The 557,393-nt window shown below is 40.2% G+C and overlaps 6 protein-coding genes and 1 long non-coding RNA gene across 25 annotated transcripts; 4 read left to right on the top strand and 3 right to left on the bottom strand.

Moving 5' to 3' along the window:
• The first annotated feature begins 2,979 nt into the window (after window positions 1-2,979).
• OTOG (otogelin) lies at window positions 2,980-109,333 on the top strand. The gene is made up of 57 exons (XM_064452603.1): window positions 2,980-3,031; window positions 3,119-3,179; window positions 3,291-3,345; window positions 6,863-6,953; window positions 13,582-13,674; window positions 13,886-14,040; window positions 14,430-14,548; window positions 14,941-15,146; window positions 16,705-16,835; window positions 17,658-17,764; window positions 18,626-18,735; window positions 19,516-19,641; window positions 20,847-20,955; window positions 21,782-21,828; window positions 22,670-22,815; window positions 30,148-30,280; window positions 31,278-31,455; window positions 33,173-33,297; window positions 34,795-35,007; window positions 36,621-36,786; window positions 37,297-37,371; window positions 40,736-40,779; window positions 41,834-41,987; window positions 53,402-53,509; window positions 57,685-57,823; window positions 58,086-58,220; window positions 59,308-59,454; window positions 60,083-60,202; window positions 60,926-61,042; window positions 62,499-62,655; window positions 63,709-63,735; window positions 66,518-66,685; window positions 68,831-69,109; window positions 77,576-77,693; window positions 78,396-78,475; window positions 78,887-80,791; window positions 81,050-82,707; window positions 83,144-83,312; window positions 84,315-84,451; window positions 85,923-86,012; window positions 86,352-86,535; window positions 89,013-89,233; window positions 90,147-90,285; window positions 92,402-92,596; window positions 93,463-93,675; window positions 94,410-94,514; window positions 94,880-94,990; window positions 96,217-96,318; window positions 96,762-96,860; window positions 97,585-97,625; window positions 98,749-98,824; window positions 99,748-99,926; window positions 100,723-100,827; window positions 101,262-101,381; window positions 102,696-102,741; window positions 107,219-107,298; window positions 108,579-109,333. The coding sequence occupies exons 1-57, from the start codon at window positions 2,980-2,982 to the stop codon at window positions 108,777-108,779; spliced, it is 10,467 nt and encodes a 3,488-aa protein (XP_064308673.1). The 3' UTR covers window positions 108,780-109,333.
• Window positions 109,334-200,486: 91,153 nt separating this feature from the next.
• LOC135313490 (uncharacterized) lies at window positions 200,487-249,756 on the bottom strand. 6 transcript variants are annotated; one of them, XR_010373123.1, is made up of 9 exons: window positions 249,673-249,756; window positions 224,111-224,203; window positions 223,781-223,988; window positions 217,579-219,129; window positions 216,901-217,006; window positions 213,474-213,551; window positions 207,699-207,789; window positions 205,158-205,221; window positions 200,487-203,599 (listed from the first exon to the last, which is right to left on the bottom strand). It is a non-coding gene; the product is annotated as an uncharacterized LOC135313490 (long non-coding RNA). The 6 variants fall into 6 exon arrangements; XR_010373124.1 differs by lacking the exon at window positions 213,474-213,551 and having other exon boundaries at window positions 217,579-217,677; window positions 217,992-219,129; XR_010373125.1 differs by lacking the exon at window positions 213,474-213,551 and having other exon boundaries at window positions 223,781-223,923.
• LOC104041016 (ferritin light chain) lies at window positions 216,132-223,503 on the top strand. The gene is made up of 3 exons (XM_064452601.1): window positions 216,132-216,680; window positions 219,064-219,210; window positions 220,539-223,503. The coding sequence occupies exons 1-3, from the start codon at window positions 216,498-216,500 to the stop codon at window positions 221,037-221,039; spliced, it is 831 nt and encodes a 276-aa protein (XP_064308671.1). The 5' UTR covers window positions 216,132-216,497; the 3' UTR covers window positions 221,040-223,503.
• MYOD1 (myogenic differentiation 1) lies at window positions 227,539-231,511 on the top strand. Its single transcript, XM_009509873.2, has 3 exons — window positions 227,539-228,443; window positions 229,942-230,020; window positions 230,648-231,511. Exons 1-3 carry the CDS (start codon window positions 227,883-227,885, stop codon window positions 230,902-230,904), a joined length of 897 nt encoding a protein of 298 aa, XP_009508168.2. The 5' UTR covers window positions 227,539-227,882; the 3' UTR covers window positions 230,905-231,511.
• Window positions 248,868-382,050, top strand: KCNC1 (potassium voltage-gated channel subfamily C member 1). Of its 7 annotated transcripts, none has more exons than XM_064452585.1 (4): window positions 248,868-250,176; window positions 344,306-345,239; window positions 359,842-360,030; window positions 379,939-382,050. In XM_064452585.1, the coding sequence occupies exons 1-4, from the start codon at window positions 249,607-249,609 to the stop codon at window positions 380,118-380,120; spliced, it is 1,875 nt and encodes a 624-aa protein (XP_064308655.1). In that variant the 5' UTR covers window positions 248,868-249,606; the 3' UTR covers window positions 380,121-382,050. The 7 variants fall into 7 exon arrangements, with proteins under 7 accessions (XP_064308655.1, XP_064308660.1, XP_064308658.1 ...); XM_064452588.1 differs by lacking the exon at window positions 379,939-382,050 and adding an exon at window positions 361,764-362,048 and having other exon boundaries at window positions 248,869-250,176; XM_064452587.1 differs by lacking the exon at window positions 379,939-382,050 and adding an exon at window positions 362,850-364,204 and having other exon boundaries at window positions 248,870-250,176.
• SERGEF (secretion regulating guanine nucleotide exchange factor) lies at window positions 363,249-528,822 on the bottom strand. 8 transcript variants are annotated; one of them, XM_064452593.1, is made up of 12 exons: window positions 528,726-528,822; window positions 526,974-527,112; window positions 526,109-526,264; window positions 525,656-525,750; window positions 523,365-523,425; window positions 522,466-522,579; window positions 522,085-522,147; window positions 518,538-518,696; window positions 491,655-491,809; window positions 440,958-440,994; window positions 433,435-433,547; window positions 363,249-373,580 (listed from the first exon to the last, which is right to left on the bottom strand). In XM_064452593.1, exons 1-12 carry the CDS (start codon window positions 528,747-528,749, stop codon window positions 373,464-373,466), a joined length of 1,233 nt encoding a protein of 410 aa, XP_064308663.1. In that variant the 5' UTR covers window positions 528,750-528,822; the 3' UTR covers window positions 363,249-373,463. The 8 variants fall into 8 exon arrangements, with proteins under 8 accessions (XP_064308663.1, XP_064308664.1, XP_064308666.1 ...); XM_064452594.1 differs by lacking the exon at window positions 433,435-433,547; XM_064452596.1 differs by lacking the exon at window positions 518,538-518,696.
• A 692-nt stretch (window positions 528,823-529,514) lies between these two features.
• TPH1 (tryptophan hydroxylase 1) lies at window positions 529,515-544,223 on the bottom strand. The gene is made up of 11 exons (XM_064452584.1): window positions 544,175-544,223; window positions 540,308-540,445; window positions 539,200-539,383; window positions 537,675-537,775; window positions 536,887-536,954; window positions 535,166-535,362; window positions 534,551-534,686; window positions 533,917-534,043; window positions 532,691-532,786; window positions 531,999-532,132; window positions 529,515-531,701 (listed from the first exon to the last, which is right to left on the bottom strand). Exons 1-11 carry the CDS (start codon window positions 544,220-544,222, stop codon window positions 531,527-531,529), a joined length of 1,404 nt encoding a protein of 467 aa, XP_064308654.1. The 5' UTR covers window position 544,223; the 3' UTR covers window positions 529,515-531,526.
• Between the last annotated feature and the right edge of the window lie 13,170 nt (window positions 544,224-557,393).

Here is a 557,393-nt window from a genome sequence, read left to right as displayed (position 1 = left end):
ACACGAAGATGTGAAATTTAAAGCATGCTAACACTTGGAGGACACAAAAAAGAATAATTTGCTTCAACAAATTGTTCTACTGCAAATAATCTCAATTTTTTATTTTTAGGTGAGTGGGGTGGACCTGATGTATCACTAAGTCCAATTTCCACCATCCTTTCCCACTAACAGAATATTTTTGCTTACCAATGTAGGCTCTGACATGCCTACTGTGAGTAAGTGCATAAGAATCAAGCTCAGAGTACCTGAAAAGGAGCCTGTTTCAGTCTAATATCTTCTAGGTAATTTTGCCTTGAGCTGGTTCTTCTCCCACCTCCCCTAATGCAGTACACAATAATAAAGACTTCTACAATCAAGGCTGGAAGCAGGTGGAGGAGACCAACTAACCTACATCCCTCCGTCTCCCTGCAGAGTCACCTTTACCCACAGAACTCCAGAGAGAACAGGGTTTACATAAGCACAGGTAGCTTACCTCCTCCGCTTTCTAACAGAGTAGAAACTTGTATGAATACATATAAAGGCATGACAAAAAAATTCCATACTGCCAAATGCAAACTGGAATCTGGTTTATTATTTCTGTGTGATAAACTTCATAAGCTACACCAGCTCCTTTAGAAATTGCTCTTACCTCTTTCAGAAGATGGCTTTGCCGTATTGGAACATTTCAGTGGTATGTATACTACCCATTTCTCATATCAGGTGTCAGGAATAAGAGAGGGATACATATTAAGCCTGTGTATAAACAAATAAAAAACCCTGTTTTCAGAAAACAATTTTCTCTGTGCAACTAGTACACAAATCATTTGCCTTCTACTGAGGTTCCAGTACCACAACATATTGAAAAGCTATTATATCCAAGCATTAGACACACAGCTACAGAATTTCTTCCCTGCATATGCAAAACAAAATCGTCTTATATTTGAAAAGACAAGGAAGGAGACACATGAAACTTAAAGAATACATAGCATGTTGGTTTTTTTAAATTTATGCATAGACTATATAAACATTAAATTTATGTATAGACTATAACAGCCATTGATATCTATCAATCGCTTCTAGAATACTTTACAGGAATAAACCTTTTACAAGCTGAAAGTTATGTCCATTTGAAAGAAAGTTACTTTTTTTATCATATCATTAAATTTTTCAGGAGTCAGAAACACCTCCGTGTAGTAAAATATTGCAGAGTTAACTTCATTTGGTGATGTGAAAACTGGCCTGTATCATCAGCTAAAGGACACGCTGCAGAAAGGATGACAAACTTGGTGGGCCATTAGTCTGCTCTGTTACATGAATTCCTGTGCTCTGCTGTGCATAAACACAAAGCAAACAAACCCACAAAGTTATCCCATGCTCCAAAACTGGAAGTTTGATAATCAGAAAGTTTATGAGATTGTTCTGAAGTTTCCATTACTTCAGATATGTCATATTAAAAGATGGTACAACTATGACTGTTTATTAGTTTTATATAATGAAATCTTTCAGAACAATAAATCAAATTGCATCTCAATTAGCTTTAAACTAGTTTAAGTTATTGTTTGCTATTTGTGGCATTAAGCAAAAATGAATAAAGCAGGCAGCCCATTTAGCAGGCAAAGAAATACATTAAAATATGTATTGAGTAAATGGATCCTGTTGCTTTTGATCTACTTTCTCTGCTTCCATTAATGTAATCTCTACCAGAGAAAGTGCATCAAAGCCAAGTGCATGGTGCATTCAGATGGGCTCTGCTACAGGCTGAGACTAGCCCATAAGTCTACAAATCTGTTGGGGGTTATTGGGAAAAGGCTGTGCTGAAGTTCAAAAGTCTCTCTTTTCTCTCATGCACATTCTCCCTCCAGCATTTACAGGAGAGAACAAAATTCTCAGTGAAAACATTGCTAGTTTTCCAACATTTCATTAGAAATGAAACACTTGTTGCAGCAAGAAACACAATCCACAGGGACAAATTACAAAGGCAGAAAAGAGATCTTTTTAATGACTTACTGTTAACAGACTTCCCAAAGCAGTCAGAAAAGGCCCCTTTTCATCTGAGACAGTTTCTCACCTGGTATGGGCAGCTTCTAAAGCTTCTGTTATAAGATATGCAAACCTGAAGAATGACAGGGAGAGAGGCAGGAACAGATGGGAAAGGAAAAAGAACAGAAAAAAGGTAACAGCAATAGCAAGAGGAATGAGAAAAGAGAAGAAAAATAATGGAAGGAAAGTAAAACATACAGCAAATTTAATCACAAGAAAAAAAAAAAAGCCAAGAAGAAATGTGGAAGTCTCCACAGGGAGCTCCAAATTAAAGAGTGTGAATTTAGAATAAAAAAAGTTTTCAGAAACTATGGATATAATCCATATGCATTAGCTGAATGCATTCAGTTCGTGTCTTACTCATGCCTTTCATTACTCAAGTTCTGACACCTGTTTCAGTGGGTCGGGGCCAATGCTCCGTGTTAAGCATCGGCAACGTTTGCTGCCTGTCAGCGCAAGCAAGCAACTCTCCTCAAGCAGGCAGTTCTCAGTCGTGCGACATTCCCAGGAGCAAGGGAAAGCCCCGGGCTTGCTCGCGGTAGAGGTGGGGCGCTGCCTCACGCCGCACCCCACCGCGGAGGCTTCAGCTCCTGCCGAGAAACCCTGACGCTAATCATTTCCTAAACCCCCGGAGGACGGAAAAGTGGAACCAAACGTGAGGAGCTGGCGAGGTCAGTGCCTGGCACGGGCAGTCAGGGAGAAGCGTTAGTGGGGCCGGAGCCACCCGACTGCGGTGGCAGCGGCTGGCCGGGGACCAGGAGCTCCGCTGCAGGGCGAGGGGCGGTGTCTGGGGTGGGTGCTCAGGGATGGGCCGGGGGCGGGGGGCGGGCAGGCGGCTAATAAACCCCTCGGCCGCCCCGCCCGGGAGGGAGGGCTGAGCCCAGGGCGCGGGTAGTGGCCAGCGCCGAGGGCCGCAGCTCCGCGGGAAGGCACCGACCGACCGACTGACCGCCAGCCCACATGGAGGCCCGGCTCCTCCTCGGGGCGCTGCTGTGCGCCTGGCTGCCACCGGGTAAGTCTCCCGCTGGGCAGGCTGCGAGGACGGGAGGGAGGAGAGGCCAGTCCCAGCTGTCGATAACCTGCCGCCTTTATCTTCCAGCCCTGTCTCCATGGGGCGCCCGGGCGCAGCTCCCCGTCGGCGGGGACCTACCGCTGCCCAGGTAAGAGCCAGCCGGGGCGTAGCGGGGCTCCTTCCTCGCCGCCGCTGTCCGCGGCCGGGCGGGGTGGGCTGCCCGGGCCGAGCAAACTCTGTCTTATTCTCCTTCCCGCAGCCGAGGCAGCGCCGCGGGACCTCGGAGAGGGGACGGCTTTGCCGCGGCGACGCCGGTAGGGAGTGCGGGCTGGGTGCTGTGGGGGGCGGTGGGCGGGCACGACGGGGCCGGGCGCTGGGGAGAGGGCTGCGGCGTCTCCTCGGGGAGACGAGGCCTCCAGGACCTGCGGCTTTTCCCTGAGGAGCCCCCCGCGAGGAGAGCAGCCCCTTCCCGCGGTCGGTTCCCTCCAAGCGTGGTGCCGTCGTCGTGAGTGAAGATGGCACCTGGCTTTCCCGCGCTCAGCCGCTGAGGGGTGGCTGACGGTGCCAGTCTGAGGGATGCGTGTTCTGGTTGTCATCGGGATAACATGTTTCTCATATCTGACCTGAATATATCTGTATGTTAGTGTGATACAGTCAATGATTCTGATAGCTGTTATACCCTTCGTGATTCTTGAGGACTTGTCCTTTAAAGCATTGAATATGTGTTTTATCCCAGTCATGAGGAGTGTCAGTCATGAATGAAAGGAAACTTGGATTTAAAGCATTTAAGTAGTGAGGGAAGATGGTAGCTAGAGCTTCAGCTCGTTCAGGAGTAGTTATATGTCGTATGGAGCATCCTTAGTTCAAGGAAAGCTGAAGTCTGGTCTGGCTCATCCAGCAATAATCACTTTGTGGGAGTCTTTTCACTTCTCAGTAGAAGTAAAGGAGCTGGCAGTATTAGATTGCTACAACTCAGTGCTGTTTTTTGGATGTGGTTTAACTTGGCAACCTGACTATATCGCTTGTGGTGTGTTGCTGAAATGTAGTTAGTGTGTGTGGTTCCTGCTCCCTTTTTCGAGGGTGGGAAGAGGAAAGTTTCCTTTGTAGCCCTTGTTCATGGCTCTGCAGAGGAGTTGCTTTTCTGCTTTCTCCCCTCTCTTTGTGGGAAAAGGTAGTGGAGAGGAAAATGTGCCATATAACTGCAAGCAGTTGACAAAATCAACCACCAATAAGAGCATATGCTTGTAGATTGAGGTTTCCCCCTGAGAATTCAAGTAGTAGGTTCTTTTATCCTTCTGTGCTAGTCTACTGAGCAGAAAATTTTAGTAAGAAATATGCTGAGGCAGAAGGAAAAAAACCAAATTCAGTACTAGTCTTTAAAAGGTAAGAACCTGAAGAGTAGTTGTTCTAGCCATTTGAACTGTCTAAAATAATGCATTTTTACATGTTTTTACTTTTAATAAGCTTCCTCAAGAGGAAGAGGTAAAGGAACACTGACTGATGGTGGTGAAGTCCTCTGCAGAATTTTTTGTCCATGCAGATTTAATGATACAGCTATCAAAACCAGTTTTCAGTCAAATATCTCAGTAGGTATTTAGAACACAGAAAATACTTCACAGAATTGTGCACATGACTGAGAAATTTGAATGACAAAACTCTAGGGTATGAAAATTAAATGCAATAAATCTAACTAAATCTTTAGGTAAAATTATGTAGACATAGCTGGTATTGCTTATAATGTTATTTTGGAAATACTTCACTTAGTTATTTGTATCACTGTAGACAGTATGCATCACAGCTAATGCAGTTTATTAAGAGATACTGTATTTGTCACTGAATTTTCCTTAATGAAAACTGTTCTGTAATTAATGTGTCACTGAAATATGAACACTTTAGAGGATATAGCTGCTCCTCTTCATGAGGTCAAGTGGAGAAATAATATGAAATGGTTGTAACATTTGTGTTACTGTATTATGTAAACTAGGTAAATGTAATTAGATGCTTCATTAATAAGGCAAAACTTACTGTCATAAGTCATTGGCTTCTGAGGATTGAAAAGTGCATGTCAAATTGTGAAAAAAATTACTTAACCTAGGCATAGGCAGTTCTAGAACAAAGATAGGAGGCGATAAGCAATGTGGTTTTAAGAAAGGCATACTAATTGGGAGGTGTACTTCAGCCTGTCATGAGTGTGGCAATATAACCGCATAATGGCAAAACTGTCAATGGATTTTTGTGAATTGGCTAAGCAGGTTTGCTCTTCTGTTCTTTCAAGTAGATGCTATAGGCTGTATTGGCCTTTGATTTGATGTATTGCTGGCTTTTTTTTTAAGGAAATATAAGTATTTCAGTTTTGAAGAACTCTCTTTAAAGCGCCTTTATAGGTCAATGCTGATATTGCTTTCCCTTCTGCATGGTAGTACCATTTGCAGGACTGGTTGTTTTTTGTGTACTAAAATGACAAATTAATGTTATTTCCTTAAAGCATATTTCCTACCAGAGCTGGTATGGAAATTATTTTCTGAGTAATACATAAATTGTCTTGGATATTGTTTCCTCTCAAAGAAAAATTGTGGAAATATTAAGCAAGTCATACAAGCTCAGGTGCTGTCCTATTTTTTTCTGTCATTAAAATGCTTCCTTGAAGAGGTGTTGTCTTTATTCACCAGTTTCCGTGAACCTGGGCGTTCAAAGCTGCATCTGAAAGAGCAGTTTCCAAAATACTATTTGCAGTACCTCTTTGTATAAATGAGTTTGTACCTAGTCCCGCTTCTCTGCAAATGGGGTAGACAAAGTCATACATTTATAAGTGAAGAGCTAAAACTTTACACTTGCAAGAAGATGAGAAGGAACTCGTATGTTCACACATCATACCTAAACTATGTACCATCCTTGGGTAAAACGGTGTGAAAGAATGTTGTCCCTCCAATTTACCTAGAAGCTGTCAGATGACTAGTGACCATGACTGATTTTTAAGCTATTAATAACTAATCTCTGGGTTCTACCTGGATGGGCTAGAAAGACTGGGATTCCAAAGGGCAATTTGTTGGAGAAAAAGGAAAGCTTAATTCACCACAATATTCAGAATAACACTCAAATAAAACTCAAGTTATCTTGCTGCTGATTGTTGAAGGCAGAAGTGCTTATGAGAAAGGAAACCTAAGAGAATAAAAGCTTTAGTCTGTTGTCATATATTATTGAATGTTAGAACAACAGGAAAAGATTGAGAAGATGGTAGGAAAACTAACCTGGGTGTTTGACTTTTTTTTAAACAAACAAAAAACCACTGCAAAAAAACCTGTTGATTTTGCTGGGTTTTAGATTAGGTTCTTGGGGAAATAGGGTGAATTTAGGACCTTACAAGACATTCTGTTAATTATTACGATGATGCTTCGTTATTTATGCATGCATATACTTTAAAATGATTTTAAATAATTGTAACTGAGTGATAAGAATTTCCAAAACAACAGAACATTTATACTGAGAATTATGTTAAATACACATGATGGCATAGAGGCTGTAACTGAGAGCAGAAGGAGTATGGAGAAAGGCAAAGAAGACAGTGTTTGGATATGCAGTTTTAAGTGTTTTGGCTTAACTGGTTTAAAGTCTCCCTGCTGTCCTTAGGTGTAATGTACTTTGATGTTCCTTTACTGGAGTCTTGAGTGGAGTGATTATAGTTTTTACTTTACAGTGGTGTTTTTGATAACTTTTAAATAAGCCAATATGAAGCAGTGAGCTTACTAAAAATGGTAAATTTACTGATAGACCATGAAGAGATTTTTAAGGTTTCTTGGTTATAGCTGTTGATTTCTTTGTTCTTTCTGAAAGGCGTCTGGAGTGGCACTTTCTAATGCTTCATCTACTGCGATATCCTTATCTCAGAACAGGAGACTTCACAGTATGAAATGTGGACCATCTAGTAAGTTATCTGTTTTTACGTGAAATAACTTGAATTGTCCGTTATATTCTGCATAATTTTATTATCTTTCTGAAGACACCCCCCCACCCCCCAAAAAAAAAATAAATATAAAAAAATATAGCTAATACAGGCCTTCAGGTTAAGGGAGCTCTACCTTGATTGGTCTCAAAGCACTATGGGAATATGACAGTTTGTCGTGGGGTTTGACCTAGTTTTAAGTTTACACCTGTTTCTGGTTTGATCATTTGAAAGACTGTCTCTAACTGCAGTTTTTCCAAAAAAGAGCTTTAAGCAGGGCAGTCTGCTCTTGTAGTGACATAAAGATGTGGATTGCTGCCTAGATGCCATTAAATTACCTGTCCCGTGTGTCTTCCGTGCTTGGAGGGTTCTTATCAATTCTTTTTTCTGATGTAATCTATAGATACTTTTTGTGTGTTTAATCTACGGGTTAGCAGGATGAGGTACTCCTAGCCACTTGTAGTTTACAGTGGTGGGCATTTGCTTGAGGAATTTGCATAATGGCTTTTTTGGTTCATCTTATTTTCAGCATTAGACAGGCTTAAATTTCTTTGCTCAAGGGTGAAGATCCTCTGTGTTAGTTCTTCTGTAGAGCCTGTGTCATACTTGCCTTGTACAAAGGAGAAGAATGAGGCAAAGTAATTCAGAGTAATTTTAGTTAGTAATGCAAAACCTCTTGCTTCTCTTCAGTCATCCTGATTGGTGGCATGGATGTGGGACCTAGCTAATAGTGACTAGTCTGGGTTTGCATCCCCTGGTCTTGCACAAAATGAAAGACTGATGTGTGGACTGGACCCTTACCAATTGTGATTAGGGTTGTGTCATCTCTGAAAGCTTTTGATTTCTTTAATACATAGTGTTTTCAGAGGCTGTTGAAGTGTGTAGCTGTATGCAGTGGAATAAGTGTTTAGAGAAGCATAATATTACTTAAAAACTATTACCTATAAACTTTTCCAGTATATGAAAAATATCATATATATGGTGTATGATAAAATTGCTCTACAAATATAGCAGTTTATACCAGTAAAACTCCCTCTGCTTTCAAGGGGTTGCACCAGCTTATTGACCAAGTAGTTCTTTTCTTAGCTCTATCTTTTTTTTAAACCTAATAAAGCAGCTTCCAAAGAGAAGATGTGCAAATTGTGCTGAGAAATTTGTGGCCATCATTGTTTAGTACCTTGGGTTTATTTTTTGCCGAGTGAAAATTCCTTTAATGGGACTAGTGGATTTCATGTTCTGCTTTAGAACATCCAGCTAGAAAATAATATCTTTAAGATGCATTGTGCTATTTTAACAGAACTCCTGATGAGGGTTTATGTGCAAGTTTATTCCTTAAATAAGCCTAATCTTTAAGAAGGGAAGAACAGGTCTAGAAGGAGAGAGAATGAAATGGATGGCAAGTTTCTTGTGCCAACTAATCACGTGTCTAAGCTTCTAAAGGAGAACGTAGCTATGATGGCAAGACTTAGGTTTCATTGCCTTCTGCAGATGTAATAGCATAAACTTCCTGGTTTCTTTCTAACCCAGATTTCTGTGGGGCAAAAATATTTAATAAGAATTTTCCATTTCTGATGTACTTGCTTTATCAAGACAATGTTGTTGGAGACATGCTTTAAAAATTATTGAAAATTATGCTTAAATAAAATCAGGATTATTAAACTTTTTAAACAGTGGAAGACCTAGACTTGGAAGTTTCCTTTTTAAATACCAGTAAACTATGTGTGGGAAATGGAATCCATTGCTGTCTGTGTGCAAAAGACATATTAAAATGAAAACAAAAGACCAACTTGATCTGCTTTGTGCAAGAGTTTCGGTAACATGCTCTAAATGCTTAGAACAATAGTTTTGTTTTGGCCCTTCCTATTTGAAGAGAAATGCAAGCTGCTATAGCTCAGCCCATGGGCTGGGATTGCACCAGTCTGGGGCTATATCAAATAATACTTTTTTGTTATTTTTTAAAATCGGCAAGATAGGTTATGAGATTCTTTCTCCAGTTTAGTGATGTCTCTGAAAATTAGTTTATAATGTGCTTAAACTGTGATAAAAATGGACTTATTTCATCCTGTTACAGTCAATTCTTGTTGCAATAACATTTTCTTGCTTCTTATAATTCTGTGTTTATATATAAACCAACTTGTTTTTTGTGGGATTTCTGTATGATGGGTGTGTGATCTATTGTGCAATAGACCTTTCCTTTGTGTTGTATTAGTCAACTGAAAGCAGTTTAGAAAGTGATCTAATGTCTTATCAGTCAACAGAACAAGAAAGCTTGTATAGTACAAGCAAAAGCCAAGAGATGAATTTTTATGTTAGTTTATTGTATGCAGGGAATACAGGATTTGAGTTTTGAAATGTTTATCAGCATAATTGTCAGCAGTTAACACACATGTAGTTTACATAGCTGTTAAACTTGTAAATTCTGTCCACACAAGTCTGTTTTTCCTGTCAAGTTAAAAAAAACCAAAACCCCAAACAAACCAAAATAAACAAAAAACAACTACTAAAACGCACTCCAGGGCTAACATGTGTTAAGAACTTGGGACAGGCTCTGCTAGCAGCAGACTCTGCTGCATCTCTTGAAATCAACACACACATTGTTAAGGGACAAGTATCTTCTATAGTAATTGAGACTTTAAAGACTCATGCCTGCTGCAGCATTTCAATGCAAGAACATTTGAAGTGTTTAACTTAAGAATTTTCAGCAGAAGTTTGAAACTTATTTTCAGAAATAATTTATCACTCTGATTTAGTATCTTAACTTTTATATGGGATACAGACACATGCTTTCTTTACAGTAACTAAAGAAACAACTCTTGGAGCACAAAGATGTAGCTGCATCTCACTTAATGCTGAAGGGCTTCACATTATATAAATACTTTCTGCTATACTTATTCCTAATGAACATGTTAGAAGTTTGGAAGAACAAATCATGAGTGAGCAATTTTGGCCATATTGTTGGTTTGCAACCGAAATAAGTTAGGTCTTAAGTACTCATTGGAGAAGTAGTAATGTAAGAAAGCATAATAAACTAAGTGGGCACAATATCATAGACACAAACCTGGAAAATGTTACATCTATAGTAATATTTCAAAATAAATACTTATTTTGATGAAGATGTAAGATGCCTTTGAGCAGTTACATGAAATTGGCAGAACATGTGCTTGGACCCAGGTGAAGAATATTTCTGAGGCTAACCAGAGTTGCTTGGGACTACATTGTATTTCAAAATGGATTTTGGAACTTCCTCTTGTCAGGTCTACAGGATGCTATTAAAGCATCTCTTTTCAGAGAGCGACAGCAGTAATCACCTCTGTGAAGCTTGGACACTTATATCCAGAAACACTTGCAATGAAATACAAACAGGTGACATTACAATCTCATTTTTTCAAAGGCTGTGACAAGTAATGGACATGAGGTTCTGCTGCTGCTTATAGGGTGCTAGCTCTGGCCTGAAGGCTCCCACTGCCTGACAGATTTGAGGGGGATGAACTAAATGGAGGTCCAGGTGCCCAAGGGACTAAAATAATGCTGCCCACATATTGAGCGAGGTTGCAGCCTATTCAGTAATTATGAGATGGTTAAAGTATTTGAGCAATGAGAGGAGCAGACAAGAATTCAGAGCTGCATTATAAGATGGTCCTGAGTGTTCACCCTGTTCAGTAAAGAAGGAATTTGAGACAAGTTGCTGCTGATATGGCCATTGTTGCCACGAGCGACTTGCAGGTTGTAGTGGCATCACTGGCTAGAAATCACATTACTTATGCAAGTTGAATTATATTACTTAGGCCTACCACTCTCTGCTAGAAAAGTCTCACCAGTTTTCAATTTCAGATTCCAATGCAATGCACTCAATTGGCATAATGTCAAAGGAAAAAGGAGCTCCGGACTGTTTAATAGAGGTTACGTTCAGAAAAATGAAGGACAAAATGTTCTTCCATAACCTCTCCTAATTTTAACCTTTGCTTAGTCTTGATGTTTATCCTCTTTCTGCAGGTGTTAACAATGTTTCTCATCTGCCTAGGTGAGACCTAAACTTGTGATGTCATCATACTGGTTAGCTTGTTGCGGGAGCTTATAGTCTTTTAATGACACAGATGAGAGTGAACCCTTTGTTATAGGATGTTTATTCTGGACTTCTGAGGAAGTATTTTTGTGTTAACTGAACAAATTGGATGATTAAAGGAGGCCACATGGTTTGCAGTAGTGAGATCACTAAACGTCATCTGAATCAACACTGTATTCCTCATTACCTGGTTGAGGATAACAGATCTTTGCACGCAGAGCTCTTCTACACAGTGTAAGGAAAGATACTACAGTGGTGTGAAAAGGGACATAAGCAAATACAGGAGCTATGTTTGTAATGTTTTCTTAAAATCATATATGCACAGATGGGAAAGAACTTTATAAAGAGGAAAATGCTCATTATTGAGTCATTTGACTTCCAATTCAGATTTGATTAACTCCCTTTCTCTCTAGGAAGGAGCAAGGGAGATCCTTCCCAGTGACAGCAAGGGTCCCCAGATCAGCTGAGTGTGCACAGTCTGAACAAACCTGGCTCAAAGCAGGTCACCTGAGCCATGCTTAAAGGGGAATCATTCAACCCAAAACATCAAAAGGGGGCTAACTTCCTTTACAGCAAAGAGGAACATGACTTGCAGTCTAATTGCAGGTTATTGTAACTGGACAGGGAATAGGGCATAATCTTAGAGAAGCAAAGAACAGAGACCTGAGCTCTGATTACACAGGTTTTGCAACACTCAAGATGAAAGAGATCAATGTCTGCCTCTCTTGAGAAGAGGAATAAGGTTTTTGCATTAGTGACAAGATTGGTCACTGTGAGTATGTAAATAAGATGGCTCACTCAGAATATGTAGGGACCTTTCTACATGGTGCTTGCATTAGTTTTTAAATAGCACTTACGCTGTCCAGGCAGGGAAGGAGCTAGATATTTGGGCTAGCTAGGCAAAGGAGTGTTTTCTTTTACTTTGTCTACCCGTCTTGTTTGTTTCAGCATGGCCTTTTTTTTTTCTTGGGGGTGGTGTGGTGATATGTGTTGAAAAAGATATGAAAGATGTTGGTAGGAAATTGGTATTGGTAAAACATCAGTAAAATGAGCTTCTAGAATAGGGGAGAAAAATGAGGTAGGGAGAAAACACCCTTTGAAATTGTGGGTTTTTTTGTTCTTTTTTTGTTGTTGTTGTTGCTGGAATCAAGAATTCGGCATTGATTTAATGGCAGTAGGATGTCAATGCTCAACTCTTGACTTGTTAGAAAGCATTTGCTTCCTTGCAATCAGTTTAGAAAAAAAACCGAACAAACATTTCAACCATTCTGCAAAGTAGTTCAGAATCTACTTTTGATGTTGTTCTTTTCATGCACGTTTAATGAATGCCAATAGCAAGAACAAAATCTAAAGATGGTGTGACCCACGAAATCATAATACAGTGGTCCATATCCTAGAATGCTTTCCTCTGAAGTCTAATTCTGTCAAGATTAAATCAATTGTAGAGTTTATTTGGATTGTCAGAAGTAGAGCTTTGTTTTGCCTCCATCAGCAAAGCTTCAAAACCTCCTTAGAAAAGCTTTCTCAAAAGCCTGAAGGTAATCTAGGGATGTTGGGGTCTGAAGTCTTCAGTTTGTCTCTTCCTGAAATAGTTTCTTCTGAGCAACTTGTCTGCAGCAAATGCAATCTCAGTTTCTGTTCTCCAAACACAAAAATCGCTCTGACTGCCTAATACTGAATTATTAAAACTCAAATGATTTCCTAAAGAGACTAAAGTTTAAAAGATTAAATATTAGTAAAATAAGTTAATATATCACAATTGTTAGGAAAGCATTTAATCACAAAGTCTAAATTTAGTAGCAAGAAGCTTTGTTTCTGCTTGTGCATATCTTTCCTTAGACTGAAAATGTACTTTGTCAGATTTTGATGGGAATCTTCCCAGGGAAAATAAAAGGTAAACAGCCCAACATCTCTCCCTCCCCCAAACCTGCCATTGCAAGTTAGGGAGCTTGCTTTCTCTACAGTACGCTTGCTATACTTAAGCATTAAATTTTTCCATTCTTACATTTGTCTCTAATAAAATTAGAAACAAGAGCAGTGGTCTGTGTCTTTATGGAAAGTGTTTGTGGATGGTGTACTTAAGCGTTTCAGCTGCCCACCCTCCTTCCATCTTACAACTTTTATGGCTGGGATCTCAACATTTGTATTTCTAGGGTAGTATGCTCTCATCCTGGTAGAGCTTATCCATACAGTGTTATTGGAAGCAGTCTTTCATAGGCACCATGCTTTTTTGTTGAGTAATACTTGTTCACTTCCTCTATTCATTGCTTAGGGGACTGAAAGCATGTCAGACTAACAGATCTCACAACCATTTTGATTTAGCTTCTCTAAATGTGTAATAGATTTACTTCATCTGGTTGTATTTCTTGAGGTGAAGCTTTTGCAGTATGTTTCTTGCTTGTGGAGGTCTGTGGGATTCTCCTGGACACTTAAATGCGAAGCCAGCATCTCCAGTCATTCATGGAGTTACATGTAGTGACAGAACTGGGTCATAAGAATGAAAGTTGTTATAATTTATTTTCAACATGCCTTGTTTCTTCCACTTAGATTTGTTTACATGCTTTAATGGAGGTGAGTGTGTCTACAGAGAGATGTGTAACTGCAGCAGATTTAATGCAACTGGACCAAGATGCCAAACAGGTGTGTAAAGAGGAAACTAACTGGGTTTCTGGGATTGTACTTGGGTTTCCACAGTGACAAGAATGACTACCCTCTGCCTAAAGTTTCCTTCATGCTCTAGTATTCTTCTCTTTTCTGTGGTGATATTTCATAGCACATGCATACATACATCTCAACTACAGATTGAATCCAAAAAACAGTGGTACTTTTCAAGTGACTCTCCTTTTGTTAGTGTATAATACAGGTGCTGAAAGAGATCATATATGCAGAACATGGGGTCAATATAATTTTGAGACTTTTGATGGACTCTATTACTATTTTTCTGGGAAATCTACATATGCGCTTGTGAGACATGCTGAACTAGGTGAACAGAGTTTTTCCATACAGGTAGGAGACTGCACTTCTATGTTCCTTTTAGCTGTTATTGAGCTTGCTAATAATGCATTAATATTTAGAGAGCAAAAATAACTTGTGATGATAGTATTGGGTTCTAGAATGTATTCTAGATGTAATTCTAATATAATGTGGGGTACCAGTTACTGTAGCACAAAATGTAAATAGCTGGAAGGAAATTGCTCTGTGTACTTTCAAAACCTGCTGCTGTGAAAAGACTGCTCTGAAAAGAGTGCTAATTGCTTTCAGGTTTTTGAGGAAGAGTGGGACCAAACTACTTGTTAATGTGCTGAGGGTGGGATTGGGAGTATTATTTGTGTAACATGGGTTACAAAAAGTTTGAATAAAATCTTGACTTTGATGCTAGTTATTTTATTTGGCAGGTGAATAATGATCCTGAGTGCCATTCTTCTCCTTACTCTTGCAAAAGGTCCATTAGCTTGTTCTTTTCTGGAGATGAACAGATAAAGATGAGCAGTGAAGTGACCTATAAAGGATTTGGGTAATTGCACTCATGTTTCTGATGCTGTAGTTACACTGGAACTACTCTCATAATACCAATTTAATAATAGAGATGTAACTAGATCACTTATTTGTTGGTAGCTTTAAAAAAAACTATCCAGACCACAGCTGTGATAATTACTTCCTGTCTACAGAGTGGTGTCTGAGGAAGGTGATATCTAAATGAGTGGTGCATAGTATTAAGAAGCATAACTGTTGATGTTGATCCTTTGATATTTTTTTACTCTTGTTTGCAACTTAGTAACTGGGATTACCCAATATTTATGTCAGGTTTTCAGATGTATGGGGAAGTCATTAAATTGGCAAGTAATTTATTTTTAATAGAGATGCTTTCTCATCTGAAGTTGGTTTTGATTCAGTCTCCTTTCTCAGAGTACAGTTACCTTATATTATTGGAAACCTCCACATCCAGAAGCTAGCTGGATACTTCCTAGTCAGGCACCAGTATGCCTTTACTCTGGCTTGGGATGGTAAGTCTGCAGTGTATATCAAAATGGCACCAGAGTATCTGGGCAAAACTCATGGACTGTGTGGAAACAATAATGCTATCCTGCAGGATGACCTTGAAACTAGTTATGGTGAGTATTTAAAAATACTTCCTCTTGTTTTAATACAGTTTTTTCCGGTGAACTAAATGTTACTTTGCTTAGTTTTTAATTGTAATGCTAATTAAATATAAGATGGGCAACTTCTGAAATGGAAAATATAGAAATACTTTTGGTAGATTATATTGTTAGCGAAGAGTGCCCATTTCAATACGGATGGGGCTCTGAGGAGGAAGATCTTTAAAAAGCATGACAAAAAGCTGTCTCATCCATTACCTACAACGGTATTTGTACTTCAGTTTCCTAGGACTTGAAAGGTAAAATCTAATTCTAAATGTTCACTGCCCTCTTAGCAATTTTATGAAGGAGCCTATAGAAGCTTGAGATATTGCTATTGGAAATAAATCTATGATTTTAATTAGTAAATCAAATAAATGAAGACTGCCAAATCGTGTTTGATCTGGCACTTCATTTATGCTAATGCTTTCAGAAGTGAGCAGTGATCCTTGGATACCAGCTTCAGATGCTTCCAAGAGTCTTGGCTTTCAATAAATACTGAATGAAGACCTCTATAAAATGAAAAGAACCAGAGGGGAAAGTCAGGTCCCTTGAAAGGTATCTCAAGTTAGGTGATAAACTTCTGAAAATCATTGCTTTGGGCTGTTCAACTCTTTGCTCCTCCCCTTCAAGATTAGGGTGTTTTTGTAGAGTACTACTTCAAAGCTCAGAGTACAATATGTAGCAGGTTTCCTCTGTTGTTTAAGTGTGCCACTCAATTTTGGAAAGGATCGGCCCTGCACTAATATCAGCTCTTATCACCATTGAATAGTTTGCTCACTAAATCAAAATGTTTAAAATAATACCAAGATCAATAGCTCATTGTCCTCATTGCCTTCAGAGACTTTCCTCTACACTCTCACCTTTCTTAGGATATCTCAGTCACATAAAGCTGTGATTGTAGCACAAGTCAATGCGCTGCACACTAGCTTTATCCAAATAGCTTAGGGAGCAGTGATGATAAAGATATGGCAAGATATGCATTTGTGGGTAATCCAAGTAGTAATCAATGTCACCACTTGTCTATGATGGATAAAACCTTTCTTAGCTAGTTTAAAGCTAGCATGGACATTCCTACTTCTGTGAAAAAGTCACGCCTTTACTTGGTTAATGCATACAATCATTTTGTACCCTTGTAGTGACCCAGGAATACATCACATCAGTTTTCTTGGGTTTTAGACTCTCTGTTTGGAGTTTCATATAAATTAACAGCATGGACCTGTGTATATAGAGTTTATTGCAGCTTTCCTTTCCTTCCTTCCATTGAAGGATTGCAGCAGGCAGTCTTGCTCCCCAAAGCCCTTCCTTGCCAAATGGCATGAGTAACTTCCTTTATACCATTCCAAAGCCTCCCTCTTAAAAGTATTTTTATTTCATAAAAGGACCAGCTTGTCTTTAGACTAGCAGCTGATTCATTTAGTTGTAGGAAAGGCTTGGTGTGCTCTGCTTAGTGTGATGTTTTGATTACTGAGATATTTTCCTGGGAAATCCTACAGAAACATCCCAAGTGATTCTGTGTGTGTGTCTTGTTTAGGAAAACTGACAGATGATGTAACAGAATTCGTAGAGAGCTGGCAGGAAAGTCCTCCAGAAGGAACACCCAATTGGGATAAATCTCTTCTTAATGAACCACCCTGTCTGACACAAAGCCATGAATCTCTACAGGTTTGGATCAACACAAAGGGATTATTGAAGTAGTTGGTGTTTCTAATTAGAGCGAGAATTTGTCTTAATGCTTTGAAGGAGATTGGAAGTATTCTCAGCTCTTCTTTGAAGAGGTGGATTAAAACAGTTGCTGCAGTAGAGCTTCCCTTGTCCCCTCCTTCCCCCCCGCCTTTTCTTCATGAGTTTATAATTCAATTCTTGATCTTCTCAAATGCTTTATTCTCTGTGTAGCAGCCAATGGAAGTGTTTAAATCTGGGGCTAAAGGAGTGAAAAGTTGTGAAGTAGGGGTGTGTTCTAGAGCTGGTTCCCATTCATTCCCTTAGAAAGGATAGAAAGAAGCAGACAGGCAAAGCCAGAATGAGAACACAGTTTGTCAGTGCTTAAAATAAATTCTTGTTGCTTTTGTCCATCACATCAAAGTAGTTTTTCCTTTTAAGTAATATTTTCAAGATACAACCCTGAAATGAAGTGCTTTGAAACCAAAGCTGATGCTAGGCATATTTTTATTTCTCTTGTCTTCTACTGTGCAATTTAACTAAAACAAGGACTGTTTCAGGTCATCTGGGCTTAGCTGCAGCATGGTGTGTGCCTTTCTTGGGGAACGGATATGTGTCACTACTGTTGATATGACCTTGGATAAAAGATTTAATGTTATGAATACTCTGCACAGAGCAATACGTTGCTAGCCACTGCTTCTAGTTGATGAAAATGATTCCTAGTTGCAGACTGAGATACCTGTTCTGATTTTCCATGGGATTCTATTCTGCTTAGGTTTATTTTTGAAAACTTTCTCTTCACAACAGCTATCTCATTCATTTCAGAGGGCATACACTCTGTGTAATATCCTGTTACATCCCCCATTTGAACAATGTCATGAATATGTGAGTCCTGTTCCTTTTATGGCAAGCTGCACTAATGACCTTTGCATGTAAGTGAATGTTTTTGGGTAATTCAAAAGCTCTTAAAAAACCCCATTGTCCTTCTATAACGAGAATGAATTATAAATGTTAACAGAACTAATGTGTGTCTTTCTGCATACCAGTTTTTATCTAACATTCTTTTATCTCACTTTTCTCACTTCTTCTAGTTTCACTGCCAGAAATTTCTGCAGAGGTGTGCTTTTTTTTCTTTGGTGTGAGGATGACCAAAATCAGGCCCAGCTATTTTAATAATTTGTTAGTGTACCTTCCCTTGAATATGTTACCTATTTTGGTTCTGAGTGTGCAATGTCATCAGTATTTCTAACCTTAATGAAAAGTAATAGTGAATAGGTCAATTTGGCATCCATAAGCTGTATGTTAATCCAATGGAAAGAGGAATTTGACACTATTTGAATTCATGCTATCATTTCACAACCTGCTATGCAACTTGTCCAAGCAATTTTGGCTAGTTAAATTAATAGGCAGGACAGGAGAAGATAATTTCCTTTTCTTGTACCATGGTGACACACTGGTGGAAATCTTAGACTTTCTTCTTGTGAGTTTTACAAAAGAAAAATTCCTTCAGAAAAAGACTTTTATTCAAGTCTGTTTATACTGCTGTATCTCTGGCTTTCATGGATTTACTCAGGAAACTAGCATCAGTCTCAAATATATTGATGACCTGTCTTCAAGTGTAGCAGAAATACCCATTTAAGACTTTTAACCTAGCCAAACAACACAGTACTTTAGTACACTATTAAAGTAGATTCAAACAATGTGGTTGTATGCAATGCAGGAGCTCTCATGAGGTTATGCTTGCATGTTTGAATGTAGGTAGAAAATAATATGTCAGTTTTTATTTGTGTAAGGTCAGCAGTTGATAATGCAACTTGGTGTCGAGCATTAACTGAATATGCCAGAGCATGTGCCCAAGCAGGAAAGCCGCTTCATGGATGGCGAATGGACTTTCAGCAGTGTGGTATGCAGATGCTTTTTTACTTGGAAATACTGCCTAGTAGTTGTACTTTGAAAAGAGTGCTTTCCATATTTTTACTACTTGGTTCTTCCTCCTATTTTGGACTCATATAGGTCTTAATGAAGGCATAACTATGGACTCACTTCAAGGCTACATAAATGCAATGAAGTTTCTTTTTTATATGTGTAACTTGTACTTGAATGTATTTAAAGCACTAAGCTTATTAGAATGTGTTAAGAACCTTCTTACTAAAACATCAGAAATCCTTAAAGATGATTTATCATTTGTTTTTCATAGTTACTCTTTCAAATATTGACAGTCTTCATGGCTTTCTGATAAATAAAATGTGTGTCATGAGTGTTAAAAATAACACTTGAAAGAGATCCTCTAATTTGTCCACCTTTGTGGAACACAGGACCAAAACTGCTTTGTCATTTGTGACAGAATATTTTCCTCGTGTTTCCAACAATGCTTGTTAATGGATGATCTACCACTTCCTTTGCTGGTCTGAGTATGTAAATAGCTCTGCTGCAAGAAGGCTTCCCTGAGTCTCCCTATGTGTAATTTAAGATTACTCCTTCCCAATGGGCTTTTAATTGAACAGAATTTAAATATATGTATATTCTATGTGTGTAATGAAAGCCATTGTTTCATTGCTTTTGGCAACAGATACTCGATTGACTTACCAAAAAGTAAATATCCGACATAAATGTGTGCAATCCATTTAAGCCATGAGGCAGTAGAACAATACTTTTTCATTTCTCTGCTTGTTTCTATTTTTAGTGATTACCTGTGCTGAACCCTTGACTTACAACGAATGCATCAACTGTTGCCCTGTTTCATGTCATCAACAGTCACAGTGCATTGGCAGTGAGCTTCCCTGCATTGATGGATGCTACTGTCCAGATGGTAAGTTACATGGAATCAAATAATATGTATTTGAGAAGCAAAACTTTCGGGTTGTTCTCCCCCAGGTTTGCATACCTATATGGCCTGGCTACATTAAGGCATTCACAGGAGCTCATTATAGATGCAGCGCCAACAAAGTGTGAACAAATGACCTTGTTTTCCTTGTAACTGATGAGCCTTTTCCTCCCTCTAACAAGTGGGAGTAGGTTTCAGCACAGATCCACATTCTAGCTGTAGAGCCTCACAATTTGACTGAAAAATGGGATTTGTTTTGTTGTTGACAAGGCAGCCATCCTCCTGATTCTGGTGGTTGCTGTGCTCTTTTTTGTTTTAGGGTGAGATGATGTTGGTGAGTTGTTTTGTTGGATTGATTTTTTTTTTGTGGGGTGGCTTTTTTCCTGAAGAATGTCTCTAAGGTCAGGTGTTTAGGAGAGCTCCAAAAACATGGCACGACTAAAACTCATTCATGTGGCCAGAGATACTGAGAATATTACACTGTTTCATGGTTCTTGCAGGTGAGGTGTTTACCAATGTGGCCTATAGCAAAACTTTATCCCTATTATCAAAATATACTTTGATGTCCAGTTTTCCCCTTGTTACTGGCTTCTCTTGGGTGCTTGACTTTATCTAAAAGAGGATGGAGAAAGTTATGCCATGGATCTTGCAGTTCTCCCTCTTATACATACCCTGATTATTTATAAGTATAATCATCTTTGTCATATGTTTTATCTTTTATGGGCTAGTAAAGTCTCTTAGCTTCTGTCTCTCTAATAATGCAATAATTTAAAACAAACAAAAAAAGGGACAAAAAATAAAATTACAGTAAAATAGGGACCAAACAGTGCCTACAAACAAAGAGGTGAAGATTTGTACAGGTGTCAAGAAAGAAGCCAAAGGTACTCAAAGCAGCACGCTTGGGGTGTGTGTGTGTTTTTGGTGTGGGTGGTTTCCTCTCTCTTTCCCCCAATGTTAAATACCTGTTATTCATACTATTGTTGGTGTATCTCAGGCAATTTAGGAACTTGGTCCATGTAGTAAATTTATTTGATAGACTTGAAATGCATACTTATTCTGCAAAAATGACTCTTAAATAATCTAGAGTTTTATTATCAGGACCACTTGTGGTGGTCTTGCATGTTCATGTTAGTGCTCCATCAGCTGTTTGTACAGACATTTTACTTTTTTCCTTGTTTTATTTCTTCTAGGCTTAATTTATGAAAACGAATTGTGTGTCAAGCCTATGGACTGTCCTTGTGACTACCATGGAAGCTTCTTTGAAATGGGTTCAGTGGTTTATGAGGAATGTAATAACTGGTTAGTAGTTTTTTTTACACTGTGGACTTAATCCTTTCATGGTCAAGAGGTGACAACTTTAAGGCCTATTTCAGTTAAAAATTTAATAAAGCTGATAAGTCCTCCCTGTTTCTACTTACAAAAACTGTTTTTCCATACATGCTTTGCAATGAAGGGAAAGATAAAAGAAAGTATAAAGTTAATATGGAAGAAAAGCAAATAACAGATGTTGCAGAGAACGCTAATGTTTAGTACTCTTTTCACCTTGAACTCTGCCTCAAATTAAAAGGAATCTAGAATTCAAAGTCTTAACAGGAGAATTACTTTGACTTTATTTTGTCTCCTGTTTGTGCTGTCTCAGACACAGGGGCTAGTGTCATTATGACGCTAAGCTGCTGTTATACATTGGAAAGAAAAGTTTGTAGAAGAGAGAAAACCTTTTATTGGTTCAATTTAATTGAAGAAAACAGGTGAGCTTGCAAATGTGCAACTCTTTGTTTTTTAAACAGTTCTATTTTTTTTAAAGTAATAGGATTCAAATAGCTTGGGTTTATTCTTCTCAGTTTTAATCATCCTTAACTTTTATAATGGTTATCAAGGAGTTAAAATAAAGACAAGTGTTACTGGATGCATGGGTGAAATTTCACCTGATCATATCCTCATGGCAAACTCTTGCCACAGCTTCCAGGCATTCTAGTAACTGTGATAGCTCTGTTGTACTCTTTTTTTTTTTTTTGAGACCTGAGGCACATGGTGCTCATTTCATAGAGAAGGAATCCAGGAAGAACAACTGAGGGACAACCATATGTACTTCACAAAAAAAGAAACCTTTCTGGTTTTATTTCAGCACTTGCATTGGAGGAAAGTGGATTTGTACAAATCTAACGTGTCCAGGTACGTGAAAGTCTTGAATCCATTTCTTCAATGACTGAATTTTTACTTGGGTGAAATATTGCTGTTAGACCTTAATGTGATATTTCACTATATAATTTGTATCTTTTTCTCTCTACATATAAATGCATCTACACACACAGCAGATTAAATATTAAAATGGTCTGAATAGCAGGCATCTGCCTTTCAGCTCAGTGCAGTAATGTGTCACTATAATGTCTCTGATAAGAATGACCAGGTAGTGCCATCTGTCATTCAACTAGTTTCCTCTGCAATCTTCACCTGACAGACTTAAGGCAAGATTACTGGTGTGGGTTTTTTCTCTCCCAACAGTACTGCTGTCTAGTGGTATTTAATTATTGTACAGATATCTGTTAATTATTTTCACAACATGCCTGTGGAATGAGGGGTGTTATTATCACTTCACAGATAGGCAGCTAAACTACAGACTTTAAGGTCAAAATGATTTTGCATGTTAAAGGTACCCACGGCCTCATGGTTCTTATAGCTGCATATATAGCTGGTTTCTGACTTATCAGTTAGCTGTGGGAGTGCTTAATGTTTCTGCAAGTCAGTTTTTAGAGCCACAAATCAAATACCCAGAATGTAAAGGATTGCACATATTATTGCCATCTTATAGGAGAAGAATTGTTTTGGTATCCTGGCCTGGCATCAGGTAGGAGCTGCATAACAAAAGTAAGCATAAGGTTCAGTTCCTAATACCTAGTTATAATATGAATACAATTTTATAAATTATAGCATGTGTAAGAACTCTACAGCAGTAATAACTGTTAAGAGTACACTGTCTTTCCTACTTAAATGCATTATTTGTTATGTTTGTCAGCTGAATGCTCAGTTTCAGGAGACATTCATTTCATGACCTTTGATGGGCGCAAATACACTTTTCAAGCTACCTGCCAATATATTCTAGCAAAAAGCCGTACATCTGGAGCGTTTACTATATCCTTGCAAAATGCTCCTTGTGGACAGGTAAGGCTTAGGACCTTTTTGTAACATTTATATCCTGAAGACTATATTAATCGGGAGTGGGTGGAGGGTGTATTAAAAAGCTACCTGCAACTGAATACATTAAAATTAATTAGTAGCAACAATTTTCCTTAATGGTGAAAAAGTTGAACAACAGTGCAGAGGAAGTCTGCACGTAAATTCTCATGTTTGCTTGTGATAGAGATGATGATGTTAGAGTTCTCATTCAGTTGCATATGGTGGTTCATGCAGCAAACCCTGGACAATGACTTGTTTTCTTGAGCTGAGTACATCTTTGCGGATTTGCAGCTAGCACAAAATAAGCCTACCACTTATTACTGCTTGAAGGAAGAATTACTTTTTTGTGCCTTGAATATAGATTCCTTTCAGCTTTGTTGCAGCTTGAAATTCACTTTTACTTACATTGATATGAAAAACTTTGGATAGCTTTTGGGACAGCTCTCAAATTTGGGTGTGTGTATGCATCTGTGTTACTGTTGTGAAGCTGGTATCATCAATAACTAATTTCAGCCGAATGTGCATGTGTGTATATATATATATATAGCTGATGCTAAGGGTGTTCCTACTTTGTATTTGAAAGCTTCTGGTACTGTACACAGAAGTCACTGGTTATTTAATCTGCTTTATGTTTAAGACCCATTCTTTGTTTATGTGGATTTCTGAGTATGCATTGTAATGTTGTACACATGTGATATGGAACACTGGTAAGAGTTTTCAATACAGCATTTCATTCTTATTACAGTCTTGATAGGTCTTGTAATTTTAAGGAAGTTATGGCACATTAGAGTAGATACTAGGTGGTGTGAGAAATATAGTTAACTGAGTTGAGCTGAGTCAGTTTCTCACTGACTTGAGTTCTACATATGCATGTAAGGACAGAATTTGGCCAACATTTGTGTTAGGGTCATAATAATACTGTGCATGCCTGCTATCTAAGCTGCTGGCCTTGCTGTAGGAGCAAGATGTTAAACTTTGTACCTCAGCCAGATTTATGTTCTGTCTCCAGTGGTCTTGTGTAACGATTTTTACCTAGGAGCAACTGTACAGATAGTTGAAGTGTATATAGACTTAAATGTGACTATTTTTACTGTATTTCAGGCCATCTACTCTGGGTCCAAAGTTTAGTTCTTAGCATGATAAGCTTCCATATTCTTGCAGTACGTACTTGCATAAAATCAGATTTAGACCATTACTTTTTACTTCTGTGGAGGTAACTATATATAGTTCATTACAGTAGTTTTCAGTTGTGTTCTAAATAAATGTCTGATTCTATAAGTCCTTTTACATTACTGATTGCACTCATTCTTCTCTGCAGCTTATGTTGTTTGTGCACTTGAGATTTCCTTGGGAAGAAAAATAGTCATATAAGTTGTCATGCCACACTTTCTGAAGGCATATTTCAGTAAAGACTTTTTGTCCTTGTGTGCTAAAACCTACTGCTCTGTATGACAGAGAAGATGTTTAAGCAGAAGGAAGTCATATTAAAGTGGAATTGACAAGTTTATTATCATAGAAATTATTTATTTGCAATCCAGGTAAAAGATGGGATACTAGGTGCATACAGTCCCCTTCTCATCTCAGTGATACAAGTTGATGGGTAAGAAAAAATAGCTTAAATGGATAGGAAACAAATATAATTTCCAAGTGGATGATCTGCAAGTAAACGTCCCGCTACCTCTCCTATGATTCCTAGAAGTGTGTCAGGATGTCAGGTGAGGTATGTGACAGGGCATAGAAGTTACCACTGAAAAAGTGGATTCCTGTGTTGTGGATACAGGATGGCAGCACAGCCTTCTGGTGTATCAGCCACTCCTCCCAGCTTCGTATCATCAGCGAACTTGCTGAGGTTACGCAAGGTTATCCCATCATCCAGGTCATTGATGAATATGTTGAACATGACTGGACCCAGCACAGACCCCTGGGGAACACCACTAGTGACAGGCCTCCATCCAGACTCTGCTCCGTTGATCACGACCCTCTGAGTTCTGTTGTTGAGCCTGTTCTCTGTCACCTCACTGTCCACTCATCCAGCCCACATTTCCTTAGCTTGCCTGTGAGGAGGCTATGGGAGACAGTGTCGAATGCCTTACTGAAGTCAAGATAGACAACATCCACTGCTCTCCCTTCATCGACCCAGCCAGTCACACCATCATAGAAGGCTATCAGGCTGGTCAGGCATGATCTTCCCTTGGTGAATCCATGTTGACTGTTTCTGATAACCTTCTTGTCCTCTACATGCCTGGAGATGACTTCCAGGATGAACTGCTCCATCACCTTTCTGGGGATGGAGGTGAGGCTGACTGGCCTATAGTTTCCCAGGTCCTCCTTCTTGCCCTTATTTCCATTTCAGTTCTCTAAATCAAAACATCATATAGAAAAAACATGAAAAGGAATACTGCTTTCAGTTTCATAAGTCTGGATGAAACACACTCCAAAGAAATCCTAGATCAACCTCCTCTACCTATATCCACTGTCTTCAGTGGCATTTAATTGTCAACATTATCAAGCAACTAATTGACTGAAATGTTAGTATTTCACAACAAAGAAGCTACACAGCCTACAGAAAAAAAAATTATGCAACAGCTTAAAGCTTAAGAAGTGAATTCAAGTTCACTGTTTTCATCAAAATGCAAGTCAACTATAGTACACTTGCTCTGTGTTAGTTAAGCTGGATTTTTTTTTTTTTTCCATTCAAGTCCTGAAACTGGTTGGCACCTAAATGAAGTCCCAAACTGCTTAATGTTCCTGGGTGTTTTATGTTACTGTGGTGATCTTTGACTAGATACCATACCACACAGGTGGAAAGCAACAAGCCTGAGGGCTACCAAATATTGCATGGTTTCAACATATCACAGTAACAAATACCCTTGTACTAACAAACATGGAAACTAGCCAGATAAATGATTAACGCTAGTCAGTTCCTATCAAAGTTTCTAGGCCAGGGCTTTCACCTTGCGGAATAACTACAGACACTTTGGCTTTTGATGCCAATAGGGAAAGAGTGCTTATTAAAGCATGTTTATCAATCACAGATTACCAGATTATTTTTTAACAGAATGAATTTGATCACTGCTTAATTTTTTAGAAAGAAAAAATCTTCTGTCACAGAGAACCAGGCACAGAGGTGGATCATGAGATGACTTCAACTTTACCATGTTAGTGCCCTATAATTCACCTTGTTACATGCTGAAAGACATCAGAATCACAGTCCACCTTCTAATTTAGCCACTTCTAGAGTGAAGACACACTCTAGGAAGGAATTAAGTTTCTGCTACTCCTGCTATACTTGCATCTCTTTATCAGACATCAGCTTATTTACATTGGCTTAGTGTTGCTGATAAAACCAAGAGACTCTCTGTTCCCTGCCTTCTACAGGGGAAAGGGGGAAGCACCCAACTGCTGATTCTTCTGTTCAGTCGTCTTCACTGCAAGACCTTGTAACCATTTAAAAGGTATCCAAGAACAATAACAAAATTGGGTCTGGTCACTTTTGGCACACTATTTGTTCATTTTACTCATCCTGATTATGCAACTTCAATGTCTCATAGCACTTATATGCCAAAACAGATACAGACATGTCTGAAATCACTTAGTCAAAGAGTAGCCTAGGTCTCACTGCAGGAAATTTCTCATTTATTGGATCTGGCCCTCAGCTGCAGTCCCTAAGTATCCAGCAGAGGTGCAGTAAGTTGTGCTTTCCAGTCCCACTCTACAGTGAAGACAACTGATGATGAAATAGTAAAATGTTAAGCATCTTCAGTGCTGAAAGAGGCACTGAGCAAGATTTAGTCAAAATATCCCTACCTTTGGACAGTTGTACTAACAGCAAGATTATACTGTGAATAGCACCATTCACAGTGCAAACAGATTAGGATGTTCAGCTCAAAGACTTTTATCCAACTCTTGACTTTCACTGGAACTTGCCTAATACAGGGTAAATGTTGCCCTACTCGTTGAAAACAATTGCTAGAGGTGCAGGGATCTCTGAACCACCATGTGGCTTTGACAGATGCTGAACTAGCACAGAGCAGATCATCTGTTGGTCCTTCAAGTACCATGGGCACACAAGTACACACAGTGGTGTGTAAAGATTAAAAACTACATTCAGAATTTCCATGTGTCTAAATAATAGTGCAACAATGATCTTCTACCAACAATTGAAATGATAAAACTTAAAGATAGCAAATTATAAAAATAACTGGAGAGATTTCATCAGCTCAACCAGCTCTCCTGGATGGGTGGTGATGATATATCTGCATTGTGAAGCCGTGTTCTTGTAGCTTATCCTGTTGTCTTGCCTTTTTACTAAGAAATTAGGTTTCTGTGCATATCATTCAGCAACAATGGCTATAATTTGAAAATTTTGTCAACCTTTTAAGAAGCTGAAAATAAAAGAATACCAGCTGCTATGCACAGCAGACCAGAGCCAAGAGAACAACCCTCCATAGTTATATACATTACTGTACAATATGGACAAAAGCTTTATTATTCCTTCACACTGAAACTAAAGGAGGAATTCTGCCTGACAATTATTCTCTGTTCCAATGAGCTACTGCTTTCACAGCACTGCCCCTGCCAACTTTCACATCAGGTGTTTTCACAGGAGTGGCAATTTCTCTCACTAGACACTTAAAATCCTATATTCAGAAGACCTTTTCATCATACAAACTACAAAGCCAGTGAGGTTGTCACCTGAAACTCAGATAAGGTTAAGCTGTGCTGATCACTTAACTGATTCTCTTTCCAAAAAGTGTTTAAACAGAATTTCACATCATTTTGAAATAGTTTGTTGCCTGATGACTGTTTATGTCACCAGCTCTAAGGCTCTAGATGACTGGGTTCTTTGTGATTCAGAAAGCTAAAATCTCCCCTGGTATTTTCTTTCTACATTTTAATCTGCTTGAATGAGATGGGACTGATAGGGTTTTTTTAGACAAGCATACAAAATCTCAAACCATAAAGAAATATGAGATTCTGCACTCCAAATCTTTTAGCTTCCCATTTCAATTCATTAATTTTTATAAATGGGAAAAAGATAATGGATGGTGCCTAAGGAACTGTAAAGCAGCTCTTCTGCCAAGTAGTACCTGCTAGATGATAGTTAGACACTTAAATAGCTGCACTGAAGCCCTACGTTCTTTCATTATAGTATACAAACTGTTCTCACTACCCTCTCACCACTTGTATGCTGACAATCAAATTAGCAGCACTGAGCCCTGGAACTTACCACATAAGCCTCTGATAACCCACCTGGCTGCTTGTGTCCAGAATGCTTCACTCAAACCTCTGTAGAAGTCTATACCTATTAAGGACTTACCAGGCTGCTTTGTTAAAGGCTGTGTGACAGACAAAGCCCAACATGTAGTAAAAGCCTACAGAATCTGCTTTTTTACCTACAAACCACTTGGACGCAGAGACACATTAAGCAAAGTCCTTCAGTCAGGGCGAAGAAGATGCAAGAATTATTGCAAGGCTCTTTGAGGACTCATGAGTGCTGCAGAAACCCAACTAATTTGATTATCACTTTCCCCCAAAAAAGCATCACCACAACAGCGAAACTGAAAGGCATGTTTCTGTCTGTTTTGCAGAGAGATAAGTGTTCTGTAACACACAAGGGAATGAGACCCACAATACATATCCTGCACGTTACCATAGCAGATATTTACTCCAGACCTCTGTTGTCCATTGATAGGCTTTTTGACAGGTTGTGCAGAAAGGTACTCACTGTGGGCTTCTACAAGAAGTCAATCATGCCTCAAAATTCATTTGATAAAAAAAGTTGCCTGTAGTGTTTCTCTGGGGATCCCCTTTGCTTACCTTCAGCCATTCAGTACAGGACACAGCTTCAATATACAGGATGGGGACAGGCTGGAGAGCTGGGCCGAGGGGAACCTGATGAAATTCAACAAGAGCAAGTGCAGGGTCCTGCACCTGGGGAGGAACAACCCCATGCGCCAGTACAGTCTGAACTACTAGAAAGCAGCTCTGTTGAGAAGGACCTGGGAGTGCTGGTGGACAGCAAGCTTCCATGGGCCAACAATGTGCCCTTGTGGCTAAGGCAGCCAACAATATCCTGGGATGCATTAAAAGAAGTGTGACCAGCAGATCAAGAGGGGTTATCCTCCCCTCTCTATTCTGCCCTAGTGAGACTACATTTGGAGTACTGCATCCAGTTGTGCGTCCCCCAGTTTAAGAAGGACGTGGAACTGCTTGAGCAAGTCCAGCGGAGAGCTACCAAGATGATCGGGGGCTGGAGCATCTCTCTTACGAGGAAAGGCTGAGAGACTTGGGTTTGTTCAGCCTGGAGAAGAAAAGACTGAGGGGGGATTTCATCAATACCTATAAATATCTAAAGGGGATGTGTCAGGATGATGGGACTAGACTCTTTTCAATAGTGTCCAATGACAGGAACAAGGGGCAATTGGCACAAGTTGGAACACAGGAAGTTCCACCTCGATATGAGAAAAAACTTCTTTCCTGTGAGGGTGACAGAGCAGTGGAATAGGCTGCCCAGGGAGGTTGTGGAGTCTCAAACCCACAACTCAAAACCCACCTGGATGCATTCCTGTGTCCCTGCTCAAGCATGGGAGTTGGGCAAGACGATCTCCAGAGGTCCCTTCCAACCCCTACCATTCTGTGATTCTGTGAAGTAAGAATAAGCAATGGTAGTAACAGTAAGCAAGTTGGGCCAGTTGGATGTTGTAATATTGTATGCGGTCACAATGCTGCCTGCCTTTCATCCATATTCATCCAGGGAGCCTATGAACGTACTCCACAACTCCTCTTAGAAATAATGAACTTAAATGCTGATTTAAATAATGATTTCCAAGATGCTTCTGTCTTTCATTACTGTTTGCCTTTAAAACAATTTTGTATCTTAAATATGCTTTAAAAGGACCTGAGTATATTGGAACACTTTAAAGCACAGAATTGGATTTCTGTGCACTGCTATGTGGATAATGCAGCCTTGTTTGTGAATATTCTCAGCATCAGTGCGTCCTTAATCAGGGGGTCTCATGAATTGCAAGTATCATTGTACTAAGCTATGTAAGAATTGTTTTAAGTTTCTCTTTCCAAATCCCACTTTAGCATTCTATTTTAACATACATGTGAAATAATTCAAATAATTCAAAATACTAAGTTTTCTTACTTAGCTGTAAGGCTGTATGTTTTATGAGTGCACTCTGCTAAGAAGATAAAACTGAAAATTTTTAATACCACACTAATTACAGCTTTACTTGCAGTCTTATTTAACATTCATCCTATTTAAATATTCTTTTTAAAAAAACCAAATTATTTTGCTCTTACTTGTAGAATGAGGATGGATCATGTATCCAATCAATCAGCCTTATTCTTAAGCAGGATCCCAAGAGGCAAGTGACCCTGACTCATTCAGGACATGTTTTGGTATATGACCAATACAAAATTAACCTCCCTTATGCAGATGGTAAGGAATCATATATAAGCATATAACTCCTATCAAGCGCTAGAACAGTATTTTAATGGGTTATGTATGTGCTGTAATACTGTCAGTATTGCTATTGCACTGAAGATAAGTGGTCTATTGTTAATATCAATGTTGTTAATTTCACAAAATAACTGCTGATGTACTTTTTACACTAATGGAGTTGTACAGTAGCTGTATTGGGTTACTGTCTCTTATGTTAGGATTGAGTATGTTCTGTCTCTAGCAAGTCCAGATGCCATCCTTCACATTTACAAGGTTGATTAGTTCTTTTTGGAGGGGAAATTATTTCCTCTGATTCTTAGGCTGAATAATTTATTTTCCTTTTTTGTTGTTGTTGTTTTTGTTGTAGTCAACTTGAGTAAATATAAGTGGAAGGAGCCTTCTTGCCCCTTACAGATAAACTACAGATTTTCAGACAAATTCCTTTTGTTTCTTTTTCTTTTTGCTTCGATGACTTTTTAAAACCCTCTCTGGAAGACACTTCCAAGTATTCTACATATGAATATATGACTCTGTTCTGTGAGATTGAATGTTAGCTTTAATGAGAGCTTTATATGCAAATCATTAGTACATTTGATGTCTGTGGGGCCTTGGCTCTTTGGGGATTTCCCAAAAAAGGCTTTAATACAGGAAGCATACTGCTGGTGTTAGAATTAAGTTGTCTAAAATAAATGGTCTGCAATGTTTGTGTCTTTAAATTGATTTGGTTTTGGTTAACCTTTATGAATTCTTACGTGAACTCTGGAGGCATTTTTGAAGTGTGGTGACTGTCAAAAGATTTTTGTTTTCCTTAAAATCTGGATCAATGTAACCTTTCATGAGAAACTGATGATTAGGGGAAAATAGGGTCTTAATAGGAAAAAATTAACTTACATAAAAATTATGCAAAACAAAAACAGTTAAATGAGAAGAAACAAAATGCAGATTACTAGCAGGTTTCTTTTGCCTTTCAACAATCTCTGTTTTTACTCACCAGAGTTATTTGAAATACGGAAACTGTCCTCTGTATTTCTTCAAGTAAAGACACACATTGGATTACAAATACTCTATGACAGAGAAGGACTGAGGCTTTACCTTCAAGCAGATGGACGATGGAAAGATGATACTGTGGGCCTTTGTGGAACCTTCAATGGAAATATGGAGGATGACTTTTTGTATGCATAGCAGCAAGATTTCTATTTGCCAGTATTTGAATATCTACAGTTAGAGTGGTAGATCAAGTGTGTACTGAAGCTGAATGGATAGATACTAAGAATAATTTATTTTGAAGTTTTGTGTTAGTGAGATAGATAGTAGGTTTTAGCTTGCTAAAAGAAAATCTGTAACTTCAACTATAGGATATCAAGCCAGGTTTTGCTTGAAATATTTTATTATAAAAATACAACAAAATATATATGACTCATAAGTGCTAGTTTATCTGAAAAGTTTTGACCAAAATATGGAGCGGCTTATATAAGGGACTTTCCACCTCCTTGCAAGCCTCTTTGTCTCTTTCCAGCTCCTATTTTCTGCTGCAAGTTCTAATCTGCTCTCTGACAGAGCCTCCATTGTTCAGTGCCTGCAGGCCAGCAACAGGAATTGGCTGTTGCTTGAGCTTTGGTTTGTTGTGATGCAGTGAAAGATGATCAGAGGTGCCTGAGCACCAGGGTCAAGATTGCTGTTTGTCCAACTTCTTTTCTGCATGTTTCCTACAGATACTACAGAACAAATTTGCTTCCAGGGGATCGAACAGCCTGATGGGGGCAGGATAAGGAGAACATGAATTTAGGGCATGACAGAATATTTCTTTAACCAAGGGAAAAAAGCAAAGTAGGAGAACTTCTTTCTCTCAAAACAGTTGGAATTTTTAAAACCAAAACTAATAGGAAAAATGGGAAAACTTTCCATAATAGTTCCCATTTAAAAACACACACACATGCTCACAAATGTTCTTGTGGATTTCTGAACAATTTATATTTTAAAGATTCAAAAGTATTGTCAGAATATTGTTTATAATGAAACTAGGACATATATAGGCAGGATCTCAATGAAGAGATATTTATGTAAAACTACAGGAACTTATGAGTTGTACTGAGACATGACACAAACTGTAATGTGCAAGCATCTTGACATCTCCACAAAACACCTGATCCACACCAGATTTGGTGACTTGCCACAAACAGTGGTGTCTTTTGCAACATCTCCGCCCCTCACTGCTTTACCAGAAGTGATGCTACAGGTTGTATGGCTGATGCAACCTTTTCCCTAGGAAGTAACATCCCATATTTAAATGCACAGTTTTGATCTCTCTCCCTATACAATATTAATGTGTAGTGCTTATTTCAATCAACATCTTTCTATCTTTCAGCTTCTGCTGCCCCTTTGCTTACCTGGGCCTTGTGGATATCTATTCAATTGCTTTTGCAGTTATATCTCTGAACCCTTGGATTTCCGTTCCTTCCTCTTTCTTGCAGGGACTAGAGACCCTGGGAAGTCAGGTACCCAGGAACAGACAGGAAATTATAGGTAGAGGAGAGACAAAAATGGATAAGATATCACTGAGGAGGCAGAAGTACGAATAAGAGTGCAGCCTTTCAGGACAGTAGTGCTCCCTCCTATCTTGTGAAAATGGAAATTGGTCTGGTTTGATCTGTCCTTCCTTACAAAGTATGTAATGGCTCTAAAGCACATCTTCTCTTCCGTTTCTGGGCCTTTGCCTGGAAAGAAAGAGTCGAGTCCTGAAACTTAAGCTGACAGTGCTTTATGGGAGTGCATAAGAATATGGAACAGTGGAAGGGGAGCTTTAATCAGCTCTCTTGAAGTGGGTGGTAGAACTGAGACCATTCTGTAAATGCACTGTGTCTTCTGTGACTGACTTCTGTTTTGTAAAAGATCTCCAGTTGGTGTAACTGAAAGCACTCCAGAGCTGTTTGGAAATACATGGAAAACTTCATCAGCGTGCATTCTTGTGCATGATGGTATGCAAATGGATCCGTGTGATATTCATCTGCAGGCAGGTGAGCAGTGAAGGTCAATTGTTGCTGACAAATGCATTTCTACTTATTATACCTGTGATGATTTTCCTATTTAGATCAGGTAAAGTAATAACCAGTCCTACCCACTGAAAAAATTAATTCTTACGGGTAGCTTTTGTTGAGTTCAATCCCCTAACAAATCATATAGTGTACTGCTTAAGTATTTTGTGATACTTGCAGAGGCACTTGAAATACTCCCTTTTTATTTCTGGTTTGCAGTTACAATGTGTTTAGTTAAACATGCATTAGGTTGGTAGTATGTCTAGTATTGGTGATGCTGCTACTTAAGATGGAGACTCAAAAGTATTGCAGTATTCATTAAGAAATGAAATGTTTGGTTTAGTTGTCTGCTATGGAGGAGAATGAATAGGAGGAAGATACTTATGCACTGCTAGCCTTTAGGTTCAGCCAAAAGGGTTTAGTGAGGGAAAGATGCTAGCGGCTGATGCCATAATGACCACAGATGGTCACTAAGACATCTTTAATAACAATGAACTTTGCAGATCACCAGTTATATCCATTTCACTGTTCCTACCACTTCTTGTCTTGGACTCTACACACTTTTAGGCAAGGTACAGAGGTAAAATATTGATTAAGGTTTTGATTGTAATTTCAGCAGTGCTAGGAAGTCATCACATCTCCTGCTACATAGTCATCTCGTCTTTTGAGTATACAATGTGCAGCACTAAGAAGCTGCATTCTTGGTAGTGGGTTTGGACGTGAATGTAGAAAGATGTGGCCTGTACCGGAAGTCAGATTCTGGAAAAGGAATTTGGAAGTCCTAGTTTATGCATCTCTTGTTTTGTGGGAAATAAAACTTTATCTCTTTCTGGGTGTGCTAGTGTAGCACATCATTTGTTTTGACTGCTTTGCACAGTTATTTAATGAGTCCAGAATGAGGATATCAGGCGAGTGCTGTGTTGGGATCTTCTTATGTAACTATTTGATACTGCTCATATTCTCCTATGCGATAGTGCTACCCCAAACTAGGGCCTCTGGGTATGGTTGCAGCCTTTTGCAACTGGAACAATGGGTAACAGATCATTCTTTAAAATATGAAACTAATGAAGCAGTTACTGGGAATGACTTAAACTGAAGAAATAAGTAATCCCGTGTGTTCACAAAAGGCACTGCATAGTGTATAGCATCTTCTACTTAACCCACATCCACAAATCAGTTTAAAGAGAGAATACTATATGTAGGCACTGTCTGCATATTGTAAAGTCTTCTTAATACCTTACATCATTCCCAGAACAAACTCAAAACCATAAGCAGCTAATTTTTCTGTCCTTCCATACAGTTATATAGACATCAAAGGTAGAAAGATATATATAGCAATACTATACAACTATTAGTTTATATTAATAGTATATAGGTATACTAATAGTATACAACTGTTGCATTGTACAGAAGACACCTTTTTTTCTAAGTTTTTTTAACCCCCCTACTGAAACAGTGTTTAATCTGTTATTTGTATAGCCTCTTATGCAGCGGAAGCTTGTAGCATCCTTACAAAAGAACTTTTTGCTCCATGCTACCCCTATTTGAGTCCCGTTCCCTACTTTGAGCAGTGCAGAAGAGATACCTGCAAATGTGGACAGATTTGTTTTTGCTCTGCTCTGGCCCATTATGCTCATCATTGCAGAAGATTTGGAGTCATAATAGATTTCAGAGGAGGTGTCCCAGACTGTGGTGAGTTGCCTTTCAGTTTTAGTCTTAAATAATTACTGTTTGAGGACTTTAGAATGACAATCAAAAAATTAAATTAAATTAATATACTCTTTTAAATGAGAAGATAATTAATTCTAGCGTGATATTTTATGTGCAGGTCAAGGTTCTTTTGTTGTCAAGTCAGAATTAGTACCAGTGCTTTTAGAGGATTGCTCCTTTATAGCTGGTTTTCTTTAGTTCTTTTGACTTAAAAAATAATGCAACGATTTATTTGAAGTAGTTGGAGGGCTTCAAATGTATACAGAATTAAAAATATGTCTCTTATATGGCTTTGACTATCTCATACCTATGTTGATATTATTCATGAACTGTGTAAATAGATTTGTTCTTTTCTTTGCAGATGCTAGGTTTATCTAATGCTTTAAGTAAATGACATGAAAAATGATGGTGATGTATTTGGCAGTTTTAGTTGTCAACTTCTGCTGTCTGACAATCTCTGTTAGCTTCTTTTACTGCCAGTGATGCTGAAATAAGTGTAGAAAATTGGTACTGCTGATATTTAATTTAAAGTTAATGGAAGAATATAGATAGTGTAGAGATAGCTAAAGATGACATCTGTTACCTGCTCTATAAAGCCTCACAAGTAGAGGAGTGGGATAATATTATTAAATTCTTTAGTTTATATGAACTTTTAGTGATGCAAAAGTTGTTGATAGGACATGTAGTGTCCTCATCTACATTTGTTTTTTTAATTATTGAGTTGGAAACCCTATAAAACAACCTTAAACTGACATCCCTGATGTTTCAGTAGGTTTGGCACCATAAAGAAGGCTGAAAATATTTTCTAAGGAACATTCAAGAATTTAACATCTGGTAGTTTTAATCACATTGTGTAATTATCCATATTGTAATGCATGATAAAGAGGATTTTGGGAAGTTGGTCCAGCTTAAGTATCTCAAGCTGGACTATCTGTATGTATATGTGAAAAGACTGGCTTGCTTGCAGTCATTATGGCATGAATGGCTGTGTCCACTATGACTGAATAAATCATTCAATCAATTTCATTTTATTTTACTTTTGTAGTAGCAAATTTTACTAGAATATATTTTAAAAGTCATGCTTGTGTGGTTTAAAATATGTGAAACTTATTAGTATTTCAAGACCCTAATATTTTTTTCTTAAGTAAAGCTTTATTGGATATATAGATATATGTATATATATATAAGAAAACTTAAGATGGTATTGTGTGCAACATCTGCAAAGGACACACATTTTATTTATTGCTTTTTAATGTTTTCTTTAAGATGCTAGGCATTTCCCAAAGCCCATGCACAAGAGCCAAGCATTTTTATAGTGGGGTGGGAAGGGAGCATGGGACAGGACGGGGGGATGGGATACTGTAACTGTTCAGTTTCCCCACTGCAAATCTGGATTAACTGCGCAGACTTCTTTCGTACTCGTTATTACTGTGGATTTACACCTGTGTAGTTTACACAGCATAGTGCCAACATAGCAATTTTACTGGAATTTAATGTGATTGGGAATGAAAGAATAGAGATGTTTATCAGAAAACTGTTGAGAGGTACTTGAGTCTCCTGCACTGTAACTTGAGATACACATTTCATTTGGACAGCTCTTTCATGTGAAGGTACAAAGGAGTACAGTACTTGTGTATCTACCTGTGGCAGAACCTGCCAAGCACTGTCTGTGCCAGAGACATGCAGCAGTGATTGTGTTGAAGGTTGTGCTTGTCCCTCTGGAATGTATTTGAATTCCAAGACTGAACAATGTGTACAGAGGTAGGTAAAGTTGCAATTCTGGTAGTCACCCTCACGGTTTTAGACCCCACTGCATTTGCTAGTCAGAGTGGAAAAGCTAATAAACATGTAACCTTGTAGATGATATGCATCTGTAAACTTGGCAAGACTGTAGAATTACACAGAACCTGTATGTTGATCGAAAATAGCTCTTTGATAGTACTGACACTCCTCCAACATCACCAAAGGTAGTTGTAATATATTGTCTGGTTTTTGGTATATTAGAGATACAAAAGGTATCCATTGTTGTATAGACATTCTGCTTTGTTACTGGTTTGGTTTCGAATGTGCTTAAGTTATATGGCAGTGTGGAGATTAATTTCTTGTATTTAAAAAAAGAAAACAAACAAACCAACCCCACACTACCAACCAAAAAACCTCACCAAAATGAACAAAGCAACCAATTGAACTTTGAACAGCAATTAAGTCAATGGGAATATTTTTCTTCCTTCAGTTTGAGTTAATCAGTTACATGTTTTTCCTCTACTCCAGAAATGAATGCCCATGTTATTTTCAAGGAATTGACTATCCCCCTGGAGAAAATGTTATGACATCTTTGGGCAAATGGTAAGACACAAACCTGTGGTTTCACCTGGCTAAATGGTGTCTTTTTTTAAGAGCTCTGTCAAATTATTCTGGCTTGCCTATTGGTTTTTTTTTGTGCTTTTATTTTTTTTTTTAATGAAACACATGGAATAAACCTAAATTGGTTTTCTGTACATGTTTGGACAGAGCTTCTTTAGAAGTCAGGTTTCATGCTGCTGTGCTTATAATCCAATATACTGAAGTGCAAAATAGAGAGAGAAGTCACTAATTTTGTATATCCATAGTAATGTGGAGAGCTCCAGAAAACACCAAACATCTCCTGACTGTCCATTCAAGTCTGTTCAGCTAGACCTTCATTGCTATTCTCCTTCCCTATACCGGATTGTAAATCCATTTTATGAGGAACAATTCAGAATCTGTCTTCCCCTAGTATAGAATCAGTGTAAAAGAACAATGTGGCTTTATCAACTAAGAAACAACACAAATAACTGTCAGCTGCAGCCAAAGGTAAATAAGCATCTCTGTTACTGTCCCTTACATTTAGCATTTGTTCTTGTCCTCTTGCTCTTCCATTTGCTTCATCATAATCATGACATTGAAGAAGAAAACTTGTTAAACTCTTCTGGCTGCTGCCAGATGCATCCTTTTCAGCAGCTAGTTTTGTCTGGTGAAGGTTAAATAATGTGGACAATTTCTGTAAAAAAACCCAAGCTTTCAGAATTCTTTTTCTTGAAGTAATGTTTGAGCTCTCGCTGTCTGTATCAGTTGTTACAGTGCTTAAAAGCAGAACTGACCAAATCATGTATGTGATAGATCAGTGTAATACTTTGGTTTGTTATAAAGCCCATATAAGAGATTAATATTTTTAGACACCTATTGCAATAGGGACGCTTAGTAAACACACACACACTCATTCTCACTCTTGCCCCTGTCAGCAGTCTAGCATACATAAATACTGATCATTATAAATCTATATCTTAATTGTCAAGTTAGCTCATCTTTACCTTAGGGCAGGTTCCCTGGGGTCTACCAGGCAACCCATTCTGCATACGGGGCTGTGCAAAGTCTGGGCGCACTGTTGCTTGGCTTCCTGGATGTACTTGTTCACAGAGCATGTGCTAGACAGCTCTGGCAGTCATGGGAAGGGGCTTCTCCTGGTAGATTCTTTGATTTGTTTCCTTTCATCCTCCTCAATGGTCTAGCTTAGCTAATTATGCTAAGCTAAGTGGATATTTGGCTGAGTGCGCACTGATCCTGTGATCATCCACAAATGTGTTTTTTTAGAAATTACCGCAGGTGAAAATAATCTTTCTGATTTCAGTGCAGTTATTTGGGATCTGGCAGCTTACGTGCCATGTAAATGTATTAAACTATATCTACTGGTTTACAACTACTAGTCTTTAAGATAGATCTGTATCTCCTATTTAGTCAAGACTTTTGCTTGTTGTGTTTTAACAAGGCTGTATATAGATCTGTCGACAGGAAAGGCTTTAAAACATGGAGGTACAGACTGTCAGCTCCTCTGAATTAAGTAATACACTACAAATCATGTAGGACTATGTGTGGATGAGCTGGAAAACAATACGCACAACATATTGGGTTTTTATCTGTCACTGTGTTTTTATTAGAAACAATTATGATCTTTATGCACTGCATCCTTTTTCTTCTCAAGTGCTTCCTCTTTGGAACTTCCCCTTTCAAACTGGAATGTCTTCTCATGTTTGTCTTTGGAGTAGCCTTTCTGCTCTGTTTGCAACCAGTTCTTTAAATTATTTTCATTTTGATACTGACATTATGTTGGTATTTGCTATCAGTTGTCTTTGGTACTGCTTTGCCTATTGGCTGAATTATACTGTGGAGTCCTTGAGCTAGGACATTTTTCCTGCAGTGCTTTGGGGGTACATAGACAACTTTCAACGTAACAGCAGAGTGGCTGTAGCACATACAGAATTTGATTCTGAATCTGCTGACTAGCAGTAGGTGTACTGCAGATGTCATAGCCGTTGCAAAAGCATGGAAGAATAGTTCTGGAGTTCATGGGATCAGGTTCTGTAGCGAAGCACAGGACCTGAAATGACGCTGGTGCCGCTACATTATTTTTTTCCCTCACAGTGAGTTGCTATCAGATCTGTGACCATTTTATAAAAAGTATTAGACTATTTTGGCTGGAATTAGACAGGAGCTGACGGTATTATGTTGCTTAGTGCTTCCCCGCATACAGTATCTTGTTAAGGTTGAGTTTTATGCAGTTTGCTTGTTTCTTTGCTGAACTACGTCACGTAGTGCAAACACTGTTCCTGTCTGTGTAGTATTTTGCATATATGTATGTAGTATACATACTACAAGCTCTATGATACACTAACTTAAAATTTTTATTTTGTATCTTGAATAGCATAGAGTTATTTGAATTTTTTTAGCTTCCGATTATGAATGGTAGTTCTGATTGGTTCTGATAATGGTTGCAGTAGGTTGCTATTCCAGATTCCTATCACATAGCTGAAGGAAAACTAGTTTCAGACAGCATGAGGATAAAAATCAGCAACTGCATCACTGTTTCCTCCTGTGAGCCAAGAACACTAAAATAATTGTAATATGTATTTTGTTATAAATGAGATAGAAATTCACGATATTGTGAGATGTTTTCAGAAGCATAGTTTGTTCATGATCCATGTTAGGAGCAGTTGAGAAAAGGCAAAGTTATCCATCTACTGTTACTATGTTTTACTTGGGGAAAAGTTACTCTAGTTCAGTCCAAAAAATTGTTGTAGTCACAACAGCTTGTGACTGTATTATATTCAACATTGTGGTTTTACTTTCCACTTTGGGATAACTTAAGAACTGTTGGTATTGTCAAGATTTTCACATAAACTAATAGCTTGCTTTTCAGTGGAGTTCTAAGCTGGTGATGAGGAAAATGGAGCATTTATAATAGTGTTAAGAATGTTAACATAAGAGTACATATCCAGAGCTTGCTGTAACATATATATATATATGTATGTGTTTAGGGTTTGGTTTTATTTTGCTGCTGTTGCTTATTGCATTTTTGTTTTAGATAATGATGATTCTGCTATGTACAGACTTGGTTTATTCTCACTGCACTGATGTCTCTGGGAGCGGTATAGTGGTGTATTCATGTATGTATTTTTATGTCAGCTCAGGCATTTTAACTAATAACAACATTATGCAGGAAAAAAGTTTGAAGTGTAATTAATATTCTTTATGTGTTAAGGCAATGCACATTTTATTCACAGTTCTAATGTTCAATGCAAACATTTAGACAGTTATTTTGTATTGATTCATTCTGCACGCTTCATTATTAAACAGAAAATATTGATATATTAGATCTTCCTGGCTGTCATTATATCTTCATATATTTTTATTGCAGCCATTGCAGGGATGGAGTAATGAATTGTGATAACAACATAATAGGTGAGTAAAGAGAGATAGGGAAAAGATACTTGAAGTCCAGTGAGTATATATTCTCCAAACTCAGTGGAACCCCTTACCTGTAGTAGAATATTGTGCAATATGAACAAATAAATAAATTGCAGGAGGGAATCTATAACTTAGGAATTATATTTCTGTGATTGAAAGAAAGGCAGGTGCAAAGCAGCAGCATAACTGCCCAAAATACTGTTAAGTCAGAGCAACTTTTTTTCCAAGTGCTTTGAAGTACTAATTTTTTTTAGATTGCTAATGTAAATAAGCTTAGCTCCATGACAAACAGCAGAACTTCAGTAGGACAAACAAAGGTTAGCTTTGACCCATAAAACATGGTTGTAGGAACTCAACACTGGCAGGAATTTTTCACAGATACTTTTTCTTTCTCTCCACAAACCCACAAATGGTATTTCTTTTGTTATACTTAACCAAAAGAATGTAACAAGTGCTTTTTCTATTACAGTATGTTTTATATGTCATGAAGTATTATGGTCCATACTCTCGTGATGCTCATTTTACTTCAGTGAAAAAGGCTTCTATCTGGGGTTTCAGTTTCAGAATTGCCAACTCTTTGGCCTTTAGCAGGAATCTGTTCCCCATGCACATGAAGGTGGTGCTTGTACTGATTTGCCAATTATCCAGAACCTCTCTCCCTAATAAATAAATAAACAAATCCCAGTAACCAACCAAACCCACTTCAAAATACTGCCACCTCTTCGGGTGTTTCTGTTACATATACACAGTATGCTCAGCACAACCCAAAAGCAATTGTTCAATAGAATTGTTTTCTTCATAGTCAGTGGCTCTAGCATGGAAAGTCATATCTAGCTTGCAAACCTGTTCTTGATATTTTTTGCCTTCTGTTTATTTCTGTTTCTCTGTTGGTAGTACTTTGCATTTCTGTTTTGGAGGCCTGATTCCTGACTAAGTCTTTAGAAAGTCATGTCCCTTACTAAACCAATGTATTAATTCCAGTGTTTTGCATGAGATTTATAGAGAGTCTAGTGAAGACTAATATGTTTGTCAATTTTTTTTTCCCCAGCACATAGTTGCCCGCTTGGACAGATTTATATTAACTGCAGTAATCCAGAACTTGATCCTGAACTCAGCAGAGAGAGAACTTGTGAGAATCAGCTGCTAAACCTCACTTTCTCAGCACACCTTCCTTGTGTTTCAGGTTGTGTCTGCCCACCAGGGTGAGTACAGACAGGTTTGCATCTTGTGGTACACAAACATAAATGGCCACTTTCCACAGCACTGAGTAATTAATTCTGCTGAGGATGTACCACTTCTCTACTGGGAGAATTTGAGGTGTCAGGGGGTGCTCATCCAACTCCTGAAGGCTAACCACACAACTATATGGGCCACTGAAGGCATAAGAAATGGTAAACCAAGAGATAGGTAGAGCCAAAGGTCTTATATTTCACAATAATAAAACGAAAATAGCAGGAATATAGAAAGGACATTGAAATAATTTGATCAAATCACAATTCTGCTGTAGTACAGTGTTTACCTAGATAATTTTTTTCAGACAACTAACCTCTTAATTGAACACTTCACTGAGGGAGGCATGGTTCTTCATTCCTACGCATTATTTTCAGTATTATCTCACTCAGAAGGATATTTTACGTCTCAGGGATTTATGCTGAAAATGTGCAGATGAGCTGTTGTGTTTTGGAATCAGGCACTGTATTGCGGAGAGATTTTTGAATATAAAAATAGCAATTATGTGTTTAAGTGGTTTTGATGGTATTTAGCCTCTTAAGCATATAGTTGGAAGTTTTTGAGTATTGTCACTCTAAAATTACTGTTTTATGCCTTGAGCACCTTCTCAAAATGCAGAGTAAATGCCAGATCCTCTGTCAAACTGGGTTGATATAGCTCAGTTGAAGTCTGTGGACTAATACTCATTTATGTATAGACTTTTCTGTGTCATGGTAGAAGATTGCTACTCAGACTTCTGTTTTTACTTTAACATTCAGAAGCTCGAAATGTCAAACTGTTCATGTGAAATGGAACCTGTAATTAGTTCACAATGTGGTGCCACATTGTAATTGGTCACAATATGGTACCATGGTGAAGAAGCGCAGTGCTAAGATAGGTATTGAAATTAACCAGAGGCAGACTTTTTCAGAATTGCAAAGACTCGGCTGTTGGACCTGGCTGGTACCCTTCAAAGCCGATGGCTACCTTCAGCAGCACTGTACGGCAGGCAACTCAGCAGAGAACAAAAAGTTTGTATGATCTGTTATGCTGTGCATGACTTCTGAGATTGAACTTTTCTACTGCTTCCTGGTGTTAGTTCTGAAATTAAAGCAATTAAAATGTTTTTTAGCATTGGAAGGCTTAGTATCAAGTGCTGATGATCCCAAAGCTCTGGTAATATGTTTGTACAGATACAAGAGGCAGAGTTTGATAATTTCCTAGAGAGAAAAATACAAAACCTAAGAGTTCTGCATTTACTATTACTTCAGCAAACTTCTTTTCCCTGGCTGTACACTGCCTGCAGAGATACTGACACAAACTTTTTTTTTTGTGATGGTGGGGGACAGGGTAGGAAGGCTTGTTTGTTTTGTAGGGCTTTATCCTCAGTGTTTAATGCAGAACTAGGTGATGATGTCACAAGCCTAGGGTTTGAACCAGGAATACCGGTCTGTACTGATGAAGTAGAAATGACAAAGTATGTATTTGTTTCTAGGTATTTAACAAATAGTTAGGTTCTGACTGACAGGGAAGTGCTTATGCAGTGTTTGAGGGACAGTTCCTCAAAAGGCAAGGGAACAAGCTTCCAGGTTCCAGTCCGTTCATGTGAAATATAACCTGGCAGCATCTTGGTTCCATGATCACAAACTGCACTGTTTGGAATATAAGGTGTAATCCAAGAATCATGTATTTATTCTAAAATGAATTGAGAATACCTGTAAATGCTGTTCAGCTCTTTCCATTGTAGAGTTACTTGCAAGCTAGTAAAATCTGATATATTTTAAATATTTGGCTCCATTGGTCCTATACTGCATATATATTTATGTTTTTATTTGAGATTGCTTTAGAAGAATTAAGATGGTCCTGAAGGTGTGTGTTTTTAGGTGTGCTTCTGGAAACATAAGAGACTTCTGCTGTCCATGTTTTCTATTTAGACAATTAATCTTAATGTTTTAGTTATTTTAATAATAGTTGCTTTTGGATAGAAGCTGTTGGATCTGAATAACCCTAATGTTTTAAGTCAGTTGCTGAATTCACACTCCAGTAATTTGTACTGCAGATTGACCACATAAGAGTTAGAGCAACACACTAAGACAAAAACAAATTACTGGAAGAGAAAGATGGAACAAATACCATTACCTTCAAACTGTACCTTACCCTATGTTCATGACAGTTCAAATAGTGCAGGATTCAGATAAACTGAATTTGTGAAACTTCAAAATCACCTTTCTAAGTAATCAGTTCTTACTGGTGAAATATAAAAGTGAGGTGATGTTGTCTGCTTTACAAGGGTAAAGCAGCCATGAAATTTCTTTGATCTTAACATTAGTTCTTTACCTAAAAAAATTAGTTTCTTTCTTTTATTCATGCTTTTGTTCCTGTTCGAGATCTTGCAACAGTTTAGCTGTAAGCTAAGCTGATTTAAGTGGTAATGAAATCAGTTTAACATGTTTGATTATTTCTGGTTGATTTAGGTAAAGTAATGAAAAAAAACTTGGTCTAGAACAGGTTAAGAAACCTGTATAGGAAGCTACATTTTTTCAGGATGATGGATCTTTCCAATCTGTTTGGTTGGATGATTATTCTTCAGTGATACTGTGGAAGATATTTAACACAGAAAGAGAGGGAAAGGACCTGTCTTCACAGAAAGTGTTGTTAAGATTTCAAGAGGGCAATGTTTTTATTTTGCAGTCTATTTTCCTAGTATCTGGAGAGCCTGAAGTGTTATTTCAAATACTTCACTATTTTTAGCATTCCTTCTTTGTTGTGCCTACAGTACATTCTAGTGGAACTTCTGTGAAATGGAAACTAAATACAAAATAAGTAAATTATAGAGAACAGTAGCAGTTGTCTCTGTGATTCATTTGATTGCCTTTTTCATCTGCAGTGAATAAATCAGATACAAGTAACTGCTGTAAATATTTAAATTTACAGGAGATCATTCTTATTCTATGGGTTACTGTTCTTACAGTATAAAAATGATGATATATTTTTCCTTTGTTTTAGAAGTGATTGAGGTGGAACACTAGTTCTTCTGGAACACACGTTCTAATGTTGTTCCACCCTGCTTTGCTGACACATTTAGTGATTTTTAAGATTTTATTTGTGTTTTTTCTTACTCTTTTTTCATCTATTGCTGTTTAAATGGCAATTTCCCGTATTTCCATGCTGCATTCCAAAAAAAAAAAAAAAAAGTAATATTCTGTTTACGACAGTGTTTGTAATTTTTCAAGTCCGATCTTTGAATTGCATTTTTTGCTTCTGGGTTGCTATGATTCAAATCGCTTCTCCCTCTTTAACTGTACCAAATGTGCATGATTTGACACAGAGTCTTTAATTAGGCAGCAGAAGAAACAAAGAGAAAAGACAGAGAGAAAAAGCAGTGGTGTCTTCCTATACTTATGCATACTATGTGACAGGTTTACCATAAAGGGACATATGCTGGCTTGTGCCTGTCCTATTCCATTAGTTCTCCATGGTCTCCAGTCAGACCAATAGTGATCTCTGGAACAGCCGGTTCATCATTCCTTACAGCCTACTGTTATTGTTGCTGTCAAGAAAAAGTCATTTTCCTGAAGAAACTTGTGCTTTCTCACTTCCCCCGTTGCCATTATTTTACTCTTGACTGCAGCATGAGTTGGATTTGGCTGTTCTATACTTTACATAGTGTACGGCATAAAAATAAACCCCTGTATTGTATATACAATGTATATAGTTTTTTCAAACTGACAGTTAAGTGTTAGCTGGACTTTTAGTGGCTGCTTAGTCCTGTGTTGTGGGTGTATGTCTTGAAATTTATTAACCATATCACTGCAGCACAGAGGCCACAATCATGTTGCCTATGTAATTGTTGTGCCTAGTTCAGTGACGTTCTAGAGCAGCTTCACTGCTACTGTTGTGTCATCCAGTAGTAGTGGTGAAGGGTTCATGTAATCCTAGGGGCTGCAGGAACGAACCAAACTCTATGCTGTGATGCCAAGGATCCCTGGAAGGGATTTGCACGTGTTCGCTGTGCATTTTCCTGGGTGGCACAGAGAAATGAAAAAGAACTGAGAATTTAACGCAGGATTTATTGTTAAAGGATTACCTCACAATGCTTTTGACAGATTGATTAATTGATCTGAGAGATAGAATGTGTCAATATTACAGGTTTATCTGTGTTGAGGATCATGATATAGAACACGCAGGCTCTACTGCATGAATCCCATGCATTTTAATAAACTTTTTCCCCCCTCTCCTAATAGAGGGCCCTTCAGAATAAACCGAGGTCAATTTTTTTACTTTATATAAGAACATTAGAAACAACAGAACTTAAAATACTGAGTAACATGAATGGCCCTGCCTAATCATGGAGCAGTGGAGTTGTCGAGGTACATGAACTAAACAATATTAGTTAGTCCAACTAAGCTGCACACTTTGAATTCAACTAGTGATGTCTGATACCTGTGCTAATCCTATTTATTTATTTTTTTTTTTCTGATGGATTTATTTTAAGCATAGCCGGTTCTAATAGTACTTTGGAGTTTAAGAAAAGGACAAAGGTATCTTTATGGTTATAAGGTGAAGACTGAAGTTGAGCAGGTAGTTTCTGTTCCTTGCTTCCTGATCTCAGTTGATGCTCTGAAATAACCAACAAAAAATGTTAATACAGAGAAGAATGGATTAACATTTGATATGTTTAGTATATATCATTTTAAGAAAAAAATGAGTAGGTATTAACGGATGGGGTTTTTTTTGTGGAGGCGATTTTCTTCCTTATGTGAGCTTTTAAAAAGTACTTATATAAAACTAAGTGCATCTTTTTCAATCCCCCTCAGAGAAAACTGAACACTAGGGGTACAGCTGCTGTATGTTCTTTCCATCCATTCATTGTCAAGCACCTCACTCAGGAAAAGCTATCATAAGAAAAGCACTTATCTTTTTGAAGACATGCTTTTATTCAACTCGGTTGAATTGTTTAATAATTATTGTTTCTTTTAGATTGTATTATCATCCGTATTTCCATTAACTGAAATTTTTAATAATTTCCATGTATATTATACAACAATGCCATCTTGCTGTAAAAACCAAGAGGCCCTCCAGCCCCTAAATATGAATAATTAATAATATAAATTCAGAGGATTATGTCAATAGCTTGCAATACATATTGCCCCAAATGCAACTAGTAATTACTTCTACTACTTCTGTTACTTCCTCATAGTGTTACCTATGTATTAGGTCTTCCACATTTTCTCCCCTTTTATGGTTTCGTTTCTTTGATAAGCCCAAAACAAAAGGAAACCCACAAAAAGCGGAGGTCTCATTTCACCAACTTTACAGCCAAGGATTTCTGTAGATGTGGCCTGTTGTTGACACTTCACAGAATGGAAGAAGTTAACTGGGATTTTAATTTTCTTGGTACCAAAGTATATGTAAATTTTTTTCCTGATTTCAGACACTTAATGTTGGGACACTGAGTTATCATCATTAAGACATCGCAGACATTTGTGGCACCATGTTCGGAGGCTACTGTTCCAATATCCACCCCAGTTTCTCTACTAAATGAGTGGTGTGGAGTTATGTGGCCTTTCTAGGCTGGATGCAACCTTCTCTAGTGTGGTAGGACAAGACTCCATCTCTGCAGACAACTGTTATCATCTATGACAAAGAATATTCTCTTTTGTGCTGAACCTGGACTCCTCTAAATTTGGGCCAATTTACCCTAAACAGAATTTTTAGGTCTGTTTTCTTTTTTCATCAGTGGTTGCTCTCATAGAGCTATGAAAAGATAGTAAACTGAAAGCTGGTGTATCCTGTAACTGTGGTGAAGTTTTGTAACTAAGAAAGGAATATCATGCCAGGTTTTTTCTTCCAAAAATTTCTAAATTATCACTGTCTTTCTGAAGTGGTATACTGTATCAAATAACATGTAAGGAGCTTAAACACATTCTTGAAAGGTGTTCTTAAGAAGTGAAGAGTTTTTTTAATTTGCACAAAGAAAACAATGAATTTTTTCATCTTATAAATATGCCTATGGACAAACAAACCCAAAAATGGCAGAAGAATGCAATCCAATTTCAAATATTTTTAGAAAACGAACTTTTATTAGAAGTAATTACATAGACTGTGTCATGTCTTAAAACAGGTTTCCTTACATGAATTCAAAGTGCTGTCCTTTTGGTATGTGTTAGTATCCTTTTTCAAAAGACCTACTGCTTCTCAGATCAAGTAAAGCTCAGAACTTATTATTTAGTATGAAAATAAAATTAGTGTTCAGTTCAAACCTCTCTTCTGGATGGCTCTGCTGCTGCTGGCATGCTAAGTATTTTTAATCTTTTTCTGGTTTAGGCAGAGTTTTGGAGAGGTCTGTCAGGAAGATTTAATGTGTTGCAGGTAAATAAGGATTACTGCCCATGGGGATACCACCATGGGTATGACTATACTGTTTCCTTAGGAAAATAAAATTCTGTTACAAAGACTGCATCAGCATTAGTGTATTTGGGTGCTTCAGGAACTGATATTTATTTGTCCACACTACATTTTATGCTGATTTCTATTTCTGATGGCTGTAGAATTACAGAATGCTAAAAGTTCATTTTCAAAGAATAAATGTATCTCCATTGCAATGCCATAACAAGACAATCCAGTTCTTCTTTTCCATAGTCTTCTGATCTTCAGACTTGCAACTCAGATATGTTTCAGTGTTCCTCATTTCCTCTTGCAATACTTTCAAAACCCTCTTGTTCTTCTGCTTTCTCATTTACACTAGCTGCAAATGTCTTAAATTTTTTTCTGTACTTGTATTCAATTCACAGTAAAACTTAATCAATATCATTCAGATTCTTGAGCACGTTTTCATATTGCCTTCTCTTTTTCCAATTTTTTTAAGGGAGTAATTGAACTTTCTATCATTTGGTTTGAAAGGAAAACTTCTGTTACATTTGGAATTACTTTCTGAAAATGCGTTTTTATCATAAAGAATATCTATTTCAACTTTTTCATTAAATCAGAAAAATTGCATACTAGAATACTGTTAGTTATGGTGTATTTTACTTTCTGTGTGGGTTTTTTTTTGAGAGGAGTTGAGGATCTCGAATCAGTCAAGGAATCTTTTTTGGTTTTGTTTTGCTTCATTTTTAATTTCTACTACAATTCAAGCAGGTATTTGATTTGACTGTAAAAAAACCCTAGTGCTATTATTTACTGGCAACAATGGCTAAGTCCAGTGAGCTATCAGCTCTGGTAGAATCATCTTCCGTGTTGAAAACTGCTTCAGCTATAAAACTGATATGTGCCAGGTAAATAACTTAGTCTGTAGTAAGAGATAAGAATTTGGAAACCAGGAATAGCCATTGACATGTATCTGCAGATACGCATTCATTCCCCAAAAGCATAATTAATAAAAAATATGTGTTCATTCCCCCTTGAAGTTTACAATTATTTTCAGAAGAACCAGTGGTGATAGATCAGGGACAGCTAGTACTATCCTGTGTGCCATTCGTCAGTGGCAATTTTTTTGGTATCTCGCTTTCACATGGAGTCCTGCTTTATATTATTTTTAGCACTGAATTGTACTCACACTGTTCTTGGAGAAAATGGTACTGTTTGAGGGCATCTAGAGAGAGATTTTAATCCAGTGTGCTTAATTAAAAATATTTGAACTTTGAAAGAAGTGAGTCATACCTCTGAAGTAACATTAGTAGATGTGAGGTACAGCTGAGCTGCCACAGAAAGGTATCAAACATCACACAAATACAGTGACAGACCAGGCACTATTTCATTATGAAACAGGCTGGGACAAAAGACAAACCTCAGCCTTCCTTCCCCATGGTCTTGCCTTGGGATATGTGCTACTTGATCATGAGGCAGTGTGTACCACTTCTTTGTGCAGCTTGAGAGAGCTACACGTGCTCTCTGAGATGACTGCTGCCTTAGAGCCCTGATGGGACTGGGAGCAGGGTCGGAGAGGCCCCTGCTTTGAACCCTGTTTTTTTCTGACAGTCTTAAGTCCCTGCTGTCCTCTTGTGTTCCTTCCCAGAACACAAACTGAAAAATAAAACACTGGGGAGGGGGGGAAGTACTAATAAAAGTGCTCTTAACCCTCCTCCTTTCAGTCACTTTGCTGAATTTCCATAGTATTTTTCTACTTAAAATGAGAGATATCAGGACACAGTCCCTCTCTTGCATTGCTCTGACATTGCAGCAAATACTGTATACAGGTTTTATGCAGCTCTGAGTATTACACTTGTAACTTGTGAGATAATTTTGCCCTCTTCTGTCCACACCAACCAGTAGAAGGTATATGGAGGTGGGAGCTTCTTTTTACTCAAGGAGACTTCAGAAGAGGCACAGGCAATGGATGAACCAAATTTTCAGAGGCCTCTAGGGCAAAGGTTGCAGAATATGGGAATCTAGAGGAATCCCTGTCATTCTACTTCTTGCTCTTGTTTTTCTTACTCTCACCTACCTTTGGTCATTAAGCTACTAGTACTGTTTCTGTGAATCTTCTTTTTTAGAGCCCACTTTGCTTAGCACCAGTAGGATGCCGGTGGTAAAGCTGAATACAGGGAGGTTTCCCAATACAGGGTGAAACTGTAGAAGTGCAGGGGGGGTCTGACTGTCTCAGCTGAAGCATCAAAATCAGTTGTTACACAGAAGGATACAGCAAGGATACTAACAACCCTTTAAGCTTTCTGTAAAATGCCTGGTGCTTGGCAAATTTACTTAATATTTCTTTATAATAAACTATAGGAAGCAGGGGAAGAAGAGGTAGACTGTACAAAGCTCCCCAAACAAGAAAAAGCTCAGCAGTAATATAGTAACTCTCTCTGTCTAGGCAGTGAGTTAACTACAACGAAGCCATTAGGTGCCACAGTAATGTCATCAACTTCTGCTGCTTTTTAAGAATTTAGTTATCCTGCTTTCTGGTTAGGGAAGTGATGGGTGGTGGTGGAATTCATGTAGGTATGAGAAGCGTTACCTTATTTAATTCTTTTTACATTCCTTCAACTCTATCACAGACCTTTGTAGGAATATTTGTGAAACCCTCAGAGAGCAGATTCATTGCTGGGGCAAAAGTGTTTGTGGCTGCTCAAATCAGTTGGCGGTAGGCTGTTGCCCAAAGGAGGGGAGAGAACCATGCAATACATAACCTGTTGGAAACTGCTCCGGTGGGGGCTGCAAGAGAGTTAATTTTTTAGTGTTGTGGTCCAGATTTGTGGGCTTTACAGAAGCAAAGAAGTGTTTCTTGACTCACGGGAGACACCTTGCTTATAGCAATGCCTTTACCAAGACTGTTTATGTATTTGTTCGTATGTGAACGAACAAAGCTATAGAAAATAATGAGAGAGTAATGAAACTGAATGTTCAACATGGTGAAGTATGATAGCTATCATTGTATCTTTGCAGTTCATTTTAGGTTGGACAGTAAGTATAGCTGTCCAGAAAAACATCTGGTACTTCAAAGGGGAGCTGTACAAGGCCTCTCTGTGGGGTATTTGTGGTGAATTCTTAGATCATTGAAATCTATTTACTTGGTTGGCTTTCCAAGAGAGAAAGCTGTTATCACTTGTTTTAGTGAGGGTAATAATGTGAGGAAAAACCTGTACTTAATGGTACCTTGCCAGCATGATGCTCTTTGTGTCTAAAGATGCCCTGTTCAGTTCTGAGCAGCTTTAAACTAGTGGGAATTTCAGTCTCGCAGTTGATTGTCTTCAAGTGACATAATGCTTGAAATAAGTATGGATTACAAAGAACACTTCACGTATCTTGGGGGAAGATTACAGGTTTTCAGTTTAACAGGGGAAGGGGTTTTATGATGACTGCACATTCCCATGAAGAAGAGCTGCAGAGTTATAAATTTCCATCTGATAAATACCACACTGAAGAATTCTAAGTTATAGTACACAAATTACCTGTTCATAAATATGAATAAATAAAATATTTCATGATAAATGTAATGATAAATACTTTCTTTTTAGATACCAGGGAAACAATGCCATTGCCCTGTTTGTCATATATGTGCCTCACACCCACAATCCCTTGTCCATGGTGCAGTGTCTTGCCCAAATTACAGTGCTAAACGCCAGAAACACCAAATCTGTTTTCTTCAAAAAACTGTTAGGAACACAGGAAAACCTGTATAAAGTTTGCATTACTACAGAGAGGTACTGGAATTCTAAACAAACTTAACTCAAAAAAGAAAAGATATTATCAACCTAATAGTGCTGTTTTAAGAACAGTTTATTTCACAATACAAATAGATCTCAAAACTTCACATTTAGAAACACGGATAACTGTAGATTGTGTGGTGCCTGTAAGAAATCCTTTTACTATGCAACTAGCATGTTAGTTGCTCTAGCCACTTATGCTGTGTCAAACAGGATCCTGTAGAGAAGCAGTACAGAACCCAGAACAAGTTGGAGCTACAGCAGTTAAAGTCGAAGACCCTGCTGTAGCTTATCAAGATTTTATGTTTCACAGTTTTCATTCAGCAGATGGATTTATCTTCAAAGGTTTTCTTCTATCTGTTATAAGATCTTTAGATCCTGGACTGGTAACTGTTTGCAGCATTACAATATTTTAAAAAAATGAATCCGTCTTTGGAAGAAATACAACTTTCTTGGGTTCTGTGAAAAGATAGCTTTTAAAATAAAATCATTCAATATTTCTGGTATGTTTAGTGAGATTTATTTCTTGAATCTGTTTGAGATCTCTCTTTACCTAACTCTCACATTTCAGTTTTTCTGGATATTGTTTAAAACCACAAATATTTTACTTTAAAATTTAGACTAGTTGCTTTATTTTGTCTTGCTGGGGAAGAATTCTTGTATTCTTTATGTGCTAATAGAATGTTTTTCACAATTTTTTTTTTGAATTTTCAGTTTTTATCTGTTACTCTAGGAGTTGTGATTATAAGCACAAATTTGTAGGTCAAGGCAAATTAGTCAAGGCAAAATAGCTGTGCATACTGTTATCTATGTTATTATGAAAATCTCTTTTGAAGGCCTGTGAGGGCATTTCTGCCAATAAAGTTAAATATATTTGTGATTGCTTGCACAAGGGTGCTAGTCATACGGAAATACATACTCAATTAATTTTGTGCAAACAGCATGGCTCTTTTGATAATGATTAAGTTGTTCATAGAGCAAGAGAGATAACTATAGGAAAACTGCAGCAAATGAAAGCTCTTTAAATCAGGTGAAGAAAAGAAGAAGAAATCCTCATTTAAAAGTTCTTAGAATAAATACTAAATTACTTGTATGTAATTATTGATAAAATGCCTTTTCAATTTCAGAAGATTTTAAATATGATTTGTTTTTCAATAGTAATAACGCTAATAATGTAAAACTTTAGGAAAATATATTTTTATATAGATACTAGGTATACTTCTTCTGAATGTATATTTTTTTTCTTTGTTTTTTGATAGTCTTGTTAAACATGGGGATGTGTGCTTGCAAGCAAATGAATGTCCCTGTTCGTGGAAAGGAAAGGAATATTTTCCAGGTGACAAAGTAATTTCTTCTTGTCATACATGGTAAGCAGAGATCTATTTATGTGGTTATTTCATTTTAGTTGTGTATCTATGGGTTGATTATTCCGTCATGTTTCTTAATCATAAATTTCACACCAGATTCTGGTAAATTATCCTAATTTTGTGTTTACATTTGTTCAAAGAGCTATGAAAATGACTTTTTTTAAGGGTTTGTTGTTTCAAGGAATTTGTGTATATAACAAAATAACAGCTATTTAGGAATTAAAAAAAAAAAACAACAGAAACTTGATTTAGAAAAATCATGGTTTAGAAAAATCATGGTTTAGAAAAATCATGGTTTTGATTATCAAGGTAATTTAAAGTAATATTCCTTGGCCAGTGTTCATAAAGTACAGGTAAAATCCTTCAAATATTACACCTGACTGACATTTGTTACTTGTTTATTTTCACATTTAGCATTGAATCTGAGCAGTTTAAGGACCCAAAACATAACCCTGTGCCCATGTGTCCTGTGTCCACTACAATGACAAATTAAGGAGAGTACTGAGCAACATCATATACTGAGTATAGTAATAGATAAATTGCTTGCTAATTTTAGGTGTGTGAATAAGATAACTCATAAATCCGTCGGCTTTTAAAGGAAGTGTTCCAATAGACATGGGTTGATAGGATCACTCAAATACATGTAGAAACCTATTCCTTTTCCTATCCAGTGTTGTAAATGCAGCACATACCCTATAGCTGAAGTTTCCTAGCGCGCACTCAGTAGAACGTAGTACACTACCATTTCAATAAGCTTGGCAAGAGCTAAGATGAGAAAATATACCACATCTGCATGATCCTGAAACAGACTTGTTTCCTGATGGGCCCTGCCTGTTTTCTTCTCTGACCACTGTTGAATGTTGCAAGCTGATACTAAGCAACACTATTTGTCTTACCAAAGCCTCAGAAAAATCAGCTGTACTATCAAATGTCAGGATACTATGATAGTGGTGTAGCCTCCAGCTTCTCAGCAGAGCAGTTCCTTCCTTTTGTCCCCTTCTTTTAGCTTACCAGGAACATTTGACTCATGTCACCTGGTAAACTACTGCTCCTGGCCTACACAGCTCAGTATAGCCCAGGATGGTGAAGGCTTGTCCAGTCAGCACTAATTACTGCCTTGTCTGGATGTCGTTGCCCCCTCCAGCCTTGTGCTGACTGCCTACCTCTGCCTCTCGTCAGGTCCTCAGTATCTGCTCTAGAAGATATTTGTAGCCCTTTGGTCGACTGGTGAAGCGACTTACAAGCCATCTCCACTGGGCAGGCAGGTAAAGCGAGCCGGGTTATTCACCCCCTTACTTCCAAAGGCCTTTCCAATTGGACCTGGTGTAGGATTGCTTGCATCAGAAAGAACTATTATATTATTATATACCATTGAGACTTCACCAAAGGCCACAGCAGTGCAGGCAGAGAGACACACTGGATATTTAGCCTTCTCTCTTTTTTTTTTTTTTCTTCCCCTCCTGAGGCCAGGCTCATTGATTCATGTACAAATCCTTAAGGTTGTCATGGCTTTTCTAGTCTTCCACTCCCAGAGGCAAAGTCAGATTAAGTAATAATGGCTTTCTGGCAATCAGTTGTCCCTGGCAGATGGGAAGTCTGTAGCAATCTCTGCTTGATACAAAATGTCGAACATCTTTGAGACTGCTGTGTGTGTATACAGGGGTGTATTTGATACATCAGGGGAAATGTGCATTTCTGCTCATGCAAAGCATGAGAATACTCCTGTGCAAATAAACCCATTTAGGCACTCATAACAGTTACAATGACTTTATTGTTATTTAGTGCCAGAAATAGTGTGCGTTGATACTAAATATCATCTTATTTGTATCTGATGTAGTATTAGAAACATAACTATTAATCTCATTTGTCTGATGAACAGTAAAATGGCAAATAAAATAATTTCTTAAATTGGCAAAACTACCAGTGGAGTGTCAGGAACTTTCAGTCTAAGCTCTGGGGTCTGGCTGAACTGCAGTTCTAGGTTTCCCAAGTTTGGTTTTCAGTGCAACTGCCTGATATTGTTTACATCTGCTGGCGAGATTAAACACAAAAGGTTATTACACTAAATGAAGGTATTAGAGCAGCATTTTGGTGCTTTGCTGCACAAGGTAAGATGGGTGGTGCTGTTAGCTATGCTAGTTTGCTGTTGTACATTGAGACTATTGAGAAAATGCTGGTTAGTCTCTGTGGGCTGCTGAATTGGGCCTTCTGTATTCTTAAACAAATACTTCTTGGAAATACTTTTTTTTAAAAGCTAGTTATAGTTTGGAAGATGCTAGTAGCCTTTTCCAACTGGGACTTTCTAGAGCACTTTCTGATAACTAAATACTGGTTTATTTAGTATGAAACAAGACTGGTGCAGAGGACTTTGAAGACATTGTGTAATGTGTTAAGATTCCTGAAAAAGAAAGTACACATAGAAGCTCCTACTCTTTACATGTTGAGAAGTGTTTCTGTACCAGTCCTTAACAGATCAGCATGTGGAAGAGGATTTGAGTAGGCTAAGAGTAAAACTGAAATCTAATGTCTCACAGAGAGCATGAGAAGCAGCACTTTCAGTGCAAATACAATTTCTTCTATTTGCCCCTCTCTTCATTGGCTTGATGAGGTTCCTGCCTTAGGTACTGATTTGAGGTAACTGGAGTTAGCTAGGTGAGACCTACTGCCATTTACTTGTGCTTTGGTACAGCGAACACTTTTCACATGTTGTACTTCTAACTTATTTTAACCATGTGCTTAGTGTATTTATATATGTAGTTATACAAATCACAAGCAGTGGGCCAAATCAGTGATGGGTTATGTGGAGTCTTGGAAAATCTGGAAAATGACTCCAGGTTGGTGCAAATTGCATGGTAGGGGAACAGAAGGAAACACAATGCTACTAGTAATTGGAGGTGCCTAGATTTTCTGGATGATTTCTGCTCTTTTGAAAACAGTGGTGTTCTGACCCTGTCATACATGATAGCAATATGAACAGAAAAGAAAAGGTTATACTGACGAAAACTTCATACTGCTTGGTGTTTCAGCATATGAGATGCCAAACATTAGTGATTTATCAAATATTTCCATCAGTCATATTAATACTTTAGTTATAAAATGTGAAATGTTCATTTAATCAGGAAGTTTAAAATTCAATATTTTTGAAATTAGATATGTGCCGAAATTGTGTCACATGCTGTGTTTAGTTTAATCTATATTCATAAAATATACCTGTAGTAAAGCTATACACGGGCATCAGCTTCTCAGGGAAGTTTTTAAGTGTCCAGGTGATTTAGAAACAAAAAATAACATTTAAAAACTGATCTGTCAATATAGGAAATGAAATTGTATCCATTATTTATAAATCTTTTCTGAAGTAATTTCTAAAAACATTATTTAGCTTGCAAGAGGGTGATATAGAAAGAGACACAGTATCCAGTGCTGAAAAACCTTGCTGTTAGGCAGTACAAAGCAAAGGTAATTCAGAAAGGTTTGAACAGTCCCTTAGTGTATGTGTGATAAAAACATTTTGATCCTTAAGGCAGCCATAGACAGAACTTGAACTATTCTGCAAGCCCCATAACTGTTAGGCTAGGGTTTGGGGATGATAATACCTAGGTGTCCGGAAAAAAAAAAGAAAAAAAAAAAGAAAACCAACCACCCAAAACACAGTTCTTTTAAGGAGCCTACACACCAAAATAGCACTACTAAAATTTTTCTTTTGCACTTCCATGAAATTCTTGTTCAAGCAAAGAGTGAACAGAGACTGTAGTAGTAGGACGTACTGCTGTTGATTCTAAGACTCAGCTTGTATAGAAACAGATGTTCTGTGAGAAACTGAAAAAGAAAGCTTTATCCTTGTGGCACATTATTGACGTGAGTTACTGGAGAATAAATTGTATTACTTCAGGTGGCATTTTTTGTTTTCTTGTTTCAACAAAAGAAATGCCCTTTTGGTGTCTATATATTCTGGAACTGATAAATTCTAACAGAGAGAAATACAGTCTCTTTGTGTTCAATATGTACATTTTTCTTTTCCAATCAATTTATATATGCTGCTTCTAATTAACATTTCAAAATGCTTCTGTCTACAGTCATTATTCTTGCCTGCCTTTTTGTTTTTTTTGCTTCCCAGTACAATAGCTGTAATAATTGTCCATGGTTACAGTTACCATTATTGGTCATACATTTTTCAGTGTTTGCCAACATGGATCATTTCAATGCACCTTCCATCCTTGCCCATCAATGTGTACTGCGTATGGGGATCGGCATTACAGAACATTTGATGGACTAACATTTGACTTTGTTGGAACTTGTAAGGTGTACCTAGTTAAGGTGAGACTTTTTTTGTAAAGCCTCTGTAAAACTGGATTTTAAAACTACCTGTTAAAAAGTATCCTTCTCCTTATTTCCTATCTGTACATTTTATTGAGTTCTACATACTGTTTCTTAAGCTTTGTTGTTGCTTAGACTTTGAATCATACATAATGTAATAATTATACACTGAGGTTTCTGCTAATTGAACTATGTAACAATACGCATATTTATATTAGTACATTGAAAAGTGTCCATTTCTTTCTTTTTTTTTTTTCTTCAGGGTACTTCTTCAACCAGTTTTTCTATTATTTTAGAGAATATTAACTGCTTTAATACTGGAATAATTTGCAGAAAAAACCTTTTCATTACTATTGGAAAATCTTTATTAATATTTGATGATGAAACTGGAAATCCAGTAAGTTTCAGTCGTTAACACTGATCAAAAGGTAGCATATGTACTTCTCTGTGTGTTCTTTCCTTTCGTTAGCCAGAACTTACTGTGCCAGTTAAGTAGCAGAGGCGTAAATATCTTTACCATGAATGCTGATCACATCTGGATTCATCAAGGGAAACCTTAAACAAAATCTTGCCTATATTTCACGGAAATGTAAGATGAAATGACCATATTTCTGTTGTATAGACTTAATTCCTGGTTAGTGTCTTAGGAAAAATCCAGATATTTTTAAGTCAGTGAGAGTTTTGCTATTAATTCCACTGGAACTAAGTGTTCAGTCTGGCCTGGGATGTATAGGAGCAGTATTCCTATACAGCTGTAAAATATAGATTGCAGCCCCTGCTATATCCTCCAAGCCTTAATATAATTTTTGTTTGCCCAAACTGCAAACTCTATTGCTGTAAATATTTAGTGTGTTTAGTAATTTTAGTATAAATAGTACTATATACACTTTATAGACTGACTATACAAAGGAAGTTGTGTCTCTTTGTATGAGGTATTGTGCAGTTAAACAGGATCTCTTAGTCCATGCTACAGCTAATTCAGAATCTGTTCCTGGATGGAGAGAAGAATGCTTTATGTAAATAAGATGGCAATCTCTGGATGTATTTAGAGAATTCCTTATTTCCAGAAGATGCTTCATGCATCTTTATATCTATCTGTATTCAAAAAAATCATGTGGCTAAGACCTGCTGAATGCAGTCATGTATAACTAAGTGAAAATCATAACCAGGAACCTTAAGATGAATTTCTTACCTCACAGATAAATCATTAATATTTTTATCTTCATTCCAGTTGTTGTTATCTGTCCTGTAAAATTCATATAAAATCAGCTTTTAAAATAGGAAAATCGTAAAAATACACACAGTTCACAATCAAAATCCAGACCACTTTTGTTTAAGCATTTACCCCTGTGAGGCCTCCTGTCAGTTTTTGGACTTCTGTCTGAGAACAATGTCATTCATTTTAAGTGTTTCTTTTCCCGTCAAGTGAACATTTAGTGAAGACATTACTTACGTTATAAGTTGCCTTGTTTTATTTTGAACAGAGCTTATCTAGTTACATAGATGAACTACAAAAAATACAGTTATGGAAAGCTGGGTTTTTCTCTGTTGTTCATTTTCCTGATGAGCACATCACCATTCTTTGGGATCAGAGAACAACAGTTCATGTACAGATGGGTCATCAGTGGCAGGTAAGTGGAAATCAACACTCTTATTTTCATTTCTCTGAGATATTTATGTAAGTCTTTTTAAGTAAGACACATTATCATTACTCAGAAACTAGACAAGGTGTCAGAAATCATGTAGGAACTCAGTGGCAGAGTCAAGGAGAGAAGCATTCAACTACCTTGTCAAATATTCATTCTCATTTACCTTTTTCTTTTTCAGTCACTATTTACTGTCTAACTTCTGTAACAGAAACAAATACTTTCGAGGCAACATTCTCCTTTGGTACTCATTCTTTATATGGCTGGAGGAGGTGTTATTTTCCTGACGCATAAAAAAGTACACAGTTAGCAATCAGGTTACTTCCCTGAACAAAAGATCAGCTTCTTTCTCAAAGGCTTAGAGATACTTAGTTGAAAGGGAATAATATTGATGTTGTCAAAATAACGTATTCTCTGTAGCTTTATTATCACAAAAAGGTGAACTGTTCTGGCTGAAAATTAGCTGAAAAGGATCAAATTCATAATTTGTAACAAATTTGTAATTAAACAACTGAAGACAGGAACTTAAGAAGCAAGCTTTGAAAGCAGCCATGGCTAGTAGTGTTTTGTATCATACAGAAATATGTTTTTTTAATATATTTTTTTTTCCCAGGGTCAATTGACTGGATTATGTGGAAATTTTGATCTGAAGACAGTAAATGAACTGAGGACTCCAGATAACTTTGAATTAACAAACTCACAAGAGTTTGGAAACAGCTGGGCAGCTGTAGAGGTACATAGTAAAAAGAATGTGTTTGCTAGTAAATTTTTTGCTGTTACATCATATAATTTATCTAGAATGAAAACAGAGATTAATTTCTAGAAGTATCAGTCAGGCAGCAATGCAAATGGCAATAGCAATTGTTCTTACAGATACTATAATCCATTAAGGAGAAGGAAATAATCACCTTTATTTCTACATAGTGCTATAGTGTTGAGAAAAATGCTGAATCTACAAGTGTTTTTGAAGAAGTTGTTTAAACAGTAAAGTAGTCATTTTTTTTATGTAATGGAAGAATCATGGGTTCACTTCAGACTGTGTTGTCAGTGTAGTTGATCTTTCATAGCTGGGAAATATTTAGCTGTGAAACCATAACAACGGAAAGAAAAAAATATTCTTCACATATGATGTAAAGTTAAAAAATGAACTTTTTTAGTGTGATGTGTCTAGTGGTGTTCATAGAAATGTTTCTTCCTAGTAGTTAGAGTAAAAAGATCTCTTCTAATGTACGTCATCTGAGTGAACTTTGTTATTTATGTAAACTAGACTATTCACTTGTAAGGACTGCAGATTAACATCCCCTTTTAATTCCATATCTTAGTCTGGCTTTAGTTTCCTAAATGATGTGTTTGGGGTTTTTTTTACATCTCTTTTTTTTGAAAAACAACTTTCCAAGTTCAAACACAAAGTGATTATGAAACAAGTTTCTCATCTTGATTTTGCTTTCTGGTTAAGTGTGTTGACAGCTCTGACGTTCGAAATCCATGCAGTTTGAATCCCCTTAGAGAGCCATTTGCCAAGAAGGAATGTGGAATACTGTTAAGTGAAGCCTTTGAAGCTTGCCATCCAGTGGTGAGTTGTGGTCGCATATAGAAAGATGTAAAAGTGGACATATCACTAGAGAGAAACTTCACGCTTCAACTTGCATCACTTTTAATCTTCATCTTGTCTTCCATAACATAATAATTTTGACTACTGTAGCAAAAGAGAACACAAAGAAAGTATAATCCATACCTATTCTGATTCTAAAATGTGAATATTTGACTGGACCTATAAGGGCTACCTGCACTTAGCTGACCTAGACAGTAAGCCACTTTGGCACCAGTTCAGCATTCTACAATATGGATAGTCCTATTAGTCCCCTTTGTAATTAATACAGACTAAATTATATCCAATTTGTGCTATCTTTTTTTTCATCCCAAGCACTATTTGCATAAGCATAACAACTTGCTTTTGTCAATCGTATTACATAGCACGCAAGTTTTTCAGGCATATTTCAATAAATCAACAGTTTCTTCTAGGCAGTATCAGATGTGAAGAACTCATTCCTAGAAAAAAATGCACGTATCTCCTCACTCAGGCAACCACCTAAGGAAATAAATGAGTCATGCAACATGTTCTGACAGTCAAAAGGCTCAGGTTCACTTGGAGAATGAGGGGGAACTGATTTCCAGAGCTAGGTCTTATATGGAAAATGACATGTCCTGAGATGTTCAGGTACTGAGACTTTGTGCATGGCTTAAAGAGTGTGTCAGAATGATTCCTAGGGAGAAGGGAGATCTCATATGAAAGACAACCAAGAATCTTGGAAGGTTGCTTTGTGTATTATTTTGGAAGGAAGTAGAAGCTGATGCTAAAGTTGTTTTAATGTAACATTGATTTAGTCCGCTTTATAAGGTTGGTAGCAACCAAGTTCCTCATAAGTGTGTATTTCTCAAGTGTAAATCCATTTAAAATGTGTAAGAATTCAATAAGTGAGTTATCATTGGCAGTTTTTTTTTTAAATTTTGTCACTTAAGACTTCAAAATAATCTAAGGGAAAAAATCCCAAATTTGCTGGTGAAATCGCCTAATAATAGGAAGAGAATGAACCACTCTCACATGAAGAGTTTTTCTATCTACTTTATTATTTCTTACGTTTTACGTATATCTAACTTTCTTAACACTTCTGAGATTTATTGATTTGTGATCAGTTTAGAGAAATTTTATCTTATTTCATAAGCCTCTTTGTAGTTAGTTTATTACGGTTTAAATATTACAAAACCATAGAAAACACAAGCTCATATCAACATCTCAGTGTGCATGTTCTGAATGGGTCATTGACTTAATTGCGTTACTAAGTACTGTACAAGATTTTATGATGTGTTCTAATAAACTGTTTTTCATGTGTTTCAGGAAACATTTAAGTTAAAATCTTTAATGCTTTGAAGTCATGTATTAAATTTTGAAAGAGTCATAGCTTTGTATTGAGGTGATTGTTGCCAGGGTCTATATGGATATTTTTGATAAGTGATATTTTTATTTCCAGATTGATGTCACCTGGTTTTACTCAAACTGCTTGACAGATACCTGTGGTTGTAACCAAGGAGGTGACTGTGAGTGTTTCTGTACAAGTGTTTCAGCATATGCCCATCAGTGCTGCCAGCATGGAGTTGCTGTAGACTGGAGGTCCCCTAGAGTGTGTCGTAAGTTTACTTAACTAGCATTGCCAGCGGCTGCCACTGTCTGCATTCATAGACCCAGACCTGAAAAATCAGTAACATTGAGTTACCTGGGACCGTGAATTGAAACACTAAGCCAGACTGGTAGGACGATGAGCGGCTGCCTCTCACTTCCCTCTGTGTTCATTTCAGTCTAGCTGGATTACATGCATCTTTCCATGTTTGTGGGTGGTACTCTTCTGTTTTTAATTGCTTGACCTGTGATGTGAAAGGAGAAGTCATGGGAAGTCTGTATTAGGATATGGCATCAGGATATCAGGAGGATACGTAACTCAAACCAGAGTTACAAAGTTAACAGCTCAGGTAATTTCCATCTTGAGGAGGACTTTGCCTCTTAACAGGGTCTAGGAGACAGCTGCCTTACCACTGCCCCAGAGCAAGTGTGAAACTTAAAGGTCTGCTGAAGAAAAACAAGTAGGTTTTTAAGCAGGACTTTGTCATTACCTTGGTATCCCTATTCAACAATGCTTAGAAGTTGTAAAAAAATCTGAGGCCTTTTTCTACGGCACTGAGTGCAAATGCCTAACAGGAGACAGTTGTTTCCCCAAAGACATGATAAAAAAGTGCAAGATAGAAAGAATGGAAGGAAACAAGCATTTCTTTAACTTTGCAGTTGAACAGAGAGAATATAGAGCTTGCTCAAAGTCACACAGCAAACTTGCCATAAAGCAAGAGGGTTACTCTTAATTTTTGATAGAAATGGTGTGTGTATTTTAATGTGAGCTTGGAAAGACAGCAAAGCTTAGCCTTAACCACTAGAGGTCACAAAAAGACAGCTGTAGGTATGTAAGCTTAGTCCTTCCTACTAGAAGACAGTATTTTATTTAAATTGGTGTAGTTTAAATTAGTATTTTATTTAAAGCAGTAAATATGTGGCAATAGTTTTTTAAATAAATGTTTGTGTATGATCTAACTTGGCCAATCATTTGGCTTACCTATTAATCATAACGGGTAATGGAAAACCTGTTGTATCTGCAGAATGCCTGCAACTGCATTTCTTTTCTTTTTATTTTTTAGCTTATGATTGTGAATATTTCAACAAAGGTAAGTTCTAAAGGAGCTGATAAAATGTCAATAGACTCCTTGGTTTCTTTTTATAATTCTTAGTACTTCATGTAAAAATAATGTGTTAATGAAAATAGTAGTGAATTATTATATTATTTAAACAGACAAGATCCTGTTTTACTGGTCTACTTTGCTTTTTCAAAGGGTTTTAATTTCATAATATCTTATCTTTCTGGGCCTTTCCCCAAAATATGTGTTTAACTCATTGTTTTTGCATTAATGGATAATGGTTAAACAATTAAATCATTAAGTAATTAATAGACTATTCAACCCAATAATACTAGTGGCACTACTTGCTTAAGGCATACTGCAGTGCAAAACTGATACCTAGTGGGTCTGTTAAACCAATCCTGATCTCCTGTGCAGCCTTCAGAGGGAGCTAGCTGTTAAGGTACTTCAACTTTTTGTCCCCAAATGGGGAATAACTCCATTTTGGTATGTCTGACCTAGCTTTAAATTTCTGAGTGACAAGCATTGCTGCTGTGTTAGAATGGCTCTCAGAGAGAGGTGCAAAACTTGTACAAGGTGGTAGAGTAAACCTAGAATCTGCAGTAGGTGCCGTACTGCTGTGTTAACACTAGAATCACATTCAGACTATTTTAGTATTACACTGCGTGTGTCTGCATAGACGTGGCATACATACAAGCACTGCAAGCCAGCCTGATGTGAGGAATGGTCAGGACTCCTGCTATTTGTTCTATAACTCTTTTTCTCAAGCTCATGTAGAAGCCTGTCTATCCAGATTATTTGTGAAATTTTGATCTTTTGTTAGACTCCATATTGCAGCAGCTCACCCCCAGGAAGATCTCAGAGGGGAACTGAGTTTAAGTTAGAAGATACTTATGCAACGTGCCAGGACTAAATGATATGGCCAAGAAATTTACATTTTCTGATATACTGATGGCTGAAAAGATTTTGAGTGGGGTCAGATTGCTAATGCAGTGAATTTTATCTAAATCACTAGTTAAGCCTTTAAATTAATTTAAATAAAGGCCAGTTGAATATAAGAGGTGATTGCAGTTTTACATTTGCTTTGTGGTTTGTTTAGTTTTATAAATGAAATACAGTCTGATACTAGATAATCTTATTGCAATTGTAACATATTGAAAGTGCAGTGCCTCTAACAACTGTGGTAGTAGTGAAATGAAGTTATATAATAACATGTGCTTTTAAAGTGTGTTATTAGTTTTACTTGTCACTGAATTCTCACTGACAGAAATTAGTTGAAATACTGGAGAGTTGTGCATGTGACTGGCTTGTAATAAACATGGTTATTGTATACTTCTCACTTTGTATCTTCCTACTGTTCACTAATACAGCTCATCAGTATTCAACACAGGATGTTTCAGAGCTGCCAGTGGGGAAAAAAATAATCTCTGTACTGAAGATTTTCCTTTCTACCTTAAATATTGTAGCATTCCCCAGAATTACTTTGTTTTGGAGACAGGAAGGTTAAGAAACTGTCTTAGGCCATAGATAGGTTTTCTTTATTTAACTTTGTCATGAATCCAGAGTGAAATCGTTCCAGCCCCACTAGAAGTAGGAACAGAGCCTTTTGTCTTTGATAGGGGAAATTCTTAGCTGGTAGCTGTGGTTTCTCAAATTTTGCATGGGCCTGAGATATAAGACTTAAAAGTATAATAACACTTCCAGAACACTAGATGTTTTAAATAATTTTTAAAATTTCTTCAACTCCCTACACTGAAGGTAACCAGGTATCACTGTACATGTTTAGCTAGGCATGGGCCTGTGTCCTAACAGGCCACCTATTTATGCTGTTAGAATCTAAAACCAGTTGTAGTGCAACCTCCTTAGGATTTCAAAACTTGTAATAAATTTTAAGATTAGGGAGAACGAGAATATGAGGGCAGGCTGCAAACTGCTGCCCAAACTTTTAACCTGTTGGAACAGATTTTAATGCTCAAAGGTATTAGCTACAGCTATCAGCTGAGAGGTTCTGGGACAATTCTACCTTAGATGGATGCTTGCAGTGTCTGGGTAAAATGGTAGTGAGGTGAATTGCTCAGGTGTAACCTAAAACACCTGGTTTTAACAGACAAGTTTACAAAAATAATTCCAAATAGCATTTAAATATAAACTCTGAAATACGTTTCTGCAAATTGGAACTAGGTGAGGAGGTGTGACATTGTAAGATTTGTGAAATGATAACTGCATGTGCTTTTGGCTATTTTTACTTATAGGTAAAATATGACCATTCGTTTGCTTACAATGCTGATTTCTTCCTGTCTCGCTTCCCAGTGGCTACATTTGTGTCTACATTGTTCAAGGAGTTCTTTGATACTTGATGACAACAAACTTTTATTCCCTGCAAAATACCTCACACTTGGACGCTAATAAAATGGGTTTTAAAGAATAGTGAGAAGTGTATAATCAGTTCAACCATACAAATAAACAATTTAGAGGGATCCCAGGGTGGTCTGTAGAATGCTATTTACTTCCAAACCAAATAAACGAGGAGTCAGCTAACTTTAATAAAGTAACTATGAAATCAAAAGGAGAAGCTAATAATGAATCGTGAAATTAAAACTAGGTATTTTGGACACTTTTCAAAACAGGTATTTTCTAAAAGAGTTTGGCTTTGTTTTGGTTGTCATTATAGGTCAGTGCATAGCACATAGAGCACTCTGAAAATATTCAGAGTGGAGACGTGTTTTGATTTATGTGCTGTATCATAATATTTAGAGCTCAAGCATTTGTGACACTTGACATGAAAGGTAATTCTGATTTTTGTTCTCAACAGCTCTGGGAAAGGGCCCGTACAAACTGGTCAGCTATTTGGATGGAGAGTTTGTAATGGCAGTTAAACTGATGGATGGTGTTGTTTTCCCAGTGAGAGAAGATGATGTTGTTCCTGGACATACAGTGAGCTTTATGCTGACTTCAGGACTTTATCAACCCAAAGCTCATGGTAAAGTCACTGTAACCTAGAGGCTTAAATAAGGCAGAGCAAATTCTGCCCTTGAATACGAGCCTATGTTTGAAAATAGGTGTGGGCTAAAAAATATTTTCTTTATCTGTCAGCTGATTGCACACCTTAATGTTGTCTGCCAAAATTTTCATTTGGTTGGTTTTAATTAGATGATTGCAGCTTTATAAACAGATACTTTAGTTGAAAAGCAACAGCTCCTCCCTGGCCTCAACCTTCAGAAGCACCAGACCAGTGTTGTAGCCCAGTGTTCCAGATACGTGTTGCTCCCTCCACCTTTCCTCTGGCAAAACTGGGACATGGGAAACAATGGGAGAGAAATGATACAGGAGAAGTATTCCCTAATTCACTCGCTTTGCTACCATCCCTCATTGTCTGCCCACTTGTACAGAGATGTCTGTTGGCACTAACATGAGCTGCGTTTGGTATACACTGCAAATTTGTCTTCTTCAGGATCCAACTTAAGCTTCTACTGAAGGAAATTGTTACTTATTCAGCAGATGAAAGAAGTCTTGCACACCTTCAGGCAGGTGGAAGAGCTTACAAGAATATTTTCAGCCCTTTGTCACATTGATTAAATACTAGAGTTGTCTGTGTACACAGTTTTAATGCTCACAGAGCACTTGAGTCTCAATACAGTTTTACTGCCCAGAGTCCCCTGATCAGCTCTTTGGAAAGCCTGAAAGTGGCTGTCTTTGTGTAATCAAAGAAGGGATATGGGTCAGTTGAAAAAATTACAAGCATTTGATTAGTAATACTGCTGTCTGTAGAACTGTCACAAGAACTCATGTAACGGAATATCCAGGGCAACATTTCTTTTATTAGTCATAGTTTTGAGACACTTGTACACTGCGTTCAATTTAGGTTTGGAAAGGGAAGGTCCATCTACTGTTCTATTCCTGTATAAAAATCCCTCGGAATTTAACATGGCAAATGGTATGTGTGCGTTATAGTCCAATTTGAGTGAGTGGCATTTCATCATTTATCCATGAAGGAGCTTATAAAATCAATAAGCTATTTTTCATATCCATGACTTCATTTCTATATCTGTGTTCTTGGTTCTTTGGTACCTCAGAAAAATTGATATGTTTGATCAGTTTCAAACAAATCGTAGACAGTGAAAAGTTTTAGGCATTGATGTACGGGTTGGCTATATGGTAGGTATTTTAAATCACATTGTCCATTGTTACATATTAAATAGCTACTCGCTACAGATGGTTAATAAAAAAATATTCACAAGTGCTGCTATGTTCTTCAGATTAATTGAAGTTTTTAAGCTCAGAAAACAAATTGGTCTTCCAGAACTGTTACACCAGAATGTGATAGTCTATCTGTTTAATAGAGATCATTTGTTTTCTATGCATTCTTTTTTTCAAGAAATGCTACCCAGGCCTGGAGGGTTAGTTGATTTTACAGTAGTTTAAAGGCTGTTTTCAGGAGAATAGCAGAGTTTACAGCAAAATAGAATGAAGTAATTCTCTGAGCAACAGATGCCTGTAACAGGCTCAAGATTTGCCACTCTGCAATTGGTTGTACAGAGGCTTGCTTGGAATCAACAGTACTGTTTTCCGGGTAAGATATCATGTGCGTACATTTGCCAGAAAACAGACTTTGCTGTTAACATTCTTAGAGGAAGGGCTAGAGAGCTGACTGCTTAGAAATCAAGACATAAAGCTGTAAGCTGAATGCAAAATACATTTTTGTAATTTGTTTTTAATGAAAGGCTGAGCTCTTAAGCTATAAATTCCTGATGGCAAATATTACTTGTAAAGCTAGTTAGATGAAGTTTAAATTTTTGTTAAATAAATGGCTTAGTGAAGGCTGTAAACTGAAGTTCTGCTTGACTGCAGGGCTATATTACTTTATCCTGGTGTGGGCAAATATCTTAATCTGCTTGTATTCCTGTTGAAATCTGTAGGATATTTAGAAACCTAAATATCCATGAGAATCTAGCACTCTGAAATCCATATATAGTATATTTTCTTACAAGATTCAGGCTATTTTTGCTGAAAGGCCAAAGTCAGTTTTCATTACTCGTGCTACTAATATCAGTAGTGGTACATCAGAATGATTTTAGTTTATTATGCATATATCAGCAAGTAAATGGGTTCTGTGTGGTTTTTTCAGATTCCAACTTGATTTCATTTGAAACAGCTGAAAGACCAAACTATTTTCTTCAGTTGACCTCCAATAATACTCTTGTTCTTTCTAAATGGGAAAAAAGTGAAGAGTTTCACAACAGATCTACATATGTCATTCACAAGAATACATGGATTTCAGGATACAGTTCCTTTGAGTCATTTGCAAAACCAGGATACTTCATCCACGTTTCAGCCTCTTCAGTTGAGCTTTTGAAGTACCATCATTCAGAGGAGTTCAGACTGTCAACCCTCTTTAAAATTGTAGGTAGGTAATTAAAATTGTATTTTATGAACAGCAGTTTGCTCCCTGTGAAAATACAGGTTAATGGTATTGATATTTTCAGAGGTGGCGAGATTGCTTACTTCTCCCCTACATCACTGGTAATCTGTGACACACAGGCTCAAAATCGTCTTCCCTGAGCATTGTAGTGAGGATGAGATTCTGTTTTCTTGTCAAAAGCCATTAACCTAACGCACAACTTTGCTATATCCGCCATCTAGTTTTGGAAATACATAGCCTTGTGTATAGTTTCTGGGCAATATTGCCCACCTACGTGGTGAGGAAGTTCTTAAGGAGTAGAAAATTCATGCTGATGAATAATGGAATTCACAAAGTGAGTAGAAAAGAACTGAATGCATCTCTGGAAGCTAAGGTCTGTGTATGATGTTTTCTCCTCCTTTTCCTCTGATTGCTGCCAAGAGAGTTTTCTGTATGGTGCATTCTCGTTGCAAGCTTTGTGGCCTCGTCAGAGGTCATGCCATCCAGTGCTAAGGACATTGCCTGTAGATTACATGTCTCAAACCTTGTGCTTCCTCTGAAAAAACACCTTGACCTTTATTCACATACCCACTCACAGAGGCTCTGCCTTTTGGGATGTTATCCCCTGGTGTTGTAGGCACCATCTAAGTGGAGATACATGCCTCTTCTTGGGGATCTAGATGTCTGTTTCTCTGCTGTTCATCAGACAGCTCTTGAATACACAACATAGACTGCTGTGAGAGTGTTCTTACCTACCTGAGAGATTTCCATTCCTGTAGTAGTAGTCCCATTCCACTGAGACATAAGGATCAGAAATATAGGAGGTATTCTTACGACCCTCCGTAGAAGCTGGATCCAGGAGTTACTTCTGCAAGAACTGATGACAAAAACACACATTAAAAAAATCACTAATAAATTAAGCTCTTTCTTTTTTACTTTAGTAAGGAATAATAATAAGAATAACTGTTTTGACATAGTCTTAAAAATTTGAGAACCATGCGTTGAAATGCATATGGCCTTACAGGTCAAGAACGAGGTGCAAGAAGTTTTATTGGCCTATAAAATAAAGCAAAGCAGATTATTCATGAAACGACAATTTCCTTTAGTGTCTGCTTGTCTTGATACATCAGATACATCAAATGCATTCATATGACTTTATTTATGAACTTCAGCGACACCTACTACTTGCTGAAACCACTGGCCTTTTTGTGGTGTATAAAATTCCAGAATAACTACAAGTGTTTCGTTTTACGTTCTAAAGTTTTTTATTGTGCTGTAATTTCAAATGCATTAGTAGTTCATTTATTGAGGTAGACATATTTTAATAGGTATCCTTGGCAATACCATTTTTAAAAATCAGTGCTTCATCCTCTGAAACTGATGAAATTTGTTTTACAAGCAAGGAAAGAAAATGAAATATTGTAACAAATGAAGCATGGCCATGTTTTACAGTGACCATGTTGAATCTCAGAACAGACAAATCTGAAGCAGGCACTGACTTCCATGACAACGGAGGCCAACTGTATGCCTCGTGGAGCTTCTTGTTATCAAAACATTGAATTAAAGTGTTAATGGTGGCATTGTGAATCTGCCGATGTTTTGCAATGTATTATGCTGACAGCCTAATGCAGCTGTTGACTGGCACACTCCAACTTCAGAAAAAATGACAGATTTTGTCATTGCCAAATGCCTGTTGCCTCTTGACAAATGCTTGTAATCACAGAACTGTTGAGGTTTTTTAACAGCGGAATTGTAGAGCTAATGCTATTACCAGGATGTTTGTACAGCATTTCAAGCAAGGAACTTTCTTTGGACATAACAAAAATATCTCCTTAGTCTTTTATCTTTAAGGGAGGAATGAAGAAGGTTAAAACATGTTCCAATTCTCAGTGGTCATCCATTAAGAGAGTGGTATGTCTTTTCAAGTGTGAAGTCTTTACCCTCCAGTCATTATACCAAAAAATCCTGTCTATGCCAATGGAAACCTAAAACAATTTACCTCAGCAAGTGGGATCAGATCAAATGATCAAGAGGCATTTCATTAATCACCACATCCGAGGTCTTGGGTTTCGGAGTTTTATAAGCAGAGAAACACAGGGCTCGAATCTTTCTCCAGTGTACTTTCACAACGGCCAGCCTGCTGATGTAGGGTAATTACATGGTCTAAAAATACAGCAGCATTTGTTTAAGTTAATGGAAAAGTTACACCAGTTCCAGAGTGCACAGGCAAAAGCGTATTGAGTTTCCTGCTGACTATTGTAAATGCTTTGCATATTAGATCAGAAACTCTTGAACCGGGAACAGCTATTCCTGCGGAATCAGAGGATAAATATCAGGAGCAGAATAATAGGCCCAGTAAATCCCCTTGGCCAGAAAGTTCCTCATGAGACTTCTTCATGCTCTGTGACGCACATTCAAAAGGAAGAATTTTAAATGACCTGATTGCCACAGCCATAGATACATGTTTGTTTAAAGTCAGCTGACGAGTCACTTTTTCCAGTTTCATAGCAATAAATATTGTCACATTGAAATACTTTGACTATAAATTGTGCAGATATGATGGGCTAATACTGCAAAGTATTTTCCATGAGAAGTAACTTTGGCTTTTAAATTGGGTTATTTTCATTACACTTAGATTTGTCTGCTGTCCTGTTCCCACAAACATTTGAGGGTTTGAGTTGATAACTGAATTTGAATATCTAGACTATACTTACTCATAAGAAAATACATTTTGCATTCTGTGCAGGAATTTTTGCTGGCAATGGATTGGTATGCATTCAGTCAAATGAGAGAATACACTTTAGTCTTACCAGATGGACAAGCGCAGAGCTGTCATGTAAGAGCAATAAATTCACATTTGAAATTGTTGGGAAATTAGTGGATGTAGGGAATTGATGAGCTTTCTATGGATAGAACTGCAGTTTTCTTACACTTTTTAAAAATAATGTGATCAAGCTAGTTACCTTTTACCTTTCATAGAATGATCGTAATATGCTTTGCCTTTTTAAAATCGCTGTGAGTTAATTTTATATGTATTCTAAAAATGTGACTTGCCCTATATAAATTCTGCAGCAAAGTTAATAATGTTAGTTATGTGCTTTAATAGCTAACTTGCTGTGAATATAAGGCCTATCTCAGAGAGAATTTTCAGCTAAAATGAAAATCTCAAGCTACACTAAGTATATGCACACCTCACAGAGGTGTTAAGTTTGATACAGGGCATTCTTGGTTGCTTTTAATGTTTGTATCTTAATTAACTGAAACACGTTCAGAAATGTACAAAACTGAAAATGGAATTAATTGTAATGAAAAACATTTTTTTACTAAGGCATTTTGCACCTTAAGCCAGATTTATACATTATATTGTTCACTATTTTAACTTCAACTTACTCTTATACATTTCCACCAGTAGAATTAATTATCCAGAATGTCCTGTTTCACTTATAATGAGTTGCTCTCAAGTTTAATTTGAGCTCGTATGCTTTGTCGGTCCAAAAGATCATGGCATGGGGCCTGGGACTGGGTAATGCTGAGCAACTGCTGTTGTACCTGCAAATCCTGGGTATGTCACTGAACACAACTGCTCAGAAGCTCTTGGAATCAGACTGAGGTTACTGTAGAATTATAATGTCTTTCCTGTTTATACCACAAACACAAACATTTGGCCTCCCATTTTTGACTGAATAAATAGGAGGAGATTAAATCATTGCATTAACAAGATTATATTCATCTAGCATAGTAATAGTAAACTAAAACAAAAGTATTTGAGAGGTAGATAATTATACTTTACTTCCAGTGATGTTTTGGCTGTGCACAAAGTTAAATTTTTCCAGTGATATTTGCTTACATTTCTCATTGCAGACACTTAGAAGTCATGGGCAGGGTTTGTTAGTAGTTTGTGTGTGTTAGGTGGGTAGATAGGATTTCATGTTTCTAAACTTGTAACTGAGGAGATAGGCAATCTACGTTACTAAGCAGAGTTTTGCTGCCATTATAAATAGAACTAATTCTAAAGCAAATTTTGTTCCTACAAGGTTTTTTGAAATTTGGAAAAAGTAGCAAAACAGGAAAAAGTGTCAGATGAGAATGAAAATCCAAGTGCTTAATATTTTTCATTATTTTAAAACCATTTATTTTAAATACAGCCTTTCATTAACATTAGTACATTTCAAATTTTGGTTTTTTTAATTAAAGTAAATAGCCATTTTTTAAGCATAGCATGAAATTATTCATAATACACGTATTCTAAAAGTGGCAGATTTTGTCCCTATGAGGTAAAAGTCACAGTATAAAAAAAAGGCGGGATGGACTTGTGAACAGTAGGAATTGTCAACACACAAAAAAATGGCCAAGTTACCAAGAAAGGTTGTTGTGACTCAAGAGAACACCACAGTCTGTCAATGGTAAAAAATTAAAATTCTTTGTTAAATGGTAGCAACTGTTCTCATTACCACAGAATTATTTTTGAAATCCGTGAAGAATGTAGATCATAAGTTACAAGGAACAAAATGCTTCCCTGATGTCCAAGCTAATGAGAAAACAATGGAGTTGGAGAATATCTTTTACTATATTGTTTTGATATGGCAACACGTATACCTGCATTCATACAAAAACTTTCTGCAGTACTGTAACATGTCAATAGGCTCAGCTCCTGTTAGGTAAAAGAACTGTGGGCTCAGCTGGAATGTCAACTGGAGCAACTGTCGTCTGGGGCATAATTTACCATTTTGTGAAGGATTTGCTGTGTCACCGAACAGAAGACAAATGCTGGTAGACTTCACCAGGAGACACATGGTTATTTTCAAATGCCATGACAAATCCTTTTGAGGAACACATGCCTGATATAAGAAGCTTGACTCATTGTCTGTAAACTGCCTATAATTCTTTTGTTGTGAGTGAACTTTACTGTTGCACAGTGTACAGTAAGCTATTACTGGTTGCTGGAGGGGGAATTTAAGTATTAAAAAAATGGGAAGCATGTGGTGGAGGTGGCTGATTAGCATCCTGGCTAGTATAAAGCATTCATGCCATGACACTGGTGAAATCCAGAGTTTCTGAGCTGTGGTAGTTTCTGTCATGGGAATAGCAGCATGGTCGTAACAATAAAGCTGCGGTTGTTCTGGTGTGGAAGTTAATATCTAAAATCAGTAGAGAGAGTGAAAGGAGTATTTCCCTCAGTTTAAGGAGAGGGATGCTTGAATGGCTTTAAAGCACTTTGTTACTGCTTTTCCATATGCCCTAATGCTTGTGGGTAATGGGATCATAGCTAATATGCAGATGTACTAAAAAGAGGCAAAATAATCTAGTTCTTTAGGTAGATATAGAGATACTTTATTGTTCTCTTGGCTTATTCTTGAATTCATGTTAGTTCAGAACATGGCTCTGTGCCTCTGTTTCTCCTCCCCTTCATTTTCTGTCTAATCTCAATTTAGTCTAAACTTTTTAAGCAGGAACTGCATCTTGCTGTGTTGTTTTTGTTTTTTATTTTTTTTTGTTTGTTTTGTTGTGTTTTGTTTTTTTTGTTACAGTGGCTCGCACAGTCAAACTGCTAGGTCCTTGAGCTGCTTAGGCATTCCAGAAGTGATGCTGCCAATAGTGAAAACTTCAGATATGATGAATGACTGGACTGACATTCTCCTAATGGTGGAAAGGCATTTTCCCATAATTCATAATAAAGAACAGATTTCACTGTATCTGATGGGTTTACTGAGACATACTGAAAATGCTTGAGATACTGGAAACCCATTCATGCAATATATTCAAGTCTTGCTGTCGTGATTTGGTCTGGTCTTTTAAGTAATTTGCACATTAAAAAAACTAAAATAGCTTGGCCCGGCATACTCAATTCTCTAAAATCCCTTGACTGGAAAATTAAATGTCCATTGGTTCCATGGGCCCTCTTTGAAAACAATTTTTATGACCAGGTTAATGAATTAATCTGTTGTCCATACTTCTTTATTTTGTTCATTCTTTACTGAAAGAGGTGTTTATGAACCACACAACAAATCCTATACAGTTATGTAGAAATTCGCCTTATCTCCTACCAAGGCATATAATGCCAACAAATTCTGTGAACTTAATCTGTAGGAAAGCTTGAGGAAAATATGTCAATCATTTCATAAAAGTCTAACTTTATTTGGAGAATGGGAGATGGTATGTTAATCCCAGCACTTGGAAGTGTTAATTCATGATCACTCTTCTGCTAAATTGAGAAATAACATTCTTCATTGGGTTACAGTATGTGTTCTGTAAAGCTTGTACCTTTATTGTGTTTGAAACTTCTGTGATTAATGGTGAGGTTTGTGGCAGGAGTTGAAAGTTACGGATCTGTCTCTGTACTTAATCTAGTGTTGTCTGAAAATGACATTTCCTAGATTCCACTCAGATATACTGATATTGCTGGTTATGATTGCCTGTGCCAGTAGGTCTCTGATACGTTCTTTTTGTCATATATCTTATTTTTTTGTCCTTAAGCCTTACCACTCTGACCTGCCAGTACATACAAAACTGCCATACATCAGTCAGCAAAATGTATGGAAATAATTCCCTTCCTCCATTAGATTTAAGCAATGTAAGCTGGTTTCACTAGAATAGGTCACAGAATAATTCAGTGACTTGTACTTAGCTTTTTATGGGAATGTAACTTTATTAATGTATTTGTTATGTTGTAAGAATCATGTTTCCAAAAGCAGTGACAAGTTACGTCTTTAGAGTGACATGTAAAAAGGATAACACTAGATGGCAACATATGCACTCTTTTGTATGAGTTGTATAGCTTAAATTTAAGAGAATTATTTGTATTTAAAAATAAGGCATTAATGGCAGAGAGATAATTACCTGTAAGCATAGATGTCCCTGCATTGCAGGAAGAACAATTTCTTAGGATCTTCACGGTAAAATTGAATGCCTCCAAGAAGATGTAAGAGAGCTACTCTCTTTGTATCTCAGTCAAACAAAGATCAGCAAAACTTAAAGCAAAAAAGCTTCAAAAGACAAAAAAATTGAAATTTTTCTTAGTAGTAAGCATTTTCTTCCTGGTCATTAATGTACACATTGTTTAAGAGCAGCTACTCTTCATAGGCTCTGAACAACATAGCTCTAAGATCAAATTTACGTTTCTAGAAGGCGACCCATATGTTGGTGGTCTTCTGTAGGCATGTATGTAAGAGCAGTGTCACTGCCCTGCCCTGACTGCTACAGGAAGGAGGTGGGGTGGGATGTTGTAGTTCAGGTACTGAAATCCAGATATATTGCATAAGCCATACAGGCGTTGGTGGAGCCACTGGGCTAATCTAGTATTGTGCATGAAACTGTTCTGCATGCAGATGGGGCAGGGTTGTAGTGAAAAAGAAAGCATGATACTGCATTTGAACATGCAAGTGCATGTCACCTATGCGATGATTGCCACAAATTTGTTTCTCTCAAATTTATACTTAGCCTATTTCTCTGTTATATTAATTTTGTAAAGTTCCTGCATAATTTAATAAGCACTGGAAATATAGCTGATCCTTATTTCTCTTTATTCTCACTTTGAAGTTTACTCTGGGGTTGGTTGGTTGTTTTTTGGTTGGGTTTTTTTGGTCAGGTTGGGTGTGGTGGTTTTTTTTTTTTTTTTTTTTTTTTTTTTTAATTTGCCATAATGTTTCATTATTGGTACTGTTTTGTCTGGTGAAGTATGTGTTTTGAGTTAAATTTTGCAAGATTACGTGTCTCATCTCATCTGAGTTGCTTTCTTCATTGTAGGAGCAGTTAGAATTTCAGATTAAAAATGTTTTGAGGTTTGAATTAATTTCTTTTGGAGTGGCTATCTTGTACTGCTTTTGAAAAGACCAACTGTTAAGATATATTGCTTTAGGGAGCCTAAATTGGCATAATATCTGATTTGGAATGGTGTTTGGTTTGGCTTTTAAAACACAGTTGCATCATAAAAGTTATGTACACCTTTGTTCTATATCAGCAAATTATACACACAAGTAAACAACCGCTATGATACATTATGTTATAAAGAGTATCAGTGTATGCAGTTGGTGCTTTTTATTTTAATAGCAATAATTGTACTGAATGAACATAGTCTTATTTTTCCATTTTGTTTGAATAACCAAACATATAGTTTCATTGTTGATATAGCTTTGAAAACTTAATAACAACAGCTGTAACTTGCCTGGCTTTATTTTCAAGTGATTGTAATGTGCAGTAAATGTGGCTAATTCGATGTCATGTTTTATACTGCAAAGAGTAAAACAGACTGCAGAGCCAGCACTTTTTAATATAATCTTCATAAATGTAAATGTTTTTTCTATGTTTTAAAGACCTTAGCAGCTCAAAAAATATTACCAATTTTATTTGTAGAGAATACAGGTAGAAGCAGTATGAGATTTAGAGCTACAGTGAACTTAAAGCATGTCTCCTAGTGATGTGTATCTTGTGTGTTTCTAGAAATATATGAGAATAACAGATCTTGTTGTTTTTCAGATGTCAAATTTAGATTTCTATCCCATTCTGCATGTGAATGGCATTATGATGCCTGTACAAGCCCTTGTTTCAAGACATGCAGGGACCCTTTGGGAAAAATCTGTCAGACAGTACCAAAGTAAGTATTGCTATTTTTATGGAAAAGTATGTAATTTGGATAATATACTTACACAACATAATAAAAATATGAGGGACCAGAGGTAGGCTCAGTATAGCAGGACTGTGTTCTTTATATAAAGAGGTAAGTGAAGAAGAAAAGAAATGGAATAAAACCTGCTGTGGCAGATATAAGAAAGTGACATTTTGGTTGTTAGGAAGTATTGTCAGATTCTGGAATGAGTAGTATATTTGTAACTTTCAAGTTGGGGTGGGGTATTATATAGTATTCATAAAGAGAGGTGATTACAAGTTTGTTTCAAATAGTTGTGCCCCTACTTTTTTGTTATGGCATTGCAACAGCCATATCTGTTCCTGCCTCTTCTTCTCAGTTAGAATTTGTGCTAAGTCTGGTAAAACTGGCATTTGGATTTTGGTGTGTAGAAATGTTTCAAATTTCTTAAGCAATAGTATTCAGTATTGAACCTGCGATCATTCATTCCAAAGGCTGAGTATCACAGAGTTCATACTTTAGCTTAGATCTGAGTGAAAATGGAAGCCATGGCAATGACATTTTGAAGGAGTACACGAAGGTGATGAGATTTAGATAGAACAAGACTGTCCACTTAAAAATACTTCATAAATAAATTCTGTTGTCCTAAAATGAAATGCTAGATCCAGAAGATACTGTCCAGCTAGTTAATACTATTTGTTTTCCTTTTAGAGTGGAAGGTTGCGTCCCTGCCTGTCCTCTCAATATGTTGCTGGATGAAATCACTCAGAGATGCGTGTATTTTGAAGACTGTATGTTTGAAAACTATATATATATATATTATGTATGATACTTAGCTTATTAATTTCTTAGGTCTTTAGTCAAATTTTCAAATATTGGTGCTTAGATTTGTGTGACTGTTGCCTTAGTTATATAAATCTTGAGCTCACTAAACATACATTCTAGTTAAAATAATTTCACTCCTCAAAACTCTGAGACAAATTTTAAACTAAGAAAGATGTTATTTCTTCATAAAACATTTCAGTAACTTTAGATGTGGAGCAAATGCTTTAATGAATTTATTTTTTGTCTATGAATTTTAGAAGTTAAAAGTGATTGAAAAGGTCAGAGCTGTATGAGTTAACTTCCTTCTAGCTCTGCTAGCTTCGTGGCTATAATTATTCATAAATTTCAGACTACTATTTACTTGTGTCTGATTTCAGGCATTGAACCCTCAGATGATAGTCCACCTTTGCCACCCAGCTTTCAAGCACCAGCAGTTTCACACATAACATCAAGTACAAGTTTGGCAGCGATCAGTGAAGCGGTAACTTCATTTTCTGTACCTGAAGCAAAAGACGTGGAAACAACACTTTCTGCAAAACTGCAACTCACTGCAACTACAGGGAAAACTGAATTTTCAGCTGTTACATCTAATACAACACTTCCAACCATAACTTTATCCTCAACTATTTCTTCACAGTCAACAGAAATGACACCTGGGAGAAGCACTACAGCAGTTTTCTGGACAACAAAATCTAATGTAAGCTTGTCTTCTGTTGACAGTTCGCCATTGTTTCCACCTACTGTCAGTTCAGAAACTTCCACAAAGATACAACTAATCAGTAGTGGTTCCACTAAACTATTGAGGGCTACAGAACCTCTGACAGTAACTGCTACACATGCAGTGACTACTAGCACAGAATCAGAAAGCAAACCAATTTCTACTTTTATTTTTACTGGGACACCACTTATACTTAGAACAACAGAAATGCCAGTCAAAACTAAAGTAATGGAAATATCAGAAATATCCACAAGAACACTTCCCACAGAAGAAGCACAGGTAAAACCAGAAGGACTTACAACATCTACACCCAGTTCATTTGAACCAATAACAGAAAAAACGACTGCATATTTGCCCCAGTTTTCCACATCAGCACCCCTGGGCATGCCTTTCTATACAGCACTGGTAAACCGAACAGGAACTTCAGAAAGGACAAAAATAAGCACAGGACAGTCTTCTACCACAGTATCTAATGTTACAGCAACATCATTTTCTCCTGTGATCAGTACTTTGTCTTCGTTAAAACCAGTGTCCTCCACAACAACAAAAGCAGCAATTGTTTTAACTGAACAAAGTGTGAAGACTAGATTTTCACCAACATCCACACCACCTATTTCACTGGGAAAGGCAATTACAGAACTTCCTATTGAAATAGTTCAACACCTGACTGGTACTGCAGAGGTACCTTTCACTACAACTCTAGGTCCAAAGACAACCACTCTGCAAACTCAAGAGGGATTATCAGAAACAACTTTGTTATCGTTTACAACTTATAAAAAGATAAGTCCCAAAACAACATCTCGCGTGGAGCATACATCAAGGTCCTATTTCCCTCCATATTCACTACATCCTAGTTCTACAACTGAAAAATCCCTTACTCTTTCTACAAAAAAACCTTCAGTGTCTGTTCCTACTCCTGCTTCTCCAGCTTCAGGTGAATTAAAAAAAACATTCAAAACTCTTTCAACGACAGGCTATCCCTCATACATAGTTCTAAACACAACGGAGTTCCTGACTACCTTATACACTAAATATCCCCTTGTGGCTGAGACTATCAGAGTGACTCCTTTGTCTGTTGAGGTAACATCCAAAATAACATCCCCTTTTGAATTAGCAGCCAGGTCAACTCTGTTTTCTGGAAAAACATCTGCTGGGTACAAGGCAACTCTGGTTTCAAGTACAGAGAAGACAAGCTCTTCAGCATATTCAAGTAGTGTTACCACATCAGCAATGAAAACCTCTATCTCATCAGAAGAAACCACCACAGTTCCTTTCATAGCTACAGAGAGACAGTCAGCTCAAAGAACATCCATCACTGGATCTCCACTTACTTTCCTTAGTGCAACTGAAACCACATTGCTGACAACACAACCTGATAAATCACAAGTGGAAAGAATTACTAGCATCTCTACTAGAAAGCCATCTGCTTTCCCTCCTTCACCATCAAGTTCTCTAATCTCTTTAAACATTTCTTTTCCTTCGCTGCCCTCATACGGAAAAGAAGTATCACTGACAGCTCTCAGTCCTGTGCATACATCCCATGAAACGATCCCTCTATATCCAAGTGCAACTATAGCAAAATCTATGTTACTGACAGAAAAGACCTCCCCAGCCCTGACTTTATCCAGTTTATTCACTGTACCAGAACAGTCAAGTCCAGTAACAACAGTATCGCGTGACAAATCGCCAGGCAAAGCCATTTTAAATATCACTTATGCCACATTCTCCCCATTCTCTGAATTTAGCAGTCAGCTCATAACAACCAAAAAAGTAATGACAACCAAAGAAAAGTCAACTTTGTCCCCTTCTCTTGTACTTCCAGTAACAAAGTCATCTTACACTTTCTCCACCTCTCAGTATCTAGCAGATAAATCGTTTTCTTCACCTTTGTTAGTGCAAATTATACCGGAAGTAACAACCACACCAAAATATCCAGTAGAAACTAGAAAAGTTTCTACAGCATTGAAATCTACAGTTCAAAGTATAACAGATACAGTAAAACTTACAGCAGCGACAGCTCAGCCATCCTTTCCTCCATCTTCAGAAGGCTCCTTCTCTTGGGAAACATCTTCAGGAGATAAAATTTCAGTACAGACCACAAAGACCATGGCTATGCCACATTTTTCTACTCAGAAGGCTATGGAACCTGGTCATCAGACTTCTGAGCCTTCATTGACAAGCCAAAGCAGTACCCCAATTTATCAGTATCCTGCAGAAACACTAACAAAATCCACTGGTCAGCCACAACGTGTCTTTGGCACAACTGAAGCTACAGTAGAATTGACTTCCTCATACCCCTTAATCACCTCGCTAACTGAAAGCATTCATTCAAGTATATTACCTACCTCAGTAGGTTCTACACAAGTTATTTTACCAACTGAAAGAGAGTTGCATTTAACTGATTCAGTCATGCAGCCATATGTATCAGGAACTTCTGTTTTGCAGTCTGCTGTCCCGACTAGAACAACATCGGACTGGATTTTTGGCACCAGAATTCTCCCGTCCTCTTCTTTAGCAGTGACTAAAAAAGAAGCATTTTCTTCATTTTCCACACAAAAGGCAGTTACTGGTCTGAAATACACATGGCAGGCCTTGTTTACTGAATCACTTGATTCAAGTCAAACACTTGAAACAGCTACAGCTTCACCAGAATCTAAGTCAACCTCTTCATCGGTTTTGTTACCAGAAACAACAGGAATTCCCATGGTGATGGGGAGTGGGCCATTCACATCAACGGGCAAAGGTGGTACAGAGAAAACTGCAGTATTGCCTAAGCAAGTCACTCTTTCAACCACTACCTACAGTCCCACATTTCTAGCAAGTACGGTGTTGTCGGCTATGGCCCGTTCATCCGCTGCAGCTTCAGCCTCTTCGATGATAAGCAGCACTGGGCAAAATATTAGTATTGGGTCAGCAACTTCAGGTAAAGTAGAAGCAGTAATGGAATCCATCACAAGCTCTGTGAAGCCCACCTATTTTTCTGTTTCTTCAGAAGCAAAAGGAGCCATGCCCCTCGATACAGTAAAATCTGAAGAGCCAGAATTAACATCAGAAGTCCAAACCATCCATTCTCAAGGTGTTAGCGTTACCCCAGAAACACGTCAGACATTTTACTCTCCGTATTTCACAAACACAACTGCAGTTCCTTCTAATGTAAGTGTTTCAGGACTGTCCACTACATATTCATCCTCTGAACCAAAACTTTTTTCTTCTATAGCTGCATCATCGGTCAGTACTACTCAAACTTCAAAACTTGAAATATCATCTGAGGTGCAAACGCCTTCTGTGAGTTCACTGCTAGCGATAGCTGACCATCCAAATGACACATCAGTTTCCTCATTTGCCTATTTATCTACTAAACCACTTTATGGCTTGACTACAACATTTTCTGATGGACTGGCAACAGCTGAAGCCATGTCAGGAGTCACAGCATCAGCTTTTATGCTGCCTAGAGAAACAGCAACTCTTCAAACTTGTACAGTGAGTAACTATAAATATTTATCTGTTTGGTTTTGAATATGTCTTGGTTACTTTTACACACTGATAAAAAAATTGTGAGCCATACTTTGTTCTCTAGGATTTAAAATATCTGTATTACAGGGAGTTCCATTACTTTCTCAATTATTTCTGTAACTTCGGATGATTTTCGTTGTGCGTAATGGCTTTCCTAAGTGCTATAATACACTGTGTTTTGGGCCTCAGTTTTCTGAGTGTGACTGTAACAGGAATGTTTTTCTGTTAAAGTATGATGCTTCATATTGTTCAATAGCTGTCGTCACATTGCCCTCCTTAAAGTACGTCTTTCCAGAGATCCCTGTTATTGTTCCTAGTTGTACCATTCCATGCTTTTCCTTCTCAGTTGTGATTCTAGCTCAATAAGAATGGTAACCTGTGTCTTTCATTAAATATGCCTTAGCCAATCACAGAGAATGAGTGCATAAAACATATTTGCTTGGATGGACAACTGATCCAAGTTAATAAGTCGCAAAACTGCCCATACAATGCAACTCAACCCAGCTGTGGAGTTCTAGGATTTGCTACACAAGTGAATGGTGACAAATGCTGCCCAAAGTGGGAATGTGCATGTAAGTGTTAATTATGCAGTACTTTTGAAGTGAATTTAGGTAACAATTTAATGCATGTGTAAGAAGACTAAGAACTGACACTTCTATACCATGGCATAGAAATAGAAGATGCATATTGTACAGGCTACTCATTGTCTGGAATTTTTAATTCTAGTTCTACATCCAGAGAAATGAAATCAAAATGCTCTTTTAATGTAGGATATTCCTCTTACCCAGCTTTAGGTATCTGCAGTGTCCATGTCTAGGTCTGACTCTAGACCCATCCGGTCTTCTCTCTAATTGGAGAACACCTAGGATACTGACATTGTAGTCAGTGGATTTTTTGGTTCCTCATATATATACTTCAGGATGAGGCGATTCCCTAGACTCTGTTAAATAGCTCTGTTAACTGTGTGGGGACTCTGGAAGCATAGCTGTACTGTAGTCACTCCCATCATTACCTAGAACTGGGCAGAAAGAATCTAAATGTTAAAAAAAAATCTATTTAGTCCATAATAGCAAAGAGAGGATGCAGAGGTAAGCAGTGCAAATTTCTGCTTATGCTTTAGACTTTGAAATAAGTAGGAGAAGAACTCCAAGCCCTTTGAAACACAAAAGCTTTAGGAATAAGACTGGGAAGAAGCAAACTTTCCAAATGACCTCCCACTTCAGGAACAAGACTAGAAGGGAACGAAGCATCTGGCATGATCCACTGTCATTTGTGGTTTTTGCTAGGTTGGGGTTTGTAAAAATTACAAATCTTTGCTGGCAAGAACTGTAAGAAAATAACTGATTGCAGAGGCCTGTAGGTTGTCGCACAGAAATACGCAGGATTTGACTCTGCTGTCCATTTACAGAAGTGCAACAGCATCAAATATAGCTGAAAATATGTGCTGCATGTATGAAAATCTAGTAAGCTAGTTAATCTTATAAAATTTATTGTTTATCTTAATATTTTATAATATTTACATAAATTCTAAAATAAGTTAGAAAAAACATGTAATTTATTTTCATTTTTCTTAGGTCGTTGCACAATTTTCTCTGATCTGAGCGTTGTAACCTATGATGGAAATCATTTGGCTTTATTCAAAGAAGCATCCTATGTTGTTAGTCAAACTCGAGATGAAACTATAACCATCGATGTCCTTGACTGTAGAATGGTAACTGACATTTATCAGCTAACAAATGGTGTTCAGTGCTGTTAATAAGATCTATCTTAAAAGAGAGGGCATAGTTGTGGTCAATTATTAACCTCTGTGCAATATCTATGAATTGTACCTGCATTTTACAGCACTTACGAATTGTATAGCACTTTATCACCTGACTGTATATGCATAGTTCTTTCTGAAACAGCTGGAAGATGAGAGGTAGGTCCATGTTATCTTATTATATGTGTCAAATAGACAGGTGGTAGGAGGTTAAATGGATATTCATTACAGAATCACAGAATGGCAGGGGTTGGAAGGGACCTCTGGAGATCATCTTGTCCAACCCCCCTGCTGGAGCAGGGACACCTAGACACACAGGGAGGCGTCCAGGTGGGTTTTGAATATGTTCAGAGAAGACTCCACAGCCTCTCTGGGCAGCCTGTTCCAGTGCTCTGTCACCCTCAAAGTAAAGCTTTTCCTCATATTTGTGTGGAATTTCCTGTGTTCTAATTTGTTCCCATTGCCTAGCTGCTTCTGTGAATGACATCATGTAATAAGTACCACCATAGTGTACCACCAGTGTATTTCAGTGCATGATTTTTATCTGTGTTCATATGGAGGAATTTGCACTGGGAACACCAATCTTTAGAGCCATAAAATACTGACGGATTGTTAGACTAAATTAGACCACCCTGTGCATTTCAAGTCTCTGGCAGGGGCAAATACTTGTTTCAGAGAGGGAAGAAAGAAACCCTAATGGGTATCCTGCCTAATGGGTAGTGTAGATTGGCTTTATGTCATGAAGAGTTAATTTCTCATGAGCCTTTACAAAACTCATTAAACACCAGTTTCCTCTATGAATGCTATGAAATTTTGATGTCTGTCTAAATGTCCATCACAAAGTTTGGTCCCAAGTAGCACCTTAGGGAAGTTAATCCCAGAAGCTCAATATGGTTGATATGGAAAAGGAAATCTGTTTATGACTTTCAGATTTGTTTTACAGTTGTATTCAGTGCTTTCTATTTTGTTTAGAACCTTGTAGCTTGGAAATTATGCATGTATTTCTGTATTTTTCATATATCATATTGATTCATAGTTCCCAGTCTTGTTCTTGCTCACCTTCAGATACGTAGTTCATATTTTCTGGTGTCCAAACAGCTAGTCCACTGCATTCCCCCACACCCACACCCACCCCCCACCCCCCGAAAACCTTTATTTCTGTTGTAATTTCAAGATTGGGTGATACAACACAATTGTTGAACACAATGAGATCATAATATTTTGTTTGTTTATTTTGTAAGAATGCTATACAGATTAACTTTGTAGTCCAGACTTGAAACTACAATCAGTGGCAGTTTTCCTCTCTTAAAAATATAACCCCAAAAAATCCTTAATGTCCCAGTACCCAAAAACAATAAGCAGCTAATATGTAAAGTTCTTGCACATCATGACCATGGTTGATGTATTTTTGCTTTCTCCACAGAGTAATTCAAATTCAACTTCTTTGTGCCTGGCAACGTTGAATTTGACCTATGTATCAAACCAAATTATTATCAATCGTTTAAGTAGAAAAGTAAGTATTTTGAGGGTTTGTTTTTCTTTGCATTTTAGATAGCATCTTATTTCTCTAATCAACTGCCTCCTCATGTGGATACTGAAGATTAGAGTAGGACACAATAGGTAATATAATTCATTGTTCCAACTTTGTGATTTAGTAAACTACTTGTAAATTCAAAGAGTCAAACTGTGATACAAGGACAGTTAATGACATAAGTTGCAGAGCAAGGCACATAAACTGTTAGTCTCTTTAGTACCTATATTATCTTTGTGGAGGTGAGCCTGACTTCTTCTGAAATTAGTACCTACAGCACTTGGTACCTGATATTTAACCTCTTTTCTGTGTGTATTTTAGATAACAATAAATTCGAGATTTGCTTGGCCTACTGTTAGAAAATATGGGTACAAAGTTGAGGATTCAGGCTTCAAGTACGCAGTTGAGACCCCAACAAAAATCAGAATTCAGTGGTTTCACAACACAGGCGTGATGATTGTTGAGTTTAATAGTACCGGAGAACCAAGAGCTTTGGGACTATGTGGTAAGTAGAGAGTAACGCAAGAAATAAAGGCATTCATATGCTTTGCTAGGAAAGCACATTTTCCTAATTATATAAACTCTTTTTTGCAGCATCTGACCCAAAAGCGTTATTGCAGATCATTGCAAAGTTTAAGATACTATTAAAATTAAATTATTATTAGTTTTGTATTTTGTTGAAATGATGTTTGATACCAATCCATGTAATAACTTTTTACCCATACTGTTGCTTCTGACTGTAACCTGATTGAACCACAGGCATGATTGCTGTAACCAAACCCAAATAAGTAAGTCAGGCATAAATCCATAATGTCAAATAAGGTCATTTACAGATTTAGTGTTTGATATCCACCTGATAGGAAGGGATATGTGCTATTTTCGGTTTCTAAAGGTCAGAATTCACAGGAAATGTTAACTTGAGAGAACTAATCTTAGTTTATCTGTTGGAGGAAATAGTTCAGAGGGAATTTCTTAATAGTAATGGGTTAAATAACCGTAATGTTGCACTCTGTTGGGTCTGCTCAATAGCGTCGCATAGCTTCTTTCTTTCTAAAAAACAGCCTTCAATAAGCTGTTGGCACTATACCTTTTGCAAGTATGTATTTTTTTTATGTAAATCCCTACTGTGACACCTGAATCTGTAAATTTATCTGCTGTAAATTGGAACTGGAAACTAGGGTTACAGAGTTCATATAATTACAGTGGATATCTTTCCAGTTTCAGAAAGGGCAAATGCCTGTAGCTTAGTATCAAATATCGGTGATAGCTCGGTCCGGTTCCAAGTCCTGCAGACAGTAATGTGCTTCTTGCAAAGGAAGAGAGTTTGAATCTACTGCCATTTTGAAAATGGATAATCTGTAATTTGCCCTAACTTTTGTTTTCAACATCATTCTTGCTCTGTTTGGCTACTTGTTATTGTAATTAGATCAAACAGAAACAAGAAAGTAAAGACTGTATTTTTTAGTAAGCCTGATTAAAGTTATCCTGAAAGTCTCTTTTGCCTTTACCTGTTTGATTAATGTGATAGGGAGAACTGGGAACTTTACGTTCCTGGTTTACACAGCGCTTTAACTAGATGACAAGACATTTCTGTGGATGATGTACCAAGTACAGCTTCTTTAGAGAATGTGCAGAATGTGCTGTATTTTTCTGGAATTCATCTCTGATTGTGATTCTCTGCATAGATCTGCCTGCACAGTGCTGTCTGGTGTGACTTACCAGAGCCTGCTTTAAATGTACTGCATCTTTTCAGGACAAATTAGTCTACCCTGATCTCCTGTGCTTTCTGTCTTGGTCTGCTTCTTACATTTGTGCTTTCTCAGATGTCTTGTGGGTGAACTGCAGTACTGGTAGATCCTGATTTCTCAGCTTCATGCAAAAGATAAAACTGAAGGCACCATTTCAGTTTTGACGCAGTAAGCATCCCTTTAGCAAAGCCTGTTGTGACAGGACAAGGGGTAATGCTTTTAAACTAAAGGAGGGTAGATTTAGACTGGGCATAAGGAAAAAATTTTTCACAATGAGGGTGTTGAAACACTGGAACAGGTTGCCCAGAGAGGTTGTGGAGGCCCCATCCCTAGAAATGTTCAAGGTCAGGGCTCTGAGCAACCTGATCTATTTGAATATGTCCCTGCTCACTGCAGCTGGGGTTGGACTAGATGGCCTCTAAAGGTCCCTTCCAACCCAAACCGCTCTATGATTCTGTAAGTTTGTGGAGACATCAGAAGAAAACATTCTAGAAGTCTGATACAAAAGTATCAGTAATTGTGATTGCTTTTTTGTACCTGCTGGCTTTTAAAGGACCTTCCAGAGGACACTGCTGTAGTACCTGAATGTTCTGTGCTGAGCAAAGTCACTCTCCATGTGTTACATTGCTTCCTTTGCTCCAAAGTGTTTCAAAATTGCCAAGTACCCAACTTTAACATAAATGAAATGTGATGCTGCCTTCTGAGAAGTGAATACAGAAAAGTTTTATTTTTTTCTGTTGAGGGGTAATATAAGTATACCTGGAAGGGCCAAAAACTGCAATTTGATGGTAGCTCTTAAGATTTCTCAGAAGTATAAGTAGAAAAATACAGTATTTCTGAAGTACAGTATCAGATAAGCATCTTGGCATTTTATGGTAGTTCCCTTTTCTGATAACATTTACAGTTTTCATTTGTTGCTGTATACTATTGTGGAACTGAGGGGTGAAGCTTGTGTGCCATAGCCGGCCTCTCTGAACAGCTCTTTGATATGTAATAGATTTCCTTTCACCCATCTTAATTCATAGATGCATCTTTACTTTTGCTTTGCTTAATTTGTCTGAATTTTGTGTGTTTTGATCCTACCAGAGACTTCCCACATCTGTTGTGGGTTATGAAACTGTCATACTGATAACATTTTTTAAAAGCTATTTACTTGTTTCCATATACCACTTCAAACATCCTTCTGAATGAACCATGTGGTGTTAACCTGCTTTTTATTTCTGGTAATACACAGGTTTTTGTGATAGAAGCTTGGAAAATGACCTGATGCTACCCAACAGGACAATTTTAAGCAAAAGTGATGCTCCATCGACTTTTATAGACAGCTGGCAAGTGCCAGACACGTTAAAGTATGTTGGAGAAGACAGGCATCAGGAAACTAATTGCTCAGTCATGGACTGCTCAGAGTGCTTAAGACTGGTGTTGAACCAGACCTTCAGCAGCTGTCATCCTTATGTATGTTAAGTATTTTGGAAGCTTACATTTTGAGGGAGATGCATTTCTGATATAATTTTGTATACCTGATATTTTCATCAATGTGACACTACATATAACCACATCTGTGGAATGAGATAGATACTTTTTTGTATCTACAGTTCCAAGGTAAAAATAATTTATGAGTGTGCCAGCTTGATAGGGGAGTTGCAATAAGCAGCTGACATTTTCAGAATTCATAATATATCTGTTTGTTTTGACAATACCTTCTCATTTATAAATCAGTCCCAGCTAATTCCACTGTATCAGTGTGATGTAGAGCAAAGTAAAATAAAATAGTTTTAGGATTTAATTAATCCTTAAGTGTTCAGTAATTTAACAAGTTCCAAATTGCAATAGGTAGCATGACAGCTGCATTCTGAAAGACTCTAGAGACAAGGAGTTCCAGCTTAGAGAGGTGAGAGGGAAGAACAGACCATTTAAAGCAAACCAAAAGCAAATAACAAACTCACAGTGTGCCAATAAAGTATGTATTTGCATTCATGTGAGTACATTTACCATTTCACCTTTTGTATATTGTTGAGTTTGATGAAGAGGAGGCCAAAAATAGACAAAAACATGGAGGTAAGGAAGGACAAGGAACAATAAGTAATTATGCCTTCTGTTGGAAAAAACTGTATTAGCTCTTGCCTTGGCACTTATAAGAGATTAAACTGAGGAATATGAGGATGCCTTATATTTTTCAACATTCAAGAAGCCTTCCTTTTAAATACTGGTGGAATCTGCACACCAGTCAAGGCTGGTGGCCTCTTGCTTACTCTGAACCAAGAACTTTTGGCTTTGTTGTTTGTAGCTAGTATTTTAAAAGGTCAGTCTTTTTCCTACCTAGCAGGGTCCCTATGAAGTTGCAATATATTTTATTTTTCTTTTTTAGGTTCCTCCTGAGCTGTTCTGTAATATATGGGTTCAAGACACTGAGTACATTCAAAATCCATGCATTTCGCTAGCTGCCTATGTGGCAATGTGCAACAAATTTAATATTTGTATTGAATGGAGGAGCTCTGATTACTGCCGTAAGTATTCTGCATGTATATGTACCTCTAGTATTCACAGAGACAAAATTTTCCTGATATAAGTGTTACTATAAGTTGAAAATACCAGTGCTCCTTGAGTCCTCTTGTACTTTGGAAGTAATTACTGAGATAATAAACTCAGCATTTTTTTGATACAATTCAAAGCGGTGTGCAAAAGGAATCAGGATCCTTATAGCCATTTCACAGATGGAAAAGGTAAGCTAAGAACCTTGCTCAGAAGTCTACCTCAGGCTTACAGTGTACTTAACTGTAGAAGTGAAATCTCACTTGCAATGTAGCATTCATTTCTCTTAGCTGCTTTCCACTAATAAAACCAAAACACAATAGAATTGATTGTGGAAAGGAGGAAGCCACAGAAAGTTCTGTGGCACTTTGAATTGGCCATGTCTGCTTGATGCTGCTCCAGAAAGCTGTCTTTGGAGAAAGGATTAGAGGAACGAAACACCTCTGAGATTAGGTGGAAAGTAAGGAGTAAAACCTGAGACCTAGAGTATCCTGGCAGAATACATCTCCCATAGCAGCATACTAAGGTGTAAGGCCAAACAGGATCTGTAGTTGTCAGTAAATAAAAGACTTGGATCACTTTATGCTGTCAGTGATTGCCTAGGAAAAGCCCTACTCAGTGATAACATAGGGAGGCCTGTGGTTTCAGTGCTTGAAAGGGAAAGACTTATGAAGCATGATCTCCAAAAACAAGAGAACCCACTGTACATAGAAATCATAAGTGATGTCTTTTTTTATAGTGATTTAAGGTGGGTACATGTGTACAGGCTTCGTGAAGGCATGTTGTAATGCCCTGCAAGTAATAGTCAGGGAGACTAAAGCTTAGAAACAGTCAATTAAAAAAAAGTATTCTGTTTGTATTGATTTTACTAGCAATCTTTAACAAGACATCTCACAAAATATATCTGTAAATACAGTTATGCATTCCATCCATTGTGAAGGGACACATCATTCTCTTACTTTTATACCACAGTGACCTCTGGTGGTGCATGCCTAGCAAGGAAGAACCACGAAGTCATCTGGATTTTGTGGTCACTAAGTGTTCATATGCTATAGACTGATTTTTAAAAGCCTGAGTTCCTCTATTTACAGGACTCTAACACGTATTTCCTGTGGGGCATTACGGCTATTTTTAGTAGCAAGGAGCTGAATAAAAACAGCTTCCTTTCCCAGTTAATATTTAAAGTCTAAACTGGAACCTTCTTCATTTTTGAGCAGACAGTCCCTTTATGAACTGGACTTTGTCTCATTACCATGATTCCAGATGGTGTTGCTATATAATTTAGGTATCATTACATAATGAGGATCATGTATTTTGGTAGTTCACAGAACCACACTGTTGGCATGTGTAGTCATTCTCTGTTTGCCATATTTATGCAGCCTTAATCACTGTTTTGAACCAATGGAAGATCATGTTAAGTTTTCAACAGGAAAAGTTAATTCAAAATGAGATACTTTTTTGCTCTATTCCTGCATGGATCCATAACATGCCAATGAATTTACATTAGTAGTATAAAGAATGTTAAATTTTACTGTGTTCATGGACTTAAAAATAACACATACATGCAAGAGATTAATTAATGTGGATATCTATTAAATATAGTAATGAGTTAATCCCATTCTTTCTTATTCCATGTAAAACAATGGTGAATTTGCCTTTATGTATGTATTTTTGTAACTGATAAAGCTTTGCCCTTTAGTAATTGCTGTATTTTCTTTAGCCACTGCAAAGTATTCAGAATGATTCAGAGCATTGTATTATTCATCTGTATAGTATTTGCAAATGTTGTTGAAGTTTAAATTACTTTGTGTCAACTCTGATGCATGGTTTTATATCTCTACTGCCAAAATGCAAACCAAAGCCTGACGAAAATGTTACTACAAGAAGAAGAGAAGTAAAAGTGCTCACAACTTCCTTTTGTTTGAGTTTGTCATGTAAAAGGTAACTGGTTTGTATCAGTGTTTTAGGCTAGTAGATCCTACTGAGTTAGCAAGCACTAGAACTTGACAGGAAGACAATAATATCTTCTCTTAGGTACTGCCTCATTTGCTTAAAACTTCAGAATGACTGATTTATTTATTTCTGTCATAGCCTTCCCCTGCTCTGAAAACTTCTCCTATCAGGCTTGTATAGCTGCCTGCGAGGTTGCTGATAGTTGTCAGAATAATGAGGTTGCTTCTCTGGACTCAGACTCCTGCTCAGTGTTGACGGAAGGCTGCGTCTGTGCTGGAGGGACCATCCTTCACCGAGCCCATAATGCTGTCTGTATTCCTGAAGAAAAATGTGGTATGTTTGGATGTGATTTTCTTCTTTATTATCTACAATTTAGTGGTCGGATGCTTTAGTAATAGTATGTCGAGTTCTGGCCTGATGTTGTGCGGGTCATTCAGTTGAGGACTAGGTATTCAGTAAAAATTAACGGTACAGGAGAGCAAGCAGGGAATATCCTTGTGACATACAATTTTGTTCAGCTGGAGGATGCTCATCAAAAAGGAAATTTTTGCTTGTGTTTATGCATTTTAATATTCTAAGTATATTAGTCTTGGCCTACTTTTCACATAGCCCTTTGCTAAGGTGTCCAACCTATTGATACTAAATGGCATTCAAAAGACATGCAGCAACAGTTAATTACACATTTTGAATAATACGTGTATATGTCCTATGTTCTTTCTGCCAGCATTGATGCTTATTTTCATTACAGTTCTGCCTGAGTACACTAAATTGTGGACCAATACCTAACACTAACACCACAAACCTGAAAGATGCAGTTTATTGTAAATCAGATTACATAAAGCATGGTGAATTAATGATAGCTTTGCCATGTGTGAAATACAAAAGTAACTTCTTTTCAGATCACTGCTTTAAAAACAAAGGATTGGATTGGGATTTTAAGTAACTAGCTTTGCAGTGGAGACACAAACCAAAGTGGAGGCCCTGATCCTCTGGAGGGTATTGAGTGTCTTGCTTTCCCATACAAACTCAGTCTCAGACTGTCTCCTCTTTCAGTTTTTTGTGGGGTGATGGAGATAGGTGATGCCTTCAGAACTCTGGGATTTTTATGCTTTATAGTTCCACACCTGCTGTGGAAGAAAATGGTGGTCAAAATTTGAAGTAAAAAGGAATTGCTTTCGTTTTCTATTGTCCTGATCTAGCTTGTACAGACAGCTCAGGAGCACCGCGTGCAGTAGGTGAGGTCTGGAAAGCTTCATTGAGTGGATGCTGTATGCAAAAATGTGTTGACAGTGAGACCATTATTCCAGTGGAGTACAACTGTTCTGATATCCACAATTCAGACTGTCAGCGATTTGCCGAAGTGGCCTTGCTTGTTCCTGGTGATCAGACATGTTGTCCTCAGAAGATCTGCAGTAAGTATTCCTTAATGATTATGAATACTACCCACTGGAATATCCAGATATCCTTTCTCTGTGGTTTGTTTTCCTGTTACACATCCTACTTTTGAAGTGAATGGAAGTTACTTCAGTTTGAATTCACAAATTATGTAGAAAACTGTAGAAACTTTGTACTATTTGGCTCAATATCCTATAGGTTTTGGGGGAGAGGTAGGAGGAGGGGACAAGGGTTATAAGGACTGAAATAACTCTGGTCTTTTAGATGTGAATTGTGTTTTTCTCAGCTGTACAGGCTACTAATTTAGTTTTAATGTCCAAATACAAATAAGTGATATAACTAATTACTTGGAAAAAAGATCAGATGATTGTTTACCTAATTTACAAAGTGAACAGTTAAAAAAGGACATAAAAGCTTTTTTTTTTTTTTAATCCTTGTTTAACTTAGAAAGTCAAAAAGAAATTGTAAGCAGTTTTCATGTTTTTATCACCTGGGATGATGTTGCAGTGAGTTTTCCACAGGAGTTCTTTTTAAATTCTCACAAGGGCTCAGCTCTAGTTTGCAAATGCCAGACACTTCTGAATATTGCCTCGGGGTTTTTTGCTAGTTTGTTGCGGTTTTCATATGCATGTTGTTATAGGGAGATTTGGGGTATCAAACTGCAAATACTGCTTGCCACTGCTCTACTCAACTTATAAACGCATAAGATAGTTTAGAAGGGTTGTTTTTTTTCTTTCCCTTTATGTAACAGTTTGTAATCAGAGCCTCTGTGAACCCCTAATCCCTGAGTGTAATGGCTTGGAAAAACTGGTCACTTACTACAGTGAAGAATCCTGTTGTCCAAACTACGTTTGTGGTAGGTTTCTTTTGAAAAGGTAAAATGTTCACCCTGTAAAAGGCATTCAGTAAACTAAATAGATCAGCTTAGAAGCAAAAAGGTAGGTAGTGTAGACATCATTCTAAGTATGGCCATTTACAAAATTCTCTTTCACCTAAAAGCCCAGGGTTGGTCTGTGGCTCAATTTGAGCAGATATTAATGATGATGGAGTCTTGTGTTTAAGGAGACAATGTGTCTTTGCTCTCTTGTGATACAAGGTAAAAATTTTAAAGGGTCTTGTAGTATTTCTCTGCTCTGCACTGCCATTTCTTAGCAATATAGCATAACAAAGGAAGAATGTTATACTTCATACAAAATAATACATCTGTTTTACTTTTTTCAGAATGTGATCCAGCAAAATGTGAACCAATGGAGCAGATGCCAAGCTGTCAAGCTGATCAAACACTAATTGCTGCGCGGGTGGAGAGTACCTGCTGCATTTCCTATATATGTGGTACAGTATCCTGACTGGTTGAGACTACAAGTTTTTTTGCACGTGCAATGATGTCTACTGTTATCTTGTCAATTAAGGCTCCCTGTACTTTCTTTAGCTCTTCCAACATAGTAAGGCTTGAAAGTGGTTAAAAAGCGGGCATTAAGTTTATAAAACATGAGAAATGGCAACAACCATCAAGGGTCACAAAACAGCTTTGTGCCGCTGAGTAGTATTCTTTGGTCTTACGGAGGAGTGGTAGTGGAGCCCATGGATGAGGGAGCTGAGGGCTTTTGAGAGACATGTACAGTGTGTGGACTAGCTGCATGAATATTTTATTAGAAGAAGACTGAAGTTATTAATGAAGAGCTCTTGCTCCCAATATCCTCTTCTATCAGCTATGGCCCACCTTATTCAATGTTAAATATCCAAATTGAGAGCATTACGCAAATTTGTTCAGTTCTTTTGGGGTTTGGCCTTTAATGACTTAATTCAATAATACAATTGCACTTTTGGCATGAATACAGGAGTTCCTGTATTACCATATGGTTGTTTTCTTTATTATAATAAAGTGATAATGAGGTCCTATTTAATTTACTCTATTTTTGCACATAGATATCTGTGAATCAAAGGCTGAGTAGTCTTGATTAGCTCTTCTCTGTGCAAAAATTTGAGCATTAATAGAAAACTTGAATTACATCTGTTATTTACAGTAATCAGGGGTCACTTTGATCATGTGATAGCGATGTGCTGTGTTTGCCCCTCTGTCCACACAGCATCCTTCTGCCTCTTTTTTGATATAATGAGTCTTTGCACTGTACATATCAAAAATTACCTATTGTGGTTTTCATATGTGTTCAAGTGGGAGGATAATACTGTGATCACAGGAGATGCCCTATATTAGCTATCAAAGATCCTATAATTTGGGCAGAGGAGCATTCCTGTATACAGGAGGGTGACTTGGTAAGAGAGAAAATCTAGCAAAATTTTTCATAGCAGAAAGGGAGAAAAAAAATCCTGTTTGTGTCATCTGACTCCCAAACAATGCATTCATTCTTTATAGCAAGGGAAAAAGGAAAGGGAAGCTGCACTGAAAATTAGCCTCTTGTATAAGTACTATAAGGGACTGTAATGCTGAGTATCTCTCTTCTCTTTCATACGTGTCTGTGAGAAACTTATGGGCATCTTTCCTAAGTGGTAGTAAGATTTCTTCCTATGGTTTACATTTAAATAATTGTTTTCTCCAGCATGCGGGGCTTGCTCTGATCAAATACCAAAATGTCAAGAAGGAGAAGTTCTTATTGTGGATAGCAACACTACAGACAGGTGTTGCCCTGCATACCAGTGTAGTAAGTTTGACTTGATTTTGATATTTTAAGTACTAGGAACACATCAAATTTTGTAGCGTGGATGTTCAGTGCCAAAAGCAGTGGATTAGAGATACATTTCCGCTTGTGCATCTGTGTAGTCCTGAACAAATAATCTTTACTTTTAAAATGTCATGTGCCTAAAACATTATCTGAATATCTGTGTCATGGAGACAAATGAGTAATTTCAGGCCCCAAATTCTGGAGATTTAAAACTGTGTTAAATATTTGCGTAGAGTAGCTGTTCTCCATGCTACTACTACCTGATGGCTAACAATTAAATTTCAATTATTAGTCTTTTCAAGAAAGATGTTTTCAAAAGATATTTATTATGAATAAGTCATTTACTATCTCTTGATTCATATTTCCATTAATCAAAATTAAGATAACCTTTTTTTATTGAACTTTCTTTTCCTTAATTTTAGTTTGTGAAATACATCGTTGTCCTGAATTCAAATGTATGCTAGGCATGTCTTTGGTGGAGTTATGGAGCCCAGAGAAGTGCTGCCCCTTTCGGACATGTGGTAAAATGACTGATTTTCATTTTAGTTGCCTTAGACAATAAGATGTTGGCAAGAGCTTTGGCCTCTTGGGTTTAAGTCTGGTTTAAGCCAGCTACAGCATTGTGATCTGCTCGTAAACAAATGATACAGAAAAGTCATCTCATGGTGCATAACTTCTTCATTTGCCTGTTTTATTTCTTCTTGCTTCACAAGGGGATTGCATACTGTAGAATATGCCTGTCCAAACTGGGTGACTTATCATCTTGAAAATTTTGTAAGAGATAGTAAATTATTTATGGCTTTTAAAAACAAACCAAAAAGGTTAGGTTCACATATCAGGAATTTGCCAGTTCACAAAGACAGTAGTATATCATACCTCTTTTTGTTATGCTTTAAACAGAATTCTCCATTGCTTTATATTGATTGTAATGATTGTCATAACTGCAAGGAGACTAATGGCTAGCATGATCATCTTTTTTTTCGTATGTTCAGGTGGATTGCAGTTGATACAATGCTGTAAACTATAATAAGTAAAGGTGCTCATAGAAGCTGGTATTAATTTTCAGGATGGAATAAAAATCAAACATAATTCCAGACTCCCCGGATGGGTATATTTCAAAAACCAGCAGAACTTTGTCAGTGACAACTTGTAAATCTGGAATATCTATTCTCTCCGATGCTCTGTTTTAAGCAAATGGCATATAACTTTATAATCTATTGTTTCTGTACTTGTATTTTGTTTCAGAATGTGCATGTGAAACAATCCCCAAACCTCAGTGCAAACTGGTATGAAATTTATCTTCTCTGTCAGTATTTTTTATTAACTTCTTAATACATCTATTTATCAGTATCTCACTAACAGTTTTATCAGTGAAATATGAAATGCCATGTCGTTCTCTTTTTTTTTTTTTAATGCTTTACAAGAAGATATATCCATTTTTAAGAAGCCAGTTCAGTTTAATTATCTTGCAGAATAAAATGGCTTATAGCATTGATATTTCTGGAGTTTTTTATGACCATATCCTGCCCTGAAGTATTTGTAGGGTGGAACTGCTTTCATGCACCTGAGGGTAAAATTTTGGTTTTAAATTGTCAGAACTAAATACTTTAAAACATCATTGTTTTGTTAATAGTGAATATGTTAACATATATCATGCACTCAGACTGCTGAGTAAGCAGAACTTTTAAACTGTATTTCATTGTGACTTGTTCTGCATAACAAAAATGATTAGGAGCATTGCTGGGTTAGGTTCTCAGTCAGTAATGGGTATGCTTTGAGTTTGCTTGTCATTTTTTTAATCCAGAAAATAATATTGTGATGGGAATAATTCATAAAAATAATAATTTGGAGTCCTAGGAAGGAACTGGAAATAGTACTCATTTTTTATAGAGGAACTTCAAAATACTTTGTAAGCAAGGCTGTTGTTAATACTTTCATTTCATAGGTGAAGAAATTTGACCATAAGGAATCAGGACTTGCAGAAAACTGGGAGAAAAATCTTAGTATGCATACTTATAAACAATAAATGCAAAATTAAATCTGTGCTATTGTAATACTATTTATGTCCATTAATTTACTCCACGAAAGAATACACTCCACACTGTGTGGAGATTTCTGTACAAAGGCATTTCATTGTTGGCCTGGCCTAGTCCTTTCTGTCGTAAACGTCTGCTGTACTGACACCAACAACCATTCCTGTTTTTCAGGTGTAAAAAAAAATTCCCATTTGGTTATCATTACAAAATTAAATGTTCCTATGGGCGATGAAAGTGGATTTAAAATAGGTTTCTAGGGGCAAGAGATACTACTACTCAGATGCTGAAGGAAAGGTGTTTAAAAGAAAAACATCATGCAGATAAGAAAAGACTGTTGTTTCACTTCTCTTTTTTTCTGCTTTTATACACTTAGGGGCAGAAACTTCATATAGATGAAGAGTTCCAGAACAGCACAGAAAATATCTGTAACTGTGTTAAGCACAAATGTGGTAAGTCAGAAAATAATTTTAATTCAAATAAATACCCTTTCAAGTGCTAAAGTAAATTAGGAATTATAAATTGGATGTTCACTTTGAACATGGTACTGAGGAGGAAAGAATTGACGATGTAATTCACAAATAGTGTAAGAAAAGGCAAAAAGTAGGACCCCTTGCTAAATATTTCATTGATTATGGCCTGTTCTTGTATTCTGTTAGTTCCTGCAGCAGGAGGTCTTGTGCAGGGAAACAGCAGACAGAGTTTTGGGAAAGTTAGGTGGCATTTACTAAGCAGCCTGCATATTGCTGAGCTGGAGTAAGGACTCCAACAAGAAATTAAAACACACTCAGAGTCCTGCTACCCCATTATGAGTCTACTCAGGAGCTGTTAGACATGCTATGTGCTTTAGAAGATCAAAGATAGCATTCAGCACCATGCAAATTCATCTTAGTGTATGACCAATAGCATCTGAGAAAACTCAGGAAAAAATAATTCCTCTGGGACACCCAGTTGACCATTGTCCTTGGCTAGATTTTTACAACACGGACATATACTTCTGAGCTGATTATCTTCTGTGCCCTCAGTAATTGGTGAGGAGAAATAGATATTTTTCAGGTACATTTGTTATCCTGAAGTAGACTTACAAAACCAATCAGTTGAAGAAGCCTCCACTGTCATTTTGGTGGTGCACCTAATAGAATATTTTATCTATATTTTATATCTTATATTTCATTCATGGTTATATTTCAAATAATTTAGTGATTTTAGTAAAGCATTAGACTACTATTAAGAGTTTATATTTGAAAATCTGACCCATAATTCTTAAAGAGGTAGAGTAGCTTTTTCCATTCCTGTTTGAAACATTTTTTTTAAACGGAGTTTTGTAACAGCTGATTGTCCTGAGCATGTTGTTTATTTTTGCATTTTTTTGTAGTGAGAGACAAAGTTTGCCTGAGTAATGAGAGAGGAGTGCTGCTTCCTGGACAGACAATTGTGGAACACAGTGCAGATGGCATTTGCCATATTTCTTCTTGTACAAATGTGATTGATCCCTCCACTAAATACTACCGAATAAACATGTCTTCAATAGACTGTGCTGTCAAGTGCAAAGCTGTAAGAAATTCAGAGTTTCAGATATGTATATTGTGACTGGTGGCCTTAATTACAATTCATTGAGTTTTGTTGAGTAGATTACAGTCATAGGAGCAAGATAGAGTAACTGTGAGATCTCCTTCTAATGATGTGCTACTGCACTTCTGATAGAAGTTTATAAAAGTTCCTTCATTGTTTCCTCCCCTGTGTAAATCTTATCCAAACTAATGTATATAGCATACTGCCACCTTGGACTAATAGCATACTGCCACCTTGCATCCCTGTATAGCTTTAGCTGCATTGTGCACAAACTGGTAACATTTCTGGCAGATATTAGCTCAATAAGAATTGGGAAGAGAATAATTATAAACAGTAGAATAATTCTAAATGTGGTGAAAACAGCTTTATAAAATAAGCCGATGATACCTTGTCTTTTCACAAAGTATGACACATTACCATGGGAATGTTATATAGATTACTTTTCCTAATTCCATACTTACTTGATGTCTAATGTGTAAAAAGCCAAAATTTCAGTGGTTCTTGAATTAAGCTGTCAGGCTCGCATTTGAAAATGGTAGAAAGACTGGTTCATTCTCTGAGTTGTAACTTCTCGCCATTTACTTCAATTAAGATCAAAGGTATTTTGTAAAAAATTCATGAATGTACAGTATGCACAAATGTAAGTGATGCAGTTTTGTAAGTTATTTAAAAGTAGCCCCTAAAATCAGTTACCTGAAAAAAATCTGCCCATTACAATAGTAAAATGTTGAGTTGCAAGATGATTTCATACAAGGAATAATCTGTTTGATTTTGGCAGAACCAAGTCTATCAGCCTCCAAAAGATTTAACAACTTGCTGTGGTAGCTGTAAGAACTTGTCTTGTCTCCACACTTTCAGTAATGGCACAGTTTCCAATTTTAAGGTAAATTCATACATGTCTTATTCTTTCAAAATATTTAGAAGTAAACAAAATATTATGAGATATTGTACACACATTGCCATATAAAATGTGCAAAGAGCTTTATTTGGCCAAATACTAGAAATAGCTTTGCATGTACACACATTAATTTCTTGGAGAGTCAATCATATAACTGTCTACAAAGATTAAGGGATTTTGATATATCAGAGGATTATCATCCACTTGGCTATCTTAGAACCTGCTTAACATTATATATTTAATGGACTTCTAGATTCTGTACTTAAACAGAACATCAACATGCATCTAAATTATGTTTTGCTATAAGTATTACTTTTGATTCAGAGAAGATGGCATTCAATGGAATTACATAATATATACTTATAATACTGTTTTTGCTGAGCTGCTGGGTAAAGATTCTGTTTTACAATTTTTAACAGCCTGGTACTGTTTGGATTTCAAACTGCATCAGATACGAATGCATTAACACAGCAATAGGGCCAGTTCTGGTTTCCTCTTCAGTTGGCTGCCCACCTTTTAATGAAACTGAATGTGTGAAGGTCAGTGTTCAATACATTGTATTCCAGCTATGATTTATGTTTGCATGAAAAGATTAACACCGACAAAAGACATTTTGACTTCAAGAGGGAGAAATTATTGATTCTTGCAATGCCTGCATTTTGGCCCAGGCATTTGAAGGTGAAAATGTCTATACACGTATAGTGTGCCACCAGACTGCCCAGCTACAGAGATGCAGAGAACTTTTCTTATTCTCAGAAATACCTTTTTTTTTTTCATAGAGGCTTGTATTATCAAACTAGTCCTCATACAGCTGTCTGAAGTTGGATGCTTTTCTGGGTTGAACTTCTCCTTTCTAACTGATTTTCTGCATATAGCGATTCGATTCATCACAGTGGTCAAAAATGTGGAAGAAAATGAAAGATTGTCTGAGTATCAGGAAGATCTTTTGTACAGTGAGACGTGAGGTTTTTTGGCCTAGTTTTGCAGTAGAAGCAAAAGCTCTATTTCAGTTTGCAAAATGGCATTAGACTAAATGCCAGGAAATGTTTGAATGGAGCAATCTCATATTGCTCTCTGTAATTCTACATTTACATGTGGGTGGGAGGATACTTAATGAGTGATGAACACAAGCAGGGAACAGTCCTAAAGGAACTAGGAGGCTGTAGTTCTTCCTCATAGATAACAATAGATTGGTTCTTCAGAGAGACTCTCAGTTACACAGCTGGTGAAAGGCCCTTTGCTCTTTTAGGCAAACTAAAAAAGTTAGGGCTTTCATGATGATTTGAGATAGATCATCATGGCTTGAGATAGGGAGGTGAACATCAAAAATTGAACTCTCCTTCAATGTAATCCTGAGAGAGCTTTTTAAAAAGCCGCACCTATTCTTCCCACAGTACTCTGGGGAGTACTTCATGCTACAGCACTGAAGGCAGCCATGACTCTCCACTATGGGGAGTGGGTGGCTTCTCATTTAGATGAGATTTCTTCCTGCTTTGAATTCAGAATCAGTTTTTTGCGATTGTCAATATGACCTCTACAAGAAGTCAGGGCTTTACTCTAAGTAACACATGACGAAATAAGACTTAACACAGTCGTTCCCTCTCCAAATGTGGCATTTTGATAGCTGGTGATGTGTGGTGGCATTCAGTGACAGCCACTTAATACTCACTTGAGTTAAAACAGTCAAGTTTGGTCATTTACAGCCAAACCTTCATCAATTCACCAGAGTGCTACATTTGCCCGAATAACATTGCAGAGCTTTATCAGAGCAGATATTTCTAATAGTGCAGATATATGAGAATGAATATTTGAAAAAAATCAAGTTATTTCCTTTTTATTTCTCTCTTGGTCAGGTTGGAGGCTATGTTGTACCATTCTTAGAAGGATGCTGCAAAACATGTAAGTGATTAGTGATGATTCCTGCCTCACAAGTCTGTCTGATTTGTTGTTACTTTAGTAATAAGGTTGATTCTTTCCTGCATGAAAACTTGATTCACTGATCTCAGAGGCCATGCTTTTCCCAGTCTTCCATGTAAATACCAGTGAAAAGAGTGGAGTTGAATCAGAAGAAAGTAGTTTAACGTTGAAGGGTTTATTCCACTGCTAGTTATTGTGGCTGGCCAAGTCACTAAAATTGCTACCTTGAATATTTTGTAGCTCTCATGTGAAACTCCTCAAAATATTAGTAACTTCATTTAGTATAGTAAAAGGTACTGTGTTTTGGAAGGCACCTTAAAACATGCTTCATCTACATTCATATCTTCATATTTGGCAAAAATGAAGATTGATCTATGCAGTTTGTAAGTTAATGCTGTAAATAATTATCTGATTGTAATATAGTTTTAGGTTACATTAATAGACATGATTCAGAAGCTTTCAGGCAATATCTTTCAAAAGAACTCACAACTTAAAAATCCCTTCCTACTTGATTGCCAAGGTATGTTTTGACTCTTATGAGAGCTCATAAAGGTTTTCTGGAAAAAATAAAGCAATTCCCTATAAAGTAGGTTCCAAATACGCTAATTCTTAGTATAAATCAAGAGCTAACTACATTTTTTCTTAACACACTGGTACATAGCTGAAACATTTTGGCTGATTTAATGAAGAACCTAGCCTGAGGCAGACACCTAACCTGAAGAATTTAAGCTCTAATACTTGAAGTTGACAATGTTATAAGCAATTGAAAAAGAGAATTTATACTGGGCAGTATAATATCTTTTAAAAAGTGCAAAAACCTCACTTCGTTTGCATAAGTGGCTGAAATAGTGGATAGAAAGCTCAAGACAGTAGGAAATAAAGAGTGGGAGAGAGCTGGAGAAAAGTGCAGATATTTCCTGCTGGGTGGGATAGGACTTCAACGGTCATGACTACCAGATATGGTACCACGTGCAGTTACTGCAGTGGGATATATGTTGCCAACTGGGAGGTACCTTCTGGTGTTATTCATTATGTATTACTTTTTGTAGTACAAAGGTTGTTGAAACTGTGGAGGATTTATTTGCTCTTTTCCTGCTCCTGATCACTGTAAGGGAATGGTAATATATCTTCATGTTTTTTCACTCTGCTGGACCTGTTTCAAGCACTTGTCCTAGTTCTGCAGCTGATTGTCTACAGGCTCTTTGAGATTAGTTTTTGATTATCTGACATTACCCTTCAGTACCTTAGCAGCCATATAAACCAGCTTCTGAACAATCTATTAAGACCATTAAAAATCCATTAAGCTACTTTACAGCGAGGCAGAAGATCTTGCTACTATACTTAGACAAAGATCATAACCACACTCTTAAATAATTCAGGCAAAAGTAAGTTATTAATCTGGGGCATGCATCACAAAGTAAAATTAAACCCTCGAAAAATCCAGTGACTTCTGAGATGCATTTACAAGTAGATTTATATCGTCTGGATTTCACACTTGTTTATAGACAATATAATATCTCTATGAATCATGTAGTTCATTCTGACTCTGAACAAATCTGCCATGAGAGCTGTTAGTCAATTGTAATTGTGTGAGACGTTTTATGAGAAGGGTTATCAGATTGTTGTTTTCTTTTGAATTAAGTCCCAGGAGTTCCATCAAAACCCAGAGAGTTTTACAAACACTGCTCAGAGGAAATTATACTATTTCTTTCTTTTAGCCCCAAAGGACAACTTAAATTTAGGGTAGCAGATTGTCTTAGTTATACCAGCGTAGAACAGATCCTTCCTGGTTTTGACATTAGGCTTAGTAGTGCAAGTAGTACCTGGACATGGTCCTGAGCTGCTGACACAATGATCCCCGCTTGAGCAGGGAGGTAGGACCGGATGACCTCCAGAGGTCCCTTCCAACCTCAGCCATTCTGTGATCTTGTAATATACAGACATTTTAAGGTTAAATTCTTTTCTCAAATATGCTGAAGTCTAATAACTCCAAAATATTTCATACTGATAGGGGATCCTCTGTAACGTGTACTCTGTTCAATATGTAATATTCTTACCAGGTTCTTCAGTGTCAATGCTCCTCCCATTCCCTGTTAGCCCAGTCACTCCTACAGCCTATGCTAGCTGTAACACAGGTACATTTTTCTGGAAATAAGTAATACCAACCCATACAGCATCATTGTTGATTTCCAACAATGTACTCCCTGATAGGAACATCAGGCCTCATGTTACCCAATTATGCCAAAAGCTGCAGTGTAGTATAACTGCTCATGGTTCAGAGTGGCTCATATTTTGGTTTTGGTTTGTTTATCATTTTGCACTGTGTGGGCAGTGCATTGTTGTTAGCCAACAATGTACTGTTGGTAGTAAGCACTTGCATAGTCTTTAGCTTGCTGCACGTGTAAAATAGCTGTGTTTAAAAATGTAAGCTAATTCCGTTATGTTCACAGTGCTGTAGAACATAGAGACTAATGGCTTTGCTTATTAAAGCTTCTTATATAAACAACATTTTTGCAGATGATGTTTCACGTAGTTTTGCTTCCAGTGGCATACACAGTAGAAGCAGGTCATTCCTTTCCCATCCGTAGTTAGGACAATATACTGAAAATACCAAGCCTGTGTTTACTCCATGAAAATTGGAGATTATCTTTGTTCTTTTTAATAGAACATGATAATTTTAAAAAATTGTAACATAGTATGAATAGTAGTAACGTAGTAGTTTGGGCATTTATTTTGTGAAAACATCTTGCTATGTTTCTGTAAGAGAAATGATGTTGACTGTAATTTTGTACATCACTGAGTGATACGTCCTTTGTTAAATTACACTCATGACTCTAGGAGTACTACATTGAAACTATATTTCGTGTTGACATCACTTTAAATGACAAAGATATTATGAGTCTACCCAAAAATAAAGAAAGGATTTTTGACCATACAGATTTTGAAAAAGAATCTCATTATGACATGACACGTATAAGAGGCTCACGTGTTTTGTAAAGTTGTTCATGGAAAAGTATGTTATGTTGTAGAGCTCATTAAAAGCCACTGGACAATAAAGTACATGCATGGAAATACATTTAATATTTATTTCTTTATGAGATACGATATAATTTCACTATAGCCTGAATGAAGTCACAGCCACAGCTGCACTGAGTTCTTCATCCTACACGCCCTGCTTAATATAAAAGAAGAAAGGACATGAATAGGACTACGAGAAACGAAATAATGGTGAGATTTTTTTTCTTCAGTTCTCAATTTACTTTTTCCTTAAACAAATATAATTCAATGATAGTCAAGCAGTAGTCAGCCATTTCTGATTGTAGATTTTTGTTTGCTTCCAAGAAGTTTCATTGCTGACCTTTCTTTCATATTCTAGAAACCTCTGCTATGTCTAGAAACAGCAGCAGGTTTGTATGTCTTTTAAAAAAAGAAACAAACCACCCAACCAAAAAATGTTTCTCTTTGAGAAGCAGTATTACCTGGTTTGACAGTGATAAGAGCAGGGAACTGGACATTGCACAACAAGATGTGATAAACATCTGTCACGGTTCAGTATGGGTATTGGTCAAACCAATGAGTCTTTCATTGCCCTTGCTTTTCTGGAGCTAGCAGTATTCACCTTTTGTCAACACCTTTGGATTTCTTGGCTGAAAGAAAATGCAGGTCTGTAAGTGGAGAGTCATGTGGGACTGCATCATGCAGTGTAAAATCTGCTGTGAAACTGTGGAAGCTGTTATTATGGAATGGACTCTTCATTTCTCTTACAGATCTGCAATGTGATGTGGTTTCTTCAGCATAGAGAGGATCATCGTAAGAAGACACTGCTTTCTGAGCTCTAACAACTGAACTTTATACTGAACTTCACTTTTGTTCAAATGTTCAGGATTCCCTTCTTAAATTAAGTTTAACTCCTCTTATTTTATTTCATGATTTTTTAATATATTTTTTATTTCATCCATATACTTTGTACATCTGTGACAAAAATTGTGGAAATAATGCTAATTAAAATGTAAATAAAAAATGTAATTTGTTCACTGGTTGTGTTCTTCTTATTCAATAAACAACATACAGAAATGTAAAGCCCCCTGAAGCCCCTTCATCAGATTCTGCTGTTAAGTATTCATTTTAAACTTTGTTTATACTACTGGAATGCAGTTGCTGTTTTTAAAGGTTGTTACAGTTATTTCTGTTTGTTACTTACTCTTAAAAGGCTTCTGAATGAAGAATGAGCCTTTTATAATTGTTATTGGAAATATAAGGAGACAGATACTTTAATGCATGAAATAGAATAATTTTAAGAGCAATACTAATGTCACTTTGCAAAAGTTTTGTATGTGCAGTGGTATATTGAGTATTTTCTTCTGTGTCTCTTGACCCCATAAAACATTCCGTAATGTCCTTCCCTCTGAAATGTTTAGAATTTTGAGCTAAAATTTTTCAATCAATGCCCATTTTGCAGGTAAGGAAGATGGAAAATTCTGTAAAAAGGTGACTGTTAGGATGACTATCCGCAAGAACGACTGCAGGAGTAACACACCAGTAAGTAAATAGCTATCGTGATTTCTTTTAATAGAAGGGAAAAAATAGGTGAAATAAAAGGAAGGGAGGGAGGGAGGGAGGGAACACAAATTCCACAAGGCTATTGTCTGCATCTCTCTCTCACAGAGACAGAAGTTTCTGTGTTTTGTAGAGCTGTTTTAATATTTCCTTACATTCTCAGCAATCATCTTCTCAAATAATAAGGGAAAGGGGGATGTGACTTCTGCTTTTGTATGCATTTAGGTGCACATCAATTTAGTGCAAATCCAAGGTCTTGGGTCACCCTATAATGCAATTATTATATTCAAATTAACTTTGATAAAACTGAATCTTGCCGGTGATACACTAGTGTTAAAACGGCTGTCTAGGGAGAGTATTTAAATGCCAACTTCACGAAGAAAGGAATCTTGGGTCCTGAAGGGTTTTTTTAGAGAGCAGCATGAGCATACTGTGAAATGTGTAGAAAGAATGAGGCACTATCTCTGTGTCTGCCGAAGGATTTACTGTTGGAGGACACCAACAATGTCCTGCTGTGCAGTGAGGCAGTGTGAGCGGCAGCAAGGGTGCAGCCAGGCATCTCATGTGAGATGGGTAAGAGCACCTGGAAAAGCTGTAATAAAAAAGTATGGGGAAACAGCTGTAACCTCTAAAGTGACTCTAAGAGTACATTTTGTAGAGTAAACTGTTGAGCAGCCAAGAAATTTAGTCTTGGTGTCTCATCAAACAGAAATACAAATCCTGACTATGAAACTTGAAAAAATTATCAGTTCATATGGCTGTTCCTGTTACAGTCTGTGTTACAGTTTTGGTACCATTATTAATAATTCCCCTTGGCTTTCCAAACGATTGGTTCTTTATATTCCTCCTTACTGATACCAGGATATCAACACTGCATCAGCATATTAGTGAAATTCATACTGTAGGGAGTTGTGGACAGAATATTTGGTGCTATGCTTAAGCCAACATTATTATAAATACTTTAAAATTCAAAACAAAAATTGTTTCTTTGTGTCTGCTAGTAGCCAAAATCTGCTGTTACTGAAATTGACAGGGAAGTCATTATTAATCTCAGTAAGATAAAAATGGAAGCCTCTCTGGGCAACATACTTCAAGAGTTTATTACTCAGACATAGTGTGATTTCACAAGGGACTAGCTCCAAATTTTTCATTGCTTTGCCATTAGATTTGGGTGCCTAATGTCTTTGGACTTTCTTGAGAACTCCTAATTTTTATTTCCTAGCTGCTTCAGTTTGTTCATTATTCTTCATGTTTGTTACCAGGTGAACATTGTTTCGTGCGATGGGAAGTGCCCGTCTGCAAGCATTTACAACTACAACATCAACACATACGCAAGATTCTGCAAATGCTGCAGGGAGCTCGGACTACAGAGGCGAATTGTGCAATTGTATTGCACTAGTAATTCAACCTGGGTCAGCTATTCAATCCAAGAGCCTACAGATTGTTCTTGCCAATGGTCTTAAAAAAAAAACACGTAGTTGCAGAGAAAACAGCAAGCCCAGCTGTTCCCAGCATAAGATAATTTGAATAGTTTATCTATTAAAAATACAATACCCAATGCACTGAATTTTCCCAGTTTAAGGCTAAAAGATAACAAAAATATTTTTGGACTCTTCTAAATTTCTAAAGAATGGCTTTGCATCATTTCTATTGTGATTTGTCTTCATTTCACAGGGATTGTTTTAAGGGTTCTTGAGATATGTGCCAACTTAAAATGTGAAGTGATTTACATTAGAGACACCTCAAGAGAAAGCACACCATCTGTTTTGTTCTGGAAGGCTGGCCCACTCTTTGTCAGGCACCCACTCCTGTTTCAAATCACTGATGGGCTTACCTGGCAGCAGTTCACTATTTTGAATGCATTGCAATTGTGCAAATACATTCAGTGTCTATTAAGAAAAATTGTTTGGACAATATGAGAAGAATTTTCAGTTTAAATCATATTCCTATTGCAAAGTAGAGCATGTATGAGAAATTCAATGAAAGATTTCTTTTTTTAATCAGGGTAACATTGTCAATACTGATAAATGTATGTAATATTCCCTGGTAATAATTTCATTTTTTCTAGTGTATTTTATATTGTAGTGAAAATCATTATGGCAAACATGTAATGTATGGAACAGATAGACTGTTTTTAGGCTACCAAGACTGCTCATTAGTAGTTACTTCATCTTTCTGCTAAACAATATGGCATAAACTGAAAATACACAAATTTAACAAATGAAAACTATTTTACATTCCCTTATATAACTATACCTTAAATGAATGCATTCAGCTTATGACATGTACCCTCTTTAAACTGTTTCTTTAGGAGAATGAACTTTGTTTGACACTAATTTTGAAGATGTGAAAGTTCATTAGGAAAAAGAAAACCAGTATTTATGTAACTGTCTAAAAGAAGAACAAAGCTGAAAATCTTTGTCACCACTATAGTAGAATGTTACTTCTTACGGCAAGTGTTTGATACTGAAAATGTACAATTGTAAGGTTTGAAATTTCAAAAGCAATTTTGCTTATGAACCTGAACAGTTAACATTTTATTGTAATGAACTAATATTCTTAGCACATAATGTTGCTGTTCTATCCTTTTCCAACAAGTGCCACCAAGATTCAGCAAAAATTCAGTAGCTTTCATTTTGTAGGTTAAAATTGTAGATAGCACAGTGATACGCTTGAGATCCTATAATAGAAAATAGATCTCAGCATAATTTCTTAAAAAGCTGCTTGTCTGCAGTTAATCCAAAGAAAAATGTGTTGTTAAAATCAATCATGTGAACATTTTTGATACTAATTTTGTATACTGTACATTTCATTCTTACAATATCTAATAAACAAAAGGAAGTCTTATTTTGTTACAATTAATTTTGCTATCTTTGATAAAGCAGTTTACTGTCATGTGATTCAACACAGTGTTTACTAATTTCTTTTTCAGCAGTGCACATGGTTAATTCTATCATTAGTACTAATGGTCTAATACTAATAATCAAGGAAGACCTGCATATGGGTTTTTGAAAATATACATGTTTTTCTGATTCCATCACAGTTCACTTTCATCCTCAGAAATGCAAAATTCAACCATGTCAATTTATTTAAAACAAAAATTGGATAACCATTGCTCATCAAAGTTTAACAACACATTTCTGACACTACGTGTCAGATAGGCTGTTTGTCCTAGAAAAATGAGAAAAAAAGGGTAAATTTCTGCACATTTCCTTTGCACAGCTTCTTCCTAAACTACCCTTCAGGATTGACTGCAATGAGTAGACTGTGTTTTGAATAAGTGTAGGCTTTTTGTTATAATTGTTGTGTAGTGATGATTACCCTTCAGTACGTAGGGCCAGATAAATTGTTAAGATCTAACTGTAATATGTGTAGTGCCTACCCATTTAGTAAGACATGTTCCTTGTTTAAACACATCTTCTAAATAGTGAGGAAGGGCTGAGTTTGGGAGGAGTGCATCCTTTGGAAAACCATGGACTGAGGAGCAGGAAAAAAAGGTGCTGTTTACAAGGCATTGAGCAGAGCCATCATAGAGGGTAGGAATTAATAAAAAGAGCTCGCTCTTTTGCTCTCAAGCAAGATGGTATTTGCTGTGAAGTGCCAACCGCTAACACAAGGGACAGAATTAGAGCAGAAATTAGGCCAGCCGCTATGCTGCCCTCAGCTATGGCGCAGTCCATCCCCTTGGCACCCGAGCTAATAGCAAAGCACTTATTGCTTCCAGCAGCACAAGGTGGTTACTCTGAAAACCATTTGAGATCCAAACTTTCAACTCTTGGTTGAAGAGCAAGTTAATACTGGCAGTGACAGTAGAAAGACTATAGTGTATCCAGTAACCGTAATCAAACACTGCTGCTGCTTCTACTTCAGGAGTAAAATAATAAATGTTAAGTCCTTAACTTCTGCTTTTTCAACATTAGGCTTATGTTGAGAGAAACAAGGGGAAAGATCCAAACTGCCTATGGCCTGACAGGGGGAAGCTACTTTTATCCTTACCTCTGTGTTAAATGCCTTCGCGATTAGGCTGTCTGTGGTTAGTTCAAAGCAACCCAGGCCCTCACTGTGATTTGCCTTACACTGTGTTGGCACAAAGCAGCTCAGTTGGAAAAAGATTTTGCCTTATTTGTACTTCCACATCTTTGGAAACCAAAGGGATCTCAGCAAGCTGTGGGTTTCACCTGGACCTCCTATGCAGGAGGTACTTGGATTGTAACAGTATCTGAGTCCTAAAACAACTTCGCTTTCTTTTTGTTAAGAATTTGTCTTTTGCTTGATTATATAGGTGTAATACAAAGGGTATACAGCACTGAAGCTATGCTCTTTAGAATACATGCATTTTACTATCGCAACCTTATTTGTGTCTTTATTACCCTTAAAGGCATATGTGCACTTGGAGCTAATGAAATAGGGGAGCCTTTAATTAAGTTCTCATAGCAGCAAAAGTTAAATCCTGCATTCAGCACATAAGTTACTGGAGGAAAAGTTGCTTTCTAAAAGCATCACTGCCATGCCGTGCTCCAGCGTTATAGCTGTTGCTGTTGCAGCAGTGTACTGCGCACAGTTCAGAGACAAAACTGTGGATCCTTCACTAAGTTTAACCAAGATTTCTTGCAGTATTTTGTAAACCAGTGTTTCCTAGGGATCCAAAAGGGGGGCAGGGGAAGAAAACCAGGTTTTAGAAGCCTAAGAGAAATAAAAAAGCTGCCTATCCAGCAGATATTGGATAGTCTTTTGGAGAGCCACCTCAGCTGAGTGACTGCTTGAGCAGCAATGGGCATGAAGGCCTGAGCAGACTTTGCTCCCTCACAAAAACGGGGATGGGGCAGGAGAAAACACCTGTGCTGCTGCCACACACAGTGTGTGTGTGTGATGACCTCTGGGTGGTGAAAGCAGCAAAGAAATAAATAAAAATGCTGGTGGTGTTGGAAATCTTTGTGTTTGTACAACAGAGTTGAATTAGCTCTTTACGCTCTGCTAGGAAGGGTAGCTCTCAGCTGGAGAGCAGGCCTGCCTCACTTTGTGAACCTGAAACCATGGTGATTGCTAGAGGAAAACACAGGTACTAATGCCCTCTAGTTTTCTTGTCTTTTGTTGTCTTCAAGTCTATCTGCAGAAATGGACTTCTAGAGACTGATTTAGATCAAACTCAAAAATGGTGCTCGGGTGATTCTTCCAAACAAACAAATGCTGTTGGTGCTCTTCTGGCGAACACCTTGCGACTGCTGCTCTGTGGGGCTGAGTGCTTTCTGATGTTGGTTATCCTAAACAAAGGAAACCAAATTTGAAAAATTCTCTTCAGGAGGTGGGTGGGAGAAAATAGGTATATTATAAGACTGGGTAGGAATAGTTTTCTCTTTTTGATCTCTAACAGTGCTTTTTATTGGTTGTTTAATGTGAATGAAAATGCTGTGGGAGTAAAACCATGACGTTAAAACTGAGGCCTGTAACATTTCTTCACAAGTCTCAAAACTTTACTCCACCCCTGAGGGCCACGTTCGCCTCACATGAGTTTGCATATTTGGAGTTTCTGCACAAAAAGGATTCCTAATGTAGGTACAGACACATCATAGGCTTGTATCTTGTTAAAACTAGGATTTAGAATCTTTCTAATGCTGGATTGTTTTCCATTTTTGAATAAAATATTCAGTTATTTGAGTATGGAAACATTGCTTGCTTGTTATGGTGCTGATTGCTCATTGTTATCTCCCTTAAAAAACACTTTGCTTTCATTACCTCAAGCAAGCCTACCCAGCCATGATTCACAGGAAAATAGAAATTATTTGGCAGCTGGGGCCTTGAGTATGATAGATACTGGCCATTAAGAAAGGCCTTTAAAAAGAAATATAATGATAGCAATTGTGCTAACTAAACTCTCACTGTCTGGGTTATTAGTATATGATCTGGTCTCAGGATAACAGCCTCGAGTAATGTTTCCTCTAATTAGCGATAGTGCTGCCTGGTGGTTTGGTAAGTTAATCTGAAATACTGGCTTCTGCTGGCCTGCAGATTAGTGTGAACTATTAGTCACAAGTTGACTTGCATCTCCTCTGACAGCCTCTTGAGTATGCAGTCCATGAAGTCAGACAAAAATAATTCAAAAAATTTCATTCTCACTCTTATCTCTGCCCACACCATCATCTTTCTCCCCAGTGCAAGTGGCTGGCCATGAATAATTACAATGAGGTAACAGCTGCCATGCAGATGGTGGTTTTTTTGAAAAATCCCCTCTCAGTGTGAAGATGACGTGTAGCCTCTTTAGAAATAGTACCTGACAGACCACCATCCCCTCAGGTCTGCTTTCTGTATGGACTTTTGACCAAGGCTTTGATCATGTCAGCTCACTTTAGCTTTTTAAAACATAGATATCTGAATTAACTTAGTTGTCCAGGCTCCATCCATCACCAAAGAGAGAGAAGTGCATCCAAAGAGTGACTCATCCCACCTTAAAATAAGTGTCTAAGATTGATGTGATGAATCATTCTCCAGGTGTATCATCTTTCCTTATCACTGCAGAGGGAACCTGGATGGCAAGATGTGGTTAGGCACCTCATTTTTAGGTTGTTAAAATTAGTTGGAATGAAATTCACATCTAATGGTTAAAGATACCTCAACAGGCTCAAAAATCAGCTAATCGGTTAGTATATATGGCATATCATATCCAACCTCTTCATATGAGGTGATTAATGGTACTATTTGATTTGCATGAAACTGAATGTAATGTAATTTGTCTTGTACACTTTTTCTTGTATGTCTTAGAGTATACTCATTTCATATGACAGGTATACCTAAATTATCCTGTAACTCTAGAGCTGAAGAAAGAGGTCATCATCAGCCAAATCTTCAAGCTGGAAAAGCACAATTGAATTCAGGAAGTTGCATTGCATTTATTGCTATGAGAAGGTGTTGTATTAGCTGCAAAAGATCTATAAATTGAGTGAATTTTAAAGTACTTCTATCTTACAGACCTTTTATTGTGTCTTGTGGGTGATTTGTGATCTTACTTTCTAAGCTTTTGGCTTCCAAGAAATTTAAGAAATTAATTTAATAAATTTAAGAAATTTAAGAAATTTAATGCGATTCTACAGAAAGTTATGAAGCCCACCTATAAAATATCTTTGTGCTTTAGCTCTTTAGAGTGTCTGGAGTTGAGTTTGAGACAGCAGAGAGGCTTCTCAATACACAGGCCTTTCCTGCCAGTTTGATACTTTTATATGATTGCCCAGGAGCTGATTCTGACCTCAGCTGATGCACTTGAAAGGAACATCAGCTCTGGTATTTGGTTTTTCTCAAGACTATGCTAGTTCATGAATTGAATATGTGAGATTTGTCCAATATGTGCCTTGTGTAGTAGAAGATTGGAAAGGAAAAAAATTATAGCACAGAACTTTAATAAAACTTCTTTTTGATGAAAAATGCAGAAGTCTGATCTTAAGCATGAAATATCAAAGGCAGAATAGCTGGGTAAGGTGTAACAGCAAGAGCATGCCTATTCTCGATCTTTGTTCTTAATACCCAACTGTATTTTCTGGACTGTATTCCCTATTGACCTCCACACTGATGTTTTATTTGACTCAATAGGGGGAAAAAGCAGAGAAGGACCTTCTGAGACAAGGGCATCATAGTGCCTAATAGGCCTGAGTCTAACCTGGCTGTATGCAGGGTGGTGACCTTTGATATATGACAGGAATGTCACTAACAATGTGCTCCTCCATTTCCTTTCGGGAGAAGATAGCCACCCTCCCCTCAAAGACCACCACCCCTGCCCAAGGAAAGCTATTTTGGTGACTGGCAAAAGTTAGTTGTTAGACAATTAGTCTCTAAAATAAAGCATTCTCGTTAAATATTACTGGAGTGGTTAGAGGTTATCAGATAACCCAGTCAATAGCACATAAAGATCATAATTTAGTATTGGAATGGTAGGTTTATAGCCCAGCATTCTCTTTCCAACCTCATGCTCCTGAGGAAAGAAGGGGGAAGTATTCAATTAGTGGTTTTGGAATAAAAAAGGTGATGTAGAATTATGCATGCAATCCAAAAAAAAAAAGGGAAATATACCGATGGGCTGTTCAACACTGTAATAACAGTCTCCCATTTCTTATGAATCATAAAAACTTTCAATGGCATTTGCTCACAATTAATTTCACAGGCCAATTGGATGCTGTGGGGAAATACATGGCTTCACAGGTGGTTTTCAGTTTACAGGAGAGGAACAGGCCCTGGCTATTAGTACCATTTATTATTATGTGCAGGTTTACCATAACCCTCTTTAAGGCCATGTTGTGCGCAGGCAGCTAGAGCGCACTGGAAGCAGATTTTGCTGATGCAGTGTTTATGCTCAGTTTGGTAAACAGCTTCCCCTCACCTCTACTTATTTCAGGCTCTACACCTGGAAATCCCCTTGGCCTCCCCCAGTGCTATTGTTTTAAATATTGTTTGTTTGAAAGCATATTTCTACTGCCAGTCTGACAGGATTGCAGTAGTACCACCCAGGGCAAGACCAACCCTGTGGAGACAGGAGGATAAGTTCATGTCACACTCCTGCCTATGTATTTTCTGGAACTCCAAGTGCTCCATAAGAAAACATCTGAGAAGTAAATTGGGACCTAACAAAAGGTCTGGCTTAAAAAATAAATAAATGCCTATTGTATCTGCATGGGATAACTTTAAGTGGGGGGAGGGTCGGAACCAAACAACCCACTTTTGATTAAAACCCCTAAAATGTCAAAAATGGTGTTCTGGCAATCTCCTTATTTTCAAATATTTTGTTGGAATAGCAGTATTTTAGATCCTGACCCTCATCTTTTCCCTTCCCTTCTGGAAGATGAAGATAAACAGATGAGGGATGAGATTTTTGACAAAAACGTTTGGTTTATCTCTTCCGATTGGACTGGCAAACCCAATTCTCGTGAAGCTGTCTTACGGGGGAAAGTGGGAATCAGTACTTGTGAGTACTTGTGAGTTTCAGCATTAAGGGCGGGAGGGGAACCCTCCCTTGATAATGGAGGAAAAATTGCATTCTGTGATTAGACTGATAGCAAGGGGCTTGAGTGCAGCCCTTGGTGTAGTGTTAATATAGGTTTGCTGCCTGTATCTAGTCCCTACTGCCCATGTATTTTGCTGGTGATGCCAGAATAGGGTCTGAGCAGCCAAAAACGCAAGGGCTGAAGACTGCTGCTGTTTTCACTAGCAAATGGCTTTGGGATCTTTGATGAAGGGTTCTGGCTCTGTGAATTATTTCGGATCTGGATGTGCCCGTGCTTTCTCAGGGCTGTGGTTTGGGACTTGTCTGTAGGCAGTGATGGAGATGTACTGGCTGTACAGGGTCACAAAGTTCATTCTCTCTTACAGCTTGGCTGTGAAGCTTTGGGCTGGCCACCAAAATACAGAGTTGTAGATCACAGTTAATGCAAGGATGTGATTTCTATGACGTTACAATATCAGGAACTGGTGCTTCATTACCAGGTGTCTCTCCTGTATTTTTTTTTTTAATAGGAAGTAATATTCTGCAAACCTGTATTTAATGGAAAATTTTGCAAATATTGCTCAGCTTAAAAAAGAGTTTTAGCACTTTACTGTATTTTTTAGTGGTAGTTGCTCTTGTATCTTATCCATGTGCTCTGGGACTAAAGGAGTATGAGGCCTTCAGGTAGCTCTAGTAATGGGAGTCTTGTAATTACTTACAATGGACATGAAATGAAACAAAATATAACCTAGTGCCCTCTAAATACTGTACTTAAGCTGATCTCTGGAATGAAATTCACAGCACTATTGTACATTTATTTCTTGGCTCCATGACTGGAGGGGGGGGGGAAGGGAAGGTAGCATTTTTAGGCTTTAGGTTTGGCCAGATTGTAGCACTTCTAAGTCTTCTGTCAACACTGGCGTGACGTTGCATTCATTAAAAATGTATGACCTTTTTAAACATCCATCTGTTATATAAATAAAAATAATGCAGCCCTATATTTTTATGGTATACTAATCCTGCATGGCCATGGTCTAATTATAAAATGATTTCATGCTACCCTGGTGGCAGGCAACATCCAGACCGCTGAACACTTGCTATGGATCTCTTATTAAATCCCTCTTGCACAGTTCCATTCATAAATTTACCATGGCTTTTAAAACAAAATAGTTTGATGCTTATACAGCAATATCAAATAAGAGCAGCATGTTTCCAGAATGCAGCAACATTTTTCAGATGCTCCACTTCATGCATGACTGAATAATTGGTGGCAAACGCCATTATTGCCGCCTTTTACCTTGAGTGGAAGCCATGCAGCTGGTAGGCAGTGCATGCTAGTTGGCTTATAGACTAGATGCCCTGGGCGTAACCTGTCCATACATTTGTGGAGCTTGAATAGTCTACACCAAGCTTTGTTTTGACAATGGGTGTCCAAAGTTGGGTATCAACACTCTTGATCCACACCCATTTCCCTGCTCTGTTCTGGCCCCATTGGAGTTAGCACAGAGGTGCTGGGGCTCATGGCTCTTGCTTCCTCTGATGTTCCTCCAGCGCTACCCTGTGTCTGCTCCCAACAGAGACATGGTGCCTTAGAGCTTTGGAAACATACCATGTTCACTTGGAGAGCCAAATTGCAAAGAAAATTGCATTTTTCTTGGTTATATTGTTCACTTAACATTGGAAAGATTTAGAAAGTTGCTAGTGGAAGGGCTTGCTTATTTCTATAAGGCAATTTCTTACCTTTTAAATCAGTGCAAAGGGCTTATTCCCAAGTGACCATGCAATGAACATTAACAATTGAATGATTAAAAACCGAATTAAAGTATCTGTCCAGATTTACCTTAGACTGCAATTTACCCTAAACAGCTTCATTCTGTCTGTGCCAACTTAGTGTCATCAGGTCTTTTAGAAGATAAGATTTGCAGCTTAACAAGAAATCTTCTTCTTGCCTTGTAATTTGAGTGCTCTGGTAGCATCACTTTTTCTGGGCTTGCATCATCCCTCATTGTGTGTGAAGGTTAGTTTGTTTGGGTTTGTTTTGGGTTTTTTAGTAGTAAGTATGCCATAGATCTATTTATCTTCATCTGTAGCTTCAGTGAAGCACTACTGGAGTGGAATTGAATAGAATTGTTTCTACCCTTGTGTGAGGGTTGGTAGAGAGCTGGATGCAAGTCATGGTGGTGACAAAGAAAAGCCTGTGACTCACTGAGGGCAGATCAAAGCAAACAGCACCAGTCTTTTTTTTTTTCTTGATGAAAGGTTTGTTACTTCCAGTACTTCTGTATTCTAGTTCAAGCCACCTTGCACAGACCAAAATGTTTTTATCAGTCTTTTATGGTTGCCATAACAAACCGCTTCAAATAAAAATGAGATAGAACCACAGGAGTGATTTCCACCTGTGTGTTACTAGCATCCCTGGCCTTCTGCTAGAGTTTAATGAATTAATTCCCCTCTTCTCTGACACAGCTAATTCTGATTTAAGTATCTGTAATAAGTTGGAAACTTCAGTGAGTTGTGTGCTTACTCACTGAAGTATGTGACTTGCTCATTGCTTACAGAGTCTGTTTTTGTTACCAGGTCATTTGAAGTTTGAAGTTGTTGAAGGTGTTTGCAGCATTATCTTTAAAATAAGACTGCTATTCTCTGTGTAAGAAAATCCTTATCCAGAGTATTTTAAAAATGCTTGTTGGATGTGGAATTTGGGCAAAAATTCTTCTAAACCATTTGAATAAAAGGTGCCCGGGGACTGCCAGGGTGCCAGCCTGTGCCAGCATTCAAGCCGCTTCCCCATTCTCTTGCTGCAAGCAGTGAGTCTGCTTAAACCGTGTGCCACATCCCCAGGTGGTTGGACAGCCATTTTCAGCAGAGGTTAGAAAAGCACAGACAAGGCAGAGAGGCATGTTGGGGCATCACGTACACATATTAAAAAGGGGTATATTTTCTTTCTTAATTTTTTATTTAATCTCCTTTGCGGGTTGTCTGAAAGCTGTGGCATTATAGATGATAATGAAAAAGCCCCCAATAATCAGAGCAGTCTGCCTTGTCACCACCAGCTTTCTCTGCTTCTGCCTGCCCCAAACCTGCGTCCCTCCCTCTTCTTCTGCTCAGGTGTTTTGTTTTCTTCATGGTCGAGCTGGTTTGTATGGGGTACAGGATGGTGGAGTGTGACTGAGCTGGATTGCCTGAACTGTGGTGTGGGGAAACAACTATATCTGGGCAAACTGGGTCAATTTTTACAAGCTAAAGGGACCATCTTTGTGCTTAGGCTGGTCCTCACCATGTTTCTTTTCCAAAGCCTGCAAGTACTAGAAACTCCCAGGCAAATGACTCCACAGACATATATATACAGGTATGTATGTATATTTAATTATGGGGACAAGCAAATAACTGTTTTAGATGAGATCTTTGATAGCAAACTTAAAGAGGAATATGTCCATTACAGAGGACTTCTGTCCAAATTCTTTGCTTGTCAAAACTGTAAACTTCCAAAATTAGGATTTTTACAAGGGAGAGTTCTGGGTAAATGATTTGGGGGGGCTGCTGCCACCAGCTCTAACAAATAATAATAATGCACAGAGGGTTAATGGCTGTGCAGCTTAAATGTGTTACTTGCTCTACAGCAAGTTAAGTGGTAGTGGGATGGACGATGAGGGGCAAGTGCCAGCACCTGTGGCTAAGTCAGTCTGGTACTTCCAATAAACAGGTAACTGAAAATGGTTTCACTTATTTGATGTTCTGTTTGCACTTGAAGAGTATATACACTGTGTATACTCTGTGTGGGTATATTATACATGTGCACACAATGGAAATGTGGTGTTGTGGTACTCGTGGCCAGAAAACAGCACTCTGTGGTCACAGATGTTTTCTCTTTATACCTGTTGAATATTCCATTAAAACACCTTTCACTTTATATAAGTCTGTACAAATAGGTAAGTAGGTAAAATCAGTTATTACGGTATAATATGTGTAGTAATAGGTTTTTTTTAATTCAAAGCACTGGTTACTAATCAGATTTTCAGTTCACTGACCTTGTCACATCTCTAGTGAGTTTAGAGATGTTAAGAATATTTTCCAAATGGCCAAATCTCATATTTAAAATTCTAATGTATTTTACATAACATAAGAGAGTTTTAGTACCAGAAAAATTCCATTTTCCTCAGTCCAGTTTCAGGTTCCTAACCTGATTTTCTGGGCTTAATCCTCTTCCTGTTGAAATCAATAAGTACATTGTAATATAATGATTCACGTTCAAGGTTCAACCATAGAAAATTAAGACTACATGCTGATTTTACTGCCATTGTTGAAAGATGATCTCTTAAAATGTGTAAAAGCACAATAAACTCTTTAACTCTTTCAGCCCTATTCTTTTTTTTTCCTCTTCAGAGAGTCTACACACTTAAAAATGAATCTTTGTTTTAGACCTAATGATGGCAAGGCAATATAAGCTGAGAGGTGCTACTTAGATAGGAATATCTTTTGTGGTTTCAAATGCTTTGCAGTGGGTCAGTCACTGGGCAATGTGGAGCTTGACACGAGATGCCAGGAAAGCCATAGTGTACCTTCTCTGACACTTGACTGTCATCTTATATTTGCCTCAGTTTCCTGTCATGAAAAATAAGGCTGCTTTACAAAACCCCAACACATTCTTGAAAAGAAATCCAAGTTTGGATGATTTTGTTCTCTATTGTAGAAATTGCAGCCACTCAGTTCAGTAATGCTGCCTTCTTCCCTTAACTGGTGCGTGTCAAGTAAGACTGAAAGAACATAAAAAGCAAGGGGGGCATATTTTATTGTTTTAATACAAAACAATGTAATTAACACTATGGAAGCATGAGCTTTGGCTTTTTAATGCTTTGAGAGCAGTAGAAAAGAAGTCCCAGTCGACCTGTCTTGTTGAAATGTACTGGATGTGCTGAGAGAGTTTGGGATGCTCTGTTGTCATTAAACAGCCTGGCAGCATCTCACGTACTCTGCACAAAGGTCCCAGAGTTGAGAAGCTCCTGAATGATGCTTGTAGCAGTGGTGTGACTGCATCTCAAAAGCTGAGTATTTAAAAATGGACTTTAGGGTATGCTTCAGGCTGTGTTCAAATGACTCTCCTTTTTTGCTTTGCTGCATTGTGCAGATGCTATAACCACAGGAAGATGAGAAGAGTGAATTCTGCCCTTGGCTACCCCAGTTGGAGTGTAGGGGACACTGTGGGAGCTCTGCTCCCTGTGGGTGCACACGTCAAGAGCCTCTACCACCCCTTTCCACCAGAGCTGTCTGTGCAGGCTGAACGTCCTGACACTGGGTGGCTCCTTCCTGGGAACGAAAGTCAGTATGCATCCTATAGCTTCTGCTCCCTAAATATAAGAGACTGACTATTAATGAAATAAATGCACCTGAAGCCTTAACTTCAGGCTCTTTGTCATTCCATTTGAGCTACTCTCTTTTATCCTTACTTCCAAAGTCTCTAGGAAAGACAAAAACAAATAACTCTCCATCTCCTCCTTCTTCCTCACCTCACAAGACTTTCTGAGGAAGCCAAACCCTTCCTTCAACTTCAGTTTGAAAGCTGATCTGAAAACTTCAGGTTTCCAGTCTCATTCAGGCACAGTCATTTCCCCATAGCTGCTAAACTCTTGTCTCCCTTTCTGGCTTGGGTGGAGGAAATGCTGTATGCCCTGCTGAAATACAGCCTTTTTCCGTCCTGGGGGAGCAGGAGGGCATTCCTGCCCTCTCCCTGCTTTTGGCACCCCGTAAGGAAACACAAATATATGGAAAGGGGAGTCTGTGTCAGCTGTTTGGGGAGCCCTTTTTTATGCAGGAGGACAGGGAAAACAGAGTATGCTTTCACATGCTGACAGACTTACATGCTCTTGTTTCCTGAGATTTGTGGTTTTTCTAGCACACAGTCTTGTGGAAAACTGTGAAACCATATCTTTTTGTAAATGTAGTATTCAGAAGAACTTAAGTCTGAAAACTTATGGTATGGAGAACACTTTGGGTGTCCCTACTGATTCCAGTTCAAATGTATCTGTTGTAGTATAAAACTCTAATTTTCTTTTTTCCTAAGTCTGACCCACCAGGAAAGGATTGCCAGGTTGCAGATACTCTCCTCTCCATCCCCAGATGCTAGTTTGTACTAAATCAGTAAAGATTAGACTTTTTTTTTTGGTGGACAAACAATGTTTTATCCATATTTGATCAACGAAACTCCACTGAGGAGAAAAAGGCTTGAAAAGGTAAAAGCCAGAATAGGATACAGGCTGATATCTCTGCAGATGTGTTCTGCGCTGCTGGTAGGAGGAAGGAGTCAGCAGTTTTGGCAAGGGTGGTGGGTATGTGTGCACCGGGTCAGAAGATACTGGTGTTCCATACCTTTCAGTAAAAAGGAAACTATTACAAAGAAATGCTAGCAGGGCTGGCAGCTCCCAGTGGACTCTTCTCTAAAAGCTGTAGTGGAAAGCAATGCTGAGAGAAGTTGGAGATTTTTCTCTAGCTCATATGAATACATGAAGAATACTAGTACAAATGTGTTCATTTCTTGGTCTCTTAAAAAAAAATCTGGTCTATTTTCTCTTTGGTGGCTGCCAAAATTATTATTTTTTTTTGTGATCTCTTAAGATTGAGATTTATATGTAGCCTACAGACACAAGATGCTGAGAGGGAGGACTGTGTGATGAAATGAAAACAGGCTGAAAATCTAATTTCAGATGCATGGTTGATATTTTATTCTCAAATATGCCTTGAGGCTCATAGCTCTCTACTAAAAAAGAGCAGTGGTTTGTGCTTCCTTCCAGGATTTCTTTACCTGACAGATAGTGATTCTGGCTTGTTTGGTAACAGTGGAAGGAAGATTGTTTCAAGGAGCTGGTGTTGGTACTTAGCTTCCTGCACCAGAGCAAACTGACTTATTTTTAGACTGGTCTTGATGTGGCTGTGAGCTGCCAGTATGCTTCAGGAATTCATGTTGCATAGTTTTCCCAGCAATATCTGACCCTTGACTTCTAGAAGTGTAATACAATACACATCCTGCATAAAAGCATCACAATGATAAGGCTACTTGGAATCAGAGTGAAAGTTTTGGAACAAAAGGAAGCACTTCTTAGAAAGATGCTACAGCTTGTACTTGCAAAATCTTTCATGAAGTAGTATGTAGTGATATCATCACTGTTATTAGATAAGATTTTGAAACTATGAGATACATGTAAATATCTCAAAGTTGTTGCTACCAAGTACTGAGAAAGGAATGGTGGCCTAAAAATTAAATACAGGATTATCTGGATCTAGGAAGTGTTTGGCTCTAGACATAACAGCCAATGTATTACTAAATCACATCATGCCATTGAACACCGAGGGTCGTGGTACTTTTATCAGGGCGGCTTATGATTAAGAATGTTGAAAACCACTTTAGAGGGTTTATTCCATTGGTAAGAAGCTGAGTACCTTTTTTTTTTTTTTTGGGGGGGGGGGGGGGCGGGGGCAGGAAAGCTGTGATTAATTTTTTTGCCCTGACAGATGGAATCTGATAATCTGATTTCTAAGTTTGCTGAGGATAATGCTGCTGATTTTTCTGCATGGAAAAAAATGTCTCCCTAAATACAACTTGTACTTGGCTCTCTCTTAGATCTATACATGAGATCCTAGCTATGTTTAAAAAAATCTGGCTTATTAATATGCACACTGAGAAGTGTCTCAAATATGAACTTGTGTTCAATTTTACAGCTTGTAGAAATTTTGAAAGACTTGATTTTGGATCAACTTGGAGAAAACTCTAAAAATTTTGAGAATTGCCATCAAGCCAGCACTGCCACGTGGGGTCACAGCCTCTGTGGTTTGTGGGTTTGTGGTGCCTACTGCCATTTTGGCAGGTCTCCTGACTGATGCAAATTGGTTTATTACCTGGGAACAGCAGTGAAAGGTAACACTGTACCTCGTCTAGTGCTAAGCTGTGCGCTGAAGCCATGAGGTAGCCGGTTAACTGCTAGTGATGAGAATATACTGCCATCAGGCCTATAAAACGTGTTGGATGGCGTGTCTACTGGAGCGCCATGGCAGCTGGACAGCTGTGCTTAATGAAGCAGTAACTCTTAAAAATTACTTTGAGTGAACAGTTATTGGTCACACTATTTTTTTAGTATCTTTTTATTTGCATGTTATCTTTTATGGTCCAGGTTTTTGATTGACAGGTATTTCCAAACCTCTTAGATGGTATCCAGTTACAGATGAAGAGTTAGAGAATGTGTGAAATTTCCACTTGAGTCCTATGTGAAGTTAGGCTGAAGACACTTTTTAATTGCACAGATACTTGCATCGTTGATGTTAAAAGAGAGAACTCTTAGTGAGGAGTCCAGTTAAGCTCCCTTTCTATTTTTCTGATTCTCATTTTATCTTCATTATTTGCAGACAGAATTTTCATGAAACAAGTGTGTCTATGTTAAACATGTCAACCTCTAATCTATTGTGATGCTTTAAATAGAGAGGAGAAGAACTTTGGCAGGAGTGAGCCAAGACCTCTGCTACTGGAAATGAATAGGGCTTCTCTGAGGCTATTTGCAGTAGCAGAGACTTTTCTGCAGTGTCAAAGTGCAAGTATTGGTTTTAGAGCAGGAGTCAAGAGATAATACACTGACCTCGGCAAGAGGGAGGCTAAACGTTCTTGTGTGAAGCCCATTCAAAAAGTGTCTCTATACTTAAATTTTTTGCATTAATGGAAAACATAAAAGGAAAAAACAGACGACTAAAAGAATGAATTTTAAATAGCCAGAATGCTGTTATGTCTTGAAGGTCCATATAATTATGTCTTCATTATTACTTAGATTTTGAAAAGTTGGACCTCAAATCAATAGCTTTGTCTCTGACTGTCCCTTGATTGGTTCCTCACCTGAGGATGAACAGTAGTCAGCTGATGACAGTGCTCGCTGCCTGCATTTACATTTATTTCTGTAGTTGTGTTGCTGAAGTGATGCTTACAAGGTTAGAGGTGGAAATGTTTCTTTGGATTGGCTTTGGCTTTAATGATGCTCCTTCTGCTCCTGTAGTTCCTCTTGTAAATGCCGAGCTTAAGTATGCTGACAGCCAAGACCGATGCTTGGCATAATTACTACAGAGATTGCCCAGTAATGGTGGTGGAAAGCCTCTGAGAGGTTACTGTAGCAGAAACCAAAAAGGGGAACGTGGCAAACAGGGTCTAGATTCCCTAGTCCGGTGTGACCACAGCCCCAATAAGTATGTGTTGTCCCCTACATACAGGTGGCTAGTCGCAGATGTAATTAATGAAGAAAAACTATAAAAAAACCAAAGTAGTCAAGGAAACCAGACTGAGCATAGACTGATGAACCCTCCAAAAAAATTAATACCAGAAAGTGACTAGTGATATCAAAACTATTTCCATTACTGAGCTTATAAACACTTCTGGTATATAAGAGGTTAATAACTCTGTTTATAGTAAGAAAAGACCCCTGCCCTCAGATACACACACTTCACTGTACCCAGATAATCCCTGGAGCAAGGAGGTTTAAGGTAATTTGTGGTGCAGCTGTCCTTTTCTGGAACATGAGCAAATTCTCCTGCACCATGGTCAGCTGCAAGAACAAATGTCTGTAGCAAATGAAAAAACAAGATGTTCAACCGCAGCCTTCTGCACTTGCTGGTGGGGCACGTGAGCTGGGCTGTTCCTCCTGCCTGAATCAAACTCCACGGCACGAAAGGGTTTAATGTGCGGCTTATGGCCAAGTGGAAGCAACATGTCAGCGGTGAGGGAGGAATGCTGGTGATGGAAACCTGACTGATTGACATACGGTGGCTATAAAGTCATAGTAAATCTATTGTTCCACCAGAAGGAAGCTGGATTAGAAAATGTATAATCACCACAATCCCTGCACTATACAGCATCAAGTGACGGTTGCTCTCCCGTTGCTGGAGTGGCTTATACTTGGCTTAATCCCACCAAAGTCTGTACTTGGGCAAAATCTCCATATGCCCCATGTGGTTCAAGCCATAGTCAATAGGGTGTTTTACCCAAGAAACACCTCAATGGCACTGCAGAATGTAGCTCAGTAGTTTTAAGAAGATACTTCTTTTGTTGTGTTGCTGCAGAGACCCACTACTATGCAAGTGGCAAGTTTAATAATTACTATGCAAGTGGCAAGTTTAAAAATTACTATCTGGGAACTGATTCTCAATAAAATTATTAATAAAAATCTAACTATTCCATAGAAGGAAAATCTAATTCTCTGAAACAGATATCTTTTCTCCATAAAGAAGTAAAAGTAAAAATAAAGAAGTGTCATTAACAGCTAGAGGCAAAATTCATTTCTAGTCTAATTGAGCTGAAGGAAAAAGCTGTGTTTTACAGAAGTCTGAGTAGCCTGAAGAGGGTTGAGGGGGAAATAGTATATGCAACCACATCTTCAATTCGTCACTAACTGATGAACTAAACAATTGAGTTACCCAGCTCTGATGTGGTGGGGTTTTTTTCACCTCTTAAGAGATGCAAAACTGCTTCTGTATTTGTATTACATGTTGCCCTAAATGTAATGGTTTCGATTTCTGCAGTTCTGCTTGTCTGGCAGCATAGACTTGAGTCTCTTTGACTCTCTTTGCATAGGATTCCCAAACATCATACAGAGGTCTACACTAGCACAAACCCTGTTTCTTCCTCCCAAGCAGACAGAATGGAGAAAAACTCTCGAGGACTTCCCTATTAAGCAGGAGAGGCTGAAGTCTCTAAAATAGTTTCAAAGGTTTTTCCATGAGGTGAATGAAAATGTTTGGTGGAGTAGTTGCATGGTGGATAAAACCGTAGTTGCTGCTTTTTACAGCAGTGCACGTGTACTCTATGTTGTTGTTCTGCATTTGACCCGCACTGCGCGATCCCACCTTGACTTATCGCTGCCATATCTACTGAAGTTGTTTTGGTGGTGGGTTTCTATCATAACATGGTGTCTTTTCTGATTAAACTGTGGCCTGTTTTCATTCTGAATGCTGATAACATTATTAAGACAATAGGATATGCCTCTGCATGCACTATTGTTGAGAGGGGAGACTGTACCTGCCTTATGCATGGCTGAGAACAGAAAACAGAAATCCGGTACAGGCCAACACTTGGGTTTTACTTGCTCTTGATGCTCAAGAACAGAGAGTGCTTCTTGTTTGTAGGGAGGTACAGACTGTAAGAGACAATATGAAGGGCCTCATCTGTTAATCTTTGTAGAAGAGGGGAAGGGAATTTTCTAATCCCTTTATATTTAAAGTATATTCAGAGCTGAGATAACAGTGAAAAAGGCATTGGCTACATAAGGGGTGCACCTACACTAGTGTACTAGCAGGTGGGATTGGGAAAGTGGTACTGGAATACAGCTTGCAAGGGCTCAGGGACTGCCTACAAGCGAGACAACGGTGATTCAATCTTATTTGCTAATAAAGGTGGAGAAGTTTGATAAACCACAGACTTTAGACTAAAATAGTGACATATTATGTTGTATGGTGAAATGTCTTCATATCTACTTCTTCCTTTTTCTTTTTTGTTTTTTTTTAAAAACAGGAATATTTTTTAACTAGAACACCAAATCCATAAGCCTTTGGTGTGTCTTTTGTGGTTACTCTGAGGTGTACATAGGAGGGTTTCCTGTTGAATGTGACCGGTAGTGCCTTTCCTGTGAGCCATTTAGGGCTGTCACAGATCTTGTATAGAATAAAAATACTGGGGGTTTGCATAGCATTTTAAGAGTTTGGAAAAAAATCACTCTTCCAGCTTAGAGTGAGAAAAATAATTAAACTTTCTGTGAAGGAAAACTTTAAGTTATTAAACCTTTTTTTATATAAAACCAAAAAACCCGCCTGTTTTTATTTGAATTTGCCTTTTTACGTTCATACCTTCTAGATCATTAACACTGGAAGTTCCCAAATATGTTTGAAGTAAAACTAGGTATTCCTCCTTCTTAGAAAGTTGGAACAAGATATTTTGTGAATGGAGTTTTACCATCTTGCTCCCACTCTGTGTTGAGTAAGGTTTTTATTCTTTTTATCCTTCCCCCCACCCCCCGACTAGAACATATACGTGAGTTTGAATGGGAGATAGACAAGATGAAGTTTTTTGAATACATTTTAGTAATAGTTGGCATTTTTTTCCTGGATTGAGAAGCTGATAACATGAGGTGCATGATAAGCACCTCATGAAGTGGTGGGGGGTTTTTTGGGTCTTTGTTTGTTTTTTATTGGGTGGGAACACATGACTAGAAAATAAAGCTGCAATATCCCAATCATTTGATTTAGGATAGACCTTGCTTTCGCATTAAATGGTTGTGCTTTCATGTATCTTAGCTTTGTTTTGAGGCTTATTTTTCAGTTATTCTTTTTTTCAGCCTGGCACTCATAGCTTGGGATAAGGAATTTCTGTTTATATTTACTTGGAGAGGGCTGAATTTGATTTAAACAAAGAGCAACTTCTTTGTTTAAGCTGGGTTATGCTGGGCATATACCAGCGTAAATCTGGTCCAGAGCTTTTGGAGAAGTCACTTAGCTTCTCTTCTCTTCTTTGACCCCTCTTTAAAATGGAGCGAGGATTACCTGCTCCACTAAAAAATTTGGTAATGGTAGGGGCTGCTGGGGTCCTTGACTGGAAGGTGGAAGGGAAGAATTAAGCTTTAAATTCATTATCTTGATAGGCACAAAAGCCCTGAAATGAATGAAATGGCAAAAAGCAGAGAGGGGGAACTGGAAATAACCATAATTCATCCCTGGGATTTTGCAAGCAGCTGAGCCCCACTGAGGCGATGCTGGGAAGGGTTAACTAAGCAGCAGCTGGCCACCAGTGCTTGGTCCTTATCTCACTCTTATCCTCTGCTATTAACTGGCCACAATTACGAACCATATCGGTTACTGCCATCTGTTTTTTCACGAGGCATTGGTCGGATTGCAGCCAGCAAAGGGGATTAGGGGGAGAAAGGCAGAAATGACAAAATGCTTCTGCAGTGCTGGGGTGCTGCAGCAGGGTCCCGCGTGCGGCCGGTGCCTGCCGCCATCCCCGACAGCTGCAGGGAATTAAGCGTAAAGATAAACTGTGAAGGCTGTTTCAAAGCTGCTGTAAAGGAAATGCATTTCTGCCTGCAGTTGTAATGTAGGGGTTGTGCAGAGAGAATTAAGGTGTAAAGCAAAGGTGGTGGGGTGTGTTTTGGGTGATTTTTAGCTTCCAGTGTGGATTGTTATCGGTGGGGTTGAACTTCATCAGCCACAAGCAAACAGCACAAAAAGATAGATATTGGGTATGTTGAATAGGAGAGAAAAACAACATTGGACTGTTGACTGAAATGCCCCTTCAATGCTTATTTTTGCACTACTAATTGCCATCTGGGCTGTAGCTAAAAGAAAAGGCATGCAAATCGGTGACTGCTCCAATCACTGGAGGGTGTGACCAGGGAAGGCAGTATATTTCAGTCCTGATTATCAATACTTTAAAGAGCAATGAGACTTTTGACAAATATTAATTTACTGCAATGCCGTTTTCCGAAACTTTCCCAAATACTAGACCATCTTGCACTAATGCAAGAAAGGAAAAGTTTTCAGCATGATACCATGGATTCGGGAATCTTTATGGCTCAACAGCTGTACTTTGATTCCAAGTTTTGCTAAGACCAGATTAATTAAATTATTCCAGAGCATGATATACTGCCAAAATAAGGCTCTCTGGGTTTTATTATTTTGGGTAAACTAAATTAAGGATAATACAGATTTTAATGTCAGAAAATTAATACTTAACTAATATTTAAGATCCTTTCTTAATTTTTAATTAATACATGATAGTCAATATTTTAAGGATTAACATCAATAGAGGAACAAATCTAATTCTTAATAACACACAAGTTAGAGGAATAACTAGAGGTGCACTGTACTTGGTAAAGCTACTCCTTTCCCTCTCTTTTTCCTGATAGAGTTGAGTAACAAATGGGGGGGAAAAATCATGTTGTAATGCCTTTTGGCTTTTTCATTATTTCAGGTCAGTTGATGCTTTTTGGATCAGGCAATGCTGTACTGATGCTCTTGACTTGATCTGTGCTCTAGATATGGGGTATGGGGTTTAAGGGGGGTTTTTTTGGTGGTGGGGTTTTTTTTCCTCCTATATATGCCTAGCTTCACTTATTATTGGGAATAAGATGCAAATGCATGAGAAGTAAAATTAAGCTGGTGTTGCAAGTCAGTGGTGTTAATCTGAGATGTAACTACCCTCTTATCCTATATTCAGATAAGGATAGATTACTACTGTAATACTGTGCGTTCGCAAATACTGAGAAGTAATAGGTTTTTTCTTGGTTATTGAGTTCTTTATCTCCGTTTTTGTTAAAAACGTCAGAAGTAGAAGTGATACGCTCACTGGCATATTGGAAATTATTCTTGGTTATTCTCCTGAATGCTGCTTATGGTGTCACATTTAGTCATTACCTGGGCTTGGGTCTGGCAGTGTGACCACAGAAGTTACGTGGCAGCTCTTGGTTTGTTCATAGACTGAAATCGGGCAGCATCTAATAATGCTTTATGCAAACACAATCACCACTGGCCCTTCCAGATACTCCTGAAATTTCTCACATGTCATGGTACTTTCCCCGAGTGGTGGTGCTTACTCCCTCATTAACAAGTCCTCTCTTACTTCAGCCACCAGAAGAAATCTCAAGAGCTCGGGTCCTCTTACCTGCTGTGGCAGCTGCAGAGCCCTGGTGCTTTTCTCCCCTAGTCTAACCTCTGTGGCAGATGATCACTGTGCAGCGTGTGTGTCTGCCCAAAGGGCTGCTGGGGATGGTCTGTGGCCAGGATAACTTGAGTAAAGTCCTTGACAGGTTGTGCTGGGACCTGACATATGAAACCTTTTTGCTCTGCCACATCTACCACACAGTGGTGACTTGGGATTGGTGCTGGACTTGCTTGCCTGCAATATTTTTAACCAAAGGATGTAATAATCTCCTAGGCCTGCACATCAGCTGCTCTTCTTACTTCTATACTATTCCAGGTAATCACTGAAATAATGCCTTTATTTTTTATGTTGTAGGACTATGTTCTTGCTATCTCTGTGCCCAAATGGGATGTAAAGTAGCTCAACACTCATTTAGAAATATTCAGGTAGATTGAGAGTAACCTTTTACACCTTCACGCATAAGTGAAAGCCTATGTTGTTAAACTCTCGGGTCCCTTGAGACTCAAGGATAATCTGTCAACAGAAGTCATAAAGTAATGTTAATGGTTTCCATCTGTTAAAATCAGTTTATTAATTTTTTAAAAAATTTACATTCTGTTTATGCAGAAATACTAGTGTGCTCTTCACTTACCAAAAAGCAAACAAAGGCATATTGGCACTGTATCCCTTTAGCTGCTGGACTATATACGTTCCTGTCAGAATTTCTTCCAGCATGATTAAAAGATGTAAAGTTATGCACAAGAAATTTTACTACGTACACACATTCATGTGTCAGGCTCCTACTGTATTCGAGACTTAAATTCAAACTCTTCATACATTTTTTTTTTTATATTCACCTACTTAATCATTACTCCCTTTATATGCCTCCGGCTGTGTGAGAGCTAGCTAAATCTTTGTTGTTCAGTGGAAATATCAAACTCGTGAATGCAAGGAAGAACTTGACTATGTGATGGTTTGTGGTCTACCTGGTGGGTATATAAAATAAAAGCCGTCCACACAGTTCTTTATTGGAACTTTCACTGGTAAATGGCAGAAATTAAAAAAAAAAATACTTTGTGGAAAGAGAGCACTTGCTTAGTTGACTCAAGTACCAAAAGGAAACTGGAAAAAAATGAAGTTGAATAATTTTAAGTCCATTGTAATTTGTGTCTGCGTGTCCAGTAAAGTAACCTCTATGTACACTTGGGTAAGGGATTTGCTACCCTTGCAGCTAGTCTGTGGAGGTAACACTTTTTTTAATGAAGACTTTTACCTCTAAGAGCTATGTTAAAGGTGCTCTTGGGTCTGAATTGGCTACTCTTCCATATGTCACCTAATGTGGTCTTTGAGGCTGTGTTATAAACTTTGTGCCAAACTAAAGTTTTCAGAAACTTAGGGATGAAAAATATCAATTAATTTTGCCTGAAGCTTGTAATTCTGTCTTTTCATTTTGTAAATGTTTACTAAATGCTGTGGATTTTGCTCCTGTTTAATTTACTCTTCCCTACTCTTCCCTATGAACGTCTGTGTTATCTTCTATGTTGCGCAAAGAGCTTACACCCAAAATATTTATATACCCACGTCATGGCAAATTGAGATATTGCATAGATATTTCTTGGCCTTCATTTTGCTCCAGTACAAATGACAGCTTTGAAAGCAAAGAATTGGTTTCAGTCTAGATTGTCAGATCGACCTGCTCAGTTAGCATTTTGGGAAGATGTTTGCTGCTGGAAGGACTCTGTTGTGTTTGTTGCACATTCCCGGCGACAAGAGTGACCGCCTCAGCTGTGGCACAACGGGCTTTGTGGGACGCAGGAGTTGGCTTCCTCAGCAGATGGTGCCCTGATATACTTGGGAATTACACAGGGCCACCTGCAGAGCTGGAGAGTGGAGCTCGGGTCATGGCAGAGTCGTTTTGGCTGTCAGGGTGGAGTGTTGCGCCCTCCCCTCGAGGGCAGAGCGGGGTGGATATGAAGATACAGCATATCCCAGCGGACCCCCAATGAGCATTGAATAAAAAGCAGCTGGTGGTCCTTGTTGCAGGAAGCTGGGCTGTGCTATTGGTGCTCACCGGGTATGGGGCAGAACTAATTAATGCCCGCGCCGCTTCGTGGGTGGCAGCATCTCACAGCCAGGGGCTTATGGTTAGTGTGGCAGGGTGGAAATGATTTGTGAGCGACTAGAGAGTTCACAGCTATCACCGGTCTCCCTAACGAGATGTCTTGTAACTTTGTGATGTGTAAACGGCTCTTCCGGGAACTCTGCGAAGAGCAAGTGATGGCGGTGTGCAGTGGAAATCGGTAGTGAGGAATGTGTCATATGGTCTCATTCATTTATTAATCTGTAGTGTTCTATCTTCCTGGTCCTGTAGCAACAGAGAGGAGTAAATTCTCTTGCAATGAAATCACACTGTGGAAAGTGCTATGGACCTGACTGCAGTCTGAACCACTATAGCTTGTATGAGTGGTGGGGACAGGTATATTTGGGGGGGAAAAAAGGGAGCTGAAATAATATTCTCGACTTGCTTGTCTTGGGAAGGTGCATAGGGCAATACCAGTCATGGGAAAAACCTTGCCTTTACCCCATCTCAGCATCAGCCTTGCAAGGGAGCTGCAGACGTAGAGCTGGATGACTGCTCTGGGTCTGTGTGGGTCAGGGAAGAAACATCCGTGTTTAATAAGGCATTCGATGTTAGCCAGCCTCCTTTGGTGTAAGGAAAGATCAGTACTTTCACAAGTTATAGGCCATGAAACATGATCTCTCCTTGCCCGCACGAAGATATCTGGTTACTTTTTCCAGAAGATGACACGGGCTGGTGTTGCACTTTCCTATATAGATGGGGCTGAGCCTGACTTTTTTTGGTTTGTTTTTTGTTTTCCTTCATTTCACAGAAATGTTTAATGCCTCTTGACTGAGGGAGTCACTTCGGAAATTCAGGAGATGTATGGTTGTAGGCTGAAACCAATGGATTTATTTTCAATTTATCCTGCAGGCATGGAGACACTTCAGACAACTGTTTTCCAGTAGTATGCAAAAGGAACCTCATTTGTTTTCTTATCCAGTCTTTCAAATCTTTTAATGATCCTTTAGATATTTAAAGCAATCTTTGATTTAAAAAAATCCATTAAACTTGTTTATAAATACTGATATGTTGTAAAGGACATCAGATAGCAACATATCTAAAATCTCTTAGCTAATAGAAAAATGAATGTACACTTGTGAACCTTAATGGTAATAATACTGTGTGATAGTGGTAACTTCACCTTAGTTCTGTCTTTTAAAGGTCTTCTCAAATTGTCAAATGGTTAAACAAGAAAAGCAGCAGTTTGAATTCAATAAGAAACCAGTAGTCTCACTCAGATCACTTTTTAATCTTCTCCCATAATTCACTTTCTTCAGCTTGAAGGAGAAAGTAAATGTTTCTTTCTCTTTTTTTTTTCTGAAAGACTAATGCGAACTAAAATTATTAACTTATTTCATAAAATTAATCTCAGCTCAAGACATGGGAATTATGTGGCTTCAAGTAAATCACCACTAACGTTAGGTAATTTCCTTGGATAGAGGTTAGTTTTTCTGTGTTTTGTGGTGTGTTTTGTTTGGGTGGGGTTTTTTTTGTTGTTGTTGTTATCATAGTAAGAAATGGCTGAGGTGGTATGTTAATTATATTGCGGCACTAGTGGTTTCCTCAGCAAGGAATTGAGAACCAAATGCAGGGACTGTAGAGGGGACTAACTGGAGGCAGTATGGAGTCTGTCCTGTACACTGTATTTGCATGAGTCTGATGGGGTGGGTGAGTGTAAGTATGAAGTCCATGTCACTCAAGCGTGTTATTCATCCAATTTTGTAGCTTCTTAGATCATCAAGTTGCTATATAGAAAGAAAAGGAAATCCTTTCTGAAATAAAAATAACTCTAACAGTGAAGCCTGAAAAAGAAACTTTTCCTATATACAATGAAAATCAACAACTTCAAGACTTTGAAGTGTAAGTGCATCCTCGTCCACAACAGAGAGGAGAGTATAAATTAGACTAATCAAATCTGGCACCCCTTTTTCTGTGGAAAAATGAGCAACTGAAGGCTTTTAATCCAAAAGGGTTTAGGTAAATCAAAGCTTAACTCAAATTTTTATATAAACCAAAAATATTATTAGAAACATAGCCTTTCAATAGGACAAAAGGCTTCATTTGGAATTACTTTCATTACAACATAAAATATCTGTAGATGCCTACTAAATATTGCTAATGAAATACAAGTAGGCTGTGGTTTCTATTCTAATTGCCAGCAGGGGCTTGCATTATTTGCTGTGGTAAGAGTACCTAATATTTGGTAACTTCCCTCATTTCCTCATGCTGACTTTCTGCCTTGTGTCCTATGACTGGAGCATGGGAAACATGTATTTCCAGCACTGATCCTGATCATAGTTTATAGACTGTATTCAACACTGCATTTGAGACTCCTTGCCTCTATTAAATAATATCTGGCACATCTATGTGGTTTTTGTGAAATCATAATATTTGTTGCCATGGTGCTGCTTTTTGCATGAACTGACACTGAAGTAACACATTGTGCGCTCTCAGCTTGATGTGCTGGGATGAGATAGCAGGTCCTGCATGTGGATGAGAAGAATTCCCTTCACTTACTTTGTTGTGTCCTCAAACACTTTTCCTCTGTTTCTAGATGTTAATGAGAAAACAGCCAGGGATATGAACCCAGAAACGGTTTCTAGCAAATGCCATTTTTAAGTATCTTAGATACTTAAATCCTTTCCGTACTTGCATGTTACATGCTCCATGAAGAGCTACTTCCAGCCAATGGTATAGACCTAGGCATTTCTTGATGGTCTGAGCAAGAGGAACGGGGCCGCTGTGCTGCATGAGGAGCTGTTGACTGTGAGAGGGCCATGTCCTTGCCCTGGAGCAAGGCTTTACAGTGAAACCTGGTGTGTATATAAGGATGGGGCTGAAAACAATTAATGGCAACTTTTTCCCCCCTTGAAGGAAAGATATGAAACAAGAGTAAGAAGTTTTGGGGTTTTTTTCCTTGAATGAATTAATACTTCATATGGATAAACTTCCATTACATGTATTATCCCTTCTAAACAGATCTCAAACAAAGGCTATTGCTCCAGATTTAGCAATCTGAGGAGCAGTTAACACACAACATGGTGAAAATGTGGGTTTGGGTTTGTGTGTTTTATTGTTTGATTTTGGGGTTTTTAAATCTGAAATTAACAATGTTAGCAAGTAAAGTAGGGAAGATGAATAGTGCTGGCCGGTGGGGAAGCCCCTAGTGCGGGGTGTATAGCAGCATTCAAACTGTCTCCCTCTGTTAGACCTGGCAAATAATCCATTTATAAACAACTGCAGCTCTGTTATGAATTTCTGGTTTGTGAACGCTGTGGGAAAAATGGTACTGAATTACCTCTCTCTGGGTAAGTGAGTGCAGTTAACAGATGTCAGCCCTAAAGCTGTAGCTTGGTGTAGTTTCTGTCATACAGCTGCCTGACGCATATGCAGGTAAGATAAAATACAGACTCGAAAAGCACCAAAGGTCCTGGTTTTATGGGGCCTATGCTACATGCTTGGTTAGAATTAAAACACTTGTAGGACCAGAGAAACTCTATTAAACGCATTTGGCCAGGGAGTGTTCTTCTTGCTTATGACAGTCCAGGTTTACCCAACAGTTGCTGCAGTGTGCCATTAAAATAGGTCACATACAACTGCATGTGCTATTAATGCTACCATGGGCTCTGCAGTTTCTAGATATCTTATGTGCTTCAGAGCAGTGATGCCCTTAAGGGGCCTAAAAGCCCTCACTGAACACATTATCCCAGATAGAGGGTTCATTTTGGCCTCTTGGCGAAAACATTGTCAAGTTAAATTTGCAAATGCATAAAACATTATCCATTTTAATTTGGGTAATTTCTTCGTTAAACACACAGCCAAGTTGAATGCTAGCCTAAGCAGGACACCTTTAAAACCTTTTTCTTCTTCCCATTATCCAAGACAGTTTCTAAAATGGGTTTTTCAACATTTCCTGGTTTCGTAAGACTTGATCTGTTTGTGCTCATAATGATAAGCCTCTAGAGGGTTTCTGATTACAGAGTTGGTGTAATAAATTATTTCTACCTATGATCCAGTTGCAAGTGTGTTATGAAACAAAACACAAGTAGAAAGCTGGGGGGTAGCCTTCAGAAAGAAAAGGAAATGGTTAAAAACCCCCTACCTCCCATGGGAGATTGTGCTGCATTCTTGAAAAGGAGAAATTGTTCAAAAAACCAAAATAGCCAATCACCAAACAAAAAACCCCAAACACAACCCAAAAGTATGAGTGTAAGATTTAGTGGCCAATGGTTGCTCTTTTAAAAGATGTGTGGAGTTGAAGCGTTTCCTTGCCCAGACAAGTAAAGTGCTGGGGACCTGCTAGTATTCGAGCAGTTGACTCCCAGCCACTAATATCATTATTTATAGTGTGGCACAGGCAAAGTGACTTACTCCAACAGGCACCAAGTAGGTGGGTAATATTTTTACACTCTGATGTTTCAGTGGAAAGTAACCAAAGAGGACTCTCATTAGTCACGGTGTAAGCAGTTAGAAAAAAATAATCCTTCAACTCTTTTCTCTATTTCATCACTAGTATAAGCAACACATTTCTGTCGATAGAGTTATAGGTTTTTCCTTCTAAAGATGTCACATAACTTTGAAAGAGCCCAGTGTTCAGCTTAACAGCTGCTCCTGCTTTTTTTAAACAGGGCTTCTTCATTCATAAGAAATATAAGGAAAGTGTGTCTGTATAGCGTCTGGCAAAGCAGTCCCCTTATCCCTTACTGGATAGGTAGGTGCCACCAGTATTTAGGTATACTTTGAAGCTTGTTTTAAACTTTGAAGTGCTTTTTCCTTTGTGACCTTTCAGAGTGCACTTATTAATTTTTCCTCCATTAAACATGGAAGTTTTAAAGTCCCAAAGTATTACACATGGACAGCAAAATGACCATTTACCAGTGTGCTAAATATCTGCCTTTGGAGCTGTGCACTTAGCTTTTCTGCTGGCAGCATTTTTGCATTTTTCTTTGACCCTGAACATGGTGGGGCATTAGAGGAACAAGCTACGCGCAGGTTCAGGCTTTGAACACTCACAAGAGAGAAACAGGGAAGAATGGCAAATAACAAAAGTTTTTAAAAGCTCAGCATGGTGTGTCACTGCCTTGACCTGGCTTTAATTTGTGCCTCAGTTGTAGCTAGTAACAGTGACGCAGCTATTATTTCCATGAGCAAAATACCTCAACTCATGACAGGAATATTTAGAAATACACTCTCGCATTGGTTATTGCATGTATTTCTGCCTTTCTGTATTATCCCCAAGAGGAATACAAATTTTAAACTGAGATATTTCAGATTCGAATAAGACATGCAGTGTTAAGTGTGCGTGACAACATTTTTCATATATTCTTAATAGTATACGAGGGTTTCGGCAACCTGGAGTTATAACAGTGCTTTTGCCCTCTGCTGCTGCCTTTGTGATCAGCTCTCCTGACTCTCTTTCTTCAGAATGTTAGACATCATTTAAGCTTTTCAAAAGAGGAATAAGCATCTCAGGAAGTGATGTTCCTCACTTCTGAAGTGCTCGTATAATTTTCAGGTCTATTGTTCCACTAATTGACAACTGAGATTGTAAACAGGAGTAAAAATCTAATCCATACTGATGAATAACTTTCCCTCCTATTCCGAGTTGCACTTTTAACATGTTTGCTGAATATCTGTTGAGCCACGGTAATGTTGCCACTTCTTCATGGTGTGCCAATATTTGCCTGGTCCACTTTTTTATTATTATTATTAATTTTAAGACTGTGAATGGTATCATGCAAAGATACAGTTCAGTGAAATTACTTTTGTATCTTATGGCTAAGACTGTGTTTAAGGGCAAATGCTCAGCTGGTGCCTCTATACAGTTCTGTGTTTTTCACCCCTGAAAACTGACAACTTACCCCAGCGAAGGGCCTGCCCTTTCCTCCACAACTATTGAATTACATTGACCAAGCACACTGCTTGCAACAGAAAAGTACAGCAAATTATGATTAGTAACATCGGCTGAATACCAGCTCTGATAAGAGCTTCAGTTATATATTTTCATGACTTATTTGAAGTGAATGAGAAATGCATTTAATCAGATATTTTGGTATACCTGTTAAGAAAATTAGTAGGCAAGGACAGAGTGTTAAGCAAGGGCTGACTGTGCCAATAACTCATGACATGGAGCTAAAATTGTGTATTAAATCAGGAAGAATGATGTAAGAAGCTGGAGAAAGAGACCAGGTGTTTAAAAAAACCCAAACAAACCACAAAACCCAACCCCGACCAAACCCAAAACAAAACAAAAACCCAAACAAACCAAGGCACAAAAAACCCCAACAACAATCAACCAACCAAAAAAACCTCACCAATCTGATTTTGTGCCTGCCTTGGGCTTGAGATGGTCCCTTCCTAAAGCTCATAGCCCAGGGCTTACAACACGGGCAAAACACGCAGGAGCTTAGGGAAGAGATGCCCAAGTTCTGGGGGCAGGAGCTGCCCCTCTGGCCTTGCACCAGGCAAAAGCGGTCCTTTGGGGGACCAGGGCCCTGGTGACCTCCTTTTTGGCTGGCTGTCTCTGCGTCAGGCAGATAGGAGGCATCCCACTTTTCTGGCTCTAGGGAAATGCTATTGACAAGGCGGTTAAGTCTATTGTTTTGGGGAACTTGGGTGCTGGGTTTGTCATGATTAAGCAAATCACTGTAAGTCGTTTCCCCCCCGCCCCTTCTTGGTCATCTTTTCAACTAAAGTTTTAGTTTGGTTTTCTGTTTCTGCGGTTGTTAAAAAACAAACAAACAAAAAACACAAACCAAACCCACCTCTAATACACCGGAGTGTGGCTACCCTGGGCTGCCCATGCTTGCACTGTCTGTGGCTTTCCTGGGGAGGGGAAAATTGTTGGTGGGAAACTCAGCAGACATAAGCTGTAAGCATTTCTTGGTACAGGGTTTTTCACTGCTTATGTGGGATGATGAAGATACTATCAAGAATAATTATGGATCTTATTCTTCCTTTTTCTATATTTTCAGTTGAGTTTAATTTTTCTAGATGGAATCCTGTATGTCTTAGGGTTTCACTAAAGTCAAATCAATGGGACTCTCTGGTCCTAATTTTGTATTAGAAAGTGAGGGGCCATACAGCCCTCGCCTACAGGTATTTATTGTGCTGGTGCATTTTCTCCCCTGTGTCTTCTGCTGCACTATATAAATCAGCCAGCAGTACTGCTGATTACATGTTGTCATTATGTGGGCTGTTTTTGTATACACAGTAGCCTTAGAATAGAGGCAAGAAAACTAATCTCTACAACTCAATCCTCAAGCAATAGGTAAAAATCTGTGTGGTTGTTCCTGTGATTAGATGTATTTTGTTTAATTTTTTTAATAGTAAGTTTTAAGATACAGGGCTTAACTTTTACTGGCCTACAACTTCAGAGCAATTTCTAGAGTTGAGTTTATGAGTTTATAAGCTTCTGGAACAGTTTTTGCAATAGCTTCTTTTTTGGTGTGTGGTTTTTTTTTTAGGGGGTTTGGGTATTTCAGCTATGACAGGACTGAATTTCATGCTCCTCTAGTATCAGACACCACTACTTAAAATAGCTCTACCCCACTGTGGGCCGAGCTGCTTTCCCTTACACCACAGTAGACGGCAGCTTGCTGGGAGAAAGGCAGTGCAGGGCCACATCTGAGTTGCTCAGGAAAAATTGACTCAAACAGCCATCTGCAGATGAAAGTTAGATGAAACAGATCAGAAAGATCAGTTGTTTAACCTTTAATAGCACCTCTGATAGGATCTTTGTCAGAGACAAACCCGTGCTTTCTGCTAACCTTTCCTGACTAGGTATTTCTAGCCAAAGTAGCCTCTGATAAGAATTTGAGTTGTTCCTTTTAGCTTTTTCCTTAAATAGTCCACAGTGGTTCAAATGTATGTGCTGATGTAACTCGGTACAGCAGGATATCCTCAGGAGCAGGTTGTCAGGTGGAGGTAATTGATGCCAGTTCGTGCACCTCAGCAGAGCTTGAGTAATTTCTGCAGTTGGAGGCTCTGCTTTAATGTTGCTGGGTGTTGTTTTAGGATGGTATGCTGTACATGGTATCTGCTAAGCATGGGTGGCTGTGCCTGCTGCTCTTGCAAGGAAAAGCTGTTCCTTTCCCCTAGAAAGGTTATTCTCTAACAGGTATGGATCATTTTGGGCGTTGGGTCTGAAATGACTGCAGTGAAGACAGTGAGCTGGAGATACTTGGCATCACTTTCCATGTGCAGGGGTGGAAGCACAGCATCCTCCAGCTTGTGCTAATCTGGCTAGGAGGGCCGAGTTAGAAACAACGCATGAATGTGGATGTGGGCACAGCCTGTTAATTCTGACACGCGTATGGTATTTACAAGAAATAATGACTTTGGAGACAAGACTTCTGTACATCAAGAGAATGCTGCTCTGGTTTTCAGCATGTCTTAAAATTTTACTACTCTTTTTCCCTACCAAAATATACTGAGTATGGTCAGACAGATGTGAGAAAGCAGGAGGCGGATCATGGGGAAGAAAGAAGAAGGTGGGGAGTAGAAAAGAGAAAATGAAAGAGAATGTAGAGACATTCAGAGCTGTGCAGTACCCACAATACTGTATTTAAACCCTGTGCATGTAACTGATGAGGAAGAAGGTGGTGGTTTTATCCAACCAAAAGGGGACTAAAATATCTAAACATTTCTTATGCAGATTAAAAAAAAAAATTGCTGAGACTGTGGAATTGCCACAAAATGTACAGCTTCAAACCCGCTGATAATTGTAAAGCATTTCCACTATGTAAATGACTGCCTACATACTAAACAGAGCATAGTAACAAAGCTTTTAAGAGTATTTTGTATGTAAAGAAGCAGTTACTGTTGTATGCAGTAGTTGAACTGAACCTAAATATGTGTAAGAATTTGCAGTGATAAAGACAGCTTGTAGAAGTTCCAGGGAGCTATAAAAGAGCAGCAACTTGGTTTATACATAAGATCATGACATTAGCAACATTCAGAATTTAGTCACTTTAATTATCAGAATTTTTGTATTCGAGAGATTGTAAAGGAGAGCAGGCTTAAGAAAAAGTTGCAATAAACTGCAGCTGCTTGTAGGAAAGACAAGCAGTTGCTTGGTTGAGCTAGAATCCAGAAGATGAAAACATATTTGTGTGTGGCACCATAATGCTTGCTGAACAGAGTGTGTTAAAATTCAGTAGCTTTTTTCTTACTGGAATTATTTAGAAATGGCAGACTTAAGGCTTTACAGGTAGATACAAAACCCACTCTTTCCATATCTCTAGATTGATCAGGGAAGGCTTAAGGAGCATGTCCGTATTTATAAACTAAGGAAAACTCCACCACTCTGCTTCTTGCAATAAACACAGTATACAAACATGTGTTAAATGTCTGCAAGGTAGTAATACATTGTGGGAGAAATAAGTCAGGTGGTTTGGTATTGAAAAGAAAATAAATAGTCCCAGTCCAATAACACTTTTGGGCATGGGAACTGAAGTCTTCCAGTAAGTTTTTGAGCCTTAAAGCATACAAACGTAAAAAACCCTTCCTAAGAAGGATTATCAGTCCTAAATACAAGAAGCTCACTTTTTGTGAAAGTTGGATAAAGGCAGAGGTTTTGCATTTGGCAAATGTCATCCTGGCCCAGAGCAGCGTGTGGCAAGCAGTTAGAAAGGACAAACCTACCTCTACTGATTTCAGAATGACCACTAGCCCAGTGTTGCACATGAAGCACCATCCCTCTCTTGGTGGATATATCCTCCTCTTCAGTGGGTATTGAATATTTTTCCCCTTAAGACAGTCACAGCCCCATCCTATTGTCAGATGGAGACTGAAAAGGACAATGAGCACTCTCCCAAAGTTAATGCACTCAAGGCTTGTTTCAGGAGAACAGCCTGGGGCTGGAATAGCACCTGGGCTTGTGGCTGGGAATGGCCAGGATTGCGTGCAGAGCTCCTCGCTCCTGCTCCTGGCATTGACAGTGAGTGATGGAGAGCACCTTGTGATGCCAGTGCACACGCAAGGAGTGCACACAGAAAGACATGACCATTAAAAGAAAAAGGAATGTAGTTATAAAGCTGCGAAGTGCGAAGACTTCAGTGTAGAATTATTGTGTCTGATTTAATTATATATACTGTCTTAGTTGGACGAAAATATTTTAAAAATATGTAAATCTCAATAGAGTGGAGAGTCATGTTGCAAATATGAATACCCTCAGCACTGTAGACAGCTACATCTAATTTTTTTGCATTTTAATGACTTGACTAAAGTTCCAGGTCTGAATATGCCACAAATTTTAGCTGCAAAAATGCATAAAAGGGTTGCATTTGTTCTTAAATAGAATTTATCTAGTTTTCAACCTAATATATATGACTTTTTCCTGCTTTAGTCTCTATCAAAAGGCAGGGCACCATTCCTGCAGGTGCTAAAGAGGTGGTTAGAAGAATATTATTGCAGAGGCCTTAGAATGTCAAAGTGGTGGATGCAAATGAATGACAACCCACCCTCCCCTCCTCCCCACCAAAACCCCAATCAAGACAACTTATTATGGATTAGGTAACATAGGAGGAGTAAATGAATTGCCTGAGTAACCTGTGCTAGTGCTGATGTCTTAACTGCTGTGAAATGTAAGGGAAGTATATTTAATTTTAAATATGCCTTTGGAGTTGGCCTCAAGTCCCTGCTCCATGGTGGGCTTGCTGTGTAGTATCAGACATTTCACATAAACTTTCCATACCACACTTTCTGTATTGTGCTTTTCTACTTTTGTTAAATGAATCTGCCTCTTGTCTTTGAGAGTGTTGCACTAGTTTTTAGTTTGGTACAAGGGATGTGAGTACTATGGTAATGGGTATTAAAGGAATTGGTTTTGGAGTATTTAGTCAAACTCAAGTAGAAATAAAATAAGCCTTCCAGTGAGAGAGTTGGACTCCTAAGCACAGCATGCCTGACCTTGAAGACCAGCTGTGGCAGTGCTTCTGTCTAATTCTTCACACAGCCTTTTTGACTGGTAGCTTTTCTGTAGCGATATTTGTCTGAGGATGGAAAAAACAAAGCTCTGTTGTGAAGGTGACTGCACAACCGCATAGAGCAGTGGCTTCAGCATGCTGCTGGCTGGCTCAATGAAGAGGGAAAATCTTCAAGTAATGTTTGCTGCTGTGGTTGGTGACATTATCAGATTTCCCAGTGCAAATACCTTTGAGAGGAGCAAGCCTTCAGTTTTTCTTCTTTGGATCATTTAATGAGTCATTATTTACTTTTGTCACATAGCAATGTGGGACTTGATTTCTGGGAAAAAAAGTTAACTCTGCCAAGGTTGTTGCTGAACAGAAGCAGCATATTTCCCATAACAAAGTTTCATCTCATCACATGTGAAGTTTCCAGATATAACTTCCATTGTGATTTCATATTTTCCACTACGTTCCTGAGGGTCAGCAACTCCTTCCAGATAAGGTCTGCTCAGTAATGAGCTTGAAAGCTGTTTCTGCTTGGAAAAGGGAAATCCATTAACAATGCAGGAGAAGTACCGTAAAAAGTTAGGATGTGAAGCTGCAAACAATTCAGTTTGGGTTATGACAGCAGGAATTTTAGGACGGTCAGATGTACAGTCTCTGAGCCGGGGCATCGGTGCCCTCCTCCTGCAGGGTGGGACAGGTGCACTCCCAGATTGCGATCTTGGGTTCTAGTTTCACTACAACTCTTTAAGCCAAGTAGTTTCAAGGGTCTGAGTTTGCTTCTGTCCTGATGGAGTTTGGCAAGTGGTGAGGGAAGTAACTTGCTTTTGTTCGCTTTAAAATTCACTGGTCTGTTGTTCCTGCAGTGTTTGTTCTGTTCTGGGGATTTTGGTTTTTCTTTAAGCTGAATAACAAAGCAAATAAGCTAAGCAAGTTTATGGGGTGCTCTCCAACTTAATAAAAGTGGGGTAGACTATATTGTGCCCAGCCAAGCCCTGGAGTGATGAGGGACAAATGTTTGTGTTGTCTTAATTGCACCATGCATCAGATGAAAAGGAAATCCAGCTATCTTCCTGGACAAGAGTAATTTCTAATGTTCATTTGGATAGAGAAATTATTTAGAAGGTGCCCTTGCAAGTCTGCAGTGCCAGGGTTGTAAGAGAAAGAGGCAAAGGAGGAAATGGTACATTTTCTCCAGACTAACCGGGACAGCTTACTACATTGGTCTAGGAAGATTTTTGACACCATGATAATATGTGAGGTTTGCCTTTGGTACACTTCTCATCTGTGAATTTGGTAGGAACTACACATGTTCAAACCAGCTCTTCTAACTTCTGCATGACTGGGGTGCCAGGTCCCCATCTGTTACAAATAGAGGTAACTCCAGCAAAGCTACTATAACTTATGTCAGTTGGGGACTTGGCCCAAGTTGTCAGGATAAAACATTGATAGGAGGAAATCTCTCTGACTTTCAAAAACTCTTAAGTTCAGCAGCTCTGCATCCATGCTATAGGGCTGCCTCTTTCTCTTTCCCCCCTCCTTCTTCTGCTACTCTTACACATTTTGTTTGTCAACTTTGGAAGTGCATCAAATTAAATCAAAGCAGGGGTGTTGGGTTTCTTTTTTTTTTGTCCCTGATCTTTTTTCCTCTTGAATGTCAACTCCAGTGGAAATACAAGAAGTTTTGGCTCAACTCCTGAGGTGTGAACTGACAGTAGCCTGTTCCTAGGGTGTCTTTCTCTTAACCAAAATATGTAATATGTACCTTGCAGCATAAGACTACAAGAAACTTATGGCAGCTTTCTTTAAAATAGATCTAGGCAAGCAGTCAGCAATCTTGTATGTGGGTCTGCCCAGTTCTGACTGCATGGTTGTAAGCTGTGGGTCACCCATAGCATCAGCTCTATTAGCAGTTATTACTCAGGCTGTACAAAGCCTTACATTAAAAATAAGGAATATCTTTTCACAAAGTGAAACTGCTAAAACTTGCAATTAGAAAAGGAAAGAAGGCACTTGGACCGTTGATGTACTTAAAGGGGTGCTGCTCAGCCAAAAACTTGACTATTGTTCACAAGTGTCACCATGAAATCTTGACTGTTTGCCCAAATCCCATTATCATTCAGGAAGTTTGTAACGAGTAGATTTAAGCTCTAATCATGCAAAGCATAGGAAAGTATGTGAGAATACCCACCTTTTATGGCATGGCATTTGTTGGCAGTATTGTTTTAGCTGTAGCAGACAAGATTAAAGGATTAGGAAGTAAGCCAGATACCAAACTGCTGCTGCTAATGTTGTAATTTGCCAGTATATTGATTACAGAGGATTTTTTTTAAGCCTTCGGAACAGCATCCCGTATCCTTATTTCTATGTTAGTGTGTAACTGTATAACTTCCATAAAATGGCGGCCTTATTTCATAAGAAATGTGAGGTCTACTTTTGCTGAGATGCAATCAATTAGTTTGGTCCATTTCTGTAGCTGTCTATGTGAATTTGGTTACTTTTCTTTTTTCCTGCAGTTTGCTGTGAGAGAAACAGATTTTTGTCAATGTTAATATGAGTAGGGAAACCCATGCTGAAGTCTGTTCTTACACAAGTTTGCTTGCAAGAGCAAACTTCAGTTTCTTTCAGAAGGATACTGGCCATACCCAACACCGCCTGCCTGCAATCCAGTTTCTTTTCTGGAAGATGTTCCAGCACAGAGCCCTAAGGCTTGTTCTCCAAATCCCTGCATAATTTGGTTTTTTTCTCCCAAGACAGCCTATATTGTAATGCCTCTACTTAAACAGAGGAATTCAGCATTTTTAAAAATTAGCAATATGAATGTAAGGAATCAAATGTTAAGCTCCTGACTTTTCTTTCTATGTAAGGTTACACTCAGTAGGACACTTTTCCACAAGGCTTTCAATCTGGGCTTGTTTCATTAATAGCACCAAGGGAGCAAGCTGGTAGGAAACACTCCTGATGGATTGAGGTAGCATGAAGGTAGACTGGAGCGGGACCCAGGCAAAATGGAAATCCAAGGAAACTGCTCCATCAAGTGTTGAAAGGTAAAACTGGCACTGCATTCACTAAAAATGCAGGTCTTCCTTGGGCCAGAAGCAAGGCACTCTACAGGTGAAACATAGAAAATCCCTACTAATCGTCATAGGGACAGATTTATGTGAGCTGTATAACATTTTAAGGGATGATCTTCATTTTAATTTGATGTTTACTCCCTTAAAAATCTAGCACAGTGGCCAGTGAAAGGCTGATCTTTTTCCTTCTGAACAGTTCTAATAAAAGCAAATATTTTGCATGTATGCAAATTGCATCCAACTGCATACTTCAAATATTCACTTGCTTTCCTTTGAAATTGCACAATAAGAGTTGCAAGATTTGTAGGGAAAGAAAAGTACATAGTCATTTCATCTTAAAATTAAGAGTGTATTTAACTATTCTGTTAAATGCTGACCAGGAATAAAGGCTGGTCTACATGTACAAATGCCACTGAAATGATTTGTAGGCTGTAGGCTTAGATATAGTAGGCTTTCTTGCTTTCTTCCACCATGGGAACTGGAACCTTCCTGACCTGAACCTAAATTTTACTTATTCACTTATTCATTTAGGATATCTGTGTTGCTCAATGCTTAGAAAAAGTTTAGCATCTACATGTAGACCTTGTGGTTTTTTTTTTACTTCTTCCAAAATGGGTCCACTGTCACACAGCTACTTGAATCAACTGAAGCAGATTTTTCCTAATTTTCTTGGCTCAAGGGCTTATCTTTGAGAAAGTAAACTAGAAGTTCCTGAAAACTCTTAAAGCGAACAAAAAATTTATAAAAATCTTGGTTGGAAAAGCCAGCTAGGAAATGCACAGGAGTAACTTAATATGACCTGATTTTCATTAAAATGCAGAGGTATTAATAATTTCATTTTTGAAAAAGGAGATAACAGCTCTTAAATGTCAGGTCTTCAACATCTCATTGCTGTTTAGATTTAAAAGCCACGCTGACAGAGATTTTTAGCTGGGTGGCAGAAAATACGTAAATGGTTTCTTATAGTGTTTTTACTTAAAGCCCAGGGGTTGCCCCAGGACTTGTTTTGTCACATCCTGACCGGTACCTTCAGGAAACCCAAAGCTTTGTTCTGCTGTATTGCCTCTATCCCCAAATGCTGAATGAGGTTGGGGGGGTGTACAAAAGCTAAAAATTTTCTTGTAAGCCTCAGAAACAGATGCCTAATATTCATGTCGCTGATCTGCGAGGCAGAGGCTGGAGCTGAGCAGCCCTCTGGCCATATCCAGTAGCTGCTCCTCATCATTGCTTTACCTCATGGAATAACGACAGAGCTTGGGGAAATGCACAGCTGGGGAAAAAAGTCCCTAATTCTGAACATAATTTGGATTATTTAATTTAAAAATTGTCAGTTCCTAAGCTTTTTAATTGACTTAGCACGGCATTCATCTTACCTAACACTAGATACCTACAAATAGTATCTAAGCTAGCATGTAGTCAGTGGAGAGGAAAAGACACTTTTTGAGCGCATTTCAGGTGGCATGTGTTAGTCATCTGCCTTAAATGTTGCCGGGAGCCTGATCTGTGCTGGATAAAAAGCAGGAACAGATGCCTCTGGCCACCCCATGCAAGTCGCTACGGGGAGTAGGAACAGTTCAGGGTGTGCTCCCGTCCTCACTCCTGCATCCAGTTTGTAAATAATTATAAAGAATATATCCTAGAAATAATAGAATTTTCATGAAAATATTTCCAAATCCTGCCTTTTTCATAAGTGTGAGTTAAAACCACTTGTAAGAAAGCAGCCAAATCTGAGCAGCACTGTGCATTTCTGTCCATTTTACCAGCACCTAAAGTATTCCTGAATTTTGAGTTGGTAAGAGAAGGATTAGTATATATAGAAATAAATAACAGACCCTACCTTGTTTCAGCAAAAGGCATGGAGGCTGAGTTACCAGCTTAGGGCCTATCGCTTTCAGTGGGGTGCAAAAAATGTACATTGGGACGGCTTCAGGTTCCTCCCTGGACTGCAGGGAGAGTGTGGGTTTTTTGTTTGTTTTGTCCTGGTTTTTTTTTGTTTTATTTTGTGTTTTGATGTCTTTTTTTTTTTTGGTTGGGTGTTTTGTTTTGTTTTTTGTCAAAAGAGAGCTGGCCTGAAAGGGAGAGTGGTAATTGCTGGGGGACCTGTCAGCGAAGAGTCAAGAAACAGAAGGGTGAGTCAGTGCAGAGTGGTACTGGTTTTGGTCTAAAATACACAAAACCCCCTCCACTACTGTGCAGAGTAACAGGTGTAACCACAGGCTTTCCCTGCTCCCTCCCCCAGCCCAAGCTAATTTAGGTTTCTAAGCCTATGGAATGAGTACAACATGATGGAGCCAAAATTTATGGGAAAAAAAACCCAACCACGCTAATATAGGCTGTAAAATAAACGTAAATGAAAGCTAAAGTAAAACAGCTTTTATTCACATGAAAAAATAAACCTGTTAGCTCTGATAATCAATTAAAATATTATAGTATCAAGCAATCACAGATGTAGAAGCTTATCCTCCTTAAAGTAATTATAAATCACATCCTTTCCTAAATCTCTCTATTCCCTCTTATTGCTTACATTATAATCCCTGCCTGGGTATCATTTTCGTTGCTAAACATACTGTTTGCCCGTCAGTTTATTAAGGTTTGTCTTGATAGTGCCAAAACAAATGCTGGTTTTCAAAGATAAAAGGAAGGCTAATATTAAAATAATAATTTCACTTCTTTGCTTGCAGAGCCTAATTATTGAAGAAATTGGCACATGGAATCTCTGAGGTGATAGGGGATTAGTATGTCAATGGGAGCCTGCTTTGAAGTTGACCCATACTGTCCTTGGTGGTGGTGGGCATACCTGGTTTCTTGCAATATAATGTGGAGAAAGAGAACTTTTTTGGGGGGAGGGGGGAGTGAACAACCAACAATAAAAGTGTTGTTCTTTACTGTTTTTAATTAATTAAAAGCTTTTGTAAAAATAGATGGGATGCATAGGGGACACTAAAAGTAAAAGCAAACAGAAGAATTATAGACTTGAGAATGATAAGAATAGTAAAACGGCTTTGAGGGGACTGGGACAATTAAAGAAAATGTGAAACTGTTGGGTTTGTATGTGTTGTTTGGTGACATCAGGCTTACAGCAATGATGTCGGTAAAGCACTCCCAAGTACTGTGAGTGCAGTAGGGTTGAAGAGCATTATTGGATATAGTGAGGAGTGTTGTAAGTTACTGCTACGAAAGCAAACACTTGAATTAAGCCTGAAACTGGTATTGGTTGACTCGCAGCCTGGAGGAAGCATGAGCCTAACAACTTAACAACCCTACTGATTTATATGGAAAAGCTATAATGAATGAGAAGCAGAGCTACTAAAACATGTTCTAATATCAAGCTTGAGAACAGATGAGATGTAAATGAAACATGTTTATTTTTTTAATGCTTTATTTGGTGGCAGGCAAACCCAGTGCCAAGGAAAGCTGCCAAGGTCATGGCTGTGCTAGCACTCCGTAGCATGAGCAGTGAGAGACAGAAGCTGCTGGTAAGTGGGAAGGTTTTTAGACCTTCAAGAGTCAATACCACTTACATTTGAAATCCTCATGTTACATGAAGACTTGAAATAAAATCTAAATAGCATGCAATCTGATTACGTACTTTATACGTATAAGATGTCACAATAAGATTTTGTGTATATGTATTAAGAGCGAGCCAAGCAATGTCCCCTTTTTGCATGGGTTAGACTATTTCAAATAAGAAATAGAAATGGCTCCAGTTCATGGCAAACAGCTGATGGATCACTATGGTTGGAGATGTATGGACACTGGACAAAATGGCAGTCTGGTCTCTAGCAGACCAAAAGACTGGGAATAACAGTGCTTGAGATAAAGAATTAGGTTAAGATGAGGTAGCATGGGTGAAATGTGTAAAAGGGGGGGGGGGGGGAACCACAACAAAAAAAAACCCAAACAAAAAAAAACCCACAAACCTTTCAGTTAAGAGCAGTTAAGTGTCATCCTTTGGAGTTGCATTTCACTTCACGTGAAATGTGAAAACTATATGTTCTTTGATGTTCACAACTTCCCTTAAAGATCAAGCCAGCAAGAAACATTGGTGGTTCATGATTTTGGTCCCGGAATTGTAAAAGTGACCTCACTGGAGTTATGTCAGTTTATACCAGCTGGTAGTCTGGACAATGATATGGATCCCTCATAGCTCCATAAAGATTTACGGTAGCTCAGAGAAAGGCAAATGTTAAGAGTAGAACGAAGAGTTAATTATGGTTGAGCTTAGTGTTTGCATTAATTTAACTGTACTGATTTTGGTGTCATTCTTTCAAATTTGTCTCAAGAACAGGCTATCTGTTGAGGTTTATTAATGGGCAGCTACCTATTTAGCTGAGGGAAAGAAGTCTTTAATTTAGAAATAATTTTCTTCCTATGACTGAAAATGAAACGTAAGAGTTATCATCAAATTTGAACATTTCGTTTTCTATTATGGAATCTGGAGAAGAGTGTATGATCCCTGGGGTGCTCATCCCAGTGTCCAAAGGCTTTCTTCTGCTTTGGAAATGTCACTCAGAGGAGACAGGACACTCTGTAAACTCAGTACGCTGAGGGCTGAAGTTCCTTGTCTTTTTGAGTCCTTATCACTTTAGTTACATAGAAATCTAATTTTTAAAGAAACATGACTGTTGGGCAGATTTGTTTTGTTTTCTGCTTAATCGTTAGATAATTGGTGCAGATTACATTTTTCTGACTGCTGCTGAGTTGAGCCTAGACCAGAGTTCCCATGAGCTATTGGTTGGTTGTTTCAGGCTGTCCTCTTAATAAAACCCCAGTTTTATTAAATTCCTGGTCTCTGAATGTAACAAATTCCTGTGTCAAAGTTGATGGGACTCCAGCCTCCCCTCACTATAACCCTGCCTTGAGGCAGTAAATGAGCTATAAATGTTCCGCTACTTCAGGACTAGGATGAATCAGCCAAAAAATTTCATATAATAAGACGTCTTAAGTTAGTCCATTTTTAGTCACAATCCTTCCTGTCTGACTCTGTGAAGACCTGAGCACCTTGGTGTCCCATTGATTTAATGGAGCTACTGGACATCGGTGATACTGAAAGCTGTTTTCAAACTGCTTCAATGTGAGTAACTTTAAGCCCATAATGCAACAAATCTTTCCTGGAATGTATGTAGACTACTATAAAGAGATAAGTGAGCTACCAGTTCTTTTCTCAGACACACTAATAATGTACTTCCTTAGTTGAATTTCTGGAGCAATGAGAAATGAGAATGTTTCATATTCTTTTGAGTAGAGAAGATGATGTGTGTTAAGATTGATCTAAAGTTTGGGTTACACTTTTAAATGTATTTTGATTCAGATGAAGTGGTACTCTTTTGTGTGTGTGTGTATATGTATGTATATATAATGTTAAGCTTGCTGCTTTTAAATTCATCACTTTACTGTAGAGGTAAGGAGGAAGGCTGTTGATAACTCAGGGATTCTCATGGCAGAGCGGAGTTGGCCTGATGATGGGCACCATGTGCTCAACATTGAAAATGCTTCTCCAACCCTCTCCTGGCGTGTGCGCTCTGGACAGAAAGATATTTTGACATTTTTAATGTGATATGAAAGCATATGGGTATCCTCTTGTGGAATACAACTAACTTACATGTTTTATGTCACTCTGCTTTGAGACAGCTGGAGCTGAAGACAGGCTGTAATTATAAACATCATTAGTCCTTTCTATTTCCCCATCTGTGTGGACCACAGCCGTCCCCCCTCCTGTGCTTTTAGACCCGTAAGGACGGCTGTCTACCTGCCCCACCTGCACACCAGAGTGGTGTTGAAAGGTGCCAGGTAAACTGAGACACTGGCAGCTAGCCTTTTGTGTGTATTAGATCATGTTAATATTTCTTGACTGTGCAAATATCAACTAAAAATGTGAAATATTGCTTATGCCATAAGATTTTTATAAAAAGGTCATAAGAGATCCCCCAGGTTATTATTTTAAAAAAGGCAAGAAAAAAGTAAGCCTAGGTTGCTGTCATAAAGACATGCTTTGGATCTAACACAAATTGTTTCAGGAAGATCTGAGAAGAGTCTGTGGGCTCCACTCGGCAGGTGGTCAGGTTGGTGCTGTCTGGCCCTAACAAGAGTTTAACCTCTAGTAATTAATCTCTATTGACTGAAGATGAATTTCAATGTCTAGTAAGAGTGGTGTGGTGGAGGTCTTTTTTCCTTTTTAAATGTGGTTTAACGTGAGCTTACAGGTAATGGTAACAGGAGCTCTGCCAGGGCAGCAAGGAAACATGCCCTCAGAAGCCTGTTTGCAGAGGCTGGGATGTCCCCAGGCATCAGGGCACAGCTAGGGCGATGGGGACCACTTCCCAGGCAAGGCATGGGAAGGTGGATGATCAGTTGGGTGGGGGGTCCAAGATGGACACATGCAGTGTGGTGGAGCTGTTTCCCGGGCTTTCATCACATAACATCAGTAGTGAAGGCTGTTGTCTTACTTTGGGCGCCATCCCCAAATCCAGCATTGGAGAACATGTGCACCGACATTGCTGGTGACCAGCGGAAGGATGCTGCAGCCCTCACGGCTTTTTTTTTTATTGTTGCTGGGAGAACCGATGGTTGGAGGAGGGTGTTCAGTGTGAGTGTACTGTATCCAGATTAGGCCCCCAACCCAATGGCTACTTAAAGCACTCCCCAAACTCCCCCAAAGGAAGAGGAGGGATCACCCAAGGGCAGCACTGAAAAGTCTCTTGCAGTCATTAGTGTTGTTCCCTGTGCTGCACGCTGCCTGCAATGAGCGTGTCAACTTCTCTGTGACGTGCTCGGATTTCAAAGGCGTCCTCCCAGCCAGCTGCATCTGAAGAAATCGAGCAATTTTTTAATTTTTTTTTTTTATTTTTTTTTTTAAGATACCATGCCAAGCCTTTTGAAATGAAAGCTGGGGCAGGCCTAGTGGAGATTAATGTAGGAAAAATGCTGCTGGCTTGATAAGCCACAGATGTCGCCGAGATTTGCTGAGGCTGTTGACAGCTTGTGATGGTTTACAGCTTTGCAAGGTCCCCCTGCCTCAGGACCAATGCGTTGGATACATGGCTGGTGGCGTGGGCAGGGTTTGGCCCCACATGGTTGGGTGAAGGGTTTGAGGAGACCTGGGAGAAAAGCTGATGAGAGCTTTAGACCTGGTCTGGCCCCAGAGTGTCATTGCAGGGTTTTCTTATGTGCTACACCTATTAATGCAAAAGGAGTGACATTTTTAAAAATAATGTCACTCCTGGCAACTGTTTTTATAACATCGTAATGGGAAGACATGTAAGCTGGTGACATTCTGTGAAATCATAAGATGGTGGTAGAAACTCAGCCTATTGCACTGACCTCGGGGAATTGAAAAGGTGACTTATGTTGGTGGAGTTGTTCTCAGTGGGTAGACAGGAGCTGCGCTTCTGTTAATTCTACAGACATAATTAGAACTATGCAACTTTTTTTAGAGAAGACATTTATTCAGTCCTGTTAGGTAGTACCAGTAATGCTAGCAAATTGGCAGCAGCTTGTTGTTTGCCCTTCTTAAGTTTAAGAGCATCCTCTCATCAAACACTGTTGCAGGAGCTCTGCAGAGCGTGACAGGAGGTCCCCCTGCAGACTGGTAGGAAACAGGGTGGTCTGGATGTGATGAGAGTTTTTGTTCAAAGCTGTAATGATTTCTTCTCATTTGTCCTCGCTTCCTTTTCCTACCACTCAGCCTGTTTCTGAAATTTTGTAGATTGACAGAAGGGGTAATTAAAACTCTCAAATCTCAGTCCTGAATAATAACAGTCACTTCAGAGTCTGTAATTTTATATGTGAAGTTAGGACTTCTCATCTCTACTGCTTTTTTTTTTTTAATAAATAGAAATAATCATATACATTTTATATTATTTCTAATATAATCAGCCACTTTATCACCTTATCATTTAGGATTTCAGGTATTGTTGGGGGTTTTTTTGTTTGGTTGGTTTGGGGTTTGTTTTTTTGTGTGTGTGTGGTGGGTTTTTTTAGGAAAATATATTTTTTTAATTTCTTCTGTCAGCTCACATTTGTGTTGCTTTGTTTTTAGAAAGTCATAGGTGATTGCTTATATAAAAAGATGATGAAATTCACAATTTCTTGACATTTTCCATACATACAGACTACATTCTTTGCAAGATGCTGCCAGTTAGACTGTTTCTGAATCAAGCTTTGTTGTCTTCATGATATCAAGGCCAAGTACTTCACTGATTTGTGGAAATAACATACACATGAAGTTATCCCTTGCGTGCTGTCAGTGACCTTTCATGCAGAATTTCCGTGGGATTCTCATCCTCCGCTTCGGATAAAGGTTCTTCTGAATCTGCATTTTTGCATGCCGTGATATTGTATGTTCAGATTTATTTTAGACAGAAAATTAATTTCATTAAATTTGCTGTTAGTTTTAATTTTGAAGTGATGTTTTTGTCATAATCTTAAAATACCTTTGCACATACTGGTGTTTATATGCAACTTCTTGGAATCAATACTTTCCACTTCTGAATAATAGATTGGAATTGGTACAACCCCAGCGTCCAACAAGTCTCAGGCAAGTGCAGAAAATTGCTTTGCCAAATTGTTTTGAAAATAATTTGAACAAAAAAATATCTTTTTTTTCTCACAAGAACAGAAGAGTTCTCTATAAATTGTGTCAAACACTAGGTAAAAAAGTATATTCACGCTACTTGGAAATGGATGTAGTGATTTAAATGCAAATTTATCTATAATAGGAATCTATGCATGTGCTTGTAAATGAATTAGCAAAGATTCAGGGCTTTCTTGTCATCTTTGTAACGCTGTCATTTTTTCCTAGTGGCAGCCTCTACCGCATACCCAGGCCGGTACAGTTTGCCTTGTGTCTAATTAACATCTCATGGTGCACTTCGGAGGCAAGTGATATTTAGCATATACATTTTTATTGGGAAAACTTGTACATTGGAAGCACACGTAATTTTGATAGAGGTAGCTGAGAAATAATTTCCATAAATTATAAGAAAACTTTTATTCCCTATACTGTCAAAAGTAGCAATACTTTTAGGGGAGTTTTAAAGGAAAATGGTATGATACTTATCAACAATGTAAATTTAGGTACTCAAAATGTTTGGATATTTGAGGAAGAAAACTGAAAATTGTCATTTCAGTTCTTCTATAAAATAAAGAGGTTCCAACATTTTTTGGAGTAGGTGAGACTGGAGACTGGCTATGTTATATAGTATCTATCAGCTTGATCTCATAGATCTTTCCAATATCCTGTGCTCACAATTTGGGGGAGAAATAAAAAGTATTATAGATCTGAATCGTATTTATGCTTATGAGCATCCAAGAGATTGGCATAGCAATAGCGAAGTAAATATCTGATGCCCTCTTGTACCATCATGGTATTAGCCAAGGAAACACTGTTATCTGTGTTTGCAAAGGGGTAACTGAGGCACTGCTCAGCTGAGTCCCAGAGAAGACCTTTTTTTGTCTGCTTTCCTCTTTGTGGCTTGTCAGTTCAAAGAAATCTTGTTCTTGTTGGTTTTGTGGCTCCCGTGGGGCTCTTGGTAAAGCTCCCATGTGTTACTGTCTAAAATCCTCTAGCCTTGGGTGGCATTTAGACCTTCAGTATTCAGGATGTTGTTTTTCCTTACCCAGAGGAATAAATGATGAGTTAATCGGCTGTAGATTGGTGTGCACCTTTGCGAGTAAATCCGACAATGTAAATGTAAAGTCAGCTCTAGGAGTTTTGTCATGGGCAGGAGGGTAAAAATGTCCTGTTTGGGATGGGAACATGCCCCCTTATCGCCAGACAAGGTTTCTTTTAGGTAGCCTGTCTGTTGTGTTAAGCCAGCCTGCAATGGGGATTTCAGCATTGTTTATGGCTCTATTATGCGAGTCTGTAGGGCAAGACATGTCTTATGGCATTCAATGAGGCTCTACGGACAGGAGTTTTGAGTAACTTACCCATTCTATGAGTTTTTGACAGACGCTGTGCTGTAGCTGAACTATGACTTCAAAGTAGTTCCTAGTGCCTCGAATCTTATTTTCAGGCTCTCAATGGTTATGCTATTTAAATCCATTATTTGTTGGGTGAAATGGGTCTAAATCTGAAAATGTCTTAAAGAAGCAGGTATCTAAAATAATTGCTTCTGAAGTTTTCTTTGTGGAAATAAAAATACAAAATGTGCCATATAAAATGTTAGGAATATCTGTGCTACATAAAGCCCCTGCAGGACTGTGTGGGGTGGCTGGTTTTGGTTTGGGTTGGTTTGTTGTTTTTTGGTTTGGGGTTTGTTTTTTTTTTGGTTGTGTGTGCATTTTGGTTTGGGGGGTTTTTTGGTTGTTTTGGATTGAGGTTTTTTGTTGTTTAAGGAATAATGGGACAGTGTAATTTATGCCTAGATAATTAGTGGCATTTTACCACTGAAATGTACACCACTTGGAGAAATACTCACTGGAGCCTTTCACACCTGCATGGGGTATGAAATTCCAAACAATTAAAACAATTAATGTGGCTTCCTGAAAGGAAGCCTATTGTGGCTTTGCAAAAAGCATATTGCAGGAGTGAAGAGAAATATGTTAAAGCAGAATGTGCAATAAATGGGAACTGTACTGCCAAAGACTTCCTGACACATCTTTTCATTTCTGAAACTAAAAATGGAATAAGTCTGTGAGCAAGTGTCACTTGAATTGATTGTAGTATTCCTTGTGAAAGGTGTTGGTGGTTTTCTTTTGTTTGTTGTTGGGTTTGGGGTTTTTTTGTTTGGTTGGTTGTTTTCTTTGTGGGTTTGTTTGGTTTTTTTTTAAGAATGGTAACAGAGAGTCTTACGGTTTTGCTTGTTTTTTTAAAAACAAAACAAAAAATGTACAGTGTCATTTGGTCTTTTGGTTGAGAACTCAAAACAAGTAGTATGGGGTTAAAAGTAATCTTAAAAATTAACAACTGTCTGTATTCCTACTTGTCTTCTAGCTGAGAACAACTGTAGAAGAGGGATAACCATGCAGGTTTTTATGTTAAATATTAGATAACTTTGTCCTGTCTGTGCTGCATAGATGTTCACTCTCTATTTTTCCAAAGGGAGGAAAAAAAGACAGCAGTATGAGTCACTTCAGTTTTACACTTGCATATTCCATGGATGTCATTAGATTTTAGCCATTAACATTTAAAAAATTTTATATGTACCTTGAGAAGATGAATACCTAAAAAGAAGGATCTTTTAGGTGACAGCTCCAAATGTCATTCTGGGTGTTTGTGAAAGTATATTAAAATTATTTCTTTAGAAGGGAAAAGGAGATTAGTTGTTTGACAGAAAGAAGAAGCAGTAAAAAAGGCATTTGAGTTTTGCTATTTTATGCTTTTGTGGTCATCTTTGTAGAGACAGGGTGAAAAAGCATTTAAGAAAACAAAAGCTGAAATCCTTTGCACCCCTGGTCCAAAGCAGGAAGAGCGGCCTGTGCTCTGCAGGCGCTTGGTGCCATCCTTCTCCTGGTTCCCTATTTTTGGAAGCCTCTGTAGAAGGTCAGTGGGAAACATAACCCCTGGCTCCTAAGGCAAAAGCAGCCTGGATTATCATTCACGAGAAACTAAAGACGGATTGCTAGTAGAGAGCAAATAGTTACTCCTGTTAGTATTTCCTAGACGAATGCAAGCAGCTTGAATTTCAGTTGTTCAAAATCAGTTGCTGAATTAAAAAAATGTTTAGCTTTATTTTTTTTCACTTGCTCAATCATTCATTGCTTATATCTAATGTTTGAAATCTAATCCCTGTTCTTGAGAAAATATTTCAGAAAACTATCTAGGTAAAGCCTTTTAATATAAATTTTAAGCTATTTGTTAATTTGATAAGAATAAATCTTATATACATTAAGTCATATACTTTATATAAGTTTTAGTGTGCAATTGCTGCACTTATATTAAAAGCAATAAATACATATATTGATACTTTGTGTTTTATTAGAAATAGCGATTAAAAGAAAAATACAGAGCAAACCACAAAAAAGTTGTTTGGAAATTCCTCGTTTCCCTGATGGTTGTCCTGTATTGAGGCTTCTTGGCACTGCTCTCTCTGGTCAGACAGGGATGCAGTGGATATGTGTGAGCGGGCTGGGTTTTGTCCCTAAAAAAAAAAAAAAAAAAAAGGGTGCGACACATGGAGGATTTGACTCGGGTTTTGGTCCCAGTATACCTGTGCCCATCCTAGTCTTCAGCTCCCGCTCCCTAACAAGCATGCCTTAACAAGCACAGCAATGCTGGGTTTTCCCTGTTGTGGCCAGGGCTCTGATCCCCAGCACATCCCTGGCCAGGAGCTGTGGCTTTGTCCCTCTCGTGCTGGTCAGTACTGTGACTCTCATAAGAAATCTCAGTACATGCCTCTCCAAGGAAAGCTGGATTTGTGTTGTCTTTTAAAAATCTTATTATTAACTAAAACAATAAAATTTTAACATATATTTAGAAGTAGCATTTTAAAATACTAATCCTTCAGAAGGGTAAAAAGTGCCAATTTTGTCACTTGATGACTACCAAAAGCTGATTTATGCCTTTTTTTTTTTTTTGACACTCAGTCATGCAGCAGAGGCAAAAGAGCAGCTGGTAATGTGACCAGTAAAAGTTAAAATAAAGGAGAGGAAATGCTATATAACAGAAGCAGAGGGATATTATTAGCTCCTGCACTCTGCTAGAGATGATCCAAGGAATGAGAGAAGCTCTTTAGGAGGCCAGGGAAATTTCCCTGAGGGTCCCGCACCCGGCTCCCACACACCAGCTTTCAGGACTGGTGTTTCCCAGCAGGAGCCAGTCTGGACCACGCTGTGCCACAGCAGCGATGAAGGGTGATAGATGCAGAGAGGTGCTAGGCAATCCCACAGCTTGCAGTGTGTCTTTGCTAAGAGGGATTTCTTCAGTGTAATTAAGTGTGCTGGGTAAGAGATAAAAATGTCATGACTTGAGGCAGCTTGGGGAATTAAAACTGAACTTCTTTCTGCATGTTGCATTATCAAATTGGGCAGGACCAGGATGACCCTTCATTTGAAGGCGGGTGGCAAAGTATAGACCTGCTGGACAGACACTGATTGCACCTGGACTGCAATCCTCAGATGCTGCGTCAGTAACACATGGAAAATCAGGATTCCTGTTCCTGTCCTGTACAGCCCGCTGTCATGGGAAATGTTGGGCTGTGCGTCTCCTAACCTTACTGAGCTTGCTTTTAGGGCCTTGTACATCTCTCTGAGAAACTGCTCCAGACATTGATTGCTCTGACAGTGCAACCTCCCCTTCTTTGTCCTCCTATTTGTCCATCTGCTACCTAAGATGAGCCCTCGATCCCCTGAGCTCAGTAGGCTAACAAAGAACGTGAGATGCTGTAATGTGTACAAATTAAAATTTCTGCAAAGAGTAGAAAGGCAGGAAAAATGCCTTTTACTAATATTACATTAGTAATATTTACCTTAAAAAACCAACAAAAAAACCCCAACCAAACCAAACAATCCAAAAAGACCCAGAACGCCCATCCCAACTTTCTTAAAACAGAAAGAAGGTTTTCACATAGGAAACTGCAAAAGGAGCATTTAGAAGGTCAAAGAAAGAATTCAAACCCTGGAAAAAGTACACATGATACCAAATGAGGCCAGGTCTGGCTCATGATGGTTTTTGCGACCCTTCTGCACATATTCCAGATGAAATTCCTCTTTCTTAAATACTGTGAGAGGAGAACCATACTCAATGCACTGAGGGAGATACCACTGACACTTGCGTAGCAGCACGAATGCTTCCCTGCATCTGCTGAGGACTCCTCTTGTAATGCAGCGTAAGATAGCATTCACTGTCTTCATAAGCGCATCGCATTGATGCTGATAGTTATTGCAGGATCAGCGCAGGCACACAACTGCTTCTCAATCATTGGCAGCTTTTAGTGAGCTCTCAAATTGTAAAAATAAACCCTTGCAATTGGTCTCGTGCATTTAACATTGTGTTTTATGCTATGGAAAGGTCACCCTCACTTGCAGTTTTTTCTCAAGTTTAGCCTTGTATACAGCAGCCCCCAAATTCCTTTCTGCTGGCAATGTTTTTCAACTTAATTGAAAGATTTTGTCTCTGTCTCAAGATAGTGAGGGAAAACACTGAAAGATCTGTCCCATAACTATTCTTGACAATTTCTGCCAGTAATTTTTCTCCAACCTGATACTTCTCAAAAATACTAATTTCCATTTTGCCTTGGCTCAACTTCTCAAGCAATTTACAGTTTCTCTGGTAATCTTTAATCCTCTTTTGAGTAATGTTTCTCCTGTGTCACCATGTCAAATGGTTTACTAATGTCCAACATGAGAAATCTCTTGCATCAGCTTTCATTTGATAAAAGTTTTCTAGAAGAAAAAAGTATTGTATGTACCCAATTAAATTGCTAAGTCAGTTGATGTTGTACACTTGTTTTCCCTTTTGTCTTGTCAAGCTTCTCTCTCCTCTCCTTCAAGATTTCTTCAAAAGCATTAAATACTTAAATGTAATTCTTTGGAGTAATTTCTCCGAGTTCTATTTTTAAATATCAGCACTATATACTTTTTTATCAGCTGGAAGCCTCTGTGACCTGGAAAACTTATCATAAAAGCTTAATGTAGCTGTGTCTGCCTTTCTTTCGCTTCTGCGTCCACAGACCTGGATATTTTAAATTTATTGATTTTTGTGTCTTAGTTGTGATCATCTCTCATCCTCATTGCCATTATTTATATCTCCCTGATCCACCTTCAAAGCTGAGGTCACATTCTCATTTAAAGCTGTATCTAGATCATCCTCGACCTATGTCCTATCTGTATTGTATGACGCCCTTTTTTTTTCTCCCTTGCTGTTGTCCTCTTATTTGTACAATCTTGTTGTTCTGAAACACAACTCTTCAAATTTGCAAAATGGCATTTTTTCAAACTGTAGTCAAAAATAGAACAATCTTTTTTTATAGCCAATGTGAAATTTTTCATATGCCTTAAACTTTTTTACTAAATCCATTTTGCACTTTTTAAAATCAAGTGTGTTTTTGTGTCATCTTAGAAAGTGAGGTATGTTTTATTATTTTAAAAAAAGAGCTAAAAAGAAGCAGCAGCTCCCAAACTACAGATTGAAAATTAGTTTGTCCTGAGCAAGTGAGATGGTTTTGGCAGCAATTGCACTAAACAGGGTTTTTCCAGTCTTGGCTGCTAACATGAGATTCCTTGTTTAGGATCACATTGCTTGCAGATTACAGAATTGGCCACAGAATAGACACAGTACTCAAATGACAGATTTGTCCAACCTGTGCCGTGTTACAGGAAACGGAGCCATGTTTTGTAAACCAGAGCTAATATTTTCCATCTGTAACCAAGTACAAGACTGATGAAGGACATAAAGAATATTCTGCCATGAAGAATGCCTGGAAGAAGAAATCCCTAGTCTTTTGTTAAAAAAAATAATTCAATTTCATTTTTGTTTTTCTTTCATTAGAATGTGTAGTGTCCTGAAAAAAATATTTTCTAGAAAAGTGTGCCTTAAACAGCCCAAAGCAGCTATGAGCAGATTCTCCAGAGGCACTTTTGTAGCCCTTCTGCACTTTATGACAAAACATTTCCATTTAGTAGTTGACTTTGTAATATTCCCATGAAAAGGCATTGAGTATGTTGTCGGGCAAAATCTCAATGATGGGTCAGTTATGGTGTGCTTCCTGTCCCCCTCCTTCCCACAGGACTGAACAGGCTCTGCCAAATTTTATTTTCTACTATAGCCAAACTTGCATATGTTACGAGAAAACCAAGACTCCTACTTCTGTTTTACCTCAGCAGTCCCCACTGAATGTGGCAAATCTAGAAATGAAGTGCTAGATATTGGCCATAAAGAGCTTCCTATTTCTCACACAAAGAATGAGCAATGGTAAATATTTCATGTGTGTCCATTTCCACAAATGCCTTAGTACTTGGAGATAGTCAGCTTTTGGTTACTGTTAATAAATATTTAGCTTATAGCGCTAAAAGGTCCCACCAAGTACCACTTCCCACCTGGGGAGGGGGGAGAGGGACTCTCCTAAACCACTGAAGAGAGACCTACATTGGAGCTCCTCCTCTTTGATAGTCCGTGGACAAAAATAACAACGCATGTCTTCCTGAAATAGGTATTTCCAGTAGGCTGGGTGAATCCTGCCCTCAACTGGCCACTTCTTTTCCCTGATTGTAAAGGGAGCATTCCTGATCCTCAAAGTTGCTGAGCATCTTGCAGCCTGTAAGTGTAATACGTGAATACCTGCCACCCTTCTGATTTGTCCTCACTAAAGGAGAGCTTGCTGGGAGATGCTATTGCATTTTCAAAATTGGTTTAGAGACAAGGGGAGGCTCTGGCTGGGGTGGCAGCAGGGTAGTCCTCTGTCAAGGGCTCTTGCTGAACTCATCACACGTGGCCCAAGTGTGTGTGGACAGGAGTTCACATTTGAAAGACTGGAATCATGTTTTAGAAGACAGGGCCAGAAGTGCCAGCGTGAAAGTGACAGCTGTGTAAGCTTTAACAAACAAACCAACCATAATGCCCTCAATAGATGACAGCAGGGTGCAAGAGGGGAGGTGCTTGCCAGGCTGGGACTTCCAGGGTGCTGAGGCAGTATACCCAGAAAATGATGCTAGTTTGGTGTGGAACAGATGGCCACAAAAGTTTCATACTTGAGGAAGGGGATTTCTAAAAGGGCAGAACTTGGTTTGAAGTGTTTCTCTGTGGTTGTGGTGCCTGCAGCAGTCATGGGGCCATGTTTTAGCCACGGTATGAAAAAAGCTGTATGTATAAAATAAACAGTCCTCTACTTAGTTATATTTGATAGCAATGACTACGGAAAGCCCATGAGTGGCTAATTCTTTTTTTTTTTTCTTTTTTTTTTTCTTTTTTTTTTTTACAAAAAGCTTGTCAGTCCCGTAAACCATTGCACACAATTCCACCCTAATTTCCACCTGCACAGAGTAGCATATGGCTAATCCAGGACTGTGATGGAGGTGTACCAATACTGTAAAGTGTTCCTAGAAAGTAGGTTTTCTGTATAAAGATTAGCAAATCACTGGTGGGAAATGCAACTCAGTTATGTGTTTCAAGAGAAATAAAGTAGCAGAGGTGACTTTCTTTTACCAGACAATGGACCTGGTTGTAAAATTTCAGTTACTAATTATATATTTCTGCTATATAGAGAGACAACTTATTTAACTTCTCAGTGCTCATAAAACACAAAAATTCTTTCAAGTAAAGTTTAGTATCAAATGAAATGTTTTTTCTCAAACTGAGTAACAGACTTTTCCAGAAGGAAACAGCTTATAGTGATGCTAGAGCCCCAGTCTTCAGTGGGCAATCTAAGAAACATTGGCACCCTCTCAAATGGTAACAGTATTATAGACTGTTACTTCAGGAAGCTGTAACCCTGCCTTGGGTAGTCAATGTCTATTAAAATAGTGACGGAAAAAATTAGAGACCGTGATTAGGAGGTGATTCATCTGGGGGAAGGTGTACCTGCTTAAGTTGACTGCTGTTCCAGCCTGGGAGTTGGTGCTACTCTTACTGTAAACTAAACTAAGACTTTGAATCATAGAATCATTAAGGTTGGAAAAGACCTCTAGGATCATCAAGTCCAACAGTCAACCCAACACTACCCTGTCTCCTAAGCCATGCTCTGAAGTATGTACCACATCCACACATCTTTTAAATACCTCCAGGTATGGCAACTCCACCACCTCTCCGGGCAGCCATTTCCAGTGCCTGACCACCCTTTCAGTAAAGAATTTTTTCCTAATATCCAATCTAAACCTCCCCTGATGCAGCTTGAAGCTGTTTCTTTTTGTTCTATCACTAGTGACCTGGGAGAAGAGACCAACACCCTCCTCGCTACAACCTCCTTTCAGGTAGTTGTAGAGCGATGAGGTCTTCCCTCAGCCTCCTCCAGAATAAGCAACCCCAGTCCCTTGCAGTTTCATCTGGTAAGAAAGAGTGAGAAAAGTTCTTCCAAGTCTTGAATTTGCTTAAGTTTGGGGTTTAGGATAAGAGCTCTCCTTGGGCCAAAAAATAGGTGTACTCGTGTATTTGGTAATATTAATTCTTGTAGAGTGACCATTGATATTTGTTTTAACGTATTACCTTTTTCACCTTTTAAAGCAATAATCATTGATTCTCGGTATTGCTTTTGCTAAGGTTAAGTCTAGCGTTCCAGCTTTGCTTAGGTTTGCTTTGAGCAACAGAGAAACCGCATTATTAACAGTTCACGTTACTCACAGGGAGATGGGACAGCAGAGCCTGGTACCATTTCCCAAATCATCAGCTAGAAGGAATTGGAAGAGCAGCACTTTGGTGGTTGCTGTGTGGGAATAAAATTAAGTTTGGGATTGGAGAACTTCTTTGACCTAGATAACAGAGATACACAATAAAGCCAATCCTCCCAAAACGAGAGCTGGTATTAGAAGAGCTAAATGCTGCCTTACTCTCTGAAAGCAGGTCAGGACAGGCGGCTGACTTTACTCACTGGGTCAGGGCTTAGGGTAGTGTTTTTTCTGGCTGGTTTAGATGAAAGCTGGTTGTCTTGGCCAGGCCATTTAAGGGTAGACATTAGCTGGCCCATGCACAGGCTGCTCCTCCTGTCTGGCAACAAACTTGGGAAATGGGGTTGTTTTAGAAAAATAGAGGTAGCTGAGCCTCTTAATGTTTGCAGCTACAGGATAAAGGCCTGCTTTAGCATTTACCAGAAATACCCATGATAATTGTGACTAGGTCTGCTAATTGTGCCTTTGTTTATGAGTAGAATTGGAGCTAGCTTTATGGCTGTCAACACAGGGGATTCAGACACGTTTATTGTGGGTACATAGTCCTGCATAGGTAGGATGAGAGCCAGCACTTGCAGGAACCTGCTCTTCCTTGGAGGAGGGCTAAATTTTAGTTTTCTGAAACTGAACTAAACACTTCCGTAGTGTGAAGGCAGGGGTTAGTGCTGAGATGGAGACTGCAGCTCAGGAAAGCTCAGCCTGTTATCTCAGTTCTTGAATCCTTGTACTTTAGTCAAAGTTGGATGAAGGAGAACGCCTTGTCATGTCCACTGTTGGTCAGGGATACATAATCTTGCTAAACTGTGCCAGCCCTGTAGCTCCCACTACCACAACCACAACTGGTCCCCTAGTTTTGATTCAACAATAAGTTACCAACGGCCAGATCTAGTGGTGGGAATGCAGACCTGCTTCTGCTCTTTGCCCTGCCTTTCCGGTTTAGACTGGAGGCTGGGTCTGGGTATGTGGTTCTCTAGTGACTGATCCTGGGGCAGTGCTTGCAGGTGGGATTAACACCAGATTAAGTAAAGCTATGGGACCAGAAAGAATTAAACACCTTATTTGTTCAGTTCTTCCCATTGTTTCCCATTTTGGGAAGTTTACTTTTTAGCCTGTGTCCAACTCACTCGGAAGCTCCTTTTGTGGGTGATACGTGAATCTCCAAGCACAGCTCTGACCCTTTACATGTCTTTTCAATGGTAAATTATTTATAGCAAGAAGTTTGACAGAGGCTGTGGAATTATTGGCCGTATGTTTTATAAAGCAAGCCAAATTAGGAACAAAAATAATTTGGATTCAAATTGTTCTAAGCCCAAGCTCTGCATTAACTCTGCTGCTATTCATGGGATCCATAAAAATCTGCATTAAAGCCTTTCAGATTTGTTCAGTTCTTCTATTGTCTTACAGAATTTGGACCTTTAGTCTCATTAAAACCTAGAAAAATAAGAATTTGGTGTAGCTGGAAATTTTATAGTAGACATGGAAGAAGATGGTGCATAAACTGTTAAATTGCTGCCACGCAAGGACACAGGCAGCTGGAATACATGGAGCAAAGGGGGACTGTGGCATTACTGTCTGGGAAAAGCTGTTGCGTTTTGCAGTTTCTCTGGGATGGGGAGTGACCTGGGACACCCTGGAGACATACCTGGGCACCAAGTCAGAGTCATGTGCTAACACGTGGCAAGAGGCTGACTAGCACTTGGCCCTGACCATTTCCTTTTCCATTTGCACAGCAAGTCGATTGGTCACCAAGCAAGCAAACTAAGAGGCTGCCATCTTCCTGTGGCAGGAGAGTGAGCTCCTGGGGCTAGGAAAGTCAGTGAGAGGGCAGTAAGAAAAGCCGGAGCCAGATAGGATTGTAAGCTGCTGGGAAAACCCTAGGTAAGAACAGGGAAAACAGTTGCAAGATTCATAAATATCTGCATCAAAGTGTGTATGTTGGTGTTGTGAAAAGCTTTGGCAGCACTTTGCAAAGAATTAGGCCTGCAGTGAAATAGGAGCAGATTAAAAACTGGAAGTGATTGAGCTAAATGTTAGTGAGGTTTTACCCTTCCAAATGTTCACATGGGTCAGCATGCATTGTCCTAGTTTTGATCACCTGCTTGCTGCAGAGTATTTCCCTTTCCTCCTTGGACTTTAATGGTGCAGCAGTCTAACAAAGTACTGGGTCTGTGTGTGTTGAACCAGAAGGTCCCGGGAGCTGCTCTCCCTGCAGTGTGTATCATCCTCCACACTTTCCTTGCCATGGGGGGCACCCACGAAGGCTGGTATTTCATATAGCCACGTTGCTGTGACTCTCCATGACAAGGAGAAAATTTCAGTCGCTAGTCTCATTGGGTTGCAAACCTTTATGAATACCGCAACTAATAGCCTGGGTAAGTGGAAGATTAATTTCTATACCACCTGGCGGCAAGCTGTGGATTAGGCTGCTGTCCCTTGTGTGGGTTTAACATTGGAGGAACAGGGCACTGGAGTACCCAGACAATCAGCCTCTTGTTAAACAATGATCTTCTCGGTCTTGTTAGCCAGAGCTCTTAAATTTTCATTTTATTCTGGTATGCAGGCTTGTGTGATGTGGAGAATTGCTTCAGCACAGAAAGACTGTAAACCTGCTCAATTAAAGGAAATGTTCAGATCCAGCTGTTGGCATCCCATGAATGCCAGTGCTCCTTGCAGAGTAAATAAGACTGATACACTCTTCCATTGGAACAGATATGACAATTTCTGCCTTAATTCTCCTGAAAAAAAGAGCCTTTGTTGGGGAAGGACAGTTGGGGAAAAGGGAAGGAATGCAAATCTTGGTGCAGAAAGTGCCCAGTGAGACAATGAGAAGATAACAGCGAGATCTCTATAGCATGAGCCTAGTAAAAAGGCGCTGTAAGAAACACATACAGTATGAGCTCCTGTTACAGCTACAGAATCATCTTGTAAATTTTGAATGCTTTCCTGTCTTATGAAAAAAATGTTTCAGGGGAACTTACCCTATGCTTTTCACTTCCAAAAAACAGGCTAACAGGCATATCTATGGTGCGTGCATTTGCCCTGTGTGCAGGAGCATACTCTGTGCCATTTTTGTCTGGGTTTTCAGTTGCTTTGGTTTTGGTGACACGTCACTGCGCTCATTGTGGGGCAACAGTAGTGTTAATTGGTCACTCCAAGTGTCTTTTTTTATTTTGATCTGTCTAACGCTATATGTATATACACATGTAAATAAATATATATGTACTTATTTGTGGTTCTGTGTATGTGTATATATATGGCATTTATGTACATGCACATATTGGAAAAAAAAAAAGCCTGACTTCCTTGCCAGGTTGAGGATGGGCTGCAGTGCTTTCAATAAGCGCAGAAGATGCAGTGGCCATTGGGTTAAAGCTTTGCAGCTTTTCTGATGTGTGATTCTTGTTTCAGGCAGCAGCTGAGCCCACAGCCTCTGTGCAAGCAGTTTTGCTGAAAAAAATGCCCTCTGGCCTAGCCGCCTTTTCTAATGGATGGTGAAACGCTGGAAGACCTTTAAAGGACTGCAAAGGATGGAAGGAAATTGTTACCATGTTTAAGTGAGGTGTTACTAGCACTCCTTATTATTGTGTATTTTAAATACCCATTACTAGTAACAAATTGAAAGAGCTATTTTGTAAATCGAAAAATAAATACTTCTACCATTCAGCGTGATGTGATATATACATGGTTTTCTTTCAGCTAAGTTAAAATGGCAAAAGCAGAGAAGAGGTGTGGTCCAGTGGATGAGGTGGTGTAAATTGGCCTGCTGAGCTCTTGCCCCACAATGCACTGGTGTGCACCACATACCTCTCATGTACGCTTGCATCACACACACCATACTTACTTATGTGGCCCACATGAGTGTTGTGTACATGATACAGAACTTGCAGTGCACAGTTGCAGCACAAAGCACTCGGGCATTGCACACATGCTCTTCACATTTGCTGAACACCTGAAACACACCCATGGTCCTGCTGCACATGCAATGCACCATGTGCTGTACATGAGTAATACCACGTTTGCCACACACGTGACATACCACATGTGGCACCACACATTACACTTCCACATATATGCTGCTGCACATGTCAGACCCCCACATGCATGACATGTGACACTGCATCTGTGATGCACCACACACAAAACCACATGTTGCGCACACATCACACCCCCCCCACACCCCACACCGGATGCCACACACACCACTACACAGGTGCTTGCAGACGTGACACCACAAATGCATGTTGCATACCATACATGACACTGCACATGCAGCTTGCTTTCAGGCATACCAGTATGTAAGTCATGCACAGTACTAAAAATACAGCTGGTTACCACAGCAATAGCCACTTATTTGCACCCAACTATTCAACAACAGTGGTTAATTTCAATGGCGATAAAGTATCTGCTTTGCTTCAGTTGTCTGAAAAAAAATACCCAAAACCAGCAAAAAACAAACAAAACCAAACCCCACCAAAACCAAACTACCATAAGCTTTAATGCCTTAGTGGTATTATAGAGGAACCATCTCTGCAGTTTTGGGCTTCAGTTTGGCTGACTTCAGTCACAAGTCTCTCATCAGAGCTTGATTTTATTTGCTAGGTATGAGTGCTCTTTCCCAAGTAAAGCATTTCATCTAAGCAAGCTGGTTATCCACCACTGGGATCCACCTGGCTGGAGAGCAGCTCTGTGGAAAGGGACCTGTGGGTCCTGGTGGACAGGAAGCTCAACATGAGTGAACAGTGTCCTGCTGCGGCCAGGAAGGCCAACAGGATGCTGGGTTGCATCAAAAAGGGCATCGCCAGCTAAAGAAAGGGCTAAAGAAATCATCATCCCACTCTACTCAGCACTTGCCTGACAAGCACACCTGGAGTACTGTGTACAGTTCTGGTCCCCGCTGTACAAAAAGGATGTGGACAGGCTGGAAGGGGTCCAGAGAAGGGCCACCAAGATGATCAGAGGACTGGGAAGCCTGCCATGTGAGGATAGGCTGGGAGAACTGGGTTTGTTCAGCCTTGAGAAAAGGAGGCTCAGAGGGGATCTCATCACCATGTACCAGTACTTAAGGGGTAGCTACAAAGAAGATGGAGACTCCCTTTTTACACGGAGTCACATGGAGAGGACAAGGGGGATGGACACAAGTTGCTCTTGGGGAGATTCCGATTGGACACCAGAGGGAAATTTTTCACATTGAGGACAGTCACCCATTGGAATAATCTCCCCAGGGAAGTGGTTGACTCGGCCACGTTGGACACCTTCAAGATTCGTCTGGGCAGGGTGCTGGGCCATCTTGTCTAGACTGTGCTCTTCCCAGAAAGGTTGGACTAGATGATCCCTGAGGTCCCTTCCAACCTGTGATTCTATGATTCTGTTATGAACACACCTTCTCTCCCCTTTCAGGAGAGCCACAGACACAGTACAGCACCTTCAGCTAACATTACCTCCACAGAAGCAAGTCAGAGGTAGCCCCCAAGGAACTCAGTCTGTGCCTGTGCTGTGGCACAGCAGATGCTCACCCATGAGAGCCACAGCTTGCTTCTCTGTGTAACTCAACCCCACCCCAGCCACAGCTTGAATGTTTCAGCTGTGAGCATGCCTTAGCAGGAATGCTGCAGGACAGTGCTCCTGGCTGTTAAGCATAGCTTTGATTCAGGATCTGGTCACACAGCATCTTCCTGCTCCCTGTGGGCACCTGTGCGCCTAGCAGGCAGATACTCTGTACACCCGGCTTTCTCACATCTTAACCACTCCTGCTGGTACTAACAAACCAAGCCCAGAGCAAGAGCCATATTTTTGTTGAGCCTGGACAAAGTAAAACACAGGCATTGCTGTGGTGGAAGCCTGCACTTTAAACAAAAAAAAAAAACCAAACACCCACCAAAACCAAAAACCCACACACAACCAGGCACCAAAGCCGTTAAGCACTACAAGCTGCTGCATGGTCTGCATTAGGGTGCAGGCCTGAGCACTGCCATGCTGGGTCTTTGTCGTCTAGCACTGTCCATAGCCAGGCACCCTATGAGCCACCTCCCAGTCAGGGCTGCAGGACTCCATCACTGCAGACCTCCAAGTTTAAGACCAGATCACCCAGATGCTTCCTCCCTCTCTGCAGTCAGCCAGTGCCTGCCTCCAGCATCCCTGTTTGAGGCCCACATTGTGGACAACTCATGAAAACATTACCTTTTGCTTATGTAGAATGAGTTTCAGTTACAATACTTAAAGTTTGAAGCACACATACCCACATGCCAACCATAGCACTTGACAGTTAACGCTTATGCAATGTAAGGGAACACTACTGTAAGATGCCTGTGAAGTCCATAACACTCATTCTGGTCCATAAAGCTTATGTTAAGACAACCAGTTCCCAAAGGAGCTACCACATTAGTTACGTTATTATTATTCATCAGGTTACTCAGTGTCCTGTACATGTGAATACCCCCTTACTTTTGGGCTTTTAAAAATTATTTATTTATTCATTGAGTCAGAAACAGTCAAGTGCACCCTCTTCCCATCTGGAGTCCATCAGCATGTGAGTGCCCCTCTGCTCACCAACAGCCATCCACCAGCAGATGCTCACTCACAGCTTGAGGCTAGCAGCAGCCCATGCACATGAGAGCTCAGTGCAGGGCAAGACAAGGACTTGACCTGCAGAGCCTATGAAGCCTGGACATGTTGAACAACTGAGAATTGCCACATAAGGAGTACAGATCTTCAGTGCATCAGACTGCCTCCAACTATACCCCTCCAAGGCACTGTTACCAATTTAATGAGTATTAGCAGTGGAGTGGTACAAGGTAGTTTCTCCCAGGCCACGTTGAAGGGAAAAGACACCCTGGATCCTCTGTTATACCTGAAAATGTTTTAAATAATGCATCCAGCACCTATTTTTAGAAGGGCTTTGGTACCACTGAGAAAGAATGATATTGCTGGTAGGGGTGAGTGGGACCTGAACCCCTTGCTGGCAATGGGTCACACAATGAAAAGGATAGGTAACAACATTCACTGGTGACTTTTCCCATCCTAAGACTCAGGCAGATCCACTGCAACCTGCTGGCCATCCCAGGAAGCCTCACCAGTGTGGAGGAGGATACTCAACAAGCAGCCAGAGAAACCTAAACCAGTTACAATCACATCAAATGGTGAGTTCTGCCTTACATAAAGATGTACAGGTAAGACATCGGTATAACTACTGCATCTGTGAAATCCATGAGCTCTTGGCACCCTTATTCAACATACCTTACTTCCAAGGCAGACGTGTGAATGGATTATACCATAGGCACCAAGACCAAGATATTTTTCTTCCAAGCTCATTACATTCCTCTGTTGCACAGAGCTCATATAAGTGGCATTCTTATTAAAACATTTACTATGAGCAAAGTGAAACCTAATTAGTCCAGAGTTTACAAACCCACTGGTTTTCTACAGTTCTCACAAAAAAGCCCCTTTAAATTTGTTTCAGACTTTGCATGCTAGTGCAGATTAGGCAATCTAGCACAGCTTATTACAGCATAACACCATGTCATGATGCCATGAAGTCAGAACATCTGCTGGGCTACCACCACCAGATCTCAAGTTTCAATGTAGTACAAAGGTTTACTCTATTGCCTCCAACCTTAACATCTTAAAAGGAAGTTTCTATGTTACACCAAAATATTCTGACAAGTATATGCTAAGGTATACAATACTTAACATTTAAACACTTATGGACAAGACCAGAGTTGCAGAAACTGAACAAAAGCATCTTCAGAGGTCATCTAGGCCTTCCCACCATTACGCTGTAGTGCAGATAAATCTATGGGGCCTGACATAGATGTATGTGCATCTGTACCTGACCCATGCTGTCAGCTATGTAATGCAGTCTGTAGAGCCCCTTGTGAAGTCTGTAGATGAAGTAGTGCTGGGCAATCTTACTTCTAGGGCAATCTGTTGATTTGTCTAAACCTAATCCTTTTCTTTGGCAGCCATATTTCATCTTCCCTTTTCCTGAGGCCAAACAGATAATTTCCTTTATTGCCCCCCTTGGGTGTCATGTTTTCTAGACCCATTTGTTGTGGATTTAACTCCAGCGATCCAGAGGAAGAAGCAGCCTCCTCTGTCTTAACTTAATGGCCAGAAAAGCCAAGGAGCAAATCCCCCTGGAGTCAGTCATTTTTATCCTGTGACCTAGGAGACATCATTCATGTTGTAACTTGGATGATATTTCTGGAGCAAGATGTGAAATATTAGTTACTGGACACTGGGCCTATGGAAAGCATTCCTGTTTATCACTGCCACCGAGGGCAACAGGGGCTTTACACAAGTGTCTTGGACACAGCCATGTTAGACTGATCAAGTCCAAACCGACAATTTTCTAGAGCATTAGATTTACCTGTGAGCATCCTTCAGGAGGATGATGGGCATCATCCAATGAAGCCTAAGGTGCATGGAGTAGACAAGTATAATTTTGGATACTTAGTAGGTTAATATTTATTTGTGCTTTTTGTAGAAACTGGAAGGTTTTCCTGCTGTTTACAAGTTTCTGTAACATTTTAATCAGTTGCTTATTTGTCACGATACTTTCTGGCTTTATTAGTCTAATCATCTGGATTAGCACATATTTATTTTCATTTCTATCTGGCTCACAATCATTTGTTCTCAGCTTAAAAAGTGGAAATGACAAAAAGAAAATGACTCATTGGCCCCATTACCATGTCAGTCATCCACAAACAATGAGGCTTGTACATCACAAACATACAGCCTGCCGTAGGAGTTTAACATGCACCTTCTGTTTCCAGAGTTTAACAGTTTTGCCAGTCACTTTAGAAAAGTAGCATTTACCTGGACCCACTGCCTGAAGCCACTTTTAGTCCAGCACTCTGCATGGGATGGTCACAGCTAATATAGGTACTTTTTCTAAATCTAGGAATAGCTTCGGACCAGCTGCCCTCACTGAAAAGAAAGGCAAGAAAGACTTATTTTGCCCTCTTCCTCCCCAGCCTGTAGACACGTAATATGTTCTGGAGATTTTTAATATTTGTAACAAGAGACAGTCATTTGTCTTTATGGGCTGCATCAAATGGTGGATTTGAAACAGTTGGAAGTGTAGGGAGTAAGGGTAGGAATGAGGAAACTTGGTTTGCTTCCTTGGTAACAAAGTCTACAGCACAGCAGGAGAACAGAGCATGATAATTAGGAAATACAGCTGTTAGTCACAGAAAATATGCTGCAGTTGCAGGTCAAGGACCTGAGGTTGTGGCACAGGAAAGAAAACTGTAATTCAGAGTCTGTGAGGAACTCACTGCATGCATTAGACTTCTTGCTACTTTTGGTATCTCTACGCCTGTTTTCCGGGGCAGAAGTCAAGCCAACAAGAACATAGATGAACAAGCACCAAGGAAAGAGAGTTTCTCTATGAGAGTCAGGAGAACTTTTGTAAGAACCACTTTTAATAAGAAGAAATAGATATTCTGTCAGCTCCTGTTCATTGCCCCTCCTCATCTCTTGGCAGCCCTCCTTCTAAGCAGGACAATCAGAAGCATGAACTTTAAGATGAGGGAAAGGACAAAACTTGATCCACAGAGTTATTCTGTGAGACAGCAGCTCCCTTAAGAAGTACCAGTTGTTACAATGGATGTATAATGCAAGTCCCACTGAACAGGGCTTGGCTTGGAGACCTCTCTGTATTAAGCCAGAGCCTTGCGTTAGTTTTCTGCAAGCGGTAGTTGTTCCTGAACAGAACTCAAGGACAGAAAGACATATAAGATCCTCGGACAAAAGACAATACCCCTTTATTTTCTTAATTTCTTTGCCTTCACCTTACCTACCTCCACCCTGACCACACACACCCACCCCCACAAAAAAAAACCCACAACACCAAAAACCCAACACCACAAAAAAACCCAAACCCCACACCCATCCAAAAAACACCCCAAACCCACCAAACCCCCAAAACACCCCCCAAACTAGTCGCAAACTCCAATCAAAGGCACAAGAACAAACCCAACAGATACCCATAACAACATCATTAAAGCGACTCTGGTTATAGTTTGCCCAAAAGCCATTTAAAAGTAGAGGACCTGATGCTATAGTTTGTCCGAGATGCTCATCAAGTGCCTTCTGTGAAATGCAATGCACCTCTTCTTTTTCCAATGGGAGCTGGTCCATCCCAGAGGACTACAGTTACTGCACACTAGAAACCTTCACCTGACTTCAGCCGTCTCCAAAGCTGGGCAGGAGGCTGTCATGACGATACACTTTCAGAGGTGGATTTTTACCTGGACAGAGACTTTATGACATTTTCCTCATCATGCTTCAAGTGAAGTCGTACATAAATGATGTCCAAAGTGACTAGAAAACTGGACTCATTTCAGTTGAGAAAGAGTGGCTTTTCTGGACTTTGAAGGGTGTTAAGTTTTAACATTCTTTCAGTGAGCTAAGGAAATTCATAGAAGATAACCATGTTCATACTGCACTGATATGCATGACTCTTGGAAAAGCTCATCTATGAAACCTGTGTGCTTTACTGTAACCTTTGATCCAGCTAAATCCTCGGAAAATAGTTCCTCATTACCATTCCACTCAAGAGAGGAACTTCTATTCATTTCCTTCTCCAAATCTCCTCCACCCTTTGTTCCACACTGGTCATGTTTGTGTTCAGGGTTTTTTTTTTTAAATATAATCTTTCTTTACTAACATTTTAGTGTGTGGAAAAGCATATTCCTTCCTCCTCTGTCCTTAAATCAAGCTGCTTCAGAAACAGAGAGCCAACTCTTAAAGGTGAGACTGGAGCCTAAGGCAACTTGAGGGAACCTAAATCTACTGAGGAACAGAAGAAACACCGACCATACCCTGAGGTTGACCAACAGCTGGCAGCTGCTTTTCTTCAGACCTGCGCCTGTACAGCATGACCACACAACTCTGATTCAAATGGCCAATACCAGGAGACCTCAAGCCACAAGGCTCGAAGCTCTCCATAAAGCATAAGCTGCTCTTTCAAATAAGATGTCCAGCATTTCCTTGCTGTACTAGCTAGCAGCTTTGCATCACATCTAAGCCAAACTCATTCTTTCCACAGAAGAGCAGCTATTAATAACTTCCTATCGCCCAGCCCAGCCTGCTGACCACTAGCCAGGCCTCCCCAGTTCTCCTTGAAGGCTGGCAGCATGCCATCCAGATCAACTAATTCAAACTATTTTAGGCAGGAAGGTATTTCAGTGTCCCAAACCACCAAAACGCCCTACACTGGCCTCTGTTTCAAGGTGATGTGATATATGAATTCACTTGCTGCTCACAGCTGTGTGAGGTGTCACAGCAAGAGCTCAGAGGTAAGCAAACCCCCTGGGCTCTGGGGTAAAACCCACCTCTCTGTACTCTGCCAGCTGTCTGGATGTCATGCTCTTCCTGACCTTGGGAGCTCTGGGGACAAATGGTAAGTGCTTATGCTCAACCAGAGCAGTAAAATCCTTTCATTCTCCTTCATGAATTGCCCAGCCTAGGGCCTATGCCTCACTCAGGGCTAGCCATCAGCCATATGGTTCACTCACTTGGGGGCTGGGGAAGTCATGCCAAATGCTTCATGGAGACTTCCTTCCTGCCCTGTTTCTGGTTATTGGCAAAGGCAAGTCAGCTCCCAATCTCTGTTCAGAAGACAACCTGTATTATCCACCTTATTAGGATACAGCACCTCAAAGAAGAGACAGTGCTGCCATTTGGGATAGAATTCCTTCACATTAAGAACAAATAGCTGAGATGCACCTCAGTCTTGTATCTTTCACACCAGAGCCACTTACCCATAATAATGTGATATCTGGCTTTAAAACCTTCCAGAGGAAGGCTGTAATTTGCATTTTAGAGCCCCATGCAGTGACTTGCCCTATTACCACCCACTAGTTTTCTTGCTGGTACTTGTGCAGTCATTTCTCTAGGAAAGACAAGGCTTCACCAGGTCTTGGTGCAATGCAGCCAATACATCTCAGTAAAGTTTCAAGTCTGTCCTGATAGCGCCAAGTGCTTGATACCATTTTTAGCAAGCAGAATAACTAAGTATTTAAGGACAGATCCTTCCCCAAATAGACAAGAGCAGCCAATCAGCAGCTGTTTCTCTGGAAAGATTTTGCCAGCACTACAAATGCTCCATATGGAAGCAGAAAGATGCTAGTTCTGAGCAATAAATGCATATCAGATGACACTGCCACTAAATATATGTGGTGGCTGTTAGTGCAATTGTTTTGCTTCCAGTCTAGTTCCCCTCTTTGGTGTGGGCAGCAAGGGCATCTTAAATGAAACAACCCCAATATGAATTTAGTTTAAATCACTGAGTGTGAAGAAAAGGGGGGCAGGGAAGAAGGAAGGAGAACTAATATTAAGTGTGGAAATTAATACAAAAAGCTGCTAGGATATTAATAGTGTGCTGAACTAATAAGATGCAGTCAAAGCTATGAAGTTTCTGTAACACCGCAGCAGCTGCTACTGTGAAGTAAGAGACTAGAGTGGATCTGTGTATTTACAGCAGTCATCTGAAAGCCTGGGCATGTAATTCCACTCAGAATCCCCACCAACACAAATACATTAAAAGCAGACTCAAAAAGCTCTTATAAACCCACTAAGCACAATAGCTAAAGTTTCCACAAGAAATAATTCATAGCATTACAGTTATCCTTACATAGATGGGCTAAGAGCCTTACTGGAATGAACACAGAGCAGAAGCTCTTGCAAAGAGCAGGCTATACTGTAGCAGCCCAAATGCCTTCCAGTCCTCTTGATGGCTTAAAAAGTCTTCTGGGGCCAGACCCTTTAATGTAAGTCTGCCCCATATAAGTTTATGCTAGATAGTGACTGTTTAAAAGCCTTAGAACCACATTGGCTGTTTTTTTTTTTTTAATGCTCCTACAAGAAAAGTTGGTGATGAGATGAAGCATCTGTTTCCTTCAGGAGTTTGATTCTGGAGACAAGAAGCCCCTTTGGCCAGGCTCTCAACCCTGCTTCAGCTGCCTCAAGAACTGGAAACCCAGAAACACCTGCACCATTCAGGGATACATCAACCACATGTTGAAGGAATATCAAGGCATAACTTCACACCTCTGAAGAGGGAAACCAAATTTTTCTTTGGAAGCGTTACCTCCATGCTGTTTCTTGTAGAGAGAAGACAGCCATAGGAAGTCAAAGATGCAGCCTGCACAGACTGCTAAGCTAGCAATACACAATGCCACTTAGTAAGTCTTTGAAGGGTTGGTGCTCTAAGCAATCCCTCAGTGGTGGGCCTGCCCTATAGCTCTTGTTTTGGAAAGAGCAGGGGTTTGTAGCCTAACAAAGGCTGCTGAGTATTTGCATGTCTGCTGCTCAGCTCTTGTTCTTCCCCAGACAGACTCATTGGAGTTAACACTTGCAGATGGTGGAGTGACTTGGCATTGGTGTCTGGCAAGACCCAGCTGCAGTCCCTTCCTGTTTCAGATTCTTCTATCTGCTTGAAAGACCCAGTGGATATTTGAGACACACCAGGGTCTTGGATAAGGAAATAGTGCAAAGGTTGCTTTGGACACAGTCCTAGCAGGGAGTTCTGGGCTGACTACTCAGATGCTTTAAGCTCATGAGCCTTCATGAAGTTAAAGACACACATTTTCTTCTATCAGCAGATCACAAGAAGGATCCAAGTGCAGAGAACAGGCCTAGGCAGAGACACATCCCTACAGAGCTAGGGCAAAACTCACAGCACCCACCACGCAGGGTGGGAGCTCTCTACACTAGCTGGTAGATGACAGCAACGTGCTCAAGAACAGCTCTGTCATGCCTTCTGTCCTCAAAAGGCCACCCATGGGCTTTTACACATCACCACAACCTTGCAGAAGGCTGAAGAAATCTACATGATTGAGGTCCCTTCAACAAAACACAACCAAGGCAGTATTCAGTGAACCCTATGGAAGAGGGGTGGGAACTCAACGCCATGCACATATAGCACCTGCCATGCTAGGGGCACGCTAGGAAGAGCTGCAATCAGAACAGCAGAATAAGGTACTGCTCTTGCCCAGAAACACTATACCTCTGGGTATGGACCAGGATCTTATATTATCATGTTAGATAAAAAGAATATTCATGTTATGTGCTTATTTGGGAGAGTAGATGAACATGGTCTCTATACAAGACGACTGCAGTCAAACAAATAGGATCGCCATGATCCCCTTGGACTCCTCAGCAAGATAAGCAGTAGCCCTAAAGTGCCTAAAGCCCTTGCCTTGATTAACTCTTCCAGTAAGATATCTCTGAAGGCTGAGCAGCAGCCAACATTTGATAGCAAGACATTAAGAGACTAATATATGCCATTTGTTAAGGAAGCTTTAGAGAATAGTTACGGTCTTGAAGACTCATTTTAAGCCTTCATCGCTAGCAGGGGAGGGGAGAAGTCAGGTTACCTAACTGCTATTATGACAATTATCAAATGGAAGAGACCAGTGACTTGAAGAGAACATTGCAGTTCATAGCAAAATTCCACTATGCTTTTCATTAGGTGTGTCCAATTACTTCCAGTATAAATTAGCCAGACAGTTGAAAGCAAGTTTGCAGAAAATGAGTTTAACACTACTATCAAGTGGAAAAAAAGAAGGCAGAGAAAGATTCATTTCCCATGAAATAGTCACAGAAGTCTAAAGCTACTTTGGAGATCTCTCAGACCCTGCAAAATCTTTTGGGCTTCCCACGTGTTTCGTTGACAAGATCCAAGACTCCTATGACATTTGATTTAGAGTTCGTGCAACAGTTCTGGGAGTCAAAAAGAAGAGCTTACTAGGGGTGGCTCTACTAGAGCTCACTTCAGAGTGCACTTCCAGGCTGCTGAGCAACTGCAAATGCAGGCAGATGGCTCATAACAACACTATTCTAACAACTTACTCATATGAAGTGTTGCTAGTAGAGCCAGGCAAGTAATATTACAAACCCTCTCCCCAGTTCTACTAGAGGTTCAGTAACCATTCATGTTTCAAACTAACAAGTTAGCTTCAGCACCTTCAGTTAGACCAGAAAAAGTAGGGAAAAGAAAACAGGAGACTGATACCATGCAACTCTACCATTGGTAGTGTGGGCTGTAGTTTTCTAAGCGTTTTGGCTATCCTGCCAGCTCAGACAAGTTTCTTCTAAAAAAACAAACCTTCTTATTTTCTATTGTACTGATATGCAGAAAGAGAGCTTCATTCTATTTGCAATACCCATCTCCAACGAAAGCAGTCAGTACATCATCTTATTTACAATAGGAGACTTCAAAAGCAGAACATGTATTAAAATCTTGTTGTGGTTAAAGCATCTTTTCTTTACATATGGCAAAACTGCAAAGGCCTATTCACTTTATCTCCACTTCAAAGTAGAGGTAGGGAGGTGTGCAAGAGCTAACCCAAGGACAGAAAGCTTGGAAGAGCCTGGCCTTTGCAGTAACCCCAGGACAGCTCCTCCACAGGAGGAGGGAACACTCCCACCTGTGCCCAGTGCCTGCTCACCCCAGCCTTTCCTACCCCCATCCGCCAGAAAGGGCCAACCCTCACCAAGCCAGCTCTTGGGAGTGCTTAACAGGATTACATACACAAAGTAATCAGAACAGCAGCTTTGCCTTTTAAGGAGACAGGCATACCACTGGTTCAAGGCACACTGCTGTCAGGTAAGCAGCAAGTTTCTCAGAAGCAGTTTATCCAGCCTACGAAATGCTAAGGGTTGTTTGGACTCCAAATTTGATCATTAGCTGCCTGAGTACCACACAGCTTAAGACTACCCTCTAGAAGCAGACAAACTGGGGCCTATTCTTTCTTTGTCAGAAAAAGACATGGGGGATCTACACAGAGGGCAGATGAGACCCCAATATCTTCTCCTCACTGAGGGGGATTAAGTCTGGAAAAAGCTTGATTATCTGGAACAGTGCTGTGATTCTACACTTTGCCTTTTTGCAGTTGGGTGGAAGCAGACTGGGCACACAGCAGTGCAAGGGAAGCCATGCACACATGACTGAGATAGGAACAGACACTAACAAAACCTCCAGGGCTTTCTCAGACCACCCTGTCATCCAGTATAAGAATCACAGAGGAAACAACTCCACCTTACCTGAGCAGGGCATTGAAACTAGTCAAGCTCAAACATTAAATGAGCATACACTCGCTCAAGCACAAGTTAGTAGTACAGAAATAGGCAAGGTGGTTTTTATGTTAGCAACCAATTTCAACCAGAAAACATTGGCGAGATCAAGCAGAGACAGTCATGTTTTACAGTGACCAAGATAGAGTTTAAGAATTTCACTATGATATCCCTTTTTTCAAGGCAGAGTTTCATCCAAGAGGCACCAAAGACAGATTATTTTTTTTTTTCATTGCAGAAGGCTTGTTCTTGAAAGCAACATCTGTTGCCAGTTACAATAGCCATATATGAATACCCTGAGCCCTTACTACAACATAGTTCTCATAACACAAAGTAAAAGGTTATAGTATCTAGACAATCAGATATGGTAGCCCATGACATTATCAGAAACATGAGTGAATAGGATGCCTGCATTGAGCTTCATGCAAAACAGCTTTCAGTGATGCTATCCTGACTATGCAGGAGCCAGGAAAGAACATTAAGATTTCATAGACTTTTAGAGAAAGTAACTATACATGCACACGCTCAAGTTAAAACCCACCACTGCACGCAGTGCCAGGAACCAGGTGCTGCTGCAGCAGATCAAGGGTCTCTCAGTCTTCCCAAGGAAGAGAGTTTCTATCACTACTCTTTGCAACTGCCACAGTGGAAAGCATTAATTTCACACCTACTCAGAAAGGACAGCGGGCTGTCCTCTCCCACATGGGCTGTTAAAATGCATCCTCCTCACCCATGGAGCTTTGTAGCTTAATTGAAGCTCATGCATATAGCTATAAACATTTGTTTAACTAATCAAATTATTAGTAATTTGATACATTTGCCTTCATCCACAGGCAGATTTCAACATGGTCCAAACATGTAAGGTTTTCCCATCCTGTGCTCAAGACCAGCCACTGCTTACTTATCAGAATCCAGTTAGAGAATGTTTTAAAATTAGCTAGGAAAAAGAGGTAATGAATTTAAACCCTATACGTGATAAACTTAAGATGTGGGGGTCACAAACTAAAACAGGTGTTGAAAGCACATGCAAAAGCCAGCAAGAAAAAACAGGCAGAATGACCAGCAGGAGAAACCGTGACAAGCAGGTTACAGAAGTGATAATAGCAGAATCATTTGCAATATTGGGACTTCACTAAAGTCAGAAGTTTACCAACTCTACAGACAGGTAAGAAGCATTTTCATTTACTTCCATCTAATCATACAAGTATCAATTCTCTTCCACCAGAATGATCTCCAGACAGTGAAACCTGGTCAGTGCCACAGGATTGCACAGGAGTATGGGGCAATTCTTCCCCCTTCCAGCTTCCGGGGTATTTTGAGAGTTTTGGTTTCCCACAAGCCAGCAGGAGACTTCCAAGCTGTCACAACAGCCCCAATCTAGTAGGAAGTTAGTTTATTGCTTTAAGTCTTGCACAGTGTGAAAGCCATGTGATAGAACTGTGCATGGAAAAAAAGGTCTTACGAATAACAGATTTGATTATTAAAATCAAAGTTCACACAAGAAACATTGGCTGAGACAAAGGTGGCATTAATATGAAGTTTCCTATTAGACTCTCCTAGATCTGAGTCTCTTGACCATACTTAGTGACAAGCAAGAGTAGCCATCAGGGTCTAGGAAGAACCACAACAGGTCACAGGTTCAGTATTCTCCACACAACTGGAGGTCTACCCCAAGTGTTTAGAGTCCCAAACTGAATGTACCTGGAAACTTGTGGGATTTATTATTCCAGATATATGCACCAGAAGTAGAGCTCCAGTAAAGATGAGAATACACAAATACAGTAAAACACTCCTAGGTTGCTGTACAGCAAGCTGACCATGATGGGAACGCTCTCATTAGAGACCTGCAGTTCAGTGTCTGAATCTAACCCTTGGTCTCACCATCCCTAGATATCCAGGACTTCTGTAACTGACTTTATATTCCTCCAATTCTGGAATTCTCTTCCAGACTTCTTTTCTGTACTTATCTTTTTATTCCTGTAGCACCTTTTACTCAGTAGTCTAAAGATGAGCCAGAGAAAACAATGAACTTAAATCCCCTAAAAAAATTCCTACTGAAGAGCGAGCGGTAAGTTACTGGAACCACGCTGAGCACAACTGGAAAACAAAAGCACCTCTGCCTTTCACTCGAAGGTACAGTCAGGTCTTGCATACAGACCTCCTTTCCATGTTGTTAGGAGATGATTAGCCAAGAGAAACAGCTGAAGGGCAGGTGTGTTGAGCACAAAAGCTCCATCCCCTTTCCTGTGTACCAGGTGGCTGCAGGCCTGGGGATCCTGCCTGGATTTCTGGGGTTACTCTCAAGTCTCACCCACAGCCTGTTTTTTGCCCCCATCATTTTGATCAAAATGCTTTGATGTTTTCACCATTCCTCTGGGGCTGACTATGACTAGATATCCCCTGTAAAACCTCAAGCCTGCAATGGAAGGAGGTTAGTAGGGGGAAAAAAAAGATGCTTGCACATAAGCTCAGTAACCCCATTTCTGAGCAAGCACCCAGAACTGGGCAGTTAGCCATTGGCAGTGAAGGCAGCAAACATGCTTGTTACACAAGCAGGTGACCACAGACTGATAGAGTCTGTCCTTTTTCTCAAGTCCCCAGCTCCTCCCAGCTACGCAGGGCTTATCTATCAAGAATTTACCACTTGCTCCCTCTCCACATTTTTTCAATGAGGGAGAAGTGAGGAGACAAAGGGGCTGCTCATTTGGTATTTTTGCTCACTGCTTCCATGGTGCAGTGACATCCTAAACAATACCAACCACTCTCTACAAAATTTTTGGAAGTCTTAACTCAAGGGACCTCACAACACCCCCATATGTTTAAGAAAAGGATATTGGCTCATACCACCCACCACTGAAACAGACACTTCTAGGCTGGAACGAAGCAGCTGTATGACACCACGCAGCAACACTTCACAGCATTTTAGGGTAGAAAGCAATTAACCTTTGGCTGAATCCCCTTAGCTCCAACCTACAAAAAGAGTGTTTGTTCTGTTTTCTTCTCTACCCCCCACCGCCCCCAAGTCTGCACAGCTCTGGTGTTCTCATTAGCTCACTGCCCAGGCTGTCTTCTGGACCCTGAAATGGAGCAGTTGTCATCAAATTAATGGGCTGTTTATTCAGATACTACTTTTGTTTTTTCTTGCTTCTGCTCCAGAGTAGTGGCAGCCAATTCAGATAAAATTAGGGCGAGGCTGCAGTACACTGTGCTGCTGTTAAGACAGTAAATACACTAGAGCTAAGATCTACTTGATATCTCAGCTGTACTTTAAAGCAAGTTCAGGGAGTTAAGGCAAGGTCTGAAAAGAGCAACTACTTCAGCTAAGGGAAGACATCTTTCTGCTCACCACTGTTTCTTTCTAGGTCTAACTGAAATTTAGCATTATTTTCTGTACTTACACAGAACTTTCCTCTTCAGGTCCTGACCGAAGACAAAGCTTTCCAGGTTCCAAGTCTGCCAGCTACATTGTAAAAGCCTGGAAATCCCAGCAGAGTAAGATATCCCTTAGATTTTAAGCCCCGAATGAACATCCTGTGTAGCACAGGCAAAGAGTGAATGATTTCAAAAGTCAGAAGGCAGATAAATGAAGATTTAGGAATATAATCTGGGCCTGACCCATCAAGCATGATCCCCCCACTTCAGCCTGAGCACATATTTCCAACTTCATCTGTCTCATAAGCAGAAAATGGGTACATCTCAGAGGCTACCGTCAATTTAAGACAGGCCTGGTGAGTCCTGCCCTTGAAGGACCATTATCTCCATCATCTAGGCTCACTCTAGTCAGCTCCTGTGCCACACCATCTCTGTGCACTCAGCACAGCTCTCTGTTTCTGCAGAGGCAAAGATTGGTTTTGTGTTGTCCTAAAAACATGCATCAAACTCTACATAGGTACATGCAAGCCCTGAATTTAAGTCAAACTAGTTCCCAGTCAACATCAAGGAGATGCATTAAATGACCTTAGGGGTTACATTACCTAGAGAAAAACAGTATATAAGCAGCACCTAGAAAGATAAAGCTGCTACTCAGCTTAATCGCATTAGTCTTCCACACTCTTCCATAAAGAGTGTTCATAAACTGATATGGTTTGTAACTGTATCACTTCAAGGAATTAAAGAAACCACTCAGGACTTCATTTCAGTGCACGCATCTAACAGTAAGCTTTCCCAGAGCATGCTCTGTTCTGAGCCATCAGAAATTGGAAGCTGTGGCTGAGGCTGTGGTCACCTGCAGGAGCAATAGGCAAGCAGAACCACACCGACAGCAGTTTATGAAATGCAGGACGGAGTGCAAAGTCAGCCTGACACAGGGGCAACATATTTGGTGCTTTGGAAGGCACCCTCAGGAGTGGCCTTTCCAGTAGCCTCCAGGCACCACTGAAGACCTGCCTGTTCACAGGACCAACAAGTGCACACCCCCTCTAAGTGGGTGAGAGGAGCAAGCCCACTGCAGATCCTCAGCCCCACACCAAAACCTATTCTGCTACCTTTTGTTTCCATCACTTGATGACATGAGACCTTTCAGCAATCCTTCCCAAATTAAGGTTCTCAACTAAGGAGTGAGCCAGGTTGATGACACAAAGCTACCTGGGTTTAACTCTGGCTCTTGGCTTGGCTTTAGGTAGTTACTCATCTGAGCCTGCCAGTCCCCAGATCTGGTCACAGGCAGCAAGGGTCAAAACACAGCAGTGCTTTCCATTCTTAAAAGTCAGCCTTTAGAGTGATGCAGGCAGGAAGACAGAGCCTGCATTAGCAGATACCCTGCAAGCGGGCTTAAAGGAGAAGGAATCCATAAAACCTCCCAGGCATTCCAGGAGGCTGGGTACCCAGGATCACTTTCACTGTTTAGGAAACAGTTTCATCTCAACCCCCGCAAACTGACCTTGGCAGAACACAGAAAATTTGCACATAACAGCCATGATTCTGATGTGACTAATTCAGTACTCTAAGTTAATGCTCCATTTTGTTGGTGGAACAAAACATCTTATCTTATAAATAACACATTAGAGGGGGGAAAAAAAGAACTAGGCCACATTAAAATTATACTGATAAGAATTTCTTAAGTCCATTTAACAAGATCCTTCTACCCATGGAATTTCATCATTTTGTGTATCTTCATGTCTTTCCCCCATAATTTGCAGTTTTACACATTATGACATTTTACCAGAAGACCAGAAAAGTACATATGCTCAGGCTGAAACAACATATGCAGGGCAGTTAAATGGGGGAGTAGCTTCTTCAGAAGCAACCTAGCATGGATCTTTTGATTACTCACAGATTAGCGAAAGAAGAGATGAGTGAATAAATTTATGGACAACATATATAGCCTTACAGTAATATCTTTCTTTTGCTCTACATTTTGTCAAGCCTATTGCATACACTCAGAGCTAATCTCATTGAGCTCTGCAGTTCAGGTTAGACACCCACTGTGCACCCGAACATGACGGGAGACTGTTGCCTACTGCTGGCCAGCAAGGGAAGGAACAGCACACTGGGACAGCCTGAAGTGGAATATTGGATAAGATAGCATGTAGGTAAGCAATCAGCTTGGTTAAAAAAAAAAAGTACTGCCTTTAGGGGTTTGTAGCTAAGTTGCATTTCTGGTTTTTATTCATTTTGTCTTCCAACTTAATAGTTACAACAACTCTCCCAAAGAAAGTCTAAGTAGACACAGGCAAACATCTAAGGAGAAAAATTCAGGAGTCTCATCTGTATCCTATAAAAGCTCCAAGACTGCACACCAATACTCCACAAGACTTGCTTTCATCTTTTGCAAAAGAAAGCAACTTCAGCAAGTAATCTGTGGCAATTACATGAAAATTAGGTCAGGTACCTTCCCTATATTACAGCCATACTTGTAATCAGTTTAGATGACCTCTGACATATAGCAATTTCTGGAAATAAGAACTAATGCATTTGGCCAAATAAACTGTAACTTGGGGGGGTGGGAGCAGTAAGAAATAGTTCAAGGCTAATGAGGAGTGACAGTCCAGTGGAAGAGAGATGCCTGCTTTTCTAATGAGAAAAGATGCCTATTTCTAGCCCAGCTGGGCCAGGTAACATGAACTGTTATAATTTGCTTATATTTAAAAGCCTTAATCTAGAGCCAGTGACAAGCTGGCTTTGTCATAGCAAGATGTTGAAGGAGGTGAAAGCATGTAGGACAGATTTAAGTTGTGTCATGTCTTTGAAGCTCTTGCACTATTTGGCTTTAGAAGGATCTACAGACAAAAGGAGAAATAATGCATTAAAAGTGTGTGGCATCCAAGTTCATATAGCTCATGGCTTTGCAAGTTCTCACAGAATTAGCACATTCACATGCATTAAAAGGTGGGTATATAAATAAACCATAGCTTGGCTGCATTAATACCATGCTTATTAGTACCAATAGTATTCACAGGCAACCCTTTTCTCCTGTCTCTTCCATACAGACGCTGTAATATACTGAACGGTTATTAAAAGCAGTTCATAGGTATATGATTCCAACATTAGTTGAAGCTTTTCCCCTCCAAAACCTCAGTCACTGTGCTGTGAGTTCAGACATGCAGAACCATCTTGCAAAGGATGACTGCTCAGCCTCCCAAACAATTTGAGAGCAAAGACAGGAGCTGATATAGTGAGGAAGTTAAAGGTGACTGATGGTTTCCCAACATCTGAAACACACCAGGTAAGAACAAAGTCACCAATCCTTAGGTAGCAGACACAGCATAAAACCCTAGCAGTTTGTGCCCAACAGATGCACATAGATGGGCAGGCTGGGCTCAGGGGGTGAGCACACACCACACTTGCCACCTTCAGAAGTTCTACAGCTTTTAGGCTGACATCATGCAACTGCAGCTTTTCTGTATGAAAACAGGATGACTCCCTATGGTTACTCATACCTCCATGGTCCAAGCAATATAAGGAAAATTACAAACCATCCTCTCCCCTAGCTGTTCCTGTCTCTGAAAGGTGAGCCTGGGCATGGATTCATCACTGAAAAACAGTGGCTGAAGAGCAGCCCATCAGAACTCTCTGCACACCACCCACAGTAACTAGCACACAGTGAAGATGAACCACTCCACAGGAAGGGCTGTAGAGGCAATTAACTACTCTGGAGCAGAAAGAAAAGGCACAACTCAGAGGTGTCTGCATACATGTTCTCCACAGACTGTTCCCAAAAACAGTGCAGCAGAAAGTACTACACCCACATACAGAGGATCCTTGAAGCAGCATTCCCCAAGATGGGGGTGAAAGTATTACTCCCAGCTCCTACCAGCCAGTGACTTCCACTGTGTCAGTCACACATGCAGCACACAGGCTTCCTCAGCTTTCCCCACGGATTTACATACAGGCTTTTTGCTGCTGCAAAAAGGGAAGCAAATCAATAAGAAATGCATTAACTCAGTGTTATCTGGCAATGCTGGGAGTGAGAGAACAAGCATTAAGCAGCTAGTGTAAACCCGCTATGCAAATAACTGACAAGCTCCTGGAAGACCTATAAAGTGTCCTTTCATTCTTGCCTGCCCTCAGATGGGCAGGTGCAAGCAGTAAGGCAGGAGTGCAGAAAGAAAGTCTTAGCCATCCAGACAGTATAGTCTCCAAAGCTGATATTATGGTCAAATAGCACAACCCATAAACCAGCCCTTTTCTATCTGTCATCATTCTTGCCTTATTGTCCTGGGCTTTGCTTTGTTCGCTGTGAGCGGGCATGCTCCATTTCTCAGCCACATGCCAGCAAACATGCTGGCATGCTGCCCACCCTAAGTACCACGTAGGCAGAATGGCGCCTCCAATACTTAAAATGATATTTAATGTTTTACATCATTGTGGGCCCGTAGATTATTTTCTAAATCCACGAAGCAACAGTGGATCAGCATGTGGTTTGCTAATGCTGCACAAGGAAATAATGCATGAGGGGAAGAGATTAGTGTGGAGCACTTGAAATTACAGTTGGCATTAGCTATAGAATAACATATAGCATGTGATGACCTACTTGTCCCTAGCTGCAGTATATCTAACAGTGGATGGAAGGAAAGCTGCCCAAACAGCAGTTCACTATTTTAGTTCTAGCCCCCCAAATCTTTGAAAAAAAAGTTTCTTTAGGAACTGCTTAGATGAAAAGTATTACTAAATATTAGTAGGGACATTGCTTTCAGAAGAGAGGATGCAAGTGTAAGTTAAAAACCTTGAATACAAGCTTGCTTATCATGCTCAAGGGAAAAAAAAAAAAGTCAATACAACAGGCAGGGAATGACATGCTGTGGTAGATACTGACATGTACCACAAGCTTCAAGTTTATACTTACAAAGCATCAATGTTCTTCCTCCCACTGGTATTAAAAGTCACCTTAAAGACCTGAGCAAACACCATAGAACTGAAGTGATTAAGGTAGTTGTATAATATGTAAGAGTTCAAGAACAGTATCATGAGTGAAAATATCTGGCATTTGTTAATAGGAGAAAGTTGCCTCAAACCACATGAGGATACCTTACACTGTCTTCCCAAGCTATACTTGCTTGTTCAGTGATTAACTATTATGAAATTAATTTTAAAGGATTAGTGGTTAGTTCCTTTTGGTTGCCTTATATTTGTCACTGGCGAGAGTGACAGCAAGGAGCATATCTGCATTTCCAGAACAGAAGTCTGACCATAAAAACCAAAAATCTGTCCAAGATGAACACTGGTGTCTACTGACCTCAAGGTCAAGTGACACTCAAATACTGCAGTTCATGAAGCCACCCATACATTTGCACAGAAACACCATAGTAGGTAGTTAGATCTAAGACTAATGCACTAGACACTGCAGGTACCTAGGTTGCCTGCCCCAGCCACCACAAGGAAACTAAGGCAGCAAAAAGAGATGTTTCCCTTAAAGATGAGGTGCTGACAAAAAGAGGGATTAGCCATTTTGCCACACAAGCGGCCACCTCCGAAATCCAAGTGCCTTAGTCCCACTCAGATCCTAACCAAGTACAAGCTATTCTTGTCACGGTGACTAGCCCTGTGCTTTTCAGCAGAGTCATTTCAACAAGACACTGAAGATTTAGCCCTGGCTATCGGGTTGCAGTCATAGACCAGAAGTGACTGAGTGCGACATGGACACCGAGATCAGGCAGAGCATAGCAGACAGTCCTTCCCTTCAAGAAGACACTGACAGCAAAGCAGCTTATCTTTGTTTCAGTACTAAAAATCTTTAGGACCAGGCTTCAGAGAAAACATAAGCATGCTTAAGTGCATTTCAAGAAATTAAATACTAACTGTTGAATTATCTGAACCGACCTTAAACTCAAGTAGGTTTTGGCAAGGTTTAACTAGGAGATCCTTCCCAGCTTATCTGGAGATGTCTGTCGTTGACCCATCCCCTTTCCTCCCCCCGCAACATTACAGAAAACACTATATCTTGAAGTTACATCTGCATGGGAGCTCAGGTACTGTTCACTATGGTCATTCTTGTTAGCTTTTCCACTTCATAGCCTTCATTCAGTGGTCAGAACTCTTTCTGGATACAGAAACTTGAATTCAGACCCTTCTACTGCTCTGCTAGGCTCATGGGACAGTGTCAGCAGCTTTGTAACATACATGCTTACCCTACTGGCCACACGTAAAGAGGCAGAGACCCCCACGTTCCCTCCAACAGGTATCTTGGAGCTGTTCATTACTTCTGAATTCTACCCTATGAAAATCAGATTTCTTGCTTTTATTTAGAAAGAGAGTTTAAAAATCCCTGAAATTGAAGCAGTGTCTTGTTCTTGGAACACATTACTGCTTTCTTCATCCTCTAAAAAGTTTGTCTGTCCCCAGATAATTTTTCCTTGCCTGTCCAGCCAAACTGGAGAAAAATAACCAATTATTCACACACTTCTGGTTTCCAGCAGAAGTCTGTTCAAAGGAAGCTTTATCATGCAGCCTTCAGTGCTAGTATTTTTCCAATACTACAAGAGCTTCCCCACACATGCTTCTCAACACTTTTCCACTTCAAAGAGGACTGACTACTGAAGTCATCTAGTGGTGCCTTCTCTGCTTATTTACAGTACTGGAGCAAAATGCATTTTTGAAGTTATCTGTATCCTATCAAGTGTCATTACCTCACATGGAGGGCAACTGTTATTCTTTTTACATAGAACTACTGTATTTACTTACTGGCATTTTTCTATTATTTATCTGTAAGAGAGAGGCTTCCAAGTGTTGCTGGATACAAAAATGCACCTAAAACAGTTGTGGTCCAGAGACATATGCCTACCCTATGACTCCAAGATTATTTCCTCTAAAATTTGATAGGGAGATGTGTACTACTTTGTAGTACGATCCATTTCAACTGCGTTCCAGCAAGGTAGGTAATCCTACACTGTCCCAGTTTTATAAGAATCCAGGCAATTTGAATTAATAGCATAAAAGTATAGCACTTGCCATAAACATGGAACAGTTGCTTTATTGCACTTGTCAAATGCATTCCTTCCTTTGGTCACAGCTATGGTCAAAGAATTTAACAAAAAAATTAACAAGCAATTCACAATAAAAATTAACTCAAAAAAGTCAAAGCTGGAGAAAGCATCACATACCCTACAAGTCTGAATTCTTATGTTTTTTTCCAGCCTGGTTCTCACTCTCAGTTCAGTGAGTTTCTTATAAGCCCCATCCCTTGTTCAATACAAATTCCAGAGCAGAAAGGACAGAGAGGCTCTTCCCTTTAGTCTCCCAATAAATACAGAGTAACTAAACAAGCAGTTGTAAAGGTATTTACCAAGCTCATTCCAAATTCTTTTTCTGTCTGTATCTACACTGCCCCATAGACTAGCCAGGAAGAAAGAGCCATCCTCACCATCTCACCTACTGAAACATGCTCACGACCAGCTTTATGGTGGACACCACTGCCTGTGGGAAGTCTCAGGGCTCCCACGGCTTGAAGCATCCCTGGACACTTTGCACAGCCTCCAGCTATTCCCATCTGCCCTACGGTGACTGGGGATGACAGCTTGAGAAGTATTGCCCCTCCAAACTCCTGAGGGCCAACAGGAATCTGCAGATCATCTAAGGTCATACTGAGTACCAGCTCTTTACATGAATAACAACACAGGGTCCAGGCACCAGCTTGGCAGAGGACTGTCCCAAAATTCACATGCTTCAACAGGTCCACCCTTGGACAAACCCTTAAGATCATGGGGTTCAGAAGCATTCTGAGCCCTGACACAGACTACCACCTCAAATCAACAAGACACATCACCCAATTTCCTTGGGGTCACCTACTCCAGAGGAAGGCATCTGAGACTTATAGTCCACAATTTGTAAGAGAGGACAACACAACTTACACAGCTCCTTTGAAAACCATTGCTGATTGCAAAAGATTAACAGAAGATGTGGCTGGAAACAGAAACATTAAACTTTGAGAAAAATGAACGGATGCTGCATGCAGGATAAAGATCTGCCCTATTTGCTAAATAGAAACAGAAGCAGCAGCTATGCACAGAATGGCTGACAACATCATTGTCCAGGTTATTAACATAGATGGCTCATCATGTGTACAGCCGTCTGCCAACAGCTTAGCTTTGAGTCCCAGGTATCTGAGGGACAGCCCACAGGCTGCTGTGCCCCCACAGAGCATGGCTAGAGCAGACAAATCCTGCAGCACTGCCAGCACCACACCCTCAACGTGCTCCCAAGCCTCAAAGCTTGGCCACCTCATTCCAAGCTGGCTACAGAGCAAACACTTCAAAGTCTAAAAAGTTCTGTTTTCCAGCAGCAGTGAAAGAACAACAGTGGATAAAAAGAAATCTCTAACATGATATTTAGAAAACAAACCCCTTTATTTTTAAAGCACTACAACCGATCCAAAAAAATCATGTTTGCTGTAGTAGGGGCAAATAGCTTGACAGACCCACTATAAAACAAACAATTTACCATTTTGATGTGGCACAGTGGTGGTAGAAAGCATAATTTTATCTGCTTTTACTGCAGTGACCTCTGAACCTTTGCATTATAATTTGAGAAGCAGCTGTGTGTTTAGACTCACAACACCCTGCTCTGTTCCTCAGTCTGTCGGGTATGGCAAGTGTCACTCTTGGTGATTAGCACAGCCACTGAGAAGGCTGCCGCAGGGGAAGACCTAGTGCCCCCTACTCGAGACAGGTGCACAGCACTGTCACATCCCCAACAGGCGTACTTTGGGCTCATTACCAGAATTGTCAAAGACGACTATTATCAGTAAGTGCAACATCACACGAGAGACTCCTAGTAGTTTGAATTTAATATCTTAGTGGTGCCTGTCAAAGGCTTATTTTCTTCCAGAGGTGTAGCAGGAAGAGTTTAAAGATAAGGTATTGGGTCAGAGCAGAAGATGCTACAAAAAGGTTTTTTTGTTGTTGTTCTCAAACAGAAAAATAAAATTTCCTATTGAATAAAACAAATTTGAAGTCAGCAAATAAATTTTTTTCTTCAAGTCTGCCACAGGCCTACTCAAGAACTGTTCTTGCACACAAAGCGTAAGAGTCATAATATAGCAAAAACTCATGTAGTTTTTTGTTGAAAATGAAAAGTTTAAGAACATAAGTGTCTAATACTTGTCAGTCATGGATGTATTTCAGCAATCCTGCAGGCCCAGGGGTCCATACGAAGGTCCCAAACACTGCCTGTTACTTGAGAAAGCAAGGGGAACCTCCAGCACATTAGTGTTTTGGCCCTGATCCAAGAAAGCACTTAAGCACGTGCTTAACGTTAAGCACGAGTGCACCCACCCACATAAAAGGACCACTTATTCACTGAAAATTAAGCATCTGCAGAAATACTTTACTGTATCAGCTTCTTTGCTGAGCATCTTACAGGATTACACCCTATCAAGTGACTCTCTGGAAGAAGAAAATACCACCTAAACAGAAGTTGACTTCAGGCACGATTGCTGATTGCCAAGAGCTGCCTAAGCACATGTGGCACTCCCCTATGGAGGCCCACGTCCTCCCCAGCTCTCACAACAGCTGCACAGCAGCAAGGAGTCTCTCCCTAGGGCAGCGCGTGTTTAGAGCTGCTGTTTCAGCCTTTGCCTTGTGGTTCTAAAAAAAGTTATGTAGAAGGTAGTCACTCTAACCAAAACCTTGCCTCTGCCTCACTGAAGGCTGGGATGTAAAAGCACAGACCTGCACAAGGCACTACACCGCCTACATAAGGTGAGAGTTGCTTCCAGTTAACATGAACAAGGTGTTAGGATGAAACACCAATTGATTGCTTTGGATCAGGCTCTAAAGACCTTAAATTATATACAGAAGGAGGTGGTGAGGGGGTAAGAGCAGCACAGAAATTAATGTATACAGGCAGAGGATAAGGCAGTAAAAGCCAATTCTAAGCAGACAGTGGAAAAAGATTGTGTCATGTCTCCGGCATATATTTTTGGAAGGTCATCACAATCAAATACTATGTTTCAGGCTCCCAGAGGACAGTAACACTCATCAATTCCTCCAGCTACATTTAGGAAAGCAAAATTACTCCTAGTGATAGATTAGGTATCCCTAAGGAAAGTCCAAAGCCCTTCTGAGACGACACCTACTGTTCCACACTGGATCTCCCTCCCTGGGAAAGAAACCTGGGTGCCAAAGGCAGGATCCCAGTATGAGCAACTGAGAAACTGCAGGCTCAGGTGTTCTGCAAAAAGCGCTTGCCTTAACACTACAATTTATCCTTAAAGTTATCATGACTGTTAACAGAGTGTAGAACTGGTTTTAAAGTAACAGTTTATTACTAATTCCAAGCTACTAATACCAGTTAGTTAGTGGCAGAAGTTTACAAGACATTTGAGGGAAGCACTGGTGGAAACAGCAAGATAGCAGTTTACGGTTCATACAGAAATACTAGTCTGATCAAGGCTGCTGGACCTGTCTGAGCAGCTCTGCTTTGAGATGCAGAATAAATCCCCATTTTGCAGCGCAGTTACATGGTGCTGCCAACCCACCCTGAAGCCAGAGCACAAGCAGCAGCCAGCACACTTTAAGGAAAAGCAAAGTTCCTAATTTCTGCACCAAGTAATGCAATGGGCTGCTCCTGAGCAAAGAATTTGAGTTATTTGTACTGAAGTCACAAGCTGGCCACCCACCACGCAGGTTTCCTACCTGCTGCTCCACACCAAGGCACACCCTGTGTGCAGGACACCAGGACGGGCACCTGTCTGCCCCCATGATTTGTGACCCATCTGACAAGGACGGCTGGAGCCACTGTTTACATCCCAGTGTCACTTTTGGCTGTGTGTGTTCCAGCTGCTCTTGTTGGAAGCACTTTCCTTACAGGTTCAGATCAAAGGCTGTACCAACACAAACACATGAGTTTCACAAGTCAGTCAGCTGTGCACTGTAACAAAGGTGTGCCTGAGATGCTCCATAACATTTCTCTCACCATGCCTAAAGCTGGGATCAGCCTGTGCAAGGATTAAGATCAGGTAGACAGGAACTACCAGCCACGATGTTGGCACCAGAGGACAAGGTGACTTTAAGCAAGACTTAGTAAGTAGTATGTGCATTCAAAACAGGACCGAGCCACAGTTCTTACTCAGCTTTCTGTAGTGGACCAAATGCAAACCAACGTTTTTACTACCTAATCAGGTACATGGACTACTTCAAGATCTAGATACACAACCTCATGGCATGTGACAGAAAGTTTTAAATAGTCCTGTAAAGAAATCCTTCATGGTTCTTAACTACACCATTTTAAGATTAGAACAACAATTAATCTTGCATAAAGATCCAGCACGCAGGTCTTGTTAAGCAAGAAACAGTGATGCATGAGGCGTGGGGTAGAGTCACTGACCAGGCTGAAGTGACCACAACAGAAGTTAAAGCTTCCTGCATCATTATTTTGCTAGTGACTCCTAACTTCAAAATTTTATGAGGAATAAGACAACCATTTCCACATCTGACTATTTCACTTTCAAAGGAACTTAACCTAGACTTAGTTATTTTCTTTCCACCTGTATCAGGTAAGGATATATTTATCACCAAGAGATTTTCCTCCTCCTCTTCCCCCCAGTTATCAGCTCTTGACTTTGTGTGGCCCCTCTACGCCAGTATATTGTTTGTGCTTTTTGTAAGACCTTACTTTAAAGTATGACATGTTTATGTAAGAGGCGTTGATGGCTAACACAGGCTTGGGCTCAGTAGGGCATTTGGGATGGTGTCACAGAGGAATGCTCTCTCCTGATTTATGAGCATGTTATAGTTATTCAGGTGGAGTGGCAGGACCTGGCAGTAAGCACCATCATACAGATCAAATGTGTTTTAAGTTCATAGATCAGGCTGAAGCACTGCCAATCGCCACAGGGTTGTGGCAGTGGAAAGTAGGCCCTCTATTTTTAAGAACAAAGCAGGCTCTGAAGACAAAAAACTGCTCTCTTCCTTAAGCCTTACCAAGCAAAATCTTACACTGTTCTTATGAACCCTGTTCTGCAGTTTGGTGATGGTGTATGTGCAGATACAGAGACGGATGCTTATGCTAGCCTACAGGTTTGACTTATTACATATTTATTTTTTTAAGAGAAGTGTGATTCACTTAACTGTTTCCAGATAGTTCAGATATTTCTTTAACTAATTGAAGAAAGTCCTTCAACTCTTCACCTTTTAATCTGCTTTATTTATAATGGGTACTAGTTCAAGAGGTGTTCTTCAGAGGCACATGACTGATGTTTTCATGTTTATAAGCCCACTCACTCTACCCCCGCCCCCACGAAAACTAGCTTTGGGGCATCACCTGCTTCACCAACAGCCAAGCCCCATAGCCAGTGTTGGCTGGACCCTTTTTACACAAGGTGTTTCTTTAATGTCTTCAGCTCTCAGTGAAATAAGTTCCCCTCATTTCCTTCATCATGTGAGTAGCTTCGCAGCTTGCACCTTTAGTTAAGAAGTATGCAGCTTTATTTTTCCTTATGCTGTTATACCTTCCTCCGATACTATCAATTTGGCAACATAACTCCATAAACCTGTTCTCATATAAAACACCTAAATGCTGAATGAATCGCACCTCTCATGAAGTAACAGGAGTGCGAGTCCTTCACAGTTTTGTAAGAAGGCGGGAAGAAAAGAGGAAAAGAAGTTCTTTTCAGTATTTTTCATACTAAGGCTCCTGGAGTTAGTTAAGTGAGGCCATTTAGGATACTACCTGTTTCTAGAAGAAAGGTATAATTACTTTACTCCTAAAATTCTGTTTAATAATTAAGTGAGCTTTATGCTAGTGCTCTTGCAGAGCTAGCAAAGAGGTTACCTTGGCATGCATGACTTCAAGTCAGGGAGTTACTCATCTCTACAGTGGGCATACAAGTGATATAACACATCATGAAGAAGTCTTCAGTAGTTTTTGCTGTCTTGACCAACTCAAAAGTCCTCTTTCAGAGAGGGCAGGCACCCTTGTACACATTAGGGTCAATAAACAGACTCAGAATTCAGCTCAAAAAGCTCAAGACACCCAGCCAGAAATAGCTCGTTCACTGTTCTGTACGTAGCAGTTACATGTGCTGATAGCCAGCTTGTGGCACATGACTTCAACCATTCCACCCAGGTTTCCAGACAAGCAGTTCATGTTTACACAAATAAAGGATGATTAACTTCCCTACAGATACCACTCCAGCAACAGAAGGAAATGCCAACATAGTCAAAACCTGAAAGAAGTGAACTATTTTAAACAGACTCATAAGGCAAGACCCAGGAGAACCACCAAAGCCTCAAGTACCTTGGAACATACCTGACTGCTCTTCTGCAAGACCATCTGTTATAGAACAGATTCTGGAAATTACTTTTAATCTCCCTTGCACCAGCTACAACTCAAGAACAATAAATCAAGCTTCAAGGGTCAGTTACACACTTTCTAAACATAATAAAAGGCATCAGAATCTGTTACTATATTTCCTTACACTCAAAAAAAAAAAACCCAAACCAAACCAAAAAACCCAAACTCACAACTCAAAAAAATAAGCCCCAACCATACTAGCATTTTACCCTTCAGAAATGACCTTGTACTCACTGATTATCAATTTAAGATGGAAGCACTTTTCAGATGCTCATTGCTGCTCTGTGAAAAACTTCACATCAGTAAAGCCCACTCTGGCCTATACACCTTCCACAAGCTTCTGTCTCCCCTACTGTTCTCCCCCGCCACTGCCTTTCACCTTGGCCACAGCAATCCTGCCCAAGTGCCCACACCTGCAGCTGGCCTGGCCAGAGAGCCTATGGCTGTGCTCAGGTGCAGTGCTCTCATACTGCAAAAAACACAACTCATGGAGCAGCTCTGTCTCACCTCTTTGCAAAGTGCACTCAACCAAATTTCTGTTCCCTGAGACCTGTCCATTCTCCTTTACAGTTACAGTCCCAGACTGAGAACCGATTGAGAGATGAAAAAACAATTCTGGGGAGTGCCTCAGACTGGTTTCCAGGTGGACAAGGTTCCAGTGAACCAAATCTGTGAGACATCTGGAAAAGGAGAATAAAAGGAGTCACCTGTAGCTGGGTTAATTTTAAGGAATATCTGCTACTATGGGACTAGCCCAGCTGGGGTAGGCTGCGCTAGTTGATGGTTCCTGCTGCCTCTGCTCAGTACACAATGACCATAGATAATGGAAAAGCCAATAATACAGCTTGCTGGATTTGAGCATTTTTTTAGTCTGCTTGCACATTAGCACAGATAATATGAATCGACATAAAGTTGCTCCTCTTTTTTTTAAGCAATAAGCTCAGGGGTAATGATCCTCTGGTTTTGCTACTAGTGTCCTTTTACCTTGCTATTTTTTTGTGCCAGTACTATCTGTGATACAACATTTATTTGAATGACTTAGAAAAGGTAAATGTGCAAAATTAAAGTTTGATGATTACCCCAAAATATTCTGCTTGAAACAAGAGATTAACTGTTAAAGCCAAATTCTCTTCTTCCCTGACCCCTGAAAGAGAAGAAAAAAAAAAGGTAAGCAAGTCAAAACCTAAAAATATGCTGGGTTGTGGGGGCTACCCTGCACCAAAGTGCTGGGATGAGTGGAGGCTTCCCTAGATTCATTCTGCTTTTGTTTGATTTGCAGAGATTTGAAATGCAAAAGAAAAGCCAGGTTTGAGTCCCTGTAATTGAAATCATCTAAATATTATTTACTAGCAGAGTAAAAGAGTAATCAAAGATTAGAGATTAACAAGTAAGAGTCTATTTTCTTGAAGAAATATAGGATTCCAATGTCATTTTCAATTCTTCAAGAGTCATGTTTGGACTTACCCAACTTTTTCTTTGCAAAATAGTTATGGAAGTCTGAGTGTCTGGAAAGAACAAGATGAACTCTTTTTATTAGCTACCATTAAAGAAAATCCTTAAAACTGGATAAACAATTTAACTGCAGTTATTATGGCACTGAAAAGTTACCATGGAAGATGCTTGTAGCTGAGATGGGCTTAAAAAAAATAAAAAGGACCATTAACCACAGGTAGTTTCATTATTGGCTTTGCAATTGTTGTTTCATGCCAGTGCATGACCAAATCTACTTTATTCCAGATAAACTGGTTGCAAAGCACATTCCATTAAAAAATTCTCCATTTACATGGAATTCAAGGTGCTATGAATTACACAGGAAAAAAGCCCTCTGCAAATACCACAGAATCACAGAATCACAGGTTGGAAGGGACCTCAGGGATCATCTAGTCCAACCTTTCTGGGAAGAGCACAGTCTAGACAAGATGGCCCAGCACCCTGCCCAGACGAATCTTGAAGGTGTCCAACGTGGCCGAGTCAACCACTTCCCTGGGGAGATCATTCCAATGGTTGACTGTCCTCACTGTGAAAAATTTCCCTCTGGTGTCCAATCGCAATCTCCCCAAGAGCAACTTGTGTCCATTCCCCCTTGTCCTCTCCATGTGACTCCGTGTAAAAAGGGAGTCTCCATCTTCTTTGTAGCTACCCCTTAAGTACTGGTACATGGTGATGAGATCCCCTCTGAGCCTCCTTTTCTCAAGGCTGAACAAACCCAGTTCTCCCAGCCTATCCTCACATGGCAGGCTTCCCAGTCCTCTGATCATCTTGGTGGCCCTTCTCTGGACCCCTTCCAGCCTGTCCACATCCTTTTTGTACAGCGGGGACCAGAACTGTACACAGTACTCCAGGTGTGCTTGTCAGGCAAGCGCTGAGTAGAGCGGGATGATGACTTCTTTAGCCCTGCTGGCGATGCCCTTTTTGATGCATTTTGATGCCCTTTTTGGTACATTTATCTTTTTAATTTCGACATATTACCACAGAACCACAGGCACATACAGTTGGCATGGACCTCCAGTGGTCTCTAGTCTAGTGATTAGAGTACAGCCTGCTCAGGGCTTGTACTGTCAAATTCTGAGCATCTCCAAAGATAGAGACGCCGCCTCCTCTCTGGGCCCCTGCTCCAAAGCCTAGCATGCTCTTTGGGAATATTTTTTTCTAGCCTGTAGTTGGAGTCTCCCTTGCTCCAACTTGGCTCTCTTGCCTCTCATCCTGTGCAAGACAAGTCTGACTCTACCTTCTACGGACCCTCTCAGCAGGTAGTTGTGGACAGTGATATACAGGGCCACACTTTCACCTTCTCTTCTCCAGGCTGAACAAGCCCAACTCCCTCCCAGTATACCACATGCTCTGGCCCCGGTTCATCCCACAGGAATCACAACTGATGTCTTATGTGTTCCACTTACATTCACCAGAGGGTGCTTGTGTGGTACGAGGCCAGGCTGTGTAAACCTGGCTGGCAATCCCATTTTGAGTCCAGGCTGTGGGAAAGGAAATAAAAGTTTCCTTTTTTCATCTACTGAAATGCTTTTAGCTCCTTTCAGATTTGTCATAACAACAATACACTTAAGGAATAATCTAATGCTGCCTTAAACCTGTGTTCAGTACAGACTGCTAAAAATGCCTTTCTCAATTTGATACACTACACTGATGTATTGCACCTTTCTGTATCTGTTTCATTCCCTTATGGTGGATGAAATTTAAAGGTATTACACAAAGTATTAGATAGCCCCAAGTGAGGCAGCTAAACCCACAAATCTGGATGTGCAATGAATATGATGTAGTCAAAGCTAATTAATTGCTTTATATCCATCATCATTCTGCCATTACAAAGTTCCTTCCCCTTCCTCTCAAGGGCTTTTTTCCTTCACTCTGTGCCACTTCCAACTTCTTCCCACTGATGCCCAAAGCTCTAAGGCCCTCTTACATGAACCTAGGCTTCTTCCCTAGGCCTACTGGTATCATTTCCATGTTTGTCTGAATTTCTTGCTGTTTTCTTCCAAAGGATGTGTATCTTGAGTTTAGTCCTGAAGATCTGAATTGAACACAAGTCCTCAGTGCACTCTGGACACGCTTCTGTAAACGTCTGCTGCTCCAGCTTCACTCTCCGAGACCTGTTCTGAAGTCAGCAGAGACAGCAGCAAGGAGCTGTAACTACCTTCTCTCAGTATCTCCTCTCCTCCTGTTTCAGTGGAGGGATGACTAGCTGGGGAGCAGACTTGAGCCTTCCTTCCTCATGCCCCTCTCCTTCCCAAGCAGAGGCCTAGGCGCACCCACAGAGAGGCACCACACTAACTGGCAGCTGGCACTGTCTGTCTCCCAGCAGCAGGGCATTAATAACCATTAACAAAATGCTATACAGTTCCAACATGATGTCAGTGGTATTAACCTCTGTCATTCCTGTATCAGCACCAGTGAATGACCTTTTTTCATTTTTTTTCTTTAAAACTTACCTTTGAAATATTCCATAGTATTAAATCCAACAGTGGCTACTTAGAATAGCTCTTATTTTCCAATTCTGAAAACAAACTATCAGTTTTCAGTAGTGAATATGTGGAGCAACAGCTGAATTTATCTCATTCATAATTTTTTACTGAGCTTTAAAAAAAAAAACAAACCAAAGCAAATCCTTTATACCCTACAGACTTGTGAGCAGCTTTTTGGAAGTACTAAGGATTTGCCATGTATTAGAGAAGATAGGTGCAAGAGATTTGGGAGTTTTCTGGAACTGATATTTTATGAGCAAATTGCTCTGAATTGGCGTATAATAGCAAATCTGCCTCTGCTTTCAGGAGTATGAAATGTAAGTATATTTTCTCAGGTCAAACTAGTGACCAGAGCACAAGCAATTCTTTTTAAAATGGTATAGTCATAATAAAACATATTGCAATCTTAACAGTATCTAGGTATGCATTGCTTCCCAGCTCAAAACAAAATGAATACAAACACTATAAACAGGTGAGATAAGGTCTGTAGGGAAAGAGTTAGTATCATTTATTACATTCCTAAGGATAACTGGAACAAGATACTGTTTTTGATGTATTCAACAACATCTATCTTCTTAGATCACTATTAGGAACACTCCTGTTGAGTTTCACTGTGATGATTCAGGGTCAATATGTCTTAAGATGATTTGAAAGATCACTCGATTTTCAAGACTGTCCTTTTCTTTTTCGTAGTTACAGATTAAGAAGGTCATATCCCCATTGATTACATACTTTGCTATTTACTGGCAAAATCCAGGATATTAGATATGGCTAATCCAAGCTCAGGTTAAGTGCAGTTACATCCCCCTACATCCTACAATGCTTTAAGATGTCCACTTCATCACAGTGAAATCTTTGGTTCTAGAAAATAGGATAGGGCCATCATATAAGTGTTTGCATGACAAACTAGTGCTGCTCATCAGGTCTACACTCATGCCTAATACCTATCACATTTAGTATGTACAGGGAGTCGACATACAAGACCTGATGGCATGGGAATGCTTTGTACTCCCATGCACTGTATCAGCTACACGATGCAGTTGTTTCTCCAACTTTGGTTCAACATGTGGGGTTTTTAAAAAAAAAGCTTTACCTCTCCAAAAAACCCAAGAAGTTCATGTGATGTAGAAAGAGGATATCAAGGATTTGCCACTTTTGATTCGTGTGTGTAAAGCAGCTGGTCCCAGTGGAATAAAGGCAAGGATAAACCCATCTTCTCTGTGAACAACATGGCAACAAGGGATACTGCCACCAAAAGCAAAGTCCGCTCTGTACCAGCTCAGTACAAACCTCCATCACATGGAGCGTTTCAGGGTGACTGAGCTGACACCACAGCACAGGCATTGCAGTCATGTGGAAGCAGATGACAGGAGGGGAAGGATGCAATATTTGCAATTCTTCGGCCCTACTGCAGACCTCCTGAGAAAGTGTATGCTTCAGGTTAAATCAGGTCTCAGAGACAGCCTCTATCAGGCAGTGAACCAGCCAGCAGCACCTAGTGAGAGGCAAATCCGCATCCCTGTGGAAATGGCAGAAGACTGATTAATGCCATTAATTTAATCCCATGCCCTTTCTAAGAAAAGATAGTAAGAGATAGTCAGGGGCAAAATTTGTACAAATGTACCAGTGTCTTCTTCCTTCTCTGGCAGAGAAAAGGAGGAGTAGATTCCACATGTCCACCCCTCCCCTGATCACAGCAGTCAGTAGAAGGGAGAGAAGCAGTTTTCTGCAAACCCTGTGCCTTTGAGGCAGCAGAAGGGCAAGAGCTCAGTTTTACGACTCTTGGCCCCAACACAATTTACCATTTACAAACTAATCCTCCTCCGTTCAAGGGCACAAGGCCTGCTAAAGCTCTCATGTCCACTTCTCTGATTCTTCATTGTCCACAGTGACAGAGAGAAGCCGAAGACCTAATCGGTGTGTAATTCAATCGCTGTCCATGCTGTGTCACAGCACAATGCTCTGCTTGTAGTGCCACCAGTTAAGTCAGCCAGCTACTGTTATGCACCACAGCAGGTGTGAAGAATGTCACTCGGTCTAACTGTATGTTGCCACTCTGTCAAGGTCCGTTTCTGACACTACTTTCACTCACCACTTAATGATTGTTTTTCCTACTGGCAGCAAGCTAATTGTTGGCTGTATGGTAAAAGGGCACTTTCAGTATTTTTCACCCTGAATTAGGAATCCCTGTACAGCATAACATAGGCCTCATACAGAGTAAAACCCTCTGTTTTCCAGACTCCCAAAACATGGAGGCCTGCTAAAAAGCTCTTTATTTCCTGAGTCTTAATCTAGCAATTTGTAAGTTATGACTTACTACATCCAAAGTGCCTCACTCTCATTCCTCACCAGACAGCACACTGGACCCTGCCACACCTTTTGGGAATAGCTTAAATGGGGAAAGCTCCTCGGTACCTAATTACATTTAAATCAGCAAGAGACAGGTGCTTAAAAAATTCTTATCCACATGCAGGTGGTTAAAAATCTCAGGAAAAGAAAATTAAGTGTGCTGCCACACTTAAATATAGATCTTGGGCCACTGTGAGAATGATATTTGGCTTGCTTTTTAAAATCTATTTACTGCTCCAAAACGAGTAGAAAGTTGCATTTCCATTTTTCTTGAGTCATACCACAGTGCAAGGAAGCTGAGGAAGAGAAGTACAGAGGAAGAAGGCAGGGCAACACCTGCCACTTCATCGCCAGTGAAGCAGCAACGGGTGTGTGAATAACCCAGCCATGCTACCAGGCAGATAAGGAGACTGGGGAACTATTGCTGATAAACACACAGAAGCATGAGTGAACTGTAATTTACTAAAAGTGGCAAAAACATAGGGACAGTAACCAGGAGCACATCAGCAGATGTCCGCCCCTCCCACAGATGTACATCACGCACTTGTAATAGTCATGTGTGATGTTTCTTTCCATGTATAACAGTGACATGTCCAAGGGACGTCAGCACAGAATGAGCACAGAAACCCCCTATTTCTAATGCATCTATTTCATTCATGTGGAGTTCCTGATGCTATTTCTCTAATTCCTTAATTTTCATGTAGAAGCAATACAAATAGGAGGAATACCTGACAGAAGAGCTCCACTGGGACAGAAGTTGTACAGGCCTGTACCAGCATGAGTAGTTTTTATCTGAAAGAACAAAGAACTTAAGTCAGCTGGATAACCTGACCAATCCAAGAAAAGGATAAGCCAAAATGGAAACAATTTCCATGCCACCACATAGGTGATCTTAAATCAATATATTTGGCTGTCTAGAGTATTTCTGTGTAATTCTGTACAAGAATTATGGTTACCAATTTTACCTAACCCTGTAAAGGGATGAAATACTTTGTCACACTTTCAAATCCTGGGAAGACAGCAAGGAGATGAAAAAAGACTACCCAGTTTCTTACCACTTGCTACAGAAATGGTCATGATATTCGTTATTCAAAATATGAATTGGACATCTGCATGTACAATGTTTAACAAGTCTTGCTTAGTGCTGAAGCCAAGCTGCTCATTTCACCCATACTCATCTACTGTCATCATTGACGGCTGATTTCCAAACATGGCCAGACACCAGTTTACATGGCAGGGGTCATGAGACATTCTTACATCCTGAATCAGGGTTTAGCAATGCCATGTGCCAAGCCTCAGAAGCATGCAGAGCATTTGCAACTGAGCACCTGCGGAAATCCCATTTCCTGACAAAGAGAGGCCTCCAATATTCATGTTTTTCTCCTGCTCTTAGGCCATGCTGTAATGAAATATGGCCTGAATAATCCTTTCATAGCTACACAGGGAAATGTCCTTGCTTAGCATTTAGCCCTCCTTATGGAGGTTCAGTGGGAACTTGGTTGAGCAATCAGTAAATGGAATGAAAAGCCTGGCTGATGGAATATGGCTGAAACCATGCACAGGGTAGGTATATAAAGTGGATGCAGATTATCAGAGAAACTGGAAGGACTCTTGTAACTTTAGTGAATATAGGTAAGAGAAGAGGAACCTAAGGAGTCATATTAAATTTGGTGTTAATGCCGACAGTGACGCATGTGGGCACAGCCAAAAGAGGGACTAGTGCACAGTCAGGGAAAAGGAGGCCAGGAGGGCTGTCGCTGGCAGCACATGAATAATCAGAGAGTGCAGGACTGCACAGAGACCCCTCCCAGGCCCGTGAGAATACTCCAAGGGGAATAAGTTGAAGGCAGGCTGGAAGGGATTTAGAAGGGACTCGTTGTGAGACCAGCAATGGGAACAACCTTGAACCACTTGTGCTGTAAGACTACCCACTCTGCAAGACATTCCTAGAGTACCTCCTGCTTCAGGTTAGAGTTGCCCTTACTCTAAGCTGCCTTCGTCCCTTTGAAGGCCACGGTTCATTTACCCCAAGAAACCTGCATCCTTGACCTGTCCCCTTCACTCTAACCCTGGGTTGCTGCTCCTCTGCCTCTGACATGGGCTATCTGTGCCCCCTCCTCAAATTCTGGCTGCTACCTCCCAACCATCCACATTTCTCTATGCCCCCATATTTGTCTCATCACCCTCCATTTCCCTGACACTGTCCCCTATGGCTGCTTTATAACCCCAGATTATGTCTGCTTTTGTTTTCTTCCCTTGCTGCTGGCTTTGGCAGTGTGAGTGTGAAGCCCAAGCTATCACATGTAGCAGATTTTTAGCCTGTACGCTGTTCTGCATCTAATCTCATTTTTGCCAGGCCACTCACTGGAGCTTTAAATCAATGACTCCAAACACTGAATAACTGTGAAACACTACCAGCCCTCAAAATTTCTCACACACTACCATGTACCTGTATCATATCTTCAACTGACAATACAGGCTTGGCAGTTTAGAGGTCTATCATTTGTCATGGCCCTACTGGTCTTCAGTGGTCCCTCAGCCTCGTTTTGGGAACCATTATCCATCACAGTGCTGTGCAGGCTCAGTACATGCAGACTGACAGCCGCTATTTCCCATTTCCAGAAGGAAATGCTAGAACAACTTTTGTCTGCTAAATGCAGGGTATAAAAATCAGGTCTCTGTGTCACACTCCCTTTTCCTTCCTTTCTGCTGATCAGCTCTTCTTCTGGGTACTTCAGGGGACCTACCCCCTCCTCTTGGCCATGACAGTGTACATTCAAACAGCTGCTACGGTTGGATGAAGCACCTGCTCTGGGCAACAGCAGCTGGAGTTCATTTTGGGTCCAAAGGGCCGAGGCCAAGCAGGCTGACCGCATGTGCACTAATCCAGTATCATCACCAACCCCACGAACAACAGGTGCCTCTTTGAAGAGGGAGGGAAAAACTATTTGGGGAGGAATCAGAGATTTATAAAGGACATTATGGGCCAAGTCCTCAGCTGGTACATGCTCAGTTAAAGCATGTACTCTCCTCAAGTTATATGAGTAATGCTTGCATACACCAGTAAAGGATTTGGCCCACTTTCAGTGCTGCTTCTCTTCTCTTTTTGGTTTTCCTAAGGATTTTCCAACTCCTCTCTTTGCTCTGCACTGATCTTCCTTTAAAAAAAGAAACCTTCCCGTCCCTTGCTTCAGACCAAACAGCTGAAAGTCACAAGCTACATATATCAGACTTCAACATCCGCCTCTAAATAGGTAACACAATCTTACCGTTGCCTGACAAGATGTGTCCTTCAGTCCTGCTTGAGCCCTGGAGTCCAGATCATGAGCATGCATCACCAGGAACAAGGGCAATCCCATTCTGGAACAAATCAAATCAAACACTGTCAAGGTCCCTTAAGAGAAGTCTTTCAGCACAGGCATCATAAGAATTGCCATGCACTTGCTCAGGCCAGTTGTCCACATAGCCCAGTGGATTATTTCAATGTATGGCCGCTACAGAATGATGTGGGAAGAGTGCAAAAATACCCTGCCAGAAACAGCTATTGGCCAAATTGGCTCCAAGGAAAATTTGCCTTCTTATTTCATTTTGCTAGAAGTTGATTTACAAACCAATGCATACAATTCTCTTTTCTAAGCTCCTCTTAGTGTATTACTGGTAAATGCTTCTATTAATGAAAGCCTCTATATTTTTTCTTTTCTGAGTCCTGCCATTCTGACCTCCAAAGGTCAGTTCTGCAAAGCTGGTCTCACTCCTTGCAGTTACTCTTGTGCTTGTTTCTAGAGAACCTGGAAGTTCTCTGCAGCCTGAGAATGAAGCTGGATTCACAAAGGCAGCACTGCAGAGCACTGCCAAAAGCACTCTGCTCACACAACATGAGTAAAAGCAGGCTTTCCAAATTTCTGTCGATGCACTATTGGAGGGAAACATGACCTCGCTACAAGCTGCTCACATGAACCAGTCAGAGCCTTCATAACTTTGTAATCCAAAATTCATTTTCCTGAACTGTATATCTTTTAATTCATGACTTTTCCAGATTTAGATTCATTTAAGTCATCTTCCCCTTGGGACCATGTCTTAGCTGGATTATATTACAAAAAGAAGCAAAGCAGAGACAGTTGAAGGAGCAGAGCTGGTGGTGAGAATAGCACAGGCAGAAAAAATAGTCTCTAATCCATAACAGTTACTGGCATCTCATCCACAAGTACACACAAGTGTAAATTGTACTGTGTTGGCTTGCCCATTTAAATAAGTCTCCAAGAATTTCCCTTGACAAACACTGCACTACAGGCTAGACAACACCATTTCCTCACCAATGAAGAGACGTTCACACAACCACACAGGAACGTTCAGTGCTAGCAATATATTCTCAGCTGCTGCAGACTCGTGGATTCCCTTTGAGGCTTTAACCACAGTTCCAAATTTGGAAAACATCAAAGCATGTATAAACATACAAAGAAGGCAATATTGCACACTTATGCATCAGTTTTGTCCGCATATACGTCTGAGGGAACCACATGGCAATCACCACTTCGCACACTTAATACTGAGCAGTATGGATACCTATGTTACTGACATTCACAGAAAAAGCAATAAAACAACCCTAGCCCTGACAGGCACAGAGCTCTTCTGAACCCTTTGAATCCTCTCTGCGGCTTCCTGTCACTGGGCACATTTCACGCAGACCAGCTGCACAGGATTTATTCAACCAGTTTTGGAGTATCAAAGCTAACTTTTTTTTTGTCTTTGCCCCAGGCAGGCGCTTGGTATGCAGGATTTAATTCAGAGAACAAAATGTTCTGTGAAATTTGTAAATACTCACCAGAGTAATATCTAAATTCTAAAAAAGATAGCAACTGGAGCTAGTGGTTTAAAGATCAAAAAGTAAAGCATTCACTGCATCACTGTAGGTAATGCCATTGTGTCCTAAAGACCCAAATAAGTAACTTCCCAGGATTATCAATTAATGGTGCTGACTGCCTTAAGTGATAGACGCCAAACACACTGTGAGCTACACCTCGTGATTCCAATGAAATCAGGAGAATGCCCAACTCAACAAATGCTCTGCATAAAGACACTGACATGGAAAACTATTTGTTTGATCCTTGCAAAACGACACAAAAGACTTTGCCTGGGACATACTGCCACAAACAGACTACAATCTAACGCCTACCATTACAAGATTTTTATAATGTATTTAAAGCCATTAAAATGGTAATAGGCAGAAAATTATACGGAAAGAGGCACCCTAGGGAATCATGACACTTATGCTATGAAGGACAATATGTAGACAGCCTAAAAGAAGTGTTTTGAGCAGAAAGCAGCAATAGAGTTATTTGTGACTGTAATTAGAAAAGGAATTACTTAACTGGAATTTAGCATGGCCCCTAAGGTCTATGAAGTTTGAGAGAAATTATCCACTCCTGTCTGATTCACCACCACCAAATCCATATTAATACAAAATTTAAAACAAACATTTAGTTGATAAATGTTCACATTAAAGTTTCAAATAAAAAACCTTTTTGTATTTTTTGTTCTCAAGCAGTTCCATTTGAACTTTGAAAGGACTCTTTTTCAAACTAAAACTGTGAAAAGGGTTCATTCGTTATTTTTCGGTGAATACAAAAGCTAAAACATTTAGAATAATTTCCTCTTCACCTGCAAACATTTCGCACAGCTCTCGCCACATCTGTGGCTTTAACTTCTTTGTCAAGCCAAGTAGCAAATGGCATCAGTCAAACCATTTAACTACCAGGAGTACCTGTACTTCAGAAGCAGGTGCTCTTGGTACTAGCAGGGACTCTATGAACACTGATTAACAGTAGCATACAGCAGCAAGACAATAAATGGGTTTTGGACCTTCACTCCTTGCCCATAGTTTACTTCTGCTAGCCCAAATATTCTGAGTATGTACAGAGTGCATCTGCTCATGCTCACCTCAAAGAGGTAGGTCTGACGCTCCCTCAAGGGCCATCTGGAGCACAGAGTGCACCTACCAAAGTTTACACTGCCTGGAAGGCATTATAGGTAGTCACTGATTTCAGAAGGCACAGACTGTACAAAAAAATGCACTGCCCTTTTCAACACGTCAAGTCTTATTTTCTCATTTGTCCAAAAGTAAGTACAGATTCGTATCCACAGCTGTGGAAAGGACGGTAAAACAGAAAGGTACGGTACACAAACTATGACAGACTTTAGGCAGTTTGGGATTGTACACCCTCCTTATGCAACATGTTGCCTGGGATGCGCCGCATGTTTTCAGAAACTCCACAGAATCCCCTTAAATTTGCTCCAGTGCTGAGACCCAGTGGCCTGCAATAAGTGACTGGACTTACGATGCACCATGAACAGATTGTAAGGATGAGCCTTAAGTTTGCTACCCTATGCTTTTTTAAACGTGGCTTAAAATAACAATTGCAAAATCTCAGAGGCAGATGAACCCTGCCAATTTATTCTAACTTACTCCTAAGCACAGCCTCTTTAAAAAAAATCTAATGGGTAGTATCAGCCAGTTCCACTTGAAATTAATAGTCCACTTCAGCTTAAGCATATTCATAAGAGAAGAAATGGAGATTGAAGGGCCAAGTATCATGCTGCTGACTAGGCTGAAGCCTGCTCAGCCTGGCTACCAGATCTCTGCAGCCACCAGGCAAAGAAGCAGGGAGCACAGACAGCCTCTAGGGCTCCAGCTCTCCTCACTGCCTCTCTGCCCAAGCCAAACCACAGGCTTCCTCATTGGTGGCAGAGGCAGGTCTCTTTTAAAGACACAGAAGAACTGAGAAGCCTAGTCGGCACACCTAACAATTTTGTAAATACGAGGAGAAAAGACTAGGGGAGAACAACTCGGTGTAGGTGATTCATCAACATTTAAAACTACATTGGAAAAGAGTGATACATGCTTAAGAGGCAATAGTGATATACGACTCTTAGACACAAGTTACTAATGGCCACAGTGCTGTTTTACCTGCAGCCCCAGCATTAAGAAGTCTACACACACGTGCACAGTCACACACTCAAACACAGCCATATGCAGCTTGTCTCGAGATGCAACATGATAGCTAAAGGTGTCAGACATAAACCAGGTTGAGGCAGGACAACAGTCACAGCTGAGTCTACCTATGCAGTTAGCCGAGATGCAGTTACATCTTCTAGGCTTGACTGCAGAGCTCCCCACCCACCCCCCCGCCCCCCGCCCCCAAACCTGCTGTTGGCATGGAGCTTTCCCAGGGGCCCAAAGAAGGGAGGGCAGGAGCAAAGGGAGAGGATGAGTCTGCCTGAGTGCTGTGGTTGTGGCAGCAGCTGGAAAGAGCCTACAGGGAGAGAGAAGAAGGGAGGGGTGCCCGAGGACTGGCAGGAGGATGAGGGCAGGTGCTACCGAGGCAGGATGTGCCCTGAACACCAAAGCCACCTGGCAGCTCTAAGCATCAGCCATAGTGGCCATGGAAGTTCTCTGATGCACTGCAGGGCACTGGGCCTCTCCATATCCATGCAGCACCCCGCTGAGAAGGAGCTGAGGCTGCCTGTCTCCTCACGGCATTACCTGAAGTAAACTCTCTGCTACTGGAAGGGTCCCATGGTAAAAGTAAGCATTTATTACAGACAATCTAATTTAAATGCTGCAGAGAAGAAAATAACATGAATTAGGAAACCCTTCTATACCTGTTCTGTGACACAAGGTTAAAGATAAGCTTTGCTTGTGTTTCCAAAACCCTTATGAACTTGTCTTCTATGCCTGTTTTAGACACAGACATACCCATAGGCTGTGGGCATATTCCGTTTGAAGGACAGATATCAATCAGTAAAATTTCAAAGAGCTCTCTATGTATCACGATGTTTTATATTATCCAGCATTTGGAAAGTTCCTTAAGGAAGAACTTCACCACAAAAGAAGACAGACAAATAAGCCAACTTCTCAATATCTGTGCCATGCAGACTTGTGTCAAGGAAGCCTATGGAACTGAACTGCCCGAGATAAAAGTTACATCAGAGGCACAAAGTGTTGCAACTTTATAAGGCTACTGATGCAAAGCGGGAAAACTGAATGAAGGCAAAAAAGAGGTAGCTGTTTCCAGTACAAGTGAAGAACATCCTCAAACATCTCAACTGGCTTTAAATGCTGCAGTAATGGATATTTTGCAAATACAAATATATCAATGAGAGGAAGAAAATCTTTGACTCTCTAGAAAAGGAAAGCAATAGAAAACTAAGCTTTGGAGTATTTGAGGCAAGTGCCAAAAAAAAAAAAAGGCACTTCAAACATTAGTTCAAAAATCAAAATTAATTCAAGTATTTTACAAACAGGATTTCATTGTGCTACCTCATTTTAGTAAATTGAATGCATATAAAATATGTGTAGATACAGTACTGCATAGTAATTTTCAGCACCTATAAGCCCAAAAAATAGGCTCCTGTCTGTTCTGTTTGATACCAACAAGATCAAGACTCTGACTTCAAAGGGACTAGACTCTAACTTTTACTTTTGGGAAATCCCTCTCCTGTATCACTAACACATGCTGATTTCACAGCACTACAACAAAGTGGACCTTTCTATTTGCTCAGTGACATACAGCCCAAAATAATTTTCTAGAATGTCTGCCTCACAGCCTGGTCACAGTGCTATTGTCACCCCAGGGCCGTCTCACATTTTGCTGATGACTACTTTTACTGTGAAACACTTAAAAAAAGTTATTTTTCTATGCTGACTTAAGTAGTAACCTCCCAAATTTCAGGCTGCTTTTTCAACTTTATGAGTCATACAGTGCAAAAAGGCAACAAAACAACTCAGAAGTCTTGCTGGGTTTTCCTCCAGGGAAAAAGGAAATAAAAAAGAGTGGCATCAGATAAAAAAGTGAAATGAAGCACCTGTTGAGAATGGAAGAGCATACAGATAAACGGGTTAAGCAACTTATAGTCCAATATAAGCAATTGTGAATTCATGGGTGTTCGTATGAATCATTCTCCCATTTCCTGCCTGAGAGCTTAGGTTTCACTTAATTATGAAACAGAATCATGAATGAAGAAGGCTAATTCACAGGCATACATACCATACATGCATTTATTACTTTTTTTCTCACATAGACCTCCATTTTCATCATAGCTATTGATGGGCACTGAATAATCACCTAAGAAAAAAGTTTGACAGCATTAGATACACTATTTGCAAAGCACATGAAAAGTCTGTCACAGCTAGAAAGAAGCTAACAGATAGTAGCTGGATAGAAGCAACAGCCACAACTCTGGCTACCTGTGGTTAAAGAACAAACAATATCACCTCCAGACTAATTGCAGCTTAAAGAGCCTAGCTTTAAATGAGAGAGAAGCAAGGGAGAAAATGGCCAGATACAACTAAACGTTCGCAAAGTAGTGGCAGCAGAAAGGATATTTTCAGGTGATTGCTAAAGCCCACTGACAGTAACAGTCCCCTCTGCCGCACTCTGCCAACAAATAAAAAGGGTGAGGGGTGGGGGGGTGTGAAGTGGGGGGGGGGTGTGTGTGTGCAAGAGAGCTTATTTTGCTGGAATTTTAATTACAGTTCTGTATACCACGCTGTGGTTATTTGGCTTCCCACTCTGCCATACACTTTAAACACTCTTTAAAATATGTTGTACCAAAATAATGCCAGATCATAAAAATTAATGAAGACACCTTTCATCAAGGCATGTACCTAACATTAAGCATTTAATTAACCCTAGATTATGGGAATAAACAGGGGCAATCCTATTTATAGATGTCACCAACCCTTTTGGCAATGACTTGTACATAACTACGTGCTCTTGCTTTCCCTCTGGCAAGATCACTCAGTGCCCAACTCTCTTTACCCCAACAGCAGCTCATCAAGGAAATCTCTAAAGTACCTTCATACTTCAGGACTTAGATTAAGGATCTAACCCAGATTCACTTGTACCAAAGTCCTATTGTTACCCCAAGCAGGTAAAAACTTTTCTAAAGCATACAGTTTGGGAGAGAGACGCAAGACTTTCCCCTTCAGGTCAGGGCAGGTAGGAAAAAAAGCAGCCTACCTTAAAAGCAACCCTACCTAATTGCAGGCAGCTGCACTTTCTCCATGCCTTGTTGAAATGTAGTAACTAACTAAGAAACAGAACAAAATGCTCATTCCCCATGATACAGCATTTCTTGAAAACCAAGACTTGAGATCAGAAGTTTATGGAACAGATGAGAGTTTCCTCAGTCCAGATACAACTGGCATCTGACACCACCTTGTCCTATGTAGCAAGAACCCCTATGTTACTTTGTAATGGAATTTTTCCACAATACATTCTCTTACAGTACAAATGACCTGTATTTCCTTTAGTGTTATGAAGAATAAAGCAAAATAAATGGAATGGTGTTCTCATAAAAAGAGGGGTTAAGGAGCATATGGAGATTAAAGAAATTTAGAGTCAGTTTTCAGATCAGCCCCACACGTCACAGGTGGCCTTAAGGTAGCCTTTGCATCTTAGTTCTCCATCACCGAAATAGGATAACTTAATACTGACTTACAAGGCACCAGAAGTCCACTAATAGAGATACACGCTTCTATGAGCTGATATGCTCAGAAATTATTGTCATGAACGCCCACCTAACAAAATACAACTATAAACTCCTCCACAGAGACACTAGCTAATTTGCTTTCTGTTGTGATTTCACACTTCAAGTTATTTGGACTGTCCACAGAAAGGAGGTCGCCAAGTATTCCATTTAGATGAGGATGTCAACACATACATACACATAGGTACCACACTTGCTTTTCCTCTTCTGAGGATTATCCTGGAATAAAAAAACCACTGGCAACTATTCTACTAGCTAAAACAAAGACAACTGGAATGCAGGGAGCTAAAAGGTAACTGTCAGAAGTACATCTTCCCATTAAAAGTTCCTAGTGCCCTAGTGAAAAAGAGGACCCTTACCGAGAACTTGAGAACAAGGTCATATATTGTTGAACTGTCTTGTCAATGAATATATTGTAACTTATGAATTTAGGTACTTATTTTAGCCTTACAAACATTACAGGCATACCTTACATGCAGTTTTACTCAATGCTTAAGAGATGGAGGCACTTAACTAGAAGTCCATAGATTTCCCATGAGCGATTTTTTCACGTTTTACAACTACTCTCAGATGATGTACACTCTGCTGTAGGCAGTCAGATCCAACAACAATTAAAATGTGCGATGGAATTATGATTCTGCTATTAGCATCCTGGTTTTGTGGGGGAGTAGGGTGATCTACTAGAAAAATATTCCACCGAACAGCACACTACATTAAGCAAAAAGTCACTGAACAGAAAATTATCAGATTTGAAGGGCGTTGAGATTACTCATATTTCCACTCCACTGGCTTGAATCTATTACAGGTAAACGCTCAAGTAATAACATGCAAAGCTCTGTCTACAGGGTAAAGCAGCTGAAAGAGTCAGAAACCTGAATTTTGAAGTTACTGTACAAACTAAGGATCGTTAAGTTACTAAAACACTGAAGGTGGTTTAATTTGCCTAGGTAGGACCAGTTTGACACAAGCATTTTCAGCCCCAAATCAAAAGAGAAAAAGACAAGATACACATAGATAGTTTAAGTTCCTCAGGATTATTTCCCAGGTCGCTCCCTCCCCACGGCCGCATCTGACTGCAAGCCATCATCAGCTGCCCTGGCCTCGACTCTGCCACGCTGCGCTTTCGCGCATTGCTCGCTGCGAGGAGGGTACCGGTGCGTGGCCGCACCTCGCTATCGGCCCCCAAATAAGCTGTAGAACTGAGGAGCCACCAGTCGGCCCTTCCCGCCCTAGCGACCGACGCTCGGCCGAGAGGACCTGCGCTGGGCTGAGGAGCGAGGCTCCGCGGGCGGCAGGGCGGCCGCGCCGGCCTACGGGCGCTGGAGAAATGGCGGCGCTGGCCCGGCCGCCGCGGCCCCCGCCTCCCCCGGCGGCGAGGGCGGGCGCCCCCGCGCACCTCCCGGCGGCGCGGTCCGGGAGGGAGGCGGGGAGGGGGCGGCCCGGCGCCGCCGTGCGCGGCAAGGTGTGTCCCAGGTGCCCGGGCTATATCAGGCGGCGCGGCGCGGTGGCGCAGCTGCCCCATGGCAGCACCCATCATGGCCGAGCCACGCTCCAAGCGGCCCCGCGTCACCCTGCCCGCCTGCCCGGCGCACCGTCCGCTGCCCGGCAGCCGCGTAAGGCAGAGCTTTCCGCCCGCCGTGGAGGAAGGCCTCTGCGGTGTCACCGGCGCCCTGCTGGAGCTCGCCTACTGCCTGCAGGCGCTGGTAAGGCGGCAGGACGGGGGCGGGGAGGCGCCGGGAGGCGACCGAGGGCGCAGCGGGGGGACCCGGAGCGGGCGGCGGAGTAAGGAGGTGCTGGGGCGCTCAGGTTCAGTCGGGCGGGCACAGAAGAGCGGTGCCCGCCCCGTTGCTCGGCCCGACGGGGCCGCAGCCGGGCCCCGCAGCGCAGCAGCGCTCCTGTCAGAGCCGCCGCCCGTGCTCTTACCCCGGCGCGGCCGCTGCCCTGGCTGGAGAAACGACGAAGGTCTGGAACGAGCGGGTGATGAATCAGGCACTTGTGTGTTTTGGATAATTCACATGGAGAGTTACGCCTGTGGAAAGAGGGATAGGAACAGGAAACGCTAACAGCTTCGGAGTATAACTCTTGGGTGTTTTTTTCCCAAATTTTGTATGTAAAAATGGTGCGTGTGGTTAACTGGTAGAATAACAGTTTGTGAACATCACTGTTGGCTTAGGGTGTGTTTGCTTCAGGGGCAGGAACGTTGGACATGAATTTAAGAAGTTATCTCTGATACTGTGTAGCATGCATGTCAAAATTGTGTCTGGCTACATATCAAATGTTAAGGCAACATATATTTTAACAAAGCCATCAAAATCAAAAACCAAAATGATCAATGCTATCCCTTCTGATGCCAACCATCCACTGAGAAGCAACACAAACGATATTCAATATAGCTCTAAGATCCTTTGATCAAGCTTGGTGTCAATTAGTCCAATAAAAATTTAAGCATGCAGTAGAACCTCCGCTTGTTAAGCATAAAATAATACCAGTGATTGGCAGCTGGGCAGAATGGAGAAACCTCAGTTAGAAATTGAATGTGGGTAAATCAAACCTAGAAATGTGAACATTTTAAGCAGTTAATGGTTGACATAAAAGACTTACCTTAACAGTTAAGCAGGTGTGGCAACCTGTGCTCTACTTGAAGTCATGCTGCACTCTTGCACTGAGGAACTGCTTATAAAACACTGAATCTTGACTCTTCTGTCAACAGAAACATGAATTAATGACTTCAGGAAAAGGATTGGGCAAATATTGCAAGGAATGTTTGTAATAAAACATTCCAGTATGTACTTTTTTCTTGAATGGTTTATGGTCACACATATGTATGTGTCACAGGTTTGGGATATCCCAGATGGCCATAAAAATATAGGAGGAAAACATAAACTTGTGTATATAACTTTTCTGCATTTTTTTTCTAAACAGAGTAACATAGATGGAAGACAAGTATTTTGTATTTAAGTAAGGTAATAGATGTAAGTAGGGAAGAAGCAGAAAAACTTATGAAATGCACATACTTATTCCTCATCCCTCCCAGGCAGGCTGCAAGCTGACAGCTTGATATGCAGTACTCCAACCCAGAGTATGTCCAAGAGACAAAAGCTGTGCTGTGTTACATAGGGATGTTTAGGGAAGCAGGAGATAAAGACACTGTGGCTCCCTCAATTTGGCTGCTGGCATATTCTTAGCTGCTGCCTCTCATTTTCCTCAACACTGAAGCTGTGCAAAGCCAATATTGAAACTAGTATTACCTGGTGGCTTTCCTTCGCTACCTGTCTGTAATAGATTCTCCTCATTGGACAGCAATACCATGGATAAAATTCCTCTAGATAGGTCCATTAGTATAGTTAAGTGGTTGAAGCTGTTAATTTCCCACATAGAACAGAACAAGGCTTGCAGTGGGTTTAGGGCTGTAATACTTCTGAAGTGTTCCTAGGCATGAGCTACGTACAATATTAAAGGTGTATACAGCATAGTTCAGTAGCAGTATTCTTCATTTTGGAATAACATTATCCATAATTAAGCTGATAAATAGATGCGAAGTTGTGCTTTTTCTCTTTTTGGTATTTGCCTCATCTTTCTCATACCTTTGAAAGCTAACTTTTCGCTTGAATGCTGACCTGAAGGGATAAATCTTATGTCCCCTGTGCTGCACTATGTTTAAAGAACAAAACAAAAAAAACCCAAACAAAACACAACAGAAAAAAAGCCACAGTAACCCCCTACCTCCCAAACCACTCATAAGTAAAATATTCTGAGGATCTCTGGCTGTTACTGAGAGAGAACATCAGTACTACAGTTACGTGTCCAGTATTAAAGGACAGGAGTTCTAGTAGAAGTATAGAGATTTTTCATTTAAGACCATAATGGTCTTAAATAAAATAAATTTTATAATTTATAAAAAATAAAATGAAATTAAATAAAAATAAATACTTCCTTTATTGCAGAAATTTGGATTAAGTTCTTCAAAGTGATTGTGCTGGTAGAACAGCTTCCATTGGAAGGGTCTCCCAAGTTCTGATAAAGCCATGTTTTGCTGCGAGTCCCAACTCCAGCAAATCTTAACACTTGGTTTTTTTCTGTGCTTAGGGTGAATATTTTGATCAGTCGCACGTGGCTCTACCAAACGTTTCAAAGTTCTTCTTGCATCAAGCTCTGGAAGAAAGAAAAGCTGCAGAGGCTTTGATGAAGTATCAGCAAGAAAGAGGAGGCCATTACTGTTCTAAAACTATCCAGGTGAGTAGTAGACAACAAGCTTTCAAGCAGTTGCAATCTGCAGTGGTTAACTTCTTGCATTATACTGTTGGTAGTACAGCTTTCTGCATTCATCCGCTATTAGATTTCCAGATACAGCTTCCCTGTCATATTAGTGTACATAGTTTTGTTCCTGATTGTGATGCCTAGAAACTGTCAGACATACAGTCCTAACTGTACGTGGTTGCTTTCTAGCCCAAAAGAATATGAACAGTGGTCTCCTTTTACTTTCATTTGGCTGGAGACTGCTGTTTCCAGTGTGCTATAATGGATGATCAGTCTCCTTAGAGAGTCTCCATAAACTGGGCTGAAACAGCCCATTTGTCTCCTTCACACTAAAACTAAATAGAAGCCTAGAAGCTGTTAGCACCTAAGAAAGGTGGTAAGGAGGGAGGTAGGAGAAACACCCAGCTTGGGGCAGTAGTTGATTTGTTGGAGCATACCTCAAGATAGAATTTGAACTAGAGATCTGACTCAGGCTTGCACAGTACAAAGGAATAATTCAAAGTTATCAGGAAAAAAATCCCAACTCATTCTTTGGAAGACCAAGGGGCTGATTCTCTTCTACCAAACCAGTATTCCATAAATAGCTAACACAGAATGCTCTTCGGCCTATCATAGCAGTTTTTAAGCTGTAGAAAATAAAAAAAGTTTTTCAAGATGACCTCTGTAAAAGTATTCAGTTTGAATTAGGGAGGACCTTGTAGGGGACTTGCAGTCCAGGGGCCTAGAGGAAAGATGGGGAGGAAAGACTCTTTATTAGGGAGTCTAGTGATAGGATGAGGAGTAATGATTTTAAACTAAAAAAAGGTAGATTTGGATTAGGTATTAGGAAGAAATTATTTACTGTGAGGGTGGTGAGACACTAGAAAAGGTTTCCCAGAGAAGCTGTAGATGCCCCATCCCTAGAAGTGTTCAAGGCCAGGTTGGATGGGGCTTTGAGCAACCTGATCTAGTGGAAGGTGTCCTTGGCCATGGCAGGGGGGTTGGAACTAGATGATCTTTAAGGTCCCTTCCAACCCAAACCATTCTATGACTCTGTGATAGGGTTTCCTTGTGTAAGAATGCTCCTCAGGCATAGCTCCTGCTATCTAAATCTCTGTTCCTTGAAAAAGTGCTTGGGTTTTGCCACTTCTGTATGTTTACAGCCATCCAACTCTGCTAAAAACAACAGAGGCTCCAGACTAGGAGCTGTTGCAAAATCCTAGCACAGCTGTTTAGAGTACCAGGTAAGTTACAGGAAACCATCAATGAACAGAGTAAGATGAGCTGTTCTTCTGAATAAATGTAACTTTGTCTTTGTTTTTTAGAAACCAAACTGTGAGTACGCAGTCGGTCTGATGAAAGCCCTGGAAGTAGCAATGGTACAGTGGAAAACTATGATACGATACTTTGAAGAGCTTTATGCCCTGAGTATTGAAAATGCAGACCCTCATAGCGCAAGCACTATCAAGAAACAATTTATCAGGCCCAAAATCCAGAAGATCAAGCTGATGGGAGATCTACTGACCAATGCTCGCAGGCTTGACTGTTCCCAAGATGGCAGAAATAGTCTTGGGGATTACTTTATGGACCGGCTGCAGAAAGAGTTCAGAACAGGCACAGAGCCAGAGTCTAGTCAGCACTGCAGCCCCTGCCCGCCTCTTCAGCAGCATACAGGAGCTGCAGGAGTACAGGAGGGTCTGAAGCGACCCCAGAGAGACTTCTCCCAGCACAGAAACAGCATAGGGCCAATATATGCAACCATACACTGCACTACCATGGTGCCACAGTGTAATGATGGGACAGGAGCAAAAGTGAAGGGACTTTAATGCTGTGGCTCTTGCAGCTATGGGGCGGCTCCTAAGGCAGACCTGTACAAAGGGTGGCCTTGAGACCAGAACTCAGGAGACATGGTGTTGTATTGCTCCTCCTGCTTTATACCCTGTCCCCTTGTCCTCTGCTGAGCCACAGCTCAAAATCTAGGACATACCATTATTTTGTTTAAATGATAGCAAGGTTGCTACTTACCTAGGTTGTCAGCGTTAGTCATGCTTTTATCTATGCAATTCCGAAAAGTGAAAGGCTTTCAAGCCTCTCTTCTGTCTTAAATGATTAATAGGATTAGTTAGTGCAAATTATTTTTAACAGTGTGTATATATAAATTTTACTGGGGGGGGGGAAACCTAAATGCAGCTTTAGTATAAGGAAACTTCTATGTGGCAAAAATCCAAAGATTTAGTTTTATATTATTAATATTTTATATTACTAACAAGAATACTAACATAATGAACTTTTTTTATAGTTGTTTTAAAACAAAGTTTTCTTGTCTTATTTCTATTGTAGTAGCAATTTAAATAAGTAGTCTTTACTTATCACCCAGCTATTTTTAGTGGTATACTTCTCCAAGATGAAGGATGCAACACTTCCTTAACAGTAGAAATAAGACAATGTGCTGGTTTTCTCCACAGTTATTTGCCTAATTGGCTACTCTCATCCTCCGAAAGTAGATGAGAGATAAATTAGAGGTTCTCATTAGATGTGATATTTACAGGTTCTGGTGCATATTTTGCAAGTGTCACTGAAGACACTAGCTCTAGGGCTCTGTCCAGACCTAACCTAGGATGATTGCTTTAATTACTACACAGACCCTCTTTCAGCTGGCAAATTTATGGTATTACTATGAGTCCTGGTTTTGGCTGGTAGAGTTAATTTTCTTTCTAGTAGCTGGTGTAGTGCTGTGTTTTGGATTTAGGATGAGAATAATGTTGATAACATAGGGATGCTTTGGTTACTGCTGAGCAGTGCTTATACAGAGTCAAGGCCTTTTTTGCTTCTCACCCACCTCATCAGCAAGTAGGCTGGAGGTGCACAAGAAGTTGGGAGGGGACACACAGCTGGGACAGCTGACCCCAACTGACCAAAGGGATGTCCCATCCCACATGATGTCATGCTCAGCATATAAATTAGGGGAAAAGCTGGCTGGGGGTGTCCACTGCTAGGGAACTGGCAGGGCATTGGTCATCGGGTGGTGGGCAATTCCATTGTGCATTTCTTGCTTTGTATATTATTTTATCATTATTATTTTCCCTTAATTTTCTGACCTATTAAATTTTCTTTATCTCAAGCCACAAGTTTTACTTCTTCTCTTCCCCACCCCAGTTGTCTCCCCCATCCCACAGGGGGGGAGCGAGCGAAGAGCTGTGTGGTGTTTAGTTGCCTGACAGGTTAAACCACAATGCTATGGTACTAGTGCTACTTCTTGTATTACCTATCTTGGTCCTCAGTAGAGGAATAAGATCCTAGTGAAAATGCAGCACACTTAATTAAAATAGCATCATAATGAGTGGCCTCTCATTAGTTTTGCATTTCAGTTAGGGTAGTGTTCAGTTAGGGGTGCTATTAGCACCACCACACCTAAGACCTTCACTTTAGCCAGCTTGTTTATGTTCAGAGGTGTCCAAACTCCTCCTGTTCATCTCCTACAGAAGTGCCTCTCTAAACTGGCTACCAAGGTCACCTAAGAAGAGCAACTGCCTCAATAAGCTGCCTGCAGCTAGGGTTCTTTTGTCTTTTATGTAATCAGGGTTTGTTTCATTGAAAGATTGTTTTACTCTTTTTTTTTAATCTTGTTTTACCCTATGTGACACTGTAAGCAGTAGTTCCATTATGCTCAAAAATAAATTCAGTTAATGTTAAAAATGGCACTTTGCATCTACACTGTATTCCTCAATTTACCATATAGGCATGGCCTAGTGTTCTTCTCAGAGTTTTTTTTTCTTATGTATACAAAACTGCACCAGTACTTTTTCTACTACTAAGAAAGTTGCACAAGATGGAAGAGTAGATCACAGAACGAAAAGAAATGTCAGAAAACTGCATTAAGACAAGAACACTGCCCAATGAAACCTTTTCAGTAAACTCTTATACACAGCTGTAGTTAAGTAGCCATTTCTGCAAAAAACCCCACCTAGTTTCTGTTTGTGTTGTAACACAGGAAAGACAATTATACTGCAGATGCTTTCCCAGTCTTTCTTTGGGGGGGGGGGGGGGGATCACTTTCAAACAATCCCTGTATTCATTTGTAAAAATACTGCAGTGTGCCACAAGAACAGCTCGAAGCACTTTTATCAACATGCTAGATTTGCCTATTTTGAGATGGCTGCTGTCTAATACAGCAGTAGTTTGAAAGATATTTCCATCTGGGCTAGATTCCATCACCCATCCTCATGCTGAGCATACTTTATTCAACAATTAGTTCCACTGACTGCAACTCAACATGAATAAGAGCAATGGAATCCATCCCCTTCCGTATTAAAATGTAGCTCACTAAGTATAAACAGAGCAAAGCTACTAACTAGTCATTATAAATTAGTGCCATATAAAACCACTTCAAATGCTACTGGTAATGTTCAACCTACTTCTACAATAGTTGTCTTTAAGAGTTGGCAACCTCCTGAAATGTAGGTACAGCCTCTTCCATGGGTTCCAGCACTTAAGATTGTCTTTTACCTTAAATGAATTACAACATAACAAAGAGCCCAACATTTACATTTTTTAAAGCAAGACTTACTTGCCTCTTCTTTTTCCCTGAAATGCTACCATGTCTGTTTCTCAGAGACTCTCCTCCTACTCATCTTTGTAGCCAAATGTATCCACACATTCTCTGACTTCAGGTCTTCCCCCCTTTTCCAAAACACATTTTGGGCCCTCTGCCTGAAGAGACAATTGTGTTAATTTCAGATAGGCTTACAATCACTTGTTTTCCCAGTCTCTGTCCTCTGAAAAAGAAAAGATAAATCAATCAGCTGCTGTAGATAACAAGCTTTTTTTGTCCACATGCTGCTTCTGCTGAAAGGGCGCATATGCTTGTGAATATGATATCAAACTTTGTTAACAATACCTGTCTATTGTATATAGGATGAGTTTGTCCATGTTTCTCAGCGTAGGAAGTACAATCTGCCTCTGCCTTCCCATCTTCCTTTTCAATCACAGCCTGAAAAAAAAGATGAAGGATGAATGTGGAACAGGTGGAGGGGCAACAGCACTTAGAGAAACTACAAATTCTCTTTCTCTGCTGAATGTTTGTCATACACACTCCTGTATCTGTACTTCCACAGCAATGCTCAAAGCATCCAAACAGACAATCTGGGGAAGCTGAGAATAGCTCTAGCAGCACCAGTACCCTAAATACAGCATCCAAACTGCAAGCTCTGGAGAGACCTAATCTTTACTGAAATTAGGAGTTACAGCCACAGAGGCTTCCAAATGGGCATTAACAACTGCATACTTCTAAATGCTTGCCATAAGCACTACCTGTGGTTGCACAGAAAGGGCCCTTGCTGCTGCCTACTCTCACAGTGAGGAATTCACTCGAAGTCTCTAGGTGGAGATCATGCTGTCCTTCAACCTCTCCGCTATGGCCACACAACAGTGGGCAAAGCACCTCAGGATTTGTTCTTTGTAAGGACTTTTCTTCAGGCCCCACCATACAAGGCAACATCCTTCTGGACAAACCCATCTTCAGAAATAATACTGGAAAGTGAATGTTAGATATGGTGGCAGAAGCAGGGAAGGAGTCCCCAAGGGCATCTTCACTGGAAGATCACTCCAAGCAGAATTCATCATCTGGTCATGGCCTCCTCCTGACTTTATCACTTAGGTGAATTCATGCATATAAGCACATTCATGGGCAGTTACCAGCAGTCTCATCATATTCCTTGGCCAAGTCCCACCATTTGTTACCACTTTGCCCAAGGTAACTACTATGCACGCAAGTCCCAGAGTGCATTTTCTTGGGGTAACCTATAACCTAGGAACCCACAGTGGCAGAATACACTACAACACTGGCTAAATATAAGGTAAAATTACATTTTCCACAAATTAAACCAATGATCTGGTGAGAGTTTAAGTGCCTTGAGTGGGTCACACAGCCAGGTCTGAGCCTTGATATCCCAATTTACATGTTCAATTGTTACAGCATATAACTATTTCTCATTTAGCAGCCTTACTATGCATTATTGTATACCTACCACTACTCTGAATAAATATTATTTTTACTTTTTAAATTGTTCAATAAAGATTTAAAAAAAATCTGTTCATTTCTTCTGGATCAAAGAACCTCTGTAATAACAGTGAAGTGTTTCCACAAGTTTGCTACTCTGCCTCTCAGAAACAGCTGGGAAATACACTTCTAAATGTGTAAGGGTGGTCAATAGTGGATCCCCTTGGGACATATCACTTTTCAGCACTGAATACAGTGAAGGAACAAACTTTGTACAGAGTTTTTTCTTTAAATAAAAATTTTCTCTTTTGGGGATAATGACAGAATGTGACTAACAGTATCTTTGTCTGTACTCAAAGACATTTAAGTAAGTAGAAAATGGGGAATGCAGATTAGGAATTTTTGCAAAAACCAAATCATTTAACAACAAAAGAAGCCACCATCACAGTAGCCCCTCTGAGAAGTCATAGGCACAGGGACTGGGGTCTAGATCATTGATGGATTTTTTTTTTTACTGATTCAGATTCACTCAGTCAGCCCTTTGGCCCACTGAAGACAGAGCTTTGCCTTTGATTTTGAATGAGCTGAAATTTCACCATTTATAATTGCAGAATGGAGATTAATTTTAGCTCATGGTACATTAAAAATACCCATAACTATTTTAATCATGAAGCCGATGAAATCACTCAATTGAATTGCTGAAGTGCTTCTGTATTGGAAAAAGAACCTAATTTCTGATCTCAAATGATGTGGCAAAACTAGAATAAAAACTAGCATCCTTGAGAGATGTTACCAAAAACCATCCCACTTCTCCAGGGTCCAAATGCTGCACTGCTGGTTACCTGAAACAGCAAATTCTTACTGCACAAGCAATCCAATTGCAGTCAACAAGAGGTGCAGCAAAAGGCTACTTCTTCATGAAGTGAAGTCAATCTCTTCAAGGACTTCAGAATAAAGGTAAACAGAGGCTGGAGTTGAAAGACGAATGTGAAATGCAAATTTATACATCGTAGTTCATGTGAAAAAGAGTCATTTGCTGAAGTGATACATGAATGTAACTCAGGCCTCAGCTCTCCACCAGCATGTCATTACCAAACTACTACTGCATTGCTTTATTGGAGGAGTCAAATACTTCCTGTGATAAATACGGTTGCAACTGGCTGAGGTGCTAGCTGGATGGCTCAGCCACTCCAGACCTTGCCCTCACACACGACCTCTTTTTGCTCTGATGTGAAATAGTTCCAGTAACTGTGCTTGAGTCTTGCTGACCATTTGCCATCCTCGGTAGCTATCTCCGAGATGTACCTGGGTCAGACGTGGGCAGGGACACCCGGATTCCTACGAAACAGGCTAAGACACCCCAACGGGCTCCGGACGCATCCGCTTTTTCTGCTGGGAATTTCCACACACACCCCGGTGAGGGCAGAGAGCCTTTGCTCCACAGTAACGGCTCTCCTGGATGGCCCCGCGTCCTCCCTCTTCCGGAGACCCGGCGGCTCCTCTCCCTCCCGCGGGAGCGCCCCTAACACCTGCCCCACCCCGCAGCCCCCGCTCCAGGCGCGGAGGTGACGGAGGAAACCCCCGGCCCGGGCGGCCCGGGACGGCGGAGCGCGGCGGGCCGCTACCCCCCCTACAGGCGGCCACGTCACGCCGCCGCCTCCCGCCCAGCGCAGCGCCACCAGGCGGCCGCCATTTTGAGCGCGGCCACCCCGCCGGCTCCCCACGGCCACGACCTTTCCGACCTGCCTCTCCCCTCACACCCGCTGACCCCCGCGGGGCGGGCGCGGTCCCGGGCCCTGCGCGGCCGAACCCCGGCGCCTCGCCGCCGCCCTCAGGTGCCGCCCTGAGGTGCCGCCCGCACCGTCCGCTGTCACGAACGCCCCCGCAGTAGTTACCCTGTGGCCGCAGAGCCGCACAGCCGCGGCTGGCGCGGAGAAACCTGTCCCGGGGGTGGGGGTTTCTTCCCTAGGAAGAAGCAGGGGAGCCGCTGCCCTGCCCGGCTCTGCCCGGCGGCGAGGTGCGCACCGCCGCCGACCACCGGCCGGGACGCGCAGGACAACGCGCTGCAAAACGCCTCGGGCTGCAGGGCACGAGAGCGCGGCCCCGCCGGGGCGTGCGGGAGAAGCGGGGAGCACCGCTGTCCCCCGGGGCGAGCGGCCAGCGGCTGCCGGCGCCTTCGGGCATCGGGGAGCCTTGCGCTCCCTCACTGGCTGGGCAGGGCGGGCTGCTTAAAGCAAAGAAAAAAAAGGGCGGGTGGGGGGGAACACAACTGTGCAGCGGAGCGCCGGCAGCGGCTGGCGTTAGCTCTGCAACATCCCCGGCGCCCCGACGGCGCCCCGCGCCTGCCGCACACCACCCCCCCGCCGCTGCTCCGGGGGCTCCGCGGCCCCCGCCCCGCCGCGCCGCGCCGCGCCCCGCCCCGCCCCGACCACCGCCCCGGGGGGGCTTCGGCATAAATACGGCCTCGAGTGGCACTCCCGGGCCGGCGCCGCTGGGGAGGGGGTCGGCGGCGGCAGCCAACGCCGGTGGCCTCGCTTGGGAGAGGGTGTGAGGGCCACCGATCCGCGCACCCGCCTGGCCCGTACCTGCCACTGCGCAGCCCGATCGAAGCCCTCTCCTGATCCCCTCGTTCATTCCCTCTGGCCCGGCTGCCATCTCCTCCACCGCTCCCATGGACTTACTGGGCCCCATGGAGATGACAGAGGGCTCCCTCTGCTCCTTCACGGCCGCTGATGACTTCTACGATGACCCATGCTTCAACACATCGGACATGCACTTCTTCGAGGACCTGGACCCCCGGCTGGTGCACGTGGGGGGTCTGCTGAAGCCTGAGGAGCACCTGCACCACCATGGGCACCACCATGGGCACCCGCATGAGGAGGAGCATGTCCGGGCGCCCAGCGGGCACCACCAGGCCGGCCGCTGCCTGCTGTGGGCCTGCAAGGCTTGCAAGAGGAAGACCACCAATGCCGACCGCCGTAAGGCTGCCACCATGAGGGAGCGGCGGCGGCTCAGCAAGGTCAATGAGGCCTTTGAGACCCTCAAGCGCTGCACCTCCACCAACCCCAACCAGCGCCTGCCCAAGGTGGAGATCCTGCGCAATGCTATCCGCTACATCGAGAGCCTGCAGGCGCTGCTGCGGGAGCAGGAGGACACTTACTACCCGGTGCTGGAGCACTACAGCGGGGAATCGGATGCTTCCAGCCCCCGCTCCAACTGCTCTGACGGCATGGTGAGTGCCCCAGGGAGGACACCCTGCCGCTGAGGTGCCCCAGATGCTTTTGGCCCAAACGTGCGCAGGGCGAGTTGCCTCCTCCTGCCTTTCCTATAGCAGCATACCTCCCCAGGCAGAAGACAAAGTCCTTTCTCCTGCCTTGAGCTCCAGCAGCAAAGGGAGATGGGGTCCCTGCATGCCAGGACCTCAGGGAAAGAAGAAAAATCTCTTACTACTTTCCCTGGGATGAGAAGTCAGGCAGCTCCCCCTGTGTCCCAAGAATTCGAGGGGAGAGCTGCTAGCTGCTGGGGGAGCACTTTGGGAAGCTGCCTGGGATGGGTGGCTAGGACATGGTGAGGTCTGAGTCCCGCCTGTGCTCCCATAGCTCCTGGGGCATTTGTTTCTATCTTCTGCTGTATCATTACCTTTGCAACCTCTAAGGACAGCAGAGAGGGAGGTCCCCCTTAGTCATGGTAGTTACAAGGGAACTGGTAGAGTCTGGGTTTTGCTTTCTGCCATTCGTCATGATAACAGGAGAAGGCTCTAAGTAACAGGAGTTGTTTTTCTTCACCCTTAAGAAAAAGGTTCTCCATGTCTCCTCTCACGTCACCCCTTCTGTAGACATTTACCAGCAGTAGGAAGGAGACCCCAGTCTTTTCAGCCCTGCTTGTACGTTACAGGGAGGGGAGAAGAAGGTTGGGTGCCAGAGATGGGGTCTCATCACTGCTTCTTTTCACCAGGACTATAGGCTCAGACTCTGGTCTGACTCTGGGGTGGTGTGACATGGTGACTGGAGTGCAGGACAGCTGTCTGGGATGGTGTCTTGACAGCACTTTAAGACCTGCGGGTTTTTTTCTGTGCTCTGGTGGGGATAGTCATTACTGAGTTGAATATCTGCAATTATGAGACAGTTGGCAGACTGGAAAGAAGATTTACACAAATGATCCCTCCCCAAAATACAGCCTTTCTCTTTTGTCAGAAAGAGAAATTTCGCTGTGGATTGAAGTATTGGAAACAAATATACTGGTCAACATTTTGGGCCTTTTTCTGTACAAAATAGAAGTGGAAAGAGAAACTAAAGGAAATAAGAAGGGACAAGGTAGACTGTAAGCTTTTTAAGAGGAACTCATGTTGGGAAAATCCTTCAAAAAATAAATGATAAAAAGGTTCCTTCCCCTCTTGGTCTCCCTGTTGTAAACTGAAGGTACATGTAGGGCAGTATCTGATCAGAATGCTGGAAAACCTCATCTCATTTGTAAAGCTACAGCATTCAATGAAATAACAATAGTAATTTTCCTTTGGAACAGCTGTGCCACATAAAATATTTGGGGGTGAATCCCCCTCTAGCCAAGTTAAGTTCTGCCTCATTCAGAGAAACTACAACTTGATGGCATTTCAGCCAGGACTGGAATCATGGCACAGACTAGGGACTGAAATACAAAATTGGATGGTTACTGGGATTTCAGTAAATGCTGTCCCCAACCAGGGACCTCACTCAGATTGCTCTCCTTTCCAGATGGAGTACAGCGGGCCTCCTTGCAGCTCTCGCAGAAGGAACAGCTATGACAGTAGCTACTACACAGAATCACCAAATGGTGAGTATGTGCCGTAATGGCTGTGTGAAACACGGAGACAGAGCAGTCAATATAGGAAACCTCCCCATGCATTCTCCATCCCCGGTTTCTTAGCTGACCCCAGCTGCGCTGAAAGAAGAACCTGCCTTTTCAGCCAGCGAGCTGTTGATGCTAATAGAAACATTGAATTTTCTCTGGATTTATTTGCAAATATTGGGATATGTTACAGCTGCATCTCCTATTTTGCAGATACAGCATCTGGATGAAAATATATTCCTCTCTTCAATGCATTTTCAGTGTTTAACCATGTTTTGCTTGAAGACTCTTCTAACTCTATAATTGATCCAAATGAAAGAAACTGTTGATTGATTTCAAGTCTTCCCTTCCCTTTCTATGGCCTGAAGTGAAGCCCTGGATCCACCCTGCCCCAAAAGTAGCATACTTTGGTTGAGTCTCTCTTCCATTTTGAAAATTACAATCTCTGTTTTCTGATAATTGGCATCATTCACCAATGTTCATTTCCTCTGAATCTTTACATGCTCACAGATGCATACTGTCAGCCACTCACTAGGGTTTTGTGAAAGAGCTACATCTACTGATGTTAAGTACCCTTTTGGTAAACTCATTACCTTTTTGTCTGTTTTTTAGATCCAAAGCATGGGAAGAGTTCTGTTGTTTCCAGCCTCGATTGCCTCTCAAGCATTGTAGAGAGGATTTCCACAGATAACTCTACGTGTCCTATACTGCCTCCAGTGGAAACCGTTGCTGAAGGGAGTCCCTGTTCCCCCCCAGAAGGAGCAAGTCTGAATGATACCGGAGCCCAAATTCCTTCTCCCACCAACTGCACCCCACTTACCCAGGATAACAGCACCAGCAGCAGCAACCCTATCTACCAAGTGCTATAAAGGCAGGTCCAGCTGGACTGCACTGGAAACAAATTGCTCCGTTCAGCCAAGCTCTGAGAGCTGCCTTCTAAGACTGAAAAGACTTCTCAAGACTTGTTCCAGTTTTAAAATATCACTGAAAATTCCTTCAAATATATAACTTTTCAAACCTGTATTACTTCAAAATAAACCTAGTTATTTATTGGTTGTTAAACTAAAGTTATTTAATATGTCTAGAGATAAAATTGTGTACCATGAAATGGCCAATGTTTAATCTGGGCTTTGGGGAATAGGAACCTGGCTCTTGAATGCAGAGGAGGATAGAAATCTACAACAGTGGTGGCATGACAGATCCTTCCTATTGCTCCTGTTCTGGCCAAAATAAGGTTGTGGACCATTTTTTATAAAACTTTTTGTATAATTGTAAATAAGAGTTGCTTTGCAAAAAAAGGGGGGAAAAAGAGGAAAAGAAGGAAAAAAAAAAAACAAAGGCAAAAATTAAAAGGGAAAAAAATTTAAAAATATTTAATACTGCTTGGTTTGTTGTGTCAAACTTTAACTTTATATATTTATACGACGTGGTTGCCAAGAATGTTTTCAACAGTATTCTAAATAAAGACCCTTATTTATAAAATCTGTGGTGTTATCTTGACTTTCATTACGGCTTCTAGAATTACTAGTGCATTTAGGAGTGGTATTAAGATCACTGCCTTGGCAGGAAGAAGATACAGGCTCTGATTCAGCAAAGAAATCAAGAACATACTTCAGCTGCGCTACTTTCAACTACTTTTCATAAACAAAATCCTGAAAAGGGGTCTACTTTCTTCATATTTTATCTTGGTGATTTCCAAACAAGGTCTTGCACATCAGAGATCATTATTAAAGCAATCTGTATGGTAAATAAGCATGTTTCTCTTCCTCCCCCCAAAGTTTACAATTACATTATAGGACTTGATCTTACAAAGATGTGTTAGAACTAGGAATCACAATAAATTAGACTCTCTGTATTCTAGGGTTGCTACTGAAACGTAAAAGTTGTACAACAGTATCTCATAAGACCAGGTACTACAATCTTGGATAACTGTATAGATTTTTCATTCCAGTTCTAATTTTCAGGTGTTCATACCATGTTCCTATATTCTGAGGTATTAGAAAATTAATTGCAAAGGATTTTTTTTTCATAAAGTTCAAGGTATAGATTACAGATTTCCTCAAGTTCAGGTTGGAATTTAGGCCAAAGATAGGCAGTTTTAATTTGGATTTGAACTTTACACATCTCTGGCAGCACTACTCTAGGGATTTACTTCTTGTTCAGAGCCTCTCTAAAAATAACAAGAGCGCTATGTTTCATTCAGTATAAATGTGTAACCTTGCAAGTGTGCCATGAAACTGAAAAATGTTAAGCCCTGAGCAGGTTGCCATTGGTAAGTAACCAGCAGGACATTTCTGTACATTTGGACAAGAACAGCCAGCAGCTACAGACAGTGTAAAACAACCTGTTTCATGTCATATCCCTGTGATTTATGGCTTTTAATCAGAAGTCACAGTTAAAAAAAACACAAAAACCCCACCTCCAAAACCAACCTAGATACTGCATCAGCTCTAAATACTTTATGACAGATCAGTCATATTTTCTGTTATGTGACTATTAAAGAGGGAATCTGTGCAGCTTTTACCTCTTAAGCAGGGAAGTGGGAACAGCTAATTCCATGGGAATGTCTCCCACTCCTTTAGTTGTGGGGACCTTGATGATCACTGCTCCATGGAGGGGAGAGGAGAGGAGTGGGCGGCCTTGTGTGGAGCAGAGCAAGGTACTTGATTCTCCTTCCTCCTGGGGCAGATGTGTGCTCCAGGCTTGCTGTTTTATCTGAAGCCAGAGGAGCGGGGCAGGTAGCGGCCATGGGGATTCCTTCCCCATCTGTGTGTTTGTGACCACAGTGGATGATAAACTGGCGTCAAGGCACAGGACCACTCTGCAGAGCAGGCCAGGCTCCCATGGATCAGAGTGGACTCTGAGGCAGGACTGGTCCTCAACACCTTCATAGACGGCCAGCTTTGTAAAGGTCTCCGGCTGATTCATTGTGGGCAGAAAACAGTCCAGCCATAAAGGTTGAGCTTACCCCTTTCATTTTTCAATTAAAAATAAAAATTAAATGAACTTGAGAATGTGCTAATTCATACTAGCATGAATCAGGAGGGTCTCTACTAAGGTCAGGAAATTCCCCAGGTTTGTTTGAAGCCAGTGTCACTAACTTACAAAAACTAAAGAGAGACAGCGCCTCAGAAATCAATGCCTTGTACATCAACCTTAAAGTTTTCATTGCCTCCAGCAAACACTTGATCAGGCCCGTAATGCAAAAGATCAAAAGATGCTTTTGCAAAATATTATCGCTCTTGCCATCCCTGTACTCTGAGGCTGGTAAAAGTATCAATTTTATGTCATGTAGATGGCAATGAAGAAATATTTTGCCACTACAGAGATGCTCTACATACCAGCAGCACAAAGTTCATGCCTGCCTCACTGCAGCCCCCCACTTCTGCAGGACCCAATAGGGTGTACCTGGCTGTCAAGCTGGCACGGCAGGGTGGACACGGGGCGCTTGTGCTCAACAATGTACATGCAGTTCCATGTGAAGTCATGTATATTGCATTTCACTGATTTATTTTAGCAACCCAAGTTTCCACATACTGATGTTAATGTTACAACAGAGAACAAGCATTTAGCACATCCCAAAATAGATGGATGGATGAAGAAGAAAAAAAATATTCACAGATTTCCTATGCAGAGCCCATCTTTTTCCCACTGATGTCAGTGAGAAAAGTCCACTGGAATACAGCCAAAGGGTGTCAGTGCTGATAAATACACGTTTAGGTTACAGCTATATTTATTTTTGAACTTAAATAAGGAAAATGTGTTCCCTGTGCAATTTCTTCCTGTCTATTTCTAAGGTAATATATTTAAAACAAATGCCTCAAGTTACTCCACTCCTCCATGCATCAAGAGGACAGCACGTTAGTGACAGAAGTATGTCCCGGTCTATGTGCAAATATTTCAAAGCTGGAAATATTTGGCTTCAGAGCTTTAGTTTAGTTCCGACAGTGGCAGGGAACGTAAGCAGAGCTGAGGAACAGATACAGCTGATCCAACATTTACAAACTTTGGTTCTTAAATTGGGCTCGTGAAGGTGTATTGAGGCATTTAGGGCTGATTCTACAAGACAAACTGCAGCGTAGCTTGGGCTACAGAAACACTCCAGCATGGGCTACAAATGCATACCAATACCCTGAAATCATTGGTTCATACCACAGAGGTTCCAGTTCAATATTCTCCAGGACGGGGCACCTAAAGAAACACCATCTGATTTAAAAAAGAATCTGAATCCTACAGATTGCACTGACATGCAGAGCCTGGGAGAAACTGGGGGCGACTGCAAGCCAGACCGTTCCTTTCCCCGAGCTGCCTCGGCAGGACAGTACAGAGCCTGCCTGAACATGGGTTTGGGGCTTCTCACTAAAGATCCTAGAATTACCTGGTGTTTCCTATGGAACACTACCTCCAAACGGAAGGTCATACAGCTACAAATAATTAAAGGACAGGAGCTGAATTTGAACATAAAGATAAGTGTGTGTCTTAGGAATGTTTTATTTGGTAAGAAATCCCTACTGGGGCTGCATAACAAAACCAGTATTATCTGTTTATCATATTCAAACTATTGCTATGGAAAAAGTGAAGATGAATTAATTTATACCTCACTTATATATGCTAAGTGCTTTGATTTAAATTTCATCAGGTCATTTGCAAATATGAGAATAAAGAGCGTCCTTTTTCTACTTCCAATATTTCACAATAAAGAAGTGCAATAAAGTTGCTGGTTTTTAAAAATAACAATATTATACACCATTTCCATATTATAATTGAAGCTGCTGTAGAAATTTTTTGCATACTGAAAATTCAATTTTAGGTGAAAGAAATACGTGAACTATTCCTGGTATATTTTTTCTTTTAAAAATATTTTATAATCTGTATCCAAAAATATTAAAGAAATATTAAGTTGGCCATTGCTTTGCACCAGATGCTGCTCTTTTAAATAACTTGTCATTTTAAACACAAGATAAAGACCTTATAAAACCCCACTGAATGCGGAAGGAAAAACAGTTTTCATTTTACAGCTTGTATTTTGCAGAGATATTCGAAAGGGTCAAATTGTGCAAAGGGCAAAACCTGCTCATTTTACTCATAAAAATAGTATAATCATCTTCAGAAGAACTATACTCAAAAATGAGCAGACCAGAAGACATTTGTGCCTCATACCACTCAAATGTTAATGAGAATAAATTAATATTTCCCTTTTGTTTAAAAATTATTAATCTGGTCCTTGAAATCAGTGGCAAAACTTGCAACTTCAGTGGGAGTGGGGCATTCCTCAGTATGTCATTAAGTACTATTTACTAATGCTTCTTAGCTCACCCTCCCTCAGCCGTTCAAATCACTTGTTTTCCAATAAATCAGTTGAACAGTCATGACTTTCTCTCCTTGATGTATGCAGCACGCTCCCTTCTCAAAAGGTTTATTGCACAACTGGGAATGTCGTTAAGTGGAGACCAATGGCTCTCCTTTCAATATTAGAGATTTCAGGGCGAATGAGGGAGAGAATGGTCCCTAGCATAATACAGAAGAGCCTCCAGATAGTCCTTTCCCACCCAGGACCCACCAGGAGTTAGGAACATGGCTGGCGTAAGGCCATCTGGGCTAGTAGAAGGAACCCAGATATTCCCCTTTGGACCCAGAAATCTACCTTTCGCATACACAGACACTTCTGAATAAAGACCGTAACACTGTAAGCTTAATATTGAAAAGTGACCTATCCTGAACCATAGGGTGATAAAAAAACCTCAAGGTTTTCCCAATAATACAGTCAGTGTAGTGCTGAACTCACATTTTCTTTCTAAAACATCAATAAATTTATCTTCTACACACATCTTAGTAACATCAACAGGTGTGCTATTTTGTGTAAGACTCGATGAATAACCCCACATTCATCAATAGGGAGACAAATACTGTATATGAAGTGGAGCTTTCCACTATTTATAAAAAATTTATTTAAAACTCTGACAGACAATAACCCACTTAATCAGAAGACTGAGGGAGGCTGTGATTGTGGTTGGGATGTTGTTGGCTTTTTTGCTTGGAATCAAATTCACTCAGAAGTCTGTGTCTCAGCACAGGCAGCTAGTGTTGCAAGTCCATGGTTGTAAAAGAGGTCTCCCAGTCTCAAGGGACCAGATCTGGGGATGCTGGATAAAATCCTGGAACTGTTGAAACCCTCTGAAATACAGTCCTCCCTAACTCACCTGAACTGACCTTGAGCCGGTTTTTGGTCCAACAGCATCATCTGCTGGATAAGACATAAATTGCAGCTCTTGCTGAAATCTCGGTGAATTCATTGTTCTGTTTTCTCATCTTTCTGCAATAGAAAATCTGTTGGTGGGGAAACAGCAAAAATATTCACGGTCTTCAGTCAGTATCTGGAGCCTCATACACTATGACAGCAGGAAAAATATATTAGAAAAGTCAAGCTCTTTGCTACCAAGAGCCTTCTGCAGAAACAGAGAGAAAAATTGTAGTCGTATGGGGTTTTTCTATTACTACACAAATTTTGGGGTACCACTCTGTTTTTCTTTAAGTAAAAAAGAAAGACAAAAAGAGAGAGAAAGCAGAAGGTCTTTGAAGGTGTGGTATGGCCTGTGCTGCGAGCAATGGTCTGGGTGAAATAGGTTGCTTACCAGAAGGCCGGTGGGGCAGATGCACAGAAACAGGAGATGACTGCAGGGCCACAACGCGATTCTCTAGTGGCCAAGTCCCTCAGTGGGGTGCAGATCGTCTCGGCATGCACAGTAACCCCCACCTAACATATAGGTGTAGGACAGGACAAGCTGAGAAACTGTCTTGCACATTTGGAAAGACCATTTGAAGCCACACAAGAGAAAGGTAAGCAAGCATAGAGGCAACACACCTAAATAACATCTACCTTATACTTTGGCCATACAATATTCCTTCATTTCACATTGGTGCTTTACTTCTGAATCCTAAAACAAATGCGCTTGGCTGTCGTGACTGAAAAACAAAACCTGAAGAATTTGTGTTTTATCTGTGGCTTGGGATTCACGCTCTGTGAGGACAGAAGGATCCTCATGGTTCACTGACCACCACTGTGTGCAGAACTCTGTCCGACTGACTGTTGGGCCAGGCTGGTTTTTTTCAGTGACAATCCATCACATTTAGGAACAAACATCCTATGAGACACGTTCATCCAACTCGTTACCGTTTTCTTACACGTGGTTCTGTTTGAAGTCAGGGGTTTCAGATGTCACTGTGTGACAGACTGTTATGAACCTGCCATTTGTGAGAAAGGATTTTTATTTTAGTCGGTTGTTTACAGAAGAGTCAGTGGGCCTGTACTGATAAACCAATACCTTTTTGTTACAAATGTCTTTACTTGATCTTATGCCACCTGTGGGATTCCTGAGGCTGCAGCCTAGAAAATGCATGTGCCTGTCATGCTAAGAGGTACATTTGATTCCTACTTGCTGCAATGTAAGTGGAAACTACATTATTGCGATCAATAAGCAATATGTATGCTTTTTTTCCAGACCACCGGAGGGCAGCATTTCTATGATAAAAAGATGAGTCGGATATAATTTCTGTAGTGCATACGTATATTTTTTTTCCTAAACTTTTATGTCTAACTCTCCCTCAGTTCAGGTACAGAGTATCATTTCACACCAAGACAACTGAAATTAATGAGCTGGAATCCTACCTGGTGTAAATTCTTCAATCATATTGGCAGTTGACCAGTATTGGCACCCTTATCTTTGGAATTATCACAGTAACTCATGGCTTGCAAAGACACACTTCCATGTGAAAAACCACAGGCTTTTGTGCCTATATAGCAAGGTATCCCTATGAGTTGCCTAAAGGTGGTTAGGCGGAAGGCCATCTCCGCTCTTCACACATTGCAAAGATGCAAAGCATTTATACAACAGCTTCTATAGGGGTTCCTATTCTTCCAATGGGGCATGTAATGCTCCCATTACAGATATAATATCACAGCAATACAAGTGTATGCAGGCAGAAACATGTGTCATACTCGTCACTTCATTCCTTTTGTAAAGCAAGTGCATTATGTGCTGAGAATGCATGCTTTATATTCTCAAAGGCTGTCCTCTACAGAACTAGACACTTGAAGTGGCTTGAAGTTTAAAGGCAGCTGCACAAAATGTAGTCCCAAACATACATTTCAAAAGCTTCACAAATGCCAATTACATTAAACTATATGAAAAAAAGAAAGAAAGAAATGTGCCTTATTATCAAAGCTAGAGATGGAGCCAGCCATTTGGTTTGAAGTACTTCCAAGAGAGACGTTAAATCCAATGGCCAGGGCAACTATGGAAGAAGTAAGTTAACATGCTGGGTTAATATTTCAAGCTCTGTGGAGGTAAACAGTGTGTGTGGTGAGGGGAAGCAAAGGTAAAAATATCACAGGGTGCTATTTTGTTTGTTTGTTTGCCAAGGACACTTTAGCTTTTAGCCATTTATTATTCTTCATGGTATGCTAGAAAATATGCAAGATATAAAAGTATCAGCATTGCATCACTGGATTTACTAAATTTACCTTTTTCCCACCTGTTAAATCTTAGCTTAAGGTCAAGAGAAACTGTCTTTTTGAGTGAATGAATAACAGGATAGACACATTCACAGAAAATACATTAGCAGTGTATTTTTATCTTTAGTACTACAAGCAACCACAGCTTAAAGATTCCTCTCACCATAGGACTTCTCTGAGAAATAAGCTCTGGTGGCTTTTTCAGAGAATGCCCTGTGCATGTCTTTTGTTCCACAATATTTTTTTCTGGTTCTCGTAGCTAAGAACTGACTGATAGCTGTCTGGTTCAAAAGCTTAGATACGTGTCATTGGGTAAGCTAAGGCCATCACATATTCCCAAATTCCAGCAAGTACAGTGGTTTAAATCCTTTCCAGTACTCATCTGTTGGCAGCTGTTTCCATCTGCTCCTTCTTAAACTGTTCTGCCCGGTCCCTAGGGAAGAGCAGGAAGGTTGTCACGCAATGAACTTGCTTGTTGTGAGCTGGCTGCTCATGTTTTACCTGAATCTGTCATTTTGCCTCGTCTGCTCTCCAGCCTCTTTTTGCAATAAGAATCTGAGCTCTGCTTTGCATCAAAGGCAAAAAAGAAAGCTATCCCTCAGATGTGGATGACAAAACGTTATTCCCTCTTTTAAGTACAAATAATTATTATCAAAAAGAGGTACAGAAAAGATTGATCACTTAATCCTCACAGCCAGGTATGTAGTGTTTCCTGCATGTATGTTTTGTAGCTGAAGCAACTTATCTTTTCCATGTCTTTGCGTTGTAGTAACTGAAGGCATACGCCCTTCAAGCACTCCATGACCACCATTACCTGTGGCCTGTTTTTTTGGTTTTTTTTTTTTTTTTGTGGTAAACCACACAATGTAGAAAGATAAAAGAGACCCAAAACATCTATTTCCATGTCTTCTATTTTAGACACCAGTGGATACGTTTCCAGACTTGCAGCTGAACCTTTAGGAACTTTAGTTGGCTGAGCAGATGTCTATGCACATAAGGCTACTCTATTAATTTGTCCCATTGCTATTTATGTACTTGTTAACCTGCTATCTAAAGACTAACATTAATCGGGCAGAGTGAATTAAAAGATTTTACTTTTTCTTAACCAAGATAATTAGTTTTATATTTTCAGCTCTTAAAGTTTTAATTCATATTTTGATATACCGCCTCTAGCCTGATTTCCAACTGGACCAAACCCGCTTCAGATCTCTTGGGCCTTCAAACAGGTGTGGCTGAAAATGCAAATGTTTGCGCATAAACATATTTTTTTTCCTTCCAAAGTACCTCAAAGTACACCCCCAAATATAAGCAACATTCTGCAGGTCATACTCAGTCTTAGCCTGGGAGGGAAGAAATAGTCAACAAGACAAGCAATGTAACATAAGATGGAAACAAAGCTGAAGAAGAACCCATCAGCAAGCCAAATGCAATCAGCTAGGTTTTGTCCCAATGAGAATTATAGGTATTTGTTGATATATAGACAAAAACACCCCCTGAGGGCTGCATGAGCATACACCTAGGAAAACTGACAGTAATTTCACTGACTTCCCACATGACCTTTTCTGTGGTGCACTGTTCTTCTGAGCATACATCCCTCTGCTTGGATTATGCAGTGGTCAAACTCGGCTACAGAAGAACAGCACCGTTGTATTACTTCTGCATTAAGACATTTTCATATACTGAAGGCTTCTTAGTGGGTTTGGAGTGATAAAGCAAATAAGAACCTGAAATACTTCTAAATATAAAACACAGAATGCAATCTTTTTCTCCACTTTTTAACAGGCAGGATACCTATAAGATAGAGTATGATTTTAAAAGAACACGTAGAAATGTAATTTATTTTTTATTACAGTCTGAAAAATTCCATAGAAAGAAGGCCTTTACATGGATTTGGGAACTGGGTACCCCTTTCTTTCATCCCTTCATAGGAAAGCCAATAAACATGCTATTGTAGGCTCACTTATAGGATAGGAATCCATTCCTGAAGCATAGAGAAGTCCAATTTTGCATGAGAAGAGAGCATATCTGAAGGAAGATCCACTTCTGGTTTCTTGCTGGCAAACTCTGAACATCTTGTGCCACTGTGATCTTTTTCTGCTTCCTCATTATTCCCCAACCCCTTCTACTTCTGGAATACCTAGAGGCAAAAAGTACCACTGCAAAACCTGGTAGAATCCACAGATGAATCAGACTGAATCAGTAAACAATGACTAAAAGTGCGGTGTCTTAGGAAAATGCATATCCCTGTGCCTTGTAAGCTAAACCGTTTAAGTACAAACCTGCTGCAGAGTCTTGTATGTTAGCAGGAATCCTAGCCATGATCTGGGGGGCTGGTACAATCCTATTGCACTGAGATTCCTACAGATTACTTTCCCGGGTCCTGGAAACTGGGTACAGCATCTTCCTGTTCCCTGGAGTGCACAGACCATTAGTGTACATCCCAGAATGGGAAAGCTGAGGACAAGCTAACAAAGGTACCATCTTTTCACTATTCGCCCTGATCTAGCTCTTAGCACCTCATTTAGCTGGAACAAAAGGCTGCTGTTAATGCTGAGCCACAGGCTCAGGCACAAGTCCGGATCAGAAAATCTGCACTCCCAGCAGCTGGCCTAAGATTTGCAACAGAAGGTGGATTTTGCTTTCCATTCACTCACACTTACATTGTATAAATTTTGGTTATTTACAAAAGAAACACAACAGATTTAATCCTTGGTGCCAATTATTTAACTTACATCACCAGAGCTGTTATACTTTATATGTCTTCATATGCAGTATACAAAAAAATTACTTCAACAGGATTAAATGTCATATCTCGTGGGACTGGCTGCAAACCAAATGTTTACAAAGCTAGAGAACAGCAAAGACATCTCAGAGTTATTGATTTGTGTCAAATATTGAGAAGCTGGGTTAATCATTTAAGCAATGCTTTAAACCTTTGAGTCAGCATTGTTGAGATTTATTTGAACTACTCTTACCTTTCAACACACAAAGTTTTACAAACCGTTTATAACAATAAAGATTTACAGGCCATTTTCCCATCTGCTTGTCTCAGAACATTTCAGTCATTATTGCAAACTCAGAGTAGGCTGGAGAAGTAATAACAGTTGTGGAAAGTGAATCATTCAATAAAAATTAAATTCTCGCTTCCGTTTGAAAAAAAAAAAGAAGAAGTAAGAAATGTTCTAATTATTTTGATGTATTAGAGAAAGAGTGAGCTGATAGGCGAGCATATATATTGTAAAAAATGGAGCATGTGCTATACTCCTCAGTCAGAAACACACCCCTTTTTTTTGTTGTTGTTATGGTTAAATGAAAAAGATATACTTGAGGCACTGAGAACTGCATGCCTTGATCAAGAAAAGACTAGCACCTCCTGTTCTGTATTCTGTATATAGTATATGTGAAATATCTCTATCTGTGTGTTTGTTTCTGTTGCTATGTTCATGCACCTGCAAATTGGCTGAGATTTTAAAAATGTAGTGACAGCTTTAGTAGAGTTTTGTTCTCAGAATAAGCTGACTAAGCCAGTCTCAGAAAGGCAAGGACCTTTTAGGACTCCCCAGAGCAAATCATCTAATAAAATAAAGCCAAATCACTAGCCATTTTTGAAACTCTAGTTATAGTACATGGTAGGAGTTAAATAGTTCAGATCTATGTGCGCTGGTTTACTCTTTCAGAAATGTACATTTAGAGCCTTCAGGATAACTGTACTCAGCTCATAGTAACACGTATTTAGCAGCTTCCATAAGCATGTTTTTGTTATGCGTTGACATGAATCTTCCAACTGTATAAACTGAATTTTCCTTGTCACCAGCTGCTTGTTTTGCTGGATCACGCCTAGAGCAGCATAAAGAAGACGAGACAAATCTATATCCTTCCTATAACTACACATTGTAACAAAGCGGCACATTAGCCAAGCTGTATGCCTAATTTCAGTTACTTAAAGTAGATTTTGCTGTGATTTAGCCCCATGATTTTGTGAGGAACACTTCTTTCTGTTTTGGGCAAACAAAAAAGACAAATCCTGACACTTTTACTACAGCCTTGACTAAAGTATGTCTAGGAACTCACACTGTTCCAGATCAATATGTGTGCTCCAGAGAAGCATCATGCCTGACCCAGTCCAGCTATGTGCTGGATTCAAGCAGGTGCTGGGTGTAAGACAGACAGCTCAACAGTTGTTTGCAGTACTTACTGCCCCTCTTGCTAGGAAGGAGCAATCTTCGCTTTCCCTACAGGAAGGTCCTCTAGCAAGCAGCAGAACACTGCTTCTACCACCTCACTCATGTGCACCATCCCTGTTGTCATATTTACTCCCATCTCCCATACATTTTCAGCAAAATCAATCGATTCAGGTGGGAGTTTCTCTTAGTTGATGGAGTGAGTAAAGACCAATGATAATCTCTAACATATCACAATATTACTTCCTTTTTTTTCCCAGAACAACTTCCATTTATCTGACAGTTTGATATACATCTGTGCAGCACTAATGTTTCTATTCCAGCACTTTTTCTGAAGAATCCTAAAGGTATCTGCAAAACAAAAAGAACCTTCACTCACAAACAAATGCAGCCCAGTATGAATGGATGGACTACAAAATGCAACCCAGCAGCAGAAAGTAGAAAATGTGTCTCAGCTCAGAGCAAAGCCATTCAACACTTGAAGAACATAAATAAAAATGAAGGACAAGAGGAAATGGCCTTCCTTTTGTCAGGAGAGTTTTACATTAGATATTGGGAAAAAATTCTTTACTGAAAGAGTGGTCAAGCATTGGAACAGGCTGCCCAGGGAGGTGGTGGAGTGTTCAAAAAACATGTAGACATGGCACTTTGGGACACGGTTTAGGAAGCATGGTAGTGTTGCGTTGACAGTTGGACTTGATCTTAAAGGTCTTTTCCAACCTTAATGATTCTGTGATTCTATAAGTACATAGTCAAGAAAAACTTAGGTAATTAATAAAAATATGTCTAGCTAGACAAAAGTACAGGAACTAGCATTCAGTCATAACTTCTGCTGCTCTGGCTACTGTCATAAAAAGCAGCATGACTCCTCTGAATCAGGCTTTGGGCCACACAGCTCTTCAGACATGCAGCACCTCTATGATCTCTCAGTCAACATCAAGCACCAACCTACTATTTTCTCCTCCACTCTCATTCTTTCTATGGAAGGCTTTTGCCCAACTATTGACAGTTCAAAGGTATCAATCTAACCTTTCAGAAAAGTGATATCATCTATGCAATTGCAGCTTGCTTTGTTTTTAAATGAGTTTCAAGGACAAAGTGAATACATTGCATGCTGAAGTGCATCACAGGTTTACATCTGAAGACCTCAAACCAAATTATTTACAAGGATCAATATTAACAGATAGAGCAGTTCAGAGTATGGTGTAATCTAAAACAGTTAAAGAACTGCAATGAAATACTGTTGAGCTGTCATGAATTTAATACAAGAGAGCACAGACTGAATTATAGCATTCAAGCATCGCAAACTGGTGTTCCAGCCCTGGCTGCCTTTTGTTTTAAGGTTATAACTCTTACAAGTATGTCTCTCCCTCATCTTCCTCCAGCTTTAAAACATTTTGAACATGCTCTCCAGTTGTATTCATAGCTGCCCACGAAGACACAGGTTCTCTGAACTTCTCTTTTCCCTCTTTATATTGTTATATTTGTTAGAATCGGTCAAGTTTTTCATAATAACGCTTTTCTTTGAATATAAACTGTCTGATGAACTCAGATGAGGTAGGTTTAAATGTCAGGATTGAGTGCTTCATCAGCTGTCACCCATTATTGGTATCCTCACCAGGAACCGCAGTGAATGAAGAGGCTAAAGAGGTGTGCAGAATGAGATACTCTTGTTATACTGGTAAAGCACCAAAGCATACAGCAAAGCTTCCCTATGTGTTTTCTGTGCCTACACAGCACACCATGATTTTGATCTGTCAATCCAGCATCTTCCATAACTGGTAAAATATCTTCATACAAAAATAAAAATTTTTAAAAAATTAAAATTTCACTCCTTTTATGAGTTACTAAGATTAGGAATATCAAGGAATATATGCTCAGTCATCCCCTACATTGAGAAGAAATCTTCTTTGGAGTTAGATTAGAAATCATGGCAGTTTTCAGCTGAAGCAGTAAGTAGGGGAGCGTTAACAAATGAATAGCATGTGAACCCACAAACTCTTTTTTTCTTTGTAGACAGAAATTAGACTTCTATCTGAAAGACAACCTGCCTTTCATGGTACATTATTACCCTAGGGATGCTGAAGCATAGGACAACAAATATGATCCCAGGACACCAGATACAGAGGTGAAAGAAGGACTTACTCTTCCTGTGTCATCAGAACACAGGAGACAGTGGGGTGAACTAACACGAGTGATAAAATTAGTAAGGGGACTTACTCTCTTCTGCTGTTCCACAGTAGTTTAAAAACTAAAATAGATCTATGGCTTAAAGCTATTCTTCCACTGTCACCATTAAAAATGTTGATTTAGAAGAACAGCTAAAGTTATAAGTAGACCCAATGACTTTAAACAGAATGGCTCAAAGCTCATATATACTCTCCTGGGTAGTAGCTGTACAGCTCTGGCCTCTCAGAAGGCTCCCACAAGGGATGCCTTTAGAAAGGCCTTTCTAAAGTGTACAGCTTATTTTTCCCACTTGTGCCAGGTTTTGGTCAGCCCCAGCTCAAGCTAGATCACCAAAATCTCCCACCAGTTGTGAGAATCAGCTCAGGGAACAAAACGTAATTCCAAGGCTAATGTCTTTTAATGCATTTTTAAAAATTCTGGTAACGTTACTTGCTGTTGCTGCTGTATCAGAATGCTTTTTCAAACAGACTGTGAACTATTTGAAAAACCTACCAACTCTATGCCTCCCACAGAGGTCTCCCAGCACAGTTAAAGGTAATTTAGTTCTTTTTAGCAAGTGAAACTTAGTAAGGTAAACTAGTAATTTAGCTTAAAACAACAAGAGATATCACAGAAAAACTAGATAATTCCTGGATGTACATATCCATCTTCACATTAAGTCCTCCCTGCCTAACTTCTCTTTCTAGTGTAGAGAAGACACCCAGCAGGGAAGTATAGAGAGGGCTGCTCTCAGTTCATTGACAAGGGACCTAAACTTTCACTCATTCATTCGTTTCATTCATTCTTTCACTCCACTGAAGTCAATGACATTATATGAATGGCCAAATACATGTCCCTGCTTCTGCAAATTGCTGTGTTGTCTCCAAGGCAAGTCTAAAGGCATAGAGAAGACACACAGCTATTTTGAAACCAAAAAGACTGAATATGGGTATGTCTAACTGCAGCAAACTCATTCACATGTTCATCTCACATACACAGGGAATTACAGAATCTCATGATAGCCTTGGAAGTCTTTGCAGAGTGAGGGGAGGTCATTCAGCATCCCAGCACCTGAAGATGGAGGCTTCTAGTCTGAGACATCAAGTCTGCATAAGCAGTTACTCTGCAGCCAAAAACAATCTTTAGAGATGTCAGATATGAACCAGGACAAAAAAAAAGTTATAATATTGTTATTTTTCAGTAGGACTAGGGGGACAGAACTGCCACTATACAGTTTGGGATTAACCAAACTTCTGTGGCAATTTTTTTGTCCTCAACCTAGATATTTGAAATTATTTGGTTTGTTTTGTTTATCATAGTCCAAACATTTCACATTATGGAAAATTATTTTTTAAAATTAAACCCAAATTTTATATCACTATATGGCAGGCTTAAAGCAAAACCTTGCTGATACACAGTACCTGCTAAACTAACTTTAAATGTTCATTTTGTGTAAATCAGCAACTACCTAGCTGGTGGCATCAACTATCACTAATTAAACAAATGCAAATCATGCTATAATCCACAGTGCAAAACGAAGTTTTTGTGTCTTAATATGCAGTTATTTTGTGCCACAATCCTTGTTTAATAAAGATGTTCTTTTCTAATACTTTCCCCCTCAAACTTCAATATAAGCCTCAAATGTGATATTATCTTTCATTCTCCACAACAAAATAATGTATGAACTTCATTTTCCAATTTATATTTCTAAGAGAGCTTCCCATTTCAGCAGCTATCTCACTCCAGATCTCACAGCTCCCCCCTGCCCTTCAATCTCTGATTTGGGGCCCTCTCACACATCTTTTGAAATATCCAACTCTTCCATGTCTACCAACGCTCCTTTATCATTTACAGCCTTAGTACCTTCAAAGAAACCTTGCAGGTCACTTAAGCGTGGCCTCCCCACCTGAGTCCATGAAAACTATCTTTAAACAAGCTTTCTGTTTTTTAACACACACTTTCAAATAACTTCTAAGATCCTGTACCACCCTCTGCAGATGCCTAGACAAGGAGGGAAACTGAAGCGACAGAAGCTGCAAGATATATCCCTTTCATCCACAGCCACCTTAGATCTCAACACTGAAATTCCTGAAGAGGAATCACTGATGCTCACATCAGGTGAGGTGGCATGGAAGGCAGGACCGAGGGAGCTGGGAAAGAGCCTCTACAGTTGTAGATGTGACTAGAAGAACGCACTGGCCTAGGATTCACAGGACCTTAAACCTTGTTCCTGGGTCCCCTACCTTCCTCAGCCTCCGCAACTCTCAGAAACTACCCTATGGTGCTTTCCCATTGATTCCCACATCTATTGCTATCAAAAGTAGTGACTTACTATGATTACAAAATAATTGTCACCTGTATTATTTCTGCCATTGAGTCACCATCCTTTTTTCCTTTTCTAATGTCAGGCTTGGGTTCACAGACGGGCACTCTTCGCCCTTTGTGCGCTCTGTCTGGCAGTTCTTAAGGATTTTAGATAGCATTTCTGTGCTTGCAATTCTCAGATTTCTCCCTCTGTCATCCACCTTTCTCCCTTTATTCAATCCCAATGCTCAAGTGGCTGTCTGGCATCTCTTTCTGGAGATTTTGTCATCAGTTTATGCTAGCTGAAGTGCTGGGTTGCCTTGGTTTAGCCTCACTATCCCTTTTCTCCTTCACTGATGACAGCAGTAACTTACTCCCCATTTTCACTGCTTTCCCTCCCTTTTCCCACAAGTCACGCACAAACAGGCCCCAGCTCCTGGGCCTTCCTTCAGCCCCGCCAGCTTCAAGACCAATCTGTTATCATTTTTACAGACAAATCTGCTATTTAGGTCTCTTTGGTATAGCCTATCACAACTATAGCAAAGTCCTCCCCTCGGCATCCCAAACATGCAGTGCTCCTTTGCAACCCAAGGAAGCTGTGGATAGCCAAACACCTCCTCTCACAAACCTGATGACACCTCTCGCTCCTTGGCAGGCCTCCACTTGCTCTTCACCTGCTGTTCCAGCACATGCAAATCTCTGTCCTCTGTCAAGGCTCAACCTAACTGCATTCCCCCAGTCTACCCTCTTCTGTTGAGCACACTGCACTCCAGCAGTGCTCTTCAACTATATACCCTTTAAGCATGTTTCTCCACCTCATCCACTCATCATGACATGACCTCCTATGATTCAGCTCAGCTTTCTAGGCTCTCTTATAAGCCCACTCCTCTTGGGATACTGGCAGCAAATAAAACAAAATACAGAACATACCTCCATTACATCCCTTCCACACAACCATCTCCCTGCTGTTCTTCAAGTTCCGCACAGGGCAGGAACTGTTCATTTTGTAGATGTGAAAATTCCCTTGACTTTCTTTGTGAATTAATGAGAATAAAAAAAACCAAACACCATGAACCCAAATCGCAGCCTCCTACCAACCGAGGCTTTAGGGGGGAAACAATTGAACAGTACAAAAATAGAAGCTAGAGAAATGGATCAGGTGTGTGGGACCACTTAAATGTGCAGTGCAACAGGGAACGCCAACCCTGGGCACCCCTGCTGACGATGTGAGAAATTTATGCCTCGGGAGATCTTGAATTTTCCTCTTTGCCCTTCAGCGAGTCCGGTCCACGAAGGACGAGGACAGCCGTGACTTTCTCCAGCGGCCCTAGGGAGGGTCACTCGGGGCCGGGCGCGGGGCGGCACTAGGACACCCGGCGCTTCCCAGAGGGGATCCTCAGCGCCGCTGAGAGAGGCCGGTGACCGGGGAGGTGAGCGGAGGGTGAGGGCGCCCTTCTCCCAGCCAGGGTACGGGGGCAGGGAGCCCTGTCCCGGCACCTGCCGGTAAGGAAGTACACGACGCGGCGGCCGAGGAACCGGGGCGGCGGCGCGGCCGGCGCTAGGACCCGGAGAGCAGCGGCGGGGCGGGAGCAGCGCGCCTGCGCGGCGCTGGCCGGCGAGCGGGCGGGCTGCACCGAGCCGCCCGGCTGCACCGAGCCGCCCGGCAGCGGCGGCGGGAGGAGCGGCGGGAGGAGCGGCGGCGGCGGCAGCGCGGGTCCCCGCCGCCCGCTCCGGCAGCGCGCTCCGGCCGGCGCAGGGGCGCAGGCGGCGCGGCGGGAGGAGCGGCGCGCGGCGCTGTCCCTTCAGCACCGGCGGGCGGGCGCCCCCCCCCCCGCACCGCCCCGCACCGCCCCGCACCGCCGGGAAGGGCGCGGGCACGGCTCCGCCGTAACCCCGCGGGGGCTGCAGCCGGCGCCCACCTCCGCTTCCCGCCCGGAGCACCTGTGGGCAGCGCCGGTGCCGAGATTTTTTCTCCCCCGCCCCCTTTGTTCCCCTTTTTTTTCCCTTTTTAAATTTTTTTTTCCCCCCTCGTGTGCTTTTGGCCACGTCCAACCAGGGGAGGGCCCTCCCCCTCCGGCACGTCCCTGCGCCCCGGCACCGCAGCGCCCGCTCTCCCGAAGCATGGCCCCCCCTGCCCCTGCCCCTCCGCCGCGGCTGCAGCTCCCGCGGCCCCCGAGTGCCTGACTTCAGAGCGGGGCGGTGCAGCGCCCGGAGCCTCCGGCCGCGGCTTCCCCTCGGAGCGCCGCGGCCCCCGGGCAGCAGAGGCGGCCAGGGCCCTTCGCCCCCGCGGGCCTGGAGCGGGCTCCGGTTAGGCACCGACTGCTGCCGAGCAGCCGTCCCCCTACGGGCTTGCCGCCTGCCGTGCTTGCTTGGATGAGTCTGCGACATGCCTAATAAGAGACGAGATGGGCCAGGGCGACGAGAGCGACCGCATTGTGATCAACGTAGGAGGGACTAGGCACCAGACTTACCGCAGCACCCTACGCACCCTGCCCGGCACTCGGCTGGCCTGGATTGCCGAACCCGATGCCCACAGCCACTTCGACTATGACCCTCGCACGGATGAGTTTTTCTTTGACCGGCACCCGGGCGTCTTTGCCCACATACTGAATTACTACCGCACTGGCAAGCTGCACTGCCCCGCGGACGTGTGCGGGCCCCTGTATGAGGAGGAGCTGGCCTTCTGGGGCATCGATGAGACCGATGTGGAGCCCTGCTGTTGGATGACCTACCGGCAGCACCGTGACGCCGAAGAGGCTCTGGACAGCTTTGGTGGGGCGCCCCTGGATAGCAGTGCCGAGGACGGAGACATAGATGGCACCGGAGACTCTGGTGATGGTGAAGAGGAGCTGGAGATGACAAAACGCCTGGCACTTAGTGACTCCCCAGATGGTAGGTCTGGGGGCTTCTGGAGACGGTGGCAGCCCCGCATCTGGGCACTCTTTGAGGATCCCTACTCCTCCAGATATGCAAGGGTAAGCTACGCAATCAGCACCCTCATCAAAACACTCAAACCTCCCTTCAGTCCCACTCCCACCCAGCATCATCAGGGTTATCTCCACTGCCAGAGTAGAGGAGCCATCTGTGTGCGTAGCCATACAAAAATCACGCACAGGCTCTGGGGACACAACCCACGTTCTCAAGCAGGTCCCATGCATGGGACACGAGCGGACACCAAGGCATGGGCTCATGTACTCATATGTGGGCTTCCAGACACCCTTATTTTCTAACAACCTCCTAAAAACCCACAGTGTGGGGCAGGGTCCCATTCACGGGCCAGGGAGAGCTCCATTATGCCAGGTAATTTCCCTCCATGCACAGATTTCTACAGTCAGTCATCCCCCAGTAAAGAAAGACACCTTGTCCAGCCTTCTTATGAGCAACGGCTCTCTCCCCTTTATGAGATGGAGGAGGGAGCAGGGGAGCAGGCAGTCCCTGTGGGACCAGGGGATTTGGAGAGTTTCTCAGCCTGGGCTGGAAAGGGAGTCTGTTCCTTTCTCTTTTCTCATACGTACTATGTTAAATATTTATGATCATGCTTCTCTGAGAATGAGTGATTCAGTTGCTCACTTGCCTCCTCATTCTGTCTTTTCCCTTGTGGGAAAGGCAAAGTATTAATCAGAGGAGAGGGTTCATTCATGTAGAAGGGACACTGTGTTTGACAGGTTTCTTGCCTGGCTACTGAAGGACAACTCCTCCCCTCCTGGTGCCTGCGGTTGTTTTGGAAAGGGAATGCACACTGGTGCAGTTCATAGCATAGCTGTGGATAAAGATGGTCTTAAACAGTCATCTGATTCCTCTAAGTAGGTACCTTTCATACATTACATAGGAGAATAATTACATTAATTAGGGCCTGATTCTGCTCCTGAAGCCAAAAGGAAAGAAAACATTTACTTCAGGATCAGCGGCAGGATCAACCCCCAAATAGCCCTATTGAAAAGCAGGAAAAGAGATGAAGGACAGTGCCTTCACAAAGAAATTGGTTTTAATTCTCTCTTAAATGTACCTTTGTTACAGCATAATTGCTGCCAGCCCTCGGTAGGGATGAGTGGTATTTAGTGTGGGAGGATGATCAGTGTTCCTGAGGAGGATCAAAGAAGTGAGATCAGATTAGGGAGCAAATTGGATGGATGGAGGAAAGAGAAGTGGAAATGCAGGGAACAGGGACAGGGGAGCTGGTGGCGTATGAATATGTGGTGGAACAGCAGCTGCTGGAGACTTTTGGTCGGAGCAGAGATCTCCAGCAGGGAGCTGCCAGGTCTGCAGACTGAATGAATGGGGAAAGCTGGAGCAGAGCCTAGAGTTATATCGTGGTACATTTCTAAAGATTCTTGTTTGCATACACTTTGGAGATTTCCTCCCTGAACAAAGAAGTGAATATTTTAATTGAATTCCTTTAAACAGCATGGAGGATAAAGGAATAATAAAATATTTACCATGAGATGAAAGGATGATGCTGTTGAATTGCAGCTTCCAAATCCCTGATTTCTGCCAAGGGAACATGGAAACGGAGAAGGAAGGCTGGAGGGTATCCTTCAGAAGGCTTAGTTAGCTTCCTTTAATCAAGCCCAATGTTAGCAAGCGTTGATTTGAGTAACATCTCTCTGGTGCCCAGGAATTTGTTCAGAAAAGACATTTCAAGTCAAAGCAGTGTGCTTCTCCAAGATTTTGTGGAATGGTCCAAAAGCCAAATGGGTAATGCTGTCCCAGTGAAAAGGACACAAACAGAGGCTAAAACACCCTTGGCTTGGAAGCATTATGATATTTTAGGTCGGAAGACAAAACCTATAACCAATATTAAGAGTCTTTGTGATGTACAAGCTGGAATTTTAGGAGGATATACATTCCATTTTCTAATCCTCCATGGGTATTTTCATTTAGGAATAGGCATTTTATAAAGTGATTTGGATTTGGTTGGGTTTTTCGCAGTGGTTGTTGTACCATTTATTCACAACTACGTGTGCATACGTGGTAGAATTCAGCCTCTGATTTACCTCTGACTTGCTCTTTCCTTAAAGGATTGTTAAACTAGAGAAATATGAATTCTGGGCAAAATTGAAGTTTATACTGAGTATTTCATGGGTTAAATATGATTCTTTAACTTGTATCTATGGAGATGTAGGCCGTATGCATTAATATTTTGCATGAAGAAAGATGGCTTTCATCATCAACACATGCACACACTGTCCATTAAGAAGACATTAGAAGACACTTAACATTTTCTAATAAAAGCCATATGTTATGGTTATGGATGTAAAGAGAGATGGGAGTTTGATTTATGCTCCTAACACAGACACTGCAAAAAGACCTCAAACTCACAATAGCTACTTTACAGTAAAATAACAGATAGCATCATTAACAAGTGAATGGTATATTAAAGTAATCATTAGTAAAGTAGTCAGGCAGCAAATCCACTGTTACCTCACTTTTAATTGTGTACACTATTTTCAGTTACAAATTTCAGTCATGCAAAAATTTAAAATCACATTGCCATTTTGTCAAAAAAATACATCACAAAAGTTCATCATCCTAACGGGATCTGAGGCTTGTATTAATGATGGTTATTATATACATGTTTGGTGCTTATATATGGCACCAAAACGTATGTCAAAATAACATCTTAATATAATCATTGGTTTACGTAACCGTTATGCTGTTACACTTGGGCAAGTAAAAGGAACACAGTATATGAATATTAAATGAAAACCTGCATAACTGAATAAAGCAAGATTTCTCTGGACAATATCTGGTACACTAATTCAGTGAATGTTTAGGAACTGTCTATGGAAAGCTCAGCGTGTACTCAAATCTAGCCATTCTTAGAGCATTTTGATGGACACTGCTTATAAATATGAGTACATTTGACTGTTTTGCTTCACCAGCAACTAACTCATACTAAATTACATCTGATCTCATTGTAGACGGACAGGGAAAACTGGAAGAGCATTTGTGTATGTCAGGCAAAATAAGCTAACTCTGCAAATTTTGTCTATTTCTCAAGTTACTTTGATGAAGCATAAGCTCCCATTCACTAATTGTTTGAAATTTAGGTGCAAGATGGTCAACGGTTTCTTGTTAGAACAATAGTGGCCGAGTTTATTTACATTCTAGTTTTCTAAACACTTATTTCTTAAATAAAGTAGTTCTTTCTAAAATGATTAAACACTTTTAAAGTTGTATCATCTTCTAAATCCGTAATAAGAAAAGGTAGCTTGTTTTAAATCACAGGTTGCCTTAGACACCTACCTTTATAAGACAAACGGGTGTCACACTTTTCCGTAACTTAAAGAATCCACATTTGGATAACAGAGGCAAAGTCTAGTACCTGGAGATCTGAACAGAGTAACAGATAAGGTGATGGAAAAGATCAGATTTACAGAAATACTAGGTGCATATGTAGGTATACAGGCATCCAGGTGGATTTTTCCAAAGCATCTGATCAGGCAGCTAAATATCACTGCATGTCAATGGATATTGTGTCTCACCTAAATCGATGAGACATTTCTTTAAAGCTTATTAGAACTGTCTTTTTATGCATCATCAGGCAGCTTTGTAAATTTATTTTTATAAGGAGTTGCAAAGGGGGAAATCGAGTCACACAGAAAGCTACAGAGATACACTAAAACAGCATATGTGAGAGTTAGGTTGTAATAGAGTTCCTGCCTTCTGCACTCATTAAGACTTCATAGGCTCCTCAGTACACAAATGTGTGAAAAATGTTTTCTTAGCATCCCCTTTCCTTCATATTTATGTCTAGCATGCTGTTCTTACACTTGCGAAGCTCCCGCTGACTTCCTCGGGAGTTTGGCCTGCAGGTATCTAACATCTTTGTCCCCTTCCTTCTCCTCCTCCCCAGCAGGATAAGGCTGTGTTTTTGTTAATTCAAAGTTGTTAGTTTAGTCGGTGTTTGGGAACCAGAAGCTTTCAGCTGAGATTCTGCGCTAGTGCGCACATCTGAATTGGACAATTAAGCTTCATTAATGAACCCTGAGGAAAACTTTTGTAGTCCTTCCAAATAAACATTTTTACTGTTTTTAAATAAAAGCTGATTGGAGTCCTATGGGAAGTCCTCAACAGCTGGACTTGCCATCCTGGCATATGCTATACGGCTCTGATCTGGAGGAAGACTGGCTTATGGCAAAACCCTCTCTCACCGAAGCCTCATGTTCTCCCTTCACATCCTACAGAAGGATCCCCTTTTCTCAGTGGGTGATTTTTGAAGGACAAGTTTCTGACACTGAGCAGGAGACAGGAAAAAGGATATTGGGGAAAAGTTGAGAAAAAGTTATTCCCCAGGGATTTCTTCCAGCTTTCTTTTGTACATTCAAGAGCACTTCAACCTTGCTGTGTTCATTTACACTTGATTTTTCTCTATATAAACTATATTATGTAGGTATGAGGAGGCTTATGGGATCCTAGTTCCTGAATAACCATACTGTCTCAAGGCTTAGAGGCTTGGGTGATTTCTGCTCATCCTTTGCCCTAGCCCAGTACAGCTAAGCTCAGGAACTGGGGAAATGGAGTGGGAGTAGATACTCATCACCCTTCACAAGGGTCTGCAGCTGTCTAACGTGGGACTTCGCACAGGAGCGCTCCACAGGCAGTGCTCTGAGGGCTCCCACCAAGCGTGAGCAGATCGGCAGAGGAAGGAGTGCCGCCCCACACAGTTTCCCCTACCCACAAGCACCCCTCTCCCCAGGGAGAGATTTCATCAAAGGGGCCCCGATGGAGCTGCTCTCTCACCTTGGGCCTTTCTGCAAGGTCTCCCCTGCAGAGGCATGTCTAATCCTGCACTGAAGCTGGCTGCAGTGATTCACACTATATACTTTGACAATTAACAAGAAAGCCTAATTTTAACTGCACGCTGCATTACAGCTCTGGAAAAATGAGAATCCTTCCACATTAAATGAAGTTTCCCCTGCACTTGTAGTATAATGGAATTACAGAAAGACATCTATTAACTACCATTCTTTCATTCATTATTAATATAGTTCCTAAAATCCCATTTTATTCCTATTTTCTGCTATCAAGGGACATGTTACTCCAAATCCTTATATAACCTATTATTAAGCATGGTATAGTCTTCTCTGCATCCTGTCCAAAGAAGCTTTTGCAATGCCAGCTAGAAGGTGTTCACTACTCACACCAAGTCCCACGTTCAGTCCCTGTTGAGTTAGCCGGGGTGGAATCAGGCACACTGACAAATAACTCTTGGGAATTGTCCCTCTGACTTCAAAAGTAATAAATTTTAAAACCACCACCACAAAAAAAAATAAAGTCATTGCAGCCATGCAGAATCATTACTTCATTGGTTTGAGTTGTTCAGAAACACGTAGGAAGATATGATGTCTGCCCTAAACATCTTACAATCTCTTTGAAGTCACAGCCTTACAGGGAGACGAGAGGGATGATGTTACCCACCTGACAAATCTCTGGCTGACTAGTACAGACTTAGCAGTTTCAATTCAAGGAAGGTTTTTTTAATCCATTTGCCTATTTCCAATTTTATTTCTATTATTCTAAAACCTTAAAAAAGAACAGCATCTGTTGCCTTTTTTTTTTTTTAAATCTTACTTAATTTTAATGTTTCTAGGTTACAAAATTTACTTGATTTAGCCAAGGCTGTGATTGTATGGATCATACCATCATATGCATACACATATATATGCCTTCCTATCACTGCCACCTCCTACGATGTTGAGTGGGATTTCCATATGAGGAAGGACTTCAAAATTAAACCATCCCAAAATACTTCTGAAAAATGTAACCTTGGTGCCACTGAAATCTATACGAATTAAGTGGCTGGTTTCTGTATATTTGGTCCCTTCTCTCTTTAATCCATCCCTGTGTGCCTTCAATTATTTTTCTTTGCCCTTCTGCTGACATTTGCTATTTTGGTTAGGAAAAAAAGGCAACAAAATACTGGTATTCTTGGTTGGTGTATCATGAGACAAAGGATAAAAAGATCCATGGATCGATTATAATATTTCTATTTTAAAACTGCTCACAATAATGTGATCTATTAGACTATACCTAGGAAAACTATTTTTCCATCTTGTTTTTTCTTCTGCTGTGCAGTCTAGTATTCAATGGTATTCATCTTTCATATTTTTTTAAAAATCCGTGACTGATCTGTGTATATTTATGGTAGTACTTTAGTAAAGTCTATACATATTGCCTTTCTTTTAACATAAGGAGAGCTGTTAGCAAATCAGCAAGAGAGGGCCCAGCCTAACTGTTATTGAAATTCAGTGCCAAAATTACCACCAACTTCAAGGATAGAAATGAATTTTCCTGCAGTATGGTTCAGGATAACAAATTAATTGCAGCATACTTCTTTTTTAATAGATACATTGCATATTTTCATTCCAAAGCACTGAGGCGCAATAGATCTTAGCAATTTATTAGGAACAAACATATTTAAATATACATTTTCATAATTGTTTAAAGGCATGAGCATCTTTAGCACATTGCATCAAGACATAGAGCTCTAATACTGACAAAGCTCTTCATGATGTTACTGGCATTTTTTACTGCAAAGGACTATAGAATAATCGCCATTCAAACCACATGACTTCAATTAATGTTCAACCGAATAATATCCAAGTGCTGTATTTCATAATAAAAAGGGCAAGCAGGGGTATTCAGATTGAAAAACTGGGCCCTAATTGAAACTCAAGTGCATAATTCTTTCTCATTCAAATACAGATGGCAAAAGTGAGTTTCCATTTTGCATAAGCTTGATTTTATGAAATTTCAGTGCATTCTTGGGGGATAAGACTAATAGAACAGCCATTTTGAGATCTTTGCAATTGTATTACAATTAGCTTCTCAGTTACTATATGCCAAATTTGATCTGAGGAAAGAACAGTATTAGAAGGCTGACTTGGCTTTCTCTACTGAATATTGCATTACATAAATATGTGATTCACTCCAAATGGTACACAGGAGCGTTAGGATTGGATGAAATCAGAGAAATCTATGAATCTATGGAGAATCACCCCCTCCTCCAGGAATACAAACCGAATGCTGTCATTTATAGAATAATTTTTACTTCTTTTTCCCTTGCTCAGTAAGGACCCAGATTTTGCTATCTTCACTCCTACTCTTGTAGTGATAGCTTACTCCAGGAATATTGCCATTTCCTTCAGGCTGAGAAAAAGGTACTACCCAACATGGGTAAAGGTGAAAGGACCAGGCCCTAATTGATTTTCATTTCTTTCAGATATGATTTATAAGATATAACGGGGACTCTAATAAATCATGCTATAAAAATTATTAATAAATCTCAGCGCAAAGCTTTTTGCAGTGATTGCTTATGATGTAAGACCCTTTAATGACAGTAAGTTAAAATTGCATTGTAATGGCCCTTTGTAAATGCAATAAATCTCTGATTTCAGTGCACTGCGGCCAGCCAGGCGATGTGTGTGCTGCACACGAGCTACCAACACAGGCACACGCTGCTGGCACACACTTACGTAATTATGTTGATACTTCAGGAGCAGCAGTAAATCTTAGCACGGCTAGACTGACTTTGAGAAAATGTTCGGTCAAGACCACTGAGGTGTTGTGACTGCCTCAAACCGTTTAAAATAGCCTACTGGCTTTTTACTTGAAAATCTGGGAAAGAATGTGCCTTTTAAGAAGCCGTAAAATGGATTATTTAGTTTTAAATAACAAAGGCAAAACCTATTCCTACAGTGTCTTATAACTTCCCAGAGACAAATGCGAGTTAAAACAGGCATTTTGTTCTGCACAGCCAAACTGAATCTATCTACTTTCCTGAATTTCCTGGATCAACTAGTCAGCATTCACAAAAAAAAATTTAAAAGGTGCACAGAAATACACCAACAGAATAGCAGCTCCTTGTTTCAACTGCAGCAGAATCCCTATTTATGGCCACTTTTGCCCTCCAAAAACACATTTGAAATATTATCTGCATTTCCCTATTCAAATGCAGAAAGATCTGGTCAGTTCAGGTTGCATATTATTTGACATGCATCAGAAATTCAGCTGCAGACTTCAGTTTGAAAATTCATTCCAATAACCGTGTTCTATTTTTCAGTTTGGATTCCTGTAGCCTTTGTTATGCCGGATCAATTGACAGGTATAGATGGCAGAGACCAGTTCTGTGATTTACCTAGTTATTAATTAAACAAAAACCTTCAATCAGAATGCTTCTAATTTGATAACAGACTTAAAAATAAATTAATAGGGAGAAAGCTCTAAAAATGCTGAGCACCTACAACTGCCAGCAGAAGGGAGGTCATGTCCTACAGCAGAAAAGGACATGGGCAAGGAGTTAAGAGACCATCAGTAAAATCCCATCCCACCTCACCTCATAGAGCCAGTAGGACCCAGCCAGAGACCCATGCAGACCTATTTCAGGCAAATTTTTTCAGGACAAGGACAATTATGTAATTGCCAGAATACTCAATGCAAAAGGTCTTGCCTTCACAGCAGCCTCTGATCTTTACTCTAAAAACAAGACAACATTATATCAGCCACATTGTGTTATTCATGTTTCTGTTTGTTTTTAGCGTGGAGGTCCCCATTGCTCACGGTGTAGAGTTTTTGCAAGAAATCTAGTGACAGTATGTCTTAGCGCTTCTCGAGTATGTGTCCTGCATACTGCAGAACTGATTTTAACTCAGACTTTTTCAGTAAAGCACTTTGTAAGGACAAACCAAGAACAACCTAACCATGCTATAATAGCTCAACCAATACAGACTGAGTCAATTGCTGGGTGGTGGTGGTGGTGTTTGGGGTTTTTTTGGGGGCAGGTTGCAGATCAGCTTATATCTGAATTTTGCTTAAGTGATATCAAAATTTAATGTTCAGCTGATAGGCGTTCAGTGTTTATCTTAACAAGAAGTCCCAAAGGTGCTAGTGATTGTATTAAAAGACCTAATGTAAATTTCAAAACTGTATAGATTACTTGAAATGTTAGTTATGTCTAAGCAGCAGGAAATCAATAGTGCAAAAGTGCATTCACTGTTCTAAAGAAAACATCTTTTGGAGAACCTGCTCCACTAAGAAAAGCAGCTCATTTTACCTCACAAGTGTCACTGACATAGATTAAAGGCAAGTGAAAAGTTTGAAATTCAATAGAAATTCTATAGCATCTTCAACTCCAAAACACAAATTTATCTTCACATATGTACTACCATCAGGTAAACAACTCCTAAAACTGCACATTTACTGTCCTCGAAGGATATCTTGGCTAGGACAGCAAAGTAAGCCTTTGTTCTTATTAGGTGATCTTTAACATTCATTCAGAACGGTCCATGCATGTCCACAGAAGTATACCCAGACCTACATGGTGTGAATTTCCTAGAAAGCAAAAAAACCCACCAACCCTAAAAGAAACACTAAAACCTGAGATTTGGACAGATGATTGCAAGCAACTGAATTGATGTAGGTTATCAACTGAGCATTTGTTAGCAGAGCTGACTGAAGTAATTATTTGTGCACCCGACTTCATTGCATATGTCAGCTCTGAAGTATCCTCTTAGGGGTTTCAGCTAGCATCTACAGCATGCCAGTAGTATGAAGGCAGGCCATATTCATACAGCTCAGCAAATGAACAGTTGCAGTGGCACAATCACACAAACAGCACCTTATATTAGTTCATCAAGCCACATCATTTGGATTTCGGCCCTTCTCATTTTCTATGCATTTTACTGTGTGTGGAATCATACAAGACATTTAAACTTAGTACGCCATTTTCAAAATAGTAAAACAACTCTTCTCAGGTTACTTGCCCTGCATTTTTTCGGCTCTTCCTCACTGCATGTTTACTGCAGTAACTAGCACAATAAGGTTATAATCTCTGTTGACACATCTAAATGCTATTGCCATTAAACCAGCATGTTAACAGTAAGTATTCTGGGAAGAATTTATGCTATACTCAGATGTGGTGTTTCCCAAACCAACTTGGACTGGAGCGGAAGATCACCCAAAGCTATGATTCTTCCAAAGGTGCAGTTTGTGTATGACCTGTGCCAGCCAGTGCTAAGACAGCAGGCATAGGCACCCCCCCACCTCTCTATCACTTCATCGTCACAGAAATCTAGCAGTCAGTTTCTACATCTTCACTTCTGAGGCGAGACTCATGAAAGAATGTAGCCATGCAAGTTTGAACTTACAATTCGCAAAACAGTAACCCTGCAGATACAACTTTTTAAAATCCATATTAATATTTCCCGGTGCCTACAGTATTGTTTCTGCCTGCACCCAGAACTGCTTTAGTATTGTTGGCAACTACCTTATATCAAAGCCCTGGTAATGCCCATAATTTTGCCTCTCTAACAGGCACAGTCCTTTAAATGTACTTGCAAATACACACTGAATATAAGCTCTTTTCAAAAATATGCTCAAATGAAAACAGGAGATATTCATAGTGTGAAATGGTTTCCCGGATGCAATAATCCACTGGCTACAGTTTTTTTGCTTAGAATGTGAAATTTCAGGTTTAATATCTTCCTCCAGCTGCAGGATTTCAAATTTTCATCCACCTCTGCTCAAGAGACTTCCCAACTTCAGACAGCTGCATAATCCACCAGGCAGTTAGTAAAGTTGATCCAGTTTGCACAGCATGAGGAATTCACAAAACCAATATATTGGGTATGTGGCAAAGCAGCATTTCCCAGTCATGTGGAACTGAGAAGCTGTTCCTGTGTGGCAATTTTGGGCTATTGAATTCAGCAAGATTAACAGCAGAAAACAGATATATGTAGTGACATTGTTAGAGACAGTGTAACTTTAGCATGTGACAGTGCCAGTTTTTTGTTTTCAATCGCTCGCTAGCTCAAAGCCACTTCCTGCTAGGAAATAGCCATATGTCGTCATCATGCAGTTGACTCCAAGATGAGCCACGTGCAATGATTTTGTGTTCTCTGAACAACCCCTATGGACAAAAAAGTATGGACAAAATGCACAAAAAAGTATGAGATGATATGCAGAAATAGCTAATATGGAGAAATAGAGATAACTTTTTCAGCCCAGAGTCTGAGCAGTTCTGCCGCACTGGAAAGCGAGCTCCCAAGTCAGTATAAGGACACATCACATCATTTCTTTTGAAAAGACCTACATTTCCCAGGGCTATCAATCTGTCACCTTTCAGTCATGCCACATAAACACAAGCATTCTTAAAATCTTTGAAGGCTGCCTTTTCATCAATATTTTAACATAAACATTCTTTTAATTTAAATGGAAATTGATTACTTACATTTTATTACTTTTTAATATTTCAAAGTGCATTATCACCATTGAAGGAAAGCAATCTAAATTAAACTATTGCCAGGATAAATTTAACTTGGAAAAGCACTAGAACAAGTCTTTGCAAGATTAGGGCCTTTTATAGAACGTATGCTTTAGCTCTGGCATTAACGACCAACACAGAAGTGATCAATAAACATTACAGCTATTACATTTACTGCCTTCATGATACACATAATACTAGTTCAAAATTTTAGTGGAAACTGTGAAGGGTATATTGTTAAATATCCCTCTCTACTGTAATTTACCTTATATAGGAGTCTTGCCAGGGGCTCTAATGAAGCAGAGGCAGTTTTGCAGTTTCACCATCTGTTATCAAATCTACATCTGCTATAACAGAAACACAATTGTATTAGAATTTAGAAGTGACAAATATTGAAAAAAAATTTCTTTCATTGTTTAAATAGCTTTGCTTTGCAGTTTAAAGAACAAAACATTTGGACAATAAATAAAATGTTTTAAAAACTGATTTAATTACAAAACAAGACACAGCAAAAGAATAATGATAAAGTTGTTCTACATAACTACAACACAACAAAGAGGTATAAATACGAAATCATGTTATGTTCCACAGCCTTCAGATTTAGATTTTAATTCAGGGAAACACATCCTATTTTTATATCCTGCAGAAGAAAAAAAGAATCAAAAATCCCCTTAGAAATATGAATGGGATTGAAAATTTAAAAAATGCTACTTCTATGATACCTAATATAGGACCATAGGACCAAATTGTAGAGTACTCAGCAACTGAATCCTCCTATAACTCTTTCCATCCTAAGGATGGACCTGCAGGGTAAAAACTCCAAAGAACACTACAGTTTAGCTTCACTTATGTGCAATGGACTAAAAATGAATACTTAATATTTATATGAATCATTGTCAGTGTCAAGTAAAATGAAGCTTATAAAAATAGAACCAAATCAGGGAACGAGTTTTGGGATTCAGTGGGTAAATGCCTTTTTATATACGGTATTATTTATAGATATTTTTCTAATCTGTTCTGTCATCTTGTCTCTTAAATTATTAGAAAGGGAGAAAGGAAGGACTACGGCAAACGTAGCTGAAAGAGAAATCTTACCGTGAACTGTGGCAGGAATATGAACAAAAGCTAGGAAGTTTGGAGCTGTGTTCCTAGGCCTCTTCTCTGTATGTTCTACGTGAAAACCATTCCAATCTATTTTGTAATATGTGCATTCTTTTAACTACTGTCTTGCAACGAGAAGAATGGTGTTTTCAAGAGTCTGTGTTTGGCTTCCAAAAGGCCCACTACTGCGTCTGAAAACATGCTGAAAACAAGCTAATCAAAAGCAGGTTTCAGACATTGGGCTAACTCCTGTGTCAGTGGTCTCGCTAAGCCTTGGACATCCTGCAGTAGCAAAATTGCCCTTTAGATATAATGCTGATCTCACAAAGAAGGTCACAACAGGAATTTCAGCACCAGATCCTGATTTTCATAGCTCCCCTTGAAGTCAGTGACAGCTGTAGATGGTATCTTCAAGTTGATCCCCAAAGGTTCTTAAGCAAGGCATTGAAAAATTTTAAAAGTATCAGTTATTATAGCTTTGTGCATCTGTTTATCATCATCTGATAAGGAGACTGCCAGTACTAATATCTCCCTGCACCATGAAGGTTCTAGGAGTCTTAATTATTTATGAAAATACTTTTTAAAACTTCTACAAAAAGGACAAGGTATAAACAAAATATCATTAGAATTTCAAACAACTATTCAAAATTGAAGTCCAGAACACTCAAGACAATTAGGGTGGAAGTCACTTTGTAAGAAAATTCAAACAAAGGGGGCACATCCACAAAGCTTCTGCTGGGTTCTTGCAAATAGAGGAAAGTTATCTTACACATGTAGGAATCTGGGGAGGTCACCCTTATTTTCATTCTGTGAGGAGGTGAACTCTGCTGCGAAGCAATTAAAGCCATTTTTTCTCTTATGCAGAGACTCACATTACACAACCTCCATCAGACAGGAATTAAAACTAGGTAAAGCCGGTATCTACTCTGTTCCCTGGATCCACATGGTTATGGAATATGGCACAGGGGGACATGTATCCATAGGCTATTGTTTTGATAATTTGAGAACCATTTTCATAAGCACCGATGTGAAGTACTTTTTTGTACTTTCTTCGTCCAGGTAGGATTTCGAAGTAGCTGTATGTCTGCTGAGAACAGCACACACAACTGCTCTTTGATTTTATGATATTTCATGCAAATATAAGCTTTTCCTGCTCTTGACTTCAGCAGCAAGGTCTAATTAAGACCAGTGAGAAATTTCATCTGATCTCTTTTTATCCTGATTTTTCTAAAACTATTTTAGAAGTAAGATGTACATGTTTACAGGTGTGAGAATTGCGGTAAGTTTATGCAGAGATCCTAGACGTGAATGTTAGGAAAAAGAGTTCTTTTTTTTGCCACAAGGATATCTGATCACATTGTTCATCCCAACAGCCAACCAGGTTTTATTTAGCAATGCCAGTCTAACACATGTAATTTCCACTTACGGTAGCCGTGGGCACTTCATTAATTCTAGTCACTGCAAAACTTATAGTAGAAATCCCTTCCTGTGGCATCCCTTGCTGCTCACTTTGACAACTTCAGAAAAAAAAACAAACAAACAAACAAAAAACAAACCCCAAAACAAAAGATTCCTACAGTGAGCTTGTCTGTACTTGTCTGTACATGACTGTCCAGACACAAGAGTAGTTTGGCCTAAAGATCTTTCTACAAGAGCTGTAATGTACACAGACAGCAAAGGGCTCAGAAATACATTCAGAAAAACACCATAGAGCATTTATGTGGGGAAACAACATTCACAAGCCCTGTACTTTGTTTATTGAGGGACCAGAAGCTGTATTTTGAGAGGCATATCAATAAAGATTTGGATACACATGGAAAAAAAAAATCTTCTCGTTACTACCTGCACTGCATGTGATACTAGCTGTAGTCAAGAAAAATTTCAAGGTGACATGAAGCTATCAAGCTGCATAATTCCTGCTAGTGCTCACTGCAAGTGCTCACCACAGTCCTGCTACTAAAATGCCCACATGCCACAAAAATGCTCTTAAACCAACTCACTACCCCAAATTATGAAGTCTTCTAGTTAACAAAACTCACCACAGGCTTGCAGCTTAGGGTAGAATACATTTTTTCTTAAAATACACCTACCTTCATCAAAATGCTAAATAGTCACTCGTGGTTTTGAATCTTCCATTATGCTGAGGCAGTGATTTTATTTTTTAAACACACACACAGAAAGAGATGAGCCAAAAGTAAAGTCACCATGCATGTCAGCAGCCCCTCTTCAAAATTTATTCCACAGCCATATTTGTCTTTCAAATCCAGCTACTCATAATGACTGCAAGGGAGGGAAAAGGTTGATAAATTTTTTGGGGGTTGTGTTTTTGGAAACTTTGCAGATGATATTTAAGAGCTTTCTCACAATACACAGACCTTCTGACTAAGAAACAGGTTTTGGAGTATCAACAGTATTATATGTATTCTGCAGTTTCGGATCTAGAGCTGGTCACATAGTGTAGAAACATTTTCTTTTTGGCCAAAAAAAGGGGGGTTTTCTCCCATTTCTCCCCTCTTCTCACAGAAGTTTATTCAGTTTCTCGCTTTTCTCCATGAGAAGAATCCCAAAGATCTTTTTTTCCCCAGTATTAGTTTCTTTTTCTCCCCTCACGCTTACTTAATAAAAAACTGAAAGCGTAAAATGGTAGTAGAACAAACCAGCAAAGTTTAAGAGGGAATGCTGAAAGATTAAAAAAAGCAAAGAATTTTCTGCACAAAATTGTGCTAAAATGTTTGGATAAGGATAGAGCCTTGCCAGTTTGAAGTCTGCAGGACAAATATGACAAATTTTGTTGAATGTTTGCAGGGAAAAAAGGATTTCTTCTTTCCAAATTGCTTTTATAATTTCCATTGTGTTATTTACAAATACAGATCATCTGCTTGCAGTCCTTTAGCTTTTTTGAGGTGGGGCTTTTTGGTTTGTTTTTAAGTGAGAATAAAAAACAGGTTTCCATGGCGATCAGGAAAATATGGGCTTGCTCATGATTTGTTCTTCAAATGATTCTCAGCCTGGCTCTGTGTTTCTCGAGCCCTTTCTGGACACGAAATCACTCTTCCTTTTAGAAGGATCAACATCATCTTGTCCTTCTGATTGTTCCTCTTCACACAGAGGCTGTGGCACCAATTCTGTTTTTAAATAACATGTTAATTGTTGTTGGATAACTGATCTCCCGCTCACAAAGCACGGGCTGCCATGCAGCGGAGAAACTGCAGTCACCATCAGACATTAGAAGGACACTCTCCTGAAGTGGAACTACAGAAAATAGTGGTTCCATTGTAAGCAATGAGAAGGAAGATGCCTGGAGTAGGATGTAGCAACAGTAAACAGGAGATAGGAGGCGGCTTCAGAATTAGAAGAACAAATCAGTGTGGGGAGAGGGAAGTCTCACCCTTCAATGTTCACTAGACATTGGAGAACAATGGAAAGGGAATGTAGGATGACAGATCACCAGCCTACTAATAGAGAAACAAGACTGTCAAGAGCTTGAAATCTCAGACTGTGGCACCTTACGGCAAATCCTTTTCCAGCAAGGCGAGAACAACCTAATCAGAATAATTCAAGTGAGCTAGCAATATGCCAGTACATTCTGCATGTGCCACAGGCAAGAAAGCAGCCCTCACAAGAGCCCAGGAAGAACAGAATTTACAGTAATAGATTTTGTGGTCAAAAGAGCAGAGTTTGTTGTTGTGAGCTTGCCAAAGAATAAAAAAAGAGTTAGGCTTCACAGGGAAAAGCCTTATGTATTATCACCAGTGCTAGCACTGGAGAAGCCATTGCTGTAAGGACATCTGAGGATTTTGGATGCACTCAGTTTTTTCTTTGGCCTGTGAAGGTCAAACACCTTGAGAGCTGGCAACAGCTTGGGGGCGGGGGAAGAAGAGGCCAACTTCATCTCTTTAAGAGCTCTAAGGCAGAGACTTCAGCATTCCAACCTAGCCAAACCAGCTTTTCCTCTTAGGAGTCCTGCACAAGAATTATGGTCTTCACCACACACAGAGACTCATTTCAGCTGTGATCCAAGACTAAATGGGATTTCAGGAGAAAAGAACAACTAGCCTAATAAATATATAGGGCACCTGTGGAAGTGAGAGGGAGCCACAGGCTCTTGCTCTGTCAGACTAAAAGATGCTGTGCAAGTTTTGGCAGCAGTCCCCATAGGTATTATTCTGGGGGCGTTTCTCATTGTGCATTAAAGCCATGGGATAATTAGCACCCCTTTGCCCTTGTTTGATCACATCAATTAAAAAAAAAAGTCTAGAATAAATGGGCACCCTTTAATTGAGAATACGTGTTGTCTAATGAAAAGATGTGGCTTGTTAATGTATTCTGTTCACTGAGGAGTCCAATATAACTGTATGTTTAAGATTCAGTGGCAGATAAAGTGATGGAGCTGAAGCAACAAGGAGAGATAAGGTAGCAGACAGAAGCGGTACAATCTTGTGCAGGAAGAACAGGAATGCACCAACTCTTGATCTGACTTCAAATGTGACCTCTGGCAAGTGGCAACTTCCTGATAGTGATTTACATCTATAATCAGAATAATAGAACATTGTTTATCTACCTCTTCTGGGTATCGTGGAGACTAATTAATGTTTGCACAGTAATTGGAAGACAAATTGGAGATACTGGATGAATTTCCAGTGCCGTGTTTGCTTTAAGCAGGTGAAGTGAGGACATCTTTTTGACACAGAAAGAACTAAAGTTGGTCTCAAAATAAATCAGAGGGATCAGAAGGCAACTTACCTTTGCTTCATTCTGATTATTGTCAATAAGATTGACAGGAAATGAGAAAGCAAAGCTTTTGTGGACCAAGGAGGTGAAAGTTAGGAACATTTAACACTGTACCTAACAAAACTTTTCTAAACAGCAGTTAAAAATTCAGAAGATTTTTTTGTTTTTGTTCTTTCAGATGCAAAATTAATGCAAGAAATGCACAGTAGAATGTGCATAAGATCTACTAAACTTTTAATTAAATAACGACAAAGTTTAAAAATGGAATTAATATATGCCCAGATAGATATTTTAAAACAAAATGTACAAATTTAAAGCAGCAGCAGACTTAATCATACCCTAATTTTAACTGGCCCCAGTTTGCAGCACCCTCATAAAGCCAGAAATTAGTCTAGGTGAATTAACCCATCATCTCCATAACCTGTGTATTCTGAATAGAGATTTCAAATTGAAGGAGCAAGTTATACATCAGCCCGGAAGTGGCAATAGAATGAACCCTTGATTTTTATCTTGGCTGTTGTCAGTAAACATGTTGCCTTCCCAGAACAGGCAGACTAAGCAAGAGCTGAGAGCTGCGTCTAGCAAAGTGGGTCTCTTCCAAGAAGACCAACACCCTACAGAATAAGATGCTGGAGCAGATGCTGTATATGCTGAAGCCTCACATATGCTGAAGCCCCCTGAGCAGTCATAGAAAGGCACAAAGCATACTGGGAACAGACACCTTTTTCTCAGCTGGGTTGGCTTTATCTCCAGGACCATCTTTATATTATAAGACCTCTGACATAAAGGCATCAGACAGATACTAAAGATAAGCTAATTGCTGAATGAGGAAACATTCAGCCAGAAGTGGCAGAGGTACTGTTATAGATCAGGATGAGATGCAAGGAAGTCAGGACAGACACATTAGAATGACACTTGGACCTCTTCTGTCACTGGCAGTATGCTGGGACAGGGAGTAGCCTAGTTAGTCCCCTGAAGACTCAAGGAGCAGGGTAGTTGATACAAGAGTTGCACATCTGCTTTGTAGATACCAATCTCTTTGAAAATACCCTTTGACTAGGATGCAGATCACAGAGTATACTGGAGATATGTGAACAGCACAAGACCCACCCGCTGGTGCCTCCTTCCACTGTAATAGTCTGGTAATTCTTGCTACAGGTGAGCAGAAAATGGCTAGGTGCCTTTGATATTGCTCAGGGGCCATTGTGTTCCTCAAAAAAATACATTGCTTTTGAAGGATTGATTCTAACTCATATTGGCCATGATTTTGTTTCTTTATGGCATGCAGGGATAGCCTGAATTTGCTTATGTACTGGTTGTCTAATTCAAGGGATCAAAAGTGTCAAATTTGATCTCCCTGGTTTTTTTTTCCTGGAGTAATTCCTGAAGGTACCAGGAATTACTCCTCTTCCAAATGGAAGAACAAGGGAAAGCTGCTAGAATTTTAATGAAAAAAACCCCTTTCTTCCCCAGTGTTCACTGATTAGAATTAATATGAAGTTAATCAAAACTCAAAGCAAAACAAAAAAAAGGTCAGAAAGCAATTATATTAGAAATATGTTCCCCAGTCAATTGCTTGCTTTTCAGGCTTTAAGCAATGTTGTAATTTCAATACTTATGCAACCACCATAGAATTTTCTAGGTCTGAATTTTACTTCAAAAGCAGAAACTCCTCACCAACCAACCCCTTCAGGTCCAAGCGCAAGAACTTTTTTTCTCATAAGAGAAAAAAAAAAAAAGGAGAAAAAGGAATGAGCTTCCTTTTAAGTCTCCTTCACACTTCCAGTCTCCTCCGATGCCACCACTGCATCACAGAAGAAGCTATCGTGCACCTTCCTTCCTGCTTACTGCAGATCTAGTCAAGGGCACTTTGAATCATCTGGGAGACACTGCCTCATAGCACACAGCCCTTACAGAAAGAAATCCTCTGGGGAAATCAGTTTATGGCAGATTTCGTATTGTGCCAGGTTAACAGCATATGTATCCCTGTCCTTTTAGCACAGACTGGAAGAAACAGTATTTGCTAAAGCTATGTAGCCAAAAAGCATACTTTAAAAATACACACTGTAATCAAATGTCTGTTTGTAACATTTATGACTTGGCAGATTGACTTGCACATCAGGCACACATTTTGATGGTTAATTCTGAGCCCTAATGCAGCAAAGCAGTCTTCTATCTGGCTGGTGTCTATCCTTTTCAAAAGGCAAAGGAATGCATAAATTATGTTTAAAAAGAGGTAGGCATTTTCTACCCACAGTGTAGAGTCACTGTAGGTGGATTATTATCCAGGAATACTGAAGAGGTAGGAAGTCTGTGATTTAACCCATTCTTTGTAGTCTCCTTGCCTGCTATTGTTTTTACTGCCGACAGCCTGAAATTATCCATATGATAGGATTTTTCAGGTAGTTCAGTAGCATAGCAGCTGCATTTCAGACAGTCAGCAGGATTCAAAGCCCTAAAGCAAGGATTTTATTCTGAAATAATACCAGGTAAGCCCTGCAGTAGCATCCAGTTGCCTCTGCTGATATTGGCAACTATGAGGTTGTTCCAGTTTACTCCTGTTAATATTTCACTCACCAGACCCTGCCATACATTAGCAGAACAGGATGAACTCTAAACCATCTTACAGGTGACCAGCAGGATTTTGAAGCCTATTTTTTCTGCAGTATCTTTACTACTGGGAAAATAGAAAGCAACAGCTTTCACATTGCAAACTGAGACATTTGTATGTCAGGATATGGGCATGACCTTTAGCTAATACAAATGGGCATAGAGATGTTCCGCTGAGCAGAGCTACCTGCACTTACTCTAGCTGATAATTAGGCCTACATGGAGCTCAAAGAAAATATTCTGAATTGTGATAAAGAAAAATAATCGGCATCGGGGTTGAGCATCCCTAAATTGCAGTGATTTGCTTACAAGTTGCCAACAGTGAGCAGCTTCAGAAATAGGACCTGTAAGAATAGCCAAAACAGAGAAGTATTTATAAATGTTTAAGATTACTTTTATCTTAAGTAGCACTGTTCATCTTCTATATTTAGTACTTATGCAGAGAATAATATTTTGCTTGTCTATAACATTTTTTTCCAGAAATTACTTAATCCTTTCAGTACCTCAAGTGACAAATGCAAGTATTCTTCCAATTTTACTGCAAAATGTGCAAACTGAGGCACGGAAAGATCCCACTTTTTTCCTAAGCTATTCAAAAGAAAACATTAACAAAAACGAGAAAGGAATCCTGCTTCCTACTGCTTAAAAAAAAAACCAGATTTCACCAGACTCAGCATTGTAAATAGGTCTAAATAGGTCAAAAGCAGTAATACTAAATCCAGCAGTACCTGTGCCATGCTTAGTTGCAATGGATGCTGCTCTAAAACCAACCTAGTATTTCTTCTCCCTGAGAATGGTAGCAAAGGCTCAGTATTTTCCAGGCAGACTGGCATCTGTCACAACATCTTTGTCTCCTTCCCTGAATACTGATCTTTGTTGTCTAGAAAGCAAACCAACCTCTTTCTAGACTCACTGAGTACCACCAAGATGCAGGCAGGGACATAGGCTTGTCCCCATCCCCTCCTGACCACACTCAGGGAAGACTCCAAGAGCTGCTGGCCAGTGCAGCCTCCAAGAGAGAGACCAGGCAAGGTGAGCCAAACTCACCTTTTGAGAAGGGTGAGAGGGGGTATTTTGCTATTGTGATGAAAATAAAACTGCACCATGTTAGTCAACAGAGCTGGTCACGCTTGAGGACGCAAATGAGAGAGGAATCCCTCAAGAGAGGAGGGGAGTACAGAAACATTTCACTCCTCTCCTTGGCAGCAACACAGCAGCTGCCCTTCCCACCTTCCTCCTTACCATCCTCTGCAGACGCTACCCTTAGTGACTGCGCCATACTCGCTTGCAAGGTGCTCAGTTTAAAACTATCACAAATAAACTGAAATTCTTATTTCTACTCTGAACCTCGGGGGCACTCGGCAGAATTTCCATCATGCTCAGATATCTCCTACCCCATAACAAAGAACACTAAATAATACCAGAACACCTTCACCTTCCTTCAGCAGCCTGTGCATGGGATTGCTTACGGGTCCCATTTTAAATCCCACACGTGTGGAATTTATCCCTTCACATTTCCATTTCTGCTTATAGCAATAGTTCAGTTAATCAGCTAAGATCAGCTGTCATACATGGAGCATTGAACTTCAGGCTCCTTGGAAACAGAAGTCGGGGCAATGACTTTCTGACTACCTTAAACTCCTGAGGGAGGTGTCTGTTAAATAAAGCACTTCTCAGCTCTTCTAGAGTTCCTGAGTAGTTGTATTTTGTTTGATTGTTGACCCTTGCCACCCTGCACTTGCTGGTATAGCTGAGCTGAGATCCTTATCTGTGATCTTGTCAGGGATGAAATTTTTGTTTTGCAACTATTTCTACCCCAATAAGAAAGAATACAAAGGAATGAGAATTTTATTTTCCCAATCTTTTGTAACACAAATTACAGGGAATTATTTTAATATAACATATGAATTAAGGACACCATCAGCATAAATCTAAATTCTGTTTCGAGGCTGCCAAATGCTGCTGCTCAGGAATAGATAGATATAGAAATTTCCAAAAATAACTTTTTTACCATAAAAAATTCACACAAGATTCTGACAAAAAACCCCTCCAAATTATTTAAAAAGAATACTACAGCCTTTATTACTTTATTGTCCTGAATGTTATTCAGTACTATCTTGGAGAAACACCCAGAGGCCCCAGTAAAGAACAAGGCCATGCTATGCTAGCTCATTTAACTAGGGAGGCTGAGATTATGTTCAATGGTAATTAATATGAGCAAAAGGACCTTAGTATATATATCCACATATATCCACATATATATTTAAACTCTGAGAAACTTCTTTTCTACAAATGTGGAGCCTAGCTGGAGACTAGAAAAGACATCTTTCTACTGAAAACAGAGCAGAGATCCTCTCCCAGCATTAACCTTTGGGACCTTAAGTCATTACATTTTTTAATTTAGAAAAGTTACTGGGATTTTTAAAATAAGTTTTCATGCTCTTCTTGAGCCCTGAAAAGATAAACCGTCAGGAACCTATTTGTTTCTATAAATGTGACTTATAAAGCATTCACAAAATCGTTGTCCAACAGACTCAACAGACAGCCATTTGTGGTAAGGCCTTTGGCCTCCTATATCGGAGTCCACATATCAACTCAGTTTTCCCTTTGCATATTCCTACATTTGCGCCCCTCTGTAAGAAAAGGATAACACCAGTGGAAACAGTCATTTAAATGTTATTTCTCAATACCTGTAGCTATATTTTCTTTTATTGCCTATATACTGTACCTTTTTCTCAGCAGAATATTTTCCCATCATAAGAAGACAGAAGCTAGGGCAGTACATTAATGTCCATGTATCCGATTTTAAATCCCATGCTACTCCAACATATTAAAATCAATTTTTCCCAGGGAAAAGAATACTTTCCCCACGGATGGCTGTCATCTTGGGTCTTGTCAGCTTTCAGATCTACTAACTGACCAGGTTTTACTGATACTTCAATAATTCTTTTTAATCATCTTTTGTCATGGACCACCGCAAGGGAAAAAACAGATTGAGAAGCTACTAGTTTAAGAAACTGAAAACAGGAGAGGGTAGAGCTTGTTAAGGCATCTGATTAATTCAGGTATATACTGTAATGTGCTACACTATTTCTATACAAGAATTAGATGCCACATTACTTATATAGTGCACAGAGTTATTGTGGCTTTCTCAGGAGACTGACTTTACATACCTCTAGTTTGTACCCTCTGTTAAGGGAAACGAATGAGGAAGTGGCAGCTTTAGGTTTTTATCTGACTGAAGCAGGATGCACTGGCAGGCACAATAGTGGGATCTCAGAGATCCAGCACAGCAGCCTGGATGTTATCCATCTAATTTAAGTATCTAATCTCTCTAGACACTTATAATATGCCACTCACTGGTGTGCTCCATCTTAGCTGATAGTGAAATCATCTAATACAAGTGGGTAGTGAGGTAGGTGACAGACTGATTGATGGCAATGTCTTCACTTAAAGCTATACAACAACACCAGACAGAGGTCTAGAGCAGCTCAGGAGTAGAGATCTGCCTAAATTTGTTGGTATCTGTGCAACTTTATCATGCCAAAGCGTGGCTTATACAACCTACTGAAACATTTTCCTAAAAAGAAGTTGAGCTACCTCAAACCCATTTCTTAAAGTAAAGAGCGTCAGCATCTCACAGGATACTTAACAGTGAGTTTAAAGTGAGAATTATCATTTCTCCCTCTTGACAGTGAGAATCTGCTTTTCCACTACCTGATGGTAAGAAAAAAAAAAAAAATTGGCTTCTTGAAGCTACCTGTATTTTAACTGCTCTCTCTAATTAATGCCTCAGTGGCAAAGGTGCTGTCTGACAACACGCATGTACATACACCAACACTGTTCATGCTTGGTGTCACAACTCTGCCCTGTGCATCATGCGGGTGGGCATCAGACAGACCCTTTGAGGCAAATTTGGTGTCCATCATTTGCTACGAAGAGATGAGGGAAGCCAGCAAGCACCAAAACCACAGATGGAAATATAGAGATGCTCCTTTAAAGAGTGGTTCCTGCCTATTAATACCTCTAATTAAAGCTTGGGAAAGCCTTTGCCCCTCTATTTCTTCATGGCACTCCTGCTCAGGGATCCCAGAAGCACAGAATGGATCTCACAGGGAATGCCATAAAACCCCCATTCTTGATGAGCTTTCTGTCAAAGCCTGAAGGAGAAGGGGGCTGTACTGGGTTTAGGGAGCAGGAAGGTCTGTTCCTTTCCTTTAAGGGCCTTGAGCACATCAGGCTAATAATTCGTGCCCACTTTTCTTCTCTATTCCTTAAGCCCAGCTGGTTCTAGGGAAAGCAATGGCAGAAGAGTCCCTGTCCACCCTTCTATTGCCATGGAGACACAACCTGACTACAATCTCTGCATCCATAAATTTCCTCAAATCCAATGGGTTTTTAGTCTGTAGCCAACCTCTGATTCTCCCTTAAGGTAAAAGATAAAGGCAAATTAGGTCCTTTGCACCTCTACCAGCATGCTCATGGAAACTGAGTCCAGATAGTTTCAAACCCTCTGTTCAGGATTGACCCACACAAGAGCTTCTGAATGCGTATTTATTTAGCTCCTGTGGAAAAATCAAAACATGTTCCCCATAACTGATCAAAGAATATCTGGAGATGGTGGCTAATTCTGTCCCAATTCTTCCATGCTCCATTCAGGCTCTACATTGTAGGGCTGTTTCCAACCCAACAGCAGCACAAAGACAAGCTTTCAGTAAAACCTGCACTGCTCAAAGTGCTCAAACAGGCATAACTAAAAGCATTTCCCTACAAAGGGCTGAATTTACATTATTTGCAATGAGACTGTGACATACCAGCATTTTACACCCTTCAAACAACAGGGAGATGAAGAGAATTTCTATGCTAGTGATTGTGTTTCTTAATGGAAGAGCTTTATCTCTCCCGGTACCATGTGTTGCTGCAGTTTCTGTGGTAACATCTGACTGCATAGAGAAAGACGTGGTAGCACAGAAGTCTGTAAATTGCTAGCATGTAAACAATGGCTACCTTGGGGTCTGTTTTACACACATACATTTTTGATTTGGATTACAATCAATTTCTTGATGTAATTGTTGGAAGGTAACTGTTAATATGTACAATATTTATTACTTGTATTTTGGAAGCCATTGACTAAATGTCCTATATGACATACTTTATATGCCATACTTTGCCAATACGTAAATGCAACTTCTAATTTAGGATAAAACCCATTTGATTTTTGTCCATACAGGGAAAATTAATTCAGCACAGCCTAGAAAATTGGATGCAAACTCTCTCAATGAAAATCACAAAATAGAAAATATTAAAGTATAAAGTATAAAACATATACACATATATATGAGCAAACCAAAGCAAATAGAAAATTACATTATGTGAAAGATAAGAGCAGGTAAAGCTTTTTTCTATTCCATTTTCATGGATGAAGTTGATGTGTGTTAATCTTGGGGAGCAAACTCAGGTCAGAACACCAAAGCTGTGTAAGCACTTCAGGTGACTGAAATGAAGTGATGAAGAGGACAGGGCTTAATAGCTTTCATTTAAAAAGGCAGTTCATATTCACAGTTAAGGTTTCAGTAACCATACGGAAAACCTTTAAAATAACTCAGGAAATGCCTTCAGAAATCAAGACGGCAATGGTTGGTGCCATTTCTTTCACTACCCACATCTCACACCCTACTTCTCTAGAAACACATTCTCAAAATGGAAGCAACTTCTCAAGCACCAAGCCGTGTTTCTGGTTTACTGAATTCCTGCAGAGTACTGAAGTTTCATTGAGTAGAACTAAGGCATCCAGACCAATTTGTTTAGTCATGAAAATAACAGAAGAATGGAAGACAAACAAGTTGCAAGGATGGAAACTCCTGCACTAGTTTTCCACCAGCTTCTCACAATCCACATATGTTTTATGAAATGTGTTTTTGTTGGCTAGGAGACAGGACTAGCTGCTTAAAAAATGGGGCACAGTCATTCCTCTCAGTCCGGCTCTGAAGAGTGTTCTTCAAAACAGAGATTTCAGGCTGCCATAACCACAGTGTTCTCAACTAAATTACTTTCCTACCTGAAGGGTAATAGTGATACCAAACATCCCACAGAAATATCTTGACATACACCAACCACTTTGCAGCCCAAATCCTACTGCAGTCAGCAACAGATTTATGCTAGCAGACGCAAGATTGAGCTATTTATGGACATCACTTGATGTACTGGTTACATGGCCGAAAACAAACAGCCCCAGAACAATATATTGTGCTTGAAAAGCCCAGTTGTTCTGCTGTTGGCTGTGGTACCCATGAGCCAGAGTAGTGGAGGTTTCCAGCTTGTCCTGGAGCACTCAGACTCAGCAGTGCTACAACTGCATTTCCAGCTGGTACAGCACATTCTTTAATATTATATTACTTCAGTTTCCGAGTGGAGGTGGACCTTGAGTTGCTTTTCACAGGGGAGTCCTCCTAGGCAGTGCTGCTCTTTAGCTTTTAGCATTTCCTTTCACAACAGGCAAAAGCTATTGTCATCACCTCCTGGCTGTTTGTTACTGATCTCCGTCATATCAGGCTGTCACCACCAGGACTGCTACAGACCTGCAAGCATATTGCAGTCAGCGCTGCTTCAAAGCGCAGGAGATGCCCCTTGAAAGGCAGGCAGCAGCCCTCTTCCAGTTCAACAGCTGCTCTGCTTGGGACTCACCCAGAGCTACTCTCACACCAGAGGCATGGAGGCTGCCCAGTATTATGTTGTAAGCAAGAAGAAGGAAGAAAGTAAAGTCCCAAAGACCACACTAAAGATATCCCCCATGGATAAGCTTTGTTTAACCAATTAAAATTACACATCTGCCATGTGTCAACAGAGCCTTCATTTCTCCTTGCTGCAGGTTCTCCTTTGTCTCTCAGTACCATCACTTTACCTCCTCAGTCAGTTCAGAGGGACAAATATAGGCTCAATCCACTTTCAGTTTGGGCCTGTTACTACTCAGGATTTTTAAGTAACCCTGTGTTAGAAGGCAACTAAGATCCAACCCACATCCTCAGGAAAGGATGGTGAGCAGCTTGTCTATGCAGAGGCCTGATTTTGAATGAAGAATTCAGTGCTCAGTTCAGGCACCCATTTTCATGAAACGTATTACCTGGTAGATGCTGAAAGGCACCTGATGGGTACTGAAAGTGAGTTTTAAAGCATCCTAGAAGTACTTGGTGCTTAAGTTTCCCAAAGTTACATAATAAAGAATTATTTCAAGAGGAATTGGTACCTAAATTAAGAAATCCCATTACTGATTTGTCTTTTTGAGAAACAATCCTCTGGTTAAGTTTTTTAACTATAGAACAACTTCACTAGTTGATATTTTCTAAATACAAGAGAGAGATGAATATCCATTATTTTAAGAACTGCTAACTCTGATTCTACTGAAGTTAGCACAACTTTTTCAGATAGAAGTTAATAAATTTGCAGGTTAACTACAAATTTGCTAATTATTTGGCCAGCACTTCATTATATCAAGAGAAACACCACACCCTGTTTTTATCCACTTACAGGGGAAATATGTCTCATTGTGTATGTACATAAACCATCACCTACTTTTTGGTTTAGAAGATAAATGTTTTAAAATTATGATTGGCTAATATTCATTGTAGAGTTAAAACAGTGATAATATCTATGCTGTCCCTCAGACTTAAATAATCAGACCATTATCCCAATACAAGCAGAAAGGAGAAGGAAGGTATGTGCAAAACAATCAGGCATTTGAAGATACTAATTCATATTTCAAGATGCTGTGGGTTTAAACATTTCCCCAGATATTAATTACACTGCACATGTTGATCAGCAAGCATTTCATTATTGACTGCAATAGGAACAGAACCTCACCTGTATTCTGTTCTCCACACTTAACCAAACAATTCATCTGATATTGGCAGATGTCTGGGACAGCAGGACTTTTATGCTGCACTGATGCTAAATACAGCAATTGGCAGCATTCTCTCTGGCCAAGTGAATTTAGGCCATCAGAAACAGCATTTCTGCAAGTACTCCTGACCAGAAGAATTATTTTCTTGAGTATTTTGCCCAATATTTTAAAGCCTGTATTAATAATTTGCATGCTCCTAAGCTGAATGGCAAGCTGGTGCCAATGTTTTCTTATGGTCTTGTTCAGAATCCCTTAGCAGTCTAACTTTTCCTTAAAATGTAGATGCTTTTCAGTTTCCTGTGATATATGAAGAAGACAACACATGATCGGCATGACATCCCCAAAGTCTTTCAAGACAATGTCCTCGGCCTCCCCTCCTTCATATTATCAGAGTGCTGTAAGAAATAAAGATCCTCAGACCAGTGTCAGCTAGGAACAGACTGCTGCCACAGCTATCATAATCTGTTTAGGTGATGGTCCATGCTCAGAAGTCACCATCAGAAAAGGAGACTGCTTGAGGCTGCTGCTGACCACACTCCACTATGGAGCAATGCTTGGGCACATGGAGACACCCTGTGCTCTTGTGGGCAGGTCAATGATAAGGAAACACCTCAGGTGTACTAAAGACATGTAATCTGCCTTTTCTGCCCATGTGGATGGGCACTGGTCAGAGCGCAGTCTTACCCTGTGCTTCTGGCTTAGGCAGCTATTTCTTTCTGGGAACAATGATGGGCAGTAGAACAGTATATTAATGACCATGGTTTCACATTTCTGTTTAGCTGGGAGGGTTCTGGCTAGAAGCAAGCCTTGGATGCCAAGACATCCATATAAAGAATATAGCCTTAGTGATTAGGTCCTGTGATGTGGGATGCAAAACAAAAACAAACAAACAAGAGCAAGAAACAAAGATCTATATATATGATCCAAACCAAGAAGCCAAGAGTACTTGTGGAGATTCCTATAACAAAGGAAGAGCAATGAATGAGAACACAAAGTACTACAAAATTGTCAGTTATTTAAGGCAGAACTGGTAAAAATGAATTGGAAAGTTTCCAAAGGATGCCTTTTTGCTCTATTATTTATAATGGCGACTGCTTTGTATAAACTACCTTACACAATTGGTTTTGCCTTCACCCTGGTTTATCTTACTTCCCTTGACAGATTCTGCCAGAATTGTTTAAATAATAACTTTATGTGCTACATGCAGGTTTACCCCGTCTACCCTCCACCCTCATATGCACACAACCCAGCAGTCTTACTGCAAATTGCACAGGGATCCACTGTGCATTTTCTCTATGTACAACATGCTGCTTTGCTTTCAGAGGTTTGACTTTATTGAATGCCACCCAGAGACACAAGAAATTTGGGGAGGGGAAGACATTATCACTGTGACACAAAGACAATTGTCTCCTTAGGGATATACCACACTCCCCATTTGCATTCTCTGCTTCATCTGCATGCAGAGCTTTCAGCGACACTGGAAAAAGAGCCAGATAGGAAGAACAGAACTGAGCAATGCAAAACTGGTTAACAATGTAGAGATTTTCGAGCACATTGCCCAGCTAAGAAATCAAGTTATTTTGCATGGACTTTTAAATTTATGGTTTCTAAAGTGCTTTGCAGTGTTTGAAAAATAATATTAAAAAACAATGAGGTTGAGAAGGGGTACAAAGATATAAATCCTACATAAGTATTAGTTCAAATTCAATCTGAAATAAAAAAAATCAGTGAAGTAAATACACTGACGAGTACACAGATGACAGGAGCTGCAGGAGCTGATAGCAGTGAATGGTGTGGAACAGCTGTGACTTAAGTCCATTATAGAACAACCTGAACAGTCATGGACATAGACAGAATTTGCTGGACAGGTTGGAGTAGGACATGAGACAATTTGCAACACGCCAAATATAAGAAAAGGACATAACCGAATCTGTTTGTAATTTTGCTGCAATTGACAGTAACAGGAAACCATGAGCCTGTTAATTTTGCAGGGTAGGCACAGAAGGGCATGCCTGAATGTTACGTTCAATTTTTTCAGTTGCGTGTTCAAGTCACACATGCATGCTCCCCCAATTAACTGAATGAAATTGGTTGGACAGTGTTTTAATTAGCCCATAGAATAACATCTGGACTAGGCACATGATTTTTGTATCATTTTTTGTTTTGTTTTGGGTGGGTTTTTTTGATACACACTGAATTCAGACTTTCTAGACTGGAAGGAAATAAAACAGATGCCGGATCTTGATGTGCCACTAACTTGAGTAGTACAACAATGGTGCTTTCATATACACAACCTGTTAGCTAAAGTCACTCAAACTTACGGTTAAGAGCAGCTAGACTGTTAACTTCTATGTGGTGCTTTATGACAGAAAGCTCTCCTCCCTGTGTCACCTCTGTGAAGCCATGACTTGCAGATGCTTCTAAAGTTCATTCAACGAAAGGCTAAGAGCTTTAAGTATACTTAAGACCACAACACACTTCAAAGGTCATTATTTATCACCATTCATCAAACAGAAAGCAATTAATTTTTAATGGAAAATCAAGTCAATACTTCAAGGGCTTTTTTTGACATGCCACAGCTTTATAAACTGCTGGGAGAAAATGTAGCTGGTAGGGGAGCAGGAAACCATTTATTTACTAGTGAGGAGAATCCTAACAGAAGTGTCTCTTGTTTTGTGGTATGTAAGATAAAACACAGCCAGATATTAGGACAACATTCAAAAACACATAGCTCAAATATTTCCCTCTCTCACACAGCCTGTTTTTCTTCTTTGCAAATATTTACAGTGAGAGTTCATTTTCTCTCCTGCTTACTCTTTCACCAAGCAGAAACAATGTTATCAAAACACATTCACACAACCAAAATGAAAAAAAAACAAAAAACAAAAAACACATAAACCAAATAAAACATAGTCAGAATGAACCAGGCTAGTTTAATCTCATTCTGATTTAATGAGGCTGTTTTGTTTAACAATTATTCAACTTCCTTAGGAAAAAACAAAACCAGAGAGAAACAGTGCAACCATGCTGCTTCCAAGAACCAATTAGTTTACACAAATCTCCTCTGAATAACATGAGATGAATTGAAGAGTCTTACAGTCTCTCCCCTCTTAGGGGAGTGCCAAGTGCTTTCGGAGGGATGCTAACGTGGAACATAGTCACAAAGTCCTCCCACCTTGGGTCTGGCCCTCAGGCCTCAAAGTCATTAATGCCTCCAGAGGCAAAGACTCTCCAGAAAGATCGCATTTTTATCAACTTTGCTTCAGACAGCCCCTGCAACTCGGCTTGGGGGACAGGTAGAGAAGGAGAGAGAGGAAAGTCCTTTTGCATACTGGTATACCAAAGCTTCTGTTGCAGATGTAAAGAGACACTGGCAGCTCAGGGACTGCATGATGTGGAGGTAGGCATTTAGCATCCAGCATATGCCAAATGAAAGGGATGGACAGTCAAGTGCTCCACAAATGCTGTATCAGAGAGATCTGGAGATACTCCAAACTCTGCTGATCCTCCCCCAAGATGCAAGATGAAACGCACATTCCTGCAAAATGGAAGTCACATTCCTGATTCCTCCTGGCTGGGGAAGGAGGGAAATACTGCACAGAGAGTAAGGTAGTGTTTCCTCTCCCAAAGCATCTCTAAAATATCAGAAACTAAAGTATAATAGAAAGCCATCGAGTCTCCTCTTACCAGTCACTGAGGGGCTGTGGATCCTGGGCCTGGCAGACGTACAAAAGGGCAGATGAATATAAACACAAAGGATGAGTCTAGCAGGCACCTGGGACCACAGGACAGAAAGGTTCACAAGACACAGCCATGGCCCAGTTGTGGACAGCCACGCTCCAGAAGCAGGCACGAGACAACCACTGCAGGTGGCCACAGTCATCCAACTATAGAGCTGACAGATCACGCCCTACAGTGGATAAGTGCCCTGGTAACCAAGAGTGAGACATGCTCATGATTGCTATCATACCCACGTGGTTAGGGCTTGCTCACCCAACAGCTCCTGATTGGCTCCAGTTGACGCAAAAATCACACACCCTGATGGTTTTCCATGCTAAGGCAGAAAACTAAAAGGAATTCTAGGCTAGTAAGCATAAAATTACTAGCTGTAACAAAAGAAAGTCTTCCCTCCTGCCCGCCCAAATCCAGCTTTCCTGCCGTCTTTGGCACTTCTAATGTGTCTGTCTCTACAGAACAACTACACTGCTAGGACAGGAAGGAAAAACATGATACTATATTTTCCAGCCACAGGATAAACAGGATGCTAAACTCAGATTAATTCTTACTAAGATCATCTAACAAAAAAAATAGCAGCAATAAAACATTTCTTAGTCCTTCTGTATGTGTTGCAGAGGACATCTACACCAGGGCCTGTGCTACGGGGCTCAGTGTTAACCATTTTGCCACAGAGCTTGCTTTGTGAAGGGACAAAATCTTGAAAATGCATTAGTCATGATTTTTTTACAAAGAAGGAGAATAAATTAATTAGAAGTGAGACTTTTCTTCATTTGAATCTAGCAGGGAGCAATGTTTTAGGAATAAAAAAGAAGAAAGCAATTCCACTGCCACCAGCATATCATTTTTATTTTACAATTGCCACTCTGTGGCGTTGCATGGATCCTCTGAATAGTTAAAGCAGGTGGAAAGCCAGGTAGGCAGACAAGTATGGAGGAGTAAATACTGATGGTGTTGGCTGAACCAGCTGGGTATGAACCACAACTGAAAATGCAACAAGGCATTTCACAGTTTTTTGAGCAAACACTACAGTCTCAGCCCTTCCATAGTGACTGGAATTAGGAGTTAATGGATCCAAGTATGTTCTCACACCACTATTACCATGGTCACTGCATTAATTTTGGACTAGTTTCTTACAGATTTACGAAGAGTCCCAAGAGATCAAAACCAAACCGCTGACCTCCCTGCTCCTTCCCTTCTTATATCTTACTGCCAGACAGTCTATGACAGAGTTGGTCAGATTTAGCCCTACCATAATTCTACTAAGTTCAATCTGAAACCTCTACTGTAATGTGAAATTTGGTGTTGTTTACTGTACTTAAAGTTCTAAAGAGATTGTTCTAAGCTTAGCATAAATCACTATGGGAAAAAGTCAGCACACAAGAGTGAGGATTTATAGACTACTTTGTGAATAATCTGTACTCTCCATTTCATTCTAATGAAATAACTGGAGCTCTCTGATCCTACAAAATGTCCTCAGTACCAAAGAATCATTATTAAAGATACATAACTGTGATCTTACACAAAAAAAAACAACCCCAACCCTGCGTCCCTTGCCCTGCAGTTCTAAAATGAACTTAAGTTCAATGTAGTCCATAAGCATCAGAAAGTATTGAAAGTCTGCCAATGTCCACAGAAAGATTAGTGCTAATTGGTAGTGATCTTTGAAGAGAAATCAGTTTGGAAATGTTAAAAGGGAAATATAAAGTGGTGACTTACCACTAAGTCATGGGAAATATCTTTGCAAAGCAGTTGCACTAATTAGAGAGAGAGGGGAAAAAACTATGACCTCAATCTAGCAAAAGGCTCAAATAACTTAAACCCATATGAACTGGGCATCAAAGTTATTCACTCTTCAGAATGAAACATGTACTTCTTGCTTAACTGGACCAGGGCCCAGAAATAAGTGACATAACGCATCTCTTGCATCTCTCCCTTTCATTTTGAAAACTGCTTTAATTATATGTTGGTGATCCAAGTAAGGATTAACTCTCAGCTCTTTTGAAACAGCATTCACATTTTGCAGTTTTCAGACTGCCCAGTTTTAGACCCATAGTACAAAGCATCATGCCAGGTACTTGCCTGCATAGATGGCCCAGGTGCCGGGTGCTGCATGCAGCACAGCATGGCATAGCACTGCAGACTCTTGGCATCGGCCTCCACCCTCCCACAAAGCTGAGGCTGCTTCAAGCCATGAGCCTGTCCCTCACTCTCATCAACAGTCAAACAAAACTCAGAAGTCTGTTAGCCCACCTCCTGGAGGAGTGCACTTTTCTTAGCTGAGGGGTATCTGCCTTCCCTGCCTTACCCCACCCACCTGCACCCCACAGTTGGGTCTGCGCAACTGTGCCCATCTGCCTTGTCAGTCTCACAGGAACACAACCCATTTCCTGTAATTCTTCTCTCTTACCACTAACATTTCTGTAGCTTCTGAAAGATGTGGCTGTTCTCCTCAGGCACCAAAACTTTAGCTAAAGGGCAAAAGCCTGGGATGGGGCCCTTCTTCCCATTAAAAAGCAAATGATAGGTATTTGAGAAGATTTTGTGATCCCAGTAAGAATCACAGAATGGTAGGGGTTGGAAGGGACCTCTGGAGATCATCTCGTCCAACCCCCCTGCTTGAGCAGGGACACCCAGAGCAGGGGGCACAGGACCATGTCCAGGCAGGTTTTGAATGTCTCCAGGGAAGAAGGCTCCACAACCTCTCTGGGCAGCCTGTTGCACTGCTCTGTCACCCTCACAGTAAAGTTTTTTCCTCATATTTAAGTGGAAAGGGAATTTAAGAAGGGAAGATAATCAACATTTTCAAAAAACTGGTCCATTTTTAGCTAGAAACTAGCTTGCATCCCGTAGAGCCCTAACAGCCAAATAAAAAGATTCCCTGAACTGGCATCCCATTTTGCACTCTTGATTTCAAAGGCAGGTGTTCAGGATCCTATAGCTTACTGTATTCCTTTGTCATTTGGCAATTAAGAGAGGGTTTTTCATACTATGTTCATTTTATCAACTGTTTTTCCCCTTTCAGAAGGCCTACAGTGAATGACAGCACCCAATGATTTGAAGGAGGGTCAGTATTTCAATTCATCTCTTGTCTTGAGGCTAATCTCTAAACATGCATAAGGATTGCAAGACGGTGCGGCTCCTTTATAAGAATGTGAAAATTCAAGGCTAGTGATAGGCCTGAAACACTGGTTGTGCCCTGGTCAATATTTTTCATACAAAATACAGACTTCATTCTCAGCTCTAGCACTGAAGTATGGCCAACACCACTTATCTGCTTATTCTTAGGCAGAGGAATATCAGTGTTCTTGGCCATGGCTATGAAGTGATGTAAATATATTGTAACACCGTAAAAATCACTGAAATGCAATAACATTGTTGCACATTTATTCCTTTTAACCAACTATAAAAACTAAAACGTAAGCTTTGTTTCCCTCCATTGGTTTTGGGAGAAAGCCAACCCTCACTCCACAAAGTGTTATTTGCAAAATGCTCCTACCTTGCCAAACCATTAGATGTAAACCTTTTTAAACAGAGCACAGGATATCATAAACCCCAGATTGGCTTTGAATGACTCTATATCTTCATTCTTTCCCTTTGGAGTCATACAAGTGCTATTTAAACATGATACATGTTTTAATACACCATCATTACTTCATATCTTTAGTCAATTACTTTCCAAGCACAACCAAAGTAATTCTTTTCACTTAGCGTTAAGGACTTAGAGACAGGGCTGTCATGGAGGAAGATCTGCCTTAAGGATAGCCAAAGATTTTCTAGATACCCTCAGAGGAGGGATGAGGTGAGGGGTCTACAAGTCAACTAAAGCACTTTCAATCCAAAGTGTTGCATTAATTCTAATGTTATATTAACTGTGCATTAACTGGATTGGCCCAAGCAATCATCTTTTCCTTATGAAGTGATTTTACTTCGTCACTTTAATTAAAAACAAAACAAAACAAAAAAAAAGAGTAGAACCTCAAGTCCAAATCATTTAACTTTTAAAGAGGCTTGACATTTATTTCCAAATTCAAATCCATAAACAATTTCATTTTGCTTCCAGGTTCCACATTTAAAGCTGCAAGGAAGCATACATACTTTTTTTGAAGAATCTAAGAGATTCATGCTTATTTATGCAGAGCCCTAACACACAAACATAGCTGGTAGGATTTTCATTCCTCTTAAACTCCAATTGCAAAAACTCCTTCCAGCCTGATCTAGCATCAGTACCAAGACCTACTTTGAACCCAATCAGGACTCTAAAATTAACAATAGCATCTGGTAGGAAACTTGAAAAACTGTCATTCAAAAGGTAAGAAAAAACCCACTTAATTCCAAAAAAATTAGGAGAAATATCCTACCAGTAATATTTTCTTGGCTTTCAAAGAGAATGCTCTTCCTGCTTGAAATCCATTCACTTGGCAGACCTAGATACAGTTTTCTACTACACAAACTTTACATTTTTAGTCTCTTTTAATTACTTTGATTTAGACAAAATGAAGCCACTTAAGGCCTGGCAGAAAATAACCCAATTAATATTCCCCTTCTCATCAAGTCTTCAGATTAATTATGGATTCTAATAAAGGCTTAAGGACTTGTTTCTAACAGCTGCTGACCATTTTCATCTTAAACCAATGCCTTTAAACACATGCTTAACTTAAATTGCCTAAAAAGTCCTTTCAGAGTAAATGGTTCTATTGGTAGCCATAAGAAGTTAGGCAGAGGAGATGAGAGAACCTCAAAGCTTAGGACCTGGCAGGAAAGAAAACTTTTTAAAAGAAGAGATAAAATGATCTAACTCGAAAAATTTAATGAAGCAGGCAATAATTCCTGTTTCTCATGTCTTAATACATATAACACTTGTATCCTCTAGTCTATGTATTCCTTCCAGTAAAATGTTCTAAAGATTTTGTGTTCCAAATTCATAAAGGAGAAAAAGTAGTAGAAAAAATTGAAGCAATAAGAATTAAATCTTCCCATTTTCTCTGAAGTCTCTGAATACAAAAAAAACTTACCAAAATACTTTTGCCCTGGCAATGAGATATGTAGACACTGTGGTTCTCATCTCATTGTTCTCTGCAAAAAAAAAATTTGACACTGGCACTACTGAGAATTTCAGCCAATCAAATACCCCATGTAAAGGATGATGAAAAAATATCATTGCCTTGTCCCAAAAACAAAACCACTAACTGTGCAAGTCTATCTGCAGCCCTGAAACCAGGTTATCTAATAGCCAGATCCGATAAACAGGCTCCTCATTAAATTCACATTTACTGCCAAAAGAATACTATGTAAGAATGAGAAAACTAGGTCTAAAGAAGGTGTTTCTAAACAGAGTTTTAAATAGAAATATATTTATTCCAAGTTCAGTACAAAACACAAAATCAGCAAATTAACATAGTTGCTACTAAGTGTAAAATAAATTAGCTAGTGGAAATGAGGATTAGAACTGACCAACACCAACAAGTATATTTCTACGGTCATGAGATTTGCATAAGGCTTGAGTAAATTAAAATGTACAAGTCTCAAATTATGAAACATCAGCAGAGCTACTTGTCAGACGTAAGAGTATATAGACAATCTTCCTTATAATTTCAACAGAATGAGCATGATAAGCATACGATGTCCTGCTCAGCCAAGAATTCAGGGATTGTATTCCAAGTCCAAAGACTAATTAAGTACTCTTTTCTATGCTTTTACACAAGAATAACTGGTAACAGTTAAAAATAACAACAACAACAAAGAAAACCCAAAACCCTCACAACTTTTGGCCAATGTAGTTTTGCATGAGCTGTTGGTAGATAGGTAGGTACCAGCTGTATTCCTGGCTGTGACTGCCTTCAGCTCTCTTAAGCAAATCACATAGAAGTGATCCAAATCAGAGATACAGGACATTTTAATTTCTGTCCTTTGATTTACTTGGTACAAAACAGGGATAGCTAATCTCTGTAACTTCACCAGTATTAGAGCAGTTAAGGCTTTTAAGCACTTTAAATATTAGAAGTTTTCTATGAATTTAAGCAATGGCAAAGTCCTTTGAAATAGGGATGAAACTAACCTGGACTTCGGGATTTTACCAGTGCAGTTCTGAGGCATCCACAACCGAGTGCAGGAAGGTAGCAGCTACACAGTGCTATGAGAGCAATGTGACCATAAGAAAGGTATGTTCTGCCCCGCACACAGATAAACACAGTGAAAACCCTGTGTGATATTAAGAAAAAAAAAAAAAGGAAAGCAGAAGTAAGATTACCAGCCTTGTGATTTCACAGAGTAGTTGGCCAGATTTTGACTACATTCAAGAACTGACACAAAGCTTGCTGAAAATAAGGGCAGGCTTTAAACTAAGCATCATGAGAGCTCTGCTGGACGTGTGCATGTGCATTAATGACAGTTATTTTCTGGAAGAACTCCGCACCTTTTTCTTTGCTGAAGATACCTGAAAAAGATCTGCTGGTAGAAAACATGATGCAGTGAATGCTCAAAAAATCCCCAACCCCCAAAAAACAACCCCAAAACAAAACCACGCCCCCACCCCACCCTGACTAGAATCCTCAGCTTTTATTTTTTACTTTTCATGTTGAGAAATAGTTGGTTATCACTCTGGGAGAAAGATCTCATTACAAGCATAGGATTATCTAATAACTGCTCATTACAAGCTCCAGTACAACTAAGAATACCTTGATAAAACCAGAACCAACAAAGTGACTTGAAATTTTATTTCAAAACCCTGCCAATGTAATCAAACAAAACCATTATTCAAGAAATATTTAGTAGTTTCTTGATCCGGCTTATGTTTTCAGTGTTTGCAATGCATTTCTTTTTAATTAGGAAGAAAATAGCTTTCCCTCCTCACTCTCCTACATTCAATAGCTCATTGAAGTTCAACATTGCATGACCTAATATGAGGGTCTTAGTTTATGCCCTGGTATTTCTATTTGGTATGAAGCCACTGCTGTCAGGTCATTACTTGTTTTTGCTCTGTGTTCCAAACGATGATCACAGGATGCAACCTGAATGGAAAACAGCAGAAGCCCGAGATATAATAGTGGAAGTTCACACCAGCACTGAAGGGGAAAAAGTGTTCTGCATTGCTATTGTTAGTTGTTCTTTAAGGATCCTAAAAAGTATAGGAACAGTTTTGTTTTATGCTAAGACAATATACTGTCCACTATGCTTAGGAATAGCTGAGGCTCTGTTATGCTTCTTCACGAGGGTATCACTGGAGAAGAGTTTCTGTCAGGAAGCTCAGTTCTAGTTTTGAACTGCTGAAATTCAGCAGTGTTCAGATATGAAGGCTTAGCTTAGGGCCCATATGAAAGGCAGGCATGGGTCACAATATCCAAATCTCCTTTCTTAAAGATCTAAATGGAAAGAATGACAAATCAGACTTGGTGTCTCCACAGCCATCTCTAACTGAGAAAGTTTTCACATCAATAAAATAATTCTGTTGCATAACTGGATGTGATTTAAACTACTTTTCTGGGTTATAGAAAATAAAATATGTGCAGGAAAGGAAAAATCATCTGAATTCACTTCAGTGACTGAGTCTGGGCTGAGTTCCAGTCTCATTAAAATCAGAAAATCATGGACCAGTCCAACATGTTGGCACAGACACATGAGCAATAGAGGAGTTCCTCCCTGTTTTCCTCATTGTGACATTCACATATGAGGACAAGGACGAGTGTCGGTATTGCCTCACATAAACATATCAAGAAGGAGAGTACAAATAAGCTGGCATAAAGATTTCTAATAGATGGTCAAAGAATGCAGCAGGTAGCACTTCTGCAGGTGTATGTAGTTAAAAGGTACCTTTGGCTCAATAGTTTGCTATTCTGGAGATGCACTCTGCCTTACCAATGCACACAGCTTCAGCCTTTTGGAAATCTGAAAGTTTGGGTGTTGGGTTTTTTTATTTTTCATTTAGACAACTAGGATACAGCGGAGGAACATGGGTAGAGTATGGCTTTGTGGAAAACATGAGCCTCTGAGGATCAGTTTCTTTCTCAGCTCTGCTCAGGGAGATGCAGCTGCCCAGACTCAGGGCTGTTTGCAAAGGACAGCATTCTAGCATAGAGAACATTTTTGTGCCATTTGTACGGTAATAAATGCGCTTCAAATTAGTATGATCAAACGATCAATAGCTACTTTCCCCCCACAAATAGTATTGATCTTAAAAGACAATTGCTTCCTCAGTGCCCTGCTTTGAGGAAAGATATCAGCATAAGAAAGTTGGGTATGTTTTGTGCTGTTCTTAACATCATTGCTCCTCTCTGAGTGGAGATCCCTGTTGAATTAGAGCTAGTCATTTCTGACAGATCAATGCTACCGCGACTAGACTGGTTGTGAAGTTGCTATGGAATATCAACACTTCAAAGAATCTAATACAGTTACTATTGATATCCTAATTCTCTTTCTTATGACGCAGATTTGTAATGGAGAAGAGCTTTTAATGATTGATCCTTAACTAATGTGAAGGAAAAAGTTGTTTGCTTTGTCCTTCAAGCAGCTCCTCCTTTCATCTAACATCCAGAGCCATTCTCCAACTGGAAACAATTCTTTAAGAGAAAAAAAAAAAAAAAAAAAAGATGTCAAAGACAGTTTCTGATACAAGTGAAAAGAACCTTTGAAAGACAATCCTTACAGATGTACCCTGCACAGAGCACTTGTCATTAATAACAGAAACTTGAAGCTGAAATTAGGAGCAGTTTTAACATGCAAAAGGAATTAATAGATTAGACACTACCAAGGAGGAGAACATAATGTATCTTTCAAACAGGTCTAGATGGAGTTGACAGGGGAGAGGCTAACCTGAATTAGAAACAAACTGAGGGGAAGAAAGATCAGGGCACAGAACTCAATTTTTTGTTGATTTCTTTATCTGGGCCTTATTTAAGTGATTCTTTTAAGTTAGATACTTTCACTGTGACTTTCCTGTCCTTTAAAAATGCTAGTGCTGTAAAAAGAGAGGGGCAAGGAGAAAGAGAGAGAAGTATTGGTTGTATGATCACGGTCCTTGATAAAACTAAATTTACTTAAAATTATTCAGCTGAAATTCTGAAATTGTTTTCAAACATATAAGTGATTAGAGCCTGCAAGACTAATAACAGATATTACACAGGGAGTATAAAACTTGGTTGAAACTCAATGGCAGAGTTGAGATTAGAGGAAGAACCATTCTTTGAAACGGGATCTGGTAAAATACACTGGTTTGTCAACAACATTTGGCTTTAACCTTCCTTTGGGATAGGAGAAATATTTGAGAGCTATTCTCATTCTGCTCTCCAGATCAGACAATTTCTAAGTCATGCCGCAATTTTTACCTGTAAGGTCTGGGGAAGAATATCCCCAATTCTCATTTTCTCCAGTAATGAGATATCCCTCATAGGAATTACAAATCTTTGGCCTAAAAGGTCAAAGAAGCAGCTTTTTTCATTCTGGAGTAGAACTTTTACCATATTTACAAGATCTTTACACACCCACCCCCCAAACACTCTATGTGCGGTCAAGATTTGCCTTTGACTAAAATCCTGCCAGTAAAATCAAAAAGCTTTATTAGTCAGAGGGTGTGGGCCCATCTTGATCCATGCGAGTTGCAAAAGGTCACCATGTACCAAAACAGGGACAGGGGCAAAAGCATCAAGGTGAAAGAAAGAACAGTAAGGTGCAAAGAGGTTATACTCTTCTCCAAGGAAAAAACAGCAGACATTTACAGGGCAAATAGACACATTCTCTATTCCTGTGAAATGGTTTAAGTCCTGAATTTACAGCAACACTTCTGCAGCTCAGCTCCTGTACTGCTAGCACCATAACAATGCTGAAACTGCTAGATTTAGGGGACATTAATGGAGCTTCTAACCCAATAAAATGCAGGTATTTCTGAGGATTTTTGGAGGCAGCTTTTACTGGGAAGCTGTGGGATATACTGCATGCTGTTAAGTTTAACACTGGGTTTTAACTGAGCTTTCTTGATGCCAGCTGAGTGGGTCAAATTCATTCCTAACGCCTTCTGCAATACCCACTTTGTGGCTCAAACTGGGAATGCAGAGCCAAACACAGCAAAGAGAAAAATAAAGAAAACAGTGTAAATAATGGATAACTACAAACTGAAAGTAACATTAAAATACTACAGAAATAATTCTACAGATCTTTTTAATAAAACTTGCTCACTAATTACCCGCTTCTCTAAAGTTTTCAACACTATCTTTTCTTCAGAGCAGCTGTTCAGAATCTCAACCTCCAACTATTTGCAGGCTGGTTTTTGGCTGTGTCATAACGCACAGCAGCAAACCTGCTTGCCACATACCAACAGCTGTAATTTGTCCACCTGCCACCACCACCCGTGGCAGTACAAAGGGCATGATCATACAGCGCTGAATAAAAAGCCAGAAGTAGTAAACACCTCTGGCAGCAAAACGTTCCTACTCTCAGTGCTCCTCTTTGCTTCCTCCTTTTCATCAGTGTTCAATTTCCGTCTGCTCTCCAGGGATGCAACGGTGAATGCTGGTAAAAATGAAGGCAATGCAACACAAGGCAAACCACAACCAAAGAGGCACTCTTGGGTCATTTCTACTGTTGCCCTGAGAGAGGAAGGCAACCAGATGTATTCATTAGTCTGATGCTTAAGGTCTAAATGAAGTTACACACCAAGAAACGTGGGGAGGATTTGAGGCATGTCCTCCTCTCCCAGAATCCAAAGCCTGGTAAAGCTCAAACACAGCAATTTTTATCTGCCCCAAACTGAGAGCGCACGCACACACACTAGTATGGGTTACGTCAACTCATGGAACAGCTTGGTTAAAGTGGGACTGTGTGTATTGTGAGAGACAATGTGAGCTCTCTAAGTAGACTGTAAAAGCAACAGTCAAAGGAAGTACCAGTACGGTTCCCACCAAGCACTGAGCTTCTACCATATAAAGTCTTAATTCATTTTGAACAGATCAGAAGTGCTATACTTCAATTGCTGTTTCTCTGAAAGAAGATTAAAATATTTCTAGGGAATTGAAAATTTCTGGAATAACACAAAGGGGAATAAAAAACAGATTTTCCAGAACGTGCAAATTTAATTAACTGAAATCTAGTTCAATGGAAAATTCCTGAGTGTTGCCACCTAGTCTGGAAGGAAAGACACAAACCCTCCACCACTGCCACTATAGAGCTCCTGCCAGCTACACTTTGTGCACAGGGGTGCAGGAAGTAAGAGTCCCGGTCAAGCTCTGCCTTCCACTTCCCAGGGCTGTCGCCAGGGCTCAGATATAGACAGCCAAACCTTTTCTTCCCTCTCACACCGTACCTCAGGTTAGGACTTTGGAGCAGGAAATGAAAAAAAAAACAAACCTCAGCTAATGCTCAACTGACAGTCCTAAGAAGCAGCAAATCCCTACTTCTAAGACTGCTAATCCATATTCTCCTTACCAAAAATGCTATTTTTGTTCCTCCTTTAGTAGAAACAGCATGAGTCAACAGACAAATGCACTCTCTTTTCAAGAAAGGCATGACAAATGTTGTAATTTCACCTTTATATTGCAGATTCTCCCATTTCAAGAAACCAGCTTTGTTTTTAAAGTAACTGAAATGAAACATCAACATTCCCCTTAGAAACCAAGTGTCTCTTGCCGTTGCTGGAGTGGAGCAAATAGGGATTGAGATACAAGCTTATAAAGCTTCACAAATCACTTCCATACCTGACAGTTAAGATATCTAGGGCTGAAGTTAATACAGCACAGCCAGCTGAAAATTCAAAGAGAAAAACTAGGGAGCTATGGCAATTTATAGTGATTAAGGATCTGACACATTGATTCCAGTTCTTCTTTTCCTCTCACCAATGGAAAGCCGGAAGTTGTCTTATAAAAACAACAGAGTAAGGCATGCAAGCATAATTGAAGAAATGGACCCCTAGTTTTTGGTAAATACTGATCCCCTCTTCTCTACATGCATTGGACGAAGTACTGTAACTTGGCAGACAGGAAATCAGTTCTTTCACAGTTACAGCTGGATAGGGTCAATGCTTGGGATAAATTGACCTTGAGTAATCTTAAAAAAATAGTATTTCCTTGCCAAGTGATCCCAAGAGGCACATGTCTCTATAAAACAGTTAAAGGGAAGCTGCTGACTTTCACTCAGTGGGTTCAACAATTTGAAAATTATTAATTTTGTTTTAAATCTTCCAGACTCACACAACAGACAGCAAGGAGAGAAATTAATATTATTTTGAGATACTTCCTATTTGGAAGATTAAAAGATGGAATCATTGGTACATTACAATGAAATTTTAATTATCAGAAGTTTGGCATTGTGATAGATTTCACTGCGTTGCTTTGCCAGTGCACTCTGACTTTCAGAGACTTACCTTCACACCCAGCCTTGAGCTCTGGTTCATTCAGTTTGGAGTTTGCATCTCTAGAAGGTGCTCTGGTTTGGAACTTCTGAGGGAGGAAGGAGTCATTTGCCATTGATAAAGACCTCATGGTAGCTTTCTCAGTGCAGCTGTATCAGCCCTCCTGCAGTCACAGGGGAGATGGACTTCTGTGCCTCTGATTTTGAGGGTTGATCACTCTCAGCTTCTGCAGCATGAAATGAGATCTACGGTACGCTGTCTATACTGACAGAAGACTACCATTGCATGCACCCTCGCCCTCCTCTACGCAGAAAAGCAGTGGGACAACTAATACAGTAAACAGCTCCAATAGGTCTGTGCCGGCACATTACTCCTCTTTCCCAACTGGATTCCCAGATGGCCATTAGCGCCCAGCTATATGACTTGTATACTTTCAAAGACTCAGAGTGCAGTGTCTGCACTCATGCCAGATTCCCGTAGGGTAACTGTAACCATACTATGTTCACTTTAGCTCTTCCAGCAGGTTTGTTCAGATGTGGAGCGCACATGACAGTTTTCAGGCCTTTATTACAGTGCCAAAACATATGCCATGTTCACTCCATTTGATTCCAGAAGTAAGAAAACTCACTTGTGTATGTATTTTATACACATATGTTTTTTATATTTGTCAGGGTAGGATACTCAGTTGAGATAAACCAGAGTAGATTTAGAGATGCTCCAATTTATGGCAACAGAATTCTTGTGGATAGACACTTTAGGATAAAACGCGGTACAGAAAAGATGGGCATTCTTATTAGTCTCTGTTTTAGCCCTCCTACATAAAAGAAAAATTCAGTGATGTGGAAGCAATTCAGGAGAAAACACTGTTTTAATAGTAAGGGCTAGAGATTAAGTGTACAATTAACAACACATTCTCTGCATGTTCTTTCAGAGCCTACTGTGCTATTCACAATCACCTTGTCTATTTGGGACAAAGCTCTCCCTGGGCACCTCACCCAGGAGTAAATAGAGTTACTTCAAGAATTAAAATAAACTGCTGGAGGTATATCACACTATGGGAATTGCAATTTTCCTCCCAAGTATGAATCAGAGAGACAAAGCCAAGGGCTGCAGTAGGAGTGAGGCTGGAAAGGGGCTGACCATGGAGCAGGTAGGATGCCAAAAACATTCTCTGGAGAAGTTTTTCCTCCAGACCATCTCTGGGGTTTCTGGGCTCAGCACCAGCCTAAGTGGATGCCTGGGGTTGGTGCTGGGATAGAGACAAAGCAGAGAGCTGCTTTTGGAGTGGTGGAAAGGGGCTGCCTACCTTGCTGTTAAATTTTGGGTTTAGTTGAGGCAACCTGAATGGAAGGCTAAGAATGCATACCTCCTCTTAGGGCATCCCAGAAAGAATAAACGTGGCGAAAGGACATTGATAAGGTTTGATCTGGAAGGAAGGTACAGCTTTCTGCATGTAAGCAGAGGATAGTCAAGTGCTCTTTCCAGATTGCTGTGAGTGAAGAAAAATAATCTGTTATATTAATAAGGAAAGGCAAGTAACTAGAGGGACTTACAGAATCACACCTACTCACCTGCAAGGAAGGACAATTTTATACATAAAGCAGGAACCGAATACAATTGTTAACCTCCATAAGAGCTAGAAATAGAATAAGTCAAGTGGATCTGATTGTAGCTTCACAATCTGTATAAAGAGAAGCCAATTTCTTTTTGAATAATGTGCTTATATTTAGGATCCTAAATCTGTATTTGGAAACCTAAGGAACTGACCTGATTTTCTGAAGTATTCAGCACCCAGTGAATGAGTGGAAACATTTTTAAGAGAATTCTGTGGTAACTGCTGGATTCAAGAGCTTTGGATGGGGAGAAGGAAATAAAAGTTTCACTCTATTTCTTAACTTTGGGCTTACAAATCGAAGGCTTGCATATTTAGAATTCATCACACTGCAGTAGTGTCTGGTTTTGCTTTAAAAATTGTACTGCTAGAACTACTAAGTGTGTGGATTTTTAAAAAGCTTTCAGGCTTTTCCACTACCATTTAAATAAGGATATTTAACATAGAGTAAACACAGCCCACTTTGCTGCCATGCTAGTTTGGATAAAATAATCCCTCCAGCAAAAGCAAAGCTGTATAAAAAAAAGCCATAGCAAAGCCATATGAGAGCCACTAGTAAACTACATTTGGGAACATTCACATTATGTAAAAGGTACATTTCTAGTATCTCAGTTGAGGAAAAAAGAAGAGTTCTAATGATTAAGTAAACTGTGGAGGCCTCTATTTCCCCCAAAATGGCCTTTCCTCAGCAGATCCTCAACTTTTCTGAGGTCACTCTGTTCAGTGTCTTAAAGGGGCACTATCTTCCATTCTCTTTTATTCTCTCAGACAAGACTGTATAAACCTATGGGCTAACCAATCCATATCAAAACACAAGGGTACATCATGAATTACTGCTGTATTGTTTCCTCTAATGGCATAATAGCATGAAAATCCCACATATTTCACAATATTTGCAAGTGCAAACATTTTTAAAGTGTTACTGCCGTTCTTTAGAAGCTCTGAAAATTGGGAGAAAAAAATATATATTCTCACTACATTCTTATTTTTATTTCACAGTGAATATTTAAAAGTTTTAGTGTAATTCATAAGTTAATTAATATTTAGATGGAATCCCACCAAGAAAGTCTAAATACAGTCCTCTCTGCATGCCCTTCACAGAAGCATTGGGGTTTACAAATCTCATAAACCTGCCTGATAAATGACTTGTACATTAAAGCCACTTTTTAGAAAGCAGACACTGTGAATTAGGCACTTTTCTGCAGAGATAAGTTTTACAGTTTAGTATACTCGTCACAATATAAAATACTCACACACGGAGGGTACCATTATCAGCAGTCATGAAGCAAAGCTCATTAAAAAAAGACAATTGGAGTCTTACTTTTCTCAATGCAGAAATGCAACTACCCGGAACAAGAAAAATGCCAAGACTATTATTTTCAGCATTGAAATGTCTACAGGTGCCAAAAGCAAGGTTCACAACCCTTTATGATAGGGTCTACACAAATACCAGCTAGAGGTGGCCATTATCACCAGTCGTTACATTTGTAAACCGACAGACAAAAGACAAAAAGTGGAGCAGAACAGACATGACGCATGAGATCAGACCAGTGAGGAATTAAACAGACCCCCCCAAGTCACCCCTCCTGCAACACCAGCAGCTTTTAACAGGCCCAATTTACTCCCCAAATAAGCGTGTGTCATTTCTGCATTGTCTGAAAACACGTGCGTGTGAAGCGCTTTCAACACCAACTGTAACAAAAGCAAAGAAACACAACTGATTTTTCTACATCAAAGACTAATTTTGAAGTCTTATCACCTGTTTCCAAATTCCCTATTGACTGTGGATTGCCACTATCCCAGGCAAACAATTTTCCACACTCCTCAAAAATTCAGTGGCATATGGACAGCAAGTTCAGGCTCTCTACTGTCTGAAAGCTTTTATATCACTCTGGGGCAGAATTTCAGGGCAAGATTTTCAAAGCACTGCAAGGAATATAATCACTTTGTGTTATTTTCAGTGGAAAGCACATGAAACAAAGCCCGCAGCCCCTCAAAGAGCTCAGGCCAAGCTTTCCTTCAAATCTCTGACCAATGCTTAATTGTACAGAATCTTTTGAATAAACCCACCAAACCTGAATCTATACTAGTTTTCCTAGTCATGAAAATGTGTAAGAAACAGATTACTAAAAAAAAAAAGTAATTTCTTAAGGATGTCTTTAGCTGACACAGTTTTCGCTTAAAACAGCAGTAGAAGAAATATATGATCATGATATCTACAGATCAGTTTATTTATAAGACCAGTCATTCGGTGACCATGGCGAGTTAGAACTAAAACATACGCATTCTAGGGCAGGTGATGTACCCAAACACATGCACTAGCTGGACAGCACAATTATCCTGCAGCTGCTCAAGAGTGGGACACTTTCAGTACTATAGCTTTCAGGCAATGTAAAGCAGGGATTTAATAGAAAAGTTGGCTATTAACAAACTTAATAGACTGCAGACAGACATGAAATTTCACCATTAGACAGTCAGGTCCCAGCAAGGACTGAAAATTTCTTCCCTGGGAACCATTCAACTCATAATCAAGCAGTGACTGCAAGTTCTGGAAGTGGCAAGAAGTAAATAGCTCCCCACTGCTGCCTCCCGGCAAGGGTGTCACAGCACACACAGCGGAGGAGAGGGGAGCTCTCCTGCAGCCCCACAGACAGCTGAACACCCTGTCCTTCCCTAAAATGGACGCAGAAACAAGCACTCCTTAGCAGATGACATAGACCCTCAGGGACGGATACATCTCCAAATGTCTGAGAGCACTGGAAGAGAAGCTTGAAAAGGAAAGGGAGAAGAATAAGAAGGAAGCTTTAACTCCTTGATTTAAAGCCATTCCACCAAAGTACCGTACAGCCCAAACCACTTCTGTCTCCAGGATTAACGGTATGTGCTGCAGAAGAGAAGTGGTCTTGGAGATGTCAATAAGTCACACACACAAAGCCCAGAGGAAATGCATCAGAAATAGGCTGCTGCTTACAAAGCCTATACAGTACTGATTTGTCCACTGAAATGCAGCAAAATTTTCAATTAAATTATTGACTGATCTACATAGATTTTGCTGTTCTGTTCAAAGGTACAAAAGTTAAATGACAGTGCTTCTTAACTGCAGAAACAAATGGTAGAATACATAAACCCAAAGGATCAGAGTCCACACAGCAATGCCCAGAGCTGACCATCTATTTTTCCAACCCTCACATAAAATACCTAGTGGAAAGCATGGAAATAACCACTTTACAATCAGAAACCCAGTGAAATAATACTGATCTAGACTTTAAGTGTCACTTGCCTGTTTGTCCTTCGCACTGCATGTCAACTATTTCCAAATGGACTTCAGAACTCAAGCTCGCAAGTCTCAGTACAGAAAGAGGATCAGCACAATCTACAGACACAAAGCTCCCCACAGCTTGTAGCAAGCCATACACCTTAATGTTCTCTACACTGCAAAGGGATAGTCTGTGGTGTTTAAAACGATTTAGTAAGCCACAGTGGTTCAGACTGAATCCTTGAGTCAAACGGAACTTCTCTCAGACAAAACTGCTGTAGGATTAAGACCTGCCTGACTGAAGCGACAGCCTTCCTTCACTCTGTTGATGGAACAGAATTCCAGTGTAAGGAGAACAAGATGACACACACACAGTGATTTCCTCCTAAAGATACTTCAATACCATGAAAGAGAAATTGGAAAATAGGCAGCCAAGTTCTGTCTTCTGCTGGGGTATGACTGCTCAGCCGCTTCTTTAGGGTACAAATATGATTGGCAAAGTCTATGCAGAATCAGCTGACAACAAGATGTTAGTCAGGGGAATGCACAGATGTTACAAACACCTACACTTCATTCCAAAATTAACTTTTCTGTTAGCAAACATTTGACGGTCTCAGGTCTGCCTTAGAACAACGGTCTGCTCATGAATGCCTATTGGGAAAATGTTACCTATTAGTTCAGGTAATTTGATCTTAGAAGATACACATATAATATTAACTTGAGCCAATAGGTAGAGGAGAAAAGAAAGAGCTATTTAACCATATACTCAGCACCACTAATGACTTCTCCCTTGCCTACTACCACTGGTTACAGTCATTGATTGCACATGGTGATGTGTCCCAGATGGTTCAGTTACACAGTTATGGTGATAAAGCCATTTCTGATGAAGTTCTGAAGGCAGCTTTCCTGCCAGATTTAGTATTCACTTATGGTCCCAAGGTTTACGCTCTCCTGTACTGATTTTCTATATGCCGTTTTCCAGGACATTTGGTCAGACTCTCATCTGATGTAAGTGAACCTGGCAGCACTGCAGGGAAGAGAATGATTTCCTGTTCCACCAGCTGAGTGTCTGGCACATACTTTCTTCTAATTAGTATTCATCTTTAGGTCTGTTGAATTTGTGGGATGGATTTTGCTGCCCATGGAAGTCCTAATTTTTTAGAAGCTGGGACAATTTCCCTTGTAGCCTGCAACCCTTGCTGAGAGCACCTTAATTAATAAAAAAATGAGACTGTTATATCAATTGCCCTTAGTAAACTGACACTATGCAAACTAACATGGATGTAAACAGGTATTTGTGGTGCCCTTCAACCTCTCACCTCACATAGTTTTACAGTGAAGCAAAAAATACTATAAAGTAAACATTTTGACAACATCTTCAAATGGACATATATTTAAGGTACCTGAGTTTGAGTAGCAGAGCTGCCACACATTTTTTTGCTACTCTTGATTCCAGGTAGAGTCATAGATCGTCAGCACTTCTTAACAAACATGGTTATGTGAGCAGGTCTCTAGGCAGCAACCACTGGAAAACATTGATGGCAACTGTAGAACCTCCAGTCTTCTGCTCATTCAGCAGCTTGAAGTCAAAAAGACCTTTTCCAAAAGCATACTTTGGTTACAAAGTTAATGAAAATGCATTGGCCCATGGCCTTTAAAGTGCCATTACATGCACCAAATACAACACATCAAAACTCACATAACAGGAAAAAGTGCAACACAGGCCTCCAAGAAAATACAGATCTAGATCTCTTATGGGGTTAGATAATCCTCTATATGTACATGTACTATGTTACTAAGTTATTACTCAAAGGAGTTCATCAAGCTACACGTATCACTTAAAAAGAATTAGAACTATATGCAGGAAAGCGAAAGAAATAGTTAAAGAAATCACTGAGGTACTTCTTGATTATGCTGTCATGCTCCAGAAGTCTAAATAGAGTGAATTGCCAAGGCAGTAAATGAGGGGATAGAAATCCACTCAGTGCCTGCTGCCCTGGATCATTTCTGAATGAAAACAGATTCATCTAAATAAAACATAATTTCTACATAATACAGTCATTTCCAGGTGTTGTGGTTTGACCCCAGCTGGCAACTAAGCACCACCCAGCCACTTGCTCACTCACTCCCCCGGTGGGATGGGGGAGAGAACCAGAAGGGTAAAAGTGAAAAATTGTGGATTAAGATAAAGACAGTTTAATGAGTAAAGCAAAAGCCATGCATGGAAGCAAAGCAAAGCAAGGAATTAATTAACTGCCTCCCACGGGCAGGCAGGTGTTCAGCCATCCCCCAGAAAGCAGGGCTCCATCACGCGTAACCATTATTTGGGAAGACAAATGCCATCGCTTCAAGTGTCCCCCCTTTCCTTCTTCTTCCCCCAGCTTTATATGCTGAGCATGATGTCATATGGTGTGGGATATCCCTTTGGTCAGTTGGGGTCAGCTGTCCTGGCTGTGCCCCCTCCCAGCTCCTTGTGCACCCCCAGCCCACTCGCTGGTGGGGTGGGTGAGAAGCTGGAAAGGCCTTGACTCTGTATAAGCACTGCTCAGCAGTAACTAAAACATCCCTGTGTTATCAACACTGCTTCCAGCACAAACCCTAAACACATCCCCATACTAGCTACTGTGAAGAAAATTAACTCTATCCCAGCCAAAGACAGCACACAAGGTCCTAGAGAATTCCAACCATATTTGGAGAAAACCTTTATTTAATTTTCTTTGAGAAATTTGTTGGGAAACTATGGCAAATTTGGTAAACAGAAAAGTAAATAGTTGTGTGAAGGTTTAGGATGTTTTCTAGAAGCACTGAAATAATGGAAGAGTCAGTTATCAAAAAGTGACAGACCTCTAATCCCACAGACGTTCAGAAAAATGCAGCTTAAGTCTTCCTGAAATTGCTTTTAGCCTCCTAAGTCACCTGGGCACATTTAATGTTTTAAAACCAGATACACACACACACACAAACTACTCTAGACTTTCAAAATCATGGGGGGAAACGTTAATGAATGAAAAGGAATTACAGAAACACTCTGGAATTCTGTCTGTTCTCTCCCACCTCCTGTCAACATTGTCAAGTACGATCTAATCTACAAAAATATTCTACATTTTCATTCTTTAGTCCATAGGCCATTTATTTTTCTTCCCAAAGAAACACCTGTCTCAACTTCCATTTCTTTTAAGTCATCATTTGCCCTGCCTTTAGGTCCTCCCATCAAAAGAAAAAGACTTTCAGAGCTAAGGGACAAAGTCAGACCATCTATTACAAGGGTGATTTGCACAGGTGCTAGGCACAAATGCTGACTCCAATAACTGGTCAGAGTCAACACAGCTGGAAATGCTACTAGCTTCGTGAGGCTTGGTTCTAGATTTTAGACACTCAGCTGTGACTTCTTTCTCTTCTCTCTCCCTTTCCCAGCATTTCATCCACTGTGAAATTTGAGTGAGATCTTTATTTCAAATTACCCTTCCAAAGGGGGCCACTGAGGCAACATATAGGGTACAAATTTTAGGAGAAAGTGTCATCAAATGAAATGCCAACATGATTTTCAGCACTAAGGCACACCTACATATAACGAAAGAATCTTTCATTTTATACAAGTAGTTTAGAAGGCAACCAGCCTTTCAAAATGACAGATCTGCAACTCAGTCTGACTGAATGCATTGGATACCATGGCAAAATAGCAGCAATTTTCAAACTCTTTTAAAAAAATTCATTTGCTTGCAGTCAAAAAGCTTAAGACATAGGCAACACAAATCCCAGTTCCATGACAAACCTCAGACGCTTCTTTAATCTTGGATACAATCACACACAGCCTCACATAAAAAGAGAAGCCATTAAATAAGAAAATGCACATGCACTTTTAGAAAATAATAAGCGTGGGAGAAAAAGTTAGAAGGTAGTAGCTTCCATCAAGGATTACCTTCATAAAACTCAAGCTCTTGGTTGATACAGGAAAACTGCAGTGATTTGTGTGAAATTTTCTTCTGTGAATAACAACTGAACTGTGTTTGGGTTTTTTTTGCTGGAAGAAATAACTGATGTACCATATAGTTAGGCCTGATTTAAGGATTTTAATTCTGAATATCTCCAAATAGAGGCCTTTGTGTTTTTACATTAAAAAGATAAATAAGTGCAGAGCTTTTATAAACATAGTCCCAGGCTTGGCAAAGCTCCAGACCTGTACAGGATGCTAATTAATGGCTCCTTAGCTGATAATTACCTATGTGCATTAAATTTTACAATTAATATTTTATTTCCATTTTCAAAAAATGTACACCTAATTATACTGAATGCTTCTCAATAAGGACTGAATTTGATCTCTCTGACCAAACTTGCACTTCAGGAGTCAGAATCATAGAATGGTTTGGGTTGGAAGGGACTTTAAAGACCATCTAGTTCCAATACCCCTGCCATGAGCAGGGATACCTTCCACTAGATTGGGTCACTCAAAGCCCCACCCAGCCTAGCCTTGAACACTTCCAATGATGTGGCATCCACGACTTCTCTGGACAACCTGTTCTAGTGTCTCACCACCCTCACAGTAAAGAATTTCTTCCTAATATCTAATCTAAATTTGCCCTCTTTCAGTTTAAAGCCCCTTATCCTATCACTGCACTCCCTGATAAAGAGTACCTCCCCATCTTTCCTGTAGGCCTCCTTTAAGTACTGGAAGGCTGTTATAAGGTCTCCCCAGAGCCTTCTCTTCTTAGGCTAAATGGCCCCAACTCTCTCAGCTTGTCGTCACAGGGGAGGTGCTCCAGCCCCCTGATCATCTTTGTGGCCCTCCTCTGGGCCTGCTCAAGCAGGTCCATGTCTTTCTTGTGCTGGAGGCCCCAGAGCTGGACATGGTACTCCAGGTGGGGTCCCATGAAAGAAGAGCAGAGGGGCAGAATCACCTCCATCAACCTGCTGGCCACACTTCTTTTGATGTAACCCAGCATACAGCTAGCTTTCTGGGCTGCAAGCACACATTGTCAACTCATATAGGTTATCTTCCCCCTCTACTCTGCCCTAGTGAGACCACATTTGGAGTACTGTGTCCAGTTTTGGGCCCCCTGAGTTTAAGAAGGATGTGGAACTGCTTGAGCAAGTCCAGTGGAGAGCTACCAAGATGATCAGGGGACTGGAGCATCTCTCTTGTGAGGAAAGGCTGAGAGACTTGGGTTTGTTCAGCCTGGACAAGAGAAGCCTGAGGGGGGGATTTCTTCAATATCTATAAATACCTAAACAGAGGGTGTCAGGATGATGGGACTAGGCTCTTTTCAATAGTGCCCAACGACAGGACAAGGGGCAATGCGCACAAGTTGGAACACAGGAAGTTCCACCTCAATATGAGAAACATCATCTTTCCTGTGAGGTTGGCAGAGCAGTGGCAGAGGCTGCCCAGGGAGGCTGTGGAGTCTCCTTCCCTGGAGACATTCAAAACCCACCTGGATGCATTCCTGTGCTCCCTGCTCGGGGTGTCCCTGCTCAAGCAGGGGGGTTGGACAAGATGATCTCCAGAGGTCCCTTCCAATCCCTACCATTCTGTGATTCAGCCCCCTGAGCTGGTAGGCAGGGACGAGGAGCAGAATAAACCCCTCATAACCCAGGAGGAAGCAGTTTATGACCTGCTGCTCCAGCTGGACACTCTCAAGTCTATTGGACCGGATGGGATCCATCCAAGAGTACTGACTGAGCTAGTGGAAGAGCTCACCAAGCCACTCTGCATCAGTTATTAGCAGTCCTGGTGAACAGGGGAGGTCCCAGATGACTGGAGGCTTGCTGACGTGACACCCATCTACAAGAAAGGCTGGTTTAGGAAGCATGGTAGCATTGGGTAAATGGTTAGACTTGATGATCCTAGAGGTCTTTTCCCACCTTAATGATTCTATGATTCTGTAACAAGGCTCCAGACTTGAAGACAGAAGATTTTCCCTTGGCACACAGTGAGTCAGTCAAAGAATGGATTCAAAGCCTCCCTGGTTGGGAACCACCAAACTCCCACCTAGGGACAAACCATGCAGGTCACAGCTTGCCACTAGAACTTATGTAGCAAGGGAGGGACCAGAGTACACAAATCACAGAATGGGTGAGTTTGGAGGGGACCTCTGGAGGTTGTCTGGTCCAACTCCGCTGCTCAAGCAGGGCCACCTAAAGCCAGTTCCCCAGGAACATATTCAGATGCTTCTGAATATCTCCAAGGTGGGAAATTCCACAATCTCTGCTGGCAACCTGATCCAGTGCTTAGTCACCCTAGCAGTAAAAAAAGTGTTTCCTGATGTACATAGGGAACCTCTCCTGTATTTCAGTGTGTGCCCATTGCCTCTTGTCCTGAAAAGAGCCTGGCTCCATCTGCTTTGCATCCTCCTTTCAGGTATTTACATACATTAATAAGGTTCCCCCCCCCTCCCCCGAGCCTTCTCTTCTCCAGGCTAAACAGTCACAGCTCTCTCAGCCTTTCCTCACATGCCAGATGAACTATTCCCTTAATTACTTTTCAGATGAGACAACACAACATGACATTTCTTATTTTTTTCTGGTAAAACTACTTAAAAGGCTCACCTGAATTACCTAAGCATTTAATTGAAAATAACAGCAGAATGTTTCCTCTGAATGGTATGTAGCCTATACTACTTCAGGGATGAGGTAGGAAGAACATAAGTTCTCCAGAAAATGAGTTCCTTCAAAGCACCCTATAACAAACAGTCACGTTTTGCATCTGTTTGTTTCCCCCCTCACATTTAAAAGAGAACTTTTAAGCAGAAGGTGTATACAATGTTAAATCTACATTTTGGATATTTGCAATTAAACTGTGAGGATATATTTTTTCATCAGAGAAAAATTATTTTAATAGCCATAATCAACACAATCAAATATAATCAGTCTGTCAAGATAATCATATTTTAGAATAATTTACAATAATTTTGTACCTCACCAGTTCACATCTATATGAAGATGATTACACCTAGAAGAGATGCGCAGCTCTAAGGGTTTCTACTTCTATTTCAAAAACTGCTATATTATGTATTTTCGTTTTTGTTCTTCTGTATCCTCACCCTCCCCTCTCCCACTTTGTTTTAATTTTTTGAGACTTTTATTCTTGGTCTTTTCCTCCACTCTCTATATTCTCCTCTCCTTATACATATCTGTACCTTTATGCAGATGATTAGGATAACACATGGAAATTTTCAAAGAATCTTAAGAAGCATAAACCTCATGAAAAGTGAGGCAAAGATATTAGGTTTGCTCCCTAAACCTATTATTCTGGATTTTTTCCCCAAATCTGTGCACTAGCATTCCCCATTTATCTCCAACTATGTCTGAGACATATCCTACTGTGTCGGCCAGCTTCTCTGTTTTCATTTTATTCCAAACACCCCTCCACTGCTCTTACTCTGAATCTACCCCAACATGGATATCATCTCCTACCTTTCATCTCCTCAGTCTCTCATTGAATTCTGCTCCTCTGTCTAGCTGTGATTTTCATTGCACTCTTTCACTCTTGATTCTTACTTCCGTAAGAAGTCTTATTCTACTTCCGTCCCCGTACTGCCCTGCACATTAAGCTGCATTTGTTTTCCACTGGCAACTAGCAATACTAAATTTCAAGCTTACTTTTCTTTCTGAAGTCCCCTATATTGACCCTGCTTTTGAGCCTGCTCACACTCTGCAGAGGCTTCGCTGACTGTGGCTCAGACCTTTAGCCTGTCCTCAGTTTCTCCTAAGCAACTTGTCTTTGCTCCTGACATCCCATTAGTCTTTTTTTTCCTACTTATACTAATGTCTTCCACCTCTCCTTTTTACCTAGAACAGCTTGTATTTTCTTGGTCAAGAAGCACTCCCCTTTTTCTTCTTCAAACCACTTCTTTAAAATCCTCTCACGAGCCCTTCCTTAGCTTTTCAACAAAAAAGCCTGTGTATCTTGAATTTAACAATGCCACAGTTTCTTTGGAAGGAGCCAATTTCCAATGAAACCTGAGCACAGGTATCTCCAAAAGATGCTTCAAACTCTAGCAGGTATAATCCTCTAGGTATAAATACTGGATAGACTTCAAGCCCATCTGCAATAGGTCATTTTAATGTAAGATGCAAAATATACCATTAAAAATAATAATACAATTGCAGCTTTGATCTCCTGTATTTTGTCTGTTTCTTAGAGGCAATATATTCCAAGGAGGCACAATTTCCTACCACCTGCCCCCTTCACAGGGCATTTCCCAGACTCAGATAAGTTTCCATGATCAGATGGTTTTTCTAAGCAAAAAACCTGAACCCTATGTGCTGGACTACATCAGGACAGCCTCCTGGTTGTTACTGTTCCCCAAAATCTACGTTGACACTCTTTTCATTAAAGAAATTGATAATTTATTATTATCTTCTCAACAGTTTCCTAGCATAGCCTGTAAAATCTTGATTTAATTAGGAGCAAAATTTATCTGTTTACGGTCCTGGGTGAAAGACCAAGACATTACAATATACAAGATACACTTTCCCCTTCCTTGAAGCAATTAGATTTACTTCAAGAGCCAGATAAGAAGCTTAGTCTTCGGGACAGCAGTGTATCTGGGTACTCAGTAGCTTTCGTGACAGAAAGTTAGGGAGAAAAAGCCACTCGCTCTTCTTTAAATTATTGTAATTGCTGAAGGAAGTGCAACTAGGTTGAATTGTAACACATGAGAATCCAGTCTTCTGTCTTTACTGCAGTCTACAGATAATCAGCAAAAAAAGGTAGCTGTTTGCCTCACCTTCTGAAGGAAACAATTCTATTCAATACCATATGACATAAAGCCATGGTAGGGCATAGTTTCCTACTGAGATCACAAGCACAATAGAAAAGGGAAAGGACAGGAAGGAGGCAAGAGTCCACAAAGCCTATGCTGAAGACTAAGTTAGTTGTTCTTCAAGGGAACACCACCATGTTTGTGATTTATCTGTTGGATCTACTTCTCACTGACATAAAATTTCATAAAATTGTTACGTTGTGGAAAAACTACAGGTCACTGTCAGACCCATATTGTGCTAGCTTTTTTTGTTTGTTTGTTTTGTGGTGTGGTTCGTTGTGGTTTTTTGGTTTTGTGTTTGTTTTGGTTGGGTTTTTTTTAAACACAGAACCCCTGGAAGCAGGCCAAGGAACATGGGCAGTTTCACAGTGATGTTTATTATTCTTTGTTATAATAGCCTTCTTTCCTAGTTATTCAATACGGCAAAAGCCTTAAAATGCTTGCAAACACTAACACATATCAATTATTATTGATTCTCCCCTATGGTGAATGGGAAGGAACCATGAGTATCACAGAAACTATCTGGATATAAAAACTGGTGACAGCACAGTTGCAAGTCTTGGCTATTATTCCCTTTTTGCTAGAAGGAGTGCTTGAGTTCTTTCCGAAATCCTGTTGCCAAGAGCAGACCTAAGCTTTTCTCTTCAACTGGTTTTAATTTGCAAGAGCATCTGTCCTAAAAGCTCAAGGCACTGAAAGCTAGAAAGGTCTGGACTGTATTTTTGAGGGCTGATGCTAACGTTATCATGGATTTGTAACAAAAAGCTTCAGATGTAAACAACTCAGTATGTAATTCACCTCCATCTACAGGCAGTAGAGCCCTTCCTTAGCTCTTTGCCTGGTTCTTCCTCCTTTGTCATCAACCCTGACATGAACCTATCCCTCTGCCAACATGACTGAGACATTTTATTGCAATGGCAATACCATTAGCTTCTGCTTTTATTATTGACAATGCCTACTCCAGACAGATGATAGATGCAGTTATAAGCAGAGCAAGACATAGTGAGACATAGACTATATCTAGAGTTTAAAGTCTGGTTAGGCCTATCAAAAGGTAAAAAAAACAGAAGTAGTATGAATTACATTTTACCAACAAGTACTGAAAAAGACCAAGCCACTGCCAGAAGGAAGTTTGTTGCAGAGCTATGAAAAATCCTTTACACCATTTAAGTCTTGGCCCAGCATGTTGACTGACTGTGTACTTACTTCATTAGAGGCTTTTGTGGGGAGAAGGATCCTGAAGTGAAGAGGGTAGCACATGGAAGGGGATATTATATATTGCTTCTAGGACCCTAAGATAAGGTAATTTACAACAGCATTACCTAACCAGCGTTTTGTGGTTTGGGGCTGGGGGTTTTTTTGTGGTTTTTTTGTTTGTTTGGTTGGTTGTTTTTTTTTGTTTTGTTTGTTTCGTTTTGGTTGTTTGGTTTTTTGGGTTGGATTTTTCTTTTAGAGAAGTTCATACACACACACACAAAAAAAGTAACAAGACAATATTAAAGACAGTACTCAAGGAGTCTCAAAGGTATATAGCAGCCAGTCACAGACCTAAGAGTTCCTTTGAACAGGACAGCACAGTAACAGGCTGGGTTGTATTCTTTGTAAAATACATCCATTTCATGTATGGGAATGGATGGAGAGCTTTTTTAAAAAAATGCCACAGTGGTTTGGACATCTTATAAACATTTTTCAGACCCATGAAGACCTCAACACAGAAGCACAGGTTCACATTCTAGACATGGTTGATATGGAAGATATCTTTGTTTCTAGGGTACATAGAAGCAGACATGCGGACATAAATATAAATAAATCTCTACATACATACAAGGAAACAAGATCTCATCATTAAATCGCAAGGCCAAGAATCAGAAAATCTGTTTTTACTTCCACTTAATCTTATACTTCAGCAACTCTAGATAAATAGAACACATTCATTTCGGTTCACTTACTTACTGTTGTTTTTAGACTTCCAAAATTTGAAGAACAACTTCTGGAAATGCCACTTTCCTTGTGCCTCAGTTTCTTCCATGAGCAGCCAAATAATTCATGGGAAGAAGGGGAGGGGATGGATGACTTCAAGCTTTTTTCCGTGTTGGAAGAACTCATTTCCGTTGTTCTAGGGAGGTTCATGACCAAGGTCTTTACAGTCATTCTGGAGACAAAACAAGTCATTGAATTTGTGTCCTCAGCCTGGCAAAAAGGCTTGACATAAATAACTTTTCAAAACACAACCTACTTCTAAGTATAGTAGCAATGACATCCATGTAAGGACTTAAAAATGTATTCTGAACCATAAGAATTAAACCTGCCAGTTAAGATGAAAGAAATCAATACTAGCTTGAATTCTTAATATTCCTGTAGAATACAAGATATGATCTAAAACTTGAAGGTTACATACCTTTTTTCAAACTCATTCTCTGTTGTCACCTAGACTGCCCAATGTAGCACCTAGCTCCTAATTAGAAAGCCTTTTAGAACTTGCCAGCACCGGTTTTACATTACATGTTCTGAAATGTTTAGCAGACTGTTAACTAGGTGTTGAAACCCAGGTGAAATCATAGCACTACTGAACCTTGTATTAAGCAGCAGTGACAGCTTTTGCTGCAGTACTTTCTCAAAGCAGGCAGAGGCAGGAAAGTCTGACTGGGAACACTGAGGGAAAGCAACACTATGATTAGCAGACCCAGGGGACTGGCACAGAAGGCCAGAGGGAACCCAAGTGTAAGGAAGAAAAAAGGATAACAAATACAGAGTAAGATATGCTGACTACTATAGATTTAGCAGAAGCCCAAATTCTAGAATAACAAGCAGCAGCAGGGGGGAAACATTAATTTCTACCCTACTCACTGGACACTGTAAAAATAGGAGAGCTTGACTGAGGATGAGATTTTATCAGAAGTAAATCTTCAAATGCACCAAATCATATCATCAGCCAGTAAAAGTCAATGCAGTAGAGCTCCACAAAACCCCAAAACCACCACAAATAACACTCCCAGCACCCCCTGCCCCCAGGCTCAGATTATGAACTACTCAAACCCATTTCAAAATCTTTGCTCTCTGAGCAATTTCATTATGAGAGTTCATTCGTATCACTTAGAGATGCCCCATGCACTCTGTCAATGTTAAAATCGCCATTCAGGACAGCTTAAAAAATTAGGAAAACATAATAGAAGAGTGGCTTTGGTCAGAAAAAGAAAACCTAAAAGAATAAATGCTAACTTTCCCATATTTGTTTTCATAGCAAAAGAACCATCTTGATTTTTTTTTGTAAGTAACACACTTTTCAATAAAACCTTCAATATATGTTTCAATTTTTAAAAAAGCTTAAAAACAAATAAGTTTTCTGAAGTTAAAAAAAGAGCTTTGAATTTTCAAAATGGAATCTGCTTTTTAAAAAAAAAAAAACAACACGAACCCAAAATCTATTCTTGGTTTAATACTCTAGAATATATCTGTGCATTTATCACATTTATCATGGAAGTAGACAACACATTACCAGGGAGGATAGCTTCACAATATGAATCATGAATTTAAACATACACTAAAATGTAATTATATCTAAAATGACTTGCACCGGTCTCTAATTTGCATGCTGAAGTGAGGTGCAATGTTTCTGTCTCATTAATGGCAGAGACATTTTGGACAAAAGCTGCAAAAGTCCTTATTCATTGTGTATGCCCTACATGACAATCCAAAGCAAGGTGAACCTGAAATCTTTGCAAGTGCCATACATATTCCTTCTGTCAGCTGGGTACTTCATCTGGCTATATGTAAAATCCAGTTCGCAGGTCTTGGTCTTTTTTGTGTACTGCAGCAGTTTTATATATGGCTTTCTACTTCACGATCATTTTCTTGGAAGTTGAAGGAGCTGTCATATAACATTACGGGTCAACTTTCAATTACATCCATACAGTTGGCAACAGTGTCTTTTAAACAGAAGAATGTGGGGTTTGGTGCTTAGCTTTAATGTGTCTTTATTGCTTTAATACACCAGACTCATTTTTACATGTGAGAATAGTATCTACACTTGCTTGGGAGCTGAGAATGCAAAAGGATAGCCGAATATTCAAGTGCTTGCATTGCCTGAGCAGACATCAGTTTTGGGAAAGCGACTGAATGTTCATATTCCCCTGCAAGAGCTTTAGGCAACTAAATATGAAAATATAGTCCTAAAATGAAACAGATCTTCTAATTATGTGAAAAGAGTTACTATAAATATAGGAGAGAAGAAGAGTGTAAGTCCAAAATGTGTTCAGTAGAAAAGTAATTGCTCAGTTCTTCTGCCATTATCAATCTGAGGAAGCATTTAATGCTGAGATGGAATATCAGAGGCAGTTAGGTAGAAGAAAGATAAACTTGAAGCTAATTAGAAAATGTGCTTCACGTTATTCATCCACTCTCTAGTAACAGCTGTTTTGAGATATTGCTATAGGGATGATCCCACTGCAATACTGGCTTTTGAAAGCCTTCCAAATCCTGTAAAATGTATTAATCGGTGACATTCATATGAATAGAATGGCAAATGAAAGCAGTTACTTCTCTTTATTCTGATTCGTTATCTTTGTTTGATGTGGATAACCTATGCCAAATATGTATCCATGATACTTTTATGATTTTATTTGAGATGTATGTATTTTAAGTTATTTGGTCTATTTTGGGGCTTCAGCTAATGGAAAAAAATGAAAAAAACTGAACAGCCTTACTACACAAGAAAAAAATATAACCAGCTTCCTTCAATACTCCTTCAGAAACCCCAGATTTGGAGATCTTTGTTAAGGTAGTTGTTGGAATAAAAAAGATAGGGATGTGAAGGAAAAGGGAGGAAAGATGTTTTTCTGAAGTACTGCAAAATCTGCTACCCTCGGCAATCTGTACAAAAGTCAGAGGAGAAGGGGAAGATACTGCATGTCATAATTGAGATAGATTTGTAGAAAGGGGCAGGAGAACTGCACAAGAGAGCCTGACTGCAGAATTACTGAGCCAAGCCACAGGGTATCCTGCCTACTTTGGTTTTTCTTACATTGATTTAATGTAATTAAGAAGAAAGAGGCTCTTCTGTTTATCCTGAAGATGCAACACAAACAGCAGCAGCTGCTTGGATTTAGGGGGACAAGGGGGAATGGCACCACAGATGACTCCTGCTGCTTTACGGTAGCCAGGATGCTCTCAGAGCTGTTTCAAAACCATAGCCAACCCCTGGCTGCCCCACAGCACAATGCTACAGCTCTGCTAAAGCATATAGGGGCTGCTTGAAATCCCCAGAAGTCCTGTTAATGTAACCCTATCCCCTAAGGACATTACTGAGCTCTGCCATGCCATCCCAGCAGGGCTGGGGCCGGGGGACAGAAGTTAAGTATGCCCAGTCCCACTTCACAGTGACAAGGACATGCAGGCTGCCCAGAGGCTGCTAACCTGAGCTCTGGGTTTTGGCTTCCCATACCACAGCAATGAGACCTCTCCTCTTTGGGAAGTGCCTAGAAAAGCCTGACAAAGATCACCAGCCATATTTTGAAATTATAGAAACAAGAACCATTTCCTAATAAAAGTGGAAGGAGTTGAGAAGAAAAGAGGACCGCAATAAGGAAGGACCTGGAGGAAGACAAGGGAACAGCAAGCTTGGAGGGAGCTCTCAGAAGTCTCAGAGCCCCAAGGCTCCTGGCGCTTGCTCCTTGTTTTCTTCATCCTTCTAAAGCAGTCACATTGGCCTGGCTGTAACTTGGATGCAATTTGTTTTCTCTCCCCCCCGCAACACACAATTTGTTAGGAAAATGGAGGAAAAGGGAGAAAATGTTTTGTTTAAAAAGCTTCTGTCTGCATTCTCCTTCAGAAAGCCAACACACCTGAGATTACTGCCATCACAGTTACATGGGCTAGTACTTCATAAAAACAAATAAATCAGTGACCTGAAGCCACACTTGCTCAGCACAGAGTCCCCAACCTTGCTGCCAGTTTTTAAAACAGAAAGATTTGATCCAAAAGCCCAAATGGCTTTGGATCATACCCTAAGCCTGCAGCATATCTTATGTCGCTGGCACATTGAAACGGCATGTGAGGGGCAAGGCTTCCAACTGCCCTGGATAAAAACTCAAACAAATGGCAGAAAGGGAAGGGGGAGTCCAGGACAGGAAAATCTGACAGATGCAAGCCAGTTGGGAGTGCTGTTCTCCATGGACACAGCCAAGGGGACAGGAAAGAAGGGGGCATGAGCTGGAGAGAGAGGGGAGGACACGCTGTCATTAAAAATATAAATAGTTGTGTTGCATATTGTGTACAAGACTTGAAGTGTTTGCTGCTGACAGGGGTTTTATGGAGGGTTTCTTTTTTGTGGGTTTTTTGTTTGTTTGGTTTTTTTTTTTTAAACGCATACATCACATTACCCCAAACTGACAACTCTAGTCAACCGTTATGCCAGAGCGGCAACCCTGCAGATCCCCTTCTGTGCATTCTGCTTGCGTGGGCACCCTGACACTGCCTTCGTGACAGCTCTGGAGACCTTAGGACATGCTCTCCCTCTAATACACACGCAAACTCCCGGTAATGCTGATCATCAGCTACCCAGCCGAACCGAGCTTCCCCCCACCCTCTTTTTTTTTTTTTTTTTTTTTTTGTCCACAGCAGGTATTCTTTCATGCAAAATTGGAATCCCATGTCAGTAAGTCACTCAGTCTTTCACTACATGCTGGAGAGGATGTCTGATGTTTCTGTCTGCTGGTGCTATTCCCAGCCCGATTTTCTCACAGAACCTTTAGAAATGACATCCAAGAAGTAGCTGTTAATAGTCTGTCACAGAAGGCAAGTGTAGATATAAAGGAATAAAATGCATGACTGGCTTCTCAGATTAGATTCCAGTCATTATTTCAAAACACCTGAATGCATCTGTTTGCATCTTGCGAAGTCATACGAGTCAGATTTTGCAAGGAATCTTCAGAAATCACATGCTCCATCCCATTTAGCTGGGAAGAGTTCTGGGTTCCTAATCCACTTTGGTTCACTTACAAAAGTCCCAGCTCCTGCAGCTAACACCCTCAAATGTTTTATTCTGTTTCTGGGGCTGCCACCACCTGTAAACGTGGACAAAGCCAGTATTTTCTGAATGCCTCATCCCTAACCACTGGGAGCAGCACAAACTCAGCTTCCATTGTGGGAGAAAAGCTAAGAGTACCCCCTAGTGTTCTGGGTGCAACCTTAAAATGTGGCAATTTGAAACCAGAGACAAGCTCATTTTAGAATACAGCCTTTAGTTGCTTGGCATCCATTGTTTGCCTCTGGAAAAGGACACTTGTTCCAGTGTGATTATCTGAACATGCCTCCAAACCATCATGTTACCGCAGCTTAGTGTCTCACCGCTTGCCGAGTCATCACTAGCCACCTTTATGATTTAAACATACTCAAGTGGATTTATATCAATGAACCCTTCTGTGCATTTGCAGTGGGTTAAGGGTGTTCCCAGTCACCTAGAGCTGCTCAGATGACATGCAAAGGTCATTAGGGTTTTGGTAACTCAACAGCTTTTGATGCTTTATGGATCTCCTATGAGAATTGTGTGTCTTAATTAATCTGTCAAGTTCTTCAATATCCATGGAGAGAAGGTGCAGTGTAATGCAAGAAATTGTTATTTATAACTCTCCCTCTTTTCTGCACAAAACCTCACATCACCTCAGATTAAATCCTATTTTAATGACAGCAAAATTAAAAAGAAAAGCACAACTTCTGTTAACTGAATCCATTCCAGACATCTAAGTTTCTTGTCCTGCCAGGTCAGCAGACCAGCAGGTTCTGCCATTAGCCTCCTGCTGCATGAGCACAGCACATCTTTTCACTTTTCTGGGCTTCTCTTCCAATTTATCTCTCTAGAGATGTTATTCCTGTCAGGGTTTGTCACCACGTGCATTTACTTAGTAGTAGCAGTTATTTTGTCAATAGCAAAGGAAATTTGCTGTTGTTCTTAGCCATAGTCTTAATATATCTTGTCTTCATTGCTTTTCTGGAACAATAACAACTGGAGGTCAAGTTTAATTTAAATCCAGGGAGGCACATGTGGAGTGCATCACCTAGCAGTACATCCGTAGATGATAACATGCCTGAGCAGCCTGGCCAACATAGTACTTGCAGTAGTCCATCCATCAAGACTTCTAGCAGATGATGTAAATTTAATGATGAAAAATAAAAACTTAAAATGCCAGGTGGTAACAGCAGCTTATGGGGGAGAGGGGCGGAAGTCATGAAAGCCTGTCACCTAAACTTCATCTTACACTGGAAGAATATCTTCCTGGAGCAACTCAAGCATATTAATAATGCAGCAGTGCTAGCTGAGGAAAGTGCTGATTTGTAAAAGCAATTCCAACTGTAAGGGTCCAGGAAATGGAATCTCAACAGGATAAGCAACACTTACAAGCTCCTGCTAGGATAACTCCTTTAGCAGGCCAGAAAATAACTTACAAACAGGTCACAGTTTGCACTTGGGCAGCACAGTTAATACACATTCAAAGTGCCCAGTCAGGAGAGATAAACACTGCAATTATAGAGACAGCGTAACTTTTGCAGGCCAGGCCACAAGATGCATGTTGTGGGTCTTTCAGAGCTGCTTCTAGTTTCACAGGGCATGACATTAACACAAAGCTCAGCGCGGGTTTTTTTGCAGACACTGTAAGGCACACAGATTCATCACTTTCTGTGATTTTTGTGAGTACTGATTTTTGGGATGTTTACTTTTTCTGAAAGCCTGTTTTGCAATTTTTCTGTGATTTTAGCTGGTCCAAAGATGTTTTGCTATTATTAAGTTATCTGGTTGCCTGCGCTTGACTCTAAGTGCAGCTCTGTGGTATTAAAACCAGGAACTGAAATGAAATGCAAGGCTGTCTGAAGCAATGGAAGATGAGCTGGATTCTCTTGGTTTTCCCTTAATCCAGGGCTCAGTATTGCCCCTCACCTGTTTCTGATCCATCAGCTAAGGTAGCAGTTCTTACCAAGCAATCTTAGAAGTATATTGTAAGGATCAGTTTGTCAACATTCACTTAAATCCCTGTAGATTGCTTTGAGCATAGGAAGCACCGAGATGCTGAGCAGGTTCACTGCTCTGATACACAACTGGATCCTTACAATGTCTTGCCAATCTATAAAGATGCAGAAAGGATGAAAGCTCTGTTGTTTTGGCTTTTTTTTTTTTAATTGGGCTGCATAAGGATTGTTTTCACCCAACACAACACACAAAAGCTCTTGCTGACAGTTTCTTTACTGTAGTTTTCAGGTGGATTATTTTTTATTACTCCACTATTTGGTGAGATTACTTCCCATTTTAACTGGCTTGCTCACTGCTTTATTACATGTGAGGAGGGTTGGGTGTTTTTTGTGGGTGTTTTTTGGTTTTGTTTTTGTATTGCTACACATGCTATAGCTTAGCAGCAGAGAACAGCTTTTCAAAGAATGAAGTGAGCATGCTACATGGGCCACCAGGTGTACATACCACAGTGCTTGAATGTGTGTGTCATTGTTCAGAATTACACAGCCCTGAGCAAAACACAATCCAGGCACGGTTTGTTTTCCTGTCAGGAAGCTGAACTGAGAACAAACATGAAACTCACATAAAAAGATAATAGAGCTTTTCTAGCTATAATAAGAATAAACAAACAAATGGGATATATCCCACCACTTATTTACACTCCAGTTCACTTGTGTATACCCACTGCTCCAGAATACATTCACACATAACCCACCTTTCTCTGCTGCTCCCCTACTACACACTACACAGAAATCACCACTTCAGTTCCACACTGAGCCCCTCTAGCTCGTAGTCACTCCCGTGCTGAACTCCACATTGCTAGAAGTTCTGCTGTGGCTTCAAGGAAAATTAAGAAGAGAACATTTTTGTGAAATGGGGTCACACAACAATTTATCCAATGCAGAACTTCTCACATCATTGTGTGACATCAATGTGGCAATATCTGCAAATATGCAGAATGCTGGAGGAATGTGGATGGTGTCAGGCAGAAGGCATTTGAAATGAGAAGCTGGGGGTCAGGGGTAGGTGGTGGCTGAACCTCTATGTTGAGAGATGGGGTCTGGGAGATCTGAGGACTGCTGAGGGGTTGCTGCTTCCACTGTCAAATATTCATTTTTGTGCATACAGTTGCAGCAATTCTGGTCCTGTTACAATGACCCCTCCTCCCCACACCATCACCAATTTTGATTTAACAAAGATTAACTACAGCATGCTGGGAAAACAAAGAACTTCTGCAGGTAACAGCTAGGAGGGTTGACTTGCCTCAGACTCAGTGGAAGATCAGTGCAGACTGCTCTTCTGATGCTTCATTAGAAAAAAAAAAAAAGATTTGTGAGCTCAGGTAGAGCTATTAAGCTCAGATATTCCTCCTAGTTTATTGAGATGATCGATACACAGGCAAAGTATTAGCTATGAAGTTTCTGCCTTCTGCTACCTACTGTCAAATGCCCTAGTTTGGCTAGTGAAAAACTAATGCCAGCTGTAACCTAATAAAGAAAAGGGCCTTGGACTTTGCATGCATAACAAAAGCCTGTCTGAATGACACTATAAACCTGCTGTTGCAGCGTTTGTTCTCTCAAAGGTATATAGTTCAGCATAAAATGAAGGACAACAGAGGAAGATAGAGGTATCTTTGGTGCACAGACCTGCAAACACATGAAATCCAATATTTTCAAGCTGAAGCCAACAACACCAACTTGCTATGTGAATTGTGAAGTGGGAATGGGTTAGCACATATTGTACACGTATCTACCTCTCTCTTTCCCTGCAAAAAATCAACAACTGCCAACTCCCCACCTCCCTCCCACCATCACTGGCATTACCCAGTCCTGAACATGCCCAGGAATTTCACTGCCTACCTCACTGATAGTATTTCTTGGCAGTCCCTCATAAATATGGGACATCATGTTCTGCCCTCAGGAGACCCACAGCATGAGAACCAGGAACCTAGTTTAAAAGGATAGGTGTTCCCCTACCACGAAGGGCCAGTATTTCTCGCTGACTATATGTATTTGAGTGCATATTCCCTGGCAAAATAAGGCAGTGGAGAGGGGATGAAAACAGGACTTACTTGATGTTCTAGTCTTCAGGCCTGGCAAAACCAAATATTTGACAGCTACTCTTCAGAAGGGAGGGAACTGACCGAACTACTAGGTTTAGGTAGTGGTTTAGAAGGATACCCCTGTAATCTCTTGCTGTCCCACCCAAAAGAATGACAAATGGCATCCACTAGTTCTGTTCTCATAGGATACCAAATTTGCATTTCAACAGAGACACATGAAGTCTCCAGAGTTCCCTGCTACATTTGCAGATGCAAGAGCTTTGGCTGTATTACGAAGCACAGGTTTATCCCAAATGAATTGCCCAACCTTTTCACTCATCACCAACAGGCACCCAATGCGTTACACAACGTCTCTCCATCTCCCCAGCAACTTCATTTTTGGTATCACTTTAACAGCTGCCACAAAATGTGGTTAACTGATTACAGGTAGAAAGGATAAACTTACCTTGCACTGCAAACTCAATGTAAAACACACAACAACAAGAAACTGAGAAAGGGAAAAATTAGAGATTGAATTTTTATGAATGAGTCTGGCTCAGTAATGAAAGGTTCACAGCCGCTCTAGTGAATGTAAACAGTTTGGACAGAGCACACACTTCACTGCTCCACAGACACCAGAAGCTGAATTATCTACACACTGAAACAACCAAAAAATATCTACCAATTTCAACAGCAGCATGATTCTGCCCTAGGTGGATGTTTTCTCTGAAAGAAGGAAAATGTGACAAGGATAATAATCTTGCAGCTAAAGCACTGAACTCCAAGAACTTGCATATAGCTCCTGACTGCAAGAAGCTTCTTATTTCACTTGTAGGCAAGGCCCTTCAGAGTAAACTCATCTCCCCTGGTGCACAATTAAAAACATCATATACTGATAAATTGCAAAAGTAATGACAGACGTGGGATTCTTATTCTCCCATGTGAATAGGAATAAATTGACCACAAAAGAAAGCATTCCTTAAATTGACTTTGTATGCTTCTAACCACGTAGTCCTGTGCAATGAGCACACAGACTCCATAATACTTTTTCTTCAGACACTTTAGAAGGAACAACTTACTACTTTTCCTAGGTTAAAACAAAAAAATCTAAAAAACCCCCGTGTGCACTGTTTTGTTAATCTAACCATGTATGACAAAGAAGTCTATTTTGGATATCTTGATGCCCAAGTTAAAAGGACAGCCTGCCAAGAAAATTGTGATCATCCAGTTTGCAGTCTTCAACTATTTCCATAAAATCTATTCTGCACACCAGCAAAACTTTAATTTTGCCAGAATAAAGCCAGTGAGCAGACTCACAAATGAAGCATATGCATGTACAGTTCGTCCTTGCTCTCCCACCAGTCTCACCACTCACTAATAGCTACTTGGGAATTGATTTCCTGTGGGGCTAAATTACCTTCAAGTGTGATATTCCTGTTACCTCACCAACCTCCTTTGTCACCATAATTTGGTCTGATGTGGACATTCGGGAGATAGAACATACACACTGTACATAATTTTAAGCCCACAGTTGAGAGCTGCACCCTGAATGTGGCCTTAAACGTAACAAAGTGCATTCCTGGAATCTGCTGGATTTAGGATCAGTATGAGGATAAAAAACAAAGCTATTTCTTGACCAACTTTATTGGACAACTATGCGCATTTAAATAAGCTACAAATGAAATTGTGACATGAAGCCTGTATCTTTACTAGTCTCACCAGTTCTTTAAAAAAATGAGTCAAGGAAAAATAAGCCAGCAAGCCCTAGCCTTTTTTGGAAACACAACATCCTTGGAGGTCCATAAAAGCGTTCTTTTTCTAATTTAAAACCAGCATGAAATGGACTACAGAGCTTTCTTTTCTGAATAGCCCTAGATTTAAAACATGTCTAACAGGCTAAAGCTACTGAAGACTGATGCTTGCATTTTCTTTTACTGTCCCATTAAGCTGTACCATTAATACGGCAAATGAATAGAAGTATCATAAGCCACAGAGCTCCACTATTTAGAAGTTGGCAAGCTCCTGTCCTATTTACAACTTCTGTCTTATCAGAATTTTCAGAGAAGTAGACTTAATGAATCATGTTTAGTCATGCCTGAATGCTCACTGACGTTGTAGCTTAAAAGCAATACTTGCTCTCAAGGGACATTTTTGCCATATCTATGTTCCACACTAAGTTCTAGGTTGTATTTATTTATTTCCTAGAAGCATGTACACTTCACTAGTGAACACAAACAATTTCTTCTCTGCGGCTCAGTCCTCCCCACCCACAAAGGGGAAACTAATGCTATCCTATCTCTTTTGTAAATCATTTTGAGATATGCTCGTGGGCAAAGCTGTTTAACACAAAAGGCACTGATTTCTAAGGAAGAAGGAGCAGAACACTATCATTTTGTCCCTCCCTTCTCCAACTACCTGCTGTTCTTCCCCTTAAATTAGGTCAAAACCCTACAAGTAGTCAAGTGCATAAAGTTATTAGTTGAAACTGAGAGGCCAGTTCTGCAATTTGACTTAACACTGTAGAAATAAGTTCCACTGGACCGAGGTTTGTGTGAGCAGATCAGAACCTACCTCAATAGTTTGCAAGACAAGAAACAAAGTAATAGGCCTCATATACATAAATCAATATGCACTACTACCAAACTTCCAGACGCAGTGTCTCAGGTTGGACTTTTAGTCAGGAATCTGCTGCCTCATCACACCTTGCTCAGGTACAGAAACCAACAGCAGGAACGTGACCTTCAGTGCCAGCAGGAAAAGGGGCAAGAAGCATCAAATCCACTAGAGTTGCTTCTACTACATAGGCTGTCAATGTGGCCTTACAACTGAAAAATTGATTTCTAGAGAAGATCACTGAATACCAAAACCTGATACCAGTCTAAAAAGCTTTCAGGAATGCTTTGTTTTCCTCACTAATGCATTGTTTTCCAGCCACTAAAAGTTTTTCTTTAACTTCAGCATAGTCTGGTTGCATTTGATGTGCTTTTCACACAAACATACCCCCTCCCCACACACTTTTTTCTTCTATTTAAAGCAACAAAGCCCATCATAATGGATGAAAAAATACACTATTTTCTGACATCTGGTAGGCAGCCTCACACATCTGAGATTCTACAAAGCTTTAATATCAAAAACCGCCAGAGGCATACCTTGTGCAGTAGGTTTTTAGCAGACTGAAAATTAAAGTGTCACTTGCAAATAGTAAAGGTGTAAAACTAACTAATCTAATTCCATGGTGCAAGGACCAACTGGAGCCACTGAGGGCGAGGGCTGTGAAGGGAGAGCCAGATGCATCCTTCGCTGGGGCATCACAGGGGAGGTGGGCTGAGGATCAGCTACGGTCATTCCAGCTAGCAATGCAGATGCCATTGGGTGCAAACCTGGCCACAGGGAGTTTCTGTAATCCTCTAAGTCTCAATGGTATGTTCTAGATGATTATGTGAAATGGTGGTGAAGATTTTATTTAATACGCTTTCTACTTTGACAAGCTCTGTTTTCAAGCAAGTTATATCCAAAATGCATATAATTTTCCATTATTTTCCCAGTGCCAACAAGCACCTGATCATTTCTAGCCTGGCCTTCTTGATTTCAGAGAGAAGAAATATGGCAATTTCCTCTTCTAGACTTAGCTGAAAGCTCTGCGAACACCTCTTGCTAAGCAAGGTACATAGAAACACAGATTTACATAATAAGCTTTACTGGAAAAATGAAAACAAAATAAGCAAATAAATTAGGTTGTGTAGCCAAATCATAGAATCACAGAATGGTAGGGGTTGGAAGGGACCTCTGGAGATCATCTTGTCCAACCCCTCTGCTTGAGCAGGCACACCCAGAGCAGGGGGCACAGGACCATGTCCAGGCAGGTTTTGAATGTCTCCAGGGAAGGATACTCCACAACCCCCCTGGGCAGCCTCTGCCACTGCTCTGGCACCCTCACAGGAAAGAAGATGTTTCTCATATTGAGGTGGGACTTCCTGTGTTCCAACTTGTGCCCATTGCCCCTTGTCCTGTCGTTGGGCACTATTGAAAAGAGCCTAGTCCCATCATCCTGACACCCTCTGTTTAGGTATTTATAGGTATTGAAGAAATCCCCGCCTCAGTCTTTGCTTGTCCAGGCTGAACAAACCCAAGTCTCTCAGCTTTCCCTCACAAGAGAGATGCTCCTGTCCCCTGATCATCTTGGTAGCTCTCCACTGGACTTGCTCAAGGAGTTCCACATCCTTCTTAAACTCGGGGAGCCCAAAACTGGACACAGTACTCCAAACGTGGTCTCGACAGGGCAGGGTAGAGGGGGAGGATAACCTCTCTTGATCTGCTGGCCACACTCCATTTAATGCAGCCCAGGACACTGTTGGCCTTCTTGGGCACAAGGGCACACTGCTGGCCATTGGTCAACTTGTTGTCCACCAGCACTCCCAGGTCCTTCTCAACAGAGCCGCTTTCCAGTAGGTCAAGCCGCCAGCCTGTGCTGGTGCATGGGGTTGTTCCTCCCCAGGTGCAGGACCTTGCACTTGCTCTTGTTGCATTTCATCAGGTTCCCCTCGGCCCAGCTCTCCAGCCTGTCCAGGTCTCACTGGATGGCAGCACAGCCTTCTGGTGTGTCATCAGCGAACTTGCTGAGGTTACGCTCTGTCCCATCACCCAGGTCATTGATGAATATGTTGAACAGGACTGGACCCAGCACAGACCCCTGGGGAACACCACTAGTGACAGGCCTCCACCCAGACTCTGCCCCGCTGATCATGACCCTCTGAGTTCTGTTGTTGAGCCTGTTCTCTGTCCACCTCACTGTCCACTCATGCAACCCACACTTCCTTAGCTTGCCTGTGAGGATGCTACGGGAGATAGTGTTGAATGCCTTACTGAAGTCAAGATAGACAACATCCACTGCTCTCCCTTCATTGACCCAGCCAGTCATGCCATCATAGAAGGCTATCCGGCTGGTCAGGCACGATCTTCCCTTGGTGAATCCATGTTGACTGTTTCTGATAACCTTCTTGTCCTCTGCATGCCTGGAGATGACCTCCAGGATGAACTGCTCCATCACCTTTCCAGGGACGGAGGTGAGGCTGACAGGCCTATGGTTTCCCAGGTCCTCCTTCTTGCCCTTTTTCAAGATTGGGGTGACATTTGCTTTCCTCCAGTCCTTGGGCACCTCTCCTGTCCTCCACGACCTTTCAAAGATGATGGAGAGTGGCTCAGCAAGAACAGCCGACAGCTCCCTCAGCACTCGCAGGTGCATCCCATCAGGGCCCATAGATTTGCGAGGATCCAGTTTGCATAGGTGGTCCCTGACCCAATCCTTCTCAACCGATGGTAAGTCTTCCTTTTTCCCAATTTGTCCTCTCTTCCCTGGGAGACGAGATGCCTGAGGGCCAGCCTTAGCAGTGAAGACTGAGGCAAAGAAGGCATTCAGTAACTCTGCCTTCTCTGCATCCTGCGTCACCAGGGCCCATTCCATGTTCAGCAGACAAGCAAAACCCTATCACAGTAATGAAGTCATCTGTATCTAGACATCTCCATCATTCTGGAAAAGATAACCACATCTCATCACACCTCCAACTGTGTGCAGTCCTTGCATAATGCACAGGACTTAGTATACTATTGAGTATATACTATTTAGAAGTTATCTGTTGTCAAAGAAAACATGCCAGGATAGGGAATAATCTCACTCAGTTCCTTATTCTTACTTTTACTAGTTTTAAACAAAAACAAGCAAACAAAAAAAAGCAAAGAAAAAAAAAAAAGAGTACACAGCAGAAACTAGATTAAAGAACAAAAAAAAAGGCCAAATCCTAACTCTGTTCAACTACCTGCTTTTCCTTTTGGTCTTACTCCTGTTGCTCCCAAGTAGTATTTATTTGTTGCCAAGCAGCAGAGAGCTAATTAGTGCAATGTCATGTTTCCTTGTTTTCGTCACTTGCTCCCTCCCACTTACATGCACACTGCTGCTAAATGAACCGTACAGGATGACATCCCAGAATAAAGGGAAATTGGCTGCATAGTCATGCACTCAACCTATAGAAAAAACACCCTCCTTCAAAGCACTTGCTCTTATTAGTAAAAATCACCCCTTAACGTGCGTTCTGTGGCCAAAGCTTAAGATCTCTAGCCAAGCAGCTGGCGGGCTTGGGCTGTGCTGCTAACTTACCCAGCCAGCCAGCTGAAAGCTACAGCAGGTATTCCCACAGGAGATACAGTCACTGCAGTACTGGTGAAGCTCCTGTTGAGGGCAATTTAGAGAATTTAGTATTTGTGCTGCAGTGCATATAGGAAAAAAGGCTGCCAGAAAAACTTAACAACAGCTTCTGTCAATTCATTTGCTAGAGTGAAAGAGATGCCTTATTTTAAAAGCTACCCACTATAAATGATTTAGATATGCTACCTTCTCCCCATTTTGTATTTCTTTGCTTCCTCACAATAGTAGTCTTTTCCAGAGTGGTAGAGAGCAAAAAGATTTTGTCTTCCAACATACAGACTAGCTTTGCATCAGCACTTTTTTTAACACAGCAATACATGTCCCTGGTATTGTAAGAAGAGTTTACTGCCTTCTCAGAAGACTCCAGTCTATTTCTGTACTTGAAATAGCAGAAGAACCTAAGAACAAATATTCTTCTCCTTTCACGCAAACATGCACAGATGAGAAAAGGATCCCAGAATGCAGAAACTGACTGAACATACAAATGAAATAAAGAGTTTAGAGGGTCAAAATAACACAGCCATGGCAATGCCAGGCAGAGACCGATTCCATTGGAGGCTGAGATGGTATAGTTACAGCACATCAAAGAAGGTGGTTTCCCAGCTCCCACAGCCACCATTCTTCACCATTAACCAAGAGGATGTAGTTCTCTGCACTGTTTTCCACCCCTAGCACTTTTGCCAATGATAGAAAGTTATGATAAACCAGAGGCTTTATCTGAATTTCTGCTTACAAGACTGTGGCCTAAAGTGTCAAACCAATAGCCATTTATAACTTAGAAAAATCACAGTTATGAAATTCATTTTGTCAGGAGGAGAAGGAAATTCCAGTGCTGCCTTTCAGCAAGAGATCAGCAGTTGAACTCTCTTTTTCATAATTGCTGGCATACCACCTTCCACCATATGAGCTTTTTTTTGAAAAAAAAAAAAAAAAAAAAAACCACACACCAAAATTACTTTGAAACACCTCTCTGCTGCTCCACCTTTGACCCTTCTATTACCTTCTCTTTGAGCCCTAGCCTTAACAACCACATCAGATCCAGGCTCCCTGGCCCACAGGATTAGTGGAACCAGGCCACTTCCCAAACATCTCTCAAGTAACAATGCCAGTTAGCATCTTCAAAGCCTAAAGAGGAAAGTTCACCACGTGGCTACCATTAAAGCTAAATGAGAGCTGGGAAGAGAAACCCTCTAGTCAATGTTGAAAATATTTAATCCCAGAAAGCAAGTCAGAAATTCAAGTCCACTTATAAAAGCCTGACACTGTAATAAATGCATTGCATGATACTTCTTGCATTCATGAGCCACTTAATCAGTCTAGATATTCTTTATGTTCAGGCAGCTCAACTATCTTGATACAGTTCCCTGTCTGGCAGGCAATGGGGAGGGCTGGGTAACTGTAGCATATCTGTCAGTTGCAGCAGATAAGAACATCTTGTACTTGAGCTGCTTGTTGAGTAGGTTTGAAAGGCAGACAAACCAGCAGACTAATTAGGTTTTTTAAACTGTGGTATTGAGAAGTAAAATCTTTATAACATGCTATCAATTTAAACATGTCTGTGAATGATACCAAATTATTGCCATTAATAACAATAACATATAAGCTTCAAGTCAGATATCAGGGAAAGGTTTAATATTCAAATTAAAAATACTCCAATCTAAACTGAGCTTTGAAGAGATCCCAGCATTCACCATCCTTATTTTTTAGGCAATCATCACTAAAACCAAAAGATACCTCTGCAGGCTGGAATAACTGAAACTAAGACGATAGATTGAATCAACTCAATATATCCACCTTTTCTAAGCAACTGACTAAAAAGTAAAAAAGTAGTTTGCAATGATCTGAAGGGCACTTTGACCAAGGAGGGAAAAGCTGAGCAAAACAAAGCGGCATGTAAATAGGAATAATGAAAGAGCGTGATGAGGCTAAAAAGGAAAATATTCCACTCTGAAATTCTCCCTTAGATGAAGAAAAGTTCATCCCTTATATTCTCCTGAATAACCCTGGAAAGGCCTCCCAGTCGCAACAAGATGTACAAAATACACCTTTTAGTGTTTCTCACTTCTAAGATTTGTAAGAATGATATCTCATCTGATATGCCAAAAACCTAGGGTTAAAGCAACACCTATTAACTGATTTGCTCATCTTTAATGCTAATGGGAGTTGTGTATGCATGTGAAGAATTAATAGGATTTTCTGAGCAAGCAGCAAGGAGAATTACTCATGCTAATTGTCATTACACAAGAACACAGAGAGGACCGTAACGTCATGCTCATGAGCAAGCATATGTTGTTCAGGAAAAATAAGCCAAGCACCTTCAAAATCCAATGGCTGTGTTAAACTCCCTGACATCTGCCTCAATATCTATGGGTTTTTAAAGGCAGCTTCTTAGCCTTGCAAGTCTTACGGCATTGCTGGCACTACTACTCAAAATAAACAGAGCTGGGAGAACTTTCTACAACTCAGCTTTTCATTAACTCAGAATCTTACTTGGTTTCAGTTTGTAAACTTTGGCATAACTATTGAAACAACATGGCTATAAACACAATAAATGAATGCATCAGGCACTGCGTATTTCTGAAGAGCTAGATTTTGCCCTCCTCCCAACGATACGCCCGCTCCATGTCCCCCAGTGAGTCATCTGTCCAGGAGAAATACCTACAAATTAGCAGATTAGGAATGGCAGATCATACAGAATTGGGCACAATATCATTGCTATGCTCTTTCCAGGTCCAAGCTCTCTATGCACATGCAGCTCTGATGACCTTGGACTGTATGTCCCAGTATGTCCTCCTTCCAGAGTCAAGCAGCTCAGAGCCTCAGCACAATGCTCCACTTGGACAAAAAAGTGTCCTTCTACAAGGATCTACTTCTCCTCATGCACACAGGCCAGTGGTAAAGTCTGAAAAGTAGTACAGATGGGGGAGAGGAAAACAAAAGCACATAGCACTGGCACCCATCCAAGCTAACAATGCTTCCAGAGGCACAGTCAGAAGACAGGTCCTGGCCTTCATTGTACATCCATACCAGGACACAGGTGTGTAAACCTATTGCATAACTTACACTGAATTATGCAATCCTTAAGTCTTCATTAAGGAGCAGAGGCTACCACAAATTATTAGCTAAAACAGCCTAGTAAGGGGAAATCCTGAAAAAATGTGACCTGTTTTAATAATAGGCAAACCATGCTTTTGGGTCAATAAATTATGCGTGTTGTCCCAGGAATAAAAGTTACTGAGCTATAAATAGTAGCATGCCCACTACTAGTATTAGAAAAGACAAACATAGGAATACACTTGTTTGCATAAGTTGCAGTTGATCTTATTTGGTAAGACTATAAATGTCCTAATTTGGTTTTAAAAGTAAAATCAATTGTAAACTTATCTAGACCAATTTACCTGCCTGCCTGTTGTACATCACTAGGCCCGTATTGATTATTTGAGATGGAACTCATTCCAAGTTGTATTGATTTAATTCATTAGCAAATTTTTAGCAAAAGGTATTTTGTGGTTTCAGGGCAGAAGTACATAAAGCTCCATTTAGAGACTGCAGGACAAGAGCAGGGGGTATTGGGAGGGGTCTAGGGTTTCTCTAATGAATAAGATTTACAACCAGCAATAATATGAATAATTTGTTTCAGATAGGAGAGCCATTTTCTAAATAATAAATAAGAAAAACTAGGAGTGGAAAAAGCCTAGATACATTGATAGGGGGAAAAAATGGTGAAATAAGAACGAGGTGAATAACTCATAAATAGTACAGTGCATTGGTCATTTTAACAGACATTTTGATTTATGGATTCAAGTGCCTAAAATAGCTCCACAATTTATCAAGGATCCTAAAATCAACAGATCATGAGTAGATTTGTCTGGCTTTACAGCAAGGCAGTTGAGCTGCATTTGTTACCTTGGTAACTGAAGGTACCTCAGTTACCATGGCTACAGCTCCTTTGAAATACGTTTAGCAATTCCTCACTCCCCAACTTTTGGGACTATTTTGAAAAGGAAAAAAAATCCTAGTACTATGTCAACACTTGCATTTAGACAAAAGGTTTGTAAACCGTGAATTTTCTCAGCCCCCAAGACCAGGTTAAGAATAACAAAATTTATCTGCTGCAAACCTTTAGCTCCCTGAGAGACTGTCATGAAGAGCTCGATCATCACATACCCAGTGCAACACTTCACTCCAGCCCCCCCCCCCCATCTCTTTGTTTTCTGTAGCTGACTGTATTCACCTTACTTGCTACCCACAAGTCTATGAATTGCTTTTTTCAAACAAGTAAGCATCATAGACCGCTCTTTATTTTTAAAGACCTTATTTCTAAATAGGCTTTTGTATGTAACCATTTGCCCAAGCTCTTCTTTAAGCAAAGAAGGGCATGCTGCAGAAAGGACGTGGGACAGCACTGTCTCTCACATTCAGGAGGGAAAACACAACTCATCCAGATGTTCCCAGAGAGAAATTACATGCTTGGAATCAATGCACAACTGATGTCAGGTAATTTCATTAATTTGCCCTTAATTTTTTTATGCAGTTTTGTGCCTGTTATATGGCAATACTTGCTAGGGAAGTTTTCTAAAAGCAATTAGTGATTTCTGGTGATTCAGGGTTAATGAGGCTCCAAAGCAAAATCTCCTTAAGGGCCAGATTTTCATAAGCTAGTAGTCTGATCCTGTTAAAATATCCGATAAGAAATTTTAGTGTTGAGGACTTCAGAGCCTCGTGACAAAATATTGAAGTCACTAGAAAGGGCAGTGGGAAAGTTCTCACCCTTCTCTAACCTAGAGCGGCCATTTCTAGGGGTATTGATGTAGCAGAATTGCACAGTGAAGGACAGAACTCTGAGAGCCTACACAAATCTACAGCACTGTCCCCACCATCTTTTACACACCCTCACCCCACCCACCACCACATTCGCTATGTGTCAGGACTCACTGCACTGCAAGGTTAAAAGGAAGAGTGTGGCTGAAAGACTGAGCTGGAATTCCACAACTGGGTGGCTTTGAACTCTGCAAACACAAGTTCTGGGAGACTGTATCTTGGCCAACAGGCACAGCATCCTAACAACAGCCCAGTACTCAGAATCTGACAGTCCTAACCACCCCTGTGGAAGCCTGTATATTATGAGAGATGTTTTGAACAATATCCTCTAATTTTGCCCCAATCTAAGACCTCAACACTGGTAGCTGTGTAGGCAAAGTTAAAACACCATACTTGAGAAATCCAGGCTCTAATCTTTGAGCCTCACAATCACCTTGCCTATGGAACAGAAGTAGTATCTACTTGTTTTACATTAGATAACCGTTGCAGAGATTGATACCTATGTTAACATTTCAACAGCACTTTCGAGGCATAAAGAGCTCCACACTGTTCAATGCTATGCAATTTTTCAAGTGCTTTGTAGCATAGGTAGATGCATAATATTCAAACAAAGCGATTTCAAGTGAAGGTTATTTCCTTTATGCTGGAGGACAGAATTCAGAAACTAAGTTAGTTCTTCACAACAGTTCACATCATACCTGCACATACACTTGAATGAACTAAAGAAATGCAAATGCACCACAGATGACACAGCCAGAATGCAGCAAACAATAAAAGATGACAGGATCCTATTATCCCACAAGATGTTGAGTGTACTGCAGGACACAAGCTAAGCACAGTTGCATAATATTGCTAGCAAACCTCTTAAAATACTGTAAATTTCTTTCATCTTATGTAGAAAACAGTTCTCCTCTAGGTCCAGACTGACTTACCTTGTGTTCCTTTTCTAATCTTTCCATCTCTTTTAACCCCAACAGCACAAGAGGTTGCTTTTAAACATTTGCTTGTTGCTTATGCAATATACCTCACAGAAGGTGTTTAAAGGTCTCTTCTCTGTAGTGCTGAGCCTTTTACAGCCCCAGCTAAAAGGGGTTAACAGAAAGAGGTACTTAGTGCAGCCCCCAGCACCAGATGAGATGGTGGCTCTCACAGTAGCTACCTACAAAGGGCTGTTGGGAGCCCTTTTGAACTGATGTGAGCAAGATGACAATGCTGTGCAATCAGCCCTGCAGCACTACCCCTGGAAATCCTCTTTCTGCAAGAACTTCACAGCTGCTGACACTGAACCAGCTTATGGGAGGGGTGGTCTCTCTACACCTAACTGATAGCCAGGTTAGTATCACAGGTGTTATATGTGACCCATCAATTTAGGCTTAAAAACATAACAATGAGAACAGGTTTATTTTTTTTTCAGTTGCTCTCCTGCATATAAGCACAGAGTTTTTGCATGTCTGTAGGTATGCACTAGATTGGGTACAGTGAACATACACAGTAGGAGAAAATATTTTACTAGGGAAAGAAAGAATGATGCAACCCTCTCCTTTAAAACAGGATAGTAGTGTCAGCAAGGGGAGTGGGCATGTGCACTAACTGCCCTATACTGTATACCATGATAGGTACTCGTGGGATGGCAGGTGCCCTCATGAGTTTAGGTTGTAGCTGTCCTAGCTCTTCCTGAGGTTTTCTATGGTATGCCTTGTAATACCTGGAAATGCTGGACAGGCACATGATTTGCCACAGTATTTCAGAGGTACCTTCACCGACAAAAGAAGAACTAACTAAAGCTTCTGTTCCAAGCCCAAAGTGCTTCTTCATATGTAGGCAAACTCAAACTCTGGAAGGCATCTTTGAAATGTAGTGTGCTGCCTAATTTTAAAAGAGTTACTAGAACATCCTAGAAAATAGGAAACCTTGACTAGTGTTACCAAGCTCCACAGCAAAAAGACATTTTCCTTGTTTTTCATATATGGGAGCAATAATTTCTTAAGGCAAAGATCTATACAGGATTCAAAGAGTTTAAGAAGACACCGTAGGATACTTACAACAGACTAAGGTGCTCACTATTGAGAAAAAAACACCTTTCCCTAAATATTGTATACATACTTGCCCACAAAACAGTGGAATCTCAATACGAAGAAAACAAGACATTTCCCATGAGACATAAGGAAAAAAAAAAAAAAAAGAAAAAAAAACTTACTGGGGAAACAAAATGCATGACCACCTGAACAGGAGACTGGCACAAAGTGGCCACCTTAGGGCTCCAATTGTTTACTGCTGGTACATTTAAAAGTTGAGCCACAGAAACATAGGCATAAACACTCTACTCTCCAGAGAGAGTGTAGAATCATAGAATGGTTTAGGTTTGAAGGGACCTTTAGAGGTCATCTAGTCCAAACCCCCTGCAGTGGGCAGGGACATCTTCAACAAGATCAGGTAGAACTGATGTTGACAAGAGAGGATGATGGAATGCCAGGTATCACTACCATAGCCCCTTCATTCACTGGCATGGTGAATTTGGAAATGCAGCAGAGAAGGGATCTGTAGGTAGGAGACTATAGCAAGTATACATCTTGGTATGTATACTCATACTGGGGTATGAGTGAAGCAGAACTCCACAAAGGGAAATCATTAGTAGTAAAAGCTGAGGCAAAAATTTGTGCTGCAGGGGGCTTGTTTCAGTTTTTGGAATAGGAATCAGAGTAACACTGCACAGGAGATCAACCTGCATTCAGACAGTAGAAGCAAACCGCCTGTCCATAGCATGGTTAGTTTACAGGGCAAAATACCTGGAATCCCACAATGCATCCCCAGTGCAGGGAGTGAAGCAGGTGATCCTCTTGGATGACCCCAAGTCTGTCTTCCCAGTAAAGCTTCCTTCCAGAGAACGGTGTCCAGAAAATGGTGTCCCAAGAATGGTGTCCCCAACATGATACCTCTCTGTCTGGGAGGAACAGCCCTGACAGACCTGAAAGAGGGGAGAGGGGCTGTGGCTAGCAGAAAGAAAGGCAACACAAAACAGGAGTCAAGGGCTAGGAAGAGCCCTTCCTCTCCTCGCTTATGAGAGGAAAAGCCCTGGAAACACAATGCTGTGGAAAGAGTCACAGGAGCGATCTGAGGTTGCAGAGATGCCATGACGCTGAGGCCATTTCTGTAAGGCCTCTGATCCCCACAAGCAGCTTCTGTCTTCCTCTGGGTGGCAGTCCCTCCCATTCAGGGGGGTCTTCTTAACCCAAGGCCACCCCTACTAATGGGAGCTACCCTGGCAGGGCTCTGCACACGAGAGGAGAATGGGCTCTTTTGCCAGTTCCACATGGTACAGCCAACCATCCCCACAGTCCTTGAGACAGGTATTAGATACCTAACATATAAACATGTATTTATATTTAACATATTTCTATGGTAATCTAAAACATTATAGGTTTTTTATATATTAGGTAATAGTATGCTGTATGATGTATTATTGTATCTATATTATAAATATTATGTAGGACATTGTATGTAATATATAATATATACCATATAGTATTGTAACAGACTACAGTATAACTAATACACACGCAAATATATATATGCCTGTATTTATAATTATATTTATATATTAATCTTATTCTATACATATGTATATACAAAAGATTTATTCTCTCTATTCCACCATCAATAACACACATCATCATATATACTTAGGAGTTTATTATTGAGTGGAAACTTGCAGCCACTCTGCCACAAGTGAATTTTGAAACACTTTAGCTGCTTGTGGGACTAGCAGTGGGGAAGAATCCTGTATTTTGGCGCACTACCAGGAATATATGGATTACCACTCTAAGGGCAAGAGATCCTGTGTTGTGGGCAACACCTTACTGGGAACTTGTTCTTGAAAAAAAACAGTCAGCACTCACTGAGCCAGATATCCTCAATCTTGTTGGTCTGAGACAAGACAGACTATATGACAAAGGCTATTTTGGAAGTTGCCTCCAAAAAGCTACCAACACAATTGTATAAGTTATTTTGTCGCTAATTTGGCTATCTAAAATGGCTCATAGCCAGTCAAAACCTAGCATTGCAAAGATTGTTGTCAGTGGAGATTTTGTATGAGCAAGGACGCTCTTATCCTGTGCATTATCTTTGCACAAATTAAGCTGTGCAAAAGACTCTGCCTAAGTGGGGAATGAAAACATTCTTTGCTTTCCAAAATATTTTCTCATTTGCTTTAATAGTTGTTGGAGTTTCTTAATATGTTATAACTGACAAAAGTGATAGGATGAGATAATTTAGATATTTGATATTTAGGTTTTGTTGAACAAGGGCACAAAAGGTCTTAGTATTTTGTAATCTACTTAGGCCACCTAGGAGCTTAACAGGGCTTCTCTGCTACACATTGTGCAATGGTAAGGAAAGAACTGTGGCCATAATGCTTTAAAAGCACAAACTGGTAGCTATGGCTTAAGCTAAGTGAACACCATGTGAGGAAGAGTGTCTACAACACACTGCTCACCATAATCTGGAAAAGAAAAAAGTTAATGAAAAAAACATTTTCACTGAATAATGTGAAATTGTCTAAAATGAAGCAGTCAGTCATTGAAATGTCTGGGGCTTAACACCTCATTTTCAGCCACCTTGTTAAGAAGCCTGGTTTTTCAGAGGCTACATCATCTGTGACCTCCATCCATATAAACTGCAGTGAAAACAGGAAATCCAAAGAGATCCCAGGGCTTCCAGTTTTTCAGAGTGATGAGTTATTTTCAGTGCCTCAGTTCTGAGGTGCTCAGCTCAACTGTCAGAGGGCAAACCCTCAGCTGCTCCCAGAATTTAAAGCTCTTTGGAAAACTTCTCGCAGAGTGGTCAGAAACTGAGCTTTCAAAAATCCATGGTCGAATATGAAAACGGTTGTTCTGTGTCTCCAAAGAGGAATTGTATCACAATTACTTTTGCTACAATACTGCCATCGCAGGCACTGCAGACCCACACTGCTCACCTCTGGAGGCTGATGCCTTCTGGATCCTCCCCTTAGTCCTACATAGGAGCTGTCAGCATCCTACTGACTGACACATCCTACCAGCTATTGATGAGTGCACGCGGAAGATCTGCAGGTAGATTTCACACCTTGTCCAAGGGTGGTTATGTAGCCAGCCTAAATATTTGACAACTGCTTATTTTAAATTCTCTTGAAGCAAAAGCATTATTCTCTGAATATAAACATGATCTGGAATACACTCCAAATATCTTGGCTTAAAAACAACAGGGAGAAAAGTCAGCCTTGTCTGTTGGGTTAAGGAGTTCTGTATTCAGGACAAAGCCTCACTCTGTATTTCAGGTGTTTCCTTGTGGAGTTTTGCACTTAATACTTCCACACATTGGAGTATTCCCTCTTGCAAAAAAAAATAAGCAAGCAGAATGGTCTTTCTAATGGAGCTGGAGACCTCCGAGCACCCTGTGCCAGCTTCATACTTGTAACAATTTCATTCCTCAGGTGCTGGTGTGCAGCTGACGCTGATGAATCAAACCCCACTGAGGGTGGGCCCTGAAAGGCTACAGAAATACGTCCCCTGCTCTATGAAAGGCTTCTAGCACCACTCTAAAAATAGGTTTGAGAGAGGCTGTACTCCTTATAAGCATGAGCATGTGAATTAAGCCACCTCTGGGCAAGTCACGGTGCAGAAGCTGTAACTAAAAGGGAAAAAAATTAGCCTTGCTTCCCCACAAACAGTCCCAGGACTCATGTAGCCTACAGCTAAATTCAAGTAAACGGAATGCCTGAGTTAGCAACTTTAAGAAAGAGAGAGTGAAAGAGTGGGTGTGCACACATGTATGCATGAGAGAGAGTAAAACCTGTCAACCAGTTATCTTTGTAGTTTCACATTTCCAAAATCAAAATGTGAAGCTCAGAGATACGTATTTACCTTCACCTGGCTGCACTTCATCCTAGCCATGAGCACGTGTGCAATTTTTTATTCAGTTTGGAAGGAGAAAAATAAAAATTACTTCTAAACCATAGGAAGCCTCAGGACTAAGCTGATTCTGCACACCTGGGTTTTCCCAGTTGAATTCTGCCTAGCTCTAGTCAGGAATTCGCCTTTGTCAAGGAATTGCGTAAGAAATGCCTTTTCTCTTCCTACGAGGAAGGACTAGCAGAAAGTTAAAGAGGAAGGAAGTGTGATTTTCTCAGGAGTAAAACAGCATCCAGAACAAAGGTGGTGAGATCATGAAAATCCTAATGCCTGACGCTACCACCAGTCATTGCTATAAAACTCTTCAGTTTAGAAAGTGTGCAGAGTCGAAAAAAAAAGTTACCTGCTGTCTAGCAGAAAAAGACTGAAAAACCTAGCAAAAATGGGCAATTAAAGTTCCCTGGTTTCATTTGTCATGTGTTACTTTATATTCCAGTGTATGAGAAGTTACCTGACTTTCTCAGTTTCTTTAATTCTAGAGCATTTGACAGAACTGACAGCATAAAAGTGTGTGGCACCATCTGAAAATGAGATCAATAATTATATTGCATTTATGCAGCAAAAGCACGAGCATATGAAAACAGGAGTCTGGGACTCATGGAACGTTTGAATGTTTAGTGCTTGTTAGCTTACAAAAGAAGGAAAACATCTGCAAATTTCTAAATGCTTAGCTGTCTGTGATGGATACAACAAATGTGAACAAGCTTAAAATGTAGCAAAAATGATTTAGGTTAGGCATTAGAAAGAAAAAAATACAGATAAAACATAGTGAAGCACTGGGATGAATTTCCTGCAGAATTTCTACAACACTGACCATTGGAGGTCCTTAATAACAGCCAATACAGCTGTCTTTCAGGAATGATCAAAGACTGTACTTTGGGACAGGGAAATGACATTTGGAGGTCCCTACTAAATGTACATTTCCACAGTCCCTCGAAGAGAGAGAAGACTTACTTTGAACACTCACAGCTCCTTCTGCAGTGTCCCATATACCTAGCTGCAGAAGCCTTGGGGCCCTTTTGGATCAGGAATCAATATATGTTAAGAATTTCCCATTGAGCTGTTGCTGAGCAATATGAGGCATTTCTTACTCCCACCATACTGTCTCCACATAGTTCTCACTACCAGCCAAACTAGCTAGCAAGGAAGCTTGCAAAATATATTCACATCTCTTCTGTAACGATGTTGCTATTCAATCACAAGATTTACTCTATCCTAGATGAAACTGGAAGACTTTCCTGTGACCTACAAAGAACCATTCCAACCTTCGCCTGGTGACCAGCTGGCTGGCCATGTGGTCACAGAGAAATACTGTACATACCACACTGCCAGTTCTCATGCAGTCTTGCTTATCCCAGTAACTACCTTGACAAAGCACATGGCTGCCTGCTAGGACTAACATTTGAGAGATCTGCTTCTAAGTTATTTATTGCAATGTCAACACCGAATAACTTAAGCATATTTTCCACAGATGACTGCACATTTTTTAACACGCTGTTTCATGTCTGCGTGCTACTAAGCATTCCAAGATTTTTTTGCAAGCTGTCATATATTTTTTGGCATTACATAACCATTTCATCCATGAGCTGCTAGTGGACTTTTTATCTGACTCTGGAGCAAGCTTTGCCTATCTGCAAGCCTACTTATTCCATTTGTCTCAGCTAAGAAACATGAATTTGAATAGTCTTGGGAGTGAACCAGTATGTTTGCTGAGGTGAGCTGCAATATCAATAGTCTTATCATCTCACTGAAAGAAGACAGACTGCCAAGAGGGTCATCTCTCCCTTCACAGAGAGGAGCTTAGTGTGTGCCGTCATATACTTATATCACACCTCCAAAAGCAGAACTGGATGTTTCCCCTTGCAAAGAATTTCAGTTTCATAATCATTGCTCAAGGGATCTTGAAACATCTTATAGGATTCTTAATGAAATATTGCAGAGGTTGCTTTTTGACAGAGTCCTAGCTTTTGCTCAATTCCACAGCATTATCTGGTTGCTAGCATCATGTGCCTACATTTAGTCATTTGATCAGTCATAGGGATTCAATACTTCTTTCAAAAATTCAGTAGAATTACTCGCACGTTCAAAATGAGTCATTTGTTTGAATCAGGGTCCGTATCTCCAAGAAAGCCTGGAAAATTGGTCATGACAGATAATAAAGTGGTTATAAGGTTAAGTACTTTAAAGCAGCTTTCATTTATCCCATACTTTGGCTGAGCTGGAGCAAAAAGATTTGTCTCTATTGTTAAAAGTTTTGGTGATACATGGACTAAGTTTTAAATGAAGAAAGGCTAAAGTATGGTTTTCAGGTTAAAATAAAAACTAGGCAAGCTTTGTGGCTCAAGTTACAGACAGGCAAATGTTGGCAGCTTCATGCAGGTGTAACAGTTTTCGGAGACAAACCTCAAGCAGATGAACTAATGTAAAAGCAAGTTGGTAAAGTATTTGAAGAGATGCCTTGTGATGGAAATAATGAGGTTTTATGCAGGTCTAGCAAAAAGCACAGGGCTCTGTATATATTTAAATTACTGATGCTTTGTAGAAAACCAACTCATGGGTTGCCAGCACTGATCTGAAGCTCTTCTGAGCCTAGCCTGTTTCTGTAAGATATACACCATTTACCAGTCATAGACTTACTGAAAAGTTACTAGACTTGGAATTTTTTTATTATTCTCCCCACCTGCTCTCCTCCCCCAGCCCAAAACACACACACACATATATCTGTCCCGTCCCCCATCCCTCCCGTCCCCCCCCCAAAAAAAAACACCTCAGAAAAACTCCAACCCCAACATACTGGACCTCACTACAGTCATAACATACTTTTCTGAAAGCTTCACAGCACTAACTGCTCCATCAGTTCTCATTTGGAGAACAAAGATGTATAGTGAGAGTGTTCTCATCTCTCATTGCAGTCTTGGCAAGCCCTGGGTTCACCTATGAGAGAAGCAGCAAATCTCATGCTACTCAGAAGCCCTACTCATACAGACTAAGGCAGCAACTGCTTAGCTCCTGTGCTTTGTTGGTTCAACAGGACCAGGAAGGTTATGGTGTAGTGATTTAAATATTTTTGTCATTATAACCAAAACTCACCAGAATAGATCAGCAGAAGGAGAGGGTGCCACTTCTACAGAAAATTTCCTGATGCTTCAACAGATGTAGTTCAAACAAGCTGCCATCTTCTTCTGCTCTTCATCCAGATGTCCGGGGAAGGGTAGAGTTTCCTGAATTTCTCTGCAAAAGGATAGGGATTAAGAATCACTTTTTAAATACTTCTGATAGCAGTTGCAAAGGGAGAGGCTGGTAAGTCTTCTCTGAATATGATCTATTTCTTTTCTCCCATCTAGGCTTGAGTCAGGATTTTTAAATGATTCTGAGCAGTATCAAAGGAGAAGAGCACCCGTCTGTGGCATGCAGCTTCTAACTCACTCTGAATGTGTGATCTGGAATAAATTATGAATGGCGTGTCGTGTAGACCGCTGTTTCCTAGAAAACAAACCCTGAAGTTACTCAAACCTGACTTGCAAAAGCCGTGCTGCTTCCACTGCCACCAACCACTTTTCTTGTTGTCTATAGTCCAAGAGCGGTCTCTCTTTTATCAAAGACTCAGCCAAGGTCTCCCTTCCCACGTGTCCACTCCAGACATACATTGGGCTAGACACTCGCCAGACATAAATTGGCAGACAGTCCCAAGCCTCAAAGAGTTTAGTATGTCAGTTTAAAAAAAGTAGACAAAGGATGGTGCAAAAGATGCAGGCACACATGCTTGAAGACAAAGAACATGTCAGTGGTGGAAGTTGGAAAAGAACCTCATCTGATTTCTGTCCCTGTGCTTTTATCACCAGCCTTCACTACCCATCTGCAATGAAGCCTGGCAATTCCAGCCGCTGTATCAATGAATACTAGTGGGTTACTGGGCTTATTTGTTTAAAACAAAGCATTAAAAAGGTTTCTTATCTCCAAGACCAGAACTATCTCAGAAATGCAAGGTAAAGTCTTGTTTTAAAAACTGATTCCCAGAAGTAAACAGCCACACCTGTGTATTTAATACTGCCTGGTCCAATCCTCAGACCCTTTTTCCTGAGTGAGCCTAGCCTCCTAATCCTCATGTATTAGAAGGTTTATTTGTGGCTTTAAGGCTGTTGGACTTTTGTTTCCTTTCCATGCTGAGTGGAAAGAGGCTAGATCTGATTCTGTTACTTTGCTCCTTTTACAACTATGCAAAGCTGATGTTAAACACTACTATTCTGAATTATTTGGCACTTCATATTCACACTGCACTGGCAAAAATTACTAGGTTAGACATAGGGCAGTGGAGGAGCAGGGACAAGCAGGCCTTTGAGGTAGGTAGGTAGATAGACAGGTAGAAAGGCAGGCAGGCAGATAGATTTAATCAGAGGCAATATAAATTAGATTATTAAATTATGCACTTATGGGCATGATGTCTTTTAGACTCTTTCAAAATAACCTTCTTAAAATATATCTGCTATTAACAGAAATTATGCAGGAGTAATTTCTTCTCTCTCGAAAATGAAGACATTGTAAAGTAACTTATATTTTAACCAAAATATCCCCTTTTAAAATCTCCTCTCTGCCTTCTATTACGGCTTCTGTGGTTTTGGACAATCTGACATTTTTCTTTGTTGGTATTAGAGCCAGAAAGAAGCAATGGCAGCAGCATCTCTAGTGAAATAGGAATAATTCGCATGTGTCAAAGCAGATAAAAGAGTTTTGATCACTTCAAATACTTTACGCAGGTATTTTCTTAAATTATAGAAAATTTTAGCTGCCATTATGTAACTCAACAGCACATGACTTCACTTCATAAAATCCTCACTCTTTTCCCCCAGCCCATTCAGATCCTAGGAAGAAGAGAAATTCTGTTGTAAAATATATGGAGAAGAAGATTAAGAACCACTAAATAACACAAACAATACCACAAATAATACATCAAACCATTGGTTTGATGAGTGTTCAGTGAAATAAAAAGAGATAGCCTTATTTTCAAAGACATTAGAAAACAAAGGAGTCCCATAGTCTTCACTAGATTTTAGCAGCATTGGTTATCTCTGGATTTGACGAGCTATCATGTTAGGCATGATGGCTGATCTCTGTTGGCCTCTGACGGTGGGCCAGAGAGTACTCTTTTTTCAACCCCTTTGGCATGAATGAATGCTGGTGTCCTTAGAAAAATATACTTGTACTTGCTGGATTGGATGCTACTGGATTTTGCTTATAGCTAGCTAGATCTTATATCAGATAATTAACAAAGAAGAATATTCAGAAGAAAAAAAGGATGGGGACAGTAAAAATTGGGGATCACAAATAAATCTATGCCAATGACATATTACACATTAATTTGTGGCAAGCTGCTAAATTTCTGCATCCCAAGCAGCTGCAGGTGATAAATCTATCAGATGGGTGCCAGTAAACACTTCCAAAGCTGCAAAGCATTCAAGAACATGCCCATCCCTGGGAAAAAGCCCTGGATGTTGTTTAATACAGATAGAAGGAAGCAAATGCTTCACATTCATTTAGCAGATGCTTCCTGCTCTGCTGAACTAGGGACTAAAAGTTCTCAATTCCCCTCTGAAGCCAAGGTGTACACACACAAGGGCTAACAGCAAGAGAGATCATGGATGTGATGTTCTCTACTGGTAACACTGCTAGCATATACCACTGCAGAGAACTTAAATGTCAGAATTGGTTATTTCTTCCCTTTAATACAGCAAAGCATCACTTTTCAAGATACTTGGCTGTGCAAGGTCAGCCTGAAGGTTATCCTCAGCACGAAAAACTCACTCAGGAGAGATATTCATATACACCAAGAGGAGAATTGCATTTTGAGTCAGCATAAAGAAAGGGGACTTTACAGACCCCTTAAAATGCAAAATGGTTTTATTCCCCTCTCTGCTTCTTATCTGTGAGTGCTACCTGACTTAACAAAGTGTCAGCATTTCCTTCTGCGGCTTGAATTCTCAGGGCTCTATGACTCTACAGTAGAGATCTACTCCAGGCTGAAACAGAGTGGACATGCTGAAGTTGCTAGGAACGTTTTCCTGAGTTCTTGGTGCAAGATGCCTTTTGTATCTTGTTTTACTCATACTTAGACAATTGGGGTATTAACCTCTACTTAATTAAGCTCTGAGTGTTAACAATATCATACACAAAATGACTTTGACCACTGAAAAGGCTCTTCAACTTATTTTTCAGGGAGGCTGTTAATATACTTAAAGTCAGTAACATTAAAATGAAAGCATATAGAACCTGTACACATTTATCTAGGATCAAAAAGCACATGACAAACACCAGCTGGTATTTTTTTTAACCTATTTTACAGATGGAGAAACTGCATGGAGAAATTTCCCTGTTTAACAGTAGAATCTGATAAAAAGATACCCAGAGTCCTGTTTCTCTATTTTCCTAACCTCCAGATTGTTTGTCTTCCAGACAGCTATTTATATTAGAGACTGATTTTAGCACATATTAGCACATATACTAGATCATCTCATAACAAAGCTATGATAGCCTGAAGCATTTAGGGGAAGGCACTGGGTTTTTAAAAATATGTGACAATGGCTAGGTTCTGATCTCTTTGGCAACAAAGTTGGATTTGAAAAGCAGAAGAGCCTGTTTGCTTCTGTATCCTTCCAAGCTTATTTACTCTTACTGGCCAAACACTGGCACAGGCTGCCCAGGGAGGCTGTGGGATCACTGACATTGGAGATATTCAGACCTGGATAGGCAAGATCCTGAACAACCAGGTCCAACTTTGAAGTTGTACCAAACAACCTCCAGAGGGCCCTTCCAACCTAAATGATTCTGTGACTTTATTCTCCGCAGTCTATCAAATGGTTCACCTCAAACTGTGGCAAATCTGTGCTTTTGACTTTGTTTGCTAATACGGAAGGGTCAAGCGTAATTCTGCACTAGGTGTACCCAGGAAAGCAGACAGGAAGAACTTCTTGCTTGCAGGAGAGCTTTGGTAGCTTGAAGCATAGGTTATTTTTAACTGATCTACTCCTTTGGCAGCAATTTCTTGTAGATTATTGCACTGCATTTACAGGCAACAGACAATTTTAGAAGAAACTAGTTCTTTTTAAACCCTATTTTGGCTACACTGCTGAAAAAGGGACTTTATGAATAACAGTACACTATAAGAATATTTGAATAATATTTTAACTACCACAGTTGCTCATGAAGGCAGTGAAACATCTTATGTGACGCATCTTGTCAAAGTGACACACAAGACAAACAGGGAGATAACAGATGTAGGGAGTGAAATGGCAAGAGGTATTACCATTACTCGAACACACAAAGAGACTTATTAGACATATGCAAACTACTTAATTGATAAAGGAGGATTAAGCAGAGGAACTGTGGTTCCAAGAGTTCCGAATTTTGGCCTGACTGTACCCCTCAATTATCCTCAAATACAACCAAGATATCTCCTTTAGGCTGAGAAAAGCCTGAGAAAAGCTGAGGGAGTTGGGGTTGTTCAGCCTGGAGAAGCGAAGGCTCCAGGGAGACCTTATTGTAGCCTGTCAATACTTAAAGGGGGCTCATAAGAAAGATGGGGACAGATGTTTTAGTAGGGCCTGTAAGCGATAGGACAGTGGGTAATGGTTTTAGGCTGAAAGAGGGTAGATTCAGACTAGGTATAAGGAAGAAACATTTTACGATGAGGGTGGTGAAACACTGGAACAGGTTGCCAGAGAGATGGTAGATGCCCCATCCCTGAAGGCACCCAAGGTCAGGTTGGACGGGGCTCTCAACAAGCTGCTCTAGTTGAAGATGTCCCTGCTCACTGCAGGGAGGGTTGGACTAGATGACCTCTAAAGGTCCCTTCGAACCCAAACCATCCTATGATTCTGTGAAAAGCAGGAACTGAAGCAGAGGAGGCAAGTTCTCCTAAGATAAACACTCATTGACTTTGGGGGCTGCTGCCACCTTCACTGTAACTTGATTAACTAAATTGCCATCCAACAGCCTTAAAAAAGATTCATCTCATTCTGGTACAAGTCTTATAGTGTAATGAGAAACTCTTCAAGAAAACCTTGTCTGATAAAATCCAATAGATCTGTCCGCTTTTGGATCAGCTGACAGGCTTACCTGGAACCTTTCTCCTCCTCCCTGTCCCCCACCCCCCAAAAGATCTGGAAAAGGGAACTGATAACAGAGATGTTTACTCTAGGAGAGCTCGGTTTGATATGTGACTGTTCCTCAACCTGTCCCTGGGATTTGGCAGGAAAGTCTGATGATGCCAAGCAGGACTCTGCTCCTTGCTGTAGAGCTCACCTGAGACTACCCCTACATTTACTAGCACCTTACTGAGATCTCAAATGCCACAACTGTCTGTCACTAAGCTGGGAGTAGGAGGCAGCCACCATACCACTGACACCATGCTGCGAAAAGACTCTTGCATGACAATTCTCTTGGGACGTGTGCTCTATCTTTAAGACCAGGAAGAAACAGAAGACCAAGTTCAGGAAGGCAGGATTTCAATATGTCCTTAACCTTAAATCCTATAGAAAGCTCTACGATTTTAATGCTTGCTTAAATTTACACTCACGCTGAAGTGCTATCTGTATAGGAATGGATGTTAGCATGTATTGATCTCACTCCAAGTTTGAATGTTAGGCTGTCTTTGCAGGTGAGACTTGGCATATGAAGGCCACAGGAAGAAGGCTTGGCATTATCTTAAGTTTTAATACAGCTCTTGTGTCCCCCTGGTGTTTCAGAATCAAAGCCCCTGTGCTTAACCTACTGTTTAACATTTCTCTCATATCTTTCTTTCCACAGTATGTGGCATTTGCCTCCCTCTTCTTCATTCTGGTCTCCATCACCACCTTCTGCCTCGAGACCCATGAGAGATTTAACCCCATTGTGAACAAGACAGAAACTGAATTCATCGGGAATGACACCCAGGTGCGGCACTACAGGGAAGCAGAGACTGAAGCCTTTCTCACCTACATCGAAGGTGTCTGTGTGGTCTGGTTTACATTTGAGTTCCTGATGAGAGTCACTTTCTGCCCAAACAAGGTGGAATTTATCAAAAACTCTTTGAACATCATTGACTTTGTGGCCATACTGCCTTTCTATCTAGAGGTTGGACTCAGTGGCCTGTCTTCCAAAGCTGCTAAGGATGTCCTGGGCTTCCTCCGCGTAGTCCGTTTCGTGCGAATCCTGCGAATTTTCAAGCTGACCCGCCACTTTGTTGGGTTGCGGGTCTTGGGACACACCCTCCGCGCCAGCACAAATGAATTCTTGCTGCTCATCATATTTTTGGCATTGGGCGTCCTAATCTTTGCCACGATGATCTATTATGCCGAGAGAATAGGTGCTAAACCAAATGACCCTAGTGCCAGTGAACACACACACTTTAAAAATATCCCCATCGGCTTTTGGTGGGCTGTTGTCACCATGACGACCCTGGGCTACGGAGACATGTATCCTCAGACTTGGTCAGGCATGCTGGTGGGGGCCCTCTGTGCTCTTGCTGGTGTGCTGACCATTGCCATGCCTGTCCCTGTCATTGTGAACAATTTCGGAATGTATTACTCCTTAGCTATGGCTAAGCAGAAGCTACCAAAGAAAAAAAAGAAGCATATCCCGAGACCACCCCAGCTGGGATCCCCCAATTATTGTAAATCTGTCGTAAACTCTCCACACCACAGTACTCAGAGCGACACTTGCCCACTGGCCCAAGAAGAAATTTTAGAAATTAACAGAGCAGGTAGGAAACCTCTTAGAGGAATGTCCATCTGACCGTTAACTTCCATCCCGTGTAGTGATTTAAGATTCAGCCAGACTGCTTTCTTAGAGCAATGGGTAGCACATTTATCCATTCTAGTCCCACCATCACACAGTGAATATGTGTGAAGTCTAGGTTGCAGGGACAAATGGTACAGGTGGAGGCTGATCAGCAAAACTTAGGATGAGAGCACGCTCTAGGAGCCCAAACTTTGGTCCTGGTTAAGGGCATACAAGTCTCAAGATATTTTGAAGAGCTGTTACATCTAGTGGAAGAATTTTGAGAGTTCTACAGCTATGTTGCTGGACTGTGTAATGCATCTGAGAGGCTCCTGAGAGCTGAATGCTTCATAGAGCAGAGTAGGAGCCAAGTACTCAGCAATTACAGAATTTTCTGACAAAACAGGGCTGGAATTCGAAACAGCCAGATGCTTTCTCATTTGTTCCCATTTGGGACCTTTCAGCTGTTTTAAATGGCAGATATTGTACATCTCATTACAGAAACTAGGTGCCTAGTAAGTTGAAGGGACAACTATACCATCATGCATATTCATGAGACAATCCCGTCTCTTTCTGATGATTAACTGCAAAGTAGAACAACAGCTCAAATTCTTGACACTAATGCAAAATGACTCACTCTGAGACAAGACTAGATGTAAGGATGTTTATTCCATGGCATGCAAATCAATCTATTCTATAATATTCCACTAGAATTTAGCATTTAGAACTATGAAGAGTTTTGAACCACTAAAACATGCTCCTTTTGCAAGTATGGGTTGGTGAGTTACAGCTCTTTCAACCTTCTAGCAGCAAAGGCCAGCTGGAAAAGGTCTGACTGGTCATTACTGGCTGGTTTGGCCTAAACAGTGATCGCCTCATAATATGGTGTTCTTATTTTTAATTATACTGATTCAGCTTAGCAATAGGTGAAACCAGAGCAAAATTAATCATACTAATTCTACTGGGAGGGGGGAGGGAAAAGGAAAAAATACTAGTCACCATGGAATATATTATAATATCCCATGGCTAGTGGTTAATTATGGGAATATCTCAGTTTTATGAGAATCCTCCTATAGCACATAAAGTTATGGGGCTCCAATTTGACTATTTAAACCCCATAATCTACCTCTACCCATGGAATATCACTATTTATTCTATGGAGTAATTTCAAAGTAGAGTACCACGTTGAAAACAAAGCCAACGTCATTTCTGGCAGATGTTCCAGCCAAGTTGCATAGTAGACATTCTTCAGCCTATTCAGAATATCCCCGTGTTGTATTAGATAGAACTGATTGCCAGTCAAGTGATTTTAACTGACGTCTAGTCAAAAAGAGATGTTTTGAAAGTGCTAGCATATACCTATGATGGTCTTGTGTTATCATGTTTTTACTTTGAAGAAAATTCTACTTTGTTACTCATTGTGAGTGAGGTATTCTCTCATCATCTCATAGCCATGCATGTTGATGTCATTGTGAACGGCACAAAGAAAGTGAGACTTTCCTTTGTGTGTGACTTCACCAATGCCAATGCTAATTTTGGAGGGGAAGAGCTGGTGGGAACCTTTCTCTTCTTTTCTGTTCTCTTCTCTCTTCTTATTTCTTTTCCCTGTTGTGCAACTATGTAAAATCCATTCAGAAGGTAAATAGCTTGCTTTTCTTTTCTTTTTTTGTTAAAGGCTATTCCATTGCAACAGGCCAATCACAATTCACGTGACTGATAGACTGTCTCTTTCCTATTGTATCTTTGGCACATAAGCCTATGGTTTTATCATCCATTCCCCTCAGGTTGCAAATGCTTATCACAATTCACGTCCAAGCAGCAAACTTCCTCATAAGTAGATGTCTTTGTGGCATCACATATCAAGAGGGAAAGAGGGCACAAACAATATTGTGTGTCTCCTGCTGTGAACAATATGCCAACTACTCACTTGTAATGTGCAAGACATGCCAGACTTTGAGTACTTTAGCAGTCAGCTACAGAGTGACTCTCTTCTCAGAAATCCCTTGCTTTATAAAGTTTCTTCCATTACCTACCCTGGTCCTCTCTGGGAACTAGAGGACTAAGAACTCTACGAGTTCAGTGCAATGCCACACTGGTATCCTGAGAATACGAGTAATTTTGGTTCAATGTGGAACTGTTTGCCACCATCAGTGCTCTAAAAATCAGCTGTTACCACAATATCCATAAAGTATTGATAGTAACAGCAACTTATCTATTTCTGCAATAATTAAGAGAGAATATTTTTATATACATATACAAGCATATATATTTTAAGAAGTAACAAAGCACACTTATACTTCAGCTAACAAAATGGACTCGGTAACACTGTTGCTGGAGTTCTGTTTCTGCTAATTATTGCGCACCACTAGCAGCAAAAAAATATTGCCTGCATCTTTTAGCATCCTAATAGGGGAAGATCTACATGTGTGCAAGAGAAAACTAAAAAATAATAAGTAAGATCAGAACCGAACTGTTAAACCAAGATCTGCATTGCCTTGGATGTTGAGGTTCACTTATGTAATATGAAGCATTCATCGGCACTGACTTGTTCCTGAAACCATAACCTGCGCAGTTCATGAAAACAGAGACTTGCAAGGAGTGAATGTTTCCCATACTGTAAAATATTTGGATTGGTTAACAGCACCTAACTGTAAACAACCAGTTAACATTGTACTAGGAACACAGAAAGGGGCCTATTGTTTCTAAAATAATGTTTGAGTTGTCCAAGATATTTCTTGTATAACTGTAAAGCTTCAGCGTGACATGTCTAGTTGATATAAGGTCATACGATGTATATCTAACACATTATTCCAAAAAAAGCCTGTTTAGCTGCTCAGGTGTAAAGGACATCACATGAAGTTATTAATTCCATATATTATGTGCGGTGGGATGGTTAAACACTTCACAAGACAGTGATGAGTATAAAATAGTTCTACATATGACTATCTCTCCATGGCCCCCTCATGCACGATGTCAGCGGGTCACAGCTGTTCTCAGTCCATACACACAGGGCTGAAGGGGCTCTACGGAGAGCTCTGCACAGCCACAGCCCAGTGCCTCCTCTCAGGCTAAGGAGTACTTTCCTGGCACGAAAATGCAAACAGCAGAACTTAGCCCACAGGCTGCACAGCTGCAGCCAATGTTGCTATGGTCATTTGCAGGAAAAGCAAAGATGGGTTGAATTTAAATTCTGGTAAGTTTGAATTAAATTTTTTAATTGTCCCCACTACTCTCAGCAGCTCAGTCCTGGGCTAATCTACACCTGGCAGGGTGGTATCTTTAAATAACAGCACTTGATTTTGATTTTATATAAAGAATGTCAGAGTTTGATTCTACCATGCCTCCCCTTTCTGCAGCAACCCTTCCTGCTCTCTATCCCATCCAATCCTGTCAATGGGTGGCTGGGAAAGCAGCAGAATGGGAGGAAAGGCACTTCAGAGCAGAGGATGGCAGATCGTCTGCTGCAGGCAGACCTTCACCAGCAGCATTAAGAAAGTAGAGATTTCCTCTGTACAAAAAATCTTCTTCAAGGCAGTTTCCGATGCCTGTAAATTCTCGAGATACTGCTTATATGGTGCCTGGAGGAACTGGGCCTGATACAAAGGAGCAGATCTCACCTGACAATTTGACTGAAGTCCTTGACCTGAGGATATCTCAGACTATAGAGGACCAGGTGTTCCCCTCACCTAAAATATACACACCAAGATCTAGCATCACCATGTCAACCAATAACTTTCTTATGTTGCAGTGTTGCTTTCAGGCCCCATTCAAGATCAGGACTTCATTTTGCCATTGTTGTGTATGTGACGACCACTATATTACAATTAAATACCCGACAGGCTAAGTAGACAGCAAAGAGGAAATGAAAGCAATCTCCAGTATTTTCATTTGACACAGGGCTTAATTTAATTGAGCAAGATCACTTTGAAAGGTCTGTGGCAAAGCCACTATTGGAACATAACTAAATAAGCATCAGTCAACCATAGTCTGCTGTGTTGCAGTGCCTTTTATCTAAAGGCTTCTAAGTATTCCAAACAGTCAGCATCATAACAGAAGCAAAACAGAGAAAAGCAAAGCAAAATTTGCTTCAAACAGAAGCAAACCAGAAAAAGCAAGATTCAACTACTTAAACTTAGCTGATTTCTGTTCTGAACCACACACATGTATACATGTATATCACTACATGTATAATTTATCTCAGTACACATAGTGAAATGCTTTAAGGTGCAAGTCTGTAAGAAAACCTCAAAACATGCAAAACAAATCTTGAAGGCTCTCAGTTTTGTTTTGAAAGTGTTAGTCAGCTCTTCAGTCCCTCTCTTCTGTGAACTATGTGCTTACCTGAAGGATAGGTTGGTTGCACCATTACATCTTTATGTTGCCATAGGACGAAGTGATGAATGTCATTTTCCAACACTGTAAAAGAAATTTAGAATAAGAATGGAATTCATAACTTCATTTGATGTCTACAGTACTGTCTGGTGCCACAGAGAAATGGTCTTAAGAATGCATCCATAATACATAAGCACAGGTGATGGGTTATTTTGGGTTTGTTCAGAGATCTACCCCAACCTTTTGTTGTTTTCATATATATATTTACAACACCAGCACACACAGTGCTTATATTGACTTTAATATGGCCAAAATAAGAATTTCTCACCTCTCTGACCCCTTCTGCATGCAGCTTCACTTAAGCTATACTCTAAGGATATCATACCTTCATACAAATGTATTGTGCAGCCTTTTTCACAGTGTACTGATGACAAAATGCTCTAGGCACTGCATAGCTGTAAAATACGGAAGAAATAATACTAGAATTCAGGCTTCTAAGAGGAGAGGGAAAATGTCTGTCATTACTAATACAGTCTTTAGCTTCGGAAAAAACTTCTGTGGTTATTTTACTTACCTGCCCAAAAAAACAATTTTCCATAACCCACTCCTTGACTATCCCTATGTCTGAATAGTTAAAGCAATCCAAGACTACCACTGACAGAGGGGAACTACACAGTTATAGTGATTCCAGAGTACTCCATGGTCAGATGAACTGTAGCAAGCTGTGTCATTAGGAACCTATTATTTCAATGCAATTTCCTGAGAGAGAGCTGGTCTCCTTTTAAAGAAATAATGTGGAATTACCCATTTCAGCTTTATCATTCATGCTTTCTGAAGGAGCTGCTCTTTTCTCAGGGCTTCATTTTTCATCCCTTCTGTCACCATAACCTAAATAACCTGTATTCCTTGTGCAACACACCGGTTCTAACGTCAAAAGTGTGCTGAGCACTGTAATTCTCGTGCCAATGCTCAGTGGGAGCTGAGGACTCTTGGCAGTTCTTGTCACAAGCCCATTATGCTGCCTAACATTTCACTGTAGTTTGTGACCTTCAGTGGCTTTTATGGATAGCAAAGCACTGTTAAAGCCATAGGTATGTAGTCACAGTGGTGGTCCTTCAGTCCACTGGGAAGCAAATTCTCTGATCAAATGCCTTTGAACATTAAAAAAAAAATCATCTAAGTTTAATGTCATAAAACCTTTAACCCTCTCTATAAAATGGACAGTAGATAGCAATGTAAGTGCAAAGAGTTTACGTCCGTTTCAGCTCAAATGACTTTCATGTTTAAACGTGTTGGACATAAAAAATGCTAAAAAGGCAGCGGAAAAGGAAATAGGGAGATGTTTTTTCCTTCCTCCCTATACTTAGCCTTTCTAGCCTTTAAAAATCAAAAATTCATCACTCCAAAATAGCAAATGAGGTAACAATCGCATCTTAATGTCACTGAAGATGGAGTCCTCTGGATCTAATGTAGAAATTGTAACAGGTCAAAATAAAAGGAATAATGCTTAGTTCTTCCCATCTAACTTAAGATGCATTTGCCTGAGGTCCCCCCTATACTGGAAGAAGAGTCAGGAAGCTTGGAAGAGTAATTCACTCATTTTTGATCTGAATTGCCCTCTGGAGGTGGCTTTCACCATAAGTGATCTCAGGTGATGGCAGCTCTACCTTAAGATCCCCAGTTAAGCGCCTACAGTTAGGTGGAAGCAATATGGATCTATTCCTTGCCCCCTGCCCCATGTGGCATTTCTGCAATCTCATAGCTGTGGATCATATGCAAAGCAGAATTTATTACTACTGTAATGTAATACTTTGTGGTATAATTATTCATCTGTCATTTCCTGTAGAGATACAACCGGTGGGTGTCACTTGTACTACGGTGCTTGTTTACTTTAGAATTTGAGTAAAAAATAACATCCTCTACTCCAAGTCATTTGAAAAAAAAAAAGGAGGAGATATGAAGTCAAGCACAGTGCTTTGGGTTTCCCACTTTTCTCTGGCACTATGTGAGACACTAAAAAACAAAACAAACCAAAAGAAACCACAAACAAAAAACCCCAAACAAACAAACAAAACCCAAAAAGCAAACCCCCCAAAACCCTCCCTACACAGCCCCCTGTGGTCTGGCCACAGCCAGGGATGAGTGTGTGCATAGGGGCAGGACTGCACTATGCTGAAAAATAATCACAGAACTAAATAATAAATCTTAGGACTTTTCATGCCTTAATAACTTAATGAGCACGAGGCACTTTTAGTGATGGGAAAACACAGATACAAGCACTCCAGCCAAATAAGGCCAACCTGTGCCAATCCTCCAGCACAAGGCAGATGTAGATATAGTAAATCCTGTTTCTCAGGCATGTGCCTGCCACTGCAGCTCCTACAGCACCCAGTGCAGAATGCATTCCTAGGATATGAAAGAGGTACTCTTGGCATCTCTCCCTTCTGCTGGACTGAGTATGACTGGTGTTTGCACGACAGATACAACAAAAGGCACCTCTGTGCAAGAAGTATCTCCTGGCTGCAGTAGAACCAGACAGATGGGATGGCTTACCCATTATTACAAAAGGCCAGGGACAAAAGGGTCTAGGTAAGAGGTCCCAGTTCTGTGCCCAGTCCACTTGCTTATACCCCTCTTACTCTATACTTGCTGGAAATTTTCTTCAAGCCTTTTGGTTACTTGCTTGTCTGTTTATAAGCACAAAGCCAAAATAACAAGCAATCTACCATTCCTGCTGTCATTGTTCTTTGTATTCATCCATGCTCCATGACTCAGACACCTTCCATACTGTACAGATCATCATACTGTATTCCTCAGTCAGAGCGGTAATATAAGATTGTAGCATGACTCACCTTGACTGCATTTTCCTGCAACCTCTACCTGACCTGTCAATGATCCACTGCACTCTACAGAATATGGTGTTGGCGAGACCCTCAAAACTCCAGGATGGGTATAAGTGAAACCCCAAAAGTGTCAGGATAAAACTAGGAAGGATCTTTCAGAGCTCTTTGCAATGCAGCACTTCCAGGAGCAACAGTTCTCAGCGCTGCATTAAGCACATATCCAGTAATACCTGTAATAGCAAGATGCACTGCATCTACTTAACTAGAGCTCCTGTAATTCCTCTAGTGGTACCAATAGGTAGGCAGCCAACATACTGTCACCTCACTTCAAGAAGTAGTACCTCTCAAAGGTGATATTCTCTGGGAGTGACGTTACTGTGTTGGCCAGTTAGTACTGGGAGAGGCGGTCACCACCATCACTGGAGTGCCTTTACTGGGGGACACGGCTTCCTGGAGGGACCCAGGTCAACACGGTGGTGAGTAAATGTGGAAGAGGTAGGTTGGATTGGAAGGATTCTGCATATTCATTTAGCATACTAAATTCTGCTCTCATGCCAGCGTAAAGTCCATCAGTGTGATATCTACTCAGAAGAGCTTCACAGCAACTTTCAAAATATGCAGTAATATAAAAATCAGGAAACTTTAATAAAGACACCTAGAACTAATAAAGATTTTTATTTTAATGGCCTTAGAATATTGGGATAACTAAAACTGAGTTGTTATATAGGAATCTTAATTCTTTTACATGTTCTTCACATTTTCTCTCTTTTTCTCTTTCTCTCTTTCGCTCTGTTTGTTAACATTTACTTGTTATTACTGTACGTTGCTTGCAACTTGTGTATGTTACAGACTGTCACATTTTATTCTGTGAAGTTTTTCTCCAATTCCCATCAACCTGAGCTCCATGTTGGGCAGCCGAGGAGATTACAATACAATTCTTTAATGCAAAAGAACAAGGAATGTCACAGACTATAGGTAACTTCACTGAGGTTGTGACACAAAACCTGATGCGAGGTATTAATGCAAAGAGTAAGTACTTGGTATGACAATAGACTACTTAGTTAAACTACCTTCTTTTTTTCAGATAGTCTGCATGGAAAAAATTAATTTTCATTACTCTCCAGCAGAAAAAATTCCCAAACCCACCAATTTAGGATTATTTTCACTGCCATTTTGAAAACCAGTGATGCCCATGTGATGGATCATTACTCATTTTCAAAGATTTAAACCCATATTTTCTATACTGTTCTTCTCTATCCTATACTCCTTCCATACTCTCCAAGCCATAATTTCATAATTTCATCATCCTTTGTCTGTGGTTTAATATACCTTCTCCATAATTCTTTTTCTAATTTAATCTATTTATATCCCTTTCAATCCAAGGACCTGATTTAACAACAACAAAAATGAGTCCCTACCCATGAGATCCACATTTCTTAATCCTGCATGAGGCTCTGGAGCCCATAAAAATTGATTTCTGTAACCAAAGACGGTCTGGCACAGAAGCATAATTGTTATTTTGCTGAATCAGGTCCTGAGCAAAGTATTTTGTTTACAATCTCCCCCAATTACCCCCCAAACACTACTTTGAGAGAATCATTAAAAAATAGCTGATAGACATTTCTGATAATTTTCTAGACGGACAGCATGAAGTTTATTGCTACTAATCTTATTTTAATTGTCAGTAAATTTTATGTTAACTCAGAAATCGCTATAGCCATGTACTAAGTCAAGAAAAGCATATTTTTCTCAGGGTGCAGTTCCTTTACTTCCTGGTTTGCTATTATGCTCTGACCCTCCCTTAATCAGTGAAGAAGCACAGCAGAGTTTAGATGGAGTCTAGTACAAAAAAATAAAGTTATTTATACTGATGCAATTGATGAGTGGCCATGAATATTAATGGAGAGCAAACACTATCCAGGCAACTAAAACAGAAAAAACTGACTAACAGGAGTGAAACTGGAATTAAAGAGATGCAAGACAATTAAACTGTAAACAATTCCTTTCCATGGACCATCTCAGAGAGAAATTTAGTGATATAAAGTCAAAGGGTATTTTCAGATGCTGCACAGCCCTTAACCCCTCCACAAATCAGAGTAAAAGTCTTTGAATACATGGATTCATACTCTTAACTTTCTCATAATCATTTGCTTAGCACAAGAAGTATCAGGCAAAAGTGATGCTGTAAAAATAGGATGCAAAAAGGAATATAAGATCTTCTTATTTTCTCTAAAATAAAGACAGCTGGGAAATTCTGTCCTCCAGCAGCAACTCCAGCAGCCTCATAGCTGCTCTCCTTCCCACTTCCAGCTAATAGGCTTGTAGCTCAAAAAAGCTAGAGCACAGCAGTTCTCCATCCTCACCCTGGCCATGACACTTCTGTTCCTATACCATTCTGTCACTAGCCCAAGACCCAGGGAAAACCATCATACCAAGCGAGTTTCCCATTGCCAGCATAGTATGACACAACTAATGTTTGCCACATTAACATCCCTTTTACATCACCAGAAAAGTGCAAGAGGACTGAAAAACAGATGAGTAATTAACACACTCAATGGACAATGTACCAAAATTTTCTTCAGGGATCCAGTTGGATTAAAGGTTTCTGTGAGAGGGACCTCATAGAGATCCTTCTTCATAAGATACTTCAGGCAGCTACTGTGCATGTTAGGGTTAGCAAATAAAAATTACCCTCAAGCTCTGAATGAGAACCAAAGGACGCTCTTAATTGTTCAGGAGTGGGACTATCCACAGACCGTAACAATGGCAATCCCAGGTTTGGGATCAGGGCTATAACAGCACAGCTGAGATCTAGACAACCTGTAGATTCATTTTTAGGTGTACACGGGGTGGTGGTGTGGAATGTAACTTTAGCCAGACAAGGCCTCCCCAGTAGAAAATTCTTCATCTTTCAAGCAACTTCCTTTCTTAGTGCTGGCCCTGTTTTACACTCAACTGCTTCTACCTCCTTCCTGCTTGTTAACCCCTTCCCGTGTACCAGGGCTGCAGAACCTTGAAGTCCCAAGCCTTTGTGGAATGGAAAATGGCTATTCAGGGAGGTTGTAGCTACTCAAGCTGGGTCCTTGTCTCTTTTAATCCTCAGACAAAGGTAGCCAGGAGGAAGACAGTCTGCATTTTTCTGGAAGAGATTGCCAGTGACCTAATGTGACAAAAGGAAACAGCACTATGTCTCTTAATTGCTGTGTTTCTGATCTAGGGCTGAGAAGACCCCATCTTCTTTAGAATCTGGCATGATTCATGTAGCCAGATGTTGACTCATGAGTAAATATGCCTGGATACCATGCTCTGAACTGTGGAGTTTCTCTCAGCCCTGTTTCAGTCAAAGTGGTTACGACCTACAGAAGTTTCTATAAGGACTGGAAAAGGCACTGGATTTCCAATCCTGTAAGTATGGAAAGTGGTCCACCCTGACAGTGCCTTTCCACTCATCCAGTCATCGGGGTAAGTGACCACTTCACAGCTCTGTAGACACATGGAAAACAAAGGAGGGGGGCAGCTACAACCCCAAGAAGAAGTAGTGTGAGTTGGGACCATCCCTGGCCGACACACAATTTCTGAAGGTATCTAAGGTAAGAAGGGTAGGCCTAGAACTTTTTTCTTGGTAGCTGTTGGAGAATGGCAGTGTTTGCTTAAGGCAAGATGACTGGGGTGACTTTCCCAGTGTGGGAATCACTTCTGTACAAGTGCCACATTTCCAAGCACAGACTAAGGTCAATGAATATATCATACAATTATGTCCACTAATACTCTGAACATAAGATGCAGTTCAAATAGGTGGAGATTCAGTGTCAGACTCTAGCTTATAACCAAAAGCAGCAGCACTGGTAAAATCACTATGACAGCATGCAACCATTTGCTATGACAAAAGAGATGTACCATGAGGCAAGGACATAGGCAGTCTCTACTGTGCTTCTCCACAATAAGCGGAGTATTCTAATGCAAAATCCAGCAGTTCTCCCGTTTTTTTTTTCAGAAGCCCTCCCCCCCATTTTGAAATCTAGTGTTTTCTTGGAAACACCTGAGGCATTTTAATAGTACTTTTTTGCAAATGGAGATAGATGAGAGAGGAAAAAAGGAAGTGGACACCACACAACTGAGGTAGTTGTGAAACAAACTACTCCCTTGGGAGGTCTGCTGAAAACTTTATCCTCTTAGCTAAATCTCTATAGGAGAACATTTAACGCTGGTGCAGTTAACTAGGTATCCACAGATAGGACAAGTATGGAGATAAGGTGCCAAGCTGAGAGTCAGAAGATTTTGTCGAAAATAGCCTCCTACACAGCAGTGGGCAAGTCACTTCACTGCGTGCTAGTTTTACCCATCTGTAACACAGAGAAAACATCGTTGACTTTTCTTCATGAAGCAGAACCTAAAAGAACAAAAAATGCTGTACAGGCCTAATTCAGATTCTGCTAGCAGGGATGGAAAGACTCATGTGAATTTGCTAGGCCAGAATCAAGCCTTCGAAGCTTTAAGCACCTAGAAGTAGTTGTTATTGGTATAACTAGACTAGTAGTCACCAGACAGTAATGGTTTCAGTAGTTTTCCCTGGACTCTTCTCAAACCCAAGGTCAGTCTTGGAAAATCTTGGAAAAAGCAAATGTGCAAATTGAAACTTGAGAAATCAACCTAAAATAACATCATTTAATTCCAGCTCTAGACCTCATTCCTGAAATTGTTCAGCATGTAGATCTGCTAGTGAAAACAATGGGAACTTCTAACTGTGGGCTGATAGCATCAGCAATGTTTTCTTTATTCCCATACAGACTAACCACATATTAAATATGTGACTGCCGAGTCCTACCTTCTGAAAATCAGGTGCTGCAGCAGTGGTTTGGAACAAAACTACTCTGCTTAACACTTACTTATATACACCAGCAATAGACGCAGTCTTCTGTACTGGTAATTTCTCTGCTTCCTAAATATTTAGCAAAATTGCCACTGTGGATTAGCATTGCTATCCAGAATGTGATCCCTAAGGCATGGCCCATGCATGGAATATTCAAGGGACATTAGTAGGACAGTTCAGTGATTTGTCCACATCCCCAGCTACTCTGTTCTCTTCCTATTGAACAGAAATAAAATAATGTTGTAGATTTTCAACAAGTATAGAGAAAAATGCATCAGTGCTAAGGGACCCTGTGGAGGCTGCAAGAGCAAGTCCCAGCTCTAGTTGCTAGGGATGTATAATGCAATTTAAGAAATTAATTCCAAGGTCAATTTTCTTGTCATTCAAGCACAACAGAGCCTGGAATCTGCTTCCAAAAGGATGTTCACTGTTAACAGTGAACAGCCTGACCGACAACCACTCTGCTCAGAGGTGTTTTGAGCTCTAGAAATGGACCAGGGCCCCCTCCATCACTAACAGTTTAGTTTGCAAACCAAGGCTCAGACATACCAGTAGGAGTCTCAGAGCTTTCAGCGCAGAGCTCTGCTGACACAGCTGTCTCCCTCATTTCAGGATTAGAGCCATCAGCTTGTAGCAGTAGAGGCTTATGAAGAAGCCCAGTTCTTTGCTCATCCCCATGAGGACAGCAGTTCTCCCCAGATGCAGTTACATGATTTTTAAATCAACAGCTCAGTACCTGCAATGTCACGGTTACTATGGCAGCCATGCCAGGTGCAAAGAGTGGTGTTAAATAGCAGTGAGTGTGATGAACAGAAAGGAACTGTGACTCAGTGCAACCATAAAACTTTAGAATCCTATTGAAATTAAAGGTATTAAATTACATCTATAGCTTTTGCCATTTTTTAAAATGTATTGAGACCCCCAATTATTTCATTGCTCACAAAACAAAACTTTACTACCTCCCTCTCTGGAGAAATAATTGGCTTACTCTGCACAGAGAAGAAAAGGGCAGTGGTGAAATCTGCAAAAAAGACTGTTTATGTTGTGACAAATCAGTGACATCTAAATAAAAGAAAAGTAAAGGCATAGAATGCAATTACCAGTGCATGGATAGATGCATAGTATGTGTCATATACATCTCTGTACTTTTGTGTGCGTGTGTGCAAAGCAACAAATATAACTTGAAAAGGCTTTTGCCTACTACTTAACTATGTTGTCCATCTGAAACCAGAGGCTCAGAATCATATCTCCAACTCTACCTAATGAATTTTTCTTTTGGGCTTGTTTTATTACTTGGCTTCAAAACCACCCAAAAATAAATGACAGTATGATGTAGCGTTTAGAGCAAGCTAATAGGCTATTCTGGAAGAGGCACTGAAATTAAGTCTATTTGTTGAGTTTATCTTTCCTTAAAGACTTGCAGGACCACCCATTGCCTTACAGTGTCTAGGTAATAAGCATTGTGCAACCGAGGTGTAGGATGCTGACAATACCACTCGGTTAACACATCTCAGTATTTGTGAAACTTCAGAAAGCACATTTTGCTTAGTTTTTCCTCCCTTCAACCAAAAAACTCATATTGAGCTGTGCCATATTTCGAGTATATTCTCAATACACTAATTTGCACTTTAAAACCCTAAAATATATCCTACACCAAACAGCACTTTAAATTGTTTTATAAATGTCAGACAAGTCACACAGAGAAAACATACTATTCTCAGTCTATCCTCATGGGAATGTGTGGAGTAAAATGGGCAAATCTGACAACATATTTTCATTATTTACAGCTGAGAGTAAATTTTACTCTATCTACTTTCCAAATTTATGGCCTGCTGTAGTGTTTTCTATATGTAGTGTCCTGTGGCAGCATTGCAAATACTGTATGTGTTCCAGAGAAGAAAATCAGAAAATTGATTGCTTTTTTTAAAATCCACATTCTGCTGTTGTATTTCCATACATAACGTACTCTGTGTGTCTAAAACGTGTACAACCATTCTGCACAACTGATACTGGGAACAGTATAAAACAATCTCGGTAAATTTTGGGGAGGGGAAGAGCAGGAATTCTCCCCTCAGAATATTGCAGACAGGTATAAATCAGCACAAACAGAATATACTCAAATACTAAAACACAACTCACAGTCCACTGCCTCTCCAAAGGTCTGAGCAACAGAAGGCTTCATGACAAACAGGTCATTCATGCACCATCCGATGTCATGTAAAAACATAATCCAATTTCTAACTGCAGTCTTCTGCTCGCAGGACTAGGAACCAATGCACGCTCGTTTCTGAAACTGCCCCACTATGTGGAAGTACAGGTGGCTGCTGTTACACCTAATGCGATCACGTTTTGTTTCTCCTCCCACTTAACAGACTTGATTTTATTTTGGTGCAGTGCACATGAATGCAGTGTCTAGGACAGATGTGCTACCTTTTATAGTGTCGCTATAGAACTCTTTAGCTGTGAACCCTTAATTTGCAGCTGGAACTCTAATAAACAGTGCATAGTATTTCAATAGCCTTCTGCTTATATGTTTGAAGATTCGAAACTGAATGGTGAGGTGGCCAAGGCGGCGCTGGCAAACGAAGACTGTCCCCACATAGACCAGGCTATTACGCCTGATGAGGGCCTGCCCTTTACTCGCTCTGGCACTCGGGAGAGATATGGACCCTGCTTCCTCTTATCAACCGGGGAATATCCCTGCCCGCCTGATGGAGGAATAAGAAAGGGTATGTAGCTGGGGTCCTGTAACCATGTAGTTAGCTACCGTTTTAAATAAATAAGAGAAAGTCAGCTGTAGCTGTAGCACGCGATAGTGCGCTTGCTGTAGAGATGCACGTTTGGGCTGGAAACCACCACCTGATGTCTGCATTTGGAGTTTCTAACCTATTTCTTTCAGAAAGAAAAGCCTGAGGAGCTGTAACTACCCCATGCAGCTATGCTAGGGAGTTGAGTCTTCCACCCCAGCTGGTGCAGTAAGCTTTAGTGGAGGATGCTCTACTACAATGTCCTTAAACTAGCCCATTCTCTGAGGAGAGGCCAATTAACATTTCATAGCAATGAAGGTTTGCCACTCGGAGAGCTCACAGATCTTACCAGACTCTGAGGAGCACAGACTTGGATGTGGCAGACAGAAAAGGTAAAACATAAAGCAAAACATCCTTAAGAAATATGAAATGATTATGTGGCTACCTTGACAGAGCACTAAAACAAATTATTTGGCTATTCATAGCTGTTTAGTTTAACAGAGAAAGAGAAGCATATGAGAACATCTGTTATCACAGGTGTCTTACAATTGGAAAATAATCCATCTAAAATCACTTTCCTTTCATAAATAACTCATTACTAGTTAGTTTCTCAGACTTCTGACAGCTACAGGTCTCTCAGAAGTAACTGCATTTTAGTTTGCTAATGGTCAGAATTACCTATTTAGCAACAAAAGTCAAATCAAATGAAAAAAGCCTTCCCTTCTTAAAATAGGCTGTTTTGTTTAAGTAATTTAACGTAAGGAAACCATACAAACCAAAAGTAGAGTTACATACATATATATATATGCATCAAAGTTGATAAGGAATGGGAAAATTGGAAAAGAAATCTCTCTTCAAATCAGTGTTTATCACTGGTGTACTGTATATAGTATATGATATAGTCAATATTTTAAAACTGCAAAGATTGTATTATGTAACCATACACTGAGTATGGATTATAGAATTCCCATGTGCCATTGTATGATGGGCAATAGTTATAGTAAATGCCAGTTATAGATAGTGTATGTATTTATAAGTTTAAAGCTTATCATCAACAAAGATATAGTTGGACCACAAGACTTTCATATGAAAGTATATCCTCTAAAATTTACCTTTGTAGCAAAGTGTTTTACTTGATTCTGTATTGGATAAGCATTGGCCGTGTTCATTCAGCTTGGGCGAGTTCGGGTGGTTCCAGTGGATCAGGGGAACACTCCAAATGGCACATCCTTTGGGATGAGGAATGTATGGTTTTCACGATGCACTGCAACCGCCTCTCGTTACTGAATGAAACAGAGGCTGGTTGGCTAAAGAGTAATATATGTCAGCATATTGTTGGCCTGTTTGAAACACATTGAGAGCATCTTAATTGTTGTTCCAACAGAATTTCATCCATAGTTTGTGCAACTCTCTGTACACTTGCTGAGCTGTTTACGTGCATGTCTGAAAAAGAAGGGCGGGAGGGAGGGAAACCAAATGCATGCAATTTTGTTTTCTTTTTCTTTTTTAAATGCTGAGAACAAAGGAGTAGTATCTCTACAGCAACACAACAAATTCTACAGATTTTGCTGCCTTCTCCCCCTCCCACCCCCAAAGATACCAGAAACCTTAATTTTGCCTGAGGTCAAAAATGCATGAAGTGGAAGGGAGAGGTATGTGTGAAAGTATGACAGAGACACAGAAAACCCCTCCCACTGACTCTTTTTTCTTCTTAGGGTACAACCATGTTGCTGCCTGTAGGATCAATTACGTAGCCTGACCATCCTTGAGAAATGATGATTTTTTTTTTTTTTTAATATATGTATACATATATATTTTTTAAACTTGTTCTGTACTTCAAAGGCCTTCTGAGTCATGTTGCAAGCGATACTACTCTCGGCATGTCCGTGCATGCAGATGCTATTGAACTGGCTACAATGTTGACCTCATTCTTAGTCCATTCTGTCATTGATCCAATGCTGTACTTTGCATTTTTCTTTTAAATGAAGGTTACGAAATGTCACGGAGCCTTAACAGCATAGCTGGCATAAGTGGAAAAGCGATAGGATTATCCTCAGTGTCTGCGCCCTACAGCTCTCCTAGTCCAGTGAGACGTTCTTGGTCTCCCATCCCATCTATTTTGTAGCATGGATCAGTAGCAGAGAATGGTCTAAAAAGCTTTATTTTCAATTAGCCTATGCTATGTTGCATATAATCCAGGTGACTAAGTCTGAAGATGCAATGTCTCACAGTAGCACCTGCTGGGAATGGTGTTACTACTGATGCTAGGTGACAACACTCCTAACTAGCACTCAGATGACAATAGGCAGGCATTTACGTAGTACTGGTGGGCCATACATGCTGCATGGTATCAGTACATAGAAGGGTGGATGCACCAGATAATCTCCTTCCTGGTGCATCGGCTAGTATACGCTTATTTTGGCTAATGGTGGATCTACTGGCTCTGTATGGAATGGGTTAGGCATTTAGTCAATGCTGAAACATGCCAACGATGGAAGATTTTGCTTTTCTCAGGATATTTTTGAGCCATAGGAACCCTGCAGGAGTTTGAGCAAACAAGCACAGTAGGATGAAACTTTGCATGGGCGCCTATTTTAAGCTGAAAGCAATACTCAGACACACTGTAGAGAGGTCTCAGTCTGGCTGACTGCATGGAAAAAAAATCCTGTTGAAGAAGAATATGGCTGCCTCTGCATGTAGCTATTTCACCTTTTCCTCCTTCTTTTAAAACTAAGATGCCGAGCTTGATGTGAAAAGCACAGGGAAGAAGCTCAAGTACTGATTGTATTCTTTACATGCAGATCTTTGCAAAGAAAGTCCAGTCATTGCTAAATATATGCCAACAGAGGCAGTCAGAGTGACCTGACAAGGCAAGATGGAGATGAACATTGATGGCTAATAAACATCTCTGTGGAACTGTGCAGGCATAGAAGACCTTCTCATTTGGACAAAGTTAACTCGTTCCATGCAGGTTTTATGGATGATTCTTCGTGGTTTTGGAGTTGTACTAGAGATGCAGGCTTTTTCTACGGCCAAAATGTAACAAAACTGTAGAAGATAATTTTTTTTTAATCTATTTTTTTGTTCCATAGCATGAATTGCATGAAGACAAAAATAATAAAAAAAAACCACACAAAAAACCCAAAACAAACAAAAAAAACCCCAAACACCCAAAACCAAGAAACACTGCACATGTATGATTAAGGAGAAAAAAAAGCAAAGTTATATATTTTCTTTCAAAGCTCTTTACTTTTACATACATTGTTGTAGCCAAAATGTAAAACATTATAAAACTGTACATTTCTTTGCTATGGATTGCTTCTTTTTGTATACAAGATACAAAGTAATGGTTTTAAAAAGTGCAATCAGGCAGTCATCGGTCATATTGACCACGCCTTCACAGTTCATCACACCGACATGGAAATCAAGAACTTTTAATCCAACTAGAAGTGTATAAAAATAAGAAAAACTTTTTCCTGTCTGTTTTTGTTGGCATGCTTGTGACACATGGGACCTTCCTTTGGACCTGACAGTAACAGCTGGCCTAGATTTAATTTTCCAGCTCTGGTTATGTTGTATTTTATTGATGTATAGATCCAACGTAAAGACCCTTCATAAATTGTTCATATAAGTAATCAGTATGAATTTTAAACAGAGGTGTTATTTTAAAACTGGGACTTATAGTACAAAATCAGGAAAATACTCAAGTATAAATGGTCTCAAAGTTTAAGAAACAAGACAACAGCATTGTATGCAATTTAGTACTGAGTAAAATGCATGCACAATGTTATGCAAAACAATTCTAGCATGAAATAAATTTTGTATCATGGTTTCAGTGCCTGCTGTATAGTGTAAAGGGGAATCCTTTTCTGAAGCGATCAGGGGTTTCCAGAGACTTGCTTCTAAAAATCTTGAATAAATACAGTGTTCTCAACAGATACGTAGGAAAAAAGCTTGGTATTGCTTTGGTTCTACAATGCTAATTTTGGTTAGTAGATAATAAATGAAGCCTGCAAACACTTGATACAACTGATGTCTGAAGAATCCACACCATTAGTAATTTTATGAGGGAAGATTAAAAAACCCTATAATTATCTAGGTATCTTCCTTTTCCTTCCCCAACAATAATAAAAGTTTGTCTTTTTAGCTGATTAAATGAATTCAGTTTTTCTTACTTCTTTGGGCCCTGTCCTTCACTTGTTCTTCACTGAGCCACAGCAGTCCACCTGATATGAAACTCTGAAAGAAATCCCAGTATCTAAGTCGCACTTTATTTGCCACACAAAACATGCAGCAGTAAGAACCGAGAAACGAATGGGATTAAATTTCATTTTAGATGCTACATATGACAACTATGGACTATGTGTCAACAGCATACTAGTTGCTTGAGCATTTTTGTTAAAGTACTTCTATAAGGAAGGATACACCTTTATCTTCATCTGAGGAACTTAAAGGAGTTGGCAACCTTCTAGGCAAGCAATGGCATCTGCGACTGCTGATGAGAATGCAAATGTAAAGGAATAGTATCCCTATGGTTTGGAAGAAATAGAGATTAAACCCAAAAAACCCAGAAGAAACACTCATGGCTCCGGTAAGTGCTAAATTACAAACAAAAAAACCAACTGCAGCTGGACCTTGTCTTCACAAAACTCTACTCCAAAAGGAAAATCAAGGAAGATCTCAAGTTGTGTTTTAAGAATACAAGAAAGGCTGATAATCTGAATTTGTATGTAATTAGAAAACTCCTTTGTAGTCCTTGACGTAGCATTATGTACTTGATTTCTACTTCAGTTGACTATCCTTTCTCCCAAGAACTATTTTTCTCCCACTGTTTCTATGCTGCTGTTCTCATCTGATAATCGGGCAATTTCTTACCTCCAGAGGTAAGATCCAGGATCCAAAAGTTGCCTAATGAACAACTTTTCCTCTTACAATGTATTAAAAGTCCAGAAATAGATTTATTTGCCCCATTTTTCATTTAAAACTAACTCAAGGGCCCAGCGTGAAGGCTGCTCAAATTCTCCATTACCATAAGGATTACTATAAATTCAGCCCTGTAAATCCCACGTCGGTCTCCCCCTTCCATTGCGCTTTGCATATATATGAGCCTTAGCTAACAGGTTGGGTACACGTGCCCTAAGGCAATTGTCATTCTGTGCTACTTTTTACATCTACCGGTCCCATTTTCCTTTCGGTACTCCTCTCAGCTGATTCTGATTTGAGGTAACCATGTCTTTTGGGTGACTTCTATAAACACTTCAGAAGTAAACAGAAAATAAAAGGTAGAGCACTTCCCATGCACCACTCTTCAGGCGATGATCTAAACCTTAAGGTGTATCTGACCCCAGTTTCCCTTGCACAACAGAGGCAGCTCTGACAACACACAGGGAAAGAGGGAGACAACTGGAAAATTTTAGGAGCTGTTGCACTGAATCCTGGCACTGAATCCTCAGACAAATTTACCACATCATCCCAGCTGTTTTACATTTAAGGAGCTTTTGCTGGGGTATTATGATTCAAACAATAATTCCTTCAAGCCTGCCCACTCCCACTACAGGAGATACGTATCTTGATTAAAGCATTAAAACTATACACATGGCTAGGTTCTGACCTCAGGCTTGCAATAACACCACCAACTACTTCTGACTTCACACCATTGTAAGAGCAGAAGCATATTCTGTTACACGCCGCCTGTTTACTGCAGGAAATGAACGTCTGGGTTTCTTGCTCTGCAAACTCAGCTTTTGGCACCGGACCCCCAACTATAGGACCCAATGCTGGTCCTTCATCTGAACCCGCTGACAATTAATGGTTTATTACTTGCTAATGTTAAAAGCACATCTCAAGCACACCTTCTACAGATATAGCTTTTCCTCTGCATGAAGGTACTTGTTTCTTCTGGACCAACCTGATGTGTCTCCACAACTACAATTTCAGACAGCAAGGATATGCAAAGTGGTTTCTGATCTCTCACTCCATAAAAAAAAAATAATCTAGCTAATACCGCTGTGATAACAGTCGAGCGCAGCAATTATTAATCTGGATAAAGTGATTTTTCACATAAATTGCCTTCTCTCTCCTTAAAGTTTCAGGGCCAAAAAGAAAATACATCACTAAAACAAATGGCTGCTAGGACAAATGAGCAGACTGAAATACAGAAGAGAGCAAGCAGGGTTAAGGGAAGGGCATTCAGAAAGGAACTGAGCACAGAGCTGCTTACAAAAAAGATATCCTGAAAAAAACCCAAGTGCAGTTGTTACTTTGCCACTTTGTATATCCTTTTCATAGTTTCAAAACAAGGCAGCCTACCTCTCTGCTTTCCGTATATATCCTGGAAGCAACTTTGTCTCTGAGCTCACACAAAACTAACCTCACCTCATGAAAATGTGCTTAAATTATGCAGGTTATTTTTAACTCGCTCACTTTCTTGAGTTTGGGCATAAAATATTTGTCTGTTCGGAAGTCCCAAAGCATCTACATTGATCTAGGACTGTAGGTGCAACATTTCTCTCAGGGGAATACAAATGCTTATTTGCAATCAAGAACAATATTTTAATTTAAATTGAACTTCAAGTTAGAAAATGGATCCAGAACTCCATCTCTTGACTTTCTTTCCTTATCTGACAAAGCAAATGCTTTAAAACTAAGCATATTCATTTGCCCCCATGGAAAGAGATATTCCCTGGTTCAGGCTGGCAAAGCCAGATTTTCAAACCTCAGCATTCACTTAAGCATTTTAAGAACTTTATGGAAGTACATAAGCCCAAACATCTCCAGGTACCAAATATTAAGAGCGCATCCTCCAAGGCTTCCACTGGTTTCTCTGCTGCCCATGGAGCGTAGGTTAGAGTCAGCAAAAGGCAAAGTATTGCAGTTGTATTAGCTCAGATATCACTCTCAGGTACCTGCCCAGCTTCTGGGCCCAAAGGGCTTAGCAGGGACAACACATCTATGCAGAGGCTGCTGACAGTGAGTCACACCAGAACGAACAGGAGACACGTGGCTTGACCCCAAGCAAATAAGCTCAGTAGCAGCCATGCTTTGCAGTGGTGGTGTCAGTGTGAGTGGGTGACTGGAGAAAAGGCAGCAGTAGCACAAGAGGTGGGAAATGAGGAGGGCATAGGATGGGTCTGAAAAATGGGTTATGCAAGTAGGAGGGAAGGGAGCACATGAGGAAACAGCAGTCAGTGGCGAGGAGGAAGGAAGAGCAAGGAGAGAAGGAATTAGTAGCAGTGAGGCTTACCTAAAAAACATCATGGACCACTAGCCTAGAAGGTAGAGCCTTGGCCTGGGACACAGGAGATAGAAATTTTATTCTTGGCTCCACTGTGGACATGCTGGGTTACCTTGGTTGGGTCATTTCAATTTTTTGTGCCTCAGCTTCTGTTTCTTTGACTTTATCCCCCTTTTAAAGTGTTCTGAGATGAAAAGAGGAAAAGCAGTATTTAAGTAGGATTATTTATTATATCTAGCTACTCAGAATTAAGGCACCAGAGGAGAGAAGCATCTCTCCATTATTTAAAAGATGCCATGTTTCCTTGTCTGCAGAAGAGCACAATGGCCCATTAGGAATCCCTTTTCTTTTGTACTTTGAAACAGAGGATTATTATGGAAAACAATTAAGCACCCACACAGTTAAAATGACAGAGAATCTTCATTACTGATTGGCAACTCCTCTGCTGCCCTAATTTAGGTACCACATGTCTTAATGCATTCAAATCAGTAAAAACAAAACAGAAGCTAGATTTGATTGACATTTGCAACAAAAAAACCCCTAAAAATCATGTCAGAACATTACATAAAAATTGTCCAATTCTTGGCTCCACTTCTAAATATATATTAAAAAAAAGTAAAAATGCAGAGTCTTATAAGTTTATGATGTTCAGGGAGCACTGGAATAATATTGAATAGAAATTCTGCAATTTCCAGTGACAAAGTCTTGACCCAAACCCTGCAGACAGAACTCCCACCAAAACTGCATTGTATCTGAATTACAAGGTGGTCCATAGGCAAAGCAACCTGGAAACAGATGAGAAAGATGAAAATTAATTGAGAAGCTAGCCGACACAGGAACTGGACGCAAACTCAACTGCCTCCCAACCTGCAAAGACTTGTCTGAAAATGAGTAGAATTTTGACATGTCACAAAAAAATGCCTGAGGAATTTTTGCAAAATAAATGTCACCTCTGAACCTTCTCATCCACACAGCCAGCTTTTATTTATTGCTCTTGTTTCTAATCAAGCTGAAAAATGTTTTCTCCCAGTACTCTAAATTTATGCTTCCTCACTCTCCCACAAGGTAACATGTGGTTCATCCAGGTCATGACTCAAATACAGAGACCATTTTCATTGCTCAGTATTTTCAGTCACATACTCTCTTTCCATGTTCTACAGGGGCACTGATAAGTAAAAACTGCCCCTGCATTAAAAACAGGTGAATGGAGATACAACTGACAGATGAACCCAAATGAAACCTGCCAACAGCTAACGAATGTGCCTTACTTCAGTCCCTTCAACCTCTAAGTGGGTTACAAAATAACAACAGCTTTACACATGCAGTTTCTCCAAATTAACTTCAAAGGCACATATGGTAAACACCTCCCTTCGCAGTTATTTTTCGGGACATGCATCCAACAGGCTACTTCCATACAACCCAAGCATTTTAATTCAAGGCTATTACACCATTCTTTCTAACACGGAGTAAAAAAATCTAAGATCGGCATTTATCAGGAATTAAAAATAGCACAAAAGCTAGAAGAAAAGAACAAAGCACAAACCACTTTCTTTTTTGTACATAAATCAAGATATTGATATGTCAAAAGTTCAAATGTCCAAGTATTTTTGTGTCAGAGTTTTCAGCAAATTCAGTGTAAACTCCAAATTTTTAAGCACAGTCAAAACCACACAAGATGATTCTCTACCACAGACTGCATCCATTCCTAGCCTTTCAGAAGCAAGACTTATGTTTTCCACTTCAGTATTTTCTTCTTCCTTTTACAGATCTTTCAGCTGCTCTGAACTATAAGCTGGTAGTAAATACCACAAACATGACTCAAATACTGATGAAAAATTCTGGAGCCTTTTTTAAGAATATATCTAGTTAAAAGAAAAAGCGCAAGACTTGCCACATGACGTAAAAATATTGAAATTGCTAAGAAAACACGAAACTTTTTGGTGAAAACATAACATCGCTATTTCAGTGACAAAGATCTGTCATCATCGTGATTTTCAATACAGGGGAAAAGGAAATGGAAGTCCCAAAATTACCTAAGTCTTTTTAAAATCAGATCTAGAGTTTCATGGAATTTAATGGAAAAAATAGTAAGTACTTGATTAAGTGCTGGACTAGGTCACAGGCCTGATCAAAAGACTTCTGAGACTGGAAGGTGAGGATGGATGTTGCTGTTCCAACTGAAGAGAACTGGAAATTTCAAGATGTGCTATGAATGAGAAAGAAAACCCATTGTGGGTCAATAATTCATATTATTATTAATGAACAGTGGGAGAGGGGGAATAACAACATCCAAGAAATAGAATACCTTGTCCCCCATCTCACTCCCACCATACCGGCAGGATGGAATGCTGATATTTCTGGGTGATTATTCAGTCTTCAGGACCTGTATCTTGAATCTATCTTCCCCCTCTGCCATCCTTTTCCCCTATGTTTTAGCTGACAACATAAGGCTCTTTACTGCCATTCATTGAGATTTTTTCCCATACATTCAAACTGATCTCCTTCACCTGTTTGCCATCCTCATCTTTAAGTCTTATGACTCAAAAAATGTCATATAAAGCAAAATCAAATCACATTCTTCCCCTCCCCCTCAATTTCTCTGTGTTCAGCCCTGTAGCCAAGCAAAACCTCCTGTCATTCAGGCAGAAGTGACCTTTATGGCAGCTGCAGATGGCAAGAACTAGTTAGTCACCAACAGGACTGACAACATGCAGATAGGGGAGGGAAGCCAGTGTCATGTAAGAAGTGGTGACTGGGAAAAAGAGGAAGAAAGGCAGGACTGAATTGTTCCTCAAGATGAACACACTTCAAATACGGGGTCTGGCATTCTAAGCAGAAAAGCATCAAGTCACTCAGGTACACTACACAAAGTCAAATTACACCAATGACTGCCAAGCAGCCTAAACAAATCCTCCAAGAGACAGAAACTTCTCGAGTCAACACACACATCTTCCTACCAGCATTCTTTAAAATAGAACAGGAGTGTTTTGCACAGGTGCACATGGAGGCTTCATGAGCAACAACTGCCCATCTCCTAGCTTGAGTTCCTCTTCAAACAACAGAAGTACACACACAGCTTCCTTCTCCCCTTCCACCCAAGAGCCTGAAAGTTCTCTGGACTGAAGGTCAACAGTTCACAGCTCGTTCTCCAGCAAAGCTGTGATATTAAGTTCACCTTTTCCCCCTCATGAATGTCAGCTCATTGGCAGGTTTGCTTATTCTCAGAAAATGGGAGGGGAGAGCAGCTGCACAGACACTTGCTTACTTTGTCCCAGTGTTTTATATATATGCGTGTGTGTGTGTGTGTATATATATTACAAACCGTGTCAGTTTATTTGCATCTGAATGTGAATGCAGAATGCTTACCTAAAAGGCTTTCTTTGTTTAGCACTGAAGACCTGCATAAAGAAGTCTGTCTTTGCATGCACTGCAGAAGCATTGGACAGCACACCAGCTCTGCATTCTGCCTTACACAGACTGACCATCTCCATCAGGACATCAACAGGCAACAGTCACTGAGCTTTGGATACCAGCAAGGAAGGGGATTTCTTCATTTGATTATGAGCTTTTCACCGAGTACTCCCTTTCTTACAGTAGAAAGCCTTAGCTGATTTCATGCAATGTTTTATTCTGCAAACAAATCATACTGACATACAAAACAGGGCATCATTTCTGAATGAATGAGCAACAACTTGTTTCTGACATTCAACCATGTACCACCTACAATGAATTATTATTCACTCTTCATACTACAGCAGTATGTAGAAGTCCTGACCGACAACAAAGCATTTAGTACGTCAAGCTCTCAAGAAAAATCATTACTTCCCCAAGTTTTCAATCTATACAGGCAAGACAAAGGAGAGAAAACACAGTTCTCACCCATTCAAAGATGAAGATCAGATGCAGATATGAAACACAACAAGACCAAGAACAAACCAAAGTACTCCTTTCTTTCTTCCTTATCACCCCAAATACTACTTTGAATTTCCAAGAGTGTGTTCATGTTACAGATTTGAAAAAGGGAGCATTTCAAATAACCACGTCATATTTATTTGTTACATAATTTGTTGTATTCGTCTGAAATGAATGGCAGCAACAGCATACACAGTCAAAATATGCTCAGTACAGTAACCACTATGTTATAGGGCACACATACCAGCTGTGATTAATCAAGGGACAGAATTATTCAGAGGGTACAATTACTGAAACAAGATAACATGCTTATTTGGTACACAGATTTTGGAGGAAAACAAAGGTAGAAACCTCAGAGAGAACTGCCAAACAAAGCATGAGAAACTGTTTTGTGCATATAATAGAGAGGCTAGAGGTATCTAGAAAATGGCAGTGAGGAGAGTCCATAAATAGCAACATAAGTAAAGAGTGCAAGAGGTCACAGCCCAGAATGGTATATTGCCATGAAGAACCACAACCAACATATAGATTTAAAAAAAAAACACTTTACAACAGAAGTCTTACTTCTGCACTTTTTGCAGAGGACCCATTTGATTATTCCTATAGATTCTTTCAGTATCTGCAATACAATTGTTATAACCAGCTTCACAGTCAGTTCAAATTTCTCATCCATTGAATAGAAAAAGAAAATGCCTTTGAAAATTAGGCCATAAACTCTAACTGCTGTAAAACCAAGGGGGGGAAAGCCTTGCAGCCCCTATTACCAGCTTAATTCCTTCCCCTTCATGTGTAAGCTGATATATCATTAGAAAGTCTTCCTGTCCTATTTCCTAAGAGCGCTTCTCTGAGTATTTGTAATTCTGTAAGGCTTCTTTCCTGGCAAGCCTGCTTTAAAAATTAAACAACAGTGGGTCTCATTAAAAGGTGCATTTACCACACAGTAGTATTCTCTATGTTTAGAACTTGAAATACATCAAATACCACAGCAAATGTAACTATCGTGGGTGGTAAACATCCAGTTTAATGGCATCCACTGTATTTGTGTGAAAAACAATTTTATAAATAGCTTCCAAAACTCTACTCAACATAGGTAACTAATAATACATGAAGATAATTTACACTTTTTCATTTCTCCTATCAAAATAGGTAGGCCTGCATTCTCTGCCAAGCACTCACCTGGAACGTGTGCTGTGGGCATGCTCTGAACTCAGTTGGGCTGTGAAACAGATGCCTGAACTAACCTGAAATTATCAAGAGCATTCTGGTCTGCCTTTTAGGCTGGAGAACTTGTAAGAACTTTCTGTTTAGATTGTGATATCTTCCTATTCGAAGGCAGCTGGAAACACAGGTGCTGTGTCAGAATGAACTGCCCTTAACAGCTACAGCTGTCTTATGCCCTTTGACAAGAACTCTTCTATTGTTTCCAAGAGCTCTTAGAAGTTTTTCTTCCCTAAGCAGTAGCTTCAGAAAATTCAGGTTAGATTTGCAAGTTAATAATAATTCATGCGAATTTGTATCCCTGTAAATCTGTAATAAACTGATGTCTGGCACAGAAGATAATTCTTCAGGAATACTGCTCCTTTCACAGTTTAATCAAGATATAGCTAGTTCAGAAGGGCCTCATTGTCCCCTTTTGCCAGCCTTCCAAATTATGTCTCCTTTTTTTCATTTTAAATCCTAATCTTCTGTTTAAAATGTATGTATGCATCTATTTATGTACACTGGCATTTCTCTAGGACGCAAACTGGATTTTCTGAGAGGCTGGGAGCTCACAACTCCATTATAAGTTGGCAGGGGAGCAACACACGCTCATCATGACATAAAGATACAATAATAAAAGACTAGAAGGGGCCCTATGACTCCACCTTCTCAGACCATTTCCTCAGACTGAACTTATACACCAATGATAAGCAATTAAGCAGCTGGTTTCTTCCTCAAAGACTTCTCAGAAGAACAAGAAAACTTCATTCTTTCTTCAGTGGTATTGCATGAAGGCAAAATGTTTGTCATTCTATCTGTGGGTAAGAAAGTAAATCCTGTGAAAAGGACACATGAAACATTTTTTTAAATATTATAGTTTTTGATGCATGCTCTTTCCCTTCAGTCTTAGAAAAGAACTTCTTCTGCATCATGGGCAATCCTCTTGTAGCATTTCTGAGCTAGGCAATCCAAAGATGTCCATCCACATCCATGATGCTATGATTTCAGGTGTACCAAGTCTAATGTGGAGTTTGACAAAGAGCCATGGAGTGTCCTGCTCCACATCCAATTAAGAGCTGTTTTGCATAACCAAGAGCTTTGACTGGCTTCGGGACACAAACATTTGCTTCTGTGCCATCACCACACATCCCATGTTCATTCCATCCCCAAGAGAAGCACCAGCCACCTAAAAGAGAGGATACAAAATGCAGAATAAAGACCACAGAAACACGACAGCTTTGGTTAGTTTTGGGGAGAAGATCTGTCAAGTCATCTTCTAATTAGGTTCTAAGAAATTCTCCTAAGGTGGGGAAAAATGTTCTGGTTCTCTTGAAAATGCAAATAAACCCGAATTAATTAGTCCCTATCTTGTTCCATATCATTAACAACATAACAGAGATTAAAGTAACAAAGACATTTGAAAATCACTTAGTAAACACACGGTTCAGTATTTATACAGAGCCTACAGAAATCTCTACATTTTACAGTCCTTGCCTAAAATGATGTGGAAACCCAGTCTTTCAAGTTCCCCCTAGTAAGCAAAGCTATCACAAACCAAGCCCAGGGACAATAACCATTCACAGCATGATCTGTAGGATTGGGGAACAGAGTCACAGAGCAGCCAAATACATTTTATTCCTACTTTCAAGTTTACATCTCACCTTTTCACTTTAAATACAAGTCTCCGACTAGTTACTCTTAATCATCCTACCTCTTCTGCTTGCTTTGACATCATTTCAGTGCTTTTATTATCCTTATTTCCCCTCATTATTATTTATTTTTGTAACATCTTTTATATCCCAAATAATGATCCATGTATTATTACCCCATAGTACTCTTTCTTGAAGCACAATATGTAAAATTTGTTCTATAAATGGCTGGCATAATTAAAAAAAAAATCCACCAAAGCACCCTCTTATGCTGAACTACAAGAGGTATTTCTTCCCTATTTTCTTCTCCTTATTTGGCTGTCACAGACTCTGCCTCTGAATTTTTGTAATAAAAAAGAAAGCCATCCTGCAATATAATCATGTTTCTTATGCCACTGCTATTTTTGAAAAGCAGCAGGTGTTAACAGCATGAAGTACCATTCTGGAGTCTAAATAATGAGGAGAAAAGTGCCAAAATTCACAAAATCCAATCCCAATCATAATTCTAAAATAATTTTACTTTTCAAAATTCAAAACCAGATTATTGCAAAGCTAGCAGAACCGTCTTTCTCTCCTGCAAATCGAGTAACATTTGTCATCTGTTTTCTTTACGTATTAGTATATTAAAGTTCTCCTCTTCTGTAATTAAGTGTAAACATTACTAAAGTCAGACATAATTAAACAATGACCTTTAATTTTCTCGGCAATCTTTAAGGCAATTGAACACAACAAAATGCCACTAGAATGTCAGAGTAGGCTAGATACATCTCACCTAATGCAGCAGTTCCATTATTCTTATCTTAGAAGGCACCAGATTTTCTCATGACTATGCGTGTACAATATTGACAGTCCAACCTGCATCATAAATGCACATGTATGTGCTGCAGAAAAGTACCAAAAAGTAAATGTGCAACATATTGCATTTAAATATCCACAGATCAGAACATTTAAGAGGTTAATTGGAATTTTTTTGGTGAGGTTCCAGGTGAAAATATTTATGTAAATTTTAACAGGCAGGGAAAAGACATCATGAACAGAGTCTAAAGACACATCACAGAACAACAGCTGCACTTAAGAAAAGGCATTCTTTTGCACAGCTAATATGTGGAACCTGCAGAATAAGCCTACTTAGAGTGGGAAAACTTCCAAGTTCAATAAAAATGGAATATAAAACATGCTCTTAAATTAATAAGATGACTGTGGTAAGCTTTTTTTATTAGACCACTAGCAATTAGCACAACAACTTGCATGTTTGTATGGAGACTCTCTACATCTGACTAAAGGATTATTTTTTTTTTAAATCCCATCCCATCAGGACGAGAGGAAACCAAAAAGCGTTTGGTCACCTTAAATTACAAACTCCTCAATGGAATATTAATGGCATAACAAATATTCAAAGAAACAGCATGGTAGAATATTAACCTCTCAAATTGATAAATATATCTAGTCAAATGTCTTTTGAAAAACATCACAGAAAAATTTACAAGCTAAGAGACCCCCAGTCAAGAACATCTCCTCTAAAATAAGGATCACTGAGTCTTTTCCAGACTTTACTTCTCCAAGCATGTAGAAAGGCCACCAAACAGTTCTTTCTACATGATTCCAATGAGCTCCAAGGTTACTGAAATGGGCTGAGAGTGAAAACTGGTGAAAGAAAAATACAGATTAACTAGGATTTATGAATGGTCTTATACAAAAATATCTCATACATATATGGAGAGCCAGGCAGAAATCTGAAGGGATGAAAGGGTCGTAACAGATATGGAATGATAGGCCACAAAAATTATTCTCATCACCATCAAGTCAGAAGTCAGGAGACCTAAAAGGCTGAGAATTATTGTATGAAAATAAAAGGTATACTATATCACACCTGCCTGTAGAAGATTTAAAGAAAGATTCGTACATTAAAAAAAAAAGCCAGATGCTAGACTTGTGTCACAGAAATCAGAATTTGCAGAAAACACAGAGCCTTTTTTTTTTTAATAACATATTAATAAAATCTGAAGGATAGCTGGGCAAAATGGCTGCGGTGACACCGATCAGGAGGATACAAGTAGCTATGTGAATCACTGGCACAGAAGTTGAAGGCAATGAAGACTGAAGATAATGAAGCACCTATTATAAAAATGACATAGAGGGAATATCTGCAGAGTTAAGGAAAGGCCTTCATTACAGGGAACTAATGGCTAGCCTCTGGACAAAGGGCACCATTTCCTTTCAATTATTTTCCTTTCCCCCCATCCCCCCACCATTTTTGTTTATTTTCTATTTGATTGCTTCTATTCACAGTTTATTGCTGATAAAAACCCCAACACAGCTCCAGCAACCGTATATGCTTTCATGAGAAAATTCAATTTTTATGCCCGTGCCAGACCTTCCCAGGATGAAAGACCGTTAGAATGATGCGTATTACCATAGCTACAGATTGCTTCTAACTAAACTTAAAACAAGCATTGTAGCATGTCCTCAAACCAAATGATTTGTGTTTGGTGAGGTGAGGAGGGAAAGTTGCCCCATGTCACTGGTTAAATGAAACAGCATAGTACATTGCACTCACCTTTTCCCTTTTAAAACATAAATACTCAAAGTACAAATGAAACCAGAGAACTCACATGGCAATGCAGCATAATCTCAAGGGAATTTCACTGGCATTCACAGTCACACTAATGAAAGTCTAGAGTAAGACTATGCAGTTTTTTTCCCCAAACATTAAATATACAAAAAGCGGGAAGAAAAAAAAAAACTAAAGGAAACTGTCTGGTTTGGTCACAAAACAAGAAGGGGCTACTGTCCTCCTTCTATTTGCAATAATTACTTAGGCTTTTTTCCAGGTAACCGAAGTGACAACTGCAATCCACAAGTTGATTAAACTGGAGAGAAGTACTTCTAGGTAAAATAAAGCTGCAGCAGATTGGACAATTCTGGGGAAAGTAGAGGATTTAGAGTCACTCCTCTTTGCTGAGTACTTTGTTCTTCAGAGGAGAAGAATCAATGTTAGGAAATAAGACGCTCTGGTTAAGATTCACTGCACTTAACTTCAGCCACCTAAAAATCCAGCAACTTAGCTAAAGATCATTATTCTCTAGTTTTCCTCAAGAGCCAATGGAGTCATCTACATCTCTCCAACAGGCAATTAATCTTACCCAAACACTGGTGTCAAAATCAAATCTATCCCACTCTGGTGGCTATAGAGGGAGACCAAGTAATTGTCTTAGCCTAGGCATATCAGTTTTAAACAGCTGAAGACAGATTATGATAAATCACAATCTTACAATCAGTCTGAAGGTAAAGCAAGGAAAACTGGAAACAAGGAAGATATAAATATTATTGCAGCCTAGTTTCAGGCTACAAACAGTCTGCTTCTAAACCAGCCTGTGCCCTGGAGGCTTATCACTGAAATCTTTAAAAGCTTGTCTCTTTTCTGCTTATCCTCTCTCACTCTTCCAACCACACAAACAAAGAGAAGTTGGCTTTAAAGACAGTCCAACTATCTTGAAGCCAAGCTATTCATCAGACAGCTTCACATTTTATGGATCCATTAAAATGTTTTAGTACAGCTCTATTGTATAGGCTCTGTGCTCTTAGCAATACTCTAAAATACCTCAATTTTTTTTTTTTTTAAACTGAAATTAGTGTTACTCTACAAACTGTTATAGACAAAGTTACAGTAGGCAAGAGATCAGCTCGGGGCAAGTCAAATGACTTCAGACAGCATCAAGGCTGGACCACAAACAAAATTCAGGTGTCTCAGCTATCCCCCCTTGACTATTCAGGAGCATTCAAAACCTCACAAGGAAAAATGTAACACTACACAAAAGGAGATTTAGACCATACTTCTCCCAGTGAGTTACAAAACACAGTGAATAAGTTTTCCTTTTTTTTCAGGACATCTGGCAATCCAGGGTGTCATGTAAAATAAAAGGAAAGAAATACCCTTCTAAACTTTTGTATTTTTGTTAGCAACAATTCTGTCATCAGCATGAAAGATTTGCAATTTTAGAATACAAGAAAGAGGGTTGATACCAATTGTTTTCTGCAGAAAAACATGGAAACATATTAGTAACTAAAAGGGAAGTCTAAGCATTCTGCAAAATCTTATTAAAGGCAAAGTTTGGTTAAGTAGAATATAAAATGACATGATCCCAAGACATTATATGGCACCTCCAAAAGCAGAAAACAACTAAGAGATTCATATAGTGCCAGTTTTATTATGGAGCTACATTTATACCCACATATTCAAAGAGCAAGCTGTCATGTGCTCCAGGGAGCCCATCCAATTGCTGCTGGAGTTGCTCAGGACCACAACCCTCAGAAATGCACGTCTGACTTTACAGTGAGTAACTGGATAAAAATCACAGGCATTGCAGTGCTAACACAATATACAGATAGGAAACAACATACATTTTTGATATTAAGTACAAAGTCATGGTGCTAAAGGCATGCTGATTCTGAAGTTAGTCTCCAGTCAACAGTCTGTCCTCATTCCACTTTTACATCATTAGTAGCTTACCCCAGGCAGCAGATTTAGACTACTCAGTCCCCTCTCCTCAGCAGTGGTTTTACACAAGTGAAAAATCAGATTACTTCAGGTCATGCATCTGTGGTTCATCCTGGTACCTGAAAAGAACAACTTCCAATGGCCTCAAACAGCTACTCATAACAAATGCATGAAGCCTGCATGATATGGGCTTCTCTCACTTGATGCTCTAAACTAATATCTTATGTGAATTATTATTTTTACAGCAGAAGCACTGTCTTCTTAGTCAGACCTTCTCTCTGCCTATACTTGTATATTGTGTAATACAGCAGGGACTTCAAACTGGGTCAGGGCCTCAAGGCCAAATGTCAAAATATCCAATTACAATATACAACTAACTGTTGAAGAGAGTCAGAAAATCAGCTTGAGTATACAAGATGCCTAGTACAGCTTAGGGAGCCATGGTGGTATGTGGAGTACTGTAAAATGGAGCAATAAGGCTACACATCTCCTAAAAAATTAACTTAATTTTGGGGGAAGTCTAATTTCTAGTTTCTCCTTCAATATGAGTATCTAACCCACAAATGGCAAACAGAAGAGCATTACAGAGCACATCTCATCTTTTCTGTCCTCATTTCCATAGCGTACGAATAGCCAAGGGTTACAAAATGGGAAAGGGAAAGAATCACATTTATGATAATATAATCTCTGAGCGTGCAGTGAAGGGCAATATAGCACATCTGACACAGCCTGAAAACTGTATACGGGGAAAGAGTCCAACGCACAGCAATGCAGAGAAGTAAAGATACAGAATGGCACTTACCAAAAAAAGCCTTAGCAGTTTCATATAAACATGCTGTGCATTTTTCTATGCACTGTTTTAAGTGTCAGGCAAGTAACTGAGCCCGTTCACTAGAGGTAGTGCTATCTTGCTAATACACAATGACAACAGAAATTTTGTTCTGTTCTCACAGGGCACTTCAAAGCAGGAGCTGAACGGCTCACCGCACATCCACGTTATGTCAGAGAAGCCGTGGTTTAGATTACCATTCAGGCTAGTTTATGATGGATTTCATTTTTTCCTTCTCAGTTATGCATCGTGATTTTGAAGACAAAAATGTGAGGAAGAAATACACAAAACTATATCCTAGGATGTAATAACAACATATTTGCAACTACAGATTTCTTGGGCCACTGCACCTTTACAGTTTCCGTGGCAAAACTGAAGTCCTGTAAGATGGAGAAGTTTGCTTTGCTGTGTGTAGGTAGCAAGGAGAGACATCTATTGCAAGGATTAACCATTCACATTTCTGTTTCCACAGGGAAACAGAAATGGTACTTATTACGACTAAAGTTTAAGGGTACTGCACAAGGTTTTCCTTTTGGTTTACTCAAACATGTCAATTCCTTCCCAACAGGAAAGCATCTCCAGCTCAACACAGAACAAAACCTGGGCTTACGACTTTGTGCAAGACTGAACGTATCTGGTCCACTGACAATACATGAGGATTATATCATACATGAAGCAGCTGCAGTGCAGAGAGGATTAAGCATTAAAGATGCTTTTTTTTACACCTGTAGAAGACAAGAAAATCTTTAAATTTTGTTCTCTCAAGTACAGGACAAAAACACCTGACAGAAATTAGTTAACTGAGAATTTGTCTTGCGGCTCTGAACGTGACACTAACGTCTGCTCCATCAGAGTATCAGTCATGGCAGAGAGTGACATTCATTCAGAACTTACATCCCTGCCTCTTAAAATGACAGGCAGTAAACGTGTCACAGTGCTTTAACTTTGCATGACCAGGACTAGACAATCATGATCTCGTCGCAGAGCCAGAGACTACAGTCCTATGACCCTCTGTATGATCAGATACAGAACATACAGAAAATATTTTCTACTAAGTGCTTAGTAAGAGGTCATCCATGCAAAATAAAATGGATGAAGCAGTATGACAAAGCACATCTATAAGGGCACAAGTCATTCATGTGTCCCATAGGTCATTCAAGTGCCATGGCCATTTGCACCCGTATCCTGGGTATAAAGCATTACCATTTCAAATTTCACATACTTTAAACTGATATAAATGATTATACAAAGAAAAGGAGGGATATTTTCAATTCATTCTGACCTAGAACATTACATCCTAGAATTGAAGGCCATCTTCAGCACAGGCCTAGGAAAAGTAATAAATGATAAAATGTTCAGTGATGAATGCAGAAATGAGAATCTGACAAACCCTTCAAACTGTATTACAGTACTATATGTAGCTTTCAAAGCACTAAGCAAATTCGAGAGCAGGAGACAGTACAGATGGCAAGATGAGCAGCAGCATGCAGGTGAAATGGTGCTTCCTTCTACTTTGTTGGCTGAAGTCAGAAACAAGAGACCCCACTGGGGTCTCAGGAACACTCTCCTCAAGAAAAGAGCAGCTAGGTTGGAAAAGAATATTTTGGAAATGCTTTGGTGCTTAACATGTTTTAGCAACTTTTTGTATCATACATTGGTCTATTTACAACTACGTAGTTTTAAGGTGATCATGCAGACCAGGCCATATATGGCTGTGAGTCCGTGGCAGCTTATAAAAAGTACTTATGATACAAGAGGTAACAAGATATTCCATATGGTCGTATTTACCTACAATTTCTTCTATCTGACTGCTATTCTCTTCCCCTGAAGGGCTGTTTGCACTGAACAAAAGTGAGCATTCTGAGGTTTATCTCTGAAGATGTCCTTTTCTGGAGAACACAATTCTCTAATTCAGAACCAGAAAGTGAAATGTGTGAACCTTCCATATGAACATCTTCTGTAAAATAGCTTTGTGTTAATTGGGCTTTAGTTTGGACTTTCTCCCTTTCATTCTTCCTTATCAACTGCAAGGCTGCATTTTGGTCAAGTTTCAAGACACATGATATGAATGTGCATTACTGTTGAGTGAAGTCTAAAAAACCTGCTTGTTCATATTAAACAAGTGAGGACTTCTTTCCCATGCCTAGAAAGTAATCTGAGGTAAAGTCCGGAAGTCATAAGCTAAAGTGTTAGAAATGCAGAGAGAAAAATCAAGGAAACAAGTGGTCATTGATTTTCTCAGTTTCCTTCTTACTGATTGAACTAGCAGATTTTTTCACAGCTACGTAAACATTGCCTCAGAACAAAAGTAGTTGCAACTCAGCAGTGAAGTTATTAGGATGCCTTACTTTGCAAAGTTTCAAGCTGTAATCTTAGCATAACACAACGGCTCAGATGATGGCTCCCCTGCAAACATCACAGTGCAGTTTTACCAGTGACAGCACTGTAGTACATGTGCACCTGTGAGAGCTTTAAAATACCTTGCCTGATACAAACTATAGCATAGCTGTAGTCAGAGAGAGTTCAGGATGAACTAACCCTCCCTTCTGAGCAGGATTTGTGGATTACGTTTCTTCTGTGCTGCAACTGTTGTACTTGAGTTAACCTTCTTGTATCTGGTTCAAGTGTGCCTATACCACACTGTACTGTAGTGCAAGCGCACATCTAATAAAACTCCTATGGGTCACGTGCCTTGTCTGTCTCAGTTTTTCTGCCTATTGTTATAGGGATCCTTATACTTGCCGCTGTGTTGGGGTCTAAATGAGGTAACTCAATGTCTACTCAGATACAACAATGGTTGGGTCATTTGAGCACCTAGAAAAAAAGCAAAAAGTAAATGACTTGGCAACATCATTGCTGTCACTTAAAAACCATCATTCCCCTCTATCTCGTATAACATAGTTCTGTGAACTAATAGCATCCCTTTCAAAGAAGAAAATAGATAGTTGACAGAGCTGTGACAAAAGATGAAAGCAAGCAAAAAACAAAATAAAAAAAAAAATCCCACTATTCAGACTTCAAACACAGAACTCAGAGGTGTTTACTTCAAGTGCATACACCAAAGGCAAGTCACATTTTCTCAAAGGGACAGGTGAAACACTGTTTTTACTTGAGGTTGGCTCTGCAGGTCTGGACTTGTGTTAACTTTCAATTGCAAGTGGAACAGCAGCTGAACACTGAAGAAAAACACTTCAAAAACCCAAACCCCAAACAAATTGCAAAGTAATGCCACCACAAACTGCACCCTCAGTGCCATCCATATGGCTAAGCCATTTCTCTGACATCAGAGAGGGTTTTCAGGGTCTACTGTAAAGCAGAACCCAAGTGTTCTAGCTCTTTCCATTTCTTAAGGGTTAGGAAAAGGTCAGAAACTTTAGCCATATCACCCAGTCAAGAAACTTATTCAAAGTAATGAGCCAAATAATGTTTACCAGAGGGGAGACACAAATTTTCTTTCCTTTCCCAGGTAACCAGGGAAGACCAGGATCACCAGGATCTTAGGAATAACACCTTTATTTTTAAGCTGTACTTTTAGAGCAATATTTTATATTTTAGTAAGTATTCTGGGAAAAAATAAGCAAATGGTCAATATTGGATATAAAAGTAGTAGTGAGAGAATAGGCTTTGTCAGGTATAATTAAAAAACATAAGAATTGAAAATGGTCATGAAGAGAATCAAAGCAGACAGCTTCAAAAAAAAGAAGTGCCCAGAAGGCAGGATTGGATCTGTTTCTCCAAACATCAGCTCAAAATCATACATGACTGTTGAGTGAAGTCTGGAGGAATTGCTTGTTGATATTAAGCAAAGGAAGAGTTCTGCCATCAGTATCTGTTAAGAACAAAGACTAGTTTTCTTAGATGAAAACAGATTTTGACATACTTCTCTAGTGCAGAACAGATATTCTGGGCAAGATGTAAAGCACAACTTGCTAACTTTTGACTTTTTATATCTGTATGACAAATTTCACTCTATTTTCCTTTACTTTTATTCACTAAACTATTTAATTACAAACCCATAATTCTTGTTGTAAAAAAGAAAAAAAAAAAAGCTGTTCAGTTTCAATACTGAGCTGGCAAAACCTGAGCATTTCAAGCAACACACAGGGCTAAAGAGACCCTAGTCCTGAAGTGGAATGGAGTACATACTAGTGTGCAAGCACACCTTTTACCAACTCAGGCCATTTAGTTGGGGAATAACCCTGCTGCAGCATGGCCTCTCCACATTTCTACCTTCAGCCTCCTCTGTGGGTCAGATGTCCATACATTTGCACTTCACACAACTCTTGCCTAATCTTCCCTAGAGATGAGCAAGACTGGGAAAGAAATGCAGGCAGAATTTGGGATGCCACTGGGTGCTAAGTGGCAACATTTGAGTCATTCTGTTTATGAAAGGCAAACAATGTTTCTGCTGCATAGGGTTCAAGGTACATTTTGGGGACAGCTCACCACTTTGCCTCCATCAGTATAAGATGCACCTAAATTCTGAATTGGGGCAGCTCCTTGAGGAGAGGGAACATATCAAGTCAGTCCTTGAAAGAAGACAAGCACAAAAGAGTGTCCTGAGATTAAAATCTCCTGTAATTAATACTGCAGTGATGTTTTCTGAACGTTTCTGCTCTAGTACGTTTTTTCTGGACCATGGCAAAATAGCCAGAGTGAAAACAAAATTCATGCATCAGGTGGAGAGATCTGAGATTGGAAAGTAAAATCTGGCACAGTGACAGGAAGAACAGCTGATGGGCAGAGGGATTCAGAGGCACCATGCCAGCTCCAGAAGGTCAGAGGACCATAATGGACAACGCAAGCTGTGTCCCTGAGATGCCATTTGGTGCTACCCCATCTGATCCTCTGCATAACCTCAGGGAAAAGAGGAAACTAGCTGGAATCAAGACAGTAATATCTGGCACCATTTTGGAAGGAACACATCTGCAAGAGACCTAGGATAACAAAATATTCTTCAGAATTAAAAAAAAAAAACAAAACAAAACCAATAAAACCAAGACAAAAACAAAAGCAAAACAAAAAACCAACCAACCAACCCACCCTGAAAGAATATTTGACCAAATTAAGAATTCAAGAGCTTTGTTCTCCTTGCTTTGGAGGAAGCAGAAGCACTGTAAATACTGGAAATATGCAGTCTCCTTCATGCATTAGCCTCACTGTTCCTTCCTGTGTCCATGCATAAAGCCAGCTTCTTCCACCTTATAGCTGGCGCTAGGCTAATCACAGAGCAGGTTCAGCACTAGAAAGCAACCTAGAAAGAAAGCTAGGCAGAAAAGAATTATTTAGAATTTAAGCCATGTTTGGCACAGGGCCAAGATACCTTTGTTCTTCAAGACCACTTACTAAAAGAACTGTCTCTACTCATGGGTGAGCCAAAATGCCATTCTCTTGACTCTGGAGGCTTCTTAAATCTACCCAGTAATAGATGAAACAAAAATAAGAATTTTAAGTGTCCAGTCAACTTTGCAGAACTGACTCATGTTCCCAAATCAAACACTTAAAAATGCTATCTCTCCCTAAATGAGAGCCTCTTTTTTTTTTTTCCTGGTGATTGTCAACATTTTAAAGCTCTCCATTAACTTTTGATATGAAAAGGTTAAAAACAAAGAACGTAATCTCTATTTTAAAATACTACAAAGGATACAAGAACAAACCAGGTCAAGGTATTTTAGGATGATCACAGTCACCCATTGTCTTTATAAATTTACTGTCCAAAAAAAGATAGTAAAAAGATTTACAACACAACTGGCAACACTACACTTAACATACATGTTTGTAAAATATTGGTATGTACATACACACACACAGACATGTATTCTACAGAAAACTTACATATAATTATGGATCTTGCATAGACAAAAAGAGGAGACGTACCTAGTATAGGTAGACGTATGAAGCAGCCAGCACCTTGGCTGTTGCCAGAGAAAGTAGAGTTAGGTCTAAATTGTAAAAAACTGTTTTCAACAGTGAAGTGACATAACTTTGGAACTAAAATATGCACTGCCCATTTGCCACTGCTTCATTACCCACTCGAATCTCACTCCCTCACCTCTCATAGCCAGTAATGCCCACCTCAGGCCTGGCAATCTTTTGCAGAAATCTGCTTAACAGATTTCATGCTTTTGGACCTTGCATTAGTAGCAATGCATGACACAATTTCTTTTCCTGCACACACCCTTCTGCAGATGATCACTATTGATTTGGAATACCTCAGTTTCTGGAACTGGGATTCAATTTGCCTAAGCCCAAAACACCTATGACGCATCTACTTACATGTATGTACATATGTATGCACGTATCCGTCCTTCACCTGGGCAGCTAACTCTCATCATACTCAAGTGACAAACAGGCACTTCAAGAGTGAGGTTCATCTCATCCAAGGCAGATACCTGAAGTCAAACAAATCCTCTATCACCCTTTTACCCATCTCCTCCTCTCCACTGCCTGCACACATCTGACTAGCTCAGACATAGTTTACAGTTAAAACAGACAAATATTGCCCTAGCTGCCCAGCCCAAGCTCCTTTACAAACTTGTCAGAAGACACTGAGCCTTATGAAAAATCCGACACTTTAAGACAAAATCAGAAGCCCACTGAGATTAAGTGTCCCCAAAATCTTTAAACAATTTTGCTAATACAGATGTAAACTAATTTTCCAAAATGTCATGTATACACAGACAACTCAAAACGTTGTCCAGTTAACAAAACCTTCTATAGCATGACAATCAGAACTGCATTAGGCACCACTTCAGTAAACACCATGTTCTTTACACTTTTACTGCATCTTTGGTATCCAGTTGGTTCAAATATTCACTACAAGAAAAGAAAAGCAGCAAAGTCTTGATTCAAAGGCATTTAAGTTGTGTAAGATTAAATTTAAAGGAAACTTCATAAGTTCTTTCAGCTACCTGATGGGTTAAATTTGTTCACAATTTCTGTATGAGAATGCCTATTACTATGCAGGAAAAACATTACACTTCAGTAATTTCTTAGGAAGAAGGAATTACTTTTATATCTAAGTAGTAGCTCTTTCTTGTTCAGAACTGTCTTTAAATCCCTGTGTTGAAACATGGTTCCATTAATTTCAGCAGCTCTGATTTTCAACACCACCTCTTCTAGCCAATGTGTTGTCCAGAAAAGTTGCTGATGGAACCGTTTACTTTCCAGCATGAAAGGCTATCCTTTTCAAAAATTTCTTAGGAGATCCTTCTAGTTAATTAGACTACAGATCCTACACCACTTTACATCATTCCTTTTTTAATTAGGTTGTGGGGGTCTTTTCACAGAATCACAGAATGGTAGGGGTTGGAAGGGACCTCTGGAGATCATCTTGCCCAACCCCCCTGCTTGAGCAGGGACACCTTGAGCAGGGGGGACAGGAATGCATCGAGGCAGGTTTTGAATGTCTCCAGGAAAGGAGACTCCACAACCCCCCTGGGCAGCCTGTTCCACTGCTCTGGCACCCTCACAGGAAAGAAGATGTTTCTCATATTGAGGTGGAACTTCCTGTGTTCCAACTTGTGCCCGTTGCCCCTTGTCCTGTCATTGGGCACTATTGAAAAGAGCCTAGTCCCATCATCCTGACACCCTCTGTTTAGGTATTTATAGGTATTGATAAGATCCCGCCTCAGTCTTTGCTTGTCCAGGCTGAACAAACCCAAGCCTTTCCTCACAAGAGAGATGCTCCAGTCCCCTGATCATCTTGGTAGCTCTCCACTGGACTTGCTCAAGGAGTTCCACATCCTTCTTAAACTCAGGGGGCCCAAAACTGGACACAGTACTCCAAACGTGGTCTTGACAGGGCAGGGTAGAGGGGGAGGATAACCTCTCTTGATCTGCTGGCCACACTCCATTTAATGCAGCCCAGGACACTGTTGGCCTTCTTGGGCACAAGGGCACACTGCTGGCCATTGGTCAACTTGTTGTCCACCAGCACTCCCAGGTCCTTCTCAACAGAGCCACTTTCCAGTAGGTCAAGCCCCCAGCCTGTGCTGGTGCGTGGGGTTGTTCCTCCCCAGGTGCAGGACCTTGCACTTGCTCTTGTTGCATTTCATCAGGTTCCCCTCGGCCCAGCTCTCCAGCCTGTCCAGGTCTCACTGGATGGCAGCACAGCCTTCTGGTGTGTCATCAGCGAACTTGCTGAGGTTACGCTCTGTCCCATCACCCAGGTCATTGATGAATATGTTGAACAGGACTGGACCCAGCACAGACCCCTGGGGAACACCACTAGTGACAGGCCTCCACCCAGACTCTGCCCCGCTGATCATGACCCTCTGAGTTCTGTTGTTGAGCCTGTTCTCTGTCCACCTCACTGTCCACTCATGCAACCCACACTTCCTTAGCTTGCCTGTGAGGATGCTACGGGAGATAGTGTTGAATGCCTTACTGAAGTCAAGATAGACAACATCCACTGCTCTCCCTTCATTGACCCAGCCAGTCATGCCATCATAGAAGGCTATCCGGCTGGTCAGGCACGATCTTCCCTTGGTGAATCCATGTTGACTGTTTCTGATAACCTTCTTGTCCTCTGCATGCCTGGAGATGACCTCCAGGATGAACTGCTCCATCACCTTTCCAGGGACGGAGGTGAGGCTGACAGGCCTATGGTTTCCCAGGTCCTCCTTCTTGCCCTTTTTCAAGATTGGGGTGACATTTGCTTTCCTCCAGTCCTTGGGCACCTCTCCTGTCCTCCACGACCTTTCAAAGATGATGGAGAGTGGCTCAGCAGGAACAGCCGACGGCTCCCTCGGCACTTGCGGGTACATCCCATCAGGGCCCATAGATTTGCGAGGATCCAGTTTGCATAGGTGGTCCCTGACCCAATCCTTCTCAACCGATGGTAAGTCTCCCTTTCTCCCGATTTGTCCTCTCTTCTCTGGTGGCTGAGATGCCTGAGGGCCAGCCTTAGCAAAGAAGGCATTCAGTAACTCTGCCTTCTCTGCATCCTGCGTCACCAGGGCCCGTTCCTTCATCGGTGGGCCCACTGTAGCCCCAGTCTTCCTTTTATTGCTGATGTATTTAAAGAAGCCGTTCTTGTTATCTTTGACATGCCTTGCCAGATTTAATTCCAAGTGGGCCTTGGCCTTCCTCATTGCATCTCCGCATACCCTGACAACATTCCTGTATTCCTCCAAAGTGGCCAGTCCCTTTTTTCCACATACTGTGAACCTCCCTTTTGCATTTGAGTTTCTCTAGAAGCTCTTTGCCTGACGACTTCCTCCTGGGGATGCACCGATCTTGAGCTCAGAGAAAGTGGTCATTGAGTACTGTCCAGCAATCTTGGACCCCCCTGCTTTCCAGAGCCCTAGCCCATGGGATTCCTCCTAGCAGGTCTATGAAGAGGCCAAAGTTGGCCCTCTTGAAGTCCAAGGTTGTAACCCAACTCATAGTCCTGCTTCTACCTTGCAGTATTCTAAACTCGACCATCTCATGGTCACTGCAGCCAAGGCTACCCCCAACTCTCACATCCTCAACCAGCCCTTCCTTGTTTGTTAGGATAACATCAAGCAGCACGTCTCGCCTCATTGGCTCCTCCACCACGTGCATCAAAAATTTGTCCTCAGTGCTCTGCAGGAACCTTCTGGATCATGCATGGCTCACTGTGTTGCTTTTCCAGCAAATATCAGGGTGGTTCAAGGCCCCCATGAGGACCAGGGCCTACAATTGCGAGGCTATTTCCAGCAGTCTGCAGAAGGCTTCATCAGTTTCCTCTTCTTGATCAGGTGGCCTGTAGCAAACACCCACAACGGTGTCAGCCGTATTTGGCTGTCCCTTAATTTTTGCCCAAAAGCTCTCAGCTTGTTCTCCTTCCACTCCAAGGCAGAGCTCAATGCATTCCAGTTGCTCCCTCACATAAAGAGCAACTCCCCTGCCTCACCTTGCTGGTCTGTCTTCCAGACAGATGGAGTCCATCCCTCCCTAGCAGCCTATGGCTGTTGAAGAACGTCCCGTTCTCATAAAAGTCAAAACCCTCACGTTGACACCAGCCACATAACAAGGAGTTGATTTTATTATTTGCCTATTTCTAGTCGCCCATTTTTCTCCAACAGGTAATACGGAGGAGAAGATAACTTGGGCACCAGTATTTTCCACTTGCTTTCCCAGAGCTTTATAGTCTTCCTTAGTTCTGCCCAGACTCTGGCTTGCTTTTGTTTGGTTGGGCTTTTTTGTTTGTTTTAGAAAGCTCCCAAAGCTCTTGCAGGCAGAAATATTTCTTGCTTTCTCTGCAAGAGATGCTTTTTGGATGTTTTTGCTACCAAGAAACTTTTGGGCTCTCCAGAGAACAATTAAACAATGACCACTTTGTATTCATTCCAAAGCATGATTCTACTTTTGAAGATTTCATTTGACTAACATGATACCAACAACAATTCTTCATCCACAAGGCAATGTAAGTCAAGTTCAGCCTTATGTCACCATGCGCTGGCTAGACCCAAGTCCCAGAAGGCACAAAAATTACTTAGCTGACAATGGGATTAGGTAGCTAATTCTCCTTCAGGCTGACTACATAGATGGTTTCAAAGCTGCTTCTCCAGCAGGTAATCAGCAAAGGTCTTAACAGGATTTAAGCAGTGAAGGCAAGCCTTGATGGGAACAGCAAGGTAACCAATTACTTCTCCTTGAAATGAGAAAAGAAGCTATGAGGAAAAAAGTTGAGTGCAAAAACCCAAGTTGTGACTAATTCCTCTGTTTCTAGCTATCAGTTTCCGTTACTAACATCTTGTTTCTCTTAGCCCTGTGACTCTAAACCTTCTCATTGTAGAGGGAGAATTACCTTCACAAGGCAAAAAAAGCCCTCTCCTACCGGGGCTCCAAAGGGATCTGGTCAGACCTTCCCTCCCAACAAATGGCAGAAATCATCACAAGAAGCAGCAGACAGCAGGGGACTAAATCTCCTGAGTGCTGCCTGCTTTAGTGGCCAAAGGCTACTCACAGACTCTGCTGTTTCTACATTTTCCAACCTCGTCCTGACTATTTTACCTATTTATATTGTTATCTGTTTAGGCCAGGGAACATCTTTAACTGCCGTCTCTACTACATGGTCTGACTTCACCTTGAGCCCATGGATGTTGTGTAATGAAAAGAAATAAGGAAAAATTCTAAAAACTGTTTTATTTAATCATCTATGGGATTAAATTCACGTTGCTCTGCAAGTCTGGAACTTAAGACAAAAATTTAATAAAAAGCCTGCAGTGAAGGAGTTATTGGGTCCTGGAATCTTGGCTCACCTGTATATTTAGAATGTACTTGAAATATGAACATTCAAATTTAATGTAAGATGAGACATCATGCACTTACTTAACTGTCCTTTCTCACATGGTGACTGATATGATATAAACCTGTCCTACTTTATTCAGTCGTAAAAAGAACTCAAGGAAGGGAATCGTGAAGGTAAAGATGACTTTTTATAGGCCTGCTTTACAGAGTGATTCCATAGGAAAATGCTCCTCAGTGCTTTTGTTTCCCCCTCTACAGACCAGGGACATTTGTCTATCCCAGGGAAGATTTTAAAAGACTATGGTTTATAGCAGTAATTCATACCAAATCCTTAAATTTATGGCCATATAGGAAATAGAAAAGAAAAGAGTATGTAGTGAAAGTAGAATTCAGTTAAGTAAGTTCAGTACAGAGAAGCCATGTTAAAAGCCATTTTAGGGTTCCTGAACGCATATGAGATCTGTTGAGACAAAAAGCTATTCCTAATAGTCAGTGTTGATTTCAACATTTCTGCCATACAGACCTGAGGATTAAGTAAAGCACTGAATTCTAGAGTCAGAACAGCAGCATTCTGTGAGCATTACATTTCTGTCTGTATGGAAGGGTAGGACTCCAAAGGCTTTAAAAGGCAACTTAGTCCCTCTTTTCCTGGAGCTGAGATACACTATGAACTGAAATTCTTTTTAGTTAATTTTGGTACTTATTTCTTTTCTTCCATTTTCTGCATCCAGCACCATTTTTTCCTCCAAAAAGATGTATTTTGTCCCCTTTCCATGCTGTCCTCACCCGTAAAACATTTCTGCAGACCTCAGCATGAAGACAGCGTTAGCTGCAAGAATATCAGAGCAATGTAGAATTTGCTCTGTACCTGCACACCAGTACTGTCTCTTTCAATCTTTCTCTGCCAATAAAGAATTTTATGGAATGCAGGTGGTTTATTTTCTGTGCAGGAGGCTAAAAGCTGCACCATGTAACTATAGCAACAATTACTGTGAAAGCTCTCGATTTTTATTGACATGCCTCATGTAACCTCATGGAAAAATTTATGCAAGTGGAGAAACAGAAAATTAAACATCCTGAAGGCCAAAGGAAAATATTGTGCTGATCTGCATCTTTATGCATCGCTTAAATACTTCCCCCATGGTAATTCGTTTCTTTTACTGTATAGTGGTAACATTAAAATAGCATTTTAAAATTCACAGTTTAAACAGTAATTTAAGCCTCCCCAATGCCAAGACAGAAGATATGCATGCAATCAGCTCAGAAAACACTGTAGCACATTGCTGCGTTTGACAAAGATTCATCACTGGGAAACTGACACTACACAAATGGAGAGAAGTAAGGCACACATTCTTTTCATAGAGAGTAATAAACATTTGCATAGGGATATACTGAATTATTCATCTCTTACAGACAAGACAAAAGATGCATCTTTCTAAAAGATTTCTCTATCCGAAGGATACACTTTTAAAAGGAGTTTCCTGTGCTCACAGCAGCGGAGAACTGTGTGAAAATGATACTGAGATGCTCTGTCCCAGTCTTAGAAACCTCTGACTTGATAGACAAGTCTGACTTTCCAGATCCAATAAAACAGTTTCAAGCTCGCAGCAAAATATGAATATGCTGCAGTCTGAAATGGCCTCAAGTATCCTCGAAAGTTACCAAGTCCCTTACATTGAGCTTGAAAATGCCACCTCTAAATGTGTTTCCAAGGACATGATCCACAGTGCTGGAAAATTGATCCTTGCTAATGGGCACCATTTATAGCCTTAACCTTTACTACATTACTTCAACTGTCTCCAACGGCTCAAAAAATACCAATCAAAAACACTTATAAAGATTTTAACAATAACCACCAGACCAAGAACTATTCCTGCTAAAATCTTGACCTTAATGACAAAATACATTTGCATGGTCACAGGAATAGCCAGTTTTGCAATCAATGAATCAGACCAAAATACTTCACTCCAGTTGCCAGTTATTTCTCATTTTCAGCTCTGCTGCCATGACTTATTTCTCTAAAAAAGCACAACAATCCCAACCACTTTTTTATTCTAATGATCACCCAAACAAAAATATTTAATAGCAAGGTTTAGGGAAAACTACCGAGCTGTTAACATAGCTCTTTTAAATCTAATACTCTTGCAGTACACAGTGCAATCTACGCTGCCTGGAAAGGATGAAAACGATGTGTTGCTATGGAAACAGGAAGGCACATGTTTAGGTTGCTCATCCCTGGAGGGCTGCCCCACCAATATCTTTAAAGTCTGCTAATAAAATTTTAATCAAGAATTAGAATAAAGTGATTTTCACCTCCAATTTGACTCCAGAATCTTGGTTCAGACATTGTCAAGCTCTTTTAATGTTCCCTGCATCCAACTATGCCCTACAACATTAAGAATGAATTTATGCACAAAAGAAAATGTCAACGTGAGCTTATCTAGTCCAGCTACTTAAACTGATTATTCCACTCAGCAATAGATACCAGCTTCCCAATTTAAAATCTTGTGCATATAAGAACGTGCTTTTTAATTTATTAATTGATGGCTACACCTCTCTGTTAAAAAAAAAAAAAAAAACACAACAAAAAAAACCACAAAACCTCCTACAAAACCAAAAAACCCTCCAAAATCCAACACATACACACCCCCAACCCCCAGAAAACACCACCACAAACACACACACACATTTAAAAATCCCAGAAAAACAAATCAACTCTTCAGTTATTACTGGCTTAAGGCCATCAATTGTGACAACTTCCCCAGTACTGGAGTTATCGCTCAACAAATGCCCTAGACATCTGCTATTTCCTAGAAATGATAGTTTCCATCTTACCATGATTTACCTGCAGACAGACTTTCCAAAACATTGGTGCTTACAAAGTAAAAATTTGTTTCCAGACAGCCAAACAGAAAACAGTCCAAGTTATTTGCAGGCAAACCTCCACTTGTTTAATGTTTATAATAGGAGAGAATTTGTCTCCAAACATGCAGCTGTCAATTATCTGTACAGTTAACTATGTCAGTACACCTATTTTTTATTACATTGGGAAATCAATAAGGAAGATTTTGTTAATGCTATTTACTAATCTATTAACTCATTCTTTATAAATAGCTAAGTTCAATGTTAAGAATATCAGAGTATGTTAATAAAAAGTTAACAAGCTTTGTGTTCTGGATCACAAAACAGTAAAGCAAAACTGGAAAGACAAGAAATCCATACTGTGAACAAAAGAGGTGCATAACAGATGTTTTTTTATGTTATCATACATTATAAATTACTCTTTTTTAAATTTCAATTTATTTCTATTAACGTATACAATATTCCTCTGTTTCAATATTCCTGGTAGAAAGACTCCAGTGGTCCATTCTGTCAGGAAGAAAACCAACTCCCATACCTACCAACCATGAATCTTCACTGCACCGAGATCTTGAACCAGAATATTAGAAATGCCAATATCTAAAGAGATATCAGTGACAACAGGAGCAATACATCCTTTAAAGAGGGCACACTTATCTGGTTTCACCTTCAGAGATGTAGAGTAGGGGTGATTTTCCCCACTCTGCTCCCAGAATACACCAGCACTTTCAAAGATGTGGCAGTCTCTCTATCTGCTGCTGTATCTGGGCTTGAAGTTTTCTAGAAAAACCCTGACACTGATGTCCTGTTCAACTGTACAAGATTACAGTGTTTGTTATTTTTAAATTAAACTTGAAATACACTGATTTCCTCAAAGAAGAGGACCAACAGCCTCATTTCTTTCTCCTGGCTTTGTAATTAATATGAAGACACAATTGCAGGCACAACTCTCCTCCAAACCAGGATCTCACTGTGTAGGCATTACGCAGTAGCTATATACATAGCTTCAGCTTGCAGCTGAAGTTGGAGATACTTCCATTTTTCATGAAAGCACTAAAGTATTTGAAAAAATCCAAAACCTTTTAGGACCAGCATTTCCAAAAAGATAGTAATTGCACTTTGCCCACCTTGGGAATGCTTAGCACATTCAGAAATCCATTTTTAAATTCTATTTTGTTTTTATAACAGAACACACAATATCAGATGTACGGTGAGTCAGGACAATTTACCTTATGAATCTTATTTAACCAGGTCTTATAAAAATGTATTCCAACAAAACTCTTCAGAATACATATTCAGTTCTTGATAGAATATATTTATCCAGAAACTGGAAGGAACTAAAATTGTTTTGATTTTGCATCCTAAATAGTTCTATTTTTGAACATAGACATATTTTTGATATATCACTGAAAAGTCAGCATTTTCAAGAGAATACAAAATGACAAAAAAGTTTTTTAAAAAAATTTGTTTTGTTTTGTTTTGTTTTGTTTAAAAAAAGCTACAATATTTTCCAGTTGCTTTCATTGTCAATGCACATGTTTCTTCCCCTAAGGTATCCACTGTGTTATTTAAAAGGATTTATTTGCTTACAGCTGAACAGATTATATTTACTCACATTACAAAACTGTCATATAACGCTGGCATTATTTAACCACCTTCTCTTAGAAGTCATCTTATACTGGGGACAGCAGGTCAGGACAGAGTCGCACGCTCTCTGGAAAGGCTCACACAGTATACACATATTGTTCCTTCTCCAACCACACACAAAAAAAACCCTGAAAACAATCATTATCCAGTTTTATCAGCAGGGTAAAAGACAACCAAATCTCTGTTTTTTTTTTCTAAATAAGTATGTTGATTTACCCCTTCAGCAATAAAAAGCAGGATCTCAGCAATACAGTTCCCCTTGGCTCAGAGGGTTAATAGGCAATGTTTCATTCCTGTTAGTTTTTAAGGGCTTAGCTGCTCCCCGAGCATCTGCACTGGCTACCAACTATTTTCACATGTCCTTCCATCCAGGCATATATCTCCTGAGTGTCAGTCACAGTTATGAATCACAAAATAAATGCTTCAGATGCAACAGCGCTAGCTCTGGCTTTCAACAGAAAATTTTGGAAACAAACAGCTTACGGAAACCAGAGAATGACACAGTGACATTTGGATTACAGTGCCCCCAGCCTCCTTTCCTCAGAAAGGTTCCTTTTAGTCATGATACTTTAGTTAATTCATATGGCTTTCACTGCCTAAAAACCAGCATGTAGCTTCACTGTTCTCTTTTTTTCCATGTCTGTATTTTCAACCCAATTTTGTTCAGAACTTTCATGGATTCCAGACAGGAACAGTCTCAGGACACAATTTAGGCTGGACCTCTGGAGATCACCTGCTCCAGCCCTCTGCTTGAGTGCTTCTTGCTAAGCTACTCCTATGCTTTGAAACTACTGCACTGCTGTGATACACTTTGCGCCCGGCACTGTATGCAGAGAAACTGTGGGTGCAGCTGGGTAATTTGAGGCAGCTTCATGTTTGCTCGTCTCAACCAAATTTCCCATTTTTCCAAACTCATACGATCTTGCTTTTCCTCCACTAGCACTTCTCTGCAGACAACAGTTCTCTTCCTTTGCTGAGAAACATAACGTGACTCTGCAAAAAATCCTATGCAGTAGCCAGCTCCCAAATTGTATCATTTTCAGAGAGGGTTGCATTTTCAACATTTTCTTTTTTCTTCTTCTTCTTCTTCTTTAAACAACTTTAAAAAGCACATACGAAGCTAATTTCTGCAGATGGAGTAAAATGTACCACGTGAACCAGGCAGACCGGCTTTCTCATTGGACACTGATGGGTTGCTATGATTCAGACATTATGCTTTAATATTTAAATTTCTACAAGCTAAAGATATACTGATATAAGAACAAACATCAGAAGGTTGATCTATTCTGAGATCCACCTCAGAAGAAGGTCGACAACACACTTTGAAATCATGTTCTGTCTACTGGAATTTGACAGATTTCAGTCACTTGAGTAAGAAAAGATTGCCAAAGGAGAACCCAACAGTACAGTGCAGCTTTCAAACGATCATGAGGAGACACTATACCGTAATTTCCTTTGTCCTTGGTGGAAAATGTAAGAAATAAATTGTTTTCTTTATAAACATTGGACCCCTTTGTCCTCATTTTTATTTTCGAAGTACTCTTTTTATACAGATTCATGTTTATTTACTGCTTGAATTTTGCAATAGTGTCATACCACTTAACTCCACCCAGGAGATTTTGGCAGACCTGGCAAACAGGGAGATTTCACAAGCTCCGTATAGCTCAGGGCATCAGAACCATGACGTTTGCATTTATTTTGAGGGTGGTTAATTTTCCTTTCTTTCTTAAGGAAAGAAACCTTTATGCTGATTCTGCTCTTAAACACTGCATCCTGAACAGTACAATGACTGGGGAAAACAAGATCTACAGTGTCAGCCACTTACATGTGTTCTCATGTAGCCACCATCTGTCTGGTAGTCCCAGAAGTCAGCAGCTCGTATCACAGAAAGCACTGTCATATTAAACACCCTGCTGACACAGAGCCCACTGCATGAAGGACCGAGCCCTCTAGCTGCTAAGCCTTCAGGTTATGCCCTCAAAATACACCAGCGAAGAATCACTAAAAGATAGTCCTTCAAGATCTCTTCCTTATTTGCCTTTTCGCAAATACAGGCTTACCACTGATGACAAAACTGCTGCCCTGTGGTCCCAACAGCCACCAGTAGAACTTAACTGAATAACAATGGCAAGAGCTGATCATTAGTAATTCAGAATCCACTTTCATATTATACAGCAAGAAAGCTACTGCACTTCACTGCTGACATAAGGGCTGGGTTGCCAGGGGGCTCCGACCAAACAGAGACCACCAGGGGAACAGTGCCATGTTTCTCCAAAGACCTGCCTTTTGCCAGGAGATCTTTCACTGCCTTGTGCACTGGTCTGCCCTCCAGGCATTGCTGCCCTTCCCCTAACTTTCCTTACTAAGGTAAATCCAAGCCTTGATCTTGGAACTGCTTTCAGGGCTACACAGAGAGCACAAAGAAACATAATCTGAGATGGCAAAACCCCGAGGAGATCAGACAACCCAAGGGTAGGCAGATAAATACAGGCACTGAAGGATTAGGGGCAGCCAGAGCAGCTTCACAATTAGACCTCCCTGGCTGGAGACAGACACGCACAGGACTGACAATGAGCAAGCGGAAGTTTAACAACATAATATCAGCTAAGAACAGCAGCAGGAGATGAGCAGGCTTTCTTCACACTGCAGGGGATTAGAGATAATTCAGAAAACAGAGACAGATTCAATTTAATATAGTAAATTAAAGGGAAACCAAGAGAAAAACTGGGGTCAATCTGGTAGGCACATGACATTCTCATTGACAAACGAGTAGACAACAAGATTTTTACATTGCAGAGGTCTCCAGAAATAAGCAGCACCCAGAAGCTCAGCAGATGGCCCTGAAAAAAATGGCCTGTTCGCTTCAGAGCCCCAGTGGGAGCTGAGCCCTTTCAAAATAACTGGAACAGTCTCTAGCTATCAAGCAACCACCAGCAAAAGAGGTGAACTTGCTTTCACAGCATTTCCTTTGGTTCATTCCAAGTTTTCCCTGCTCATTTGTGTACCTTCAATTAAAATACTTTTTTTTTTTTTTCCTAACTGGCCTTGCAGTTAGCAGGAGAGGAGGAAAAGAGTACAAACAAAAGCACGCAGTAATTCAGCCTCAGAAATGCATCTGAATCTGCAGCTCTAGGGCTCTGACAGAGTAGCACTGAAAAAGCCCACTGCTTCCCTTGACGTTCAAGGACAGTGGGGTACATCGGTTTGTGCATTTGTATTCCCTGCTACTGCATTGGCCTGGCCTTTCTCCTCGCTCCCCCAAGCACAGACATCATCTCATCATTGGAGAGATGACCTGTGAGCTAACTGCATTGCAGCCTGCATTGGCTGGGAACTGAGCCCGAGGTGAGGGAAACAACATGTAACAAAGCTACATGAACAACAGACATGTATAGCTCTTGACATGCCTGGATGTCAAGACATATACTCTCTCTGCTGCAGCAAGGACTCACCAACAGATGCATAATATTGCTGCAATCTCCAGAAATACCCTTTGTCTCTGCTATATATGTAGTACCAGAGTCCAGACTCATTTACTTGGGAAAAAAAAAACACCACAAAAACCCCAAAACCAAACAAAAAACCCCAAACCAAAAACCAATGAAGAGAGAGAAGTGGATGTATTGGTAGCAAAGTATTTCCTTGTGCCTACTGCAAATCTGGCATCTCTCACTGACCACAAATACAGAAAAGAAAGCATCTGGGAGACAGAAGATAAGACTTAGCTAACAGCCTAATTTTCGTTTGGAACTAAAGGGAGCCCTCATTGAGAAAAAAAGCAGAAGAGATAAATATAAGATCAGAGATGGTGAAAAGGCATTCATAAATGGCAAGAGGCAAAGGGGGGGAGGAAATCAATCACAAGTACAGACAAGATCAAACGGCATCATACCAGTAACAGCCATATTTCCTTGGGAAAAAAAAGCTGCAGGATGAAGAGGCAGCACGGCACCATGCTGTGAGGAGTGCTGCTCTCCGCACCCACTGCACAGGAGAGAGTTGTTCTTTCTCCATAGCAACAAGATACTTAAAAGCCAATCTGGAGACTGAAGACCAGCTTAAGAACAAAACACAACATGTATTGATTTATTATCTCTATTTTAAGCGTCAGCTGTGCAGTACACAGGATAGCATTTGTTTAGCCTGAGGAAGCATCTTCACGAAAAGCTCTTTTCTCCCATTATACTTCCGTGTCTCAGAACCAACCCTTGGTGTGAAGCAAACCTCAGCACTTACACATGCTCCCTCCTCTTAGGTAATGCCAAATGCATTAGGCACAAACACACCTTGTGGCAGGCTGAGGTGCTCACAGCTGAAGCCCACGGGCTGCTGCCTTTTGCAGGGATTGCAGGAAGGCATCAATACCTCCCAACTCTTCTCACAGGACTCTGGGAGGGTGGGAGTTGCAGCCTTTTGCTCCCCCCCTCCAAAACCAACCATAAAATAATAATAATTTAAAAAACCCTGAAACTTGCTGTTCAGTAGTTACCAACTTAAGTCACTGTTTACAAGGGCTTGGGATATGCTCATATCCTGTCCTTGAAGTCTGCTTACACCTGCCTGGATGCAGCTCTGCTCAGGTACCTGAATGACTTCAATAAAGTCATTATGCTGACGGCAGCGGCAGAGCTCTGGAAACATTACAGACCTCATCTCCTCCTCAAAGGCACCAATGGAGCCTGCACAGCAAATTCCAGAATGCACCAGGATTATTTAAGAATCTCATTAAGTTTTGGGTGAAAGGATTGTACTGAAAATGCTGCAGAACAGCTAGGCCTGGCCTTGGTTTAGCTTAGCTTCCTATGGAAGGGGGCAATTGAAAAAAAAACAACCCCCTCAAAAAACCCCACCACTATCAAGTCACAGTTCCTTAACCACAAATATCACAGCATGTTTTGGTAGTTAATTATTCCAAACAGTTAAAACTCTATCTTTACGTGCCAGCTCCAAACAAGAATCTTTGAATGAATACTTTTGATTTAAAAACCAGTATTTTTCAATCAGCCAATCCTTAGCCACTGTATTTATTAGAAAAAAAACCCAAACAACAACTTAGGATCTTGATTTTTTTCATTTCCTTGTGTTAATTTTTAAGCCACTGACTTTACCCTTACTTTTGATAAGAATTACTTTATCTGACTAGGAAAGATTTCTGAAAGAGCTTCATAGAAAGGATAAGAGTAATTTTCAACTGCATAGATTATGAAGTAGAAAGAAAAGTATGAACCAGCTTGTCCTCCTAAAAACACATTTGCTAACCAAAGTGTTTCCTATACAATTAGTTACAGATGCAGAAATATTTCTTTTAATAAGTAATTTCAAAGGTTGCCAGAAGAAAATCTCTGTGAAATGCATACAAAGTTGTTCTGTTTTCTTCTGCATAGGTTACCTTACTGAACGCAAAACGGAGTTATCCAAAGAGCTTTTCAGGAGCTTAGGAAGCAACATAGTTGAAATATATGGCTTTTTTTTTTTTTTTTTTTTTTTTTGACAACCAGAGTGGAAAATACATTTATGGGTCCTTAGCTCAGACCTTCTGGTAGCCCTAGAAAAGCACTGTTTACCATGAAGCCAAGTTTTACCCCAGCTATGGAAAATTTTCTTTCATCAGAGACACAGAGATACTCAACCCAACCCCCATTCCTATGTTCTAAAGCACCCTTCTACATGCAAACAGGCCTGAAGATAACCCTTAACCCCTCAAGTCTACTTCAAAATGCTGTGGGACTGCAATGCAGAGAGCAGCAGGAAACCCTGCTGAGCTGCCCTGGAGGGGCTCTGTTACGCTGTCGGCAGCCGGCAGTTCCTGTATGTGGCCAGTTACACACACTGCTCCATCCCACCATTTGCATTACAGCTGAAAGGTGACAGGACATTGCACCCACAAGGAACCCCAGAACACAGCTCATTACACACCAAAGTCCTGATCAGATCTTGAGGCACATTCTTAATAAAAGGAGTCTGCAAGACTCTTCATGATCCTTGCCTCTGCCAGCATCGCCTCTGCCTTGTGAGACTTCAGCCTCAGCCAACCTCCCATCTCTCCCACCTCTCCCACCACTGAGCCAGGTTGGTGGTCGCACTGTGATCAGACAAGGTGTTTAGCGGTGCACCCTCTCAACGGTGATGTCACTCATGCACGGGTTTCCAGCACAGAACAGAAAATCACAAGGCACAGGCTGTAAATCACAAGGGCTTAGAGTCTTTCCATCTTAGGAAGTTTAATTATCCTGATGATGTTATCTTAATTAAATGCTAGTTAATCTAAGTTTATATTTAAGCCTGAAATGTGAATATATTTTTAAAACTCTTGATGATAGCAAATCTGAAGAGACAGAGGAAGGAAAGGAAAAATACCAGAGAAAGTAGGTTTGGTTGAATTTGATAAATGCAACCATATTTCTAAATACAGACAATTGCAGCTCAGGTGTTTCCTCATTTAGGGTTGTCTAGGTGAATCAGATTTCTAAGGGGAAATGGGGGGGTCTCCAACAAAATTTGAAAGCAGACAAGCAAAACATGAAAGGTAAAATTGACAGTAAGAGAAAAAAAACCAAACAAACCCCAACCCATCAAGTCAGAGGTTACCAGAGAATCTTTGAAGAGTCCTGCTGTGTGCATAGTTATTTACACTTTTCTGGCTCACAGAAAACAGTGGTGGTCCTGTAAAAATTTTACAGCAATCTAGCAAGGTGCCATGCATACAAGCCAGAAGGCAGCTTGAGAGAGTTAATGGGGAATGATAACCTTTCCAAAGAAGACAAAAACCAGCTAGCCATTTAAGAAATTGTTTCTTCGAGGGCAAGGGAAATTTAACATGGACAGACAGCACAAAGAAAAACTGAAAACCAGAAGGCTCCAGCTGTAACTGAATAAAGAGAACTCTATTAAGAAATGGCATTGGCAGTGTTTGGTGTTACCAGGCTTCTCTTTTGTTATTCTATACACCCTGACAATGCCTTTAAATCCCTGGTGTGGGGCATACAAGGACTGCTTTCCACCCTTGCCTGCTCATCAGACAGCACCCAGAACACGGGCTCTGCCCTGTGACCTTCATGCTCACCACCTTGCAGAGCAGCTAACAAGCCCTACATGGGAGCACACCTTCCCCTGCCTCGTAGAGGAAGACAGGACCACACTCAGAAGTCCCGTATGTAAGCAGCACTGCTCTGGAGAGAGCATGCAATCAAGGCTGGCTGAAAAGGTAACATAACCCACTTATCTATCCTGACCCTTACACAACACAACACACTCCCGCCCTCAGGCCTCACGCTGCCCTCCCAGTGGCCAATGGGCACAAGCAGTGAGGACTTCCATACTCCTCCATCACCGTTCTTATTTGTTTCCTGCATGACTCCCTTAAAATTGAGAGATTTTTTTTTTTTGTCCTTTATATCCAAAGGATTTAGCTGGAGCGATTACCATCAAATATTATTACAAGGTGTGGTAAAATACAACCATACTGCCCTCTTCCTGGCAGGCTGATTTCTACCTGAACACCTACGTTTTGCGACCAACATGCTGAACTTTGACTCCCCACTACTTGCCACGAAGGCAGGTAGGCTCTTCATGGGTTCCTTTCCTTCTAAGTAGAGCTAGGAAGACTCCATACCCTCACATGCCTATCAGTAATCTGCACTAAGAGCTTTGCACGGTAACATCCTGCATCACTCTAAATTGAATTCCAGCCTTCCAATCAGAGAACCAAATGCACCTATGACCTTTGCAAGCAATTAAATCTATTGCCCTTGCTGACTTTAGGAATTTTTCCAGGAGTTGAATCTAAAGAATTTAGTAATTACTTCTGTTGGCCTTTGTTCTGCTATGAGCTTGAGTTTCACTTTCAATGTGTGTCAGAATCAGTTACCAAAAAAAGAAGTCTCCCTCAAAAAGAGATTCAGTAAAACCAATCACTCTCCTGCTTTTTTCCTTTTGGCAGCACAGAACAGTCTTTACAAAACTAAGATCTGGCCTCTGTGACCTCTGCACTCCCTGGGCCTTTGTCAATCTTGTTTGCTAGCTTCCTTATTCTTATTTTAGACAGGCTTGGGTTTGCCTTTGGATTTTAAGGAAAGGATTTATCTACATATACAGATTGTTTTCAAGTAGAAAATTCCTTGAATCTAATCTACAAAAAATAATTCTACAATATTTCATATTTTTCAACAAACCAGGCACTCAGGAACATGTTACCAACTCACAGCTGCTACGTACACACAGAACTGTGATGTGGCACAGAGAAAGTGGGCAAGATAACGAGGGACGTATTTTTTCCTTGGATAAACTGTTCTGAATCTGAGCTAGAAAAAGTTAGACTTCACACTGAAGTACCCAAAGAAGTGCACTTAATGCTTATACAAATCCTGCAACCAAAGTTGGCAACTAAGGGTTTGCAAACACAAGTACCATTCCAAAATGAAAACCAGAAAAGGGGGATTCATATGCTGGAAAATCATGAATATTATCTCTTTATGGGCCATTGGAAATATTACCTCACCTATAAATACACCAGTTACATTAGCCTGTGAAACTAACTGAAACTGAAAGGAAGAAAAGCTGTTGTCCTCCAAGTGTATCATATTAGTAAGCAAGCCACATTGGGAGTGGAAACCATTCAATTTAATAAACAAAAGGACAGTCCTCTGTCTTCACTAATGTCTTTGTAAACAGAAATACAGTAACTAAACACTGGAAAGGGAACTAGAATACAGTATGCTAGAAATGCTTAATAAAAAGTTCATCTCCATGAGGAAGTGTGATGGTTCAACAGTCTACATGCATGCAGAGATATGACCTGTGTTAATCCACATGTGTGCATGGAAGACAGTACACACATAAATGCCCAATTTGAGTTCAGAACTAGATGCAGCTAAGGTCAAGCAAGCATTTTAAAAATTAACTAGTTTTTCTTGGTGCTCAATTTGAGACTCATTAAAGGACTACACCTTTAGGACAGGCCCCTCCTACCCTCTAAAATGAGGCACCTTCATGGCCCATTAGTAACTCTTGTAACCAAAAACCGAGGGATTCCCAAACCTGTTAGTCACTTCTGGGAACACTGACCTGATGAAAGAATAAAGCACGCCAAATGCAGCTTGTAAACAGGGAGTTACATGTAATGTTAGTGTGAGTCATTATTATTATTTTGTTTTCTTGTTATTCTCATCCAGTCAAAACCGTTATCTTCAATTAAGGAGGCATATTTGGTCTTGAAGATACAGCAACATGCAGTCATATCAGATAATGACTTGAGATCTGTAGAAACCTAGGAGGTTTCTCTAGGAGCTTGCCCTGGGTTCTTGGACTATTAACTTGCTGGATGAACATGATGGAAGCTGCCCAAGAAGGAGCAGCACAACACAAGAAAAGAGGCAAGTCCCAATGAAACTGTGATGATCAATTTGCTGTGGCCATTAATCTCCCAAGAGGCGATGTGTAAGAGTAGGAAACACTGTTAAGTTTCAGATTCAAGATTGGTAGGAAAATGAAGTGATACAGTTAAAATATTTAGGTTCACATAAAGAAAATCAATTGTAAGACTGAGTGCAATTACTGAGCAGACACTCATTATCGTTAATGCGCTGCAAGTGTTAACTTGAGATATTTCATTATCACCATTCTTTGTTATATCTCAGATGTTGAGCTTTTGTCAATTCAAAGACACATTGCTTAGTTCAGCTGACTTGAAGGCAATTCTCATCTCCCCCTCCTTTCCCCTCAATTCACTTGCAGGACAGAGTGGAAGACCACACTGAATTAAATCTTCATCATCCATTTTTAATCGCTGTTAGCAGCAACAAATCCATTTGATCAAGCTGATTGCATAGTAGAGGGATCCCTGTTCTTAAGTGAGCTATTTGACTGTTCTTAGTGGTATCAACTGCTGCTTTACCATCTGCAGATGTTGGAGCATTGTTCTCCCAAACCAAACTTTGTTAGTACTGGCTGGTTGCTGCTAACTTATCCGCAGCAACCTGAACAGGCTTCGAGTGTTGACAGGATTCTTCAGGAAAATTGCACAGGAGCCTATAACCTAAGCATTCTGAAAGAGTGCTGCAGCCTCATTTAAAAATTACAAGCACGTGGGAGGTCAGAGCTTTAACTGTTACACATCGGAGATGCAAGACAATAATGAACACCTGAAACCCAAAATGGGCATAGAATGAGTGGGCTTCCACACTGGGGACGCACCATTGTTCGGCCTTACTTAAAGCTTGGAAACAGATTTCTTATAGATCTTAAACCTGTCTGTACAGATGTAGAGACTCCCACAAGTGGTCACCACAAAGAGACTGTTTAATAGTATAGTCTCATTTTCACGGTACATTTTGGTTTCACCACCCTACAATTTTAACAATTAAAAATCTAACGTAATCTGAGGTAACGGTCTTAACTCCTCCGTGTTCCCCCTCTCTTCAGTCGTCCTGCTACTCTGCACAAGTTCCTGAGAGGAAGCAAGCTCTGCCCTGAGCTTTGGGAACACAAGATCAGAGCTCATTCTCATCTTGTCCTGTAGGCTGACACCATCCTGGACTCACCACTGAGCAGTGCTGGCTGTAATCCAGACCTCCTGGAGCAGTCAGCATGTGGCTTGTGTGTTCCTACCTGCCTACAGAAGGGATAGATCCTCATGTCAGCAGTTTTCCTGGAGAGAAAAACAGTAACAGCAGCACAAAGCCATCATAACACATGGCTTGTCCAAGAAATTCCTCCTTTTTGAGTAAGTGGAATATTGGAACAAAGGAACAGAAAAAGGAGTAGAAGTATGAGTTCCTTCTAAAATGTGCCATTTTCAACATGGAGCAGGGGATTTGCGTTTGCCTGGTTTGTTTTTTTTTAAATAAAGGGTACTAACTTATCTTGGAGCGTAAAAAGAGAGACCATACCAGAAACTTCAATTAAAAAAAACCAAAAATCAAACTGTGATAAATCTGGCTTACCTCCCACAAACACAAAGGAAACTGTCATCAAGCTACCCCTCTACGCATAGGAATTGAAGTTAGGCCCAGTCTCTCTCCTTTTTTTCACACTGGATTAGGTGATAGTTAGCCAGAAACAATCCAAGAGAGCTCCAAAACTCTTCCTTATATGGCAGGTATCTTTGAAAGCTCTGTTCTGCCACTGATTTTGGCAGTTGTGAAGAGAATCTGTCCCATTTTTCCATATCATCTTTTTCCTCACAGTACGCTGACTTTGAGGGGGTGCAGCTCTCCTGACATCATTACACACCCTGGAAGTCAAGGCATTATGCCAAGGCCTACATCTTTACCATTCCTGCAGTTCCCCTAGTATGATGATATTAAGGAAAAAGTCTCATTAGTAATCCAAAATTACAGACAGCTCCCAACTGAATAAATATTTTTAAAAGCAATTGACATCAAAACCTACTCAACAGGAGGGAAATGTATGTAGTGACATGCTGCAGTTGCTGTGAAGAGGAGGAAACAACTAAACTGCTATCCTTAGTGCTGACTCACCACATTCTGGCTGCAGGATCCAATACCCTTAAAGATGCTCGAGTTTCTAGAGATGTCCCTAATGCAGTCAAGTGCCTGACTGCACAAATACGTCACCTAGAACTGAGATAAAAGTCTGTGTTCTTGAGTCCTTAAGAAGGCGGCTGATACCCTTCAGGGGGCCAAGGCATCTATTAGAAGAGTGGAAAATAACAGGCATTAAACAGGGCTTTTTGTTGCTAAGGGCAAGTGAGGTCATATCAAGACTGAGCTGCAGAAATGGATTAATTTGTCCAACTTTCTCATCTTCTGTCTTCCCTGGACCGAAAGCCATTTCTCTTATTAGAATCCTTCTTCACCTCAAACCAGCAAACAAACACTTCTCAGCAAAAAAAAAAAAAAAAAAAAAAACCAGCCAAAGGCCTGGGTAATGGAGGCAGCAGCCGGGGAACAGCAGAGACATCTGCCCCTTGCTGCTACATTCCAGCACTGCTCCAAGCTAGAGGCATCAAGTGGTGACAGGGACCTCATAAGTTGCAGGTCAGATCAAGATCTCATCCCAGGTTAGACAGAGAAAAGACAGTCAGGAACAACAGAGTATTCAGCTATAATGAAGCCCAATGAATACTAACAACAACAACAAAACAAAACAAAACAAAAAAGAGACATCCTCAATCTCATGAACCTAAGCCTTCTTTACAGTATGTGCATGTATGCATCTGGGGTTGTAAGTTATATGCACACACACACACACAAAAACTCATATACTTGCTAAATGTGTTCCCCAAGAGAAGTTTTGCCATTTAGTCTTAATCCGCTCACCCAGAACAGACCAAATGTCACAATCTTCAAGGCCAACTGCTAGGCTCATCTGCTGAAACTAACTTTTCATGATGTGTCTATTTGCTGGGAGGACAATACTGGTTTGACTCAAACTCACTCTGATTAGCCCTACACCAGTAAGAGTCATTTCTGCCCTTGTCCAAATTAGTATGCCTCTTAAATTACGAAGTGAAGGTCACTTCACAGATCCTGGAGCAGGATGAAACTCTGCATAAAAATAGGATGGCATCATCACTGTATTTATCAGCTAGGTTCAGATCAGTTTCATCCTTTACATCTTTGCTGTTTTCCTATTTAAGTATATGAATACCAAGATAAAGCTTATTCAGTCTACCTGAAAAAGTTTATAAATACTACAAATAATCAGAAGCAAAGCAATACACAAATATCACATTTTCTGCTACACAGTTTATTCTTCGGCATAATAAACTACCCACAGAGACACATATATACAGCAATTATCATATTTCACTAGAGAGTTCTCTCTACAGTCAGTACCCATAGAGCGACTGACAAAAAGGAGCATGGACCATTATTCCAATTTTGGACAGTAGGTGTAAATGGGAGTTTGACCTTGCAGATAGGTACCTGTAGGGTGAAAGTAGAGAAAAAATAAACCGTGTAAGAGGGATCACAAGAGATTCGTAACTACAACTTGCTTACATTGAATGGAACCAGGCCAGCCAGCAGGACCAATGCTTCCTACCCACGCCTATGCCCATCACATCCATATGCTTATGAGAGGGTAATAGTTACCTCATTCACCTTCTTTCCTCACAAGACCTCTTTTTTGTATTATATAGGCAGAGATTGTTCTCACAGAAAATACATGAAGTAATACTGGAAGTGTCAGAGCCCACAGGCAAGAACAGATTTGTCAATATCACAGCAGCCTCTTCTGCCACAAAGCTGACTTGGGGATTCACCCACTCCATCTACACAATTACAGGATCAGGGGTCAGCATAAGCCAAAACTGAGGGGGAGACAAGGGATGACATAGTCCTCACTCTGCAGTCTTTAACAGCTCTGCCTTCTACTTGCAGATGTACAACCCAAAGATGTGGGCTAAGAAAGAAAAGGAAGCACATGAGAATTTCCCCACACTCTCTTCTTCTCACTTTTAGAAACATGCTTTGGAATGAAAGCTACATCCAAACCACTGTTCTTATGGACCCAGTGCCCATATGGGGACTACTGCCCTCTGGCTAGAAGGAGCAGCAAGGTCACAGAGGTCCTGCTCTGCTGCCTTCCAGGAGATGGACCATACACTGGAACAGCAACTTTAGCTGTAGACAACAATGGTATTAAATGCTTCTTCAAGTGCTGCTTCTCCATGCAGCTGAAAGCATAAAGATCCTTGAAGAGAGGAATGTTTGCAGCAGACCATACTGTTTGCAAGCTGTCCAGGAAATGAGTCTTTCCTATAAAAAACAGTGTTCAAACTACAAGCCAAGATATTCAGGATCTCTCTCATGTCATTTGATTTCTTACGAATGTTATCTATCCTTACCTCTCACTGACCTGCATCTCTCTCATTCTACCAATGTAGTTATAATAGTGTTTGAATGTTAAGTGCTTTATATACACCTAAATTGTTTCAGAAACAAGTCTCTGTCTCATTCTTCATCAGCTAATTAAAAAAGAGCTTTTTCTAGTTCCACAATGCTATTTTGAAAAACACAGAACATGGCATATAGTGCAATAAGAAGAAATATTTTTGTGTCCAAGTAATGAGCACATACAGACAAAACCTAGGTTATCACAGCCTAAGTGAATTTTCCTGCAGTTTGTAAAACCATAGTATGAAAAATATCGATATAAAAAGGGAGGGCTGAGCCTCCGTAACATTTTCATGTATTTAATTTTGGATGATAAGAACATCCCTAGGAAAAGCTCATCCAGTAATGAAATCTGTAAATGAAAAATGACCACCCAGAAGTAAAAGTAGTCATACAGAATTAATGAATTCATTCAGCCAGCTAATAAATCAAACCACCAAACCAGACTCTCTTAATCATGCAGAGAAACATTTTTCAGTGCTTCTTATATTGTACTTTGCTCAAGGCCTACATTACCAATTGGTTGTTTCTTTAATTCTTCACTATTATACAATATAGTTTAATGTTATTTAAAATTTAAGTCTGTTGTGGTTTAACCTCAGCCAGCAACTAAGCACCCACAGCCACTTGCTCATTGCCCCCGCACTGGTGGGATGGGGAGAGAATCGGAAAAGTGAGAAACTTGTGGTTTGAGATAAAAACAGTTTAGTAAGTGAAATAAAGTAAAATAATAATAGTAATAATAGAATATACAAAGCAAGTTGTGCTGGTTTTGGCCGAGAAAGAGTTAATTCTCTTCACCATAGTGCCTGTAGTAGTCAGGGGCCTTTCCAGCTTCCCATGCTCTGCCACGTGGGCAGGAGGCCGGGAGGGGCGGGGCCACAGCCAAGACAGCTGACCCCGACTGGCCAATGGGATGTTTATCCCATACCATGTGACACCACGACCAGTATATTAGCCGGGGCAGCTGGCGTGCGGGGGTGGGGGGGCCGGCTGTGGCTCAGGGTCAGCGGGCAGCTGCGCCATGGGCTGGTTGTTTTGGTTGTTCATTCCCCCTTCCCCGGCCCCGGGTTTCACGCCTCTCATTGTTTTCCTTTCCGTTGAATTATTGTTGTTGTTGTTATTGTTTTATTTTAATTATTAAACTGGTCCTATCTCAACCCACGAGTGTTACCCTTCTGATTCTCTCCCTCATCCCGCTGGTTGGGGAGTGAGCAAGTGGCTCTGTGGGGCTGAGCTGCCAGCTAAACCACAACAAAGTGATGCACAATACAACTGCTCACCACCTGCCAACTGATGCCAGCCCATCCCCAAGTAGCAGTCATTGTCACCCAGCCCACTCCCCCCAGCTTATATACTGGGCACAATGCCATAGAGTATAGAATACCCCTTTGGCCAGTTTTGGTCAGCTGTCTTGGCTGTGCACCCTTCCAGCTTCTTGTGCACCTGGCAGAGCATGGGAAGATGAAAAGTCCTTGACTTAGTGTAAACAGTTGTCATGGTTTAGCCCCAGCCAGCAACCAAGCACCACACAGCCGCTCACTCACTCCCCCCTGGTGGGATGGGGGAGAGAATCGGAAGAGTAAAGGCGAGGCAACTCATGGGTTGAGATAAAGACAGTTTAATAGGTAATGCAAAAGCTGTGCGCAGAAGCAAAGCAAAACAAGAAATTCATTTGCTACTCCCCATCGGCAGTCAGGTGTTCAGCCATCTCCAGGAAAGCGGGGCTCCATCACGCATAACAGTTACTTGGGAAGACAAACAGCATAACTCCAAACATCCATCCCCTCCTTCCTCCTCCTTCCCCCAGCTTTATATGCTGAGCATGATGTCATATGGTGTGGAATATCCCTTTGGTCAGTTTGGGCCAGCTGTCCTGGCTGTGTCCCCTCCCAACTTCTTGTGCACCCGGCAGAGCACAGGGAGCTGAAGAAGTCCTTGACCAGTGTAAGCGCTACTTAGCAACAACTAAAATATCTCCACATTATCGCCACTGTTTCCAGCAAAAATCCAAAACATAGTCCCATACTAGATACTATGAAGAAATTTAACTCTATCCCAGCTGAAACCAGGACACACTACTTAGCAACAACTAAATCAGTGTGTTATCAACATTATTCTCATCCTAAACCCAAGACATGGCACTATACCAGCTACTAGGAAGAAAACTAACTCTATCCCAGCTAAAAAGAGGACAAAGTGTCATTAAATACTGTTTAGTAACACATTTTTCTTTCCAGGTTTCTAATCCTGACTGAAATTAATATTAAAAGATTTACTTTATGTGGCAAATAATCCTGTGAGTATTCAGCAAATTATTAGTGCATGGATAACTAACTTTCTAGAAAGGGTCCTAGCTCTTCTCTTTGTGGGTTAAACTTGGTACAAACAGATATCAGATATTCAGAAGGTTATCACTGCCTGAAGATCTCACACTTTCTTTCCATCAGGGACCCACGGGGCCCTTAGCTTACAGACTCAAGGATAACTTCTTAAAATTTTGTCAAAGACATTTTGAAAATTTTCACTTACCAGTCAATATTGTATGCAGCAATGGACTAAATTAAAAGAAACAGTAACTCTGGAAAAACTCAAAGCAAAGCACTGCTGAGAAAAGAAACAGCAGCTTGACTGAAGGCTGAAAAACCAAGCCAAACTTCCTTTGCCTTTCATTTCCAAGTGTCTTTTCCCCCAAAGCTCATCTACTATCCCCCAATAGTTCCCTCACGTTTCTCCAGTTTTCACAGAAAAAATAGGAACATCCAGCTATTGCTTCTGTTGAACTTTGCAACCCCATGGCTCAATGTGGAAGTACATGTGCTCTTCATAGAAAACCATCATCAAATTCAGGTAGAAGGAGGAAAAGCCAAGACTGTTCTCCTAGTAAAATTGGATTCTCTGCAACCTCCAAACAATGGTTGCATATCCTCCATTCAAAACTTTTGAAATCTAGAGGGCCACTGAACAACAAAGCTGCGTGACACTCCCTGGCCTTCTCATTTTTACCACACTCCCTTGCGCTGAAATAGTGTTTACGGTTTTGCTTTTTTCCCTTTGGATAGCTTCTACACACCTGTGACCTAAACTAGCACCAACTGAGCATGAAGGACTGTGCTGATTCTCCAGGCCTTTTCCAACAGCAGGGTCTAGCTAGTGCCAGTTTCTAGTGCCAGCTTGGTAATGAAAGGTCACACAAGTTCCTCTCCCAGATTTCCACTTTCTCAAGGAGGGCAGCGAGGAGAGCCCCTACAAGGTGACTCATGATCAAAACCCTGCCTCCAATTACAATTACTGCAGCTATGATTCCTGAGTGAACTTATTAATCAAAATCTCTGCACAGCAAGATCTTTAATTTGACATAAATCCTTTCAAGTCACCTCCAAACCTGGGAATAAAACCAATTTTCCTCCTCCCAAACAGTTCCAACAATAGCCAAAACCTTCCTTGCATGCAACAAAATGCACATGTACTCTCATTTGTAATTGGTATACCATTTCTGAGCCAAATTTTCAAAAGCTAGTTTCCACCTGCATGCATACACTGCTGCGATCAAGTCTTTTGTCCACACTTACCCAACATTTACCAGTACTGCATGCCAGCACCTATAAATCCAAACATAAACCAGGACCCTACCACATTAGGCCCTGTCCAAATACAACAAAATAAATATATGTGGGCTTCTTGAGGCAGAGAGCATGCAAGAACTTAACTAGAAAGGGGACATATCTGTACCTGAGCATAAACTCATGTGTAGCAGGAACACTCAGCTATGTGAATCTGGGCACCAAGAGAGCAAAATCAGGTCTAAATACAAACACAGCATCCTGGTGCTTCTTTAAACATCTTGCCTGTAATATTACCGACATGCATTTTGGCCTGAAGACACACATACAGATTTTGAAAGAAAAATTTTTCCAGGTGCCCTAAACCAGGTAACTCAACAGAACCACAACAAAAACCAGAAGTTAACTACACACATTAAATAGCAGCAAGGCAGCTTTACGTATGCTGGACAAACCTGATACTCATCAATTAAGATGAGGCATAAAAATAGCATCTCCCTTTTCTAATTCAAACTTCTCCTGGGAGGACGGTGAATGGCAGCTTAGAGCGCTGTGCCTGGCTGCTGCCAGCTCTGTTTGGCCCTGCAGATCAGCAGAGCAGTAGGCAGAAGAGCAGGAAGAGCCCAACAAAGCAAAAAGTACTGCTTTTGCTCAAAAAAGCCCTAACATCCTCAATTCATCTGGCTCCACAGCAGAACAGTAGGCATTAAAAGTGATTAAATATAACTGGCGGCAGGGGGAGAGAAGGGAACCCCCAGTAATGATCATTTTGTAAAACACTATGTTAGGCAAGTCAATAAGCTTGCTGCCCCGATAGGATTTGCCCTGCATATTTTGACTCTATCAATGGTTGCACAGCTGCAGTCTGCTCCCCAGGTAGCAAGCAGAGACAATGATCTGCCCTTATCCTGGGTGCAGCTGTTCTCAAAAATGACTTAAGTATAAGCAAATCTACCTACATCTGCCTTGGAGCTCACCACAGAATTTCTTAGCTTAGGCACAGCAAAAAAACATCAGTCATGAGGGTCCCCTCAGGACACTGTGCCTTTGCTGGGAGGACAGAGTCTGCTACTGCTTGCAGCCACACAATGCTGTTCGTCTGTTTCTTAGACAAGCTGCCTCCGTTAGGCAATATGCCTAGGAGTGACATGCAACACCAAACGCACTTATCTGCAGGTACTGCTTTGCCCTGAGAACAACCAGAGCCTACAGGAAAAACAGATACATTTTGTATTTTCCAGCCAGCTCAAGAAGATTGCTTCCACCCTTTTCTGACAATCCACCCCACTGTGACCGTATTGTGATGGAGAGGGCTGCGACATGGGCATCTCAGTGAACACAGGCATCACTACACAAAAGAGCTGAAAAAGCAGCAATTAAGGGAGAGTTAGAGAGACAAGTTTTACCTGTGACTTGACCTGAAACTCAGAGACATGGTCTCTATTCCTGGCATTGCTGCTGAACTACTAGTAGGTAACACGGGCAGATCTCATCCTCTTTCCATGCCTCAGTTTCCCCATTGCTCAAACGTGTATGAATGCATATGAAGCAAGAGGGGAAAAAAAGACTGTTTAAGTATAAACTGGGTTTGGACATACCTAGTGTGAAAATCTTATGTTTTCAACCTCTGGATTACAATCACATTTTTCAAGCAAGCTTTGGAGCTACTTGTTCCGGGAAGTCTTTGAGCTGAAAGAGGCCTGGGATCGTCAGAGTGATGACACAAGTCATCTTCTTTCACTCTTAGCTTTTTGGCTGGAAAGAGATCTAGAACACAAAAAGCCAGGATTTTGCTTTTGAACAGCACACAGTCGGACCAAACCACATACCTCCTTTTGCACACTTCCAGGCCAAGGCCAGTCCAGAAACTTCCCATGAAAACCTTACTTTGTGAAGATTAGATTAAAAGTTTGGAATTGATGAATATATATTCTTCAAATGGAAGAGGGAGGAACATATGATGGAGGTCACTTGTCTCACGTCATCTGAAACACTAGCAACAGCACCAGGAACAAGATCTACCTCTCTCATATCTCAGCCTAGTGTTTGTCCAAGTGATTTGTTTGGATTTTTCATTTTGGACTTGAGGGTTGGGGTTTTTTTGTTGGTTTGGGTTGGGATTTTTTGTTTGTTTGTTCTGTTTTTTTATTTGTTTGGTTGGTTGGTTGGTTTGGGGTTTTGTTTTGGGGTTTTGTTGGCAGGGAGAGGAGCAGCACTGGGGATTTTTTGGGGTTTTTTTTTTTTGGGTTTTTTTGGTTTTTTTTTTTAACTACCATTCTAAAGATCCATATAACTCCACTGATGCTTCAGACACTACCTGTCTTACCTCTTTTGGTTACTGGTGCCTCAGAGCTTAACAGAGCTGCCAGGTGTGCCGTGGTGCTGGCAGCGGCGGGGCTGCGGGGCGCCCGCTGTGAGGAGAGGCGGCCGGCAGCTGCCCCGTGCTGGGCGCAGCCAGTCCCAGCCGGTTCCTCCAGGCCCCAGCACAGGGCACGGCCCAGGCTGTCAGTGCCGCTGGCGGCGCCGCGGGACAGCGCCCCCCACGAAGGGCACAAGGCGAGCGAGGGGCGGTGTGAGGGGCAGCCCTGCTGGCAGCGGGGCCGGAGGGGCAGGATGGTTAGGGGGAGCTTGGGGTGCCAGAGCAGGGATCCCCCCTCCCGCCACCTGGGAGGGTGTGAGGAGGAGGGAGGGCGGAGAGGGACCGTTATGGCTGGCTGCAGCCCCCCACACCATCGCCCTGCGCCTCCCTGGGCAAAGGACTTGGGAATGAAGGCGCAAATTTGAGCCTGGGGTAAAAAGGGGTGGGGAAGGTGATTTACAGGGTTTGTTTCTCACCATCCAACTCTATTTTAATTGGCAATAAATTATATTAATTTTCCCTAAACTGAGTCTGTTTTGCCCATTACAGTAATTGGCAAGTGATCTCCTTGTCTTTATCTCAGCCCACAAGTTCTTTCATCTTATTTTCTCCCACCATCCTGTTGAGGAGGGGGAGACAGAGAGCAGCTGGATAGGCGTCTGGCAGCTAGCCGAGGGCAACCTACCCCATCAAGTTAGCCTGGTTTGCAGGCATGCATGTCAAGATTAAAGAAAATAATTTTTTAAAATCCACCTGTCAAACGCAGTCCCTTTTATCTTAGGCACAAAAAAACCACCACATGGCTGGTTTTGTTTCCTGTACACAGGAACCACAAGCCCAAGGACACAATGTTAAACTTAAGCCTTTACTTACACCTGTCTGTAAAGCAAGAAGAAGCTGGAATTACTCATAATCTGAAGAGACATTGAGCATTGTCACAGAATCACTGACTTCCCACCAGACCTTCTACTGTCATCGTCAGACACTGCAGTTCATTTTTCCCCGCCAGCCTCCATACCCCCACAATAAGTAGAAAATTAATTCCAGAGCAAGGCAGTGTAATACACGGCACACAATCAGACTAGTGATACCTACATTAAACATGATTTCACACTAGAGAAAGAAAGCCATCTTCCCAGCTTATTATTTTGGCACAAATTGGTTTTTGATTCAGTCATGCTGAGAAAACACAAGGAAATAAAGAAAAGCAAGAGTTCTCAAAAATAATTAAAATTAATTCATTCCTAATGGAGAGCAAAAAGCCTTCCTCTAAATTTAAAACCACCATTAAATGCTAATAACAAAAAGATGGGCCCAGTTACCTTTTAAGTGCAAGCTTTCCTTTTCATGGTATTTACTTTAAGGAACATAGCATAGCACATCAGATACCTGATAGGCCAGTAATCTATCGGGTGGGAAGAGATGGGGAGGGTGCACTGTAGTGTTATAAACTCTTAAGAAGTGAAGGTGATAGTATTTGTGTATTTCTCCCCTTGCACACCTAATAAATGAGCTCCTGGCTCAGTGTGCTCCGCTCACCTGAGTCGTCTCACATGTGTGCAGTGAACGGACTGTGAACTGTCATGAAATCTCAGCTCCCATGACGAGTAGGGTGGACAGAAAGACCAAATACTGAGTTTATATCCAATGATATTGTCAAGCTTTATTTTGCAAAACCAGGGTAACAAGAATCACTGCCCATTTCTGTAGAAAGGAAAATGCAGGATAGTGTAAAAGATGTCCCTTAGAGGCACATTAAATTACACTCATTATGGAACATGATCAAAAGCCCCCTCATGTTTCTTACAGTGTTGCTGAGAATATCTCCACTGTATTGATCCCACTGGAAGTCTTTGTTTTTATATGAATTTCAAATATCAAGTGACATAGCTCTCTATTGGTTATCTGAGGTATGTGGTGCTTATTTACAATACAGAAACAGATAATCTCTGCAGAAAAACACAGAAATTAGAAATTCAAATTATGTAGCTGTTTTTTATGCTAGAGAATGACACACAACTAACTTGCAATCTTAAAAAAAAAAGGCCAAGGACAGCCTGAGCTTACAATTTTTATGCGAGTCATCAATGTTTAGCTTACTTTCCTTATAAATACGATATCAACGTGATATTATCAGAGGATTTTTAAGCACTATAAAAACTCTGCTAGATGGTACTTCTTCATAGTCCTAACTAGAGAGGTCAGAATATTAAACACTGTTTGCTAGAATGGGAGATGAAAGTAAGGGAAAGTTTAAGGCCATCTCTCTCCCATGTCATACAACCATATCTGTGCTTCACAGTGCAGCATAGGGCAGGAATGGACAAATGAGCACCAGCACGGGCATGTATATTCACACGACATTAAGCAGCCCCCGGGGAGATATATGCTTAGTTCTAAAGCAGGAGAATTGGGCATCCCAGTGCATCTCACCAGGGCTCATTAGGGCTCATTAACTTCTGGAGAGAGCTTCTGCAACAGCCTGAGCATCCTGCAAGTGTACTTTGTTACATGGTGTGATACGCTAATACCGATTCAGCTAGTCAGGAGTGGAGATCACTTGCTTCCTGCTAAGCATTCTTTTCCAGGGTAAAAAAAGGCTTTAGCATCAAAGCTACTGTTTTTCTGCTGTTTATATGGCATCAACATGCACTGTTCCGTGACTGAAGTTTATAGGGATTTTGCTACACTGCTAATTAACAGGATAGTTTATATCAGCACACAAACTGGCAAGAGGTGCTTTCCAAGTTTGCTCTGAAATATAATTTCAGAGAAACCAAAGGAGTGCAGAAGTGCAAAGGCCAAGTAACATAGTACTAAGGAGGGACTTGGACCACCCTATGTCACAAGAACTGGCTGAATAGATCCTTCACAAGCTTCATCCAAATGCTCATAGACTCAAAGGAACAGAATAAAGCTGTGCTTCATCTTTGACACCCTGAGAGGAAGACCCTAGCACTCATCTGCATAAATCACTGAGAAAGCAAAATGGTAACAGAAGCAAGCTTTAAAAAGTACATGAGAACAACTATTAGAGTGGAAAGAAAAAGAGCAAGAACTACTTGCCACAGGGACAACACTGCAACATAGTATCTCCAGCAGTGCTAAAACCAGGTTTGAGCAACCCCTTCAAAACACCCTGCTCCCTAGTTGGTTTTGCCTTCTATGAAACCCAAAGAAGTTACATATATTCTTTCTTCACTAAAATAAAACTTAATGCTTTTCCTACGATTGCTTCGCAATAAAAAAAAAATTCTAACACTAATCACGTGACAGATTTCCCCCATCACAGAGCTTCCATACTGGAGGACAAAAACAAGCCCTACAAGTGAAGGGGAAGACTGTTCATTTATCAGTCTGCACTACCATATCCCCTGACCTATTTTATTACTAAAAATAGCCCCTCTTAGGTCACTGCTGCAAATTGAATTCTGCTGCTTCGTTGCCTACTGTTATCTCACAGAACTGCATGCTGCCTACACACAAAACATCAAGCAGGTTAACTTATTCACTGCCAGGAATGTAGCCAGTCTTCTCATGGAGATAAAAAGGAAGACAAAAATAATTTTGCCTAAAATGTCTGAAATGTTTTCTGCAATGCAGTTTAAGCCCAAACTCAATTATTTATATTGTGTTGTGAAGATAAACATACAAATGGTTGGCTTGGCTTCCCATTTGCCCATATTTACAATCTGGTTTTCATTATTTTTCTTGCAAAATATGGTTTCAAAGGCATTCAAGTGATGAAACTCTAGTCCCAATGACCTCTCCTCTAATGACAAAAAAGCCCTAACAGGAATAACAGTCAAGTCTTTCTCATTAAGCCCTCTCAACTAAGATAAGTCTAAGAAGGCATGAAACAAGAGAGGATAAGTCAAATTGTTCTTCTAAATTAAAAAGAAAACACCTTCTTTCAAAAGGTCAAGCCACTGTATTTGCCATTCTCAATCCATGTCATCTCACAATTATCACATCATGAAGCGAGCTGGCAAGTTTTACACAGCACAACTTGAGAAAGAGGAAGGCATAAATTGGACAGAGCAAGAACTTATTACAAGATCCTAAGCAGGAGACTGATATAGGTATTATCAAGCACTTCATGCTTAATACTGAACATAAAGAATATGCTATGTCTTTGCTATTTTATTTGAGGTAGACAGAATAGCATTAGTAAAAGCATGTTTCCCTGGGCTATTATCACATCTTCATTTCATTATTTCAATAGCTTCCCAATCTTAAACAAACAGATCGAAAAACCAAACTCAAAGATCAAAGGCAACTGACTTATTTCATGTCAGCTTTTTGCTTAAACCACTGCCAATTCTGTTGGGAATTTCTTAGTGTGCAGCAGATGCACACAGAGCTGAGCCATTCAAATGATTTGTGGTCTCATTAACCTAACTTTATTGCTATTTAGTTATGAAACCAAGTTTCTCACTTCCTGATATCCTAAAGAAAACATCTGACAAATCTGGGCTTTCTTGTCAGAGAGAAAATCGAATGTCTTCAGTGGACAAAACAGTCAGCTCTGCCTGAGTTTCATGTGGTGTCATTTACTGAGATGGCAGGGGTACTGTGGGTCACAACTTGTATGAGAAACCCACACCCTCCCCAGCTGATACAGATGAGCTGAAATACATGCAGCCATCACTACAACGAGAACCACAGAGTCTCTAATCAAGGATACATGGAGCATGCTCACAGAAGAAAGAGGGAACCAGCCTTGCCAGCCAGGGTGCAATTTCCAATTGTCTGTAGAGTCACAGAATACACACTACAAAGCAGCCTGGGTCTGCGTCTCTGATAATCCTGAGCTCCACATTTTCAACAGCTTGCTAGGGCTTGACTATAGGTTAAAAAACCAAACCAAAACAAAAACCCACAACTATTTTCTTATTTCTAGCTAGTAGGTCAAGGTGGAGTTGGTCCATTGATATATATTTTTCAAAGGTATATTACCCACTGCAGTATCATCAAGCCACAGGGTACAGGTGACATGACAGAGATGCCTGGCATATGTGGACAGTTGTTCTTAAATGAACACGTACTTTTCTGAAAGATCTGTTAGTCGCCAGAATGCAAGAGGGATGGGTATTAAGTTATTTACAGAATCAGGAGATGGAGTCCTCATTACTTTTATGATAATAAGCATGTTTCACAGTTTTACCCTAACTAGCAGTTAGCATAACTAACAAGTTGTCTCAACAGGATGTTGTTTTAGACCTTCAGTTTGTCTGAGATGCTATAGCAGTAACTACCTTTATATTTCTTATCAGATGAAGAGAGTTAAGTTAGAACACTTCTAATGCAGTCATTGCACTTCAAAGATACATTACTTCCTTCTCTTTTTGCACTCCCCCCAGTAATGCTTCTGCTGTGTAGCACCTTCCTCTATTAGAAATCCCATTTATAGAAATAAGATTATTCTCAGAGGAATACGATCAAATACTCCAAGATCATATTATAGGTGACATCCTGTTAGTTATCTGACCTGTTGAATAATCTAAGTTAGTATTAGCAACATAAATAACAACAGTACTTAAGCAATGATGCTCAATACAAGTGAAAATAAACTACTTGCGCCACTTTTCTACAATCACAGCACATGAAACTAAGAAATAATTTGCATCAGTATTTAACTATCTAATTAATAGTACAGTCAGCAGTGTGGAACTATCTCAACCTTCTTCACTACAGTTAATATCACACTTTGCAAGTCAAAATTGAGTATAAGTTTGCAAACCAGCTGCCAAAACAAAAACCAGAATCATGGTTTATGAAGCTCTAAAGTCTTCTAAGACTTAGCTAAACTGATATTTATGGATCATTAAGGTAAAATCTGTGCGGCGTTCCAAGTGCCTGGATCTACTAACCTCGATTTAAAAGTGCAGTGTAAACACACAGGCACCACTGCTGCTGATTTTTTTGGGAAAGAGTAGGAAATACGTAATCCATCTTGGGCTAAAGGTCAAAGACAAAATGAAACTCAGTAAGATCTTTCAAAATATATTTCAGCCCCAAACCATGCAGTTTACTATTTAAAACTTCAACCAGTTCATCACTTAGGCTGGGTTCTGCATGTCACTGTCTTCTGACAGTGGGGAGCTAAAGAATCAAGTCCTTTGTGTTTCAGCATCTAAGAAAATCTGTTAAGCCCACACCACTCAGAGGTACTAAGTAAATTAACTGCCATACCTTAACTTCTATCACAGCAAATTATAAATTACAGAAATACTGTCACAGAAGAGGCAAAGACAGAAGAGGCACTTTGAGACCTGAACAAGCACTCAGGTTAGGTCAAGCAGCATGGGGGTGCCTAAATCAATAAGAGATTTTTATACCCACACCCTACAGTGCCTTCCATGCTTGGTCACTTTTGCATGTGGTGTGCACCTAAGTTCACCTGCCTGAATGCCCACGTAAAGCCTGGCACACGTCACTGCAACATTTGGGTATTCCGCGGTTTGATCGACAAGCGAATTGTGAAGCTGGTTTTGAAACGGGGGTCAAAGCTGGGCAGAATAGAAGTTGTTCCTTGTGGCCAAAAAGTCACACCAACCTTCTCTCCCAGGAAAGAAACATCCTTGAGTTTGAAAACCCCCTGGAACTAACAGTACTCAGAATATATAGAAGAGTGCACATAGCTGTCAGTTCATATTCACATTCAGTGAATTAGCTGGCATCTCGCACTCCATTTTGAACACCTGCAAACAAATGCTAAACCAGCAGGACATCTCCTTCTGCTATCGGTGTTTTGCTTCATGCTCGCTCTCTCTCTTTCTCCAGAAGCGCTACTTCAGTGAAGAGACCCCTTAGAAACCCCCATGTTTCCTAACACCTATGAGAACACTTGTAAAGTAGCTGCACAGTATAGGTGCCAAATCATCGGCTGCAAATCCATCTCATCTGCTTGGTCTCCAGCAGCTGCAAAATTAAAAATAGCTGTCATAGGCAAACCACAACTGAAGATGAGAATGTTTTTTTCATTTATTTCAGGCTGATAATGGTGTCACTGTTGACATGTTTGGGCTCTGAAAGGAGCACTAATGAGGAAATGGACAAAATTACACAGGCAGAATAAGGAACATTCTAAAATAGGAATGGGAAAATTACCCTGCTTTTAAATTTACATGGAAAATCTGACTATCCATGACAAAATAATATGCTTATTTAGCTCTTTGGGATGAATTCCTGTTAACTACAAGCAGAGCAATCATTTAAAGTAGCATTTTCAGCTCTTAAAATTTTTTTATCACCCTCACCAAATGAGACTATTTTATCGGGTATCAAAATTATATGCCATCATTGCCTCCTCATGACTTGAGAAAGACTTGGCAAGTAAGGAGTGGAACAGTATTACTAGAGAATTTACCTTCCCGCTTTTGGTCACTTCCTGGCAAACCCTGACATTTACAAGGTACTTTCAGTTCACTGAAAAGGAGCCTTCTGCAGGAATGAGAAATTACATTTTATCTGGTGTAGTAGCAGTATTACCTATGTACCATGTGTATTTTTGCTGTTACACTGTTTATAAAGCCACTGAAATATAATTCTCGTTTTGTGAGCCAAAAACAGACTGGGGAGTCTGTGCAAAGACTGCTGTGGAATCCGCTTGCTTCATTCACAGAACAGCAGTAGTTGCGATGTAGCTAAATGTTGCAAGGAAGCTATCAGGGAAGAAGAAAGTGTTATCTTCATTAGGTGAATCCCTGTGCATTAGTAACATATTTGTCAGATTTCCTCTATTACTAATTAGCCTGGTAGTCAAACTTTGGGTAACCCAAGGTCAGTCCTGCGTCTTGGGGCTGCAAGCCAGGTTTCTTAAATCCTTAGCATGATAAAGAGACATCAGCACAAGTGAAATTTCCAAATAACTTCTGAGCTACAGCTTCCCACCACTGTGCCACAGGGAACAGATACCTCTGAAAGGGCCAGGTTCAGTGAAAGGCTACCTGACATCCAGGAGCAGGAAAACAGCCAACTTTCAATTATCTGCATCCAGCCAGGAAAGGCATCTCTGGAGGCCTTTGGATAAACATGCTTCTAAAATATACAAAATTAAATGCTGCCAAACCGAAAAGCATCAGGCACAGTTTAAGTTGATCTACACACTCACAGGTACATTTAATGATCTTATGAGGCATTACACCCTAGCAAAGGCTTGCATGTTCAGACATAGGTGAGGAGTGGCCATTGACAACGTGCCCCTTCAAACTGGATCCCTGCAACATCTGTAAAGAGCCCAGACACAGATACGGCTATGGATTGCAGAGGGGAAATTTTCCTGCTGCCCTGCAGCCAATGATGGTAACCCTCAGGGCTGCACTGACCCCTGAGGCTATGCCCTCTGCCCAGGGAGAAAACCCAGTGCAAGGTTTACACTCAGCCTCAGTCTAAACTGAAAGCATAAATATAAACCCTAAATATGAAATTATATTAATATAAACACAGCTCATCACTGAGATTACATGGGACTACACTGGTTTTTTGGACATTGCTACATGCGAGGATAATGCAGGAACTGGCATTTGGACCACAGCACAACAGATGTTTAAATAAAATCTTGCCACTGAAGCTGTTTTTCATAGTCGCTTCTGAGAGGATGTTCTGACCACTGCAACATATTTCATCTTCTTAGTTCCATCACCACACTTAAATATTGCATTTGAACAGCAGAAATACTTCTAAAACAGGTCAGAGATAAGTAGGATCATCACTGAGATCCACTTACTATGTATTCAGAGTTGAAGGAGAACCTTGGTTTAAGATGACAAGTCCTTTAAGGTACTAGACATTTGGTCAAGTTTGCATCACTTTTTTGTTAGTTACATTTGGGTATGACTGTCCCAGAAGAAGCAGCCATATAAGAATGAATTTTAAGAGCTTTATGAAGAATAACCAAGATTTGCATACACTGCTTAAGCGCACATGCAAATATTCCTCATTCTCAGGATCATAACACGCATGCTGGAAGCCTCACTATGTCACTTCAGCTATTTGTCTTGAATCTGGCGAAGATACACAAAGTATCTGCCTCTTGAAAATTATGTATTCCACCTCTCTACCCCGAAGAAAGTGCTGTGTTTTCAACTGTCACATTTACACAAAGTCTTTACATGTTTCAGACACAAAGCCAGTGTATTTCCTTCTTCTTGGTCATCTTTATTACGCCTATTTCAACCTCATGTGATAAAGACAGAAGGCAGAGCATATTTGATAGAATGATTCTCAGAGGAGAAATGCCTTGCTGGTTTATCAGGAAAGTGAAATACCTTTTGTTCTTTTTACAAACCTATTTCCCCATTCTCCTTTGTTGCTGCTGTTCTGAACCAACCCACTGATAAAAAGTGAGGATTTGCACATGCTGGAGGCTGTAGTCTTTTACTTATTTACAGACCACTGCTCCTTTTGTGCAATGCAGCTTGCAGTACTCTGAAGAAACATCCACTACTCTGAATGATTAGACTCCATCCTCTTTCTGTTGGGCATTGACTTGCACTAGACAGCCAGTAGTTCCAGTTTGCTTACCATGAAGAACATCATCACCAATACACGACAGGAAAGCTGAGACTATCCTTAAGATGACTTTGTTTCATCAAGATCATAACACAGCTATATATTCTAGGCAAAGTGCCAGTCTAAGTCTGGAAGAGAAACCACAAGTGATCCTGAACAACAAGATATGCTCAGCTTTAAGAAGATATCCAGGCAATGCTAATATAAAACTAAAGCAGTTTGGGGAAAACACAAATAATGACACCGAGAAGACACCAAATTCATGAGCATCAGACCAGATAAGTTTTAAATGAATGCCTGATTACTATTACCCTCACAAAAATATTCGAGAAATTAATTGCTTAACATCCAGGTCAAAAGCTCAGCTGTACTTCTACTGAAACAATTAAATAGGCCACCTTATGCCCTCTGTAAAGGCAATCACTCACCTTAATCAGAACCTCAGATTGCTCCATAGTGCCCCACAGAGAAATCTGCTCCCCTTCTGTTCAGAAGGGAACCATCTTAATGCAACTCATTTGGCACTGAATGGTTTCGTACAGATACTAGTATGAACTTCCCTGTCACTTCTATTGCTCTGACTGTCCAAAATACACAGAATAACACACCTCAAATTTTCAACAGTGAATCACAACTGATACAACTTGAAAGATCATCAAATACAGCTACACTCAAGACTTTTTGGTGAGCATGGTAAGTAGTGCTGCGATTAAAGAGTGCAGGGAGGCTGAAGTTATTTAGTAGTTCCCTTGGAACCCAACATTAAGAAAGGCCTTAAGAATCTATCGTACTTTGAGGATCACTCAGACCCTTCTGATAAAGAGCAACAGGAAGTGAGACAACTAAAAACTATTTTACCCCCTCCTTAAAACAGCTACAAATTGGTGAAATCTCAGAACCAGACCCAGAAATACTTAAAAGTACTTTCTACTATATGCTAGACTAGCAGCCACGGCTTGGCCTTCTATTAAAAAGGGAATGAACGGGATTTTAATTTAAGTATTAATATTTTAAATTATTGTAATACAAAGAAAAAACCTAAGTTATTGCACTGTAGACCTGGAACATGAATGAAAAGGAGACAAATTACATCAAAAAGTTATTCCTGTACATCTGTTTTCACATCTTTGTACACATACAGATACATATTTAGGTGGTCCACAAATCTGGGTCAATACATCATATACATCTACAAAATGATCCAGTTGCTTCCACTAAGGGTTAAGGTAATAATGCAACTGCCTGGGTATGCCTGGTTCTGACATTTGAATTAGAAAAAAACCCAAAAAATTAAAAATATATATTACCATATAACCATCCTGCATCACCAAAATACAGAAATAGTAAAAACTTGAAAAGGAATACCCAAAGCCAGTGATCAATCTGATACACCATAAGGAGCTTGATTATTGTCCACTGTGTTGGAATTCAGTCTGCCTTAAAAACTCAAGAATTTGGGTCCCCAATGACCTGTGTGTACAAAAAAATTAATAAATTTAAAATAACTCTTAAAATTTTGCCTGAAATCAGACTCCATACAGGTGTCATGCACCTCATTTACCATGAAAATGTACATCAGAAACACTCCAGAGCACTAAGACAACTAAGATGCACCATCCATGTTTTAAAGCTGCCAGACACAGATACGCTAGTTCTGAAAGACATCAAGCCTGAAAGTTATAGTTATAAAATGTTGATGGCAGCTGACTAGATTAGAAGCGAGTGAAGTTCATTTCCAGAAAGACTTATTTGGCACAGTTCCATAGGGGGTTTTTAACTATTGCTTTTGCTGGGGACAGCCTAATAGCTGACATCCAGCTCTTCTGGGCCATGGAACTGCTTAAAAAAAAAAAATTAAAAAAAAAACCAAGACAGACAGATCATTGCACTATGCGATCCAAACTTAACTTTTGCACTTTATACTAATACATCACAATTTTTTGCACTGTTTAATCAGCAACTTCCTTCAGTATAGTTTCTCTATACTGAGAGACAGAGGGTACCTATTAGATCTACCTCAAGCTGAGGGGAAAAATTTAATTAGATGGAAGCAATTTCTGCTTAACACTTGATTGCTTAAATTAAGGGAACAAAATTATTTTTTGAACTTCTGCGTCGAGAAATGCCTTTCATTTTTGCACATCTTGTACAGAATACCAAATGGAGCTGTGATATACTATAGAAGACATTTATTCATCAAGCTACAGCTTTGCAGTATTGCAGCATCATCATTTTACTGTCTTGGACAAGTGTTTAACAGCTTACAACATGATTCAAACTTGACTACAAGCTTGATTATTCTACCCAACACTAGTGCAGCTCAGACTATTTTACAGTGCTATATAACAGACTGGAAAACAGCTCTTCACAGGATAAAATACTTGCTTTGTGCCTAGTTTTTCTTCTGTGGAGCCAGTACATGAGAAAACATGTCATCCCACTGGCTAAAGCAGAGAAACCTGACTTCAGACAAGTTGTATCTGTAGAGTTCTCGCCTATATAATCCCCCCCATATCTGTCCTACACTTTTGTAAGGAGGTCACAAAATTCTGACTCAGAATTTTTGCTTAGGTTTTAGGTGTGGGGGAAGACTTTACACTGGACAGTAAAACAAGCTTCCAGCCAGCCAAGGAGTGTGGATCTAGAACACCCTATTAACAGAGGAAATGAAAAAAACATCTAATTCAAGGCCACATGGACCCCAATAAATGTGTGACGAAGTGATGGGAGTGCCCACAGCAGCAGGGAGTGTGGCACAGTGACTCAAGCAGGACCTCATGGTTTTGGCTCCCTCAGACCCACCGCACAGTTCATTCAGCACTCTCAGCTGTGGAGCCTGCAGGCTCAGCATCTCCAGCAGACAAAGTCCTGTTGATTTCTGCTGTACTTGCCCCAGATATCCAAATGAGTATCTTCCAACTGAATTCCAGGCATAAAGAAAGTATAAGCACATTTACTGTAATTATTTTGTAGGTGACTACACTGCTGTACTTTGGTATCTCAAGCTGAACTATCAAAAACAGTCCTGAAATTCTCTAATCCTTAACTCTTAAGGGCAGAGGTCACCAGCTGTGGACGTATGCTTCCTAAGGATTACGATGAAACTCAGCACATTCGCTTCTAGTCAAGACAATTACCATGTTTGAACTCCAGCCCTGGGGGCTTATAAACACACAAAGTCCCTGTAATAGTACAAGTTCATCGTTCTTGAGCTTTAACTGCTCACACTGAATTTGCAATTCAGCATCAGGCAGAAACAACCATAAGGTCTTTGCAGAGGGAAGCAATCCTCAAAGTTAGAAAGCAACAGTTTCACAAAGCATAAGAAAGCTAATAACTGTAAACATACAGAAATATGCAGCCTCTGAATCAGGATACTTCAAAGAGTTATAGAGCATCCATTTCAATTATGATGCTTTAATGGTAGCTACCCTAATTACCGAGAAGAAAAGACAAACAAAATTAAAAACCCCACTTCTGTTCCATTTCTGGTATTTATTTTGCTTGCTAGGGAATCCCTTTGCTTAATAGGTATTTATGTTATTTTCCTTGCAAGGAACATGTTGCCATGGAGCACTGATCATGAGCATTAGTAAGTGATTCTGCCTTTCTGCTTCCCTCTTTTTCTTCTGCCTTTCTAAACTGCACATCCTTCACTGGAGGGACTGCATTTTACTATGTGTTAGCTTTAACCTTCTTTGCTCAGTATTCAGGGCAAAACTATAGTGATCTGTGATTGTATTTGTTTTGATTCCAGTGAATGGTCTCATCCAAAAGCTGCTCTTAAAAGTCTTTCCCATTTTTCATTGGCACTTTGCTTTGACAGAATGGAGTTTCCCTTCCTTAGAGTGAGAAGGTGGCAGATGGGAGAAGGAGGAGGATCCAAGCAAACAGAGAAGTATCACACAAGATTCATGCTGAACTTGTCAACAGAATAAGATTTCTTTACTAGAGTGCTTAAAAAAAAATTAAAGTGGCTGCTTCTTTATTCAACAAATCTATAAGGGCTATACAGTAGCATCCAGGCTTTTTTATTTTAGGGTATCCAGAATTTACCTAGGAAGAATTTTGCCTTGCAGTTAACTCAATCAACAGTGTACTATCAAGACTGAAGGAATCTGTGTGACAGCACACCATCATACTGCTCCTGCTGTAAATGGCAGACAATATAAGGCTTGGATGTAAGCAGAATACATTTGGATTCCTGACTCCTTCCATTAGTATGTGGGAAAATGAGCCTCAGGGGAAAAAGGAAAAGCAAGCTTAAAAACAGGGTGAGTGGTCTTAGCAAGGATATAAAATCCTGATACCTTTAACGTTTTTTCTGTTTTGGGCCTACAGGAAAAATTCACATGAGCATTAAGGTCATGACTGACTTATGACAAAAAAGCAGCATAGACTAACAACCCTGATTATGCCTCCATTCTGGCATGGGGAGACAGGGAGACTTGCAGCTGCCTTCTTACTGCCTGGCATTCCTCTATAACAGGAAGGAACAGGAGAACTGCACTACTGTGAGTAAGGGAAGACTCCAGGTTAAACAAGCATGTCTAAAAGCTGCCTCCGGTATGGATCCTTTCATTGCCCACCAAAAAAGTCCTGTTATAGAGGAGATGAAAGTCATGTTCAGTGACCACAACGCAGATGATGAGAAGGCCATCCAGCAACTCATGGTAGGGCACAGAGACTAGTGAGTCTTTTTCCCCTCATCCGTACAAAAGTAACATAAATAAAGTACTTCATTTTCTTGCCTAAGCAAACACCTACTTCTAGAAAAAGGCCAGATTTACCTATGCACTGGATCTACATCATAGAGAGCCCGTGAGTGCTACAAATTTGTCATACATAACACACCATCCTGCACGTCCAACGTGAAGCATGCATTAACATGATGAATTCATATGCAACTCTGATTTCCAAAATAATCCCATTTGGAGGGGTCAGTTACAGAACTATCCTTGAAGTAAAGGTCACAGATTTGATCTAATGTATTACATCAGCAGAAAACAGTAACAAATCATGAATTATTCCTATCAAAACTAGGGAGCATTTTACAGGAGTTGCAAGTATTTATTAAATCAATATCACAAAAATACACATTGGCAAATGTAACAGCTACCAAGACTCTGTTAATACAGTGAAATTCAGCAGGCTACACTGCAAAACAGTCCTTACCCCTTAGCATACGTACATGTTTCACCATTGACATATCACACAACAAGTGTCCTATATGTTCATTTAGAAGTACAAAATGTTGTAGGGCTTGAAGAAATACACCTTTCATCTCATTCAATCTAAAAAGACCTTGAAATGTTCAGAATTGGAAAAAAAAAACCAAGTACAAGAGAAAGCACATGGGAGGAGAGAGTTCAGGGGAATAAATAGGAAGTTTATAAGCCAAAGCAAGCATATCTTTCAAGCCAAGTGAGCTCCCTACTCAGAATTAAATGATTATATGGATTTGTGTTGCTTGTCATCCTGCCCATTATCTGAGATGTCTCAACTCAGCAAGATAGCAACTGGTGTCACTGAAAATCAAAGGCATAGAGAAGACAACCTCCAGTTTAATATCTTTGACATTCACAGCAAAGCATCTGCTTACTTGTTCAATCTCTTGGTAACTTAGATCTGTCACCAAGGTCGTGATGGGTTAAATATTTAAAAAAAACAATAGCAAAATGCCTAAAGAGGAGGAAGGGGAGATGACCAATGATGTGTCCTAATAGAAGAATTCCCCATGTTTTAAGTTGTTTTTCTGAGCAACATCCACAAGGAAAAAAAGCAGCTCATCAGGTTCAGAATCCTTTCTATTCAAAGTTCTTGAGTGACAGAAATTCTTTCCAACAGAGAAAAATGGAACTGAAATCTTCTATCCATGTATGTCCTTCACTCACCAGAAAACAATTTTATCTTGCATTACAGAACATCTCATTGGCAGTGGTATTCTGGGGGATACAGAACAGCCTCATTCTCTTTTACAAGGGAAGAGGAAATTTGAGAACAGCTTTGAGATTTTTAAGTCACTAGCACTGCAGGTCACAATGCCAAAACTCTAAGAATCTGCTACATTTTGCAAAGTTCCCCAGAGGAACCCAGGTGTAGGAAGGCCAAAGAACAATCCACAGAGAACATCAGCAGTCACTCTCACAGCTGGAATAAAGCATTGGAAATTTCACTGCAGTACAGCATCACATGAACTGGCTGAAGATATTTCAAAAAAAGGTGTACAATGGCTGTAACCCCACACTCACAGGACAGCCCAACAGTTTCACCCCTTCCACCTATTGCCTTGGGCTAGTGCTCCCCATCATAATAATTTTATAGTAAGCTAGTAATTTGTTCCAATACAAGGCTACAGAGCAGGGATACAGTAAGATGTTAAATCTGCACAAAAGGGAGAGAAAATTCTTGGCGTCATATGAAGGCCTTCCTAGAAAACATTTAATTTAGCAAATCAGTGCTATAAGATATACAAGCAATGTTTAAGCCAGAATCAATACAGCATATATCTTCTCAAGGTAATTATTCCATTAGATTTGTAGAGAGGAGTAGTATTTAGGCCAGAACACTTATTAAGCTAGGAAAATGTCACTATCTCATCTGGCAGGGGGAAGAAATCTATTAAGAAAGACTTAAATACTGCTTTTTAAAATCACCACAGTTTGGGAGGGTTTTGTTGTGGTGGTTGTTGGTTTTTAAGAATACTAACATGTGTGCTACCATCTTTAGCAAGTTTAGAGCTATCACAATCAACTACATAGGTAATACAGGCATTTTGCTCCTCAAAGACTGATGGGCACCAAGACCTTTATATGTAGCTGTAGTCTCTCACTTCATTCAGCTTCTGCTAACTACACCTATGTTTGAAACCATGCCATAAACAACTGTAACATGCTTGACCTGATTCCTGTTTGATTTACTTGATCAGCATGAATATATCAACCCTCCTCACTGCTCTGCAAGAAATGTTAAATGTGCTGTGTCAAATGTCTCTTAAAGCCCTGTTCAGTATAGCTTTCAGTCCTCCTCACATTCTCGCTGTTCAAATAAGCCCAACAATCTAAAAATAAAATGAGGTAAAGACATTTCTCAGAAATAATAAAAGTCACAGTTTAGCCTGGTTGCTCCTCAGAGACTGCAAAAAACTCTATAGTGAAACAAATCCCAGAAGCATTTTTTAATTACTTTGTTACCTCCCTTCCATAAAGAAGTGTTGGAGTGAAACAAGTTCAAAAAGCAAAGAGAAGGAAAGCATAATTTTTACAAATATGCCAACTTTTCATCTCTGGTTTGACTTTTTGCCCTAATATTTTTTTAAATACTCACTCTCTAAAGCCAATGGTTTTTAATAAAAATGCTTTATTTTCACCCTGAAAGCTTGCTCCAGGCTTGCAAGCTTGAATAGCTGGCAGCTTCTTTGTTGTTAGAAAAGAAACCAATCTTGCTTGCCAGCTAATACCTCTGGATTTTCTCCATTGCAATTTCCACTACCTTCAAGTTCAAAGTCCTAATTCCTGAAGTGGGGAAAGAGGATCTGCCCCTATGGAGGGCTGAAGGAACAATTCCTTGTCCACTTTGGTTTACAAAAGCTTCAAGAAGCCTGCTCTGATGCACGCATTTAGTTCTGTGCAATTACAGCCATGCAAGGGATACATATATTGTCCCAGAAGTGCCCCTGTTTCATCACCAGCCTTGCAATATTTCATATATAATCCTTATAGCATCACCTCTCAGACCTATGTCACTGTCAGCATCTCTGCCTTCAGCTTTAGTTTTTAAAAGACTTTTCTGTCCTTCATAACTACAAGAGAGCAGTAGGAAAATGTGACCAACATGCACTGTAAAATCCAAAAACTGGGCAAAGATGACTTTGAAACGTGCATTTGTGAAAAACCCCAACTGATGGACAAGCCAATCTCAAAAGCTCAAATAAATCCCTACTTCAGAGGTTTTTATTAAGCAGAAAGCTACCTAGAGTTTTTAAGATGGTGTTAGTAAGACACACACAAAAAATACAAGAAAAAAAAAAGCTTCAGAGAGTATTCACTTATAGCGTGTACTAAGCAAGCTAGGTCACACGGTCTTATTTGTGCGCTGACAGACAAACTTCTTGGTGCTCCATAAAGAAGCTGGATAGCGCATACACACTAACATGTGGGTGTCAACACAAGGCTGTATAGCAAGATATTCACTCCTGGAGAGCCACAAATCCCCCAGCACAGTAAGGGCACTCCTCAGGCCTGCTTTCTAAATATAAACCACCCTTCCCTCCTGACAACCCTTAAGCTGCAAATTTTCTACTCAACAATACGCTTAGAAGTTTAAGCGTTGAGGTTGTTACATGTACAGAATTATCCAGAATTATCAGCAAAGCTTACTTAGGCACTGCTCAGTAGGATAGTACTGAAGCCTTAATTTGTTGCACTTCCAAGTGCTTTCAGCTGCTTTGCTGGCCTTGTGCTTTTCCTTCAGTGAGCATCACTCCTACATGCTCTAGATGACTCCCTGAAGCCACATATTTGTCCTTCCCTTTATTTCATTTTATAGCCAACAAATGCTTAATCTTTCTTTGGTGAGCAAGGGTGAGTATTTTTGTTACTCCTGTTTGCTCCTTGAAAATTAAGATAAATATCCCTTAGATATATTGGATGTATTTTTCTTCTACTTTAAAGTAATTGCTCCACTTAAAGCCTACGAGTAAACAAATACAATAAAATCTAATTTGTTTTCTAAAGACTTAGTATCCATCCAGTGAACCCTCTGACAAAGGACTGCATGCATCTGTACTGCAGCTCTTACTTTTAGAGCCTTCTCATCCCCCATAATTTTCCAGAACCAAGTGGAACAACTTTTCCTTTTCACCGACACCTACAAGCAGGAGCTCTCTACTAATTTTACTTCAAGTGAAATTCTTGCTTGGTAGCGTTTGCTGGTTGTTTGCTAGCTTCCTATGACAATTATCTCCTCTAACTGCCACTCGTAGCTCCAGCTTGATGGTTTTAGCTGTCACCAGAGGTTAATATTGAATGCTTGCCTCTTACCCATCTTTTGTAGGGTTCTTGACGCAGCAGAATTATCCCTGTAGATGTGGTATAGTGTCTCGCAGGAAACATAATGACAGTGCACAGGAGCTCAACCCTAGACAAACTATGAGCTGAAATTACAGCAATATGTAAAGTTCAATTAAAAATTTTACAACAACTGTGAGCTTTTTATACAGAAAAATAACTTATCTTCAGAGCCTAAGCAGCTCTGTATCTGGTAACGACAGGAAACCACACTGTAAACAATATGACAAGCACTGCATTATTACCGGTTTATATGCTGAATGATGTGAATTAAGATAGAGACACACACACCAAGATTAATTATATTTTACAATTGCCTCTCTGAGGGGAAGAAAAGTGATTGCAACTTTTACTAGTTGCAATGCAGTTTTTTTTAAAAAAATATATCAGGTCCTATTAAGCTAGGCAGTGTGAAAATACACTCAGAGGTAGTTTTTATTCCAAACATTTCACAATCTGAATTGACAAGCCATACAGAGAAGAGAAGATGATGAACAAAGCATTCTGCAGAGTCAAATTGCCCAAAACATGCATCAATATAGTGACGAAGCTTAGAAGAGAAGGTAACTGTAAAATCTAGACTTCTTTTCAGTCATAGAAAATGCAATACAGCCAGATCTTGTCCTAAACTCTAGAATTTCTTTCTAGGGGGTCAGTATGATCTAATTAGCTTTCCACAGCAAAATATCCTCCCTTTCCTATAACCAGCGGCCACTGACCTTAGACAATTTGGTTGATAAAAAAAAATTTTTAGTTCCATCAGGAGGCTTTTCCAAATGCTCAAATTAGCATTTCCTCATTTCTCTCCTCATCATTTTACACCCACAAATCCATAAAATCGTTGCCAGCTTGACCTTCCACTAGCCCTTGGAAAAAGAAGCTCAAAGAGATTAGAGGATCAAATTTTGTGAGGGTAACTTCCGGAAATAACAAAAAATATCAGCCATTTAAGATTCGTTTTCAGTTTCCATCTTACCAAAGGAACTATTAGTTTGCCTGGAGCATGAAACAGTCTACAGAAAAATAACGCAAAGCAGAAAGACATTTGAACAGCACTGCTAAGGCTCACTATATCTAAACATGACAGGAAAACGCTGATGTCAGATCTGTATCTAGCTCTGTAGAAAGCACTCAGACAGGTGCTCAAGTTAATGATATCAGCAAGGCTGCTTTTTTTATATAATGAATACAACCAAAGCAGTTTATGTTTTGAAGAGCTATTTTAACAGTCAAAGCCACATTAAGAGCTAAATGACATACAAAATGGCCCTGCCAGAGAACAAATTTAGAAGGCCAACATATAACCCCCATGAAAACGACAACAGTGATGGTTACTCGAAGTCCTGCCAGGTGCCCTTTAATAAGCAAAGAATGTGATTAGTGCTGCAATGCAAAGAGACAGCGTGCTGCAACATGACTCCATGCTGGTCTGCCAGGAAACATTTACAATAGAGACCCTGGCTGCACTGGGATTTTTCATGCATAATAAATAAAGCAATAGACTAGCAGACTGAGGCTCCTTGCTGAACACCAGTGCCCTCCACTGTGTATGCGGAAGATTCTTCCAAATACTACAACAATATGAAAAGCAAGAGAGAGAATTTATGATTTACTCTTTATGACAGACTGCTGTGTCCCCCGGGACCAAACGTCAGACACATGACTACATCTGCCGCTTTATAGGGCTGCTGCAAACATCTAAATAATGCTGTCAGCATAACGCAGAGATCTGTCCATCAGACCACACAGTCTCCTCTCCCCATTGGTGCTCACTCTGCCATAGGAATATGCCTTTCATAATCTGTTACAGTACTTCCTCAACTGATGCTTTACACAATTTAGTTGGAATCACGGAACTTCACTAAAAGAACATGACCTTGTTAATTAAGAGGTAGTGTCTCCCATGTAAGAACCCTAAAGCTACTTATTACACAATACGGAACCAAAGTGTTTGTGATGCCATTAAACACTACCATCATTTTAGGATGTGTATCACCAGCTCCCGAAGTTTGGGATCACTTTGATCACACTTGTTTTCTAGATCATAATTGGTATGTTCTTCCAGCATAAGAAGATAAGGAGCAAATTTTAACAGATCATGAAATAACAATTATTTTACTGCCCCTCCAACCCTACTGCACACTTTAGTTCAGAGCATTTGAAGCACGACCTGCCATTTGAGCAGGGAGATGTTTTATCCTAATTTCCTCTACAGAAACTATTCTTCCATTAAATTTAGTATTATTGTTGACTCCCCAACTGGATGAACTGCAGCTTCAGAGCGATGTGAATGCCCACGTCATGATATTTACAGCAGGAGTTGCAAACGAGCCACAGAGAAGACAGAATCTTGAAACAGATAACATATTCTAAAATACAGCAAACAAAAAAGGCCATGGCAGACAAATCTGTCCCTTTTCTGGAGGGGGACTATTATTTAGCAAAATTTTTAAAATGTTGTATGAAAATGCTGTTGCATTGAAAACACTGAAAGGGAGCTCAGTGTGATCGGACAGGGGCTTGTGTCCTTGTATGTCACTTGTGCTTCCATGTGCAATGTCACTTGTGTTTCCATGTGCAAAACGTGCTTACGGTTGGGTGGCCAGCTTGGGCGCTTTGGGGTTTTTTGTTGTTGTTGTAACATTAATTACATGGTGCCCTCTCCACTACCATTACTTACAAGGAAAAAGCAGTGCTAAGTAGCTAACCTGAAAAGAAAAAAGTCCAGATGAGACAAGTATCAAGGGAGTAACTGCACAAAGACAGTAATCACAAAGCCCAACTTCTTCTTTCTTTTAGAAGATTTTTATTTGTTTATACAGGCTGAAACAAATTACTAAAAGCAAGACCACAAAGGGATATTATGCTTTACCAAGGTTTTGGGCAGCCAGATTATAGAAGTGTCATCCTTGTCATTTTTTTTTTTTTTTAACTACTTCAATGAGGCTTGAATAAAATTTCTGTGTTTATTTTGTATTAAAATAACACAGTTACATTTGGAGGCTTTTCAAGACATACTGTCCTGTGCCCTGTGGTTGCAGTACAGTCAAGACATTATGTTTTATAGCAACTCTACTTTTGCATAGTTATTATTGCTTGATTATTTAAGTTGTAGCGATGTATGAGCTACAGGTGGCATGCTAAGTATTCTTTTAAAGAATAACTATTCTCTTCAAAAAGAAAGGAGGATCAAAGTCTTAGTGGGGAGCAGGTAGGAACCTGATCAAACCCTTCTCCATAAATACCATTTTTAATCACATACTTTTAGGGTAAGAATCAAACCTCCTTACTTCTTCAGTGTTGAAAACACTATAGACTCCCAAACTTGGAAAAGCTCAATTTTATCAGAGTGATTTAGTTTCATTATGTTTTTCAGTCATTCAAAGATTGTCTTAATATAATGAAGTTCAGTGCTACACAGTGCAGCTATCGTACCTGGGTTGAAAAGCCAGCCTTTGTTGTGCTCAGTAAGTACATACACAGTTGTCAGTGTTGAAGACGTTTTTCAGATGTGAGATGTTATACAACATTTATTAAACAACCATTTGGTTTTTTAATCAAAAATAAGCTAGGTCCTATGATGATTAATCCTTGATTGAGGTGAAAAAGCACAAGGTTTTTTCTTATTAGGCAGGGATTTTCATTTTCATGTGAAAGGTCCTATGAATATGAAAAATACTCCAGTACTTGCTCATTTTAGAATTAGTATCCCAGAACAACCCCAAACCAAAACAAAAACGTACATGTTTTCACCAAGAGCTAGAAGTGAAGACGTTTATGCTTTTTTGATGTACTATTACTTTTAATCCATTAAGTTTAGAAATGTAGGTATATTTGTAGACATCCCGCACTTTCTCCTTTGTATCAAGCATTTAACTCATGATCAAATGAAAACTTGATTTCTTCCAATTTACCCATGAAGGAGTCAGTGCCACCCCAGTGACGAGAACAGCCAAACTGTGCACTGACTTCAGCAGGAGAAAGCAAGAGAATTCATATAACTGAACCGTACAAACGCATACAGACTATATAAAGGAACATGAAAAAGCTAACTGCTTGCTAGCCTACAAATCAGTTTGTATCATCAGCAAGATGACTGGAATACAACTTCACCGTTTGTGAAATGAATCATAAATATAGCCTCTTTGTCTTAAAAATGTTTCTATTTAAAAGACGATGCAAGAAAAAAGAAGCACAAACACATTTGTATATACAACCAGAAATAGTGACTTGAATACCATACTGTTAAAAGGCTTGCTTTTCAGTTTACCTTTCATAAAAAATGTGAGGTGTTTCAGTCTAAAAGTCAATCATTCAAGCATTTACTAATTAAGAAACTGATGATATAGGTATCTTAAATAAACTGCTTGAATTATAAGAAAATTGTACAATCAAGTAGGCATATTTATGGAAATCTGTGTGATATCTTTAAGGAATAAAACAGATGACAGCTTTGAACTAAGATACGTGATCAGAGAAATCCTACCACAGAATATTCGGAAAAGTCAACCTTTTAAAAGGACATATAAAAATTCATTTCAGGAATAAAAGGTATCATAGTTATTTTAAAAAAAAACAAACACAACAAAACCCACAACAAAAAAACAGCAACATCACATCTCTGTTTTCCTCAAAATCAACTAGCTTCCTGCATTGATAATTTTCCCATTTGATTCCATGAGCATAGCACACAGCTTAGACAGGTACATGATGTTCTTTACATACGCAAAGTTCTTAGTTTACTGTAACTTACTTCTAGAACTTTATTCCCCTACCCATTTTTTCTAGAGATCTCTCCCTAGAAGGCAGAAAGCTTAAAAGCCCATAAAGGAGAGAGAAGGTTGTTCAAACTCAATGCTTTGCTTTCATTCACACTGGGACCTGCTAGCAACATACTTTTACTTCATCAATTCAGCAAGAAACACAATATGATTCTTCAGATTGCTCTTCAGTCAACATTCAGAAGCACCAGCCTGACAATACAGGCATGTGACACTGATCAAGTAGGGAGAAGGTAAAGGGAAAATCTTTTCTTAAAGCCAGCCATAAACTAAGTAGAACTTAACAAATTCGCTAAAAGGTTTAATTGTAGAAGGGTAATTAGGAAATATACTACAATATATTGGGGAAGTACAGGCCTGTCAGCCTGACCTCGGTGCCGGGAAAGGTCATGGAGCAGATCATCTTGAATGCCATTACACAGCATGTGCGGGACACCCAGGGGATCGGGCTTATGGGCATGGGTTTATGAAAGGGAGGTCCTGCCTCATTAACCTGGTCTCCTTCTGCGATAAGGTGACCCGCTTAGTGGATGAGGGGAAGGCTGCGCACATTGTCTACTTGGACTTTAGTAAGGCCTTTGACACTGTCCCCCACAGCATTCTCCTGGAGAAGCTGCCTGCTCACAGCTTGGACAAGTGCACTCTGTGCTGGGTTAAAAACGGGCTGGATGGCCAAGCCCAGAGAGTGGTGTGAAAGGAATCAAATCCAGTTGGTGGCTGGTCACGAGTGGTGTCCCCAGGGCTCAGTGTTGGGGCCAGTTCTATACAGAATCTTCACTGATGATCTGGATGAGGGGATTGAGTGCACCCTCAGTAAGTTTGAAGATCACACCAAGTTGGGTGGGCATGTCAATCTGCTGTAGGGCAGGAAGGCCCTACAGAGAGACCTGGACAGGCTGGATCGATGGGCCGGGGCCAACGGTATGAGATTCAACAAGGCTAAGCGCCCGGTCCTGTGCTTCGGTCACAACAAACCCATGCAACACTACAGGCTTGGGGAGGAGTGGCTGGGAAGCTGCCTGGAGGAAAAGGACCTGGGGGTGTTGGCTGACAGCTGGCTGAACGTGAGCCAGCAGTGTGCCCAGGTGGCCAAGAAGGCCAACAGCATCCTGGCTTGTATCAGGATTAGTGTGGCCAGCAGGAGCAGGGAGGTGATCGTGCCCCTGTACTTGGCACTGGTGAGGCCACACCTCGAGTACTGCGTGCAGTTTTGGGCCCCTCAATACAAGAGGGACTTTGAGGTGCTGGAGCGTGTCCAGAGAAGGGGCAACGAAGCTGGTGAAGGGTCTGGAGAACAAGTCTTATGAGGAGAGGCTGAGGGAGCTGGGGTGGTTTATCCTGGAGAAGAGAAGGCTGAGGGGAGACCTTATCACTCTCTACAACTACCTGAAAGGAGATTGTAGCAAGGTGGGGGTCGGTCTCTTCTCCCTAGTAACAAGCGATAGGATGAAAGGAAACGGCCTCAAGCTGCGCCAGGGGAAGTTTAGGTTGGATATTAGGAAAAAATTCTTCACCAAAAGGGTTGTCAAACACTGGAACAGGTTGCCCAGGGAGGTGGTTGTGTGTCCATCTCTGGAGGTATTTAAAAGAAGGGTAGACGTGGAGCTTGAGGATATGGTTTAGTGGTGGATTGGGCAGTGATAGGTTAGCGGTTGGACTCGATGATCTTAAGGGTCTTTTCCAACCTTAACGATTCTATGATATATAGAAATATACACTACATACATAGAACACCACCACTGTGGCCACTTAATGAAACTGATAAGACACAACGCTAAAATAAATACCTTAAAAATGAGGGCATGGAATGCAGGCTGGAGACCAAACAGCTGGTTTCTCCACACTTGTCATACCAGACTTGAGAAAAACCAAGCAAATTCTTCACTTAATATCACAACGCATCAGTCAGGCCAAAAACATCTATGTGGATGGAGTGCTGACTGAAACTTAGAAGACTGTTTCATTTCCAGCTCTGATTAGCATAGAATTCCTTTCTTCATCTCTCTCACCCTGCCTATTAATGGGTATAATTATGCTGAAATCCTTTATAAAGCACCTGAAAATCTACAGTTTAAAATGTTCTTAAACAGGTATTTATAAATAATAGCAATCGCGCATCAAACTTCAGTTGTCAACTCATCACATGAAAGCAAGAATCTGATTGTTCCTGGAATTAGTACACAAAATTCAATTTTTCCAACGACATTAGCTTTGTAGTACTTTCATCACTATTACAACAGCTGCATTATACTAAGATGCACTAAAGAACCTGACTATCATTGACTAACATTTTGAGGATTTTCCAAGCAAACAACAAAACACACAGGATCTTTTTTTTAATGGAAAATTTCCATGTTAAACAAAGATGCTTTTGACCAGCTTCAAATTAGGTGCTACTCTGAATCTGCATCTTGAATTGTTGCAATGGCTCCATTCTAAAACAGGCTGTAGCACTTGGCAAACGTATCTTGCTGTTATATCTGTCAACCCCTCTCTGCTTACAGGGGCTGGTCAACAAGGGCACCTTTTCATCACCACCACTCATGCGACTGGTTTCTCTTCTTTCCCTCACTTCTATACATTACTTTCCTCCTTTCAGCTGTACAAAATGCCCTTAATTACTCAGTATGTTTGATGTACATGTTTTTCTTTCATCTTGTGCTACTTAAAAGTGAAAAAGGGTGAGAGGATTTGATACAAAATTAAGCTACTTACCAACTACTGCCAGATTATGCTCTGAGCCACATGCGATCTGAAAAAGAAGTATGAATGAATAAAAGAGAACCTGCTTACCAACAGGAAGACAACCACCACAATTATGATAGGGTAATAAAAATTAACCTGAAACAAACAACAACAGTTTGTAGGATGCAAAATCAAAGTTGAAGTGCTCTCACTTTTAAATGAAATTTCATTTGCAATCTCACTTAGGGGCTTAGTGGTGGGGGGTATGTTTGTTTTGTTAATATACAGGCCTTTTCTTTTCAAAATGCAGTCACCAGTGACGTTTCAATCCTTAGGAGCAAGACTGGCCACAATTCTGCAAAAACATCACACCCTTGACAACATCCACTGCATCCAACAAGACTATTCATGGTCATAGCACAAATGCAGATTAAGCCTTTGTAAAATCAGAGCCACACAGAGACAGCTGAGAATCAAAAGGGCAATGAAGATCTCAATTTCTCTTATCTATACTGTTTTTCCAGATGACCCCTATAGAACTGCATAAAGTATACAGGCTCAGTGTGATAAACCTGAAGTTATATGATCCCTATGGTCATTTGTCTAGAAAGGAGAAAAAAATACCATAGAACTCAACTCTATTAGCAGCAGGATGGTTTAATTTTTAAAAGGTGCAGAAAAAGAAAGAAAGAAACCAATGCAAGCATTTTCTCCCAAACTCATTAGTAATGGAAATCAGTTATAGATTTTTTTTCAAAGCAACCCCATAGTTCACTGTATTTTTCTTTCTTCTTTACAGCTGCTGTGAACATGTCAGATGTTTAAGTTGCTTTAGCGTATATCACATAGTATCACTCACTAAGCTTTCCTAAGTTCTTCACAAATTATGGTAACAAGCACCACCAGCAGCCTGCTGCCCTACTGCAAGGGCCTCTCTCTCCCATTGAATTCTTTTGCAATGTCACTGCTGGCATAATTATCTGATGTAATACAGACATCATCTTACACAAGGTCACCCTGCTGAGTGTCCTCACGTTTTAAATTAAAAAATGAGCAATCCCCTCAAAATCCTGTATCCAGTTCACTGTCTTACACCTAGCTGCCAATTACACGTACTACTGAGCTGGAAAACATTAATAAGCACATTCTTCTACTTCTTAAAAGTACATTTGCAAAAATAAAATATAAAACAGAAGGAAATTTAAAAATAGAAGTCCACACCATCAAAATTTTATATGGTTTTCTGCATGCATAACTTTATAGTTTTTGTGGCCAGAGAAACTGCTGCAATCGCCTCAATGTCTGCATAACATAAAATCACAGAAGTTAACAAAATAGTCCTTGTACTCAGCCCACTGTGCTTGAGCACTTACTGCAAAAGAGATATCCAAGACTGACGCACAGACTAGTTTGAGTGATTGCGATTGTGTTGCAAATAAACACTGCAATCACTACTACTCACAATGTACCCACACCACAGCTGTGACATGAAAACATTTGGTCAATGCCATCCTACCACAAAAATGGCAAGGAAGAAAAAACAGATTCTTTAGGATAGAGGTGCTTAGCCAAGACATTAAAGCACTGGGGAAAATGAGGCAAGAAAAATCAAGTCACAGCACACTCCAGGATGGACTCATCTTCAGAAAAATCATGACAGAGCAGCAGGAAAAGCAATGCCTTTGCAAGAGCACTAGCTGGGCTGCATCAAGTCTTCCATTCCACAATACTGCAAGTAGGCAAAGCTTTAAACCCTGACTGTTAAAATGCATAAATCATTGACATATCCCATATCATTACCCTCACCACACGTCAGAGCCCTACACGGGAGATGGGAGAAGGGCTGGTTCCTAATGCCTATTCACTGGCTAATGCTCCCACAAATGCTTCTCGAGCTTAAGGCTGATGCCATGGAAACAAGATCCACACATGGAAACACATGAAGGCTTTCTAGAAAAAAGCAAATTCTGCATCTTCACCAATGACTGAAAATTGGAGATACTGAAGCTGCTGCTAATAAAATAAACAAATTTTATCTGAGGTGTGAATAATCCTATGTCAGCTACTTCCCTAGGAAATACGCTGTCATGGTTTTAGCTGAGACAGAGTCCATTTTCTTCACTGCAGCTGGCATAGTGCTGTGCTTTGGACTTAGTATGAAAACAATGTTGATAACACATAGATGTTTTGGTTGTTGCTGGGTGGTGCTTGTACTAGTCAAGGACTTTTCTAGCTTCCCATACTCTGCTGGGTGCACAAGAAGCCAGGAGGGGAGGGTGCACAGCTAAGAGAGCAGATTCAAACTGACTAAAGGGATATTCCATATCATGTAACATCATGCCCAGTATGTTAACTGGGAGGAGCTGGCCGGGGTAGGGAGACAGCAATCGTGGCTCGGGGACAGGCAGCGTCGGTCGGTGGGTGGTGAGCGGTTGTATCATTTGTGCTTCTGGTTTTTTCCCTTTTTCTTTTTATATTATCATTATTGTTGTTATTATTACCATAATCAATACTATCATCATTATTTTATTCTAATTATTAAACTGTTCTTATCTCAACCCACAGGTTTTGGCTTTTTTTTGTGGTTTGTTTTGTGGGTTTTGGTTGGGTATTTTTTTGTGCTTTTGCTCTTCTGATTCTCTCCCCCATCCCACGGGGGCGGGGGAAGTGAGCGAGTGGCTGCGTGGTGTTTAGTTGCTGACTGGGGCTGAACCATGACATATGCTAACACAGGCACTGATCCAAAGCATTGCTACAAAAGAAATGCTCAGGTTGGTGGCTCATACTTACTGCCAGGATCCCTTTCACAAACACTACATTTTAAAAAAAAACACAACCAATCAAAGTGGTGTTTAGAATATAAAACATTCCCTAACAAAGGTGTATTTTCTTCCTGTATCTAATAGCAGCAGGTACAGAGCCTGCAAACCAGGTAAAAGTACACTGTTGACTTCATAAAGCTTTGTATTCTACTCATAACAGCTGTGACTCTGCCCACCCTTCAGAGCAACCCGATAGCCAGCTTATCAGGTTGTAAGGGAGTCATTTAAACCACACTGGGTACAACCAGACCAGGAACTGCTATATGATGCAGACTCACCAGCTCTGGGGAGTTGCCCCCATGACACCCACCCACGGCCAACATGTTGCCCAGATGCACTTACTGCAGCTTTGTAGCCTGATGGGGTAAAAACTACTACAAAGCACAAATGACAAGTGCTGCTGCACCCCTTCTGGTCTGGTAAAAGCCACCTCAGTGTAAGTGCCAGCTTTGCCAACAATGACTAAAATCAAGCTAAATCGCAAGCTACTGAAAGGCAGTGCCCTAGATTCACCTTCAATGGCCCAGAGCAAAGACAGTACATGTCATGTACCAGCAGCAGTACCATGCTCAAAAGAACTTGCTAGATTGAGACCACAAGGTTCACCACCTCTGCCTTTTCATAGGGTGTCACCACCTGACAACACAGACTGACTTTGTAGGAACCCCCAAATAAACAACACCCTTAGCAGACTCAAGGTACCTTTCTGAAACAACAGCCTTATTCACCATCCATTCAGCTCACTACAGGCTATACCATCCACCCACAGGATTTCTGCTGATCTGCGTGCCTATGACTCTGGAGCTCAGAAGGGACCACACTACAGAGGTGAAGCAAGGTTGCCACTGCTTAATGAACAGTGCTGCCTTGCAGGTATTTCATAACATCTTTTTTACAATCAGCTTTAAAATGTGACGCCCCCTTTTCTTCATTACTCCCCACAACAGGCAACAATCAGCCAGGAACACATCATTTGGTGGTACAAATAAAGACCAGGCAGAGAACGGCATTGCTGAACAGATGCTTTATGCTTACATTAGATGTAATAAGGTCTGCAGTCAGTGCAGGTCACTAAGAAAAGCCTGGTATTTACTGCAGCAACCATAATTTTCTGGCTACTTCTCTTCTGTCCCTACCCCCAATGTGCTGCAGAGAAATTAAATTCCAGACATCTGCGTGCTCCCAGTGGATAAGTACATTCAAGGGTACTTATAAACACACTATAATGCTTTCTAATTGGGCAATATTTTTACATTGTTTTAATTGAAACAAACAAAAAAAAAAAAATCACTATCTTAAAGACAAATCAGAGTGACTGCTAGCAAGTGAAGCATTCTGTGAGCTTAAAGAAACATGAACCACTACACAGAAACAATTCATATTGAAATTTCTTCCCTGTTTGGAGGAAAATTTGAGAATTGCACACAGATATTGTGATCTCTATATAAACAATCTCAAAGCGCTTTACAAACGCCTGTGAGGCAGGAAAAGCATTTATATGGACCATTTTCTCAGAACTCATTTACCTTATTATCCATGCCCTTTCAATCATACATAGATTGTTTGTTTCTTCCCTTAGATTGCTTGTTAGTAAGCTCTTTTCTAACTAGCAATGGTTGCAGTTCAGATCCATCCATCCATCCAGATCAACACATGTGGTGAGAAGCAGCCATGGACCCAGCATTTTATTAATCATAAATAGATTGATGGTGAGGAAAGACCTTAGCACAGCAGCCACTAACTCTGGGCAAAACACCAACATCTTTCTGCAGCCTGCAGATACGCCTATGGCCCAGCCCTAACAAAATGTAAAAGCAGTGGTTTACACAAAGTATTTTGATTAAAATATTTGTATGTATTGAAAATACTACATGAAGTATAAAAATAACATGTTTAATATATATTATATAGAAATATAAAAGAAAATGTGTGCATACATAATATGTATGCATATTAGGAAGAGAAGGTTATCTGGTCAAGATGATGTTATCAGGGAAGAAGGTTCAGAGGAAGGAGAAGTTAGGGTAAACACAGTCTTATATCTGGGAGATAGATCATTCTGAAGAATAGCTATCCCTCCTTTTGCTCCCCCAAAGTCCTGTGAGGTAAGAAAGTATTATTCTCTCCTTTGTAGATGGTAAACAAACATATACAGGATAAAACACAGATATTTAGGCATACAAGCTCCCCTTGATTTCAAAAGGTAATTAAACGACAAAATACCCTCTGTCATCCATATCCTAAAGAAATTCCAAGCACTATAACAAAACAAGTCTGACCAAATGTATTTTAAAAAAAAAAAAATTCAAAGTTTCAGGCTAGTACCCTAACCACAAGGGTATGCTTCCTTTTCTTTCTATACTCCCCGGGCTCCAACTGAGGATTCTGTTGTGCAGCCCATCAGGAAGAAGATCAAGTCAGAAATGCAGGCAAAGCCAGCCTAGTGCTGCAGCAGAGGGGAAGGGACCGTACAGGGGGTTGCAAGGACAAGGCACAGGGAGCTGGACTCACAATGGGGGAATTGCAGGATGAAAATTCACAAGCCTCTGAACATCAGGGTGCTTAGCTAGAACAGCAAAAGGACCTCAACGCCATTTATTTTAGGTTCACTACCCTATGAGTGCAGGTTAATTCCTTACAGTACAATTATTTCCCAAAATATTCAAGGATAGAGAGGCTTCCATCACTTCTCAGAGGTAACAGCATGACATACAAATTAGGTTTCTAAGGATAAATGAAGATATGATGTTTAAGCAGTTGCATCCAGAATCTAGTCACTACCATTTCTAACTCTTCAATTGCACGAAAGCATAGCTTTTTGCTTTTTTTTTCTGGGGGGTTGGGGAAGGCAAGGGAAGGAAACCATTAAAAGAGTGTGCTTGTGAGTACTTTTAACCAGGACTTTGTGTCTGCCTTTAGCCATGCCATCTCATGTCTTTCGACAAGTTTCACTGTAAGGAAATTGCCAGGGCCAGAAGACGGCAAGTTTTGTTCCTTCTGGGATCAGAAGTCCTAAGGGAAAGAAATGAGGTGACCGAGAGAATGCAGATCAAAGCTTATGCAAAAAAGGGGAATCTTCTCTCCCAGAGATGTTCTTCCATGACCTTAATTAATGTACTGTAACAATGATTTGTAGTGTTTGACACTCACTGCCCAACTACATTTGTTTGCAGAATTCTACTTATGTAAAAAAATAAAATAAAATAAAAGGAAACTAATTAGCAAATCTGTCCTGCTTCCAATGATCCTTCACTAGGAACTATGTGTTCCTCTTCTGGATCATTTGACTCCTGATTGATAAGAAAGCAGCTTGCTAACCTAGTCACATTCCTTGGCAAGCCCAAGACTAAGCGCAGTTTAATGCAACACATGTTAGCAGCAAACCAGTAAAACCTCACCAAGAACAGTACATTAAATCCATTCCTAGATGTTGGCTGAATCAGTTGAAAAGTGAGAGGCCCAGTGTCCTATAGCTCACAAGACATTTTCCATTTTTCATCAATCTAATAATCTAACCTTCTACTTATGGTCAATTTTTGTTGTTGTGTGATTGGCTTTTTAGTTTGCATGTAGTTTTACTTTCCACTACAGGAGGAAAATTCACAACAGATTTTAAACTGTCTCCTCAAGACACACCTGACCAAAAGCTAATGTGCCATGTAAATGGACCTTTGCAAGCATGGAGGAAGATAGAAAGCATTAAGACATTGGCAGGATGCAATAAGCTTTCAAAGATTTTATAGCTCTCTATAGCTTCCGCAGTTATGATCTACACCCTCCCTACGTGAAACGAATCCCAAGCCTGACACACTTGTAGCACAAGACACAAAATGCTTTTCTCCACACAGCATTCCCCTTGCTTCTCCACCCATCATTTCAGAGTCCCATCTCCAATCATTCAATATCCTGCCCTGCCAATTGCCTTAGTCACCAAAAGGCCAGCTGGCCAACCCCAAGATCTTGCCTTTATACCCTCTGTGCTATAAATTACATTTATGTATAAGTCCCTGCATACATTCCCTCCCTATGACACTAACTTCTTGTGGATAACAGGGTGCACTTGCACTTCTCCAATTCAGTCAGTGCAGCTTGGGTCTGAAGTGCTTGCAGGAGATAGAAACAGTTGTAAATCCAAAGGAGGCGGGGGGAAACACCAACCAAAAACACATACCAAAACACGGTCTTTTAATATGAGGTAGGAAGCACCAAAACTATGTAAAGCTATCATTAAAGAGCTCAGGCACAGGGGATGAAAATAAAAGGAGGAAAGAAAAGCTAATTGTTAAAGCAGTCAGGCATTTCCATGGAAGGCTTACATCACAGCAACCCATGTGCATCCACAAAGTACACTTGCAAAGCAAGCGTGGTCATATTGAAAAAAACTTAGATATGTACTGTTTGCCTCAAATTGAGGATGGATGGATGGATGGATGGAGGTGTCAAGGCAAAGTAAGATCCACGTCCACCAACAAAAAACCCTTGTCATTAGACGACTCTAGGACAATATAAAAGTTGCTGAGATCCCAGTAAGAACACCCAGTGGGATTAGGTTTGAGTAGAATGACAAGTGTGACAAAAATCTTTACAAGTCAGTGAGGTCAGCTGGCTCTTCTCCATTGCCTGAAGATTTTCCAGTTAGTTCTTGTATCCTTCTTCAGGCAGTTCCCTTCCTTCCCTGGGGCTCAGAAAGCATTAGCATCTCTCATTCCAGGAAAATCAAGCTCTGTCACTTTCGTATCCCTCCGCCTCACTAGTCTGTCAAAATTTTCCATTTTTGCAACCAAAACCTGAGCCACAAACCAATTATTACTTATCCTGTCATCATTTTTAAAATTAACCAAGTCATGGTCATTCAATCCTAGTTTGTTTCCTGTAACAAGATCACCCATTCAGTCTTCATTATTTTGTGAAAATTAAGACTGAAATGTCCCTTCTGATTGATAAAGAAATCATCAATCACATCAGCCCTGACTTAATGTGTACACACTGCCAAACCTATGTCTGTGCAGCGCAAATCCAACAAGGCCAAAATCCTCACTAACGTTACAGACATCTCTATCCACATCCAAATATGAACTAGAAGAATGGGGTCTTCAGCAGACACAGTTTCACCAAAGGGAACTTCACCATTTTTCTCAAAATTATTTTGATTTAGAGTGTTCCATCCACAATTCCCAGCTCCTTACAGTCTCAGAGCCTCTCTCCTAAGTTAAATGAGAAGCACCAAGATGAATACCTTACAAACTATTTGGGCGTCCTTTGGGGAATACAACTAGTTTGCTCTTTATCTGAGGCCACAAACACCACTTTCACAGGAGAAATGAAAGAAACCAAGACCACAGAAACAAAGTTTCAAAACCTCTTTATACACCGATCTGACTGTACCATCAACACACACATCCTTACCATCAGATTATTCTGATGTTTTCATGTCAACAACTGTAGCTTGTAGCATACCAAAAAACCTTGGGTGTCTGTCTTGTCTTCCTACGCTATTTTACAAGCAAACAGCAAAAAGAAAATGTTCATTATAGCATATAAATGTCACCATTACCTATCTGAATGTGCTAATTTCTAGTACGGTGAACTTAATGAAATGAACAGTTCTATTAAACAATGATTGCAGGCGAACATTCTGTCGAAGTACATATCATTACGCCATGTTTTATAGGCTTAGAATAAAAGTCATGACAGCAAGTATTATCTGGCAACAAAACATCAAATTCTATTTAAACAACTATTTCCAAGATCCTTCAGTAGATGTATAACTGCAGTTTAAGTTTTTCAAGAGAGTCTTTCCTTGTGGCAAAACAATCTATCATTTTTAATCCATTTGGAATATGTTGTAAAATATTCAGTGAAGCTGGAGAGAATCACAGAGCAATCAAATGTACATATCACAGGAACTCAGCTCTCCCCTAACTGTGGTGTTATTACAAGCAATCTCACTACAATTCTTCTACATTAAAAAAAAAAAATCCAGAGAACTCAGCACACACAGCCTGTGTGATTATATATAGCACAAAGCTTTGTATTTTTGTAGAACTGAAAGGAAAAACAGCACTTCTTACTGAGTTCATACCCTCAAACAATTGACTCTCTGGGTATTCTATTTGGATGTTGTGAACAGGCAGACACTGCCCCTAAAAGACCCTCTTAAAGGAAACAAGTGCTGATAGCATGGCTTTGGCAGGGGCCATACTGCCTCAAAACAGAAGCCATCTCATGATTAGCCCTGTCCAACCATACTGCACAGAGGAAACTGGCTAGACAGCTGTGAAGTCTGACTTTGTTAGCTCTCTAACCCTTCTTTTTCTAGCATGTGTTTTTTTGGAACCTCCTTACGGTATTTTTTTCTTTTACATGCTTTTCACCTACACTATCCTGCATCCAACTGCATCCAAAACACCCAGCAGTATTATCAAAATAATATTATCAATGATGTCATTAAGGAATACTACTCTTAAAGTGTAGAGGCTTTTTTGCTTCTTCCAGCAATAAATCCAAATTTATGATAGAATTTTGAACGTGTCAGTTCTTCAACACACGGCATCAGGATGTAGGAAGACTAATTTTCAGAGAAATTACTAAATGATCAAGAAAGCTCTCATGCACAGTTGGACTGACCTTTCATTTCACTGCTAGCCTTGTTGACCTCAGTGAGCACTGCTGCTTGCTTAAACCGGCAGTGCACAAATACACTGTCCCTGAAGAGAATAAAATGATTATTTTATCTCCAAAACATTTTCTTTGAAAGAAATGAGCAGGTTACTGGAAGCACAGAACCACTACTGTGTACTATCATTGTAGTGTCCCTCAATGGACCAAATGCCTTTGGGAAATATTATTTTGCAATAGATAGAAAAAGAACTATCAGCTGTTCAAGAATGCAAATCTTTGCCTCGTTTCCAGTACAAGCCTGTCTCTCCCTCTCCCACATATATGCACATAAAACCAAAAATGTTATCAACTTTATTTGTAGTCAAAAAAATACTAGCATATTAAGAACTCCTCCTAAAATATGAGAAAATAAACGTCCGAGAGAAAGGAAAAAAAGAGGTTTTTCGAACACCAACTAACTCAACTTGAGGACAGAATTTTCTTGGTTCATTTACTTTCCAGCAGAGCTGCAGGCATGCAGCTTCCATAAGGGTTAGCCTTGTATAAAAACATCAAGCCATGAATTTTGCTGACTGTCTGCTCCTTTACCTCTCCAAATAAGTGATGCTTATGCCTTTAGGATGTCATGTAACTCTGCTCTTCAATGTTGGATTCTCTGTTTCTGCAGCACTCAGTAATAATACAGTTCCTTGCAGCAAGCTTGCTGGCAATAAATAAAACGTAAACTTGATATGACTCCAATGCAAAGATGAACAGAAAAGCTCTTCTGGATAAATAAGGATACAATTTGTAAGGACTCAAACAGAGACTGAGTCTTAATGCTAGTCACAAAGGAAGAATTAGGAAAAAAACACATCTGCAGTGACTACGCAGCTGGTAAAAAGGCATTCTTATTAAAAAACTGAATTATCATAAAGCCTTCAAAGTTCTACTTTGAACTTCTTTTACTAAGACTATAGCCAGAGCATATTCTGTCAGAAAACCATCCATTAGCTCAAGAAAACAGCTGTAGGACAGGAGTAGACAGAAGTCACAAACCCCTGCTGCTGCTCCAGTGCAGTGAGGTCAGAACACATCTGCTCTTTCCAGGGCTGGAAAACACACTGCAGCTGGCCAACGCCAGGCAACCCACCAACAGACCTCCAGCTATTCACATTCAGGAGAACCATTCATTCATCTCAGTTGGGTTGTCCTTTAAAACCACACATACATTCCAGTTTATTTTGACCTAGCAGCTGCCTAATTACAAGGCATTTCTATTATGAACCATCTCTCTCACACAATATCCATTCCCTTCTCTCTCTCTTTCAGTCTTCACTACCTTTGAGGCATGATTCCTTCACACCAGTACTAGCACATCCGTTTCAAACAACCTTTTCTCCTCTTGTTTTCTCTGAGAACATGGTGGCCTGCTCAACTTCAAAGGCTCCCAGTCTTGCCAGGGGACCAAACACTGCAGGGGCATAGTAAGCTGAGAGATGTGTCCCACCTCACAAGCCAAAGGACACACTGACTGGTCATTTAATTCACACTATGGAACAATTTTACTTATGACTTATTTCTAAACATGACAGCATCTTCACAGTTTGAAAGAATGAAGCAGATAATATAACCACTACAATACTATTCAAATCTAATTGTGAAAAGAGTGGTTTCACAAGACCAACTAAACACACACTAATTTATCCACAGAATTTGCCTATATATGCTGTGACCGGTGCCTATAGGAAAACAAAAGAAAACCTTTTCTCCCAAAAGTCTCATGCAATAACAACTCTCTGCTCAGTAATCCATTACTGAGAATGGATATCATCCAACACCAATCATCTGTAGTTAATGCCAGAGAAGCACTAAGCACTCACTAGCAATTTCTTGATGCCTCCATAGGCTGAAAAACAGGTCTGTCTTTTTCAGGAGCAAATACTTCCTTGATTAAGAAGCCAACAGAATTGGTATAGCTGTAGAACTACAAGCATAAAGGCTTTAACTAGTTAGAGTATAAACAGACCATAGCCTTGAAACCATAACAAATTGAGAACGTACTCCCTCCACTAAGCCCACTTGCCAGATCTCCACTCCAACATAAGGAACTAACAGGGATAAAACCCCACAAACAGTCTGAGAAACATGAAGCCCAATTTCTGAAGAACAACTGTGGTTATGACAGCCAAATTCAAATATGGCATTTGGGCAAAAAGGACTGGTAAATATTTTTCTTCTGTACGGGACCTTAACAAAACTCACTAGGCAACAAGTTCTTACAAATTTAAGCTTAGTTTAAGTCCATGCAATACCCATATTTTTATATTTTCTTGACGTTAATTGAATAAGCTTATTATAGCAGTATTGCACAACGGTGCCAGATTGGCATGAACCATAGTAAATATCGTCACTTGTGAACTATGGCTCACCAGAATCTTATTCTGGTCTCCCTACTGCAGTTATAGATTGATTGCATTTGACTGCAAGAGATTTATGCCCAGTAATTACTCCTCTCTTATTTACAAATACCACCACAAATAGAGCTAGCTATACCTTCTGGAATAAAAACAAAAAACTGCTTTAATAGGACAAATTTTGAAAAGTTTTCATTGCTCACATCCACTTGCACAATGACTGCAAATACATGTAAGTTACCATGTGGCAGTCCCTGTTTGTTTTTTGACAAGGGGTCCTATTCTTGACCTAGCAGAACCCCTTGGTCCACCTGTGTTAAAGACATCGCACATTATTGAAAACTGCCTACAAAGGAAACAGGACGGATACTGAAGGTCCTGCAATGTGAATTCATTTAGAGTTCTTGAAATTAAGGAGTTGTGAATGAATCAAAATTCCAGAAGCAGCTAATCAAACTTCATAAACGGGCAAGACTGAGACAGATAAAATTTACTGAGGTCACGTACAGCATAATAAATATTTCTAGATACCAAAAAGAATCATTTAGACTGTTTACATATGGAGATAGATTCTGAATTAGTTGGAACCTCTCAGGAGAACTATCTAGCATCACTGTGGACGACTCACCAGAAATATCCTTTCAATGTGTAACAGCAACCCAAAAAGCAAGAAATTAGACTGGTTTAGAGAGGGAAACAATATTGTCGTCTTTTCACACAGTCCAATTACACGTGGCAGTTTCATTCTGATACTGTCATGAAAAAGGGACAAGAACCCATAAAAAGAAAGACCAAATGTCTTGGCCTAACATAAGCAATAAGAACATGTAAAAACAAGCACCAATCCTGCTGAAGACCAGATGATTTATTATTCCTCAAAACAGAGGAAACTAATAGCAGAACACCAATATTTCAAAACCAAACTTTATACAAAATCCTAGGAGTACCTTATATAACTAATCCTAGTAGAAGCAAAATGACTCTTCATTCCAGGAAGTCTACTTCAGTTTAACTCACTACAACACTACCTAGCAGCCTAATTCCGCCATGCCCATTCTATTTTCATATTACTAGGACTGAAGAGATTCTGCTAAGACGACTCCACAGTACTATGACAGACTGACCAATGCTGTTCCCAAAAGAAGAGTATTTTGGAATGGAATAAACAACAAGGGGATGTCACATAATTTTGGTTTTAAAGTTAAGCTCACTTCTTTCATGATAAGATACTCTACTTTGCCGAAGGAAGGACACATGAGCTGATTTACTTTGCACACAAAGCATTAAGGGTCTTACTGAAATGTTACCTTAAAATCTACCATGGCATCAAATGAAGAGATGACAGCTGCAGGTCTGTTTGCTTTCTAATGTGAAGAAAACACCTGTCTCACCTAGGAGAGACGCTGTTTTTATACTAAGTATTTTGGTTTAGGTATTTCCAGCTTTAAAAGAAAAAAAAAGAAAAAAGTCAAACCCCCAATATTTAAGCACTTCAGAACAACTTTCCATGATTTTGATTATTCTCGTATATATGAACTCCCCTTTCTCTATCCTCAACTTCTCACTCAGTTGTGCTGTGAGCCCATATTATTTATTCTTCCTTTAACTACTTATTAATAGCAATCAAGATAGGCCTCATCTTCCTACGGCTAGATTACATTCCTTCCATATTTCAGCCTAAGGTTTTGGGTTTTCTCCAATGTTTTAATCTTTTTCATAGGTTTCAAGCGTTTCAAATCAATCCCATACTGGACACAATACAAAAGCAGCAAAGGGTAATGCCCAGCACACCTTCCTAACAAGCACTCACCTTAATATTCAGGCACTTGACAACAGAATTAACCCTTTTGGGCCACACACTGTAACACCACAAACCAAACTTGGATGATGTCTGCCCAGACCCCACATCTTTCAAAGATACTCCTGCCTGATGAGAGGCGAATCCCTCCTCCTGTTACTACAATGTGCATTCTTGCTCCTAATATGTATGACCCTACACTTGCAAAGCAGACCTGCCTAGTGTCCACCCTCCTGAAGCAGACAAACAGTCAGGAATATTTTATTTTTTTAAATACTTGTGACTCCACTAGAAACACACATATTTGTCAAAGACTTTGATTTACAGTGATATTTCTAGGGCCTCTCGCAGCCAGTTTGTAATTTTAATGGATTTTTCATTTTTTAGTGGTTGTTATTGTCTTTATAACTTTCTGATCAGAATGTCATATGCTGTCTAGACAACTGCCTGACAGAAATCTAAGTATATTACATCACCATTTGAAAATCTAAGTATGTTATATCTGCATTTGACAGATACATTTATCAAACTTTCACCTCATAAAAAATAGGTATCGCATTAGTTTGACAAGATATATTTTCCATAGCCACATACTCACCACCAGCAACTATATTATCATCCTTTAAACCTTTATCGATCAAAATTCATGTCAGCCACATCATTATTTTGGCCAAGGCAAATACCAGACTGACAGACCTATAATTATTTGAGTCATCTTGTTCAACCTTTTTAAATATTGGCAGGGCATTGCCTTTCAACCAGTCTTCTGAAACTTCTCTGATATTCTGGGGGAAAAAAAATTATCAACATCAACAACCTAGAAAGCGCTTTCGTCATCTCTCAAAACTCTGTAATGGAAATGTTTCAGCCTTGGTTTTTAAAAATTCTACCTCTAGAAGCTGAGTAAATGCTAGTACGGGGAAGAGAATCTCATTACTGTGTGATATTTCTACTTTTCCCCAAATGCAAAATAGAAATTATTACTAATGTAAAACCTGCCTTGACAGGTTTGATGCTTTGTCAATAGACATATTTAAGACGTTTTAGTATTGACAGTGCATAGTCTCCTTTATTGGTCTTTGAGAGCAAACTCTTCCACATTATCGCAGCTCTGCTCTTATTCCTGTTAGAGCTGGTAATCCTATGATGTGGTGGCTCATGGATGGTTGTAGTCAGTGCGTTATGTTATGTTTTGTTTCAGGGGAGTGGAGAGGATTTTCCACCTGTTGGACACCCCTTAAGGATACAAGATCTCTTATTTTTAACTTGTTAAAGACTGAGGAACAGGTAATACAGTTTTTAATACAAAATGCCCTTTTCACTCCTATGAGTCTACTTGATTCTTCCTAAATAAATTGTAACAATAGACATCGATATTGCAATCACACAACTTTTTCCATAAGGTTTCATATTGAAATATTTTGTTGCATCATGGCTTAAAGGAGAGTATTTTATTCTTTGATAAAGACTACAAGGGTATGTAGTTGTTGGCTAACAGAGATACTGTCAGTGACTTCCTGCATTAATTCATCTAACTGCTACTCAGAAAGATTACAATATTCCCACATGCACAGAAGTCAAGGCTTCCATCCTCCTACTCTTAAATCACATTTTCCTTCAGGTCTCACAGGGTGTCTCTGTAACAGCACGCAGGAATCAAGACAGACAAGACAATTTTTCAAATAATGTAGTATGAGCAGTGCCATATACCCATTATAAAAAGGAATCAATACTTTAAAATAACTCCTGAAGATAGGAACACATTCTTTAATTAATACATCTAGAGAGTCACTGAAATACAGTGAAATACACTGATCGGAAATCCCCTTAAGACGTGTTTTCATTTCAATTTATAAAATATTGCTTAAATAATATGCAGGTTTAAAATTCCAGCTTCATTTGACACAGCCTATGACGCTAGATAAAATACAAAATTGTAGAAACCCTGAAGAATGGAGTTTTAACATCTTTTAATAAAGTAACAGCATTTTTGCAACAGAAGAGAAGTACTACAGGTTATATTAAAGTCAGCAGCCCACCAGACTTCACCAGTAATTACAAAGCACACCCACCTCCCATGCATTTGTAGTTCAAGAAGGCATCCCTCTTTAGATGGAAGCCAAGAGACAGCACTTCTCCCTATTTCAGAACCTTTCAGAAATCTGGGGAACTCATTTAATTGAAAGTGACATATGTTCTTGTTCTCAGCTGAGCCGCAATAAGAAAACCCCCTTCTGGACATTCTCAAATCTGATAAAACGGAAGCATCACTGCATGACAGCTAAAACACCTCACCTGCCCCAAGGTTCTCGGGCCATCAATTTCAGCAGCTCTCTCAATGAAGGTCACTGCGTGCAAAAGATTGAGAACTACTGCTCAAGCATCCTGTGAAGGAGGAGGAAGTGTATGTACTCATGCCTATACATGATGCTTACATGCTGGCACATACCATGAACGTCAGGGTTTGCTAGCAGCCGAAGTTTTTTGCCATTCTGACTTGAGAGTTCTCTGGCCAACATACTGTTCCTGGAGACAAAGCACTAGCTTGAGATCATATTCTCTTCAACATCCACCAATGCACACGAGCTTTAACATTCACTCCTTTGCCCAGCCTCTCCAATATCTGTTCTAAATATTTCCCCTTAATGGAGGTGGCATCTGTACAGCATGGCTGCCCTGCTATTACCATTTCAAATAACAATGGGAATTGAAGCATGTTAATTCCAATGACTCCAAATGCATTTAACCATTGCACTCAGGGAGCAGAAAAAAGAACAAAATCTGATTTTCCAACTATTTCAATATATTGGAATATCATCTCCTGTGGCAGATTTTACCTCAAAAATATCTGAAGTGTTCCAAAGTACACAGTATCACTTCAATCCCAACTACCTGGGCAAAAAAACCCATGGAATGGCAGCTTTAAGCAACTTGCCTTTTCAACCTAGTGATGAAATGCTGAGGTACTTACTGGATAAAGAAGAGCTTGGCTAGTCATAGTAACATTTGAAACTGAAAAATATTTGGATTAAACAGCTTATTCATATTTTTAATGTTATATTATTCAAGAAAATACTTTTTACCTGTGAGTAAATTCCTGTTACATATTAATACATTCATTTCTTTTCAAATTACTACACCTTTGTCATCTTTGCACACAGCAAGAAACCATTTTTGTTACAGAAAGCCTGAAAACTTTGTTTTCAAGAGCTTGCATGTCTTTCCAGTTTCTCAAAAGTGTAACTTGCAGGACTGCTGCTGGAGATGGAACTAACCCATTCCCAAGCTCAGATGATGAAAATATTCTGTATCTCAACTGCTGACCATCACTCAACATACATGCAGGAAGATTCTGGCCATTCACTCATCGCTGAATTCTTCCCATCACTTGTGTGAGGTAAAGCAAAGCATCTGTAAATGCCACAAAGACAAAATAATCTTTACCACACACATTCATGTATTTTCTTCTTTTTCTGGACTAGTTTTCCTTTTTCTATTCATTCTCTCCTCTCTGCAATCTCCTACTTTTCTTTCTGTGTGCACATACAGGCATTCTGACATAAAGGGCATCTTCTATTCCTTGGCAAGTACTGCAGCCCACAAGTAGAACTACTAGGCTAAGCTACTGGGGAAAAAGGATCTAATAAAAAAGCAAGTGGTGTGTGTGTATGCTCCAGATCACTTGTAAGCAAAAATAAGGCAGTAAAATATTCTGCAGATTTTCCTGGTTGACTTTACCCCTGCAGACCACAGAGTAAGTAAAAAGATGTATTGAAACTGAAAGGGAGCAAAGTAAAGGGGACTTAAAGTAAAGGGGAGTGCTAAGTGTCTCTTTTCCCCTCCTACCTTTGAAAATTATCAGGCTTTTTAAAACTCCACATATATTGTTTCCCCATTTCCGCTCCCACCACCCACTTTCTCATTAAAGACCAACAAATCTTGTATGCAGGAGAAACCAGACTACAACTGCTAAATTACTCACAAAGAGGAACATATTTCGCATGTCCTTGAATTTATCATTATTAGGAACATATATAAGACTATACTTAGAAGGTAAGTTTCTATTTTGGACCTTCCTGAGTACAGAAAGTACTGCTCATTTTAAAACAACGAAATACGAACAAGCTCAGAACTATATTGCATCTTCAAAAATAATAAATTCAGTATATGACTGATCTACAGAGTGCACAAATTATGCTTCATAAAATCATTTTTAAAGGAATGATATTCCATGTGCTTTTCTACACAGGCTTCCCCTTGGCTAAAAAGGAGCTAAGAAACATCAAAGGCTAAATAAATTGTTCATGAGATTGCCTGAAGAAAAAGGTTCTTTCAGGTCAGCAAGAAGGGTAGTAACATTCACCTCAGCCTCAGCAATTAAGGAAATTGTTTCCATCTCTATAAGCATCAGTCTCTTGAAAACTGAAGGAACAACTTATTCAACACAAACATGAATGAAATGTTGACCAGATTGAAAAAAGACTAAAAATATACTTGGATAACAAAAGACTCCTTTAGAGGGGGGAAAAATGAGTAGCTAAGCAATGCATTAAAATGATTTCCTTGGCTTCCATTCAGATGCTGTCCAAGCACAGCCTCATTGTTTGGTATGTCGCTTGCATCTCCTTACGTCACTTTCATTCTCTCACTCAGTTAACCTACAGATAAAAATATATAGAGCCCTATTCTAGGATTCAGCAATATTAACCCTGTAGCCAGAAGCAAAAACTGGGGGCTTCTTCATTCATAAAGAATTTTTATGGCCCCTGTGAGCTGCAGAGCATTGATGTGAACTTTCATCCTCCTTAAGGCATATGACTCTTTCGGGTTCACTTACAAAGCAGGATATGTTCGTTATCCATGCTGAGAGGGGCTTGCCAGCCTACTGGATCTACATGTTCCCACAGGAAGAAAGCACAACGAAGGAAAGGGAATGCTGAATCTGAAATTCATTTCATCAGCTTAATACATTTCAGATTGATTACAGAAAATTATTTCCCACTTCACTTCCACATCAATGAAATTTTTTGCTTCTCAGGACTCTTTAACACACAATGCTCATCCCCCTCAGTCATCTGCCACTAAAATACAGCCAGTACAGAATAGAATTGCCCACACATCAAACTGCTTCACAGAATATACATGAGGGAAAAAAAAGAAAAAAGAAACAGGTAAAATTGCAGAAGGGGATTCTGCTTGATGGAACCCTCCCAGCACCCTCTCAAAGTAGCAGAAACAACACCATCAAGCAGATGGGGATTATTATTATTATGGTTTAAGAGAATGTTGACATATTATGGTTACAAATCAGGAATTGCCAGCTCACTGTCCAGAGACATGGATGAAGGGCTCCTGCTGAAGAACAGTCTTTTCAGCCCACCTTTGTGGCATCCCTCGTGTGGTCCTTTCCCAGCACTCCTCACTGTGCAGCACACTCTTCCAGTCTTCTTCCACTGCTCATCACTGCCCCCTCACTGTCACAGAAAAAAAGGCTCCTCTCCCTCTGCAGAGCAAGAAACAGGGCATACCCTGCCCTACTGTTATGTTGCTGCCTGCCTCTGCAAAGTATCTTGGATTATTATTACACAGCAACAGAGACTGAGCTGCAGCAAGACATCAGCTTAGCTCCTATTTTCAGTGTGGTTCTGTTTTATTAAGCAATTTGTCTAAACTAGTAGCAAATTAAAAGCAAAATAGGAACGGTGAGTTTGATAAGGCAGGCCTTATCAGCCTTTGCTGCCTTCAAACCCACCAAACATGGGGGAAGGGAGGCACTTTCAGAGGCAACGTTTTTCCATGCTGCAGTAGCTAGGAGCCAGACTCAGCCAAACGCCACAGCACACATACAATAGACGCAGTTGCCTTAGCAACAGCATCGCAGGGAAATTTTTCAGTAAAGCTTCTTGCTTTCTACCAAGGTTACTTTCAGATTGCCACTTAGCACAGATCTCTGTACGGATCAGACATCATCTTGAATCTGCCTTTAACATGCCTGCATGAAACAATGTGATGGCCACACCATAGGGAAGAATGAGGCACTCCACAAGTTTACCAGGGAACTGGGCTCTTGAACCACCCAGCACACCATCTGATAGCAACAGCTTGCAAGCTAATACATTGTCACCTCACAACAGAACAAAACTGGTCTGTTGTAATTAAGAGTTCTTTAATCTTTCGTTTGTTTTCCTAAAAATTACTAGCTTTAAAAAAAAAAGATCTAATAGCTTGTTTCTGCCATGATTTTTCTCTGCAACAAGAGACTTAAGTTTTTTACACTGATCACCACCTCAAAAAATATCCCAGGTAGAAAATAAAAAATAAAATCAGAAAACATCTAAGCTGCTTATTTTTATGAATAGTTTTATCCTTTAACTAACGTCATTAAAAGGCAGTGAAAGTACGTGGTGCAGCATGTGTCTTGAAAAAAATTTGGCCACAAAAAAAAGTCACTTGAATAATTTGCAAGCTGAAACTACACCACCGAGTTAGTTTAGCTTGTTTCATTTGGGACCCCCGTCTTTCAGATAAAACACTTCCCCTCCCCCCCCACCCCCCCCAAGATGCAAGAAATTTTTCCTCGCACAAACATTTAAGCTGTGATCAACTGTCACTCCCAAACCAAAAATAAAGAGTAAGGGCTTTTTCAAAACATAAAGCAAACACCACTCAAGAAAACACTTCCTCACCAGCTCTTTCTTCTTAAAGGAGGAACAAGTTTTAAACTTTGGCCTTTTCAAGTTTTTGGTACACAATGCTTTTTGATCAGAGAGCTGCAAAAGTAACCCCCTGCATAATCAAACAGCAAGACTGTTTTGCAACTTGCTCACAGGATACAAACACCCAAAAAGAGCAGAAGTTGGCAAAGAATCAAAACTAATCAAACTAAATAGGACTGTTTCTAAATTTGTGACTTGCTATCTGTAAAGACAAAGATGTATTTCAAGAACATACTGCTATGACAAACAATAGACAATTTCAGCATCAATTTTGTATATATAGTTCCAACTAAATGGCTGTCACACCATACTAGATAGCTTCATTAGAAAAGAAAGCTTCAGGCTCCACTAGAAGATGGCAGTTCAGAAACTGCTACTGAGAGCTGCAGAGACCCAACTGTACATCCAAATCTTGACAGTTCAGGGAAAAGAATCACATTAGCTCTGATGAGTTGTAGAAAACCTTTAGATTTCTTGGCCCTCTGTTAATAAAGAGTATTGCAAAATACATATTAACTTTACCTCTGTAAGAACAGTCAAGCTTAAGACGAAAGGAGCTACTGTGACAATTTAAACAGGACCAAGCTGAATCTTCCACCATATAAAGGTCATAACTGTGTATCCTAAGGGAGTTGCCATCACTTAAAAAAAAAAAAAGAAAGAACAACCAAACCAAACAAAAACCTAATGCTGTTGCAGGAATAATTTGGGCAAAGGTCTCCAGCTTGAATTAAGAAAATGCAACTACATAACCAAATTTGTCCCCCTGCTCGTAAAAACTTTACATATACAGCAGCAAAATATAGAACCAAATTTCAGAAGCAACACTAGAAAAGGACACATAAACCAACTGCTTTAAGAAGCCTCTCTTTACCTTGTTGGTGGGGCCTTTCTCGGGAATTCAGGAAAGGACTCCCTTTTCCTTTTTAAGAGATATAGCTTTTCGATTTTCCTGCTGTGCTTCAAAGTGGGTTCTGCAAGGGATTCTCAGCCCTCAGAGCTGCATAACAAGACTAACTATTCAAGAATCTCCCAGGGTAAATCAGAAAGGTGTCCACATACTGTAAAGATAATTTCTCATTTCAAACCAGCTTTCTTGGGATGCTCAAAATCAAAGGAGCAGAACTTCATGCAAAATGGAAGGATGATCTAACAGAAAATGCCTGGGTCTGCAATTCAAAGAACCTCACTCTAGTCCCAGATCAGCCAGAGCCCAGTGTCAGCTCGAGCAAACCAAGTGAGCTGGTGCCTCCACTCCATGGCTGTGGAACGCCAGTAGCACTGCTTCTTAAGCATTTCCATTCGAGGCACTTGGGCAGTGAGGCATGGAAACAAACTCTGTAACTCCTGGAGAGTTATAAAGCAGATATGTTTATCACAGCCCTGGGTGCAAGGGGGATAGCTCCTCCTAACTTGTACACCGCAAGTCATGATGGACAAAGCTTATATTGCTCAGTTATATACGTATGCATTAGATTTCCCGGAACTAATTATAATACTTTCATCTTAATTACACATGCATTTTAAGTCCCTTCTTCCACATATGGTCATGAGTTGGCCCACCCAGTAATCTTGTCAGTGTATTGCAAGGTATCTTGGTTTCAACTGGTGTTCTGACTCTTATCTAGATGGAGATGTCCTTAGTTTCGACCCACCCCACCCCCCCACCCCCCCCCTCTGGACATTCCCCATCAGGCTTGGGAAGATTACCTCCTTGAGTGCATTCTTGCCTGAGGCCCCTTACAACAGTGGCACTCTGAGGCTGTTGCCTGTTTGTCCTGGGTGCTTCTAGAGTGGAACCTCAGGGATCATGGGGTGGTTTCCAGACAGGAGTTTGGTAGTTCTGCAGTGTCCTTATAACTTTGTTCAGGCACTTCTTGTCCTGAAGCCCTCTGACTCCCCCAAAGCAGCAAATTTCAGTCATCATGCAGGCTGTTCCTGTTATCTTACAGCCAAAGACTACCTGATTACCCTGGCTAAGTTTTGGCTCCGGGTCCAACATTTGTTGAGCTACACTAGATTACATTAGTAATGTTTAACTATTTATTCCCTGAATCAGCAGTGTCACTGCAATCACTGAAGGAGAACCTCTACAGATCAGGAGCAATTAATTCCCAAAGATGCATTTGGAAGGTCCTAATAAATTGCTTAATAATAGCACTTTTTTTTTCTTTAAAGAACAAAACTTTTTTTTTTCAGCCACTCATTTACAGAAAGATAGAGGTGATACGGTTTAAGGGTCTTTCACTACCATTTAAGAAAATAATGCTAAAACAATGCCCACTGTCAAAACTGCCAACTGTTTTTATCAAGGCCTTACAATTCACTTGCAGTTCCAGTCTACACCAAGGGCAGCAACCTCCCAGGTCCCTCTTTCCAAAGTGCCTTCTCACGATCACCACCTTCACTCACCTCACAAGCTACTCCCAAGTGAAGTTGTTCCACGCAAGAAAAAACAAGAACAACCAAAAACAACCCATAAGGTGTTGAACAAATTTTAAATGAGTGATTTGCAACATCAAAAATTGAAATGTGATTATTAACAACTCTTTGTTAAAGGACCATTTTTATGTTTCCACTTCTCTGCTCATTCCAAAATTTTTGTGCGTCATCAAAAATGAGCTCAGTATGAAATCAAATACAAAGCTTCAGGATAGCAAAATGTCCCCGAAGAAAGTGTTGTTAAAGAAGCATAACACAACTAAGTACTAAGCTTGATTTGCTTCTGTAGCTATTTCTAAAGTCACAAGCACAGAGATTTTGCATTAAGGCTTACTATGGAAAAGATAACCTACCTCTTACAAAGGAAGACATCTTTAATGACTAAAACTGGGAGGAGACAAAGCAAAAACTATGTAAACAGAAGCTAACTCTCAGCAGGTCTGAGAGAAGGGGAATAAGGTAGCCTTTTATTATGTGCATTTACAGAGGCCTTAACATCGAGAGCATGAGAAAAATAAGTGAAATTTGTGGGGGAGAAAAAAAAGATCTCATCATCTCTTACCATCAACACCCCTGCAGAAAAAACCTCAATACTCAATTTGAAAGGACGACTGTTGCAATCTCCAATTGGAAGAACAGGAATAGTTCTTACCTTATTTAAAATACTGTAGAATATTAACAGTAAATGCAAAATCATGAAACCAGGGATTTGCATAAGTCAACTACTGCATTTAAATCTGGCTATCTTAGAAAATCTTTTCTTCTGAGAGAAGAGAACTAGTAGCTTGATTCCCCTTCTCCTCACTAGACTTCTGACCTAGGTTTAGGATTGTCTGGAAAGCTTTTGCCTCTAACCTAAATAAGACAGTGCTCCTCATCACTCAAACACACATCCTAAAAGCAAAATACAAGGAAGAGAAATGTTAGCTTAAAACAGAAGTCTGCCACTCCTACTCACATATTTATAGCACCAAGGTTGAGCATAAGGGTAGTAGAATTTAAAATAACAATAAGGATATTAAGGACTCTGAAGTCAAGTAATCGGAAGTGGTAGCATACTAGGCAAAAGGAAAAATATAGTCTAACAATGCAACTATCCCACTATCTGTGAAAGGCATCAACATGTTAATAAAGGGTCCAAACACAATTATGATGAAATACTGCTGATACAGCTTAATACAGCAGTTTTGAAGAGTAAGAGTTCACATCCAAAATCAGAGGGGAAAAGGTTGTATATTAGGTATGGGGAAAATTCCAAGCCCATAGAGCCTGAAATTAGGAATTACATTAGAAAAAAATGTGATTGCCCATACGAGTTTTCAAACAGACTGTTTTAGTTACAAGGTCAGAAACACCAAGTAGAGAGCATCTGAAAGCACTGGGAACACCATCACCTCCATTAGTAACTAAAGTTAAATTATTTTAATATATTCTTGGCCAACACAGTGTTATGGTAAGTTTTCTTATGACAAGTTTTTGCTGAGAACAAGAGAGTAGGTCAGTCTCTCCTTATGGGCAACATTCACCAGCTGTCAGGACTGAACGGGATGAACACACTGTTTGCTTTCACAGCAAGCCTGGAGAGGTTAATTTTAAAAAAAAAAAAAAAGTGCCACAAAACCCCCCACCTCTTCTCAAAAGATGCAGACTTCTGAACCACCCCTCTACAGGTCTGCCTGCAATATTGTCAAGGAACATAGTCTTTCTAGAAGGAGAGCCAAAATAATTTTTTTTTTCTTAAATTAGGTCTGATTAAAATTTAACACAGTTAAATAACATATCTAGGAGCTCAAATAACCTACTTTTTAAAATGATGGTAAGTGGAAATTGCAGGACAAGCAGCATCTTTAAAAATCAGCTTCTTTAGGTATCTAAAACACTGCAATGGACTATGATTTATGCTCGAGTTTTAAAGATTTGGGCAACTACCCGCTCATTCCTATACAGACTATCACAATGCACTGCACAAATGTGATGGGGTTTGGGTGCCTTTCATTATAATAGGGCTATTTTAAAACAAAACTTCTGTTCAAAAGAGTTTGACTAAACTAGTAATGATAATCAGCAAAATGCTGCTCAGGAGAAACTCTACTTAACGAGCAACACAACTGCAGGCCTCAGGAACAAGATAGGACAAGCAGACAGAGTCCACAAAGTGGGCAAAGACCTCAATGTAGTCTCACCTTTGGTTACCACATTAGCTCCATATCCGCAATTAAATGTAAAACAAAACAGGAACTAACAGAAAAGCCTTGAGGGCTCAGCAACACCTTTACTTGGCATTTAAGCATAAATAGCATGTAAGGCACTGTGTGACCTTGTCCATGGCCTGTGGTACATGCTGTAAATTGTCTTCTGGAGGTGAAGCTACTTCCCTTTGGAGTGAAAGCCAGGGAAGACTGTCATTGCTACAGTCAGCACGTGCTTGCTTACCCCTCTGTTTATGCTCACTGTTTCAAGGCTTGTCAGCTGGAATAGCTTACAGCACTGTGTACATGCAAAATCAGATAAATTAGAAAAATCTGTTTAATGTAATATGTGAAAGCAGGGCAGAACGTGAACCATGAGAAGTTTAATCAATTCCCAGAGCAGCTGATTCTGAAAAGGAACAGTGACACTGAGCATTGCTCATTTCAGTAGTCTGCACTGGGAAATTCACTGGATTTATCTGCAATGACCATAGTTGGGAAGGCAGTTCTTTTTTATTTTGATTACTCTGCTGAATTATCACAGTAGAACTGCTCTCAGATTTAAACATAAAGTACTGCTAGAGTCCATGATTTTTTATATATTCAGTTCCCTAAACTGTCTATGCCACTACAGTAACTGAAGGCATCTCAGTCTGAGGCATTTATTGTGCCTCTGAAATGCTATTAATTTTATCATTCATGTATTACAGAGTGGAAATTACGGCACTGAAGGAGGATGGCTCTTTTTTTGAGCATCCAAATTGCTTATAAACCAAAGCCTTGTTTTTAAAAGCATTTTTCAATAGCATTTTATGTGCATTTCAAAATAAAACACAGGCTCTTCAGTGGTCTGAGCGCTCCACAGAACAGATTTGCCTACAGTCACAATGAGGAGGAGTTACTGGCAGAACAGTCATTTGCCCCATCTTCATGCTGTACCAACATGGATGTATTACTTCTGCATAACAATTCAAGCCAAGATTAATGAAAGTAGATTGAAGATATACGATCAAGCCCTCTGCCTTGCTCTGCTTTTCTTTGCAAAATTGCTACAAGTGTCCCATCTCCCTTTTCATCATGTCTCAGATATTCAAAGCTTAAGACAGGCAGGGTAGCAAGTAATAAGCTACCTTCTTTGTCCTCCATTTTCTGATTTTAACTTAATCATTGGCGATCCTTCCACTTAAGTCAAGAAGCATTTTGATATACACCCTTCACCAATGCAGTGTAAGCTTCAGGGAAAGCTGAGAACATAAGAACCTTGCAGGCTTTGGCACCTAAAGTCTGAAGGCCTCTAAACACAATCCTTTTTCTTTTTCTGTATTAATAATGGATTCATACTTCAAAAGATTCCTGAAGAACATTCCCTTTCAGTACTGACCTTACCCAGCTGAAAAACAGACAACTACCTTTCTCCTTTCCTTCCTACTCTTAGGTCTCAAACCTCAAGAATAAAACAAATTGAAAGGTATTCCTTCCCACGTAAACCAAATATAATCAAAAGAATTATGCCTAAGGATAAAATACATATTTGTTTTTTCTATTCAATTAATGTCCCCTGCTTTAGATCTCCTCATATGGTCAGCACGTAGATGAGCATACATTATACCGAAAGTCTTATAAAATGGACTGTTTTGAGCCACCGTAATTAAGCTCTTCAGAGGCAAAGGCAGACAGCAGAGGAAAGAGAACAACTTTAATTTTTTTTTTTTTAATTCATTTCATCATGCCCTCTTACACTTGAGCAAAAATTCTTATAACTGCTCTTTTGGGATTCCCCCCCCCCCCCTTTCTTCTGTTTATCATTCAATCTATATAGCTTCCACTTTGAGTAATTTTGGCAGGTCCCACTGGTTGATCAGAGATGCTTTGGTTTTTATTGCTCCTTTTCTGTTTCTACTGTGGTTTTATTCTGAATGTCACCTCCAGCAAGACTAGATTTGCAAGTAAAGCAAGATACACTCAGAAAAGTCTTTTTAAACAACACGCCAAGGTCTACAGAGCAGCATACTACATGCCTTTTTCTGTCCTACATCTGAAAAGCGTATGAAAGACTCCTTCACAACATTTAACACTGTCTCACACGAAACAGCAAGCATGTCTCTACAGTCTATCTTATAGGACAGGATGGGTTTAACCTCTGAAGATGAAAGAATGTTTTTGTGGACATTTTTAGGCAGACAAAGTAAAATGGGTATTGCTAAAATCACCCAGCAAAACAAGTGTATATAGTTGGGGAGAGAAGGGAGAATAAAAGCAGCAGCATCTTTAGCTCCCAGGCATGCCCACTCTCCTAATCACATCCTCGGCCAATCTCCTCTTCTATGTTTTGTAAGACAGTGCCATGCTGTGGACACTCTGCTCCGTTGCTACTGCACTCTGCAGTCTCTGCAGGTACAGTAGGCCTGTTTCCTGACCCACTTTCCTTACCAATCTCTATTTAGCTCTACGCTAGTGATGCTCCTGGCATGACAATCAGATACTGCAGCCTGCAGTGCAGTTCGTTACAACACATTCACAAGCTCCTAGTAAATTCAGTGGAAAAGTACTGTATCAACGAAGCCTAATTAAACTGAAGTAATTTTAATAAACTTACGTCAAATGCAACAACAAAAAAGTGTTCAAGAGATCTGAAAGATGCACTTTTATTTTAAATCTGCTAAGCATAAAATAAATCCAAATATCTTTTCTACTCAAGGGCTGCAAAAGGAAAAAGCTATTAGAGCTAGCACCTTTTCTCTGAATTACCTAATCAATCTTATAACTTGTGCCACTTAAAACCTGCCACAATTCTTCTCACTATCATTTATTTCTCACTAGAGAAGGGCTCCACAGCTTAACGTCCGGTGAAACTGTAAACTTAATTTCACTACAGCTATTAAAATTATCTTCTTACATGCACTAGAATCAAATTCCTCCCTCGGACACAGCCACCTGCAATTAACTTCAGCTTTTACTTGCGCATACGTGTGTGAGGGTAAAATTTGTTTTGGGATATCCACCATTATACCAGACAGCTAGGACTGTTCTGGCTCCAAAGTTAAGATTTCATATGTAGATATCTCTGAGACCAAGTAATTGGAGGTTGATCATATTCCATTTATCTGAAAAAAAAAAAGTTATCTTCTTTCCTTTATACGGAAACACTGTAACAAAATGGTCATAACGTGGGCCTCAGCTAAAAAATCCAATTGCCAAGCCCATAGGTTATACGATAGTAATTCACCGTACTATGAATCTATAATTCCTTCCTGTGCACTTAAGTTAACTGTAGAGTTCTGCAGTGAATACAGCCAATGCAGGCGCACCATATGCACGTGAAGTGCGTTGCTAATATTTTGCATGTAGAAGGCACTGATATATGAAATATGTAAGGGTCTTACCAACTTTGTCTTTGGCAAGACACTGTTTCTATTCAGTGGCATATTTTTGTACTTGCAAAACTCAAGTCCTTAACAAAACCAAGTTTTTAGAGTTATTCAGAATCACTACATCAAAACATTTTAAATTCCTCATCTTAAGATTAGAAACACTGAATTTAAAACATTCAAAGAAGAGCACAAACTTATGTTCAGCATTGATGATAAATAAAAGAAAAGTAGCAGCAGAAAATTAACTATGGCAACATCAAACAGTCCATAGGAGACAGACACTTTGGAGCAACTAATGCCTTAAAGGTGTGGATCATTTATAGAGGATATTACAAAAGGGAGGGAGCACAAGGAACAATTATTCACAAAGCAGTCCCAGCAGACACTATGGACAACCACAGATTTGATCCTTTGCAGGAGTTTATTCATGTGCAATACGTCTGGTTTTGCTGGGGAGCAAGAACAATTACAAAAAAATTCTTTTAGCTTGGCACACGCTGCACAAACTGATTTTTTGCACTTTCACTATCATAATCAGACTAATATACTGAATCAACTAAAAATTCCCAAAAACAGACCCCAAAGTGCTTATGTAAAATCTCTGCAACAAGTAGTCTGATTATCCATTAGGTGGGGTGATACCAGCCAACAACAAGAGAAAACAAAATTAAACATCCATCAGAATGTGCAATTCATCCAAATTTCATACCACAGGCACTTATAAATATATGAGTCATTATAATAATGTACAAGGTAATTATATTTCATCACTCATTACCTTGACCCGAGGAGGACCTTTCATCTTCAGATGGAAGATGTGATCCAGACTTGCATTTTTATGACTAAGGAAGCCTGCAAGAAGCACAGCTTACATAAAGCAGCACCCTTAGTCTAGCAGCTGTGTATACACTGAAACTCAACATCATAAATCTCACATAGACTTTACCTTTTACTTGCCAGTGGCTTACGCCACCACCAAAAATAAGCAACCTCTTAGACTAGATCCTTAACCTTGGGCTAGGTAACATACTCTTCACTCACACCAAGTATTTCACGTTTAATCCTGAGACAAGCAGACAGAATTCAAACAGGACTCCTCAGGAAGGACATAGGACAGTTGTCAATGACAGATCTGCCATGACTCACAGACACCTGGCAAGCAAAGAAGGTATTTAGAGGTACATAGCTTCTTTGTTGCTACCTATGGACAAGCCTCAACAACAAAACTAAGATTATTTTGCTGCCTTATTATTTATTAAGGAAATTATAGGATTACCCTCAGCACAGTCCCAGGGCAAAGAGTCTGGCAAAGCACAGATCCTCTTGACAGTTTCTCCCTAGGATTAAATTTTACATCTCATTCAATTTTAGCTTACTGAGTCATAGACCACAAAACTAAACCTAGACCTTCGCAAGTCACTTCTCTAACCTCATGTCTACTTGGTTCAGGTAGGGAATACATAACGAGGCCTGGAAGTTTAAAAAGAGTTGGATCATCCAACTCCAGCGACAGGTGTTTCACAGGCACATAACAGAAACCCTCACTACACAGTTACAGAATAACCTACAAAGCCGATTTTTAGGGTCCATAAAAGTTTATATCCCTTCAAGAGACGACAGAAATTTGTTTGCTTTTTCTATGTGCACTTGGAAATTCTCAATATTAGCACTCAAACATTCATTGAGCCCTGCTATGATGTATTTACTTCTCAAACGCATTTGTTATTGTTGGGTTTGAATTTGGTTTTTTTTAATCAAACAAAAGCTCTCTAGGAATCCAAGGCTCTAATCTGAATTGTTACTGCTAGAACATCTGTTAAAAAATTCTGGCTCTAAAAGTAGAACAGATTGTGGTTTACATGGAAAACTACATAACTAACAGATACCTGGCAAATCAAGAAAGCACTTTAGGGGATATAATCTAAGATGCAATCATTAAATTGCTTCTTAGTCCCAGAGTATGGAGTCAGAGCAAGAGAAAAGAACACAAAAAGAAACATTGGTTTCAATGGGTACTTTCAACATTACTGTGTTTAGTAGGCTGACTCTTGGTTGATTTGCAAATCTGCACATGCCCATGGGAGTGGGATCTCAGATCATTTAGCATCATGGCAGATTTCCAGTTCTTGGCAGGAGGGTTGTTTTTCTCCATGAATCAGCAACTGTCCATCACAGTACAACATGTGAAGTGAAGAACCAACCTCATCAGCATAAACTATATGCACGTATGTGTGTATACATCAGAGAGGACTTTTTGCGCTTTGTCTCTATATATACAGCCCACGTGTGAGGATTGCCATTTGCACAGACAAACACATACTGACTCCTTTAAGTCAACCACACAACAAAGTGATTTCTCTCACTTTCTGCAGTCATACAATGCTTTTATAATGCAGGACGTTTGCATTGTAAGATTTTAAAATGTTATGGTAAAGAACAAAAACATCAATCCATCCTATTTACTGCTTTCTCCCCATCATTGGGCAACTCCAGGTACTGACCTCACTGTGGTCAACTGCAGAACAACTGCCTCCCTGCTGCAGGAAAGCAAGCTACATTTGCATTTTCAGATAATGCTTACCAGCAAGTGCATTCTAAACATCCATCAGCAAGGAAAACAAGGAGTAAATAAGTTACGTTTGAAACATCTTCCTGAAAAATGCTCCAGAATTTTAACAACTCTCTATAATACGGATAATACTTCTAAACATGATAGCAAATGAGATGAATGCTGCCCTAGTAAAATGAACTTATTCTCAGAAGTACTCTGACAAGCAAATCATGCACTTTGGAAATATATTACAGAAAAGCATGTACTAATAATTCCTCATTTTATTCTTTCTGGGTCTATTCCTCTCCCTGATACACAAGAGATTGCAGTATTCTTATAGTACAGCACCACTGTGCTAATATTAAATAACAACAGATCTGCTAGCTCAAAAAGGACACTTTTTAAATGAGGCAGGGGGAGAACTACTATGATCAGAAATTCACTGTTAAAATTCAAGAATCAGCTTCTTTTTTTTTTTAAATGATTCACAGTGTAAACTGCTAGCAAAATTATAACCTGATCCACTGGATGAAGTAGCTCAGCAGAATGCCTGGCTCTGCATTGTTTCCTCTGTTTGAATTATTTGTCCAGGGCAATGCAAAATACCAAAATCATATCTCTTTTCCAGACCCTAATCATAAGACCTACATCTCATAGACGCAGATTCACAATTTGAGGCTAGACATAAATTCACTCAGTAAACTGGTTTTGTTTCTTGCAGCATTAATTTGCACATGGACTGAAGATCACTGAATACAGAACAGCCAAGTTATCAAATAGCAGCAATACTGTTGAAAGGGAAGCATTTTTTTAAAAATGCAAAAATGTATTTTACTATTATTAGTTGCATACGGGTGTTCTATGTTTACACAGCTCAGAGCTGGATTTAAAACCAATTTTAACAGCCAACTGTTTCAACTTGCATGTAAACAAACATACTGCATTTCTTCATTAGCTGGAATTTGCTGCAGTCTGTCAGCCATCTGTACTGTCTTGCATTCTGTTCTCTATTCAGAGCACCACTATCAAATGTTGGTGATATAGTATTGCTCTCTTTGGAGACATCATGACTACACTATAAATAGTTTAGAGACATAAAACACTATTTCTAACAGTTGTCTTAATATCTGCTTTCTCAGAATGCATTAGGTTGTTCTGTTTCTCATTCAATTTTGGTTCTCCATAGCTTTTTGTGGATACAAGAAGAGATTTTCTTTTGGCTCTCTCAGAGGTGCAGAGCAAAAACTGCAACCCAAGCACAACTTTATTCAACTTCTGCACCCTCCAAATCCTGGATGCAGAGGCTAAACCCCACAGCATAACCCTGCAAATATCTGCACTGCAGTCACTGGGGTGACTGTATAGTGCAGAATAGCCGGGCTGTTGTTAAGCCAACTAGTTCGGGTGCTAGCCGCCATCGCAGAGCCGGCCTGCACAGAGAAATGCAGACTGACCCGCGCTCCCCTGCCCACACACTGAGAGCACAGCCCAGCCAAACCCAGCCTGGAAACTTGCGTTGCATTAGTGCAGCTCTGTACTGGAGCTCAGGAGCCCTCAGAGCCATGCAGAGCCCTAGCTCACCTCCATGTAGCTCAAACGTCAGCACATCCCTTGCTCTGTCAATGCAGACCTCAGCACAAACCGATTTGTGCCACTTCTCATCCTATTCCTAGCATCACAACACATGGAATCATACCCCAGAGCAGCCTTACAGTCCCCTGAGCTTTGCATGCCAGAGGCCTTCCCGATGGCAGCACTGACCCCTGTATCCCAGACCTTGGGGCTGTCAGGGAGCCATCAGAAGCCAGTGCTTGCAACACATGAGTCCCCCTCCAGCCTGCAGTCAGGCACAGGGCTTTTTGGTCTGCTCTGAACTCCTCTGGCTCTCTCAAGCAATTCAAAGGGGACTGCAACATGGCTGAGAATGTCACACAGACATATTAGCTACTGGTTTGGCAGTGTGCACTAGTTGCAAACTTCAGAGGACAGGTGATAGAACCTTTAGAAGAACACAGCTCAAAAATTCAAGTCCCTAATAAGGGCTTTTGTAGCTTGCTGAATCATCCTCTCTCTTTTAGGAAGTGAGGAAAACTGGCAGTGAGATAGGAAAGCTCACACACCTTCAGCTGTGGTTTTCTTCTAGGGACAGCAGAGCACTAAAATGTAACTTGTATAACGAGTACCACTTGACAAGTGATGCAACACAAACCACAAAAAGTTACTCAATATCTGTGTTAGTTTTCCAAACCGAAAGCTGCTTATTCAAATGTGCCTCTTTAGTTCACCCAGTGGAGGATTTTATAACTTTTCAGGAAGGGCTTGACACTCTGCCTTCAAGCTGACTCCCAGACTTATATTATACTTTTGATTTCAGAACTGCAGTGCTATAAACCCACCTTCCTGTAACAGAACAAATGCTAGGAGTCTGTTTCTGGAGGACAGCAAACATTTGTGCAACACAACAGAGCTATCCCTGATCAGGGGTGTCAGAATTCTGAACACTGACTTTGGGTATAAAAATCACTTACCAAGAACTGAAGGTGCCTTATTCTTAGGGCTTTGTTTCATTTCTCTGTTTCTGTTTCAGGACAGTGTGGTGAAACACTGCGTAATTTTATTACCCTGTCAGCCAAAAAAAAGGGTGAGCCCAACTCACTAACAAACCGTAAGAGTCAAAGTTTGCCATCCAGCTCTCTCTGATAAAAACAGATATTTAGCATGCAACTCAGCAGAAATGTTCTGCATGTTTCTAAAGACATCCCTCTGGAGAAGTTTGGATTTGTTTGTTTGTTTTTAACAGCCATAGCATCCAATAAAGCTGCCACTGGAAAACTTTTCCTTTTCTCATCTTGTGGCTCCTCTTCTGGAACAGCAGCAATAAAAATGCTTACACCCTTGTGTCCAGACCATTTTCAGCAGAATTTTGCATGCATTAAACCAGCCAAGCTGCAGGTGTGAAAGCAAGCTGCCAGAGAGTCTCCCAGCCACAGCATGCTCCCACAGAGCTACTATTACAACATAAGGAAAATTAATTCAGACATGCAAGCATTTAGGGAGACAGGATACAAAACAGTTCTTTCAACAATTTTTTTTTTCCCTTTCTATATCTATACTTATCAGGCAGTAGGTTCAAAGAGGGGCCAGGGGGATAAAAGAATACAGGTCTGTTCAGTTCTGTGACTGAAAGAATGAAAAAATGCAATACTGTCATAAAAATTTTCCAACCCTATTTTGGCACATCGTATCTCAAAACCAGACTGATGTAAAAATTTCAAGCATGTTTAACTCAAGAGCCCTTGACAACATCTAATGCACAGGCTATTTATCACAAATTGAGGTGCTTATTTTTGGACTTCACCTTGGAACAGGACAGATGACTGTTTTGTCAGCACGAGAAAAGTTTATAAATCCTGCCAAACATATCGATATTACGTATTTGAAAGATACCTTACATATACTGCAGAGATAATTGAGCATTACAGAGAGATGTGCACACTTTGAACTCAATGTGAAACCAGGTCAAGTTGGCAGCCACAAAGATTTACCGTCTCTACACATGCAATTAACTGGTTTTAAAGCTTTTAAATAACTAGTGTGATTTCTAATGTACTTTTCACATGTAAAAAAAAAGTTAAGCATTTTTCCACCCCTTTGCCCATCCCAAAGCTCTTACACACACACAATCATACTGCTAACTGCATTAACCCTATGGAGATCCAACAGCTACAGAGAATTTTGGAAAGTTTGCAAACCTACAAGAGACATCCTGTGTAATGCTAGATTTTATGTATGAAAAAATAACAACTTTGCACCTTCTCATTTGCCCCTAACTTCTGTATTGCTGTTATACAGAAATTCAAATTAATAGGTATCATGGGGAATTACAGGTTCAACGGCAAGCTGCATTCATAAAAGTCCGTTTACACTGTCTTTGCCTTTTAACAATCTCAAACTTTTACAAACACTTCAATCAATCACACTCCACTGTAGCTCCCTTTCAATGCCTTCAACTAAATTGATAAGGCACCTTTCCAGCTACATGTGCAGGATATATCACTCCAGTGCTTAGAGCTGTTCAGATTTCTAACTGGCTTTGGAGCACACAACAGCAACAGTCACCATCTGTGCTACCAGCACTGAAAGAATCAACACCTAGGACCTTCCACACCTGGACATAGTGCTGACCCTCTATGTCACTCCTGAAAACTCTTCGATAAAGCAGTCTCCCTGGACAAGACCACAGGATGGCATCTTCAACAGCAGGGAGCCACCCACCTCAACACTTTGTCACTTGCTCTACACACACAGTAGTTAGTACCCATGTTTCAACCAAAACGCTACCTTTATTTTTTAAAAGCCTTCTATAATATACACTCAAACATCAAAATCCTTCTCCTAAAGTTTTACCATTGTTACGAGGCCTACCAACCGGAAAAAAACTGGCAATAACACACACCCCATGCTAAATGACACAATGTTTCCTTCCTGTGGCCTGCCTGCAAGCACCTTTATACACTTCGCCTGTAAAGACCCTAAGAAGAAGTATTTTTGTTTCTATCTGTGCACTACCAGGTCCAAGATGATCCTGTTGTAGACCTCCCATGCCACTGGGAGAACACAAATAAAAGACAACTTGTTTTGAAGTTATAGACTCAAAATCCCAAGAAAATGAGATTTTTCTGTTCAACACCAATGATCTGTGTCATTCATCAGACTTGGGCTGGTTGGACTTCATTTTGTAACCTTCCACAGCACTAATTCTATTCCTGCCAGACCTTCATACCACCATTTGCAGAAGGTATCCAAGCACCCCAATAAAAGTGCTTTACCTGCCATGAAAAACTATCAAGTGCACTTCCATTCCTTTTCCTCTTCTGCAGGTGGAAGCTACAAGGGAAGTAAATATCAGCTGTAATGATAAAGCCATGCATTAAGGCTTGAAAAGCCAAGGCAGCTTGAAGAAAAAGACTGGTGCTTTAGGTGATTTGCAAATACACAGCTCTTTAAACCCCAGTGATTTCATCATGCCAAAACCAGACCCACAAGCAATATGGCTTATAAGAACAGCAGCATTGCTGTTCTTACAAAGGAATAGACTAAATTCCTTGTGGCTGTCTTGCAGATTTCAAAGAAAAGTAAAATCTTGGGCTATATGTTGTTTTTCACACAAAATTGATCGTGAGGCCTTAAATTCAAACCCAAAAGTAGAAAGTCCAGGCATAAGTAGAAAATAAATAAATAAAAACAGAAGCCTTATTCCTAGCACAGTTATTTGTGGATCAAGGTGACTTAATATGTCAAGAGTAACTGAGGTGAAAAAATTAGCTTTGCGTTTAAAGGTTCACATATACCACTCTGAGAAAAAGTAAAAATAAAAGGAACTTCTTCAGACAAATAAAGATCCTTAAAAAGAATTGCAGGCAGCATACATGATTCTAGATGACTAATGCTAGAACTCAGAAGAAACATTCAAATAAAAATTATTCTCATGAATCAGGACAGCCTTTTCCAAAAACATTTTAATGATGACAAAGTCACATCTGTGTCACCTCTAAAGAACTCTGATTCCTTTCAGTTTACTGTTTACCCTTGCAGAAGAACATAATGTTGCAGGCATCAGGTTTTTTAATCTTCTGAAGAGCAGAGGCTCTGTTTTTAGTGAACTAATTTCAATAGCAGATCTGTCACACAGCCTGTGCATCTATTACTACTCAAAAGAAAACTGAGGACAGCGAGAAGGGCATAGAATTAAGATTATTCTTATAAATTTAGAGCAAAACTGTCAGCGTAAACCAATATGACTTAATTTTATATGACCAAAGAGCAATTTATGCTAGAAAATGGCACATAACTAGAGAAACAGCAGAACAAACCCTGAAGATCAAATTATCGTTTTAAGCATCCAGATCAAGGGCTCTGATTTTCAATGTATGGATAGTTAAGCTGCAGAGTAGCTTCTCAACACATTTTCTACTTTGTGAACTTTGGAGTATAAAGAAAATAAGAACAAAGAGGAAAGGACAGCTAATTTTAGTGCTTCTGGGCTAAAACAAAACAACAAAGAACCACTGAACCATGAAGCAGTTTCTTCCAAGTTGCTATTTCGGTTACAGTCTCCCTCTCCGCAAACCAGTACTGGAAAGAGATGCCAGCTTCTACCCTATCAGAGTAATACAAGCACCTTATTTTATCCAGAGGGGCACATCAAGAGCTCTGAACTGCTTACATAATGCTTCTATACATTTTGCTGTACCCGAAATGTGTACTCTAGCTGACAGGAAAAACCAGCATGATTTCTTTAATTTCCTTCTCTCTTGTTGGTTGCCCTCCTGGGAAGAAGCATCGCTTCTGCAAACTGAACTTGATTTGAGCTTTGCACAGTGCATTGTAACAAATAAGCTGAAAACTCATCCCTCTGATGGCTTGTTATATTACAGCACTGGACTGAAGCTTCATAATTCTGAGCATGTGTGGAAACATTTTTGAGGACAGAAACAAGATCTTAGGATCACAGGATAATTCAGGTTTCATGGGACCTCAGGAGGTTTCTAGTCCAACCTCCTACTCAGAGCCAAGTCAGCTATGAGATCTGACCACATTGCTTGGGCTTTATCCAGATGAGTCTTTTCCAACCTGTAGTAACGGAAATGGTACAACCTCCATGGGCAGCCTGTTCCACTGATGATTGTCCTCATGGGAAAAGGTTTTCCTTATAGGAAGTCTGAACCTCACATTTTAATTTGTATCCTTTATTTCTCATCCTCCTGGCCAATTCCATCTTCTTGATGAACCTCATTGTAGGTACTGGCAGGCTGCTACTATGTGCCCTTGAAACCTTCTCTTCTCCATGCTGAATAACCCTAGTAATATCTTAATTGTGATATTTTCATCTATCAGTTTCAGTTAACAGTAAACAAGGTACTGAGAGAGTTACCCCCTCAAAAAACCCCAAAGCTTTCAGCTCTTAAAACAAATACGTGGTCTTCAAAGAAACTCTAATCATCTCATGGAAGTGGACTTTTGAACTTCGATTTTTTTGAAGTTCCATTTTCTGTAAGTATTTACTCAGAACAACCCCTCTTATGCTTCCAACATCACCAATACAACTCAAGGGCAGAACAAATCTACAATTTAAGGATGAACAGGTTGGTTTTGGCCACTATTTCAAAATAAAGCCAGTTCAGAAGAGAGGGCAAACATGGAAGTTTCCCTCCTGAGTGGCAAATCAATTTAATAAATTTGGGCAACCAAACAGAAAGCTAGAGCAGAAAATGCTATGCTGTCTTCATACACAGCAGCTACAGCAACATTAAAATATACTGGGTTGGGTCATAATATTACTGTTAAAGTTCGCTCTTCTCTAAGGAGCTATGTGCTATTGCTCTGCAAACCTTCACAAGAATAAATTATGCTTTCCAAGCATTAAAGACACATTAACATGAGATAGGTCATGGGAAATTTAAACTTCAAATACTTACTGAATCCAATAGATCAGAGACCAAATCAATATTAGAACAAAGAAGAGGGTTACATTAACTAAAATAAAGCGCTCTGAAATTAAGTAATTTTTCAGTCACTATGATAACACACATTCCAGTGGCTTAGATATCTATGAAAGAGTCATTTAGACACAATTTCACTTTTAGTCATTTACTGGAACACATAACCCTCTGGCTCAATTCAAGAAGATTTCTCAAATCCAATTTAAAAAAAAAAAAAAATCTATGTCAGCCTGAGTAGCCACTATTAACCTACACCACACCACATGAAGTGTAAGCTGCAACAAGACACACACAGCAATACACCAGCACATTTTAAAACAGTCTTCATTTTTTTGTGCTCTTCAATTACATAAAAACTCCTTGACATGCGTTTACTTCTCTCACCATTTTATTGACCGTATTATTAGCCAATTTATTCACTTGTCCCTAAAAGACAAAGCCAGTATGCTTCTTCTTGCTCATAAGTAAATGTTTATTTCCTTAAAAACATTTATATTGAGCTAAAATCTGTTACACTTAATCATCTTCAGCTTTACCTTACTTTTCAAATCAATAGGCTTAATCGAGCATACTCTGCATAGCTGAATGTAAAACTGGATGTTTGTCAAATGACAACTAGATTATTGTCATCCAAAAACATTTCAGAAACTCAGTTGAAGCTACAGCAGTATTGTGAAGCTGAATAAAAACAAGAGGTTTCTTTTTAGTAGACAACATAAGGCTGTGAACTTGCTATTTCACTTTGGTATTAGAACCTGAAGTTTCAGGTTTTCAATTTTTTTTTAAAACAAGATTTCAAGATGTATTTTAAGACAAAATTATCACAAGACTTTTAAGAAAAGCTTGTCTTAACACACATACTCAGCCTCTCATAGATGATCATTATCGTCACTACCTTAAATGAATCTCAGATATATATCTTTTGTATTATTAGTTTATGACAGCCACCACAAACTGAGCAATCATATGGCTTTACAACATGGTGGACAACCCCACTGGATATTGTAAAGCTCTGCTGACTTAAGTGTGCCTCTCTACATCAACACTGGACTGGACCCAGAATCTCCTGCTGCATTTCAGATCTCCAGCCAAGAGTATTGTAGAGCTGTGTTGTCTGCAAACAAATATGAAAGGATTCTAATATAGGAGATTTACTATGAAGAGTTATACTACACATAAGGAAAGAACCAGCAAGCATTCCTACCCCTTTTATTCTACTCTCTCAGTAACCTAAGCATTGCTGCTTGCTTCTATTTAACCATGTGAGTTTTATCCCATTTTCTTTTGTCAGCTGTTTTCTTAAGATATGCTTTGAGCTATGCCACTGTTCCAAGACAGCTCACCTGCAAAGATCGTTTAAAAATCCCTACCTACTGGGACGTGACTCAGGGCAGAAGGCAGGTGCATAATGTTTTCTGATTTTAGCATGGCAATGAGACAAGAGCAGCAGTATGAACACCAAATTCTTTGCAACTTCTAGATGGAGAGATGCAGTTGGGCTTACTGCATGCTTGGCTAATAAAATAATTTTGTATAGTCAAAGACAACTGGTGCATTCCTCTGCTCTCCCAGGATTGTGCAGTTTGCCTTGCTATGATTGGCAATGTACTGGTCCTCTATTCTTCACACATCTCCATCCAGTAATGCCAGGCTTGAAGTGCCTTACAAAGAAAGACAAGAGAGAAACATATGGGTATTATTCTACATGTAGCAGAGCTTATGCTTTGAGAAAGAGGTGCAGAATGCAACTATTGACCACCAAGTCTTTCATTCATTTCAGCAACTCTGGTAGCAGAATCTGCCTGAGGGGAGCGGGGAAAATGTGTTTCTACATTGCCAGAGGAAGGAAAAGATTATTTAAAGATCAGGCAGGTCAGCTCAAACTCAGCTGAAAAGTTTGACACTGATCCAGGGGAAATAAAGTACTACTGCATCTCACCTTGAGGTATTGCCCTTAGCTGAAAAAAGGATGAATAAAAAGCCATACCTTCAGGTTTCTGCAGTATAGAAGTTACTTCTCTCCAAAAGCAGGAGGATGTATAGTATACAGAAAAAAGTGTCCTTGAGACTGGCAGGCCTGAATGCTATCCCCTGGAAGGTCCAAGCAAACTGTAGACCTTAAACACTTTTCAAATGCCAAGGAGACCTGCTTACAGCCACTTGAACAATCCTTTTCAACAAAGTTTGAAGACAGTCTTCTCTCTGAGAAATGATACACCAAAGTACCCAAAATTTTATGACCAAACACACATTTTAAAAAAGGTAACAAAGCTGTTTCTGTAGACCATCTCTTACAGGTGCAGGTCTAGCACTATGATAAATGTGAACAGTGTGACAGACTTGTTTAGGTGTGCAGCGCTGGCTTCCCAGAAGCCACACCAGATGGCTCTCAGCAGGTCTACAGAAGAACAACTCTCTTGGGCAAGAAAGCAAGAGAAATAAACTGGGGGAAGAAAAAACACAGAGGCAAAATACCTCACGAGGATGCTTCAGCTAAGGCATGTGAAATGATTGTGGACCTGCATGAAAGATTTTGTTACATAAATTACAAGTGAAAGCAAATTGCTTGAACTGTTGAGAGGTGCAACACAGACAAATGTAACAACCGTGGGTTTTCGAATATCAGCTCTCTACAAAGTATTCTTCAATTATACCTAGGTTATCTAAATTACATATAACACAAGCACAAAACCTGTATCTTTACTGCTTCTGACATCTGTCTTACCATGAATTTAATGAAAAATTACTAAGTGAATTAAAATAGACTCATTGAAGAGCAAAGCTACAATTCATAGATTCATTTTTGTTAGCTCAAACATAAAACTAATTTAGCATCACCATTCCAAGTGTTTTAATGTTTTTGATTCATTTTCTCCCTGAATATCAGCCAACATATAGTATTGAATACAAAAGAAAATAAGAAAGGTAGATCGAATCCAAGCATAACTATTATTTGGTATATTATACATTTCTCCCAATAAATGTACAAGCACACAATTGCATCACAATGAATCACATTTATCTAACATGAATAAAACAATTTCAGAATTTAGTCCTGATTTCTAAAACTATCAAAATTGAGCACTTAGCCCCGTAATAACAAAAGAGAAAACAAAATCTGTGTCTTTCAGTCATAGGACTCAAAGAGAAAGCATGTGAAGTCTCACTGAATGGGAAGAGATGTTTCAGAAGCATGTTACCTGTTGCCAGAAAGATAATAAGCAGCAGCATAATCTGAAATCCCTGTAGTAACACAGGTATCTAAAAGAAGATGGCAGTAAGTAAACTGTAAGGGGGAGAGTACAGGCAAAAAGTTGAAGTTGAAAGAGCAACCTGGAACATACATTTAATTTCAGCAGTGGTACATCAGTAGTCCCTCACGTACTTAGCATTACTAAATTAAGTCCTCAGATAAAATTACTTTATTAGGATTCTCTGGCATGGCACGCTGAGTGTGAACTCAACATAAGTAAATAAACCCTCTTTTCTCACTGGCTTTCTGCCAATCTGACCACAAACAGGGGACTCATGCAAAACCAGCCATCCTTGAGAACCCTGAATACTGTCAGTCTTAGTGCACTCCTAACTCATTTGGCCACAAGACATTGCAGATGTCTCCATGTACCACGCAGAAAAGCAAAACAGGATATTATACTGTCCTCATTTGTTCAAGAGGCAGGGGTGGGACACATTATCTCTCACACATCAATGACATTAAATTCACATAATACCCTATTTCATATTTCTGAACAGCTTCTCAGTTAAGCTAAAACAATTGTATATTAAGATTATTAAATAGCATCATTGTAATTCACAAATAAAATCTTAATCTTTTTAAGTAAAAAGACATGAGCATTTTGCTTTTCATGTATTTCAGACTTGCTGTGGCAAGGAAAACCAGAGACAGCAAATTAATCCTGTAAGACTTAATGTAAACTGCTGAACCAAAAGAGTCTTCTGTTACTCTGCTCCAAGTGTTCTCTCATTTTCCAAAGCTGCAAATCTCAACATTATGTTCTGTTTAGGAGATTTCAGTCTATCATCTAAACTGAACACAAAACTCCTCCATGGAAAGTTTTATGCCATACTGGTTCCCTAAGCACACTGGTTCCCTAAAGTGGCAAGATGTAGGAGGTGGCATTTTCAGAACCATACCTCTAAGGAACTATCAAATTTTTTTCTCCCCAAAAATGAAATAAATAATTTTCTTTATAAGGTTTTAATTTGCTTTTTCTATGATAAAAAAACAACTGTGCAAGGCATCAACTGGAGCACAGGTCTTAGCAATCTCTGCTGGTATCTGATTACATGCAATATCCACTGAATTTATAGAGACCTCAGCAATCAGCTGCCAGGAGACTGAGAATAAACCCTTAGGCAGGATTTAAAACAGGAGACAGTGTATCATTTTTGTCCTCACAGGATCAGGTGCACCATTTTTACTTTTTCTTATCCTTCATCCTCCTCCTTTCACGAACAAGTTCCATTAGTTGAATTCTGGGACAAAGGCACAGGCTATATTAGACCACGTAAAAAACAGTTCAGAGGTAGCTTCTGCCCTTGACAACTTCAGTTTAAACTAGAGGCAAGGCAGGCAACAGGCAAAGGAGATGAGCCATGAGGTGGGAGGGCAAACAGGTACCCATTGTTTAGCAGGCTCCCAGTAAACCAGCCTTTGAAACTTGCTGCATGCCATAGTATAGCAACAACTTCAAGCATTACAGCAGAAACATGAGTTTCTCCCTTTTCCGAGTCTTTCATTAAATAGTAGCTCTACAATAACTTACAACATAAGCGCAAAGGCCAGAAACACTGGCAGGGCTCACAACTTAAATGTCTCACTGATAAGTGAAAGCTGGAAACATCAGACAAATGGAAACAAACACCAAATCCAAAATCCTTAAATTAAAAGCAGGGAGAAGCAGTCTGTGCACTGGCCAGAACACCACTGCCTCGGTGAGTTTATGGCCCCACAGTGCTAAATGAGTTTGAAAGGACCAATGGAAGAAATCAACAAACAGGTAGAGTTGGATCCACTAAGATCTCTCCCATCTCATTCATCTGTAGTACACTACACTGTAGCCCAGCATATTTTCCAGCTACATAATGCATACTACTAATTAGGGAGTAACTTTGCAGAAGTAACGCTCTTAAGAAAAAGCGACAGAAAAACAATGAGCTAATGAAGTCACTTCTACTAATACAAAAAAGTAAACAATTAAAGAGAGAGTTCCAGCAAATTCCTATGAGGGTAACTTAAATGACATATTTCTCCTTGACTACCGGGAGTTTTGGGGAGGTTTTAGGGTTATTTTTGAGATTCCACTGCTAGAGAACCTGTTATAAAAATTCAGCAACACAACAGAAAAAGGAAACATAAGTAGCATTTACACCAGCAGTTTCTTGACCTAAAGTTCTGGGGTCAGCCAGGTAAAAGAGAATTAATCTAACCCCAAATCATCATTTTTGCATTATTTTTCCATCCATAAATGGAGCTACAGATGAAATTTCTTTGCAGAGAACACTGTAAATTGATAGCTTTGTTCCAGTTCACTACAGTTTCTTATTGATTTTCTCTCATTTTAGCCTGCATTGATTTGTTAATCCCTTCTCTGTAACAGTTCTGATGACAAATTGAGAATGAAAAATTGCATGCTTTAGGGCCTTTTCCACCAACCTCTTGCTTCAAACCATATTTTCACCTGGATCTGGAACATGCACATGCACATACCCTGGGTTAGGTCTAACTCACCTCAAATTTGGATGGATACTTTTTACACTGAAAATTTCTGTTTTGGCTCCTCATGGATGAACAATGCAACTGAAGCAACTGCAGTGAGGCAGCACTGGATTTCTGCACTAGCAGTCGCCACCTTCCAAGGTTGCTGCTCACGGAGGCTTTGTCTTAACACCAAGTACATTTTTTAAGCAATTTTGCAGCACTCCCCATGGTTGATTAGCCGGTGTTAACTGCATCATGCATGGGAATGGCACTAGCAAATGTTCATGGCATTTGTCGGTGCAAAGAAACTTCAGAGCAGCAATGACCTGGATCCGAAGTTGTCTCTGAGCTTGGAGTGACTTGCAGTCATGGTGCAGTTATTAGAACAATCCATGCAGACAGATGGGACCCAGTCAACATTTTTAATATAAAGAATCCAGTATGAGCACATGCAGGTCAGAGTTACAAACAAGATGACTTTGTCATTTTGCCACTAATAGGCTCATTAAATACAGCTGCCGATTTGGTCTCATTGTTAGGGCTACACTACTGAGAGCTCACGCTTGTCTGCACAACCCATGGCTACTGCTACAAGTAGTTTTAGTCTCCTTCTATTTCCCCAATACCTCCAAGTGAGGTATTAATTTGGAATTCTAACTGCAACAGGCTATCAAATGGAAAATGAATTTATGAATTATGAAGATTAAGTCTTCACCCACACTCACATTTATAACACCTCAGTCACCACATGCTGGGTGGGCCTCTGACTCCTGACTTCATCCTATGTCAGTCCTCTCCTGCTTCACCCAAACTGTAAGCAAATCAACCCTTTGTCATCTCCCATACAGTTTACAAAGCAGCCCGACCCCTGGCTGCCACTTCAGTGCTACAGTACAACCCCAGCAGAGAAATTTTGGTCATTTTAAACCAACCCTCATCTGCAGAAGCGACAATCAGGAAAACCTCTAGTTTGTGCTCATGCAGCATATTCTCTGGCATGCAAAGGCAGTGCGGGAGTTTTCCTTTGTCATTGATTTGTTGCGAATTTGATTTCCCACCTCCCTTTCTGCAATGCCAGTGCAGAGAAATTGGTATGGGTGCTGGGAACAAATATAATCTCCTCTTTGCTTTCCAGAAATTACACACCTAGAGTTGGTGTGCTAGGCTGTGCTGGAGAAGGAGCCTTCCTTTGCTTTCCTCTTCTCCTCCCAAGAAGAGGAGGAAAGCAAAGCTCCCCATCCTCTACCCTAGTGTTAAATAGCTGAACTTCACCAAATCATTTACAATAGAATTGCAACTAGGTTACAGTTTTCATTCAGCAGGCTAATATTTCCAGAGTATCCTCTGTTGCCTAACACACTGGTATTCCTAACTTCCAGAAATTACTTTGCTATGAGTGTTAAATATATCTACCCAGGCCATAAGATATTCTTTACAAACCATAGTTGTGTCTTAATGGGATAAGAAAGCACAGAACAAGTGGGATAGCTACCTAGCCAAAGTGTTGCATTTAAATTTCAGTAGTTTGTTACTGTTCTCCATTTCCTGCTAGGAGAACGACAAGGAGAACCGACCGACCCAAGAACTAAATCCCATTTCATTTCCTGTGGTAACTCTAAACTCCTCTCAATCTTCTTGCAGTCTTGCCAAGATTAGTGTTATTCTCCTACACAAAGCATGCAGATCACACAAACACACCTAATCTACAGACTTTGTATTTCATATGCAGACTGCAGTTTCTTTCAATACATCCAGTTTGGGTTTTATTCCCCCTAATGATAATTTCAACAATTTGCCTCTATCTTCATTCTTAAGTGCAACTTCTCATTTGCCCACTTCTCCATGGCCTTTATTTTCCTTTAATCTCACTTAAAATTAATTGATAAGCCAAGAATTTGATTTCCACTCTTGCAGGAATATTAGAAGGGATCAACAATGCTATTTTTCAGACAACACAGACCAAGACCAACTAGTAAAAGACACCAATTCATGACAAAAAAAAAAAAAAAAAACACACACACCACTGCACTACCTGCTTACCAATTGAGAAACTCCACATCACTTCAATTTAAGAACAACGATAATTAAGTGGTCCAGAATGGCCTCACAAGACCCTCAGTAAGAGATGAGCTGGCCTTTACCTCTCCTTCTATGAGGGTCTCTCCTCATGAAGAAACACTAGATGGACAGATCTAACAGCATTAAATAAACATCCAGGGAAAGCAACACCCACTAACTGAAATATAACACAAGTAGTAATCTGACCTGGAGCATGCAAATATCAACTAACTTTCCCTTCTAGTGATATCACAAGAGAGAAAGCTTAATGAGTAAAGGGCTGGAGTGGAATGTGTAGCACCTGGGTTCTCTTCTCAGCTTTCCAGCTGACTTGTTGCACCTGAATTCATGTCATTTCTCTGTTTCCACTCCCATCCCCTGCTTGTCTTCATTATCAGCTATAAGTATTGCGAAGTAAGAACAAATTTTTCCTATGAATTTTTCCAGGACCCACATCTGTTTCTGTGGCACAGGTAGGAGTATTGAGCAAAGCTGGCAAATCAAAAGAAAAAGGAACAGAGTTTACTGAAACTTTGTTTTTCACGACACCACTGCCATTGAACTACATCCTTGGATTACCTAAAAGTTATTGAGTATGGAAAACTAGACAGACTTCTTTGCATTTACCTCCTTCCCTAAGACCCAGAGTGGTTTTTTTAAGCAGCTTATTGGATCGGTTACTACACATATATTCTCAAACTCTGAGCAGTAAAATCTGGTTTAGGAAAGTTCAATTTGTTGTTACTCTCCCACAAAAATAGCAAACTTCTTGTTTTGACCCTTCAAAATAAAGAACATAGCCACAAATATTTACCATACTCAAATAACAGAGTATACAAACACCATGCACACAGCACAGAGATTACGTCTATGTAACACTATCAGGTTATTTAATAAAGTCTCAACTACAGCCTTACTTACAAAGATGCCTCTAACAATTTTCCCTGATAAGTCAAAAAATACAAAAACAGTTGCCATTTTTTGTAAATCAAAAGATTCTATTTTCAGTATTTTTGTGTCTATACATTAACATAATAACAATGCTTATACATTAACCTATCAGTCATATAATAATCAACCAATAATTATCATCATAGCAGAATCTTAGAGTTTTCTTGTAGGTAGATGCTTAATATTTTGCAATATGAACAGGGAAAAAGGGAAAAACAAAGAATATACCAAAACCAAAGCTATCTTTCAAATCCTTAAACAAAAATGACATATTACTGCAACTGCCACTGAAGAGAGTGGCAATAAAATTTGACTGCAAAGGGCCATGAGAATGTGTGTATCCATGATGGCATTCCCTGAAGAAAGGAACAATACAGCTGATCCAAACCAATCTGTATTGCTCAAATGTACACACACTGGGATGAATGTACACACTGGAATTATGGACCGCAGTAGGATCAGGATAAACATAGCAGGTACGGGTTGACACAAGTCCATCCGTTATTTTCATTCCCCGATACAATTAGCCCCTACATCTACCATCAAGATTTGGTTTGGGTGACGGTAAAGCTGAGGAGGGAATTAAGCCCAAGAAAACACATACCTGAAAGTGACAGTGTGGCACAGATTTTTTTTTTTATTATTTAACTGAAATTTCAGATCTCCCTCCTCAGAAAGCTGTAATTTAGCATAGCTTGCTTTAATTAGAGAAAGGATATGATGAAAACATGGCTCCATGTGATCAGTGCTGCAGAGCCAAGATGACTGTAGCCCTTCCTTCCTTCCATCCAGTTTAGCAAGAAACATTCAGCACTGCACAATGACTTCTCACTTGTTTATTGCTGCAGCAAATGTTTGCTGCAACGTGAATGACATGCTGAACATACCACAAACAGTAAAATGATAGCTATTAAACCCCAAAATATCAAACAGACTGGAAAAGCATTTTGACAAGGAGGAAATGTTAAACCAGGTCTTTGAAGCATTTGCTAAATGCAGAGGCTCATCATATTTCAGGCCATTTGTATTTAATTGTCCTTTCATCTGAAGAGCGGTGGATATGAATGCACATCAGGCAGATGAGTCAGATGTTCTGAAGAGGTCCAATCAAGGACGTCCCACAACACAAGAGCACTGCATGCATAATGTCTCACACAACTGACTTCGCCACAGCCTGAAGTTTCTTTTCAGTGCCTCATCCTATTCCATGGTAGTTATGCACCAAAGCACTGAGAAGAAAATAATAAATAGACCTGCAGTCGCATAACTCAAGGAGTTTAAACATATGAGACTCCAGGAACCTGATGTCCGCATACTCTTTTAAAGCTGCCAGGAAGACATACTCAAATTAGTAGACAATTACCTAAAACTCAGGCTTTTGTTCCATTTTTTCAGTTGAAGGAAAAGAGTGTTCATATTTCTCAAGGTCAATGCTTCCAAATGAGTGTCAGATGAAGTAAATTTCACAATGGAATAGGTCACTCCCACCACTTCAAAAATCAGATTTTGGAGTGGTAGAGAGACACAGACAATGTGTCCATTTCAGCACAAAGAAAGCAGAATCCCAGGTCTTTAGTAGAGAAAGCAGGTAAGCCATGGGCATGGAGACAAGGAGCAGTATAGGAGGTTAAAACTACTGCGCTGTCCTTGAGGTAAACTGATATGCCTTTTATACTGTCCTCTAATCCTTAGATTAGTTTCTCCATTTTGGTTTTAACAATATTAACTGAAGTGCAAAGGCAATCAGCAGACCACAACTTTGTCAAGAATTCAGCTGAATTATTAAAAGTGATTTAAAAAACAGACCTTGGATAAAAATCATTAGCCGTAATCCTCAACTGCTAAACTGACTCTCTGCACTAAACATGCAAATTGGAATTGTTGGTTCAAGGTAAACATGGAAAAGAACTCATCCTCTCTGAATTCCTTTTACTTCAGCTCTCAGATCAAACCTTGTCTCCATACAACAACAAATGGAAAAAGAAATAGCTTGTGTGCAAATGAAAACCAGCTCACATTCTACATAGCCTACATACTGCAATTTAATGCATTTTTAAGTATAAATTCTAGTTCTGGCATTATTTTGTAATCTGGAAGTGAAGCAATTTAGGCTCTTGTTATCTGCTTTTTCCTTTTCTCATCAACACAGGTCCTCTTAGGGTGTAAATGATGCTAGCTCTTGATCAGGCTCTTCTTAAATCATCTTCATGCTGTTAGCATTGCAAAGAATGATGCCTGCTCCAGAACCTTAATCACTCAAATTAAGTCTCTCAGGTCTATAACGAGGAACAGTGCTGAGGGCAGCAGAAGATGAGATTGTTTTAATCTCCCTTTTCAAGGAATACATCTGAATGCATCCCTTTCCTTCACCTTCAGGGATCACTCATCCTGCCAAGCGTAAGTTCCCCTGTGCAAAAGCTATGGCTGTCTTGGCTTTGCATTGTGCAAGGAACAACAGAACTACATACCTGAAGCATTGCCCAAAGTGCAAATGAAGAACAACACGGAACATTAAACAATGGTGTCCTCTATAGATATCTAGTGACAAAAGCAGAAATACCCATCTCAAAAAGAATAAGAAAGCTGTCTGAGACTCAGTGGAGTCAACGCTGACTAAACAAATTATTCATCACTGCAGCATCCTGGGCTCTGAAGCTCTACTTCACATCTGTGAGTGCACACATTCACAGAACACAAGTGGTGGGAAAGGGCAGAGGCTGACTCTTCTAACCAAAGTTTCATCATGGGAGACTACCAGGAGGCAGAGATGCAGTACATACAATGCAGCTGAAGCTGTCAACCTGTACTTACTCTTTGCATTTTGACTGCCAGCTACCCCACAGGGAGACACATACCTTTTGGCTTGTTATCTGCCCAGATGGGACCTGCATATTGCCTGCCAACAGGCCAATTGCCATATGATGCCTCTCAGCCACTAAAAAGCCAAAAAAAATGGTTTGTAGGCAGTACAGGTTGCATGTTGTGACAGACTACAGCAAACAACTTGAGTAAAGTCTTCTTTCTGACCATCTTTATACTTGAAGATAAATCATTTTGTATCAAGTTAGCCATATGAAGAGAAAGCCTCCAATACCACTCAAGGGTGTTATAAGGTAGAGAAATATTTCAGAAGCTGCAGCATTATAATCAGCTGGAGAACAGCCATTGACTAAACCGTTACAGAGGGCATCAGACAAAAGTTGCACTGCAGCTGGGCAGGGTCCCAGCTCATCTGCTAGGATGTGTTGCAGGTGTGACTATCTCCTGCACCCACAGATATTTCAGAGAACTTTTCATCTTCTGCTAATGGTAACTCTGGTTCCACCAAGGGGAAAAAAAAAAAAAATCAGTCTCTGAATGCAAAAGCCTTTTAAGAAATTTGAAATAATTGAATCTTATTAACTTCTGAGCTTACACGAAAAGCAGTGAGGGCTTGTGCTACAGCATTTGAAAAGGTTCTATTCAGAATTTGTTCTGATTATTTAAATGCACAAAAAAAAAAACAAAAACCAAATAAACAAACAAGAAAACCCACACAACCACAAAATACCAACAACCTGAGTAGAAAATGGTAATTTTCTTCCTTACCTGAGATGCTCCGTTTAGGCAAGGCACTGAAATAGGGATGTTGCACAACTCCAAGTGTTCAGATGCTATGCACTCCTCTTGCCCATCAGGAACCACTGCACGCCTTCCAAGTTGCCCATAGTCTGCCCTGCCCCAGGTGAATACCCTGCCATTTTCTAAACACAAAACACATTTCAAGATTACTTATTCACTATGTTCCTGGAACATCTGGATACCAATTCAAAACTAGAACAACACTTCTTAATGCATCTTATCCAAAGCTTCAAAAACCTAGTGAAAACTTCTGGGACCATATGAAAAAATATTAAAACTAGCTAAAGACATATTATGATGTACTCCTGTGCAGTTACTCAAACTACATTAACTTGTTTTCTAGCAGAATAACATCTGTAGGGTGGCCTGGGCTATAAACGAAACTATGTCAGTAAAGTTGCATAACCTGGACATTCTGCATACAATATATACACTTTGGTTATACAAAGGACATACTTTTAGCCTAACAGAAACACGCACAAAACAGCTTATTCTGAAATATAAATTATTCTTCTCTATTCCCAATCTTTGCCTTAAAGACATCCATCACATGTCCTCTATTTAATATACATTTTATGTTTTCCAGATAGAAGTTACCTTCTGTCACAACTTCTGTTAGCAGAGTAACAGCCCTCAGGACAGCTGTGGTTAGTCAGGATCACCACCACAGCTGTCATTAAGCATTGGAAATGAACCCGTTTGTTTTCACAGGAATCACACATTGGCCAAGGAAAGATAACTTTAAATGAAGTCAGCACTATATGGATTGCCCTTCTCTCCACATACTGTACCAAGTTTCCTTGCTGCAGGACCAACCCTCAAAAGTCCATTCTCCAGTATGGATAACATCCATAAAGCAATTCTTTTTGCCTTCAATTCCCAATATTTAAAAAAAAAATAAATAAATTAAAAGAACCCAACCACCACACAAAATAAAACATAATCATACTAAGTGACAGCTTTATTTTCTTAAAGAAGCAACTAGATCTCTGCAAGTCATGAAAAGCTATCCTGTCTGTTCTTCCAGTTAAAAAAAAGTTATATACACACAGCATAAACAGTATGTTCTCAACTTGGTTTTGACTAGAAGCAGCAATCCACATTCTAGCCAGAAGGAAGCCTAAAATGACCTTGAGTTACGTACACACTTCAGTCAAGCCTCAAACTCCTCTCCAGAATTGAACTCAACTTATGAAAGTCATAAGCCAAATGATGTGGATTTAAGGAAAATATTACTAAGTCAAGCAAGTCAGCTTCAACACACATGCTTCTCTCCTTGTCAGTCAGTACAGACATACCCCACAGAGGGGTCAGGAGCAGGGCGCACCGGTCACACTGCCCAAAGATGACAGTTGAGGGTTTTCTTAACACATTGCATAACACAAACCTTCAGAAACCTGAACACCTCCCTTTTCCTTTGGGTGCTGTTGAACTGTCTTGAAGGGGACACAGGTGGGCACTGATGGTTTGTGGCATTTAAGCTAAGGTATCTTGTAAATAAACTGGAAACCTCTAACTTCACATATTTAAACAGACAACGAGTATATGTATTTTCTTTGGAATTCTACTAGCAGTAGTATCTTTTACTCCGAACTTTGCAACAGTTTTTCAGATGCATTCTCTCAGTTCACTGATAATGGTTCCTCTGAAATAATTAAGTGATAAAATTAGTTGTCCTTTTCTCTCAAGGGCATAAATATTTTCTTCCTTTGGAGCTTTCTAGCAGTTCAGGGAAAAGTTGAAACCAGTCACATATTGCTTTCAATACAAGTGAGGTTTTCAATATAGTAGCTTCATTTCTTGGGGTTAAAGCATTAAAACAAGTTTCATTAAGACAACTACCAGTATACCTTACAGAGATTAGGAAAACAGTTTGCAGTTTAAAAAACATGCTTGCTCTGCGGTAATATATCTACTTTGTAATTTATATAGATCTATGCTAAAAACATCTGCAGCTACAAAAATGTTGCAAGAAGTCTCCTACATCAGTATGTCACACAGCAAATTTAAATGTAGACTAAGCTTCAGGCTTTTACGTCAGACCAGGTTACTGCACTTATCCAGAACCCTATTAGTGGACTAGAAAAGGACAAACAGGCTGCTCTATTTTGTATCAGCTACAGGAACTGAAGCTGAGTTTTATGAAAATCAAAGTGAGAAGGAATTTCTGTAACATCCAGTTAGATCATGAATATACCACATGTTCTCAAGTACTACCGAGACATTGCTGTATTGATCCCAAGGACCATAGTTTAACTAAAGCATTTCAACTCTCAGAAGCCAAAAGCATCAAGTGCCACAGGCAAAAATGTCAGCAATCCACAAGGTCTTTGGCAAGCAGGGTATTTGATAATACAGACCCAGATCCTCATACACAGTCTATAGCACTATCCTGTATACAGGGGCGGGGCAGCAGAGGTTCCTCTCAACTCTGACTTTTGAAGAAAAAAAAAATTCTTTCCTCAACCAAAACTGATGCCCTGTCTGGACCCAGATGTGGACAAGAAACACTAGCCACTCATATACGAAAAATGATCCTTTGCGTCATCACATCAGGGTACCGCTCCACCTTGTCTCAAGTCTTGTCTGCTGCTGGCATCTGGATTCAGATGAAAGCAGTCTGAAATCCCAGCACACACCTGACCAGTTACTCACTGAGAAAATAAATTTTCATGCCCTGCCAATGATCAGCAGAAACCAGGGAGCAGCTGACACAATCACCATCTTGATGACGAGCTGCTAGAGCAAGTTCTGTGCAAAACAAGCAATTCTGTTCCCCTCTGCCAAGGGCCTATGAAAGGCAGAGAAAAGTGCAGTGGTCTACAGTTTCCCCGACTGCAAGATCAGAGCAAAACACCAGAACCAACTAATCTGAAGTCAAACTAAACTGCATACGTAATTTCCCCTTATGAATGAAGGGCTACTGAGTCCATCGTTTGCCCCAAGCTACTGCCTCCCTGTTTAACTGTTTTTACTTTTCAGAAATCATCCCTCTCTTCAACAGGATTAATTTGTCTAACTACAGTTGCCATCAGCTACGTATTGTCTTTATCAACAACTGGAGAAACCCCTTCTCCCCACTATCTAGCATCTTTTACACGTGCCAGGATCTATACACGTTTGGTCTTTTTTTCTACCACACCGTGGATATTGGTGTCCTTAAGGTTCACTCTGCAAGTCTGTTATTGGATCAATTTTTGAGGCCCTACGTTGAAATTTCAACAGTAACACCAAACTGAAATGGAAGTAGTAGAACTGGAAACAGTATGATGCCAGTGGTTTTATTCGGCCTTTAAAAGGCTTTGAAGTATGCTCATCTCTATTTTAGCTATTTTTTTCAGTATATTCAGTGGAACTGAAGAATTCAAGCATATTTGAAGGATTTAAGCCAGACAGCAAACACCTTCCATCTACAGATTCAATTTTCTTTCACTGGGCAAGAAAGCACAGGGTTACTTCCACATTCAAAACCAAACAGAGCCTTTAGGAGAACATAAACTGTTTCTGTTTACAAACAGAAATAATTGTGATTGACTTTTTCCCTTTTCCCACTATAAGGGAAACAAGTTTCAGGTGGTTATTAGTAGGCAAACATGGAGAACATCCATTATAAAAAAATTAAAGCCAGATAAATTAATTGTTTTGCTTTTAGGAAGAACTTCTTGAATGCCCAAAGATTAGGTAAGGAACCCGTTCCTTCTCAGTGCTCATCAACTCAGTTCTCACTTCTAATCGGCAGAAATTCTCTCCCTAGACTTGGTCCTGTTTGGTGAGCATTCCCCTTCCCATGCTCAGTCTCCTACTAATGGTCAATCATTCCTAATTTTCAGCCAAGCACATCTGCCTATAGATGTAATTTTTTTAAAAAGGATTTATCTTTTCTGTAAGACAACCTAACAGAAGCTGATTTAGAAGTGACTTCTCTATGAAATTATATTTTCAGCAAATTAAAAAAAAAAAAAAATCAGCCTCAAGTGGAAATTTCAGGCTGAGGCAAACACCAACGCATGGAAAATTCCAACCAAAAAGGTTAAAGTCTCATCAAAATCCTAAGCAAAAGAAAGCACTGAGTTATGACAGAAAGTGTTAAGCAATTGTAATGAGAGGTATTGCTACTGTGCTGCTTATAATATAGATGGTATTTTAAAATGTTCTAAGAATATTTGAGAAAAAGCCATTAGTCATACAGAGTAAGGAGGTTGCAGGATGAATTACTTAAGAATGAAAGGTGATATAACAAGGAGTGTTGGTCTAATATTAGAATAGAACAGATTTTAACCAGAAGTCAGGAAAACATACACAGTGATGAGTCAACTGGACTGAGTACGTCAACCGTGGAAGTGGCTGAGGCATCAGAAAATGAGATATTTCACACCAGACTATATACAATAGGAGGGCAGAAAAGCAGGAGTTATTCCTACAACTTGTGTGAAAGAAACATACAACATTGGAAACCTTTTCCAGTTCTTCTAAGATACTAACAATTCTTCTTAAGACCTTCATCTTGCCATGTTCTGAGCACAGAGGCACCAATTCCAAAAGGCACTTCAACTCAGCTGTGAACATCCACATTGTCCCAGATGACTTCATTGCAACTGTTCTTTTTTTCCAGAAGGCAAATGCTATATCAAATAAACACCAGAGGGTTCAATACCATTTGGAATTGACAAGCAATAGAGTTCATGTATCCTGTGTCATTCCAGCGTACAATTTGAATGAAACAGAGTACAGAAGTTCAGAAAGCTAAAAGAAAAGGACAGAGGTCAGAAGATTTTTAAGAAAAACTTCCCAACAGCCCCTTAAGCAAATAGTACATACAACAGTATGATACATCATTTGAGGTTCTATGTGGTCATACAGATCAATTTCCTCCTGCTCTTTGAACTGTAAACACAGCAGTCTGCATCAGTATACATACAGCAGCAAATCATCTGAAATACATGCTCATGACCCTCACAGAATACGGATGAGGGTATGTGCATATTCAAGTACTTGCAGCACTACACTAGTACTCCACTATCAGAAAGGCTCCTCTGCATTTTCTTCACGTCATCCTTCTTACGCTACCACAAAGCATAGACAGTTGAGAATGGCCTGCAAATTACAAGTTCACAACCTTCGGAGTATTGCAAACCCAGCAAGATTGCATAAAGCACTTCTAGTTGCTTCTTGCCTGATACTAGCTCTTACTGTGCTACTTTATGGTGCTGCTGAGGCTATAGAGCATGTCATTTTCCCTTTCAGCAGTTCCTTAATCAACCTACTCAGCCACAAAGTATTTGGAGTTAGCAATAAAAACACACATTTTAGTTTTAAACAGGTTGGTGTCTCAGTAAAATACAACAGACAAACAGGAACATAAAAATTTACTTATTTTCACTAAATTCAGATTCATCTTTATATCAATTTTCCTGTTTTAAGATATCATGATTGCACTAGCATTATCTCCTTGAAGTCTCTATTCAGTATCCAGGCAAGCTTTGAACTATCTTTTCATACACACTAGATGAAAAAGTTCATCCAGGCTATCTCAATTCACGGATGCAGTAGCAATTACTTTTCAAATGAACTCTGGATATTCACACTGAATGCTTAATCTCATTCAGACTTGAAATAGTAAGTTCTAGATAAGATTCCTAATGCTTCCTTTCACATGAAAATTCACAGGAGCAGGTATTAAAAAATGACATTAGGAGGCTGCCTCTGTCCCACAACAGGCAAACCAACCCTCTCCCACATCTACAAAAATATCCGCTGTCCTTCCGTACAATCACTAACGTCCTTCAACCATTCTGAGAAACTTCCTCATGTACCTAGAAAGAGTTTCTGTGCAGGACAACCTTACAGAAAAACATTCATCCATCCATCCCTGATTTCTTCTTGGCTGAAGACAGCTTTAATTCAGTAGCTGGAAATCTGGCATCACTACCACACCTACAGTTTGCGTACCTAATACACCAATACCTGTGCATGGATCATCTGCTCTGACAAAGGTTTACATGGCCCCTTCATCCTCTTACGTGGGAGTTCCGTGTACTAGAGCTGCCCACATCTCTTAACACGTCTTCTTTCTATGACCTCCTTACAGGTTTCTGCATCTTTATGTAGTAGGTCATGCTCCTGAATTTTTTTTCATATTAATTTATAATAGCTATTAAAAATGTATCACTAAAACACAAATCTATGCATAGCATTGAGGTCATGCCTCTTCAGGAAAATTCAGGCAAAATGGCAAAAGCATTTCAGGGATGTCAGCAATAGAAAATCAGAGGTCATTTCAGTTGCCTTTTTCAACCTTCTGCAGCCACAGGTTGCAACACAGATCTAGTTCAGAATAGTCCACCAAGTATCTACTCAAACACACTGCAATTCACAAGGGTTTCCAAGCACCCTATAAATAGGTTTAAACCTGCAACAAAAGGCCACAATTGCCACAGGAAGAGAACCATAAGGGCATCACCAGTCCTCCTGCAATAGCTATGGATATGTCAGTGAAAACTCCTATACTCAAGTGGGCCAAAGATTTGTGCCATTCTGAGCTACATCAGATGTCCCCAAATCTGGTGACCAATGTAACCACAAATGTGTGGGCAAGACAAACCACTGAAACACCTAAGGGATTTCACACCACTAGAATCGATGGTTCATTTATAATCCAGCAAACAACTGGCTTCTCACTGTGATCCGTTGGGGGGGGGGAATAGAAAGAGGGAGAGAGAGATTTAAGAAATCAACATAGAAGATTTAAGAAAGAGAGAGATCAACCAACCAAATCAACCAACCAGGCATTAACGTAAACAGATACAGTGTAAGGGACCATCATCCAGTCACCTTTCAGAGCCTCCTGGAGATATCAAAACATTAAACATCCAATGACTCATGATAATGCTACATTGCATTACAGAAAATACTCAGCTAGGCAGGTGAAGCTATGAGGATGTCGGAGGCTCTCCAAGAGAAGACACCAGGACTGTGACAGCCTTTTAGCACAGACTAAAAGGTTCAAAGCACAGACTGAGAACTCCTTAGGCAAGAGTTTACACCAAGACAGCTTGAGAAATTTTGGACCCAAATAGTTGTTCTCACCCCTAGGCCACCAGCCTTCGTTGTGCTTGAACTATTTGTGACAACGAAGGTAAACCAAGCCAAGGAATCGATCTGGCTGAAAAATAGCCTTGGGAAATGGGAGCTTGGCAACAGCAAATATTGCTAAAGGCAGTGCTGTACTAAGTCAATTTAATATTCTGTATGATAGGCTAGGGATAACTTGCAATTTCACAGGATGTGAGTTTATCATGCACTTTACCAACAGATCTATCTTTTTCAGGACTGTTGACACCATTAAACACCTAAACAGCTTTGACACTCATTCATTAAAAACAGTTAGTTTTTCTTTTTTACTTCATAGTTACACCAAGTTGTGTCTCAAAATGGGTAACTTTCAGTTGATAGGATTATTCACATGCTTAATAGCATGCTTCACTCCTTTGAAAAACTGGACAAAAATAAGTCTTGAATATGGCAAATTCCAAGGCTCTCCAGATATCTTGGAAGTCGTGCCTCTGGCTTTGGGTGTTAGATGGGATAAAGGCTGTCTTGTTTTTAAGGAGAGGCTGGAAACATTAAGTACCATACAAAGCTCTCAATAAACTGACAGAAAAATTTAAAAGTTTAAGAAGTTAAATGCTTGTAAAGTTGTATTCATACTGCTGATATCAAACAGATATATGATCTTGGTTCAAAAAAGAAAATGTGGGGGGAAGGACATAAAGTCCATGCAATCACAAAACAAAGCTGGGGAAGGGGGATGGGGGCAGTGGGAGATGTTAAAGTACCTATCACACTTCGCATTCATCCTGCAAGATGAGAAAATTCCCTTCTCATTTCTCTCCGCTCATGATTAGAGAGTCATGACTGCCTCACCAGCTGTGCCTCTGGCTCATTTTAAATTCAAACTACGATACATATCTCACTTTTAGACTTTTAATAGCAACGCCTTAAAATGCAGATTGCTGGCTAAATTTAGTTACATGATTAAAAACAAATCTAACTCATCTCTACCCAGCAAACAGAACTGCTGCATTCAAGGTTCAATAGAGGACTTAACTCTTCATCTAAAAACAAATTCCTAACAAAAAGAAGGGGGAAAAAAGAAAAATCAAAGCACAATTTAGTGATGCCTCTAAAAAGCAGGATGCATAAAACATTAACCAGCTATAGAAAACTATCTGTAAATGCATCATAGTACGCCATAGGGTTTTTGTTCTGTACTTCTGCAAATAAATTCTGCACTATGCTACTACAGCAGTATGAGTCATACACTTTTACTGACATTCTATATTTATATCTCCATGTCCTTCTGTACTGTTATATACTTTTTTCCATATAGGCCTCCCTAACTGGGAATTTCCTTTCTTCTGCAGTTCAGCATCTCCTCCCCTAACATCCTCCAGAAAACTGAATAGATGCTTCTTTCTAAGCACTTATTCAATTCTTCCTGGACACCATTTTGAAAAATCAATACCTTCGAACTACTATAACACAAGGCCTATGCTTTTATTTGTTCACAATTATTTTCTTGTGTCTTATTTCTTTATTTACTTCCTTTGTCTGTAAATGGACTGCTCAGGCATTTACCCCCTTCAAGGCAAGGCCCAGGTCTTCACAGAATCACAGAATGGTAGGGGTTGGAAGGGACCTCTGGAGATCATCTTGCCCAACCCCCCTGCTTGAGCAGGCACACCTTGAGCAGGGGGGACAGGAACGCATCGAGGCAGGTTTTGAACGTCTCCAGGGAAGCAGGCTCCACAACCTCTCTGGGCAGCCTCTGCCACTGCTCTGGCACCCTCACAGGAAAGAAGATTTTCATCATATTGAGGTGGAACTTCCTGTGTTCCAACTTGTGCCCATTGTCCCTTGTCCTGTCGTTGGGCACTATTGAAAAGAGCCTAGTCCCATCATCCTGACACCCTCTGTTTAGGTATTTATAGGTATTGATAAGATCCCGCCTCAGTCTTTGCTTGTCCAGGCTGAACAAACCCAAGTCTCTCAGCTTTCCCTCACAAGAGAGATGCTCCAGTCCCCTGATCATCTTGGTAGCTCTCCACTGGACTTGCTCAAGGAGTTCCACATCCTTCTTAAACTCAGGGGGCCCAAAACTGGACACAGTACTCCAAACATGGTCTCGACAGGGCAGGGTAGAGGGGGAGGATAACCTCTCTTGATCTGCTGGCCACACTCCTTTTAATGCAGCCCAGGACACCGTTGGCCTTCTTGGGCACAAGGGCACACTGCTGGCTCATGGTCAGCTTGTTGTCCACCAGCACTCCCAGGTCCTTCTCAACAGAGCCACTTTCCAGTAGTTCAGCCCCCAGCCTGTGCTGGTGCATGGGGTTGTTCCTTCCCCAGGTGCAGGACCTTGCACTTGCTCTTGTTGAATTTCATCAGGTTCCCCTCAGCCCAGCTCTCCAGCTTTCCAGCCTGTCCAGGTCTTGCTGGATGGCAGCACAGCCTTCCGGTGTATCAGCCACTCCTCCCGGCTTGGTATCATCAGCGAACTTGCTGAGGTTACACTCTGTCCCATCATCCAGGTCTTTGATGAATATGTTGAACAGGACTGGACCCAGCACAGACACCTGGGGAACACCACTGGTGACAGGCCTCCATCCAGACTCTGCTCCATTGATCACGACCCTCTGAGTTCTGTTGTTGAGCCAGTTCTCTGTCCATCTCAATGTCCACTCATGCAACCCACACTTCCTTAGCTTTCCTGTGAGGATGTTTTGGGACACAGTGTCGAATGCTTTACTGAAGTCGAGTAATAAGTCTTAATTCATTAGACTTAACAGAGAACAGTGCTACAGAAAATCTTATTCAGAGATTACAAATTACAATATATCCATGTTTTCGAGATAATTTTATGAAAAGCATTACCTATAGCTCCAACCCTGCAAACATTTGTGAATATACCTAATTTGGAGAACACAAGTGATCCTGCTACCCTCAATATCCCATTGCCATGTGAACTTATCTAAGAAGAAACAGGCATCTGTCTACAAGAGATAAACAAAGTGGAGGTAATTAAGTTCCCAGTGCTAATATTTCCCTTGTCAAAAGACTCCAGGGCATGCTGTAGAAAGAGACACACAGAAATATCACAAGAAATGCTCTGGAATGGCAATCTGAAGTACTGATCTTTTCTGCTGTTGTCCACAATATTCATTCCCACAAACAAATACTCATAGACCATTTGCACAGAGATTTCACTAGATAACAAGCCTCAGACATGCATGATTCTGAAGAGTCACAATACCTACAAAGAAATAGGAAGCGTTATAAAAATAGAGCATTAGATGACCAATCCTGCAACATTCTAAGTGGCTTTAACTTCCTCAGCAGCTCCAGAAGCAGCCAAGTTCCACAACCAATGGAGTTCAACCCTGACTATGTGCTGTTCTTAAAAAACAAAGTACAAAGAACAGAACAGTATCACAAAACCAACAATGGTACCTCCAGAGCCTCCCAGGAGATCACCCCACTTTTTCAGAGTCAGAACCGTTAGAATAGCAACTACAATTGACTAAGAGTGGGCTGTTCACCTCAAACAATGAATAGCTGCAGCATTCTCACCAACAGGAACAAAACAGTCTAAAAGAAGATGGGAAGGAAAATGCACACCCTTTGAAGTCAAGAGACTAATAATGAGTAATAAGGTGATGTATTCCCCTGGAATATTACCCCCATCTTTCTCTAACCCCAAAAGAGACTGAGTTTAAGAGTGGGAGTAGGGAAGGCAATCACTATCGTCACAGAAGGCTATGCTGCCTGTTAATAGGAGGAGTTTAGGTTTGAAAATGAGAGAGGGGAGAAATAAGAGAACTTTTCTCCTTAGGAGCAAGAAGGGAACAACAACGAAGACAAGAAATAGCTCTTCATGGCCTTCTTTTCCCTGACATTAAAAAGGATGTTGATTGAAAGAAGCAGTATCCTCCCATTCATGCTTCACAGAATACAAGCTGTCCTATCTCAATGTAAAGGTACCATGAGTTTTCTCAGGTGGCCAGGTGGGAAAGAGCCATTGTTTCACTCTGAGTGAAAAGCTTTAAAATCAGGCACTCAGAAAACAGTTTTACATGTCAAGTTTGTGTCTACAGTGGAACAGTTCACTGCAGAGACTTGAATCCCTAGGGAATGGGGTGGCCTGGTTTTGATGAACACTGCTCTAACACAGCTCCAGTGGATTAGAGGAACTTTAAATAACTACCCTAGATTTTTAAATCAGACACATCAGCAGTTTGTAACATTTCAACTATCAGCTTCTGCCTGTGTGCATGCCCACGGAGTTTTGCGTTTGTTTGGTGGGGATTTTTTAATCTCTAGCAAAGTAAGCAAGCAAGAAGAGACAAGCACAAAAGGATTTAACACCCTCTTTCGTATTGTGTGACTTGTTAGGATGATTCTTCAAACCAGATGAACTTCTAGTAATCCACACTGCCACCCTTATATTGTCCCCATAGCCTGACCTTCTCCTCTGGCAGTTTTATTGTCAAATTTTCTTTTAAATTAGCTGCTTTGGCTCTAGTCAGCTGTGCCACTAGCAGGCACAAACTTGAAAGAAAACATCTGTGTACAGGCAAAGTCCTACAAAACAACCATTGGCTGTTACAAGGTCCAAAACCCAAGATGAGAAATGGCCAACTGATTTTCAGTTTGCTTACTATTGGGGGGCAGAAGGGACAAGTAAGAAGACATACTCCTAAAGGAGTTTCTGTAATTATATTTTGGGTGGATTGGTAAAGGTAAATTTTTAGAAAGTCTATAAAAATAAGATTTCCTATATTAATGATGCAGAGATCTTAGCAAAACTGACATAAAACACTGTCCCTGAATAGATCTTTGTCTTCACAATGTTTTGTATAATTTTTCTTTTAATTAAATGACTGAGTACAACCAAGAATGAATTACGTAAGGAAACCTCACCCCTCCTAGGGTTCCTATTCTGCATGAATCAGATACTAATACCATCTCATCGTCCAGATCTTTGTCCCAAAAGAGGAAACTTCTAACTATCGTGATTACTTTATTCTTACTACATACTGTGTTCTTCCTAATACTGGACAGAGAAGAAAGCAGACCTGAACGAAACAAGCTCTTAAATCCAGCAGGACATCCCCAAAACCTAAAGTGCATCCTCAGGGACAGATGTATATGCAGATCTCATCTGCAGATCTCAATCTCAGCTGTTTGGGATCCACACCGAATATACGTACCTACACTGAGAGGCAGTCTTTGCACTGAAGTTCAAATAGGAACTACAAAAAACAGAGGGAGTTGCACCTGAATTTCAATTACCATGCCACAAACTGGGCTTGAAATAGCTCCTTCTCCTCCTATACAAAAGAGGACTTTAAAAACAACACATGCATACAAAAAAAGCATGCAAACTTCCCTTCAAAATTTTCCTTGGGGTAGGAATGATTTGTTTGTCCTTCAGCGCCATTGAGACTGCACCTCACTTACCAACAAAAGCTTGCTCCACAGCCGCCGGAGACCAGCTCTGGGTCATGGTGCTCTGAGCAGGTACACCCAGTGCCAGCTGACAGCTGTTCCTGTTCACTGCACTTCCTCAGTTCTGTTGGTTTGGCCCTCTTTAGCTTTTGGTTCCAAGTTTCTCAAGGTAGCAGGTTAATCTTGCTACATTGTGATACTGCCCTCACAATCTGTCTTCCATGCATATAATTACATATCAAAAAAAAAGTATCCAAAATATATTGTCACAATGAAAACTGTTCTGGAGATCAACATCAACATAAGTCAAAATTAAACCAAACCAATATATATTCCTACTATATAGTAGGAATTAATCATAAGGTATGGATTTCAACAATATTTATAAAGAAAGCAATATTTTTCATCGGCTGTATTTAAAAAATCATTCACCTTTTATTTAAGGAAATTAAGCCACAGAGCAGCACATAAAAAATTGGAAAGAAAACTGATTTTTGTTAAGGAACACAACAAACATTACAGGATATCCGTTGTTAACCACACTCGTGTACATACTAGACCCAAGTGCTAAAACATAGGTGTCAGTCATGGTATTTTCAGAGCCCTCAAACATTCCGGCTAAGGCAGGTGAATGCTTACAAATACACAAAAATTAAAACCCTACATACTAGAAAATACCCCATTTCATGTACTTTAAGACGGAGACACAACTTCATGTTACAAAAGCACAGTCATTCCTAGCACTCAAAAACAGACAGCGTAACAAGTACATATGGCCAACTGAGATTTTTTCATCAGACTTGCATTGGATTGTTTTATGCCTCCTCACAACCGGAATAACTTAAAGAATTAAAGCCACCAGTCTGTCTAACAAATAAGTGGATACACTCTCCCAGCAGATCTCATTATAATTCCCAAGTGTCAAAGAAAAAGGGACAAGCCCTTTTACAAGACTGCAAATCTGGTACTCAAAATTCACAACTGTTGATGTGTCTCCTGTATCCTATACTATCTTACCTGAAATTCACCTGAAAAGTACCTCAAGGTAACCATGAAAAGAACAAGCCAGATAAGCTTTGCAGGGTTTTTTTTTCCCCGTTTGTTTTTTGTTTCTTAAGAAAAAAAGATCCAAAAGGTAATGTTTTTCAGAAGCATTCAACTGCCACTAAGCTCTTAAAAAGAATATTATCTATGGTCAAATAGTAAGATGCATTAGTGAACATTAAGCCTGAATAATTAATTACTAAACAGGAAATGTAATTCAAAGATTACGAAAAGAACTATTTAAGTCTTAAAATGCTACTAAGGTTAAACGAGATCTCTAGATCAATCCACGTACATGCACAGATCGTGTACACATAAGGAAACTTTCAAAAGCTGAGCTTAGTAATGCTTAGCTTAGTAAATGCATAGCTTTAAATGAAGTTATTTGAAAATGCAATAGCCATTTCTTCTGTACACATGTCCAAAGACCAACAAAACTAAGAGCAGAGTAAATATACATTGTGTTTGGCAATCAGCTGCCATACAGATTATCTCAACTATAATGTAATGATTGGTTTCAGCTTCCAGCTTTTTATTCTACGCAAAGTAAACTCAAAGCACTTCTACCTTCCTAAGTATTCAATCTGTTTGAGACCATGTTATGTCCGCTTTGCGCAGCTGCAAAAGTTCTGAAGTGCAAATTCTCACTATTTCACATCAATTCTTTACACTACTAGGGGTTTTGAGTTGCCAAAATGTCAATTAATCCTGTCATCGCTCCACTACATGCAACTACATCATGTGACGTATAACATTCAACACTCAGAACGAAAATGTCCTCTTTTTTCGGCTCTAGTGGTATGGGATATTGAAAACAGAACAAAAACCGCATTTACAGGTTTCCTGTATACAAGCATGATAAGAAGGTATTATTTCATAACACAAAAGGAAGCTACCACTGTCAAGTGTCCAGGTGAAAGCCTTTCAGCAGAAAAGGAACCCAGGTACGTCCCACACATCATAACCAGGAATAGGTTTTTTGTTGGTTTTTTTTCTTCCATTCCTGATAGGAATAGTATGGAATGCAGACAACCAAAGCCACCATCACACAAGTGCAATTACCTTTGCATGATCAGCTAAGCCTGTCTTCAAAATGGCTAGGCATCAGGGGTTTCCCTTTTAGCTTTTGCATTCTTTCATAAATTCAACTTAATCTACAGTTCTCAGCCTGATGTTCTTGGTATCCTTCACTGCTTAGTAGGGTCCATGTGTTGTCAGCGAGGTCTCATTAGGACTTTCTTCCCTATAACCTTCCACATACTTGCTAATGTGTCTGACCTTGTTCATGACATTTGCTAAATATATGGCCAGCCATAAACTGCAGGAATCCAACCACAGAAAGCAAACGGGGGAGGGGCAGGGGGCAAGGGGGGGAAGTAATGAATCCCTTATTTCACACACTAATGACCTGAACAAAATCTATGCCATAACCGTATTTTAAAGCTTCATTTTTTCTAAAAGCTTTTTAAAGATCGAAGTTCCTTCAAGTTACAACAGTCACGTTACTTAGATCCACAACAATCACTATTTCCAACAGCAAAAGAGAGGATATGGCACCAAAAAAAAGGAGAGAAATTCAATATAGCATAGTCCCTCTTCCCACACATGTGGTCTATGTTAGAAAAGCCCCACAGTGTAATGTTGAATGATGACTGGAGTCATTCTCCAAAGTACTCCATGACTAGAGGAACTATTAAATACATCTGGACAGGACTAAGCAAGCATCAAAGGAAGTCATGGCCAGGAAAACCTGTATAGACTAGACTTAGGCAGTGCATCTTCCCCTTCTACTGTGGGAGAGGCATTCTGTAGATGGCCACACACATAATATGAGCAGAAAATATCTGAAAAATTTGTCACAGCTGTTTTCCTCCAGTTTTACAATTCTTGCTGAAAAACACTCAGCATTTACCATAAGCTAAATTTAACAAAAATCCATTTAAATCCTGCTCGCCATAGACCATCTGAATCTGTTTGCCAATATACTCACAGTATAGCTTACAAGGAGGATTTCAAACAAATATTGTGATAAGTTTCTTTGCCCTTAACGCCAATCACTGATACTTCTATTTTACAATGAATAGCTTCAATCAAAATTAGTGACTGTTTAGCATCTTCCTGACACCTCTCTCTCCACATACAAAAGATGCGCATGCCATGCTATATTACAACTATTTACTGCAGCAACTGAAAAGTTACTAAGAACAAGGAGGGGCAAAAGAGGGACAGTGACCAAAGAAACAACTCAAATTACTCAAAAGATGTTGTTAGCAAGGTTCTGTGAAAAAACTTGGCATACAAACACTCTGAACACTTGATACTAACCCTTCAGAACGTACCTTCAGTTCACATTGAACCTAGTCTCCTCCTCAGCAACCAAACCATACAAAGAATTTCTTTGAGATTGTTACCAAAGTCATGTAGAAGTAACCCCCAGCGGGGAGCAGCAGAAATTGGAGCATAGAATCAGAAAGCCATATACAAACACATACACACTTTGTAAGTATAAAAATAAAGCCAAGGAACAATGCCAACTCATGAAGCCAGAGAAAATATCAATCCCTTCTAGCTATATACATCTATCTAGAACTCAAATCCATACCATTTTGAAATAAAATCCAGGATGTTTTAATGTTCAATGAACTAAATAATCATTAACTTGCTAACAAAAGCTGATACTGTAAAGCAAGAAAAAACCCAAGAGAATGTATAATCCAGAGCCAGGCAATAGGTTTTGTTTATTCAGTTATCAATAAAGGAATAACAAAATATATAAGAAACTTGTTCGTGTTGTAAGACAAAACTAAACAAGAGGCTCTGACACAGAGTAGGATGTAATAGCTTCCCGTTGTGCTGGAGAGCCATAAATCTGCTGTGCCTCAAGAGAGTACACACAGAAGAACCACCGTTTACCAGGACCAGTACTATTTAATATCTTCATCAATGACAGACAGTGGGATCGAGTGCACCCTCAGCAAGTTTGCAGATGACACCAAGCCGAGCGGTACAGTTGACACACCAGAAAGACAGGATGTCATCCAGAGAGATCAAGACAAGCTGGAGAGGTAGGCCTGTGAGAACCTCATGAGATTCAACAAGGCAAAGTCCAAGGTCCTGCACCTGGGTCAGGGCAACCCCCAATATCAAGACAGGCTGGGGGATGAAGAATTGAGAGGAGTCTGGCAGAGGAGGACTTGGGGGTACTGGTGAATGAAAAGCTGGACATGAGCCAACAACGTGCACTTGCAGCCCAGAAGGCCAACCATATCCTGAGCTGCATCAAAAGAAGTGTGGTCAGTAGGTCAAGGGAGGTGATTCTCACCCTCTACTCTGCTCTGGTGAGACCCCATCTGGAGTACTGCATCCAGCTCGGGGGCCTCCAGCACATGAAAGACATGGACAGTTGGAGCAGGTCCAGAGGAGGACCACAAAAATTATCTGAGTGCTAGAGCACCTCTCCTATGGAGGACAGGCTGAGAGAGTTAGGGTTGTTCAGCCTGGAAAAGAGAAGGCTCCAGGGAGACCTTATTACAGCCTTTCAGTACTTAAAGGGGGACTACAGGAAAGATGTGGGCAACCTCTTTGGCAAGGCCTATTGTGACAGGACAAGAGGTAATAGTTTTAAACTAAAGGAGGGTAGATTCAGACTGGATATAAGGAAGAAATTGTTTACTAGGAGGGTGGTGAAACACTGGAACAGGTTGCCCAGAGAGGTGGTAGATGCCCCATCCCTAGAAACATTCAAGGTCAGGTTGGACGGGGCACTGAGCAACCCACTCTAGTTGAAGATGTCCCTGCTTGCTGCAGGGGGATTTGACAAGCTGACCTTTAAATGTCCCTTCCAACCCAAACTATTCTATGATTCTGTGAAGTACTGAGATCTATCTTCTAACAGCAGATCTTCCCTGAGATTCAGTGGCAATTTGGCAGTTAAAAGAAGAGTCTTCTATAGTGGCCCTGGCAAGATCCCACACCCCCCATCTTTCCCAAAGACAAGCTGTTGTAGGATTTGGCTGCTTAAGTCTCATTTGCAGAAGCCTTCCATGAAGTCACTACTGCACTAATGCTTTTCATTCTTGGCTATTTTTCCTAAGTACCTATAAAAGACTGATGCCATGGAATTTCCTCAATTCAGGGTGGGTGAAAAAAATCAAGGTTTGTTCCCATCAGCAAAGAATAAAGAGTATTCAAAACAATTGTTCCTGTAGGCAAAGCAGACTTGAGGACCAAATTGCAACAACAGAAACCAGTCTCATTGGAGCAGAATTCTGTATTACTGAAAGAAACAGTTTAAGACTGTATGAGGAATCTGGACATCTGCTTTCAGAGCTCTCAAAAGGACAGGATTAACCTCAAGAGGACTTCCTTCTTGCTGTTTGAGGAGGGAATGTCCTCACTAGAAAGAGCTATCACAGGGCTGCCCAAACTGTAACACTTGAGAAAAAACAAAAATCTTAGTGTGCCAGTTCATTAGCTTTACTGTATCTTCCTCAAAGTTTTTGCATTAATGGGATGATTCATGACTGGAAAGTAACTTTCTGCCAAAAGACATTATTCCTTTCCTATAAATTAATTACCAAATTCAACTCTCTGCATTAATGTATTTACAGAAAATAAATAGTAGAATCCCACAAATTTCCAGGACACTTTATAGTTTATACACATGTATTTTGCAGAGCTTAAGTACTTACTTACCTATGTGTCTCTATGGAAAAATCTAAAATTAATCCAATTCAGAATGAGAACTCAACACACATAAGCTTAAGGTATGTTAAACATCTTGAACTGACTTAAACACTGGACTTCACACCTATAAATCTTACATGCACCCATACAATGTCAAGTCAATGCTCCATTTTATTCTCTCAGCTCTCCCAGCCCAGACACCTTTCAACTTTCAGAGCACTCACTGAGTGCAAACATGCCACAAATTTCATCCCAAAACCTTGAAGAGCTAGTACATCCCCTGTCCCCCAGCAGGCTGCCAGCCAGGAACAGAATGCCCGAGTAACATACTGCACAGTTCCCACCAACCCCTCCTTCAGCAGCTTGTACAAGCTTTGCTTAAAAATACTTATCATGAAACTTGAAACAGCAGTGAGGGATGGATTGGTGATGCAACAAGGAGCCAGCTTTGATGACAATACAGAAAATAAGGCAATTTCCACCTAGAACCTTTAATCCTTTTATTGCACACTGTTAATTACCCACAAAACCCATACTAATTTCTGCAAAGCTTTAATTTCTGAATTTTGGTCCCCAAGCTTGTACATTTCTTTCTCTCCCATTTCCATGCTCTACTCTTTGTAATCAAATTGAAGACCTTCAAGACAGGCCCCAAAGTTTTAAAATCTGCCAGCCAAAACCAGATGCATCTGAAATCTGTCTTTCAGTGTAACCAGAAGTTCCATTATCGCTCAGATTGTGAGATGTATATGTTGTAAACCACCCATATCACCAGTGTAAATCAGAAAGTGATGACAGCTGAACACACATGTAGTACATGCACTAAAAACTTATTCTCTCTCAAGCTTCACAGTTTTCAGGGTCCAAAGTTATTTTCCACTCACCCTAACTCGAGAGATTTTCATACTTAATAGACCTTCCCACTTGGGTCCTGTAAGTGCTCCTGAAAAGCCCTAGAACAAATACATAAAGTGCCACAAGGGCTTAATGCTGGCAACTTTTTGCTGTTAGATTCCATTCATGATCTCAGCTCAGCCTTCACTTTGTCTCTTATTCACTTTGCCATTTTTCTTTTTCATCTTAAGTTGAAGTCTCAGCATTGGAACAAACTATCAGCAGCAGAGGCAAACCTTCCACACTCTCAAAGCATCCTAGCAGAGCTGCCACGTCTGCCTGGACCCATATAAAAAGAATACTGGCCACCCCTCCCAGTATAAGTGCAAAGCAGGTGAGTACAGTGGTTCCAGTGGCAATCTAGTTTAGTCACTGGACTAAACCCAGTGTCTTTTAAAAAAAGAAGGGGGGGGGAACCTAACATCAGGTAAATGTCTTCTAGAGGCTATGTTTCTCTCAAACAAAAATTACTGGGCTTAACACTGGGGCATACAGGTAGAATTCAACAGCATACTTTGGAATAAGTCATATGATCTTCCCTGTGGCAGCTATTTCTGCTTTAAAATCTATGCATCTTCAGCTGACATTCTTTATTGCTTTCTCTTATAGTGCACAACAATGACAGTGTTTATTATGATAGCAAGGAACACACAGGAAGGCTCTGAAGCATTGCTTCATAACGTCAAAGTACAGCATTGTTAAGGAGGGGGTAAGAACAACCATGTGTGGCAAAACCATAGAACCAAGACCATAGAAAAGCAAGTCCATTTACCAGATTTTAGTTAGAGTATACTTAGCCCAAAGCAGACAGACAAAGGCTTTTCTTTCTTAAACACTCATTTTGCAGGTTCTGCTTCAAAGGGGTTTGGGGGCTCCTATCAATTCACAGTTTTTCATTTAACTAATTTCTAGTATTTTACCTGTTTTCCCAAAACCCAGCATCCTACCAAATGAAATACAGCTGCCTCACATTAAAAAGAATGTCAGGGGCTCAAGTTTCAAACTGTTTGACTGCCAGCTATAGCGGCTAAAAAGATAAGAGTCCCCATAAAACAGATGCCTTACTGGTATCACAGACAGCATTAAAAAAAAAAATAAATAAAAAAAAATCAGTATTTGTTGTCCTAGGGAGCCGCTGAAAAATTCAAGGCAAAGAAAGTATTCCTTCCAATATGAGGAAGGCTGCTGAGTCTTGATTCAAAAGAAAACTGGAAAGGACCTCTAGTGGGCTGACACTGCACTGCTCAGGTGCCAGAGAGCAATGTCCTTCCACTTCACCTCCCTGCAGTTACACCACATCTACTGCATCACTTACCAGCAAAGCCTGATAGTTTTACCTAGTGATTGGCATCAGAGAAGGCACATACAAGTGCAGTTACAGCAGGAAGCCTCCTTTTCAGGCCAGCTAATTAGAAAAATTCCCTCCATCTGCTCTCAGTGTTTGAAGGGACACATTTTCATTTGCTTCAGAAAAAAAAAAAAAACCCCAAAACAGGAAATGGGTTCTATTTTACCATGTAGGTCACTAACATGTCATGCCACTTCTGAGTGGTTTTATGTGGCCTAAATGACATGACGTCAATGGATGTTCAAAGATGCACAAATTCAGATGCACATTTGGAATGAGGAGGATTCAGAATTTACTCAGGCTATGCCAAGGCATTTTGTTCTTCCAAGACTTTTTAGCTGTAGGCAGTTTTGCATAGGCAGCAAAAACACCATTTTAATTGCATTTTTAAGGTAACTCCTTCTGGGTGAAAGAGCTTGGAATTCTTTATCTGAGCTCAAACAAGGCCTAATTTCATGTGACAGTACATGAAAAATAGATTAGTGAATGTATGCAGGAGAACACTTAGATAATAAAACAGGCCAGATTAAGAAAGCTTATTTATTAAGCATCCCAGTTAAAGAAAATAACTTGCTTTGAATTAAAGTCGATGATTCACCTCTAAAGTCTTTAAGAGACTTCTCTTGCTATATTTAGGTTTGCCTTCAAGTAAGATCAGTTCTATCATTTCTGAAAGTAGCCTGATTTACATCTTCAGTGTTATAAGCCACCACTTAGCTCTCTTTTAAATGATCTAAGCAATAACCTCTCTCAGCAGTTACCCTCACAGGGTTTGTATCAACCTGAGGAGGACCACAAATTAAATTTGACATGTTAAGCAGAGTGATGCAAGACAGCTGCCTGTTATTATTCAAAAATAATATCACCTATACTGCAGTGGTGCTCCTTCTGCCATTAAGCAGAGCACTGGAAAGGAAGCAAGCCATTTTACAGAGCGGTTGCCTGAAGAGAATAATACTTGCACTTGGAGTCCAAGGCCAGAAGAATGTATCTGGTCTGTCCTTCACATAAAACAATAACAGTACTGTCATAATTGAAAAGCAAGCCTGAAAGTCACTTGATACAAGCATTCATGCAGAAAATAACAACTAAGCCAAAGACATTAGCAAGTTCATATCATAGACCTAAGCAAAAACCAACCAGGGTCTCTCATCCTTAATCTTTTTGGGCCAACCATCATCAACTGGAACCATCACTAGTAGCAGAATAATATAACTTACTTTGAAGGTGCCACAAAGCCTAATAGGTTGTATCTTCATGGGAATCAGTAACCAAGGTAGAAAAAGAGGCAGTTTGCCATCTTGAAGGATTTTGTGAGTTATTTTACAGTAAGATTGTGTACAATGGAAATAGTCCAACAGAAACCTCTGTGATTTAAAAAAATAAAGAATTGGAGCTGATGAGGATCAGTTCAGGGTCAAATGAAAAACACAACATCCTATGAAAACACTCCGTAGAATCACTGGATCATTTAGGTTGGAAAAGACCCTGAAGATCACTGAGTCCAACTGTTAACACTGCCAAGTCCACCACTAAGCCATGGCCCTAAGCATCACATCTACACAGTTTTTAAACACCTCCAGGGATGGTCACTCAGCCACTTCCCCGGGCAGCCTGTTCCAGTCCTTGATAACCCTTTCAGTGAAGATTTTTTTTTTCCCAATGTCCAATCTAAACCTCCCCTGGTGCAACTTCAGGCTGTTTCCTCTTGTCCTAATGCTAGTTACTTGGGAGAAGAGAATGACACCCACCTCACTACGGCCTCCTTTCAGGTAGATGTAGAGAGTGTTAAGGTCTCCCCTCAGCCTCCTCTTCTCCAGGCTCAACAACCCCAGCTCCCTCAGCTGCTCCTCATCAGACTTGCTCTCCAGACCCTTCACCAGCTTTGTTGCCCTTCTCTGGACACGCTCCAGCACCTCAATGTCTTTCTTGTACTCGGGCCCAAAACTGCACACAGTACTCGAGGTGTGGCCTCACCAGTGCTGAGTACAGGGGGACAATCACTTCCCTGCTCCTGCTGGCCACACTATTCCTGATGCTGTTGGCCAGGATGCTGTTGGTTGTCTTGGCCACCTGGGCACACTGCTGGCTCATGCTCAGCCAGCTGTTGGCCAGCACCCCCAGGTCCTCCTCCACTGGGCAGCTTTCCAGCCACTCTTCCCCAAGCCTGTAGCGTTGCATGGGGTTGTTGTGACCCAAGTGCAAGACCCAGCACTTGGCCTTGTTAAACCTCTTACAATTGGCCTCGGCCCATCGATCCAGCCTGCCCAGGTCCCTCTGCAGAGCCCTCCTACCCTCGAGCAGATCAGCACTCCCACCCAACTTGGTATTGTCTGCAAACTGATGGAGGTTGCACTCGATCCCCTCGTCCAGATCATTGATAAAGATATTAAACAGAACTGGCCCCAACACTGAGCCCTGGGAAACACTGCTTGTGACTGGCCACTAACTGGAGTTAACTCTGTTCACCACAACTCTTTGGGCCCGGCCATCCAGCCTGTTTTTTACCCAGAGAACAGCACATCTGTCCAAGCTATGAACAGCCAGTTTCTCCAGGAGAATGCTGTGGGAAATGGTGTCAAAGTCTTTACTAAAGTCTAGGCAGACAACATCCACACCCTTTCCCTCATCCACTAAGCAGGTCACCTTGTCATAGAAGGAGATCAGTTTAGTCAAGCAGGACCTGCCTTTCATAAATCCATGATGACTGGGCCTGATCACCTGGTTGTCCTGTACATGCCACGTGATGGAACCCAAGATTATCTGCTCCATAATCTTCCCTAAACCTTAATGTCTTTAAGACAAGCAATTAATTTCTCAGGAATTTAATTCTTGATTCTAAACTGCTTTACGACAGAAACAACAGGAAATGAGAGTTGAACAAACTCTGAAGAGAAGTTACAGGAAACAGGACTATCAGCTGCTGAATGAGGTAGAATATAACACATGAAAGAGATGCGGGTATTAAAGTGATTTCAGGTGCAACTAAAATCAGTTGCAAGGACAGAGTGGGGAAGAAATTAAAAAAAAGTTGTGTATTTTGCTTTAGGTTACAATGCAAAATTTTGCCAATAGCATGAAGGAAAAACAAAGCAAGACTTTTCAAACAGGCTAGTTTAGATAAGAGGGAAAGCTTAATACAGAAGAAGAAAATATTTATGCTGTGCTCCTTTTTTCTAATAACAAAGTTGGTAACTTGCTTGGACTCACTAAGTGTCAAACCACTGCATCCATGAAACTGCCCACTACTCCTCCAGACTGTTGCTTTTAACAACATCACCATCTAATTTACTTTTCACTGCTCCATTAGTTCTGCAGTCAAGAACTGGCAGTTTGTAATTTTGAAATGGGATATGCAAGGCAATCCACTGGAGGGCAGGAAGAAAATAATAAATATTTTCATTTAATAAATTGCTTTAGTTTATAAAATAATATTTTAAGTAGTGTTTATTTCATCTTTATCTCATCCTTTTTAAATCTTCTGTTGTACATGTTTTATAGTTTGCATAACATATTACAGTAGTACGTGTCTATAATTTATAAATCAATAAATACACATATATTGGGGGTGAGTGCTCAAAAAGAAATTTTTTTCTGATAGGTGTCCACAATCAATAAACTTTGGAGACCACTGGTTTATGTGACTTCAGCACCAGGAAAGTCAAGCAGCATTTCCTCCTTTGCTAGAAGGAGGTAAAAATAATGAAGAACTGCATGCAGGGAAGTTTTCAAGTGGGCTGCATTTTTCAGTTACTTAGCTGCAAGTTTAATCACAGGCAGCGAGTGATTTTTCAGAAACACTTAAGTGCTTAGCTCACACTATGTCTAGTAGCTGAGCAACCCTTGAAAATTCCATGAGATTCTGGTTGGTATCTAGACACTGCCAAAGGCCATTCAAAATTTGATTCTGGATGATTTAGGTTCAGGTCCATTGACTTGTGAAGAGATTTAAAATTCTAAATACATAAAATTAAGTTTCAGCAATAACTCATGCCACTGCATTGCTTGGCCAGTTTTCTAATGCAGATGTAAAAGGTCAGCGTATTTTTATTTAAATTCCTTTCAGACATTAAAAAAAAATATCCCTGCTAGTCACTCAACATACTTGGGTCTTTATCTTTTTAAAATCACATACTAAAATATTCACTTCATTTCTGTAATGGCCAGGGATAAGTACAAACTAAGTGAAACATTAAGTTTACTAGAACTTAAGGGAAGTTCTACTTAGTAGGTATGCATTACTAAGAAAGTGAAGCAAGGCAAGTCATGTTGACAAGACTCTCTTTTTAAAAATTAGGTTATCCTAATACCTTTTTTCTACCACTTCTGTTCCAGTGAGAACAACACTGAGGACGACACTAAGAACTTTATTCAAGAAATATACATTTTGAGGTAAAATTCCCTTACTCCACCCAAGAAGTTTCCAAGCAGCATGTAGCACTGATTACAGCTCTGAAATTCTCAATATAGCATCCTCTAAAAATCAGAGTTTAATCATTTATTTTAAATAGCTAAGAGAGCTGCTGGAGTAATGCAGTTTTTTTATATGACATTTCTTATGTAGTTTGATGTCAGACAATGAATGCTATGGAACATAGCACTTCACTAATTTATTTTTCTAGTCATGCATCACACATCCCTCCAAATTCTAGCACCGAGAGTTCACAGTATGTGGTAATTAAAACAGACACTGTTCCCACACAGCAAGGGACGTTACTGTGTAACTGCTTCAGGATTTACAGCACCAGTTTAGCAGAACACTTAAGCACATGCTGACCTCTGGGCATGTGAGAACTCCATTTAAATAAAATTTCACATGCTGAAGGCTAAGCACTTCTTGAACCAGTACCCATAATTACAGAACCCAGCAAATATCAGTAACGGATCTGTGGCCCCTTCTGCAGTTTTCCTAACAAACAGGTTGTACCCTGACAGACCAATAGGCTCCTCAATATCAACATGACTCTAGCAAAAACACTTCCATCTGCTCTTTATTTCCACACCTGGCAGCTTATACAGGGTAAAAAACAGACATGCACGTATGCTACCCCTGCTAATACAACTCTGGCTGGTCTGTTTGTTCTATGGAAGAATGACTTACTCTTGTCAGTCTTTACCACACTGCACTGTGTGCAACAGAAGAAGCAAACAGCACAGACTCTTCACATGTCACCACCACAAAATAGTTTAAGATGTCTGCCCTACCTTTCCATCTCATATACCTTTCTCTCCTGCCTTTGTATTTCACAACAGAGCAACAATATAAATGCATTCAAGTGACCTTCATCAGATCAACTACCCTTTTATGCATGAATGTCATTACTACATAACCTTCCTCTGATCTCTAGCATCTAACCTTTCTAGAATGTAGACTCTAACCTTGCAGCCCTCTACATGTGGCAAGCCGTCACACTATCCTTACTGGAAAGGTTCCCAGGAAGGTACAGCTTCAATATAAAATATTCTTTCATTTCATCTTCCGGGGATGCTCTTCAAGTCTAATGATGCCTCTTTTTACCTATCTTTTCTAAATATTTTCTGGGTTTGACCACAAACACAAACATGCCAGCCAACTTATTTTAGTTTATTAGCTTTCTTAACACATTACTTTTATTTGTCCTTAAACACTTTACTAAAGAAGAGCAGCACAAAAAGTTAGGCTCACTCTTAAAGTACAGGAAGGTTAGTACAGTTGTGCAAAGCCATGTAATTTATTTCACTTACTGCAATGAGACCATGTGTCCTCAAATGGGATGGCAAAAGCAGAGGCTTCTCAGCTATGCCGGTTCTTAAGACCCTCAGCTAACACTCAGGTAACCTGGCAACGGCACATACCTATGCCTCCAGGCCTTTCAGACACACACTTGCTCAGGATTAACTGCCCCCCTCCCTGATTCCTATGCCTGAATCAGAGTTTTGACTATAGCTTCCTGCCAAATATAGTCACGTGTCTTGGAAGCTGCAGCCATATTGTTCCTACCTGTCTATTCTCTGCAGCAAGTTTTCCACCAAATTCTTTTTCTCCAGAGATTGTCATAACTCATCCAGCAGAATGACCTTTAGAAGCTCATATATATTCTGGTATACCAGTAACCTGATGATGCAGCAAGGCTGCAACCCTCTAGTGTGTACACGCAGGTGCTACTGCATTTATGAAGATGCTAGGCCCTCTGATCTATAAGCACAATAACACTTTAGGGACAGAAGCCAAAGGATGTCTGTCCTTATCATTTGCAAGAGACAATCACTGCTCAGGTGAAACTGCAAAACTCTGCATCCAACCAGTATCAATGAGAAAGAACACTGTTTGCATGCAACAAAGACAATTTACTGCTTTGGTGCCATATGTTGCTGCTTTTTAGATATCCTACCTGTTTGTGCCACCAAGTGGGTCCAGCCACTCCAAACTGCTCCAATCTTGTCATGTGAGAAAAACTGAGTCTCAATCTTCTTGGGCTCAACAAGGAAGATCTCTTTGCTCACTAGCTGCCCATGTTTGTTCCTACCCCAGACATACAGGTGTCCTTCATCTACAACAGACAGAGGAATAAAATTTGTTGAAAGTGATATACATAGAACACCACCAGATACAGGCTCTGTCTCAACTCAGTGGTGCTGAGGAAAGAAAAATATTTCAATTTGTTTTTTGCTGTACACTTTTTCCTACCACATGCATGCACACTGTAACTAGGATATCAGGAATATTTGCAAGGGCCTTAACAATATAGCCTGTTTTCTGATGGCTACACTAACTCCTGAAACAACCAGAGCTTTCACATCAAACTGCCTAGATCTCATTTCACCTGTGTGTTTCTCAAAGACAACTGAAAGATGTTTATAATAAAGGCCAAGTTATTAGAAAACTAACCACAATAGACAACTTCTCTGAGGGAAAAAAATAAAAAATCAAAACATCTTGGGGACACTCACTGAGCAGTCCCTCTCAGCCTACTCCGTTCTCGCAGGCCAGCTTTTACCTCCACCCCAAACCTTTGATTCAGTCCGGTAAATAACTTTCTGAATTGAAGCAAATAATTTAACTCCCCTCCTGTATCTGGGACTTCAAAACCTAGCTGGCTGCTCCTGCTCTCCATTACAGTCTCCCAGCCTCTCTACCCTCTACAAGAGCTACAGACTCCTAGCTCTGCTCATTCCTCTCCTGCCTTCAGCTTGAGCAAATTCAGTAAATCCCCCAAAGCAGGAACAGTTTAATGCTTTTTCCTCACTTTGCTCAGTCACTCCCTAAAGGAAGGAAGCTGTGTGACACACAGCTATGAACATACAACTAAAGCAGTTACCACTCATCACAAGGCAAAATTAAAATATTTTCATGCCTCAAAACAATGCTAGACAACTAGTGAGAGACTTCTGTAAGTAATTACTTGTCTTCTCCCACCCCACTTCTAAAATAAGCATTTGTGCAAGTGCATACTCCAGGATTTCACCAACAAGGATAATTATATTTACAGAAACATCCACATTGCTTCATATGTTTCACTGGTGCAAGTTGGAGTTGCTCACAGCCTAATGACCAATTGACAGTAACAAGGTGATTGTTTAGATGAGTCCTTCTGCAGATATTACATATCATTAGTTTAATCTTTTCAGCACAAAATCATTCTGCCCAGGTTCTAGGCCTCCATGTTAAAAAAAACTTAAAAGAACATGAGCTGCATCAGGCCTCCCAAAGTCTTTTGCCACCCTGTACAAGCTGCAATCATAAGAAATAAGTCTTGCACACATAAAGTACATGATCATGGGCCCAGAAAGTCTGGAAGTCATATCATTTGCAACATGGAATTGTTCAGAACACGTCCACAACACTCAAAGCTTCTGTAAGTCTCAGGTCAGCAATGAACTCTTGACAAGCAGCATGACAAAAGTAAACCTTTCAGAGGGGGAAAAAAAAAAAGTCGGATGTAGGCTACAACATATTTGATTATCTCAGTTTGGTAACAGTAACAGAAGGAATGAGCTGGGAGAATTCCACTGTAGTACTGCTGGTGAAAAATGAGAGAAAGAGGCGGGGGGAGAAGCCACTACTTGTCAAGTTAGACATTATTGACAGTCATCTGCAGGACTTCCCACATTCCTCGATAAAACACCACAGTTGACATGGAAAAACAAATCAAGCAATAATTTCATTCAAATTTGCCACTAAAATTGATAAATTCCTTCCCAGAGTGAAGTACATATACCTTCTGGAGAGAAGAAAAAAAAAAAGGTGATGGGAACAGCTTGTTTCAACAAAGAAAAACATTATAGCCATTCATATTTCTACAACTAACATTCACTGCTTCTGTCACCTCCATTTTTTCTCCAGAAGGTGTTTCCTTTATCCTGGGAAATGTCACATGCTCAACCCTCATCTCATTTCCTGAGTAGGTTTTAACAAAAACTTAGACACTATGACTTAGCACCATATTCTCACCGCTGGAGGTTTTGGGCCCATTTGTGTACCAGTAGACTATGATCCTGTTTTTTGAAACAGCCATCGTTCATATTTGCAAAACAACCCTGCCTATGTCAAAAACCTGCCTGACTGTGGGTGTTTGGTAACCTACCAGCATGTGGCTCATGAAACAGAGCCAAAGACAATGCATCACAGAGTGAAAGATTCCTAGAAAAAAAAAAATAAAATCCCCATTTAAATACTACACCCCACAGCAGTATCTTTACTATATCAAGTATTATTTAAAATACTTCATATTTTAAAGATAACAAGTATCTTGCAGGACGAAGGGCAGCAATAGCCCTTAAAATCTTACACACATACTTTCTTAATCCTGATCCCCCTGCTGCCAAATAGGCTGCTCTCTTAAGTAAAAAGCAAAAGCACAAAATAATAATCTGCTCACTCTCTAAATATAGAGTGCTAATTAACTAAAGTAAATTCTATTTGTCCTTATAGTTTTTCACTAATCGCACATACGCTTTGCATCTCAGAATTCAATATAATTTACACCTTCCCATACAACTAAATCTCTCTAGATCTGCATAAGCAAATACTCCAGTGATCCATTTGATGATGGCAGAGGTACCAGATGGCTGCATGTTTGCTAAGAACTTGTCCCTGTAAAGTTTGAACCTTACAAAGACTAGTCTTTGCCAGTATGTTTCCACACTTCAAAACTGTAAGATTACAGCATGAAAAGCTATTCTGTTTCCCCTTCTCCCCATCTGCCAAAGGAAAAAAAAAAAATTTTAAATCTTTATTGGACTTTTATTACTGGATACTTAATACCCCAGCATGGGAGCACTGCCTAAAGATCAGAGGACAAATGGCAGACATTATGGAAATGCCTAAGTGATTAAAGCAACTTCCTACTGCTTTAAATAAGCCCTGTGCTCTTACATTACCTCACAGAGATCTGCACACTGTTATATTAGTGCCACCTAAGATAGCTCCAGACCATCTCACGTCCCTGCACAGCACAGCCCCACGTGGAGGCATTAGCTCATGTAGCAGAAGTAGGATAGCCACGGCAGCCTTCCTTGTGAAAACCACCTAACATACCCTTTTCTCCACGGACAGAGTTGCACTTGTCCCAGCGCTCATCCATCCAAAGTTACCTAATACATCATCATGCTGCAGCTCCAGACACTTAACCAACCACATGCTTCCACAAATCCTTTCAGAGTTTCTAATCATTAAGAGCCCAGACCCTTACTTACTCATAAGAGCCAAGTCACACCTGACCCCAAGAAAAACATACACAGAATTCAGAGAATTCAAAACATGAATCCAGCTCTTTAAAAAAAAGTTCTCAGAATCCAAAACCACTACAAAACAGTTAACCAGCACTAACAAGGCCAAATCAAATTTTACCAGCGTAACCAAAATTGATGGACATTTCCAAAGCACAAAAACCTGTACAGGCCAAGACAAGGACTTTCATTTCTATACCTAAGGCCTACCTGTGAGTGATACCGAATGATAGGAGCTTGCAGCAACCCTCTTCACCTTTACATCTTCCAGGCCTAGAGAAAAGTTAGTCTCATAAAATTTGTAAAGCAGATATAATTTCATGCATAGACATAAAACAGAGCTGTATCAATCTATAACAGGATGATGATGAATTTTATAACAAATGCCTCTGCTTTTGGGCCATAGATGTTGCAAGACTCACTATCACTTTCCCCCATAGATTACCAACTTGTACACCCATTCTATCCTTCAGATACTCCATTACATGTTTATAATACCAAGTGGCTTTATAATAAAAGGATGCTACATGTCACTCTAAATTATACTTCTGCTCTATCCACCCTTACAGAGGAATCGGATTCCCGGATTACCTGTTACTTCACAGGGCTCCTTCGCTGTCAAGAACAGAGGGAGGGTTTTTCCTTGGTTTGCACGCTTTGCCCAAGATGCCATGCCAGTTCCCCACTGAAACACCAAACCACTCTCTTTCCAGAGTAAACACAGATAGAAGAGACTGAAATGCATCGACCACCAACAAAATCACTTAACTCATTAATTAGTTTTAAAGATATACTCACTTCATTTTCACCAATTCAAATTTCACTTTAAAAGACCTTTATGCCAAAAACATACTTCATAAACATACAGACAACGCTGGTGAAGTCATCAAGCAACAAACAGTTGTAGTCTCATTTATACAAGTAAGAAAACTAAGAAGATACTAAGTGACCTGTCTCAGCTCTCTAAGGCCTATATCAGGACATTATTGAGGGCTCAGGAACAGAAGTCCTATAAGCTGTGGCGCCTCAGGAACAGACACAATTATTTATTACTATGAGTTCATTGCACTTTCTCTGCCCTTCCTTCTCTTCATACTAATTTGTTTGTGCAGTCCAGCACACTGAGGGAGTAAAGTCACTTGTCTTCTCCTCAGGACCTTTCAGAGACTTGACCTAGCACTGAATCAAGATGCCCACTGAGAGCACCACTCAGGGAAGCTTAATTCCCAGTATTCATATAGGCACCAGAGATCCCACTCTTCTTCCAAGCATCTCCTCTGCATTTTCAGCTAGACACCACTGCCTGCAACCCATACTAAAGTTCATGTAAAATTAAACCAAAATAAAGGAGCCTGTGTACTTTGTTGTTCTTCAATTGTAAAAAAAAAAAAGCTAAAATAAACTTCATCTTTTCCCTCTCTCTCCCTCCAAGCCATTAAAATTCCATTTCATTTGTTACTGAAATGATACAAGAATGATGACATGTTTACCTGTAGCAGCAAGGGCATGTCTCAGTCCTGCAGCAACATCCACCACCTTCTCTTTGAGAGACTACTCAAGTAAAAGAAAAATATATTTTAGTTGCTTTTTGCATTTAGTGCCTTTAAAAGAAAAATATGCCAAACACAGAAGTGGAATGCTATGAAAATAGTTCTCACAATTCCAACCTGCATGTCACAATGCATATCAACACTTTTTATCACACAGGAAGTAAATTTTGGCCAACAAAAATTAGTGGGAGCATCTTCCAAAAAAAAAAAAAATCAAGCAAAGCAACTGGATGCACAGCTTTATGGCAATAAATAAAAAGCCACAGTCAATATCCACACATGGAAAAAGGAACCTTCTTGGCAATACAGATATGTTTATTACCTAATTTTAACACAGTGTTCCTCAAGAATTACACCAAAACCTCCAAAAATACCAGTGACAAGCAGTAATAAGTTCCATCAAACTGTTCAGTTTTACCAAGCCCTCTGATCACAGACAATACAGTTGATAGTACCAGCTACACCACTGAAGGCTGCCCAGTACAATCATGCGAAAGAAGACTATACCAACTCACAGCTGCATAAAATGAGTGACTTAAGTTTACAGAAGGTACTTCAATTCTGGCACTTTTCCACTTCTGAGTACTCTGCAAATTTATTATCTTGTCACAGATGTGACACTATTCAAAATAGATGGCATCAAGCCCAAGCATTTAACAGGATACAAACCAGAAGAGAAAATATTCCAGCTAAATGAATGGTCCACATGGCAGGGAGGACATAGATTCAGATTAGCACTGTCAATACTACCATTTTCAAGGCACCTTACTGGATTGATGGTCCCAGGAAATGTCAAGGATGCAGAAACATCAGGTGAGTTAACTCCTATTCACTAGGGGTTACCTAGGGGATCAGCTGTCCTTCGTTTCCTACATTTAAAAAGCAAAGGAGTATCTTCCATGAGCCATGAGGCTGAATTTCTTGTCCGAGAATCCTTTCTCCTCTGAAGGTATTACTTTCATTAGACATGAGAGGTCATGTGGATAGAAAAGAGTTTCATTAGTGTTCTCCAAATAAGAAACTACAGTGTAAATTAGGGGTTAATTAGAAATCCTGTGAGAAATTTACTTAAACTGTTAGGCTTATAGCCTACAACAGGAAAGCTTTTCTGATGTTACAGAAGTCTTAGTACCTACTACTTAAAACATTTTACAGCAATTAATATGGGGCTACATTCCAAGCTCCCTACTCACACTCAACAGTGCCTCACCTACAAATATCACCAGAGACTTCCACATGACTTACAGGAACAGCACGAGCGCTGCTGTGAAAGTCCACCATTTAGCATTTACAATTGAAGATACTCAACAACAGAGAAATTATCTAACTTTCCATCCTATTTCCTTGGAAGTCGGTATTGTTTCACAAATACTGAAGGTCAGATCAGAAGTGAGTCAACGTACTTGTCAGTTCCTTTACATGCAAAAGTAAAAATCATTTTAATATCAAAAGTGAAAACTGAAGTTTATTCTCTCAGGTCTAGTTTTCCAGCAGCTGCACATTCTGGCTTTCTCACATTTATCTAATGGTTTTGACAGCCAGTAATACTCAGTCCTCAGAAACAGTCCTCATTTCAGGGGAAGAAACTCTGACAGTTATAAACACACTTAAAAAAACCAACACATACTTAAAAAACAGAACTGCTCCACAAGCACAAGAGCAACAGATCAAAAGAACTGGCATAGCTAACTTTGTTGAACTCCATCATGCAGCTCTTTTTTTTTTTTTTTTTCCAGGGGTGGATTACTGTTGGCTCATTTTGTTTTACTTTGAGCTGTTATGCAAAAACCTCCAACAAAGTACAGCGAAGACACATACCCTTCATGTAGCAAAACATATCTAGTACCTGGCAAACTTGAGGCAAAACTTCAGCTGAAGTAAACTTGCAGTTTCACTACCTTTAGTATCACTTCACGTCATCTGAGCATCAGAGTCATTCTCCAGATGTTATCTTAACACATTATTAAATGTTATAAACCCTAGTGAAAGAGCTTTCTGTTAGAAGTGGACAAATTCCTCATACAACAAGAAAGGCAGCCTTAGCTTCTCATTTCTAGGTCAACAACTATCTTTGGTCCTTTACTTTATAAGTTTACTGTAACAGACAGACTCTATAAAAAAATAGTTGAAGAGTCTGGCCTAAAGCCCACTGAGGTCAGATGACCTTTGCAAGTTGCCGGAAGCAATATAAAGTACAGAGCTCTGAAGCACAATTTCTTTTAAATCTTTACCTCAATCTTTTGTGGAATCAAGCATGGACTTGATATTTGAGGAACTCCTAATTGTCCAAAAGAGTTAGACCCACAGGACAGAACTAGCCCAGATCCTGCAAAATGAAGCATTAGAGCCCAATCAGTAAACCTGTGAGCAAAAGCAAAGCACCATAACATTCTAACAAGCAAAATATCTCAGCCAAATAGCTCAGAAAAGGACCTAACATGTCCCATTCCAAAGTCCCTCAGGCCATAGGCTTCTGGTCTTACACATCACATTCAGCAAAGGTCCAAAGTTCACTGGGATGCAAAGAACATGGAGTCATTTAGTTTGCAAGGTAAACTACTTTTTAAGTAGCTTAAAACTTGAGTGCCTGTGCATCACACAAGCAACAGCATGTGGATATGCGGAACTTTCAGCATATTCTTTACATCAACATATTTCTCCAGCTCTTACAGAGACAGATTTACCTACTAATATGATTGTAAAATCCCAGCCACAGGCAACTTGTTTTACACAGAAGCCAGACAGGGCAGCGCACAAAGTAAAATGCAGCACGTCCTCTGTGTGATTCAATCCCAACTGCCCGTCTTTGTTATGGCCACAAACAAAGAGTTCTCCCGCACCTGGAAGAAAAAAAAAAAAAAAAAACACATGTTCTACTTCAGACTAAAAAGACAAGCATACATGCCATGAGATCCTGTGACAAATAACAACAGTGATAACGTGTCATTTTAAGCACTGCAATCGAGCAAAAACAAAAAGAAACAGTTATTTCTAATGCATCAGAAACACCTCTGAATAAGCACAGTTATGGAGAGTTGGGTTTGTCAAGGGAGACAATCCATAGGGTAAGACAGGCACCTCTCACTAAGATCCACAATGAAGTTTTTCATCCCGTTCACATCTCACATCTATCTGTATCCCTTCTTCCCCATAATTAGCTACAGCATACAGCAGAACCTTTCAAAGACCAGATGTTATCTTCTGCTCCTTACCTTAAAGCTTCTCAAGATTTAATAACCTCCCACCCCTTCATCCTCTATACAGAAAAATTGGCTGCTTTGTAAGAAAAACTGTTGTATGAAACAGTTATAAAACAGTCCTCACATAGCCATAAAGTAACCACAGAAGATAATCAAAACAGAAATTTCCCCAATTTCCAAAAAATATTAAGTTAATTGGCATGGGAGAAACCTGTTTTGCAACTAAGAACTGGTACTTGTTCAGGAACAGAAGCCACGGATAGGTGGCAGCACCAAATCAACAGGAAAATGGGGGGGGGAAAGAAAGTGTTTAGAAGTCATACACTCCTTACAAGTGCAATGTTTTTACCAGTGATAACTGCGGAATGTCCCCCTCCTCCAGTAATGCTTTTAACGTCTTGACATTTGCAGGAAACATCTTTCAGTGACTGAGGTACCATCACATCCTCTTTATGACCAAGACCAAGCTGTCCATAGCTGTTTGCACCCTTCAAATACACAGAGAAAAATAACACTTTTTTAAAAAAAAGTTAACTAGGAGCAGATGTGTATCTCTTTTAAGAGCTAACAAGCTTATCGGGGACATGTCACAGATTGACCTGCCAGTATTTGCTCCTAAAAATCCCCCAAAATGGCAATCTTCATGCTTACTGCTGTCACACAGGACCCCCAGAATTACCGACCAGGACCCTCCTAAATTTGCTGTCATTAAGGCTGCCCTTGCAACCCCAGCATTTTAAGAAACACACTGGAATATATTCCGGTAAGACTTGAACTGCAAGCTAACAGTTACTAAGGAGGAAAGCCTGGTTATATCAGGATGATTACCACCTGTTTAATTTTAATGCTGACAATATCTGCTCGTTACTAAGATCTTATTCATATCAATGCTTTCTGGCAGTCCACCTCCAAAACGAAATCAGATGAACATGCTACCTTGTTCTGCAACCTAAACAAGTAAAGCAGAAATGCTTCTCCCTCATTAACTAAGCCTTTTAGCTTAAAGTGGTCAAAATTAAAATATACCAATTATTATAGATTTATAAGCACAAAATTGTAGCCACTAAACCTATTATAGAAAGCAGCTACTGATAATGTGGTAATGTGTCAGGAAATTTCTTAGCCAATGTAATCTCTGTTAAGTGTCCAACAGTTTGAACGGCAACCTTCATTCACAAAGGTGGATTCAGTAACTTTCCCAGCCCGCACACTGCAGTAGCGGCAACACTCAACACCCACATTGCACCCACCCTGCTGGTGATCCCCAGGGGGGACTTTCCCTGCCTCACCTGTGCTCCCCCTGCCCATCTGCTCTCTGTTTACCCTTCCATCCCCGATGCAGCACCTGGTGTATCTTAAAAGGACACATTTAGCAATAAACATTTTGTACCTACAGAAACAGCAACATTTCAGACAAAAACATCTGGCTGCTCTCCTCAGCCCATAGTTAACAGGTGGATGAGAGGTCAGGATTCAAGCTCAACCGGCAGATCAAATTGTTGTCTCAGTCACTACTACCGGTAGACAGTTTTAGAACGTGTTACTACTTAACAGACATAATTCCTTTTAGAAGGCTTGTCGTAAGCTCTCCTTTTAGCCTATAACTTGCTCTTCCCAGAAAGGTTGGACTAGATGATCCCTGAGGACCCTTCCAACCTGTGATTCTGTGTGAACGTTCAAGTCTTCAAAAGGAGGCAAGCTGCGGTGCAGAAAGAAAACCGCAAGCCACGCACAAGCGTCTGTCCCAACGCTAACATGCCTATCTTCATTTACCCTTCCAAGGTTGACTGGTTATTACCGAACAGGACTACCACAGAGCAAAACGAGCTAACGAGAAGAAGAGATACCCATCTAACGCGATGAGGGCGCCTCACCACAGCGTTCTTGACTTTTTCGGAGGGGGGGGCGGGGGGGAAACGGACGGACGGACGACACCTGGGGCCGCCCTTCCCCAGGGAAGCGAGTGGAGGACCGGCGGCGGCGGCAGCGCACCCGGCCCCGGCCCCGGCCCCGCGCAGCGGGCAGAGCCCGGCAGAGCCCCGCTGCCCCCGGCTTCCCCGGCTTCCCCGCCCTCACCGCGCCGCGCCGCGCGCCCGCTTACCCACGCGAAGAGCGCCGGCTCCATAGGGCCGGCGGCCCCTCGCCGTCCCGCCGCGCCGCAGGAGGAAGAGGCGGAGCGGCGGCGGCGGGCTCCGGCGGGGCCCCGCCCGGCCGGGGGCGGGGTGGCTGTGGGGGGGGCGGCCGGTGCGGCTTCGCCGGGCGAATATTCTGTCAGGACTTGGGGGCACCTGTTGACCCCCTCAAAGTCCTCCGGAGCGATTTTGGGGGCGGGGGGGCGGCGGTGGCGAGCAGCTGCCGTGCTGATGGTCCCACCCGCGGCCCCCAGTGCCGCGGTTACCCGGCAGGCTCCAGCTCCGGCTGCCGCTTTCCCGAAAAACTCCCCAAAGCCCGAGGGCCGGGTCCTGCGGGGCCGGGTCCTGTGGCGGGGGAGCACCCGCCGGGGCCGGGGCCTACGGAACTCTCCCTCACTCCACCGCTTCAACGGGGGAGGAATAGTACTAAGACTTCAAAAAAACTGAGGGGAAAATAAGTCATTCCTCAAATAAATATTTACAGTTTCCAAGGGAATTGAATCACAGGTGTGGAATATCTGCACCATAGTATAAAACATACAAACCCTTAGTCAGAAGGGAGTGTTGTGTGTTATTGCTACAGTGCTGAAGTAAAGTTGGTTTTGCTTCTAATAATTACCAGCAAGTCATTTATTTCATTGACATTTAGAAGTCCCCACAATAGTTTAAAATATTAAAATTATTACTGTTCTACATAGCCAGCAGGTTTGGACATGTGAAGCCAAACATACAGGTTGTTACTGCAATAGAAATGCAACTTCTCTACATTACTGTTAACAGTTTATTTTTTGCTACACAAGTGTAAATAAAGATACAATTGCTGGTTTTCCAAAGTATTTTAAATTAAGGGCTAATTCAGTAAAGTTTCCTACTTGAAATGTGTACATAGTTCAGACAAAGATTTGAAGTAACACAGATCTTTGTGTATTTCAACAACATAATATTCAGCTGCCTTTTTAAAAATATTGGCATTATTAACTGTTGTCACAGAAGCAGGCAAAATAGATCGTCCCTTACTACTCACATATAAGGTTTCTTTAAAGACAAGGGCCCTAAAATCTACTTTAAGGTATAATGTAAGCCATAAATGTTGCAGACCATATTTCTATGTCTTAAATGTTATTAAAAAAAAAGAAAAACATAGTTATGATGGGTTCACAGTCACAGAAAAAATTATCTAGACTTGATTTAAACAGTGAATATATTTGGAAAGATTGGGCCAGCAATTGCTTATGGAGCAGATGTGGCCTACCAGAAAGCATATGTAATTCAAACTGATTTTCAAGCACAGAGGTTCATGAAAGTCCTTTCAAGGTCTCAAAATCCTGAACTATCATCTCCAGTGTTCTGTCCATTTTTCCAGCAACATTCACAGCTGCAGATTCTGTATTTCCGGTAAGCTCTACCTATCAGTGCTTAGCATGCTATTAAATACACCCTGCACATCACAGATCTTCCATTCAGATGTATCATATCCTGTACATATATTCATTTCATTGTCAGGGTCAGCAGAAACAGTAGCTGGCACCGCTTTGTACAGCTATGCGGGATGCTTGAAACTATGGAGCCCTGAAAACTGGGATGTTTGCTACTATGTGATAGAAACAATTCACCAGGACACTCCTTCCCACCACTTGTAAAGTGCTCTTTGGAACTAGATATATTTTATGCTACAAGGTAGTTTGTTGCATTCATAGCCACAGAATTCCTATGAAATGCTTGGGCCTTTCAGTTAACATTTGCTTGGCAAGGAATGAAGGCATTCAGGCCTAGTAAAGAAGAAACAAAATGTACCTTTGTGCAGCTTGTGCAGGTCAATAAAGTGACCAAGCGATCAATAGGATACTTAATCTTACAAAAAGCCAGGCTAGACTATGAACTTTGGCTGTTATTTTAATCTTTGGTGTTATTTTACAACTAATGAAACTATTTTGAATATTAAATTGTGATTTGGAAATGGGTGTAGGCTTTGTGCTAAGTCAGTACCTGATGGCTTGCTATTTTTTTTCTTTAAATAAATTAAATCATGAAAAAGGCAAATGGTACTTCTCTAAGGAAAGGTCTTCACTCAGGTGCAATATCAGGGCCAGCAACAAAAATCCTGACTCTCTGAGCCAATAGTCTCTTAAAATAAACAGAATTAGGATTTCATGCAACAGCTCTGTATCTGCCTTGTACTAGAAGCATGACAAACAGTACATTTGAAATTCTCTGGGGGCAAGAAAGATCCTTCTGAAAGCAAGATTTGACCCCTCAATTTTATCAGCTCCAGCTATTTGTGTCCTGATGCTTTCATTGTAATCATTCAAGTTTTAAACGTAGTAGCACAGACTTAGAAGCCCTGATTACTATAGCTTCTACACTATAAAGTCTGCAATGCTATAAAATTAGTAGCATAGACTACTAGAGTCAGAAACTGACATTTCCTTGGGGCAAATTATTACATTATTGCCTCAAAAGACAGCTTCTGCAGCATCTGATCCCAAACCTGATCCACAGACCACACTTTTGCTCCAGTCTAGCAATGTCTCTTCTCCCCCACCAGCTTCTCAAAGGCCCCTTCAGGCCTTTTTTTTTTAATCCAAGGGGGATAGAGGAATACATTCTGCAAGGGGCTTTACACAGAGAAACAAAATGAAATTATTATCCTTATGGGCCATTCATTCTTCCATTTGTAAAGGAGAGACTTCTGCATACAACACATCACATGCTTAGAAAGAAATCAGCAGGGAAAAGAGTTGCCAAGTGCACCACACTGGTGACAGGGGTGTTAAACTTCCAGCTGCTTGCCCATCTTGCTGAGGGCATCACTGACAATGTCCAGCTCATGACGTAGCTCATTCACCACACTGGCAATGCTCTTCGTGTCTTTCAGGATCTGCACACTTTGAGTATATGGATTGTACTTCACACCAAATGGGCGTTTGATGGTTTTTGCAAACTCTCTATTCAAGTAAAAAAAAATAAAAAGAGGGAGTTATAAACAAAACACAAATGCATCCTCTGTATGCAATCAGTATCAATAACCACTTTTCTAAAGCTACCTACTTTCTTAAAAAATAGTTGTAATTGTTACATAGTTCATCATCTTCCCCCACAGTACGTGGAAGACCAAGCAAATACTAATCTCGGCTTTCCAACCCCATAAAAGCTGGTTATAGAACTGTGATAGGAATAAAAAGATTTGCTGCTGCTACTGAGATGCATGAAATCAAACCTGCTTTTATAAAACAGAACTGTACCTCATCTTTTCCTTTGCTTCTTCAAAACTTTCAGAAACAAAATAAACCTCCTGGAAAGTTGTAATGAGGCATTCTTGCTTGCAGGTGACCCTTGGATCAAAAGGCTTGACTTTGGCATTGCCAGAGAGCGAGTGCTGGTACCATAATGTGTTATGTGTCAGAGGAACATCACCACCCAAACAATCCACAAGGAAGATGACACGAGGAAGAGTGAATAAAAAAGAAAAGATTAAGTGATACCATATTCAGTGCATTGCTTCTTAAAATTTTCATCTGCAGATGAACAGTAGTTAAAGCTTAACAAATGGAATAACTCTGAACAGTCACATTCTGCCAATCTGGGTCAAAAAAGGGATTCCTCCGACAGGAGGCTCGTGTGTAAACAAGAGTGCTATTTTCAGAATCTGGTTAAACCAGCAGACCTTTATTCTAAAATAGTTACCTGGAACCTAATGTTAAGAAATACCAGTAATCTTCCTGTCAAAGACATGGGAGCTCCTCGTCATATATCCAAAAGCAGACTGTCCAGCAATTATTGCCACAGAGAATTTGCTTGAAGTCTAGTAGGTATCCAGGAGTTTTCAAAAGAAGGATTTTTAGAATTATACTTAATAAAAACCAGGGCAAAACAGTGACAATAATAACCAGATAAAACCAAAGAAAAGACGTAAATAAACAGTAAATATTCTTACCCTGAGCTCGCTAATTGAAGAGAGCAAGCCAGCCCCATAAACTCGTAGCTGTCCCTCCTGCTTGCACAAGCCAAACTCTACAGTGAAGAAGTAGCACTGAAATAGAGAAGGGAGTAAAACAATTCAGCCTTCAGCAAAGATGCTGTGGTGAGCCAGGTGGGGACATTTTTATTTGCAGGTAGTGTCAAACAGTTGCAAATATCAGACAGTCACCACTTGGTTATCCTTCTCGGATATTTAAAGAGGAGGGAATGCAGAATGGAAGGGTGAGGAACTACAGGACTGCATGTGTCTCATAAGAAAGACTGATATTATAGATCACCCGAATAGGCTAGAAGCTGTTAATGTTAGTAGGAACATGGAGACATAAACTTGTTTTGAGAAATATTGTTGTGACATGACAGCTTCGGCTTAGAAGAAACACTGAACAGAGAGGATATCTGTGAGTGAGTGAAATCATCAGCCCACTACAGTTTGTTCCTCATTTGCTTAGTGGTCTGTAAAATTAAAGACGTTTCATTTGCTGAATTTCAGGATTTCCACAGGTATATGGGGAGGAACGCTATTTTCATAGATGGCTTAATTCTGCTCCCACTGAAGACAGTAGAAATTTTACTACTAGCTACACCCAGTGGGGCAAAAAGATTTAAAAACATCAGCAAACCAGTTCTTTCATAACTGGCATCAATTATTTTTCATCTAAATTTCATTTTCATCTTAAAATATTTTTGTCAAAGCATCCAGAAACTGATATCCAGGAAGTAAGATTCATTTATATTATTTTTAATTTCTTGGCTGAAAAATGTCTAATACTTGTGCTCACCACATTCAATGAAAACACCATGTAATTTCAATTAATTCTATATATTAAAGAAATAGATTCCTTTTTAAATCATTTAATCATGTTTCCAGAAGTGAAAAGATTTTGTTTGGTGGTAGGTCACTTCTTCCAGATTGAAATTCTATGGTCTGTTTCTTCCAGAAGTTGCACCCTTACTTGACAGCCAAGTGAAGAAAAATACCAACCATATCAACCCTAAAATGCATTTTTTTCCTAGCATGGAAAATTTTTATATGCTCTAAAAGCCAAGAACCAGTGAAACACGTGGGTCTAGCAGCTGGTGTGGCTAACATTGAAATGAAACTCTGAATTTATTCGATGGAGTAGGATCAGCCTAGCAAAGCACAAAGCTTTCGGTGGGATCATCAGGCACTGATACACTCACTGTTGCCAGTTTTTGGACAGCCTCATCTGATGCCCCAAGTGATGCAAGACCAATTTCCTGGGAGAACTGAGCAAAACTGGGTTCAGCCAAAAGAGGAACATGGCCTAGAAGCTCATGGCAGGTATCACTGGAAAAAAAAACAAAAAAAAACAACACACACCCCACACAAATCTCATGATCCACCTTTGTAGTAGAGTGAAAAAGCAGCACCACTGAACAGATACAATGTCTTGTGTTAAACTCTTAATATCCAAAAGACAGAAAAATGTCAATCATGTTTAAATGAAAGCAATTGAGCAGGTCATACCAGCTCTAAGTAAGTATAAAAACTCACATTTTCAAAATTAATATCTGAGCTGCACATTTATGAGGCAATTGAATATTAAACTAACTCTGCACACAATGACGTCAGCAAGAGCTCTCCAATAACATGCGGTACTGTTGAAAATCCTGTACTTATGAAGATGGCACTTGAGCATGCTAAAACTTCCTTACATTCACTGTGAAGGCTGAGTCTTCAGCACCTTTTTTTAAGTTTTCTTGCTGGTGTTCTTGAACAGCTTTTAAGTAGCTTGGCTCTGGGCAGAAAGATTCAAAACTCTCTCATATTCTACCCCAAGATTAAATGACTCACGGCTCTGGTGTATAGAGTGGGTCCGAGCTGTGTCTAACGTATTGAGTGCAGTGAAAAACTCTGAATGCTAATCCTGCCAAGAAGTCTCTGGGTGATAGGTATCCAGCAACGGGTCGAATCGTGAAACCTGTGCGCTCTGAAAAGGAATGGAGAAATGGTACATTAGTGTACAATTGTACAATGTCGTCACCTTTCCTGCTACGACTGGGATAAAAGCCACAGCACTACTTTGGCTCAGGAGCACCTGGGAAAATGAGGCATGATTAGACAAATTAGACATAAGCTTGAGAATGACCAACATTTAGTAAAAACGTCCCTACCTCTGTATAGGTGAATTTCCTACAATTTCATGCCTAGAGCCAATACAATACAGCTAGGTATCTCTTTAGCCAATCCTAATAGTCTCTTTAGAGTTAACATTGGCCCCTCAAATGTCACTGTTTGCATATATTCAAGACACAATACATTAAAACACTGATGGCCAAAAGGCTTCTTAAAGGACCAGAATGAATACAAGCAAAACAGACCAAGGGCAGATTTTTTGTGCCCCTATAAGAGCAGTGTGATTTGCAATGGACCTTAGTTCCTTTCTGTGTAAGAAAATTAGTACGTTACCTTTCAGGAAGCGGGACACATCTTCCAGCTGGGGGATATTGTCTTCCCTGTACCCACAGTATTTGGTGAGCAAGGGTAAGTTTTTAAGGTACTCTCTGCAGGCATGAGTTGGGTAAAGCTTGTTAAGCTCTCGGTACACAGTCCCCCAAGTCTTGATCTCCTCCTCAGTAAATTCAATCTTGGGAATTGGGTCACCACTACAAGGGGAAGAGGAAGAAAAGACATTCCTCAGTAAATGGCTAATAACGGATGACTCGTTTACTTATTATTATTATTTAACAGTTATATGGCTGTGACACCTGGTCAGGGTTAAGACCCCATTGCATTAGGCACTGTCAAATACACAGTGAGGTCTGGTCTATGCCCTGGAGAGCCTTTAGTCAAAGGGCTTGCTCTCTTTTCCTCCTAAATCAATGAACAAGAATCTTTGCATTGACCTTACTGGAGCCTGAAACTTTGGTCCTGTAAACAGTTTAAGAGTTTAATGCTGAGAGTAACATTTTTAAATACCTGCAAAACCTTTACAGCTTCAGGAGCTGAGAACACATCCTTTTCCCTGTAGGGCTTCCCTGTCTGCAATTACTTTCCATTACCTTTTTGATTTGTTTTAGAAAATGAGAATTCCCAAATTTAGTAACACAATGTGTGGAAGCAGCTAAATACACGCATTAGGTAAAAATTGTGCTTCTATGCAGAGGAGACAAGCATCTGTCTGAACATATTACTTGTAGTCCATCTCTCCTATGTAGCCCTCAGGATCTTGATTAAAGTGGATTATAGCAAGGATGTGACCTAAAGCCCGCTGAAAGCAATGGGAGTGTTCCACTGAGCTTCCACTGCCAGCCAGGTAAGCCAGCATGGCAGATGCTTTCCCAAGGGAATCCCTGTTAACAACACATTAACAGTAACCAGCTCTGTGCTGTGGTAACCAGTTGCATTAGTACACAGTGCAATATTGCTCTAGATACCCACCATTTCTAGGTAATTTCCAACTGAGCAACTTGGCATCTAAATTCAAGCGGGCAACAGCAACATGAAAATCGTGTTTAGAAAGAATTTACAGCTGTTAAACTCTTACTGCTTTAAGAGCTCCCTCCCCCAAGCAGCAGCTCTAAAGACAGAAGCTCTTCAAGTTTCTTTTCACAGAAAACTTCTTATCTACACATCACATGCACTAGTTTGAACCAGGAAAGAAAACTCAAGTATTAACATTTGCCCAGAGAGTTTACACTCAGTGGTCAATGGGCTATAATATTAAGTTTTGCCTCCCTTCTCTCTCCTTCACAAAGGAGACCAATCAGCCCTAGTCAAGTCAGTACGTCCTGACACAGGCAGCTGTGCAACATGCGTTGTCCACCCGCTTCCTTTGTTGCGCCCATTTCCAGAGAAGCACAGAGGGACTGCAGACCAAATGCACCACATTGGCAGCACGGGCTTCCTGCATCACTGCCCATCTGAGGGTCAGCTCTACCACAGGTGCCATAATGGCCAAGCAACCACAGGCTGATCCTCAAACCAATCAGAGGCCTGGGGAGCTATAAGGTGGCCTACATCTTTTAATCTTGACTTACCTCTCCCTTTGTTTTACCCCTCCAGCTCTGCTTCCTGAGCCAAGCGCGCCTCATCAAGATCTGAGCCCAGGCAACATAAGCTCCTGCCAGTCCACTCTGCTACAATTTCAAAGCACCCAGAAGTCTTATTCTGGAAGAAGTCAAACTTACTGTTTGTAGTTCATAGCCAGGTCTGCAAAATACTTTCGCCTCTTGCGATAGACATTGTCTTTGAAACCCTGGGGGAAGAGGGAAGGGGAAAGGGAAAACAGAGTTAAATGAGTTTCCAAACTGTAGTAAATAAATTCATTTAAAACAAGACACTTGAAATTCCTTCAGTTGGGAAATATAAAAGCATGCTGTGTGAGAATGACAACAGGGCAGGAACCTCATAGCTATAATCTGAAATGTTTAATAGCTGTGAATTAAGCCAATATTCTAATTCAAAGTAAGGATCAGTGGTTTTATACATGCAACTATAAATTCAATAGACAAGGATTCATTTCAGTCATATCAGTTTTTATACAAAACTTTGTTACTTGCTTAATTACTCTAAATTACAGGACAAATTGCCCATTTGCACTCCCCCAAGCACCAATTTGTTTGCTCCATTTAGAGTAAGGAAGAAAGAAAGAGGAGAAACCAAGTCTGCCTCACAACAGCCTTTTTTCCTTTTTTTTTTTTTTTTTTCTTTTTTCAGTTTGCATGCAACCGCTCAGTGCCCAAACCTGCAGTCCTCACACCTGTACGCCTTGCAGAAAGGCATGGGAGCTAAATACAACGGTGGCCTTGCCTGAACTAGGAAAAAGAGATGAAACTCCCAAGAGAAGGTGCTCGGACACACAGAGGCGCCATTGAGGGGAAGGAGAAGGAGGAGGAAAAGCTGCAATTTTTTTAAAGTAAGCTCCACAAAGTAGATTTTCACTAAGGACTGAGCACAGGAGGAAAGAGATACTTACTGGATGGTCAGCATCCAAATCAGACCCATACATCAGCACTCTGTTTGCACACTTATCCAAATCTGAGATCTTCTTCGGAAACCAGGGAACATTCTCCATGTCTAGGGAACACATGGAATCCACAAAGTTATTAAAAACGCCGAGCATGCTGAGGGAGGAAACGCTACTTTCAAGTATGGCTATGGTGGTTACAAGCGAAATCTATAAATTAAAAGGGTTATGAATACGACAAGGGAGTCCACTGCCTATCTGGCACCAGCCTACAGCTCACACTTCCTCCTCTGTCACTGCCACAGTCTGCCTACAGAGCACAGCCAGCTCCAAAGTGTCCAGGGGAGGAAATGGTTAATATCAGTTTTCTGTGGCCCTTAACTGTTATTACTGTTAATGTTAGAGTAGTATCTAGAGGCTCCCACTGAGACAAGACCTCCTTGTGCATAATGCTGTGAATCTTCTAGGGTACAAAGCATGCAAAGGAGCAGAGGAGTGATCTGCCAGTGATCCCTGGGCAAAGCAGGAACAGGTCTGAGTCCTCCCATCCTGCTTTAGTGACCATGGGAAATAAACATTGCTCTGTGGTTATGTACCTCAGAAGCATCCAGCTTTGCTGAGCTATTTGTGGGGAAGAGGGAAGAAAGCAATTTCAGCCCTGCAGCCTTGGAGAGATGCATCATTACAGTTTTGCTACTTTTTTTTTTCCCTGCAGCCCAAGATTGGTTACAACCAAGCTCTTCGCAGAGTGGTTAATACACTGTTTTTCTGCCCCAATGTCCTTCAGTTTTCTTAAAAAAGGTAGGGGCAGTGTTTAGATTGAAACTCCCCTTACTTAGGACTAAAGAAAGCCATTTTTGTCCAAGAGACACCAGCTCACACCTTCCCCTACCTATGAGCCTATGCCAAGAACAGTGGCTGAGAAATACATGGGACCAACTTCCCACTGCCCTGAACTTTAGGCATCTCTTTAACTAGAAGCAAAGGTAAACACGATGTATAGCATCCTAAAGTTAAAAGGCACCTCTTTCACGCTAATATAAGTAACCAGTTACAATGAAAAGTGGTAAAAAAAAAAAAAAAGATTAAATCAAGAGTTACATGAGGAAATTGCAGAATCCACCTCTTGCCCTCACCAGCGTCTGAACTGAACCAGGTTCTGTCAGTATTATACCTCTGTCATCCTGCTGTACAGTCCCTAGCCAAGCCCTGCATTCAGACTTCGCTTGCATGCCAGCCTGCATGGGTGCAAAGACTCCCACTCATGCCAGTTGTGCTGTGCTGAGAATGGATGGGAGCACGGCCAATGGACACACAATTTACCCAGGCCTGAAACAGCCTGTATTCCTAGCTGACACCAGCCAACACAGCCCAGCTCATATCAACCAAACTACACTCGTTCACAACACAGAAGCATGAACCTGGTAGCAACTGATTGAAAACACTATGCAAATGCAGATATGGACACCATAGAAAGATTTCAAACCAACACATTGAGAAGTTCATTTTCATCATAAGTGTCTCTTGTACTTACCATCTTCCTGGATATTGAAATGCTCTGTCGGGTTCACAGAGACAATGTTGACGTGGGATTTCAGGAGCTGGAAGATCTCATTCAGTTGTTCCCTGTTACTGTCACAGTCCACAAAGATCTCAAACTCAGAATTTCGTCTCTTGGACTTCCGTGACTCTATATGTACCAGATTTACATGCTTCTCCTGTTTTGTAAGAAGTAATGTTTTCAAACAGATTGACTAAAAACCAAAATCTATTTTTCAAATGAATATTCATCACCTTTGCAAAGCTATTTTAGTTAATTGGATCTCTTAATAGCAGTTTGCTTATTGGAGTAGGGGAAAATAGTTTTATTTTTAAAAGCTTCCTATTCGGAAGAAAATGAAAGAGAACCAATGTTCTTTCAATTTAATTTACATTTAGGAAGCACAGAAAGACACAGTCCGGTAGTTGAAATTCATAGACCTTTTTCTTTCACCCCTCCCAGAGGAAGCTGATTAGCAACTGGGCCTGGGGAAATTCACCAAAATGTCAATCAAGCCTCCATATAATTATCTCACAAGTCAGCAACAGATTTAAACGCAGTCATTTTCAAGGCATAAATTTCACTTTTATTTGAAAAAATTATTTAATCATATGTTTTATATCAAGAACACAGAGGAAACCCCAGGCTAAGACATGCGGGGCCAGGTGACAGAGCAAACAAGTACAGTTGTGCAATTGCAGTTACTCTGTCGTCCACAGTCTGGCTAGGCAGGGTGACAAGGGCGCTGGACTTGACCCAGTGTAGGTCAGCACCCCAAGTGTCTACCTGCCATCAGCAGGAGCTTCAGACCCACCGTTTATATGCAGTAGAAACAATAAGTGGCAAACTCTTTTCATGAGGGGAAAAGAAAAAATTCTCTCAATCCTTAGTACGCGCAGATGATACATTTTGTGAAGATTTTTAGCCAGCCAGCATCTAATTTCTGATGCATAAATTTGCCTTTATGGGTAATTCTGGGTGCAAAGTAGGATCCAGGTTACGAATCACATCCTTAGTAAATGGATGTAAATAAATCTAACACGTTTCAAAACTATGCTGCGATATATCATATATGTGTGATATATATGTGATTATTACATACCTGAAAGAGTTTTAATGCTTTTACAAGTCCTCCGACTTCATTCTTCAAGGAAAAAATGATGGCTGTTCTTCCTCTTTCTGATGCATGGTCTTCATTCTCTTTATTATCTTCAATCATCATGTAATTTGACTTATTTAACTAAATGCAAACAAACAAAAATATTGTTTTAGTGGCTAGTAGTGCAAAAAGTATAAGGTTTCACATTTCAGTTTGTCTTGGGTTACTATTGTGCTTTGACTGATCAAGAACAAAAGGAAAGGTGCTAATTAAATCGTTACACAATAACAGGCATAAAGTTAGGCACACACAGAATCTGTGAGATCTGAAGATGGAATCCTGATATTTCTTTTTTCTGTTGAATGATTTTACAGACATCTTTAGTCACTCTTTAGGATGACTCGGCAGAAAATGTTTTCAAAGTATAGTTTATAATTAGCATTAGTGTTTTTTTGGGGGGAAAAGGAGCTACAAGATGTCAGCATAAATAAGTTGAACAAAATACTTGTTAGCAAATCTGACAAATATTCGTAAAGGGAATAATCCAAAACCTGCTGGATATAAGCAGGAAAAGATGAGTCAGGCTTTAGTAGATCAGAACTAAAGAAAAATAGCATTGCCTTTCTCTCACTACGTAACTGTAAAGCACTGCTTTTACCGAGAACCGAGACAAAAACCTAAGGAGGTAAAACGTTGTGCTGACCAGGATCTGTCAACTATAGAGACAGTCCCACTCTGATCAACCACAACAAAGCTATTCCATCTGTTGGGTCCCCTAATTCACATGCCAAACCACTATCACAATCACCCAAATCACACATTGAAAATTTTCAGATAACGAACCAAAAATTTTCAGGAGCAAGTGGTTTTGTACATTACTAGCGATCACACTCCTGACTGTGTTGAAATCAGTGGATATTGCAGATTATATTCTTAACCACATGTAGCCAGGCCATAAATAGAGATAATATAGAAACAATTAAGAATGCAGAAAATGCAAAGCAAAGAAAAACCACAAGGCTTCGAAGCAGAGGTTGTCTCCCATATGTCTTCAAACCTTGCAAAAACAAACAAAAAAGGTGAGGTTTCAGAAGGAACCAGTGAGAAAGAAGAGAAGAACAACAAAGGCGCTTTATTGCTATTTGGAATTATTTTTCATTTGACAGAGTTGTTAAAGATATTACTATCTGGGGACAACTCATCACAAAATGAAAGAGCAAAAATAAAAATGCAATCAAAATGCAGCAGTTCTGCATTCCCTTCTACAGTCTAACCTCTTTAAAACAGATAATGCTGTAGAGCTAAGTATTTCTATCTATAACAGGTAGGTTTAAAGAAAACAAAAAACTGATTTTACCTGTATTTTATCAAAACATTCCCATTTATCTTTCAGATTAAGACAATAATCTGCCTAACAAAATAATTAAATTAGTTCCTTTTAAATTGAGTGGTTTACAACAGGGCTGGTATTTGACGCTGCTCTGCGAAAGGTTTCAAGCAGGTTACTAACTGTGAGCTGTTCAAGGTGCAGAAGTGGTATCCAGCGGAAGGGGTCTTGCTCCAAGTCCACTGATGCTCATGGAAATATAATCACTGGATTTCTCACTTGGTCCCCATCTCTAACAAGTTGTCACTATATGATGAGCCTGGATGACAGCATCAGTCCATCATACTGTTCCTGATCCAGCAAAGCCACTGATCTCTGTCAACTTGAGTCCAGACATTAAATTCTCTGCTGAAAGCAGGTGAGAGGGCCCAATCCAGGCTCTGCTGAGCAGCCTGGAGGTTTCACAGCTTGTTTTAGCAAGCGCCAGATCAAGATCACAAGAGCCAGGAACAGGCACTGAGCAGGGGCCTTTAAGCAGAGAAGAAAAAACTAATAACCCTAACAACTACATATAGGTTATTGTTTGTTTTCTCAAGTGTGAGCCAAATCGTACTCAGAGGATGCTGCCATAGAAGAAGCTGGATGCAAAGAAGAGTCCATAACAAATAGAGTTAGATGGCGGTCTTTGAAGGCAAAGACTGTTGGGCGGTTTTATATACGTGGCTTATATGCAGCATGTTGGCTTGATTCCACATTCAGGATCACTGACTTAAGATCAGCTTATGAGATTCGGCATAGTTACATGCAACATTATAAGGTGCACAGCTAGGACAAACTACATACATCGAAGACTAATGTTCTTGTTCCTATATTGCTAGTTCAACTTACATTGTGTTTAGGATCAGGGGACAACATTTGTAAAGTAATATGTTTCAGAGACCAACAAAGAAAATACAACAAAACACAGCATGTTCTTACATTAACTTTAAAAATTACCTCTAACTTACGAATTTGAAAAAAGTTGCAGAAGAAAAATTCAGATGCCTACAATGCCAAACACACACCACTTACACTTTTAGCCCTAAATCAACATTAATCTTTGTCTTTCAATTTAAAAACAGACTAAAAACAGCTCTGCATTAATGCGGCAACCATTTTGGTGCAAAACAACAAGAGAAAAATGGTAACGCAAAAATAATGCCTCTCGTCCAACAGCTGCCTCTTCACCTTCATTTTATTCTGTATCAGTAGCTCTGCTCTAATCAACTCTGACACTTTTCCTTTGCATGGTAACATATCTGAGCTTGGGGGGGGGAATTAATATTGCTCTGATGCTTATTATTAATGATGCAAATCATTAACTGATTTCCCATCAGCCTGACTCAAGTCTTAATGAAAATACACAAACCCAGGGGTACTCTGAAGCCCTTATTTAGATAGATATCTAGGTGTGTTCTGGTTAAAGATGGCTCCTTTTGGAGCCCATAGCAGTTACCTTCCCTTTCTCCCCCTCCCCAAAGAATATTCTCTGTAAGACAGATATTTGAAGGTGTATATTTTGTGCTTTAATTCTCTATATTAATGGATAGCCAAGATTTAATATTATCCAAACATACTTGTCTAAAGGGAATTATGTTTTAGAGCCAAAAATTGAAGACCAAGAAAGTCTTATTTTTAAAAATGTATTTGATATAGATTGCCATTAATTGTACTCAATAAAAAAGTCACAGCAGGCTTTTAATATCCTCCTCCCCTAGTAGCTGCCTACTTTCTCGCTGTCCTTTTGACACACTTCTTAGTAGGGAAGGATGAAGACTTGATCTTAAGAGTGACCACGACTGGATGTCCCATTACAGGGAAATTTTTCAGCCACACCAAAGGTCTTCCTTCAATTTACTTCTCGGGCACCAAACTGAAAGCTGTGCTGAACAGTTTATTTGGCTTCCAAAGTTCTGAGGGATATGGCAAAACAGCCTCTTGTGAAACTTTACCCATTACAGTCAGCGCTTTTGTAAGAAATTTTACTGACATTTTAAACTGTACAATATCCATAACTGTGGCCAACACGTAAGTGCTGATTTTATCTCACCTTCTCTGATGTACTAAGCATATTCCCACTATAACATGAAATAATCCAGCAGCGGATTATTCTGGGCTATATCACACCCCCTATCTTGAAGCAATGATGCACCAGAAGTTACTTTTGTCCTACCTGAATTTCATCTGCTCGCATTTGAATTTCTTCCCCCCATGGCCATCCAGAAGCAGCTGCACAAATCAGTCCCATCCCAATCCCAGCGGCGCCGAGCACTCCCACCGACGCCAGAGGAGCATCACAGGGCTCTCCAGGCAACGGGGGCCAGAAAGCTCGCCTTTTCCCCCAGAACCGCCGCTCCCGAGAACGGCAACAGTGAGGCGGCAGAGCTGTAACTTCGGAGAAGCGGCGTTACCCGCAAGCCAGGTTTCGCCCCCCGTTTCACGCCCTCGCCGCGCTGCTCCCGGGCAGGTGAGCCGCAGCCCGCCCCCATCCCGCACCCCCTCACCTGAGCGGCGGCCTCCAGCGAGCCCTCGCGGCGGGGAGCGGGATGCATGGCCGGGGCGGCACCGGACGGGACGCGCCGCGCCGCCGCTTTATGGAGGGGGCGAGAGCCGCCCCTAATCGCCCTCCGCGGCGGGCGGGGGCGGGGGGAAGCACCGCCCCAGCTGAGGAAGGGGTTCGTTAACCCTGTTAATAATACCCGCTGAGAGCTGTTTATTCACACACCGTTGGAGGAGCAGGAACGCTCAGAAGCAGCCACCAACCATCCGCCATCTCCGCGCCCCAAAAGAACCCGTGCAAAAAGAGGTGCTTGCCCTCCTGAGCTACACCTGTAAAAGGATGATTAAGGGGGGGTCAGGCAGGACTGCCTTTTTGCGGGGTTTGCAGCTAGCATGAATTGGCACCCCACGGGGCTGAGGAGAGCAAGCGGTCGGGTGGAGGAGGCCTGTCTGCCACCATCGTGCCCGTGCAGCCTCCTCCCAACATGTGTCCGCTCATCGCAAATTAACGTACATGCTACCTGCGGGAAAAGGAAGGCAAACTGCGTAAGTGACAGGTTGTGAGGGCTGAATTCACAGCTGAGGGTAAATCAGCAGAGTTGCCTCCAAGGCAATGCCTTAGCTAAGGGGAATTGGCAGCCCAGGTGAGAAGCTCCCCTAAATGTTCTGCAAAGCTGCTGCAAAAGCACGTAGTGCAGGCTGCAGCCTCAAAGAGAAACATGGCGGGTAGATGTATCAAGTTCTTCACTGAAAATAAAAGTGCATTTGTGGCTGTGAAAATAAACTGCAGCACATTACTTCTTTTCTAAAAGGTTCCTCCACCAACGGGAAGAATAACTATAGTTCAATTAACAGGAAAGTATGTATTTTTGTATCTTATATATAGTACCATTTATTTTCTATATAGATCTAGACATATATTCATCTTTTTAAAAACTATGATAGTTTCTGACTCCAATAAGCCCAGTCCTCACTGTCTCCTCTCAGGTCAGACTTGGCAACAACATTAGGTTAAGGAGATTTGTGGTACACAGCAGGAGAAGCCAAAACGTTCCCCAGAAACATAATCCCTTGGAGTCTTTAGGGATCTGAGGGAGGAGAGAATGATTGCTTTGTATTGGGCCCGGGGCTGTCCGAAAAACAGAGGTTCTGGTCTTTAGTTATGTTCTTTACAAAGCTACCTTTCAAAGAAATGCTCAAAAATCAGTAACAACTAGTTTTACCCTAATTTACTCAAGTGTCTGAAAAATCTCCAGTATTTTTCTCTTCAGTGCCTAAAATGTGGAAACCTTGATTCCAGATAGATCTTTTAGACACTGATGTAACACAAATTGTAATTACACTGATGAAGCCAAAAATGCAGGCTAACATCTAGCCAAGGCAGACACAGTCACACTTACACAGACATCTCCAATGATGTCAGTGTCTTCCATCTTCCTACAAGACATGGAACTTCAGACAATCCTATTTCAAAAAGGACTGAGGGTGACAAGCTCTGCCCTTCAGACACAGCACAGGATTGAAGGACCATGGCTGTAAGTGATGACATAGCTGGAAAAGGCAGTTAGTTCCAGTTTGCTAATAGGATGTATTTCGTGACCAGATGCTTCAATTTTACGTTCGTAAAGAAAACGCAGTATTTATCCACTATATGTCTTAGCTCTACAATGGACATTTCACTTCCTTCTTACAGAATAAATCTCCCCATCAAACAAGCTGACTCAAAAAGCAAACAATTCATAGGATCTTCACCCAGAATCTTAAGCATATGATAGAGCCTGATATTAATAATGATTCTGTAAACATGGGCGCAGTAAGATAGTTATCATAGAATATGACTAATCTATCAGTTTTCCCTAGCTTAAATGCAGCAATAATAACTACCATGTCATTCTGCGTATTATTTTTTTTTATTATTACTCACTAGGTAGCCCTCCAGAAGCTCTTCCATTGCAGGTAAGCACCTTCGATTTGGAAATCTGGACTCAGGCTGGGTTTCCAGTACTTCCTGACAGCAGCCAGGTTGAACTTTCTGTACTTTGTTTTCTGTCAAAATGTTGTGCTCATCCTTCATAAAATTTGAAAGAAAACACAAGATACAATTCTCACTTGCATTTCCTCAAGTGTCAGAACACAGCTGAGCTCAGGCCACTTCAACTGTGAATAATTATTTTTTTTTACTTTTACTCAGATATGCCTTTCCCTCTCCTTCAAAGGCTATGCGTTTTTGTATGATACATTGGGAAAGACAGTTTATTCTTGGTGTACACAGATGGATTATTGTAGTGTTAAGGGAGATGGACATGGACATCCTCTCCTACAGCCCAGACCTGTAAAGATGCTCAGCAAAGTGTCAGTCACCCAAACACTTCTGAAAATCAGCTCTGGAGCCTCTCTCCCCAGGAGACAACAGAAGCTGTGGTTTGGTTAGCACGTATGGGTACCTAAATATATGAAGCACCGGGAAGGGCACAGGACAGTCTGAGGAGTCACACTGAGAGACAAGATGGTGAAGCTGAGCTCAGCAGAAGCACACAAGCTTCACAGCACACAGAGCCATGGAGGGGATATAAACTGAGCTACCAGCTATGCCAGATTTAAGGGCACTTCCTACCTCCGAGGCCCCAGTCTGATAGACAGACAGGAGTGTCCCTGCCTCCCATCCTCGCCCTGTCATTTCCAATTTGAGCAGCAGCTTTCTGGGACACTGGTCATCCATCTCCTCATATCTAACACTGCAGAGCCCACAGTTAGCTGGGCCTATAACTGCTGATACAATGCGAGAAGTACAGTAGCAGTCAAGGAAATTTAACCCAATACGAAATTAATTAGTTACATCAAGAGATAATTGGGGTGCCCAGAATTTTGGGGGGCAAATTAAAGCTAATTCACTGGTTTAGTAAGAAGTACTTGTTCACCACAGCCAATGCCCTGTAGCCTGAAAGAGCAGAACCACAAAGCATGAACTGACTCGATTACAGCCTGTTTTCACTGGGTGCTCACTGGAGCCTGCTCTGCTTCTCTCCACAAAGGGTTTCCAGCTGCTATGAATCTGCAGATGGTTTTATAGAACTATTTGAAAGGTTTCATCCAAAAGCTGAATCTCCACAGTTTTAGGGTTGCAGGGTTTCAGAAAACCATCATTGTCACAAGCACAACTGCTGCTTTGGGTTTTCACAGACAGCGGGACAGTTGTACCTTCTCCCAAAAGCTGACAGAATATCCTACCTTTTAAGAATGGTGGCTTGGGCCCCTCATCACAGAAACTAGCAATATGGCACAACAAAACTACTAACAGTCAGATATGGAGTCAATGCAAACAGGACAGCAACGTGCACACGTGCTACTCCACTCATCCTGGGAAGAGGTGGCACAAGCAAAGGCTGACCCAGAAAATGTCTGAATTGTCACAGAATTGGCCTGCAGGAGCACTGGGGAAGAGAGAGGCCAGAAGTCTTCAGTGGAATGGCAGAAGGCTACACAGACCCTGAGATGGGAAGGAGCTGTAAAGGACAAAGAGACAACCTGGGGCATCAACACCATAGGGAAACAGGCCTCTCCTTATCTCATGAGAGATAAGGCAATACAGTGATTAATTTTTTTTAAGCTCACAGGAGATTTCTCATCTATAGCCTCTCGTACAGACAAAGCCTTCCAGACAGATAATCATCACCTGAGGATCGAGTACAGGTCTGACCCTGCTCAAAAGTGGGTCAAGCTGATCACACGTTTTGCAAGACAGTGCTTTGCCATGTGCGGCTCCCACAAAACCTGTTGCACTGGCACAGAGCAACTGTGATAGTGCTTACCATGAAGGCTACAAGAGCTGACTTTCAATTACATTATTCCTCATAATTCCTCATTAAATGAATCCTCCTCTCCTCAGCAGCCTCCAGATCCATGTAAGAGGGAGGTGTCAGACTGAAAAGTCCCATGTTTTCTGGGCCCTTTGCTGGACTAGTTCCAGGAATGTCAAGTGGCACCAGAAAAGGCCACAACCCTATTCCTGCTTCCCAGCTGCTAACTCAGAGGTGACCCTCCTCTAGTTTCTCGGGGGGTTCTGTTTTGTCCTTCAAAGCAGAAACTTGACATCAGAGTTTAAAACCAGGCAGTGGTGCTGACACTTGTGGGTACACATTTGTAGATAAATGCTCTGGAATTTTTTAGGCTGAAAAGTATTAAAAACAAACTATCAGACCTCCAGATCTTTCCCTGCCTAGAGAGCTACAGAGTAAAGGGACTCACTTTTCGCTGCCTGTGAAACAGAACAACATAAACCACCTGCCCTACGTCTCCTCTTCCTCCTACTCTGAGAAAGTTTATTCTCCATGGGTCACAGGTAAAATATGTAGGGACTCAACTAACGTGGCCCGTCTTTCTGGACACAGCACAAGTCTTGTACCTACTAACACTTTGAGGAAGCTGGTCTGGAAATGAATTTAAAAAAAAAAAAAAAAAAAGAAATCAATGTAGCACAGGGGCTCCCAAGTGCTCCAGCACCAGGAGACAGACAGAGTCAGAGGGTGATTTTGTTCAACTGGTGACAACTAATGAGGCAAGAACCATGGAAAAGCAGGTTGGGAATAACTTGCAGGGATATTAATCTTCTGCTGAAAGATAAGATTATTTACCTGAACACAGCAAGACTGAAGGAAAGCATCAGCCAGCCCTAAAGTCTTCTCAATCGCATCAAGGTCATCAGTACGAATTAACCCTTTTCCCTACATGGTAGGAGAAAGCGCTCTAATCTCCAGTGAGGTAATTTCACAACATCACTTCTGGGGTACAAACCTCCTCAGCCATCCCTTCGATTTCATTTGGCCCAGCCATCTGCCTTTCCAAACAGGAGCATTTGCCTGAGGCAATGTGGCCACATAAAGCTTTTCCAGAAAAAGGTATGAAGTGTTAAATCCCTGAACAAAACAGGTTTAATAGGACTTAACACTAAGTCTGCTCTAATCATAATTACCTTCTCTAGAATGACATCTGCAAATTCTAATCACAGCTCTCTGCCTTTCCATCAAAATAGCTGCTGCAGGCCAGTTATGCCTTTAAGAATCGCATGGCACTTAGGCAAGCACTGTGGAAGTTGCAGGGAAGAGTGAAGATGAATATCATGCAGTCCTTTGAAACAGTTTGTTTTCCAGTATAGGTTTTACAGATCTTCCTCATATTCTGCTTGAATTTTATGGGTGCCCTAATATACTGATGCCTGAAAAACTGCTGGTCTGAAAATCTGACTAATTTTCCTCTACTAATTTTTAATATTTATAAAGCTTTGATTGTAACAACACCTAAGCAGCAGCACTTGCTTCCATTCACTTTCTAATCTTCATTCTCCCAAGCTTTGACTTTCTCACTTAAAGGAGATAACCTATCACCATGTTTTAGGTCATTTACCTTAACACTGGGAGTTAAACAGCTCCAAATCCACAAGCTTTCAGATTTTCTAAAAATGTATGGATCTGAAATCCCCAGCTTTCAACAAGGGAATTCTTCCATTTGCTCCCTTTTTCTGTGAACCACTGTTCTTCTAACAACTGCTTCCCAGGGCAATTCACCCAACCTTTCACCAGCACGAGGCTGCAAGTGTCACACGCTATACTCGGAACAACCACCAGGAAACACCTGGGAGTCTTGGTGCAATAACTCAGCTGCTGGGAAGGGGACCACATCCCCACGAGAGCTTAGCAAGCAGTTATCTCTCTGTGTTACAGAATAGGTGTTGGGTAATAAAGCATTTGATTCATAAGTAGTTAATAGGCCACAAAAGAAAAGGGGGAATTAAAATTATGCAATCATTGAAAAACATTTACAAATATCTTTTTCCAATTAAATGTCCAAGAACCAATCAGGCAAATTACCCACTCAGTGTGATTCAGCCGGCTGTAGTATCAATAGCCTTTAAGCACACTTATTTTGAAAAGCTAGAGATGCTGTGCAAATCTACTGAAGCACATCTAACCAACAGACCATTCACTGTTTGTATATTTGCTTTATACTGTTTAAAGAAGTAATATCACCCTTTCATCTGAGGTAAGTAATACTTTTCTTTTCATAAAAGCTAAATAAAATAATGAGTGACATGAGTTACATGCTGCTCTGAGCAAACAAGGTATAGTTTCTCCTAACAACGTCTTTGCAAGCTTTTTCCAAAAGGTTGGTTAAGACACTGCTGGGGCAAGGGTGAAACCATGCTCTGATTTATTTTCACCAGTGAATATGTTACCACAAATTTAATATCAGCACCATTTCAAACAGAACTGTTGTCTGATTTGGAACCAAAATCCTGAAAGAGCTCTTTGCTTCAACTACTCTGGCATTCGTGGGTACAGAAGTGCCAATTACAATTTTTCTTTTTTTCTCCTCCTTATCTGCTCAGTGTTGGCCAAGTCACCTCAAGTTAAATCTGCAGGAAGCAACACAGAGCTCTGGTCCTGTACCAGTCTGCAAAAATTCCCCTTGTTACTACAGCAAACAGGGTTTAGTCCAGTGACAACCACCAACCAGGGGTAGGGAAAGCCAAGCAGAAAGCTTGACAAACTGATCTACGTACTGCCTGGAAATACAGCGCAGCTTAGAGAGGATAAGGAACTACTGTATTTCTATTAGCACAACCTGAGTCTTACAAATATTCTTCTGCTTGGGCTTGCACACGAATCCTGCACTCCTGGTGGGATGGTCGAATGACTACCCAGACTGTAAAGCAGTCCACACACATCCACACGCCTCCCGCCAGATTTCGCAGCCCTGCTCACAGTTGCTGGTGCAGAGATGACAGCCAGGCAGATGGGCAGTGCCACCGCACCAGAGCAAGAAGAGCAGGGCAGGCCAGGGGAAGGCACCCAGGTGCAGGCAACAAATCTCCAGACAAGTCCGTAGTGGCAAGGAGGTCTGAGGTCAAGCTGAGAAGTCAAGTCAGCAAGCTGGGATCTGCGGGGGACGTGGCCAGGCACAGCATAGCTGCCATGTAGCTCAGGCAAGGGTAAATGGAGAGGATGATCGCAGCTGTTTTCACAGCACTCTGAGCCACAGCTGCTCTGCACCAATGCTGGCCGTCAGCCCCAAAGCCCTGGCAGGGGGAGAGAGGCTGAGAAGACACTTGGTACTCAGGGCTCTGGCACCAAAGCTAACATTGCTGTGAGCTGCAGAGCTCAGAGTACAGGGTGCGAAAAGCTTATCCTGAATATGAAACACAAAGCGTCTGAAAAGAGGAGAACAGTGTCTGAGAGCCATACACAACCTCAGCCACCAGCACTGAAAACAGCCACTCTTGGCACTCAGACTAACATGGGATCTAAAGCCAGGAATTACTTCTGACCAGGTCCCCGTATGTCTCCATCCCTCAGGCAGTAAGTGTAGTAGAAGTGGTCTCCATTCATTAAGAAACCACCCTGTTAGGACTATTTCTACTGCATTATCATTTCTATTCAAAAACCTCAAGAATTATCCAGTTCTTTTACATCATAAGCAAACACAAAGCAAAATAGTAAAATGCATAAATAAGCCTGCTGATAAGAGAAGTGACTGAGTGTTTGTTAACCTGAGCCTGTTGGCCTAATTAGTATAACAGCAGCACATTTTGCATTCAAAGTGAGATGGAACAAGTTAACAAAGGAGAAGGCTTTGTACTTGCTAATGATATGAGTAAGCACAGCTCAGAAAGCAATTCAGCAGACTTTGATCCACTCAAAATAGAGAAGGAGAGCTCTTCAGGCACTTCTGACGACACAGCCTTGTCACGAGTGTGTGCCAGTAACCAGCTTCTACCATATTCATATAGGAAGTTTATCTAACATTAGATTTTGAATAAAAGAAGTAGAAAGACTGCATTCAATACATTTCACACGCTTTAGATATAGCAAGGCCAAGGGAAATCAAGAGCTGACTCTAAGGTCCAAACAATCACAGTTGGGTCTGCATGTTAAAGCAGGCTTTTTGTACTCATCTCACCTCCTTGCTGTAAACGATCAGCTCTTCTGAAACAGAGGATGTGGCCGGATTTTTCGTTCCTAGCCAACTGGTTATGTTCCGTCAGTATTTCAAAGTGGAATGAGCTTGCAGGACCGTTCTCAGTCTGCAGATGTAAGACACTCCAAAGCCCCCACCCCACCCCGAAATCCTGGTATTCACACAGCAAAACAGACTACTGAAGGTAAATTGCGGTCTAGGTACTAACACCGACCACTGGTCAGCATGGACAAAATTAATGAAATCGCAGGTACTTTCTGCTGTAAGGATGAAAACCAGCAAGCAACATAAACCCATCAATTCACAGCAGGGACTTTAAACACACCGGCAATTGCAAAATGTTCAGCCTTGGAGCTGTAAAACACATCATAATTTCCAAGATTAACAGAAGCTGTTCATCTCACTGTGTTGTCATGACAGACTTTTTTTCCCCTCTGAGTTTCTTTTATCTTATTAGATTTTAGCTCCCATTACAGTTAGGACAATTTTGCAATGGGGCAAAATTAATTAGTTTGCATCAAAGAAAGGCTCCTTAAAACATAACACTAATGAGTTTCATCTGCCTGATTAGAGGGCTTTGCTTTTAGTAAGACTTAGTGCAAAATTTTGTTTCAGAGAAATATAACATTATACAACTATTCAAGGCTAAAAGCATTAGCTAAACAGTAACCAGGATAATGGATAAAAGATTAGGGTGGTAAACTGTGAGCAGATGTATAACTGAATATTAAAAAGAGGATGCAAGTGTAGACTAGAACAGGTTAATGAAGATTTAACAAAGATATGTTTGTGAAAGTAGAGCCTGGTACAATTTACAACCGTATATTTAGTGAACTAACACTACACCTCCCATCTTTTCACAAAGCTTTTAGGAAAGGAAATGGAAAAGAGCTAGGGATAGAAAAAGAGAGTACTAATTTTTAGAAAGATGGGGAAAAAAGTTCATTTGAGATGAGTCAAATTTTTAATATCTGGCAAACTACCCAGACAAAATATTTGCTTATTTTTAAATCTGTTTTTAGTCAAGAACAAATTGTGTTTGATTTTCAGTTGTTTTTGATTGATGGGAAAATTGCTCCAGACGACAAAGTGGATTAAATAGATTTGGTATTTCTTGCTTTTATAGAGCTTTTTCACCCCAACCACTTTGTCTTACCCTATTAGTGCACAAACAAGTAAGAAAATAGTCTAGAATGAATTTCCTGGTAGGCAGGTGCAAATTCACCTGAAAAATCACACAGTAAAAGTAGTTATCAGAGATTTGCTGGTAAATTGGGCATAGCACACCATAAATGACATTTGCATAGACACATGGTATCATTCGCAAATGACAAACACATGACGTAAGCACATGTAGTAGAATATAAGGGAACTGGCTTTCCCGTGATTACATCTGCCTCCATAAACCTCTTCAGCACATACACAAAACTAGAAATGAAGACACAGTGTTACGAGAGGGCAGGCCTGAGGTGCTGTCAGGAACAGCTCCATTTGAGAGGAAGCAGAAAGCCCACGTTTGGACATGGATGTGCTCTCACACAACGCTCTCCATCTGTGGCCAGAAAAAAAAAACCAACACACACAAACCCCCCTCCACACACACACACCCCCAAAAAAAGACCTGCTTTAAATTTGTGACTATGCTCTCAAAAGCACACCGGCAGGCGGCCAAGCAGCGCAACTGAGCAGGCAGTCACTTCTGGCTGGGGGAAAACATTTAATCCAGATTTGCTGCTGAATCACATCGCAAGGCACCAAGGGGTCACACGGCTTAAGGTGGTTAAATACAAAAATACAAAAAGCCTTTGGATAAGCTGAGAACTGAATTCAAACCTCTTTTATCTCTTTCCTCTGTTTTGATAAGGTTTCAACTTGAACATTACCCATTTTTGTCAAAATTGTCTTGACCTGCGACAGGCAACGCTGAATCCTTGACAGTTTTACCCTTTTGCCAACCTAACACAGGAATTTAAATTTTTAAAACTCCAATAATTTCAAACACCCATATGTCCTCTTCCTCTGATGCCACACACATACTGCACCTGTGCATAATCCTTCCGTGCTGGCCTTCTGCAACGGGTCAACAACAACAACAAAGAAGACCGCACCTGTTATTAATAAGGTTTTTGTTATCTCTCAGAAGAAGCAAAAGGGCCCAGAGCATGTGTGGGAAGGGAAAAGCTTTGTTTAATTTAATTAAGTTTATTTCTTTCAAGTCTGAGTAAACTCAGGGATCAGCAGAACGATTGGTTAATTAAATCATGAAAGCAGTTCCTTTACCCTGTAAGGGCAACCACATCACGCTGTGTCACATTCGGCAGATTCTTCCAAAAAAGCGTGCTCAACCTTTACACTGTGGACCAAAAATGAGTCTACCACACAGAGGGTACTGCAGTATTACAAGCTCTTCTAATGCAAAAAGATGACAGCTGTGATTATTTTCAACACTTCCGTCTTGAGGATTGGCTCCAGATCCATTAGTGAAAGTTAGCGATAACTCTGCAGTAAAGGATCTGATTCTGATCCTTACATTCATCACTAGAGAGTGCTGGTCAAGAGGGAAGCAGGCAAGGTGGGCTCCAAGACGCACTCGCACGGATGCTGACCCAACACAGTGCTGGATGCTGTCCTTACCCACCTGCTCTGGCATCCAGAAAGCGGGAGAAGCAGGAAGGCTGCAAGTTTGCCTCCCGTGGCTACACCTGGCTGCTCTGGCTGGGTTTGTCCCTAGTACCCATAAACAAACACACTGTGCAGGAACTGGCCTGGGCAGCTCCAACCCCACTCCAGAGCATCTTCATGGCCGTATCTTCTGTGTCCGTTCCAAGAGCGGGAAAAGGACAGATCTTCCCTCCATTTGGGCTTGGGGCTTTCCCACATGAACAGCTCACACTGCACAGGGCCAATACATTTAGGTCCCTCGAAGACTTTCCTTGGACATACATAATTTGCCAGCTCATAGGCAATTTCCCATGTTTTTTACCCCCTCAGAAGTGTCTTCCATCTAAAGAGCTCACAAAGCTGGAGCCCTTCCTTGCTCTTCCATGTTTTCACCATTCATTTTTCCCTTTCCCATTACTCCAGCCTTTACTATTCATTATTCTTCTTCCTTCCATTCAGCCATTCTAGTGGCCTTATCCCAACTGACAAAATGGAGTTATTTTGCAGTTTTATTTATTCCCACCTAAGCTGAAGTGTTTCTCCTTCCTTTCTACTCTCTTAACTCATGAAATCAAAATCTTTCTTAATCAGGCTGGCATAAAATCGAAATGTCTTCCCATGGTTCCTGTGTCCAGCCTTCCTACCTGACTAAAGAGGAAACTCTCTGATGTTGAATAAAAGTTGGTGCACTACAGAGAATTTTTAACGGAAAAATAAAACCTTCTGACATCACCAGCTAATTACATTTTGCTGCACTAAAATACAACACTGTGACTGTATTGCAGGGCAGGATAGAAGTGTGCATGTATTCTCCTGTGTGTTTCAATATCCTCCTATTTACAGAAGATAGGATGACTGGGCTACAACTGGAGACCAGGAAATGATTTTTGTGATTTCATTAGAGTAATTGACAAAAGCATTTCCTTTCTACATAAGGTTAACAGGTGGCTTGTTAAAGTTACAACTTCTTTAAACAGGGCTGTCACCAAAAATTATGTGCATGGCAACAAAAATAATATTGATACAAGCTCATTGCAAAATTAAAATGGAGTTTGCATAACCTAAAGCACAGAATAAATAATTGCCACCATTGCAACACAGAATAGCAAGGTGCATTTGCTTTTTAAAGGTTTGCTTGGAAATTGGATGAAGGGACATAAATTGGGGAAGTGTCAATATAATGGGACTTCAGTTATTACAGGCACAAACATGCAGTCGGTCATCATGCCTACGCCACATGCATGAAGAAACTACCATGGATGTACAAGTGTGTCACATCAAGGCTTGGAATTTAATCACACAGAATTTTAAATTTTAGGTAAATAAGTTTTCATATAAAAATGCTGAAGTCAAATTCCAGGTTGTAGATTCTTACTCATACTGACAGCTATTACAGACTGAGCAAGATTTTGTTCTCGTTGAGTAAAAGCAGGCAGGCATCAAGCAGGCCCCTCCCCCTCAACAATACCTAACTAGTTATCAAAACCAGGCGCACACTGTGTGCTCATCACAGACCAATGTGCAACACAAGCATCAATGCTGTAGGACCCTGCTTTCAGATCTCACCTCTGGCAGGTTCAAGACCTGTGCAAGGCGAGGGCATGCAACACCTGAAACTGCCTCACCTCCATCATGAAACGGCTCCCTGATGCCTCGTAAGCCAGCAAAAACGGGGGACTAGGGGGTGAATTTAAAAAAAAAAAAAGAGAGAGAAAATCAAGCAATACTAGTTTGTCCACCTGCTGTGGTTTTTAAGACCTCACCTTCACCTTAAACTTCTCTCATTTCTATGAGAGCAAGACAAACTACAATGGAGATTCAGCTTTGAAAACAGAAAATGTAATCAATGTTATACCTTTTCAGTAGGTGACCACACATAAGCTATTCCACCTGGACAAATCTAGAATACTAACACTGTTACTGATATTGAATACTTTCCTCCTCCATCATGACACTTACTCACTATTTATGCCCTTTGTCATAATTCTCCCTTTTTTGTTTTCTTTCTGCAGTATCCCTTCTTCATCATTTTTTGCCTAGTATTACTGCCTTACTTCTCTCCACAGCATCCTACCACTGTTCCCTTTTCAAGCAATCTTGTTTGCATTAGTCTTTGTACAAAATTCAGCTCTAAGACTTTTCTGAGACATCATTAAGACATGCAGCTAACTTCCAAAGACCTGAACTGGGAGAAAGAAAGAAAACAGAACCCCAGTGTTTTTTCCCTGGGTTTGTTAATTTTCTTCACAATAACAAATCAGAAGCAGACCTTTTCTCTTACCAGTCTTAGATGTCAGCTCCTTGCATTATAAAACTTTTTTTTTTTTTGAAAGAAGGTAAATAATTAAATCGGGGAGGCAAATAAAAAGAGGAATAGGAGCAATATTTCCCATTGCAAAACCTCTGTCAATAACTATTGGAAATAACCTGGTTTATTTTACCAACCTTGTGATGTCAAGTTCGCTTAGCACACGCCTGGTCAGCTCCGATGGGGGGGCATGCTAAGTGCATGACTGATGCACACGACCACAACTGGGGAGCAAACACACAGCTGGTCGTTGCTTTTGTTTGCCTTCACATGAAGGATTTTTG

This window comes from Phalacrocorax carbo, chromosome 5 (assembly GCF_963921805.1).
Source record: "Phalacrocorax carbo chromosome 5, bPhaCar2.1, whole genome shotgun sequence".
Classification (NCBI taxonomy): domain Eukaryota; kingdom Metazoa; phylum Chordata; class Aves; order Suliformes; family Phalacrocoracidae; genus Phalacrocorax; species Phalacrocorax carbo.
Note: the sequence above shows the minus strand (reverse complement) of the source record. Positions and strands in the feature narration are given on the sequence as shown.

Coding starts and splice junctions, on each gene's coding strand:
- OTOG (XM_064452603.1), top strand. CDS start 2,980: ATGGAGGCCCGGCTCCTCCTCGGGGCGCTGCTGTGCGCCTGGCTGCCA. Junction 13,675..13,885: donor TGGACCAAGATGCCAAACAG/GTGTGTAAAGAG, acceptor TCCTTTTGTTAG/TGTATAATACAGGTGCTGAA. Junction 90,286..92,401: donor GAGGAGCTCTGATTACTGCC/GTAAGTATTCTG, acceptor TTTCTGTCATAG/CCTTCCCCTGCTCTGAAAAC.
- LOC104041016 (XM_064452601.1), top strand. CDS start 216,498: ATGGCAGCACCCATCATGGCCGAGCCACGCTCCAAGCGGCCCCGCGTC. Junction 216,681..219,063: donor CCTACTGCCTGCAGGCGCTG/GTAAGGCGGCAG, acceptor TTCTGTGCTTAG/GGTGAATATTTTGATCAGTC. Junction 219,211..220,538: donor ACTGTTCTAAAACTATCCAG/GTGAGTAGTAGA, acceptor TTTGTTTTTTAG/AAACCAAACTGTGAGTACGC.
- MYOD1 (XM_009509873.2), top strand. CDS start 227,883: ATGGACTTACTGGGCCCCATGGAGATGACAGAGGGCTCCCTCTGCTCC. Junction 228,444..229,941: donor CCAACTGCTCTGACGGCATG/GTGAGTGCCCCA, acceptor TCTCCTTTCCAG/ATGGAGTACAGCGGGCCTCC. Junction 230,021..230,647: donor CTACACAGAATCACCAAATG/GTGAGTATGTGC, acceptor TCTGTTTTTTAG/ATCCAAAGCATGGGAAGAGT.
- KCNC1 (XM_064452585.1), top strand. CDS start 249,607: ATGGGCCAGGGCGACGAGAGCGACCGCATTGTGATCAACGTAGGAGGG. Junction 345,240..359,841: donor TTTAGAAATTAACAGAGCAG/GTAGGAAACCTC, acceptor ATATGTTTGAAG/ATTCGAAACTGAATGGTGAG. Junction 360,031..379,938: donor TGATGGAGGAATAAGAAAGG/GTATGTAGCTGG, acceptor CCTTCCCAACAG/GAAAGCATCTCCAGCTCAAC.
- SERGEF (XM_064452593.1), bottom strand. CDS start 528,749: ATGGAGCCGGCGCTCTTCGCGTGG. Junction 518,697..522,084: donor TCATTCGGTATCACTCACAG/GTAGGCCTTAGG, acceptor TGTCTGTTGTAG/ATGAAGGACACCTGTATGTC. Junction 373,581..433,434: donor AAGAACCCTACAAAAGATGG/GTAAGAGGCAAG, acceptor CCTCTCTTTTAG/GTGGCTGGTGCTTCTCTTGG.
- TPH1 (XM_064452584.1), bottom strand. CDS start 544,222: ATGCATCCCGCTCCCCGCCGCGAGGGCTCGCTGGAGGCCGCCGCTCAG. Junction 539,384..540,307: donor AAGCATTAAAACTCTTTCAG/GTATGTAATAAT, acceptor CTTACAAAACAG/GAGAAGCATGTAAATCTGGT. Junction 532,133..532,690: donor CTTCAATTAGCGAGCTCAGG/GTAAGAATATTT, acceptor TTATGGTACCAG/CACTCGCTCTCTGGCAATGC.